The sequence below is a fragment of the Sus scrofa genome, chromosome 1 (assembly GCF_054392235.1).
Source record: "Sus scrofa isolate SSC_HxYL_T2T_F1_AM1 chromosome 1, Sscrofa_HxYL_maternal_Yorkshire_Landrace_v2.0, whole genome shotgun sequence".
Taxonomy (NCBI): Eukaryota; Metazoa; Chordata; class Mammalia; order Artiodactyla; family Suidae; genus Sus; species Sus scrofa.
The window spans coordinates 16,829,753-17,318,493 of NC_139383.1; the positions used below are offsets into that span (position 1 = coordinate 16,829,753).

Genomic DNA, 488,741 nt, shown 5'->3' on the forward strand with positions numbered 1-488,741 from the left:
AGGAGAGGATTTCAGAATATCCCAGTGAGAAGGTGAAATCCCTTTGTGTGGAACATCTCAGACCCAGAGACTTAGCTCTTTCCTTTAAATCTGCTTGTCGTTTGTCTGCAGGAGGGAGAAGGGGGGAGTGATCACACTTAACTTTCGTACATTTTACAGCCGTATCTTCCACGCTAATATAAATCTTGTAGCTGAAAAAGTCTACAGAATGTAAGAACCAGGCCAGGCCAAATCCTCTGTTTTTTGGCAACACTTACTCCATCTGTCTTTATGGTTGACAAACACATCAATTTTTACTCTAAATCAAAATGATGGGTTTCCTAGCAGCCCTAGCGTGTTTCCAGCACCAGCCCAGGGGAATCCAGGGATGACCAGGCCCCTCCTACCTAGCTTGTCTCTTTAGGGACCATCTCTAGTCAGAGGAGATCAAGTTTAACCGGACTCCCTTACAGAGCAGAGGACAAGGTCCCACAGAGCCTCGGCCAAGGCGGGGAGGGTGCAAGAGAGGCTCAGCTTCACGATGGGGGCAGGAGGTTCGAGGGCCCTTTCCTCTCCATCCTGGGCCCCAACCCCACACTTACAGACTCTCGCACTTAGTCTTGGAGACAAAGGAGGGCCAACAGGATGCGCCCAGGAGTAACAGCAGAGACTGTTCATGAAGCCCTAATGTGTCGGATTCGTTTCCTTTTCACGATGGCTCTTAAGTGAGTGTCCCTGCCTCGCGGAAGAGAGAGCTCTGTCTGGGGATTTGAAGCACCTGTGCAGTTAGTTGGAATATTATCGAGCCAGGATCTGAGCCTGTATCGCCTCAAAGCCCAATTCTACACTAGTCCATCCGTTCGTTCCCCAAGCCTGCCTGTGAGAAGATAAAAATGAGTGACGTTTTCCCATAAATGCAAATTCACATCTTTTTAAGTTGGCGATTATATTCTCAGAGTTGTGTGTGTGTGTTAAACTGTCCATTTCTTTCTTGAAATCATGGTGATGGTAGATAGAAGTTCTCTCCTCCTCCCCCACTTCTCCCCCCCTCCCCCCACTCCCTCCCTCCCTCCCCTCCCCTCTTCTTCCTCCCCTCGCCCCCCCTTCTTCCTCCCCTCCCCTCCTCCCCCTCCCCTCTCTGCTCCTCCCTCTCGCTCCTCCCTCCTTCTTCCTCCATCTCTTCTTCTTCTCTTTCTCTTCCTTCCTCTCTCTCCCTCTTTCTTGGCTGACAATAACAACAACAACAACAAAACCCCCTGACAATCCTATTTAGGGCCTATGTTTCTACGAATCTTGTTTTCCTTGTTCCATAAGTTCCAAAAATCTTGGACCTCTACTTCATATAAAGCAACTCTTCATGGCTTAAGAGTAGCACAGCTCTGGAATCCAGGGCCGTGTCCACGGGCCAGGTCATGTGCTGAAACTTTGATTTAGGACTGGCTGACACAGTGCCTTTGGTTCGAGTTTGATGATAAACTGTAGCTAGGACCAGCAGGGACATTCTAGTGAAAGGCCAGCTCTCCTCTAAGCGGCAGTCTCCTGTTTCTTTAAGAGGTCCTCTTTTCCTCCCTGGATTCTCCGTAGGTCTGGTTTCTTGAATTGACAGAATGTGCAAATCAGTCCAAGACAGTCTTATTTTGTTTTCTACATGGTGATTTTCTCTGTATGGTAAAGTCTGACTTTTTTTTTTTTTTTTTTCCTATTTCAAGCAGGCTAATGATTTTACGAACAGTGTGAAATGGAATGATGACCCTCTCGCACTTGGACGAGGCTCTGCAAATTGGGCACTGAATGAGAAACTCTGAAGCTTGCTCTGCAGCCTCCCTCGCTGACGCCACATTCCATTGTGTTCCTCAGCCGTGGACAGAGCTGCTGGCGACACCTCTCCTCTTTGGAACGCCATCACCCATGGACTCGGGGCCACCGTGAGCTGTCCATCCCTCAGCCTCCGAGTCACACCTTCAAACGCAGCTGTGTCTGCACCGTCCCAGCTCCAGACCTCTGGAGGGTCTCTCAGCGCAAAGTCCTTTCGTTTGCTTTATGGGGGTAGTAAATCATTCCACACACCATGCAGCAGAGGGAAAGGAGATTTATTAGACCTACCTCTTGGTTCTTTCAGAGTAAGATTCCCACAATGAATGATTTTCTCTCTTCAATTGTTTTCTTTTTCTCTCTTTTAAATGTTTAAATAAAATAGCCATGGAGTATCTTTAGCAGCAGACCAAGGGACTTCCAGTCCTGTCAGATCTCTGGTGATGATTTCCAAGAGGTAACAAATTATCGTCACTTTCTTTCTCTCTCTATCTCTCCTATTTGTTTCCCTTTCCTCTTTCTCACTGCCTCTTCCCCACCTCCCTTGGCCCAGAGAAAAAGGAACAAATAGGAGTTCCCGTCGTGGTGCAGTGGTTAACGAATCCGACTAGGAACCATGAGGTTGCAGGTTCGGTCCCTGCCCTTGCTCAGTGGGTTAAGGATCCAGCGTTGCCGTGAGCTGTGGTGTAGGTTGCAGACGCGGCTCGGATCCCGAGTTGCTGTGGCTCTGGCGTAGGCCGGTGGCTACAGCTCCGATTCGACCCCTAGCCTGGGAACCTCCATATGCCGCAGGAGCGGCCCAAGAAATAGCAACAACAACAACAAAAATTAAAAAAAAAAAAAAAAAGGAACAAATAGTTCACTCATTCATTCATCCCGTCATTCACTCATTCATTCCAAATCCTGTGTTAGCTGATGCAGACCCAGCAGTGAACAAGACCAGCAGGTCTCTGCCCTCGCAGAGGGTGCGGTCTAGAGGGTAAGACAATGCTTAGCTGGCCACTCACAATGGAGAGTGGTGAGTGCTAGGGAGGAACACGTTTTCCAGGGTCACGCTGGGTTTCCAAAAGGTTTCGCCTAAGCTGAAGGCTGAGCCCTGGCACTGGAGATCAAGCCCTTCAATTCCCAGTTGTCTCCACTGGATTTTCTCAGTTGTTTGGTCTAGTTGCTTTCTGTGCAGTACAGAATCTATTTTTTTTTTTTTTTTTTTTTTTTTTGCTCATTAAGGTAAACTCTAAATTCTGCTTCATGTGGGCTGAAAGGGAATCGAATAATAAGAGAGTGTGAGTTTAACTTTGAGAAACTTAAAGGAATTTTATAATTGACAAGTGGACCTGGACATTTTTAAGGAAAATGACTGCGATGAACACCTAGCCCAGGGCAAGTCAGAGAATGGATTTGAATGAAGAGTCATTGAATGGAAGTGTGCAATGAATTAAACTGCAGCTAAAAATGTAATTGGAACAGGCCTGTAGGCGGAGCTCTCAAACCCGACCAGGCGTCTTTAATTACGCTGAATTGGAACAACTGCACACCTACACCTGCAGCAGGAAGAAAAGTTCTCTCCGCCCCATGACAGCCCAGCCAATCAGAGACTAACAGTCCAACCAATGAGAAGCCTCCATACTTTGGATTCTCAGCTTCCTCCATTGGACTCTTTGGTTATTTCAGCTCCTCCAAACGCCTCCTGCTCTTTACTCTATAAAAGTTAAAAGTTCGGTCTCCTTGTCCTATGTTTTGCCAGGGCTCTGCAGTAGTTCTTGTATCCGGTGTGCAACTCTTCCGGCTCATCTCGCAAGTACCACTTTTGCAGGTAAAATAACTGGCTCTTAAACTTTTGAGGTTGACAAGCATTTTAAGCAGCAGCCATGATGACACAAAGCCGGTGACGAGCTGGGTCTACCTGAGAATGTACCATCAGTCGCCGTTCGGCTTCGTTTACACTGGACCTGGTCTCCATTGAGCTAACACAGACTGGCAGACCCGCAGCAAGTTTAAATGTGTGTGTGGTTCTTGTTGAGAGTGAAAGGGTATCCCAGGGAAATACCACAATGGAGTTGGCAAACAAAGATTAAAAGTGTGTGCCTAGGAACGAAGAACATGCTTTCTGCCAGGCTGAGAGGAGAGAATGGCGCTGCACTAAGTGAAAGGGAAAGCTTCCTGCTATCAAGTAGTTAAGCCAGAGCAAATCAAGGAGGGTTAAATCCACTGAAGTTGTTTATAGTTTACCGCGAAGGGGAGACGTGAGCAATAGTTGACTTTAATTTATATGGATGAACTTAATAATTGCCTAAAAACTCCGCTTTGCGTTTTGAATTATCTGAAGCATCTTGCCCTGAACTTACTGCTCTAAGTTCTGCCAGCCCCTGGGAGGCCTAGTAATTCAGGCAACTTTAGGCTAAAATGGTTCAGCGGGTTCTATACATGTGTCTCTAATTCACCAGCAGCCCCTCTCCCCCAAACACAGATTTCTCAGATCCTATGTTCTCTCTTGTAATCTCATCTCCATAGCACACTGCTCGCCTCCCTGCACCTGCCAGCCTCCTTCAGCTGTTAACCCTCACAGTTTAGAAAAACAAGCTGTTGTAACATTCACACGCCTTAGTCATTCTGTGAGGATAAGGGAGCTTTGCCGAGGGGAGAGCTTGGAAACCAGCTCCACTCACCCACAAGCTAAGAGTCTGGCTTGAGCATTTGTGATTCCAATTCATTCATTCACAAGTTACTGTGTGCCATGTCATGAACTTATATGTCACTTGAGACTAGTTGCAGGTGAAATATTAAATATGTAGCAGCTCCAAGTCTATAGGAATATATGTGGAAGTGCTATGAAAACTTGAATGCAATAGCTCTTAACCTTTTTGTGGGTCTCAGACCACTTTGAGAATCTGGTGATATTTGGACCCCTACCCAGGAGAAATATTCTTATGAGATTTTTGCATATAAAATTAAGAAGTTCTTGAATCTTCTGATGTGCTATAAATCCCTGATCTAAAGAGATTTATAACTATAAATGTTATTAATGAAGAGCAGTCTTTTTACATTTAAGAGAACTGTACATTTGACATGATCTCAGTGATGTTCCATGTGTAGGAAAGAATACATGGATATAGAATAGACTAGAAATATATGCACTAAAACGTGTTTGGGTGACGAGATATGATTAATTTTAACTTTCTTCTCTGAATTTTGTTATCCTTTCCCCATTTAAAAATGTTTCCACTAGTTTATTTTCACAAAGTGGCTGGTTCTTGTGACGAATAGAGAAATGCCCCACAGAGCTTTCAAAAACAAATTTAAAAAGACGCTGCAGTGGACAGGCCTTTGTGGTTGGTGGCTGCTTCATTCATAATATTTACCAGTCTCTGGGATCATGTGATCTATACCACCAGACTATTCCTCCTGGCTTTCTGATTGGCTCAAGGGTGAGGGGGCTTGGCTCAGATAAACCAATCAATGTTTTTCCCCCAAGATTTTCTGAACTCTATTAAAAAGCCAGTTTCCCTGTGGTGGCAGAAGCTGTGAGGGAGGTCTGGGAGCTCTGAAGGGCAAGGGGGACACATTTCTTGCTGACCTGAAAATGAGAGAGAGAGCCAGAGAAACACCAGATATTTCCTGGTTCCAGATGCCCTGGAGCCCAACTGCCTCCCAGTCCTTCTTGCATTTTGGTTTTTCAGTTCTTCCTTTGACCTTTTACAACACATTTCCTTTTTGTCTGAACTGGTTCAAGTTGGGTTTCTGGCACCTGAAACCAACAAGTCCACACAGTTAACAAAAGTATATTTATAAGTTTTCGAGAATAAAATTTGACCCAAGCTGTGAAAGAAACGAAATCAACATTTCTTTCCTTAGCAAGGCTAAGGATCCAGCCTTGCTGTGAGCTGTGGTGTAGGTCACAGACTCTGCTCAGATCCTGAGTTGACACATAAAGTAGCTGGGTTGGCGTGTCTGGCTCTGTGCAGCACAGAGAGGTTTAAAGAGCAAAGACAAACTGGGAAGATTGGTTCAGATCCTTAGATTATTCTGTTCATTTAGGAGGCAGAACGTGTCTTCTCGGCTCTATGTAGAAACACACAATAACGGGATTGTTCAAACCCTGATTTTAACCATAAAAATTACAAGTCTCTTCTCTCATTTATGAATGTGATGCTTGGTATAACAAATTTACAAGTGAATGAAAGATAAATGTATTTTCTAGCTCAATGAGCTAGAAAATATTCCCTGAATTAATTTGGCAACCTGAAGATATCTGAGCTCTGCTAAAGAGAAAATCTCAGCAAGTTGGTGGAGATACAAAATAAGGACAATCACCTTCCGTGTGGGTTTGTGCTCTCCATAACCAATTCCATTTCAACGAACCTTTAACTGCGATGAAAGAAGTTCAAAATACTGGGACATGGCTTAATTATTCTAGGAATACTTGACATAGTGAAGTTTTAGAACAACTTCCTCCCTCCCTCCCTTCCTTTTTTTTTTTTTTTTTTTTTTTTGTTTACCTTTTTAGGGCCGCACCCGTGGCACATGCAAGTTCCCAGGCTAGGGGCTGCATCGGAGTTGCAGCTGCTAGCCTACGCCACAGGCACAGCAACACCAGATCAGAGCCTCTCTGCAACCTACACCGAAGCCCACGGCAATGCCTGATCCTTAACCCATGGAGCAAGGCCAGGGATCAAACCCTCATCTTCGTGTTTACTAGTCGGGTTCGTTACCCCTGAGCCACAGCAGGAACTCCACTGGAACTACTTTCTTAATTAAAATGTAACTCATCCAGGAGTTCCTGTTGTGGCTCATCTGGTTATGAACCTGACTAGGAACCATGAGGTTGCAGGTTTGATCCCTGGCCTCGCTCAGTAGGCTAAGGATCCAGCCTTGCTGTGAGCTGTGGTGTAGGTCACAGACTCTGCTCAGATCCTGAGTTGCCATGGCTATGGCATAGGCCGGCAGCTGCAGGTCTGATTTGACCCCTAGTCTGGGAACGTCCATATGCTGCATGTGTAGTGCTAAAAAGGAAAGAAAAGTAACATCCAAGCAAAAAGCTCCAACTTCAAATTCAGTTCTATCCATATCCCTCCTGGAAGTGCGGAAGCTCTATTTTCTCTTGGGAAAGGGGTGTTTCTGTTGAGTTTAGCAATGGCCCGCCCGGGACGCAGGCCACGGTGGAGACACTTCCACCTGTGGAGGCTGGTTAGCCTGACACAGCCAGTGGGAAGGAGTCTTGAGTCTCCATCTAGACTGAGTAGAAGATATTGAGACCAACTTCAGTTTTTCTTTTTTAGTCAGCACGCTATCACCAACATACTCTAATTCAAGTAAAAGCTCTCTTTACATTTCTCTGGAGGTTGAGAGAGATTGTCATGACAGTATTTTTAGATGGCTAATGAGTCATTTACCTGATAGCTTTAGATGATTCCAGATTTTGGATTTGATGCTACAGCTATGAAATCGGCACTTTCAGCAGGGCTCCCAAACTGCTTAGAAGCTCCGTGTTTACTTTATTGTGGGTTTTGGTATGAATTACTAAATTACTTTTCAGAAATGTGCCACTTCATTCCTCTCATCAGAGTGAGACTGTCTCACCATACTTTCTGCTCACCCCAGACATGAGCTGACTTTTCTGGCTTATGTTTTCATGTTTTGTCACTAAAGCATCAACAGTGGTGTCTCATTGCTTCAATTCAAATTTCTTTGATTATTTATGAAGATAAACATTTCTCATGTTTTTAGCTTTTTGTAAAGCCTAGTTCTGACAAGAAACATGTCCTTTGCACCTGTTTTACTCCTTTTATTGATTTAGGTAAGTTCTTTATGTAGCAATTTCAATCTTTTTTTCTGCCATTTCTGCTGCAAATATTCTCCCCCATTTGTTGATTACTTTTTAACTGTGATCTTTTTTTTCTTAAAGTCAGAGATTCTAATATTTTTTTCTCTGTGATTTCTCCTGCTGGGCTTATATATATATATATTTTTTAATTTTATTTTCCCACTGTACAGCAAGGGGGTCAGGTTATCCTTACATGTATACATTACAATTACAGTTTTCCCCCACCATTTCTTCTGTTGCAACATGAGTATCTAGACATAGTTCTCAATGCTATTCAGCGGGATCTCCTTGTAAATCTATTCTAGGTTGTGACTGATAAGCCCAAGCTCCCGATCCCTCCCACTCCCTCCCCCTCCCATCAGGCAACCACAAGTCTCTTCTCCAAGTCCATGATTTTCTTTTCTGAGGAGATGTTCATTTGTGCTGGATATTAGATTCCAGTTATAAGTGATATCATATGGTATTTGTCTTTGTCTTTCTGGCTCATTTCACTCAGTATGAGATTCTCTAGTTGCATCCATGTTGCTGCAAATGGCATGATGTCATCCTTTTTTATGGCTGAGTAGTATTCCATTGTGTATATATACCACTTCTTCCGAATCCAATCCTCTGTCGATGGACATTTGGATTGTTTCCATGTCCTGGCTATTGTGAATAGTGCTGCAATGAACATGCGGGTGCATGTGTCTCTTTTAAGTAGAGCTTTGTCCGGATAGATGCCCAAGAGTGGGATTGCAGGGTCATATGGAAGTTCTATGTATAGATTTCTAAGGTATCTCCAAACTGTTCTCCATAGTGGCTGTACCAGTTTACATTCCCACCAACAGTGCAGGAGGGTTCCCTTTTCTCCACAGCCCCTCCAGCCCTTGTTCTTTGTGGATTTATTAATGATGGCCATTCTGACTGGTGTGAGGTGGTATCTCATGGTAGTTTTGATTTGCATTTCTCTTATAATCAGCGATGTTGAGCATTTTTTCATGTGTTTGTTGGCCATCTGTATATCTTCTTTGGAGAAATGTCTATTCAGGTCTTTTGCCCATTTTTCCATTGATTGATTGGTTTTTTTGCTGTTGAGTTGTATAAGTTGCTTATATATTCTAGAGATTAAGCCCTTGTCAGTTGCATCATTTAAAACTATTTTCTCCCATTCTGTAAGTTGTCTTTTTGTTTTCTTTTGGGTTTCCTTTGCTGTGCAAAAGCTTTTCAGTTTGATGAGGTCCCATGGGTTTATTTTTGCTCTAATTTCTATTGCTTTGGGAGACTGACCTGAGAAAATATTCATGATGTTGATGTCAGAGAGTGTTTTGCCTATGTTGTCTTCTAGGAGTTGATGGTGTCCTGTCGTATATTTAAGTCTTTCAGCCATTTGGAGTTTATTTTTGTGCATGGTGTGAGGGTGTGTTCTAGTTTCATTGCTTTGCATGCAGCTGTCCAGGTTTCCCAGCAATGCTTGCTGAATAGACTTTCCTTTTCCCATTTTATGTTCTTGCCTCCCTTGTCAAAGATTAATTGACCATAGGTGTCAGGGTTTATTTCCGGATTCTCTATTCTGTTCCATTGGTCTGTCTGTCTGTTTTGATACCAGTACCACACTGTTTTGATGACTGTGGCTTTGTAGTATTTCTTGGAGTCTGGGAGAGTTATGCCTCCTGCTTGGTTTTTGTTTCTCAGGATTGCTTTGGCGATTCTGGGTCTTTTGTGGTTCCATATAAATGTTTGGATTGTTTGTTCTAGTTCTGTGAAAAATGTCATGGGTAATTTGATAGGGATTGCATTGAATCTGTAGATTGCTTTGGGTAGTATGGCCATTTTCACAATATTGATTTTCCCAATCCAGGAACATGGAATATCTTTCCATTTCTTTACATCTTCTTTGATTTCTTTGATTAAGGTTTTATAGTTCTCGGCATATAGGTCCTTTACCTCTTTGGTCAGGTGTATTCCGAGGTATTTGATTTTGTGAGGTACAATTTTAAAAGGTATCGTATTTTTGTATTCCTTTTCTAATGTTTCATTGCTGGTATACAGAAATGCCACTGACTTCTGAATGTTAATCTTATATCCTGCTACTTTGCTGAATTTATTAATCAGATCAAGGAGTTTTGGGGTTGAGTCCTTAGGGTTTTCTAGGTATAGAATCATGTCATCTGCATACAGTGACAGTTTGATCTCTTCTCTTCCTATATGGATGCCTTTGATTTCTTTTGTTTGTCTAATTGCTGTGGCTAAGACTTCCAAAACGATGTTGAAGAGCAGTGGTGAGAGTGGGCATCCCTGTCTTGTTCCAGATTTGAGTGAGAAGGCTTTCAGTTTTTCCCCATTTAGGATTATATTTGCTGTGGGTTTATCATAAATGGCTTTGATTATATTCAGGAATGTTCCCTCTATACCAACTTTGGCGAGGGTCTTGATCATGAATGGATGTTGAACTTTGTCAAATGCTTTTTCTGCATCTATTGAGATGATCATATGATTTTTGACTTTTTTTTTGTTAATGTGGTGTATGATGTTGATTGATTTGCGTATGTTGAACCATCCTTGTGAACCTGGGATGAACCCAACCTGGTCATGGTGTATAATTTTTTTGATATGTTGTTGGATTCGGTTGGCTAAGATTTTGTTGAGAATTTTTGCATCTATATTCATCAATGATATTGGGCGATAGTTTTCTTTTTTGGTAGTATCTCTGCCTGGTTTTGGAATGAGGGTGATGGTGGCCTCATAGAATGTCTTTGGGAGTATTCCTTCTTCTTCAACCTTTTGAAAGAGTTTAAGGAGGATGGGCACCAATTCCTCTTTATATGTTTGATAGAATTCACCTGTGAAGCCATCTGGTCCTGGACTTTTATTTGTAGGGAGTGATTTTATGACCTCTTCAATTTCATTTCTAGTGATCGGTCTGTTCAGTTAGTTTGTTTCTGCTTGATTCAGTTTTGGCAGGCTGTAAGATTCTAGAAAATTGTCCATTTCTTCCAGATTGTCAAACTTATTGCCATATAGTTGTTCATAGTATTCTCTTATGGTTTTTTGTATTTCTGCTGTATCCGTTGTGATTTCTCCTTTTTCATTTATAATTTTGGTGATTTGGGTTCTTTCTCTCCTCTCTTTAGTGAGTCTGGCCAGGGGTTTATCAATTTTGTTCACCTTTTCAAAGAACCAGCTCTTGGTTTTATTAATTTTCTCTATTGTTTTTTGAGTCTCTATTTTATTGATTTCTTCTTTGATCTTTATAATTTCCTTCCTTCTGCTGACTTTAGGACTTTTTTGTTCTTCTTTTTCTAATTCATTTAGGTGGAGGGTTAAGTTGTCAATTTGGGATCTTTCTTCTTTTTTGAGAAAGGCCTGTATTGCTATAAATTTCCCTCTGAGCACTGCTTTCGCAGCATCCCATAGATTTTGAGAGGTTGTGTCTTCATTATCATTTGTTTCAAGGTAGTTTTTAATTTCCTTCTTGATTTCCTCATTGACCCATTGGTTTTTTAGTAGCATGTTGTTTAGTCTCCATGGAGTAGGTTTTTTCTCTTTGCTTTTCCCATGGTTGATTTCTAATTTCATGGCATTGTGGTCAGAGAAGTTACTTGAGATAATTTCTATGCTCCTAAATTTATTGAGATTCGCTTTATGTCCCAATATGTGGTCGATTCTTGAGAATGTTCCATGAGCATTTGAGAAGAATGTGTATTCTGATTTTTTTGGATGTAGTGTCCTGAAGATATCAATGAAGTCTAACTTTTCTATTGTTTCCTTTAGGATCTCTGTTGCTTTATTGGTTTTCTGTCTAGAGGATCTGTCCATTGATGTGAGGGGGGTATTTAGGTCTCCTACTATGATTGTATTCTCATCAATATCTCCCTTTATGTCTGTTAATATTTGTTGTATGTATCTGGGTGCTCCTATGTTTGGGGCATATATGTTGATGATAGTAACATCCTCTCCTTGGATGGATCCCTTAATCATTAAATAGTGTCCTTCTTTGTCTTTATGTCTTTTGTTTTAAAGTCTATTTTGTCTGATATGAGCGTTGCAACTCCTGCTTTTCTGTCATGTCTATTGGCATGAAATACTTTTCCCCAGCCTTTCACTTTCAATCTATATGTATCTTTTGTCCTAAGGTGAGTTTCTTGTAGGCAGCATATTGAAGGTTTTTGCCTTTTTATCCACTCAGCCATTCTGTGTCTTTTGATTGGGGCATTCAGTCCATTGACATTTAAGGTGATAATTGATAGATGATTATTTATTGCCATTTGATCCTCGTGTTCCAGTTGATTCTATGGTTCTCCATTCTTTTTTTTTTTTTTTTTTTTTTTTTTTTTTTTTTTTTGGTTGGATGGTCTCCTGTTATTATCTGCTTGAGTGTATTTTTTTTTTCATTTTTTGCAAATGCAATATTTGGTTTTGGCTTGTGGTTGCCCTGTTTTTTAAGTATGCTAACCCCTTCCCATAATTGTGTGTTTTAGCCTGATGGTCCTGTAAGTTCAAACACTTCATTATTATATTAAAATTAAGAAGAGAGACATACATACAAACAAAAAGGATTATTTACCTCCTAACATCCCTTGCCCACATTTTATGGTTTTGATGACTCTTTTATTTTTTTCTTTTTAATTTTATTTTGTTTGAAGCATGTTCATGATTAAATCTGTATGCTGGCTTATTTGAGTGACTGCTCTCTGATTGCAGTTTCCTCAGTCCTAGTTCTTCCTCTTCTTCTTCTTCTTTTTTTTTTTTTTTCTTTTCTTTTTTCTTCCCTTTCCTTCCTTTCTTTTTGGTTTAGAGAAGCCCTTTCAGTATTTCCTTTAACCTGGGTTTTGTGTTGCTGTATTCTTTAAGTTTTTGTTTGTTGGGAAAAATTTTTATTTCCCCTTCTATTTTAAATGATATTCTTGCTGGATAAAGTATTCTAGGTTGCATATTTTTTCCTTTTAGCACTTTAAATATCTCTTGCCATTCCCTCCTGGCCTGTAGTGTTTCTGTAAAGAAATCAGCTGATATTCTTATGGGGGTTCCCTTGTAGGTAACATTCTGTTTTTCTCTTGCTGCCTTTAGGATCCTCTCTTTATCACTAACTTTTGCCATTTTTATTATGATGTGTCTTGGTGTGGGTCTGTTTGGGTTCAGTTTGTTTGGGGCCCTCTGTGCTTCTTGTATCTTGAATCCAGTATCCTTTAGATTTGGGAAGTTTCCGGCGATAATTTCTTCAAATATATTTTCCATTCCCTTATCTTTTTCTACTCCTTCTGGAATTCCTATTATGCGTAGATTGGCCCGTTTTATATTATCCCATAGGTCTCTTATATTGCTTTCCAGTTTTTTGATTCGGTTTTCTGTCTGTTGACCAGATGGAGTGATTTCCATTATTCTATCTTCCATATCACTGATTCGTTCTTCTGCATTATTCATTCTGGTTTTTACTGCCCCTAGTTCAGTTTGCATCTCTGCAAATGAATGTTCTAGTTTTTCTTGGCTCCTCCTTATATTTTCTAGCTCCTTTCTGAGGGTATCTGCATTACTGTTCATATCTTCTCTTAATTCCTTCAGTATTTTCAGTATTTCTCTTTTGAATTCCAGGTCTGTCTGACTGCAGAGATCTGTTTCATTGTTGACTGTTTTAGGTGAGTTCTCCTGTTGGTTTGACTGGGGGTGGTTTCTCAGCTTCTTCATCTTGCTTGTTGTCTTCTTTCTCCTGAGGGAGTTGTACTCTTCGTTATCGGGTAGTGTTTGCCTTGTCACTGCCGTGGAATATTTCCTGAGGGCTGTCGTTGTTGGTCAATCTTTTTTGAGGCAGTGTGGCTTTTCTGGAGTGTTGATGGGGCTAACAGTGTTTCTTTGAAGCAAAGGAGGACTTCCTGAGGGCAGACAGGACTGGGAGGTCCACCCCACGATGGTAGCAGATTTCACTTGGTTCTCAGCACCCCCTGGGGTCTTGGGCGGGTAGCAGGGCCCTTGGAGACTCAAGAGGCTCCTCCCCAGGGCAGCCCGATTCAGAAAGACCGTCTGACGGAGTTCCCGTCATGGCGCAGTGGTTAACGAATCCGACTAGGAACCATGAGGTCGCGGGTTCGGTCCCTGCCCTTGCTCAGTGGGTTAACGATCCGGCGTTGCCGTGAGCTGTGGTGTAGGTTGCAGACGCGGCTCGGATCCTGCGTTGCTGTGGCTCTGGCGTAGGCCTGTGGCTACAGCTCCGATTAGACCCCTAGCCTGGGAACCTCCATATGCCGTGGGAGCGGCCCAAGAAATAGCAAAAAAAGAGACAAAAAAAAAAAAAAAAGAAAGAAAGACCGTCTAAGATCTTTTCCCAAGTCGGCCAGGCTTGTTGCAGCTTTTCTGGGCTGCAGGGGGTCCTGCCTGGAGCTGGCAGTCCTATGCAGCTGGTCCACTAGGTCTCAGCATTCCCTGGGGGCTTGGGCAGGTAGCAGGGCCATTGGAGACTCAAGAGGCTCCTCCCCAGTGCAGCCCGATTCAGAAAGACCGTCTGAGATCTTTTCCCGATTCGGCCAGGCTTGTTGCAGCTTTTCTGGGCTGCAGGGGGTCCTGCCTGGAGCTGGCAGTCCTATGCAGCTGGTCCACTAGGTCTCAGCACCCCTTGGGGTCTTGGGCGGGTTGGGCTTATATTTTTAAAGTCCCTTCCAAACCCCCAAAGCAGATTCCTCTGATTTGTGTTCACAATAGAACACAAATCCTGTCAGTGCCCTAGAGCATGGAGACGTATTTGGGGTAATAAGGTAAAATCATTTTAATTTGGAAGAGTATTTTTGATTCACACTATTTTAAAAAACAAAAGGAAAGAGAAAACAAGAAAAGGACATAACGGAAGGGCAGGTATCCGTAGTCCCTGAGATCCGAGAGTGTTTGCTGGGATCTGAGTCTCTGGATGGAAGAGGAAGCCAGCAGCGACTTGCCTCTGCCCTTGCAGTGCTCCCAGGTTTCAGGCTAGCACGCTGGCCAGAGTCAGGAAAAATAGCTAGAGGCCTGGATTTGCAAACAACAGCCCCAGTGCAAGTTACAGCTAAAACATGAATCTCTCCTACCTCACCTGACCATCACAGGGATTAAGTGCCTGGAAATCCAGGGATGAAACAAAGGGGAGTGTATTTTGGAAAGGGGAGGTAAGTGTGGGGAGGCTGGAATCCTGATTCCCGACATCTTTGGCTTTTGCCCCCGCCTTCCTCTTCCTCATTCTTACATCTGCCCCCAAGGCTTGGCCACTAATATACAAGGAATGGGAAGTGGGACATTTTTAAAGATTTCCATTCAATGAAGTTTTGTCTTAATCCAGTCACACTGCAGTTTTCCTCTTTATTTCCCTGAAACTAAAATCTGCACTAAAAGTGATGGGTAGAGTGTGGTAAAGATCAAACCAGTAAAATACAGGTCCTATTTCAGTAGGCTCCCCCTACGAAAGGCTTGTGTCTAGAATAAGAGCTTCAAAAAATGCATCAAATGAGGAGCAGCTGTTTCTATTATGTTTAATCAAACTCTTAAGCCAAGAGTTCAAATGTTGCACTCCCATGGACTCCCAGGGGAACCCTGAAACTGCGATGTAGTAAGCATATCTAATGAATGGGGGAAAAATTATTTCCTACACACTGGCTCTGGAGGCATAATTTAGGCAAAAGAGCAATAGGCAAGGAATCAGTTCTAGAATCTCTGTGACCTCATATAAATCAATTTGCCTCTTTGAGTTTCAGTTTCCTAACTCATATAGCTGCCTACAAACAGGGTTGCTATAACATATATGAAAGCATTTTTAAACATGATATAGAATTGTGCAAATGTGAGCACAGTATGCTCAACTGAAATAAAAGTTTACCACCGACTCCTAAACTAGCCAATCACATCAACGACCCTTTTTATTTTTAATTTACGAATTCTAAAATATTAATTAAAAACTTTTAATTTTAGCATGTGTATATTTCAATGCCAAGTAATATACATAAAACTCTCTTTGGGGAAGACTATCAAGACTGGATATTGAGAGTTCCCATTGTGGCACAGCGGAAACAAATCCAACCAGTATCCATGAGGACTCGGGTTCGATCCCTGGCCTCGAGCTCGGTAGGTTAAGGATCTGGCATTGCCATGAGCTGTGTAGTTTGCAGACTCAGCTCGGATCTGGCGTTGCTGTGGTTGTGCCATAGGCCATCAGCTGTAGCTCCAATTCGATCCCTAGCCTGGGAACCTCCATATGCCATGGGTGCAGCCCTTAAAAACAAAGAAAAAAAAAAAAAGAAAGATCGGGGTTTAGCTGGTCAATAATAAATAACATGTATCATCAGAGAAAATTTTTACCTTTTAATCTTTTCAATGGAAGGGAGACTAGACACACAGGTTAATGATTTCAGCATGAGAGGGTAGCACAGGTCCTATTTTCCTTTGGATATATCTTTGGCTAGTTTGTTCGAAACTGGTGCCCCTGAAGATGAGATCAAAGATTTGCTTTTAGGTCAGTTAGCTTAGTTATGTTCTCCGCCAGATTGGTCTGATGCAGACTAAGATGGACAGGTTTCTAATCCATGGTCCTTTCTGGAAAAATTAAACCGGTCCCCTTATTGATGATAAATCAGTGCTCTGGTGTCTATACATGCTTACCTAGAAGCTAAGTAATGATTAGTGTCAAAGAAAGGAACTGCAGGACCTGGAAAGAAAAGACTGGTTTTAAGGGGAAAAAAATCAGAATGAAAAAACCCATGTGTATTTTGGGTAGAGTAAATTAGAACTGGACTTCCTAATCTTTTCTCACATCACGGCACGTCTAGAAAGTGGTCAGGTGTGTCTAGCCCTCTGGTGTTGACTGGAGGGAATTTGGGACCCAGTTCCAGCTGCATGTGGCCACACAGAGGGCTGAGAGGATGAATGTAACATCCATCGGGAACCCTACCTCTGAGGATAATGAAATAGAGGAAGAGGTGAGCAAGCATGTTGACTTCAACACATCCGCACATCTCAAACTGGCCGATACCCACTAAGTCAGCGTTTTCACCCCATCATCTCATTTCTATGACGTACATCTTCAATTGGGCTGGAAATACTTGAGTTAATGCTTTATTTTTCCTTAGCTCCTTTGGTGCATTCAACTCAGCAAATATTTACTAAGCACTTTTGTGCAGGGCACTGTTTTCCATTGATTGAAATCAGTCATGGAACCAACTTAAAGTTTTGGCTTCTGCTCTTCTTCTGCAGCCTCATGGCCCACATCCCAGTCCATCCCCCGGCACACACACAAGCATGATGATTAACAGAGTTTGGCCCTGCATTAATTCTTCCTTTGTGTAGTCAGAGGCAGAATTCCATTCAGATGGCCCCCATTTCCTGCATGCCATCCATTGGCCGAATCCCCAGAGAGGCCAGAGGCAGGGCGCCCAGGTGACACGATTCCCAGGGATCAGCATCTCAGGAGATAAAGAGTCTGAGAAGAAGGGCAGTGAATAGAGGGGGAGGGGGGCAAAGGGAGAATAGTCAGCTCGCTGCTAATTGATTTACTAATAGAAAAATGATTTCCTCATGTTACTCTCCTCTTCCGAAATGCCCAAGGGAGCTTAGAGTAAAATACAAATTTCTCCCCAAATCCTTGGCAGTTGGTCTCAGTCCTCTCTTGCCTTTTGGATATGCATCCTGGCCCCGCTGCTTACTGTGCTACCGTGAGCTCATCATTTAACTTCATGGGACCTTTATTTCTTATTATACAAACAGGGTACAACATCCTTCTTGCAGATCTGCTGAAAACACGGGGTCTCACCTCCTCCACATTTAGCCCCTCTGTCTGCCAGTAGGTTTTTATATGTTAAAAGAATTTGAACTGAGAGTTGTGTCAGTCTTCTAGTTGGGCTGCCTGGATGACAGGGCAATACTGCATTTCTGACTTCCTCCATCCTTGTCTGTTTCATTCCTTTCTACTTACCTGCATAGCCGCAGTGGTGGGATTGCTTGGGGGTTATCGCAATCCTCAAGTCATGATGTGAGTCACCTCTTGCTCATTGAATCAGAATTTCAATCATGTTGTAATTATACAACACTCTTAGGAAAGCTTATCTGATAAAGACTGATTTTTAGAATACTATGGTAATTTCCAAAAAAAGGCAACGAAACTAAAGCAGGTTACACATCCTGGGAGAGATAATAACTTTGGATTAACCAACGTGTCTATGTTGTGTTTTAAATGTCTTAACCATGCCTTGCTTGTGGCCAATACTACTCTAAAGCATCAAAGGAAAATAAGCAGGTATGGGAGAAAAATTTGGTTTGGAAAGGCATTGGGATTTCTTGAGTAAATTGTTATGGATACAGCTCCCCCTAGTGTACTGAACAACACAGGTACCCCTGTGTGCAAAGGCTGAACTCAAGTTCAAGGGCTGATATTCTTATCGCCAAATACCTACCTTATCTAAACAACCTGAGATCTCCCCTTCGCCATTGTTTTCCGTCCTACTGCATAACCAACCACAGACCAGGGAAGAAATGGGGCAAAGTTGTTTACCTAATTTGATTTGAGCATCGGCCACCATGGAAGTACTAAATTGATTCGAATTGCCCAAATCATATTAAAAAGCACAACATATATCCAGCACAAATGAACATCTCCTCAGAAAAGAAAATCATGGACTTGGAGAAGAGACTTGTGGCTGCCTGATGGGAGGGGGCGGGAGTGGGAGGGATCGGGAGCTTGGGCTTATCAGACACAACTTAGAATAGATTTACAAGGAGATCCTGCTGAGTAGCATTGAGAACTTTGTCTAGACACTCATGTTGCAACAGAACAAAGGGTGGGGAAAAAATGTAATTGTAATGTATACATGTAAGGATAACTTGATCCCCTTGCTGTACAGTGGGAAAAGAAAAAAAAAAAAAGAAAAAAAAAAAGCACAACAGAATTTACTTTAAAAAAATGTTCTCATGAAGAAAGGGAAGGAAATTAGGAAGAATAAGCAAGATTAAAAGATAATTCCTTGTGAATTATTTTCCTAAAAATATCATTTGCATTTTTCATCTTCTCTTTGTCAAAATGTTAGTCATTTGCAAATATATTTTCCTCAATCAGGATACATGGGCCATTGGAAAACCAAAAAATGGACCATAGCAGAGGGAAAGCAAATCCAATGTGGGGAAATGACTTACATTAAAACAATGCTCCTCAAAGCACAATCTCCAGAACCACAGGCTCTTAGTGGATCTTAGTAAGTTTAATGGCAAAAATTTTGAGAAATGTAGGGTTTGACAAAATAAACTGATTTTTCTTTTTTTTTTTTCTTTTTAGAACCACACCCATGGCTTACGGAAGTTCCCAGGCTAGGGGTCAAATTGAAGCTGTAGCTGCCAGCCACAGCAACGCCTGATCCTTAACTCACTGAGTGGGGCCAAGGATTGAACCTGCATCCTCATGGATCCCAGTCAGGTTCGTTAGCCACTGAGCCATGAAGGGAGCTCCTTGACTGATTTTTTAAATTGCGTTATTCCTCTAGGCCCTTAGCATGCTCTTAAAATCCCACTGTACTGTGTGACACTAGTCTTTGAATTTCAGCATTTCCCAAATTAACACGATGGTTTTTTTTGTTTTGTTTTGTTTTTCCCCCAATGCTTAACCCACATATCTGCTTTGTGAATTATCCTCTGGGAATATGCACTGGATTAGAATTTCATTAACTTTCAATTAAAGACAGAGAACAAATAGGAGAGTGTGCCAAAGGAGGAAAGAAAGGGGTAAATTTGATACAAACAGCAAAAAGGGTAGCTGTGAGGAAGTTCGTGGTTAGTGTCATAACCCTCCTTCGCATGTGACCCATTAGTAACGCAACATATTAAAGTCTCAGCCCGTGATGGTCCTGTGGTGGGTCAGAAGGATTGGCCAGGCTGAACCCATCACCAGCCCAGAAGGTCATTGTCAGATTTCTCCCAAAACATCGTAGCAATGATGCCACTTGAGAATGAGAAACAAGACTCCAAAAAGTAAACTACCCCATCCTCTCAAGTTTTCAACTTTTGTTGAGACTTTTCCATGTACACAACCTACACTACGTCATAAGGATGGCTAAGTGCCTTATCATTAGCAGGATCATAGGTGCTTTCAAGGAGTCAGAGGAAGCCTATATCCAGTAGAAGCTGTGAGTTGAAGTCAAACCCTCTCAGCTATGTAAACTCCCAAAGAGAGTATTGAGAAAAATGGAAACCCACTGTGTAGCTTGTCCTGGATTAAGAGCACAGGATCAGAACTCTGATTCACGTCCTATAGAACGAGCCTCTCCTATCGGCTCTGTCCACATTTCCAAAAAGCTGCCCTCCCTCAACTCCCTGGTATACTGGGCAGCACCTGAAGATGGGAGGGGTTGGGGGCCGCAGTGGACCTGGACCTACATGTAATGCTATTCTCTTTTGCAGGGGACCCAGCGTTTAGTAGAGAAAATCTTGGTCAGCCCCAGCAGGACTGTGGCTGAGTCTCTTAGCTCATGGGGGTGGAGGGTGGGATGAGTTTCATCCCAGAAGCAGCTCTCGGTTGTCAAGGGATGTCCTATTTTCTTCCTAATGCTTTCCAGCTGGGTTGACTTCAGGCGTGGGGAGGTCAAGTGATTTACTCAAACGCCCAGTGAAAGAGACCAGCTGGGACTTGAACTCCGGGACTGCTGGTGCAAGGCCCTGCCCTTAGTCGGCCAATGCTCTGCTTCCCGGTTTTCGCTTTTTCTCTGAATTGCACCAAGCAGCCAGTGTGCTGAATGTGGCGCAGCCCGCCCTCCCGGCTGTCCTTGCTCAGGACTGGAATAAGAGGCATGTTACAGGTCAGGTCTGAATGTTCTGGCAGTGCAGCGGAAAGCAGATCGCTCCATGCCTGCTCAAAGCATACAGTGTCTGGCGAGAGCCGGAGTGAAGATAGCTACACCCACACGCCAAGATTCCAAAAGGAAAAACTTAGCTCACATTTTTCCTTTGCATAGTGATTTTTCTTCCCTTCCTTTTTGCCCTCTTTTTAAAATTTTCTGTCTTTCTTTCTTTCTTTTTTTTTTTAAAGGGAATCCCCATGTTTACAAGTTGAAATCCAAAATGCACAAATGGTCAGCTCACAATTCTTTGACCCGTGAACATCTGTGGGCCTGGGTGTTCCCTGGGAATCGGCAGTGCCGGAGCTGTGAGCCAAGCCTGCCCTAGGCAGAAAGGAATTCTCAAGAAGTGCAACAGTCGGTGAGTGGGGAAGCCGGCTAGTGATCAGGGCCTGGTTATCCTCTAGCCTGGTTTTCCAGGGGCATGTCTGCACTCAACTTCAACTCGTTTTATGAACTGCATTTGACTTTATTTTTTGAGATGGGTCCATCGGAAATGCTTCACAGGACATAGGACATGAATCTTCATTTTGCCTTTAAGAAAAATAAAACTATAATCTGAGATGGGCAAATGTGGTTCAAGTCTGTTTACCCAGAAACAAGAAGCTCTCTGTGTCTGTTTTCTAGAAAAATCTAGAATGTTTTTGAACACCTGTCTCTGAGGACTGATGTGCTCTGAAAGTCAATAGGGTCTCCCTCTGCAGAAGAGGGTCCGGCAGCCCCAGCTCCTAGGAAAGTCTCATGGGGCACCTCTGGGTGCTGCCTTCAGATGGCAGGTGACCCTGGGTGTGGCTAAATGTGCCTCCTCCTTTCCGTTCCGGATGGACTCTGGCTCTAGCTTCATTTTATAGTTTTAATTTGGTAGTTTCTCAAAAGTTAAGCAAACCCTCAATGGAAAAAGTTGGCCTGTGATGTATTTGCGCCTCCCATCTGGACCTTGGTTGCCTCCTCTGTAAGAGGAGGGAATGGCCCAGATGACTGCTGAGCCCACTGCAGCCCGAGGAGTCTGGGGTTTTAGGTTTGCTTCTCTGCTACCTGGAGTTTAGTTTATGTGCTCTAACTTTTCTGCTGTCACCTGGCTCTCATGGGCTGAACTGGGTCCCCACGAAATTCATGTGTCGATGCCCCGCGGCACCTTGGAATATGATTGTGTCTGGAGACAGGGTCTTCTCAGAGTGATCAAATTAAAATGAGGTCTTTAGGGTGGGCCCAGTACAACTGGAGTCCTGATAAATGGAGGAAATTTGGACATAGACGTGGACGCACACGGAGGGAAGGCCACATGCAAGCCAAGGAGAGAGGTCTCAGAAGAAACAACCCCACTGACCCCTTGATCTCAGACTTCCAGCCTCCAGAACTGTGAGAAAATAAATCTATATTGTTTAAGCCACTCTGTCTGCAGAGCTCTGTTACAACAGCTCAAGCAAAGTAATATACTGGCTTGTATCACAGTGACTTTTCCGAGCTATGAAAGAAGTTCCAGGTGGTTTGTTTGTTTGTTTGTTTTTCAACAAACTCTTAATACTGGTGTGCGTCTGCATCAGACTTTTCTTTTGCAGGATATTCAGAATACTTAAAAAATTATGTATTTCTTTGTCATCAGATGGAAGTAAATCATTTTAGTAAAATAAATCCCCTTTGTTTTGACTTGAAGGGAGTTTCATGATTCTGACCCACAGAACTGTTTTCCTGCCTGAATGGCCATGGAGCATCACTCTGCCTTTTGAGAAACACTGCCATTATCTACAAAATTCATTTAAGCCCAAATGGCTCATTGGATAGGCCTGCAGGTAACAGCACACTTATACCGAACTTCTGACCACCCAAGCAGCACCAGAGGGGGCAGAGTCCTGGTTCTGTTTAGTTCTTTTGTCTTGAAAGTTCACTCAGAGTCAAACATCCCGTGACTGGGTTACAGACTAAGTGAGAAAGAAAGGGAACCACGTAGCGCTTTGCTGACTCTCAGATTCCTACCTGAAGTAAAGCATGTTATTACCCAAGTGCTTTTTTCTTTCGTTTAGAATCAAGATTCTGGTTCTTTTCTTTTACAAAATAGGCATGTGGAGTTGGCCTCTGTCCAGTCCAGTATCTGAAAGCATGGAAATGCCCTTCCTTCGGCCCCTGTAAATTCCGATTGAGGCAACAGCAAAACCTCTCAGGGAGAACATTTCTGGATCAGAACCTGCTCCCTTGGGAGGTTAGCATCACCCAGCTTTGGAGGGTCTGCATGTCTGAGAAAGAGATCAAGGTGCAGACTTTGGATCTTGGAACATTCCACCAAGTGACGTGGAAAGGCACAGCCTTGTTCTCCCACGGGACCGCAAACAGGGCGTGTAGAGACTCGCTGTCATAGCTGAGGATTCTGATGACGCGTCCTGACACCTAACGGACCAGAGCATATAGTAATGAGGCCAGCAGCTGTTTAGTGCCATCTAATTACAAGAGCAAGAGTTTCTAGGAGGAGTTCCCTGGTGGGCTACCTGTTAAGGATCCTGAGTTGTCCCACCGATAAGGCACAGGTTTGATCCCTGGCCTGGGAACTTCTGCATGCTGTGGGTATGGCCAAAAGAAATGTAGATTTCTTTTTCTTTCTTTTTTTTTTTTTTAAATACGAGTTTCTAGATTTTTAAAAATACATCTTTCCCCAAATCACATCTTAAGGAAGAAGCTTGGCCCCTTAAGAAGGCTAAGGGGGCTGTGAGGAACTGCAGGCACTTTTATTTGCAGCTATCGACAGAATGGAAAAAATGTCCACTTATTTATATTCATTTATTTACATGGGTAATGAATAAGTTAAGGAACACTTCATCTCAAACACAGATTGCTTTTATTTTAGCTAAGCTAATGTTTCAGTTCCATATATATTTTTGAATTGCCATCAATGTCAAACACCATTTTTTTCTTTCCTCTTAAAAAAAAATGATTTACAAGCACTTTTACGGCACTCAGGGAAAGTAGGCTGAAGGTTCATAATAATAATTTTCCTTTTAAAAAACATCCATCAGACCAAAATAAAATCATTTTAATTAACTCCTTCCTGAGTAACTAAAACCTTGGAATGTGCTGAAAGGTTATAATAAATAAGGCAGTCAAAGATCAACCAGCTTAAAATGTATTTTTTAAATTAAACTATGTAAAATGTACAATATATTTCATGAAGTACAAACTGTGTTGGGCTCAGGGCCAAAGACATGTTGTCACGTGTGCCAAAGAAACTGATGAAGTGCCTTGACTTTTAGGACCTGGAGGCTGTTGGTTGGGACAAAATTACATGAAGGTCCTGTAAGGCGGTCCATCAGCAGCTCTCGATGTGATGTTACAGCGACCACTGCTGACAAGAAATGCCTCTGAACACACAAGGAGAAGTGCTTCTGTGACCCTGCACTAAGAGGATGCCTCTTTCAATGACCGATCATCCTGATGTTCAGACGACAGCAGAGAACACTTAGCCAGCCTTAGTTTCAGACACTGCGATTGCACAGTGCGTCGATCAACCATCATTCTTTCCATGCGATTTCAAAGAAATGACTCACCATAGGTCCCAAGCAGCAGCTCGTGCTCTTATTCTGAATATGATAGCTGCTCTCGGGTGGATTTTTACAGTAAGCCTACCGGTAGGGCCCTGCTCTCTCTCAACAGGACAAAGGATATTTCCTCTTCTAAGAACATTCCCCTTCATCACTTCCCGGCCCCAGTTCTCTGAGGCAGAAAGGAGGCCCACAAGTGGTCAACTGCTGGACTCTGTGCCTTTGTGGTCCCAGCCTTCGCTGGCCTCCCGCGGGGTGGAGCCTTCTCAATACAGCTCATGATAAAGTAGCTTTAGTGCACACTTGACAGGTTCCAAATGACTTGCTTTATATCTTGGCTACCGTCCAATTTTAGGGAACGAAGAAAAAATTCTAGAGAGACTTGTTGGTTTCTGAAAAGTAGAAAATGTGTAGCTTGTGTAAAGTCAGCGTCTTATTTACTATTAAGTATTCCCAACTCACACTGGCTAGGGCTCCTGAAGGGTTGGCTCTAGGGGAAAAAACATGAAGGAGACAAAATTCGTCCCAAGTATCCTGCCTGTCACCACCACCTGCAGCCCTGCCTCTCAGCTGGCTATACATTATCCACCCAAGAGTATGTGGTATTGGGGGGGCAGGGGCATGGCCATAGATGAAAACATTCCAGAAGCCAAAGAAAGAGGTTTCTAAGGGCTGAAGCAAAGCCTCATGGATAGGTGGCAGGTGATGGGAGTGGGATGGGGAGGAGATATTTTGGAGCAATGGAACTGCCCAACTTCTACTCAGATCATTGCAGGAGAGGGTGGGGGTGGGGGTGCAGACACCGACTCATAAAGATGGCCAAACAGTTTCTTACCCAGAAGCTCTTGTTTCTCTTACTGATGCCCTAGCAGGGTTCTCAGGAGGGAGCTGATTCCCTGCCATTTGACTGCTGCCTGCACAGAGCTCAGTATCCCTTTCTACCAAAAACGGGTACCTCTTAAGGGACTAGAAGGTAAAAGATACCAGCTACTTTGGGAGCCAGCTGGCCAGAGGTGTGCCTGATGGATCATGCATGGTCTTGGTCAAGCCTAGAACTTATGCCACAGGAGTCAAATGTCAGGGCTAAACTGCTTCCTAGGTTTCCAGTTAAAGCGATGCTGGTAAGAGATGTTTTCTCTTGGGTGCAAAGGACACAGCCATGCCATTTTCCTAGGCCACTCAACCTCCAGAGTTGGTCTGTCCTGCCTATGTGCCTCCTTACACAGCCAGCAAGTTCTTTGCCCGGTTCTGCTATTTTGAAATCTGTCAGAATGGTCTCAAGGGAGCTTGCCTTGCACTTTGACCTTGAGAGGTACTCAGGGCTTGGGGTGTGACAAGCCGCCTTGCTCTATGAGACGGTAAGTGCCCTGCTCTTGGTGAAAGTGTCCCCTGAGAGGAACCAGAGGCAGACCTCTGTCCCCATGGGCAGAATCCACTTCTCCAGGGACATTCTCCATTTCGATGTCCTTGTCTGCCTTGCCTTCTCCTCTTAGATCCTTCTAGAATAGATTCTCTGGTCTCTGAAGTGGTTTGGGGTTTCTACTGAAAAATACAAGCATGGGTGTTTCTTACCACCGAGGTAATATTTTTTACAAGTCTTTTTACCAATGATTAGTTACTGGGCTCTAGGCTCTATTTCTCCTCCTCTCATGATGCTAGGGGAAGAAAAGTGATTTGATGACGTGATGCCTTGTGAGGCAGCCATCTAGTGTACCTGGGAAGGACCAAGAAGCCAGAAAGACACAGAATAAAATTAAACAAATAAAACCCGCAAAACCGGGCATCTCCCAATGACCCCAACATGTGGGAATGTTTTGTTCTTCTTAATGCAGCCGAGCATTAATTTAGTCCCTTGAAGGATTTTTCTTCCCCAAACAAAACCTTTCTGGAAAAGGGAGATTAAGCCACTGGAGGCAACACAGTGCCGGCATCACCTCTTATAAATATCTTCAAGCCACTTCTCGTCGTCCTGTTCCTCATCGTCGATCGGCTCCTCGGTTTCCAGTGGCGATGGAATAAAGAACTGGGGTCTCAGCGGGGGGTGGCTGGCACGAGACTTGAGTCCGAACTTGCGCTTCAGCAGGTGGAACTGCTCCTTGACGTAGTGGTAGAACTCGTACTCGTATCTCATCCGCTGGTAGAGAATCTGCACGGCCTCAGGAGAGGGGACAGTCTTCTTCACGGTCACAGTCATGTTCCCAAGCTTCCTATGCTCTGGAAAAGAAGCGGGGTTGCACGTGAGCCACTGTCTGCGATGCTGCAGCTTAGACGGGATGATGGCGAGGTCCTGTGTTACCTGCGTAAGACCGGCAGGTTTGACCCTCAAGCAGTGGAAGGGAAAAATGGCTTCTCAACTACATTTGGAAAGATTTCACCATTTTCCAGGTGTGAATATCCACACCAGTCGACTAAACCTAAACTAGCTAACATCGCTTTCTTGGGATGTGAACTATGCAATGTGACCACAACTCAATGACCAACCAACCCTTTTAGGTTATACATTCTTTTGAGGGGCAAAATATACCTGCCTTTCATCTTTCATTTCCTGTTACTTTCAGGAAGAAGCACAGAAAAAAAAAAAAAAAAAAAAAGAAGCTGTCTCACCACTTCCTAATCATCTTGGGTTTTTATTTTCAAATACTGACATCTATTATTGAATGTTTGATACCACCACCACTGCATTTCACTCTTTCAGTGAGGCATTTGCCAAGAAAGGTAAAGGAAGGATGCGTTAGATTCCCTAAATACAATTTCAACTGCTGTAAATTTTGGATGGTTATTTTTTATTGTGGCAAAATATAGTACTAGAATTTAATTTTATATGAATACTTAACAACAATGATATCTATTCATTATAAAAATATATTTATATGACAAAATTTGAACCATTTTGAAGTGTCTATTTTGGTGGCATTAACTGCATTCATAATGTTGGGCAATTCTCAGCGCTATTCCCCAAATTCTTTCATTACTCCAAACAGAACCTCTGTACTCATTCAACATTAATTCCCATAAACCCCTCCTCTTTCCATCTTTCCCCAGGTAAATTCTAATCTACTTTCTGTCTATGAATTTGCCTATTCTAGGTACTTCATATAAAAGGCTTTACACAATATTTGCCCTTTTGTGTCTGGCTTTATTCACTTAAATAATGTTTTCAAGGTTCTTCTACTTTGTTGCATGTGTCACTACTTCATTAATTTTTATGGCTGAATAATCTTCCATTGCATGGATGTACCATAATTTATCATTTATCCATTGATGGACACTTGGCATTTCTTCTCCCTTTTGGCTACTGTGAAGGATGCTGCTATGAACATTTGTGTAAAAGTCTTTGTTTGCATCTATGTTTTTAATTCTTTTGGGTATTCCACCTATGAGTGGAATTGCTGGTTCACATGGTAATTTCTTGTGTTATCAGTAATTTTGGTGTTATAGTTAAGAAACCATTGCCACACTCACGATCATAAGGGTTTTCCATGTTCTTTTATCATGTAATTCTTAATGAAAACTTTTGTCACCAAATTTGAATAGGTATAGTATTTATTCAGTATAGCTCCAACTGGCTAATTCCAAAATCAGACTCACCCAATAGGACAAAGACTTCATTTTGTGTATATTTGAAATACTTCCTGAAGCTTTCAATAGCAATTCTAAAGAAGGCATTTTTAAAAAGTCTCTGAGTAGTAATGGCCTCACTGAAATAAGGGTATCATTTTCCAAACCAAGTTTCTTAAAAGGCATAACACACTTTTGGATAGATCAGTCTTAGATTTTTTTCCCATTACAGCATTTATTATTAACCATCATTTTCATTGTTGGCACTCTTACTGCCACATGATGGTTAGGGGAGGTGCGTACAGCTGGGGATCTGGAAGCTCAGTGGCTTTGAGCACTTCTGCCCCCATTCCCCCATTCTAGAATTTTTGTTAAAGAACTTGACATAGTCTCTCTAAAATGGGTTTGTGATTAAAACATTTTATAATATCTGTCTTCCCTATAGATACTGACTATAGCTACTCTGAGTGGAGACATGTAAAAATTTTTAATATTATTTTTCAATTTTAATGGAGTGTAGTTGACTTACTATTAAGTAACCTAATAGTTGACTTAACACCTGTTAGTTTCAGGTGTACAGCAAAGTGAATCGGTTATACATACACACACATCCATTCTTTTTCAGATTTTTTCTCATATGAGTGAGTTATTACAAAATATTGAGTAGATTTCCTTGTGCTATACAGTAGGTACTTGTCACTCATCCATTTTATATGTAGTAGTGTATTTTTTTATTGTAGTTGATTTATAATGTTCTGTCAATTTCTGCTGTACAGCAAAGTGACCCATAAAAAGAACAAAATAATGCCATTTGCAGCAAATGGATGGAACTAGAGATTCTCATACTACGTGAAGTAAGTCAGAAAGAGGCAAATATCATCTGATATCTCTTATATGTGGAGTCTAAAATATGGCACAGATGAACCTATCTACATGACAGAAACAGACTCACAGACATGGAAAGGAGTGGGTACATGTTAATCCCCACTTTCTAATTTATCTCTCGCCCCCATGTTTCCCCTTTGGTAGCCATGAGTTTGGTTTCTAAATCTTTGAGTCTGTTCCTGTTTGGTTAAGTTCTTTTGTTTCATTTTTTAATGTTAATAGGTTTTAAGTGCGGCTATCACTTTGGGTTTAAAAAAAAAAAAAACCAAAAAACCAGAGCTTAAAAGTTGACATTAAAGACAGACAAGGTACAAAGAGTTTTAAGTTAAACACTGGGAGGCCAAGGGAAAAAAATCAACTCATTTCCAGACTCCTATGCTCCCTTCCTCTTGAAGCACTCACAATTGTGTGGAGTCTTGTTATCTCAGGCCAAAAAAATATTACAATTCCTGTGATAAATTCTTTGGTGAAATTATTTTACCCATTCTTCTGTTTCCAAAGAATGTAAAGAGATTTAAAATGTATATATATGTTGGGTAATAAAGCTGACATTTGGATCTCTGTCTATCTCCAGTATCTAGTTCTCAATTAGTTTAGAACCCAGGTAGGAGGAAAGTAGGTGTTTCTTATTTGTCCCTCAGACTCCAATACTGAGTAACACAAAACATGTTGTGAAGCCTTAACCACCTAGGTAGGAGGTGGGTTGAGAGTCTGGCCCTCAACTTTCTAGCAGCTAACAAAGAATTTAACATAGTATACCATTCTTTATTTAAAACAATCTATTCACATCTGTTCCTAGCTACAGAGCCATAAACAAATACGTCCTATGAATTTCCATAAGAAAAACTTGTAATGGAATGAGCAACATTGAAATAACCCCCCCCCAGAGCAAATTCAGCCATACGTTTCATGGGTGCCAGAGGAATAATGTGTCCGGTGCTCAACTCTGGTTTGATCACACACTCCAGGAAACCTAGAGCAGCGGTTCCTAACTCTCCCGAAAACCCAACTGAAGCTCATGTTCAGGAAGACAAGGAGGGTACATGGACTTCTGGAAGCTCGTGCTCGAAGATCTTAGGCATTTATGGTTCTGCTATAGGATCCTGATTTACAGTTATTGATAAACTGCATTTCCTTCAATAATTGTTCATAGATCTTGTTTGTTCTAATAAGTACTAGTCCAAGTATAATGGATAAATACTGGAGGAGGTTATTTTATGTGCTGGCCCAGTGTGCAGTCATAAACATAACAACAGCAAAGAGTGGAAGACTTGGACCTATATTTTATGAAAGGGGAGGGGCTTAACAGTGCCTAGAACTTAAAGAGAAGGCCACTCTACCCTGTTTTAGAGGAAGATGCAAGAAGGAAGCATAGGGAGTTCCCATCCTGGCTCAGTGGTAACGAACCCCACTAGTTTCCATGAGGACTCAGATTTGATCCCTGGCCTTGCTCAGTGGGTTAAGGATCCAGTGTTGCTGTGAGCTGTGGTGTAAGTTGCAGACGTGGCTCAGATCCTGAGTAGCTGTGACTATGGTGTAGGGTTAGGGTTAGGGTTAACTACAGCTCCAATTCAACCCCTGCATAGGGAACTTCCACGTTTTGAGTGACTCTAAAAAGCAAAAAAAAAAAAAAAAGGGGGGGGGTAAATAAATAAAACAGAAAATTGGACTAGGTCATCTCTGAGTCCAATAAGAAAGGCCAATATCCAGAGTCAGCGATGAAAATGAACAGAATTATCACTATTTGGAGAGCTTCTCAGTTCCAGGAAAACGTCCTGGTGTTTTATTTAGCCCGAACTTATAATTATGTGTTTCTAGTAGGTATCATTATTCAGAAACCCAGTTGAATACTGACCCAGGGTCTACAAAGTTTGGTAAAGGTCAGCCTTTTTGCAATGACCAGCATCTGAGCTTCACAGTGTTCTCCATCAAGTCAGCTCTGAGGATCCCACTCAGATGCTCTTTTATTGACTTATTCTACCCAAATTTTATATGATGAGAGATCTCTAACAAGATTTCTATTCAATAAGATTCCAACTGGCCTTTCCAGCCAAGTTTTAATTACACATCATCTCAGTATCCTGATCAGAGTTATGACTATTTGGCAGTACTTGTCAGACCAGACACTAGAAGGCTGAGCCCTATGCTTGTGGGAAAACTCTACAGAAAGGACAGGCTTTTAGGGTAAGAGAAAAGGGAACTTTTTCACTCATGGCTACAAGACAAAGTTTTGAAACATCCTTTTTTTGGACAGAAACAGATCACCGAGGGTACTTCAGTCACTTCATCCTTCTTGCTCTCAATCCCTGCCTACACATGAAAGTCACTGACAGCTGATTCAGAGGGTACTTACTAGAGCTGTATTTTATTTTTATTTTACTTGATTCATTCATTACTTGATTCATTCATTCATTCATTCATTTTATTTTACTTGATTCATTCATTCATTCATTCATTCATTCATGTATCCTTTTAGGGCCTCACCTGCAGCATAAGGATGTCCCCAGGCCAGGGGTCGAATCGGAGCTGCAGCTGCCGGCCTACATCACAGCCACAGCAACATGGGATCTGAGCCGTGTCTGTGACCTAAACCACAGCTCATGGCAATGCCAGATCCTTAACCCACTGAATGAGGCCAGGGATCAAACCCTCAACCTCATGGATATTAGCTGGGCTACTACACTGAGCCACAACAGGAAGTCCTATTTATTTATTTGTTTATTTATTTAATAGGGCTGCACCCTTGGCATGTGGAGGGTCCCAGGCTAGGGATCTAATCGGAGCTGCCAGCCTACGCCACAGCCACAGCAATGCCAGATCCAAGCCATGTCTGGGACCTGACCAGAGCTCACAGCAACACTGGTTCCTTAACCCACTGAGCAAGGCCAGGGATTGAACCTGCAACCTCATGCTTCCTATTTGGATTTGTTTCCAATGTGCCACATCGTTCGTTAACTCTGGGAATGCCTATTTATTTATTTTGTATTTATTTTCACCAAGCTCCAGTTTTGCATTGGTCTCCAGCCCTCACTCCATCCATCTATGCCTTCTCTCTTCCTCACCCTTGCTCTGTCTTCCTTCTCTCTTCTTCATTGTCAACCTCTCCTCAACTGGCTCCTTCCTCCCAGAATCAAATGTGCTCAAGTCTCTCCCTTCTTAAAGAAAGCCCTTAAGGCTCACGTCCTCCTCTATCTCTGATCTGTCTCTCCTCTGCATTACAACTAAGCTCCTTGAAGAGTTATCTAAATGTGCTGTCACCAGATGTTCAATGTGCACGTATGACTGGGCTCATCAAAACCTGGTTTCTGTCCCTTCAATGCTCCAGTGGAGTCAAATTGCTCTTACTTCCTTGTGATAACACAGAGGGCACTCCTCAGGCCTTCTATACCTTCTTAGCATGACTTCACATCACTGAGGGACATGCGCCATCTTGGAACCCTCTTGCTGGGGCATCTCCAGGAGCCTTTCCCTGCTGGTCCCGGTCTCCTGATTGCTCCCCTTCCCTTCTCTACCCCGGGCTCTTTCCCTGCATGTCCATTCAATGTCAGCGCTCCCAAGGCTCTGGTCCAGCCTCTTCCCTCTCCCTTCCTTCCCCTCTAGGTGATAACTTCTAACCCTCCACCATCTAGTTTTCATACCCTTATGGACACAAAACCAAACATTTATATGAAACAATGACAGCTTATTGTTTTCCACAGAGCTGCCAAATTTAATAGGAAGGTTGATGATATTGCCAGAGGGTTATGTCATGGTCAAAAATAGGAGTGCTAATTTGTGTCAGGAGAAGCCAGGGATTCAGATTCAACCGATTCTGACAGCAAATACCTATTATGGGTTTGGATTACGCCCATACCTATGGTATTTTATTTAATATTCCCAATAACCCCATGGGATATGTGGCCCCTATTTTTCAGATGGGGAAATAGAAGCTCTTGGAGATTAAATGACTTACCCAAGGTCATACACCTAGTGAGGAAGTGACAGAGCTGGAACTGGAGCCCAGGTCTCTTATTTGTGATGAGGTTTTCCCTAAGTTCTGGGCCATAACCAGTGTAGCTTTGGGGAGCCTGTAGAAAATTATCACCTTCACATGGAAAGACCAGAGGGCTGTCTGCCTTTTATAGTTAGTGGAGAATTTCTGAAATCACATTTCAAAGACATATGGTTAAGTGTCTCACTGTACAATAATCAGAGCTATGGAAAAGTCATTCCGGTGCTAAGTGTTCCACATTCTTATAAAATGCCAGACTTTCCCTCCAAACAAAACAAAGCTACGTGAACTATGGAGTCAGCCTCCCTCCAGATTGCCATAATAGCAATTCTAGAGGAAGTTGTTAGGATTTTTGGGAGACTGTTGTTATTTCAGCCGCAAAACAATCAGACTTTAAAAATCTACACTTATTATCAGCATCCTTTGGGAACTGAAGTCGCCCTCATTAGGTGGCCTCATATACCTCCATATATCGCAGCCTAACCATCAACAAGTGGAGCCCTAATGCCATGCGCGTTCTTTGAAAAGCAGGACCCCAGAGATGACTCCAGGGGGCTTGCGTCTCTTGTGACCCTTGGTGAACATTTCAAAAGGAGAGCAGTTTCAAATACAGAGCACTCTTCCGTGAAGGCAGGGGCGGCAAGCAGGCAGCCTGAGATCAGACTGGCGGGCTGTGTTATTTGACCTATGGGGTATTTTTCTTTTCTTTTTTTTTTTTTTTTAGACATTGACTTAGTTGTAAGACTTGGGCTATTTCACAGGGCAATCTGGATCTCTGGCTTCTATCAGAGTGAGGTGATATTCTTCTGGAGCGGCGTATGGCTGCGTTGCAGAGACGTCAATGCTCTCTCTCCACTTTGTCTCAGACCCTAAGTGCCATTCTTTCTTAGAGAAATGTGAGTTTTATGCTTCTGATGAAAAGGTTTTGAAATTCTGGGTTTCCCAAACTCGGGAAGCAAGTGCCTTGCATCAGAAATAAATAAGGTTTCAATTTGGCCTCATTTGTGTTTCCAATGTCACCTTCCTTCCTTTTTTCTATAAATACGTTTTTCTTTTGGCCGCCCCACAGCATGTGGATTTTCCGGGGTCAGGGATCAAATGCGTTCTACAGTTGCGACCTAAGCTGCAGCTGCAGCAACGCTGGATCCTCAACCCACTGCTGGGCTGGGGATTGAACCTGCATTCCACCACTGCAGAGACACGGCTGATCCCACTGAGTCACAGCTGGAACTCCATTGGTAACTATTTACTGAAGGACTTTTCTGCACCAGGCACAGGAGTGACAAGCAGTGAATGTGACATTATCACCATCAACAGGCATTTCAGTGCAAGGATTTTACATTAACTAACACACACTTGACCTTTATAAACCCCTCCGCGAGGCAGGCTCCCTTATTATCACCATTTTACAGATGTGACACTGGACTCTGGTAACTTGCTCAAGGTAACAGACATGGTAAGTGGAGAAGCCAGAAGTTGGGTCCAGGACCGTCTGACTACGGAGCCCAGGCTCTTAACCCTTCACGTTGCTTGTGGTTGAAGGGAGCTCACGATTTAAGAGAAGAATCCCTCCCTGTGGGCAGGGGGGGCAGACGGGGCATTTCACTCTGGTTAGTTTGATGGCATCAACATTTCCCCCCATTGGTCAGAATTCCCTCATAGAGGGATTAGCCCAATGGGTTTGTCTTAACCGCTCTTCATGGAGTTGGGTCTTTCATAACGACTAGGAGACTGGATCCTGTTGATCTGCTGTGTGTGCAAGCCTGAGCATATAGGGTAAGTTTGTGTGTGCGTGCGTGTGTGTGTTTCAACCAAAAGTTGGAAGACATTTGGGAGGCCTCTGAGGCACTAGGGAATTTCTAAAACATTTTGCCTGGATAATTTTTTTTTTTTTTTTTTTTGACATGCCCACCGGTTCATCTAGCTGCCCTTCTAATGGGGCCCGTTATGCCGAGAGTGTCAGGCTAGGGGCGGTGGCCCATCTATCTTGCTTCTTCCACAGCTCAGCACCTGGGGGAACACTGCACCCTCTGTACGTGCTTGGTGAGGGAATGAAAGAAACCAGCAGAAGGAGGAGAGTGTTGTCAGACCCGAAGAAGGCTTGGCTGTGTCTATGAGGTGCAGACACAGCCAAGTGGAGACAAAGGCAGTATCTGAGTGTGCTTCATAGAGAATTCTCAAGAGACCTATGAATGCCAGGCCTCCCCTCACATCTGGGATTTTTCAGCTCCCACTGGAGTCTATAAATTCCAGTGTTTGGCTTCGTGGCTCAGTTGCCTTTTTGGAATGATAGTGCTGGCCTTGTCCCTGTCCTTAATTCATAAATACATTTTGGCAAAGGGAAGCTGTAAGGTTTCAGGAGGCTTTTGATTCTTTTTTTTTTTTTTTTAACTTCAAGGGATTGGCCAAAGAATCCCATTAGATCATGATAACTACAGAAAATTTACTCAAAGTTGGCACTGGTTTTGAGCTGTGAGATGATCAGAAGGGCAACAAATAAACAAAAACCAACCTTTTTTTTTTTTTTTTTTTTTTTTTTTTTTTTTTTTTTTGCTTTTTAGGGCCGCACCTGAAGCATATGAAAGTTCCCAGGCTAGGGGGGTTGAATAGGAGCTGCAGCTGCTTGGCCTACACCACAGCCATAGCAACATGGGACCCAAGCCACATCTGTGACCTACACCACAGCTTTCAAAACGCTGGGTCCTTAACCCACTGAGCGGGGCCAGGGATAGAACCCGCATCTTCACGGATACTAGTCAGGTTCGTAACCTGCTGAGCCACAACAGAAACGTCCCAATTTCTGCATTATTAAGGCTTTACAGATAGTGGTGTAAACAGGTCAAACCGCCCCTGCCACCCCTGCAAACACACACACACACCCTCTCCCCAGCCCATCAGAATAGAATCCCCTTTGTTTGCCTAGAGCTCCGTGGATTTTCACCCGGCCCCTCACTACCTCATGCGGTCCTCACAACAACCCATTTCACCTACAGACACCAAGGGCCTGAGAGGTCACAGGACCCGGTCAAGGCTGTATAAACCAATAAGTGACTATGCTGAGACTAGAGAGCGAGCTGTCTGATTCCCAGTCTAGCACCTTTTTGCTTCATCACTGGCTGTTAATTTCCAAATTGAGTGGAAATCTATAACCACCCACTTCTCCTTGCCCAATGTGTACTCTGGCATTAAAGGGACCCGTTGAAAAGAAGGGCTTGAGTGTTCTAAGTCAAAGGGAATGCTTTGGTAAGTCTGGGAGGATCTGGTGAAAAACTTGCAAGCCAGCAAAAATGTTTTCAGACTGAAAGAGACTGTGTCTTTTTCATTTTTAGCTCCCCAGCGCCCTGCTCCACGCCTGGCACATAACGGCCCTCAATAAAGGTTTGTTGATTTGAAACCTGTATGTTAAATCCATCTGTAAGACTGGATTAACCCGAAGGGCAGCGTTTGGTGTTGACTGTACATATGTTGTTTTTGCTAAATTCCTTCCTTAGTGGAAGGGCCTGCTTGAGCAAACTGTCCATTTCTAGAAATTGAATTTCTTTAGGCTGATAAAGGAGGTTAGAGGCACAGATCATGCTGGAGAGGGAGTGGAATTCACTGTTCTGAGCCACTTTGCTGGAGAACACTGCTAGACGTGACAGATCACTTTCAGAGACTTAGCAAAGAGTAAGAAACACCATGAGAGACCTTTGTCACAAACATAAATACCGATGTAGAAACACAAAATATACACTAGGACTTTGAAGCTAATGAATTTATATCACATGTGTTATTCACAGCCATTCACTCAAGAAATCCAAACACTACTGGGGCAATAAGACATCTGTGTGACCTAATTTTGCCATATTAATGTTGTTCAATTGCTTAATTTGTCATCATTCTGGGTACCTTTTGATGGCTATTTTTTCCACTGGCAAAAGAGAATGTTTCGTTTAGAAGTAAAACATTCACTCAGATCTCATGCACTTGACCCCAGTGCAAAGGGCTTTGGTGTGGATATAATTTAAACTGTGGCACTCTGGTCAGTTTTGCATGCTCCCTGCAGGAAGAACTTCAGGCCAGGCCATCGGGAGTGTCCGCAGAAGGCTGGCATCTCAGGGAAAGGACCACAAAGCAGAAGTTCTATGGTGACCTTGGAATCGCCTCCATTCGGCCTCAAGTGCATCTATCCGCACAGAATGCCTGCGGGGAGGGAAGGCCAGCAGGTGGGGGCTCCCCAACTCATTGCCTCTCCCGAGGCACTGCCAAGCAAACACTGGGTGTTTAACTTTCAAACGTGATGCCAAATATCATGTACCAGCAACCTGTCTGTGTGCAAGCTTGAGCAGCGACAAAGAACACTCCCAACCTGCCTCAAGCTGAGCTCATAAATGGATTTTGCTTTACTGCCCAAGATCTGGACATTTTTGCAAAAGCAGTGGTCTTTCTACCTCTGCTGCACTGACATTATATTCAGACTGGCTCATAATCTTCAGAACTCTTAAAAGTCCCTCTAACGTAAATGAAAAGGAAATCACAGACTTGCCCCGTGAAGGCCCCCTTCTCACCCCTCTTCATCTGTCAAACATGCATAATGGAAAAACGATGTAGCCCTGGCTCCGGGCCAAAATAAACAATCTGGAAATACTGTGTAAACCCAGCTGCTGCACCGGAGGACAGAGGCCTGGCTTCACGACCTCTGAGATGGTTAACCATATGCAAAATAACAAAACCTCACCACAGGCTTGCATCGATTCTGATGCTGGGCTGCTGCTGGCCCTGCTTCCCACCATCTAAGTAAAGGCACACTCCACACCTACCAAAGCCCCCTCCCCAACAATCCCAGCTTGTTGGAAGCTGGTCCAGCGGCGATTACGCGCAAGCAATGAATACAAACTGAGTAACAACCAGAGGGGGGCCAGATTTTACCACTGGAAAAAAAGTAAGCATCATCAGAAGATAGGCAACCATTCTTCAGCTTCATGGAAGCTGAGCGGTGATCCACTACCAGGCCCTGCTGTCTTAGGAAGAACTCTGTGTTAAAACCATAGGTTTACAAATCTCAGAATACATCCAGACACGTCCAGCACCTACTTTCCCAGGTGACAGGTGTGATAAAAGTCACGGTCAGGTGGCCTGGGGCCGGGGCGTTGGTGGGTGTGAGGAAGCACGGTCGGGACTCACCCCTGGGCCCCGGCTGCGGAACCTCACACCGTGCTGGCGGCTCCCCAAACCGTGTGAACACGATGCTTGTCACAGATAGAGTAAACTCATTTCCTGAATTATGCAGGGAGGCCTCGCAGTTCAAACACAGGCGGCTCCCCTGCAGCTGCCTGCGCCGGAAACGAATGTGTGTCACCGTGGCGCGCGGGCGGGACTGAAAGGGGCGCGTTTGGTTTGCCACTGGGATGATCGATGGCATGTTAAGACCAGCTTCTTGGAGGGAAGGCAATTAGGGGAGAAAAGAACAAAAAGCACTTCATGGCTGACTCCGAGCTTGGGGTGGGTAAAGTAAACAGAGGGGCTTTCTCTCTCTCTTTTTTTTTTTTTTTTTGCAATCTTTTCAGATCTGGAAATATCAATAATTAAAAAACACATCGAGCTCGCTTGGAATTTCAAGAGAACCGTTACTCTCTGTAGCCAAGTGAAAGGCTTTTTTTTTTTTTTTTTTTTTTGAATGCCTGAAAGTGCTAGGCTCCTTTGATGGAAGAGAATAAAGATTTTTCTTTTTCTAATGCTTCCAAATTGCTCTGAATTTTGGAAGCTGGAGCAAAACAAAAGGAACAAGGAAGACAAAGTAATTGGCTGGGTGGGATGGGTGACCACGGCCCATCAAGCCGAGGGCACTGGCCCCCTTTGGAAAGGTGGGCATTTCCAGAGGTGCTGTACAGGCAGGTCAAAACCCCACTGAACCCTGAGGTGAGGGTGGCCCACCGGAGAGGCTTCCAGGTTCTCTGCCTCGGTGAGTTAACCCCACAGCACCTACCCTCAGAATCTGCCCTGGTTGCTGGGGGCGGGTGGTGGCGCTAATTAGTTATTTTCTTGCCTGGCCTCTGTTTGCTCAAGCATCAACTCTGCATCGAGCACCTACTAAGCACAAAGAGAGATTCTAGGAAATAAAAGAACCGCAAAAAGCTGAAAACCCAGACTGTCTGCTGGAGGAGAGAAAGTAAATAATTAAGAGAAACAAATGTATAATTCACCCCACAATTTCCCAGGCGATCTGCAAATCCCTGCTTCACTGGAGCATCAGAGGAGGGGTGAGAAGGGGGCTGCCAGGGAGTGAAGCCAGGGTGTCTGTGGCTGGGACCTTGAACCTGTGTGGCCCCCCAGCCGATGCTGATGTGGGAGCCGTCCAATCACACTCAGATCCTAAAGCTCTGCATTAAACATGTCAAGGCTGGAAGAAGGGTCCCAGCTCATCGGCTCAGACATGAGTGCTCTGAGTAATAGGGACCAGTTCTCCCGTTGGCCTTCCTTCCCTCCTGCCCCAATTCATGGGTGGAGGGCCATTTGTTCCTGCTTCTTTTCTCCTCAAATTTGGCCTCCTGACCCAGATCATAACAAAGCTGCTGTATGTCTTATATACCCAATTATACACACCTACTTTCTCCAAATAGCATTTTGCCACGAAAATACTAGTGTGAGCATGAGAACAGCAACAGTAGAAAGGCTTATTTTCACGGCAACAACTGAACCAAGTATTTCTGTTTGAAAATATCTACTTCTGAAAAAAAAAAAACACCTTATTGGAAGACTTACTATGGTTTTATTAACACATTCGTTGGAAATACATTTTTTTATTCAAAATAATTCTCGAGAAATGCATTTTTGTTACTTTTTCTGCTTTATTTTGAATCATAATATGGAGGTGTATAAACGCCTATTGAGGGCATCCTGATCAAATGGATTTATCTGAACAAAAAAGATCTAGAGAGACACTAACCCTATACTTCTGTCCAAGTTCCTTTGGCATCTGCCAATCTCATAAATTCTGCTTTTACTTGATATGCAACATTCTTCCTTCTCTTCCTCACAGTCTGCATATCGTTAGCAGGCCTAGGCCACCTGTCTTAGACGCACACGTGCATGTGCACGTGTGTACACACTCACACACACACCTCCTTTGACAAGGGAGAGGCCCTCTCCTGGAATCACAACGGACTGTCTCAGATGAGCCCTGATGGTGTTAACGACAATTGCTGACCCCCCCCCCGCCGCCCCAAGTCACTCAGGTGGTGACATGCCCATGGAAGAGTTCTTTGTCTCATTTTTTCACATCGCTCGGTTATTTTTTTCTCCAGGGTTAATTTAGACCAAGCTTCTCATCTACTCATGCATCAGGTCAAAATAAAGCCCCTGGGCAGTTCATAAGCCTTGAGCTTTAAATCGCAGTTGTTGGAAAGGCGACTTGGATCTTAAGAATTCATTTCATTCTGTTTATGATGTACACAGCATATACAGACTGTATCCATACACACACGTGCACACATATGCAAATATACAGACGATAAAGCTTTTAGAAAGAGAGTGAGAAGATACATTTATTGTAGTGATATATATCTTCCTAGTCTTTTTCTTATGTATATGAATCATAAACTAGAGCTCTGCCATTACTCTTTATTTAGTTGCAGAGTCTTTTAAAACTTCACTGATATAAGAATTCACCTACAGTATTAATAATTCCAAGTCATATTTTGCAATGTATTTTTATGTGCTCCATTTTATGGGTGTCTTATAGGTCAAACGCCAGTTTGCTATTGTTAGATCATTGAGTTGTTTTTCAGTTTCTGTGACTAAATAAAATGAGATAAACATCCACGTTCAGAATTGATCATGTGTCTTTTCGCTTGTCTCCCTAAAATAAATGGTAACTTTAGACACTGAGGGGTGACTTTTCTTTTGACAGCTGATGAGGTCTTCGATCCTGACAGATATGGGACATCGTTTACTTTCCTATGTCAGAGATCCTGTTCATGTAACGCAATTTCCCTAAGTTTTAAGACATCTTTAACTTTACGCAAGGTTAATCCTACTCTAACCTAACTTACTAAATCTTTAAAATGACAGGGCTTTTTGAAGATCTTGTATTTACGATTCACGAGAGTAGAAAGTACTTAAGCACAGCAGAATACGGGAGTGTGGTTGCCTGAAAACATCAGTGCACAAGAAATTCTTAGTAAATAACTCCTCACTCTTAGATTCTATGAACTGGGTACTCTGAACCTAGCTTTTCTTTTGTTGTTCATTCTAGATATATTTTCTGTAGCAAAATACAGTCTATTTCATTGCCCTTGTTGTTGATTGAGCATCATATTTATGCCAGTGATCAGTCTCGATGAATGAACTAAAGGTAAGTCCTAAGAGCCAACAACCTGGATGTTCTCTCTGGAATGTTAAACATGGTCAGATTTTGATAAATCCTTGAAGGACTTTGAATGAAGCAGCTGTTCATGCAAGTCAAACATGCAGATAAGTGAGATATTTCACCCCTTGCCCGGGCATTAAGAAGTAAGGCTAATACGAGGTGCTACTCAAAATAACCATTCCCAAGTCAGGAAAGTGTGAAATGAAGTTCCAAGGATGCTGTCAATTCCACCGAGAGTTTCCAATGTTGCTTTAAAATTAAATTTACTTTATCTGGGTAACTTATGGCACTTGGGTAGTACTAGGTCTTAGGAGGCTGTAAATTAACAGCCTTATCTCCTCCTCCTTCTCTTTCTGTTAGATATCAGATTTTCAATGGCAAACTCTTTAAGACAGTGTATAAATAAAACATCCAAATTGCTTTTGCTTTAAGCAAAATCCTAAAAACAATGAGATAAAACTGCAACTGTGCATCTGTACGGAAGGGGTCCTTTTGTTTACTCAAGGAAGGTCTGAAATTGATATGCTAATACCAGTAGGTATCAGGACCACGTGAAGGTCTTGATGCCTGCCTGCCATGGCTACTACTTTGAACAACAGTAGTAAATGTTTGATATGAACATTCAAATACTGAAAAAATGTGGCAGACATATTAACTTCGCAAATGTAATCTGGAAGAAAAAAATAACTTTTTTCACAATTTATTTTTAAAAGATTTGGTTGTGATATAAAATTGTACTTGTAATTGGAACTTGCCTATGAAAGATGGTAGAAGAAGAAAGAAGGAGGAGAAGGAGAAGAAGAAGGAGAAGAAGAAGAAGAACTTTAATAAGAAGTGCAAATTTATAGAGAAGATTTTAAATGCTTCATTGCCTTTGGGCACAAGTTACTATTAGAAAGAGATGGGGGAGGAAGTATTTTCATTAAAGTGGAATAGAAATGTAAACTTCTTCTGTTGAGAAAAATGAAGCTCTTTCATTCTTCTGACCTATGAAGGAAAAAAAGGGAGGACCACTGACAGGTGTTAAGTCGTAGGTCAACAGCTGGTTAGGAATGAAGGCAGTTGGGGATGATGTCTTGAGGGAACCCTCCTGGCCAGTGGCTGTGAGAAGCTACAGAAACCAGCGTGGTTTGGTGAAAGGGAGGGAAAGGACAGATGGCCAGGAAGGAGTTCTGATGTGACAGGAGCCTGAAACTGAGTAGTTGTGCACCAAATTTCCTCTTCAATAAGATGGGGCGAGGGGAGAGCTAAAAAGAAACAATCCACTAAGGCTGGAACCACCACGCTGGGCATTCTAGGGCAGCCAAGAAAATGGGGCTAGTGTTTTCCAAAAAAGTATCATTTCCATAGGTATCACTGGCTCCTATCTGGACTGGTTCCCTGTAGAAAGTGCTTTAAACATAGGTGGAGGAGGTGACCAAAGAAAAGAATGATATGAATGACATGCAAGACGTTTAAAAAAAAAAAAATCTCTTCAAAGGTTGGAAAATCAAGGATGTTTGAAGGAGAAAAATCAACAAACGGAAAAGCTGGAACCCGTTACATTTTAGTTTTACTGGGGCATGAAATGAAGTTTCATGATGTTCTAAAAACAACACCTTAACGGGTTGAAATTGAATAAACGAATTAGCATTAAATCCATACCATATTTTTACCTCATTTTGATATAATAGAAACTGGCTAGTTACGTCCCCGTCTTCTTCTTAAATCATACACAGAGAAACATCTAAAAAATTTCAAGGGGCTCCTACATTCTAGCAAAACCAGGCCTAGACAGGCTGGTTCATTTATGACTTTCTAGTAACCTTTCCCTCTAATGGCTTTTGCCAAATGATTTATTTATTTGGCCCATATGCTGAGGGAACCTCCTGGCGGGACCGTCTGCCATCCTTACAGCTCAGAGTCTAAGGGCCTGAGACTCCTCACTACCACCTCTCTCGAGTTTCTGTGGGGGCTGAGGGTTCTCATGCAGAGAGACTCCGAGTCCTGGGTTCAGTTTTTTAAATGTTCCTCTTTCGCTGTCATTTCTCTTCGGAGAAAAAAGAATAATCGCTGGCACCTTCTGAACCACGGGACATTGCAAAGTGGCCATGTCCCCGTGTCTTTGCAAAAGGCTGAGTGTCTCAAGTCTTCACTGGCTCCACAGTTCTTATTCACATTTCTCTTGTCTTTACTGCCTTATTATTTCCTTTTATTTTTTGCATTTTAGGGCTGCATCTGCAGCATATGGAAGTTCCCAGGCTAGGGGTCCAATTGGAGCTACAGTTTCTGGCCTATACCACAGCCACAGCAATGCCAGATTCAAGCCGCCTCTGTGACCTACACCACAGCTCAGAGCAACACTGGATCCCCGACCCACTGAGGGAGGCCAGGGATCGAACCCGCATCCTCATGGATACTAGTCAGATTCATTCCTACTGAGCCACGACAGGAAGTCCCACTTCCTTTTAGATTATAAAATGAACCTACAAAAAGTCACTGAAAATGTCAAGTTTTTAAATAAGACCTGGATGACGTCATTAGCTTTCCCATTAAGTACTGGTGTCACCTCTGGCCCCAGCAGGTAAAGTGGCTGCAGTACCTGGAACGGCAAGAGGCTATAAAAACAATGTAAGTTATCCATGACCTTCTTTAGCCAGGAGCTCAAGGAGATGGGGAGTTGAAGATCAAGGGTGGCAGAACATGCTAACAGGAATTAGCAGGTACCCCTTGAAAACTTTTATGCCATTTCTACCAAAAAAGATTTCATTCTAATTTAATGCTACTTAAGTCAATCATCAGTTCTTGGAGACAAGAAAATGAAGGCTTGGCTTGCCGGCGAGAAGTAAAGGTGAGGGAAAGCTCTTTGGCTCTTCTTTGGGTAGATTAAATCCCACCCTCCTTTTTCTGAAGGTTGCAAAACTGTCTGGAGCATAAGAACTTCTCTGTCTCTCCTCTTTTCATCCCACCAAGTCCAAAGCAGCAGAAGGTGGAGAGCTGCTGGGCATGATGGGGTCAGGTAAGAACACACCTGCTCTCAAACTCTGCTGGTGCCCGGAGCAGGGGTGATGGTTTGTGGCATGAAAGCCACCATGCCCCCTCTCTCAGGTCTACGGCAGTGATCATGGCCAGGCTCAGCCTGACGATCCTCGGGCCTGTGTTTCTGGTGACCATGCCTGACTCCCCCAGACTGGTTCTAGACATAAGCCCTGATTCGTGCCTTTTGGACTGACAGCCTGCTTTGAAGGAACAGTATCCTGATGATTCCTGAAGGCTTTTAGACCATCATGTCGTCTATGCAATCCCTGAGCTAGTCAGATCTGATTCTTTGATCAGTTAATGGTTGCAACTGACCATGTCATTCTTTTAGCCACTGAGAATGCTGGTGAGGGGATGAGTTTCCATATAACACCATTAGTTCATTCCTGGTCAGACAGATAGATGAGTGACTACTTCTTCCTAGCGTATGATAAACATGATAAACACGTTGACATATACTGTCAAAGAGCTGACATCAGTTGACACCCAAGCTTATGCCTTTTGGCAGCAAGTAGTGAAAAGGTCATGTTCAAAATTGTTGTGGGAACCCCACCTCCCAACACACATGAACTTGGGTCTGTGGACACAAAGGTGAACACAGCAGATGGTAAGAATGCCAGAATTTCAAGGGGAAAAAAAAATAAGACCTTGAACATCAGCATGGGATGTTTTCTAGCTTATTGATATTCACAGCCTTTCATCATATCATCTCAATGATATTCATAAGTAACAAAGGGCTTGAAAATATTTGATGGCCAAGAATTCCTTTTTAACAGACTCACAAGATTGAATTAGTATTAAATTGATTTCACTACTTAGCATTCACATTTATTTCTGATAAATTGTATATTTCAATAAATATCTTCAAAAATAGTTGCTACTGAATGTTGACTTGCTATAATTTTAACAGTAATACATTGTGAAATACTATAAACAACCAGAATAATGATGACAGGATCCTAAAAAAGATCTTAAAGAAATGCTCACTAATCACTTTTTGTTCTATATGATAAATCATGTACTCTAAGAATTTTTAAGACTCCAAAAGACATTTGCAGCCACTAGACTGGAAAGGATTCCCATTTCTGCTTTGCTATTTTAGAAAAATAAGCGATTTTCCTTGGATTGTTTGCTTTCTTAAATTCCATTCCCCGATTCATTAAAATCCTTCTGAAAGCCAAAGCTGGTGACATGACTGAAACAAATGACTTTACTGTTCACCAGATTGAGACACGGCAAGCACTTTATTAAGGCCTCAGTGTTAGTAACTGCAACTAATAAAATATTTCTCTCGCAGAAAGAAAGGACAAAGTACCATATCTAGAATATCAATGAACTTCATCACAAAGGAGATTTCTAAGATTTCCAGAAATATTGGGTTCTTGAGAATTTAGCAGAAAAAAAATTTCCTTAGAATCATAGGTTTAATTAATGACACCCTCTCCCTCCGCTCTTCATGTTTTCGATTTTGTTCCTTACACGGAGAGAGGCGGTGGAGGGGTCGAGGGGAAAGGGTATGGAAAACCCACGTCTGAGTTTGCGAGCTGGCTCTGCTGACTGACCTGGGGCAATTAGGACTCCCCTCTCATCTACTCCTTTCCTTATCTGCAAAACAGCGGCAGTAACAGTACCTATCTCACAGGGATGTTGTTAAGATGAAATGAAATGATATATCTAAAGGGCTTAAAAAGTGCCTAGGATACAATAAATTCCCAAATAGGTGTTAACCGTAACAACAGTGGTTATTATTATTATTATTATTGTCTTTCTCAAAATCTGTTCTCGTGGAGCAGCAGTATTCTGCTACTAAAACAGAAAAATGCCAATCTTCCCAACCGCGACACAAGAATTTGAGTTTAAATTTAACTGAAACATGGATAAATTATTCTTCCTGTAATTACAGTTATCAAGACTTCAAGATGCTCTGTTGCTTCAAAGCTTAAGAACTGGGGGTGCAGTGAAAGTAGAGATCTGTATCCTTATGGAGCGTTCATGCCCAGTTAGAGACAGACTCTCCCCATGTGTATGTCAACTTGATTTACATCTCTCAATGTGCATTTTGTTTACTAATGCCATGCAGTCTAGAATTGATTGTACGATGCTTTAAATGTCAAAAATTTATTTTCCATGTTTCGTGTCTTTTTCTCTCCCCAGAGTTCCATTTGGGAGGACTGTCTCTTTTCCACCCATTTTCTCTTCTGCTGCATTTTTCCTGGGCTGGGCAAATAACAAGCTTTCAAAAAATAATTCATGACTGCAGCATCTGAAATGCTTTATATATATAAAAAAAGAATACAAGAAACATTTTGTATGAAACTGTCTTCCACCCATCACTATAATAGTGGGCAGTTTAGGGAAATACAATAAAATGCTCAAGATACAAAGGACAAAACATGGTCCTGCTAAGATTTGGAGCTGTGCCATTCAACCCCTCGCTCAATTCCCTGGCTTATGTTACTTGGCCAAAATCAGTTCAGACTTGCTTTCTGATGGCATGACATACTACTTAACTAAATAATAGAACACAAATAGGACGAATTTAAGATGGTGAGTCAAAAGACCCAACAATACCCATGAATTGGTGTTAGGAAAATCAAGTCCAGTCCCAGGCCTTTTACTTTTCGGTGCTGGCGTCCTCATTTTCCCCAGAGTAATAGCCACTACTTGGTAGAAGCCCCCAAGAGGTGCAGACACACTGCCTAATTCTCTAGGTCTTTTCTGGTCAGCTGAATCCCAAAGTTGACCAGGTTTGGTTGTATTCAGTTTTGAACTTAGGTGCTTTCCCATGAATACGACTGTGCAAGACCTACAGCTCCATGTGAAACAGATTTCATGATGACTACACAAGATGTTTCCTGGCTACTGAGTCTCAGCTCGTGGAATCCATAATCCAGCATAGAGTTATCTGGTTTATGTCAGTCTGTGGCCCCCTTTTTACCACCCACCCCCGACACTTTCATCCTTTTCTGGGCTGCCTTCCTGATCTGTCTCCAGACTGCAGCCACGTGTCATGTCCAGGATTTGGGTTGCTTGTGCCCTCTGTCTCAACTGCCATTCTAGCTTGGCTGAACCACCTGCCCAGGTGTTGCCCAGACTCTGGCTCCTTGGTTAGTCTTGGCATGTGGGGCTTTACAAAGTGAAAAAGAACTAGCAAGAGCCAGTCAAATAATCAGTCACACAGTGGCCCAAGTCAAATGGGAGAAGGGGCATACCAATTGACCTTTCACCTTCTACTTTCCCACATCTTCCAACTCTCAACATTTTTGTGTATGATTAATCATTACTCTTCTAAAAACTCAAAATCAGTTTATATCAACCAGAGGTATAATGACCATGGCGAATATATATCCAAAGAAAAGTCCATGGCTTTTATTTTTGCCACTTAATTTTGAAGCAGCTTTGTGACGATATACTTTATTGAAAAATATCAATGAAGTTTATAAACTTCACTCCTGAATAACACTGGTGTTTACCTCCCAGAAAGGATCCTCATCAGTCAAGAGGAAAAGTAAACAGGCAAATGTCATTTCAACATTCCTTTAGAATTGTGCTATGGAATGCCAGGGAGGTTGACCAGAATTTGGACTGTCTACACCTACCAAACCTAATAAATCAATGACCTCAAGATATCTGAGCATGCAGACTTTATTAGGTGCTATCTGTAATCACTCAATTAAAAACAAATAAAGGATGCATATTTAAACCTCAGTCCCTGACATAAAAATAATTGCATAGTTCACATCTGGTTTGGCTAAACTGTGATACTGACATTTAATCTTAATATGACGATGATTTGTGGGTGGGGGGAAGGTGAGTCAGCTACTGCCGAGTAAAGTTAATTTGTTTTCAGACTAAGGATGGTCAGGCTGCAACAGAAAAGATCTACGAGCAAAACTTGTGTAATTAAACCATCTAAATATCTACATCACTGCCCCCAATGGCCAAGGCTTCAGGCCAAGAAAGCCAATTCTTGCCCTTATGGTGTTTACACTGTAGTTCATACAGCAAGATAAAAATCTCAAGACTTAAAAAAATTAAGTAAAGAGACATAGGATGTTACTATTTCAAGGTCAGAAAACTACATAATTTGACAGCTCCAAAAATACTGAGAAAAGCTGTCTGTGTATCCAAAGCTGGGTTTTTAAAGGCCCGTTGGCTGGAATTTGACTGGCAGTTTAATGAAATCCAAAAAAGAGCTGCTGATAATAGAGTGGGCATCTTTAGGGGTGAGGGTGGTGAATGAATCTGTGCCACTCCCCAGGAAAGGATGCCCTTTATTTACCTGTTCCTGGTCAGGGTCACTGCATGTGCAGAAAAGAACATGAAAGAGAGAAGGGATGAAAGTTCTGTTCAATCCTAGCAATGCCGTTGAGATCCAGTGGACAGTCTTTCTGCTTCCCCCTTTGCCATGTAAATTTCATGTGAGTATTCAATTGTTTTCCTAAAATTTATAATCCTGTTCCAAAATTTAAAATTCGATATGCTTACTTTATAATAGTTGGGAAATATAAAAAAAGAGTCACTAGTAACCCACCACCCAGAGATGTGAATATCTCCATGAACACCTGGAGATATTCCAATTTAATTGTATTCCTGTGCTTACAGAGTTTTTCTAATGAAATCGGTACCATATTCTAAATACTGATGGCTATTTTTTTCTCCAACGCTTCATGTACAATCATATTTTGAGAAATCACCTATGTCATTAAATGTTTTCAAAAGCATGCTTAGGAGTTCCCATCGTGGCTCAGTGGTTAACGAATAAGACTAGGAACTATGAGGTTGTGGGTTCGATCCCTGGCCTTGCTCAGTGGGTTAAGGATCTGGCGTTGCCATAAGCTGTGGTGTAGGTTGCAGACTCGGCTCGGATCCTGTGTTGCTGTGGCTGTGGTGTAGCCTGGCAGCTACAGCTCTGATTAGACCCCTAGCCTGAGAACCTCCATATGCCTCGAGATCGGCCCTAGAAAAGCCAAAAAAAGACAAGACAAAACAAAACAAAGCAAAAAGCATGCTTAAAGTATACAAACCAATGAGTTTGTTGTTGTTGTTTGGTTTGGTTGTACATGGGAGTTCCCAGGCTAGGGGTCAAATTGGAGCTGCAGCTGCTAGCCTACGGCACAGCCACAGCAACACAGGTTCCAAGCCAAGTCTGTGAGCTACACCACCGCTCACAGCAACGCCAGATCCTTAACCTACTGAGTGAGGCCAGGGATTGAACCTGCATCCTCATGGATACTAGTCGGGTTCGTTACCGCTGAGCCACAATGGGAACTCCCTAAACCAATGTGTTTTGATAGCTTTATACACGTGTGAAACCACTGCCATAATCAAGACACAGGATACTTCTATCAGACCCCCAGCTATGACATTCTGAAGGGTCTTGATGGGTATTATTAATTTACTCTTAATATTTATTAATAATTACTTTTTACTCCAATTTGCCCTTCTTCTCACATTCTTCTAAAATGACATTTCTCTGAAAAATTGCTCTCCCCAGGGATTCTTATTCTGCTGGAATTTGTCCATTTAACAGACATTTTAATAGAAAATAAGGTCTCATTTTAATGTGCGAGGCTGGGTTTATTTTTTAATATATTTATTGGCCACTTGTATTTTTTCTTTTTCTTTTTTTTTTTCCCTGCTGGTGTTTTTCTTATGGATTTATAAAAATGCTTTATATATTAAAGATAAGATATTAACCATATGCTATCTTCTCACTGCTGCAAAAAAAATATTTCTGCCAACTAGATATGCTTAACTTTAAAGTTTTAGTTAAGCGTATATATTCTTTATTCTTTGCATAAATATACATGTTTTATTGCTTTTATACTTGGTAAATTCTTAGTAATATCCCATCATCACAAAAAGAGCCACCTATTTTTTTCTATTTCTCTTGTTTACATTAAAAAAAAAAAAAAAACCTCTCTAGAACCATCTGGAATTTATTAAGGTCCATGATATAACATGGGGATTCTATTTTTTCTCTGAAGAGTTAGTCAACTATTTCACACCTTTATTTACTCTTTCTTTGTAATGATCTCTAACTTATATCACAGCACTTTTACCCTGGCATCTGTTTCTGTTCCATTGACTTGTCTGTCTGAGCTGTCTGAGCTGAGCTGGTGCCTTTATGCCATCATACTAAACCCAGGAGTTTTCTGATAGAATCTTGTAGGGCAAATCTCTTCTAATTTCTTTAAAAAACAAAACAAAACTCTAGCCATCTCACATGTTTCTTTTTCCAGCTAAGTTTGAGACTCACTTTGTTTAAAACTTTTTCTTTCAATTATATGCAAATTTAAGAATAATGACACTTTGACAATATTCTACATTTTCGTGCATGAACATGGGTCATCTTCCTGTTCTGCATTTCTGTGATAGTTCTTGTTCGGTGCTCACGTTTCAAGTACAAATTCTGGGGTCTCTCAAGGGCGAGAAGCAGTGATGAAAAATTCTGAGCTCATAAAGCATACTACACAAAAAATGGCCAAGCGGTGGGAGAAGCACAAAAGATTAAATTTCACAAAGCCAAGAGGATTTTTACATTTTGAAACGCTCCATGAATGGTTATGAAAATGTGTCTCCCTGACTCTGACTCATGAGCCTTGGTGTTAAAATCCTAGTTCTAGCACATTTAAGAAATGAGGGCTGTGATCACCATACCATCTTGTACGTATTTCTTACCTCTTCCTAAAACCTCAATGTTAATTTGGCACTGGCGACCACTAGCAAAATATGTCTAAGTATTGGCCCCATCCTTTTTTCCATTAGGTTACTTAACTCCATTGCAGATATGTGGAAACACAGCCTGGCTTCAATTTGCATCTGAGATGGGGTGTGTTTGTATTTTTACTCTTGGTTTAAATTGCAAATAAACTATTACACGTGGGAATGTGCCCCGGGATGTGGTCGGTCAACTTCATGCACCCTCTGCATCTGCATCAGGAAACAACTCTAGCTGTTGACTTCAAGGTGATATTCAAAATCATGCAGAAGGAAAAGAATTCCTCCTTAATTCTCAAAAGGGATACGTCCTTAAAGTCCAGCTGCCCAGGTCAGTAGGCACTAACTAAAAGGGCAATTCCACCACCACAGGAAAAGCTGCAGCCCGCAGAGAACACGGGCCACACCCCCGCCACGAGCATGCCAGGGAACACGGAAACTCAACACTATGACAAACAGACTTTGGAACCATCGCGTTGGTCTCTCCTTTGCAACTCAAAGACTGGACTAGCATGAGCACTTGTGAAAATCCTGCCCTAACAGAGACTGAAACGAGGAATCAAATGAGATGATTTGAAAAGTGCCCCAGAAAGTACATTTGGGTACATTATCTCCATTAATCCTCAAGACAGCCTGGGGAGGTTACCATTCTCTTCCTTCAGATGAGAAACTGAAACAGAGGGGTTAAGAAACTTGCCCGGGGTGAAACAGCTGCTATGAATTACAGCTGGTTTCAAACCCAAGTCTATTGGTTCTGAAGCCCATGACCGTGACCTGTGTCTATACAGCTTGCTCATCTCAGGAAGGGAGAAGAAACCCTTGCGAATAGAAGAATCCTTTTGTGAAAGAGCAGCTGTTTGCTTCCTAACAGAATGTTGAGGACAATGCAAAGTGAACCAGGCTCCCGGTGGCTGGGCTAAGCCTTCGGGCCTCAGCTCTGGTCAGCAGACTGGCTGAGGGTCCAACCTGTGACACTCAGCATGAGTGGCCTGCACAACCCAACCCAAAGCCTCTGCGCCTCCTTGGGTTCAAAGTCTGGGTTAGGGTTGAAGCCACTGCTGCTTACCAATGTAGAAGATTCTGTCCACCAATTAACCTTCCAGGCTCCATAACTAGGGTTGCAATGAGGTGTTCTAGGCACACACATTCTGTGTTCAAGCTCTGTATGGATTTAAGAGGAAAAATCTCTCTCCAATTCTCTATTGAATGTTTCTCAGGCCTGCAGGAAACAGCAGTAATTAGGAGCCGTATGTCTGGCCCCCAGCAGTCTGGCACCCTTTCCATGGTGAGCTGGGAAAACGTCCATAATGCTCCCAAGCAGATTTTCTGGGGGATGGTTCCCTTTAGTTATAATTGAAAGGACTTGGAGCTTCCCAATTTGGGTGACTGGCAAAATGGTGGAGCCATAGTGGACTCTATCTCCATTCCAATAAAACATGAAAACTCACAAAGGTGATTACAACAAGCGGATAACTAGAAGACCCCACTGCTGTCTCTCAGAGACTCTGGTTGACTATAAGCTCAGTCCTTCAACCCCAGGAGGGAGCTCCTTGGGGTGTGAGGTGACCACACTGCACTGGAATCATTTGGGGCCACCCAGTCTGGCATCTCCTGGCACTTTGTCCCTGGTTGGACAAGAGAGTCACGCCCATCCTGGGGAGGGGCCCCCCTGGGACCCTCACCTGCATCAAGAAGTCACTTTCCTGTGAGTGAGTTCTGTGCCCAGCAAGGTCGGGTACATAGCAGGTGCTCAAAAGCATGCTTGGGACATTGAATCAAGTTTGTGGACCAAATAAATCCGTTTCCCTTATTCCTCTATAGTACTGAATCTTTAGTAAAAAAGAGAGAAATTAAGAAATTTACTAAAAAATGAAGCGAAACTTATAAGAAAATAAGGAACATAAAAGCACCCCAGAAAGAGACCAGCTTCACAAAAACAGAGATGAACTTCAAACACACAGGTTTCTGAGGCCCAAGAGCTAACGATACCTCTTAACAATGGGAAAAGCCCTGTCCAGGCATCCACCCTTTATCTAAAGACTTTGCCCTGGGCCTCAAGCTCAGCACTCCCAAATCTCTCTGAATCTGAAGACAGTACCGGGTTAGACACACTTATCCTAAGGAATGGTACTTCTCAACTTACAGAACTGGGCACACGGTCGATGAGACATGAGACATCGATTATTTCAGCCATGTGTGCTCACTAGGGGGTAAGATTCTTTTCCACTTTGTACGACAAAACAAAACACTAAGGCTTTGATGCTGGCATGTTGGTCTTTTTATTTTGGGTGGATTCCTTCTTGCAAGCGTTTCCTGCCCCACTTTAATCTGATACCCACAGCACTTGTTATTGGAAGAAGTTTTGGCTGTTTGTGTCCAAAACATCAGACTACTGAGCACGTTATTGGGCGAACTGGAAAACGACTTGGATCCGTCTGAGGAGCACTCCAGATGTGTTACTGCCCTTCAGTGGGGCCCAGCCTTCTGTCCCTGGTGGTATTGAGCTGGAGCCACAGGCATGTAGCAGATGCCACGTTACCAAGACATCCCATGGCTGGATGAGACGTGGAAGCCACTAGCCTTGTTTACTCTTAAGTCTGACCTATGGATTCAGAATTCGGATAACACTCCCACCCACCGTCATCACCTCTGGAAAACAAAACCCAGAAAGGTAAAAACTGTAGATGTAGGTGATTATTTGGATCCTAGAGAGTCAGAGAAAAGAGGAGTCTATAACCACGAAACCATAATTGGGGCCCCCAAAAAGCTACCGTATGTCAAGAGAAGTCAGATACTGACAACAGAGTCTTTTTAAATGGAAAAATATTGGCACTTTAAAAGCATCTGCTAATATTTCTTAAGGGTTAGGGACTAGCAGGAATCTTGGGCTGAACAGAGGGAACTGTGTAGCAGAACCCTCATGAAACTGATTTCAGTTTTATGAGGAATTTAGTTACAGTTTTTGACTCTGCACGATTAAAACCAACGCTTCAGCCAAAAATGTATTTGGGATTTAACCTTTTCTTCTGGAAAAACATCTTAAAAGTGACGTACCCTCATCACTTAAAAGCTGTGAAACTTTATTTTAACAATATGATGGGGCCCACTTTCAACCAAAGCAAAGTTAATGGTAATACGGTCTAAGATCAAGACTAATAACACATGTGGTTTGGTATCTGCTTATAGACACTCTGGGAATTGTGGGGTCTTTGTTGATAGCCATGGGGACTGATTCTGGGTTGGTGAAAGTAAGCTAATCGTCCACGGTCGATGCCAGGAACAAGCTCACATGCCCTATTATAGTTAGGCAGACAATATTCTACGCTGTAACGTGGAAGTCTAGGTGTGGGGCCGAGCCGGAAATTGCCCTGAACAAACACAAGCTTTCGTCACCACTTGGAGCATGAGCTGGATATTATATTCTGGCTCCAAAGAAGATGGCCGAGCTCAGTCCACCAGGCCAGTTCAATGGTCCTTCTGGTCATTCCCCATCAGGCCAGGCCTGTCTGTGTCAAGACTCACGCCCATGGGCCTTGCTCTTCTGTGGTAGGGCTTCCAGTCCAGCTGGATGGGCATGGGGCCAGTGAGCAGGCGCTCCCAGAGCCCAGCCATTGGAAAGGGCGGGTGTGGAACGCGAGCGTGGGAGGCCTGTGGAGCTGGCCTTACACCTAGACTGGGATTTTCACTGTTTGGGGGCGTTGGGAACATCTGTGCAAATCTGAAAGTACTTTGCTTCCAGAAAAAAAGGCAGGCACACCAGATATTTTCATACTGATTGGCTGGGGATGGGCCAGTGTAAGGAGTCCCTGAAAACCACGTGGTGTTTATTTCAGGTTAAGAACCATTCCTATGGGCAGAACAGATAGTCCTCGAAATGGTATGGTTTTCTGGTGCTCGTGGAAACCCACACCTCTACAAAAAGCCCTTGTTCGTCGCAGCCTGGCCCATGCTTGGATTTGCCATGAACAATTTCTCCCTTGAAGTGGACTAACAGCCGCAGGAGGAGCCCATTAAACCACAGGCAGCAGGGTGTGCGGTGGTTACGTTCCGAATCCTGGTGCTCAGGACCTAGGGTGAGCGACTGGCATAAACAGCCTATTACCACATGCCAAGGCAATCAAGATCTCAGCCTCTGTCCCAGTTGCTGATGTGATAATGGAAAGAAGTGCCAAAGACGTAAAATAATGAATTGGCTTAATGACCAACTGACGGTCACATCCTCTCCTTTTATTGCCAGTGCACTCAACTGAGATGAATAAAGCAACACAGCTCCTTCTGAAAAGCTCTTTAAAATCACGTTGACTTTATATATAACAGAATGCAAGTGAAATGATCATTTTCTAAGGAATCTCCTCACAAAATAGGGATGTCATCTATATCTCTTTATTCTTCAGTGTACTCATCTGTAAAATGGGAATAATGAAAGTGCCTACGCCATTGGGGTGTTCTGAGGATGAAATTAGAAAGTCCACACAGAATGCTTTCAATATTAATTCCATAACTTTTTGTTGAATATTCACAATGTGCAAAGCACGGTTCTAGGAGTTACTGCTATTGTCGTGATTGTTAGAAATGGCCCTGGGCAGCACAAGTTGTGTTACTGTCAGCTGTTAATCCCTTCCCACATCTAGAATTATTTATCAGGACTCTGAGGGAGTGTGCCACAAACCATGGGTCTTTTTTAAAGAGGCTGCTTCAGGTGGCAAGGTCTATGAGCACAGAGAGGGCAATTCAGGGTATAGGAATGGCATCCAGGGGTCCTGGAAGGCTGGAGGCAGGCACCGGGGCGGGGGTGGGGGGCGATTTAACTAGAAGGATGCAGCAGGAGGATGCAGAAGAGAGACTCCCTTTGCTCACAGTGAGGAAGGTCCATTCTGGCCATGGTGAAGCACGAGTGAGAGAGGGACCTGGGTCTCTAGGTATGGGAGGGAACGACCCCTGAAGAGGCTTCCAGACTGTGGTTCGTGCATTTCCCAATGTCCAGAGACCACGAGCAATACTCTCCATCATTGCGGATGGTCTTCAGGACGGACCTGAAGGCTGGGGAATGGGGCTCCCCAGGAAGAGGGAGACACCCTCCACAAGAGCAAGGAGCATGGACTAGGGGCCCCGCTGCAGGAATGTCCCAGCCCCAGGTCTTTCCTTGGCTCTGAACCTTGGGATGCCAGAAAGAGTCAGCAGCCAAATTATCCAGGTTTATGCTCCTATCTCTGTGCCTTTCTCTCTGCTCTCCTGCAGGACCAGATCTAGCTCACTGGGCTGGAGGTCCAAGGGGAAGCTTTCTTTGCCTGCTATTAAACCAGGTGGGCACAACCCTTCCCAGAGTGGAGCACAGAGGCCGCAGTGCAAGGAGGAACTCAGCCACAGAGATAAGTCTCACGACTATCAAATGGGTTAATGTGTATAAAGCGCTCACATGCTGCCTGGCCCATGCGTAGCAAGTGCGAAATCGGTGTTTGTTAAACCAGTGACCCAGTTGTTTCTCCTCATCAGGAAATTTCCTTCCTGGGAATGATGGGCTCTACTTATGTTTTACCAAAGTAGGTGACATTTCTGTACAACTGTTCCCCACGAGGCTTTACGGGACCATCAGAGACAGGATCCCAGAGCAAGAGGAATGTTGGGCATAATTCATTCATTGGGTCAAAGAACATCTCTACTACAGCATGTTAGTGAGACGGCTGAAAAACGTATTCAGGTCACGGAAAAAGAATCTGGTAAGAAGAGGCCTTGGGAGCCTTTACCAGGATGCTTCTGAGCCCTTAAAAACTGCCATGGAGCTGAGTTGTTAGCACCCAGGAAAGGGACACACCTTCCTCAAAAGGATGCCTGCAGACTAAAGAGAAGGTCTTTCACTGATTGACCTACTTAAAAAAATAAGATTTATTTATTTATTTTTATGGCTACATCCACAGCATATGGAAGTTCCTAGGCCAGGGACTGAATTGGAGTCATAGCTGTGAGCTACAAGGCAGCTGCAGCAGTGCTGGATCCTTTAACCCACTGCACCAGACTGGGGATCGAACCGGCACCTCCACAATGACCTGAGCCTCTGGCAGCTGGATTCCTAACCTACTGCACCACAGTGGGAACTCCAAAAATAAGATTTTATTTTTATGGTGCTTATCTGCTGGAGATACTTTTCAGGAAAAGTATTAAGACTACAAATAAAAATCAGATTAAAATAATGGACACAAAGAATCAGACACAAGAAAACTAAAATTCTACGATGAAACTATTTGATATACTCATGGAATAAAACTTGCTTCAATGCTCTATTTAAAAAGCAACTTACAGAAAACAGAGGCAGAAAGATCTTTGACATAAATTGCAGCAGCATCTTGTTTGCTCAACCTCCTAGAATAATGATAATAAAACAAAAATAAACTGTGGGACTAACTAATTAAACTCAACAGCTTTTGCATAGCCAAGGAAACTGCAAGAAAAAAAAAAATGAGACGACAACCCAGAGAATGGGAGAAAATGAGACGACAACCCAGAGAATGGGCCTATTCTCCAAAATATACAATCGATTCATACAACTCAAAAATAAAAAAACAACCCAATTGAAAAATAGGCAGAAGACCTAAATAGACATTTCTCCAAAGAAGACATACTAACAGCCAATAGGCTGAGAAGATGCTCAACATCACTGATTATTAGAGAATTGCAAATCCAAACGACAGTGAGGTACCACCTCACACCAGTCAGAATGGCCATCATTAAAAGTCTACACATAACAAATGCTGGAGAGGAGGGCATGGAGAAAAGGGTACCCTCCTTCACTGTTGGTTGAAATGTAAGGAAATGAGATGAGCTTTACTACTTGTATTAGTTTCCTAGGACTGCCATAAAATTACCATAAATGAGTGGCTTAAAACAACAGAAATGAGAGTGCCTGCTGTGGTGCTATGAAGGATCCAGCGTTACTGCAGCTGTGGTGTAGGTCTCAGCTGTAGCTTGGATTTGATCCCTGGCCCAAGAACTTCTGTATGCCATGGGTGCAGTGTCCCCCAAAGCAAAACTAGAAATGTATCCTTTGGACAGGTCAGAAGTCCAAAGTCAAGGTGTCAGCAGGGCCATGCTCCCTCTGAAACCTCAAGAATCTTTCCTATTTCTTTCTCTCTCTCTCTCTCTTTTTTTTTTTTTTTTTTTTTTTTACTTTTTAGGGCCACATCGATGGCATATTGAGGTTCCCAGGCTAGGAGCTGAATTGAAGCTGCAGCTGCTGGCCTACACTACAGCCACAGCAACGCGGGATCTGAGCCTCATCTGCTACCTACACCACAGCTCATGGCAATGCCGGATCCCAGACCCACTGAGCGAGGCAGGATTAAACCTGCATCCTCGTGGATACCAGTCAGATTCGTTTCTGCTGCAGCACAATGGAACCCCCCCCCCATTTTTCCCCTGTTTCTTTCTACTTTCTGACTATCCTTGCTGATGAGTTTAGCATCCTTGCCTTGTGGCAACATAATTCCAATCTCTGCCTCTACCTTCATGTGGCCTTCTTCTTCCCTGTGTCTCTGAATCTTTCTCTCCTTATAAGGACACCAGTCCTTGGATTTAGGTCCATCCTAACCCCAAAGGACCTCATCGTAACATGATTATATTTGCAAAGACCCTATTTCCAAATAAGGTCACGTTTCCAGATACATGGGGTTAGGACTTCAACACCTTTTGAGGGGACACAATCCAACCTACAACACAACTTAACCAGGTTGTGCGGAAGAAGTGAGACAACATAAATTGAAGGTACTTTGCTAAGTGTAAAAGTCTTATTCTTTCCACTTTTAAAGGTTTTAGCTCAAGGCACCAGGTTTAGGAAGGCGGCCTTTCAAAGTGTCACTTCTTGAGTTTGGATGTTTGGTGACAGCTGTGGAACAGCAGCTTGAGTTTTGAAGCCAAGAAGGCAAAACCACGTGGAAGAATCATGGAGCCTCATAAACCCCAAATGCCTTAGGGCTGGTCTTGCTGACTGTATGGCCTTGCAACTTGCCAACCTGGGCAGCCCAAGCCAGCGGGAGAGTCTACAACACCCCTGCTCGAAAGAGCTCTGATTTTTGCCCCCGTCCCCCCTCTCAGATGGATACTTTTGTAAGCTACAATAAAAAGGAGTGATTAACAAATAATCAGGGCCATGCCAAATTACCATCAAAGTTTCAATTGCCACCTCATCTCATCATGGGCTAGTAGTGAGCAGCTTCCGGGCTGGCCTCGGTCCTCGGACCACACTTTGAGAAGTGGTGTTCAGCCACGGCCAAGGCCAATGCAGACCCAGGGGCCCCACCGGAGCACAGTCCTGCTTCCAGGCCTCCAAGGGGTGGGGAGGGGGGAGTTAGGGTAAAGAATTCCAGCCTCCAGCCCCATTCCAGGGGGCATGCCTGGCTGGGGAAGGCAAACACACCTCCCACACCTGAGTCTCCGTGTTCTCCTTGAGTTTGTTTTCCCACTGACTTACTTTCCTTTCAGTCTGGGCTTTACAAACAGCCCTCTGAGTGAATGCAGGCGATCCCAGCAGTCCCCACACCACGGCTCATATGGAATGCATTTAGAGACGGGAAAAAACTCGAACGGAGTGGTTATACGATTTTGAACTGGCTTGGACATGGCGTGGCTGGAATTTCAGAGCTGGCTTTTGTTTGCCTTCGTCATGAAACATTTGTTATATGAGCCGCTGCTACTGCTACTAAAGCAGCTGCTGCCGAGAAAGCCTCTCAGGGGCTGCTTTTTCCCCTGGTCCTGGGTGGACGGAGTTCACGGATCGCAGCCCTCGACTCTCCAGGCTTGAGATAACCTTTGTCAGTGTCCTCGAATCAGATTACGGACACGACACGGACAGCACAGGAAATGGAGGCGCATGTTTCTGCCAAGTCAGGTTGGAATGGCATCTTTGGATGGTCAGGGATTCCTCTGACCATGAGACGGTCTCCTCTTTTTTGTCTTTTTAGGGCCGCACCCATGGCATATGGAGGTTCCCCGGTTAGGGGTCTAATCGGAGCTGTAGCCGCTGGCCTTCGCCACAGCCACCGCAAGGCGGGATCTGAGCCACATCTGCGACCCACAGCTCACGGCAACACTGGATATTTAACCCACTGAGTGGGGTCAGGGATTGAACCTGTGTCCTCATGGATACTAGTTGGGTTCATTACCACTGAGCCATAACAGGACTCCCATGGGAGTGCCTTTTTACCGGTTCTTGTAATTTATATTCTCTCCCATCAAATAAATCTCCAATATGGCCCTGATCTGTGTTCCAGGTAATTTTTAAAAATGTAGTAATTTGGAGCCCCATCATAGCAAATATGAGTCAGAAAAAACCCTAAGGGGTTTAACTAATAAATTACCATTAGGGGACCTTGTTTTTGTTTGTTTTGCTTTCAAAATTTCATCAGTACTGCAATCCCAAGATACTGATGCAGAGGGCAGTGCTATGGGAGCCCGAGTCACATCACAGCTCTGCAGACGTCCCTCGAAAGAAACATGTACAACAGGGAGTTCCCACTGTGGCGCAGTGGAAACAAATCTGACTAGTGTCTATGAGGATGGGAGTTCGATCCCTGGCCCCGCTCAGAAGGTTAAGCATCTGGCATTGTCGTGAGCTGTGGTGTAGGTCAAAGATGCAGCTCAGATCTGGCTGTAGCTCCGATTTGAACCCTAGCCTGGGAGTTGCCATATGCTGTGGGTGCGGCCTTAAAAAAAAAAAAAGAAAAGAAAAGAAAAGAAAAGAAACATGTATAAGAGACCCAGATAGGAGCTATAAAAACAAAACTAGTGTAGAGCCTCAAAGGTCAGGTAGTTAGGACATTCTCAGCCAAATGCAGGGGGCTGATGACATAATTTCAATACCTCCGCTTCGAAAACCTCACTAAAATGACAGCACAGGATAATGAGTTTATCAAAAGATTGCAAGATCACAAGGATGAAGAACTGGAGAAGGATGTCAATGGAAGAAAGACCTCCACTAATATCTGGAAGATGGAAAGCAGTTGGAGGAGTGCCCTGGGTGTGGCAGAGGGGGGACATACATCAGTGTCAGCTCAGCCTGCAGGTAGTGGCACCAGGTAGCCCAGGTGGGAAAGCTGGGCACAAGGCAGGTGGTCTGAGGGTCAAGCAGTTGGGCTCCATATCTGCATACAGCCAAGTATCCCGCAAAGCCTCTTTCCCCATCTCCACTGCCTAGAGGCAGACGATCTAAGCATTTGGGCAGCGGCTCCCGACTGATTGGCTAACCCTGAGGAGAGAAAGGAGAGCATAGGCTCCAATGAGAACAAAGAAGTGAATGGTACCCCAATGCAGACCTTTGGCTCCGGGTCCCACACCAGCAATCAGACATGTGTCCTGCACCTCCACCCCCACCTCACTGCCCATCCCCCAAGCAGACGTTTGGAGAATTCTTCAGTGGGGAAATGGAATCAACTCCAGAGACAAAAGAAGACCTGAAATCACTAGCAAATGTTCCTTGAAACTCCTATTGCTGTTTGATCATTCCAAGCGCATCCATGCGCTGATAAGCCTCCCCTCCTGCACAGCACTTTCAAGGAGCTCTTTAGTGTCTCATCCTCAAAGAGGAGTTCTGACAAAAATCACCAGAGGAGAAACTTTGGATTGAAAACGAGGCCCAAACCAATGAAAACCATTAAAAAGAGCCTGGAGTAAACAGAGAAAATGTTAGATGAAAACACTTAAAAAAAAAAAACACTGTGTAGTTTTCAGAGATTGAAGGTGAGGTTGTATGCAATAAACAAGAACATGATTATTATGCAAAAAGAAAAAATGAAGATTAAAAAAAAAGAGTACTTGAATTGAAGGAATACAAATTGAGGAATTCATCCAGAGAGAAAAAGTTGAAGAAATGGACATTAAGAGAGGAAAAGCTAATAAAGCACACACAGAGGATGCATCTAGGGGTTGAAACATCTGACCAACAGCATTCCAGAAACGAAGGAGAGAAAACGGGGGTGATAACATTATGAAAGAAGGGTCATAAGAAAAATACCCAGAAATCCAAAACATGAGTTTTCAGTTTAAACATATCTATTAAATACACAGCACACCGAGGCATGCGGCTGTAAATTTTCCTTAAAGGAGTAAGAGGAAGGCTCTCGAGAGGGAACGACGAAGTCAGAGAAAACAAAGGGGGAGATGGAATGCAGGTATGAAGACTGGGCATGGGTGTGAAGAAATCCATCCCCAGCCAAACAGGCCATCACAGGAGCGAGAAGAACATTGAGCTCTTCAGACATGCAACGACTCCAAGAATTTACCCGTGTACCTTTTATCAGGAAGCACCTTGAGAGTATCTTGGAGTGAAATGAGTTATTAAGTCCAGAAATAAAATATGAGGGATTCAGGAGACCGGGGGTACAAAACATTCCATAAAATGGTAAAGGGAAGTTGCTGTGCAGGGAGCCTCTGAGCCACTGGCTCACACTGAAGCAGGAAATTAGAGCTCTGGGTGGGGAGGAGGGGAGTGGTCCTGGGATGAGGTGGGGTGGGAAACAGAATGGATATACTTATCTGATAACAACAGTGAAAAGACAGCAAAAGTAATACTGACACAGCAGAGCTCATGGCACATAGGAAAATCGATAGGTATAAATAGATCTAAACAAATCAAAAAACACCAAGGCGATAATCAATTCGAGGGAAAGCCATAAATTACACAAGAAATGAAACAAGATGGTGGTGTACCACTTGGATCAGCATTAAGTAAGTCTACGTTAAATGGGGATACAGCCACATTTGTAAGAGGCGGGGGCAAGGGCCGGGCGGGAAGAAGAGATCAGAGTGGTGGAATTAGAGAACTATACAGTGCTTCAAATAAACAAATCAAGACAACAAAACAATAAAAGTACAACAAGCCTGTGCTTTACTAGTTATAATTCGTGCGGTGATGAGCAGAAGAAAACAGCTAAGTCTGTTCAGAGTGTTTGCCTCTGCACAACGACTTTGTGATGGAGAAGGATGCAATAGGAAACGACTGCTTTTCATTCTATGTCCTTGGTACTATTTGATTTTTCATTATGGACACATGCTACTTTAATGTATAAACTATAGTTGAAAAATAGGAAGGTGAAATTCCAGGCAAACGTGTTTTGAAAAGCAGCTCTGGTAGTGGCTGGCTATGACAAGGCAACAGAAAGACTGAGAAGCTTCATGTGAAGACTGGGGAGGTGAGACTTGCCAGTCAGAGTATCTGAAACTCCCACTCAACAAGCAAAACTTTCCTGCTCTCATCCATGGAGAATTTGATTGATTTCTCTATGGGTTTGTGAACAATGAAATAAACTGCTCACAAGAAACCACTGAATACTGCAGGTTTCTGTGTACAGGCTTAGTCGCATTTTTCCTGTGTTTTCTCATAGTCCAATACCATTGGCACGAGGTGAAAAGCTAGGACATTATATGTTGATAAAAATGTCTGAGATATTAAAAAAAAATACAGACAGGAAACGATAGTTTTATTTGAACAAGATTTAGTTGAACAAAAATAGAAGCTTCTATTGTAAAATGTTGAGTCACGCAAAATGGGTAAGGATTGTACTGCGCCGCAGCTGGGGGTACACTTTATAAGCAAAGAATGTCAGCGAGGCAAGGCTGTGAGCCAAGGGCACAAAGACAGCTCTGCAGCTCTCTCCACAGGGCTCTTTCTGCAGCACCACCTCAGTCCCTGCGGTGGGTAGGGACCTTGGCATTTGGGGCATGGAAGAGCAGGGAGCACCCAGGGCCTTTAAGAAAAAGATCAACTGCCACCCTCTGGGGAAGGTCTCCAATCTTCTTTGCCCAGGCTTTAGGAGATCTTCATCTTTGCAGAGTTACCACGAGAGTCCAAAAATTGAAACTCGTGGTGACTAATTCCACCCTTAGTAATACTCTTACTCCATGCAAAGCATATTACTGTCCAGTTCGACTCAAAACTGTTCAAAGTAGAAGTGCTCACATTCCCGAGGAGAAGAAATTCACCTCTAAACACAGAAGAATGCTGGTACCTCCACCACACGCCCAGATGCCATGAGCCAGCTTCTCGTCTGGGGAAATGAATCATAAGACAGAAAACTGCACACCCCACGCCTGGCCACACTGGGGGGTATCTGGGGTTCTCCAGAAGATGAGGCTGGGACCTAGACGAGATCTCCCAGGGCGCATGGCGTGGGAGGTGGGGACTCGGGGAAGCTTCTGCACGGACGCTCCCAAGGGCTCCCAGGGAGGGAGGCCAGGAAGACAGAGGCAGCGTCCAGAGCACAGCCAGCTCACCCTTGAGTCAGGGAGTGACTGGTGATGGGAGGGGAGGCCATGCTGGTGGGCAGAGGGGCCTCTAGGGGGTCGGGCAGGGCAGTAGATGGGCCTGGAGATGGGTGGTCGGCCCCCTGGTGGGACCGGGCAGGGCCAACTGGAGCCAATGAGCTACCCCAGGCCCAGCGGGTGCCAGGGTCTTAGGTGCAGAAACTGAAAGCAAAGCCAAGAGGAAGAAGCCTGGCCTGAGGGACTTGGGAAGCTGGCAGTGTCCCTGAGACACAGTTAAGAAGGGAAGGGCCCCTGGGTGGTGCTCAGGGTTGGCAGAGGGCAGGGAACCTGGGGGGTGGGGGTGACACACGGCCCTCTGGCAACGTCGCTTGGCCACTGGCTCTGGGGTGGGCACGAGTGATTCAGTTCCAGGCTGCACCGCACAGAGATCTAAGGCTGCGGATGCTTTTCCTGCCATGGGCAGGACTGTCTGCGCAGCAAGGTGACTGGGCTGTGAGGAACTGGGGGCTCAGCTCCAAGAGGCAGGGTCAGCAGGCCAGCGCCAAGGTGGGCGGCCCGCCCCTCAGCCTTCCGAACGCCAGTGCTCCCGCGCCGTCACCCCTGTGGGCTTGCAATCATGTCATACTTTCCCGCCCACCATGCCCCCTTCCAGATCCACCGCAAACAGCTACCCTTCAAGGCCCGGCACAAACATCTCCAATAGGAAGCGCCTCTCCGGCCCTGTTGATGAGGGCGTTCAGGCCAGATATAGTTTCCTTTATCTTTACACGGCTGTTTCCCAAGACTGGAGTGTGTACTGCAGACACTTAAACATTTGTCTAAAGTGTTCGTTGAATTTTTCTAGTGTTTGCAGGTTCCACCTGCTACTGAAATATTAGTCTTCACAAAAGAGAAATATTTTGGGGAGTATTTCTATAAAGTCACACCATATGTTGAATCATCTATAGATTTATTTATTTATTTATTGGCTGCACCCACGGAAGTGGGAGTTCCTGGACCAGGGATCTAATCCAAGCCGCTACAATGACAATGCTGGATCCTTAACCTGCTGTGCCACAAAAGAACTCCTATAGATTTTCTTTCTTTTTCTTCCTTTTTATAGACACCTGCGGCATATGGAGGTTCCCAGGCTAGGGGTCAGATCGGAGCTGCAGCTGCCGGCCCACACCACCGCCAAGGCAACACCAGACCTGAGCCGCATCTGTGACCTATGCCACAGCTTGTGGCAACGCCGGATCCTTAACCTACTGAGCAAGACCAGGGATCAAACCGCATCGTCATGGAAACTAGCAGGGTTCTTAACCCACTGGGCCACAATAGGAACTCCTAGATTTTCTTTTTAAGATAAGTAAAAGCACTTACTACCCAGTAACTTCTGCATTAGTGATTCAATACAAAGGATCTTAGGAGGGTCACAGGTTGATGGAGTTTGTGGCGGTTCTGGGGACAGAAGCTGGAATCACTGCGGGCTCTTAGGACTGGCTAACTGGGGGCAAGCCGTTCTACTCTTTGATTCTCAGCTTCCTCATTTAGAAAATGAGATAAAGACTGTGTCTTCTTCAGCTTCAGAGGATTTGTGTAAGAGTCACATGAGGTCCTCTATATGCAAGTGCTTTATAAACTGCACATTGCTATGTGAATTATTGTTATTTAGTAGCTGCTGTTGATTTTCTGTTGTAAGGCTATGTGCTCAGATGCCACTGCTGCATAGGGAGGAGTTTAGTTGTTTGAACATGAATGGATGCACACACACACACACACACACACACACACACACACACAAAATGCAGTACCGACATGTTTCGAATCTGAGCCTAGGAGATGAGTGGTGAAAAACAAATCTTTATAGAGAATATGGATGATAGATGAACCAATAACAGAGTGCGGTCCTCGTTTTATAAATGATAATTGAGTTTTTAAAACAATTTCATTGGTGTCTGTAGATAGTCTGAATTTCTCCAGACCATCAGTTGTATCCCTGCGAGGTTCCATAATATTTTTGGGGCTTGTTGTACAAAAGTAGTAAGAAGTGGGCAATAAAAACAGAAATAAAAGATGAAAAACAGCATGTTTAATAAAATCATTGTAGAATGATGGGTGATTTATATAAAACCAAAACTGATAGTATATATATTTTTTAACCCACACAAACTTATTTGACTATAAACCATACCCCCCTTTCTGACTCCATTGGCTCTCCTATAAGTCCAAAAGAACTCTGGACTTCTGCAATCATTTGTACTTGGAATCTTTTTGACATGATCCCAGTTTTAGGCCCCAAAATGGGCATAACTGTTCCTCTGTGTTCAAGCATTCTGTGAAACTCCTATCTGCAGATGCAAGCTGTTAGGAAACCACAGGTACTTCCTCAAGAAAATGGAGAGACACTGCCACCTGCTGGACAGTTTAATTAATTACAGGGGGTTCTGCAGTATGTAATTCTTTCTGCACTTGGAAAATAAAGGTTTTCAAGCACCGATTTTTAAGGTCTTAATTAAAATGAAGACCTCAATTAAATTGTTGGACACCCATCTTATATCTACTAAATAAAATGATACATAAAAGTCTGAAATATTCAACATTCAGCTCCAGTTAATGGTAACTGGTCCCAATCACATCTCAACCGTGGGTTTCATTTAAAGTTGAAAATTTAACTCTGATATTTCTGATAAGAGTTTAGGTATAAAAAAAATCCTCAGTCACTTGGATGGTATTTTTTTTCAGCCCCTGAGCATGACATTATAGTATATTTCCATTAAACTTATTCCTTATGATTGTTTCCAGAATAAGATATTGGCCAGAATATAACTGTTCTGCTCCTTCCAAGTCAGAAATGCTATTTCTTAAAAGCACGTGATCTTGCAGACATAGGTCAGCTTTTACAGATGAAGTAAGAGAAGGGTCATCATTTTCATTTTTTCTTCTTTTCTCTCTCTCCCTCCCTTCATCTCCCCTCCACACTTTCTTTTTTTTTCACATAGAAGTTACAGAGAGAGCTGAAGTCCTAGCTCCCCACAGACATGGGCCCTGTCTCTCTCCTGTCATGTGGTTGACACGCTAATAGCTGATTACTGAACATTTAACATATGTTACGCTCTGGCCTAAGCGCTTTAGATGATCGGGTAGGTCTCACAATAACGTTATGAAATCGATAGTATTGTTTATGCATCTGTGCAGATGGAGAGACTGAAGGGTACAGGGGTTACTAACACCTCACCTCTGGTCACATGGTTAATCGGAGGAGGGGTTTAACACCCATGCTGTCTTCTCCAGACCCTGTGCTCTAACCATGATGATATCCTGTCTCCTCTAGAGAAAGGCGTATGGTGTGGGGAGACAGGGATGGACAGAGAGTGAGCTGGGATCCCTGGCTTAGGGAAGAGTGGATTCTGAAGCAACGACCCTCCAGCCAGGATTCGTCCTGGCCTCTAGGTGGCGAAAGTCTCCATAACTAAACCTGGGAATTACAAAGGCAGTGAGGACTTCCTAGAAGGATTGTGGGGGGGGGGGGAAGCACCCTGTAATTGTGCTAACCACCAGAAGGTAGAAAGAGGAGCCTTAAAACATTTCATATGATACTTTAGCATCAATACTCCAGGCACTAGGCATCAGCCACCCAAAGCTGCATTTGCTCTGGGTCCTGTGGGCAGAACCACTACAGAAAGAGAACTAGAAGTCTCTCCTAACTCCCAGCCCAGTGTTCTTTCATTAAAGAATAACAGTTTTTTATGAATAAGAGGCCAATTTAAATTTTCTATGGACATATCCCCATATTTGAATTCTGCAATGCAAATGATCTCCAAGAGTACACGACTGTCCTCTTAATGGGAGGTCTAATTATCATTCATGCCTAGTTTAAAATAATACTTAAATTTGTACTCTATTATCACCACTATGTATAAAAATATTTAAGTCAAAGGTTTTTTTTTAAAAAAACACTCAATTTATGAATGAACTTAAATCCTCAAAGTTAGTACGGAAGTCATTTGTTTGGAATTACGTAAATTTCTCCTTTGTAGTAGTTGGTGGCCAGATTCTCAAGACAGCCCACAAAAGTCTAGTAAATTCTCTTCGGTGGCTGCAGTGTTTACATTTGCGATGGAAACCAGTTGAAAATGAATACTAACGTAATGTTGGTGAGGGAAAATATTTAAAATACGAGGGAAAATGACTGGACACCTGAGCCTTCAGGTCCCCAAGTAGGAGGAAGAAGAAAACAGGAAAATATCAGGTCCTAGGGTTCCACATCTGGATGCTAGGTGGCGCTATTGAACTGAAACAGCTTGGTTATACGCCAAGCGAGAGGCATATGTATGTGCGCGAGGACTTTCTTCTATCAACGGACTTAATTCTCCGTTTTTAATGAACTCGCTGCTTTAGTTTGGCCTTTAACACCACTGATTTTAACCCTTAAAAGAAAATATGCCTAAGAAAAATATTGATAGCCCACAACGTGTCCTTATTTTTCTTTTCTTTTTCTTTTTTTTTTTTTTTGTCTTTTTAGAGTTGTATCCACAGCACATGGAGGTTCCCAGACTAAGGGTCTAATCGGAGCTGTAGCCACCAGTCTATACCAGAGCCACAGCAACGCGGGATCTGAGCCGCCTCTGCAACCTACACCACAGCTCACAGCAACACAGTATCCTTAACCCACTGAGTGAGGCCAGGGATCGAACCTGCAACCTCGTGGTTCCCAGTTGGATTCGTTAACCACTGAGCCAGGATGGGAACTCCAGCATGTCCATTTTAAGAGCTAAGGGGGAAAAACCTTCATACTGCTTGTGGCTCAGAAACCTGTGAGTTGTACGCTTACACTGATACTTTAGTGGAAGACCATGGATCTCAGAATCTCGAATTCTTTGGGCTGGCTCCAAGCTTCTCATTTTAAAAAGGTAAGTAATGCACACATGTAATTGAGATTAATCAATAGAAAATGACACTGGACAGTAAACAAGGGAGGTCGCTCTTACCCTGTAACTCTGTTTCGGCTTTGGTTCCCCCTGATTCTAACTCATCTCAAGTTGGGTGCAGCTGGTTGGGTGTTGGTGCCAAGGTACCCACCTCAACTGCAGCAACTCCCCTCCGGCAGGTGAGAAATACCTGAGCCTCTTCTCTTGGTTATCCATCAGGCTAAAACTTTCCTACGCCAGAGCCACAGCAACTCGGGATCCGAGCCTCGTCTGCAGCCTACATCACAGCTCACGGCAATGCCGGATCCTTAACCCACTGAGCAAGGTCAGGGATCGAACCTGCAGCCTCATCGTTCCTAGTGGGATTCGTTAACCACTGTGCCACGACGGGAACTCCAGGCTAAAACTTTTTATTTCACCTTGAATACTTACTCTCATCGACTTCTTCTGAGATACATTAACTGGGTCTCCACAGAATGCAAACATGAATATAAAATAACTAACTTTTTTTTTTTTTAATTTATGAAGACTAAGTTTCTCAAATATTTTTCCTAGGAAACGAACTTACTCCTCAGCACACCTCCTATAGGAAATGAAATGTGTGGAGGAGCCCAGACAGCTGAGCTCTCATTTAGGGAAGTTATTTACTTCTCAGATTGGTGGTTTGGGGAACCAGTGGTACTGACTGGAAAGAATTAATTAATGATGATCATTCCAATTCAGAATAAGTGACACCCATTCTAGTAGCAGACATTATTCTTACTAGCTGCCCAAACAGTCATTGTTCTTAGTGCTTTTTTTCTTCAGCCGTGAGACTGGTCTAAATATTTTTTTGTATTGCTGGAGTGGGGTTACTAAAAATACACACACACATGCATTTTTTTTTTTTTTAGTGGCCACACTTGCAGCAAATGGAAGTTCCCAGGCCAGGGGCTGAATCTGAGCCACAGCTGCGGCCTATGTTGCTGTGGCAACGCCAGGTCCTTCCAGCCACTGTGCCAGGCTGGAGAGTGAACCTGCGCCTTTGCTGTGAGCTGTGCCACTGTGGTGAGATTCTTAACCCACTGTGCCACAGTGGGAACTCCACACCTGCATTTTTAAAATAACAGGAAAAGCATAAAAGAAAAATGGCCAGGGGAGTGTTTGCATCTTAATCCAGCTCCAGGGTCAGTTCAATACAGGGGCTGAGCCTTGGCTAAGGCTAAAATATACCAAGAAGTTGGTCAGGCCTGAGGGCCAACCTCCTGATACCTGCCTTGGGGGACAAGCAGACTCTCTGGACAAAGCAACTGGGCAGCTGCTTGGCCCTCAAAGGGACCATAGAAAGATCTCACAAGAAGGTGCCTGAAAGGCCACAGAACACGGGGAACGTGACTGGAGCATCACCCAGACGTTCATTTAGTTGTGTACGTGCCGTGTGGCAGCTGAGAGTTACCCTGTACTAATGTTCAAAATATTTAATTGAATTCAGAACAGTTGCCGAGTGAAGCACCGGGTCAGAGTCCTGAAGATCCCCTGTGAGTTGTGGAGAGAGGGGTGTGTGTGTGTGATCGAGGCAGGGGCACCGGACGGAGAGTGCCAGCTACAAGCACTATAGACATGTTTCGCTATTTTAACCACTAGTACAGCTGAACCACGTGAACTGGCGCGGGTGTTGGCCCATCCAGATTCTCTCTGGGGCAGCAAGCCTCCGTGGCATTCCATAAACTGCCAGGCTAAACCCTAGGGAGGGGAATTATTTTTATTTTCATTTTTTTTAGGGCTGCATGTACAGCGTGTGGAGGTTCCCAGGCTAGGGGTCTAATTGGAGCTGCAGCCTTCAGCCTACGCCAGAGCTGAACACCACCAGATCTTTAACCCACTGAGCAAGGCCAGGGATCGAACCTGCAACCTCATGGTTCCTAGTCGGATTCATTTCCGCTGTGCCACAACGGGAACTCTGAAAATTCTTTAATTTATAGGCAGAAAGAGCAGAGCTGAAGATAAAAGTGCTGATGGTAACTCAGTTTTCAGAATACGTTCTACTTTAATTAATGGGCTCACAGATCATGGGACAAAGGCCCACAATTCCCGAGAAATCACGTGCATAAATGAAGAGAATAGTGGTTCTTTGGTGGCACAGCGGGTGAATGGCGCAGCAGGTTGAGGATCTGAAGTTGTCTCTGCTGTGGCTCGGGTCACTGCCGTAGTGAGGGTTCGATCCCTGGTCTGGGAACCCCCGTATGCCATGGGCGTGGCCAAAAAAAGGAAAAAGGAAACAGCTGGGAAGTGCAGATCATCTATCCTGCCAATGGCAGGTAGGTGAGCCCTGGGCTAAGATTGTTCTTTGTGGGTTTTTTAGCATTTAAGAACAAACGTCCTCTTCTAGCTATCAGGCCCATCTCTGATGCTGGCCTTGGGTGTGCTGGGCCGTGATGTCCTGTGAGCGGTGTCAAGCCCAGATCCCAGACGGATGAGTGTACGATGTATCCCCACCCAGTCTTCCCAAGGGTCGGGACCAGGGCGCCTTCATCTTATCTGCCAACTATGTGTCTCTAAGCCTCGGTCAGCCTTTTGCCTCATACTGTGTAACACACACACACACACACACACACACACACACACACTATACAATGAGATAAAGCCAAAGAAGGGAAATAACACTGAATATTATAACCCTTTTCTTCAAAGGAGCCTGAATTAGAGTAAGACTCCCCCTCCAACAAGGATCAGAGTAGAGCCAAAAACTGGCCCAAGAGGGCTCTTTCCATTTTTTGAACCCTTTAAATTGCCCATTGTTGAAAGGACAAAGGAAGGCCCTATTTCAAAACCTGAAAATGTAGAGTTTGTGATGCTTCTAGCTATTGCAACCACACTCCCTGCTGAGGAAACGCACCAGAAGGCTGGCCCTCGAGGTCACATCAGAGTTTACCTCTGAGTGAGACTGAGGCAGTCGCCTTCCTCCAGCCGGTCCCTGGTGCTGGCAGGGCCACCAGATAGAACAGAAGTCCGGGCTCCTCTCAGCCAGACCAGTTCACCTGGGCACTGGAACCTGTCCATGACGCAGGTGTGGTGTGAGGTCCTCCTGGCTGTGGGCAGGTGAGGCAGAGGATGCAGGTAGGCCCTTACCCCTGGGGAGCCCTCCTCTGTCCCTTGTTTCTACGAGGCAGAATAAGACCTCCCACTTCAGGGCAATGAACACAACACTAAACAGATTAGCAAACAGGTATCGTTTCGGCAGCAGCAGATGAAGAACGGGAAAGAAACAGTGCTGTTTGTCTTTCAGGATAAAATAATAATGAGAAAAATAAACGACAGCTTTCTGCAAGTAATCATATTGATGGCGACACTATGGGCAGCCCTTGTCACTGCTCTGCTGCGTCCTAGTTCTTGTGTCTACTTGGAAACCACTCCATTTGTTAGAGTTAAATCATAACTGGATTTTCAACACGCTGCTTTATCTATTCTGTGGGCCAGAATTTGCTTCTGGCGAATGGGAGGAGGGCCAGAGATGGCTCATCAGGCAATGGCTCCCTCGTGCCCACACACAGATTCTCCGACACACACCTGCCTATTCACTGGTTCACCCCAACATGCTCAGGACAAGGAGGATGAAACTTGGCCAATTTCACTTTCTAAAGGGAGGAATGGAAGCATCGGGCCTTTGACACATGGCGAGTTCATGTTTGGCCCTGAGGCACAAGGTTTTGGCCTCAGTATCTCCTGGCTCTAACCTTGCTCTGAAGCCCAGGGAGCTTCCTTTCACTAACAGAGAGATGATTTCCCACCTTTGTTTCCTGAGTCCTTGTCAAGGTGCCTAACCCTGGAAACGGAGAAGAGCGTGCTTACAGACAGAGTTACCTGGGTCTTTGTAGATACTGAGCACGCCCTTGAAGTAATGAGGTAAAAACCTTTCCAGTAAAAGCAGCACATCTTCCAACTCTTCCAGAATCCCCACGAGCAGGAAGTTTTCGTTCACGTTCAGTTTTGCTCTTTCAAGGGCCCACTCGCCAGGCTCCCTTTATGGATACAAAAATGATTTTTAAATCAAAGATTGGTTTTTGACATGCAGCCACAACAGGCTGAAAGCGCCTCCCTGCTCCCACCCACCCCCACCTGCAAGAGTCCAAACCCACTTCCTTCCAGAGACCAGCCCAGATGTCAGGCCTCCAGGGGCCTTCCAGCTGCCCCCCTTGTCTTTCTCAAAAAGTTCACCTCTGTCACCTCCACCTGTGCATGGAGCCTAGCCCGGGACCTTGAACGTTCATGAGGCCCACCCAAATATTTGTTCGAAGGAGGATATGGGCCTCAAGAGGTTGGTCTCAATAAATGCTGATGAGAATGGCTTTTTCATAGGAGGACCAAAGAGAACCCACGAAGTCAGAAGTTTTGAAAGATGAAACTTAGAATGCAAAACAGCTGTCAGGTCATGATTACTAGTCTTATTCTTTTGAGGAATTTAAAGAAAAAAAAAATTTTTTTTTTTTAATTATAGAAGGAAAACAGCCTGATCTTATTTGTAAGGCAGATCTCCAAGCTGACAACACTGATGCGACTGTTACACTGATGTGAGCCCAGGACCGGGGCTCTAGGCCTGGCTGGTGTTTACCATCTGGGGGAATTTGGGCGAACCAGGCTTTTCTTTGAGACTTTTTAATAATACCCCTTACTTAGTTCAAATAATTGCGTCAAGATGGAACAAGGAGACCTTTTGAAAGCTGTTGGCGCATCATCACGTGTGTACCCAGACAATGCATTAGAAGTCTGGCCCCAAGATTAGGCCATTTAGAAGTTTAAAAGTACTTTAGGGAGTTAGAATCATGCTTCTTGGAGTTAAGTATCTTCACTGTGATAGAAAGTGAGTCATCTGGCCCCACAGCTTCCCAGGATCTGAAGCACTGACCATGAACCAGGAGGTACTTATTTGCGGGGAGACGGTGGCTGAGCGAGGCCTCCTGCACGCAGGAGTTTATGATGAAGCAGAAAACCAGCACTTCTAGTCCCAGAATTCCAACCATAAACAAAGGGGTAAATTCAGCAGAACATCAACAGTGACCATGGCCGTCATAACCAAGCAGCAATCACAGTGCCAGCACAAAGTACAATGAATGAGCTGCCATTTGGAAGCTGTGGGTCCCTCCCGACCCCCTCTCTCTCCCCCACCCCCATCTCTTCGGGAGCACAAGCACCTTCTAATCAATGTCTCCTTGGGGGGAAAATGTCACTTCTGGCAGCAGGGTCTGTTTTCTACCAAGCAAAGATCATCGTTGCCACCCTTTCTTCTGGAGGCGACACCTCTGTCTAGCACAACGAGTTTCAAGTGTAGCCAGACCAGAGTCCCCTGGGAGGTGGACAGTAAGTGCCTCGGTGCCTCCTCAGAGACTGGGATTAGGGGGGGATCCTAAGGACACTCTGAGGAGCCTATCTGAGTAAGTCACTTTCTAAAGAAGGCTAAGGTTTCTTCTCTTTCTACTAAGTACATCCCAGGAGAATGGCACTCTGGAATTCTCAGCGTGAGCACCCAGTGTTTCAGACCCGGTTAGATACACCACAGCTGCAAGGGCAGCTCCCGATGAGGCAGTCACCACGGAGGAGCAGGCTGGGTGCTCCCCGCTGGGCTTTACTGCCTCCTGGGCTGGGTCGTGACAGCTGTATGCTGAGTCTGAAGACGAGACTGGTTGGCATTTCAATTACACAGCTTTACAGGTGGGTCCCTGATTGATTAATTTCTTCATTTAGAGGACATCTAGAGTCTCAAATGGGATCTTTAAAAATGAACAGTAAATAGTAACCAAATTCCAGAAGGTTGCAAGACTGGGGGTATAAAAGGTGCCCGCCCAGTGCCGGTTGGTGGGTTTCCTGCCAGTGCTGTCCACATGAGCATGCCATGAGCCTGTTCCAGTCTTTACCTGCATCTGGGATGCTGTCCGCAAAAATACGGAATGATGTAAAATAACCTGGGGTTGGAACACTCGGGATAGTTTTCAAGAATACACTCATTGATATCCTAGAAGAGAAAACACAGCAGTGAGATGCCTGGCGGGGTCTGCAGGGCTTTGTCAAACGTCATACGGTGTCAGTAAAACTGAGAGCTAAGTGACACAGGGAGGCCTTGGAAAGATGTAGAGGACTGATGGATTTCATGAGAAGAACTTTCTTTCTGCCTTGCACCAGCCTGGTCCCCTGGCCGGGAGCATATACGGTCTGAGCCTTTCAGAGAGTGATGTTCAATTTCTGCCTTTCCCAGTGGCCTGAAGGCTTTAGCTAGAGCACAAGCATCTTTTTGTTTGTTTGTTTGTTCGTTAGGGCCGCACCTGAAAAGTTCCCAGGCTCGGGGTCCAATCGGAGCTGTAGCCGTGCTCTATACCACAGCCACAGCAACTTGTGGGATCCGAGCTGAGTCTATGACCCACACCACAGTTCACGGCAACACCGGATCCTTAACCCACTGAACGAGGCCAGGGATCAAACCTGTGTCTCCGTGGATATTAGTTGGGTTCGTTACCACTGAGCCACAATGGGAACTTCGATCTCGAGCATCTTAGAGCAGTTCTACTGACTGTGACTTGTTGTGGCCCCAGCAGTTATGGGAAACTGAGAAGTACGCAGTGGGAACTCGACAAATACTTGTTGAATGAATTCAGTAGGACTTAGTTCTTAATTCATTCAGATTTAATCAGAGATCCACATACAGCCAAGCCTGCAGAAATGTGTGTTTCTCTGTGTAATCACACATCCAGTAAATAACTAAGTACCTACCACAGTCACATAAAGGGTTTGTAAATTTTGGAGGGGCTCTAAAACTGTTTCTAATGCTATATTTGGTTAGAAAGAGGCAGGATGTTTGCCTACAGACATTCTCTTATGTTCAAAGGCAACAGTTGTGATTCTAGGATAGAAAAACTGAAATTTCCACGTGGAAATTTTCTCTTCTATGAGGTTGAGCACAGTGTCTTTGTCAGCATTACCAGGGCTTATAATTGGCTTTGCCAGGAGGATGAAAAGAAGGGCTAAAAACCCACTTTCATCACGGCAGATTACATTGGATAGCCTAGAAAAGACATGTCTGGTTCTCAGGTATTTCTAAGGAGAAAAGATAACCCAACTTACAAACAAACCAAAGAGCTATGGGATATTTTTCCAGAAACAATACTGGCAAGGCAGATTACAAGTGGCTATAACTCAGCAAACACAGTCCTATGGTTGATGGAGTTTATAAGTCAGTTGAAACCACCGAACCTGATATGATTAGGGTAGGTGGTTAGTTATTAAAAAATGTTTTCTAGTTCAAGTCAAGAATCAGAAAAATATAACTTAAAAGTCCTTTTTTTTTTTTTTCTTTAAACAGCCTCCCCCCCCATACTTTTTCGGTTTCTGTACCAATTTAATACATTCCAGAGTTATAATAACAAATTCAACAGGAATAAAGAGATTTAGCAACAAGAGTTCTCTGTGGCATAGTGCGTTAAGAATCTGACATTGTCGCTACAGCCGTTCGGGTGGCTGCTGTGGTGTGGGTTCGATCCCTGGCCTGGGAACTTCCAAATGCCTTGGGTGCAGCCTAAATAAATAATTAAATAAAGCATACATCCTTATTGAGGGAAGAAAAAAAAGAGATTCAGCCACAAACACACTCAAGCTAAGCAGAGGTGCACAGCTCCTTGGGGGAATATGTTAGAAGCAAACAGAAGGGGTGCATCAGCCCATCCAGCCACGTGTGTAGTGAGGGATGGGTAAGAGCACCTCACAGTGTATGAAAACACATTCAGAATGTGTGATGTTGGGAGTTCCTGTTGCGGCTCAGTGGTTAGCAAAACCGACTAGCATCCATGAGGACGTGGGTTCGATCCCTGGCCTCGCTCATTGGGTTAAGGATCCCATGTTGCCCTGAGCTGTGGTGTAGGTCACAGACACAGCTTGGATCAGGCGTTGCTGTGGCTTTGGTGTAGCTTGGCGGCTACAGCTCTGATTTGACCCCTAGCCTGGGAATCTCTAGATGCCATGGGTGCGGCCACAAAAAGATAAAAATAAATAAATAAGTAAAGCATGATGTTAGACCCGAAGTACTTTTTTAAGAAGAATTTGACACAGACAGATGTATGTATACGATTAGTCATTGCCACAAGATTTATTAAAACAAAAAATGGCAGCACTCACATGTTCATTATCGGGGGACTGATTCACAGAGACGTTATGGCACATTCATACAATGAAATGCTGGGCACCCAGACAGAAGGAGGATCTACATGCCCTGTCCTGAAAAATGTCTGTGAGGCATTTTCAGATGAAATAAACTTGATCATAGGACAATGTGAACATGTAGGGCAACATAAAGATAAACATACAAGTTTATATAAAGACAAAAATACCTGGAAGAATAAACACCTTCTACTGTTAGAAGAAGTCTTTTATGGTGGGAGACGTAATGGAAGATGGGATACTCGAGATTTTACTTTATTCAATTTTGAAATGTTAGCTTTTATTACGATGTATTTTAGTTTCCTCTTCAGAGAGTAGAAGGAGCATGACACAGTGTAAAATGAACTGAAGCATGTGGAGGAGGGTGACCGGGCTTTGCTGTGAGGATGCTCTGACCACCCTTCCTGCTCACCCTCTGGATATCCTCCTGCTGTTGGCTTCCCCCGGGGACTGGAGCCTTAGGTCAGAGCGACCCAGTCAGTGGGCCGAAGCCAGAGGATGGGAGCCAGGAGCTGGGTGAGAAGGGGAGACTCTGCCAGGGCCGAGGGCCTGTCCTCTAAGGTCGAGGTTTCACGGCAAATGGCAGAGTAAAATGATGCTGATCGAGGGGGTGTCCAGAGATGGGGTCCCCTGCACAGTCCGCCCCCCAGCAGCCTGCATTAACACAGGGGGCAGGCAGCAGATCCCACCAAACCTCCCACAGAGACTCGTGGCACCTGTGCTTCTCCGAGTTCACTTTACAGTTGCCTTTTAATAAGACCTTGTGTAATGATTTGTTTAGGTGGTGAGTCCAGGAGAGGACAGAGGTCTGCTCACTGCGTCTCCGGCGCTTAGCCCCCTGCCTGGAAAAAGCAGGGGTGCAATAAATACTCAGCGAATGAATGAACAAATGGCAGAAGGAAGAAGCCAAGACACACAGCCGGGATTCTGTCTCCAGAGATTCTGGCCCTGAGCTCGCAGGAGGGGGCAGAGGACATGAGCTGGTGGGGGTGCGGAGGGCAGAGGGGTGCCGGGACCGAGGAAGGACGTTGCTCTGCTGGAATCCACGAATGACCCCCTGAGGTCAATTTATGGGGAGACATGAATTCCTAGTTTAGGAATTGCTGTTAACAACTTTTCCTCTCTAAGATCAAGGCGTGGCCCGGGGGATTTCGAAGAGTTCCATTAGAGCCCGTGAGGTTGATGAATGGTGTTGGTGGCAACTACCTTATGGCAGTGCTATAGGAGGACATAAATAAAAGGTGACTCAGGTGTGAGACCAAGTGGAAGCAGGAAACGAGCTGTGAAGACCAGGCATTCAGCTGCCTACGCTTCGCCACAGTGAACAGTGATCTGCTTCCCAGCAGCTCGGGAAGCCCATTCTGGCCACTCACACAGTCCACTCTTACTGGAACCAAGACCTTCAGCACGTGGCCTCAGTGTCCTGGGCAGCCAAATGAGACAAGTGTCAACACAGCTGCTGGGCCCTGTGCTGCTCTAACGGGCACCATCCAGTCCCCTTGGGGCTCTTCGTTTTCCCCCGAGTTAATGGTTTTATCCTTGTGTCAGGCTTCCCTATCCCGTGTTGTTTTACCATCACCCTTTTAGGAGTTTCCGCCGTGGCTCAGTGGTTAACGAACCTGACTGGGGTCCATGAGGATGCGGATTCGTTCCCTGGCCTCGCTCGGTGGGTTGGGGATCTGGCGTTGCTGTGAGCTGTGGTAGACGGATTTGTTCCTAGCCTGGGAACCTCCATATGCTGCAGGGGTGGCCCTAAAAAGCAACAAACTAACAAACAAACAAAAAAATCACCCTTTTATACTGAATACTGAAGTTCCCCTCATATATACACAGATATATATGTTTTGTTTTGTTTTTTTGTCTTTTTGCCTTTTCTAGGGCCGCTCCCGAAATATATGGAGGTTCCCAGGTTAGGGGTTTCATCGGAGCTGTAGCCGCTGGCCTACACCAGAGCCATAGCAACTTGGGATCTGAGCCGTGTCTGCAACCTACACCACAGCTCACGGCAACACCAGATCCTTAACCCACTGAGCAAGGGCAGGGACCGAACCTGCAACCTCATGGTTCCTAGTCAGATTCGTTCACCACTGAGCCAGGATGGGAACTCTGATATACAGATATTTATATGTTTTAAATGATTATGCAATTTCATTTTTTCTTCCCATGTAGTGCTTCTAGGATAAATTTACTTTAAACAAAAACCCTAATGTTTATTTAAGGAAGCTCCTGGTGTGGCTCAGAAGAAACAAATCCGACTTGGAACCATGAGGATTCGGGTTCGACCGTGACCTCGCTCAGTGGGTTGGGGATCCGGTGTTGCCACAAGTTGTGGTGTAGGTCGCTGGTGCAGCTCGGATCCCACGTTGCTGTGGTTGTGAGGTAGGCCAGCAGCTATAGCTCCGATTCAACCCCTAGCCCGGGAATTTCTATATGCCACAGGAGTGGCCCAAAAAAGCAGAAAAAAATTTTATTTAAGATTTGCTCAAAGATCGTCATTATGGTGTTGACTTTAGCCAAGCTGGCCCGCTTGCCAGCGCTTGATTTATGATTGCTTTATCTCATCCTTGGATCTTGGCTTCTAGCACAGCACCCCTCAAAGCTCTCCCCTCCCCAAGTCTAGCCCTCTTTTAAGACTGGGTCTAAATACAAGACCCCACCCTTAATATTCTCAATTTATTATTAGGGAAATGAGATATTCTCTCTAAGCAAATATTCCAGATAATTAACAGAATCCTTTCAATTGCCAACATCAAAAAAAAAAAAAAAAAAAAAAAACCAAAACCAATTTTGGTTGAAATTCATTCTGGATTGTACTGTTTTAAAAAGCGTACCCTTACACATGCCAGGTTTTCTTTGTGGGTGCATCTTCTTCCACTTTGCTCTTACAGCAAAATCATCCTCTATTGATCTGCTCCTATAACACTGTCATCCGATGGACTGTGATGAATAACACACATCTGTTTAAGGTCAAAGGGCCCTCCATGCCCAAAGGAAACCACAGTCCCTACAGCCAGATCCCTGGGGGTCATTTTTAATTCCCTCCTCACCCTCCCTCTCCACGTCATTCAATGGCCTGACCCTGCAGCAGGGTTTCTAACCTGCCTTCTCCCATCCATTCCACATCTCAGCCCCTGCTCAGCTCTTCTCCAGCCAGTGAGTTTCTCTTCCTTCCTTCTCTTCTCCCCAGTTTCTGCACAAAGTTTCCACAGCATCTTAGCTGAAACGCAAATTCATTTGCATCACTCCCCTGTTCAAAAACTCTGAAGGACTCTTACTGACAATGCAGTGAGAATAACAATCTGCATTTAGGGATCTGTTAACAAGATTAATTACCGGACCCTACTTCCAGAATGCTTGATAGAACAGGTTTTTCTGGGAACAAAGCTAGAAATCTGCAAAAAAATTTTTGGCCTCACTCAAGGCATGCAGAAGTTCCCAGGCCAGGGATCAAACCCATGCTACAGCAGTGACCCGAGCCACAGCAGAGCCAATGCCAGATCCTTAACCATCTGAGCCACCAGGGAATGCCTAGAAATCTGCATTCTAAAGAAGAACCTCTGGTAATTTCGAGAAGCTGGTTATCCTTCGGGGACATCAACACTGTGCCAGTTGGTAATTCCATGCCCGGCTCAGCCATCTCCCTTGCCTGGGATTTCCTTCTGCCTCCTCCCCTGGACCCAGCAGTAGGCCCGGGTTTGGATGCCATTCCTGGCAGGAGGAATGTTAGCATACTCCACCCTGTCTGTAGAGATGGGAAAGCTCCAGAGCCTGGAGAAGAATTCAGGATCCGACAGCAAGTTCAAGGTAACTTTTGGTGAGCCTTCCGGGTAGGCAAAGCACATACAACCTACACGGTGTGGTCAGCAGCATCCTCAGCATCCAAAGTCCCCATGGAAGAAAAAAAAAATCCCCCCACTTCTTACCAAGTTGACAGGGTTCTGGAACTTTGTTCATTTAATAAGACAAAATAAGTCTCCAGTCTACTTCTCTTTCATTCCACGGTCTTTCATCATTCAGCCCTCTCCAATCCTGTGACTAATCCTGGGCCCAGAAAGGAGGGATTTAAGGAGTTCCAGTAAAGGGAAACGTCTAGGTACACACAGTCCGTAGTGGGGGAGGGTGTGCCAGGTGGGCAGGGATCCAGGACCCCCAGCCCTACCAAAGCCAGAAGAGCTGTGCTTTGTCTAGGTTTATATATTGGGTTTTGTATAAGATTTCTGTTGACACAAAGGCTCTAAATCTGAAAACCATTGCTTCAGGCCAGCACACAGAGGCTTAAGTTATTGAAGCAGCTAGCATGACCACCCCCACACCCCACCCCCGCATCCCAGCTCTCCTCCCTTGGCCTGAATAAGCAGGTGATTCTGATCAAAGAATCTGGATCTAGCTGGGTCATGACTGTTTAGGTCCTATGGTTAAAGAGCACCTTGTGGAGTTCCCATCATGGCTCAGTGGTTAATGAACTCGACTAATATCCTTGAGGAAGCAGGTTCGATCCCTGGCCTCCCTCTGCGTGTTAAGAACCTGGTGTTGCTGTGTGCCTTGGTGTAGGTCAAAGACGTGGCTCGGATCCCAGGTTGCTGTGGCTGTGGTGTAGGCTGGCAGCTACAGCTCCGATGCGACCCCTAGCTTCAGAACCTCCATAGGCCAGGGGTGTGGCCCTAAAATGACAAAAGACCAAAAAAAAAAAAAAAAAAAAAAAAGCCTAAAAATATGGGAAAACATTTTTTGTCTTCCTCTCTTCCTAGGGCCCAGTTCGATTTGATTTCCCCTACCTTACCTTTTAAGGAAAGGGGGGCTACCAAACCCGTGTTAGCAAGGGGAAGGGTAGGTTTCTTATGTGTCCAATGGTGTTAAATGCTATAGAGTATCTATGTTCTAAAGCCCAAAAATAGCTTTAAAAATACATGGTATCTCTTGCCGAAAAAAAATTTTAATCTATTATAATGTTGGTGTATAGGGTCAATCCCTTGCTTTTTTAGTTTTCATTATCAATTGTGAATGAATAGAGGCCCTTTGCAGCTGTGAAAAGCTGGGCATGAACCTGGCCTTCAAGAAGGCACACTGCACACAGGTGGGATGCTGGGCAGGCTTCCCGAATTCAACTCTCTGAACCTTCTGCAAGCCACACCTGCTGGGCCAATGCTGTTCCAGGCTCCTGGGCAGGAAGGGCTGCCAAGTACGCAGAATTTTGCCAGATTGTGTGGTTATTTTATTAGGCAAATAAACGTCTACAGGCTCTAGTGTAAAAACACTGGGCCCAACCCAGTTTTGTACAAACATTTTCAAAAGTAAAAGTGGAATACATTATCAGTCACTCGCTTTGGTAATTATAGTGTTTTTGGCTAACAATCATTTCCCTTCTACGTTTAATATCTGGAATATTTGCACAAAGAATATCTTTAAACAGAGGTTAGCCCAAGTGAGAGTTACTTTAAAAATCATTGGATACCTTACATTTTATATAAGTGGGACATTTTATGAAAGTCCGCCTTAACAAAAAATTATGGGCATAAATTTTATTCAATCATAAATTATGAGAACTGAATTCAGTGACTACTTGAAGGAAGACTCGGGGAAAAAAAGGTAGAGGGGGTTATCATTTCTTTAATGCTCTTGATAAGAAATGAAACTTCATCTGGGATTCTAATTTTGAATTTTCCACTAGAATTTTCTCATAAAGTTTACATCTATAATGCCATAATATGATCTAAAGCAATTTGATTTCAGAGATGCTTAATTTAGGGTAGCTCAACATTAATTGCTTGTTGTGTGTAAATAAGTCAAGCTGAAGTCATCGATAAACCAACGCCAAGATTCTTTAATTAGATTATGAATTAAGGTAGCTACTCTACATAAGGGATCAGGGCAAAAGCTCCAAGTAGCTGACAAATAATGGTGTCTGTCTCCCTTTACTTGAAGTTTATAAAATATAATCTTACTATCATTTATATAGAATATATTCTTGGTAATTGGTTCCCTTTATTTGTGTTATTAATGTTATCATCTGTTAAAATTTGTCTTATGAAATAAACTTTCTTTAAGCATTTAAATGGTGACTTTTTCTCATCCCTTTTTTCCAGCCTCTATTTTCAATAGATAACACCCCCTGTCATGTTTAATAGATAATTTAATCATTTACCTCTACTCTGATTACTGATACATTTGGAGTTATTTTTGCATCTTTGTGTTTTGTCTGCTGTTTGTTTTCTTTGCTTCTTTTTTCTCTTCATGTCTTCTGTTGGTTTTAAAGTTTTAAACATACCCCCTGCCTTCCTTCTTCTGCTTTAGAAACTAAAGATTTTATTCCTTTTATTTTCATGATTAATCTTACATTTTTTAACACTCTTAAGATTTTCCTCCCCAGAGAATGAAGGTCTGTCTGACAGCTTAAAAAATACAAAAAATAACAATGCAGCTTAAAATGCTCTCATTACTTGAGAATTACACCTCTGAGGAGGGATGCAGAATTTTAAGAAATCATTCATAAATGACTGATCAGAAAGACAAGTTGATGGAAGAGTAATTTTAAAATGTTTAACATTCAAACGACTAAATTTTTTCCTAATAAAATATGAATTTGGTTTTCCTGTATTCCTCCTGAATCTGGAAGCATTTTAGCACTTTTAATTATCCATGAAACCCCATCCACCCCATCTTATCAATGTTGTCTAATTTTAACCCTTTTTTAACACAAAATAACCTCTTAGCACTCAATATTTACCTCGTTTCACCAACATATTTTACTCAATGGCTATATTCACTGTCATATTTTTTTTTTTTTTTCTTTACAGCTGCACCTGTGGCATATAGAAGTTTCCAGGCTAGGGGTCAAATCAGCTGCAGCTGCTGGCCACAGCCACAGCCACAGCCACACCAGATCCATGCCACATTTGTGACCTGTACTGCAGCTTGCAGCAACACTGGATCCTTAACCCACTGAGCAAGGTTAGGGATCAAACCCACATCCTCATGGATAGTATTTGAGTTCTTAACCCACTGAGGCACAAGGGGAACTCCTACTGTCACATCTTGTGTTCTGTACCTTCCTTATTTCTCCTCATAATCCATCTTTTAATGAGCCTTCCAGTGAAGTAAGTGGTTAACTCTTATCTTTCTATGTCTAAAAAAAAGTCTATAGAGTGATTGTTTAGCTAGATATAAAAATCCTTGGTTGACAATTATTTTACCTCAGCATTTTTAAGATATTACTCTCTTGTCATCTGGTATCTACTGTTGCTGATGGGAAATATGCAACCAGCCTGATTATACTTCCTTTACTTGTCATCTGCTTTTCTTCCTTTTCCTAGATATCTTGCAGTTTTACTCTAAAGTATTTGAGTGTAAATTTAATTTTGTTTATTCTGTCGGTACTCATGGTATACTTTTAGTCTGGAGAATCTTTAATTTTGGAATATTCTATCTTTCTAGCTTCAAATATTGCTCCCCTACCATTTCACCATTCTCTTTTTCTGGAACTCATATTGAATGACTACTGGAACTTGACAATCGTTTCCACATCTTTTAACTACTCCTTCTGTCTATTTCTCTCCTCTCTCTCTCTATAAATATACATATATTTCTGAGTTGAATTTTTGGTTAATTCATCAACAGTAATAAAGTTACTGTTTGACAATACTCAACTCAGAGTTTATTCCATTTCTTGAATTTTTATTTCAATAACCATATTTTTCATTTTAAGATTTATAATTCTTTATTAATATCATAATGTGCTTTCATGTTTTTGTCTTATAATTTCCTGCTCTTTTTTTTTATGGCCACACCCATGGCATATGGAAGTTCCTGGGCCAGGGATTGAATCTGAGCTGCAACTGCAACCTATGCTGCACTGCAGCAATGCTGGATCCTCTAACCCACTGTGCCAGGTTGGGGATCAAGCCCGCACCTCCACAGTGACCCAAGATGCTGCAGTTGAATCCTTAAACCACTGTGCCATTGTGGGAACTCCTCCTGCTCTTTAATGGAAATTATTTATACTTTTATCTTGTCAATATCTTAGCCATACTTATTTTAAAATCTTTGCCAGATTATTCATTAAGGACATCTGGAATGAATTCATGTCACAACAGTAGATTTTACTGCCTTTCTTGATATTAGATTTTTTTCCCCATGTGCTTAGATTATGTGGCCTGTAAGCTCATTTTGAGTAGGAGATTCATTTTCACTTTCACTCTCTCTTTCTTTCCCCTCCCTTCCTCTTCTCCCCATTTCTCTTTCTCCCTTCCTCCTTATCTACCTCTGACCTTCCCTAATAGTTTTGCAGTTACTACCATCTGGACTTCTGGCACTTGGACTAGAACCAGGTCTTATTTGCAGTTCCCATCCTATGGGAATAATAGGAATATCAAAGATCTGGTTGCCAAGCAGCAAGAATTTGGTTCATTTCCTACTTATGAGGCTGTGGGTTTGTTTTACCACTTCTCTAGGTCTACAATTTAAAAGCCATAATTCCAGTGACAGGTCAGCAGTTGTTCTTGTTTGGCTTTCTTTGCTTGAGAGTGAAGTGAGGGAAGCATGGCTCCTACTTCAGGTCCTTAAAGCACTGAGCCTGGTTCTGGCTCCCATCTTGATAGGAAGCCCAATTCCTGGCTGCCACTGCCCAATTCTGGACCAGATCTCAGTTGGCCTGAGATTTCACCACTGCTCACTTCTCCTGTGTTGTTCCAGGCTTGGGGGCGCTCTTTGGACTTCTTTTTAAAGTACTCCATCAGTGATTGCTATGTGCTGGGGGAGTATGAAATCACTATCCCATCTTGCCTGGGGGTCCTGTATGGGTTCTTCATGCTTTTTTCCCTGTAGGGAGTTCTATCAGAAGAAGTGCTGAGTGCCGAGTGTGGGTGATGGATGTGGGGAGTGTACTTTGCTGAGTCAGAGGAAAGAAGCTTGATAAAATGTCAAGTCCAGGCCAAAGCGAGGTCACATGTTTACTGAGATGTGGTCATTTCTGCTTTATGACCATGTCAGAGGCATAGGGCCAAAGCACTGTTTAGGTCAGACCTCAAACAGTGTAATTCCTGAGGATTCTTCTTACAGACCCCACAAGACATTAATATATCATCGCAGTGACTTTATTACAATGATGTTGCTTTGAATGTTTTGATTGATTCAAGCATGTGGCCAAAAGTTCCAATATTTACACTATGAATACAAAAATGGCATGATTTTTGCTCTACATTTTCTTTATATTATATAGATGCTAAACTTCTAGAAGAAAAGCTTCACATCTCTGTATTATGGCACCCACTGAAGGCTGGGCAGGTGCTCCTTTATAGCTCATAAAAGTAGCCTTTGAAGACGATGAAATTTTAATTTGAAATGTGCTATGCCTAGCAAATCACCATGGGAATCTGGTAAAAGCTTTCAGAAGACAGTACTGTTTTTCAATAAACAGCATCATAAAAAATTCAGTAGCAGAGTGAAATCCAGAATGCAAGTACTGACGCATTTTAATCAAAAAGAGTTTAAATGATATTGTGGATAAAGATATATCTTTATGGGTACTTTCTTTAGAGTAGACATCTGGAGGACTGAAATGTCATTAAATGACCTCTAACCCACTCCCTGCTAGAAAATGTACGTTCCAGATGTGGGCTCCACTTAGAGGAATAATGACTTTGGGGTTTTGTGATTCTGGTCTCCAAGGCCCAGAGTCATGTGGCCAGACCTCTGCCACTAGCAGCTCTGCCTTGAGCTCTGAAAGTGCTGTCTTGGTTAACCAGTCCCCTGAGACCAGGGCTATTCTGTCTGGTGTATTCAGCCCTGAATGTAGATGAAGCAGTCTTTGCAGAAAGGACTATGCTGATTCTATGTGGAAACATATCAATGGGACTGCCTTTTTTTTTTTTTTTTTTTTTTGGTTGCACTTGCGGCATGTGGAAGTTTTCAGGCCAGGGACTGAACCCGTGCTACAGCTGTAACCAGGGCCACAGTAATGACAATGCCAGATCCTTAACCTGCTGAGCCACCAGGGAACTCTTATTTGTTCTTCTAATATGACTAATATTGAGATGTTGATCACACCCTTAAAATAAGGAGGTCAGGTTTATGGAGCGCCCCCCCCCCCTTCTACCTAGTCACATAGAAAATAGGTCACCACTCTGTGGGCTTTCTGCGGGGATGGCAGTGTGATATCCTTTAAGTGGATTGCCAGTGGATCTTACGGGTCTACAATTATACCACTCTAGATCTTAATAAAACCAAGGGAGCGCATTTTTAACTCTTGACTGCTCTTCATTAACGCCAGGAGGAAAAGATGCTAGTAAAATTTAGACAAAGGATCAGAAGGACAATGGCAGATTTTACTTCAAAGTTGAATTATGAAGGGAAAAGAAATGCCTCAGTCACCTCAAATCTGTTCATGTCACCTGTTCAAAGAAGCCAGGGGGAGGCTAAGTCCCTGCTCAGTTCATTATCTCCCAGAGGCGGCACTGAGCAGAGCTTCTCCACCAACAGGAGACTTTGTGAGCTTAAGAATGGCTGAAATTCCTGGGAAACCAAGTATGTTCTTCAAGGGTTTTATACCATAAAAATTATTTATGACTCCTTTGGGCCACACAAGTTTCTAAAAGCCACAGAAACTCTCTTAACCTCATAGAATTTTGATGATTTTGCCTTCCCAGCTGAAGAGGTTCAGAATTCCCTTTTCTTTCTTTCACATCCAATAGTCTGATAGTTTTGGCTTAAGAGGCCAAAACAAACCACAAAAGTCACACTTTCAACTGATGGTTATCCAGGGCATAAACAACATGTTTGTGGATTTTTTTCAGCTCACAGCCTCTCCTTTCTGTGGCCCCATAGTCCCAACTCAGAAGGTCATAAAGAATCTACAATAGATTTAATAAAGAGAAATGGACACTACATAGACAGAATGATTATTTTAGATGATCTGGGATGATTTTAGATGATCTGGGAATTTCAGATACCCGGTTATCATGAGTAACTAAGAATTTACTGAATGATGAAGATTCACTGGACTATTATATTTTATATGAATATTTGGAATTTTCCATACTGTGTAATAAAAAGCAAACCTAAAAAAAAAAAAAAAATCCAGAAAAAATACTATAAGAATCGTTCTGTCCTCAGCCACACACCTCATTTCTTTTTCCCTTGCCTTCTTTTTCCCTGGGCATCTGTTTTTTTGTTTTTTTTTTTTTTGTTTTTTTTTTAACAGTTCATTTGTTTATGCATTCATTCATTCACTCTCATTCTTTTTCTCATGACTTTAAGGCTTCTTAGATTGGTGGGTAAGAGGCCTTTATGAATCTTCAGACTTTCCCCTTTGCAATTTTCCACCCAACGTTTGTTTAGAGACCTTACCTCTGACCCTGTTCCCTGGATTCCTTCTGCTCTAGAATGAAATACAACTACATAGAATGCAAAAAAAAGGGGGGGGGGAAGGGGCGCAACAAAAACAAGCCCCCTTTTTACACTGGTCATGGAGATTTGCCTCACAACTTCTTTTACAGTATTTTCTCTCAAATTTTTATTACGTGCAGCTGTGTTAAAGTGTATGACATTGAACAAACCAATGTAAACCCAAATTCTTATCTTTTAAGGGCTGTGTTATAGTAGTTTTTCTTTTATTACCTTTTTCTTTCAATTATTGATGATCTCTCTTCTTTTAAGTTTATTATCTGGCCATGGATAGACCAAGGCTCTATAAATAATGGAAAAATTTAAATCAGTAGAATAATTTCTACCTACAGAAGTAAAGCATTTAGTGAGATAAAGAACTATTAAAATAGAACTTCCCAGATATTTTTTTCCTCCAAATCTCTCAAATTGAGAACCAAAGGCAAAGAAAAACAAGTATTTTATAAACTCAATTAAAAACAATGAGAGTTGAACCAAAGATTAAGAGGTCAGTTTCACAGACTAAGTGTGTAAGTATGTTTATCATGTGGAAAAATGTGTAGGAGGAAAAGCAGAGTCTTCCTGGTGAAAAATTGATTAAACACATTCAGGAGGAAGGGCTATTTCTTTCTCTCTTACCATGAACAACTGATTAAGCCACAATCAACAGTAATGAGCTAGGTGGTTAGAACCAGTTCTTTGTAATGACCAGGATAAATATTTTCAACTCTCAAGGTGTAATGACAAATTAAGGTAACAAAATCCATAGCCCTCATTCAACACTGTCCTTCCCAGGCTGCCAATACATGCCGGGCACTCTACTGTGTATGGTCCATTCCTGCTCCCCATGAATTAATGTTCTAGAGCAGAGGTAGCCAACAGCAATGCCACTAGTGCATGTCAGGTAACAGGGATGCGTGACTGGACCCCAGACCTGCACATGCTGTCTGAGTGGGGAAGCCTGGAGCAAACTGGGAAAGCACATCTCTTGTCTCCAGGGGCCTGGTGCTACTCAGCTCAAGGCCGTCACTGCCTCATGGATTTTGTGTCAGAGTTGCCCCAATCTTTTGATTTTTTTCAAAAGATGCAAGACATTTGAATATTGTTTTTGTCTAGAGGATCAACATATATGCCCCAAATATAGGAGCACCCAGATACATACAACAAATATTAACAGACATAAAGGGAGATATTGATGAGAATACAATCATAGTAGGAGACCTTAATACCCCCCTCACATCAATGGACAGATCCTCTAGACAGAAAACCAATAAAGCAACAGAGATCCTAAAGGAAACAATAGAAAAGTTAGACTTCATTGATATCTTCAGGACACTACATCCAAAAAAATCAGAATACACATTCTTCTCAAATGCTCATGGAACATTCTCAAGAATCGACCACATATTGGGACACAAAGCGAATCTCAATAAATTTAGGAGCGTAGAAATTATCTCAAGTATCTTCTCTGACCACAATGCCATGAAATTAGAAATCAACCATGGGAAAAGCAAAGAGAAAAAACCTACTCCATGGAGACTAAACAACATGCTACTAAAAAACCAATGGGTCAATGAGGAAATCAAGAAGGAAATTAAAAACTACCTTGAAACAAATGATAATGAAGACACAACCTCTCAAAATCTATGGGATGCTATGAAAGCAGTGCTCAGAGGGAAATTTATAGCAATACAGGCCTTTCTCAAAAAAGAAGAAAGATCCCAAATTGAATGTTGTTTTTGTTTGCTTTTATTTATTTTTTTCTTTTTAGGGCTGCATATTCCATATTCCAGTTCCCAGGCTAGGGGTTGAATAGGAGCTGCAGCCTCTGGCCTACACTACAGCCACAGCAACGTGGGATCTGAGCTGCATCTGTGACCCATACCATAGCTTGTGGCCACACCAGATCCTTAGCCCACTCAGTGAGGCCAGGGATCAAACCAGAGTCCTCACAGATACTAATCGGGTTCTTAACCCCACTAAACCACACCCAGAACTCTAAGACATTTGAATTTGTGTGTGTAGTCTCCTAATTCTTAAATGTTAGGACCAAGACAAAACAAAAATTGTGAGTGAAACAAACATGTCTCCAGGTTAAATATGACCCATAGTTGACCGGCTTATGTTCCACTGGCTTAATCACGGCCACTTTCAATTTGAGTACCTCCTGAAAAATACAGGCTCTTATAGTTTGCCATCTTAAACTGCTGACAGAAAAACATTGGTAGATAAAGGACAAGTTGGATTTTTAATGATACTAGACCAGTTCCGAGCTCACTGTGGGACAGGAAAGAAAACACTGGACTTGTCCTCAGACCATCTAGGTTTGAGTCTGGGTCCCTTAGTCCCTGGCTGGATTACAATGGGCAAGAGGCTTCAGCTTTGTGAGCATCAATTTCCTCACCTATAAAACAAAGACAGTAACACCTCTTCCATAGGATGGCCATAGGGATTAGAGAAAATGTATTTGAAAATACTTTGTAAGCTACAGAGAGAACCATAGGAGTGACTAGGAGACTATTTTGAACATATCCATAAAGGGCTATCAAGGATTCAGCAGTACTGGATAAAGTAGTTATGGAAACACAAGGGCTTGATGATTCTGCTCACTCCTAGAAGGAAAATTACAAAGTGAGAAATACGAGAGCGGGGTAAAAACAAAAAGAGCCTAGTGGTGGGGCCAGGAAGGAGGGCTGTGGTTTACATGGAGCGTGATTTCCTTCATGAAAGATCTTAGCGGGACCACAGTGAAACCCTTGACTAAGGAAGTGGTGAATGTCCACCTGGTGGCTTATGTGTGGCAGATTTAAAAATCACAGGCTGGCTTCCTACTCTTGGGATATTTTCAAACCGCTAGCTTACCTCTCCACCCTCAAGTCAAAGAAGAAGAATTCATTTCAATATTAGCCCAAGAAAAACACAATCAGAGGAGACCACGATGCTGGAACACTGTTATTAATTCCAAGACTAAATATAGTTGAGTTTTTGATTATCAGCTGTTTTCAATTATCAGCACCAATATTCTCTTTTACGAAAGGAGATAAATGAGTTGTTTTCAATAATTCACAAACCTTTTCACCAGAAAAGTGGAAAATTTCACCATGGGGTTATTACTGGTTTCACCATACCATAAATTCTTTGCTTAACTTTTAGCACTAAGGGTTAGATAGTTTCTCAAAATATAATAAGCCTAAGGATGCTGGCTTGAATTGAAAAGCAGAGAAAAAAATGGAGTTACTGAGAAATAATGATTTTTTTTTTGAAAGAGTAACCCAGTCCCAGCAAAGAATTCTCAATAGGTCTGGACTGTTAGGGAAACAGTGCCCAAGACCTTCCTACCTCCAGCCCAGGACCATTCTCCCTTAGAAAGTATCTATATTTAGCAGGAGACAGGGGCCTCTCAGTCTTATAGAAGGTGAAGGAGAAATTCATTCTTCTTACTCTGTATTCTTGCTCTGAACTTGTTAGGTCTAAATCTATCTTATTGATGGTCAGAAATTGGGGATTTAAGATGTTAAACTGACACGGAAACACATGCATTAAAAAAACATATGTCATCCCTAACTGTTTCTCCTGCCTCAGTAAAGACTGGGGGAAACAGGTGGTTATTAACCTGGAGGACCCAGACTTCCCGCTTTGCAAAGGGGCCTGAGGGCTATAACTGTATTTCAATAGGATTTGTTTTCTTTGTTATTCTAAGTATTTTATGTATTTAAAAACATTATTCCGAGAAGAGGTCTGTGGGCTTTGCTGGACTTACTAAAGGGGTTCAATGACACGAAAGAGGTGAGCACCCTTCTGTATTGGACGTTTTCTTTAGGAGGAGCCATCCGCCTCTGCTCTAAGATGTATTCCTGAGTTGTATTCCAGTGTTGGTCCATCAAAAAAATGTCAGCGGAGGATGATTATTTTTTGACTGAGATTTAAAAAATTCCCCCTTGAAAGCTTGGGTAGAACTTCCATTTCCAAGAGCTGGATAGCCAACTACAACAACCACCAACAAAATTTTTATGCACATAGAGTCCCCTAGGTGGTTCAAGGGCTTAAAGGAATTTGTGTACTGCCATTTAATCTAGCACAGTGGTTCTCAAAGTGTGGCCCTCAGATTGCTGGTGGGACTTGAGGCCCTTTTAGGGGTCCACAAGATCAAAACTATTTTCATAATCATACTAAGGTGTCATTTGCCTTTTTGATGGAATCAACATTTGTGCTGATGGTGCCAAACTGTGATGGTAAGTGGTTGGCTCATTAGCATGAATCAAGACAGCGGACCAGACTTGACAAGCCACCATGGTGCTCTTCACTGCCGCACACACTTCAAACACTTTTTTTACTTAAGAATGTCTTTGAAGGAAGAGTAAAACCTATTAGTTGCAATAAACTGCAGCCCTTTAAACTCTGTGAAAAGATAGGGGAAGTTTGCATTAAGCACTTTTGCTGTTGACCTGTCAGCAGTCTGGGGTGGTCTATGGACCCACCTCTCAAATCAATGTGCTTAAGTGTACAAAATAAAACAGACAAGATTAGAAAGGAAACCAAATATATTGAATTGTTAATCGAAATACTAAAAAGGTGTGGTCAGTAATACATGTGCTTGATTTCTTATGGGGTTTAATATCTACCATAATATCAGTTCAGGGATTACAGCGGTGTGAATGGTTACTTCGAGAGATCTCCAGTGATAGCACTGATAGAGAATAGCTGTGACTTCTATTAGTGACATTATAGGTACTGTGAATACCACTGTAGTTGCCTATACTCAAAAATGAAAAAAAGTAATGACGCATTCGCCGCCCCCCCCCCCCCCCCCGCCGCTGGAGTTCATAGACAGTTATTATAACTTTATTCATGGACAGGTATTACCATCTGACTACTGAATATTATCTGTGTACTATCTTTTTAAAACAAACTTTATTTTAATTTTTTTGCAGGCCACATCTGTGACATACGGAAGTTTGCAGGCTAGGGGTTGAATGTGCCGCAGCCCCAGCAACACCAGATCTGAGCCATGTCTGCAACTTATACCACGGCTCACGGCAATGCCAGATCCTCAACCCACTGAGTGAGGCCATGGATCGAACCTGCATCCTCATGAATATTAGTCAGGTTTGTAACCCCTGAGCCACAACAGGAACTCCTGTCTGTGTCCTATCTGTTTTGCTTCACTAGGGTATCAACTCCAAGAGACGTGGGGCTTTGTCTTGCTCACGGCAGTCCCAGGGCTTAGAAGGGTACCTGGCCCAGAGCGGATGCTCAGCCAGTATTTCTCGAGTGAACAAGGAAGTCCCATCAGTTTCCAGGCCCTACTGAGTCCACATGGCACCCTCTCTTCTCTTCCCACTACTAGCTCAGACGCCTAAGAGAACATCACTGCAGGTTTCAAATTTACGCATCTTATAAATATTGCAGTTTGCAACTAGTCTCATTGTTGGATCCAAATTATTTTAGAAAGAGGTTGGTGCTTCAAAAGAACTTCTCGATCAACTAAGAGAGAGCCTGCTAGTGCTGTCCCCTGGGTGGGTTTGCAGATGGTCAGTGTCTGCTACTGTTCCCTACTGGTTTTCACAGGGAAAAGGCAAAGGACTGAAACACAGGGAGAATTTTCTGCAAAATTCCCAAAGTAAAGCTGATGTGGGCTAAGATGAAAAACATGAATCTGAAAGTCTGAGTATCTGGGATTATAATTTTATCCATGAGAACACCCTGGTGTCATGCGAATGGGGTCAGATGGCTCAGCGGAGAACTAGTATGCAGTTAACTGGCCCCTGGATGTTTTCTTTGGCTTTTCAATCTTAATACACTCATTTGCTTAACTGTTCGACTTCAAAAGCAAGAAAGATCTCATTGGTGTCAGAGCTTAGGCTTACTCCTCCAATATTTTTATTACAAAATCAATTTATGTTTATTATAGAATATATGGTTAAAAAAGAAAAGAAAAAGCAACTATAAACTGGCCACACAGTTATAAATATTTAAAAATAAAAGATATGAGGAATTAAAAATATAATAGAAAAAATATTTTGGCAGATAGCCCTTTTTTAGTATTTTTTTTTTTATATGAAGGTCTATTTTTGTTACTGTGGGTTGTTCTGACTTTAATGCCAAATTCCAAATAAAATATTTAAAAAGACAAAGGAAGCAATAGTCTCTGAATTTTCTTACCCTATATACTTATTTTTTTAACATTTAAATGTAAATTTCTTCACAAAGTGGTCAATGTTTCTTTAGTTGGATTTTCACTGACTTAAATGTTCCTTCATCTAAATTACAAATGGAGAAGAGTAGAATTAGTACAGTGAAAATGTACTGGTTACCGACAAGATCAGGAAAGTTTGTGATTTAGCATAGATCTGGCGACATTAACACGTGTATTTGAGGAAGAAACATGAAGACTAGACAGAGGCTTCACCTCTCAAATGAGGATGGTCAGTGGCCCTGGACAGGCACTGATGTCTCGGGTCTACAGGTGCACGTCTAGGAGGAGTGAAGGTGGCTGCCCTATTTTACTAAGCTTTCTGTTCACCTGGAAAAACAAGGGACACGTCATCTCCTTTTGTGCATTTGCTGTTGGTTGAACAGATGCTTCTGGTCATGCAATCCAAGTTGTTTTCAGTTTATCCAAACAAAGATAAGGACCAGTCACTTTCGCCTTCCCATTATTTTGGTAAGGGTCTCATGGGTTCCTTTTTTCCCCTTAAGGCCCCTCCTTCATGGATGATCCCTTTTTCTTTAGGCCTTAGCCTTGTGTCACATCAGTCTGTGAGTGTTGGTAAAATAACAATGTGGTGCGTGAAAAGTAACAGTGACCCAGGCGCTGGATTTCTGCTGTGGTTTAACTGCTCCTTCAAGGAGAGGAGACCCCAAAATTTCTGACTCTAATATTTCATCTCAATTCTCCCCTCCCTTCACTGCCATAAATCATTTTGACCCTTTGAAACTTTTTAATCAAGGTTTTGACTTGGGGGCACTTTCTGCGGTCAATGAACCTCACCTTTGTGAAGTCCCACAATGCCAGCCATCTCCTCTTTAGAAGTCTAGAGGCCTCAAATGATAACAAGAACACTGAATTGTGTGTTGTCTATTCAAAGCCTTCAAACATCTACTATCCCATTTTTCTTGGCTGAGGGAGGACCGACGAGCTTCCCACCTTCCCAGAAGGGCTGTTCCAGAGGAGCAGAGGTGGCTGTAAAGCTCACTCGGTGATGGTAAAGGTGTTGGAAGGTGGGTGGGGGAGAGCACAGGCTCGAGCTGCCTGTGAATTACCAGTGAGTTACCCCGAAACAGGGCCACGGGGAGGAGGAACTAAGGAGCTCCATCCTTGGGAACAGGCAGACATCTCCTTTGAAGAGTGGGTTTGGCAATGGAAAGACGAGAGCTGCAGGGGCGAAGTGGAGTGGACTGGGGCGCAGCCAGGAGGAGGCAGAGGGTGGGACAGTGCGGTCACCTTGCAGCTCTACAGCTGCAGGTTAGAGACCAGTTCCCTGGTCCAGCGTCCTCTGGCTTCCTGCCTGTCTTTCAAATGAACTTAAGTGATGGGTGGGCATTGCTGTTTTTTAAATAAATGAAATAAACCAGGAAATCAACATACGATGTGGGCTCTGCCTACCTGTCCAACCTTGGGTTTCAGTTCCTGCCTTACCCTCTTCACTGCTGTGGTTCCTTGTACGCAGCAAGCTGCTTCGAGTTCTGCCCTCTCTGCCTGGCTGCCTTCTACTAATTCTGCAAGTCTCAACTCAAGTGTCACCTCCTCCAGGAAGCCTGATGGACATGACCTCCACAGCCATCTGCCAATGTTTGTGGATAATGCCCTGGTGTTAGAACCCAAGGGCGATGTGCCTGCTTCTCCCGTAGACTGGATTCCTGACAGCAGAGTCTGTCTGGTTTCCCCAGCCCCCACTGCTGCACGTGGCTCGGCAGAGATGCTCAGTGCCTGTCTGGCTGAATGATACACATTTGATGAATGAACACACACACACACGATGAAGATCAAGAGGGTTGGAGCAAGACCGTGAGCTCCAGAGCAAAAGCAATTTTTGTGCTATTCCCCGATGGTTCCCAAGTCCTGAGAAAAGAGCCTATCTTACAGCAGGCACTCCAAAAAAGTATTTTTAGAATAAATTAATAAAGAAGAAACCTTTTTGGAAGCAGCACAGAAGTGGTGATTTACAGATTCCTTGGCAGTGTCAAAAAGAGCTTTGCTTGAGGGCAAAGGTTGCTTTCCCAAGAGACTGGCTTTTTCATCAGGAAGCAAGCTTCATGGCATAAGCTTCATGGCATATTTTTAGCAGCTCATATATTAGGCAGCTTGAAGTGACCCCCAAACCTGAATCTTCTGACATCTCGGGGCCACTTAGGGCACGTCAGTGTCTATGGCAGGCAGAGTCCCTGGGCTTCTTTTCATCCCAAGGCTTCTTGGGCTGTTCTCAACTGATGCTGTGCTCGCAGGCCCTGGAGCACATGACACGGGGAGACGAGAGTCTGGGACTCTGAAAGCTACCATGTACCTCCCTGCTTCTAGGAGGCATGCATATTTCATTTTCCAGGCTGGAGAGTGCAGAGCTGGGAGGATAAACACTTTCACAATAAGCTGCCAGTGGCAGACAGAAACTAATACGTCTCCTGGTTTGTGGGTGGGAGTAGGCAGGAAGCATGGCTTCTAACCTGGGCTCTGATGGATGTTACAGTCCTCTTCAAAGGTCACCTTGAGGTTGAAACACACTTCCCAGTAGTGTCTGCCTTTAAAAATGTAAGATTCAGGGATCTATAGGAGTGGTAATGGATACACTGTATTGAACACAAACTTTTATACTATTTCATAGATGTGACTGATCCCCAGTTATCATTAGAGGTGAGGACATAGATCAGTATTAGCTTTGACAGCAAATACTTATTGGATGGTGTGCAGGGGCCTGAAATACAGGGAAGTGTAAGACAATTTCTCTTCTTATCCTGGAGAAACTTTCTGTGTAGGTAGGAAGCAGGGCACACAACAGTGATAACGGAATGCAAGGAGGGACAAAACAAAGGCCACAACAACCCAGGCGACAGGGATTCAGAGGAAGGGGCGTGCCTTAATGATTTTCTGATTCATTGTATGAAGTGAATCAGAAAATCATTAAGCACACTGCATGTAGCATAGAGGCTGGAGGAGCCACCCTGGATCAGAGGGCCTGGGTTCAAATCAGTGGCATGCTAGCAAATGTGTAACAAACCACTTTCCCAAGAAAACAGAGACCTGGCTTGTAGCATTTGCAGATTGCAGATTGCTGTGGTATAAATACTCCCACCTCGGCCAAATTCAAGCCACCATCTTGATGTCCACTGAATAGCACAATTCTTAAAAATTTAACAGTTGCTCCGAGTCAGTCCATGCCAGCTCCAGCACACCACTGGTTGAAACCCAGGCTCTGTCTCTTACTAGCTGTGTAAACTTAATCAAGTTACTTAGCTGCTAGAGTCTTTATGTCTCATCTGTGAAATGGGCATAACAATATTTATCTGAGAGGGATGCTGTAAAGATTACAGGTGATAACGTATGTGTGGCAGCCATGAGCCTCTCTTGCTACTGGGAGGGTAACTGACCAATGGTCCCTGGTGCTTTGCTCTGACTCTATCACCTCATCGTTGCCGAGGCCATGGGCTGCTCTCAGTAGAAGACGGAACGTGGCAAAGAGATTATGGTGGGCCCATTTCTGCAAGCTGCGGGACTCCTCTGCTGAGTGACAGTGGCTCGAACATTCTCCACTGGCTTGGCCAAAACTTTCTCAGAACTGCACTGTAGTCTGAGCTGCCGCCTCCCTAGTTCTCTCTTCTCTGTTCTCCACGGGGGTCAGACCCACAGCGGGTGTGATGTCTCTTCCCAATTCCCTTTTCTCTCACCCGCACTCCTCCTGACAAACCTCCTCTTGGCTCCTGCTTCTCAGAGGACCTTAGCATGGTAATCACTTTAGACTGTGTGTATAATAAGAGCTCAACAATTATTTTTCTTTTTAAAGAAGAGTGACGTGGGACTCTCTTGCCCCTTAGTTTCTGAGGACCTACCTGTCCCCCCGGTAAGTGACCCTGAGAGAGAACATCCACTTAGGAGAGAGGATGGCTACTGACCCAGGGGTACCTCTGCCTGCCTCATCAGGGCAACACAGACGGGCACTTCCATCACTCTTTCATCCTTCTGTGACATCCTTGCCCTCTACTCAAGTTCATCTGGCCTCTGCCCTCGTTCTTGCCAAGACACATGCTCTAGCTACGTTGTTAAATCCTATGACTACATTTTTCTAGTTTTATTTTGCTTTCCCCTTCTAGAAACTTCCAACACTAATGAACAATTCCCCCTTCTCAAAAACTTTCCCCTCTGATTCTGTGATGCCACATTTCTATGTTATCCTCTTCCTGGGACCATCACTCACCTCCTTTGCTTCCAACTCCTCAAAGGGTGCTAAAAAAGGGGTGACCACAGGGTCTTTTATCCTCGCCCTTGATTTTGCCCCATGGCTTCAACAACTTTCAGCGAATAATTACTGAGCATCATTACTGTTCCACATGTGATCTCGCCCTTCATGGAATATATATGTTAACAGTAGATTAATTGCCCTTTCTCTAGATACCAATAACTTACACTGCTAACTCCCAGTTCAATATATCCAGCCTAGCCCTCTCTTCTGCCTGCTGGATGTCCCCATTCGCATGTGCTTCAGGCATCTGAAACTCAGCATATCCAAAGCAGAACTCTTCTTTCTGCCCCTCTGTCCCTTTATTCCCCACATTCAGTAGCCCCATCCATTGAACTGCTCCAACCAGAAACCTGGGATTTTCCTTAACTCACCACCCTCCTTCGGCTCCTCATCCAATCACTCAGGAAGCAATGACTGATTCTACTTCGTACATGTGTCCTTATTCATTCCCATAGGTCTTGTCTACCATCTGTATTCTAAACCAGGATAGTTTATCTTGCTCCATGCCAAGCATCCTCCTCTGGCACAAGTTTTCAAATGCAAATCCTATCATGTCATGCCCTCCAACCACAGTTCAATGTCGGTGGCTTTTTATTGTCTTCTGAAGAAAGCCTCACATACTTAAGATTTCCTTTCAAGTCTTTGATGATCTAGCTCTGTCCACCTTTCCATTTTTGCAACATGCCCCTGTGCTCTGCTTTCTAAGCTCCACCCACATACATCTTGTGGTACCTGGAACCCTTGATCTATGTACATACTGTCCCCACAGCCTGATCACCTCTTCCGGTCACTTGTTTAATGTCTGTTTTCTCTGATAGATTATACACTCCAAGGAGGCTGGAACCACATCTGCATTTTTCTTTTCTTTCTTTCTTTTTTTTTTTTTTTTTTTTTTGTCTTTTTAGGGCCGTACCCGCAGCACATGGAAGTTCCCAGGCTAGGAATCGAATCAGAGCTGTAGCTGCTGGCCTACACCACAGACATAGCAATGCCAGATCCGAGCTGTGTCTGAGATCTACCACAGCTCACAGCAACGCTGGATCCTTAACCCACTGAACGAGGCCAGGGATCGAACCTGCATCCTCACGGATGCTAGTCAGATTTGTTTCCGCTGAGCCACAAGGGGAACTCTGCACATCTGTGTTATTCAGTACTGAATTCTCAGGGTCTGCCAAAGCGCTGGCTACAGAGTAGGTGCTGAGTATTTGTTGAAAGAAAGAACTAATGAATTAACCATATCAGAATATAAATAGTCCAAACATTTATGCACATGATATATATAACCTTAAGGATGGGTAGGTTCACTAAAAGACGCTAGTAACAAAATACAAGACCTACCAAGTTATTTGTAATTAAAGAACTCTGGAAGAAGAGTTTAACATTTAAAAAATAGCTTTACATTTTACTCACTGTGAGGGTGTGAGCGTGTGTAGGTGTGTGTGTGTAGTGGGGGTGGTGACAGGGGTCCACCATGGCGATTTGGACCTCTTTGCGGTGACTGTGTCCTCTCTTTCTGGACAGACATGAAGTTGAACTAGGCTGTCTAGTAAGCAGATGGGCGGGCAGGAGATTACAAAGGGTCAGAGGACAGTCATCCCTTCCAAGCTTTATCATTTTTGTTTCAGAACTTGACCTACACCCTTTTCAAGCTTTTCTGTATTTTGTACATTTGTTCATGTTATTTTATTTTCTAAATTCACTTTCTCTGATAAATACCTGATTTGGCTTGGCCTTTGCAAGCAAAAGCATCATAATGAGGGCTGCTCCATATGCAACCATATGGCGTTTCCAGCCTTCACTTAAATGAGTGGTTGAGATGAGATAACCTCTGCATGTTTCTTTTCTGCCCTGGAAAGCACCATAATTAACTAAGGTCCGCTTTTTTTTTTTTTTTTACTTCCCTTTTCTCAAGGGATCCCATGTTAAAAGGGCCCTCATGACAAATCCTGTTCTTATATTTTGCTTCCTCCTTGCTAATCTTTTTCCTTCCTGCTTTGTTTGTAGTTTCTTCTAATTTACCAGTGATGGTTTGCTCAAGTCAAGAGCCTACCCAGTACAATGCCTTTCAATAGACCCCGGTAAAAATATTTAATTACTTCTTGCCACAATTTTGTTATTTGCAGAATGGGACTAACAAGGCTACCTTGGAGCATAGCACAGTTTTGGAAGACTGTAGACTTAACGAGATGCTTTGAATTTCTCAAAAGAAAAGCCTTTCGAAAACTTGGTGTTAATTCAGCCCTTCATGTAAACTCACTTACTTTCACTGAATTTTCAAATTCTTATTGCTAAATGTGGCTTTGCAAATAAATTAAATACAGATTTTGCTCTGCAGAAGCCTGACTTCCACTAATAACATTTAGAGAGAATTAGATGAGGTATCTTTTAGCTAAAATATTAAAATTGACACTGGATGAAAAGGGAAGACCAAAGCAGTCTTCGGGCATAGGGTGTGAAACAAATAATACCCTCCAGTTCAGAAAAGCCTTCTCATGAAGAAGAAACATTGCTGAAAATAAAAATTTTGAAGATTTGTTGGACTATTTTTTAAACAATTTTTAATTTTATTTATTTATTTATTTATTTATTTATTTATTTATTTATTTTTCTTTTGGGGCCACCCCACAGAATATGGAGTTCGCAGGCCAGGGATTAGTTCTGAGCCAAAGTTGCAACTCATACCGCAGCCTCAGCAAAGCTGGATCCCTAAGCACAGTGTTGGGCTAGGGATCAAAACTGTGTCCCAGACCCTCGCCAAAGTGGGTATAGAGGGAACATTCCTGAATATAACCAAAGCCATTTATGATAAACCCACAGCAAATATAATACTCAATGGGGAAAAACTGAAAGCCTTCTCACTCAAATCTGGAACAAGACAGGGATGCCCACTCTCACCACTGCTCTTCAACATAGTTTTGGAAGTCCTGGCCACAGCAATTAGACAAACAAAAGAAATAAAAGGCATCCATATAGGAAGAGAAGAGATAAAACTGTCACTGTATGCAGATGACATGATACTATACATAGAAAACCCTAAGGACTCAACCCAAAAACTACTTGAACTGATTAATAAATTCAGCAAAGTAGCAGGATATAAGATTAACATTCAGAAGTCAGTTGCATTTCTGTATACCAGCAATGAAACATTAGAAAAGGAATACAAAAATACGATACCTTTTAAAATTGCACCTCACAAAATCAAATACCTCGGAATACACCTGACCAAGGAGGTAAAGGACCTATATGCCGAGAACTATAAAACTTTAATCAAAGAAATCAAAGAAGATGGAAAGAAATGGAAAGATATTCCATGTTCCTGGATTGGGAAAATCAATATTGTAACAATGGCCATACTACCCAAAGCAAGCTACAGATTCAATGCAATCCCTATCAAATTACCCATGACATTTTTCACAGAACTAGAACAAACAATCCAAACATTTATATGGAACCACAAAAGACCCAGAATCGTCAAAGCAATCCTGAGAAACAAAAACCAAGCAGGAGGCATACCTCTCCCAGACTTCAAGAAATACTACAAAGCCACAGTCATCAAAACAGTGTGGTACTGGTATCAAAACAGACAGACAGACCAATGGAACAGAATAGAGAATCCGGAAATAAACCCTGACACCTATGGTCAATTAATCTTTGACAAGGGAGGCAAGAACATAAAATGGGAAAAAGAAAATCTATTCAGCAAGCATTGCTGGGAAACCTGGACAGCTGCATGCAAAGCAATGAAACGAGAACACACCCTCACACCATGCACAAAAATAAACTCCAAATGGCTGAAAGACTTAAATATACGACAGGACACCATCAAACTCCTAGAAGAAAACATAGGCAAAACACTCTTGGACATCAACATCATGAATATTTTCTCAGGGCAGTCTCCCAAAGCAATAGAAATTAGAGCAAAACTAAATCCATGGGACCTAATCAAACTGAAAAGCTTTTGCACAGCAAAGGAAACCAAAAAGAAAACAAAAAGACAACTTACAGAATGGGAGAAAATAGTTTCAAATGATGCAACTGACAAGGGCTTAATCTCTAGAATATATAAACAGCTTATACAACCCAACAGCAAAAAAACCAATCAATCAATGGAAAAATGGGCAAAAGACTTGAATAGACATTTCTCCAAAGAAGATACACAGATGGCCAGCAAACACATGAAAAAATGCTCAACATCGCTGATTATAAGAGAAATGCAAATCAAAACTACCATGAGATACCACCTCACACCAGTCAGAATGGCCATCATTAATAAATCCACAAAGAACAAGTGCTGGAGGGGCTGTGGAGAAAAGGGAACCCTCCTGCACTGTTGGTGGGAATGGAAACTGGTACAGCCACTATGGAGAACAGTTTGGAGATACCTTAGAAATCTATACATAGAACTTCCATATGACCCCGCAATCCCACTCTTGGGCATCTATCCGGACAAAACTCTACTTAAAAGAGACACATGCACCCGCATGTTCATTGCAGCACTATTCACAATAGCCAGGACATGGAAACAATCCAAATGTCCATCGACAGATGATTGGATTCGGAAGAGGTGGTATATATACACAATGGAATACTACTCAGCCATAAAAAAGGATGACATCATGCCATTTGCAGCAACATGGATGGAACTAGAGAATCTCATCCTGAGTGAAATGAGCCAGAAAGACAAAGACAAATACCATATGATATCACTTATAACTGGAATCTAATATCCAGCACAAATGAACATCTCCTCAGAAAAGAAAATCATGGACTTGGAGAAGAGACTTGTGGCTGCCTGATGGGAGGGGGAGGGAGTGGGAGGGATCGGGAGCTTGGGCTTATCAGACACAACTTAGAATAGATTTACAAGGAGATCCTGCTGAATAGCATTGAGAACTATGTCTAGATACTCATGTTGCAACAGAACAAAGGGTGAGGGAAAAACTGTAATTGTAATGTATACATGTAAGGATAACCTGACCCCCTTGCTGTACAGTGGGAAAATAAAAAAAAAAAAAACAAACTGTGTCCCAGCACTCCAGAGACGCCCATGATTTTGTTGCGCCACAGAGGGAACCCCTTCCTGGACCACTGATACCATTTTATTTACTTTTAAATAAGCAAGTGCTATGGACCCCAAGTTTAAAAGTACTCTTTGTTAAGGCGGCTAAACCTAACAGAAGTCTTTCTTTTTGCTTTTGATAGTAAAACATTGGTCTAAATAAATTGGTGTAATTTAATTTCACCAGCTCCAACAGCTGAACTCCAAAACTCCAAAACAGCTATAACAGCTGTGCCCTGGGAAGTTCCTTTAGATCCTTGGAGACAACAACTAACTTAGCTGAGGACAAGCAGAAATACATTCACTTTATCTAGAAAAAAATCCAACCAATCATCAGTCATGGCCTGGAGGCAACTGGGAAACTTGTACATAAAATACAGATGTGCAGATTTTTATGAATGGAAACCTTGAGAAGGACACACGGACGTGATTATGTATTTATCAAATTGTGAATCAATCAAATATTCACTTAGTCTTTCCTTCAACAAATAACCTTTGGGCACTTACTACGTGTAAGACCCTGTTTTTCAGTCTAAAAAAAACCTTTTTTTAGGTGCTGAAGAAATGCTGGTGAGTAAGAGAGATAAGTTCCCTGCCCATATGTGGTGATTCTACATGATGGGCTCCAGGGAAGCAAAAAATGGTGTATACAAAGCAGGGGAGATGATTCCTGCCCTTTGGGCTTGGAGAGAACTGAGGAAGAAATCAGCAGAGAGTCACAAAGGACACAAAGAGGCAGCTCAGCTTAGTGGTTAGGGCCAAGGCCTCCGAAGCCAGACTGCCTGAGTTTGAATCTGAGTTTCGTCACTGCATGGATGTCACTAAACTCTGGGCGTGTCATTTAACCTTCCTGAGCACCAGGCCTCTCACCTCTAAAATGAAATCATAATAATATAATCTCAAAAGAGCGTGTTGTGGGCATCAAGGGCTAAACAGTATCTGGAACACTGTGTGAACACCAAGAGTAAGAGATAGAGCTGAGCACACGAGTAACTGGAGTGCTAGAAAAGAAATAGAGCCCCAAAGGTTGGGACTGAGAGAGACTGCAGATGAGATTTTTTTTTTTTTTTCTTTTTAGGGCCACACCCAAGGTACATGAAAGGTTCCCAGGCTAGGAGTTGAATCAGAGGTACAGCTGCTGGCCCACGCCACAGCCACAGCAACATGGGATCCGAGCCGTGTCTTCGACCTACACCATAGCTCACGGCAACGCCGGATCCTCAACCCACTGAGCGAGGCCAGGGATCGAACCCACAACCTCATGGTTCCTGGTCAGATTCGTTTCCCCTGCTTCACGACAAGAACTCCTGCAGACAAGATTTTACAGGATGGATAGGATATGGATGGAGAGAGAAAAGAGAAGGGTTTCCAGCTTAGGGTAGCAACGTAAGGAAAAGAATGGATATAAGAAGGAGCCTATTCTGAAAAGAGAACGTGAGAAGCTTGGTTTGAGTAGCATTTGTTTGGGAAAGCAGTTAAGTCAAGGCTGGTGGGATACGGCCAGATGGCTGAGAGTCTTGAAAGCCACAGAAAGGACAGGAGGATTCATCACACAGGGTAGGGCTCGCCAAGCTTCTTGGGCAAGGAATTAAAGCCATGAAGTGAGGTGCTGCTTTGGAAAACAAATCTGGCAGCGCCATAAAGGGTGAAAGAGCAGGAAAAGTGGTTGAATCAGAGGAGATTAGTGAGGACGCTTGTGCAGCGTTGAAAAACACTAAAGATAGTGGTAATGACAGTGGCAATGGAGAGAGGGTGAGCAAAGCTCAGAGACATTCTAAAGAGAAAATAAAAAGGGGTTCAGGGAGTTACCACAGTGGCTCAGGGGAAACGAATCCGACTAGTATCCATGAGGATGCGTGTTTAATCCCTGGCCTTGCTTAGTGGGTTAAGGATCTGGTGTTACTGTGAGCTGTGGTGTAGGTCATAGATGAAGCTCTGATCCAGCATTGCTGTGGCTGTGGCATGGGCTGGCAGCTGTAGCTTCAATTTGACCCCTAGCCTGGGAACTTCCATATGCTGCAGGTGCAGCCCTAAAAAAGACAAAAAAAGACAAAAAAAAAAAAGGACTTCAGTGCAAATTGGACTGAATGGATGAAGAAGAACTTAAAAAAAAATCATGTTCATGGTATATTAGTGATATATGTACATTATTCAAAAGTTTTCAATAACAGTGATCAGATCAGGCAAACACAGAATAGGCAAGATGTATGAAACCGGCTGCATAAAACTCTCACAGGATGACCAAGGAAAAATGAACACAAGAGCCCAATGAAGAGGCAGAGCCAAAGTACTTTAAAGAGAACGAGATACTGTGTGACAGGAGGAAGCCCACCTGTGAAGGGCCAGAAACAGAACCCATTCCCAATAAGTGACCAAGTACTCGGACCTTCACATGCAGGGTTTGTACACAAAAGCAGAAGTCATAGCCTACTGTGTGACATTAGTGATTGGAATTTAATGAGGGGAGCAGCTGGAAATGACAAAGTTAAAGGCTCAGATGCATATGAAGTCAAAACAATTCAAGTGAAGGGGTTCATTTGCTGAGTCCAACTTAGTTTCCAGAAGTAAAGGAGAAATAACAGCCAGCTGGAATTACCTGGCCCACCTGGTGACCCCACAGCCCTGAGAGTGAAACGGGTGTCACTCAAGTCCTCCCACAGGGCTTCTCAAGTCCAAAACTTCAACAAGAAGCACTGTCCAGTCAGGTGTCCACAGTCAAGGTTCCGCTCAAGGATCTTGGCTTACTTCTCTCCTTGTGACATATTTGTATTTATTATTTTTTAAATTTTTTATTTTTTGTCTTTTTGTTCTTTCAGGGCCATACCCACGGCACATGGAGGTTCCCAGGCTGGGGGTCCAATCAGAGCTGTAGCCGCCGGCCTACACCACAGCCACAGCAACGAGAGACCGGAGCTGTGTCTGCGACCTACACCACAGCTCATGGCAACGCCGGATCCTTAACCCACTGAGCAAGGCCAGGGATGGAACCCGCAACCTCATGGTTCCTAATTGGATTCATTAGCCAATGAGTCACTGTGTGACAGGAACGTTACACATTTGTATTTAAATGGGCGGATTGAAATCTGCTCAGAGTAGGGGTCTTAGTCCAAGTCCAAGATTCCTCACCTTTCTAATGTCAGGTGTGCTCAGGTGCATTTTAAAGGCTCTTCTGGTCCTTCTGCAGCAGCCCCACAGGAAATCAAAAAAGGTTGATGGACATGTGGCCTAGGTGTCAGAGCTGGGCCAGACCTGGCCAAAGATGAACCTGACCTGGCAACACTGCAGTTTTACATTTGCTCATATTTTATTTTATTTTTATTTTATTTTAAATTTTCGGCCATGCCCATGTCATGCAGAAGTTCCCGGGCCAGGGCTGGAACCCGAGCCACAGCAGTGACAATGCTGGATTCTTAACCACTAGGCCACCAGGGAACTCCCATTTGCTCTTTTTTTTTTTTCTTTTCTTTGTCTTTTTAGGGCCGCACCCATGACATATGGTGGATCCCAGACTAGGAGTGGAATCAGTCATTTGCTCATATTTTATTTTTATTTATTTATTTATTGTCTTTTTTTTTTTTTTTTGCCATTTTTTGGGCCGCTCCTGCGGCATATGGAGGTTCCCAGGCTAGGGGTCCAATCAGAGATGCAGCTGCCGGCCTATGCCAAAGCCACAGCAATGTGGGATCCAAGCTGCATCTGCAACCTATACCACAGCTCATGCAACGCCAGATCCTTAACCCACTGAGCAAGGCCAGGGATTGAACCCGCAACCTCATGGTTCCTAGTCAGATTCGTTAACCACTGAGCCACGATGGGAATTCCTGCTCATGTTTTAAAGCGAAGTAAAATGTGTATCTAATTCTACCTTCGGCCTCTCCCTGTTTTTCACTGTTCTTTTGTATTGCAAAATTGTGAATGATGAACCCATTTTGCATTCATTACAATTTATTAAATGTGGTCACTGAGGAGCCGACTGCCAGGAAAACCACACCCATTGGAAAAGACACAAGATCACATCCAGGCCAGAGACCTCCAGAAAGGACTCCAACACTGAATTTACCACTTGCTTGAGTCTTTCCTTCACAATTCTGTGCAAAACAAGCTGGTGAGAAGGCAGCCACTCTGGAGTTGGTAAATTAAAGTGGCATTTAAGTTACAGTCGGGTGATGGTAAAGGGTTAACGAAATCTTCTTTTGTCTTTTTCCTTTTTCTATGATAAATATTTCTAGACCCTACCAGAGAAGAAAGTACTTATTCTAGAATAGTTATTATATATTATATGATGTATATTATACAATTGTATATTAGTTTACACACAAGCATACAAACCCACATACATATAATATGTCATCATGTGCTATTGTACCTAAAGACACAGGTCAATGGAACAAAATAAAAAGTCAAAAAATTGATCCCTTCAAAAATAAGAATTTCTTATGTAGTAAAGGCGACACTTTAGTGTGAAAAAATGAACTATCCTATAAATGTTATTGAGAAAATTTGTTAATCCTCCGGGAGAAAAAAAGATACTGGACTGATACGGTACATCTGACAGCAGAATAAATTTTGGATGGACCCAAGTTTTTAAATTAAACAATAGGAATTACAACAACAACCCTCGAAGCCACCGTGGAGAATTTTTAAAATAGCTTCAGAATGAAGAAGGTCTTTCTAAGTGTAACACACAACTTAGTTCATATCAGGTCATTGAATTCTTGCTCAAGAAGCTTGGTGGGTCCTGCCTTCTGGGATGAACTCTGAAGTTCTCGCTGTTGCTTTCAAGACGCTCAGGGCTCTGGGCCTATCCTCCAGCCTTGACTTATGGCTTTCCTAAATAAATGGATGGTAGTCAAATCCTGCTTCTCACGTCCCGTTTTCAAACCTGGCTCATTCCCACTTCTATTTTTCCCATGCTGCTCCTCTCTTGGTTTGTGATGCTTTTCTTCATTGAAGTTTTTTACTGAGAAAAAGGTAGATTTGCATGCAGTTGTGATGCTTTTTGATGAAATTATTATGATAGAATTATACTAATATCAATAGCTAACACTACACCCAGGGAACAGAAAGACACAGAAGAGTTTTAAGCCGGGAAAGGATGATGTCAGATTTGCACACTGGACACTCTGGATGAACTAGAGATAAGCTGAGGTTTTCAGCTATCTGGGCAGAGCACGAAGAGGGCTTTACTGATGCTGCCCAATGAGGACGATCTGAGAAAAGCCACAGAGGAAGAACCACCAGGCTTGGCAGCTGGACCGGACACGCTTGTGCCCTGCCTCCCATCCTCTGGGCCACTTTTTACACTAGCCATTGCTGCAGCCACAAGATTCAGGCAGAAGTAACTTGAGAGGAACCCCAATTTCTGTTCCCAGTGCTACCCCCAGAGGAACCCACAGCCCAGATGAGGGAGTAAAGGCGTCACGGGGTGAACTGGACAGCAAAGGATGAAAGCCATGGATGCATGCTTTTCTCTTTCGCCAGACAGAGACACTCTAGGATGAATTCTAACCTGTCCTCCAAGAATCCAGTTAGGCTTGAGCCTTGGTTTCTGCAGGAGTGACCAATGTGAGGACAGGCCCTTGCATTGGCTTGCCCTCCATCCTTCTCTCTCCAGCCCCCTACTCTTATTCCCTGGGATCGCTGTCCAAATTCCAACACCCTTCACCCAAACCCTTGCCTCAGGCTTTGCTTTCAGGAAGATTCCAGGTTAAGTCGGTAGCTATGGGTTGGGGGTTGGGGAAAGAAAGAAGACGGGGATGACTCCCAGGCGTCTTGTTTGGGTGACTGGACCTATGGGGTTTCAGTCATTAATCAGCGAATACCGGAGGAGACGGGTTTCTTTGCTGGGTGGTAGAGGCAGAAAGTAGGAAGAGACACTCATCCTGCCACAGCTATTCCCTGACGCTTTGGAGGTGTCCGCAACATACCAGAGCTGCAAGAGGAGGGAAGAGGCGAAGACTGGTGCTCAGTGCACATCGGTACAGAATAAGTACTGAAAGTTGGGCTGGATGTTGGGCCAGGAGCTGGGAAGGGTGCTAAGATTAAAAGCGGAGATCATGTCCTATCATCTGAGAGAATCATTTTATTAAATATATAAAATGTGAAATCGTTTGAAGGACTATGAAGCGACATACATTAACAAGCGAAATATTCCTATTATTTATATTAGCAAGTAAAAAATAAATATAATTCATATCAAGTAATAATTGCTTGGAGAAATAAAGATTAGCAGTAATCAAGGTTGGGTGAAGCTAATCTTATGTCTTGGTTTTGATCGCTTTTCTTAATCTCATAGGGTTTTTATCTATTAATAACAGTCAGATATGGGATGCCATAATTATAGTGAGAGTCCACTGGCAACAAAATTGCCTCTGTCTCTTATTGAACTTGATCACTTGGTTTTACACATCTGCGGATTCTTTGGACAGGTTTCATCCAAGAGGTTAAGTTTATTTCAAAAATGGGCAGTGAGTGTTTAAAACTCTGCAGAATGATGAAATGGCAGCCGTCTCAACATAAAAGTCATACTAGTATAACCTTCCTCTTCAATGCAAAAAAAGAAAAAAAAATGAGTACGGAAACATCTTAGCTGAATGTTGATCCAATTCCATTGTTTTTACTTTGTAATATGAAATACAGAGGCATTTTTTAAAAAGCTCTGTTTATCATGAAATTGAGTGAGCTTTGGTTAAAATTTTTTCATTTAATCATGAATATCTGCACAAGTTCAAGGTCAGAGAAAAAGTAGTCAGCGCCTAGAGATTGTGTGATTTTACAGCCAATCCTTTCCCCACCTGCCCCCTTCATTCCTGGCTGCTCTCCTAGATCAATGGGAATGTCACGTGGGATACATCAGACTTCCTATTAAATTCCCGACAAACCACATTTATTGGTACCATTTCCACCCTGTCTGTGACACTCATTAGTCAATCATAAAAGGGAACTGAAGTGGTTTGTTAAGTGCGCTCTGCAAAACTTATTAAGCCAAGACCATCACAATTTCCAGACTGGACTCTATAACTTTTCCAGGGTTTTAACTGTTTTAATATTACGAGGTGAGTTTGACTTCTCAGTTGCATTTCCGGAGATCAGGCATCTCTAATACCTAACTCTGCTGAAGATCACCCAGAAGGTCCAAGGGACTTAGCACGCTTTTGGTTCCCCAGGCCCCAGCCCCCATCTAGCTGCCTCCTTTTAAGACTATGCTTGTCTTGGAGTTCCCTCGTGGCACAAGGGGTTAAGGATCCAGTGTCATTGCAGCGGCTGCATGTGACAAATGGTCCACTTTCCCTCTGCTTCTATCCTCCTTGTAGTCAAAAGTATTTAGACTTGTCCTTCAATTTCCAGCCATTAGAGGGCAAGGCTGCTGCAGCTAACAGCTTCTAAGACTTGTTTTGAGAGACCTTGAGCAAAGCAAGCATTTTTCCAATTACACACTATCTAATTCAATTTACATTTATTAGAAAAACTGCCAGCTATTTCATGTTAATATTGACATTTTCATAAGCACTTGCAATTAGAATTCAAGCTGAGATTCCAATACATCTCTTAGATGTTTTATACTTACTTTTCCTGTCTGTCTTGAGACTTTGCAAAATATTTTTAAGAACACGTTGGAGGTCATTCTGCCTTTGGGGAATTTATGCTGTGTATGTAAAACAGCTGGGCAGTGAAAAAAATATTACAATTCGGCAAAGCAAATTGAGGCTAACTATAGTTCTGAAAAACAAGCATAGGGTATGAAATTCAAAATTTTAACAGAGATAAATTGAGTCATTAGTTTTTCACTTTATATAAAACTTCACCCCATAACTTCTTTGAATAGCAAGCTCCCTGGTTACATTTAAAAAACATTATTTTACAGAACATTTCCTGACTGCATTTAAAGTCTAGTTCTATTCACCCATGTCTTTAAATTTAGCATTTATATGTATTTGTGTGAACTGAGCGGCATTTAAAGGGTGACACATGTCTCTTTGGAAAAATGGCAGTGGAGTCCAAATGCCTTCCTTGACCAAATAAAAAGATGTCTTCATGCTAAAATATTTTATCCATCAAAGTACACACTCTCTGTTTAATTGCCTGAGCATGCTTCTTAAAGTGAGATCTTAAATGTACAGTATAATATACTCTTTGGTTTCTGTATAATAAATACTGCTCACTTCAATTTAAAAGAAAGCCTGACTTAAGACCTACATAGGGTATTCACAAAAACAACAAATCTTACAGTATACCCTCAAACTCCTTTAATGACATTTATTTTGTGCATGCCAATTAAAAGTCTAACAAATAAAAAAATTTCTGAAGGGAAGGCAAACATAGCTTTTTCCAAATGTGCAGAGGATACAGAAAGTAAGCTTCCAGAAGATATTCAGGAGGTGATCTCCCAGTAGAAATAGTTCCTGCTAATACAGCAAGAAATGACGTGTTGTTATTTCTCGGTAGTTCTCAACCTTAGCTACACGTTGGCATCGCTTTGGGAGTTAAAAAAAAAAAAAAAATCCCCAAGTCTAGCTTGCATCCCCAATCAATAAAACCAGAATCTCTGGGTGTGGGACAGGTTGTAAAAGTCTCCCAGGTGATTCCAGCCAGGCTGAGAGCCACCTCCTTCTTAAATATGAGCCATCTGTCCCAGCAGGGGTGCAAGGCTGAGCCCCCAAGGGAGCAGGCAGCTGCAGCTGGCTGCTGACTCACAGCCAGGGAAGGGCAGGGGTTGGGGGCTGGACAAGATGAGCTCAGCTGACAGGTGGCCAGTGGGATGCACCTGGCTGTGCTCTGGCAGCTTGGGTTTGATGGCCCTGAAGGGACCTTCCATTGAGCAAGCAGGTCAGGCAAACCTGATCTGGCAGCCCCTCAGGGACATCTGGAGAATCCCTTCTCAGCCCCAAAGCTCCTCGCCTCCCGAAACCCTCTGCTCTAGCCAAGCTGGGCAGCTGACCATAGAGCAAGCCTCAGCTTCTCGGGCTTCTGCACAAATGCTCTGCTCCTGCGGTCCTCCTGACCCTTACCCCTGCCTTAATCTGTATCCATCCCTAAAGACCGAGCTCCCAACTCATCCAGGAAGTCTTCCTGATGACTCCAACTCTCACGGATTTCTCTTCTCTCCTGAATTTTCAGGTGTAAGTGTCTGCATCATTCTTTTGCTAATTAAACACGTCCCAGCCAATGACAACCCCTGTGCTGCCGCACTGAGCTGTTCTCACTCTCCTTGTTAGTGTTAAGATTTCAGGTTTGGGTCTTCTGTTGCCAGCCAGGCAGTTAGCAGCAGGAAGGACAGCGAGGTGCCTTACACGCCTTTGTAAACGCTCCCCTTTTACCACCCCTACCCCCACCTAGAACTGCTCCTTGCGCATGGTCCTTGCTCTATAAATACCTGCTCCTTGGTTATCTCCCACTTGATCACTGCACTAGCCTCAGTTTAACTGGTCCACCCATTTCATTGGATTAACTGGAGCCCTTCTCTAGACTGTCCATTGAAGTTAAGATAATTTTTTTTTCCCCAAATGTTAAGTTTTAGGGTCCCATGTAAACATGCTTTCCCACCACTGGCCTTGCTTTAAATCCTTTAGTGTCTCCCCAGTCCTCTTAACAGGCCATGGGAGATTCTGTGGGGCACAACCCCTGCCTGCCCACACCATGACACTCAGCTCTTCCTGCCTCCTCACTCTACCCCAGCCTACATGGCTCTTCCCTCAAGCTCATGGTACTCCCTCCTGCCACAGGACCTTTGCACATGCTGTTCCCAATGTCTGGATATTCTTCCTTCTCCTCTTTCCCTTTCAGATCTTAGCTGAACCGTCGCTTCTCTGACCTCTAGACTTGCTGGCTACCCCATTCTATGCCTGAGCAGTGGCGCATCACTCTGCTCTGTAAGACTGACGCAGTTACTATTTCACATGAATTTGTGTGGTTTGGAGATGAACACCTGTCTCCCTTGTAGGACTCCTGAGCTCTGTGAGGACAGACAAAGGGTCTATTTTTGCTCAGCATTTTATTTCCAGTTCTTATTACTGTGCCTGCCACACAGGAAGTCCTAAATCAATATTCATCGAATGAATAAATGAATGGATGGATGAATGAGTCACTAGTAGGAGTAAAACCAGAATGTATGACTGGCCCCTTGGTTTTGCAGAGCAGGGACAGGAAAGCCATAGTTTGGTGTCACTGCATGGCAGCATGCCACAGTGGAAGGCAGATGTGGGCTTCCCACCTGTGGTTGGGACAAGCCAAGTTTCAAAATGCCTGTTATGCTCATATCCCCTCCACAGTCCCCTTGGTCCCTGCAGTCCTTGGTGGGGTAGACAGAATAAGAGACCCCAAAGATGTCCACACACTAATCCCTGGGACCTGTGAATATGGTCCTTTATACAGCAAAAAGGATTGTGCAGATGTAATTACGGTTACATGGGGAGATTATTCTCGATTATCTAGGTGAGCCCAGTCCATTCATAAAAATCCTTAAAAAGTAGAGAACCCCTCTCAGCTGGGTTAGAGGAATGAGGTGGAAGAAGGCAGGCGAGAGGTGTGAAGCATGGGAGGGACTCCACCCATCACCGGTTGCTCAGAAGATGGAGGAAGGGACCCACGGCTTAAGGGGTGTAGATGCTTCTAAAAAATGAGAACAACACTCATATGGCCACCAGCAAGAAATGGAATCTCAGTCCTACAACCACAGGATATGCATTCTGTCAATCAGCCAAATGAACGGGGAAATGGGTCTTCCCCCCATGCCTCCAAAAAGGAATCAGCTCTGCCAACACCGTGAGTTGAGCCCAGTGGAACCTGTGTCAGACATCTGACCCACAGAATTGTAAGATAAGAAATTTCCTCTGTTAAATGCTGGCGAGGGTGTGGAAAAAGGGAACCCTCCTACACTGTTGGTGGAAATGTAAATTGGTACAACCACTATGGAAAAAGTATGGAGTTTCCTCAGAAAACTAAACATAGAAATAACATATGATCCAGCAATCCCACTCTTGAGTATATATCCGGATGAAAGTACAATTCAAAAAGATACATGCACCCCTATATTCACTGCAGCACTATTCATAATAGCCAAGACATGGAAACAACTTAACTGTCCACTGACAGATTAATGGATTAAGATGTCCATATACACAATGGAATACTACTCAGCCATAAAAAAAGGACAAAATAATGTCATTTGCAGCAACGTGGATGAAACTAGAGAGTCTCATACTGAGTGAAATAAGTCAGAAAGAGAAAGATAAATACCATATGATATCACTTATATATAGAATCTAAACTATGATGCAAATGAACCTATCTACAGAACAGAAACAGACTCACAGACATGGAGAACAGACTTGTGGTTGCCAAGGCAGAGGGGGAGGGAATGGGATGCACTGGGAGTTTGGAATTAGTAGATGCAAACTATTACATATAGAATGGATAAGCAACGAGGTCCTGCTGTGAACTATATCCAATCTCTTAGGACAACACATGATAGAAGATAGTATGAGAAAAAGAATGCATACATATACATATATATGTATGTATATATATGTATAACTGAGTCACTTTGTTGTACAGCAGAAATTGACTGAACAATGTAAATCAACTATAATAAAACATTTAAAACAAGAAATTTTTGTTGTTTAAGGCACTAAATATGTGGTAAATGGCCACAGCAGAGATCGAAAACCAACACAGACACTGCATGTACAGGTGGCTCCACCCTGTCTCATCCATCTGACCATGGCCTTGACTGCAGCGGGGAGCAGACTTGTCCCACGGGCAGCTGAACATGACCTATGGCTGGCCAGGGCGACCAAGTGGATGGAAAGGTCACTCTTAGGAGGCTGAACGTGAACTTTGGAGAAATCGCAGGCAGCACCATGGAGGCAGATGGGGAGGCCAACGAACGCAGGGAGAGCAGAGCCAGCAGCTGAGGTCCGTCAAGGGTAGACTCTCGGAGCAGGGAACTGGGAACCCCCGGGCAGCCGGGGCACCAACATAACCCAGTGCCTGGACCCGGCTCCCATCCTGAACCATTTCTAGCTTTCCTGCAGTGAGGCTGAAGGTGCTCTGCTCTTCGCTCTTCCCACGTGGCCTGGCTCTGCGTGGCATTTCCTGGCAGTTGTGGTCCTTCTGTCCTCATTACCGGATACATCCTTACAGTACCTCTCACATCCTTACAGTATCTCTCAACCTGAGCGGATCTGAGCTCCCTGCAACCAACGCAGCCAAACACACTTCCTCATACTCGAGGTCTGGTCTCATCCACTGAGCCTCGTGGACTCGCCGCCTAGTCTATAAAAGGGGATGATGCCTGCACCAGGGGATGCCCTGAGGAGGAAGGTGCTAACACAGGGACAGCCCGCTGACTGCATCACGCTTACGGCAGTGGTTACTGGGTGGCAGTCAGGTGTGGCTGGCAGCCTTCCGCTCTCTCCCAGCAAAGGCTCCGAGCTTGCGGCTCTCTCATCGCCGCTCCTTTCTCCCCTCTCCCTTCATTGTTTCCTATCCTCCTCCTACTATGCCCATCGTCCTCTCTGCCCCAACTCCCAGGGACAATCCAGGTAGTGCTGAACGTTAGAACTGCTCTTTGGTTCTAAAAACACCTGTGCCTCCTGCCTTGGACACACCTCAGGACAAATGGACGGCAAAGGCATCTCTGTCCTGTGGGGGCTCCTTTGTCATCTGTGCAGCTCACAGTGCGTCAAGGCCCTGCACCTTTCTTCCCCAGTCCTCGGGAGAGGCAAGCCAGCTGCTTCAGTGACTTTACAACCGTGTGCCTGCCCCTGCTTAGGTTTCCAAGTAAATAAACACAGGACAACTGGGTGCCAGCAGGCTGGGATCAAAACCCGTCTCCAGCTGTTGGGAACACAAAGAGAAGCAGTGTCCTTAGAAACGGGTTCCCAGGAGAAGGGGTCTGGTGAGGCCATCTGAGATCTCAGCAGAAGCGGACCCGATGGTTCAGGACACGGTCCAGCGTGGCTTGAGCCACATAAGAACAGCAGCCCCTGCTGGCTCCCCATAGCAGAGAAGTCCCTCCGCCCCCGCCCACCGCTGATCTATAGAAAAAATTGCCTCGTTAGGTCATGTTGGACCACTGACAGAGTCAGAAGGATGAAACGCATCAATGCTGAAATGTGTTTTGGAAAGTTTTAGCTTTCAAAGCATTTTCGCATAGAATGCTTAATTTCTTTGCCCAACAACCCTGTGTTATAGGCAAGGTAATATGTTCCCGTTGTACAGATGAGAAAAGTAAGGCTCGTGGAGGCTAACTCACTGGCTAGGTCACCCAGCTAGGGCAGCTGAGAAGGGAACCTGAGTTCACCATGTCCTGGGCCACTATCCCAGCCTGCAATCATAAGCCAGATTTGAGCTAGGTGGAGACAGAGAGCATTACTTTCTTACCTTCAAAGATTTGGAAAATAAAGATATTTACTGAAATACTTAAAAATGATCCAAATCCCTTATTCACCATCTTCCTTTAGGAAAAATGATGCTTTAGGAATGAAAGCACAGCCTGAGGTTTCATTCCCAGGCCAGCTTCAGCCGATCAAGACAGTGCAGAAATTTCCAGAAACGAGGATTTCATATATATACTTCCAAAACTAAAGGACACTCAGAATCCAAAGCTTTCAAGCAGATTAAAATGCACAGTCTTCTGAAAACCTTTGCTGCTGCTGGCCAATATTCAGGCTTCTCTAGAATCCAAATGGGCCAATATGATTCACTGAATTCTTTATGAATTAAGAAGCTGTAAATTACACGTCTTTTCTTTTTAAACATGCATTACTTTCCACACGTTACAGCCAAGACGAATAAACAGTATCACAGAGGCAGCTTTCTCCCTGGGAACGTCCGCTCCTCTCTCTCCTTGCTGTTCAAATGGAGGGCCACTTGGTGAAGTTACTCTAGGTTTGGGTAAGAAGCCCCACGTGACATGTTTTTTGGAGTTTGAAAGTGCCCAGTGGTATCTCTGAAGAATATCACACCACGGAACTTTCTCAGGCCAGGTTTCGAGCAAACAGAGAGCACAAACCACACATGTCGAACTGAGAGAGTGGAAATGGGAGCCCAAGAAGCCTGTTTTCAGGGAGACTCAGGGCCTGGAACAGGGAGTGGCTTCAGTGGGAAGGAGGCGCCGCCTCCCTGGCTTGTAAATCACAGCAGTTGCTCTTCATTAGCAGACATGCATTCCCAGGAACTGCATTCTGGGTGCCAGGTATTTACTTCCCTGCCCTGGAAAGGGAGCAGCCTGGGTTCCAGCGGCCTGGGTTCCAGCTGCTCAGACCTGCCCACCTCCTGAATCCAACACCAAAAAGGAGGCAGCCACCTCCTGAGCTGGGGAGCAAGTTTCTGACTCCAGACGAAGACAATGAGCCTAAGAGAAGTGCCTTTTCACCGCATGGCTGCTCTAAGCTGAATGTGTATCCGTTCTAGATTCATTCATTGTAAAATTATTTTCTGGTAAATACAAGTGAAGAATGGTTTGGAAAGAAATAGAAACTTTTAGAAAATCTCATTGTTTACAGAAGATACAAAAGATAGCTATAAGATGCTTATTTGGACAAAAAAAATATATATATACCAGTTAAGTCTTTGTCAGGATGTACCAGACAAAATGATTTTGCTGGAAAAGCATAAAACTTGGTCCAGTTGTCTTCTCCCTTCCCCATCCAGGAAGCAAAGCAACAACAGAGTCGTGAAGTGAGGAGGCCTGGCTCCTACTGCGGGTGGGACCCTAACCCATTGCTGGACCCAGGCCCCATTCCTGCACCTGCAAGAGGTTCCTCACAATCTTTGGGGACCCCTCATATCCTCCGATCCCTGTGTCCCTTTCCACCTTCTTCCCAACCACCCAGCATCACAGATGCTATTACTTCAGCCCCAGAGTGGGCTCAGAGGCCCGGCCCTCTCTCAGCTGTATGCTAATCAGCTCTGCAAGGCTCACGGCCAGGAGCAGAACCACCTCATTTTTGGCAACTGGATAAAGCAAGTGGCTTCAGAGCAGCGAGATCTGGAATCATGTGGGGACATCGGTGGAGCGGTTTCGGGCCAGCACCCGTGACTCCGAGTATGTGCCATGTGCAGGGAGAGGCCTTGCTGTGCGGTCACTGGAGAGGGCGGCCTGCCCTGCTTGGCCTCTCGGGCGCAGGGACATCCAGAGCATCTCCTTTCGGGCGCCTGTCCCCAGGAGGGGCCTCGCTGAGGGCACCGGGTCTCCTCACAGCTGCCCTGCACCCCAGCGAGACACAAACAACACCCTCTTTTGAGTGAGACAACTGACCACCCAGGCTTGCCAAAATGAGGACAGGCTCTGAAAGGGGGCAGTTTTATTTCAAGGGTCTAATGGGACCAAAGAGATGGAATAAAAAGTTTCAGCTATTTAAAAAAAAAAAAAAAAAAAAAAAAGGCAATAGACCGTCTTCTTCCAAATAAACAAACTATCCTTTGAACAAGAAAACAGCCTCCTAATGGGGTGAGGCTGGAGCCAGATCATAAAGGAGTCACGTGTTCTGGGGCCCCCTTCCCTCCTGCTCCCTCCAGGTCTCCCTCCACTGCTTCGGGGAGTCCAGTGCTCTCCTGCTGGGGCCTCGCCAAAGGAATGATCAGGCCCTTCCCAGGACACAGGGCTTACAGTTGGAATAGGGGCCCCTGCCTTCGCAGAGGGTAGAATTCCACATCACACCCTAAGGGCAGCTACCAGCTCATCAACAATAGGACTTGCCTCCACTACCAGCTTTCGACATTTCATGGGCTTCAAAAAAAAAAAAAAACCTAAACCACAATTGTTTTCTCCTATGTTTACAACTTCTCTCTCTAATGATTACAACTTATTGTTTGTGTGAGTGGGTGAAGACCGTTACGTGGAGTGATTTACAGGATGGCAAATACTTGACAGGGTAGCAAAACCTGGAAAATTCCCACAACTCCATATTAACTGCCTTATAACGATATTAATATTTTGTTGTATATTATTTCTTAAGTAGACTGCTATTGAGGCTTCTATTATTTCAGCCCCTCGTTTGAGTGCCAGGGATGTGGATAGAACTTTGATCTTGTCCTCAAAGAGCTTATAGGCTGTCGAGAGGAGAGGCATGAAGACATATCACCCAGAGAAATGACACAGCCAGGCAGCGCAGAACCTGGGGGGAGCAATGAAGAAGAAGATTGGGACTTCCACGTACAGTTGTGTAGATTGTGCACTGCACAACCTTAGGGTCTCCATCCCACAAACTCCGTTTTCAATAGAACCTCTTGGAAACTGAGAGGAGGCTTGTGAGACTTCAGAGCAAGCACCCAGGCATCAGACAGATACAGGTCCAGAGCAGAAGGGAGGAGTCCTGACTCTTAGAAAGAAGTGGGGGGTGGGGAGATTCGCTGAGGATGTTTGAAGGCTGATGAGATGATGCATCCCCTGCTGGGAGGAGGGTTCAGCTTTCTCTTGGAGATTCAGGAGAAAGTCACTGACTAAGGCATGTACATTTGAGGCTTATTCATGTTACTTCCCAACTCAAAGTTATTGCAGTGACTCACAGGGCCTTATATGGTCTGTTGTCTCCAAGCCTTACCTCTGAATTCACCTCCTGCACTTCTCTGTCCCCACCCCACACCCTGTTCTCCCTGCTGATTTCTGAATGAGCAGCACGAGCACCCACTGCAGGCCTTTGCTCCAGCTAACCACCCCCCCACCCCCGCCCCCGGAGCTGTGTTCCCCAGCTGATCGCCTGACCTGCTCCATCTGTCATCATTCTAATCATTGCTCATAGGCCAGATCCAGTGCCTTCCCTGGCCTCATTAACATCAGAGCCTGTCCCCACCCACTCAGGCATCCTGGACCCCTAGCACTGCCCCTCCACCTTCTCGTCCTTCCAAATCACTTTTCACCTTCTGGTAGACTATGAATTTATTTATGACTGATAGTAATATTTGAAAGGTAGAATTCATAAAACTTGTTCTCATATCTTTGGTTTCTCAGCATCTTCTGCTATAGTTTGGCTCTAACTTTCATAATACAGGATTGAGTCAGAAACTTTGTAATGTATTTTTTCTTTTTTAAATTAAAGTTTAGTTGATTTACAATGTTGTGCCAATTTCTGCTCTACAGCAAAGTGACCCAGTCACACATTCACACAAAAAGAATATATACATTCTTTTTCTCATATCATCTTCCATCATGTTCTATCCCAAGAGATTGGGTATAGTTCCCTGTGCTGTACAGTAGGACCTCATTGCTTATTCATTTTACATGGAATATGCTTTACGTTTTCCAAAAAAATCATATAATACTAATCAAGATCCAATACAGAATGTATATACGTGCCTAAGTCACTTTGCTATACCACAGGAGTTAGCACAACATTGTAAATCAATTACACTTTGATTTTAAAAATCAACTTAGTTAAAATAAAGAGCCAATAAAACTCTAAAGACATTATTCCTGTAGTAAGTGGGTCTATACTCGGAATGTGTACTTGTCACTGAATTAAACAAAACAAAACAAAACAGAGCCAGATTCATACATGCAGTTTAAAGAAAAAGATGAGAGTTTTTGCCATTAAAAACTAAAAAGAAAAAAAAAGGACAAGCCATTTAAAAAATATACGATCAGAATTATTTCACCGAAGCATTAGGCAGCTGAACAAATGCTGTATTGTGAGTGACAAGCCTGGGTTCCTGGTCTCAGCCCCCCTCTGATAATTTGTGCAGCCCTGGATAAGATACTTCTGTGCATCTCAGCCTTCCCAGCTCTAATCATGGCTTTTAAGACATGAAAGTGACATGATCCAAAAATGCTCCATCCTCCAAACACATGCTTTTGGTATGTGTTTTGAAAGCCAATGAGGACAGAGAAGTTTTGGTTTTGTGCTGGAACGGTGGCTGACGATACTTTAGCTCAAGGGGGCTGCTTGGGACGTGCCAGCAGTGGACGTGGGCTCTGGGTCACGTGCCAGCCATGGGAACAGCTCTGCACTGAGCCCTCGACATGCTCTGTCCTTCTCTTCCTGCTTGTGCCCACAGCCCAGGACGGTCTGGGTGAGGCCGATGGGCTCTCTGAGACAGAGACCAGGACTGCAGCCTCTTTAACGCCAGGCTCTAAACTACTCCGCAAGTGTTTGCCAATCTAGGTCATCAACTGGTGAGAAACACCTCTTCTGCTCTGGTGCGGGCTGAACCATGCACTACTTTCATCTGTTACCAGCTCCAAGCTGTGGGAACAATTACTGGGATCAAAATTAACATCCCTATGGATCTGAGGGTCCCAAAATGAGGTCCAGACAAGCAAACAAATTTCAGCGAGGTGGCCTGATTCTGCTGTGCTGTGGCAGAACGGACCTTGGACCTGGAGCCAGAGGACTGGAAACCGTCGGTCACGGTTGTGCTCACATCCTTTTTGAACCTCGGGGTCCTCATCCAAAAAGTCCCCTCTCTCATGGGACTGTCATGGGAGTTGAATGGGATGAGGCATGAGAAAGCACTTTGTGAGCCCTTAAGAGAAATCCCCCAATACGCCAAAGCAAGAGCAGTGCTGGTCAGGGCTCCCTGGAAAAGACTTCCTTTGCTCGGACCTAAAACCTAGCACAGAAAGTCACTTGAGACCTGTTCTTTAGGGTCTGGGTCATCTGGAAAATTAATTCTTTATTTTCTTTTTAGGGCCGCACCTGCAGCACATGGAAGTTCCCAGGAGAGGGGCTCTAATCAGAGCCACGGCTGGAGCTTACGCTACTGCCACGGCAACGCCAGATCCAGCCACATCTGCAACGTACATGGCAGCTCATGGCAATGCTGGATGCTTAACCCGCTGAGCAAGGCCAGGGATGGAACCCACATCCTCATGGATACTAGTCGGGTTCTTAACCTGATGAACCACAATGGGAACTCCTGGAAAATTAACTTTTCACGGTAAACACCTGCTCCCTGAGGAGGGGCCCTGGCCACAAGGAACTCGTGGACCTGCCACGGGATGGCCCCAGGAGGGGCGGGGCCACCTCTCGGATGCGACAGGACTTACCAGGTAGCGCTCCTCCTGCCTCATGCTGGGGGTGCGGATCATGTGGTTCTGTTCCCCTCGCCAGTCTCCAAATCGACGGAAAAAGTAGTTAGATAAGAACCGGTTGACGGGGTCTCTAATGATGTTGATGTAGACGGGCTGGTCTCCTCCGAACCTGAGACGCACACAAACACGGAGGTGGTTACAAGGCATCCCTTCGGGAGGAAAATGAAGCCAACTGGGTGCTGGTTCCCCTCTAGGTTAACTTATCATCATCCTAAGACCCTGCGAACAGTCTGGTCGGCAAGCAGTGTTCCCTGATGGGCCTGTCCAGGCACCTGCTCAGGGGCTGGAGGTTCCTGAGGGCAGGGCTGGGCTGTCCTGGGTTTTGCATTCCCAGAGTCTGGTACAGACCCACTGGCCCTCACGGAATGTTTCCACTGACGGCTAAGTTCTGGACGCCTTGCTGGGTGAAATGGTACTTAGACTACACTCGAATTCCAACGGTCTCGGGTAAGGGGCTCTGCAGGAAGTGATAAAAATAGCCAACATTTATTAAGGGCTCCCTGATCACCTGGCTGTAATTGCTTTGTGACTCATCAAAGCTTCGCAACATCTCAGTGGAGTAGAACTGTAATTACCCCTATTCACACTGAAGAAACAGAGGCAGGGTGCAGGGGAGCACCTCTCAGCCAGGATATGAATCCCATCTAATTCCAGAATCTGTACTCGCAACCATAGAAAGAAGAGTCCAGAACGGAGAAAAGGAACAATTTGAGGGATGACATGAACGCCACAAAAGTCGATATAATTATCCTCAAATGATGGCAAGGGGGTTTAGACAAAAATAAAACAAATATCTAGGTGGGCCATTTTAATTCCTTCCACAAAAGGATTAGACAAATGCACTGAAAGCTGACCCAAGGGCAAGGTCGTCCCCAGGCCAAAGGATTAGGTTGGCGGAATTTGTCTTAAGAGTCTTCCCCTTTCTCTCTGAACTGCCCGAATGCAGTGACCCTGAAGATCCTGGAAGAACACTCTGGGCTCTGGGCAGAGGTCTTGCTCTGGGGACCTCCTGGGGGACCCACAGGCTTCTCTCACCCCATGACCTTCTGATGAGGAGGCCTAGACATTCTGTCGGAGGTCAGAAAGAGCTCAGAGAAAACAAACTGACACGACCCTGCTCCTGTCTCTCCAGCCGGCAGGCCATTTATCTTTCAAAATCTAGCCCAGGGAGTTCCTGTTGTGGCTCAGCAATAACCACCTGACTAGTACCCATGAGGATGTGGGTTCGATCCCCGGCCCTGCCTAGTAGGTTAAGGATCTGGTGTTGCCATGAGCTACAGTGTAGATCTCAGACGCAGCTCAGATCTGGCGTTGCTGTGTCTGTGGTGTAGACCGGCAGCTGTAGCTCTGATTCAACCCCTAGCCTGGGAACTTCCATATGCTGCGGGTGTGGCCCTAACTAGCAAAAAAACAAAAAACAAAGCTCCAGCGTCACCGCCACATCCTTTTGCAATGAACTTCCATCCTTGTGGTGGTGCCTCCCTCTGCCTGCTCCAAGCCCTCTCTCCAGCACTGTGTATACCCGTCCGCCTCTCCCATCAGACCATGGGCCTCCAGAAGCCAGGAACAATGTCCTTTAGACTGTGTGTGGCACACGTAGGTGCTCAACCAATGAAGACATGACTCTTGGGTGCATGCTTCTAAGTTCATCAACATCTGCCACCATCCCAGGGCTCTGTGGTACAGGAGGGTGGACATAACAAGCCATCACTCCTTTTTTGTGTATTAATTTATAGAATGCTGTCCCCAGATTTTGGCATTTTTAAAGAGAATCTTCAGGGAGAAGAAATCAAAGGAACAAGAAGGATGACTCGCCAGTGGTGTGGTTTTGGGCACCAGGACTCGGGACACTACTCTGGGCTCCTGGAATACCCTGTGTTGCAAATCGTGCCACTCAGGAGCAGGGTTAGCCCAGCCAACATGACTCTTGTCAGCTCCCAGATGTACACATGGTGACACTCATGTGCAGCTGGGTGAACAACTGACCAGGCCCAGATGTCAGCTGTGCTGCCCTCATCCTCGCTGATCTTCCTCTTTTTAATTCGATTTTTAATTCGATTGGGTTTTTAATTTTAATTTTTAATTCGATTGGGTTTTTAACTTTAATTTTTAATTCAAGTGGGTTTCAGGGCTCTGATAAACAGCAGCTTATAGGGTTAGGGGTTAGAAAGACACAGCATGCATACCAGGTGTGAATGCAATCCAACCCTCACATTGCAACAGGCTTTAAAAAACCTCAACTGTGCTTCCGTGGTCATGTGAAGTGTGACTATGACCACTAGGTAGCATAACCACACGGTCAAGTCCATCCGTGCTGCCCACTACCAGAAGGTTCTCAGCCTGGCCACGGCCACCTTCCACTCCAGGCAGGAGATGAGAAGACTGACAAAGCTTGTTGAGTCCGGGGGACTGCTCTTTTGCACACTGCAACCCAATGCAAGATTTCCAGAATAGATTTCCAAAAAGAAGGTTTAGAAAGTTTAAGCATTTATTGTCAAATAGTATCAGAGAGTATAACAGCCTCCCTAGAAATTTCAACTGTGAGAGAGGTTTCTGACGTATTCTCTCCCTTTCCAGAAAAATGACAGGAGCAATAGTTTCAGGCCACCAACCCTTGTCCTTTTTCTAGGACATATAGCTTCCTCCCTGGGGAGCTGTGTCAGTTATACAAAAGAGCCAACAGCCTGTCCCAGGGCCTGAGAAGAACATTTTCTACCCCTGTCCCATCCTCTCTCAGGATCAGTTTCTCCTCTCAGCAATTTTAAAATTCTGGGCAGAATTCCCGGTCACCCTTAGAAGGTTTCTGGGTCACCTGAAACTTTCATGGCTCTTTCCTCCCCCCGCCACCACCGCTTCCCAGGAAGCCTAACGCTCTGCCCTATTATTTCCAAAGCCCTTGAGAGGAGGTCCCACAGCCTCCCTGTGAAGCCCACCGGCTGAGGCGTCTTTGTTACGCTCAGGCAAAACCCTTAATCTTCCCTTTGTGCACATTTCCTCTGGTTTGATCCACTGGACACAAAAGATTAGCTCTTCTTCAAATGCTTTTACAACGCCCAGCCTTCTCAGCTTCTATTTTAACACCTCTAACTTTTTTTTTTTTTTTTTTTTGCATGTGTTCCTTTTTGGAATTCCGTTAAGCATTTGTCTTGAGCTTTGTTTCCCTTAATTTGATAACCTACAGTTCTAACTTCATTTTTTATCAAGCCCTTTAGCAAGCTTTCAAAAACTGAGCTGACCGCAGCTGATGACAGGCTCTGTGCTGTGCATACACGGGAGGAGTCAGGCCACATTGTGTTTTTCACTTTACGACACCCTCTCTTGTCCCTTGGTCACCGCAGTAACCACAGCATATTTCGTGCTCTTTCCAGTCATCCTAAAATAGAAGGTATTTCCAATGTCACTGATAATCTATTCGCAGGTCATATTTCCCGTATTTACCCTGCGGGGGCTCCTTCTGACCCTTTGCAAACTTAGGATGCGTTTTGTTTTTGTTTTTGTTTTTTAACGAGAAAATGAAGGATATAATTCTCTAGAAATAACAATTGCACGGTTCTCATTTCTTCCATGCATTCCTAAGTATCTCATTCTGAGTATCTTCTGCCCCACGAGGCTACCTCCATCAATCAGCCCATCAGTCAATGTTAGTCACCCCTCCAAGAAGCACCTGGGTGAGAAATTTAGGTATGCTTTCATCAAACTGCTGACGATATTCTTCCTGGGACATTGCTGCATGTATTAAATAGTAAAACTTAAGACTAAAATTAGGAGTTCCCGTCGTGGCTCAGAGGTGAACGAATCCGACTAGGAACCATGTTTCGGGTTCGATCCCTGGCCTTGCTCAGTGGGTTAAGGATCCAGCGTTGCCATGAGCTGTGGTATAGGTCCCAGATGAGGCTTGGATCCTGCATTGCTGTGGCTGTGGCGTAGGCCGGCAGCTGTAGCTCCGATTGGACCCCTAGCCTGGGAACCTCCATATGCCACGGGTGCGGCTCTAGAAAAAAGCAAAAAGACAAAAAAAAAAAAGACTAAAATTATTCTCAAGAATGAAGACTAGCTTGTTCTCCTACAGTAGAGTTTTTCATGACTGCAAACAGCTTCTGAAAGTACACACACATATATATATATTTTAATTGTGATAAAATATATGTAACATAAAAGTTGCCTCTTTTTTTTTTTTTTTTGCTTTTTAGGGCTGCACTTGCAGCATATGTTAGGTCTCAGGTTAGGGGTCGAATCGGAGCTGTAGTCACTGGCCTACACCACAACCACAGCCACGTGGGATCCAAGCCATGTCTGCAACCTACACCACAGTTCACAGCAACACTGGATCCTTAACCCACTGAGTGAGGCCAGGGATCGAACCTGCATCCTCATGGATACTAGTCGGGCTCATTGCTACTGAGCAACAATGGGAACTCCCTTTCCACCATTTTTAAGGGCACAATTCAGTGGCATTAAGTACATCCATACTGTTGCGCAACCATCACCATCATCCATTTCCAGCACTTTCTCACGATCCCAAAGGGAAATTCTGTGCCTGTTAAACAATAAATCCCTTTCCCCTTCCTTCACCTCACTGCTGGCAATTTCCACTCTACTGAAAGTCTAACTTCTGTTTCACCTCTGGCCTAAAAGTAGATGTTATCCCTGTGCCGTTAACTACATTAAAAACACAGAGTTGGAGTTCCCGTCGTGGTGCAGTGGTTAACGAATCCGACTAGGAACCATGAGGTTGCGGGTTCGATCCCTGCCCTTGCTCAGTGGGTTAATGATCCGGCGTTGCCGTGAGCTGTGGTGTAGGTTGCAGACGCGGCTCGGATCCTGCGTTGCTGTGGCTCTGGCGTAGGCCGGTGGCTACAGCTCCGATTCAACCCCTAGCCTGGGAACCTCCATATGCCACGGGAGCAGCCCAAGAAAAGACAAAAAAAAAAAAAAAAAAAAAAGACAAAAACACCGAGTGACCTGAGGCCAGGGGCCCAGGCTTGGATGCCTGTCAGTGAGAAAGGAGGCATCTGAGGTGATGCAAACGGCTATGGCTGCTCGGGGGCAGGGGAGGGGCGGCCTGGGAGGAAGGCAGGCAGAGATGGTCCTTTAATGCTCCTCTGCAGGAAGCGGGTGGAAGGGACGCCCACCGTCCTCCCAGCCTTATTCAGTGCATGCTCCAGCCCCTTGCTGCGCAGAACAGGGCCTCCTCCCATCACAAGACATGGGACACACAGCTTCTCTCTGCTCCTTGAGTGTCCTGAGGGCACCAGGTGGAAGCTTCTGCTGAGTGCGGGCAGAGGTGGGGGGGGGGCAGCTGGGCCCCTGGGATTAAGGGGAGGAAGATGACTGGACAAAGAGGAAGGCCCTCCATAGTGTGCAGGGAGGTGGGCTCAGGGAAAGTCCAGAAGATAGTAATACTTTTTTTCCCCCTTTCTTAGGGCTGCACCTGCGACATGTAAGTTCCCAGGCTAGGGGTCCAATCTGAGTTGCAGCTGAGGGCTATGCCACAGCTGTGGCGATGCCGAATTCTTAACCCACTGAGTGAGGCCAGGGATGGAACCCGCTTCCTCATGGATGCTAGTCAAGTTCTTAACCCACTGAGCCACAACAGGAACTCCAGATGACACTGATCCTTGATGGGCCTGCACCGTGTGTGGGATCCCGGGGCAGCACAGTCCACTCACTGTGGAGGGAAAGAGAAAAGAGAGGCCGAGCGCACCCCTTCCAGAAGATGAGTCCAGCCGCGTCCACACAGGATGAACTCTCGTTCTGAAATGCAAACTTCTGGGCTCTGTTTCAGTAGGTAAAGACAGGCTTCCAATAACTGCTACTATCAAGTTTTTATTTTGAAGCTCTCTTCAAAGTTTGAGGCTTCTGTCACCACCACAAAAGAAGTGCAGGACACAATGAAAATGGATGACTTTGCTAATGAGAATGAAACAAAGTCAACATTTGGAAAGAAGATGCGGAAACCCGCTTGAACGACGGAATGAGCAAGATCGGATTTATTTTGCTAAACGATGCTGTCCGAGGGCAGACTTTGCGCACATCCGGGAGGCCTCCCTTCAAGGGAAGAAAGAAAGTTTCCAAAACTCACATTGTGTCCTCGTCCCACGCACCCTGCCTGCTTCTCTAGCGATTGATTGATTTTTAAATGTCTTGTTTGGGCAAATTAGTGTTGGTGTTGGAGCCACCATCTGAGACGCATGAGGAAAGGAGAACTGGGAGCAAAGAAGGGTGAGGGGGTCATGGGTGAGAAAGGAAGAAGGACACGAGAAGAGGTTAAGAGAAGGGGTTGCTTGAGAGCAGTTAGCAGATTGATATCTTGTAAATCCCTTGGACTATTTTGGTAGCATTTGGCTCTGGCACAAACCTTCACAGTGTTTTCCTTGTAAGACCTAAGTTGGGGGTCGTGGGGAGTTGTAGATTGGGAAAAGAATTACTTCCCCCTCAAAAAAAATCTTAGAAAACAAACAAAAAGTATGGCGGGGGAGAGGTGGGGAGGAAGACAAATGGAAATGCATTGTCCTCATCTCTCCAGCATGTGGATCTAACGAAACAGGCTGGGATTGATTTGGGACCTGGGACCCTTTGCTGCAATGCTTGCACTGGAGCCCTTGCTTGTATCCTCAAATAAAAGAATACAAAGAAACTACAAGAGACTGGAAATAACTGGGTGCATTCACAGTAGCGGCAAATTATGAACAAGACACAAAAAGACCAGAGACCCCACTGCCACTTCGGAAATGTTGGGAGCCAAAGCCGGTGCTGCACATGTGTGATCCCTACACACAGCACCATGTGCAGGGGGTGGAGAAACCACTCAAGTCACTGCTCCAATCTGACTCACTGACCATCCATTTAAGGGACCAGCCTGCCCCCGTTTAGGGAGCAGGCAAAGACACCTGCTACTTGCTTTGGCTCCCCTCTGCTACAGCAAGAGTCCCAACAAAGCCCTGCCTGAATTTGGTCTCTCATCAATTTCTATTGAGGGAAGAGTCCAAGAACGCTGGTGGGCGATATGCTTAAAGACATGCCTAAGACATACTTAAAGAGATGATGTTGGGAAGCTGGACTTTTCCAAAAGTTCTAATTCTTTGGGCAACTCTGACAACTGCGATCAGACGCTGAAACCACAGTATACCAATATGAAACATCCTACCACCTGAACATCGCCACAAACAGTAGCATCTTTTAGGCCACAGCAATTTTGACTCAATTCTCCAGATAGTCGAGGTGAAAAACACTTGTCTGGCCTGAACTTTCAGCTGGTTCACAAACTGTTTGAAAATAGAGTCCTGGAAAACCTTAGGAATCCAAACTAGTCTGAGGTTTCTGCTGACCTTGGATGTGTTTATCTCAACCGACAGGAAGCCTTCCCTGAGGCAACTACAAAAGCACCAGTTGGGTCGGAGAGTATTGCTTTCCATAGTTGAATTAATAAAAACGGACATGGTGAAATTGTTCCTTCTTGGTCTAAAAAAAAGGGGAAAGATGGAGGGAGGGAGTCCCCACTGTGGCACAGGGGGTTAGAGATCCAGTGTTGTCATCGCAGCGGCTCAGGTCACGGTGGAGGCACAGGTTTGAACCCTAGCTAGGCACAGTGGGTTAAGGATCTGGTGTTGCCATGGCTATGGCGCAGGTTACAGCCGCAGCTTGGATTCAATCCCTGGCCGGGAACTTCCATACGCCATGAATGTCATGAAAAATGTATTTTTTTTTTAAAGGGAAAAGATGGAACAGGACGAGATGCCTAGATGATAAATAAATGAAATTAATCAAATCACCAGAAACTCACAGGATAAGGTTTTCCATCACTCAGAGTATCTAAATTCCAAGATAAGGATGCCGTACTTAAGGGAAAAAAGAAATAAGGGGCAGTTCATTTTGGTACAATGTCATACACTTCATGAGTTCAGAGCATAAATGTGCAAATGAAGGTGTGGAAAGGAGCTTAGACTTCATTCTTTTTTTTGTCTTTCTGCCTTTTCTAGGGCCACACCCACGGCATGTGGAAGTGCCCAGGCTAGGGATCTAATCGGAGCTGTAGCCACTGGCCACAGCCACAGCCACGCCAGATAAGTGCCGCTTCTGGGACCTACACCATAGTTCATGGCAACGCCAGATCCTTACCCCACTGAGCGAGGTCAGGGATTGAACCCATAACCTCATGGTTCCTAGTTGGATTCATTAACCACTGAGCCATTACGGGAACTCCAGACTTCATTCTTTTTTTTTTTTTTTTGTCTTTTCGCTATTTCTTGGGCCGCTCTCGCGGCATATGGAGGTTCCCAGGCTAGGGGTTGAATCGGAGCTGTAGCTGCCAGCCTACACCAGAGCCACAGCAACGCGGGATCCGAGCCGCGTCTGCAACCTACACCACAGCTCACGGCAACGCCAGATCGTTAACCCACTGAGCAAGGGCAGGGACCGAACCCGCAACCTCAAGGTTCCTAGTCGGATTCGTTAACCACTGCGCCACGACGGGAACTCCGACTTCATTCTTATATTCTGCTCTCACCAAGTATTTTGCTGCATGTCAAGAATGCAAGGAAGAGTAGAAGCAAAACATCAACAGAGAATATTAGGTTTCAGGGTCAGTTCTTCTCTTAATAACCTCATGATCTTGAAGCAATGCTTGTCAGCAAGGATCAGGGTAGGTTTCTTAAGAGCAGCTAATCATCTCTATGCTTTATAATTCAAAATATAGAACTCAGTTTTAAAAGTATGTGAAAGCCCTCTTCACAGGTCCCAACATAGTTCTTTGTCTCTGTTAATTGTATACTTGGGGGCTTTCTTTATATGCCCTGCTGGCCACTTCTACTGAAGAAATTGACCTTAACTAAAGCTACTCCCTTGAAAAAGAAAAGCTGTTTTTTTTAATTCGCATATTGAGTTGAGCGTAATGCAGCCTTGCAATGTATTAAAAGTTCAGTTTGTCACTCAATTTGTGTCTATGGGGTCTTGCAGCTGAGGCCCCAGGCCTTGTGCACATGGGGTAAGATGAGAGGGTGAGACTGAGCCCACAGTTAGCATGAGTCTTTTCGAGCTTGTCAGGCCAGTCTCTGCTTTTTCCTAACATTCCATTTCCGCTGTGCCCGCCCTGGAGGCTCCCATGTATGGGATTCCTTTCTGTCCTTCTCTTTGTCCTGTGTTTTTGCTCGTGCTCGTCCTGAGGCCGCCAGTGCCCTTCCCCCGTGTTTGTCTACAGCTGGCCCATCCCTCACTGCCCAGCAGCACGGATCCCGCTCCGGAAAGCCTTCCAGACTTCCTCTTCTGGGGAGGGCAGGTCCTGCCTCCAGGGCTCCTAGGGGACACCCAGTGACTCTTTCCCCTAAAGCTCATCCTCTTCCTTTAGTGAAAGAACTTATGGTTCCTTGAAGGCAAGGATGACATCTCTTGTTCACTGCAGAAGCCCCAGTCCTCGTGCAATGTCCAGAGATGCGGGTCCTCAGTAAATGTGTATTTAACTGAACAAAATGGAGTAAAAGGAGGAGAAACCAGCAAGAACAGGGTCCTCCCCATGAGACACCACCAGGCTGCACTGGGACAGAAGCCAAACGCAGGGCTCAAACTGAGGCTTCTACAGAAATGCCTTTTAGATGCCACTTCGAATATATATAAAAAGTCTCTCTCCAGGAATTCACAGGACTTTCCCCTCACGTGCTTAGAACATCCCTACAAAGGCAGAAATTATCCCTACTCTATAGATGGAAACACTGAAACCCCTCTCCCCTCAAAAGGTTGAACTGCTTGCCAAGACAATGGTCAGTGGGAAGGCCTGATACCCAGAGGTCCCAGCAGCCAGGCGACACAGCTTCTTGAAATTCGGTATCTTCTAAAAGGTGTTTATCATTTTTTTTTTCTTTTTCAAAACTAAATTAATTAAGATTAAACTCTTGGGCCTGTATTTAATAGTGGAGGCCAGGATAAAACATAGTCACCAAGCTGTGCCCAGCTCTGCTGATCCAATTAAGGTATCAGTGTTGGCTCGTCATTAAGCATTCTATTCTAACATTGTCCTGGGCTAACTGTTAGAATTTGTCGCATTGCAATCTGTTTAGGTTGTAAAGATTTGCCCTTGAACTGTGGCGGAGGCTGGCAGCTGTAGCTCCGATTCCACCCCTAGCCTGGGAACCTCCATATGCCGCAGGCACGACCCTAAAAAGCAAAAAAAAAAAAAAAAAAAAAGATTTGCCCTTGAAGCAAAAGGAGTAAATGAATGAGATCTGAGGACATCAGGGGTGACACACAAGGAGGCACACGAGAGAAGCAGGGGTCAGAGGGGCCATGCTCTGGTGGCTCCAGGTCGTAAAACACAAGGCCCAAGATAGCTACCAGGTCCTCATTATCTAATTATGTCTAATTATATGTTCTTGGCCCACCGGAAGTGAGAGGCAGGGCCCACACCGTGGACAGTCCAGTGACAAGCCACCTTGGAAAGGTGGAGGGGACACAGTCAGCTCTCCTGGCCACTCAGCCCTGGTCACCAAGAATAAGCTGCAGGTGTCCTCCTCACCTGTTCACTTCGCCAGGGAACTCTGGGCATCAGACAGGCTGGGAAGATGTCAGGGGAAACTTGCTTTCAAGGATAAGCTGCAACCCCTCATTGCTGCTGCATAACTTGCTTGGCTGGATCTCATTCTCTTTAGGCTTCATCTGCACGGGGCCCTGCTGCCCAGCAGAAAAGTGAAGGCTCAAACCTTCTGCCAGCTTGACAGGTGGTGGAGCATCCTGGGGCTGGGTGCCCATGGCGGCCCAGTGCAAACTCAGGGCTGGCGAGGGCTTAGGGCCCCCTGGTCACCCAGCCCTCAAGGCCATTAGGTCAGCGCAGCTTGCAGGACTTTCCTGTGGACCCGTGAGGTCCCGTGGTCCCCACAGGAAAAGCCGTGAGGGAAATGCTGGTCAGATGGCAGAGCTGCCCCTTGACCCAGGGCTCTGTCTGCCCAAACTAACTGCGAGCTCAGGCAGGCCAGACTGAGAGGGGCAAGCTGAGCACTTCCAGCTTACAGTAAAGACAGGGCCCCCAGAGCTTGCAGTTAGTCATTGAACAGACCAAGAGTCTAAAAACATCAATTTGAAAGTTTGTGTTATTATCAAAAGGTTCCTGTAGCTGAAGGAAAAAAGAAGTGTCTAAAATACCCACTAGTATCAGATATATGAGGCTTAGACTAATCAAATGGAGAATTAAAAATGTAGAGAGAGAGGCTGGTACCAGCATTTTGGATGCTCTAAAACACCCATCATTCTACCACTAACCCTGTGTGGGTTCAAATTGTACAAAAACATGCCATGAAATATATCAGTTAAAATACCATCTCTTGCCTATTTTGTTTCAGTACAAGATTTTTTTTTTTTTTTTTTTTTGAGAACTCTCAGGTCAAATAGCTTCCATTCAAAATCCTTTTAAGTTTTCACAAGATTTAAGATAAGTATTCTAGAAAGAAATGAAGCTTCTGTCCAAATAGTTCAAATTTTATCCCTCTCAAAAATAAACAGATTAAAAATGTCTTTGGAAGGGCAATGATGCTACCTTGGAAATGAAGGTAGATTTTTAAAGTAATTGTTCATTAGAAGGACACTAGGTACTGAAAAGAAATGAGAAAAGCATAAAACTGGAAAACATCTTACCTTGAGAAGTTGAGGAAGTGAACATGTCGAGTGAATAAATAGGGCTGTTCGGCAGTACTTATATTTTTAATCAGTTCCATCTATTAAAAAAAAGTACAAAATTAGCATATATAGGATCTAATTTACCAAGCTACATTAAGCTAAAGGTTATCTCCCCAACTCTTCTCATCCTCGCTTATGATCGCCTGGACCAGGGCCAAACCGCTGGGTTTGGGGCACAATTTATGACCTTTATATAAGATTTCTTACTAAATGAAACGAGTTATCCCAATTTACAGTCCTGTATTTACTTCAGTTGATTGACACCAGGAAAACAATGCGACAGGTTAAGTAATTTTAACTGGAGAAGTCAGGGTACTGAAATGCCAGTAAGAAAATGCCTTGAATCCCTTCCTTCAAAGTCCAATCAAGACAAAGGTTAATTATTATTTTACATTTCTGTAACGACATTCCTGGGATATACGGCAGTATCTGAAACTAGTTCTGCAGAATTTAAAGGTGGAAATAAAATGAGACCATACCTCATTCTTTTCCTCTGTGATTATAATGCTTCACAGAGCCAGCATTTCATAGGTAACACCCTTCCCCCAAACGTCTCATTGTTTTGGTGGCTGGTCAACTGAGTGATTGATGTGCAGTGATCAGCAAGGCAAAAAGTAGTTTTAATTTGTATAAACGAACGCTTACATGTTCTTCTGGAACATGTCATGATACAGAAAATGTTTGGTAAAATCTGCTGGAAATTCCAAGCATTCTTAGGACTCCCTGACTTCCTGAATTCCACTTTCCTTAGATTGGCTAATTTGCTCCATCAAAGCTGACACGCTGGAATTTTTAAGGAGCACATTGGAAATTGCTACTCTGGATGGACATCAGAAGAGCAGCATTTCCCATTTCATGAAGTAGTTCAAGTTGAAAACTGGAAACAAAAACGATCATGCATGTGTTAACTGTAGTAGCGACAAGGGCAATAAAACCTGAGTCTGGACCTCCAGGTTTGTCTCAGGCATGGCAGGAAAGCTGGTGCTCCTTGTTCCCTCCTGTCTAGCCCAGGGCTGACACCCACAGAAATGCTCCATGAATATCTGTTAAATGAATTGCCTCCAAGTAGAACATGACTCATAGATAGTTACACTGGGATGGCGTTGCCTAAATCCTTTCATTAGATATTTGTGCTCACCAGGACTGTGGGAAGAAATGAAATTGAATTTTATTTATTTATTTATTTATTTTTGTCTTTTTTTTTTTTTTTTTTTAAAGGGCCGCACACTTGGCATCGGGAAGTTCCCGGGCTAGGGGTCCAATTGGAGCTACAGTTGCCCCAACAACATTCAATCCGAGCCACGTCTGTGTCCTACAATGCTGGATCTCTAACCCACTGGGTGAGACCAGGGATTGAACCTGCATCCTCATGGATGCTAGTCAGATTCGTTTCCACTGAGCCATAACGGGAACTCCTGAAATTGAATTTTAAAAGTAAATGACTCGCAGTTCACAATTTTAAAAGTAAATGACTCGCAGTGCTGTTCTTCAGTGTCAGGCAAGGTCACTAATGATCTGTCTGTCCCCAGGCTTGAGCATAAAAGGAAACTGAATCCTGCCTCTTTATCTACTATTTAGCCTTTATACCCCACCTGACCCCCTGCACATCCCAGCGCTTGTTTTTGGTAAGATAACTTCCGGCTTCCTTCACACTATAAATGTTGATTTTTTTGATGGATCCACCAACAGAATTACCGATTTGGAAGCATAACCAGAGGTAACAATTTAGAAGCACAACCAAAGGAAACTGATTTCTGAGGCTGCCTGCTTAGAAGCATAACTGTGTGTATGTTTAATATAAAGACCGTCTAATGCTTTAATCTCTAGATCATTTTTCTTCAGATACTTCTCTGCACACATAAAAGTAATATGAGAAAGCCTCCTAGTATTGCCCAAGCCAGGAAAAGCAGGTCAGAAGAAAACCTGCTTCTTTCACGTAGTCAACATCATATTTCATTCTCTAAAACACATGTCAAAGTGTTCAACTTAATGGAAGAACAGTAGTGGTTAGATTTTGAGAACAGTGTCATAATAGCCATAAAACTGTCTATCTCACGAGGAAAAATGGATTGGCAGTGACAATGCGTAACTCTTTCTGGGTATATCTTTAAACAAAGAGTAAAGGTTACTAACACTTGTGTTGATTGCATTAGGACAGGGACGTCAGAGTGCATTTCAGCTCTCATGCATTTTGTCCTGTACACCAAGCAGGAAATCCCACATGAAGGACCACAAGAGTTGGTCCAAGCATTGTATTCATGCTGTCATTTGATCACCTTCACAAACACTAACCTGCCCCATTTCTAGTGACAAGTGGTGGTCTCCTGAGCCGCTGCTGCCATCACCTGAGTTCCCTCTTGGTCCTCCCACTGCTTCCAGCAGCCTGCCCTTTCTCTCGCCCGACTCTTATCTGCCTGGGTGGGAATGGCGCCACTTAAAATCATCACAGAAACTACGTCTCCTTTTCTTTGGCTCATATAGGACTGCTGCTGATCTTTATTTTGATTCCACTGCATTCATTCATTCATTCATTTAGAAATTACGGGGTGCTTGCTAAGCCCTGGAGATCTAAACCTGAATAAGATCAGTGGGAAGACACAAAAAGACAAGGCAGTGGAGTGTGTTCTAACTGTGTCCCCAGGTCTACCGTGGCCAAAACCACCCTCTTGATCCTCGTCCATCTGTACTCCTTTTCCAGTTAATGGTCCGCTCCATTTCCTCCTTATCTGCGGGTCTTTCCTGGACGCCCATACTCACTCCCTTTCCGAGTCACATTAATTCTACCTTTCCTTTCCTAGCTCCCTCAACTGGCTTTCAAGACCCCACATCCTGTGGTCAGTCAAACTGGACTTTCTCTTATTCCTTCCCCATGCCGTGTTGAAGACTGACTCTGACCACGCTCAGACTCCAGATTCTTCTTCTAGACAGTTCTTCGTCTTCTCTCTACATGTCCAAATCTGAATCGACTCTTTATATCTGGCTAAAATGCTTGCCTCCTCCAAGGAGTCTTCCTGGATGTCTCCTTTCATTCACCACCTATTGATTTCCAACTCTGTCAGCCAAGGTGCCACTCCGGGTTGTGGCCATAGAAATAAAAGGTTTGGTTCTTGCTTTCGGAAAGCTCAGAGTTTCGTGGGAGAAGTGAACGAGCAGGCAGGTCCCACCAGGTGGTAGAAGGCACAGAGGTGAGGAGGCACCTGTCCCTGCCTACAGATGGAGAGGTAACACTTCCCCTGGGAGCAGTTTCTGAGCGGTTTGTAAGGACACATAGGAGTTAAGTGAAGAAAGGGACTTATAGCAGAGCATTTAGAGAGAGCAGCAGATGCAAAGCACAAAACACATAGGTATTAAAACTGCCAAGGGTCAGGCAATGAGATCGGTAAGGCGATAAGACTAGAGAGGAAGGCAGGAGCTGGGTAATTGAGGGTCCTATCGGTCACATGAGGGATTTTGACATTTATCCAGTGGGCAATCCGCAGCCAGAGAGGAGGACTTTTTTCTCCCTCTCTCTCAGATCTGAGGTCAGGTGGCGAATGTGAAGAAGAGGGTAAGGACGCCAGCAGGAAACGACGAGGTCATGAACTCATCACTGCTCAATGGTTCCCGCACCAGCAGCCTCAGCATCAACTGGACACATGGCTAACAAGAATGCAGATTCTCAGGCACCAATCCATACCCACAGAATTAGAAGAAACCCTGGCGGTGGGGCCCATCAATCTGTGTTTTAACAAGCCCACTAGGAGAGTCTAAGGCATGACCATTTGAGAACCATGGAACAAAGTCCATAGAAGCAAAACTAGATGGAGAGGTTTAGGGATGGGAAGGAGGAAGAATCTGCTGAGCCCTGTGGCAGCAGAGGGAAGGAGAGGGGGTGGTCAAAAGAGCTTCCTTCTCAGAGTCCTGGCTGGGATCCTAACACACGGTGGTCCCCATTGGTGGAGATGGGGAACGCTGCAGGATGAAGCCATACGACTGCAGAAGTGAGGGGAAATGGGTTTGGTTTTGAAATCTTTGGCTAGAAATGGCATTGCCCTCCTTGACTTCTCACAACACTTTGAGAATTTTCTAGGACATGCTCTGTTGACATTACATGAAGTTGAGTTGGTGCACTGGCTTTGAACCAGATTGTAAGCTCCTTGAGGGCTGGGGTCAGGTTTTATTTATCCCCCACAAAGCCAAGCCCAGGTGCCTGCACAGAACATACACCCATAAATGTTCATGCAACGAAGAACCCCTTTTAGGAAAAAAAAAAAATTGGAGTTAAGAAATACACTGGAGTTCTTATCATGGCTCAGTGAAAACGAATCTGGCTAGTAACCATGAGCACACAGGTTCGATCCCTGGCCCCGCTCAGTGGGTTAAGGATCCGGTGTTGCCATGAGCTGTGGTGTTGGTCGCAGATGTGGCTCAGATCTGGTGTTGCTGTGACTGTGGCATAGGCCGGTGGCTAGAGCTCCGATTCAACTCCTAGCCTGGGAACCTCCATATGCCCTAAATAGACCAAAAAAAAAAAAAATAAAAAAATAAAAAAAAAAAAGGAAGGAAGAAAGAAAGAAAGAAAAAGAAAAAGAAATACACAGTTCACTGAAGACAGAATTATCACTAACGCTTTTCTTGGACAGACCTATCCATTCATTACCCTGTGTCACATGGAGCTAACAGTTTTACTATTACAACATGTAGGATGTAACAGCATCAAACAAACTGTCATTTTCTGATTGGTTCCCAGGCTACTAAATGCTCTTGATACACATGCCGTCATTTCATCTTCACTTAATTCCACGAGTTAAGTATTATTATCTGAGGTTTACCAGTTAATAAACTGAAGTGCAGAAAGCCTACATAAAATTGCTTACAGTCTCACCACTAGAAAAAGCTGGTGCCAGGATTCAAATCCAAAACCTCTTGCTGTCTATCATTTGGCTGCAATCTCCTTACCATTCTCACTACTGTTTGTTTTCTACATAACCTGTTAAAACTGGAGGGAGGTAACGGTTAGCAAAATAACTTTGGAGACTAAAAAGGGTTTATGGGGATATGAATTTTCTACTTTTCATGTGATGGGCTGAAAAAATGGAAAGAAAGTTCTAACAGGTAGAAAAGCATTAAAAATAATAAAAAACATCACAGAGAAAAAAATCACAGAGAATATTTTTTAAAGTTCTAGGTGGCAAAGCAGCGTATTGTTAACAAGCCAGGAGTGAATTTAAAATACTAAAAACAAAGAAAAATAACTAGGTAATGGAATAGATCTAAAGGATAAGTTAAATCACAGCACATCCGAGAATGAGACAGAAATGAAGTTTTAAAAAAAAAAAAGCAAGAATCAAATAGAATTTATAATGCAGAGGATATGCCAGGCAGTAGCTTTTAATCTTTCGCTTTCAACCTAACTGGCTGAGATGACAGAGCAGAAAACCTTTACCTGCAGTTCTACAAGAACAGCTAGTTGGTAAAAGACTTCCTTGGGAAATGCTTGTCAGCAGCAACTGACAGGGCATCGACCCTGCTCTGAGCTGAATCCTTGGGTCACTCATGACGCCTTCTAATTTTGCAAAACATCTTAAATGAAAAGACATACATCAAAGCCAAATAAGGAGTATCTTAGCGGAGAACTCCTTGGTCCTTTAACCTCAGAGGCCAGGAGGATGGCTGTGGGCTCAGGTTACCTGTCCCTCTTGCTTCTGCAAGAGGAAGTCCTTTGAGCAGGAGGTAGGATGGTCTTCCTGCCTTCAGCTTGGGGCTTGCAGTGCCTGCAACAGACACAGGCCTGCAATGAAGAAGAAGACCACCAGGGGGCGCATGATGGGAACAAGGCAAAGAGGCTGCATCTGACTAGAGAAAATCCATCTCTACAACTGGAAGGAGAGGAGAAAATATTTTAATTTTTCAGGGCTTGTTGCTTCTTCCTGTTTTTTTTCCCCCCTCCTTCTCTTTCCACTGAGTTTTCTTTAGCAGACTCTGCCTTTAGCTATAGGACTCCAAGATAAGACCTTGTTTGCAGAACTGAGTGAACATTTTTCCTGTGGCTGGGAGATGGACTTGGCTAATCTTTTTGGTTTGTTCCAAAGTCTGGCTGGAGCAGCTCTGATGCCTGTGGACACATCCCTCCTACTCTAAGGTCGGGAACCTCTGAGGGTCATTCTAGGAGACTTTTCCAAAACATCTTAAGCAGGACTAAGGCTTCTGGGATAAACTCCTGGGACAGACACTCCTCGGTAAGACTTCAGGGGAAATGTGATGTATGCAGAGGTTTGAGGGATTCTCAGGTGAAAGAGGAATTTTCCTTGCTAAGTGGAGGATTCTCTTTGATAAAAGGAAATCTTTCTAATAATTAGAGTCCTTTATGCAATCATTCTTCACTAGAACTGTGCCTGGGCATCTCCTGGGGAGTCCCCCACCTCTGCCCCCGTCAAGATGAGCATACCTGGGCTCCACCATTAAGAGTATAACTCAGTATTCTGCAGTAGGACCTAGAATGACGTGTTGTGAAAAAGCTCCCAAGAAGATTCTGATGCTGATGATGGTTAAGTACTATTTTTTAAATTGACTTCCCAGTGCCCATAAATAATGTTCTATCTCCTTAGCCTAATATTCAAGATTCTCTGGGATTTGAGCCCAGTTCACTTTAATTCTTATTCTCCCACATTATTCTTGAACACTTGTTTTTTTGTTTTTGTTTTTCCTATAAAGGGACTGTTAATATTTTCCTAATAATGTTGTTTAAAGGATTCGGATAAGATGCATAAACATTCAGTGTGCCGTCTGGTGCTCAATGTATAGAAATAGAAAGAGTAGGTCCCCAATGAAAAGTCATCAACCTGAACACGTAAATGGTGAGACCTGCCTCAAAAATGAATGAATGAACCTTTCCCTTTAAACAGAGGCTAGTTGGCCCTACCTTAGGGAAGCCTGGGAGGAATCCCCAAGGTCCCAAGACCACTTCCAAATCTAACACAGTTTCTTTAGGTGAGTTTTCTCTTCTAGAGCCACAGTGCTTTATAATCACAGTCAGACTTGGACTCTGCAGTGAGTGAAAGCAGTGGGGAAGGGAGGTCAAAATACTGTAAAGAAATTCGGTTTCTACCCAGGAAGCTAAAGCAGTCTAGAGCACAGACACATAGAGGCTCTGCATCCTCCACCCTGTGAATACTTTTCAAGATTTTAATTATTTGAATAGCTGTGGAATAGAGTCAGAGCAGATGTGGAATTTATAGTGAAAGAGCAGCCTTTACTGCCATGGCTGATGGAGGCGTACAGGCTAGGCCCCCAGCTCTCAAGCCGTGACTCAGAGCTCTGTGGGATGCAGCTGAGAGCCACAAACACTCAGCAAGAGTCCCCTGGCCAACTAAGACTTGGAATCTCTAGGTGGAAGCCAGTTAATCAGATTATTTCTCAGAGTCTTTAAAGTGTGAATAATTATTGTGATTCTCTCAGAGTCTTTCAAGTGTGACTAATTATTGTGATTCTCTCAGAGGGAGACGGCGGGGGGCGGGGGGGGGAGGGTCAGCATTTCCCAAATTTCTTGAATCATGGTATTTTCTTTCTTTTTTTTCCTCAGGAGCACATTTAGGGAAACACTGATATGATGGTTTTGACAGGGATTCTTAACCATATCTGTAACTGCCGTGGCACTTGATCTTAAAAAAAAAAAAAAGGTTTTCTGGATTCTGGTCCAAAATCACCAGGAGAAGGGCCACTGCAACCATATGTTTCAAAAGTCTCTGCTGGAGATTCTGCTGTGTAGCCAGACGACCACTGCGTTAGGAGAATGGCTCTTGGATTTGGGAGGCCTAAGTTCAAGTTCGGGTGTCACAGATAGTCATTTTGTTATATTTGGAAAAATGACCTCATCTGGTTGTCTTAGTTTTCTCATCCATAAAGCAAGAAATCATACCCACTCACCGGTACAGTTTTAGGTCCAAAAGAGTTGAATAATGAAGTAAAACAATTAGCACAGAGGAGATGCTGTTTCCAATTTGTAGTCCTCAAAAGCTTCAGTATAAATAAAAATAGGAAATGTACTTGCTTTCTCAATCCTTTAGGCCCACTTGTCAACAATTCGTGCCTTTCTCCAACAAGAATGAAATAATTTTGAATTCTTCTATCTGCGCTATGCCTATGACCCTTTGATTTTTTTTTTTTTTTTTTTGTCCTCAGAACAATGTTCTGAAAGATAGAGGCAGGCCATTAACAAAGATGGTCATGAGTCTTTTGGAAATCACACCCATGTCTTCTGGAAAACAGTTCCTTATCTTTCAGATTGTATACAATCCCTGTTTTCCAAGAGATTACCTAAACCAGCCCAAGAAATTGAGATATGGTTTTAGAGCACAAATGAAAAAAATATCACCATGGGTGGGCATGGTATGCCCTGCAAAGGTCCAACATTTGGCCAGCAGCAGCCACCCCTGCGCTTTTGCTGAGGTAGAGCTTTCTAAAATATGAGCGCCAAAGGCATTTCTATTTCTCACAGGGAAAATGTGATGGGATTTTTATAGACATCCTAGCATGTGCTGTCTTCACACTCTTACTAATAATCGCTTCAGCGTCTTATTCCATCAAATAGATTTTTAAAATCTAGGACTGTGTATGTGTGTGTGTGTGTGTGTGTGTGTGTGTGTGTGTGTGATGACAGCTACCCTCCCCCAGGGAGAAATGTACGGGTGGATCTGACCCTGGCCCAGAGAGGTGCCGTTGTGTATGAATGAAATGGTGCAGATAATTCCAGTCTTATAAGCAGATACTTTTCCGAAGCTCACTTGTAAGCCAGTAGTTTGGAACTTGGAACACATTTTTTTCATAAAAGAAACGGTCTGCATGGTGCAGAGTCCGGGGCCAGCCCGCAAGAGCCCGTTTAACTCTTTAACTCGTACTGCACCCGAAGCGCAAGTGTCTTAACTCCAGACAATGTTTCCATGGCAACGCGTTTTCAGAGTTCTACTGTTTCACGCCGAGAACCACCAACTTTTAAATTTTAACTCATCTACATCACTTCTCCACTTTTCCTTTAATAAATTACCAAGAAGAGGAGCTATTCATACCACAAATTATTTCTTGAATGTATTCAGTTAAAATAATATTTTTTCTCTGCTTGTTTTAGGCACTTTATAACTTTAGTAAAAGGATGCATATAACAAGGAACAAGCTTCTTTAAACATTCTCGAGCTACTTGAAACTTGGTTTCTTGTCCTGGCGTTTCCTGGTTCTGTCTGTATGTCACAGCCTGGTCAGCTAGCTTCATAGAGGCAATTGTCACCACCTTTATGTTTGTTTTTATTTTTTAAATTTTTAAAAATTTTTATTTATTCTTTTAGGTGGCTTTTTAAGATTTTCTTATTTATTTTTTATTACTCAATGAATTTATCACATCTGTAGTTGTATACTGATTATGTTTGTTTTTACATCAAAACTATTTGTTTTTTCTACCGTATCGTTACCTTTCCCTTAAGTTTTTCAAACTTGCCTTATAATGTAATAGGAATCTGGAATAACTAAGTAATGAAATATATTCTAGGTCACACTGACCACAGGAATCAGAAATGTTTCAACTAATTATACACAGATTATGGTAGCAGTTGTATAAATATATCACAGAATCACAGGGCTGGAAAGAACCTTAAAAGATTGTCTAGTCGCTTCCCTGGCATCCAGACAAGCCAATCATTCCAGACGGATGAGAACGAACCTCTGTTCTAGAGGAGAAGGATGACTTGGGCTTTAACCCCTTCTAAAAGATTTAACCATTTATGCACCACTAGTGAATGAGTCTTAATTTTCATCTAAATCCTTCCCTTGACAGTTCCAGTTGTATTTTACTTACATTTGCTCCTTACAGGAAAACTAGTAGGTTGATTTGCATAAAACCCCACAGTATATTTAAACAGCATGTATGTGCTTGCTCTTCTGGGGCCTTCCCGAACAGCTCAGGGTCTAATTCTTCCTCCGGTACTTTGCTCCCTCTGGGTTGTGACACTTTTCAGCAGTGAGAACTGAAATTGAGCTATGAGGCTTTGAGAATGAGCATGGTTTCCATATGTAGGAACGTCTAAGTCTAATCTGATTAGCAGACCCAAAGAACCAAGAGAAACCCAAATATTATATTTATAATAAAACTGCAGTAGCAGAGGCTATTTATTATAGTCCCCTCCTCTGATGTAGTGAAAACGCCGTAACAAGCCCGAATCATAATAGTTCTTCAATCAGATAAGGAAAGTAAAGAGAACCTTCTCCTATTAAAATTATAGATAAACACGCGCTAGCCTTAAATGTCACCGAATATAATTTTTCTATTGAGTGCCTATTATAGAACCTATAAGGGAGTAATCTCAAAATATTTTTTTGATGATTGCTAATGACTAGGTAAGACTTGTTACTCAGAGACTCCTGAATGGACATTTTCAGAGGAATGGGCATTTTCATCTCTAGACTGCAGAAGACACGAAACACACAGGCTTCATAGCCAGTACTGTTGGCTATGTTACTGTCTTAAACCAGTCCTTCCATCCCCCGTGATAAGAGAGACAGGAAGGTGACTGCATATTCCTTCTGTGTGTGAGGTTTTGAATGCCTCACAAGTGGAGACTGTCAGAAAGAAGTAGATCTGGGTGGAAATGCCCATAATTACAGTCTCGACATGATCATACATTGTGTGTCTTGTTTACTCCCCAAACTTAACTAGTCATTGAGTGGTGGGATAGTTAATTTCATGTGTCAGCATGAAATGTATCAGCATGAACAGTGTATCTGTGTGTGTGTGTGCAGGTGTTTCTGGATGAGATGAGCACTTGAGTCATTGGTTCAGTAAAGAAGATGGTCCTCTCCAGTGAGGAGGGGCCTCATCCAACCTCCTGAAGGCCTGAGTAGGACAAAATGTAGAGGGAAGAGTTATTTGGGTTTTTTCATTTGTTTGTTTCTCCTGCCTGTTTGCGCTAGGACATCTCATCTTGCACCCCCTGATCTTGGGCTGGGATTTCCATCATTGGCTCCCCTGGTCCTCGGGCCTTCACACTCAGGCTCAAGCTCAATTACACCAATGGCTTTCCCGGGCCTTCAACTTGCAGACAGAATGTGAGACACTTCAGTCTCCAGTGTTGCATGAACCAATTGCTCACAATACATCCCTTTTTCTATCGCTAGATAGATAGATAGATAGATAGATAGACAGACAGACAAACAGATAAAGGGATGCACTGTGAGCAGTCGATAGATAGATCTTCTTTTTCTATCTATAGATATCCATCCATAGATTTCTATCTATAGATATCCATCCATAGATTTCTATCTATAGATAGATATCTACAGATAGATCTCCTTTTTCTATCTATAGATAGATAGATCGATTGATCTCCATCCTCCTGGTTCTGTTCTCTGGAGAACCCTGACTTATACAAATGGCTACTCACCAATTCTAAATACCTTAGGGGATGGAAGCAACTTTTTGAGACCAGGCTAACAAACGTGACCCTGTAACATGACCATAAGAGCACAAGGCCTAACTTTTCCATATTAATTAACAAAGCACTTCAGTAGAGACCATATACCTTCCTCTGGTGTGTGTTTAGAAAGTAGAATCTGTCTGCAGAGCTTCCTGACAGAGTAGAGCACCACCCCCAGCACATCTGCTCCACCCCCAGCACATCTGCTGTGTGTCCTGGCCATGGTAGGGCAGATTTGGCCCCAGGAAATGGGGTTATTCTTGTGCCACCACTAAATATGCCAAAAGATGCTTTGGAAGCTCCAGCATCCCCTAAACTTATCCTAACAGAAAGCTCATGCCTCCATCAACCAACCAGATTCCTGGCCTAAGAGGGTTTTCTCTTTAATATAACCATAAAAACAAAGAACACTTGTCAGAAAACCACAGAGGAAGAAACATTAAAATAAACTTTTCTTATTTTCTGCTCTCAAGATGTCAGCATTATTTGTAGCTCAGTGGTATAACTATCTGAGATTTCAGCATTGCTAATTCTAGCTAGACGATGACAAGTGTACTCTGTCCTTCATGGGTCTTAATAAAAGCATCCCTTCAAGAGAGTTCCCTGGTGGCTCGGTGGGTTAAGGATCTGGCATTGTCACTGCTGTGGCTCTGGTTACTGCTGTGGTGTGGTTTCAATCCCTGGCCCGGAACTGCTGCAGACTGCGGGCGAGGCCAAAAAAAAAAAAAAAAAAAAAAAGTATCTCCTCAAGGAAACTAACTGGTTTCAAGACTTCTGTCAGAACCCTTAGCTTAAATTTTCTTCCACATTCTGGCAAAAATACAGTATGACATTGTAACTCTGGTATTCATTTGTTAGTGGTTTCCAGGGTGTTCTCAAAGGGATCCACTAATTACGGATGAACTGAAGTACAACTTAGCCATGGGCAAAGACCACTTACTTGTTCATTTTTAGTGAGTCTGGTTTTGTTGTGAATGTCTGACGTGACCAGATTGAATCCGTGCTTCTCCGACAAGATTCTCAGAAGCAAGACCACGGTCCGACTCCCGCACTTGCCCACCCTGTTGTACACCACCTGGCTTGGGAAAGGGAGCACCTGGGAAAGACAGAGCAAACGAGAGACTTTGGGGTTAACGTGCTTAGGATTCACCCCTCAAATTCAGAACAAAACATGTTTGATCAGTCTAAGTGAGAAGCGTCCATACGAGGTTAAGAAGAGAACGTATGTGATTAACTCATTCCACATCCTGTATCCATCTATATCCTACAGATCGATATACTGGATCCTAGTATAACATCAGGGAAATGTTAGATTCCTTAATCTATCTACACTGACACTTAAAACTGGTAAAATTTACTGCCATCTACAATACTGACTGTGAAGCTTCTTTCATGTTTTCTTAGGAACAATATATATAAAAATGTGCTCTTCTGCAAGTCATGTTATGCTTTATTAGAACGGAGAATGCTCAGGAGTTCCTGTTGTGGCTCAGGGGGTAACAAACCTGACTAGTATCCACAAAGTTGCGGGTTTGACCCCTGGCCTCAGTGGGTTAAGGATCTGGCGTTGCCATGAGCTGTGGTGTAGGTCATAGACACAGCTTGGATCCCGTGTTGCTGTGGCTGTGGTATAGTCTGGCGGCTACAGCTCTGATTCAATCCCTAGCCTGGGAACCTCTGCATGCTGCAGGTGCAGCAAAAAAAAAAAAAAAAAAAAAAAAAAGAACAGAGAATGCTCAAGGAAAATATACTACTTTGCATACAGTAAATTTGCATACAATAAAATTCATTCTTTTAACGGGTACAATCTGGTGGGTTTTAGTAAATTCACCAAGTTGTGAACCATCACCACTACCCAATTCCAGAACATTTCCGTCACCCCCCAAAGGAACCCCATGCCCATCAGCAGTCACTTTCCATTTACCTCAGCCCCTTGATCCACCGAAACCATTCATCTACTTTCTGTCTCTGTGGTTTTGCCTGTAGCCTTCTGAACATCTCATAAAAATGGTATCATCAGAGATGTGGCCTTTTGTGTCTGGCTTCTTTTTTACTGAGTGTTACATTTTCAAGGTTTATCAGAGTTGTGTGAATAGGTACTTAGTCTTTTTATACGGCTGAATAATATTACATTAAATGGATATACTGTATTTTGTTTATACATTCATCAGTGGATAGACATTTGAATTGTTTCCATTTTTTTGCCTACTATGAAGAAGGCTGCTAGGAACGTTTGTGTATAAGTTTTGTGCAGACATATGTTTTTGATTTGCCTTGAGTAAATCTTAGGAGTGGAAATGCCAGATCATATGATTACTCTGTGTTTAATTTTTTGAAGAACTGCCAGACTATTTTTTAATACAACTGCATCATCTTATATTCCCACCAGCAATGGATGAGAGTTTCAATTTCTCCACATCCTTGCCAACACTTGTTATTCCCTGTTTTTTTATTATTAGCCATCCTAATGGGTGTGAAGTGGTATCTCATTGTGGTTTTGATTTGTATTTCCCCAATGATTAATGATGTCAAGCATGTTTCATGTGTTTATTGGCCATTTGTATATTTTCCTTGGAGAAATGTCTATTCCAATCCTTTGCCCATTTTAAAATTGAGTTACTTGTCTTCTTATTGTTGAGTTTTAAGAGCTCTATATTTTTTTCTGGATTTGCAAATATATGATCTGCAAATATATTCTCCCATTCTATGGGCTGTCTTTTCACTTTCTTGAGAATGTCAAAGCACAAGTTTTTAATCTTGATGGACTCCAACTTCTCTCATTTTTCTTTGGTTGCTTGCGCTTTTGATAGTATATCAAAGAAACCATTGCCTGATCCAAGTCACAAAGATATACGCATACGTTTTCTCCTAAAAGTTTTATGGTCTTGGTGCTAGCTAGCATTTAGGCCTTTGATTCATTTTGAGTTAATTTTGTGCATAGTGTGACCTAGTGTTCTAACTTCATTCTTTTGCATGTGAATATCCATTTGCCCCAGCACTATTTATTAAAAAGACTATGGTCTGTCTCCACTTAACCATTTGGCACCCTTTCTTGAAAATCCACTAACCATAAGTGTATGGGTTTATTTCCGGACTCTCAGTTCTATTCCATTGATCCTCATGTTTACCCCTATGCCAGAACCACAGAATCTTGATTACAATTGCTTTGCTCTAAGTTTTGAAATCAGGAAGGGTGAATCCTTACATGTACTTCTTTTTCATTCTGGGTCCCTTGCATTTCCATATGAATTTTAGGATCAGCTTGTCAATTTCTGCAAAAAAAGGAAGCTGAAGCTTTGATAGAGGTTATGCTGCTCCATTTGGGGACCACTGCCATTTAAATATCAAGTCTTCCGATCTATGAACACAGATATCTTTCCATTTGTTTGATTTTCCTTTAATTTGTTTCACTGATGTTTTGCAATTTTCAGTGTACAACACTTACACATCTTTTTTTTCTGATGCTATTATAAATGGAATTGTTTTCTTAATTTAATTTTTGGATTGACTGTTCAATGACAGAAATGCAATGATTTTCGTATATTGATCTTGTATCCTCCAATCTTGCTAAGCTCATTTATTAGCTCTAATAGTTTTTTGTGTGTGGATTTTTTAGGATTTTCAATAAACATGATCATGTCATCTGCAACATACATAGTTTTACTTCTTTTCCAATATAAATGCCTTTAATTTCTTTTTCTTTTCTAATTGCCCAGTTACAATGATTTTGATAGACTAAGAAGCAATTATAAAAAGCATGTGATAAAAATTTATATCCCCAATAAAGATATATTTCCATTTTGAATTCTCAGCATTGTGCAATAATTGACAAATGATAATCAAAAGATTGCTTCACTCAGCACAGAAGGCATAAAAAGGCCCAAAGCTAAAGAACACAGTACAATATCAACATAAATATACTCCAAACTTCCTTATGGTATGTAATTTGAATTTTTGCTTTTGTAATTATAGGTTTCATTTTCCTAAAATATTTTTTTTTATTTATTTATTTTTTGTCTTCTTAGGACTGCACCACGGCATATGGAAGTTCCCAGGCGAGGGGTTGAATACAAGCTGCAGCCACTGGCCTACACTGGCAATGTGGGATCCAAGCTGTGACTGTAACCTACACCACAGCTCCCGGCAACGCTGGCTCCTTAAGCCACCGAGTGAGGCCAGGGATCAAACCCGAATCCTCATGGACACCAGTCGGACCCATTATCTCTGAGCCACGACAGGAACTCCCTAAAATATTTTATATGCAGAATAGCACTTCATTAATTTGGAGCTTCAAGGCTAATTATCACTGGAATAAAACATAATACCTATATCACTTAGCAACCAGTCATGTACCATTTAATTCTCCATATATATGTATATATATATATATATATTTTTTTTTTTTTTTTTTTGAATGAGCAATACTTTGCTTCCCTAGGGCTAGTATGTTCTATTATGTGCCCTCACAGTGCCTGGAAAATGCCTTGTATATACAGGACCTCAACAGACAACAATTGGTTCTTGGCAGCCCTGAGCGGTTTAATGTACTGTTTAATAGTAATTAACACAATGATTCCACTAAGCTATGAAGCCAGGAGAATCTTCCAATACAGCCGCTCTTTCTGATCAAATGCTAAAAAAAGTCACCAGGGTAAAAAGACTGTCATTATAACAGGTCATTTTACTTACGGTTCAATCAGTAAGTACACCAGAAGTCTGTTCTCTGACAATGACTGCAAAAGTTCAGATGTCCAGATAAATCATTTGGTTCTTATTTATGAGGTTATGACCTGGGGAGGCTGGACTGGGCTCCATATTTAATGGAATAATATTAATAGTGTTTGTAAATTGGACTTTCCATTATAACCAGCCTGGGAGATGGACTATGGTTGTGACAGAGTTGCCAACATAAACACAACTTCTAATTTCTTTAGGGAATTAAACTGTTCAAGAATTGGGTGAATGCATTTTTCCTTGCTTTCTAGCACAGCACAGAACAGCCAGGGAGAATTTGTTATGCCTAAATTGATGACCTAGAAGATGTGAGTTACCTATTACATACTTTATTCTAAGAGTGCAGGTATAGCTTAGACAATTTAAGTAAAGAACAGCAGCACTTAGAAACTTTAGGTGGAAACATTTAATGTCGCCTGAATTTCTTGGGTAATCAACACAGTAGCAGGCTTAACATCTATTTATTCTCTTTTGCTAAGAGCTTTTTTTTTTTTCTTTTTTTTTAACCTTTGGGTTATTGGTTAGCTAATTCCAATTCTTCATTAGTTTTGTGAGAAGCTTCCAAATAATGATTATAAATATTTGACATTTTTGATTTGCATTTCTCTAACAATCAGTGACGTTGAGCATTTTTTCATGTGCTTGTTGGCCATCTGTACATTTTCCTTGGAAAAAATGTCTCTTCAGGTCTTTTGCCCATTTTTCCATTGGGTTGTTGGCTTTTTTTGCTGTTGAGTTGTATAAGTTGCTTGTGTATTCTAGAGATTAAGCCCTTGTCTGCTGCATCATTTGAAACAATTTTCTCCCATTCTGTAAGTTGTCTTCTTGTTTTCGTTTTGGTTTCCTTTGCTGTGTAAAAGCTTGTCACTTTGATTAGGTCCCACTGGTTTGTTTTTGCTTTTATTTCTACGGCTTTGGGAGACTAACCTGAGAAAATATTCAGAAGGTTGATGTCAGAGAATGTTTTGCCTATGTTCTCTTCCAGGAGTTTGGTGGTATCTTGTCTTATATGTAAGTCTTTGAGCCATTTTGAGTTTATTTTTTTTTTTTTTGTGCATGGTGTGAGGACGTGTTTTAGTTTCATTGCTTTGCATGCAGCTGTCCAGGTTTCCCAGCAATGCTTGCTGAAAAGACTCTCTTTTTCCCATTTTATGTTCTTGCCTCCTTTGTCAAAGATTAATTGACCATAGGTGCCTGGGTTTATTTCTGGCTTCTCTATTCTGTTCCATTGGTCTGTCTGTCTGTTTTGATACCAGTACCACACTGCCTTGCTGACCGTGGCTTTGTAATACTGCCTGAAGTCAGAGACAGTTATGCTTCCTGCTTGGTTTTTGTTCCTCAGAATTGCTTTGGCAATTCCGGGTCTTTTGTGGTTCCATATAAATTTTTGGATTGTTTGTTCTAGTTCTGTGAAAAATGTCATGGGTAATTTGATAGGGATTGCATTGAATCTGTAGATTGTTTTGGGTAGTATGGCCATTTTTAAAATATTAATTTTTCCAACCCAGGAGCATGGAGTATCTTTCCATTTCTTTACACCTTCTTTAATTTCCTTGATTGATGTTTTATAGTTCTCAGCATATAAATCCTTTACCTCCTTGGTCAGGTGTATTCCCAGGTATTTGATTTTTTGGGGTGTAATTTTAAAAGGTATTGTGTTTTTATATTCCTTTTCTAATATTTCATTGTTAGTATACAGAAATGCGACTGATTTCTGAATGTTAATCTTATATCCTGCTACTTTGCTGAATTTGTTGATCAGTTCAAGTAGTTTTTGGGTTGAGTCCTTAGGGTTTTCTATATATAGTATCATGTCATCTGCATACAGTGACAGTTTTACCTCTTCTCTTCCTGTTTGGATGCCTTTTATTTCTTTTGTTTGTCTGACTGCTGTGGCTAGGACTTCCAATACTATGTTGAATAACAGTGGTGAGAGTGGGCATCTTCCATGTTAGCAGGAAGGCTTTCAGCTTAGGGTTTCCTTAGGGTTTTCTATATATAGTATCATTTCATCTGTATACAATGACAGTTTCACCTCTTTTCTATTTGGATGCCTTTTATTTCTTTTGTTTGTCTGACTGCTGTGGCTAGGACTTCCAATACTATGTTGAATAACAGCGGTGAGAGTGGGCATCCTTGTCTTGTTCCAAATGTTAGCAGGAAGGCTTTCAGCTTTTCTCCATTGAGTATTATATTTGCTGTGGGTCTGTCGTAAATGGCTTTGACTGTGTTAAGGTATGTTCCCTGTATTCCCACTTTGGTAAGAGTTTTGATCATGAATGGATGTTGGACTTTGTCCAATGCTTTCTCTGCATCTATTGAGATGATCATGTGGTTTTTGACTTTACTTTTGTTAATGTGGTGTATGACGTTGATTGTGTTATGTTGAACCATCCTTGTGCATTTGGGATGAATCCCACCTGGTTGTGGTGTATGATCTTTTTTTACATATTGCTGGATTTGGATAGCTAAAATTTTGCTGAGAATTTTTGCATCTATATTTATCAAAGATATTGGCCTATAGTTTTCTTTTTTGGTGGTATCTTTGTCTGGTTTTAGAATTAGGGTGATAGCAGTGTCATAGAATATCTTTGGGAGTGTTCCTTCTTCTTCAACCTTTTGAAAAAGTTTAAAGAGGATGGGTGTAAGTTCCTCTTTGTATGTTTGGTAGAATTCGCCTGTGAGGCCATCTGGTCCTAGACTTTTATTTGTAGGGAGTGTTTTTATGACACAGAGACTCTCATATTGAGTGAAATAAGTCAGAAAGAGAAAGACAAATACCATATGATATCACTTATATCTGGAATCTAATATATGGCACAAATGAACCTTTCCACAAAAAAGAAACTCATGGACTTGCAGAATATACTTGTGGTTGCCGGGCGGGGCGGTGGGGGGAGTGGGGTGGATGGAGACCTTGGGGTTAATAGATGCAGACTATTGCCTTTGGAATGGATTAGCAATGAGATCCTGCTGTGTAGCCCTGAGAACTATGTCTAGTCACTTATGATGGAGCATGATAATGGGAGAAAAAAGAACGTATACGTGTATGTGTAACTGGGTCACCATGCTGTACAGTAGAAAAAAAAATATATTGGGGAAATAACAATTTTAAAAAATTAGGCTTAGGCTAATAAAACAAGAAATTGTCACAATAAATAAATAGATATGTGATATTTTAAAAGAACACATACATATTAAAACAAAAATCCCTGCATCATTCCTGCAGGTCTATCTACAATAATAGTTGAAAAAACAGGAGAGCTTTACATCCTTAATGGGACTCCAATTTTGCTATTTTAAATACCAATGTACAGCTATAGAATATAAAGACAGAGCTAGGAAATGTGTTTTCAGATAAAGCTTCTGGAATCAGTCTTGTGACTTTTAAAGAAAACTACATCACACATGTAAACGTCCCTCGAATTTAGGGTGGGGCTTATACATCCTTTTCTAAAAACCTATGGAATCCACTGGAAATGGCACATTTAGTCAGGCCAAATCAATGTTTTGATCAGTGGACAGAATAGGTGTTAAAACTAACAACGGCCATGAGTTGATTCATCCTTGCTTTTAGTCACACTATAAATTTGCTCCTGAAGAGTCTGCTTTACCAACCACTGTCATCTTTTGTTTAAAGTGTGCTTTCTGGAATGATGGTGAAAAATAGGACTGACTTTTATGCAGGGCTGACCCCGATCATGTCCCAGCTCTGTGCCATGTGAATTCTTTTAATCCTCGTTAACAACACTGAATCAAATAGCATAATTATCTTCACTGTAGCGGTGCATTACTCCAGGAGTTTAAATGATCAGATAATTTAGGCACCATTAATAGCACTTCAGTGACTTCCCTGTGTGCCCCTCATCCCATAGGCCACAGATTCACAGAATGACAGTTTGGGGTCTGGTGGACTAATCTGGACTAATCCATCCATTCCAATCCCCTCCTCCTGTCACTCTACCGCCCCCTACCACCCCCACCCCCAGCCCGATTTGACGTGGCTAGAGCTTTCCCTTGTCCTTCCCTCGTCATTTCATTCTCTCAAGTACGCTGTGAGGTAGCTCTTAGGACAAGTTTTAGATGAGTAAGCCGAGGACAGAGAGATCATTTGGCATGTTCAAGGTCACAAAGCTAAAAAGTGGCGCGGAACAACTGAAGCCCGGTTCACAGTTCTCCCAACCCCGAGACGACACTCTAATACACCATAACATCAAAGGGTGAAAAGGACCTTCAGTTTGGCTTCTGCGGCAGAGATGCTATTTCTTTTTGTCAAGTCTTGAATGTGGCCAACCTCATGAAATGCTATTGTTCAACAGTCAACTATCACAAGCAGTATCATCGGTCATTGCTCATCCAATACTTATGTTCCCAGAATGCTCAGCTGGAATTGACAGGAGTCGACTGGCCTCTCTTTCCTTCCTCAGGACGTATTCTATAAGCTAAGGTGAGCCCGGGAGGTCAGAGCAGCTAATGGAGAAGAAGAGCAGAAGAACAGAGTTCCTTCCCTTAGTCTATCATAGGGACTCACAACTGCCTTGGATAGTGAGACCAACCTCACTGGGAAAGGAATAAAACAGGAAGCAGTAAGTCATACTGAAATGGATATAAAATCCTAAATGCACTTGAAATGTCTATCAAGACAAGCCAAGTGTCAGCCATCTCAACTTTAATGCTCCTATTATCATTTGCACACAAATTCTGAATCTCACTCATTCTCTGAGTGTCCTGTAAAGAAGTACACAACAGGCACCCCCATCCCCTCACCCCTGCCCCCAAAGGATTCTTCATTCTTGGCAACTATGGTTATATGAATGTTATGTCTGTGGTTTCTATTTTATGGCCAATTTGTAAAAGTGAAGGGAGCTCCAAAATATTTCACTCTATGAATTATATATTTTTATGTTGCTTGCCTTGTAAGTTCTGCAAATGCCACATATCCCCAGGGCCTGACAGGCTTGTGTGGAGCATGCCAAATAAACAGAAGTCTTTCCAAAATCCTGAGCACAACAGTAACTACCACCAGATGACATCCACGATTCAATAGCTTGCCCCAGGGTTGAAATAGGGTGGGAAAAGAAGACTTTCTAGGTAAAAAGCAAACTTGGTCCAGACCTAGACTTTCATGGTCCATGATTACAAGTCTCTCTGCGGACTAGTCTTGTTGGAAGAATTAACATCCATCCTGCTTTTAAGTCTTTGCAAAATGATATTTAATATAGTATGTTACAATCTGTGGTTCCCAACTGGCTATATATTGGAAATACCTACAGAACTTTCAAAACTTCAGATTACTGGGCCCCACTCTGAGACTACGTGAAATGGCAAATCTGGAATGAGGGTCAGGGATCTGGCTTTAAAGAGATCCCCTGGGGCCCTGCTACCCTTGGTCCCCTTCAAGGAACTGCCTTTATTGAGGACTTTGCATCTTCCATGTTAAGCTGCTGGGTGGTTCCATGCAGCCTTACGAAAGATTAAGGTCAAGGAGAGGGTTGCCTGCACGGTACTGGAGAAGAGTCTGGATGAAAGGCACTATCATGTCCTCCTTGAGTCTCCCAGGTGTGCCGATGGCCTTCCATCCACAGTTCAAAGTCAAGATTAAGCTGACAAATATACTCACACTGTAGTAAATGCATACTGGTCCAGAAAGACTGGAGAACAAGTGAAGCGTGTTGGTTAACTGAATGTATAGGTTGACTGAAATTTATACTAAATACCTTCAAAACACTGGATCCTGAGTACTAACATTATGCTAAAGAAGAAATGATTTTCTTTGAGGAATTCACTTTGTGACTTGATAGTACCTCCATTCCAGGGTTCATCAAACCAGTGAGGGGAAGAGTCACAGCCAGGGCCGTGTGAGGCTTGAACTCAGGGATGGTTCTGTTACATGCTGTCCACAGGACTTTGAACAGTTCAATCCATTCAGTGAATCCTTATTTTAAAGCTTGCTAGGTCACTGTGGTGCCTCCAGGTGCTGGTCATGTCACACCTTGGAACCTCAGCTTCCTTATCCGTAAGAGGGGAGGGCTGGGTTAAAATCTGGTAAATGATGCTCTCTTTGGAAGCTATTCATTTCAATCCATATTATTATCAAGGTATAGCCTAGAAATGCCTTAAAAATTAACATAAGATTTTAACAGTTTTCCTTGTCAAATATTATTCATAAAAGAAATAGAGAAAAAATTTTTTTCCAATGATTTGTGCTGAAGACATGGATTCCATCTCCATGGGTGTTCACAGTCCTCTTTTGGAACCTCCAGCATTTCTGTATATGTCCCACTCTTGTTTGGGCTTGTCTTGTAATTAAGCTACCCTTATGCTCCTCTTGTGTTTTCTCCTCCTTTCCACAGTTTTAATCACTTCAAGCTCTCTGTTTTTGTTCTGTTTTGTTTTTTAAAGACCATCACCAAACACCAAAGTCTATACAGGGCTCAGCCTGCATCTGTGCTGTCCAGAACTTGGCCGTGATCCTCACTGGCTTTTGCCCATCAAGCTATTCTAGGTCTTCTGACAGACGCATCTCTGTTTTCTAATCACCAGTGACTCTCCAGACTGGGCTCGTTTCCTCCATTCTAGAGGAGGAAACATATAGGACCTATTAAAGAACTCTGCTCTCGCTCACTGCCATACCTCCTGAGTGGAAAGCTTTTTCTACCTGCAAGTCTCAAATGATATCTTTGTATCTTCTAATTATTCATAACCCATCTTCTTCCAGAAGTCCTTGCCAAATCTGAACTTTATGCTTTCTCCTTTCCCCTGCTCCTACTTGAAATAGTTCCATGTCTAATATTATCTACAGAAAGACAAATATAGCCATAACTCATTTACAAATCCATCTGTTTTATTATTCTAACAGACTGGGTCAATGTGGTATGTGCATAGTGGGTAATTAATAAGTATCTGTCTATTAAATGGATAGACTGTTGGGATGAAAATACTATTAAATGTTGTTTAAGAACCAATGCTGTCATATTTAACATTTAGAGGATGCTATTTTGGTTGTTCCCTAAAACGATATATAAGGGAAGCTTATCAATTATTTCTTTACACTCATATTTGGAAACACTCTTATTTGCTATATTACATAAGAATAAGTATGATGAAGTGAAGAAAGTCTCCTTGACTGAAAGTCATGAAACTCTGGTTTTCCCCTTGGCCAAACTCGTTGAACGACCTTGAACAAGATCTCTGGGCCAGATATTCCTTAACGATAAATTGGAGGTACTGAACCCAATGACTTCAAGGTTCCTTCCTGTTTGTAGCCCACGATGTTAGGGGAGGGATGCACAATACTTACAGATGTTCAGAGGGTTATCTAAATATTCCATTCTGCTCTATCTAATGTCCTTATGCCCATGATGTACGACACCATTACACTGCTCCCGGGAATGTCATACTCTGTACACTATAACAGAATCCTCATACAAAGAAGCAATTTTCATAAAGAGCCCAAAGTAATTTTTGGAAGAGATGATTAAACCATCAGAGCTGAACTTTGAAGTATGCTTTAGGAAAAAAGAAAATTCCAGTTTGATTAAAAACTCAAGTTTCAAGGTGACCTTGGGTGAATGCTATCAATGCCATGGACAGATGAACATTTTCAAACTTCAAATTGACAAATGCAAAGAAAATACATGTATTAAGAAAAGGCAGGTTTACTTTTAATTCTGCAACATTATTTATGCTTCTTTTTCTGATCAGTATGTAAATCACAGCCAAGAAGTCCAGAATCTGGGTATCTCGTTATTACAGTGTGTTACAGATTCTAAAATTCAAACCTTGGTTTAGCCCATGGACAACTGAGTCCATGGAATACTCATATGTTTGACAGAAAAGAGAAATGAAGCCCACATGCCACATACATGAAATGTGAGCAGAATGAGGAGAATGCAAAAGTTGTAGAGGATAAATCATCCTGAAGGAATATTTCAAATTGTTTACACAAGACTCGGTCTTGCTTCCACATATATGGCAGCCCTACTGCACTTGTGTTTGAAACCTCTGACCACTCTTCCAAGTGCCCCTTAAACCTTGTCTATGGCATTTATAATCAAAAAGAAATGGAGAAACCCAATATGGGTTTGACAATGCTATTTAACCCTCATCTTCCTGTGTGTATGTATATGCATGTATATATATACCTTATATGTTTTGTTGAACTCACAGGCACTTTAAGTAATACTGTTGTAGTAAATTTGGGTCAATTCTAGCCATTTCTGGCACTTTCTTAAATGATGGGTATTCAAAGATCCAAAAAGTCTTTATTAAAAACAAAACTCTGGAAATGAGAGTCACAGATTTCCCAGTAAAAACAGAAAAGAGCTTAGGGTCCTCGCCTTAGTTCTAGATCTGGAGTTGTCCCATTATTAGTATACAATCAATTCAAGTGAGCTTACACATTAACTTTTGAACCCAAATCTGTAATTCTGTAGATGCCTTTGGGTAGAGAGTCTTTCTACCAGACCCACATACTTAGTTTAACTTGCCCTTCAGATCTGTAACACATTTTCTCTTAATCACCCACTTCTTCAAATAAAACATGCATAGACACTTTAGTTTAGGTAGACTTTTAAGATATACGTCTGCTTAAAGTTAAGCTTTATTTCTTTACATCTGTCCTTTTTTTACTTTTTAAGAATTTATACTCTGAACCTAATCAAAAAAATTCATTTTTTATAATGTAATTGAAATGTCAGCTATTGATCGTGCATTTCGTAATTTATAGTGAGTGTTGCTGGCATGGGCCAACCATTCAGTTTAGAATGGTTTTCTCTGGATGTTGGCAGGGAGAAGAGTCAATTCTTCTCATTACAGACTTCACAAGGGAAGACTGCCCTCACTGTAAATGGTACAATGGCTGGGTGAACAGCTACGCTCGGCCATCAATATTCCTCTCTCTCATCCAAGCACCTTGTAAAGATTTTAAGACCAAAGGCTTAGATCTGCTGTTCATTGTGAATCATACCTTTTTTTTTTCCCCCCATTTAAAATGTCTGAATCAAATTTAGCTTGAGTGTGAATTTGTAGCAAGAAACTCATTCTTGGATTCAAATGATCATAATTAAATCCCTTTGCTGAGTTTAAGGTTTCCATCATATAACCGCCCCTTTGAAAGAGTGTGGCAGACTGGCACGGTAGGTGCCCCTAGCCAATATCACCTGCCTATATCCATAAAGACAATATCCTCCTGTGTGGGCCTTGGGCGTGGTCATGCCAGTTGCTTTGGCCAATGAGACAGTAGCAAGCACATGCAAGCAGAGGCTTGAAAAGAGCTTGCACACTGGGGCTCAATCTTGCTTGTTTCTGGGAGTTTTTCCCCTATAATATGAATGTAGGGTAGCCTCTGGAAGGATGAGAGACCCTGTAGAATACTGAAAATTCTGGGGCTGAATTCAATAGATAATTACTGAGTGCTATTCATCTGGTATCGACAAGAAATTAATGGATTATTGTGATGATCTGATTGTCTATTTTGGATTAGTGTCTGAATCCCATGACTGTAGGGGCACATCTGCTTTTCCTGACTGTTGTATCTTCAATACCCAGCTCAATGTCTGGCACACAGTAGGTACTCAATAGTTGTTAAATGAGTGAATACGACAGAGGTCACAACTAGTCCCCTGCCCTGTGTGAACTCACAATCTAGCAGGCGAACCAACCACTGGTACCTCTTGCTCTGATAACCTGTGGCAAGGGCCCTGCCAGGGATATGAAAACAATGAGACAAGAACAGGAAGAAGGAGTGATGAACTTGGCCTTGGTTTCTAGCCCTCCAAGCTTGATTTGGCTACGGAGAATTGGTTTTCTTGGCATTTTTCACATTCACGAGTGGGCATGTGTTGTATGTGTGATATGCAAGGAAACTGCACAATGCAGAACTCATCAACTCTCTGGGCTAGTATTGCTCCTCATGCCCACTGGGCTTAGAAAGACAGGGCAGGGAAATTGAGGAGCTGCAGCTTCTAAGAACAACTGGGTTGAACATGGCTAAACAAGTTCCATGATTGTTTTATGTCACAGCTCCAAATATTGGTAAGGCTGCTTTTGTTGACAGGTAACAGAAAATTCAACCCAATTCTAACAATAAGGAAAATACACAAGCACACCTCATTTTATTGTGATTTGCTTTATTAAGCTTTGCAGATATGTGGAGTTTTTTTTTGTTTGTTTGTTCTGCACCCAGCAAGTCTACCATTGCTATTTTTTTAACTACCATTTGCTCACTTTTTGTCTCTATGGCACTTTTTTTTTTTTTTTTTTTAAGGCCATACCTGTAGGATATGGAAGTTTCAAGCTAGGGGTCAAATGGGAGCTGCAGCTTCCAGCCCATGCCACAGCCACAGCCACATGAGATCTGAACCAAATCTGCGACCTATACCACAGCTCACAGCAACGCCGGATCCTTAACCCGCTGAGTAAGGTCAGGGATCAAACCTACATCCTCATGGACACTAGTCGATTTGTTACTGCTGAGCCACGATGGGAACTCTGTGATCAGTGATCTTTGATGCTACTACCAAAACTTACTGAACACTCAGATGATAGCATGTCTTAGCAATAAAATATTTTCAATTAAGGTATGTACTTTATTATTTTTTTTAATTTTTTTGCTTTTTAGGGCTGCACCCTCGACATATGGAAGTTCCCAGGCTAAAAGGGTCAAATCAGAGCTACAGCTTCCGGCCTATACCACAGCCACAGCAACACGGGATCTGAGACACATCTGCAACCTACACCACAGCTCACAGCAATGCCAGATCCCCGACCCACTGAACAAGACCAGGGGTCTAACCCACAACCCCATGGATACTAGTCCAGGTTCATTTCTGCTGCACCACAATGGTAACTCCTGTACTTTGTTTTTTAGACACAATGATAATATACACTTAGTAGACTATGGTATAGTAAACATAACTTTTATGCTCAATGGGAAACAAAAAAAGTTATGTGACTCATGTTATTGCAATATTCACCTTACTGCAGTGATCTGAAACCAAACCTGCAATCTCTGAAGCATGCCTGTATTCTCTTAGAAATAAATAAATAAAAGGAAAATAGATTCTCTTTCAAAACAGAAGTCCTTAGGTATGAAGATTTTAGGATTCGTTTCATATTTTTTGTTCCATCTTGCTCTGCTATCCTAGCATGTCAGTATCATCCTCAGACTAGCTTTCCTCATGCTGCATGATGACTGCTGCAATTCCAGCCATTACACATGGAATTACAAAATCCAGAGGAGGAAGAGACTATCCTCCCTGGATGTTTTCTTTAAAGATTTGAAAATCTTATTTTGAAGGTCCTGAGAAAATTTCCCCTCATGGTCAGATCTAAGCCACCAGCTTATGTCTTAACCCACCATTAACAAATGAAATGAGATGACCCCTAGAGGCTTAAATTACTCAAGATTCACCCTTGTGCTGGGGTTAGCATTACCTTTCCCACAGAGTAAAATTTGAGCAAAACCAGATTTCTAAAAATCAGATTTCTTTCTAAAAAAGAAGAGGAGATAGTGGGGAAATGGATGTGGGGTAAATAGCCAATAGAGTCTGTTGCACCAAAGAACTCAAAGGCCGCATTGTTCTTGATTCTTCAAACACCCATTCATGAAACCCCATTCCTCAGCTGCAGAAAAGGAAGTAAGAGTGGCAGATGCAGAGAAGCTTCTAAACAATGACCAAGTTCTGCTTGCTGGTTGTGGCCCATATATACCCCGGCAGCGTCCCCCCAGGCACAGATTTGCTGACAGCTGGAGAAGGGGACAAATGAAATACATTCCCCTTCTCATAAAACGACAGCAACCCCCACGCACTGAAATGAGAGGGAGAATTAGCAACAAGGTGAACTTGAGCTGGAAGATTAATTCCACACAAGAATCTAGAATTCAGAAGGTATTTTTAGCTAGAGATGGTAATAAGATATATAAATTGCTCTCAGATGAAGAAATGTCACGCTGCCTACACGTTGGAGGCTTTTCACCAGTATGACTTTTTCATAAATGAATTAATTTTGAACAAGTGTGGCATAGAATATAGACCCAATCCATCAGCATGGATCTGACCATGGAGAGTCTGTTTCCACAGTATCCTGTCGGCTGGTTTTTCATTTGTTACTTGGTGCTGGGTAAACAGATTTTTCAGAAATTTCCACCAAGACAGATGAAGCATCCCATTTCCTATATTATTACAGTCAGGCTATCAAACACTGCTAAATAAAAGAAGTCATTATTCTCCAAAACATTTTTTAAACTGACGGGAATATTTGCCATCCCTCAAGATTTTACTATCTAGTAGAAAGAAAAAAAGGAAGACAATTCACAGAGCAATAGAAGTCTTAGTAGCCAAAGAATCCCCATCAGATATAAAATTTTTGATTTTCCTTGAAATTATCAAGAGTTGACCTGAATAAGCAATAAGAAAACCCTTGTTAGGAGAGTTTATGTTAAGAAAGATAAATATGGCAAAATAAAGGAAACTGAAGAATATACAAGGAGGGAGTTCCCACTGTGGCCCAGGAGTAATGAACCCAGCTAGGATCCATGAGGACTTGGGTTCCATCCCTGGCCTCGACTAGTGGGTTAAAGGATCCAGCATTGCCGTGAGCTGTGGGGTAGGTTGCACATGTGGCCAGGATCCCAAGTTGCTGTGGCTGTGGTTTAGGCCGGCAACTGCAGCTCCGATTCACCCCCTAGCCTGGGAAATTCCATATACCGCGAATGCGGCCCTAAAAAGCCAAAAAAAAAAAAAAAAAAAAAAGAATAGAATGAATAGAGCCCAGTGCTGATTCTCTGACTGGATCCTCCTGGAGCAGCAGGGCAAAATCCAGTCCTTGCCAACAGAATAACAATCCTCCTGGCCAGAGTCTTAGTGAGGCCTGATGTCCAACCTACACTGCTGAGGCACCTGCGCTTATCATCCACCAATACCTCCACTCCAGGCCCCCACCGGGGACTATGTCTTTGAGTGGCTCCCTGTTCAAATTTATCAAAAGGCTGGCTGATGGACATGATATGTAAGGAAGACAGAATCCAACATTTTTCTATACACTCTGGATTTTTAGTCTTGGATCAAATTTGGCCATCCCAAGGCTGTCTTTTGGAGCATAATTTTTTGACTCCATTAAGAGCTGCTTTGGCATACTGAGATATATGGAATGACTGGCCAATGGGGACCTGCTGTGTAGCACAGGGAACCCAAAATTCTTTGATAATCTGAAAATTATCTGAAAAGAATCTGAAAATGAATGGATGTGTGTATATGTATAGCTGAATCAATTTGTTGAACCATAGAAATTATCACAGCAATGTAAATCAACTATACTTAGATAAGAATTTTAAAAATGGAAAAAAAAAGAGGGAGTAATATTTTGTCATCATGCCCCTGGTGGTTATCAAGGGCCACTGTAAGACACAGCACCATGCAACTGGGTTCTGTGCGACTGGGCTATAATTAACGCAGTCTCTTAATTTTCTCATTTTTTCTCATCTCAGGGCTCTTATACCTGTTAGTACCTTATATACAATTATCTCACTTAATTTGTAAAACACCAAATGTCGTGAGTACAAGTACTCCCATAGTGACTGGTTAAGGGATAGGCACCTGACCCAAGTGTATCCAATGAGACTCCATCTCAGGATTTTGTAGGTCTATTGAAAGCAAGCCCTTTTACGTACTATAATTTCTAACTTGGATGCAGGCTTGGGCCTGCAGGCTTCATTTAACTACCATAAGAGAGGATCTACCTAAGAGTCAGGCTATCCAAGAACTGGAAGATAAGAATGGACCAGGGCCAATGGTACAGATTGAGTCCCTGGATCAAGTCACACCTGAAGGAGATACTTTGGTTACATGGGTAAATACATTACTCCTCTCCTGAAAGATATATAGCTCTGCATGTGTGCATGTATATACACACACACATACACAGTTTTGTGTTTGTTTACACAGTCTCAGTTGGGTTTTTATCACTTACTATCCGGAGATCCAACTAATATTCTGAGAAACTGGTGAACAAGCTTGTGTTAAAGCCAACTTCTTCCATGAAGCCCTCTCTAACTCTTCTGGGTCACAGTGATGCTCCTCCTCATCTTTTAACCAGAATTCACACTGAGTCTAGACATAGTAATTCACTCTTTAGCTAAGCACAAGATGGTTTATATAACTCTTTAATCAGTCTTGTGATCAATAATGACAACCTGATTTACTCACTAGCCTGTAAAGCTTTGGGAAGGCTGAGACCCCAAGGTATTGCTATGATTTTTCTTCCTCTTCCTTCATTCTTTCCTCCTCCCCTCCTCTCTTTCTTTCATCTCAGCACATAACAGGAATACAATAACTAGTGATTGATTGATCAATTATTCTTGCATTCCAGCAGTAATCCATGATTATTTTATTTGAAAGGTTAAGTCACACTATTTTTGTACTGTGGGTTGATTTCTTTTATCCTCATAGTCTCCTCACCTTTAATATGGAAAACTGGCTTTTTCAAACTGAAATATTACCAACTACATAAAATATTTTGAATGATTGCCAGCCGTGTGGCAGAAGCTGGGTGTTGTCTAATCTATTCTTCCTCTCATCCCAGTAGAACCATGGATTCATTATAGGTCACAGTATAGCCAACCAAAAATATTCACCTTTTTAGATTCATCTGAACCCAGAGGTTGATTGAGTGATCAAATCAAATCAATGAATAAATGAGATATAAATGTATTATCACCAAACCGGCCTTTTGAGAAATCTCTTAACAATGGACAGACTTATTTAGCTTTCTTCTTCAATTCTTTGCCTTGATCTTCGATTCCTTCCTCCTTCCTGGAGCACAGACATAAAGTCTAGAGGGGCAGCAGCCACCTTGTCACACGAGGGAGCAAGAATGAGGATGATCCAAAAGCTAAGATCAGGATTCCCGACATGGTGCAGGGGAAATGAATCTGACTAGGAACCATGTGACTGCAGGTTTGATTCCTGGCCTCACTCAGTGGGTTAAGGATCTGGCATGGCTGTGGCTGTGGCATAGGCTGGCAGCTATAGCTCCGATTCGACCCCTAGCCTGGGAACCTCCATGTGCTGCACGTGAGGCCCTAAAAAGCAAAAAACAAACCTAAAAGGTAAGATCTACAAAGTAATGGGGGCAGTGAAAGAAGAAAAGAGGTAGGTCCCCAGTGACATCACTGTGCTATTGAACCAGACCTGGACTGCTTATTGCATAAAAGAAAAAAAGCTTCTTTGCCTGTTGAGGCCATAGTCGTTAAGTTTTTGCCAAATGCCTTTCTAACCGGTACATATCTTTCCATTTTAATTTTTTTGATGATTTTATTAATTTAAAAAATGGCCCCAGGTATTATTATCCCCTGAGAAAATCAAGAGCAATCACAGTGAGAAGGATTCCAGATCTAATCACTGCTCTGGGGTCCGCAGGGCACAGACACTGCAGTAGCAGTGCCACTGGCTTAAAAATTCTACATCTATGATCAAAATGGTCCCTGAAAAGGTTCTCCTAAAGTATGCCTGTGGCCTCCAAGTGCTTTAACTTGAACAGTCCTTCACCTAACAGGGTGCTCTCTCTTTTTCTGGGTAGTTTATAAAATATTTATGGCTGGATGTCAGAGGTCGCTAGAGGAGGCCTGTCTGTGACAAATGTCCAGCTGCACCAGCTGCCAGTCAAATGTACCTCACTGGAGGGCTTTTAACCTGCTGGGTTATGGTAAAGACTCCCACCTGAAGATGTAGGAGGTTTATGTCACACACACACCCATGCACACCCACACACACCCACACACAGACTAATTTGCTCAGAAACGCAGCTAGAATCCTTCAGCCCTCAGTCCCCTCCCTCCAGCTTCAGTGTAAGTGCATCGAGTGCATACTCTGCACCTGGAAACTCAGGCGGTCAATAAACAACGTTTGACCTACTTCTGTGAGTTGTTCTCAAGGCCAAACTCTGGTCTCTAATCCATCACAGGCAGTGATCTCATCCAGAGGCTCACTTGCCTCCAAGGATGAAAATGCAATTTTCTTTTTTAGGAATTTATAAACATTTCCTTTGAAGCTTCAGAGGAGTAATACTTGGTGAGCTTTGACATAAATTGTTTAGAATGGTGACTACGAAAATCTTTCCCACCCCTGCCACTGGCCAATATGTTTGCAAACAACATACACGTTGGAAACGTGAGGAGAAAATCTGCTGTAAACGGCGATGATTTTTTTTCCCATTCTCCTTGTCTTCTTTGGTGGAAAGTTAACAAATCATCCTGAGTGGCAAATCCTTCCTTTGCGTTTGTCACTTTCCTTTTTAAAAAAGTTTCCTTATCCCCTGAAAAAGTCTGTGCTCATTTCTGCCAAAAGTTACTGTACGGCTCAACTCAGATTCCTGAAAGCACCTTGAACACGTGCTCCCTTGAACACGTGCCGTCCAGCTCACATCCTACGTCTTTTCATCTCAGAGCCTCTGGCCTTTCTTCAGGGGACAAGCGGTCAGGATACAAATCAATCTTCTGCTGTCTCTCTCAGACACACAGAACTCAAGTTCACCGAGATAAATTTCAAAAATCATGTTTAGTATGTAAGAAATCAAACAATGAAGGCAGATCATGTCAACATAGTTTGTATGGCAGAATCCATAAAATTGCAGTGAAAGCTCTAGGGTAAACGCAAAGCATCTGTTTCTGCTAGAGGAATTCAACATAAGCATGAATATTAAAAAAAAAAAAAAAAGTAGAGGCTTAAGAAATTCTTTTAAAATGCCCCAAAGTGAGAGAGCCAAGCAGGCAGAGTCATGCCTGCAGCTCTCGTTTAGACGCTCAGAAACACTCCCACACCTTCTCTCAGCTGTTTTGCCCAGGAGGGTGCAAATCCTGAATTCACACAGCCAAGCTGAAAGCAGGCGAAGGACCCTTTCTCGCTGGGAGGGGCCCCAGGGCTACTGGCAGGGGGCCCGGCCCCCCCAGGCCAAGCTCCCTTTCCGGAGGGAGGGGAGTTGTGAATCACAGAGAAATGTGTTCCTGCGAAGTCTGGCCCATGCATACTGGCCAAGGAGGAATTCAGAACCTCCTGGACGGGTTCCCTCCTAGCTGGGCCAAAGGTGTTGCTCAGCTGAAATGCAACGCAGAGGAGGACAGCTGAGTTAAAGGGCCCATCTCCTCACATCAGGACTTAGACAGAATTGTGAAGGTGGCAGAACTGTTTTGTGGTGTCATTCCCCCCTCCCCCGCCCCGCTTTCCCTGAACTAATGTCTATTAACCTTCTACCATGTGCCCAGAGGTTCAGAGGTGAAGGAGGTGCTGGGGGTCTCCTAGGGAATTCTGTGAGGGAGACTGTGATGGAGACAGTTCCAAGGTGACAGGGACCCTGAGTGTCGGGGTGGGTAGGGTTGAGAGGGTGCTGTCAGAGAAAGGTTGAGGAGCTGATAAACTCACTCTAACGGGGTGGGGTGGGGTGCGGCGGGGGGGGGCAGGTAGGAAACACTTGGGGAAATATTTTGGTCATAGAGGGGCATATTTCCTGTGCTGCATGTTCTTCTTTGTTTCACAACCTCTTAAAAATGTAAAAAACGTTCTTAGTCAGTGGGAGGTACAAGACAAGACCAACTTGGCCCCTGGGCCATGGTGTCTTCTAGTCTAAAGGAGATAATACCTGGTGAATCCCTAAGGACAAGACATAAAATTAACAACTGTTTAATAAGCATTTTCATCTCTCAGGTTCTGGACCAGATGCTTTATAAAGTTCACTTCATCAAGGTACTCTAAGAGGGTCTTATTATTATTGCTATTATTTACTGATGAGGAAACAGGCCCAAGGACATTAAATCATTGCTCAAAGTCACACCCCTGGGGTTCAGCTGAGATTAGAATGCAGGACTCTGGCTTCAAAAGGGCCAAATACACTTGTGTGGGTCATGCCCTGGGCAAAGGCACCGCAGAAGAGGTGTGAGGGGCTGAAATCCTGCGCACACCCCATGGGCCAAGCCTTCCGTCTGAGTGAGGAGCTGCATCCAGCGAGAATTAACTTTTTCTTCACAGAAGTGCCACTGACTCACCAAGTCATGCATTCAGGAGGGTATCTGGAGGGCTTGGGGATCCTATTTCTAACTGGCCCAAAGACATCATTTTTAGAACTGCAACTAGAAAATGATAGGAAAGAAAATGAGGGTTCTGCCTAGATCCCTGCACTAGAGAATATACTAATACTTTAAATGATTTAAAAATATGGTATAGGAGTTCCCGCTGTAGTTCCGCAGTAATGAACCTGACCAGTATCCATAAGAACGCAGGTTTGATCCTTGGTCCCGCTCAGTGGGTTAAGGATCCAGCGATGCCGTGAGTTGTGGTGTAGGTCGCAGACATGGCTCGGATCCTGCGTTGCTGTGGCTGTGGCATAGCCTGGGAACTTCCACATGCTGCAGGTACAGCCCTAAAAAGCAAAATAAATAAATAAATAAATACTGTGTGACCACTGTGAGATGCCACTTCGTATTCACCAGGAGGCTATCATTAATGAGACGGACGATGACAAATACTGGCAAGGATGTAAAGAAACTGGACTCTCCTTCAGTGGTGGGAGAATGTAAAATGGTGCAGCCACTTTGGAAAACAGTTTGGCAATTCCTCAAAAAGGTAAGCACAGAGTTGCTTAAATGGCCTGGAAATTCCACCCCTAGGTCTATACCCAAGATACGTTTTCATAAAATCTTGTACGTGAATGTTTACAGCAGCATTATTCAAAGTAGCCAAAAGATGGAATCAACCCGAATGTCCCTTAAATGATGATTTGGTAACCACAATGTGGCCTAGCCATACAATACAGCCAATCCACTCTGCTCTATAAAGGACAGACGTGCTGGCACGTGGATGAACCTTGAAAACATATGCTAAGTAAAAGAACCCAGATACAAGAGGCCACGTGTTGTATGATTCTATTTATATGAACTGTCCAAAATAGGCAAAACCACAGAAACAGAAAGCAGCTGAGTGACTGCCAGATGCTAGGGGTAGAGGAGAAGTGGGAACTCACTAGAGAAAGAGCTTCTTTTGGGGGTGATGGGAATGTCCTGACATTGACAGTGGTGATGGTTGCATAACGTGGTTATACTAAAAACCATTGAATCGTACACTCCAAAATGGAGAATTTGACAGTCTATATTAATACTTCAATTCTTAAAAAAAAACTGTACATTTTATCTCTCTTCCTTCACCACGAGGGCTTCCAGCCCACTCTCCACTTCCTGTCTTCACTAGCCTGTGTCTTCACTTGGCTGTGTCAGGTGTCCGAGTCAGGGGCCTCAGCTCTGATTTTTCCAGATGCAGGGTGGGTAGGAAGAAGGGACAGGGCTGGGGTCATGCTCTAGGGATGGGTGGCAGCAGCCCTAAGAAACACAACCCCACGAGGCTGGAGAGAAGATGAGCAGGGCTTGGGTAGGGGCAGTGGAGGGAGACGGGGCTGCAGAGGCTCGGGATCAGACCAGAGTGGGTTGGCACCCCACAACCAGCCTGGATGCTGGGGTCCTCACTCCCCTTCTGTGCTTCCATCATCCACAAGGCTGCGTCTAAGGTCCCTCCTGCCCAGGAAGCTTCGAGCAGTCCACCCTGGAGTGCTGAAGGCTCAGTCCTCCTCTCAGAGGCATGTGGGCTCCAAAGGAGGACCCCAAAGACAGCAGTGCTTCACGCTAACACAGCATCTTGCTCACAGCAGACCACCAGGCCCCTGGACCCCTGGAGAAGGATAACGCTCTCCAGTGGGGGCCCAGCCACAACACATCATAGGGGTTGAACAGTTTTTCACAAGACACCCTCAAAACACCATCTGTACTATGCAACTATAAAACCACCAGGAAAAGCAACGTGTGATTTGTGCTGGACCCAAATGCTCAAATCTTCTCTTGGGGATGTCCTGGTCACCCAGTGCCCTGCCGTCACTGGGACAGAGGGGGCGCTACCTCACTCCACTCTCAGTCTCCACGTATTTAATCTTCCTCAGCAGGTTGCAGGCTCCCAGACTCAGCAGCTCGGTCTTCCTAGATCTTCATCCATCTCCCTGAGGTCGGGGAGGGTGGTGCTCACCCAGGGGTGCCTCATTCTGCCTGCTGGCTGCCACCAGCAATTGCCCATTAACTGATGTTATTTAAACCTTCCTTGTTGGAAATAATTAATAGACTCCTCTTGTGTACGATCAAGAAAATGCCTCTGAGATCTCGGGCAAGGAACGGAGTCTAATTAACTCTCAAGCCATCTATCTTAGGTGCCAGCGGGGCCTAACAAGGAAAGCTTCCAAAGGGGTAGGCGACCCCCCAGCCTCTCCCCTCACGGGATCACATGGCTGCTGTTTGTCCACTTGACACACTGGGATAGGAATAGAGCCAAAGTACAAATGGAGATTTGATCAAAATAACCCAGACACGTCTCCAATCACCATCTCTTAAATATTTGCAGCCTCGCTTTTTAAAAAGAGCAGGCAGGAGATCACGGTGCGCTATTAAAACAAAAGCAAACAGAGCAAACACCTCCCCAGGGTGGGGGGAGGCTCAGGCTCTACATTCTCCTCAGTCAGAAGAGGCTGAAGCCGGGGGAGCCCCCAACACCTGGGCCCAGAGGGACCACATGGCCCAGAGTCCGGAGAACGGCCTGCAGGAGGGAGATCTCTGTCAAAATGAAACATCCTTTGGGAACAAGAGTCGCAGTACCAACATGTCCTCTAAGGAGCCACGTAGAGCATGAAAGCCCTAAAACTGAGACAAAGTCTACCTGTGTTGAAGGCCTGATATTTAAGCACTTACGTTGCTTTCTCTTCAGTGTGTCAGATAAAGCTTCCTGAGGGGATGTCAGGATGGTGTGTGAGGAGCTCAGGGGCTCTGCGGGGAAGCCTCCGGGGGCCTCTCAGGGTTGGCGGGAGGTATGGATGGCTGTTTCCTGGGCACATGGCACAGGGCTGGACTGTGCTCTGTGCCCATGGACCCGCTGCCACGTACCCCTCATCCCAGCTCCACGAGGTGAGGGCTACTGTTACCCTCAATTTATGGGTGAGGAAACGCTGGCGAAGTCAGTAACTTAGCAGACGCCCACTGCGAGGAAGCACAGAGCTGGCCTTTAAGGCTGCCTGTGTCTAGACCTCAACTTCAATCTACGCCGCTTTCACAGACAGCAGTGGTCAGACATCACCTAGGAGCACTCGAGAAAGTCTAAGATGCTTAACTGACCACAAAGCCATAAAAACTGAGAGAAATGTAAAAAATAATGACCATCATGAAGATTTCTTGCTTCGTCAATGATGATGAAATGTCCAGAAGGAAAAACCCAGGCGCTGAATAACTGTTTTAAGAAGACAAACTATTTTGAAAACGTATGGACCTTATATTTTACTATTATCACCATGATATTTGTAGGATAATAGTATTAGCCTGGGTCTTTCATTATATTAAAAAAACCTTTACAGGAGTTCCCGACATGGCGCAGTGGTTAATGAATCCGACTAGGAACCATGAGGTTTTGGGTTCGATCCCTGGCCTTGCTCAGTGGGTTAAGGATCCGGCGTTGCCGTGAGCTGTGGTGTACGTCGCAGACACGGCTCGGATCCCGCCTTGCTGTGGCTCTGGTATAGACTGGTGGCTACAGCTCTGATTCGACCCCTAGCCTGGAAACTCCATATGCCGTGGGATCGGCCCTAGAAAAGGTAAAAAGACAAAAAACAACAACAACAACAAAACACCTTTATATAAACCTCCTTCCCTATTAGACTGTGAACTCACCTTGGTAACAAAAGCAGGTATTCATTGCCTCGCAACTGCAGCCCCTACCACCAGACGTGCCCTTCGACACACACACACACACACATACACATACGCCATGCTCCTACACAGAGAACACTGTGGAGAGAGAGAGGAGCTCTCCCTGCTCCAAGGTGATCCAGCATTTCCCTTTGCTGGGCTGGAGCAGGTCTGGGGCAGCAAGAACTACTTCAGTGGTGAGCTGGTAAGATCAGCGGCGGTGGCAGCCGCATTGGAAGATGCCCAGCCGCTGTGAGAAGGCCACAGGTCCCAGACAGCATCACTGCAGAGGCGATGGGGGTGCCCCTGGTGGTACAGGTGCTGGGAGAAGCAAGACACATCATGACTGGGTAGGGAGGCATTTGTACATAAGGAATATTTGTGATTTGGAGACTGGTTATTAATGGGGCTCAAATTAGTTTTTTCTGGGCAAGATTAGAATGCTTTGGAGGGATCACAGGCTTACAGCAACGTCCATTAAAAAATGATGTCAATCAAAATGAGCACTTTGGATGAATAAAAAAGAGTATATTAGTTTTCTCTATTCATTTTACTCATGATATTTATTTATACACATTCCAATGTATCCCAGAAAGGATACAAGGTAAGTAAGTCATAAAGATATCTTCCACTTAGCAAAGAAGCACAAATTAAAAATAGGACCAAATATTTTTTGATTAATAAGAAAAATGCAGAGAACTATACTTGATATCCTGTGACAAACCACAATGAAGAAGAATATAAAAAAGAACATATATATGTATAACTGCATCACTTGGCTGAAGAGCGGAGATTAACACTACAGTATAAATCAATATACTTTGATTTAAAAAAAAGGAAAAATACAAGGCTTGCGATCTTACACGGTGCTAGGAGTCAGAGCCATCATGTACACCATAAAGAGGCTATTGATGGATTTCTAGTATTCTATTAGATATGGCAGAAACCATCTGTTGAGCCTGATTATAAAATAGAGTTAGGAAATATCAATTCAGTCACACATTTCCTGTGATACTTTAATCATCATATGAAAGCAGGTAAGAATAACAAAAAAGAGAGCATTTTGTTTGACAAAGAAAAATCTGAAGAAGATGGCCCTATAAAATTTGTATCAAAAGCACCACATAGGCCAATTTTTAAAAAGCACTCTGCAGACAGATTCAGGTGCTGGCTGATTAACAACCACTGAAAAATGGGGGAGTCATTAGATGCTATATTAAATCGAATGGCTATTCAATAGCTGAAGGTAGCAGAGAAAGGTTGGGGAAAAAAAGCCTATTAGTTCTGATAACATATGTAGTACAGGAGAAAAATGTTTCTCTTCCAAGCGTACTCTCAGAAAAACCAAGTCATTACACGCTTTTTTCCTTGGAAATAGTATCTTAAAACTCACTTAAGGGAATTCAATGAAGATTCTGAATGGGAAACCAAAGTTCCATTGATGTGGGAGTAGTTCCAGGTTAATAGTCAATCATAGAGCAATGGTTTTTTTCCTCTTGATTATTTTGAGAAAACAGTAAACTCTTTTGGAATTTGAACCATATGAGAACTCAGGTTCCATTCTTAAGGACTCAGTTGCAAAGGAGCCCCCTCTGATGTCTGCATCACGTGGCTTGTGTGGGTACCAGGAAGCCAAGTTATCAACGTATAGATCAGGCACCAGTTATCAGAAAGATCGAGAAATGCTGTCTAGGTTGTATCTCAAAGTGAGTTCCATAGCCTACTTGCTTTTAGACTTGCATGTTAAAAATTCACATCCCCAAGCTCCACTCTGCCTGCCCTTGAATCAGGCTCTCTCAGGTAAAAACCCATATGTTTCACAAGCTCCCAGGTAACTGGATTTTTGTTTGTTTGTTTTTTTCTTTTTTTGGCTGTACCCGTGACTCGTAGAAATTCTCTGGCCAGGAATTGAACCGATGCCATAGCAGCGACCCAAGCAGCTGCACAGGATGCTGAGCCGCATTACTAGGTCAGGTCAGAGGAGCACAGGACCAGGGTGTCACAGAAGCTGGGAAGGGAGGATGGGAGGGAGGGCTTGAGGGTCTGACCCCAACTGTACAACATGACGAGCAAGGCAGGAAAAAAAATTTCCTCTGCTGCAGTCTGTATTTTCTGCCAGGCTTGAGTCCTGCTAAATAGCTAAATTAGAATTATTTACCAGTGAATTTCATGGCAAATCACAGGCCAAATACAAATCATAACACTATACTTAAAAATCTGAGGCTGGCAAAAATCTAAGAAGCGGACAATGCGAGGTGCCTGGGTATGTGCACGGGGTCAGCCTCAGGGCAGGGCCACTGCGTCCCTTGTCAAGATGTCCTCAGAGGCGGAGGAAACAAAGACGAGGTAGAAGGGAGGGAAGAGGGCTCAGAGGGGCAACACAGGTTCTGGGCTCTCAGATCTCCTGGTAACTCCTGGGCTAAGAGCTGCCAGGTGGGAGTCCTCCTCCCAGCGTGGATGACGGGGCATCCAGGACCCTGATCGATGTCTGTGTTCAACTGGGAAACCGAGACAACCTCTTGTCTGTGTCACTGTTTATGATGACACAAAATTAGTGCCTGCATCCCATCTCCCTTCTCTTGCTTCCTCTAGCAATTCAGGGGGGAAAAAAAAAAAAAAAAAAAAAACATATGCAAGGGGAATAGGTATTATGACTGATCTCCTTCAAATCCCAGCCTACCTCTTACCAGCAGTGTGACTTTAGGCAAGTACTACCTCTCTGTGCCTCACTTTTTCCACCTGTAAAATGGGCCTATAATAGAACCAATTTCATGGGCTGGGAGATTTAAACATAAACTACCCAAAATTGTGAGTACAAAGTAAGCACCCAATACACCTTATGCTTTCCCTTCCCAAAGTTCATTCCAAAACAAAGCAAAATAAAACAGGAGCTCAATAGCTAAATAGACCAATACTGTGAAAATATAAATGCATGAAAGTTCCAGTTTCAGTGCAACAAAAGGCACCTTTTATTTTTTAATTTTTTCTTTCCTATTATAGTTTTTAGCGTAAGATATTGAATACAGTTTTCTGTGCTATACGGCAGGTCCCCACTGACCATCTGTTCCATATATAATAGTGTGCATATGCCAGCCCCAAACCCCCAATCCATCTTTCCTCCCTAGCCTTTCCCCTTTGGTAACCATAAAATCTTTTTCTCTGTTTCTGAGTCTGTTTTGCAAATAAGTTCATCTGTATATTTCAGATTCCACATATAAGTGATAACAGATAATATTTGTCTTTCTCTGTCTGACTTATTTCATTTGGTATGATAATCTCTAGATCCATCCATGTCGCTGCAAATGGCATTATTTTATTTTTTATAGCTAAGTAATATTCCATTGGGTATATTCCATGTTCCCAGGCTAGGGGTCGAATCAGAGCTGCAGCCACCAGCCTAGGCTACAGCCACAGCAACACCAGATCCGAGCCGCGTCTGTGACCCACACCACAGCTCACGGCAACATCAGATCCTTAACCCACTGAGTGAGGCCAGGGATTGAACCCACATCCTCATGGATCCTAATTGGGTTTGTTAATCACTGAGCCATGAAGGGAACTCCTAAACCACATCTTCTTTATCCATTCATCTGTCCTTGTATATTTAGGTTGCTTCCATGTCTTGGCTATTGTGAACAGTGCTGCTATGAACAGTGGAGTCCATGCATCTTTTCGAATTAGAGTTTTCTCTGAACATATGCCCAGGAGTGGGATTCTTGGATCATAGGGTAAACTCCATTTTTAGTTTTTTTAAGGAAACTCCTTAAAAACCTCCAACTGTTTTCCATAGTGACTGCACAAATTTACATTCTCACCAACAGTGTAGGAGGGTTCCCTTTTCTCCATACCCTTGCCAACACTTATTATATATCGCCTTTTCAATGATGGCCATTCTGACAGGTATGAGGTGGTACCTCAATCCAGTTTTGATTTGCATTTTTCTAGTAACTAGCAACGTTGAGCATCTTTTCACATGCCTATTTGGCCATCTGTATGTATTCTTTGTAGAAATGTCTATTTAAGTTTTTGACATTTGTTTTGATTGGGTTTTTTGTTTTTCGTTATTGACTTTTATGAGCTGTTTGTATATTTTGGAAATTAAGCCCTTGTTTTGTATTGTTTACAAATATTTTCTCCCATTTTATAGGTTGTCTTTTCATTTTGCTTATGGTTTCTTTGCTGAGCAAAAGCTTATAAGTTTGATTAGGCCCCATTTGTTTACTTTAGCTTTTATTTCTACAAAAGGCACATCCTTTTAAAGGCACATCCTGTTCAGAGAAGTGACAGTTTGTTGGACATAGTTCCTGGAGAAGCTGTCTGTTCTGTGTTCCACGACATCAGGGGGTGTATCTAAAGAATACCTACATCCCCACACCTGGCTTAAGCACCCATTCCCCCTACACCTACCCTCTTGTCCTGATCCCTGCAAACTATCTTTTACTACACCCTTCAAAGCGGAGGTATTCTTCCTTTTCTTGGACAAATTTGACTTCAGTTCCCACTTCAGCCTGATGTTCTTGATCACAATAAATCAAATTTTTCCTCTAACAACAAAAACCTATCAAATGCTGGCAATGTGTTAGCCAAGAATTTCTCTGCACTTTTATACATGGCTCTATTTTTCCTATTTGGATCAGTATTTTTTCCCCCATATTTGGTAATAATGTTTTCATATTAGTGGATTGCACCAGGATACAATTCCATACTATATGCAATGGACATTTATCATGTCCATGTTCACTAAATGTTTTGAACACTTTATCAGTATTATGAAAGCTTTCCACAGTGTGAACAATTTGCTTACTTTTAAGTCATGGGTGACTAAGACATATGCAAAATGCCTTGATTGGGGTTCTTAAAGTAGACTGATTCAGCTGGGCAGTAGGTTCTTCCTCTATCCCCTAACTTCCATCCCTGCTACCAGCCTGAGAAGCACATGTGATGTCTGGAGCTTCTGTGTCCATTTTGGACCATGAGGCAATCTTAAGCATGGAAGCCACACACAAAAAATAGTGGCATCTTAATGACTACGCAGTTGTGATAACCAGTACAGAACTGCCTATCTTTGGATTTATTTTATAAATAAGGAAAATAAACTTCTATTTTAAATAGGCCACTTTTATTTTGTCTTTTTACATATATGTAGCCCAATTTAATCTTATATATTTTATATTATGTAGATTATATATAATTATATACCATATGTTTAGTCCTATATACTATATTTCACTTACCAAACATCACATCAATTTTTGATTCACATTTCTGAACTCTCGTGTGAAAGATAAGACCATATTTAACAATATAGCAAAATGAGGAGAAAACCAGATACTTTGTATCTCCTAATGAGATGCAATGAAAAGCACTAAGCACCATCTATGATACATTCTTACCAAACACTGAACTGGAATCTATATAAGCCTCTGCATCTAACCACCAATTTACAGGAAATAGAGAAAGCAGAAGAATATGTTCTATAATACCACAGGAATGCAATTACCAAAATCCAGAATGTAGGAAAAAGACAAATGATTCAGGTTCTTCAAAATAAATTGCAAGTTCGGGGTAAGAGGTATGGTGGGAGAGGAGGAAAGAGTTTACACATTAAAAGAGATTTGGGAATGTATCAACACATACCACGCACAGAAACTTCCCTGGATACTGAGTTGAACAAATCAACTGCAAACACTTTGATACAATCAGGGAAACGCAGATGCCGTATGGATTTCTGACGACATTAAGGTATTTCTGTTAATTTTTGAAGCTGTGATAATGGCACTGCAAATTATATTTTTAAAATCCTTATGTACATGTTTGTAGAGATACACAGTGATATATTTATAGAGGAAAGGACATGATATCTGAGATTTGATACAAAATATCCAAAGTTGAGGTGACGGACTTGAGAATATATATGAAATAAAATACGTGTCTTAGTCAGTTTGGGCTGCTATAACCAAAATACCATAGACTTAAATGAGTGGCTTAAGTGGTAGAAATTTATTTCTCATAGTTATGGAGGCTGGGGAGTTCAAGACCAAGGTCTAGGCTGACTGGGTTCCTGGTGAGATCTCTCTTCCAGGTTTGCAGATGGCCGCCTTCTTGCTCTATCCTCACATGGTAGAGAGAGAGATCATTTCTCTCATGTCTCTTCTTTATAAGGGCACTAATCTCATTCATGGGTGCTCCACTCTCATGACCTAATTACCTCCTGAAGGCCTCACCTCCAAATACCGCCATATTGAGGATTAGGCTTTCCTGTATGAATTTTGAGGGGATGCAAACATTCAGTCAGTAGCCCCATGTGTTGGCACCTGGTACAGTTGGGACATGGCTACTGAAACACTATTCTTCTAATTTGGTAGGTTCTTCTCTACGGAAATAATAATTAATAGAATCAGCAGCTTATTGGAACTGGCATAGGAAAGCCAAACCATTGGAGTCAGGATTTCATGTTAAGGAATCAAAATCCCAGGAAATGTATAGCTACTCGCTGCTTAAGGCTTTCCTCTGAAATTCCTTCTTATCACGTGTCTAAAACTTTTAGCAACATTCATCACTGACAATGAAATTATCTTTGGATGAATTAGCATTATTACATTGCTTCATTCCTAGTTGGTTTCTTGTGTGATTCCAATCCTCACAGAAGGTGTTTGGTCCCTATAAGACTGCACGGCTGTAGAAATTGCTAGAAGGGAGTCCTACAGGTGGGGTGAGTCTAGAATGAAGGCATTCTCCACGCAAACCTCATAACAGGTGAGTCAGAACATCCGAGCCCATTCAGGATGGATGTCTCTGGCCAGAGGAGAGTATTTACAGATTATCCACGCTGAAACTCTTGGCTTCCAATTCGGCAATTTATTAATGATGGGAGCTGAGGGGCCCATAAAAAAATCACTGACATTGAAAGTCCCTACTGGCTCCACTAATTCAATAAGAAATTTCCAGATAGCACAAAGCTATCTGGAACACCTAAGTGTCTCTAAAACTTTGCTGTGGAAAATGAGAACCAGGCACCAGGAGCAGTAATGTAGCCTGGGAACATGTCAGAAAATGCAGAATCTCAGGTAGGTCCCACTCCAGATCTACTGTATTTGAACAAGATTCCCCTTGATTCATATGCATATTATCATTTGCTAATTGATCTTTCTGGAAACTACCTAGGTGCCCCCATCTGCTCTGTAATCACGTGCAGCGAGGAGCTCATTGTGAAACAATCATCTGGTTGGCATTCTGCAACAGAATTCAATACTTATTCTCCAAGGAGATTTTCTTTTTCAAGAGCCATCCTCTGTGCTTATCAGAGGGTGATTCATGGAAAGATAAAAAAATAAAGCTCAGACTCTCGGGGATAATCTACCACACCCGATAACTCTTTATCTTCACTTCTTGCCAAACAAACACTGAACAGGTTCTGGCCAGAGAGGAATTTTTCCAATTGCTTGTTTCTCCCTGTGGATAAGTTATGGCAGTCGTTACAGGCAAAGGAACATAGCTAAGAGTTGTTTCTCCTTGATTCTTGTACTCTCTTAAGTTATACACCACAAGCTTAGAGTTACTGATTAACAACAGCAAGGCCTGAAATCCCCCAAAGTCCAGAAATGAATGAAACAGCTCAGGACCGAAGCAGTGATACCAGCCTGCTCTCCCTCTGTCCCTTCCTTCTGTCATGGCTACATGTTGTTATATGTCACTGGATTAGTAGCCTTGAGGTGAAAAGACCCAACACATGATTGAAACTTTCATTGATATACTTTCCAAGCAAATTAAATGAAATCAGGAAATGCATACAAGGAACCACAAAAGCAACCCCCAGATAGGGCATCTGCCTCTATTTTTAAATTATCATTCCTTGGCTGCTAAAAATTTTTGAAGCAATTGATCACTGTCCTTTCCACCCTTGCCCTTCCCCCAAGAAAAGAACACAGATTCAATGAAACAACTAAAACAAGAACAAAAGACAACAGGTAAGCAAATAGAAAAGGAGACAATATAGAAAAAGAAATTGAGAAAAATTTCAGTTTCATAGAAGACTCTTTTTTCTGATAACTTCTTATTTTATGTTTCTCTTTTGAGTGTCCAAGGTTTTAGTTGTGACTTACTAAGAAAGCTATTTGCTTTGAAAGCCAAATTTTTCCAACTCTAAGTGATGGAGAGAAGAGTGATTTGGAATTGTAAATGGCAAAGCCTGAAGGAAGAAGGCATCAAGTTTATCAACAAAATCAAAGATTGGTAAAAGAGTACATTAAAAGCTAGTTGCTTCCCAAAAGGCAATAAAGATTTAACTGGCCCTGGGACGAGGATAAAGATGGATAAGACTGTATCTTAGAAGCTGTCTGGGTCCCTAGGAAAAGGTCTGGTCCCTGGCTAAGTGGTTTGGGGAGAGTCAGGCTGATAGAAACTGCAGATCATTTGCAGGAACCCCAGAGGACCAGAAGCTCGCCTTACAGATGTGTTCCGAGGCTCTGGGCCACATCTAGAGGCCTCACTTCTTGCCAAGCTTGAGCTTCAAGGTGGTGATAGCTGAGGCAGCTATTCAGACACATGGTCCTGGGCAGTTCCCTGTGAGAAGTCTTCTGGAGTTTTCTGAAGCTATGAGACAGGGCCAGAGGGACCTGCGGTTAGGACAAGATGCAGCACGCAAGCGTGTCCATCAGAGGCCCTGGTGAGGTCAAGGTCAGCCGACTCAAACAGAGATGAAACAGGCTGAAACCAAGATGAGACCAAGTGCCTTGGGACAATCCCAGACAGAAGACAGTATATGGACAAGATGCCACTCTCCTGAGGCCACACAAAAGCCCCAGGGAACTTGATCATCTCCAAGGAGAAGAGCTGAAAGGAAAGGGAAGGAGAGACCCCCTGAGTAGCTGATTTAAACTGGAAGAAACTGAGAAACCTGTCTATCTTCAGTGAAAAGGGGGATGCCTGTGCTAAGTTTCCGTATATTAGGAAAAAAATCTCAGTGTTACATTTTTGCACACCCAACCTCATACTTTTTACAAGTATCTATCGTGTACGTATTTCATAGTAATTTACCATGAAATAGTATGTCAATTTACCAGAAAGTTGAACTCTGACATTAATCATCTGAATCTATGGAAGTGGGAGAGAGAGGACCATACGTTGTTCACTTTCTTTAAGGTTGTGAGTCTGTGGTTGTGGGCTGAAGAATGGGTGGGCTGTAGTATGCCCGAGGAGGGAGATGGCTTAACTTGTCCTTCACATCTGGAACAGACATCTGGAGGAAAGAGAGGGGGTCTGGGTAAGAGGGAGTGCCCCAAAAGCATTCCAGGTGACCTCAGGAAATTTAAAGAATCTATTTTGATGGTGAGATTTATTTGTGTTTCCCCAGTGCAGTCAAATTGGTTTTAGGCTCCATGAACAGGAAACAAACTTCTACATCATTAAATAAACAGCAGATAGAATCCCTCCTTCTCCACATAAAGCGGAACAGTTGCCTACTGCTTCTCCCCAGTAAGGTTTGTTAATTCTATCTTCGCATAATTAAGACAACAATTCTTAAAATAGGATGTCCTACTGATTCTGGGAAAATGGAACTTGTCTCTTCGGTCATCCAAACCCATCACATCTGCCATCATTTCTGATGGGGGAAAAGTACTGGGAGAATTTCTATCTAGCAAAAGTGTATCTTCTTGCCAGGTACTTCGACTGTAGCAAAGTAATCACTTAGAAGGCAGGAGCACAGGCTGGCAATTTTCTAAGTGGGAATGGAGGTGGTCTGCCAGCACACAGCCCCTCTGCTAAGGCATGGTCCCAAGGACTGCACTGCTAAACAACACTGCAGGAATAATGCCGATTCTAAGAGTTCGTTGGTCACTAGGGACCTACAGACTCCACTGCAAAAACAAAACCAACACCATATAAACTGCTTGCCCAAAGCTCCTTTGGACACCAGGAAAATGAAACAATAGTAGAGCCTTTGCAGAGTGCGTTGGAAAATTTCAATCTTTTTATATATACGTATGTTTACAAGAATATTAAATCATACATTTAAAAAAATCAACCATCTATTTTTAGTGCCGTTAGCATAATTTTTAGGAAACCATTTCGTTTTCTATGTCTTTTGTGGTAACTTCTGAGAAATAGGAAGAGTGTTTCTCTCTGTGCTGATGGTGGGCCATTTGGATTTCTGCTGTTGAGACTACTCCAGGCCAAAAGCAGATGGCAGTACTCATTTCCATGCTTCAGCATCCATTACAATCAGAGCTTCTTAAATACAAAAAAGTTGAATATCTTTTCATTAAATCTGAGTTCTGACAAAATAAATGGAGAATGCAATTCACTGAAATGTATTTATTCTCAAAAAGAACATAATTTCCAATAAAATATTGGAAATAATATATGCATATAACATTTAAAGAAAGTTTTATAAAAAGATAATTTTACTTTTAAAAGTTGTGAAATATAGAATATATACAAAAGAATATATAAAAACACATCCTGGGAGTTCCTGCTGTGGTGCAGCGGGTTAAGAATCCAACAGCAGCAGCTCGGGTCACTGTGGAGGTGCGAGTTTGATCCCTGGCCCAATGGTGGGTTAAAGGATTCAGCGTAGGTTGCAGCTGTGGCTTGGATTCAATCCCTGGCCCAGGAACTTCCATATACTGCAGATGCAGACATTAAAAAAAAAAAAATTCTTATAATCCTCAATCTTGAGTGGATTACAGCTTTGAGCTGTAACTCAAGTATTCAAAGATCTACAACCATAACATTAATTGTAAATAATTAGATTAAGAATAAATTATCAATAACATTTTTGCTAAAGTTGAAGAATGAAATCCATGTAAATGGATTAATCTGATGAAATAATCTAAGTTCTTACAACCCCCAAAAGGGATGACTCAGCATTTTCATCAAAAGCGTCTTGGTGATGCTATAAAAACTTTTATCCTTTTCAAATATTATATTACAAGACATTACAAAGTGATTTGGCTATTAAAATAAGGGAAAATTCATCTTTAATTTGCGTTTTTTGAATTATATATGTGTGGCTGAAACTATACCGTCTAATCAAGCATTTAAACTACTTATGTTCGAGGAGTTCCCGTCATGGCTCAAGGGTTAATGAATCCTACTAGGAACCATAGGCTGCGGGTTCGATCCCTGGCCTTGCTCAGTGGGTTAAGGATCCGGTGTTTCTGTAAGCTGTGGTGTAAGTCGCAGACACAGCTCGTATCTGGCGTTGCTGTGGCTCTGGCATAGGCCAGCAGCTATAGCTCCAATTCAAACCCTAGCCTGGGAACCTCCATATGCCATGGGAGCGGCCCAAGAAATGCAAAAGAGACAAATAAATAAATAATAAACTACTCATGTTTGCATAGAGTCTAAAGAAAGTGGTTAGTTATAACTAAACTATAAAATTACAAATCTGTGACTATGCACTCAAAATATAAAAACACAGGTAAAACAACCAAATGCAATAAATAAAATAGTGCCTTTTGTTATTCTAGGCAATGATGGTTGACTTTGTCATATAAAAGATAATAAATACACCCTCAAAAGTCCAGGTATTGAAACGAAATGACTCTTCCCTGGGACGCTTCACTAATGTATCCATTGGCTCTGAGTACACAGCAACAGCCAAGTAGCCCTTTACATTTCTGATAGGATAAAACAATAATCTATAAAAACGCCTCAGTATATCACTGATTAAAAATATATATGTGTATTATACTCACTAAAAATGTTCAGTGACAAAAAACACTTTTGCTCAGAAAAAAAAAACAAACTATCTGTCTTGAACCAAATGCCACAAAACATATATAATCAAACTTATTTAACATATTTACCCTGAAAAGCCTCAGCAGATATTACAAATGGACTATTGTTAAAATAATACCTACAAACATTAGTGTTTCAGATCAAGACCCAGTAAAACATAGTCCACCAATTAATGGCATTAGGGAGTTTAACCTAGATAGTGCAATTTGTACGAAGCCCGTGCTAAGCATCTTCGATGATTTCTTTCAGTCAATCCTTTCAATAGCTCAATGAAATAAGGACTCTGTCTCTACTATGCAGATGAGGAAACCAAGAATAACAGATCCAGAAATCTGATCCCAGGGACACGGTAAGAGGCAGAATTTTAATCTGAATACAGGTTCATGAAGTTCTAGAAGCTGAGCCCTCACCCACTGTTACAATGGCGTGCTACTGACACATTTTCTCAGTGACCATCTGGTATCTCAACAAATCTTGAAATTTTAGAAACATCTACTGGATAATCCCTGTAACTTGTCTGTTAAATAAACAAATGACAAACCCAGATCAGTTTATCTTTTCCTATTCTGATTTTTCCCATGATATTAACTGCAGCATAGAATCAAATTCTAAATCTAGGGACCTGAAATCCTCATACAGTCTAACACAGTTCCCTAAGGCTCTGGCATGGATGTCCAGTGGGACATGTTTTTGCCCAAAGCAAGGGGGGGCATCTGGTTTTAAAGAGGAGGGAAAAAAATGGGAAAGACATGAGAATAAAAGTTGGAGAAAGAAGTGAGTCCGGGCAAGAAAGACACCCCTTTCCTCTGATTGCGATGCTTCACAGCACCACGCTAAGCTAGCTCTGCATCAGGGAATCGCACTGCATATAATGTACATCATTGGCAAGCTCGTTTGGGTACCTCTGCCTGCCAGATGAAAGGATTCCTCTAGGTACATATAATTAGTACATATCCATTAAGCCAAAAAAAGACGTATAAAACATGTTCCATGCCCTTAAGGAATTATAAATATAGTTGGGGAGATAAAAACATATACACACAGGTGACCGTGCAATGTTTCGTGGTGTGTGCTATATTCTACAGCCACACCTGCCAGCATATGGAAATTCCCGGGCCTGGGGTCAAACCGGAGCTGCAGCTGCCAGCCTATGCCATAGCCACTGCAATACCAGATCCAAGCCACATCTGGGACCCACACTGCAGCTTGTGGCAATGACAGATCCTTAACCCACAGGATCAAACCTGCATCCTCCCAGAGACAGCGTTGGGTCCTTAACCTGCTGAGCTGCAATGGGAACTTCTGTGCTCTCCGTGGTTACAGGAGAGTTAGAGGATCAAAAGGAACTTTTGTGGTGTTTCAGAGTTTTGTGCGCTGTGATCTCTCACAGGAGCTCAAGGCTACCTTCTCTTCAGGGAGGTGGAGGAGTCCTTAAGGTCATGTTTTTCTCAAGGACAAAACTAGCTATGGTGGCAAGGAATAATGCCCTCAAGGGACAGGATAAAGATTTTTAAAGCCGTTTTCCACTTGACTGCCTATCTTGGCCTCTTCCCGATGTTGGCCTGCTTCACGTTGCTCATTTTCTCTTATGTTCCATGTAACTAGTACAATAGGTAGATGGTTCCTGGTTTCCCTTATAGGGGTGTAAAAAGGCCAAGAGGGAGTCTGGGCATGGCCACAGGCAAAGGCTAAGAGGGGACCACTGCTGGTTCTGCTCTGCTCTGGGTCTCAGGAAAATAGCAAACATCCCTTTTCTATATCTTCTCGCCGTCAGATGAGCGAAATGCTAAGAGGTCGCCTTCAGATGGTCAAAAGTCAAGGTCAAGATGAGCCTGTGAGCCTGGAAGAGAGCTGTCAGGCTGTCATTCAGCCCTCCCTTCACTAGGCTTCAGGCTTCGGGGGCAAACAGAATCCTGTGACTTCACATAGTCAAGCCAGCTTGCTGGAGCAGCAGACCACATTGGGGTTCATTTATTGAGAAGGGGGGGGGGCTCAGGAACCTGGGAAGAGACAGGCAGGTCCCTGAGGACACACAGTTTTAAGAAACAGGCCATCCCCATCCCTTTTTTTTTTTTCCTTTTTACAGCCACACCTGAGGCAAATGGAAGTACCTGGAGTTAGGCATCGAATCAGAGTTGCAGCTGCCAGCCTACCCCACAGCCACCACCAACACCGGATCTGAGCCAATCTGCAAGCTACACCACAACTTGTGGCAACACTGGATCCTTAACTGGCTGAGCGAGACCAGGGATTGAACCCGCATCTTCACAGACACTATGTCAGGTTCTTAACCCATAGAGCCACAAAAGGAACTCTCCATGCCCATCTTTAGCCATCAGTGATACCAGCACCCTTCAGCTTCCAAAGCACTTTTACTAACATTACTTTATTTCTTTTCACAAAAAAATGCAAATGCAAAGAATACAGGAAAATCATTATTTCCATTTTATAAATGAGAAAAACAAAACTCAGTGAGAAGAGCTGGTCTTTACTAGGTCTAAGAACTAGTACAAGCTGGAGCCAGGGCTTGTATTGGGATCTTCGAGCTCCTTGTTCTAAAGGGGTCACACAGTAGAGGCTCCAGCTAGGGCAGCCACAGCAGGTGCAGGGCTGAGGCAGAACCCTACAAGACGCTAATGTGAATTACAATCCAGTGGTAATTTAAAGATAAGCACCGATAATGACTAAGCTTGAAATGAGAGTCAATATATTCTAACTGAGGAAAGAACATTCGTTTTCTGTTATACATAAAATACAAATGGTCTTCCTGGATTCAAGAACATCCATTCTGAAACATTAAGGCTGTCCCTCCAAAGAAACTTGTTCTCATCCTGATCCACTGTGAATTTGTCATCCATGAATGATGTAAACTTTTATGAAGACTAATTTATAGTTTTGGCCCACACTGTCATTTGGGCAAATGAAAATCCTCCATAAGAAGCAGAAGAGCCTTCCATTTATCTTCAACATACTTTATTTAAGATTCATGGGACATGACATCTGCTTATTTCAGACTAGGGATGTGTTCAAGGCCTTGATGAACAAGTTTGGTGTTCACCTCATACATACTCCTTCTAGTTTTATAGCTTCTGATCATTTTCCCATGCCAAGGTCTTTCCTGACAAGGACCATCATCAATTTAGTCTTTTCTTCCACCTTCTAAGATCATTCTAGTTGTGACTTTCTGGCTACGCTCCAGCTCAATTATGCTTCTTTTGCTCTTTGTTGACTAAAACTGCATATAGTCTTTCAGGTATAGATAAATCATCGCTTGCACAGGGCACACAGTTTGATCTCTGCTGGAGGGCATCCAGCGTTTCAATAGACTCTTTGGGCTGCAGTATCATATAGGTAGGAGCGCCTAGGAGATAGCGGACAGGGACACTAGGCTTAATGGACAGTCCCATAGTTTAGTCCCAGCCCCCTACCCACTCCCCCAACACTACAGCTACCGGCAAACTCAGAGATTTTTCTGAGCATTTCCTCTTCTAGTTCACCAGTAAAGATGTTAAGAAAATTTAACGTTGATTAAAAAGAGCCTATATATACTTATCCAGTATGTCTCTCCCCTATTAGTTCTTAAAATAAAAGTGAATTAAGTGAATTCAATTCAACACCTGTCTAAGTGCAAGATCACAAGTCCCATAGGGAACACGATTCTCTTAAGTAACTGCATGCTTTCAGAAACTTAAGACTATTTCGTTAACATAATAAAGGAGAGCTCTTCAACTAAGTGTCAAAATTACACATAGTGGTAAAACTCTTACAGTATTATCATTAAAATTTCAAGCAAAACAAAGATGCTTCTAGAATCACCATTTTTTGATTTGACAAATACTTATTGAGGGTTACTGTGTGCCAGGTACATGTTATAAATGTGGATCACCTGGTGATAACTAAAGCTTAGCCTCCCACCATGGACTTTAGATTACTTAATATTAATATCATTAGTAGAAAAAAGGAGATAAAATGAATGTTGTTTGCCTGTTATGTGATTCCCTATTAAGGCAAAGAGAAAGAAAAATGAATTGAAATTATTGAAATAAAAAGTTTGATAATGTTGAGTATACGTAACACACAAAATCAAAATTTTCCAGTATTATGGCAGTCAATTTAAAATACAGTGGGAAAATATTCCATTCAAAATAACAACCAAAAAAAGTAAAGTATCTTGGAATAACCTTTTGTAAGAAATATAAAAGCCCTTTATGAAATGAAAGAATGCTATTATAAAGAGCATTCAAAGAGTAACAATAACGACAAAGCTTTTGACCACTAAAAGTATGAGAATAATGAGGAAACTCAACAGAAAAGTCAGAAGGCCAAGGTGAGAAACTCTTCCATACCATAGAGCAAAAAGACAAAGAAAATAAAAATAAGAGGGACAAAAACGAGAAATATAAACAACTAGTCTTGGAGGTTCAACATCCAAATAAGAGGAGATTCAGAAAGACAGAAAGAGAAAATGCAGCAGAAAAAAGCATCAGTGGACATAGTCATGCAAATATCCCAGAACAGGATATCAGTTTCCTGATCAAAAGGTCTACTGAGGATCAACAATAATAGCTGAAAAATGACACATACTAGGCACAAAATTATAAAATTTTAGAGTACTAGAAATAAGAAGCTTCCATAGAGACAGATTAGATTTTCCTCTAAGGTCAAGAGTTTGCCTACTCAACCGAAATACTGGAAGCTGGAATAAAGGAGAAGGACCTGACCATTCGGAAGGAAAAGGATTTGGGCAGAGACACAGGCTCACGGTACCTATGTGCTCTATTTTCCAGTCCCCTTGCTGTTGAGCAGGGCCTTGTGACCAATGGACAGCTCACAGAATTGCCATGAGTCATTTCCAGGATAAAGGAGTGAAAAGACTTCACACGCCCCTTCAGCTCCTCTCTGCCCTACCACAATGACATGGAGGTCCAAGCTGAGACGGTGCAGCCATGAAGGAAAACAGTGCAATCCCTGAGTAAGCTCCTGAAGTGAGCTTCCCTAAAAACCAGAGGACCCACTGAACTTGCTGAGGATCTTATATAAGCTAGATACAAACTCTGATGTATACAGCCACTGAGATTTTGCATCACTCTTAGCCTATCTTGATTAATAAAATGTCCCAATCTAGTATTATACCCTGTCATACAATTAATCAAGGAGAGAATAAAGACTTTTCAGAAGTGCAATATTTCAGAGGATTTCCATCCATGTACCTTTTCTCAAGAAGCTACTGGAGGCTAGAGAAAGAGACAGATATGTGTAGAAAGCAGAATAATCCCCTACTCCTATAAGGATGTCTAAGTCATTTCCCAAGTCTGTAAACATGGCACTTTACATCACAAAAGATTTTTTTTTTTTTTGGCTGCACCTGCAGGATGTGGATCTGGGCCAAGGATAGAAACCTTGCCACAGCAGAGACAGTGTCGGATCCTGAACTGCTAGGCCACCAAGGAATTCCACGAAAGAGATCTTTCAACAAGGAGATTATCCTGGGTTACTCAAGTGGACCCAATTTAATCACAAGGGTCCTTACGAGTGGAAGAGAGAGAGAGGAGAAACAGAGATGGAGACTGAAGATGCTATAATGCTGGCTATGTAGATGGAAAAGGAGTCACGAGAGAAAGATGAGGGTGGTCTCTAGAAGATGGAAAAGGCGAGGACATGGATTCTCTCTTAGAGTTTCCAGAAGAGCCCTGCTGATTCCCTGATTTTAGCTCAGTGAGATCCACTTCAGACTTCTAACCTCCAGAATTAGAAGGTAACATGTCTTTATTGTCTTAAGCCACTAAGTTTCTAATAGGTTGTTACAGCAGCAACAGGAAACTAATACAACATAAGAAAACAAGAGAGTGGCAGGAGCTCCCAAGGCATATATGAGCAGGAGGCTGAGTGCAACCAGCCCAGAAGGGAACAGGTGAGGAGGCCAAGGAGTGGCTGCAGCAACTCAACGCTGATGTGTTTGGAGACACCAAGAGGATATTTACCCAACCGGAAGAGGGTTTGAGGATAACACGGGGATCAGAGAAAAGTATGAAAACGAATTTGTAAAACAGGACAATTACTTGTTAGAAAGAAAACAAAAAAACAGTAAAGGAAACTTCATAATGGCTCAGCTGCCATTTTACCATTTACTAGTCTCAAGAATAAAAGCAGGGAGTTCCCGTCGTGGCGCAGTGGTTAACGAAGCCGACTAGGAAACATGAGGTTGCGGGTTCGGTCCCTGCCCTTGCTCAGTGGGTTAACGATCCGGCGTTGCCGTGAGTTGTGGTGTAGGTTGCAGACACGGCTCGGATCCTGCATTGCTGTGGCTCTGGCGTAGGCCGGTGGCTACAGCTCCGATTCAACCCCTAGCCTGGGAACTTCCATATGCTGCGGGAGCGGCCCAGGAAATAGTAAAAAGACCAAAAAAGAATAAAAGCAGAGATTCCTGATTTACCCCACATAACACACCCTCAGTTCAGAGGGTGATGGGAAGGGTGCTTGTGTAGTGTTGCCAGTGGGCTTCAGTGAACAAGAAAAATCCTTCCGTTCACAGAAGTTAGACAGTGGACAGTGCCTAAAGGTGAGAAAAACCACGAGGAAGCAACATAAGCCAGTTACTCAGAGACATGAAAACTAGCACTAAAGGCTCAGTTAAAAGAGTTTCAAGTAGAGCAAAAAGTAATGAGGAAGGGTGTGGTCAGGGTTCACTTTTTCACAATAAGCTAACGAGCCATTTGGTGCTTTAAATTCTGTGCATTATGTGCATGCACAACTGATTAACGTTGCATACAAGGACTGGCAAACAAATGGTACATAAGACTTTAATATTCTTGGGGGGGGTGCATAGAGAAGTTTCAGGGCCACAGATCGAACTCGAGCCACAGCGGTTACAATGCTGGGTCCCTAACCCACTGCACCACCTGGGAACTCCAAGACAATTCAGTACTCTTAATGGACAGAATTCTGAAGAATTCTTCATTATGGTTGGCCTAAGGTGTGGTGGCATTATGGGTGATTATTTTTTCCTGCTACTCTAGAATCTTCTGTACTTTCCAAATCAAAATAAAATAGGGACATGTATAATTTTTAAAACAAACAAACAAAAATGATCAGACAGTCAAGGAGGAAATCAAATGAACAAACAAAAAGAATTAGGTATCTATATTGAGAACTGTTATACAACTTTGAAAACCCTGAGGCGACTGTTACCCTGCCAAAGAATGGTGGCTTGGGTTCTCTTAATTTGCTAAAGCAATTTCTTGATTAACTACGTTCTCCAACAACAATATGCAGTTTCAAATTTTCATGCTTCATTTAAAACCCTTCGTTTTTGTTAAAGGCAGCCCAAACCCAGCATGTTTCAGTCCATAACCATAACTAGTGCTGCTTTGGATGAGATCTGGAGAACATCTTATCAAGGATAACTGGCCCTTGGGGCTTGGGGAGTGGGGTAAGGCAGATGCTAAAAGAACAATTACATAAACCACATATTTTTGAACTTGTGGTTTGACAAATTTTTTTAATTAAAAAAAAAAGAAGAGGAAGATGTGCTTAATGGCACTAAATACTTGTTGCGGAAGAAATGGATTCATTATGTACTTTTTGGAAAGAGAGAACACATTACATGCTCATAAAATTGATAAATTTAGCATTACTGTCTCTGAACTTGGACAAAGACCTCCACTGCAAGTCGAAATCTCAGGAGGCCACCAGCTGGGCCAAAGACGTCCACGTTAATAGCTGAGAGCTGTGAAAAGTGCAAAGGAAGGGTGAAGCAGGAATACAGGTGACTTTGGGATAAGATTATGTAAGGCTGATTTTTTTTTTTTTTTTTACCTTCTAAGCTATTAATTACCCATCTCAAATAAAACACCAAAGCATAAACTTCTTTATAGTACACACCGAGCTCAGATGCTCTCAGAGTTATTTAAAAATAAAATATTCAAGTCATTAATTTTCCTATCATTTGCAATGATCAACAAAATGAAAGGGTGAAGGGATGTCTTCAAGGTCATGCTCATCAGAGTGAAACTGATTCCCGACTCTCTGCCTCATTGTGTCCTGCTAGTTCTCTCTTTCTCTAAACCTAATATATTTATCATGAATCATTAAACACAAATCTATTACCCAGTGCAATTGATTCTTCCATAAAGTGAAAAGCAGCTTCACTTTTGTAGTTTTTAAAAAGGACGTTGGGTAAAGTCAGGTGTATGCATTCTAATAAAAGCTAAATGGCAAGGGGCTGGTGGAAGGCCTTGCGTGGCGTGCTGAACTAGCCCAGGAGATAAAAGGAGGGATAACCAACAACCTCAGGACCTGAAAGGTTTTGTGAGTTAAGAGATGGTATCCGACGGACATGTAATTAATTGCTTTTAAAAACCCAAAGAGAACCCTCCTGCACTGCTGGTGGGAATGTAAACTGGTACAGCCACTATGGAGAACAGTTTGGAGATACCTTAGAAATCTATACATAGAACTTCCATATGACCCTGCAATCCCACTCTTGGGCATCTCTCCGGACAAAGCTCTACTTAAAAGAGACACATGCACCCGCATGTTCATTGCAGCACTATTCACAATAGCCAGGACATGGAAACAATCCAAATGTCCATCAACAGATGATTGGATTCGGAAGATGTGGTATATATACACAATGGAATACTACTCAGCCATAAAAAAGGATGACATCATGCCATTTGCAGCAACATGGATGGAACTAGAGAATCTCATACTGAGTGAAATGAGCCAGAAAGACAAAGACAAATGCCATATGATATCACTTCTAACTGGAATCTAATATCCAGCACAAATGAACATCTCCTCAGAAAAGAAAATCATGGACTTGGAGAAGAGACTTGTGGCTGCTTGATGGGAGGGGGAGGGAGTGGGAGGGATCAGGAGCTTGGGCTTATCAGACACAACCTAGAATAGATTTACAAGGAGATCCTGCTGAATAGCATTGAGAACTATGTCTAGATACTCATGTTGCAACAGAAGAAAGGGTGGGGGAAAAACTGTAATTGCAGTGTAGACATGTAAGGATAACCTGACCCCCTTGCTGTACAGTGGGAAAAAAAAAAAAAAAAACCAAAGAAAATAGGGGTGCAGGGTTAGAAGCAAGGCTCACTCTACCTTATAGCAAATTGAGCTACCAGGATCCAGAAGAGCTATATAAAGACCTACAGAATTAAGGCCCCAGTGCTGAGCGCTTACCTCTGTCTGGCATCATGCTAAGTGCCTTCCATTTATCACATTTAAGCCTTACATCTTTAAAAGGTAGATAGGAGTTTCCTCTTCGAGAAACAGAAAACTGAAGTCCAAAGGGGTGAAGTATTTATTGCAGGGTAACTAGTCACATAGCTAGGATCTGATCTGAAGTCTGATTCTAAAATCTGTGCTCCTCAGCCTCCGAGCCACTAAGAATAAATACAAAAGTCAGCATGAAGAATCTGGCACGTTAAAATAGTAACATGTTTTAAATCTAAGGGGTGGGTATACTGGGTATACCAGGCATGTATGTATTATTGGTTCCCCTAATTTTTTGTGTTTGGAATATTTCATGATTTAAAAATGACTCTAAAGAAGCTTCATTGTTTCTGGTAAAAAATATGAAGAAACAAACTTTTAAAAAATAAGTCATTAGATAATTCAAAAGTTAAAATAGTAAATATTTTAATTTAAAAATAACGATTTTATGGCGTTGTCGTGAGCAGTGGTGTAGGTCACAGACACGGCTCGGGTTCCTTGTTGCTGTGGCGCTGGTGTAGGACCCCTAGCCTGGGAACCTCCATATGCCGCCGGTGAGGCTGTAGAAAAGACAGAAAGTCAAAAATAAATAAAAATAAGGATTTTAAATATTTTAATCTAAAAATAAACAAAAAGATGCCAATTTTTTTCCTGAAAGAAAATCAGATAATGTGAATATTTAACCACATCTGATGTTATTTACAGCAGGGTGAAAGGGGGGCCCCCTTCTTGGCAGTGATGGCTTTGGGAATTGCTGTGGGGATGGAAACAGGCAGACAAGGCGGGCCCAGCACACGGCCTTATTCTGTGCCCGGGATTCACTTGCTTCTTGCAGGTCCTCCCAGCCAAGAGGGAAACAAGGTGGATGGTTACGCCCTATATCCTGACTATAGGTGTTGAGGTTTGGGGGGAAGGAAATAAGAAAGTTCTTTTCCTCTTGAATCTCTATTCTTCCAAGTAAAAAGTGGTTCTGGTCAAAGGAGAGACGGTATGTGGACATAAAACTGAGCAACCCTGCCCTCGGGGGAAAAGGGGAGTCTGGGATGCAGAAACCCTCTCCATGTTGGCTGGTGCTCGGCCAAGACACCTGAAAGTAATTGTACTCCCAGGATCTTCTGGAAGTCACTTCTCTACTATGTTCCTGGATATGTGGATTTTCCTCCATAGGCTCCAAGCAAGGAATAGAAGTCATAGTTTCTTTACCAGAGAACATCCGGTAAAACATCTTTCAGGAGTTCCCATCATGGCTCAGTGGTAATGAACCCGACTAGTATCCATGAGGACTCGGGTTCGACCCCTGGTCTTGCTCAGGAGGTTAAGGATCCCGGGTTGCTGTGGCTGTGGTGTAACCCAACAGCTGCAGCTCTTATTGGACCCCTAGCCTGGGAACTTCCATATGCTGCAGGTGCAACCCTAAAAAGCCAAAAAAAAAAAAAAAAAAAAAAAAAATTCTTTCAGCAAATCTCCAAGTTTAAAGGAGTTATTGCAAGGGCAAAAAAAAAAAAAAAAATCTAACAGAAACAAACATGCAGTATTTCTTAGGGACTTACTGGTAGCAGAGTTAAATGGCAGCTCAGAAGTGTCTGATAGAAATAGGGAAATATTTTTTAGGAGTTCCTTCGTGGTGCAGCAGGTTAAGGATCTGGTGTTGTCACTTCCGTGATTTGGGTTGGTACTGTGGCACAGGTTCGATCCTTGGCCCAGGAACTTCCACGTGATGTGGGCATAGTCACATACACAAACACACACACACACACACACACACACACACACACACACACACAAAGGGACATATTTTTTAAAGGGCAACAGATTTCTTCTATACTGTTTTACCTTGTTGCTCTCATGGCCCTTGGTCTTGTGAAAATAGGAAATTTTCTTTAAGGAACTTCCCAAATGAATTGTTGCTGAGGTGCTTTCCAGAGAAAAAAGATGATGTAATATAAAATGATTTTGACTTTTTTTTCTTGTCTTTTTAGGGCCACACTTGTGGCACATGGAGGTTCCCAGGCTAGGGGTCAAATCAGAGCTGCAGCCACCAGCCTGTGCCACAGCCACAGCAACACCAGATGAGCCGCGTCTGCGACCCATACCTCAGCTCACGGCAATGCCAGATCCCCAACCCACTGAGCAAAGACAGGGATCAAACTCGTATCCTCATGGTCACTAGTCAGTTTCGTTTCCCGCTGAGCCATGACAGAAACTCTGATTTTTGAATACTTAAAATCACAATTTGAACAGCAAAATGAATTTCAAACAGAAGAAATTTGGGATAATAAAACAGCTAAAGACATAAGAATTATAAAGAAAAAAATTACAAAGAAAAATGAAGAAGGAATGTTGGGGGGAAATGTGAGCAGTATTGAATGTTAGAAAAAATATGACCCTACACTTAAATTATTCCAATGACAGACTTCTAAGGATGGTTTCAGGATGGTTTAAATAAAACCAAATAATGCCTGCCAGGGCATAACACCATGCCATCCTGCTAAGTGAAGATATTCAACTCAACTCATTTGAGTTACTTCCTAGGGTTGCCATAACAGAGCATCGCAAATTGGGTAGCTGAACGCAAAAGAAATGTATTCTCTCCCAGTTCAGGAGGCCAGGAGTCTGAAATGAAGGTGTCAGTAGGGTTAATTCCTTCCTGGAGGTTCAGAGGGAGAATGTGCTCTGGGCCTCTCTCCTAGATTCTGGTGGCTGCCTGCAATCCTTGGGTGTTCCTTGGCTTTGACCGTTTATCTCCAATCTCTGCCTCCATCATCACATGGCATTCTCCCCGTGTGTCTCTGTCTCCGTCTCCAAGTTTCTCTCTTCTCATGAGGACATCAGTCATATGGGACGTAGGGCCCTTCCTACTCCAGGACAACCTCTCTTAACTTCATTACATCTGCAAAGAGCCTCTTTCCAAAGAAGACAGCATTCACAGGTTCTAGAGGTTGAACAGCACCCTATCTGACACAGTTCAATTCATAACACCATTCAGAACTGAATTTGTCATTTGTCACTCCTTTCCCACTATACAATTTTTTCTACTATACAATTATGCCAACATGGCCTCCATCTCTTAGGCTATCATGTTGTCTCTCTTTCTTACTAAAGCCAAGCTTCTCAAAGCAGTGGACATCTCCGTTTTCCGTCCACCACTCCTCAAACCCCAGTGGCGAGGCCCATTCCTCCTCACCCTGTCGATCCTAGACTCTTCGACTTGGTAAGTTCCTCCCAGTCCATTTTCATCAGGACTCTCACATGGAAGGTCAGGCAGAAACTCCTGGATTCATCCTTATCATAGCACCTAGCCACCTACTTAATGGATCAGACTGGGCCTGTTTGCTAACCTGTGCTTCCCACTAGACTCTAAACTTCTTGAGGGCAGGGACTGTGCCTTCTGTAGCCTTATTGCCCAGTACCCAGCACAGAGCCCAGCATAAACCTGGTGCATAGCAAATGCCTCAATGCAACAACGGTGTCTATATAGAGTCACTCCGAATATATCTATTCAGGTGGATATATATGTATATCTCCACCACAGAACCATGCACTCTCATAGTCTTTGAAACCTCAAGATGCAACTAGATTATACAGTGTTAGATGGCAGGGATTATCTTCAGTGTTCATCATGTCTTCCTGATCCCTGGCACAAAGGAGTCACTCAATAATTAACTGATACTAATGGGAAATTACTTTCTGAGGGGTGGGTAAGAAGGACTACTCTTTATTGGGCAATTGTTCATTGCCAGTCATTGCTAGTGCATATAAGGGTCACCTTAATTAATATTATCATTTCTCATTCATTTGGGGATTTCTTAGCATAACAAATTGTAAACCTTCTTCCAAAGAACCTGTTTAAAAACAGAATTTTGAATACTTATAAACAAAAATAATATATCAGTAGCGAATGTCAAAATACTTGTCTATATAAATGTAGACATCTGTAATATATCTTAGCCCTCAATATACCATCAGGATTCCTTGGACTCAATTTCAGTGTTTCAGGTTTTTTTTTTTTTTTGAGCAGTTCTGACCATTTGTATGGATTAACATTTCTTGACTTTGTGCCAAAGAAAATATATGTTTTTTAATAAAGAGAATAGAACTCACTTTACCTTGCAATTAACATATAATAGGCCCATAAGGTAATTATAATTATATAATTATAATAATGTATAATGCAAATAATATAATAGCCATATAATAAGGTCTACTAACCTTGTTAAAAAAATTAAGATCTAGGAGTTTGGGTCATGGTGCGGCGGAAATGAATCTGACTAGGAACCATGAGGTTTCAGGTTTTATCCCTGGCCTTGCTCAGTGGGTTAAGGATCCGGCATTGCTGTGAGCTGTGGTGCAGGTTGCAGACACAGCTCGGATCTGGCATTGCTGTGGCTTCTGGCATAGGCTGGCAGCAATAGCTCCAATTAGACCCCTAGCCTGGGAACCTCCATATGCCATGGGAGCGGCCCTAAAAAAAGACAAAAAAAAAAAAAAAAAAAAGATCTATTATGGGAACTTAATGATTTTTCCTATATCTTGAAACACTTTGCTAGTTCATCATCCTAAAATAATTACCTACCAATTAATTACATATCATTTTTTTCCCAAATATGCTTTAAAAATGGCTGTTCAGTGATGACTAGAATGTTCTGTTCTATGTTGTTCAATAAAGTAGCACTAGCCACACACGGCTGCAAAGAATCTGATATGTGGCGAGGGCAACTGAAAAAGTGAATTTTTATGTTTCTAGTTTTAATTAATTTAAATAGCTATTTGAGCTTATTGGCTACTATACTGAACCGTGCAGACCAGGAGAACAATTGACTGGGGAAATACACTGTCACAATTGCATCTCTCTTCAGAGTTTATTGTGTTGCCTAAAGTGTGGCGCCATCTTTACCAGATGACTGGAGACACCATCTTTGCAGTTTGCTTTTAACTTTCATTGAATAGAGTGGAGAATTCAGAATGTTTCATTCCTGCCTAGAATGATAAAGAGAAGAAAATCGATGGAGGGAGGGGTTCCCAGGCATGAGAATAAGCATAGAGCTTAGTCAGAGAGCACTCAAGACCCTGCCACTGCTGCTGATCATGAGCGTGAAACCTCAGACCACAAGTCTTCAGATGATGATGTCCTAGATGCACACATTTCTAAGGACAAAAAGAAAATACGGTGTCCTCATGCAGTTAGTCATCAAGGGGAAGGACTGCATCAAACACGACTTTGCAACAAGAACCTGGACCATCCCAATTTGCTAAATGAACATGGGACAATGTTTTATCTTTGATGATGTTTATACCCCAAAATGTACTCTATATACAGCTTGTAAATGAATAAATCCTGACGGTGGGTATGTATACAAAGGTAATTGGGAGGAAAAAAATGAAAAACTCCATCTTTTGACATTGGACTGATATTTTAAAAAGGTAAAAAGGTCCATTGGACCCAATGATAAACGGTGCTTAATATTCTTTTTCTAGTATACTGAGAGTTAAAGCTTGTTTACTGTACCAGTCAAGGTACCAGAGAACTTACATAAAAGGGTAAAACTCCAGAAATAAGGTAAAACATTTACTGTCGTTATATTAAATTAGTAATCTTGAAATGGTTAAAAGTGTGAATCCTGGAGCTACACAGCCCTGGGCTGGAATCCCAAGTCCAATACTTGGTGCATGACTTTTGGCAAGTTATTCAGCCTAAGATCCGGTTCCCTCATCTGTAAAACAGGGATTAAATAATTACTTCCTCTCCTATAGAGTTTTATAGAGGCCAAGCTTGCATGCAAAGTGCTCAGCAGAGTGCTATGGATATCAGCTATGGATGGTGATTTTATTTTCCTTGAGTTGCTCAGACCAGCTCTTCTTACCTATCAGATTTTCAACATACGCGGAATGATAACTGTGCCCTATTTGCAACCTCCAGAATTTATCATTGCCAACGCCAGCAGTTCACATCGGGGCCCTAGTTCCAGGTGAGGTGAAGCCAGGAGGGAGGAGACTTCACCTTCAGAGGTCAGGCTGCTCCTGGGGGTGGGGGTGGGGGTGGGGTGGGGTGGACAGCACTGCAGACGTTGCTGCAAGAGGCCAGAGCACCTCCAGGTTTGCAGCCCAACTTTCGTCTTCTCTTACATGATGACCTTTCCCCCTGATTTTTAGACTGGCCAAGCATTACTTTAATGAACTCAAATTCTACAGCAAATTGGGAAAAGAGCAAAAAACCTCCTGAAATCTCGCCGTCTGGAGTAAACATCATTATCCTTCCAGGCTCTTCTCTGTAGACACACACACACACACACACACACACAAACACACACACACAACTTTTTATGCAGTGGGATCACACTACACTGCTTATTTCATGCCTGTTTTTGTACTCAAGAATATCCTTCTAATTCATCCAATAGTGAGCTACATGCTCAGTCTCAGCAGGACTCTAACCTTAAACCACTAAATTCTATGTCCACACAAAGCAGTCGTAAAAAGTGGTCGACAAAAGAAAATATTAACATCTGCCTTTGAATAACGACTTAGATCAAAAACAGGGGTGAGCTGTGAGGTGAAAGGGGATTTTAAAAAGAAGCCAAAATCAGAGGTCTTTGGTTCTTTTGCATGAAAATCCTGGAGAGAATGAAGACCTGGGCTCTGTGCTGCGTGGCCCACGCCCTGTTCCCTGCATGGCTATTACTTGTGGAATGTGAAACTTGTGGAACTGAACTTTTAATAAAATGAGAACTGGCCTGTTAACCTCAGTACATTTTCAGGGTTTAAAAACCTTCTTTTATCTACATCACAGCTCTTTCGATCTTGGCATCACACAGTTCTTTCTGAGTGCTAAACAAATATAAGACTGGGTCGGTCTGGGCTCAGTCTTGCTTTCCCCTGCCAGGCTGGGGTTCATTCCGGAGGCCACGCATGTGAGTCCTTATCCCCCCCCTGGATGCCACTGTGTCCCTGAATATGCCAGGGGGCTGCTGACCTAAATGACCGAGGCCTCACCTCGGCGGAAGCTCAAGGGACCTTTATCTGGAATCCTGACCTCATCACTTCTGGGATTCATTTCCACGCTGCCAGAAGTAATAAGCACGGATGAAAAGATAGTAACAGATCGATATTATTTTTGCCCATTTTTATATTCTTCTTATTATTTTGGCTACTGCTTAGAAAGGTAAGAGCATTTTTTGCTCCTAGATAATGAAAGCACAGTTGAGGTGAAAGAAACCTGTATTATATAAACTTCTGCTGCTGAAAGAGATTGTGCTCACGGTTTTTAAACTCGGACCAGCGTTGATAAAGCTGGATTTATTCTGAAAATGATCTAACATGATCTGCTATGACCTGATGGTTTTTGTGTGTTGCAGGGGGCCTTGGCTGGGGCTGGTGGAGGAGGGTGTGCAGACCAGACTGCAGGGGAAGGAGAATGCCCAGCCAAGGAAAGCCCTGCCTGGGGCAAGGGCAGAGCGCCCAGCAAATACAAAACCCGGGTGCCAAGGACACAGGCGTAGAGACAGGAGGATGGCCAGCTTGGCAAGAGCAAGGTCTTCAGGCAGACTCACAGAGTGTCCCCAGGATGGCGTTCAAGAAGGCAAGTTTCCATAAAGTGGACCTGGGTCTTCGGACCAGGTAAAGCTCCGCTTATTAAGCTGGGACCCCAAGTAATGGGCTGATATGTCATTGAGGGAAACAGCTAGTAGATCCCACAAATGAGGCCACCAAACCCCCTTCCCTGCAGAGCAGCGTGGGTGATGGGGGTTCACTTGGCCCTCCTTAGGAAAGAAGTGCAGTGAGTGCTGAAGGAGATCCATACCATACCAGCAGGAGATCCATACCATTCTTCTCCCCCACCCCCATTTAGTTTCCCTCCTAAGCCCATTATTGACTAAAGAAAATATATTTTCACTATAAGAAAAGTTGCAATTATATTAATTCATAGTCTCTGTATAATAAGTCATGCCATGATCTCTAGACTATTAGCAGTTAAAAAAAAAAAAAAAAAAGTTCAGGGAAATGGTTTTCTTTGTATTCATGGCGTTTAGAGCAACACTTCTCAAATGTGGTCCCCAGACCTGCAGTATCAGCATCACTTGGGAGCTTGTTAGAAATGCACCTTGGACCAACTGCATTGGGCAGTCAGGGGTATGAGCCCAGCAAATCATGTTTTAACAAGTCTCCAAGAAATTCTGATGCAAGCTACAGTTTGAGAACCCTGGCCTTAGTGGAAAGAACCTGGGATGGGAGCCAGGAGACCGAATTCAGATTCCAGTGCTGGATTCCATGGTCCGGTTAACAGTCACAGTGTGCCTTCCTGTGTGTCGAGGCTCATGCAAGGATGTGAGGACATGGAGATGAGCTAGATATGATTATTATCCTCAGATACTATCTAATCCTCTCCATTCCTCTTGTTTCTCCAGGGTAGTGGCCATCTGGTTGTTGCTCTTGTTTTCTTTCACATTGGTTTCCTAGTGTCTGCAGCACCACAAGCACTCGATGTATATGCAGTGGACCAAGCGGTAAGCCATTCACCACTGTGATAAATACTACTGTACTGTTCATCAATAATCTTAATGCTAGGAGTTCCTGTCGTGGCACAGTGGTTAACGAATCCGACTAGGAACCCTGAGGTTGTGGGTTCGATCCCTGCCCTTGCTCAGTGGGTTAAGGATCCGGCATTGCTGTGAGCTGTGGTGTAGATCGAAGACGCGGCTCAGATCCCGGATCCTGCGTTGCTGTGGCTCTGGCTCCGATTAGACCCCCTAGCCTGGGAACCTCCATATGCCGCAGGAGCAGCCCTAGAAATGGCAAAAAGACAAAAAAAAATAATAATCTTAATGCTATTCTAGTCTAGTTAACACTGGTCAGCATTTATTTAATGCTTATTATATGCCAGGTGCTGAGTGCTTGTCACATATCAGCTCGTTCAGTCCTTACAGATGTCCTATACTATGGATCATATTTTTTAATCCCATTTTGCACATTAAATACATTAAGTAATTTGTCCAACATCATATATTGATAGTGTAGAGCCCGAGATGAACCCAGAAACACCTTATTCCAAAGCTCACGGTCTTAACTGTGATGGCTTTCTTCTCCGAATCCCACCAATTCACAAGCCAATTTCAGGGTAAATTTCTAGCCTCTAAGGTTAATGGCTGATTGTCTTCTCACTAGGCGCTTACACCTGCACTTTGCAGGCATCATCTTAAATGGTCAAAAAGAGTGTCTATAGTTTTCGCATTTTTCAGTAGGTTGATAGTTGCTTTTCAGTGCACTTGAGAAAGTCGTAGTGGTGGAGAATAGCACGAATACCTCACTGGCCTCTGCCGACCCTTAAAAGTCAGGCCGGAGTTGCTTCTAAGAACAAAAGTGGTTATGCAGGCCAGGCCAGAGCAGCTTCGAGAGGGGACTGGCAGAGAAGGCCGGTTTACAGGGGGCAGGGCCTTGGGTGGAGTATTCCAAGCAAGGCAGGAGGTAGAGGAAGGGGCAGATGTGAGTCTAGCCCAAGGTCAAAGGCATGAGGAGGCTGGGCTTCGGACTTCACATTGTAGGTCAGCATGGATGCAGAGGCAAGTGAGGCAGCCAACAGGAGAAGCAGTCACACGTCTGAAGTCGGCCTGAGGCTCCGGGGCCTGGGACAGCTACGGCTACTGATGGAATGATGGCTCTTGCTCCCTTGCCATTTTGGCTCTCTTTGCACACTTCCTTTTTCTATTGACTATTAATTAGTAAAGCTTAACTGGACATCTGCTATCTGCTATTCTCCTCTGAACAATTCAGGGCCAGGAGGGGTCTAGTTGGGGTTGGTGGAGGGTGTAGGTACTGAGAAAAGGAAAAGGGGATTCATATCACGAAGATCTTACCTTACTAGGAGGTGGTCCATGGTCGTCCAAATAAGTGGAATTTCCTAAAAAAAAAAAAAAAAGAAGTTGACAAATTAATAGTTTTAAACCTGCAATGAATTTCATGCAAGGTACTGAAAAGAAGTATTCTAGATATATTTCCATTTGGACAACAGAATCAAAGAAAAATGGGCAATTAATCTCCAGTTTGGTGGGATTTTGCTGATACTACCAGGCTTGGTTAATAGGTGCAGCAGTTACAAACATTCTACCCACGTGGGTATGTAAGCACACAGATACACACATGCTGAGACACGCACTATTACACCTCACCCAGTATCTGTCGAGTTTACTTCGGACCAGCGGTTCTCAACCTTCAGTGTATATCAGAGTCACAGCAGGCCTTGCTGAACCACAGAGCCCGGCCCCGCTCTCAGAGTTTCAGATTCAGTAGCTGAGAATCTGCATTTCTACCAAGCTCCCAAGCGATGCTGAGGCTGCAGGTCCCGAAAGCCCACTTTGAGAACCATTGCAGTGTTATTCCACGCGGACTTTTTCTTTTTTCTTTTTGTCTTTTTAGGGCCACACCCTCAGCATATGGAAGTTCCCAGGGTAGGGGTCAAATCAGACTACACACAGCCTCCGGCCTACACCACAGCCACAGTAACGCCAGATTCGAGCCACATCTGCGACCTATACCACAGCTCTCAGCAACGCCAGATCTTATAACCCACTGAGTGAGGCCAAGGATCGAACCTACATCCTCATGGATACTAGTCAGGTTCCTTATGGCCGAGCCACAAAGGGAACTCCCCCTTCGCTTTGTCTTGATGGTCAATTTCCCTTCATCTTTTCAGTCTAGCTTGCTTCCGAAGCTTGCCTTGTCTTCTTTGAGAGCCACTTAGGGGCATGTGTGTTTTCCAAGTGCGTGGTTTTTGTTTCCTGATGAATAAAGACTCAGGGGGGTTCTGACAGGAACTAAAGCTTATTGAGTTCCTTCTATGTAGCAGGTATTCCGCTAAGCGATTTACAGGTATTCATTCGCTTAATTCAAACTTCAGAGGTGAATTATAATTACCCCACATCCAGAGAGGAGAACAGAGCCCTGGAGAAATCCACTAATTTGCTCACAGTCACACAGCTGTTAAACTGCATAAAGGAGGGAAGACCGGTTTTTCCAGAAGGTGCTTGGGCATCTGCTCATCTGAAAAACCCACCTGGAGTGCTGCCAACTCCAGCTTTTGCACAGCCTGGGCGCTGCCAACATTACCAGCTGGCAACATGGTGGACCGTGGCAGAGCCAAGGATGTGGCCCACATAGGGGAAAGTGAAGATAACCATTTTGTTCCTAACAGAACAAGATCTGGGAAATACCAGAAATGCAAGAAGACTTCTAGAAGACAGCAGATTAGAGAATAAGGTTAATGTCCTAGTTGGAGTCGACGAAGGGCGCTTTTTCAGGAGAGAGCAAAAGTCACAGAAGAAATTGGACTGAAAAGGGGAAGCAGCGCTTAAGCCAGGGACAGCTCAAGGGGGGAAATTGATCCAAGCATGACAAATAAGTAGGTTTGGCGGATAGATATTTTCCACACTGAGGCATCATCCAACCCTTTTTTTCTTTCAGTCTTCTGATTTCTCACCCCCACGATGTGCTCAATGGCTATTCTCTAACTGGCTACTTGTACATGGCACAGACCAGAGGGGTCCAAATTTCATTCACAAGATGCTCCAACAGCCTGGACTGCTCGTGATTGGGTCATTTTCAGGAGCTTTTGAAATGTGAACGCGATGACCAATTTGCCAGGTCTTAATTATTGTGCTGCGCTCTGCTGGGAACACACATGAACAGGAAGTAGATCTCCATCTGACTCTGTAACGAGGACTTGCAGAAAAGACCCAGGAACACGGTTGCCTAAGTCTGGAGAGACGGTCAGAATGATTCCACCATAATGCAGCTGGGATGGCGGCAGAGGGTTCCCGCGTGCTCATTGTGGGAACGTGTCTTCCCCAGGAGGGATTCGAGAAATTCTAACACACTCCAGCATGTTCTCCAGGTAGTCATCTCAGGAATCAAAGGGAGCTCAAATAACTAAATGTTTCTAAAATCCTAAAAGTTTCCAAGTTCGCAGAAACTCCTAAAAAAGAAGGGTTTCAATGTCCACCCGCGACCTCCAGCTCCAGACGTGCGTATCCACTGAGTCCTTAGCAGCTCAGCCTGGGTGTCTGCAGGCATCTCACCCCACACTGGTCCAGACAGAACTCTGTCTCTGCTCCGAGGCCATCCTCCAAATTGTGTCTCTCCTGTGTTCATTATCAGGTTAGGCAACACATCCCTTCCAACAGGCCCCAAAGCCCAAGTCACCTTTGACCCACCTCTTCCCCTTCCCTATATCTGTACCAACCCGTGTGCAAGTCCCGCTGGCTCAGCCTTCAGAGTATTACTCACACTTGACAACTTCTCACCAGCCCCTCTGGGCCAACCGGGAGAGCCCCCTCTCCATCCATCAGCCATTTTCTCCCCTACGATACAGCAACCAGTCGGATCTTGCCACCTTATTCATCTGGCCATGTTAGCCTGCGGCATAAAATCAATTTCTCTAAGAACAAAATAAGCAATCCACACTGTGGTCTCTAACCCTACAGGACCCAGGCCCCACCTTCTGCCACACTGCCGCGATCGCAACAGCCTTCTCTCTGCTCCAAAACACACCAACCTAGTGTCAGCCAGGGACCTTCTGCACCGGCTCACGCTGGCTCTTTGCTCTGCCAGGATAAGTCCTTTCCTGCTCCTTTCACTCAGGCTCAGGTCAAATGTCCCTGCTTTCTCAGCTCTTCTCTCCTTCCCTTTCTGGCTTATTCCTTTCTTTCCCATCCTCCCTCTCTCATCATAAGACACCATCTCTTTCTGCACAAAGAGAGGACCAGGGCCCACCAGTGTTGGTACCTGTACCATGGACCCCACCGTCACCGCCACCAGCAGATCCCCGAGCTCGCATCCACAGCTATGTTCCTGTGCTTTATTAGAACACTGAGGCTCTAAGGACCTCGCACTAGTAACAGAGGTATGGGAAGGGAAGAGAAAAGCTACCTGAATAAAAAGTATTTCTTTAGCTAGAGACAGCAAGTTTTTATTCTCCGAGGGTATAAATGTATTATGTTTTTGGTGTTTAGGCAGAGCTTTTCATCCTAGGAGCTTACCCCTCCACAGTGCAAAATAAACAAGATTGTCAGAACTTTCCAACCTGAAGCTGGTAACCTGTGGGCTGTGGAGATCAAAGGCTGAGCACTGTTATCAAAATGAGCTTCCCTGAACAGGCTCGCGGGCATCAAAGAGGCTGCTGCTGCTACATCCTGGAGAGGATTCTATGGAGGGTGCCAAGCTGTGCGGAAGAAAGATCAGACCCAAGCCCTCAGGGTCTCTGGGCTTAAAGTTCACAATGGAAATTGGAAAAGAGAAGGCGGACGAGGGCTGACGTCTGACAAGGATGTGGAGCCAGGATGCAGGACAAGGGCTTACCTGCCACCCACTTCACTGTCCTGTGAATGTTCACTTTCCAGCCCCCAGGCTCCAATCCTTGTCATTTTTGGAGGCCTGGAGGGGCATATCATTTCACTTCTTTCCTAAGCCACGTCTTTAGAGCTCTGATTTCTGCCTCTTTTTCGTGTCTCATGTTCTTCCTTGGGGGATCAAGGATTACAGCATCTTGTCAAGTTAGGGGGAAAAGGAGAGGCACACACCCCACATGCTTCCCCTCCTACCATCAGTCAAGCTTTTAGAAGGGCCTGGCTCCACACTGCCAAGAAATTCTAGCTGGGCTGGCAATGCGATAAACCTTATGCAGAAGGTCAAGCTTCTGTAATTCTGCTTCGGCAGGTGGAGACGGCGAGGTGGCTGCGGGTCTGAAGCAACAACACACCAGCCCTCCAAACTCTCTATGCTGGTCTGTATCCAGGTAGTGGTCGTGGTTACGTGGCTCTATCCACGGGTTAAGACCAATCCAGATGTAGAAACCACCACCACCAAAACAGCCATGGTTTAATGGCTTAAAAAACGCCCTCACTAGAAAGCAAGTGATCTCAGACTTTGAGACCAGTTCAACTAGAACACATTCCAAGTCTCCGCCTGCCCACCTAGCTCTTCCTGATGGAGCCCTCCCAGCGAGGGTGTAAATATAACACCAAAGACCACGTGTGAATGTGCCAAGGTGGTACGTCCAAGTACACAGGAGTGACTGTTTGTGTCCTTGTGAGAGCAATGATACAAAAAACCAGATTTAATGCACCCAGATGGACAGGGTAAATCTCACTTTCCTAACACAGAATTACCCCCAGGACAAGTGGAAGTGTCACTCCACTCTGAATAAATTGCTTCACCTCCTCAAAGTCTTCCATACACACATCTGTAAAAATGAAATAAGCTCACAGCTCACTGTAATGAGGACATGAGGGTAAATCTCATTCTGTGAATGCCTAGAACAACAGCTGCACATACTAAGTCCCTGCTTTGTTGCCAGCAGTACTGGTGGTACTGAGTAGCAGTACCAGGGCAAGACCCCTTCACTGCCTCTCCATCTTTCCACTCAGGGGTCTTCAATCCTCACTGCACAGCCCACTGCCTGGAAGAATTTTTAAGGAATGTGGGTGCCAGGCCCCAGCCTTCACTCTCCTGATTTAATGATGTGTGGATAAGTCCTTTGGCAACTGGTATTTTCTCAAGTTCTTCAGGTAATTCTAATGTCTGGTCAGGGTTGGGAATCACTGAGCTACAAAACACAGATTAAGGTCCTTGATAATTGAGGCTCAATCTCACTTTCCAGAAATAAAAAGTAACAGATCTTATGGTGGAGCTTCACCCCAGTCACTGCCATTATTTCTGGTGAGAGATTGTACACCATGAGTTTCACGCCAAAGCAGACTGTGGCGGGGGCCGGGGGGCAGGTACCCGGGGACGGCTGACCAGGCAGCTCCCATCAGCCCCTGCTCCAGGGGCCGGGCTGCTCACAGCCACTTGAGTGTCGCCAGGTACAAAGCACCTCTGGCACAGAGATCACCCTTGAAGCCACATGGGTTGCCCAGGCCTTTCTGGGACTCCACAGAGCTTAAGTTTCTGAGCTTACATTTTCAAAACATATTAGTTCCTGGAAACAATGCCTCATATATGTTGCTCTGCTGCCCCTCTTCTTTCATGGTAAAAAGGGAGGTAGATGCATAATCTTCCCTCTGCCCAGAGCTTCCCTAGACCCACACTCAACTTAAATGAATAGGGAGATTATTCTACTAGTCCTAGAGACATACAGGTTTGATCCCTGCACACACTTTAGGCCCCACAAAGACCTGAAAGGAAAACGGCTCTAGAACATCTGAAGCAAAGACACCGTCTGGTCCCAGCGCATGGAGGCGAACTGTCTTTCCAGGCTGGGAACCCGGAGTGGAGCGGAGGTGAGGGAACCTACTGCCATGCCCACGTGCATCCAACAGAGACCAACACAGCCTGATAAAGAAGGAACTGCCAGAAACACTGACACGGAAGGCCGTGAAGAGAATTATTAATGTGCCCCATGTTTTAAGCAGCAACTGTCGCTCCTAAATAAGAGTGTGTGTGTGTGTGTGTGTGTGTGTGTGTGTGTGTGTGTGTGTGTATCTGTGTGTGTGGGTGGGTAGATGGGTGGAAAGGAGCCCAAGGGGAATCATTTAATGGATTCAGGAAGACACTGCTAATAGAAGTCACTGGTAACAGGAATGGAAGCCCAGGGGTGACCGAGGGAAGAGTGCAGGCTCCAGAACAGAGACATGGGTTCGAATGTCAGTCCTGCCCCGCATTGGCTAAGTGACCTTGGAAATACTACCTCATTTCCCTGAGGATGAATGCCCCCATTTGCATCAGAGAACATTAATAATAGCACCTAAATCATGAGGTTGTTATGAAAATGAAACAGGATGTGTGCAAAACACTTTGCATGGTGCCAGCCTGGTGCGCAGGAATTGCTCACTGAATAGGAGCTACTTCCTCATCTTATGTTACCCAATTGGATCCTTCATATTCAAGTTTATAATATTATTTATTATAGGGGAAATCAAAGAGAATCCTCAGGCTAGGAGAGTAGTCTATGGTACTAAAAATGAATACTACTCTAAAATAACTATTTGATATTTTCTATTACTACCCAATACTGGCTTCACAGGCCCTCCAAAATACACACAAAAAATTTTTGCCAATTGTTTGAAGTGCCTTTAGCAATGTGCAAATGAACTTATAAAGCCTTCTGGGGATATAATTTATTCTTGACTCTAAGTCTGACATTAGCAGCTCTATTTTTGTCTGAATTGATCCCTGAAGAAGAAAAATGTTTTCATTCTAATTCCTCTTATGGAAACTATAACATGCATTAGTGTCAATGTCACAAAAGCCACCTCTACACTATGTCAATTTTGATAAAAAACCAGCAGTTCTTTTCAAGAGCCTTTCTTTCAGGCACCCTTTCATTTATTTAATTTTTATTTTTTATTTTATTTATTTATTTATTCAGTCTTTTTGTCTTTTTAGGGCCTCACCTGTGACATATGGAGGCTCCCAGGCTAGGGGTCTAATCAGAGCTGTAGCCACCAGCCTACGCTACAGCCACAGCAACACGGGATCCAAGTCACAACTGCGACCTACACCCACAGCTCACAGCAAAGCCAGATCCTTAACCCACTGAGCAAGGCCACAACCTCATGGTTCCTACCTAGTCAGATTTGTTTCTGTTGCACCACGATGAGAACTCCAGGGACCCTTTTAAAATCATCATCATAAGCAACTCGAATCCTTTCCTTTCTTGATCCAGAAGCAGCCATTTCACATAGGATACTGGTTACCTTCAGCACAGCCACACGGCTGCATCGCACCCCCCTCGCCGCCCCCCGCCCCGGAGTCTGGGCCTCTGATAAGACACTATTAATGAAGGAGTCCGGGTGGAAGGCAGTGCTGCAGCCCCAGCTCAGTCCTTGCCAAAAAATTATGCTAATGCCACACTTTCCACCGTTAACCATGGGTTCCATTTCCCTAAGAGGCAGCTGTCAGCACACACCAGCCGTGGTTAACAATGAGGAGTTTGTGTGCTGAGTAAATGCCTCCAATAGCTCCATTTCTTATAATTAACACAGCCCCAAAGACGCTGTAAAGGAGGAGAATTGCTTGCACAACTTTATTTAAGCCTTAATAAAATTATTTTCCACTAAAGTAAAACAAATGGCTTTATTAACGATCAGTGCTTAAATATCTTTTTAAAAATAACCTTTTAAAAAATCTTGACTGTTCACCCAACCAGTTACCAAAGGCAAAAATATCCTGAAAATACTTTCTCGAGCCTAAATGATAAAAAAAAAAAGAGCATTCCAGACCCTGAAAAAAAAAATCCGAATTGTTATCAATTGTGATTTAGAAAGTGGCTTCCATTTCTAATTTTAAAAGCAAAGTAATGCTTTTCTCTGTGTATTTCAGGATCAAAAGCACTGTGTTGTGTTATAACACATTGCTTTTTTTTCTCCATTAAATCTGAACACACACTATAGGATGTCAAGGGTACATTTGTAGAAGGAAATTACTTTTGGAATGAAATGATCAGTGCAATACTGTTATAATAACAACCTAAATATAAATATGAATGATTGCCAAACTAGCTCAGGAATCCATTGTAATTGTATTATATGATCTCAGGCAGGTAGGAATAAAATATCAAAGAGAGATGGAATCGCTTAGATTTCTGTTTCATTCCATTAGATTTTCCTCCCAAAGTAATGACTACAGTCAACTGATCCCACCTTTGTGACTACAATACACCCATTTACAGAGCAGCTCCAGCCCTCCACACACCAAGGCTCCAACCAGAGCCAGCTAAATCTTCTACCAGGACCTAGCCATCATGAGTACAGACACTTTCCATCATATGCTTATTGCATGAAGCACCCCTAGGAATGTAGTGAAAGACAGGCAGGAGGAAGATGCCTAAGAATCTACCCTGAGAGAAACAAAACAAGGCCAAAAAAAAATCCTTCCTTATCATCATCAATGCTGAGCTAAGCTCTGTGCTAAGCACTTGACAGACCTCATCCCACTGCATTTCTATGACAACCTCTGAGGTCGGAACTACTAGTATCCCCATTTGACAGCAAAGGCTTGGGGAGGAAGTGACCTGCACCACGTCATACAGCCATCAGCAGGTGCTCCTGGATCTGACTGGGCTGCCTGAGTCTGGAGCCCTTTTGCTCACCACATACTCCCCACCTTGCTCAGAGATTCTGGCTTGGGAGCCACAGGTGCATGGAGATACTCAACCCTTCAGCTCTCAGTGAACCTCAGGCTGATCAGTCTGGGGCTACTCAGGGATGCGCTAAGAGAAGTGGGGCCTGAGACCTCCGTGTAACATCCAGGCAGAACCCTCACGACTTCACCCATCTAATAGTTATCAAGGGCCTAGTCTACGCTGGGCCCTGTGCATGAGGATACAGGCATGAGTGAAAAGATGTGACCGCTGTCTTTCTTGGTCAGCTTGGGCTGCTATAATAATTCACCATGGACCGGGTGACTTAAACAACAAACATTTATCTCTCACTGTTCTGGAGATTGGAAGTCTGGGATCATGGTCCAGTGTGGTCCAGTTCTCCTCCTAACTTTCAGATGGCTGTGGACTTTCTGTGTCCTCACACGGTAAAAAGAGAGAGTCTTAGCTCTTCCCCTTCTAGATAGGACACTAATCCCATCACGGGGGCCCCAGCCTCATAACCTCATCTAAACCTGATTACTATATGAAGTGCCCACCTCCAAGTACCATCAAATTAGGGGTTAGGGCTTCAATACATAGATTTTAGGAGGATACAAAGAGTCTATAGCACTGGTCCTCTGAAGTCTGCAGGAAAAATGGATGAGAAACAAGTGATTACAAAAGTATTCAGCTGCATTTGTGATGAATTTTATAAGCAGTAAAGTACTAGGTGGTGTGAGAAGGAGCAGGAGAAACTCCTTAACTCAAGGAAAAGAAGGGGTGAGGTCAAAGAAGATGGTGAGTCTAAGTTAAAAATGTCTCTGTCACCTTGAACTCAAGATCAGAAGGCAAAGTGTCATTTAAGAGGCAAAGGGAAGTTTGTGCAAAGATGTCAAGGATTTGAAATCAACTTACATGTATATGGAGCTCTAATATTCCCATGCATCATCTCAGCAGCCCCCATCCCCATCAACCCTGAGAGGTCAACAGGAGAGATGGAAGGCCTTTTTCCATAGGGGAGAACTGAGCCCAGATTCACACATCTGGAGGTGTCAAAGCTGGACTTGAACTTGGCTTCAAGCTCGCAGGAACCCCAGTCCACACTATCTCAGGGCTCTGTGCACAGTGGGACAGCGAACAGTTTGGAGAGTTTCCTAGGGCCATTGCATGTACCAAAACATCACTGTGAGCCTGGAGGAAGGCTGACCCCAGAATCCAGATGGAAGAACTCTCTGTGGACTGAGTAAGGAAACACCAGGGGAAGGTCATCAGTGGGCCTTGTTGATGTTCTACAAATGAAATAACTCTTGCTGAGTTGCGGATCACTACTTTCTTAAAGACCGGTGTCGAGGCATACATATTTTTAAATGAATTAAACATTTTTTTCTGTGTTTCTAGCTCTACCCCCTGCTTGATGGGTTTCTGAGCCGTGGCCTGAGGCCATTGGTAAATGAGCATCTGTGTCTTCTATATTCTAAGTGAAACAGTCGTATGTTTGACAGAGAACTACGTGTCACTTGCCAATTCTTTTCATGCTGTAGGAAAATGAGTATGAAAGAACGTTCTACGGGGTGTTTAGTTGTGCACTTAAATCATCTGCATACAAACAAGAGACATGAAGAGTTGCTCATAAACGCTGTTGTGTTGTTTAGAAAGTATGTGGATGAAATGGGTTTGTTGGTGAAGTAGGTCTTCCACAGATGCTGTGGTGCCGATAGAACCCATCTGGGATTATACTTTCATATATATTTTCAAGCAACACAAGGAGGAGATCACAGTTTCTTCTTTACTAGATCTTCAAATGTAAAAGAGGATTTTTAATAGAGCAGCAGAAATTCCTGAAGCCACTCAGAACAGTAATCCTCACAAAATGAACTAGCAATCGAACAGATGAGCCTGGTGGTGTCTATTAAAAAAGAGTAGGTTTCAATAAATACATCATCTCTCCCTTTTCTATCTTCCCTCTAGTTCTATTTTGTATCAGATTTAATAGGATTTAGGTGAGATTTTTGTGGTTCATAGAACTATAATATTGGAAGATAAAAGGGAGTCTTATACCTCCATATGCTACTCTGTAGGCACAGATAAACACTTTCCCTCCAAACACAAAAAGGCCAAACAAATAAGTGCCTAAAAATCAGAAATTCCACGCCAAAGATGAGCTGAAGTATGAACACAGGAGAAAGAATGTGAGCACTGCAGCAAATCAGTCCAAGGTGGCAATCCACTTACTGAATGTGACCTTGGGCTAGGTCTTGAATTTCTGGGTTTTAGTTTCCCCACTGGGAAAAGAAGGAAGAATCAAACTTACCTCTGAGGCCTCGGGGGTGGGGGGTGGGGGGGCACGTAGAACATCTATAAACTGCCTGGCATGCATACAATAAAGCATAGCTTTTGTGATTATATTTAAAATAGAGCCAATTTGAACACATGGTGTGTTCAAGAGAACCTCTTCCAAGTAATCACATGCATAAACATCCCCAGCACTGAAACATGCATCTCTCATTATGCACTAGAATCGCCTGTCACTGCCTTCCTCCACAATTTCCAGGATTTATGATGGGAGGTTATACCTGGGCATGAATGAAATGTAATTTTTTAAAAACCTGGCAGGCTTTGGCTATTTGGATGCTTGTATTATTATTCTGAAAGATAAAGTGTACTTTATCTTTCAGAAGTCATAAATACTTGAGAGCACAGAGTAGATGTCTTTTCTAGCAAAGTCTTAATCGTGCCTTTCAACAAAATGAGTTGAGGAAGTGTACCTTCTTTTTTTTTCTTTTTTCTTTTTATTCAAGTGCACTTTCTTATACCCAGCAAGAGGTCTTTCTTAAAAGCCCAGCTGCCTTGAATTCCTCATAGATCTGGAAATCTGAGTGCTCTTTCAAAGTTGCAATGAGTCGCTTGCTTTTCTGAACCACCAAAGGACTGGGTCTGAGGGTGGAGGCACACACAGGACTTGGTTGCAAAGTTGGCTGAACCAGCATGAACTCCACTGGAGGAAAACTGGAGTTCTTCTTTACAGAAAAACAAACAGCTGCTTTCTGGGTTTTCATGCTTGTAAATTTCAAACACATGCAAGCCTGCTTAATATCAACTTGCTAATTGGAAAATGCTTCCTAATTAAAAAAAAAGTTTTCTACAACAGCACAAAACATCAATCAAATGAATCTATGCCTACTGCAAATAACTTATCTGTCATGATGCAAAGGGAGCATCAGCTTATCAAGACAGAACTTTCCGTCTAAGGAGTTTTTTGGAAGTGGAACAAGGCTTCCGAGCAGCATCCTCCAAGTGGCAGTGCTGAAGCCATGCTGATCAACCCGGGCCTGGTGTGGAGAAACCTCCTTCGCTGGATGGAAGGAAGTGCCTGGTGACCTCACCACCTTCCTTCCAATTCTCAGATTCCCCAAAGACCCTTCATGGCAACAAGCAAATGACACTGCTCATCTTTTTAAAAAATCACTTTATTTATCGTGTAGATTTCATTCATTTGAGTAAATGTGAATAACATCAAGAACACAGATATCCATGATATCAAGAAGACATTTTAACATGGGCATGACTATGTCTAGCACAGAATCTGACATAAGAAAAACATATATTTATAACTTCAACCCTGCCTTAAAGAAAGGTAGGAATGGGAAGGGAAAACTGGTTAAATAATGCAAAATGTATTTCTCTTTTAGGATTATACCAACCAAATGACATAAGCGTCAAAAAATGTTCTCTCTTGTGAATGCCAGGCAAACATGTCCTGATTCAGGCCCACTGAAGTGGTAGGACTGGGGCTGCATGGGGATGAGACAGTCTAACTTCAAGACAAAGGATGGAAATTAGAGTTGAGTGTAGCAGAACTGCAAGGTTCTTGTTAAGGATTCTGCTGCCAAGATTTCACAAGAGAAGCCACAGGCCAGGCAACAGTAAGAACAAGACTCTGGTTGCTCTAGAGGCCTTGAACACTTCTCACTCGAGCAAAGCCATTACAACCCTAAAAAAAAAATCATGCTCTGTGAGGGCCATAAAAAAGATAAATAGGAGCGAATGGGAATGCTCTTCCACATAAATACATAACAGAATAATTGAAGAAATCACTCAGCAATGGAGAAAATACATTTCATGACAATGCAAAGAGGCACCGGAGCAAAAATAACTTGGAAGGATTATAAAAATAATAACGTAGGGTTATAAATAATAGGAGAAATTGAATATGCTAATGAAATCGTGATGATGAAAGCGAGAAACAGAGAAGGAGATTATCCTAGCTAATAGAAACATAAAGCGGTAGGAGATGAATTTTTAGGTAGGACACACTTGATCCTTTCCCCTGGTACAGAAAATTAAGGGAAAGGAATGAATATTTATTACGTGCCAATCATGGGTTGTACATGAGACAAATCATTACACACACGTCTCTCATTCAATCTTCAAGTAGATATCGCTTTCTCATCTTGTGGACGAAGAAACCAACCCTCGGAGAGGTCAAAACACTTTCCTGAGGAGGGACGATTAAACAAGCGCAAGGCTAGGCTAGCCTTGGAACAATTCGCTTCCAGAATCCACTGCAGACTCCTCCTCCCACTCAGCTCCACCATCCTGGCTGCTGCTTCTCCCGACAAAGGCCTTGAACACTTCTTACCCTGGATTTTTTTTTTTTTTTTTAAATCAGGGATTTTAAAATGTCGTTCAAGCCAGTGAGAGATGTCAGGTTTAGAAACCCATGATAGCGTTTTTAAAAATGTTATTTTATTTCCCAATTACTACATAAGATAACCAATGTTGTCACGGGATGAAGTAGGAAAGAATTTTTAAACGCTTTCTTTTTATATCGACCATACACACATTCTAAAGTTCTCTAAGTTATGTTGCACAAAACTGATTAAGAGATATTTGTCTCAGGAAGAGATTTGTCTCAACTGAAGAGACTCATTCTATTTTTAAATGAGTTCCATGCATAGTCCTTAAAACACTCAAGTCAAGTTTACAAAACCTTGAAGTCAAGCTTACAAAGGATAGTCTGTTGTTTCCTCACCTACAATGTTTTATCACCAGTTTTTACCCACCCAAAATATCCACTCAAGCCCCACCTAACTTCTTTCAGTAAGTCTATTTTTCAAAACCCAGCTACACTCATTTGCCTCTTTGAATTTCCACTATTGGGTAGGGATGTGTATGTATATGTATGTGTGTACACACACACACACACACACACACACACACACACACACACACAATTTCTCCTCCCCCCAGCAAGGAGAGAAGGGTCTACCCTAGCCCTGGAGAGTAATCAAATTTGACTGCTTCATGTTCCATTTCACTTTGGCATGGACTCTGCTGGCCTAAAAACCAAGTGTTTTCTCTTTCTTTACATTTTGATACTAAAAATAAAAAGTAAATGACTTTCCCTAAAAAGCCAAGGAATTTTTAAAAATAACCAATGTTTCCCTGCTGTACCTCTGATCACAGAATTAAACACCATACTGAAAATTCAATGCTTGATTCATATGCATGGGGAATCATTCCAAAGCTTTAAATATCATGACCCTATGTCCTAAAGGGCACTTACAAAGCAATTTCAAAAATGGGTCCTTTTTGTTATTCCACTCCAGGGATCATTTTCAGCATCTATTCTAATCACTAGTGTTATAAAAATCACCTAACGAACAGACAGGTCTATATTTGGAATCAAATTCCTTTGACTGCAATCATCCTTGAATGTGCCACACCAAACAACTTTATCAGGACATCCAAACGAAGTCTGCAGTAGAGACCACCTTAATTTTTAAAGGTTTGAAGCCAACATAACATTCCCAATCATGACCACTTCTAGACCTAAATATTGCAGAGTGCAAAGTAGTATTTTTGATTTAGCTTGTCTAGATTTTAAATTGTTTGCGAATAAAACAACATACAAAATGCAAACTGAATTGACAAATATTTTTACTAGCACTGAAAGAGAAAATACACATCAGCCCCTTGGAACCTCTTGGCTTTGCATGGAGAAGCACTGGGTGCTGTGGGGCAAACCAGAGGAACCAGAGGAAAGATTTCAGACCCATTTCACTGCCCAGGAAACTGGACTCTAGAATTTCCTACTTTGTCGAGTTATAATTCTTTCTCTCTCTATGACTGTGGATTATAAAATTTTTAGAAACAGATGAGGATAAGACCCAATTATTACCTCAATACATAATACTCCTGTTCAATTCCTTCAGCGTTTTCATGGTCTCAGAAATCAGTGCGTGAGTTTGCTTTACACCGTATGTATGTATCACTCCAAAATACCGCTGCAGGTAAATAAATACTACTCTTTGCAATCAATATACACTCAGATTTTTCCATTTTTACGTAGGTTCTTCATTCTCATCTGGTGAGTATCCTTGTCTACTGACAGAAAAAAAACGACCAACCTGTGGTTTCTCAACCACTCGCCACCCAGGCCTGGATCAGACAGAAAAAAATAAACAAAGGTGGAGAAGGAATGCTATGCTTCTTCCTCTTAAAACATCTGGGAAATTTTATAAGAGGTAAGGACCCTTGAAGGACACCTGGAATCTGGATCCCAGCTTTACCACTAACAAGTATGTAATAATGGTCAGGTCACTAAGCTTCACTGAGTCTTACCTGGCTCATGGAAAACTGGCTTAACATGAATATAATCAAGCATCTAAAGTCATGGTGTAAACAGTCTGCACTATGAGCTCTGGACTTCTGCACCTGCCCATAGCCCTCTACATATACTCATCGAGCCGTGTTAATTGACTGGCTGACTGATTGACTATATGTTTAGAGGAGGATTAGCGGTCTATGATGGCCAACCTTAGAGTGGAAGTAATACTTGAGCTGTGCCTTAAGGGGTGGACATGATCCAAGTCAGATGTGATAAAGGGAAGGGCATTTACTGCAAAGGAACAGCATTAAGTGATCAAATGATGGGTAGCATCGGTTTGGCCGGTTTGTGTGCTGGCGGAATGGTGAGAACATGGAGGGAGACAAAATTGTAATAATAGTACCTGCAGCTCTTCTTTTTTTTTTTTATTTTTTTGGGGTTTTTTTGCGTGTCTTTTTAGGGCCGCAGCTGCAGCATATGGAGGTTCCCAGGCTAGGGGTCTAATCAGAGCTGTAGCTGCCGGCCTATGCCAGAGCCACAGCAACATGGGATCCAAGCCGCGTCTGCGAACTACACCACAGCTCACGGCAACGCCAGATCCTTAACCCACTGAGCGGGGCCAGGGATCAAACCCACATCCTCATGGATGCTAGTTGGGTTCGCTAACCACGGAGCCACCAAGGGAACTCCTCTGCAGCTCTTTGATCATTTCTACAATTTGTCATGGACCTTATGGGTGAAAATTTACATGTGAAGCCAAATTCTGTTCACTGAATGTGTTCGCTGATTTCAAAATGTTCTTAACCAGGCTTCTCATAAAAATGATCAAAAATCTCCCCAAACCCACCATGATATACTAATTACACCTATATTCTCTCTTTCAAATACAAAAAAAATACATATATACACACACACATATGTAGCACCAAGTTCTTGCTTATGTTTCTCTAATAATCCAACTGTAAGAAATTATTCACAAGAAAACGTTATCTCTGGGGATCAAAAAAGAAGGAAAAGGAGAAAGTCAGGGATTTGACCGTCGTAACACAGTTCAGATACCTTAATTCTCAACCAGTTCTGGAATGAAGACCAACCTGAAATGTAACTCAGGGCAAGTTTATACACCTCGTTCTATTCTAATCAGTTCAAAGGCATCGCTCCTGACCACGTCACACAGCTTGTGCAGAAACACTCGATTTATATAATATAACAGATAATCCCAGACATTACACAAGAGATGACATGGAGGGGGGCCCACTCCCCGCTCTAGTCGCATCTTTTAAGGAGGCAGCTATGCCTTAGTCACTGGCATTTACATGATTAAAGAAAAACTAGTGTTAAGGACCTTGGATTAGGAGCACCCCTGCTTGTGCATCTCCGCTGTACTTGCTTCCTGTGCATAGCGTTTAGTTTATCCATAACAGGATTGCACAATGTTATGCTAATGGGTTTGACTCTGGTTTTGTTTATTCTGTGAATGTTTATCATATTACCTTACATGAAATCAATCAAAAGATAGTTTTCAAAGTTGGGATTTTTTGCCTAAATATAAGGGAAGAAATGTTTCACCTGGCAAATGACTTTTCTTCAGGTCCAAGTACTGCCCTGGTTGCTGCCAGTTCAAGCGCGCGCAGTTCACACGGCACAACTCACATGGTATTGCCCAGCATGTGCCATGGGGCCTGTGGACTCACCCCAGGTGGACATGCCCCACTTTCTAGTTAATCTCATTGTCTCTAAGAGCCATCTTTTCTCCTGCAGTAATACAACTATTAGTGAGCAAAACCCAGGTGAAAAACTATATATTGATTTCTACCTGCACGTATGAAACTGTACTTTGCCCAAACCGTTGCCAGTTCCCGCTGTGGCCTCTCTGTAGCACCAGGATGCAGCTTCGATCCCCGGCTTGGCGCAGTGAGTTAAAGGATCCAGTGCTGCCAGAAGCTGCAGCATAGGTCACAACTGCGGCTTGGATCTGATCTCTGACCTGTGGAACTCCATATGCCACAGGGCAGCCAAAAAAGAAAAAGAAATTAAAAAAAAGCTGTTTCCAAACACAAGTTCCCACCTGCCTCAGATTCCTCTTCACTCTGCATGGAACTGCCATTCCATTTCCTTGGTTACTTGGCTCTCAGACTCCAAACAGAGTCCTCCGTGTATGTCCAGACCCTTCCAGTAGACAGCATGTTCCATCTCTCCTACTGTCCCCAATGGCCTTCCCCACATGGCCTTCACACGAAGTGGTACCTTTCTGGTGAGGGTGATTTTTGCTGCTTTCTGGGCATGAATTTTCAAATCTGGGACTCCAAGGGAATGGCTTAGTAGTGAGAGAAGACGAGGAACAAATCCATGACCAGGAGGCTAGGCTGTAAGAGAGGGACTCCTCCAAGCAGGCTGTGCAAACCACTGGGAAGGCCAGGAAAGGAGGTTCTCACTGAACACCTGAGGTTGCCCACAGTGTCAGAGTATTTCAACAGCAGAGGCTACTGCAATATTCTTCTACCTTTAACGTCTGCCCTCTCCACCCAAGCGTTGCCCATCACACCACGAACTATACCATCCACATATTAGCTTCATTAATCAGGAGGCAGAACCTTTCTATCCCACCTCCGCTCCCTGTCCTCCCTACAACATCTGCCTAAAGCTTTATTACACTGACTGCTCCCAAAGCAGGTGATATTAAAACAAAGATTCGGTTCTCAGTGAATAACCATTCCCTGAACTAAAACACCAGGACAAAAACGACCTCATAACGAACAGGTCAGACAGCATACCACAGTGCTAAGTGTACAAGTAACTACGAAGCACAGCACAGTCAGATGAATGGTAATCCTCGGTTCTACACGAGGAGAAGGGAAAGAGTGGGCAAGAGCTTTTGGAGGAAACAGAATGGTCTTGAAATAGACACCGTGAGTTCCTTCCCCAGCCACGCATTCACAATCACGTCCACCTTCCATGTCCTTGCACTGCCCAAGTTCATTCCCCAAGGTCGAGATCCCACAGAGCAGGCTCAGGAGCACAGAGACGGGTGTGGGCTCCAGGCCAGACAGCGGCAGAGGGGCTGTCCTTGAAACGCTCCCTGCCATGTTTCCAAGTCCTATTTATATAATTCAATCAAAGTGATCTTATCCTGAAGACCGCAGGTTTGCTTTTGTCTAAAAATTTTGATGGTTTTTTCCTCAATTATCAGCCTTCAGCTTTCAGACTTAATCATGCATAGTATCTGTTTGGGAATTTTAAAAAGGGGGTTTGTTACATGATGCAAAAGCTGCACCTTCTTTTGTCCTTATGTATGTAGCAGCATGGAAGTCATCTCCATGTCACGCCCAGGAAGAAGTGTCGGCAGCATGCAGCTGTCCCCCACTAAAGGACAAACGACTTCGAGAAGACAGGTGTCCTCATTCACTCAACAGATGGTTACTAAAATCCTGTGCCAGGCACTGCCCCAGGTGATGTGCTCGGATCCTAACCAACCATCGGCTGGTGAGGGATGGAGACAGGCTGCAGGCAGCTACAACCAGGTGTGATGAGTGGAAGGATGGAGAAAATGCAAAAGGGGGAAACAACCAACTCCGGCTTGGGGGGCTCAGAGAAGACTTTCTGGAAAAGCTCAATCTGAAATCCAAGGAGAAAGATAAATTGGAATTAAGAGGTCAAGGGCGACTGGTGAGAGGGAAGCACATTCTAGGCAAAGGGAACAGAGTTCTCCAAGCAACTCCCACCTTATATGCTCTGGAAGCAATTTCTAATGCTTCCAAAGTTCTGAATATTATGGTATTTCTTTATACAAATGGACAAAGGGAAAAATGGATTGGCTTTACATAGGGACACACAGTCATATCTCTTGCAGCAGAATCCCCAGGTTGAAGATCAACAAAACTGAGAACGGGAGCCTCAATGTAACATAAACAAGACGACTCTTTTCCTGTGTTACAATAGTTCAAACATACATTCAGATCCAGGACATGCACCACAGACCTTGGCAGCAGGAGGGTAAACAAGAGTTTAGTATTTAACCAAACACAACATGTGTTTTTAATAAATTCAGTATAATTCATTTATTTACATGGACTGTCACTTTTTCCCAAAGGAAAAATCAGTGGTCTTTGTCCATGTCTTTCGAAATGTTTTAAACACACTGGTCTTGCCTCTGCTCTGCTTTAGGTCCTTTCTTAATTATAGCACTGGCGTCTAGGACAGATTCATTACATGAGCACAGTTAAAAACGTCCTGTCTGGAGAGAGATAAAAGAATCTAGTCGCTCATTTGCTTGAGACTTTTTGCTGCAAATTAAATCAGGACCAGCCATCGTCCCAGGATTCCCTGCATCTTGAACGAACAAGAGTAAAAAGTCATCATTCAAAACCTTTCCCAGCCCCATGCAGCGTGTGCCTCACCCTCAAGGCCCTGTCGGGGCAGCTCCAGGGTCAACTCCACGGGGAACCCCCAGGAACGTCAACCCCTCCTGTCTCTGCACTTCTGGCCCCTAACCAGCCAGCCAGCAAGGCGGCAGGCTCCTCCTGGCTTCACTCATGCCCTTCCTCCTACCTCCTCCTCCCACGTCCACGAGAGGTTTGCCAAGAGTTAAGAAAATGTGCACGTGACCAGCTGTTCTGATAATTCTATTCCCAGCTGTCGCCTCACCCTGAGAAAGCCTAGTCACAACATTCTTCTAATTTCTATTAACTACATTAATCGCTTGGACCAACATACACATACACTGCCCATGAAAGAACTCCACATACCTTGCTGGAAAAGTCTACCAATGGCCTTTCCTAATATGGCTAAATTCTCACATGACTGTATGAGTGTTATGTAGGGATGTATGCATAGACACTTGTATGAAAGTGTATTTTAAATGTTAATGTCCATTTTTTAGTGAAGAAAGCAGTATCTGTGAGTGACTGAATCTTAGGGGACTTTTACCTATTTATAAATTTCTGTGATGTTTGTACTTATAATCGGAATGTTTTATTTTACTGTCAGAAAAAGTATAAATAAAAATGTACATAGTAAACAATAAAGTGTTGCATACATCTATATTTATAAAGACTATAAACACACTTATATGTTATCTATGTATACACTGTATTTATTTGTAGGTATAGTAACACGTATTTATTTATAGTGTGTTTTGTTTTGTTTTTTTTAAGTAAATGATAATCTAAAGGGGCAGCTGGCTCATCTTTAAGACCGAATGGTACTAAAAGTCCACGATCGCAACAGTGTGTTTGCCAGATGTCCAGGGGAAGGAGTTGGGCCCGCATCAGCAGGGTCCACATGGCACGTTAAGCATTCCTCTGCTCTCACTGCTATCACCCCCACCAAGTCCTCGAAGCAAGGGAGGGGGTCCTGAGCTGTCTGCTTCACAAGCATAAGTTCCTGAAGAGTACAATGCCATTTCAAGGCCATTTTGATACAGTGGGCATCAAGAAAAAAAGCCTGAGGCTCTGCTTTTTCTCCAGCCCACGACTGTCCCAATGCCATGCAAGTGACCCACAGAGCATTAATGGATGGATCCAGCAGAGTCCCCCCAGTTTCTGAATGTGGCTCTCTCTCTGGAAGGACTCTTCAAGGTGGGACCATGGGAACTGAGGTGGGGAGAGGGGTTAGTGTAGAGTCCATGACACCGGTGAGGCCACAACTGTTCTCGGGTTTTCTCTTCTCACGGTTTTCCCTTTTTTGGCTCCTCTATAATCCTGACATCAACCTGGAGACTACGCTTCAAGATGCCCATTGAGACTTCACAGAGCTCCAACTAGCCTGCAACTTTGGGGGTTGGTTTTTCAATCTATTTGATGTTGCCCTTCAGAATCATAATTAGATCATTATCTTTGTTTATTTTTTAAAATCGTGTGGGCTTCTTCTTAGATGGGTTGTCCTAACCCAGAAGCTTGGGCCAGGCTGGAGCGAGCGTCTTTTCTGGTTTGTTCGTTTTCCTTAAGCTAGAATGCACTGGTTTGTCTTGGACTCTTGTTGATTCTGCTTCTTCATTTGTTGGCAAGGGTGGCCATGGCCTATGTGTGAAAACAAATTCCTCAAGCCTGGGGATAGTGACAGTTAAGAGCAGAGACTACTTAGTTCAGGCTGCTGGAGGTGGGACGGGTGCCCTGCTATGGACTGGCCATGAAGCCCCACGGGAGCTGCCCAACTTCTTTATGCCTCTTTTGCCTTGTCTGTACGATAGAAATAATAACAGTACCTACAGCGTAGGATTTATCAAAGCGTAATTTTCAAAAAAGTGAAAACACCACTCTCAAATAAAGGGTACATGAATCAAATATTCATGTTACTCATTAACAAGGGAACCAACAGGAAGAAAACACTAGTTTGCAAGAGAGTATGTCTGGCAGGTATACATATATTTTCAAGTTTTTGAATTTTTTAACAGGTGATTATGAGGATTAAATCAGAATACGTATTATATATAAAACATTTATAGATATATAAAGCATGTATTTATTATAGACACACACACACACATATATATACATATACTATGCTGGGTGGAACTGTACCTTGTATATAATAAGTATATTGTATATATATAATAAGCACTGTATAATTGTCATTATTATTACTATTTTGTAGCTAAAATAAAATTGCTCTTTCGGTCTGCATCCATCAAAAGAAGCTCTTTTTTTTTTTTTTTTTTGCTTTCAATGTAAAGTGTCTAGAATGTGACAAAAGAAGTCTCCAAATGACTATTAATAGTCTTTCTTTTTTAACTAAAAGCAATAAATACTCTATTTTCCATTTCTTTGATTAATTCCTATACTTGAGGGAGGTTATGCAGCTTATTAAGGAGACGAATTTTCAAACAAAATTTTTTGGCCATGCCCATACCATGTGGAGGAAGTTCCCAGGGCCAGGGACTGAACTAGCACCACAGCAGTGACCAAGACCACTGCAGTGATAACTTAACCTGCTGAGCCACAAAAAAACTCTACAAATTTTTTTTTTAAGTCCAGCTACGTGGCCTTTAGTTTCCCAAAGATTTCTATACGATTAAAGGATTATAGTAATGTTTCCCAAAATTCTGGAAATGAACCTTTGTGTTTGGTTTAAATCTGAAAAAACATCTCGGGCACTCAAAATCCTTAGTGATCAAGGACCAGCAGAATAAGTATCACATGGACAAGGTTGGATGAAGCTCTACTACCTTCCTTGACTGTCTAAACCCACCAAAGCTAAGGGTTAAAGCCTGAATATCTTCCAGCATCTTCTAACCAGTAAAATATTTTGTTTGCACTGGTCTTGATACGTGTAACTTGTGCTTTTAATTAAAAATAAAAGCATGGACAATTTAGTTTTCTCCTGTGTTCAGCCTGGGTCAATCATTCTATTCCAAATAAGCAGACTCATTGCCAGAAAGTTTGGTTTCCCACACTTGGCATTACTCTGCCCATCTCTCTCCTTTAATCTGTGGCACATCTTAGAGCAGAAGCTCTGTCCAGTAGCAGGTCATAGAAAAGACTCAATTCATCTACACTGAATGAACCCACTGAGAAGTATTTATCCAGAAATCTCTTCATGCTTTCCTATTAATCTTCTGTACCAGTAGACATTAACTGCAGATAATTTATCCAGAACATTATCTCTGTCTTGGGATAATGTTGGAGCCTCTGAAATTATTCATTAGAACAGTAAAAAAAATTCATACCTTCTTTGGGTCAAAACGACTATTTTCCTCAGAATATCTGTATTTTCCACTTTTTAAAAAGCACTTCCATTGACCATCTGTGGCACACAGACACTAAGATAGTCTCCCATTATCCACACCTCTTGGTATTCACATTTCTATGTAATCCTCTTTCCTTGAATATGGGCAGTGTCTGTGACCTGTTTTTTACCAACAGAATATTGCAAAGGGGACTGGATGTCATTAGTATAATTCTGTTGCATAAAAACCTAATATCCATCTTGCTAGGAGTTTCTCCCTTGCTGGCTTTGGGAAAGCCACTAGCCATGTCAGGGAAGCCCACACAGCAAGGAATGATGTCTAAACCTAGCCCTCAGTCCCCCAAACCACAAGGATCTGAACCTTTCCTGTGACCATGTGAGCCTGGAATCAAAGCCCAGGCCCGACACCTTGACCACAGCCTTGTAAAGCAGAAGACTCAGGTAAGCCGTGCCCAAATTCCTGATCCACAGAAACTGTACAGTAATAAATATGTGTTGTTTTAAGCTGCTATGTTTGTTCTCATATTGCTATGGAGCAATAGATAACTAGAATATAGTCCTAAAAGACTTCAGGTCAGAAGTCAACACTAATGCTTTCAGTGGCGTCCAAGTGGACCTCCAAGGTCAGAGGGACCTAGTGCTGAAGCACAGACCCCCAGCAAAGAATGGGACTCACCAGGCCATGCACACAGTACTGCAGGTGGCTGGCTGGTCACTCAGTTCCTCAATAGGGATCACCCACCTCCACTCCCCTTTGGAAAGGCTGCTACCTTCAGAAGATAAATGTCCAAAGCCTTTTCAGTTTAAAACTATCTGTGTGCCACATGGCATGAGGTGAGAATTGTAGCTTTACATTAGTAGGAAGGACCTGGACAACCATCTTTTGTGTGTGTGGTTTGGACAATGTTCTTGGTTTTTATTTTTGTTGTTTTTTTTAATTGGAGTATCATTAACTTACAAGTTGCATTCGTTTCAGGCATACAAAAAGTAAATCAGTTATACATCTACATACATCCATTCCTTTTCAGAATCTTCTCCCATATAGGTTCTTACTCAGTACTGAGTGGAATTTCCTGTGCTTCACAGTACATTGTACTCTCTAGCTCAATTTCCATAAAATTCCAAAACAGGCATCCTTAATCTTGAGTGGGAGAAAAGGCAGGAAAGACACTTCTGTAAGTGGAAATGTGCTCTATCTTGATGGGTACATAGTTACACAGATGTTTGTACTTATCCAACTTATCCAACTGTATACCTGAGAGGCGTGCACTTCGCTGTGTGTAAATTGTGCCTCAATTAAAAATAAAAGAACAAATTTAAAGCACAGGCTTTAGGAATCGGTTAGATCACTTTTCTCACCTGTAATATAGGATAATGATGTCTCAGGCTTGCTGTCTCCCAGGGTTGTTTTGAGGATTAAAAAGAGATAACATTTGTAGAGTATTTAGCTTAATGCCTGACCTAGTGCACAATAAATAGAAGTTACCATTATCATTCTTCCTTAAAAAAGAAAAATGACATGAAAGTATATATAAACTCTAAGTCATACACAGAAGAAGAAGCAATTCTGCCTTAGTGACAAAACGGGTCAGAGAAAGCTACTTAAACGAGATGATGATATGAACTAGGCCTTAATTAGGATTTTACCAGGGATTCGGGGAAGGCGGCAATAATCCGTATCCACACCTTTTCTAACCAAGGTTAGTCTGACCCCTGTAACATAAGCAGCCTTCATGAGGCTCAAAATGGATGGATTCGGCAAGTATTCATTAACTGTGCGCTATACACTGCCCATCATGCCAGGTACTGTTATTTATCCCATTTATCAAATGGGATAAATAACAAAACACAAAAATAAACTATAAAACACCTGGATTATACTGGCAGTATGATTAACCTCAGGTAAAATGGAAAACCCAGCCACAGTATAAATGTATTTGAACTTGTGAGGCCCATGTCACACTGAATCATGGCTATTAAAGTGTTTTAGGGAGATGACAGGGTTTTAGACATTCAAAGCTACAACTGGAATCTGGAATTAGTCACCTACTTGGCCTGTGGACTTTTGCAAATCACCTCATCTCTTAATGCCTCGGTTTTTTGGGTTTTTGTTTTAACCCGCAAAATAAAGAAAGTTGTCTTGAAGATGAGAGAGCCTGAGTGGAGACACGTGGGATAGTGGAGGGTGAGTACAGTAGAGGCTTGAAAGACATCAGCTTACTTCCCAAGAAAGTAGCTACAGAAAATCCAAAGACTTGGATTAGAATTTTTTTTTTTTTTTTTGTCTTTTTAGGGCCACACCCACAGCATATGGAGGTCCCCAGGCTAGGGGTCAAATCAGAGCTGTAGCTGCCAGCCTACACCACAGTCACAGCAACACAGGATCGAAGCCAAGTCTGTGACCTACACCACAGCTCACGGCAATGCAGTATCTTTAATGCACTGAGCAAGGCCAGGAATTGAACCTGCGTCCCCACAGATGCTAGTCAGATTCATTTCTACTGAGCCACGATGGGAACTCCTAGATTAGAATTTAACCACAGGAGAAGGGTGCCCCTTAACCTCAAACTGTAATAGTATTGATTGGATCACTGTCATTAAAAAATTAGTCCTTCTACAAGAAAAACTTATTTTTGGATTGCAAAGAGATCTGTATTTGAAATTACAAAACAAGTACATAGGAATAGTCTTCGTCTTATGAGTTGGCCCAAAATCTTCCAGTAGCAAGTAAGTAATGTTGCCTGAATGGGGTGCGTTGCAGGTTTACTTAGCAGTAAATGGAATCACTAAGGAGGGAACATTTCTTTTGTGGGTACATGTCTCACTCAACATCTGCTCCTTGCTTCTCCTATGATCAGTCAAAATGTTTTCAAAATATGTGATCTAGGCAAGACACTTGAGATAGACACTCTTTCCTGAAATTTCAATCTGGGAAATTACGTTTGGATCTTCAGGTGCCTAGACCACATTCAAATTTAGGGTTTCAAATTTTCATTTCTGGCAATAATTACAGAGGTGTGTTCTTTATTTTATTGACTATCTCTTTCCTGTGTTTTATTTAGCTTCCAGAACCACACTGAGTATGTCATCACCGGCACTGAGTGGTTTGTAAACCCTCTAAGTGCTACTCACCAGTATGGCCAACAGACAAGCCCTGTTATAAGAAACCTCTTAAAATACGCAGAATAGGGCCACGCTGTGTGTGCTGCCTCCGAGGGTATGAATTAAGGCTAAGTGCAAGCATATGCCTACTGAGGAAATGGTCTTACACTTTTTAAACATATCAAATACTCCAGCAAAATAAAGTACACGGTTTAAATAATATCCTCACTTTGTTAGGATAACCACAGATGAAAGGACATGCGGATGGGGAAAAAAAATCCCCACAACCTACCTCAGGCTCCTCTCACCTTTCGAGGAATGATGTCTCTTACTTCCCTTCTGCACATCGTTCTCCTTAAAGTAAGCGAAAGGCCTCCACAGCCCCTAGGGATCAGAACTGTATCTCTTTCTTGCTCTTCTCATTCAAAATGATCAAAAATCATCAAAGAGGATTATAAAATAACCAAAAAAGATCTACTTATTTATTGGGATTTTCTCTCTTCCTAACTCAAAAACAAAACAAACAAAACACACACACAGGAGTTCCCATTGTGGCGCAGTGGTTAACAAATCCGACTAGGAATCATGACGTTGCGGGTTCGATCCCTGGCCTTGCTCAGTGGGTCGAGGATCCGGTGTTGCCATGAGCTGTGGTGTAGGTCGAAGACACAGCTTGGATCCCACATCGCTGTGGCTCTGGTGTAGGCCGGCGGCTACAGCTCTGATTAGATCCCTAGCCTAGGAACCTCCATATGCTGCGGGTGCAGCCCTAGAAAAGACAAAAAGACAAAACACACACACACACACACACACACACACACACACACACACAAAACCCTCACAGATAGAAATTGGGACAAGGTGAAACTGGCAGAAAAAAAAATTTCAGTAATGTCTTCTCTTTCTAAGTATTAAATTAAGCATAAGAGGAGTTCCCATCGTGGTGCAGTGGAAACAAATCCAAATAGGAACCATAAGGTTGTGGGTTCAATCCCTGGCCTTGCTCAGTGGGTTAAGGATCCGGTTTGCTGTGGCTGTGGTATAGGCCAGTGGCTACAGCTCCAATTAGATCCCTAGTCTGGGAACCTCCATGTGCCATGGGTGCGGACCTAAAAAAAGACAAAAAAAAAAAAAAAAAAGAAATTAAGCATAAGATAAGCATAAGAGAAGGAAAATATGCAAATAAATGCAGGTATGTGAATTTCTTTTATGGAGACAAATTCATTGCTAATGCTATAGGAAATTCTTCTACATTTTTAATATACCGCTTCATAAGAGGTGCTCTGTCTCTGCTTTTTAAAACACTTTCTTCAAAAGTTATGAGAGACATTTTATTCTATTTTAAACCCTACTCGTCTTTAATTTTAAAAAGCTCTCAAAATATCCATTATAATTTAAATATCCATTATAATTTTACAGTCTTTTTTTTTTTCTTTGAAAAGTTTCTTGATCTTGAAGGAGTTCAGTCGAGTCTCAGAGGGCAGGCCTATGATCAAGCACAAAGGCCAGTTCTTACTAACAAACAGCAGCAGGGACAGGAGGGTAAGGACACACACTGCACAACAGAGAAATGCTCATCCCCAACAAAGGGGATGAGAGAGCACAGGGAGAAGGTGGAGGAGCTGGGGGTGTCCAGTCACCAGGGCTCAGCCAATAGAAACACTCTGCAGTGGGACGGGTGTCCGAGGGGAAGAGGGTCAGGCTCCAAACACCAAAGACCAACATCTGCTTCCTCTTGATGGTGACCAGCAGGACCAAAAGCTAGAAGTTTCAGCATTCAGAGCATCAATCATATGCTTCTGCATACAGAAGAGGTGCATTCTAGCAAATATGGCCTTCAAACAGAATGCATACGTCAAATCCTATTTCCCCACCAACAATCCTTTTTGAAACAGGGCTTGGATTCAAGTGGGATTAGAATCTGGGGGAGGCATGGGTCCAGTGGTTATAGTATGGCCGCCAGTAGCAGCATCTCTGGCAGTGCAGTACCAGATGCAAGTTCACGGTTTCCAGCCCAGGGCCATAATGGTTTCCTGATCTCTGGGAATATCCTTCCCTTTGCCTCTTCTGTAACTGTGGATTCCTGTTTTCCCTTCTGTAACAACCATTTCTCACTTTCTGTTCCCTCTGCAACAGTCCCTTCTTTTTTCCCTCTAGCCCTCTCAGTGCCATTGTAACCAGTCTCCTATGTTAGATGCTCTCTGTCTGAAATACCTGAGTTTCTGTTTCCTCACTGGATCCTGCCTCATACAATGTTCCCCTCAACACCTAGCACACAGTGAGTTTTGTTCCCAAACAGGAAAGTAAGGAATTAGTATGGTACTATTTTAAAAAGCGCTAAATTTGGAGTTAGAAGAACCAAGCTGAAACCACTATTCTATCACTTAACTGGCCACATGACCTTGGACAAGTTAATCTGCCCCTTTTTATCTCCTCTGTGCAACGGCAACCATAGGACTAGCCACCTCCCCAGGGAAGCTGGGTGACGGCCTCTAGCTCTAAGGTTCTCAGCCTTAACTACACATTAGCATCTCCTGGGGAACGGCTTTTTAAAAATCCACATCTGGGCTCCTCCCCCAGAGAATGTGATAATTCATCCCCAGTGTGATCCAAGCACTTGTAGCTGTAACGTCTCCCAGGTGACTCATTCTCCCAGCATGATCTGAAAACCACCAGGTAGAGCCCAGGGTGCGCTCTGCAGACCAGCACTGTCAATGCCACCTGTTAGAAAGGCAGACCCCAGGCTCTACCTCAGACCTATTAAATCAGAACTCACGTTTTACAAGATCTCAAGTGATTCCTATGTACCTTATAGCCTGAGAAACACTGATCTGTAACATAGACAGTGCTCAACGCACAATGGCAGGATCTAAACTTTAGCCTTATGGAAATACTTACTGAAAAATAATCCTCAGTGAAACTGAGTATGGGTTGCACATTTCTGGGGCGCACACTGGGCACTACCCTCAAGTGGAATCTCCTAGGACCTCTCTTCTGGGATATCAGGCCTCAGTCACATGATCCCAAATGTCCACGGCCTTGTATGTACCACAGTAGCTTCAAGCTGACCTCCCAGCTTCTCCCGTTAACTTCCACAATTTGTTCTCCCCTCTCCACAGGCCAAGGGATATGTTCAAACTTGGATGAAAACCTGGATACACAAAGTAGGGTTCATGGACCAGGAGTGACCGTATCACCTGGACGGTGTTAGCAATGCAGATGCTCAGGCTCCACCCCAGGCCTAATGAATCAAAGTCTTGAGTTTCACAAGTTCCCCAAGGAAATCAAATGTTTCTGCTTAAATACCCTAGTGGCTTTGTACTAAGAGGAACCTGAGACTCCCATGATCTGCCCTGTCTTTCTCTCCAGCCTCAAATCCCAGTGCTATGGTTCACGCTCACTGTGCTCCACACACAGGCTTTCCTTCAGCTCCGGGAGCCCACCATGCCCATTCCTGCCTCAGGATCTTGGAACAGCTGCTCCCTCAAACCCCTGGCCCTCAGGCCCTCAGGTCACCTGTCACCTCCTGAGCATGGCCTTGCCTATCTACCCTATTTCATGAGTCCTTGTTCCCTCACCCTATTCTCAACTGTCCTGTGTCATATTATCCTGTTTTAATTTCTTAGGAATATTTCAAATTACTTTCTTCACATGTTCACTCCTCCCCCAAGAATGTCAAGTACATCAGAAGAGGGACCTTGGATGTCTCGGGCTCTGCTATAGTTCAGAGCTAGAAAAGTGCTTGCCACTTGTTGGGCATTGAATAAATAGATACTTGTTGAATATTTACTTCTCTCACAGTTTTCAGCCACAGTTCCAAATACAACAATGAGTTCGATGCTGTTAGGAGTGTCCCTTCCCACATCTTGGGATCCAAATGAAGGAACTTCAGCCAGAGAACATTCCTGGTCTGACCTCTCCCACCTTCTTTTAGTGTCTTGTTTGATGGATGTGTTTTGGAGAGAATAATTGAACATTTCTGGCTTTTGGAATGAGCCTATCTCCTTAATTCTGATACCCTCTGCCACTCTGTTCTCTTCATGGGGCTGGCTTTGCCCCAGTAAGGGAACACAGCACATGTTCATGAGGCAGCTTCAATTTCGAGGAGAGTTAGTAAACCCTTTGGGATGCAAATCTAAACCCACTGGACCTCAAACTGCCTGTTTCTAATGGTTCACAATTGGTACAAAATTTAGAAGAGGATGAAAGCAGTGTTATTTATTAAGCTACCTGAAATCCTAACACATATCACAACTCACGCCAGGTATAGTGATAATACCTATCAATACAAATGAGTATTATTGGAGAGCTAAATGTTTTACTCAACTATCCATGAAACTATCTAGAATTCTGTTTCCTCCTCCAATTTATGCCCTCATGAGTTATTCACTGTGGAAAATAGTCCTGATTGAAGTGGCTTCCCATTATTTCTGAAGAGAACTGCTAATCTCTTCTTCATGGCATAGTAATCCATTTCTAAGATCTCAGTGTCTTTGGAAAGTTTAGCTTTATAGAGCTAAGCTATTTCATCTGGGAAGTGTCCTACTTTCTCACCTACTTTGGGAGAAACTTCTTGCCTCCCCAAAGGATTACCTGTGCACCCCTCAGACTGCTCACCTTCTCATCCTTTTTCTTTTCTTTTCTTTTTTCTTTTTTTTTTTTTTTTTTTGCTTTTTAGGCCTGCACCTGTGGCATATGGAAATTCCCAGGCTAGGGGTCAAATCAGAGGTGTAGCTGCTGGGTTATACCACAGCCACAGCAACGCGGGATCCGAGCTGCATCTGCGATCTATGCCACAGCCACAGCAATGCCAGATCCCTAACCACTAGCGGGGCCAGGGATTGAAACTCACAGATACTAGTCTGGTTCACTACCACTGAGCCACAACAGGAACTCCCCAACCTCTCATCTTGAATATTTGGTGGAGCCAATGTCCACCTTTTCACAGCACATCTCCATGTTTCCAATGGCATCCCCAAGTGGCAAAAAGTCTCAGAGAGTTGCAAACTCAAATTCATCCTAGGAACACTTATGTTCATCAAATCCAAAATCTCTAAATTTCTTCAAAGCTAGATGGAATTTAGAGATTTTCTAATCCAATCCCTGTATCAAGACTCCAGTGCTCAGAGAAGCTCAGTGATTTGCCCAAAGTGACTCAGCTAGAGTGTGGCAGGGCCTCAACACTGTATCAATTCATGATGGGCCATCTTTACTATGAATTTCAATAAATAAATTAGGTAGTTGTGTGAAACACTGCCAGATGCCAAGTAGGTCCTATGAAATTTATGTTTGTTTGGGTTTTTGTGAGATGGAGTGAACACAAGCTAACATGAGCCAGACATAAGAAAAAATGGTGAAATGCTGCCAAGTTATTACAGTACCAATAACAACTACGGCTAAGAAAAGTAACTCATGACTCAGAATAAATAATTTCCATACACATTAAATTAGCATTGGCTTTTGGCAAGACTGTATTTGAGCACATGGAGCTGCAGGGATTAGCTGAGAATATGCCAGGCAGATGCTCCCCCTATGTGTGCTTGGAACTGCTTTTCCTTCTCCACAAAACATGAACTCTGATAGTTCAAATTAAAGACAAAAATGAAACGCCCCAAAGTTCTGCTTTCAGCCACCGCAGCCCAGACCTGTAAATCAGCACTGCTCATTTTAGGAAGTTATTGGCTAGACAACAAAAAAGGATGGTTTCTTTTAGCCTTTACTGAAAATAATTGTGTGCCATCATGAAAGGAAAACACATACTCATCTTCAAACTAACTAAAGTTTCTAACATCCCTTCTTAAAAATAGCCATTTTGAAAAGGAAAAATATTTTCCAAGGAAAGCTGATTGCTATGAACTTCCTGCCCTATACACTCCCATATTTTTATACAAATGTCAATGCTTGAGATTCGGGAATGAATCAACCAGGCGTCATCTTGGAAAAGCCTAAAGGCCCCCAAGTAAGCATGCAGGCTGGCCAGCAATCTGGGTGCCAGTGAGCCCTCTCCCTCAGGGCACGGGGGTGCCTGTTTTGCAACACGGCAAACGACAGACTAGAACCTCAGAAAATTATAGTACTTGAGCCCTTCATGACAAGACCACTTCACCAAAAAATTGGTTAGGTCTTAACAAGCCATGAGGAGAGTTAACCAGGAATGAGAGACAGACTTGATGAAGACATAGTCTTGCTGAGAAGGCTTATCAAGTTACTACTTTTCTCCCAACTGGAAAACAGACTGCTGGCCACCTTCCATATACTGTAGAGGGATCATAAAATGTTTTATATTCAACTTTAATTCAATAAAAAGCGTTTGGTTTTTTTTTTGTTTTGTTTTGTTTTGTTTTTTGTCTTTTCTAGGGCTGCTCCCACGGCATATGGAGGTTCCCAGGCTAGGGGTCTAATCGGAGCTGTAGCTGCCAGCCTACACCACAGCCACAGCAACACGGGATCCGAGCCATGTCTGCAACCTACACCACAGCTCATGGCAACGCCGGATCGTTAACCCACTGAGCAAGGGCAAGGATCGAACCCGCAACCTCATGGTTCCTAGTCGGATTCGGTAACCACTAAGCCATGACGGGAACTCCATGATAAAAAGTCGTTTGAGTTTCCTGGAATGGAATTAAGAATTGGTAGCAGCATGCTACCTTAAAGACTGTCTGCTTTGGGTATCGCATACTGATAGGTCATGTTAAATGGCTATTTTCTACTGGTAATCTTCAGATGAAATTTACCTTTCAAGAGTGTGCATTTCACCATAGCTGGATCTGTGTTTTATTTATCCCCACACACAGTACAGCCCCCAGCTCAAAGGACTCTCTCAGTAACTGTTTCATAAACAAAGGACTAAATGAATGACTGGCTTATTTATTGGAAATAATGTTGTTTCAGCAAAGGCAATGTTTTCTCAAAATGTTTTACTTTCACCTAAAAAAAAAAAAATCTAAAGTTACCTACTAGTAAGGCTTTCCTGCAAGAAGTGACTAAATGATAATAAACTGTGGGCTTTTTTTAACGTAGTCAAAGAAGTAGGTTATTTTGACATTGGATTTTTTTTATCTCTTTGATTAAATGTATTCAAGATCAAAATGAAATGGTTGTTATAACTATAAGTAATTTTTTTCCCTCCTGTGTATATCAGTGCAACTCTGTTGAAGTCTCTTTAAAAGCTGTTAAACAATGTAAAACCATGGAGACAATAGGTGGAAAAAATTACATGTTTGAGACAGATTCTCACCCATATTGTTTCAATAACAGCATCATTTCTGAACAAAAAAAATTTTTTTTAGGAAAAGCTAAGCATGGCAAGTGCATCTCTCAAAATCAGCCATTTCACAAAACATTCACATCGATAAGAAAAAGACTTTGTTCTTTAACCATCAAGATTTATGCAGGCTCTTAAGACTGCTTAAACCTGGAAAAATGTTTTTTTTCCTTTCGCCTTTTTGCTGAAATGGCTGGTTTCAGAGGTATATTTTTAAAAATTAATATTCAGATCTGTGCACATTGAATTTCAATCACTACTTCTCCAAGCTAGAGATCTATACAGTGTGGACTCTGTAAAGTTTATAGTGGAGTGGCTCTCTGGAAAGGTGACAGTATTTCCAGCAAGGTTAGAACATCTATAGCCCATTTGCCATTCACCTAAATTTCCTGGACCACAAGGTATCCTTTTCATCTTGGACACACACTTTTTCCACTGGTTCTTATTTCATAAAACCAGGGTAAATCTTTCTTTCTTTCTTTCTTTCTTTCTCTCTTTCCTTCTCTCTTTCCTTCTTTCTTTCTTTCTTTCTTTCTTTCTCTCTCTCTCTCTCTCTCTCTCTCTCCCTTCCTCCCTTCCTCCCTCCCTCCCTCTCTCTCTCTCTCTTTTCTTTCCTTCCTTCCTTCCTTCTTTCTTTCTTTCTTTCTTTTCTATAGGCTCCACAATTTTTTTTCTTTTTAGGGCTGCACCCATGGCATATGGAGGTTCCCAGGTGTGATCAGAGCAGCAACTGCTGGCCTACACCACAGTCACAGTAACTCAGGATCTGAGCCGTGTCTGCGACCTACACCACCGCTCACAGCAACGCTGGATCCCTGCCCCCTGACTGACACCAGGGATCGAACCTGCATCCTCATGGATACTAGTCAGATTCATTTCCACTGCACCACAACGGGAACTCCAAGATGCCACAATTTTTAAAAACAAGTTTGTGATGTTTTCCTATCATTACAAATAACTGTTTTGTTATGCCCTGCCACTAATGTCTTCAAAGAACTAAACGAAATTCCGTGAGGTCTCTGACAGGCTGGAACTTTTGTGGGTGAAGGACAAAAGGGTCGAGAATGATTCCATCAAATGGTGTTGGAGAAGGGACTTCCTCTACCTGCCCTTCTTCTGATGAACATCTCAAGATGAAAGCTTTTTCTCATCCTTTTCTACAGACTATTTATTCTGACAGTTAAGACAAAGAAAAGACAGAAATACAGTGTTGATTTGGCACTACTTGCTAGTTACAAGAAGCAAGTATAAAAAACAAATCACGGAATAAAACAGTTCAGAAGTCTTGAATCCTTACCTAAACATAAAATAAAATTTATCTGCCAAGTGTCCAAATATAAATTGCCCACATTTCTCCACTAGGTATCCCAACTCTGATAAGATATAGGGTTCTGCTGATGCAATTGGATTTGTGTTTTCTGATTCACTTTCCTGCACAAGATTACTTTGACTTTTCCCCTGAAAAATGCTCCTCAAAACTATTAAATCACCATAAGCATTATCACTAATTCAACAAGCGATAGTCTCAATGTCACTCCCCAATCACCACATCATTGTAACTGGGCAGAGCAGACCTGGGGAGATGCTGCCATGTGTGGTCCTTTCCCTCTATGGGTTCCTGGTTAATTTTTAGGTTTCTCTCGGCTACACCATTCAATTAAATTTGCACTGTACTAGGATTCTAAAGGCTTCACACTAAGATATATAAATTATATCCATAAGCAGTAAGTTCAGTTTATAGATTTCGTAAGGACTAAAGAAGATAAATATGCACAAAGGTGTGGACTGACTGCTTATGTCACCCACCCATTCATAAGTTGAAGCCCTACCCCCAAAGTAATGGTATATGTAAGTGGGGCCTTTGGGAGGTACTTGGGTACGATTAGGTCATGGTAGGACTCCTCAGGATAGGATTAGTGCCCTTATAGGAAGAGAAAGGCAGAGAAATATGACTTTCTCTGGGCACTCACACCGAGAAAAGGCCATGTGAGCACACACTAAGAAAGCAGCTGTCACAAGCCAGAAAGATCCTCAGCAAGAACTGAATCTATAGGAACTGGATCTAGGACCTGCCAGCCTCTGCAACTATGAGAAAAAAAAAACAAACAGTCTGTTGTTTAATCCACCCAGTCTACAGTATTTTGTTACAGCAGCCCAAGGTAACTAAGGCACACATCAAATCTCAGCATCTGATTATAGCTGAGTTCAATAGGGATCTAACAATATCCTTAGACGGATAGATCCCTAAGGAAAAAAAAAAAATGTGCATTTTATGATGTCTGGTCTAATGTTAATTAAAATTTGATCAAATGCATTTATATGTATCAGACCCACTATTTATAACCAGGGTAGGCAATTGAGTTTAATTGTAATGAGTCTCTATTGAATTTCAATCCACCACTTACTAGCTCTACGACTTAGAACAAGTACTTAAGCAATCTGGGCTTCATTGTTCTTAATTTTTAAATGAGGATAACAATTATATCTATCTTTTAGCATTACTCTAAGAATTATACGCATTATTATTTGAAAGGCATTTAGAACAATGCCTTGTTCTTAATAAACACTATATAAATGTCTGCTAAGTGAAAATATTTATAATGCCCAGCACTAGAAGGTATTCAATCAATGGGCTAAATCTGAAACCAACAGCAGTACAGCCTTAATAAAACACCAAAGCTATAAAACAAATTTCCTGTAATAATGGGCAACATATAGTAGAAAGAATACTCTCCATGAATCATGAAATGACTGTCCCAGTCACAAATAAATCCTGTGATATTTGGATAAGACACTTCCTCTCTCTGCACCTAATTTTTTTTTTTTTTTCCGGTCTTTTTAGGGCTGCACCCGCAGCATATGGAAATTCTCAGGTTAGGGGTTGAATTGGAGCTGCACCTGCCAGCCTATACCATAGCCACAGCAATGTCAGATCCAAGGCACATCTGTGACCTGTACCACCGCTCACAGCAACACCTGATCCTTAACCCACTGAGTGAGGCCAGGGATGGAACCTGCACGCTTGTAGATCCAAGTTGGGTTCGTTAACCCCTGAGCCTTGACAGAACTCCCAATTACTAATTTTTTATTGAAGTACAGCAGATTTTAATGCTGTGTTAGTTTCTGGTTTAGAGCACAGTGATATGTATCTACATATTCTCTTTCAAATTATTTTCCATTATGGTTTAATCACAGGGTATTGAATATAGTTCTCTGTGATACATGGTAGGACCTAGTTGTTTATTCTATACAGTAGTTGCATCTGAATTTTTAATCACAAATGAGAGAAACTGTACTGTGTTAACTTCTAAGTGTTGGTATGTGGTTCTGAATCAGTGCTGACCCAGTCTGTGACAAAAGGAGAAAACAAAGGACAACGAATTGATTTTTTTCCATAAAGTTGTATTTAATAATTTCAAAGGGGGAGAATAATTGCAGGGGGAGAATCAGACTGGACTTGTGTTAGGTATGCCACTTCCCATCATAATTGTCATCCCCTTTTATGCTCTAAACCAGTTATGCTGTTAATGTAAAAAAAAAAAAAAAAAAAAAAAAGAGAGCAAGAGTATAATGGAAGATACTTTTTTTTTTTTTTTTTAATAACCGCACCTGCAGCATATGGAAGTTCCCAGGCCAGGGATTGAATCCCAGCCACAGCTGCGACCTTCACTGCAGCTGCAGCAATGCTAGATCCTTTAGCTCACTGCTCAGGGCCCAGGATCAAACCTGAATCTCCACAGCAACCTGAGCCACTGCAGTCAAATTCTCAACCCACCGTACCACAGCAGGAACTCTGGAAGATACTATTTTTAAACATATAGCTCATGCTGCCAACAAAACCTAGTGTACTTGCCACAAACTGGCAAAAGATTGATGGTTTGGTCCAGTTTCCAACTAATTCTACAAAGCACCTCCTCATGTTTGCCCTGAACAATTCAGCAAGTTGCCTTATTAAAGAAACTATTTAAGGGAGGCACTGGTACCTCAAGTTACCTTAGAAATCATAGCTCTCAAGTCTTGCTGTTTTGCACTCCCTCTTCTTGAATCCCTCCCCAGCCTCACGGATGAGCTGCTTGGAACTTGCAGCCCTTTATGCCGCAGTTAATCATAATATTCTAAGTGCAGTTGTCCTGTGGTTTTTGAATGTTTTGGAGACTGTGTGCAAGTTTTTGCCCAGGCTACTAACTCCAGGATGCCCTTGCACTCTAAGTTACAAATGTGAAATTACTAAAAATAACATCTTCCAAAATAATATTCCTTAGGTCATACCAAAGTAAGTAGAAATACATAATGACAGGCGTGGTAAAACTGTTTCACTTTTTGGAACTGAAGTGACGAGTCACTACTAGAAAGAAGAGGAATCCAGAGAAGAATAAGAAAATGTCTTAAATAATTCTTTAATTCATAAAAATCAGTCCCGAACAATTTAAAACAATCAGGGGGTAAAAATAACTAGCAGAGACAAAAAGAATATGGGAGCCTGAGAGGGAAAGGGCTGGTGCAGAGCACAGGAAAGAAATGACGGACTGAAAAAGGGCAGGTAGGGATGAATTCTGGAAGCAGAATGAACAGAAGGCGTATTTAGTAACACTTGCCCCTGGACTTTCACACAGTACACTGTTATCCCACGTACCCTCCCAGCCTCACTGGGATGCTGGGACACAGCTGACAATTTCTGCATCTTCCAGACTGGGAACTCAGGCAGGGAGATGATCATTAGGCCACAGATGCCCTGTTCTGAGGGTTGGATGGGGGCAGAATTAGGCAGCATACATTCATGGGTTAAAGGGGATTTGGGAGCAGAGGATGCTTTATGTACATATATAAAGGTTTAAGTTGGGATCTAGTTCCTCTACAGGAACCAGTCTTGCATTTAACAACTAAAATAAATTAAAAAAACAAACAAACAAAAAAAAACAAACTCCCAGTGTAACTTGAAATATACACTTAGTCCCTGGGCACCCTCAATTAAATTAGGAATTTTTCCACTTCTTACTTCAAGGAACTGGTGGCATCGTGTTTATGGTAGACCATGTATATTTTGAGTAATTCCCGCTTATTCTCTTTCAAATAAATAGCATCTGCCTTCTAATTTTTAAGAAACAGAAAATTCTGGCTTTAGTTGGCTTATTCAAATGGAGGACGAACAAACAGTTAACCACAATGTACTACTGGTTTTGAAATACCATTGTAACATCAATTTATTTCTACTGTTGATCTGACTAATTTAAGGATTTTTTAAACTTGATAAATGCTTAATAATGACTACTTAATGAATACTTTTGCTGTGAAGCTTAAATATAATCATCATCATAAATACTTTGATTTACTTACTATGGATCAGGCAGCTCTCCAAGTGCTTTATGTACGTAAATGCGTTTAGTTTCCTATTCTATTGTACAGGTGAGGAAAATGAAGCCAGGTGGGGTAGAGTGACCTGCCCAAGGTCACTCTGGCAAGTGGCAGAGTCAAGGATTTTAACCCAGATAGACTGGCTCTAGAGCCTATGCTCTTAACATCACATTATCCTATTACCCTGCCCCTCTTAAGTGAATGAATTTAATTTTAAGGAACATATGATCATTTAGGTGTATTACCAAATATAACTTGCTCCACGAGCTTAATTTTTCCAACAATAATACAATGGCATTGTTAGCTTATGATATTGTGCTTCCTGAGCTCTTCCTATATACAATTCTTGACCTCAAATCTAGTGCAAAAGTAAGAATTAGATTTCTAAACAGCACAAGCACAGTTTTCTTTATTAAAAAAAAAAATAGACTCACAAAGCACTTGGGAGTATCAACCTGTCAGACCTAAGTTAAACAAGTAAGTAACTTAACAGAAGTCAAAACCCTGTAGGAGTACCCCAAATGAAGAAAGTAAAGAGTTAAAACTCTTTCATAAATGCATGGAAACAAGTGGCAATCTCTATGACATTTTTTTGTCTCCCAAAATAACAAATGAAAATGGATTGAGGTAGAAAGATTTTCTCACTCTCCTTAATCCAATCATTTCAAAAAAGGTATAAAAACCCTATATACCTTAAATACACACACACACATATACATACATACATATATATACATACACACATATATACACACACACACATACACATACATACACACACACACAAGGGTAAAATTTTCCTATCATAAATTTTACAAAACTACGTCTGTTCACCTAAATATCAGGTCAATGTTATTATTTTAATGAATAGAGAGAGAGAACAGTTACATTTCTTCTCACAAACTGGAATAATTTTTAAACTGAGAACAGGGCAAGGTGACCAGGATCATGATGAATACTCTTGTTGAGATCATCTCCTCTGAAGTTGAGACATTTTCTTCCTCATAGGAGGCCACAGACTCCTCTCTGAGAGTGGAAGAACAAATCTTATATAATTCTTTTTACTCAGAATCTTGTTCCACTCTCTAAGTAAGATAAAATGAGTTGAATCTATTTTGGTGATAACTGAAATGTCCAAAAGCCCATTTGCAAGCAAACCCAGAAGTATGTCCTATAAATTGCTCACACTGTAGAAAGGCCAAAATCATCTGCATTTAACCATTATCAACAATGCCCTTGGGAGTTCTGGTCGTGGCGCAGTGGTTAACGAACCTGACTTGTAACCATGAGGTTTCGGGTTTGATCCCTGGCCTTGCTCAGTGGGTTAAGAATCTGGCATTGCTGTGAGCTGCGGTGGAGGTTACAGTCACGGCTCAGATCCCACATTGCTGTGGCTCTGGTGTAGGCCAGTGGCTACACCTCCGATTGGACCCCTAGCCTGGGAACCTCCATAGGCCATGGGTGCAACCCTAAAAAGACAAAAAGACAAAAACAATGCCCTTATTTTTTTGGTATTTGCTGGTAGGCAGAATAATAACTCTCAGGGATGAGGCCACGAGCCTCTGGAAACTGGAAAAAGCAAGGAAATAGATTCTACCCTAGAGCTTATAGAGAGGAAGACAGACCTGCTGACTCCGAAATTTTACTCTGTGAGACCCTCATTGGACCTTTGGCTTTCAGAATTTTAAGAAAACAAATTTGTGCTATTAGCTTGTGATAATGTGTTACAGTGACACGGAAAACAAACACAGGTACATAGAGTTGAAAGTTAACATCCATGGCCAACAATTTCATAGAGAATTGAAATGGCTCATGAAGTTTAGATATTTAGGAGGCATATTGTTCAAAGAGGTGTGAAATTATAGTAAATCCAATAAAAAAGCATACATCTCTTCTGATATTCACAGTGAGGCAAACATCGCCACAATCTATGTAGATAATTCATTTAAAAAGTCATGATAAATAAAAACAGATGTTCTTTGGCAGAACTCACCTATCTCCCATCGCCAAATGCATGCTCTCACCTCTGATTCCCAGGTTCAGTCTTGACTCATGCCATGAATGATATCTCTCAGGGCATCCTGGCAGTTCGCAGCATCTCTTGGTGACACGTCTTAAAAGTTTTGACTGTCTTCTTCCCAATCTGATTCCCATATATCCTAGCTACACCTCTACTTCTCACAACTCCAATTAAGAGCTATGTTCCCCTTAGGGTAATCACACTAAGCCTGTCCTTCCCTGCTTTTTCTCTCTTCCCAGATGCTACTTTATTCTATAGAACCCTCTCCTTTTCAAGGAGAAACAAGAAGTTGGTCACTCTCCTCAGCATCTCATAGACCGAGACCTCCTTCTTGGGCACAAAGGTTGCCTGAGTCAGCTCCTGCAAAGCTGATGGCAATGATATGCCAATGCCCTGCCTCTTGAGTGTCAGTACATTTGGACACTAGCAGGTTGGTGGAAAGAAGGATGGCCCCACAACATACACGGTTGCAACTCTTTTCAGGATAATTTAAGATGGCTTATGAGCTCCACCAAAGTGAAGAGAACAAATGATAAAGATTTTACCAGCCATGCTGAGTATAAACTTCTGCCTTAAGTGCCTAGACGGCTGAGCTCCTAGGTTAGAAAACAAATTTTGGATCTAATTTCAACTGTATTTGGGCTAAGCAAGCAGCCATTTCTTTTTTTTTTTTTTTTTTTTTTCGGGGGGGGGGGTCTTTTCTAGGGCTGCACCCGTGGCACATGGATGTTCCCAGGCTAGGGGTAGAATTGGAGCTGTAGCTGCCAGCCTACACCAGAGCCACAGCAACGCCAGATCCAAGCTGCATCTGAGACCTACAGCTCAGCTCACAGCAACGCCGGATCCTTAACCCACTGAGCAAGGCCAGGGATCGAACCCGCAACCTCATGGTTCCTAGTCAGATTTGTTAACCACTGAGCCACGACAGGAACTCCAAAGCAAGCAGCCATTTCTTAATTAACAATGTGCTCATTCAAAGGGATGCATATCAGCCATGTGGTCCCACTGTTGCCATGACTGAAACCAAACAAGCAATTTCGAGACAGCCTGGCCAATAAAAATGACTTTAGGCTCCAACTTGGGTAGCAGAATGAACTGGCCTACCATTGGGGGGAGAGGGGAGCCTATTAGTCAGACCAACCTGCCAATCCACATCTCTCCTACTTTCAGTATCCCAGCTGCCTTTCAAGCTTAGAAAGGGGATGCTTTACCTCTATAGCATGCTGCAATGATTCAAGGGACCCAGACAACTCCATTGACCAGATTCTGGTGCTAAGAAAATATTACTAATCCCTATCAAGTTTTAATCCAGAGACAATGAAAATAAATGAGGAGTGTATCTTCTAGAAAAAACTATTTACCAGTAGCCCATGGTTCCTTCAGCATGTCAGTGTTCTCTAGTGATGATAGAGATTGGATATTTTCAAATAGCACCCACCCTATCCACCCAGCAGAAGTTGATCTCTAAAGTTCACTATTAATATTATATCGCACAATATAAGCCTTCAGAAAAGATTTGTGTTTTGTGTCAAGTAGAGTATGTTGGCCCTAAGTTTGTTGAGCAGGAGGGCAAGGAATTTCCTCTTACTATATCTGTGATTGCACAATCACCCAGTGGCTGGGTGATTGGGGCACAGACCTTGGCCCAATTCATCTTCTTTTCAAAGCTAGACAGCAGTCACGTTTATCCAACACATTCTTGTGATTCGGCCCCCAAAACCTAACTTCTTTGAACCATCTGAGCACACTTCATCAACATAACTTGAACTTAGAGCTCCAAAAATATGATCTGAAGATCATGAAGTTAAATGAGCTCAGATATTCCTAACAGGCCAAAGATTTCAGCTGTAATGGAAAAATACTGAGAACATTATGTACATCTTCAGATTCTCAGGCATTATTGGTCCTTCATTCTCATTTCCCCCCTGCATTTTAGCTACTTTCTGTTATCTCCTTGAATCAAAACCATCCTCAGAATTCCAAATCCTCCTCAAACCTAACATAATTTTTTTTGACAAGTTATAAATGATAGGAAAATTGCTACAGACAAGTGGTAAAAGACTATCAATCAATCCTGAGGAATGATAATATCAAACATAAGCTAATCATCACTTGAAGGGATATTTGTCAGGTTTTTCTTTCATCTATTCTGAATCTATTTTGTCTAAGTATATCTCCCCCCAGGTTCCTTTTGGTTTCCATTTGAGTGAAATATCTTTTTCCATCCCTTTATTTTGAGTCTATGTGTGTCTCTTGTAAACAGCATAGAGTTGGGTCTTTTTTTAATCCGTTCTGACACCCTATGCCTTTTTGATCGGATAATTTAATCCATTTACATTTAAAGTAATTACTGGTAGGAAGGACTTACTACTATTGTCATCTTGTTTTCTGGCTGTCTGTAGTTCCTTAGTTCCTTTCTTCCTCCTTGCTATTTTGCTTTGGAAAGTGATGACTTTGACCCCAGAAGGTTCTGTTTTGAGTTCTCTTTATCTTGTGCATATCTACTAAACATTTTTGTTTCGTGGCTACTGAGGCTTACTTGAAATAACTTATAGATATAACATCCTATTTTAAGCTGATAACAAAACTCCGATTGCATACAAAAATTCTACCCCTTTACTTTCATTACCCACATTTTATGTTTTTGATGAAATAATTTAAATATTTTTATATTGTAAATCCATTAATAAATTATTGTAGCTATAGGTATTTTTTCATACTTTGGTTCCTTAACCTTTATACTAGAGTTAAGTGGTTAACCATCATACTACAGCATTAAAGTATCCTAAATGTGACTACATCTTACCTTTACTGGTGTGTTATATATTTTCATGTTACTAGTTAGCACCCTTTCGTTTTAGGTTGGAGAACTTAGAGCATTTGGTGTAGAGTTAGTTTAATGATGATGAACCTCTCTCAGCTTTTGTTTCTTACGGAAAATCTTTATATCTGGGTAAAGCAGTTAACCCTTGAACAATGAAGGGGGGTTAAGAGTACCAACCTCCTTACCATCAAAAATCTATGTATAACTTATAGTTAGCTCTCTGAATCCACTAGCTCTCTGTATTTGGTGTTCCATGATCTCAGATTAAACCAACTGCAGAATATGTAGTATTAAGGTATTTACTATTAAAAAAAAAAATCTGTGGATAAATGAACCCATGCAGTTCAAACCATGTTGTTCAAGGGTCAGCTATATTCTTGGTTGGTGGTTCTGTTCTTTCAGCATTTTGAATATATCATCCCACTCTCACCTGGCCTGCTGAGAAATCTGCTTATAGCCTCATGGGGGTTCCTTTGTATGAGAGAAATTTTTTTTCTCTTACTGCTTTTAAGGTTCTCTCTTTGTCTTTGATTTTAGACAGTTTTATGATAATGTCTTGGAGAAGATGGCTTTGGCTTGAAACTTGGGTGTGATCTATTAGCTTCCTGAATGTAGATGTCCAAATCTTTCCTCAGGTTTGGAAAGTTCTCAGCCATTATTTCTTTAATAAGCTTTTAACCCTTTCTTCCCCTCCTCTCCTCTGTGACTCCAATGATGCATAGATTGTTTCTCTTAAGGATGTGCCATAAGTCCTGTAGGTTTTCTTCATTCTTTTTCATTCTTTTTTTCTTTTTGCTCCTCTGATGCCAATTTCAAATGATCCGTCTTCAAGCTCATTGATTTTTTTCTTATGTTTTGTCCAGTCTGATGTTGAAGTTCTCTGTTGTAAGCCTTCAGTTCAGTCACTATATTCTTCAGCTCTAAAATTTGTTTGGTTCTTTTTTAATGTGGTTGTTTTTTTTCTTTTTTTTTTAATTTTTTTTTTTGTTGAAAGTTCTTGTATTGTTTTCCTGATTTCATTAGATTGGTTTTTTTTATCTGTGTTCTCTTGATGCTCTCTGAGCATCTTTAGAATGATTATTTTGATTTTTTTTGTCATGTAATTTCCATATCTCCATTTCTTAAGGTCAGTTACTGGATGTATGTTGTGTTTCTTTGGTGGAGTCATGGTTCCCTGATTCTTCATGATCCCTGTAGCCTTGTGTAGATGTTCAAACATTTGAAGAAGTAGTCACCTCTTCCAGACTTTACAGAGTGACTTGGAAAGGAAAGACCTTCACCTGTGAGTAGGGACCTGCTAGAGCATGTTGTGACCCTAGGTCTAGTGCGTGCAGGGCACTGAGTATATGGTGGCTCTAGGTAGAAGGGGACATGGTGACTTATCACCTCAGGCCACTAGTGTCCACATCTGTAACTATGTGGTCACTGGTGAGCACTGTGAGTGAACCATAGAGACTAAAAAGGCTGGAGTTCCCGTCGTGGCGCAGTGGTTAACGAATCCGACTAGGAACCATGAGGTTGCGGGTTCAGTCCCTGCCCTTGCTCAGTGGGTTAAGGATCCAGCGTTGCCGTGAGTTGTGGTGTAGGTTGCAGACGCGGCTTGGATCCCGTGTTGCTGTGGCTCTGGCATAGGCCGGTGGCTACAGCTCCGATTCAACCCCTGGTCTGGGAACCTCCATATGCTGCGGGAGCGGCCCAAGAAATAGCAACGACAAAAAGAGACAAAAAAAAAAAAAAAAAAAAAGAGAGACTAAAAAGGCTAAGGTGAAACCAAAGCAGGTCCTTTGGTGCCCCAAAAGAGTGAGGGAGCTGGTTGCTAACCCTTTCTTGGAAAAACAAACGCTTTCCATCTGGGGAATTCCCTCTTTTAACTAAACAATGCCAGCTTAGGAAATGGAATGATGCAGGCAAAATGAACCATTCTTTCTTCACTTTTGTGTGGTTATTGTCAAGTTTTTTGTTCCATCGTGTTGCTCAGGTTTCTTAAATGGACTACAGAGTTCTCCCAAAGCTAATTTTTGTTATGGATAGCTATCTTATTGTTGATCTTTGCAGTTGGAAGTTCTGGGGTCTCTTACTCTGCCACCTTGGTTATATCACTTCATTCTGAATTTAAAATTCTGTAAAAATCCCTCCCATGCCAGTCTATAGTACATAAGATAGTATCCACCAGAGAACAGTGTTAATTGAAACTCTAAACACACAAGTCAATCTTTCTAATCAAGGAGGCAAATTTTAAGAGAGCCTTTACTTTCCACCCTTCCAAGTTTTTTAAGTTGTACTGCTACCAATCCTAATATCACATTTCTTTTTCTGTGCTAGCAATTGAATAGTGAAAAGGAAATATAGATAACAGGATAAACAGCACCAATAGCTAATAAATTAAAAAAGGAAATATAATCCTCCTTTAAATTATATTTATCACAAAAGTGCACAGTTCCTCTTTGGTTTAAAACACAGGATGGCAACTGTTCTCTGTAGGCAATCAGATTACTATTGATTTCAAGAATACTTGATTTTAGCCAAGATACAGAAGGCATTCTTGGAGCAAAAGACTGGAAATTAATTTATAGGTTACCTTTTTTCCCCAAGAGTAAGTTTTATATTGTCAACAATAAATTTCCTTTTTACAGTTTGCTATATTTAGAGTTAAAAAAAAAGTTCTGAATCATGCTTTTAGATTTTTTTCATAAACTTTTACACAGTCTGAAAAAGCATGTAGTTATGTATGAAAAAGTCTCCAAAAATCAGCATTTCATGTCATATTTCATATTTTTCAACTGAAAGAATTATCTCTTGCAAATATCTTTTTTTTTTTTTTTTTTTTGTCTTTTTTCCTTTTCTAGGCCTGCTCCCATAGCATATGGAGGTTCCCAGGCTAAGGATCTAATCAGAGCTGTAGCCACCAGCCTATGCCAGAGCCACAGCAACACGGGATCCAAGCCGCGTCTGCAACCTACACCACAACTCACGGCAACGCTGGATCCTTAACCCACTGAGCAAGGCCCGGGATCAAACCCGCAACCTCATAGTTCCTAGTCGGATTCGTTAACCACTGAGCCACGACGAGAACTCCCAAATATCTCTTCTAAAAGTAAAAGAAATTATCTACACCTCTCTGATGCTGTGGAAAGATGTGGAGAAACTCACGCTCCTCTCAGTGTGTACATACATGCAGGTACACCCACCCACACAAATACAAACACCCACAACTCTTGTGAGAGCCATAAATACCTTGCATCAGCTCTTTTAAACTACCAGCTTATTTAATTAGCTTATTAATTTTTAGTTAAAATCTTTTTAGTTAAAATCTTATTTGCTCTTTCCAAAAAAAACCTGTTTTCCACTACCCACAATAAATATAGTTTGCGTTTTGAAGTTCTTCCAGTAAGATTTTGACTTTTGATGCAAAAATAATGTTTTAGGTATATATATATATATATATATAATTTATTTTACCTTTGAGATTACAAGCCCCCTCCCAAAGGAAGGAAAATAAGTTTTGTTCATATTATTTAAGAAATAATAAATTACTCATATTCCCCCACAGAAGTTTCTCATGGCCTCGGGTTACTTAGGCTTTGTATATCAAAAACCTTCCTTGAGACTGTACATCAGACTTGGTTTTTCAGACTGTGTGGATTACTATATTCTCTGTGTGTGCATCTCTCCTGTTTCATGAATCTTGCTACTTAAGGACATTTTTCCCCAGAAACAAGAAGGTAGCCCACAGGTGTGAGGTCTGGTTGTTCCCAGGGCTTGAGCAAATAAGAAAATATATTGAAGATAATTGGGGTCAGTTTCTTTTAAGTCAGAGAGGGAGTTATAAATATGGAAAAGGAATTATTCTTCCAACTAGAATAAACCCAGAGTGTTACACTGGAATTGAAGTGTCAATGTAAGCACAAGGCTTTAATAGAAATCATTATAGGAATGCGTGTATGCGTGTGTGTGTGTGTGTGTGTGTGTGTGTGTGTGTGTGTGTGTGTGTGTGTAGTCACATATTTTATAGCTCTGTTCACTGACAGAGCCTAGAAGCAATGACCTCCCAGTAGCAAAGTACCTACTTAGCACCCAGATCTTCATTTGTAAATACTATCCTCTACTAAAAAGAACAAGATATCTTTGGAGAAATTGTTTCTTTTTTACTATATTCCATGATTCATTTATTTATAATTCCACTTTTACAGAGCATCATTTCAGTGAAAGCTATAGTTGAGAAGTTTCAAATTATAGTGTCCTCTTTGGGGAAATTGTTGATTCCAGGGCACAGAAAGTACAAGGGGAGCCTGGAACATCTTTTTTTCTTTTTTCTTGTTAGGGTTGTACCCACAGCACATGGAAGTTCCTAGGCTAGGGGTTGAGTTGGAGCTACATCTACCGGCCTACACCACAGCCACAGCCACAGCAACATGGGATCGAGCTGTGTCTGCGACCTACACCACAGCTCATGGCAATGCCGGATCCTTAACCCACTGAGTGAAGCCAGGGATCGAACCTGCACCCTCATGGACCCTAGTCAGATTCGTTTCCAGTGCACTACAACAGGAATTCCTAGAACATCTTTTGGACCATAAATAAGGAAGTACTCAAAGAATGATGAGGATATGTTAAAAGACATAGAAGCCAGCTTGATGGAGTCCCTGGCTGGCCAAATCTGGTAAATTTTGAACTTCAAAATAAACAATGGTAGTAATGAGTTATAATCCATTGAATCAAATAAGACTTCATGAATCTATATTTAAATAAATGTATAAAGAGGAGGAGAAAATTCTACTTTATAGTGAAGTGTCAAGCAATAAAAGTAGAAAGAATGAAAATGTAGAAAATCACTGTTGGCAACAACCTGGCAAGAACTCCATACATTTAGTAATAATTGATTCAGTCAAGAACCATCAATGGATATTGAAATAATTGCATAAAAATCTGAGGAAGAGCAGAATATTTACACAGTTTTCAATGTCTCCTCATAAGATATTTACTAACTACTTATTACATGATACTAGTTACTTAAATTTATATGTAGGAATTTAGCAGATGCTATTTTACCAGTGACAAAAATTAACATCACCAGAGATAAGACAAGCCAGCATCATGCACCCCCAATATGGTGCACTGAGAATCACTTCTTGGTATTTATTCCTGCCCCCAAGAAAGCATAACCTGAATGCAACCATGAAGAAACATCAGACAGCCTCAAATTAAGGAACATCCTACAAAGTTATTGACTTGGACTTGGAAAAAACTGCTATAGAAAGAGACTAAAGGGACATGACAACTAAATGTAATACATGATTCTAAACCAGATTGTGGGCCTATAAAGGGCATTATTGGGATTACTGACAAAATTTCAATGGGGTCAAAGCATTAACTAGAAGAATTATATCTATGTCAATATCCTGATTTTGATGGTGGTTTTGTGGTTATGCAAGAGAGAATTCTTCATTTTTTAAGAAAATATATATTATGGTTTTAAAGGGTAATGGGACATTGTGTCTTCAACCAACTCTCCAATAGCTCTGAAAATTAAATGACACATAGAGAGGAGATATACATATATGTATATATACAAAGACATAGAAAGAAAGAGCAGGAAAAAGAGAGAAGCAAGTGTGATTAACTATTAATTTGGGGGACTCTAAGTGAAAAGTATATGATAATTTCTGTTTTATTCTTGCAACTTTTCTATAGGTTTGAAATTATTTCTAAAGAAGTACTTTTTTTATAGGAAAGATTAGAGATTTTAATATGTCAATACCTTCAGGTGGTACTTACTACGCACCTGTTTTTTTGCCAAGCTCTGCAACACACTGGGAATACACAAAGGAACTAGTCCTGACCTTGAGGCTCACTACCTAGAGGGACAAGCAAATACCATAAGATGTGAAACACCTGAGACTAGGAGGTGGGCGTCACCAGCAGGCACAAGTGGGCTGTAAGGGCATTCTGGAAAGAAAAGGCAGAACATGGAAAAACCAGAGTAGCTGTTTCATGGAAGGAGGAGTGGAGGACAAGTCTACTTTTAAGCAGAGAAACTTTCAGTCGCAAGATGCCGTTTTTCCTTTTTCATTCATAGAATGTTCCAGGCCAGCTACACTACATTTGGTGTAACAAAAGAAGAAACTATTACTGATCTTGACAATTGTATTCACTATTCATGAATATAAGTTACTATTGAGAGTGTTGTCGAATTGGTCGAATGGACTTGCCAGGGGTCCTGGCAAACAGGCAAGTCCTTTCTCTGATTGGATTCGAGCAGCCAAATAACGAAACCGATGCTAAGACTAGAACAGCACAAGCTTTCTTGAAGGACCAGAGAACGGAGACGTGGGAACCTAGTTCCCCCAAATCAACTTCTCAACCCAATATGGGCAGAGGCACCAAATATAATGGAGAGCTGAAGTAAAGGAAGGGAACTGAAAAGAGTGAGAGAAATATTCATGTGTTACCCAAGAACAGGGGTGTGTTTGGGATCCAGAAATGATCCAACACTCCTTTTTAGTCCTTGTTTGGGCTTTTCCAGTTGTTGTCATAGCAACTGTCAAGGGAGTATCATCTAGCATGCTAATGCATTACAACAAGTGTATCATGAGACTCAAGGTCTACTGGAAGTCAAGCCTTCCCTCATCTTGGGCCTAGTTGGATCTAACACGTTGTTTTTTTTCCTCTTTGCAGCTTCTTCCTAAAACTTAGATAAGAGTAATTGCTTTCAATTGAAGGGAGGGGCAGGGGTATGATTCTGGGAAAAGAGCCTTGGTAACAGTACAAATATAAAATAATGCTTTTTAACACAACACACTGACTTTTAAAAACAATAGGCAAAAGATACAATTCCAATTCTTCAATTCTTTAAGAGCATAAAATGCATTACTATTTGTCTGGATACCTTCTGTTCAAAAAATGAACATACCAGCCTGATAAGCTGTCAGCAGGTGAATAAGAGAGAGTAATGTAAAAGACGGCAATATCTTTCTATCTGGAAGTCAATAGATTTTCCAGGCCAGTTCAAGTCACAGTCTGGATTACTTCTGCAAATGTAAGAAGTATGAGGTAACAGGGCTTAGTTTTCTGAGCCCAGGGTAACTACACAATGAACATTATGTCAAATCATATTTCATTCTTCTATGTAATGAGAGAGAGAGTAACTCAAGAAGCAGCTTGGTATTTTAGTCTCCTTTAGCATCTAAGCCATACTTGCTTTGCATTTCATTGCTATCTCTGCTAACAGGATCAGCATTGAATTCAGACTATTTTTCAGCCTGAAAAGCAAGCTAAATTGAAATCTATGACTTTCTTTTGCAAAGCTGCCCTCTCTTTGTGATGTGAGTTTCATTCACAGAACCCAGCAGGACCCTGCCTCAGCTGGAGCCTCCCCAAGGAAACGAAAATTCAATGAAAGTATTAACCCTCCATTTCTTGGGTCCAAACTCAATTTCCCTTCCACAGTGGTCTTATATTTCATAAGAGCCCAGATTTTGATTCCTCTGCAGATCGAAAACCGGGGTTGGACATAAAGTACTTGATGGGTCTGAATATCTTAACAGTTAGGCACTAGAAGATAAGAAAGAAGGAACAAATCGACTTCTTTCCTTTCTCATTTCTCTCTCTCCTTTGAGGTAATTCCCTGTGTAGGAAGTGCAATGTTCATGAATATATAATTTGAATGGACTCAAATGTATAATTTGAATGGACTCAAACGATGTTAATTTATCATCCCAAACACACTCAATAAACAACATAATCCTGTCTTCAAATAATATAATATTCCTTAGAGTAGGTCACTTTTTTCTTAATATTTGGTAAATACTCTTTGAACTTGGATACCAGCCTAAAACTTCCTTACAATCACAGAATTTGCCCCGGGGTTAAAAGCCAGCCACCCACGTTTGAAACATTTATGTCTGAACCTGCAATTTGTTGGCCACCCACACTCGCTCATTAAAATGTTGGAACCAAATTTGCTTTGCCAGCTTAATTATCAAAGCCAAGAAATCCATTTCCCACTAACTGAATTAATGACAGCATTCTCTGTCGATGGAAAAATGAAGGCCCATGTGTTACCTGCCTCTCTAGGTTAGCTAATGCACCTGTCGACTTCCAGGGCAAAGTGAGCTTAGAACACATCTTGTGTAAACACACTGAGAGTCACACCCAGTAGGGGGCCAGGTATGTCCTTCACCCCAAGCCAAACTTTGGTAAATGAAATAAATCACTTATTTCAGTGGCCTGAGGCATATATTCTCCTTCAAGTTTTATACCACTTTAATCTTCTATTTTGGATTTACTCCATTCTGAGTCTTAATTTTCTTGACTAATGGAAACAGACTCCTAACTTACTAACCATCACAGTCTTCTGGTAAAGGTCTTACACAGATTGCTCTTAAGGCATTATGTGTAATATATCAGGACTTGTTCTTCCTTTAACACGGTGGCTGGCAAACTTCTTCTGTAAGGAGTCAGGCAGTAAACCTGCCCAACAACTCACCTCTGAGTTGCACTTATAGACAACATGCAAACAGATGGGCATGCAGTGTGGCCATAAGACTGTACTGACACAAACAGGAAGCGGGCCAGATTTGGTCCATGTGCTGCGCTATAGGTTGCCGACCCCAGCTTTAATATTTCATGACTTTACTGTCTAGTAAAAGTTAGCCTCTATAGAGAAAAACCAACAAACAAACAAAAACCAGAAACACAAGAGTAGTTCAGAGGCCAACTGCTTCCAAATCTCCTAGCATGTTTGAAGAACATTCATGTTTCTGGGCTGCAGTCCAAATTGACGGAATCAGAATCCCCATGAGTGGGGCCCAAGAATCTGCATGTTTATCAGCTTCGCAGTTAACCCTTACAGCACCAATTTAAGATCTTAAAAGCCAGAGTTCCCTCTTGTGGCTCAGTGGGTAAGGGATCCAGTGTCATCTCTGTGAGGATGCAGGTTCCTCGCATCCTAACCCTGACCTTCTCTGTGGCTTAAGAATCCAGCAGTGCTGCAGCGGGTCTCAGATACAACTTGGATCTGAACCTTGTGTTGTCCTGGCTGAGGCGTGAGCCTCAGCTCCAGTTCGACCCCACGCCTGGGAACTTCCATATGCCACAGGTGCAGGCCTTAAAATACAACTACAAAAAAGATCTTAAGGTATGGCTTCAAAGTAGGATGGACTATAAAATACTGTATCTATTGGGGATGATGGTTTGAGAATAATAGAGAAAATTCTATTATCCAAACCTTAATCCCAAAAAAGAGATTCACCCTAATCTCAAGGACTATTTTGGAGTTCCTGTCATGGCTCAGCGGAAATGAATCCGACTAGTATCCATGAGGATACGGGTTTGATCCCTGGCCTAGCTCAGTGAGTTAATGATCCAGCGTTGCTGTGACTGTGGTGTAGGCTGGCAGCTACAGCTCTGATCCAGCCCTTAGCCTGGGAACTGCCATATGCCGTGAGTGCAACCCTAAAAGGCAATAATAGTAATAATAATAATAATAACAATAATAATAAGGACTATTTATTACCCCCACAGAAGGGTAACATTTTGTGGTTTAAGAAAAAATTTTAAATACAACAAAAAGGAAATAAATGTTCCGTATTCTATTTTCTGTTTCTCCTATATAAAAGCCATTTAATCTCAGCTTTAGTTTTCTTATACGTAAATAACTGGATGTAAATCTTCATTGTTTAATACTTTACAGTCCATTCTTCACACATCCCCAAACAGGGATGTACTTGTTAGCATCACTCTTTTGTTTGCTTTCTGGTTTTAGTATCTCAAGAAAACTTATTTCAGCAGAAATCGGCTATATAAACATGCACCAACAGCTGGAGAGAACCCCATTAACTCCCTTTAAAAACTTTGTTAGAATTTGTACAGAAGCCTCTCAGGGGTCACAGAGGACATTTCCTTTCTACCTAACTCTTCTTTCAGCAACACATGCTCAATTTGGAGTTTATTTATCTTTTTATTTCAGACTGAGAAACTCCTCTCATGTGAGCATAAGGGTCCGCTCTTGGTACAATCCACTTGTCTGTCTCTGGATGTCATCGTCACATTTCACCTGAAATGCTGTGTTGATACCAGCTGTCATTCGTCTCCACACAGTGACTGCGTGGCTGGAATTCACTGTTTGGGACCAACCACAGGGTTGTGGTGCATGACAAGTCATTGGCTTACTTTTCTTGGCACTCTTGAGAGAATTTTAACTCAAGTGGGTGAATCTGGGTGAAAACATAATACACAATTTTAATCCCTCCGTTTACATCCAGGCCAGCCTATCCCAAGGGACCCAACATTCCCCCCTGCATCTCAGAATCATAGCTCCTAGTAGGTCACAGTCAAGCCCTCTCATAGGTCATAGTCAACGCCCCCTTTAAGAGTCTATCCTTTGGCAGGAGACCCATCAGGTTTGCCACTAGCGAGCAGTGAAAAGTCAGATGGAAGCAAACTCAGGACTCAGCCTGCCTTTAACTACAAAGTCTAAGAGTACCCCATTAGTGATAAAGTCCTCTCATTCTATAATTTCAGTTCACATAATCAACTATTTAGATTTGAAAACAGGGCTTTACACCGAACAGAAAAACTGCTAACAAACACGGATATAAAATGTTTCCTGAGTTCCCATTGTGGCTCAGGGGGTTAAAAACCCAACTAGTATCCATTAGGATGAGGTTCCATCCCTGGCCTCAGTGGGTTGAGGACCCAGCGTGGTAGTGAGCTCTGGGCTAGGTCTCAGACGTGGCTCAGATCCCGTGTGGCTGTGGCTGTGGCCAGCACAGGATTCGACCTAGCCTGGGAACTTTCATAAGCCGCAGGTAAGGCCCTGAAAAGAAAAAATATCTATATGTGTCCAAATCCAAACTCCTGAGCCAGACAATTTTTCGTCCCGAATTCCTTTTTTTAATTTGTTTTTCTTTCTGACCAAGGCAATGTTCCTATTGATGGCATTGATTTCTAAGAATGTAATATAGATTTTAAAATAAAAATGAAAAAAATCTAAAAAACCACCCTCTCCACACCTTCTCCAGCATTTATTGTTTGTAGACTTTTTGATGATGGCCATTCTCACTGGTATGAGGCGATACCTACCTGTAGTTTTGATATGGATTTCTTTAAATAAAAATAAAATAAAAATGATTTTCCACATGGCATGTATTTTTCAGTTAATGATATTTATTAAATATCTATCATGTGCCAGGCACTATGCACTGGGAACACGATGGAAAAGAACTAGGGAGAGAGGGCTTGGTTCTCCAGCTTCTGGGGGTTCACTTGTGCCATCTTTGTTCCAACATTGTTTTCTTTCACTTTTTTCATCTTATTTAGCTGGTAAGATTCCAAAGGCGCAAAAGGTGGTACAATGAACAGTACCCACTCCTACTCTGTCTTCACTACCCAGGTGCCTTCGTAGAGGCACCTAATATTAGTAGCTCATATACAGCCCTCTAGAAAATGCTATTCTACTCAAGTAAACCGGTATATACTCTTTCTTTCCTTTTCTTTAAATAATATTAAATACGTCATTTATGCGCTCTGTATTGCACCTTGCTTTTTACACTTGACAAGTCTCAGAGTTCATCCTGTATTGACATACGCTGTTCATAGTTGTATAGTACTCCACTGTGTGGATCCAGCATAACTTACCTAACAAGGGACTCTGAGGGACAGTCATACTGCTTTCACTATTTTATTATGACAACTTATTGACACATATTTTTATTATCCACATAGACATACACATACTCTGATGCATAAAACCACCCTTAACAGTGTAACTTGGCTTACAGACTAGTCCCTGCATCAGCCAGCAGTCTCCAACTCATGAGCAGCACCAACACGGCTGACCCTGACGCCTCCACACTGAAGCCCCCACCACCCCTCAACAGAAATGTCAAAGAGAATGCACTGCCACTCTGATACGGCTGTGCTGTGTATCCCAGAAAGTTCCCTTGTGAGAAAGGGAGAGTGAAGAATCTAGCAGAGACTTCGGAAATCTGCAAATGATCACCTCATTTTCCTGAAGTCTCCACATGATATCAGCAAACTACATCAGGTCCCAGTGCGGCCAGAAGCCGATCGGATCAGCTGCAGAGTTAAGAGCTCGTAGAGCTATCACCGGGTGTCATAAGTTGATAAGAATTTCTTGGTCAAAGGCCCTCTTGGCTTGAGCATTTTTTTTTTTTTCTTCTTCAAAATCTGGTTAAACCCTCAGAGTTTTTCCTTACCCCCCCCCCCCGCCCCCGCAGCTGCAGACTGCTCACGTGCATGCCCCTGCAAGAAGGCGAACTGGAGTGTTTCCTTTTAAGCCTTTTAAATCAAACACCTTCCATAGGTACTCTGGCAGCTCTTCTAAGTCTTTAAAAGCAGAGGGGAGCAGAGAGAGGACCACACACACACACACCCCCCCTCCCAGGTCCGAGTAGTCGCTGGGCTGGCTTGGAAAGGCAGTCCTTTCTCACTCACGCCTCATACAGGTGCTCCTCCTGGCCCCTCACTGGCCCGACTTCATTATAAATGCAAACCCTCTCACTAGTCTAAAACCTCCAGAGTGCTGCCCTTATTACCCCATCATTTAACTTGGTCATGGCAATTTATTAAGAGCCCCCAACGTGGAAGGTGCCGTAAAATTTATTAAACTTTGAAATGATTGAACGTGCATCATGTAAATGAATCCAGATGTACCTCTGGAAAAGCTGAAAAGATTTTTACAGACATGAAAATGAATCCGTTGTATTTTATCTCATATAAGTGGCGAAGGGAGGGGTGTGAACTCACAAAACGTAGGCGTATTCATTTATAACATATTAAATTAGTTCACAGATTGTAAGAACAGCTTTAAAAATCACCTGGCAGAGAACAGCCTTTTCAGTACCCTCGTCTGGAGCACATTTCCCTTATGCTGCGTCAAAGGCGGTAAAGGTAGCGGCACTGCAACGTCACATAAACAGGGAAAGACATGTCCTGCTTTGTCATGGTCAAGTTTCTTGCCAATTAAAACTTCTCCCATTAAATGAACTACTAATGGCACTGGCTTATATTAGGTTGGGGGCAGTGTGGCCTCGTTTATGAAAACCAGGAATTAAAAAAAAAAAAAATTTTAAAGGTTCTGGGAGATAATGGGACCCAACAGTTCCCTCTCTCTTCTTCCTCTTTTTCTCAAACCAAAGCTTACTGAGGGCATGTTCTAGAAGTTCACCAGTAGCTACGCACTTTTGTAAGATGTTCTGAAGTAGTTCATGTACACATTTACAATATAAAAATAACTGCAAGGTAATTAAAGACAAGAATATCTTAACCACAGAAAAAAATATTTGTAACAATGCTTTACAACTTGTTTTAAACGGTGTCACTGAATTGTTGATCTCTATAATCTATGTGGTAATTCCACATTAGGGAGATAGGCTGAGAGTAAGTCTCCTTCTCGTTCCTCAACCAAAAGCAGTTTGTACAAAGATGGTAACAGCAACGTGCAGTGAACAAGCTCCAAGACCACCCCAGCCATGATCCCCTGCTCCTGGCATTCCCACCAACGCGCCGTCCCCTGCCCCACTGTACCACGGTTGTTCTGTGAGATTGACAGAGTATGACAGAACCGAAGGTATGTAACTTTCAAGGTTAGGTTATAAAGAACCTCAGCTTCCTTGGGTCAGCACATCCCTTCTTCTCTCGTGCTGTCTCTCTCTCTCTGTCCTTTTCTCTCTCTTTCCCCTTCTCATCACCCACTTGGGGAAGTTAGCTGCCATGTCATGGGCAGCTCCATGAAGAGAGCCAAGTGGCCAGAAACAGAGTCTCCTGACAGCTGCCTGGCAAGTGAAGGTGGAAGCAGATCCTCTCACCTCGGTGAAGCCTTCAGATGAGACCAGAGGCCAAGGCAACAGCTTGACTGCAAACTCATGAGATCTAATGAGGGGCTAAGCCACTCCTGGGTTCCTGACCCACGGAAACTGCATGAGGGAATAAGAGGCCATGGTTCCAAGCTGCTAAGTTTGCGGGGAATCTGTTACGTGGCAATAGAAATGCAAGATGTGGTGCCATCGAGTTAGCGTAATTGTAAATAACTGAGCTACCTCAACTGGGACAGTGCCAAGCCAATTACGATATCATTAGCTTGACAAATTCCTAGACAATTAAAATAAAAATTAAAAGTCTATAAAATAACTTTAAAAAAAACCTAAAGCACAATTATACACTAATTAAATTATGTAGAAAGTATGTATGTATGCATTTTCTCAAAGATCACTGAGAGGGAGTTCCTGTTGTGGCTCAGTGGTAATGAACCCGACTAGGATCCATGAGGTTGTAGGTTCAATCCCTGGCCTCGCTCAATGGGTTAAAGATCCAGCACTGCCGTGAGCCGTGGTATAGTTCACAGACTTGGTTCAGATTCCGTGTAGGCTGGCAGCTGTAGCTCCAATTGGACCCCAAGCCTGGGAACCTCCATATGCCTCGGGTGCAGCCCTATAAAGCAAAAAAAAAAAAAAAAAAAAAAAGAAAAAAAAATCATTGATTGTTGATAATCTGGAACGAAATAAGCAGCTATCTTTCATCATTTTTTGAGTTACTTTAGAATATATACAACTATACGAAATAAGAAATCTGAGTATGGAACTTGTATGTGCACCATTTAAAGGAAACGGTGGGTGCTCGAGATGTAAAGACCATAGTACTGTGACTTAACATCAATTTCTCTCCATGAATAACCGCTATAGATTTGCAGGGATATTTAAACATGTTTGCAAATTCACCAACATTCCTTGCACAAAAAGGTAAGGTCTATTTCACCTCCCCTTTACAACTTGGGCTGATATTAATGACTTGTTACCAACAGGAGGCGCTGGAAGTGAAGACATGTGGCTTCCCAGACTACCTCAGACAAGGCTGTTCAGCTTCTGCCTTGTTCACTTGGGACACCACTTCCAGGGAAGCCACAGTCATGTAAGAAGTCTAATGACTTACATGCTGGAAAAGCCATGCATAGACATCAATGGCTAGCCAGTGAGGAGGCTTCCCCGAGTCTTCAGAGTACTGCAAACCCAGCTCCAGTGACTCCCAAATGAGAACTGCCAAGCTAAGCTCTTCCCGAGTCCCTGACACACCTGAAAATTGTGAGCAAAACTAGATATGGTTTATATCACTAAGTTTTAGAAATGTGTAACAGCGGTAGTAACCAGAACAAATTGTTTGCAAATTTGGTGCCAATTCTCACCAATCCCCTTATGCATACTCTGCTATATGACATAAAGAAGTAGAGTCTCTTCCTCCACCTTTGAATCTGAGCTTGACTTGTGACTTGCTTTGGCCACCAGAATGCAGCAAAAGTGACAGAGTGCTGGTTCTAAGCTTAGGCTTCAAATGGCTTTCTGCCCTTCCACATTCTCAACACCCTGCAACTGCTAAAAGAAAACCCTAGATTTTCTTCCAGAAGATGAAAGATCTTATAGAGGTGAGCCCAGTTGTCCTAGGTGCTCCCAGACCAACCAGCTCTCAGCTGACTGATCACAAACATATGAGTGAGCCTTCCACTCAAGACCAGACAAACTGCCCACTCAAGACCAGACAAACTGCCCAGATGACCAACAGCACTCATAAATGTATCTTTTTGTATGTCAGTGAGCTTTGTGTGGTTGTTTGTTACACAGCATTATTATGGCAATAGATAACTAATACAATAATTGTATAAAAGCAATGTCTTGATAAACTCCGATGTACTTTTACACAACTTGAAAATGCCAGCTTGCAAAAGTTCAGTAATGCTATATGTATTATATGTCAGAATTTCTTTCATGACTTAATGTAGACTAATTAGCATACAACACTCCCAACTTTAAGAAATGTTTGAGCTTCATTGATGACCTATAACTCATAATGATGTATATGAAGGAGTACTGGTTTAAAAGAAGTACTTTAAGCCCAGAGTAAGGTTCACTGGCAAAGCACAGTTCTGGCAATAAAAATTTGGTGGGTGTGGATTTTTTTCTTTTTTTTTTTTTAATTACTTTTCCTCTCTGGTGACACAGCCTATGATAGTTTGGGGGACTGTAGAGAGAAGAGCTGAACCCACCTCCAAAACGGCCATTATCAGAACTACCCTGGTACATCTTTTGACCCCATACTGCTTAGCAGGTGGGCAGTGGTTCAGACATAGTGAAATAGCAGGGTTGATTTTACACAATTTTCCTAATAACAGCCATGGAGTAATTGTGTGCATGGCAACTACGTACCAAACTTCTGTGGTGATCTATTTAAGTAAGAGAAATGGAAATCTCTACATACAATACTTATTACTCATAGGAAAATACAAACTTAAACACTATTTACATCCATTCAGATGGCACACTGCCACTAAAGCCAACAGCAAACCCTATATTGAAATGTTGAAGGACATTTTTCGAACCTTTATTTATGGCTTTTATTCTAATCCTGACCTATGGCAGCTTACCCAAAATTTCCAGAAGCAGCTATAATTCCAAGCAGACTAAAAATACATCACTATTCAGTCCACCCTCTTTCTAACCTTTTAACCCCAAGATGGTCAGTCATAAGGTTCAATATTATGGTCCAAGTTCAAAAGCTTTAATGTTCAGCTTACTTCTGGCTGAGTTTTCTCTTCAAGCTACTAATTTAACCCAAATGCATCCTAAAATTGACTCTGGCAATACATTAAAAAATGTGGTAAAAACAGATAAGATGGTTCTGCCTCCTCCCTGTCCTCCAGCAGAGAACATTCTTCCCAATGCAATTCATATCAAATGCCCTGTTTGGGATACTGTTGTGGACACCAAGTGATATACAGCTGCAGAGCTGGGCTGAGATTGGACATATATACACACTGGGCTGAACAATAATATAAAATTTAAATAAAAGGTCAAGACCAATGTTGGAAAGATGCCGCAGGGCAGAATGTGAATTTGAGAATAAAATGCAGGATGGGACAAAGTGACATTTATGGGCTCTTCCAAGCCTGACACTGACTGGTGAATAGCCACATGCACAGGAAGAAAGTTTGGAAGCAAGAGAAACTTGTATCAGGCTGAGATATTCAAGGAAAGGAATACTTTGTAGAAACAAAGCTACCACAGTGGCCACAGGCATCCCTAGCTCTTAGACTCTACATCCGAAACACTACTTCCCAGTGCCATTTCTTCTTGGGACAGAAGCTACAAGAGTCTATTGCTCCCACCCTAGCAGTGAGAAAAAGGACCAACCCACCCAAACACTCAAGCTAAATAAACCTGCAGCTACCTCTATAACTGCCCCATATACTATCTTACCCTGAGTTCCCCTTGGCACAATTCATCTTGCTGGTCCAGCCTGTGTCTTCCCACTCCTGTCCCGCTTACTTCCAGAAGAGAGATGGAAGCTAATCTTTGCTGTACAGGTACTAAGCAACAGGTGCTTCTGCAGATATTCAGTTCTCCTAAGTTCATTACTAGCCTCATTTTGCCCCCAAGGGAACAAAAGCTTGAGTAACTTATAAATGGCCACAAAGCTAGGAAATTGAGAACTGGGATAGAAACCAGTAACCCCATGGCCCATACCTTTCCTTCCATTCCTTGATGGCTCATTTGAAGGCCTAAGGATGGAGGGACCAAGAGGAAAATAGCATCACTCCATCCCAGTCAGACCATGCAGCAGGGGCTTCATCAGACATTTCCTCCAGCCACTGCCCAAATCACCTGCATCCATTTGTTAGCCAAAAGGTTAACACTTCCCACTCTGGGCAGGTAGTAGAGGTACTGATCAGAGAGGAATTTTCCAGGCTTAGCCAAAGTAACTCACCCTCATTCTGGAAGTCTTTCAATTGCTCCTCTCCTTTCCACCCTCAAAACTCTAAACTTCCAATATGTAGAGATTAACAACAACAACAACAAAAACGGAAACGAATCAGACATACTGGGAAGCTAAGTTCTTTCCCTTTAAAAAAATATTTTTTATTAATGTATAGTTGACTTATAATGTTGTACCATTTCCTGCTATACAGCAAAGCGACCCAGTCATAGGAATATATATATTCCTTTTCTTATTATCTTCCAACATAGTCTATCCCAAGAGATTGGATATAGCTCCCTGTGCTGTACCGTGGGACCGCATCAATTATCCATTTCTTTCCATTTTTCATTTCAAGAATAAGCTTGGATGGGAATAACTTTTTTTTTTCTTTTTATGGCCGCCCATACGGATATGGAATTTCCCAGGCTAGGGGTCAAACTGGAGCTGCAGCTGCTGGCCTACGCCACAGCCATTGCAATACCGGATCCAAGCCCCATCTGCTACCTACACCGCAGCTTCTGGAAACACTGGATCCTCAATCCACTGAGCGAAGCCAGGGATTGAACTGCATACTATGTTGGGTCCTTAACCCACTGAACCACATCAGGAACTCCTTTTTCCTTTTCTTTTTTTTTTTTTTAATTAGCCTGATTAAGTATGAACTAAGACTAGCAAAAAGGTTAACCAAATTCAGGTTTCTTCTCAAAATTCAATCTGAATAAACTTGGTTCGGATTATAGAGAGTAAGGTACCACTGCTTTCAAACAAAACAGCAACTGCACTGTAAACAGTGAATAAGAAGAAAACTTGTCTCTTTGATTTCTCAAAATGTGTATGCAGGCTAGCAAGGAAACAGGTCCTGGCTCCTATAAACTGGAGTCCCCATCTTTCTTCCCCCTTGAATAAGCTCTAATACCTCTGTAAAGATAGTAAGAACAAGAGTTGTTTAGAGCACCTAACAGAGAACCCTGCAGTGAAATCTCCATTCACTGGCTCCAGAAAGTGTTCTTGTCGAGTTAAGAATGCAAAAAATGTGTTGAAGTTAAAAAACATGTGTTGTAACCACCTTCATAGTCTGAGTCTTCTGGACATTCACTACTTTTCAGGATACAATAGTAAAATTAAAATTTCCAAAGTGCCAGCTGATTTTAAGGAAATGAAAAGTTTAAGAAAATGAAACTTTAAAGCCTGAATTCTGGAAGAGGGTTGGAAAATTACATCAACTTTTCAATTTCCTCTCCAAACGTGAATAGCCCTAAAAAGAGGTGTCCTCCCTTTTCGGGGAAACTTATCCTAGAAATCCTAACCACTTTATTGTTACTTCCACTTACGGTCAAATGCCTTTGAGGACACTGAGTTTTTAAGAGAGAATCATTTCCCTCACTTTTCTCATGTCTTTTCTACACACCTTTTAGAAGAAAAACAAAACAAAAGACCCTCCATTACTTTTCAAATATCTCGGGCTTTTTCCAGTTGACTTTGGATGGCTAATCATGGAAACAAATCTGCAGGCAGATTATTCATTTCCTATTATTTTTCTAATTTACATGATTTATGAACATTTCTACACAATATAACAAACACTGAAATAATTCTTCTGCAGAACCCCTTGAAGACATTTACATAAACAACCAAATTGCATCATTACTTTGGGATACTGAAGAATGTCCTTTAAAAATGAAATAGGAAATAAACAAAAATATCTGGTAGAACAATCTGAAGCCCTGAGCTACATAAAGTGGTCTATTTTATGTACATATTTCTGCCAACCCTGTAACAGAGAATTTGGGTCATGTGGAATTACCCAAAAAGAATGCACACACATGCAGAGGGACACCACCCTGGGAAAAAACAAAACAAAACTGTATTTAAAAGCTAGAATTTCATACATTTGCAAGTCTAGTCTCATTTTATGGAAATCCAAAAAATGTTTCATTTTATGAATCATATATATATATATTTTCAAAGAACAGTAATTCAAATTCATAGATTTCCTACTAAACATTTGTTTTGTGAACCTAAACTCAGGTTTCAAAATACTATGAGATCACCTACGTTTCAACTGTATTGGACACGGAGCCGAGCGGTGAAGAAGGAACATTTAGAAGGGATCCTCTTGCAGGGATGATTTATAAGCACCATCAAATTGAGTTTCCTAAATGTGAAGGAAAGGAGAGTTTCCGATCCCTCCATCTCGGAGATCACAGCATGATCACTTGCAAAGTTCTGTACCAGCCACTCCATCTGACCCCTCCTACTGTGGGAATGGCTCAGAGATGCATAGAAGCATCTCTAGAGTTGCAGGAGGAGTGCCCAAGAGTGGGTTAGTTGCTCTGTTGCTCAGTTTCTGCATTTCCCTCACTTCTTTTTTTTTCCTTTTTTTTTTTTTTTCACTTTTTTTCAGGGCCGCACCCATGGGATACGGAGGTTCCCAGATTAGGGGTCCAATCAGAGCTACAGCTGCCGGCCACAGCCACAGCCACAGCAATGTGGGATCCAAGCCACATCTGTGACCTACATCACAGCTTACGGCAATGCAGGATCCTTAACCCACTGAGTGAGGCCAGGGATCAAACCCGCAACCTCATGGTTCCTAGTCAGATTCATTTCTGCTGCGCCACGACGGGAACTCCTCCTCCACTTCTTTTATTCATTAAACAAATACGTATTGAATCCTGTGTGCCCAACCACTGTAGGCCCTGAAGATACAGTGAAGACCAAAACCAGCCATCCTCTCTGGCCTCTTGGAGCACATAATTAAGTGGGGATGATGCTGAGGAGCTAGGAAAGCAGGTAACAGGGTAACCTGATCCAGTCACGGACTCAGAGAAGGCTCTCCTGAGATCTGAAGGACAAGCAGGGGTTAGGCAATGTAATAGGACCTCCCTGCCATGGGTACCACATCTGCAAAGGCTCTGTGGGAAGACAGAGAAGGGCAAAAATCAAGAAGTCCAGTGTGGCCAGAGCCAGGACATCAAAGTAAGGAATGATGATGTAGAAGCAGAAAGGCAGGCAGAGCTGGGCTTGCCAGGGCCTCTGCCGCTGTGCTGAAGGAACTATAAGAGTCACAGGAAGCCACGGAGGGGTTTTGGCAGGCTGGGGGGAGGTGGGGGTGGGAGGCTTTAACTGATTTACATTGTGAAAAATTCACTCAGGCTGCAGAGTGGAGAACATTTTGGTGTAGAATCTGGGTGGATACGGTAAACTAGTTAGAAGACTAGGCGGTAGCCTAGGGGAGAGAATATTGTGGTTTATATTACGGTGTCAATAATGGAGTTAGGCAGAAGTCATAACACTCAAGAGGTATTTAGGAAGTCACATCTACAGGACTGTGTATAAATTTTGTTAGAGATGATTTTCAAACATGAACAAAGACTCTGGCCAACATTTGGAGAAGAGGAAGAATTGCAGTAACTCAGAACATCGCCGTAAAGATAAAGAATTAGGAGTCAGGATACTGCATTCACTTTGATACCGTCCTTCTCTTTCCAAGAAGGGAATTAGAAATGGACAAAGATGGGAGAGGACAGGAAGGAGAATTATTCTTGTCCATGAATCTATAAAGTACCAGGCTTCATAAAATCCCATTATCAGAAAAGCCAGCAATTACAACATCATCTTATTTTACAGACTTGAAAAATCAGAGCTCCAGCTGCTATACTGGTAATTACTGTGAAGACACAGTCTCTAATGGTGATGAAAATGATGATGATAATGAAACTTTTCATACCATCATGATCATCGATAATAAAAAAGAAGGACTATTTCTTGAGAGCCTTGCGGTTGCAATGAAGGGAGTGTTCAATCCTTACCAAATGATTAGCATGAAATAGATGAGGCGAATGAAGCCCAGAGAGCTTGAATCAAAACCTGTTCCAGTAAAGGTTTGAAACAACCTCCTTCTGTGTCCACTAAGCTGCTCAGAGCGCTAAGATCCCTTGCACCATTTCAGTTCCAAAATTCTTCTTGCTTTTTTGGGTAAAGAGGCACATTCACCCTTGCGTACACCTCGATCTTTCTGAATTTCTTGGTACTTTCCAAGCACTGAACCTGGGACAACACATCAGCATTTCCTCCCACCCTGGCCTACAATACACAGCACTTGCAAATTTAGTCAGAGGTTAGAGTCAAAAGAGCGTCTATAAAGTTCTCCATAATTTGTGAATGACAGAGATGGAGCTAGAGCGAGGGAGAGAGAAGGGAGGAAATTAAGGTGTGTCTTAAAGTGGTCTCTAAAGCCCTTAATCCTTACCTTAGAGTTGGATTGGTCCAGATAATCTTTCATACCCATAATTTTAAGCCCAGACTCACCAAAACCTAGTTCTATTGGAACTCAAATAAAATCATATGTGGACTGTGTGCTCATAAGTAAAAAAAAAAACTGAGATGGCAAAAAATTAGCTAACTTCAAAAACGTTCTTGATTCACTGGTTTATTAAACTCTATCTCAACTTTAAAGAATTATGATTGCCTTTTTATTTATTTATTTATTTACTTTAAAGCACTGTGATGGTGTCTTAGGTTAGGTTTCCTAGACGCAGAATCTGAGATAGAGATTCGGATGCAGTTCTCCAGAAGAGCAGGAGCTGTGAGCCTGAGCATTCGCCACTCACAGCAGCTGGGGAACAGGGACATCTGCGCAGAGAGGGCACCCACGGCATGCACGACAGGCTGTTTTCCCAAAATGAGCTAGCTTTCCTCTAAAAGGCTTCCATACATGGAGAGCCCATGAGGTTACCGTGCTCCTCTCTCGTCGTTACAGGTGAGAAACCTGAACTCCAGAGAGGCTCAGAGATCAGTTCGACAAAGCCAGAGAAGCAATTAGCAGGGCTGGAACTTTAACCCAAATCTTCAGACTTCGACTTCCATTTATTCGACTTGACAACCTAAAAACTTTCCCAGCATAAAATACCTAGAAACGTGGGATAAGCTTTAATAAACATTTTACAAGCTTGTTTGAGCCCAAAGAGAGCAGGATACATTCAGAGGCCAAAAAGAAAGAGAACACGGATGAGGAAGCAGGTACTGCTGCTCAGGGAGCCCACAGGGATGGGGGGCAGCACGGGAGCTCAGACTTGAATGGCCAAAGAGGTGCCGGTGTGATCTTGGACCCCACAGGGGGAAAGAATGAGAACTGAGAACCGCGTGAAGAGCTGAGAACTTCACAGGGCTACACTGAAAGGATGAACCGGCACAATGAGACAGTAAGGATGCTCATCCCAGTGTGAGCTCTGGGTAGGGAGAAAAGAATGGAAAAAGAAAACATCTCCCTGAGAAGTCATAACTGGGAGCTGATTTTCATCTGGGTTTTCAAATCAAATCCACACAACCAATGAGTCCAGGAACTCCTGGGATAAGAGATGAACACAAGGGGTCTCAGGTCAGCAATATCTTGGAGCACTGTCCGCAGGGAACATAACACCCATCTGCAGAGGCCAAGGAAACCCACAGATAAAGTCCACTGAGGATGAGCCCACAAATCAAAACCACAAGACACCCAAGCAGGGAATAATCTACCATGACTACATCAGGAGAAGCACTAAACAGCAAAACTAGATCCTCATGCTTTCAAAATCAAAGGATTCTTCCTACCATTTAACTTCCCAAAGACTGAGACGTTAAGTGAGCTTCACTCCTGAACCGTATTATTCATGGAAATGCAAGCCATGCTCTAGTCATCAAATCAACAAATATCAATCCAGTTATTGAAAGAGTTTCTCTTTGAATTTGGCTTTTAAGGAAAAAGTGGACATAACCATCTAATTCTTAAAAACAGAAGGACTACCAGTATCTTCCTTGGGTAATTTAAACATAGGCCTCGCTGGAGGAAAGCAAGCCAAACAGCTGCCCTGTTGAATTCCCTGAGTGTCGGGATTCTGTGAGGATGCCTCTAGAACCACGTGTCTAGATCAGCTGCCACCCCCACCACCACCTCCCAAAAAATATCTGATCTTAAAATGTTATGCAATCATTGGTTGTAATCAAAAAGAGGGCGGGTAAGGAGGCTGTACGGCTTGCCAACCAAAACAGTAACTACACTAGAAAAACCCAACTCCTTTGTATTTGGCAATCTCGCTCATCGTGAATCACAGATGACACAAATACCCCTTGAAGAAATTCAAAGTGGCCTGTTGGAAACAAATATATAATCGCCCCTCATACCTGTTAACACGGGCCCCAGACAATAGCCCAAGTCTCAAAGCATGAGGCAAGGACTCTTTCCAGCTCACCCTCAAAGCCAGATCCTTCAATAAATCAGGGAAAAGGAGAGAATTCTCTGCATAAAGTGATGACTTTATGTCTTGTTTTATGTCTTGATTATGTTGTGTCTTGATTTTCAATGTCTCATTCTAATTAAAGACAAAAGATGGAAGAGGAAGAAAGTTGAAATGAAAACGTGGATTTCAGGATGAAAGGGGACTTCAGTGCTGATTATGATACAGGCCCTGGGTCAGGTAAGTTACAAATATTACGTCACTGAGTCCTCACAAAATCATCATGAGGTTGGTTTCTCTGATTTACAGGTAAAAAACCTGGGCCTGGCGAGGGTCACCAACCGCCCGGGGCCAAGGAGCTCCTGAGTGGCAGGGCCTCTGCCGAGTCTTTCTGACTCCAAAGCGCTGAATTTTCATCAGCCTCTGTTCACAAAGTCCATGTTCAAATCAAAAGTTCATGAAGGATCCTCCTCTCTGGGTTCAGAGAGTTCTGGCAGCCCTCTTTGGATTGTCAGGTTTGTTTTTGGTTTGGTTTGGTTTTTGTCTTTTTAGGGCCACACCTGCAGCGTCTGGAGGTTCCCAGGCTAGGGGTCCAATCAGAGCTACAGCTGCTGGCCTACACCACAGCCATGGCAATGCTGGATCTGAATTGCATTTGCGACCTACACCACAGCTCACAGCAATGCCGATCCTTAACCCACTGAGCGAGGCCAGGGATGTGGACACTAGTCAGCTTTGTTACCACTGAGCCACAATGGGGACTCCCTGGATTTTCTGTTTTAATGAGATATTTTTTCATTGGCATTTGACGGGTTTATATTTATTAGCCATTTTTATGTATTAAAATCTGTGCATGCGTGCGTGCATGTGCACATGCACGTGTGTGTGCAAGAGAGGGAGAGAAAGAAAAGGGAAGAAATGCCCTGCTACTGCCTCCTAATTCTACTTCACATACAGGCCTAAATGACGTCTGTATGTAATTATTTCACAAAATATTTCACACAATGAAACGACCACCAATCAAAAGGATGCCACCTGTATCTTACATACAAGCAATACAAAGACTGAATACACACATTACGACTTCCTGGGCACTTTCTGATGAGGGTGACTCTAGATGTAGCAATTGGATAAAAGAAAAAAGAGAGAGAAACTGGGAACAAAGAAAAAGGAGGAAGAAAGGAAGAAAGGAGGAGAGGAGGAAGGAGAGGAGAGAGGGAGGAAAGAAGAGAGAAGAGGAATGAAAGAGACAAAATGCAGATAAAAGAAGAGGCAAAAAGGAACACGTCTTTTCTTGGATGGTTTAAGTAGGGAGGATGCAGTGGATCTTTCTGAACCAGAAGGAAACCCCTTGGGGTTCCCGTTGTGGCTCAGTGGTTAACGAACCCGACTGGTATCCATGAGGATGCAGGTTCGATCCCTAGCCTCACTCAGTGGTCTAAGGATCTGGCAGTGCTGTGGCTGTGGTGTAGGCCAGCAGCTGTAGCTCCGATTGGACCTCTAGCCTGGGAACCTCCATATGCCAAGGGTGTGGCCCTAAAAAGCAAAGAAGAAGAAGAAGAAGGAAAGAAGGAGGAGGAGGAAGGAGGAGGAGGAGGGAGGAGGAAGAAGAAGAGGAGGAAGAAGAGGAGGATGGAGGAGGAAGAAGAGGAGGAGGAGAAGGAAGAAGGAAACTCCAAAGGCAGATTTGCACCTCTCTGTAGCATCCCACCAGCTACTCCACCTCACCCATTCTTTCAACTGCATCTATTAAGTCACCACTTGGGGACAAAAACTGTGCCATGTGACGGCAAATACAGAGAAGGAAAAAAGTACTGTTCTGGCTACTGGGAGCTTAGGGTCCATCTGGGGAGATCTGGCATGTAAACAACTAGCCACAGTTCCAGACAGAAAGTGCTCGACGTCACAGTGTCCTATGGATTAAGTTTTGTGGACAATCAGAAAGAAGAGATGGTTCCCAGTGTGGGCAGAGCCCAGGCTGGATGGAGATTAAAGAAGGCTGCCGACGAGAGATCAGACTGCAGAGGCCCTGAGGGCGAGGCTGGCCCTCATTTCCTGTGGGTCCTCTGCTCAGACTGAAGAAGCGTCCTCATAAACCAAGTCACTTTGTCATGGTTGTGACAGCCAAGTCACTACCTTGACCTGGGGGGGGGTCTGCCGGCCTTCCCTCCATTATCGTGAAGTCTACACATAAAGTCTTTTTAAAACACCACCTCCTCTCTCACTGCCTTTCTTGACCTTTCCAAGCCTCGGTGCTCCTAAGAGTCAATAGTAACAAATGCTTCCGAGCATTTACTCTGTACCAAGACGGTGCCAAGCATTTCTGCAGTGTCTGGCCCTGGTGAGCGCCCCTCCTTGAAACGTCCCCCTTCCCGTCTCCCACCACATCGCTCCTGGCCGTCCTCCCGCACCTATTCCCTTTTAGGATTCCTCTTGTTCTGGGCACCCATTAAATGTGAATGGTCTCCAAGGATCCATGCTCAGTCCTAGATCTTCTTACTATCCCTACTTCTCAGGCTCCTTCACCTACATCCTCTAATTTATTTGGCGATAGTGTGCTGATGTCTCCCCAGTCAATCTCTCCAGGCTGGAGCAGACACCTGAGCCCCAGACCTGACCCAACCATCCATGTATCATTTCCAATGATGTGAACTGTTGACACTTCAAGTTCAATATTCTCCAGATACAACCAATTAGCCTCCCTCTCATTCCCTGTGCTCCTCTTCATGTATCCCCATCTTAGGGAATCAGAGCGCAAACAAAATCCACTGTTCTAAAAACGGCCACTGCTCTCTCATCTTGGCTCTGAGACAAGTTCAAAGCAAGTTATATAGCATGGATGTACCACCGTCCACGTTCTGTCCACCAAGCCACAGATTCTACTTCTCTAATATCCCATTCTGCTCTTCACCCATGTGCCTGCCCGGCTTCAGGCTCTTTCCTTGTCTCATCTGGACCACTCCTATATCCACTCCCGATCTCCAGGTCAGCCTCTTTCACACCATTCCCTGCCTTGGTCTCCTGTCGAATACTCGAAAAACTCAAAGCTGACCTCCTTGCCCACCTACCTAATAAGATCTGCCATTTCTTGGGATGATGGCCAAACTCCTAACTTCTCAATGGAGTACACTGGTGTTTTCTTGTTGAACTGCCCACTGCTTACCTATCCAGCCTCACCTCTTGTCGCCAGTCTACTCTCCTTAACACACCTCCTCATCCGCTAGGCTCCAGACATACTGAATGATGAACTATGCTCAACAACCATCACATTGGCCTACACTGCGTGCTTCTTCTGTCTGACTGCTTTCCTTCTCTCCTTCATATGAGCAACTCCTTCTCATCCTTCAAAACTCAATGCAAGTATCAACTCCTCTGGGAAGCCCTCTCTGCTTACTTCCCCCACAACCCCCCTGCCCGTCTATGCTCCCACATCATCCTATTAGTACAATTTCCATCATATACTTGTTCACCCTCTACTCTGAGCATTCAATTATCCCACTGTCTTCCCTTCAGGGCAGGGGCTGATTCTTTTTATATTTTGTATTCCCAGTGCATACCAACAGACCCAGCACACACTAGGTGTTCAATTAAAGTTTGTTGAATAAATGAATAAAATATTAGGAATGTTTCTTAACATGATTCTTTGCTTTTCCAATGTATTAACTTTTGGATTCCTCTGTGAGGACTAAAATCAATAAAACAATCTATAAGATAGTGCTTTTTAAACTGCTTTAAATAATCACAGAACACTGACTTTTTAAAGAGCAAAACTCTGTGGTTAAAAGAGCCTGTACCTTGGAGGCAAGTGTCCCTGGGTTTCACTTCTGAAGCCTATAGGAGCACATTATTTAACCTCAGCATGTTTCGTTCTCCCCCTTTCTGCTCTCAAACTATTTTAATTTGATTTACAAAACTTCAACTCATGGACAATTAATCAGATATGTTTGTGTTTAAAAAAAATGAAAATAATGGAAACAGACTCCCGTATTTAGAGAATAAACTAGTGGTTACAAGTGCGGAGAGGGAGGAGGGACAGTATAGGGGCAGAGGATTAAGAGATACAAGCTACCATATATAAATAAATGAGCTCCAAGGATATGTAGCCAATATTTTATAATAACTTTGAATGGAATATAATCTATAAAAATATTGAATCGCTATGTTGTACACCTGAAACTAATATAATATTGTAAATCAACTATACTTCAACAACAAAAAAATAATGAAAAATAAAAGGTCAAACCACAAGGGTAAATAAAAATGGCAAGGAGTCCATAGCAACAAACTTTCGGGAAAAAGGAATAAAAAAAAATGTGTCTTTAAAGCAAAATTTTACCTCCCTTCTTGGTGTACGGAGGTATGTGCTGAAGAAAACAGCAAAGTCCCATGTGGATTCTTATCTCAATCATCATCCATAAAGATTTAAAATCACCTTTCCCAAGTTCCCATCATGGCTCAGCGGTAACAAACCCAACTAGTATCCATGAGGATGCAGGTTCGATTCCTGGCCTCGCTCAATGGATTAAGGATCCAGCATTGCTGTGGCTGTGGTGTGGGCCAGCAGCTGCACCTCCAATTCGACCCCTAGCTTGGGAACTTCTATATGCCTGGATGCAGCCCAGAAAAGACACACACAAAAAAAATCACCCTTCCGTTTCTTGTGAGGTCACAAAGGGGGCGCCCTGCCCATGCATCTCTGTGGGAATATTAATGCCATTATCCCCACTCTGTGCCACCTTGTTTGTTGAGTGATTAAATGACAGTTACTTTAGGCCTAAACAAGATTAGCTAAACTATAAATATTTTCCTGATGATAGTATATGCAGGTGTAGTTAAGAGCCAAGCTTTTGTTTGGCTTATAATAAACTACCTCTGAAAGTAAAACAAAATTAATGGCTGTTTATCACTCTTACCCGCCCACAGTGAATGGGCAAAATGAGTGAATCAATATTATTATATAAACATTTATCACACCTGACATAACAGTTACACAAGTCCACAGTGTGGTTTTACAGCTCCACTAGAATGCAAAAATACATCATCTGAGCAAAGACAGAATATTTTAGAGCAAAACTAACCAAAGCCTACAGACCTACAGAGATCCCTCCCACCCATTCCACAAGCCCACCTGAAAAAGTTATTCCACATTAAGTGGTTATATTTTTTTTGATTCCTGGGTAAAGTACAGCATATGTTGAGAGGAATTCTTTTTCATATGTGGTAGAGAAAAAAACTTCTTAAACCCTAATACAGAGTTCTGAGCCCTGCCCCAAACTGAGCCTTTAAGAAAACATGTTCACACTGAGACCAAGAAGTCCAGGAGTTCCCATTGTGGCTCAGTGGGTTAAGAGTCAGACTATGGGAGTTCCCGTCACGGCACAGTGGTTAATGAATCTGACTAGAAACCATGAGGTTGTAGGTTCGATCCCTGGCATTGCTCAGTGGGTTAAGGATCCGGCGTTGCTGTGAGCTGTGGTGTAGGTCGCAGAGGTGGTTCGGATCCCGAGTTGCTGTGGCTGTGTTGTAGGCCGGCAGCTACAGCTCTGATTCGACCCCCTAGCCTGGGAACCTCCTTATGCCGCAAGAGCGGCCCTAGAAAAGGCAAAAAGACAAAAAAAAAAAAAAAAAAAGAATTAGACTATGTCCATGAGGATGCGGGTTTGATCCCTGGCCTTGCTCAGTGGGTTAAAGATCTGCTGTTGCCGTGAGCTGTGGTGTAGGTCGAAGATGTGGCTCAGATCCCACATTGCTGTGACTGTGGCATAGGCCGGCAGCTACAGCTCCAATTCAACCCCTAGCCTGGGAACTCCCATATGCCACCAGTACGGCCCTAAAAAGAAAAAAGAAAAAAGAAAAAAAAAATGTCCAACAGGGAGGCACTTTGTGTCACTACCCAGAAGCACATCTGTGACATGCATGCTCCCATGAACAAGGTGACCTTCAAAGTTAGCCAGCAAGGAAGTGGCACATCCAAGAACTCAGGGGAAGGCCCGGAATACTCACCTCTTCCTCCTGCTACACTCACACCACCAGCCGGCGACACCCTCTTGTCTTTAGCGCTCATACTGCCCCAGCCCTGACCCTCTCCCATTGCTTACGATACCTTTGCAAAGTTTCATGACTTATTTTTCCATTATAAAAAAAGTATTACAAATCACATTACAGAAAATTAGAAAAACGATTCATTGCCATTTGCCCAGAAACAGAAGTCCAAAAACACCAGATTCATTAGCCTTTGCCTCAACAACCAGTGCCCTGTAACATTTAAAAGCAGCCGAGTCAGTGTTGGATGACTGACTGCCCTTCCTTGGGATTGGAAAAGACCAAGCAGCCTGCAAAGACAGCTGTGGATAAACTCAGAAGGAAGTTGTAAGAGGCTGAAGGATGCCTGTGGCAGTGCAGAGAATGTGGCAAAAACAGAATAAGTGTCCCTCACCTCCACATTTTATCAATTTTTCCAGGTATCTATGGGCCTCAAATGAAAGCCTTTCCATACAAAGTTTTTGTAATTTCATCAGATGTTCTGAGCACAACACCAGCAGCCAGTTCTGTCCCAGTCTGGCCAGAGCAGGGTAACGTTTTGGCTCTGGGTCCAGAGCGAGCATTATATGAACTGAATCTTCTACCAGTGCGCCTTGCCAGTCTCCAGCAGTTTATCAACTATTTCCACTTAGAAGTGGGGGAACAGTGGGTAAAAATGTCATCTACATGGTCATCAAATCTTTGGCTCCAAATCCAAGGCTGACAGTAATTTATAAGAGAATTTTGTACCTCCAGCCACACTACTCCAGCATTTTTTAACTCAAAAAGGCAACTTCCTTACAGGTAAAATTCTGCCAGTGGGATTGGAGGAGTATGATACTCTTGCCATTTAAATAACACAGTTTTTAGGAGAAAAACTTGGCTGCTGGTTCTTCAAGCACCAGAGGTATAAGAAACTAAAGTGGTTCTGAACAAAAAGAAGATTCTAAAAAATGTGGACAATAACTCAGAGTTCTCTAGAACATTTATTTGACATTCAACGTATAGTTGCAACCACAACAGAGGTAGAAATTATTTCCAATACGACAGCATCAAATCATCCAGCAGAGTTCAAAACAGCTTAGGAAATCTTATGGTCAGTATAAGAAAATACAGAGGGAAAAAATACAGAGGGAAAGTGTGAGCTGCTATAACCACTTTGGAAGAGTGTTTGGCAGAAACATACTGTGTGAACCAGCAATTCCGTTCCTAGGTGTTCTCCAGCAGGAATGTGTTAACCAAACGATGTTCACAGCAGCACCATGCAAAACAGAACCAAACTAGAAACAATCCAGATGTCCCTCAACAGTAGAATGGATGGATTAAAAGTGGTCTACTGGAGTTCCCTGGTGGGCTAGTGGGTTAAGGATCTGGCATTGTCACTGCTGTGGCTTGGGTTGCTGCTGTGACGTGGATGCAATCCCTGGCTGAGGAATGTGCGCATGGTGCAGGCATGGGGGAAAAAAAAGTGGTATATTCACACAGCGGAATGGTACTGAGCAAACTGCAAGTGCACATGACAACATGAAGGATTCACAAGTAGAATGTGGAGCAGACACCATGAACCCAAGAGCACATATGCTGCATGATTTCAATTATATCAAGTTCAAAACCAGGCACTAACACTGCAGTTAGAAGGCAGGACAGGGCTTATGCCAGGTAGAGGTTAGTGGGGCAGGCATTAGTGACTAGAAGGGGACCAAGGGGCCCTGTACATCCGAGTTGAGTTGGGTACTGGCGATGTGGGTGTATTTATTTTGTATGAACTCAATAAACCAGACATTTATAACCTGTGCACTTTTCTACTGTGCTTCAAATACACAACTTTCACTTCGAGCAATTTTTCCTTTTTACTTATTGCAAAAGTAACTCTTTTTCAATGTAAAATATAGAGAAAATACAGATGAGAAAAAAAATGCCTGCCAGGAGTTCCCACTGTGATGCAGCAGAAACGAATCCCAACTAGTAACCATGAGGTTGCGGGTTCGATCCCTGGCCTCCTCGCTCAGTAGGTTAAGGATCCAGCATTGCCCGTGAGCTGTGGTGTAGGTCGCAGACACAGCTTGGACCTGACATTACTGTGGCTGTGGTGTAGGCTGGCAGCTGTAGGTCTGATTCGACCCCTAGCCTAGAAACCTCCATGTGCCATGGGTACGGCCCTAAAAACCAAAAGAAAAAATTACCTGCCTGTAATCCTATCATCCAAAGATAACCACTAGCTAAATTTTCAGGATAACTACACAGGAATCATTCCCAATCACCATAGTCTTGTTTCAAGTAATATCATAAGTCATTTTATGTCATTCAATAGTCTTCTATTACATCTTTTCAATTGCTGTATCACTACCCACACCATCCATGTAAATACATTATTTAATGAACACTTGCTTTACCAGACATTTAGATTGTTTATAATTAATCATTATTACAGTCAATATTACAATAAACATAGCTGTAGCCAGATTGTTAACTGAATCTATAATTATTTCCTTAAGATAAATTCCCTAAAGAATATCTGGATCAAAGATAAAATTACTCCCAGGAAGGAGTTTTGCAAATTTACATTTCCAACAGCTGTGTTTAAGAGTTCCTACTTAGATAACATTTTTGAAGAGTGCAGCAAAAGACAGTTAAAGCAATGTAGCTTCAAATAATAGATTTTTTCCCTTCACCTAATTTAAAAATAGATCTCAGAAAATGTATAAAGAAGTTAAGCCATAAAATTTCCCATAAAATTGAAAACATCAGCTACATGAGATTTAAACGGGTCTCAGTTTGAAGCGTGAGCTCAGGCAGTTTTGGACGGTATCCCCGCGTCACAAGCTGACAGCTAAAAAGGGACAGACAGGAGGCAGTTGACATCCAGAAGGCCTCACACATTCCCTTTCAGAGGATTTTCCAAAGCTGTCTTGATCCTTCCATCAGAAGCATCTGGGAGGCTGAGCAGTTTCCACATTCCAGGCCCAGGGGACTTCTGGGTTTTGTCGGACACAGAAGCCCGGGGCTTGGAGTTAGCAGGAAGGTCTGCAAGCCCTCAACGCCAGCACGGGCTCAGCTCCGGACTAAATGACAGCCTCCTGCTTTTTTCAGTTTACAAAACTCAGTACAACTTGAATAGATTTGGGTCTGCGTAGTACCAAGGTGCGTTTCTTTAAGTAGAGAAAACACTTTTAAACTCCCACTAACAGGAAACAGATTATTCTTCAAGCCACCATGGGCAATTAATCCCAAAATCCTGAAACTCTCCAAGATTTGAAAGGAGCTGGGGGAGCCTGTCCCACTTCCCCTTCGAGCCACCTGCCAACCCCTCTGCCTGTTGCCCTTTTTCCCAGACACACAGTACCCCCTTCCCTGGAGGACTGGGCCAACTATTTCCTCTGGGATGCTGCTTTCCAGCACCAGAGGTAACAAATCAACTATCTGAGAACAAAGTTTCCATTTGAGCGTCCTAAAGACAACCTATAAGCTTAGACACAGCATCACGTGCCCCGTGAGGGAATCTCTGGTGCTGATTTATCCAATCCTTATTCAACGATCTTTTCTTGAGCTAATGGATGCAAGTGTCCATGTAACACAAGAAACTGTCAAGAAAAAAGAAAAACAAAAAACAAAAACACGGGAAACCTAGACCCCAGGACCTCGATATGGAATTCCTGGATTCACATTTCCCCTTTGTTGTTACTTAAGACAGAAGCAAGAGGAAGGATTTACTATTTCCATCCCAAGAAAAACAGAAAAATCTAGGACAAGTAGTCATAAGACCCAGGACAACAGGAGTGTTGTACTTAAACGTGTTCCATCACAGGCTTCATGATCAGAGCTGCTGCCAGCCTCAGGATTACAGAGTAGAACCCACTCTCCCTCCCAGAGTGAAGGAGTGGAAATACTGACTTTGAGTGGCATTTCTCCTACTCGACATACTCCTTATGCATGGGCGCTTGGTAAAGGCAAACTGTTGGAAAACTGTGCAACAAAAATACATTTATCAACATAATAGTTTTAATATGAAATATTTTTTTAAAAATATTGAATCCACGGAAATGTGGTTTTTAATTCTCAATTCACCTGTCTCATGCATCCATTGAGCAGGGTTTCTGAACTGTGGCACTCTTGATATTTGGGACTGGATAACTCTTTGCTGTGAAAGGCTATCCTGGGTACTATAGGCTATTGAGCAGCATCCCTGGCTTCTACCCTCTAGATGCCATTAACAACCCTCAAGTCTCCAGATGTTGCCAAGGTCTTCAGGGGAATAGAATCGTCCCTGTTGACAACCACCACCTTGGAGGGAGTCAGAACGCTGGCACTGGAAATGCAGTCAACCGAGCCAGCTTCCAGTTTAGATTCAGCAGTTAGCTAACTGTGAACCTGGTCATCGAGGTTCACTGAGGTTCAGCTAAAGCAGGTGTTTGATCGGATGCTCAGATTCCAAGGTGGAGATCTGTGTGCTCTCAGGCACGACCCATAAGAACCGAAGGAAGCAGGGCAGGGCAGAGGGAGAAGGTGAAACACAGTGCAATGCAACAGACACCTCAGCTAGTCAGCTGGAACGCCAATGGCTCTTTAGAGCTGTCCCAAGTTGAGGCAAGGGCCTCTGTACCCCCATCCCAACTAGGCATTGGATGAGGGCTGCTCGGGGGAAAAAGGCACGACCCTGGGGGCAGGAGATGCTCTTAGCACGGGGCAAGATGGAAAGGGGACCCGGCTGTGAGCCATCAGCAGCCAACAGTCAGGGACTGAAGAACCAAGCCCCTTCTGAATGTGTGAGGGGGCACATCACAGTGTCACTTCAGCATCTGAATGAGGTGGGAGTGAGATTCACCAGGCACGAACGTGTAAGTGCGGCAAAATAAAAGCAAGGGCCTCCAAATCAGATTAGAGAGGCAGGAATCCCAGCTCCTGCTGGGCCTGCTGACCTGCCTCCACCTGAATCACTGGTCCCTTGGGCAGACCCCGTGGTCCCCACCACTCCAGCTGGTCAGCAAACAGATAGGGATGGGTGACTCTGTACCAGGCCCCGCTAGGGAAGAGATACCCAGCAGAGCACAAAACACAGTCCGTACTCACCAGGAGCTGCCATTCTAGCAAAAAGGTATCGAAAGGCAAAGAGTGAGATTAGCACCAGTATGAAGTGGCCTAAAATAACTGCTAAATCCAGACAGGCTGCAGTCAGAGGAAGAAACGGCAAACACTGTCGGTGAACATTAATCACTGTAAGCAGCTAAAGACGGAAATCACTTTAAGGACAAATACGATGATAATGTGAATTTATTGTTTCCAGAGAAAGAAGAATGCTCAAAGAACCAGCTTTCCCAGAGAAAAACAATAGGAGCTAAAAGCTGAAAACACCTTGAAACCTTGATGACTGAGAAAAAAAAAACATTTTGCATTTAGCTGGCATGTGTGATCTTTATTTTATGAGCTTTCATTACTTAAATATTTTCAGCATTACAGTACTGTCTTTTAATCCAATGATCAAAGTGGTTATAAAATAAAAATTAATTAAAACATTTGGAAAATAGCACATGGATGTGTGATCTGTAAAAGAGGTCTCTAGATCCTGCTACTCAAAAGTATGGTCAGGAGTTTCTGTCGTGACTCAGCAGTAATGAACCCAACTAGTATCCATGAGGATGCAGGTTCGATCCCTGGCCTCGATCAGTGGATTAAGGATCCAGTGTTGCTGTGAGCTGTGGTGTAGGTCGAAGATGCAACTTGGATCTCACGTTGCTGTGGCTGTGGTGTAGGCCAGCCAGCTGCAGCTCCGATTCAACCCCTAGCCTCAGAACTTCCCTATGCCTCAGGTGTGGTCCTAAACAGACCAAAAAAAAAAAAAAAAAAAAAAGTATGGTCCACGAAGAGAGGGATGCTGTCACACTTTGGAAGTTCTGCACAGGTATGTTGACACTCTTTCTTTTTAAAATGTGTGCACATACACCCAACTTTGCTGGAAGTCCTCAGCCCGAACTCCAATGCAACTAAAAACTTCCACCTACCAGTCTCTTATGCTAAGCACCTCCCATCAATAAAGAAAACATCTACAATTTCTTCATTATTCAGACACTGATTAGCTATTTTGGGTGGCAATGCTGATAAAAGAGCAACAAAATAGTGCAAAATAGTCCTGTTTGTGTTCCTAGGAAACATTACTTCTGGAAAAAAAAAAAAAACATACACACACAGCTGTTGGATTCAATAACACTTCATTGATAATCACCATGGAAATTATTTGTTAAAATTTTCAAGCTGCTAATTCTAAAGGGGAAAATGAATATTCAAACCAAGCCAAAAAAAATATTTTTCTTCACATTATCAGTACTAGAAGAGAGGGAAAAACCTGTGAAACTGCATTATAATAAAGTTAATACTGTGCTATCAAAAAAACAAAACTATGGTCAAATACTGCACCCTTCATGTAGAATATTCTACTGAATGCAGATTCCAACTCAGTGGATTTGGCTTGGGCCTGAGAGTCTGCATTTCTAGTTAAGTTCCTTGGTGATCTCATGTTGCTGATTCACAGACTACATGTTGAGAAATTTCTAGATCATTCAGCTCATATGACTGTTAAAGTTAGGTGAGGAAATAATTGAGCATCCTAGAAAGAAAAAGACATATGGAAACATTGCACCAAGAATCTAGCAGTATAAAGTGCTGTGCTAGCAGCAAAATGAAATCTAATTAAAACTTTCAACAAACCAAAGATATTTCCTCCCGCATTTAAGCATTAGACATCTAGAGCTAAGACAACAATAGGCTGGTACCATTTGCTGGAGGGCTCAGGTAGTTAGATGGACTTTGAATATATTATTTATCATGTAAATACCACAAAACAGGAACTGAATAATGTTACTCCGTGTGAAAACGGGCCAGCCCTTAACCACACTATTTCCTAAACTGCACTGGCAGGAACATTCCCTTCAAATGTCGCAGCTTAGACCTTAAGTGAAAATAATTTGCTTACAGACATCATGTTGATGAGATAGTTAAGGGAACATTTTTGATAAAAGAAGTAAAAGTTGGTCCTAAAATTAAACAAAGGCTGTTAGAGTCAAAAGTAGTTGAGTTTTTCCCGACAGTTTTATTCTAATGCTTGACATCATTCAAGAATTTTATCATTTTTTAAAGAGGTCACAAGACATGTTATAAATCAGCATCTTGGACCATATTTTTTATCATAGTCATCCAGATTGGACGTGTCAGATAATTATTATATGAGGATGATGAGTGATCTTTGGAAATGATTCAATTTTAGGGACGGGGGCAGAACTTTATGAAATGAGTAATAGCATAATAACAACATTTAAAAAAGAAATTCCTAATGTATTTTAGTGATCTTTTCACATAATAACCTTCCTCAAAGTGACTCATATCTATATTACTTAAACCCCCAGTGACTGAAGGTTTGGGATGGAAATGATGTAAAATTTGGTTGTGATGATTGTTGTACACCTACAAATGTAATAAAATCCATTAAGTAATTAAAAAAAAACCCAATGAGGTATTATCCTGATTAATGAGGTTTATCCTAATTAACAAAATTATATACATATATGTGTATTTTAGTTTAACAGCCTATTATTTAAATTTAACTAAAATTCAAGAAGGTTAAACTATTAAAAAATGACCTAATAGGGAGTTCCCTCGTGGCTTAGTAGGTTAATGATCTGGCATTGTCACTGCTGTGGCTGTGGTTACTGCTGTGGCTGTGGTTACGGCTGTGGCACAGGTTCCATCCCTGGCCCTGGGGACTTCTGCATGCCAAAGACACAGCCAAAAAAAAAAATTTTTTTTTTAGTGATCTCATAGGAAAAAATTACTCCAAAAGATTTCCCATGTAATGTAAGTGGCTTCAATTATAATTTTTAATAGCCCTGTCACTACTTAAATTATCAAGAATTGTGATAGCAGAACTTAATACTAAGCAAAAAAGTTTTACGATGGGTCCTAGTTGTATTACGTTATGGGGGAAAAAGGCCTTTTTTTTTGGATGAACAGGGCAAAATAAAATAATTCTTATTAAATTCTACTCTCCCAAAATACCTGTAAAAGGCAAATTCTTTAATTCTATTTCCCTACACCCCATGTCAGTTCCTTAACTTATATACTGTTTATACTTAGGGACCAAGAATAAGTAAGCATTTACAGTGGGAAAATAATAAAAAAAAAAAAAAAAAAAAAAAAAGAATAAGTAAGCATGTGTTTTGTGAACTCCTTTTTTTTTTTTTTTTTTAAACGTATGGTTTGGGGCATCCAGTCAGTTCTTTTCCTATGTTTTTCTAATTCCACTGTTCAAGTACTGCTCATGAAATCTACAGCAAATCTATCTTGAATTCTCATCCAAAGAATTAACTGTTCAGTATAACTTTGATATTAAGGATATTTTATTGATTTTTTTCTTTTTTGGCAACACCCACAGCATATGGAAATTCCTTATGGGCCAGGGATCAAATCCAAGCCAGAGTGGTGACCTACGCCACAGCTTCAGCAACGCTAGATCCTCAACCCACTGCACCACAGTGGGATCTCCAAGGATATTTCATTGTAAATTACAATAATGTTCTAGTTTTTTGAAACTAGAAAGACATTTACTATGCCTCTATTATCCAGAATATAAAAATAATCAGAATGCTATGTTCTCCAAGCTTTCTGAATAAACAGACATTTTCCGGTCATTTTATTAGTATGTGATTTCAGTAAAGACAAATGAATATAGCACTTTCGTCTTTAAAAAGTGATTTTCATATTCATTGCCTTACTCAGTCCTCACAACCGCCTTTGAGGTGGGCATTATAATAACCTTGCTTTGCGATCTGGAGAGTCCCATAAGGAGATTACACAGTTCTCCTTAAATCACCCAGCTACTGGGCAGTAAAATCAAGATTCAAATCTGGGTCTTTACTGCTTTTCTCAAAATTCACTGCCTCTCCAAGACAACATAAAGGGTAGTGTGACATAGACTATAAAAGACAAGGGTCCAAGTCTTCTTAATGCCTAAATGCATATGTGCTCTCCACAATGAGTTAAACAGTCCATGGCCATCTCTGCTGTTACTGGTGCTTCCTTACTTCATGTCCACTGCCAAGATCGTTTACAGTAACCTTGGATGAAACGCAGCAACTTGCTAGTACCACAGTCTGTTGATTTCACTTGACTTGATGATATAGCACCATCATTTTCCATTCATTCACCTGTTCGTTCCTTCAACATCTAGGTTTTGGGCTTCAATGACACAGCAAGCACTAAGCTGAGTTCCAGTGGTTCAGTCGACATACACACCACATAAACAGCCAATAGATATACATCCTCCCACTTGCTCTTCTTTCCAATGTCAAACTCTGATTGCAGAATTCCCATCGTGGCTCAGTGGTTAACGAGCTCAACTAGTGTCCATGAGGATGTGGGTTCGATCCCTGGCCTTGCTCAGTGGGTTAAGGATCTGGTGTTGCCATGAGCCGTGGTATAGGCAGCAGACGCAGCTCAGATCTGGCATTGCTATGGCTGTGGCATAGGCCGGCAGCTACAGCTCTAATTCGACGCCTAGCCTGGGAACCTCCATATGCCACGGGTGCAGCCCTAAAAAGACAAAAAAAAAAAAAAAAAAATTCTGATTGCGATTAAGTCTATATGATCTTATAACTAGCCCGGATACAAACTAAGCTATGATTTGCTAGCTATACAGCCCTCCATTTTGAGAGCCAGCCCCTAATATATGGGACACAGATGACTCATTGGTGGAATCTGAGAGGATTTTAGATAATGTGGGTGGGAAAACATTACCTAGACTTAAATAGGGAGGGTGTTATTTTCTCCACATTTCTTTCAACTTTCCTAGCTGCATAGGAAAGAAAAGCACAATATAAGGCTAGAATACTTTTAACATCTCTATAACTGGATAATCCCTCTTTTTAGCAGAGCGAGATGTTCAGGCTCAGAACCTTGAACAGGTAACTTTATTGAGTTAAAATTTAATATAGCTTTTCACTGCATAATTTTTAGTACCACCTTTTCTTCATAGCATTTAGTTTTTAGTATTACCTTTCCTTCATAACTGGCTGTTATATTTCTGTATAGAATCATGATGTAAAGTTTATTTTACAAATTATTTTCAAAGAAACCCTTTGATGGTAGATAGGGGGGTACATGTGTGGCATAAATTACGGAAGTAGGACAAAAATTGCTGACATTTGAGAAAAACTCATAGGGAAGAAAAGCAGTGGATTGATCAGCAACAGCCAGGCTCTAGGCCAAGTTCTGTGACTTTGAATGACATCTTCATCTGTAAATGGCCGAAATGGATCTGTGACGCAACATTTCTGACCCCAACCCCCAGGCCTGTGACTTGCTCCCGTTGGGCAGACAGACCTCACCGCTGCCATGATGGCAGAGTAGTAAGTGGACGATTAGAAAGAAATTTGTGCTTTTCCAAAGTTCGCTAGGCTTCCACTCTCAAGTGTATTCTCTTTGTCATGCTAAGAACATGCTTGGCAGTTGAAAGTCACAGGACAAGATAATTGCTAAAGCCTCTTCCAGCTCTAAAATTCTAAGGAGCTCTAATTTTACATATAAATATTAGTGCTAATATATCAAAACCATTTGGTAGCTGTGTGAAGAAAACATGCCCATAATTTCCCCCAGAGAAGGGCGAATTAAAAACAACAAAAAAAAAAATAGTGATAGTTCTGCCTCTTTACAAGAAAGGTATGCATAAGTCAGACTCGAGGAGCAAAACCTCTCTGCAAAGCTGACTGAAACTTGAGCTCTGGCAACAAGGAGAATATGAGTTAACTGAATCTGGCAAAACACTCTCACTAGTTAGAGACTTGTATCTGTACCTGTGTGTGTATTTGTTCAGGTACTGTGTGTATCATAAAACACAATGCTACCTCACTGATCCATAACTCAGGGTCTGGAGACTTCTTATATTTAAAATAAACCTGAGAATCAGTAAGGAAGTTTCCAAAATAAATATCAAGTCTTTCCACTAGAGTTCATGTGCCCTTCAAGAACTCCACTCACAGCCGTTGAAAGAGGCAGCGAACAGCAAGGGCGTGAAGGGGAGCAGACCTCTCCAGCCTCCGATTGTGCCACTTTGCATAAGGATGCTTTTGAGCTGAGGGCAAGTGAGAAACAGCAGTCATAAGGGAGCTCTCTGTCCTCCAGTTCTGCCTAAAAGAAGGGCATGAATTTTCCTTTGTAAAAGTGAAATTTTTCTTTTCTTTTCTTTTCTTTTTTTTTTTTTTTTTAGGGCCACAGCATATGGAGGTTCCTAGGCTAGGGGCTGAATCAGAGCCATAGCCGCAGGCCAGTGCCAGAGCCACAGCAATGAGCAGCATCTGCGACCTACACCACAGCTCAAGGCAACCTGGGATCCTTAATGAACTGAGCAAGGCCAGAGATGGAACCTGCATCCTCACCGATACTAGTCTGGTTAACCCACTGAGCCACAACAGAAACTCCAAATTTTTACTTATAAAAGTGTCCCAGGAAGAGGAGAATGTCTCTGAAAACAACTTTTATTACCAGAGACAACTGGCTCTGCAGAAAAACTTTACTAAGCAACTACTGTCATCATACATTTTCTAGTCACCTTCCCACAACCGACCCACCCAGAAGGCCAAGTCCTCATTCCCCTTGTCCAGTCACTTCTCAATTTATCACCCTTTGTTAAAATGACATATAAGTCCTCAATTCTAACCATCTCTTTGAGGTTTTACTTCTTTTTTATGAAGTCCTTGGACACATAAAAATATTAAAATTTGAATGCCTTTTCTCCTGTTAATCTGTCTGGTGCCAATTTAATTTACAGGCCCCAGAGACATAACATAAAAGGCTAGAAGAAAACTTTTCCATCCCTTAGAGGAATGGGAAAAATGGGGAAAGACTAAAAGTTAAACAGGATTAAATAGGCTGCTTTCCTGCAGGACTTGGGGGAGCTTTTAATATGTTAAAATGAGTTGTGAATTTCCAAGGAGAGACTAATTCACTACTTCCTAAACTTATTTGACCAGAGGTCCTCTTTTATCTCAAAGGTATATTTTTATTTCCCATAAGGATGATGCCTACATGTCTAAAGCTTCTTTACGGAATTTTTCAAGAGCCTACATACACTGCGTCATCTCACAGAGTGCGCTGAGTGGGACTGATTTTCCCATGACCAAGGAAGGAACAGAGGCAGGCCAGAACCCAAATCCCCTCAACCTGTGCTCTTCCCTCCAGATGTCAACATTCTCATCGGGGGGGCTGGTTAACCAAACTCTCCTGACTCTCAACCACATCTCTTCTACAGGAGGAAACTAATGGTAAACAGATTTCCTTGAAAACGCCCTCAATGTCTGCAAGTATTGTCTGAGAGAACTGTGATGAGAGTTTAATTTTATACAATACTTCCCTTCATGTCTACTTATTTCGTTCCCTCATTGAAGTGGTGTCTGAAATCCACACTTGACAATGAGACAAAAATGCTGAGTCTGTGGAAGTCCAGTGATGTTTCTGAAATAACAGGGAATTTTCCAGGAGGTTTTAGGTAGCACTTTCTGGTTGAAAAAAAATATGTTCCACACAGAGTTCTCTTGTGGTGCAGTGGGTTAAGGATCTGGTGTTGTCACTGTAGTGGCTCAGGGTGCTGCTGTGGCATGGGTTCAATCCCTGGCCCAGGAACACGCACATGCTGCAGCTGCAGCCAGGACAAAAAAAAAAAAAAAGTTCCACAAAGAATATGTAAAGTAAAAGCTTAGTCATTCAGCAGAAAAAGAGAGAAGTCCCACATGGGCACTACAGCTGGTAAGGACAGGTGGACTGGGGGCCCAGGGGCCCGGGCAGGGCTTTACAGAACAGGGCAGAAGGCTGGGTTTCCACACCCACCATGGGATGGAGAACCAGAAGAGAGCAGAGAATATGGTGTGGCCAGTGCATTCTGGACAGGATGGAGCAGACAAGCAATGCCAGAAAAGACCAGAGCTCTGGCTCAAGTCCACACTCCACCACTCATTGGCTTTATCATCCTCACAGTTGCCCTGAAGCCCTGGGTTTGGGTCCCTAAGTCAACACAATCAATGCTGATGTCTTACATGTCTGTAGACCACAGGTTTGCTGGGTGGACTCTGAAAGCTCAGGACTCAAACTCCTGCAACCCTAGGGTGATCCTCCCGCCAGGCCCCAGGGCCAGGGTGCCCAGCACAAGGTGGCCTGGGAGGAGGGGGTGGGGCTGAAAGGGAAGCCATGCTCCACACACCAGGCTGGGGTCCCACACTTTCCCTGAAGATGGGCACCCTTGTATAATTAGTTTGTCCCAAGGGGGTGCCTCTTCTCTGTCTCACCAAGGTACAGCATATCCAGGCAAGGCCTGGGATGCTCAGGACTTTCAACCATTTGGTCAAATCACTTAATGTATGTAAAAAAAGACAAAAACTCACTCAAATAGGCCAAAATTTTCTTACCCTGCTTCTGAAAGTACTGTTTAACAGAAAAAATTAAGAAGTTAACAACACTGCATGAGTGACCTGAAAAAGAAAAAAATGCAGTAACTGCGACTCTGTACTCCAGGAACTCCTAACAGGAAGAGAGCCCTAAATCCCCAAAAGCATCTCTGCTCTCTTTCTAAATGGACAATTAAATTCAAGCTTAAATTTTAAAGTATTATTGTTTTTGCATTGTTTTGTTTTTGAGATGTTCACTGTGTTGACGAGTAAGCATAAGGAGGTTGATGTAAAATAGTCATTCCCTGTTTGAGAAAAGAGAATCTTTGATGGTTGTTTGGCTTTATGTTTGATTTGGTACTATCGGAGAAAAACCTATCCAAATTGCATAATTCAATCAAATCAGATTGATTTAATCTGAGTTATCCATCGGGCTCCTGCATCCAAAACACAGCTAAAACCAGGAGCCAAACAAATAAACAAAGGTTTCTGATGAGCAAACGGCCTAAAGTCAAGAAGATAAAGGTCATGAAGGTGTCTCATTTATTCATCAAAGACAGTCATTATTAGGTGCTGGTAAGTGGGCTAGGCACTGGGTGAGGATAAAATGCCCAAAACACCAGACAGGGTTCCTGTTTGCAGGGAAGAAAACATCAGGCATGCGTTACAACTCTATGGATAGTTAGTCCCCCATGTTTTACACACAACTCCCATGAGTCGTTATTTGTTGTTTGTTGTCTAAAGTCACTGCCTATTCATATATCCGGACAAAACTTTCCTTAAAAAAGACACATGCACCCGCATGTTCATTGCAGCTCTATTCATAATAGCCAAGACATGGAAACTACCCAAATGTTCATGACAGACAATTGGATTAGGAAGATGTGGTATATATACACCATGGAATATTACTCAGCCATAAAAAAGCACAAAATAATGCCATTTGCAGCAACATGGATGAAACTAGAGACTCTCATACTGAGTGAAGTAAGTCAGAAAAAGAAACACCATATGATATGACATATCTGGAATCTAATATACAGCACAAATGAACCTTTCCATAGAAAAGAAAATCATGGACTTGGAGAATAGTCTTGTGGTTGCCTAGAGGGAGGGGGAGGGAGTGGGATGGATTGGGAGCTTGGGATTAATGGATGCAAACTATTGCTTTCAGAGTGGATTAGCAATGAGATCCTGCTGTGTAGCACTGAGGACTATGTCTGATCACTTATCTTGGAGCATGATAATGGGAGAAAAAAGAATGTGTACATGTATGTGTAACTGGGTCACATGTATGGTAGGAAAAAAATTGTATTGGGGAAATAACAATAAAAAATTTTTTAAAATAAAAATAAATAAAATCCCTGCCTTTTAGAAGCAGCAAGTGAAAGGCGGATGAGGAAAACAGCACTGCTTCTGGCAGCCACCTGAGAGCCAGGAAGAGCACCCTGTGACAAAGCAGGAGCCAGCAAAACTATAAGAGTTCACAAATTCAAGCAGACCTAGGTGGTGAGGGGAGCAGCCCTATCTGCCTTGTCAGACCCAGAGAGCACAGCTGAGTCCCAGCTGCTTTCCATACACAAGGCCTTAGCAATGATTGTGAGCCATTTAAAAAAAAAAAAAAATCAAACAATGAAGAACAGCTCCGTCTGAGAACAAAAGAATGAGTAATATGTCTTAGAGAAACTTCCATCAAAACGGTTAAAGAAAAGGGTTTAAAAAAAGCATGACTTCAAGGTGCAAACCTTTGCTTTCCCGAAAGCAGTTACCTGGAGCTGATGTTCTAAATATGGGCATTCCAGATAATGAAGGTTTTAAACTACTTTTGATTATAAGTATGTCTTTCCAAAATGCTCAACTCCCACTCACTCCAGAATCTCATAAAACTTGAAGTTTCACTTTAAAACTAACCACGTGCAGAGAAGAATTAGATGATTCTGCTAAAAACTGGCCGTCGCAATAAAACAGCTCTATTTCCAAGTCCCAGAAATTCTGTTACATCACTGACCACACAACCACCCTCAAAAATCCACCACAAACACTTTTGCTGAGAAAAGGGTTGAAAGCACTGGAAAATGTAAGCAAATGGTTATGTATTTTTTTTTATTTGAAAGAAGATTCACTAAATGCCTGAATGAGAACCAGAAAGCACATCTCTGCTGGAAAGCAGGACGGGAGGTCTCGGGTAAATGCCACAACTGTCCTGGCCAAAAATAGCATCATCCTGGTATTTAAAGATAAGATCTGTCCAGAGAGAGACAAATACTGTACGTTATCACCTACATGTGGAATCTAGAAAATTAAACACATGAATGAATACAGTAAAACAGAAACAGACTCACAGATACAGACAAACTAGTGGTTACCAGTGGGGGAAGGGAAGGGGGGAGGGGCAGGACAGGGGTGGAGGATTAAGAGAGAGGTACAAACTACCACGCATAAAATAAACTACAAGGAGATATTGTACAGCACAGGGAATTCAGCTAATATTTTATAACAACTCTAAAAAGAGTATAATCTATAAAAATATTTAATCACTATGATGTACACCTAAAAATAATATAATATTGTAAATCAACTATACTTCAGTAAAAAGACAAATTCAAGAAAAAAATAAAGATAAGATCTGTCATTTTTACTTGTTTCTTTGAGATGAGGTAACTCTTCCCCCTTACTTCTGCCAAAAGAAATAGGAACAATTTTCTGAAATTCACACATCCTTTTAAAAAAATGCAGAAAATAAAATACAAATAACACAATTTTCAGTGGAGTTCCTCCCAAGTTAAAAAAAAAAAAAAAGACAAAGATACATGTTTAGCTTTCCTAGAGTCCCAAGTATGAAATTCATATTTTATCAAGTGTAGATAATTAACTGTGACATGATGAAAATAGTTCCCATATTTGGAATTCTTTTCCAATAAGGTTAAAACTATAGCCAACTGCCTTTCACTGCTAAGGATTGACAATGGAGCAGTAACTGTGTGGATTCAAATCCTGACTCTCCACTTACCTGGGAGAGTACTTAATATCTCTAAGCCTCAGCTTATCTATCAGTAAAATGGATAGGATTTGTGACAAGCAAATTTTTTAAAATGACATTGCCACTGAGCCCGTGGTAGACAACAATTTACGCTAGCATTTTTTTCACTAGACTACAAGCTCTTTGAAGCCCTGAGCACATCGTAGGTGTTCAATAAATATTTATGAATAAATGAATACATCAAGACAATCTAAATTCAGTACATTTCCAATTTAATTCTACCTCTAATGCATTTTCCCTGGTAAGTACTAATATGGCACCAGATTCGGTGAGGAATCAAAAAAGATGTGTTAAGGCATAGTCTTCTCCCTGTCATCAAAGAATTTACAGACATAATTGAAATAAGGTGCATGGCTCGGTTAAATAGCATCCAATAAACGTTATCAGGATCAAGTTCAGATCACCACCACCACTGAAATGGAACATGATTTTTACTGGGGCAATGAAAAAAAAAAAAGAGTTGTTTATAATCTCTGCTCCCTCTTAGAAACTGGCAACTAAATGGCTTTCTATTCCCTAAGGGATGGGTGTGGGAAGATCAAGTTTGGAAGGACTCAGAGTTAAATGCTCCTCCCAATGCGATCAAGCAACCTTGAAGATAAAAATGTTTAATTTTTTATTCTTAATCAAGGTGTAATTTGGATCAGTACAGGCTGGGGAGGCAGAAGGCGGTACAGACGCAGTAAGGGAGGGAGAGGGGGATGGATGAAGATGCTGGTTTTCCATGGCTCCCTGGCCAGCAGGAGTGAAACCAGGACATGGTTCAATGGGCAGCCATGCTCTCAAGTACCAAGACTTGGTAACAGCCTTGGTGGCCAGGACCATTTCCTCCACTCAGACACCTCTGAACACACTACAGGATCCCTCCCCACCTGTGGTGGGAGCTTTGTGCTCGCCCAACAGAGTACCAGTGTCAGACGCAGACTATCCCATGCCAGCATGGTCTTCAAACTTTGTGTTCACATAACCCCTTTAGAATTCTGAAAAGCTCTATATGCCCTGGCACATCTTAAGTTAACATCCAGAATTTTTCACCATATGTTTAAAAAGCTGCAAGGATGTAATGATATGTATCAACATTTTAAAATACAACAATTGCATCATTTTTATACATCCAATAGAATACACACATGCACGCACACACACGTAGATTCACAGTGAAATCACTGAAACTTAAGCCTCAGGAGCCCTCACTTGCATAAATAAACTTACTAGCAGAGAACCAGCTTGGTCATGTGATTTCGTAAACTGCATCGGGGAGCTGGGTAACTGCCAGGGGTTAAGACCACTGTCTCTTTCCTCTCCAACGTCCCGTTCCGGATACACCCTCTCTGATTGGGTGACATTATTCTGAAGCAAGTTACTGTTATGATTACCATTGGTTCGCACTGACCAAAGCAACATAAAGGTTTACAAATGTCACAAATATGGAGTCCCCGTCGTGGCTCAGTGGAAGCGCATCTGACTAGCATCCATGAGGACAAAGGTTCAATCCCTGGATCTGGCGTTGCCATGAGCTGTGGTGTAGGTCGCAGATGAGACTCAGATCCCACGTTGCTGTGGCTGTGGTGTAGGCCGAGCCAGCCACTACGGCTCCGATTCAACCCCTAGACTGGGAACTTCCATATGCCACAAGTGCAGCCCTAAAAAGACAAGAAAAAGAAGTCACAAATAATGATAAAAAAGCAAAAGTAAAATTTCATTGAAAATGCATCTATTAATGAGAGGAGATGTGATGTTTAACTAGTTAACATATCTATACCTGAGTTTTACTTATTTCACTTTTATTTCTATTTTTCTTTTTCTTTTTTTTTTTTTTTTTTTTTGTCTTTTGTCTTTGTTGTTGTTGTTGCTATTTCTTGGGCCGCTCCCGCGGCATATGGAGGTTCCCAGGCTAGGGGTTGAATCAGAGCTGTAGCCACCGGCCTACATCAGAGCCACAGCAACGTGGGATCCGAGCCGCGTCTGCAACCTACACCACAGCTCATGGCAACGCCGGATCGTTAACCCACTGAGCAAGGGCAGGGACCGAACCCTCAACCTCATGGTTCCTAGTCGGATTCGTTAACCACTGCGCCACGACGGGAACTCCTCTATTTTTCATTTTAATAAATATGAACATTGAGACACCTTGCTCAGAGAGTCAGTAGATGGGGAAGGGAGGAGTGTTGCAAGACATGGTTCTTTGAAAACTCCATCTTGTCCTTCTTTACTTTATCCCATGTCTTGCCTTACTTTATCCCACCTTCCTGCTTGGAAAAGCAGTCACAGTGCTGGTAAATGACTTAAGCTTAAGAACAAAGACTTAAAGGCATAAGTGACTTAAGCTTAAGAACTGTTATGTGCCTAGAGGTCAGAGTAAGAGCTTAACCTCTTACCACCTAAGTGGCTTTTAAAATAGTAAAAGAACTTAAATAATAGTAAACAAACCCTATATTATCCACCCATAGCCACTCCTCACTTGATCTCATCTAAAGAGCACAAAAAAGCAGTGTGGTTTCTTGAGGCAGGGCTCTTGGTCCCTGAGACCTTGAGTCCCCCAGTTCCCACCTTTAAGAAAAATGTCTCTGTGTCTTGTTTTATGTTAACTTTTTCCTTAAGTCCCACAGCACCCGTTCTTCAGCCCCATCCTGCTGAGCTGGCCTCGGCAGAGGAGTTACACTATTGCCATGTCACTTGCTTCTCTAATATCTTTCTAAAGCCCACAGGGATCTGTGGATCATCTACGTAAAGAAAGAACTTGATTCCTTGAACAATCTGATTCCTTGATAACTTGAACTCCTTCACTTTGGTTGAAAACAAAGAACTGAAACCACCTGACTTGGAAAAAGGTCTATTATCTTCACTAATCATTCATTTGTTCTTAAAACCAGCCCTTGAATTCTTCCGTTAGCACCTGGCAGTGTTTGGTACCTGGCATAGATAGACACAGGCAAAGAGGTGGGGGGGACCGGGTGGGAAAGGAGAGCCTAAGTTGCAGGTTCTCAGGGAGATCAACTTTAGAAAAGAATAACTGGGCAGCCGAGGACTGAGAACTTGAATCGCTCAGACAATCCCTGCTCAGTACCTCCTAGAAGTCTTTGTGTGCACAGTATCCAAAAGCACATGAAACCCCATTTTGAGATGTCACAGAACCCTACACTTGGCATTTGGAGCGAATTCGCAAATTTATTCTTTTATCTGTCCCTTACTCTACCCCATTCAAAAAGTAAAAACAGAAAACACAAAAATCCTACACATATATTTAACTGAAACGCAATCTCATAGAAAAGACTTGAATTTTTACCTTTTCCAGTATAAAACAGAGTGTGTGTGTGTGTGTGTGTGTGTGCGTGCGCGCGTGCGCACATGCACACGCATGTGTAAAACAGTCTCTGGTGTGTCCTCTTACCTCATTTACATATAAAAATAAATGACACTCCTATATACATCATCTTATTCGAAAAATGAAAAATGGGAGTTCCCGTCGTGGCACAGTGGTTAACGAATCCAACTAGGAACCATGAGGTTGCGGGCTCGGTCCCTGCCCTTGCTCAGTGGGTTGACGATCCGGCGTTGCCGTGAGCTGTGGTGCAGGTTACAGACGCGGCTCTGATCCCGTGTTGCTGTGGCTCTGGCGTAGGCTGGTGGCTACGGCTCCGATTAGACCCCTAGCCTGGGAATTTCCATATGCCGCAGGAGCGGCCCAAGAAATAGCAAAAAGACAAAAAAAAAAAAAAAGAAAGAAAAATGAAAAATGAAAAAAATGATTATTTTTTAATTCATATAAATTTGGGTGAAATCAAAAGATGTGGAAAGAAATTTAAGTCCCAGATTATAACCTACTTTATATATCAGATTTCCTGATATCTACTTCTCCATAGATTTACTTTCTATGATTTTTTTTTCAAAGTTCCTCAGACATTTTTGTGAGATCATGAACCCAAGAAGGTCTAAAATATGGGAAGACTAACAAAAGTTTGCTGAGTTGGAAAAAAGGGTCCTCAATAATAATAAAAATAATAATAATAATAATAATAATATTGGTTTTTTTAGGGCCGCACCTGCAGCATATGGAAGTTCCCAGTCTAGTGGTCGAATCGAATCTACAGCTGCTGGCCTACACCACAGCCACAGCAACTTGGGATTCAAGCCGCATCTGCAACCTACACAACAGTTCACAGCAATGCCAGATCCTTAATTCACTGAGCAAGGCCAGGGATCGAACCCACATCCTCATGGATACTAGTCGGGTTCATTTACACTGAGCCACAATGGGAACTCCTATTACTATTTTTAACTAGAAAAAAAACTAGTAAGATCAATTCCATTCTCTTACTGACAATTGGAAGTATGCTAGATATTTTTTTAAAGGCCTTTACGAGATCAGGCATTAAGGCATTCAAAATATGTTTGTTCACCTATGGTCAATTAATCTTTGACAAGGGAGACAAGAACATAAAATGGGAAAAAGAAAGTCTATTCAGCAAGCATTGCTGGGAAACCTGGACAGCTGCATGCAAAGCAATGAAACTAGAACACACCCTCACACCATGCACAAAAATAAACTCAAAATTGGCTGAAAGACTTAAATATACGACAGGACACCATCAAACTCCTAGAAGAAAACATAGGCAAAACACTCTCGGACATCAACATCATGAATATTTTCTCAGGTCAGTCTCCCAAAGCAACAGAAATTAAAGCAAAAATAAACCTATGGGACCTCATCAAACTGAAAAGCTTTTGCACAGCAAAGAAAACCAAAACGAAAACAAAAAGACAACTTACAGAATGGGAGAAAATAGTTTCAAATGATGCAACGGACAAGGGCTTAATCTCTAGAATATATAAACAACTTATACAACCCAACAGCAAAAAAGCCAATCAATCAATCAATGGAAAAATGGGCAAAAGACCTGAATAGACTGTTCTCCAAAGAAGATACACAGATGGCCAGCAAACACATGAAAAAATGCTCAACATCGCTGATTATAAGAGAAATGCAAATCAAAACTACCATGAGATACCACCTCACACCAGTCAGAATGGCCATCATTCATAAGTCCACAAATAACAAGTGCTGGAGGGGCTGTGGAGAAAAGGGAACCCTCCTGCACTGTTGGTGGGAATGTAAACTGGTACAGCCACTAAGGAGAACAGTTTGGAGATACCTTAGAAATCTATACATAGAACTTCCATATGACCCTGCAATCCCACTCTTGGGCATCTATCCGGACAAAGCTCTACTTAAAAGAGAGACATGCACCAGCATGTTCATTGCAGCTCTATTCACAATAGCCAGGACATGGAAACAATCCAAATGTCCATCAACAGATGATTGGATTAGAAAGATATGGTATATATACACAATGGAATACTCCTCAGCCATAAAAAAGAATGACATAATGCCATTTGCAGCAACATGGATGGAAATAGAGAATCTCATCCTGAGTGAAATGAGCCAGAAAGACAAAGACAAATGCCATATGATATCACTTATAACTGGAATCTAATATCCAGCACAAATGAACATCTCCTCAGAAAAGAAAATCATAGACTTGGAGAAGAGACTTGTGGCTGCCTGATGGGAGGGGGAGGGAGTGGGAGGGACCAGGAGCTTGGGCTTATCAGACACAACTTAGAATAGATTTACAAGGAGATCCTGCTGAGTAGCATTGAGAACTTTGTCTAGATACTCATGTTGCAACAGAACAAAGGGTGGGGGGAAAAAATGTAATTGTAATTGTAATGTATACATGTAAGGATAACTTGATCCCCTTGCTGTACAGTGGGAAAATTAAAAAAATAAATAAATAAAAATAAAAATAAAAAAATATGTTTATTCAGCTTCGCCCTCTAAGAAAGATCCTGGCCCAGATCTCAGCTGCCAGAACCTGATTCCTGCCAATCAGGAATAACGCTGAGAGTCCAGGAGGGTCCCATACAAGGCCAGGCCCCCAAGCAGGACATCATCAGGCCGGGCAGGTCCCCAGCAGCCTGCTCAGCCCCAGGAGGGTGAATCAACCAGCACACTGCTCCTGCTGCCTAAGCATCCGCCATCAGCACATCCAGCCTCACTCAGCCACACTCGAGTTCTCCATCCCAGCCCATCATCCAACACACTGCTCTCCCGTTCCCACCAAAAAGAAGCTCTAAGAAACTGATGCTTGAGAGAAACAATCGGGACCAGGTTTAATACCCATTTTCTAAACATAGAAACCCACTGAAAAGCAAGACACCTAAACTGTAACAGCTCGCTCCCCGGGGAAATGCCATCGCCGACCTTGGGTTTTATAGCACGCTACTTTTTATAAAGAGCCAGAGCACGGCTTCAAGAATAGGTCACTTTCTGGGGAAAAAATACTGTAGAAGACATTGCCCATTCTAATACTCTAAGATCTAATCAATTTCTCCTGTAAGTTGAAGGGAAAGGAGAGGTCACCCTTTCCTGGTGAACCCCTCTGCTTCCTACAGTAATGACATGATACACTTCATTCCTTTTTGCCTCGGCCTCCAGAAAATTCGCAAATATATTTAATGTTCAACTACAAAAACGTCATTCCAAGTACATGTTCTAATTACCTTAAAAAACATCTATCATCCAGTAAGTGCCAGACCCTGGGTGAGTGCACACAGGCTCGCTCAGAGCATGGAGGAGCCCTTTGGGCTTTGTTCCCTTCGTCTCTTTTCCAAAAAGATGTCAAGGGGGTCAAACAAAGAGTCACTTCAAGGACTATCTACCCAGCCACCACAGTTCAATGTTTTCCTTTCCTCCCAACTGTTTAAAAAAATTGGAGATTCAGAAACCTGTTTCTAGCTTAAACAAACAAACAAAGAAAATAATTAGACCATTTTGCTTTCAAGGTCCCAGAGCAGGTGGCAGCACAGGTAGGGCTGGGTGTCTTCCAGCTGGGGTTGGAAGGGCTGAACTGCTTTACAAAAAGCTATGCTCCGAATGTGAGATCCTTATTCCAGCACACGATGTAAGTGGAGTCACTTCTAAAGAGTCTTCAATTGGAGCTCCTGTCATAGCACAGCAGTAATGAACCTGACTAGTAGTCAAGTGGATGTGGGTTCGATCCCTGGCCTTGCTCAATGGGCTAACGAACTGATGTTGCCATGAGCTGTGGTGTAGGTCAGATACAGCTCAGATCTGGTGTTGCTGTGGCTGTGGTGTAGGCTAGCAGCCACAGTTCTGATTCGACCCCCAGCCTAGGAACTTCCATATGCCGCAGGTGCGGCCCTAAAATCAAAATACATACATACATACATACATATATATATACATACACGGTCTTCAATAAAGCTGCAGAGAAAATAAACCTACCATACGCAGTGAAAAGCCATTTTTAAATCAGCAAGAAATTATAGCCTAAATGCCAACTTAATCTAGGACAAAGCGGCATGATCAAAGTTACTGAAATAAATGAAACACAAAATCAAGATATGTCATAACCTATCCTAATAGAAACGCAGTGGGGATTTTTTTTTTCCCCAATTCAGCTAATCAGAGAAAATAAACCAGCAGCTTGTAGAACGCTGTCATAACAGGAAAACGTCAGCAAAGGGGCAACTCGACATGACTACATTATACTAAGTAAATACCTGCAGGATAGGAGTTAAGCTGGTTTTTCTGTCAAGCCTTCCTTATCAAGATGAAAACTACTTTGAAAGTTCGAGTGAAAAGAGTCAGAAAAATAATTGAGTACTCTTGCTGAAATATGCTTCCATACAGCGTGGGCTGAAACAGAAGACAATCACTGGGCCTGAACAGACCTAGTCGAGATGCAAAATTCTCCCCACGCCACCCGCTGAGCAACTCAGGGCCCTTCACAGCTCTCTGAGCTCAGGTTCCTCATCTGCACAGTGAGCTGAACACCCACGATTCAGGAGAGTGAAGGAAGCAAGTCTGACAACAAGGACTTTTCGATCTTTAAAGCACCACTCCAGTCTGAGGACCATTTCAGACACCTGCTTAGGCTCTGCCATGGTTTTCCATTTCTAGAGCTATTTTCACGAGTAACAAATCTATCACGCTGTGGTCTGAAAGTGTCCAGCAATTTCCCTGTTGCCTGCCCATCAGTATAATGTGCAAATTCCTTCCGATCTACCTTTTACCTTAGAAGCCTCCCTTGGGCAACACCTACTTCCGTTGTCCTGTCACAATCTCTCACCTGACACCTATACTGCTCACAGACCCAAAGGTGCCACAATTCTGACCACTGGCTGTTCCTCCTTTCCCATATCTCTGTTGGGCAAACTCCTATTTATGCTTCAACACCCAGCTTGTGTCACTTCTTCCATGAAGCCCTCCCCTTCTCCCTATTTTTTCTCCTCGATACTCCTCAAGGCATGTGGAGGAACCTCTACTACCACAAATATATACGTGAAAATAATGAATCTGTATATCAGAGACTAGCCTAGTAGCTGTTAAGAAAAACTTTATGTCTCTGGCACACTCAATTTTTGAAAAGAAAAATTGAAAAATTACAATCTTAGTAAATAATCACAAAGTAAATGTTTTAGAACTTTTAATCGACAAGCTATGCTTTGCAAGAATATTCTTTGAAAGAATAAAAATATCCAGTAGAGTAAAATGTAATTTACCTGATCTTCGGAGATCTTCTGCCTACACAAAAACTATACATTTCAGAAAGGGCAGGAAGACACAACAAATAACCACTGTTCGTGAGCGCCTAGAGACAGAATTTTGATGGATTAGTTTGCTAACACAACACATACACATCCCAGAGTAAGTAACACCCCTCCGGCTCCCATGCTCTGGAGTGCCACCTGCTCTGGCTAGGCTTCTGGCTGGAGAATTAAAATGACGATGTGTATTAACAGATATTAAAAATGCAAATGTTCACAGTATTCCAGTCAGCAGAGTAGCAGACACCATTCTCTTTATAATCCAGTGGTTGTTGTTCTGGAACAGAAAGCGCTCTCTAAAGTGCCAGCAGAGACTCAGAGAGGTTAAGTGAATTACCTAAGGTCACACAGCTGCATGTTGGCAATGCCAGGACTCAAACAGAGGACTTCTGATTTGAATCCCAATGGTCTGTTCCGCTACACTGCCGCTTGTAATATTAAATATCTTGTTAAAGGCAAATTCACAGAAGAAACACGATTTCCAAAAAAAAAAGAAAAAGAAAATGTAGCTCTATGGGACCATATGATTGGCCTTTAAATGTCTGTGTCTTCAAATTGTGGTCCCTTGAATTTTATAAACATTAAAAAGTATAACTACACACAGGAAGTAAGTAGCTTAAACACCATAAAAACCGAGCTGCCCTCATTACAAGGTGCTGCAAAGGGCAGAGGGCTGGTAGAGCCAGGCCTGATGAGCTCACCCACCACCACCCCCTAAGCTTTCTAGCCAAACTGAAAAGGATGCATGTGTCTGTCAAGGAGGCAGGGGGCTCATTTTTTTTTTGCTCGGGAGACCTGGAAGAAACCAGGAGGCTAAGACCTAAACTGTGCCTTGCCCTGCACTCACTCAGGCAACTCAGGCAGATGGTGTCTGCCTGGCTTTGCCAGCAACTACATGATCCACCTGTATAAAGAAGTTCTCTCCAGAAAGAATGGCAGGGACTGGAAGCCAGGGACCTTTGCTGGGAGAGGCAGCAGAAAAAGAGGTGGCCTATGGGGAGACAGGATGGCCTTAGAAGCCATCCCACCCCCAAAAGTTTAGGAATTAAGTGGAAAACGGGTTTCAAATCCTCTAAAAAGAGTTACGTTCGAAATCAATTTCGCTGTTTGACAACTGTATTTAATGTTTAGAATGAAAGCGGTCAAGTATGACTTTGTCTCCAGCTAGACTTGCAAAACCATTGAGTTATTTACAACAAAATGAACACCAAGAGGGTGTAAAAAGTATATAGAAAAGTGACACAATAAAGGAAGTAGAAGAAAAGATAAGGTTAGGATATAAGGCCTTTCTAAGCATAAAATCAAGGGAAAATAATAAATGGAGGAAAAGTCAATGAGCATAAAGGAAAGATAAAAGAAACAGACTTGAAAAACTAAAGGGCAATAAAAAGCCATATTTGCATGTACGGTGAAGAACTAATACTCTTCGTCTCTAAAGAATTCTTAAAATTAATAAGAGAACACATCTACAGAGCAGGGAAATGGGAAAGGGTAAAACCGTAACTCCCAAAACATAGTCAAACTGTGCATTTCCACTAATATTCAGACAAATGTGAATTAGAGCTTAAAATATCACTTTTCACCAACTCAATGGGTGAGGAGTTTTGCAGGATTATATCCAGTGCTTATGAAATATGAGCAAAACAGACTATTGATGAAATATATCAAAATACATGGCAATTTGTACTAAAGGCATTTTTTATTATTTTTTTATGGGAACTGTACCTGCTCTGAGCAGATATAGTTTGTTTATTTATTTTTAATGATTTTTATTTTTTCCATTAGAGTTGGTTTATAGCGTTCTGTCAATTTTTACTGTACAACAAAGGGACCCAGCTAGACACACACACACACACGTATATATATGTACATTCTTTTTCTCACATTATTCTCCATCATGCTTCATCACAAGTGACTAGACCATATAGCAGGATCTCACTGCTTATCCACTCCAAATGCAATAGTTTGCATCTATTAACCCCAGACCCCTAGTCCATCCCACTCCCTCCCTCTCCCCCTTGGCAACCACAAGTCTGTTCTCCAAGTCCATGAGTTTCTTTTCTGTGGACAGGTTCATTTGTGCCGTATAGTAGATTCCAGATATAAGTGATATCATATGCTATTTGTCTTTCTCTAAAAGCATTAAAAAATAAAATAAAATAAAAATAAATAAAAGCATTTTTTAAATGAATGAACCCTTTAACCCAGCAATTCCAAGTCTAGGAATTTCTCTCACAGAAGTAGGGAAGTGTGCAAAATTTTAATATTCTTCACCACAGCTTTACGTAGAATCATGAAAAACTGGAAACAGGTTAAATTTCAAAAGGCCTTGCTAAAGGAATTACTGCATATTCCCAAGAAACTTTGACACCGTGGAAACCAATGTTAAAAAATCCATAAAGACATGGAATGCCATTTTACTACTGCTGAGTGAGGAAGCATATAACCAAACCAAAGCAGTTCTTATGAGCAAAGGAGTTAACATGCTTTTACTGTCTTCTTTGTGTTTTCTTCTTTTTTCCAGTTTTCTACAAGGAGCAAGTAATGGTTTTAATTATTAATTAAATGGTGTTTTAAAAACATTACACCAAGTCATTCTAATTATTTGCTGTCTTTATATCCAATTATTAAAAAAAACTTTGCCTGGAGTATTTGGACAATAGGGACAATTGGCCAGGAATTCTGACACCATTAAAATTGAAAACAATACAAGAATCTGCAATAACTATTTGAAGAAACTTTATACACAAGACCAATTATTTAACTTCCTTTGTTTATTAATAAACTTCACATTAGGTCAAATCTGTACATTCACAAATCTCCAAACAGCCTGCACTTCAATACTATGGACTGCAGAAATCAATAAAAACAGCCCTTTTTAAACTTTAATCAGGGAAGTGTGTGATTCTTAAGAAAAATCTAATGTTCTTAAATTTGAATAATCAAATTGGAGAATGTAAATTCAATTAAAAGAAATCTACAAAATGCTTAATAGCATAGAACTTTAGTGGGCTAGGCTGAACCCTCACTCATCTGTTTACAAGTACTAATTACGTTCCAAACACGCTACAGAGTAGACCCCGGCTACTCAGAGTGTGGTCCTCTGACTGCAGCACTGGTAACACTAGGAGCTTGTTGGTAACGCTGAATCTCAGGCTGCACCCCACACCTACTACACCCGAATCTACAGTTTAACAAATTCCCAGCTGATGTGAATGCACACTGAGGTCTGAAAAGAGCTGGTGTAGGGAAGCTGGAAGCTGGAGCTCCCCTGTGGCACAGCAGGTTAAGGATCTGGCATTGTCACTGCAATGGCTGGGGTCGCTGCTCGGGGTCACTGCTCGGGCTCGGGCTCCATCCCTGGCCCAGGAATTTCCACATGCAGCAGGCATAGCCCCCACAAAAGAGAGAGAGAGAGAGAGAAGCTGAAAGCTAAAGTGTTATAAGTTACAGCCAAATAAAAGATTATAGGTTAAGTTACACATCTCTAAATAGTACCACAAGAGGACTTGCTGCACACACAGAGCTATCCAGCCATCTGTCAACTACAGAGGTTCTCCAGTTCGGCTGCATATCAAAAGTACTTGGGGAACTTTACATAAATACAGATGCTCAGGCCCCACCCCCGACCAAATGAATGAAAATCAGTATTTTCCAAAGCTCCCCTGGTAACTCTACTGTGCAGCCAGATGTGAGACCCCCTGAACTGCCGGCAAAAACAGGGTCTTCACCAAATAGATCATCAGCCCAACCACAGCCAAGGAGACCTAATCCTGCCTCTACTGTCCTCCTGTAGCTTCCCAGAGGCCCCTGCTCCTCACTCTTTACAGTTATCCTAAGTCCTTCTCTGCCCCCCCAAGAGGAAAGCAGCCCCCCAGGGATGGGACAGTGCTATTAGTCATGCTACCTCCAGCACCCAGCGCATAACTGGAGTTTGATGAACATTTGTTCTCATTTGATAACTGCAGTTTGATGAACTTGAATAGATGCAAGAGAAGACAGAGAGCCAAGCCAAATGGGAAGGAGAGGGCATATGACAGCAACAGGAAAACACACGTTCTCTGATCCTTTAAGTCTCACTCGTGTGACGCTCCACTAAAGTACAGGCCTTGCAGGAAAGACCTACTCTGAAAAGAACAAAAAGTCACCTGTCATTCTGATATGGTGGCCAGGGAAAACCTGGCAAAAGGGAGCTATATTTTGAAACAGCAATGCAACATGCGATAAAAGAAATGAAACACAAAAATAGAAGCCTAGTAACCAAAGTATGTTCTAGGAGCTCCTCCCTATCTACACCTAACAATGTGCTCACACCCACACTTTCTCTGCTGGAGTTAGGTCACAAACAGAGTGACACTACTGTAACTGTGCACATTTTGAGATGCACAATTACAGAGCACACAGAACCTACACCCCTCTCCCCAGCCAGAAGAAACAGGGAAAGAGCAACACATGAGAACACCTGAATAAAGCCTTGTCCAAATGCGTTTGAAAAGTTCAAGCTACAAACTCATGAGTCTCAAAATGCTATCATTAAATGGTAGCCATAAATAGTCTTTCCTCGGGTGAAAAGGACAAGAAAAAGATAAAGGTTATGGATGCTAGCAAATATTTCCTTCTCAGAGTTCCCATCGTGGCGCAGTGGAAACCAATCCAACTAGGAACCTTGAGGTTTCGGGTTTGATCCCTGGACTCGCTCAGTGGGTTAAGGATCTGGCATTGTTGTGAGCTGTGTTGTAGGTCGCAGACGTGGCTCGGATCTGGCGTTGCTGTGGCTTGGCGTAGGCCGGTGGCTACAGCTCTGATTGGACCCCTAGCCTGGGAACCTCCATATGCCGCGGGTGTGGCTCTAAAAAGCAAAATATATATACATATATATATATATTTCCTTCTCCCTCCCTTTAATTTCTGGGAACCTCTTCATCTCACAGCATGACTAGAAGAACATAACCACAAGCATTTCAGGCTCCGTAAGGCCTTGGCTCTCTGCTGGGCAGGCAAATAAGAGCAGCCTTCTGAGCTGGGAAAAGCACGAGCAAAGAAAACAATACAACCTCAACCCTGTCATCTGCTAAAGCAAAATAAAGACACTGCACCATTTGGTTTTATATTTATGGAGAGTTCCAGAATCCTTTCCTCTATATGCACCCTCCTGTCCTACATAGCGCTTAGTTAGAGAGCAGCTTCTCTGGAAGGGCTCTGGAAATAACATATACATTTTCAGGAGGAATCAACATTAGCCCCATACGGCTTAAAGTGCATCCCACACGGAGGTTATGTCAACATCCTCGTCCTCCGGGCAGGTCTTCCACAGCGGAACTCCTCACTCGACCTGCTAAGAGGTGACCACACCGCAATCCCCAGGCCAGTCTGGCCAGACAGGAGATGCAAGCCTGACCCGGGCTGCCTCCTTCCTCAGCCCCGCCCTGGCTTCTCTGCCAATCGCCACTTTCTGTTTTCTTCCCGGCTGTGGTAAAAATAACTTCCTCTTGAAGTGTCTAAATCTGCATGTGATTTTACACACATTTTTTGGCACATTGTTAGTTGAAATCTGACACCAAAGAAGAATGGAGTCGGCAAGAAATCTGCAATCACATTTCTGTAAAACTCCAAGCAGATGAGTCAGTTCCACTGTGTTCTGACTACTGAGAAAATCCTTCCAGGCAAGATGCTGCATTCTAAGCACCATGTCAGTTCCTTCTGTCCTCGGCTTCTTACAGACTCAGCACAGCCTCCGAGATGGACACAAGCAGAGCAGAACGGCCCGTGCTATTTGCTGTGAACTGTGAGTGGCTTGTTGGCTGTGCATCTGAGAGTGGAGAGCGCATCCGACTATCCGAGACAAATGCGGCACCGAGAACTCAGCAAGACTTGGATGGAGACAAGCCCAAGACACAGCTCCAACAAGCTGCCCCTGGCTCCAAGCACCTGGCAAAACCACAACACGGGGCTGGATGTAACATGGTCATTTCCAAAGAAGACAGCTCAGAAGATGGTCACTTCTGACAGTGACCCCTCCCCACAAAGGAGGCTCACAGACCAAGGGAACTGGAAAATTCCTCAGTTCTACAGACCAGTGAAGGGCCACTGAGACAGACAAAAGTAATTAAGATGTATAAAGGAAGGAAATCATTTCATCTTTTCATATGCTTACTGGCCAGTTGGGTCTGCTCTTCTGTGAACTGCCTGCTCATATTCTTTGCCCATTTATCTCATGAATTCTCCTTTTCTTATGGATGTATTGATCTTTTAAGTGCCTGCATATGAATATCATTTCCTACAGAAACATCTATCTCCAATCGTTTTGTTTATAAGGTGTTATTATTCAGAGGTTTCACTTTAACGTCATTTTTTTTTCTTTTCTTTCATTTATCACTTGTGCTTTCTGTGTCTGAAGGTAACTTCAGACGAGGAGCGACTGGAAGATAGCTGCTCTCTTTTTCTGGACAAGATCTGTGCAGGAGAGGGTTACTGTCATCTTCATAGCTTCAATTTTTTGAAAGATGATGAAGTCCAGTAGACTGTTCTACGTCGCTCACAGAAGAACTAGCAAAAGCAGAGAGAAGCCACAAAGTCGCCTGCCCCAGCCACTGGAGCTGTCCACAATAGAGGGGGGTGACCAGCAGCAGGCAGCTGGGGTTTGTGAGACTCCTCTGTGAATAACACAGCTGTCTTCTGTTTCTTCCGTCTTCTTTCTCCTGAACACACCACACTGTGAGTCTCTGAATTCTAGAAAGCCAGGACTTACTCTGCTTCCTCTCTCTTCGCCTTCCTAGGGACACTCAGCTTCCCACAATTTCTGGAGCAAGGGCCTCTCCTTACTGTCCAGACAGGCTGGGCCAAACTGGTGATGGTGGGGGAAAGGGCAGCTAGTTTTAATTAAGACCAAATCAAACCAAACCAATGATTAAGATTTTGAAAATGATGGCCTGAAATGTTTTTACACAGTCTACTCGCCTTAGTCACTTGACTATTGCAATCTTTTAATAAACATTTGGCTCCAAAGGCATTACCTTACATTTTCCGTTGCTACAGTTAAATAGCTTATCTCTTTCAACACATGATTTTAAGCATAGATGGGACCTTAGGAAGCACTGAATTCAGTGATTCTAAGAGAGAAGAGGGCACTCATCCCTGGGCTAGATATAAAAATCCCCCAGAGAGCTTCTTTAAAGAACCCCAGAGCCACCCTCATTCTCCCTCTTCTGGCCCCTGGGACATATTCCCGCACAGACCATCACGACCACATGGAAACACGGCTACTGATGGGGTCCTAGGGAAGCAGACAACTGAGAATCATGGACCCAATCAAATGTCTTCATTTTGGAGGTAAAGAAACTTAAACTTAGGGGCCTCACGTGACTTAACAGCACTGACCACTGAACCATTTGAGGACTCCGTCCAGATTCAGGTCCACTGCCCCTTCCACCAACCTGCACAGCTTTGCCTCACAGTTCTGCTTCTCCTGTGAGAAGGCATCTGTGTCAAACAGCCTACATGTCAAAGCAGGAAGTTCTGTGCTGGAGTTGCAAGGTCAGAGTTTCCCTAGACAAACTTTAACTTTATATTAAATAAGGTAAATTTCCTTCTCAAGGAACTGGGTGACCAGCCACACCAGATAGTAATGGCCCTGTGGCTCTGACCTGCCCCAACACCCATCAGAGGCTGAGCAGGTCAAGGCAACACAAAGAAGCAGAAATGGAAAACAGAAGCCAGTTCACCAGCCTTTTGACAAAGACACCATCTGCCACTTTGGTTCACTTCTCTTGCCCTGACTTCCCATGGAAGGGAAATGAGACCCAGAGAAAAGACAGTGGCCAGATCACAGGGCACGGTAGTCCCATCACAAGTGGAAGGAGCTCTAGCAGCTGTACCAGGGTGTGACTGGTACTATGGTCATTTGAAAGTGTCTGATTTATGTGAATCACTGGTCCAGTCCTAGAAGAGCTGACGGCTGCAGAGAGTGAGCCGCGCCATACTTCCTCTGTACAACTGTTTCTATGAAAGAGGGGGAGACATGTGGATAAATTCAAAACAGAGCAAAATAAGATATACAAAGAAAGTTTGTTTTAGGAGTTCCCGTTGTAGCTCAGTGGAAATGAATCTGACTAGCAACCATGAGGACACAGGTTCGATCCCTGGCCTTGCTCAGTGGGTTAAGGATCTGACATTGCTGTGAGCTGTGGTGTAGGTTGAAGACACGGCTCGGATCTGATGTTGCTGTGGCTGTGGTATAGGCTGGTGGCTGTGGCTCTGATTCTACCCTTAGCCTGGGAACCTCCAAAGGCCATGAGTGCGGCCCTAAAAAAGCAAAGAAAAAAAAATAGAAAGTGTGTTTGAAAGACTGTTTGCAGGAAACAAAAGAGAGGATAAGAAGCAGAAAGGTTCGTGTGTAGATAATTAATGGGGCAAACGATGGGAGCTTGTCAGCCACTGAAGAGACCTTGCCAGTCTAAGGGTGATGGTGGCCAGATAAGCCACAAAAATACTGGTTATTTCTTATTTCTTTCAGATGGAAACCAAGCCATGAGTGAATGTGCACACTCCATGAGTATGTGTTTGTACCAATGTGTCTGCACGTGCACATGCCAGAAGAAAAGGGGATCTGAGAGGAGCAAAGAAGAAGGTGAGAAGATTGGCATTTGTTGAATTCAAATGCCAGGCCAAGAGCTAGATAAGTACTTTACCGAATAGCAATTATTAATGCCATCATCTAGCTCACAGCACCTGAGGGTCAGAGAAGTGAAGAGAACTGCCCCAGCTCTCCCATCCACACCCAGAGCTCTGCTGTAAAGCCTGTCCTCCTCCTAGTATCTGAGGCTTCTGGCTCCCAGAAACCTTCAGTGACTCTCTGCTGAATGACTGAACAAAGGTGTTTATACATTTCAGAATACTTTCACTTTTATTTTCATCAAGACTATGAAAGTCATATCGCTGACCTAGAAAAAAAAAATCAATGGTATTTCCAGAAATGACAGTATAGTTAAATGTAAGTGGTTATTTAAATAACCCATTAACGAATGAACTAAGAATTACTTAATCCAGGCCACGACCTAAGGTTATTTCTGTATCTTTCATTAAACAAGGGTCAGTGGGTGATCCCTGGCCTCACTCACTGGGTTAAGGATCCGGCATTGCTATGAGTTGCGGCATAGGCTGGCAGCTGCAGCTCTGATTCAACCCCAAACCCAGGAACTTCCACGTGCTGCAGATATGGCCTTAAAAAAAAATTGGGGGTGGGGCGGGGAGGAGTCAATGGGTTTGTGCATTGAACCTTAATCTTATGATCTATCACTTCGCCATTAGAGGTTAAAATTCAATCACTATCTTAAAAGCCACATCATCTTATGGTCTCATCTCCTTAAAGACTCAAAGTCATGCTTGAAATGGACTAGCTTATTTAACACAAATTGCTAACTAAGGAAGATACTGACCTAGAGCAAGAAATAAACTGCTATTCCATAAACTCCCAAAACAATGGGTTCAGGGTTCAGCAAAGCGATAAGAAATAAGAAGTTTACATTCTAACATACAGCCAAATCGGTAGATTGACCTCAGGGTTTGTTTTTGTTGTTCGCTTTTTTTAGGACCGCACTTGCAGCATATGGAAGTTACAGACTTGGTGTCGAATTGGAGCTACAGCTACCAGCATATGCCACAGCCACAGCAACGACAATCTAAGCCACATCTGCGACCTACAGTCAAATGCAGGATCCTTAACCCACTGAACAAGGCCAAGGATCAAACCCTCATCTTCATGGATACTAGTCAGGTTCATTACTGCTGAGCCACAACAGGAACTCCCGACCTCAGGTATTCTTAATTACGGGGAAAGCTCTATAACATAATTCCAAATCCCCACAGGTAAGAGGTGCACAATTATCCCTGTGCAGAGAAGGAAATGTTCATAGAACTGTATGTCACAGTGGTTTTAATATCTTTGATTGCAAGAGAGAGATGGGTTATAGACATCACCTGGGTTGGGTCTTTCCTCTACATTCTCTCCTTAAAATAAGGACAAAATAAAACAGAATATGGAACACGAGTAAAGAACAGTCAGCTTGGCAAATATACTGCATCAATAGATACTTCCTAAGGGTTTGTGCAGAACACCCAGGAGAGGTGTCAGGATTGAGATAGAAAGTATTGAATAAGCTTCCTCCTTTCAAGGAGCTTGCCCACAAATTATCACAATACAAGGTAGAATGTCAAAACTTCAAAAGTGATCATGAAATAAACACTACAGGAGTTCAGAGATCATCACTGGAATCTGACCTTCCTAAACCATCAGCAAAGAGGCAACAGCAAATGCTGGAGAGGATGGGGAGAAAATGGAACCCTCATACACTGTTGGTGGGAATATAAATTGGTACAACCACTATGGAAAACATTATGGAGGTATTCTTAGAAAACTAAAGTACCACTCTTGGGCATATATCTGGAGAAAACTTTCCTTGAAAAAGATACATGCACCCATATGTTCACTGCAGCACTACTCACAATAGCCAAGACATGGAAACAATCTAAATGTCCACTGACGGTTGAATGTATTAAGAAGATGTGGTATATATACACAATGGAGTACTACTCAGCCATTAAAAATAATAACACTAATGCCATTTGCAGCAACATGGGTGGAACTAGAGACTCTCATACTAAGTTAAGTAAATCAGAAGGAGAAAGACAAATACCATATGGTATCACCTACATCTGGAATCTAATACACGGCACAAATGAAGCTTTCCACAGAAAAGAAACTCATGAACTTGGAGAAGAGACTTGTAGTTATAATCTTAATAATCTTCCGGGGGCGGGGGGGATGGACTGGGAAGCTGGGGTTAACAGATGCAAACCATTGCATTTGGAGTAGATAAGCAATGAGATCCTGCTGTGAAGCACAGAGAACTATATCCAGTCACATATCATGATGGAACATGATGGAGGATAATGTGGGAAAAAGACTAAATATGTATGTATGTGTGTGTGTGTGTATGGCTGGGTCACTCTCCTGTACAGTAAAAATTTAGAGAACACTATAAATCAACTATAATGGAAAAAATTTAAAAAATCATCTAAAAAAAAAAAGGAGGAAGTAGAGGCAGGTAGTGAGACAAGAAAAATGAGCCAGTGGCTACCTGTGGGAAATGACAGACACCTGCTCTAATACCTGAAACAGACCAAGAGGTACATCACACCCTCAACACTAAACTGCTATCTGGCTCCCCAGTAACTTTTTTTTTAATGGCCACACCCATGGCATATGGAAGTTCCCAGGCCAGGGATATAATCCAACTTGCAGTTGCAGCATAGGATCCTTAACTCACTGTGCCAGGCTGGGGATTGAACCCAAGGCACCACAGAGACAATGCCGGATCCTTAACCCGCTGTGCAACAGTAGGAACGCCTCCCTAGTAATTTTTAATAGGAGAGTCTTAAAAATTATTCAAATTGAGGCTCTACCAGGCAGTGTGGAATTGACTGTACCTATTTTAAAGCTCCCTATTTTAATTGCACATATTTTGAAAACCTACTAAAAAATTTCTAACACTTTTGGAAAAAGAGTATTTCTTTCTAAAATTCCTAACTTGCTTTACCAAAGAGAAATATACACAGGAAATATTGTTCCTAGGTATTTGTCCTGTGTACTATAACCACGATGTGAATAAAAATGAACTGCATATGAACTACGGTGTTATAAGAATGCTCAGGATTTCTTTGGTAGCCTCATAGTACCTTGTATAAGAAACACAACATACCCAAATGTTTACCCCTGCTGAGCTCATCAGCTCCATTCTAATGGACAAATACAAAGACAGAATACTCATATCCACTGTACTATAATCTGCTGTTCAAGACTGGCTACATTCATATTCCATATATAAGTCACAATAATCTTTGTAACATCTATAAAATAGATAAGGACTAGCTATTTATGAATGTTCATACATTATAGCTAAATACAAAGTGTTTACTACTCAAAGTCATCCATAACTGTAAAATAAGAACCCCAAGATTCTTCTAAAGAAGTCTTTGTGTTCAATCAGTTGCTAGGAATTTATTTAGGTTTCACTCTATACCCAGACACTATACTTAAAACTCAAAATGAAAACGGCAACTCAATGCAAAAATGGGCAAAGGGTGTGAATAAAGAGTTTTCCAAAGAAGATACACAAATGGCCAACAAGCACAGAAAAAGATGTTCCAAATCACTGATCACAGGAAAATGCTAAAAAGAAAAAAAGACACAATAAGATACCACTCCACACCCATTAAGATGCCCACGATCAAAATAATGGAAAGTAACAATTGCGGGTAAGGTTGTAGAGAAACTGGAACTCATACATTGCTGGTGGGGATGTACAATGGTGCAGCCACTGCAAAAAACAGGGTGGCAGTTCCTCAATAGATTAAACACAGAATTGTCATATGGCCTAGCAATTCACTCCTAGGTATATATCTCAAAGAAGAGAAAACAGGTGTTCACACAAAGACTTATATACAAAAGTTCACAGCAGCACTATGCACAACAGCCAAAAGATAGAAAAATCTGAAATGTTGAGAAATGGATAAATGGATAAACAAAATGTGGTATATCCATACAATAGAATATTAGCCATAAAAACGAATGAAGTACTGATCCATGCCACAATATGAACCCTGAAAACAATATGCTAAGTAAAAGAAGCCAGTCATAGAGGACTTCATATGATATGATTCCATATCTATGAAAAATCCAGAAAAGGCAAATCTATACAGAACGAATAAAAATTAATTCCTAGGGCTGGGAACATGGAGGAAGAGTGAGCTGATAGCTGAGGGGAATTAGGTTTCCCTTTTTGGTGATGAAAATGTTCTAGAAATAACTACAGCAATGGTTTCACTTATCTAGGAGTATACTAAAAACTAGTAAAAGCAATTAAACTATTAACAACTTTATGAGTTCCTACTGTGGTTCAGTGGGTTACAAATCTGACAGAGTATCCATGAGGATGTGGGTTCGATCCCTGGCCTCGTTCAGTGGGTTAAGGATCCAATGTTACCATGAGCTGAGGTGTAGGTCTCAGGCGCAGCTCGGATCTGGTACTGCTTTGGATGTGGTGTAGGCCAGCAGCTGCAGCTCCAACTCCCAACCCCTAGCCTGGGAACTTCCATATGCCACAGGTGCAGCCCTAAAAAGCAAAATAAATAAATAAATAAAACAAAAACTTTAAGTGGGTGAATTGTACGGTTTGTGAATTATATCTCAATACAGCTGTTTAAAAAATTAATGGCATATTCTGAAATGCGCTTCATTTGGAATTTTTTGCATGAGAATTGCTACTTTCTTTTGACTTTTCCAACTAAGAATTTTTGGTGAGATGCTAGTGTTTCTGCCGCCATTTCTGATAAGTAAAAGTTTATATATATCACGGTTGCTTAAAGCTGAGTTTCTACAATAAAAATAAACATAGGTAAGACAAAATTTATCTGGGGTCAAGTCTTACTTCTTTCGCCTCGCCCCCCCCCCAAAAAAAAGCAAGTGACAACTTCTAATAATTCCAACAGCTACAGTTTGTCACATGTGACGCCTTTTTGCTCTCCATCACTGATCCCCTTCAGTACAGCTGCAGGGCAAGCTACAGTTTCTGCTTCCACAGCTTCCCTCTGGGGAAGCAAAAGATACTATTTCTTTGGGGACTCAAAAAACTTGAGGACTTTCATGCTAGTTTCTCAAATACCATAACCAACCAGTGTTTTAAATCTGGATTGATGACAGGGAATTTGAAGAAAGACAGTATCCAGATAATACATATTTATCTGTATTTTAAAACAATCCATACTAAGATGAGTCCACATTAAAAATAGTTTACAAGACAGAATGCTTCTCACTATTCATGCTGCGAGTTTACAGAACAGTCTGAATTCCACTTTCTGCCTTCCTCTAATTCAGTGCTACTGTGTCCCCAACCAACCCTATAAGATCAATGTGCAGCAATGAACAAGAATGTTATTTTCTTTTTATGTCGACAACTTCTATTGGTAACATCGTATTTTATGCATTCATTTCCTAGATTGCTGTCTGGGGCCTGGAGTACTACATTTAAATCATATGTGACATGCAGGAAAATTAATTTGACTTTTAAGGTTCTAGAGAAACTATTTTGTAACAAATCTGGACCTCTATGTTCACATTTTCCTTTAAATTCATTTAAACTAAGAGCATTTCAAATTCAATAAAGTTACATCTTTTTATCTCATTTTTGACTCAAAATTGCCATGCTCAAGATTGGTAATTCTGAAAACAAAAGTAATCTATCTTCATTTAAAACGGCGTAAGTTAAAAATGGAAAGGAAAGCCTATCAACTTGAGATCGATCCAACACATTCAGCTCCCCTAAAGGCTAAATCACATATCCGAGGCTTGATGATAAATCATTAGAGTTTGCTGGGTGTGTAGGATCAGTAGTAAGCCATCTGGCTTACTCAGTTTACATCAGTGTAATGAGTGTTATTCCAAGTTTTTGATATTTCCACAGCTCATAAGTAATGAGGCTACTGGCAGAGGCTGCATCATAATCTAATTTCTGGGGGAGATTTTATTTGATTTTGGTTGGTTTTCCATAGCAAATCAAAGTCTGAATGCCACTTCAAAATAAATGAAATAATTTCACTGAACTGGAAAGACTCGGTCTCCAAGTACGGCAATTTGCTCCATTCGTCTATCTACCCCGCTGCACGTTTGTGCTCTCTGCCCTCCACTCATTACAAGGAGGAAAAAAATCAAGACAACAGTTAAATCCCCACATAACTTTCCTCCCCCTTACTCTCCTTTTTTTAAAAATTTGTTGCAGCAGAAAACATCTTTCAAAAGAACACTGGGCCCTTGCCCAAAGTGACTAGAAAGAAGAGGCTATCGGACCCTAGTTCCCATGAGAAGAGTAAGCATCCCTACTGACTCCTTTCCCTTTTTTTTCCCCCACACTGTGCTTTCTGGTTGCCCCCCTTCACCTCATCCCGTGCATCTCCGAAACTCAGAAAGTCAAAAGCCAGCTGGGGCAGCAGCTGTTGGCTGGTCCTTCCCTTGAAACAATGAGGCTTAAGTAGCAAAGCAAGTACATTTTTAAAAGTTGAAGTGTAAATAATGAAACCACGTCCATTACTTTAAAAATACTTTACAGGAATTCTCCTGTGGCACAGTGGGTTAAGGATGCAGTTGTTCGGGTTGCTGCTGTGACACGGGTTTGATCCCTGGCCCAGGAACTTCCAGATGCCATGGAGGCAGCCAAAAATAAATAAATAAATAAATAAAACACTTTATAAACCTCTCTCTCCCTCACCACCCCCCCTTCAAATACCCGGGCAACTTCATGAAAGCCATATCTGACTCCAGAACAATGTTCTAGAAGTGAAGCCAGCATCAGAATCACCTGGAAGACTTGCTGAAACGGACTGCTGGGCCCCATCCCCAGGCTCTTTCATTGAGTAGGTCTGGGATGAGACCCGAGAATATGTATTTAGTTGCTGCTATGGATCAGATGCATTTGCAACAAGTGTCCAGGTGAGGCTGGTGCTGTAGGTCCATGGACCACATATTAAGAACCTTGGGCCTAGACAGAGAACTGCTAAAGAAAGAGAGAAAGAAATTAGGAGTTTAAGATTCCAATCCCAGTTGCGTTGCTCTGGGAGAGGTGAGCTCCCTAGTTCACGGAGGCAGCGCTGGGGAGATGACTACAGGAAGGCAGAGTTGGGAGCCAGCCAGCTGCTTGAATTATTTCCGTTCTCTACTGGCCCCTCAAGATACACAGAGTGAAATTATGGAGATTATCAAGAAAAGGGAAGTGAAATTATGGAAATAAAAATTACCACTTTTTGCCAGTCAACTCTTTAGATTCCCACTCACATCATGGCTCTATTTCCATTTTCTCTTAAACTGATGGGAGTGCTAATGTAACAGGCACTTGATTCGGCCAGATGTGGTGGATTCAAGTCTAGCCTTACTCACTATGTGTCCTTCAGCAAGTCAGGGAAATTCTTTGCCCCTACTCCTGCCATATCAAAGTGGGAATAATAGCTGCACCCACATTGCTGTGCTAAGACAATTTCATCCTGGACTGCACTGACTGGCACATACACAATGTTAGCTTTTCTGGTAAAGGAGCCTATTTCTTTCAACATGTTAAATATCACGCTACCTATCTGATACAAGAGGTGCAGTCATTACTTCAACAAATATGTATTTAGTTGCTACTATGGATCAGATGTATTACACAAGTATACTAAAAATTATATCCATTCAAGACAAATATTGCTATAAATATTATTTTGATATGGAAAATGTTGACTTTATCTGAACTTAATTTAAGAAAAATACTTGCCTCCAAAATTGGCTACCTAGGAAAATTGAGAGGATGTGTTACTAACCACAAATTTTGTTTTCACAGACACTAAAATAATAGAATGGAGGAAACAAGGGGAAAGTAATTCTGCGGATACCGTGGCCTTATATTATTAAGGGTGTATTTTAGACCCTCTTAAAGACCACAAGCCCACTTTTCCTGAAAATCATTATGTTTATGCAGCAAAACAACAGGGAACGAATTTAGCCAACGGTATCCTATTTTCAGTTCACAATGATGTCATTTTTTAATTTGTCACATCAGTCAGAAACTTAATGACGAGTTAGTAATAGGAACAATGTTCAATCCTTCAGTTCTTCCTAGTTCCCTGAGTGACGGCTCTGAACTCACTCTTCTACCAACTGAGCCCCTAAATTTATCAGGCCTCATTTTTTTGAAATACATAACAAGAGCACTAAATTCTGGATACCTCGTGTATGGGGCTGAATTTTCAAAAGTGAACCTGGAAGGTGTTGAGGTTTCTTGATTTTATCCTCACCACGTGCCTTCGTGCCTTCCTCCTCCCGGATTTCCCAGCCCCAAGGAGATCAGAACCACAACTTGTGAAGAGCTGGGTGGAGGTTCTACTGGAGACAATCTAGTCCAGCCACCAATTTTACCCATGAAAAAGCCGAGGTCCATGTAGTCCCAGTGCGCCGCCCAAAGCCAAGTGCTCTGGAGGACACCACAGACCCCTGCCTTCCCCATCCCATCCCCAGGGCTTTCCCTACAGCACTGGCCTCCATTGTTTGCTTAAAAAGAACCTCAACAAAAAATTATCAGAATTTATGGAGAAAGACTCCTGAGCTTCCAAATCACTTCTCTCTCTGTGCAGTTAATGGTGATTGTTTGCAGTGGTTACAGTGACTGTGTGGCACCAGCAGGTACGGGAGACTTCCAAATTCAAAACTCGGAAAGAAGAGAGTTGACTCCTCAACAAAAGTGCATATGACCCTAAATCCTCAAAGAAGTGAGATGCTAAGGACTGTGCTTTGGAAATCTACTTGGGCAATTTCTCCTTTAATTTTCCCTCAAGCATCTTACAAAATCGTAGTTCCCCCCAAAGTTTCTACTGAAAGAGATGTGTAACTTTTAAAATCTGAGCTTCTCTACAAGGAAAAGAGCATTATTTTACCTGCGTGTAATTTCAAAATGCTCTAACACACCTGTCACCTTGCTGAAGTGGTTTTCTTCCTTTGAAAACGATCTGCTACCTAGACCTGTCGCTTCTGCGACCAAAGGACTTTGGGGATGAGGGTGGCAGCCTCCAGCCCCGGGAGTCGAGTCGTTTGGCCCATTCAGGTTCCAATGCTCCGGGGGCTTCCCTCTGCACATTCGCTGCAGTCACGCAGATGCCAGAAGTTTGCCAGGGCTCAGGTTTATCCCCCTTGGCCATCTGCGGTTAGCTGGAGCCCTCCCAGCCTCTTCTCCCCGCCCCCGCAAGAATCTTCCGTCAACAGACTCGGGAGATGTGCAGGCTCCCTTAGCCAGGGCGCGGGAGCCAGCACCGCACCGGGGACGCGGAGGACACTCGCCGCGCCTTGGCACCGCTCTCCCCGCGCCAGGACCACCGAGCTGCGGGTCACACCCTTTCTCGGAGCCGCTCTTTTCTCTCTTCCCACAACCCCTTCCTTACCTCTGCCAAAAAGAGGCGGCCTCGCTCCTAATAAACCGAGCACAACCCCCCAAAAAGTTTAGACTTGAGACACAGCGCTGAGGATCTTTCGGCCGAAGCAGGAGACACTGCTGGCCAGGCCGACCCACACCCCGGTCCCCCGGTCTCCGCGTCTCACTCTCTGCGGGGAGCACGGCGGACAGGGACTGGCCAAGCACAAGCCAGCTAGGCCAGCAGGCAGGGGATCAGGTGGGGCAGAATTCGCAGAACCGACCGTAGGGAGGAGCTAATCCCACCCGCTCGACCCGACCGACTGCTGGCCGGGATGGGGCTGTGGTCACTAAACAATGACAGGGAAGAGCTGTCCCTAACCCCTCTCCGCCAGGCCTGAATATACACACACTCATACACACCCACAAACTCACACGCCTGCACTCCGTCCCGGACCGTGGCGGAAGCGGGGGAAGGTATGCAGCGCCCCGCCCCGGGGTACCTGCCCGGCACGTCAAGCCCGCGGCGCCCCAGCCTCGGCGCAGACAGACGGACACGCAGGAGGCAGTAGGCGCTCGGGGCCGCCGCACGAATGCTCGCGGGCGTCCCACCTGGGGAGCCCCGGGCAGGCGGCGGCAGAGGCAGCTCCAAGTGCCCCGCGAGCCCCCACTGCCCTCCCCCCCCCCCCCGCACAACTTCGCGCCGCCGGCGCCGCCCTCGCGCCCGCCTCCCCTCCTTACCCAAATACTGCCGCAGGTCGAGCAGGAAGCGCGGGGGTCCCCCGCCGAGCTGATAGAAGAGGGAGCCCAGGCAGAAGACCAGCAGGGTGGCCATGCAGAAACCGTAGTCCCGGAGGGAGAAGCGCAGGAAAGGCAGCAGGGAGACCCAGCGCTTCCAGCTGCCCAGGCCGGGCGGGGCGCCCCCCAGAGGGGCCCCATGGGGCCAGGGATCCGCGCCGCCGCCGCCGGGATGCTGCTGCTGCTGCTTCTTCTTCATCGCCTGCTCCGCCGCCTCGCACAGCCTGCCCGTGCCAGGAAAAGGTCACCCATCCGCCTGCGAGGAGGAGAGCCCGGCCGGCCGGCTGCACATGGGCAGGGCCGCGCCGAGGGCAGCCCGGGTGGGGGCGGGGAGGGGCCGAAGTTGCCGGGCTCAGGAGACTTTCCTCGGCATGGTCCCCGCCGCCGCGGCCCGAGCGGCCGAGGTGCCCGGCCCCGGCTCGGCGGCGCTGCCCGCGCCCGGCCCGCGCCCGCTAGCGCCCCCGCGCCCCGCGCCCCGCCGCGCCTCGGGCTCGCTCGCGGCCGCCGGGGCTCGCCTCCAGCGCCAGCGTGGACCCCCCGGCTTTGTGTCTGTCGGTCTCAGCGTGTTTTGTCCCGGTTCAGGCTCCTCTAAAAAACGGCAGGGAGGAACGGGAGGCGGACACCACCCCCTCGCTCCACCTCCTTGACAGGGGTTTTCCTCCTTCTCCTCCCCTTTCTCCCTCCGGCTCTCCGCGGCTCTCTCCTCCCTCTCCCCTCCCTCTCTCCGCTCGGGTCTCCGAGGTTCGGTCGGGTGTCACGTTACTGCCTCTGCCTGGAGGGGGGCGCGGGGGCGGCGATTATTCGCTACAAGGAAGAAAGTTTCAGGGTGTTTTTTTGCTTCCCCTTTTCTCCACAATCTGGCCTCAGTTCCTGCGCCACCAGCGACCTCTTGGGGGCCCCGCTGACTTCCCTCTCGTAAACAGTCACCGGCAGGAAGAAGCACGACTTCTTTTAGTACGATATGGTTGGGGTTGTTTTGTTGTGTGGTTTGGGGTTTGCGGGGTTTTGTTTTGGGGTTTTTCTTTTTCCATTTCAGAAACTTGATTCGCCCTCTGTATCCCTTAACTGCTTACTAAAGGCCGATAAAAAAAAAAAGGTACTGGGGTCCAAGACGTTGCTAAGATGGTAAAAGAGCAAGTGGTGTAAATTAGACGCAACATGCCCCATAGGGCCCGGCTCATCGTCCCAACTCCTGGAAGAGAAACAGCAGAAGACGCTCGCTTCTCGCTCGGCCTCGCTCCACAGCTGCTCATCCACGCAGCGACCAGAGGTGCAAGGCGGGGTGGGGGGCTGTTTCAGAGCGGACTCAAGGAAGTCCTTCCTCTCACAGACCCGAAGGGGAGGGAGACCTTACACACTCATTTCATCGCTGCCTCCCTGCCTTCGAAGGGAAACTTCTGGATCTGAAAGAGCAGCTTCCTGACAGAAAAGCTGCATCACAGGTCTGCTGGCGGGGGTGGGTGATGCACGAAAGGGCTGCCGTCATCAGCCCACCTGCAGTGAGAGTAATTTATTGCTAGATATAGAAGCTGTGCTACCGCAGGCTTAAGTGACTTGCCAAAGTCATGCAGCCAGCAGGAGCTGGGTGGAGAGCCACACTCAAATCGGTTTGACCCTCAAGCCAACAATACTATCTCCAGCCAGAGCGCTTTTCCTCATAATTTGCATGGTGATTGGAGGATGGGATATAACTCATTTAGCCCAGGCCTCCTGGTGAAACAGAAATGGACAGATTGGGTTTCCATCTTCTCTATCTCCCAATTCCTATTCACTTTGTACAGTCTGACAACCGGATTAAAGGAAGACTCAGGAGCCAGGGACCTCTACGAGTCTAAGACTGTTATCCTGAAAACCTTCAAGTTGGGTATCTGAGGAAGTTGCTATGAAAAATTAGGGAATAGGATCCCGAGATCAAGGGTTTACAATTGAAAAATAAGACAGTTTAGCCATCATGCATACATGAGTATCTCTGCTTCCTGATTTGAATGGTGAAGAAGACACAGAGATCATAAGCCGGAGACAGTTGTAGATGAAGCGGGTAGTGTCACACACGTCCACACACACACACACACTCTGGTTCCCAATTTGATGCTGTCCTGGCCTACTGTCTCACCAACAGGAAGGCTGCTTTGGGGCCCCCCAAAAAGGGAAAGCCCTTTGTTCCGTCCCAGAAAATCCTAAATAGAGTGTTAATGGTTTGTTTCACATGGACTCCATGAATCAGAGATTTATTTGGATTAATATGCACATTTTAGAAATGTGAATGCCCCTGAGAGAATTAAGCCAATCAGTCATTGCCCATTTAAGTGAATTACTTTAATCAGCATCCTGAGTAGCCCAGAATAGGCTCCCATTGAATAATTTTTGAGTTAATGAAGAGGGACTAGGCGATGGGAGGTGCAAAGCAATTTTCATAATGTCTGACCACCTTTGACAAACTGGACCTGGCCCTGAGGCCTGGCCCTACCATCTCAATGTTTGTCATTAGATGTTGGATAATGTTCAAGACCCTCTGTGCTCATGAGGCCCACCTGGAACTCGAGACTCCTCTCACAGAATGCATTAGGAAACCCCTGAATTTTTTCTCCTAAGGAAAGGTATCTGAGTAAGAGCGAGGTTATAACAGGGAGATGGAGCAGGAGAAAGGGAAAAAATCTCTTTTAAAAAGTAAGTAAAGGAGTTCCCATTGTGGCTCAGTGGTTAACAAATCCGACTAGGAACCATGAGGTTGCAGGTTCGATCCCTGGTCCCGCTCAGTGGGTTGAGGATCCGGCGTTGCTATGGCTGTGGCGTAGGCCGGCAGCTCCAGCTCCAGTTTGACCCCTAGCCCGGGAACTTCCATATGCTGCAGTGTGGCCTTAAAAAGGAAAAAAAAAAAAAAAAAAAAAAAAAGGTAAATAAAAATGAGAATGAGAGTTTGAAAAAAAGTGAAAAAGTCATGAGGAAAGTACAAGACAGCAAGGTTTGGCTTAGATTTAGCTGTGACATGAAGAATTTTACAGGGAGAAAAAGCAAGTCGGTTTTTCAAAGATGGTATTAATGGACTAACCACCTAATAAGACTCAGAAGGAAAAGATACCAAGATACAAACTAGTTCCACATGGAGAAATGTTCAAAGTGCTTTGTATTTTCACCCCACGAAATCTTAGGTAAAACTTTGTTCTTTGAAATCCTATAAACATTCCATCAGAAAAAAAGAAAAAAAAAAAAAAACCCTTTCAATTTAAAGTACATATACTGATGAGGAGTTCCCCGGTGGTCTAGTGGTTAGGACTCATTCTTTCAGCATTATGGCCTGGGAACGGAGATTCCCACACCAAGCAGCTGCACACCTTGGCCAAAAACCAAAACTTTACTTCTGATATCTTTACTCAAAGCCAGTTAATAAATCAACTAATTAGAGGAATTTGTGAGCCATATTTATTATTAGTCTTTTAATATACTCCATTTGATATCCTTATTTAATAGTTTGAGCTTCCTTATCCCTTCTCTCACTAGTGACTTTCATCTCTCTCACCTGAACCAAGCAGGTTCAACAATCGTGTCTTCTGGGCATCATCACCTTCAATCCTTCCACTTAGGTTTCAAGCTCCCACATGTTCAATGTTCAGTATTTTCAAGAACCCTCAACTTTTTAACCTATCACCCATCTCATGTGTTTACTTTCTTCCTTACCCAGTTTTCATTTCTGATCCATCGTCCTGATCCCTGTCTTGCAGACAGCTCTCCACTCCCTTGTTCCTTCCATCTATCTTACTTGCCTGGCAAAATCCAGTTAAATGCACCAGTGCCCCTGCGCTGGACTGCAGAGGATACCTAGCATTGCTAACCGTTTCACTTTAAATCAGCACACATCTCCATGGATGCTCACTCGCTGCTGCCTAGTAACCCCACTCTTTAAAACCGCTAGTTCACACTTCTCTCCCTCTTCTCCTCCCATCTCTATCCTCTACTTGCATCCCTTCTGTCTCAGCTGATGACCTGGCCTCCTACTTTATTGTAAAAATAAAAGCAGTAGGACAGGCACTCCCTCATTTTCTCGACAAAGTCTACGCTCTCTAACCTTCGTTCTACTTCACCGTGTCCCTCTCTGCTTCTGTCAGGGCCAGCCTGCCACTGCCCTAAACTCTAGATTCCACCCAACCCCAACCCTACACCCAAGCATGCTCTCTCCCTAGGCTTCCACATCTCTAGAAATGACAGCCCTATCAAATCACTCATGGGCAAAACCCAGAAGTCTTCCTTAAGTTTTTCTCCTCCCCTCACTCCTGGATCTGACTCATCTGCAAATCCTACAGGCTCACTTTCAAAAAAATATCCAGCATCTGACTTCTTTTGCTATCACTCTGGTCCAAGCCACCATCTTCTCTCACCTGGATTATTGCGACACCCTCCTTCATCAGTTAAGTTTAGGTTTAGCTGTGTGCAACTGAAAAACCCAGGACAACAATGGCTTAAACAAAAAAGAAGTGTATTTCTCTCTATGTGAAACAAGCCCAGAAACAGGCAGTGCAGAGTTGGTGCGGCATCTCCATGCTCATATCAGAGACCCACTGGAGCTTTCTGTTTCACCATCCTCAGCATGTGGTTTCATTTGAAAAGTAACCTTACGATTCAAGATAGCCCCTGGAGCTCCAGCCCTTATGTTTATGTTCCAGGCTGGCAACAGGAAGAAGCAAAAGAGGAAAAAAGACTTCCTCCCAAAGGAGTAAGCTCTTTCTAAGCAGTCTTCCAAAAATACTACAAATCATCCTTATAGGTTTTTTTTTTTTTCTTTTTTTTTTTTTTTCGGCCAGAATGTAGTCACAGGACTATATATCCAGTCATAAAGGAGGGCTAGTATGTAGAGATTTCAGTTGGGCACACTGCTATCACCAAAAAGTCAGGGTTCTATTACAGAAGTAGGAAAGGACAGGTGACAAGGAAGTGGCAATTAGCAGCCCCTGCCATTCCTCCTTCATGTTTCCAGCCTTTCACTCTATATTCCATGCCGTTCCCAGCAGCCAGAACAGTACTCTTCTGTACAAAACTTGCCAGTAGCTCCCAACACTCTCAGAATCAAAGCCAAAGTCCCTACAAGGCCCTATGCAACCTGGCCCCATTGTCCCTCTGACCTCATCTGTCACTTTCCTACCTCATCGTTGCTCATCAAACAAAACTTGCTCCTCTATCAGGGCCTTTGCCTAGAAAGTTCTTTCCCCAGATCTCTCCATGGTTGGTTTGCCCTTTGACTTTCTTCCAATTTCTGTACAATGTTACCTTAGCCAAGGAGTCGTTTCTGACTACCACACATAATGCACACATGGCCTGCCTTCTTTATTCCCTGCAATGTCTTTCATTTTCTCCATAGAATGTACCGTAATTTCAAATGCTGGTATTATTTTTTATTTGTTGTGTATCTCCCCTCACTCAAAAACAAGCATCATGAAAGCCATGACTTTTGTCTCATTCATTCAATGTTCTTGCCCCAGCACCTAGGATAGTCTGACAGGTAGGGGTCACTCAGCAGTTTTAATATGAAGGGTCTGAAGTTCAGTGTGTCAAATCTCATTATTCTGTGGCTGGAATTGAAGATGAGAGGTGGGGGGAATGGAGAACAGGTCTGCATCCTATCGTAACATTCAAATGATCATCAAAAGAAATGACTGAGGTTAAAAATACATTTATTGAAAGAAAAAAGAATGAATAAAGGAATGAATGAATGAACCCCTCATCACCTCCATGACCCATGGTCTAATCAGCAATTCAACTGTTCCCTGCAGTTAAGAATGCCTCATGACATGGAAACAACCCAAGTGTCCTATCAGCTGATAATTGGCTTAAGAAGACGTGAAATATATACAACGGAACATTACTTAGCTATAAAAAGGAATGAAATAATACCATTTACAGCAAAATGGATGGACCTAGAGAATATTATACCTAGTGAAGTAAGTCAGACAGAGAAAAGCATATATGATATGATATCACATGCTGAATCTTAAAAATAACACAAATGAATCTATATACAAAACAGAAACAGGCACATTATCCATGGGGAGGAAGTCAGATGTCACCAAGGGGGAGCATGGAGTCTTCAGGGGGCAAGAAAAGCCTGGGAAAGGGGGAAACTACATGGGGCCTCTAAAGATACTATTTCCAATAACCAGTTCAATGATTCTTTTTCAGATGAACTTCGTGTAATGCAAGAAAGAATGCAGAGATATGTTTGGGGGACGACGGCGACCCTGCCTGGAGAAAGAAGGGGGAGATCTGTGCAGCTGCAACACTGCTAAGAATGGAGGATCCCAATACACAGGAACCAACTGGAGTTTCGTCTGAAGGTTCTTTAGGGTTTCACCCCTTCAAGCCAGGGCCCACAGACCTCTTAGCTCTTAGGCAAGTGTTCAGCAGAAATCCTTGATCTATTTTAATTAAATGGATGCTGCAGAGAACACAACATTAATGTAGGGAGGGCATAAAAGACAGGCATGGCTTAGATTTTTGCAGAAAGAAACCATTTATCCAAAATGGTCGTGTTAGGTGCAGGCACTGTTTCCTAGTCCTGACACGGCACAGGGCAAGCAAGCCTAACTGTTGGAATTTGGTGATGCTTTCCAACTCTGAGAAAAGGGAGGTCCCACAATAGCCATTTTCTTCTTACACTGAATTTTCTTTAAAATTCTTTGTTTAGTCTACATAAAAAGCCTAAAAAAATTAACTTTGTTTACAATTAATGAAAAAAAATCTTAATATGTTCAGGTATTGAATGTCTTACTCTAATAGTAAGAATTCTTTCACTTTAACAGTGCGGATCACTGTTTGGACCATATTTTTAAATCTTGGCAGAACAACTTATTACACAAACTTCAGAGTGGATTGTCTGGCTGATTTATTTTTCACGATGCTCATAAGAAGTTCTAAACTGCATTCAATTTTTTTGCTTATCTTTTTCTTATAAAAATTCTTGACCAGGCTCAATCTATATTAATATAGTTTAAGATCAATATATTCTTTTCAATCACTCAATAAATACACATTTAGCACTATTATGTGCCTACCACTTTGCTGACTGCCATGAAGCAAAACAGAAAAGTGTGAGAACAGCTGTTCAGCTTTCAAAGAATGTGCTATCTTTTCAGGAAGATAGGATTGTCATAAGTGAAGAAATTTGACAATAATGCAAGGCAGCGTATAATTAAATGATAAACTGTTGCACATTGTAAATAGCAGTCTTTCAAATCCTTAGAGAATCCCAATATTCAATTCATTTCCAAAAGAAACAAATTTTCTTTTATTGTTGAAATTGTCTTGCAAACCTTTGTCCTTTGAGTATAGAAGTGATTTTTAGACTTGAGAGTTATTTACAGGCAAATAAGAAGAATGAAGTAGATGACTGAATTGGTGATTATTTTTGGTCCAAGAGGGGTGTGACTCTGAAATCATGGTTTGAGCTCCCTGTGCAGCTTTTACATTGACTGTATCTGTTGCACGTTATCCATGCGGAGGAAGTCAGATGGTAGCCAGGGAGAGCAAGGAGTCTTCGGGGGGCAAGAAAAGCCTGGAAAAGCCTGGGAAACTAAATGGGGCCTCTAAAAGACATTATTTCCAATAACTAGTTGAATAAATCTTTTTCAGATGAACTTCATGTAATGCTGTGTTACTGATTTATTATGAAACATGTCTGGTGCTTTCCATGTACCAATATGAATTCAAAACCATTTATCACAAGTTTTTTTTTGCCTTTAATTAGGTGGATCAGTGATTTGACTAGCTCATCAGCCTTGCTTAAAGGGCATGAAAATAAAGTAATGGGATTTTTTTTTAATTATTAATTCAAATGAGTATGGCCACATTCGAATTGTGGATATCTGTTTAAGTCTCAATGCCATTGTTACTTAAAGTATAAAAATATGACACTTGATTCCCTGTAACTGATCACATCTTACTCAGATACTATTCCCCCAAGTGGCAGGCGTTAAGGATGGCAGGAGATGAGCCAGCTCAGCCTTTTCTGGTTGGAAACAATCTCTCTCAGGGTACACTCTCTATACTTAGGCATTTGGGGTTAATATTCAGTTAGATTCAAGGTACAAACTCCCTGCCAAGGTCGCCTCTTCCCGGCCAAGATGGTTGCAGGCAGGGAAGTGTAGTGCTTCACAAGGAGCTGTGCGGGGGCTGTGGCTCATGGACACTGGTGTCTACAGCTGGTCACACTGTCTGCACCTCTGCTTCCCACTGGTGTGGCTCCTAATTTTGGGCCATCTGCTCAGCAGCCTCCGCTGCAAAGTCCTAGCCCACATGAAGTGACCACCAGCTCTGAACCTTCCGTGTCCCCTCCCCTACCTTGAGAGGCCCCAGGAACTTTTTTGGATCTCAAGGTGTCCTGCTTTCCCAAGGCAGATTTTGAGGGACCATCAGGCCGTCTCTGCTTAAAATCCTTCCTCAGCCACTTCTAGCCTCTGTTTAGTTGGCACTATATTAACCCAGTGATTTTCCAAGAGGCTTCATATATCCTGCATCTGTTCCAAGGAAGTGCAAAGAAACCCCACCATTCTGGGAATGTCTTTGTCTTAGCAGTGCAGGCTGCTATAGCAAAATACCATACACTCCATCACTTAAATGACAAGCATTTATTTCTCCCAGTTCTGGAGGCTGGGAAGTCCAAGATTAAGGTGCCAACAGATTCCTCCCCCGCCCCCAATGGTATCTTCACGTGGCAGGAGTTGGGGTGGGGCTTTAGTCTCCTTATAAGGGCACTAATCTCATTCATGAGATTGACCTAATAATCTCCCAGAGGCTCCAGCACAAAATACCATCACACTGGGGATTAGGGCTTCCCCATATGAATCAGGGGAACACAAACATTCAGTCCATAGCAGCCTCAAACTTTCAGGTGTTTTCAAACTTCCTTGAACAGAATTTGGCCCCAGAGTGAACAATAGAGACCAAGGTTTCTCATGACTTGCCTTTCTCTCTCTCCCCTTTTCTGTTCTCTGTCCTCTTGCTCAGGCCCCACAAACCTGAAGTGCTTTCTTTGTCAATACTGACAAAAGAGCTACAAAATAAAGAAGCTAGAAGACAAGGAAAATAATTCAGAGAAATAATTCAAACTATATCATCTTCATTATGCACCTTTGGGCTTTTTCTTTTTAAATTTCCTTTGGTGTTGGCAGTTCCTTGAAGGAAATGTACCTTCATCCTTTGAAGCCTTATTTGATTTTTAGATATGGTTAAAATTATTTCAAGGCAAATCTGCTGAATAAAGTGGATGAGCTATCTGGTCAATAAACTAAGGTTTTGATAGAGAAGAGCAAGAGGGCAAGAAAGAAAGTAATCATAGACCTTTCATGGAATATGGGGCAGAAATGCACTGAAAACAGAGGCTTATAGCACCTGCCCCTTTTCCGAACATTCTCTAGAAAGTCTGCCTGACCTAGACGTACATTTGGTTACGTAGACCATAAAAACCAAACACTCAGTTACCAATGAACTAATGCTCATAAACTCTTATGCAATGACACACTTTTAAAAAGAGCTTCTAACTTACAGTTAAGGACAAATGTATTTAAAATCAAAAGTTGCACTGCACAGCTATTTCCTGGGATTGGCCAATGTGATACTATCGACCACCTAAAGGCTCTGTTGGAAACTGTCTCAGTCTTCTCTCTTATTCTTACAAAATGGCATAGGGACTGGTATAGACAGAATGAAAGGGGAAATTTTTAAGTCAAATACTCGTCAGTTGCCTTGCGTTATTTTCACCTACCTCTTACTTAGCCATGCACCTATAGAGTTAAATCTCTAGCCAATCTTAATTCCTTCTTTCCAAGATCCTTATCAATTCACAATGTTAAACTGGTGCTTTCCTCATTTTAGAGGTCCCTGTCTGGTGTTAATGTGTAAGAGCCGAAATCGATGCAGAAGGGATATTATTTTTCCTTCCTTCTTAACAGCGTCATTAGTCCTTGTTCAATGGGCATGTCACATACCTTTCTGCCCTCACAGAGAGAAATATTGCTCAAGCTTTGCAAAGTACTTTCAAATAATTTTTTGAAGAACAGCCAAAATATGAACTATGACGATGGGGAATCAACTCTCTAGTCAAAAATCTTAGTTGAATAAAGATTCCCAAGGTCATCTTAATATAAAATTTTTAAAAATCTTAGTTTGAAGTATGGTTTTCCAGCTCTGCAAGTTGCTAGCTTTCTGACCTAAGGTCAATTACTTAACTTCTATAAAGAATAATAAGGTCTGCACTCCTGAGCTCACAGCTCTTGTCTGGTTCAGGATGAGATTTACCTGTAGGAGAAGACCATCACCAGCTAGCTGCTTTTCTATGGCACTTGCAATAAAGTGGTCCAAGAAATTATCCTACTCAGGAAAACTGGACTGTAGAGTGCATGATAGCGCAAACTCTTTTTACAGAACAGGCAGTTCGGAGTGGGGAGAAACATGGGTCTTGGTCTAGAACCTCGGTGGGGATGAAGGTGATCCGGAGTAAGTAACCTACGTGTGATCTGAGCCTCACCGTCATTATCCGAGAGATGCAGCAGACCATCAGGTGTTCGGTGATGGACTCTTTTTTGGCCTTGCCTGTGGTATGCAGAAGCTCCCGGGCCAGGGATCAAACCTGAGCCACAGCAGTAACCCAAGCCACAGCAGTGGCAATGCCAAGTCCTTAACCACTAGGCCACCAGGCAACTCCCAAAAGCTTATTTTTAGAAATGAGGAAACTAGAATACAAATCAATTACATAATCTGTACAAAATTATATTATTTGTAAGTATCAATACCAGAAATCAAATATAGATCTTGTGACTGAATCTCAAATACTTATTCTACACTAAAGGGAACTTGAGTGGGGCCATTAACCCCTCTGAGAATCTGACAGATCTATGAAGTCACCTTCCAGAAGAATGCACGTAATTTCTGCATATAATTTCAGCTCATTCGTGGACCCCCCCCCCAGGGGACCACGGACCCAGATTAAAAATCTCTGCACTACAGACTGTGGTCTCTCCTAAATACTTATGGGTCAATTTACCAAATGAGAATATTATTTTTCATCCTCATGTCAGGAGAGAAGGACAGATTTTATAGTACCAAAGTGGTGCAGATAGTCGTCAAGTGACATTGGAAATAAAAACTTTTCTTCAGGCTTTCATGGTCTTTAAAACACTCCCGAGGTGCTCGAGACACCCCAAAGTTTGAGCCATACTCAGGCAGTCATTCAGCAAATCCTTCCTGAGAACACAGTGTTCACATGGCCCTGGAGTTTATAGTGGGGCCCACACAGAGCCCACTGTCATGAAATTCATATTTCTGGTGAGGGGGGGTGCACAACATACAAATATTCATGTCGCACCGGGCATAAGACAGGGTGATGTGACAGAGAGTGATGGATTGGGAAGGAGGGTCTACTGAAGGCTGTGTGGACAAGACTTCTCTCTGAGCAGCTGGCACTTGGGATGTGACTGAAAGGATGAGAAGCAGCTGCCTGGGGAAGATCCAGGGCTCAGGGATGTCATGCATAGGGAACAGCTCATACAAAACCCTAAAGTGGAAATGAACTTGGTAGGTACCACTGTGGTAGGAGGGCAAGTGGCAGGAAGTGAGCTGGGAGAGGTAGATGGTGCCAGTTCCATAGGACCTTGTAGACCAGAGCAAAGAATCTGGCTTTCCTTCTACAGGAGAAGGGAAACACTGGAGTGGCTGGGCGAGTGACATGATCTGATTCACGTTTGTAAGATCACTCAGGCTGTTGTGTGGGACTGGGTTGTTGGGGGGTCAGGAGTGAAAAAAAGGATATGAGTAATCTAGGAAAGGGATGGTAATGATGAAGAGAGAGAAAAGGTATCAAATTTGGGGGCTGAGAGTGTAGGACTGACCAACAGATTGGATGTGGGTAAGTGAAGGAGAATAAACCTAAGGATCAGACCTGGGGTTTGGCCAGAACAACTGGACTGATGGTATCATTATTTCCTGTGGTTCAGCAGACTGGCGCTGGAGCAGGGGAGGAGTGAAGGTGGGACAACCAACCGGGAGTTAGGATCTACTGAGTTAAGCAGGCAGTTAAATGTATGATGTTAGAGCTCCAGGCTCTAGAGGTCCAAGGCTAACAACATGAATTCAGAAGTTACTTCTATCCAGATAGTGTATGAAATCATATGACTGCATACAGTTAACTAGAGAAGCATGTAAAAAGAAAGAAGAGATGGCGGCACAGGACACAGCCTTAGCGACGCCCAACATTTCAAGGTCAAAGAGAAGAATTAAAGCCAGCAAAAGAGACTGAGAAAGAGTCAGCAGAGAAGTAGGAGGGAACCCAGAAGAGTATCATGTCACTGAGGCCAAGGGAACAAAAGCATTTCAAGAAGGAGAGAATGATCAACTGTGGCAAATGCTCCTTAGAGGTCGTAGCAGAGACTCTCTGCTCCTGGTCCCTATAAGTGGGAATGGAGACGTGGACATGACCCTGCTTCAATCATGTACATGAGCACAGTACTCTAAGGAATATCAGAGAAACAGGAAGGGAAACTGGATCCTTGAATGCTCATGTGGAGCAGAGCTGCCCATCTGCTATGGATCACCCACTTCTGCCTCTACCCCAATGTAGAAGAAATTAACTTCTCTCTAGAACCCCCATACTTTGGGGTCTCTATTTTACCAACTGAGCCTGTACGGTAACCTATTCCCATGCTCCAGAAATGGCAGAGAGCAACATGGAGCCAACTGGTGACTTTGACAACTTCAGAAGTATTACTGTGACTAAAACCTGAGAAGATAGAAGAGCTAATCCACTGATTCACACTTACACTCATTCAAAATATTTATGCAGCTTTTACTATGTGCCGTGCACTGTCCTAGGCCCTGGGGTAGAGCAGAGAGCAAGAAAGACAATGCCCTTGCCTTCATGGAACTTGTATTCTAGTGGAGGAGACAAAGAATAAACATGAAAAGAGATAATGATTAAACAGATATGAAGACCAGGTAGCGATATGTGCTAAGAAGAAAACAAAGGTGAGAAAGTAACTAGGAAGTGCTAGTGTAGACAGAGTGGTTGGATAGGACTTTTAGAGGAGGTTAACTTTGAGCAGAATTGAATAAATGAGAACTAAGGGAAAAGCTGCATGAAAATCTTCGTACACCAAGCAGAGGGAACAGAAAGTACAGAGTCCCTCAGGCAGGAATTCCCTTGTTCTAGGTATAGCATGTATTCTAATCTGCTATAGAACATAGTGAATGAGGTAGAAAGAGGCAAGAAATAAAATTGGAGAAAAAGAAAAATGCCAGCATATGGAAGTCCTTGAGACCGTGGCAAAGGGTTTCAGTTTCATTGTAGGTGTGGTAGGAAGTTATCAGAGTAATCAGAGAGGTTTTCACCAGGTTGGGTATTTTAAACCATCGATCTTGCTCTCTTTGAAGAACTGAATGTAGGGGTTGATTGATGTAATCCAGGCCAGAGATGATAGTGGCTTGGAGCTGCATAACAGCGGTGGAGGTGGTGAGAAACGGTCTGATTTGAAGAGTGTGTGTGTGTGTGTGTGTGTGTGTGCATGTATGTGTGCTGGAATTGTCTACAGAAACACCTTTGTGGTGATCTGCTTGCTACAAAAAGAAGCAGAGATGTGGAGCAACAGATAGAAAGTTTATAGTTTAGGAGTTCCCGTCGTGGCTCAGTGGTTAACAAATCTGACTAGGAACCATGAGGTTACAGGTTCGATCCCTGGCCTTGCTCAGTGGGTTAAGGATCCAGTGTTGCCGTGAGCTGTGGCGTAGGTCGCAGACATGGCTCGGATCCCGTGTTGCTGTGGCTCTGGCATAGGACGGCGGCTACAGCTCCGATTAGACCCCTAGCCTGGGAACCTCCATATGCTGTGGGAGTGGCCCTAGAAAATGGCAAAAAGACAAAAAAAAAAAAAAGAAGAAGAAGAAGAAGAAAGTTTATAGGAGTTTAGAAAATCTTTCTGTCATCCTGGTATCTCTCTATCTGTCTCTATCTCTGTCATTGTCTCTGTCACCTTTACTCTCTCTTTTCTTTTTTTCTTTTATTTATTTATTTATTTATTTTTTGGCTGCACCCACAGCACATGAAAGTTCCTGCACCAGAGATCGAACCCATGCCACAGTTGCAGCCTGTGCCACCACTGTGGCAATGCCGGATCCTTAATCCTCTGGACCACAAGGACAATTCCTGCTTTCTTTTAAAGGAAGGAGACATCAGAGTTAGTGCGGTGACAGGAATGATCCAATAGAAAGGGTGTAAACGATGACCTACAAGAAACAGGTAGTATTTGCAGAAGGGTGGACCCAGAATTAAGTGGAGGGTTTGGTCCTTAACAAGAGCAGACACTTTATCCACTGAAAAAGAGGAGCTATGTTAGAAATTTACTGGCATGGAAAGAGAGGAATTCTTGTGTGGTGGCGTCTGTTTTATCAATGGAATACAAGGTAACTGAGAGTGAAGACGTGGGCAAGGGGAGCCGTGGGAGGTTTAAATAAAGAGAGCGTGCTGTGGCATCATTGTTTCAGAGATTGAGAAACACACATGAAGAAAGTGCAACAGGACTGCTGAATGGGACTGAGCTCAAACAGGTGGTTCCGAATTTAAAGCGAGTCTAGTCAGCACCAATGCTGTGGTTTCCTGGGGCCCAGTTCAGTTCCTTGTGTATGAGTGCAGAGTAGGCGTTTAGTTGTGCTTAACCTGGGCTGGGGGTTTACCAGGGAAATGGAGAGAAAGCAGTGGTTTTAAGGGTATTTGCAAAGGAAGAAGTACAAGGTTGGACCCTGGAATCTAAACTGAGTAAGAAGAAAGTTAATCAATGAAGGAATCAATATTGCCAATTTTGTAGATTCCAAGCTAATACAACTTGGGAAGCTCTCTCAAAGACAAGAATACGGAATTAGGCATGAGAGTTAATATTTATTTAAGATGAAAAATAGTTACAAGTTAGGAATGTCATAAAACTGATTGTGATGGTTGATTTTTATCTGCCCAGCTGACTGGCTAAGGGATACTCAGATGGCTGCCGAAACACGATTTCTGGGGGAGTCTGTGAGGGTGTTTCCAGAAAAGATTAGCATTTGAATTGCTGAACTGAGTAAGACAGACAGCCCTCCCAATGTGGGTGAGCACCTCTCATTCTGCTGAGGGCCAGGACCGAACAAAACAAAACGGTGGAGGAAGGGCGAACATGCACTCTGTCTGCTAGAGCTGAGACATCCATCTCCAGCCCTTAGACGGTGGCACTCCTGATTCTCACGGTTCTGGATGCAGATGTGGACTTAAACCATCAGCCCCCCAATTCTCAGGCCTTTAGACTCAGACTGAATTACACCACCAGCTTTCCTGATTCTATAGCTTGCAGACACAGGCTGGGAGACTTCCTGGCTTCAATAATTGCAAGATTCAATTTCTATAATAAGTCTCCTCTTATATATACACCTATATGTATATACTCTACTGGTTCTGCTTCTCTGGAGAACCCTAATATGTTGATATATACGAAACACAACAAAATCCAGAGCCTTTGTACGAAGTTTTATTAATTAACTGTCTGGAACATCTCTATTATTTTCCTTACATGTTTCATTTGCATAACTTTTGATCACTTCTTCGTGTGACAACAATTTTGTAATAATTTTTAACACAGAAAATAGAAAGATAATTCAGTCCTTTCTATAGCATGAATGACTGAAAATGTTTATTGATATCTAGGATGTAATCACATGACCTTCCACACAGATACATGTGCTCTCGGGAGTATAGCTGCAGGTTTCTGCTCTACTATGATAGGAATTTTGATAAATTCTATTTTCCATAATACCTGTCATAAGAGAAACAATTTGCAGGGTGTTTTTCTATACATTGCATTATCTAGAATACTCACAACGGAGAGAACTTCTGTTTTGACTGGGCATTGGCAGAGAACCAAAGGCATCACAATTTCATGAGGCTTCCCTCACTTTTTTTTTTTCTCTTGTCTTTTTAGGGCCACACCCTTGGCATATGGAGGTTCCCAGGCTAGGGGTCTAATCAGAGCTACAGCTGCCGGCCTACACACCACAGCCACAGCAACGCAGGATCTGAGCGGCACCTGCGACCTACACCACAGCTCATGGCAACGCCAGATGCTTAACCCACTGAGTGAGGCCAGGGATGGAACCTGCGTCCTCACGGATGCTAATCAGATTCATTTCCACTGCTCCACGATGGGAACTCCAAGACTTCCCTACATTTTTCACTGTGTTTCTTTTCTACCACCTGAAGGTTGCTGATATGGGGGCTGCAGCACAAGGTCATGCAGTGATCTGTCTCCTTGCCAGGCACTTGCACATTACAATATGAGGGGAGGTGGTGCAGCGGGCAGTGGGAGGCATCCTGACCATTACTGCACTAAGAGCTAGGGACGACATGGCTATCTGTACTCACTGGTGACAGTGAACCTTCCATCCCAGCTAAACCAATCTAAATGTGCCCCCCAACAAAACTGTCCCTTAGCTGTGTCCCCCGACACCATCTTAGTCTGATCAGGGAAGTGTGATAGAAGGGAAGGCAAAGTGAAAGGAATGGCACTCTTAATTGGCATCGTTAAACACACAACAGCTTCTGTCTATGAGTCTCAGTTTCTGCACTTTGCCTGTTTTTCTCTTAAAGTGACTGTCTTTCTCCTTATTGTTTTTAAGCATTACTAATCTCAATTTTTTTTTGCTTATTACAGTTTAAGACATGTAGAATTGTCTAAAAGTCACTCCAAGACCATAATCACCACAAAAAACATCTGACCATGTAAATAACTTGGCTAGAGCCCTTTTCTGGGCCTTACAAAAAGGCTGTGCCTTAAAACAGGTTTCATTAGCTTCTTATAAATCTGCCTCTGACTCAGGCTGAGGGAGCAGAGGTAATGATGGAATTTCAAGATTGCTTTCCTTCCTGGGAAATCCCGTCCCCCAGAGCTTCCTCGAAGTCCCAGTGGTCCCTTACTTATCTGTCCCTTCTGGCCCCAGAAGTGCACGGGGGTGTGTGGTGAGCAGTGGAGGAAAGGGGGTGGGTCAGGATTGACTAAGAAAGCATATTTGGGCCACCAGTTTCCTTGAGGCTTGGTTTCTGCTTCATTGTGGGCTTGGAGTTCCCTCTGCAGGGACACAAACGAGAAGAGAAATTCACAGGAAAAGAAAACCATACTACTCCTTTGCAATCCTGCCAAAATCGAGTAAGTGCATTAAAATAGCTCATGGGGATCAGATTTCTCAAAAGATGAATGGTCCCATATAGCGGTTATTGCTGGTGATATCGAGGCTATAACTAAGCCTCTCTGCAGGGCCTGTCATAGCGGAAGGCCCCAACATCCAGTCCATTTTGCTTTATGAAAGCCATCAAAAACCTGCCTCTTCAGAAATGTCTGCGTCACAGATCTACTTGAAACACTGCTCACTGGAGTATCTCCTTAAATTTTTCCGGGAGGCTGTTTTTCTGTTTGTTTTGTTTTGTTATTGAAGTATAGTTGATTTACAATGTTGTGTTAGTTTCATATATATGGCAAATTGATTCAATTACATATACATATTCTTTTCCAGATTCTTTTCCACTATAGGTTATTCTTTCCGCTATAGTTCCCTGTGTTATACAGCAAGTCCTTGCTGTTTATCTATTTTAGATATAATGGTATGTATCTATCAATTCCAAAGTCCTAATTTATCTTCCCCCACCTTTTCCCTTTGGTATCCATAAGTTTGTTTTCTATGTTTGTGAATCCATTTTTGTTTTTGTAAGTTCATTTGCATCACTTTTTTAGATTCCACATATAAGTGATATCATATGATATTTGCCTTTGTCTAATTTACTTCACTTAGTATGATGGACATTTAGGTTGCTTCCATGCCTTGGCAGTGCTGCTATGAACATCTGGGTATGTATATTTCGAATTAAAGTTCTCATATTTTCCAGAATCATCAAAAAGTCTACAAATAATAAATGCTGGATAAGGTGTGAATAAACCCACCTGCACTATTAGTGGGAATGTAAATTGGTGCAGTATGGAGATTCCCTAAAAAACTAAAAATAGAGTTATCACATGATTCAGCAATCCCATTCCAGGCAATGCAACTGTTTTATCTGGAATAGACATATTAACCTGGTTTAGTCTCTAAAGTCAGTTTAGCTCACAATCTACATAGGGTACTAATGAGATGTGAGAGAAAACAAAACAAGTAGGTTTTTCACACAGAGTCTGAAAAGCCAAGGGCAATGAGATAGAGGGAGGGTGTCAAGGATAGCAGAAAACGAATCACATTTCACCATTTAAGCTAGGTCTAAATGTAAATCTTCATCTTTTAATATCTTCCTATTAGCTATTTGGGAGGTAAATTTAACCCTTAAATTCAGAATTTCAGGGCAAATTTTTCAGTCTGAAAATTTGAACTACTCTGATTAGGGAACGCACTATTTAAATTAGGCATTTCTTCTTTTATTTGGGGAAGAAAAAAAAAAAAAAGACAAACCTAGAATCCCCGACTACCAAATTAGCACCTGTAGAAACATTAGAGAGTAGAAACTGAAGGCTGTACCTAACTATAAGGAGAAGCATCCCTCTCATCAGAAATTATCCATCAGAAAATAGACAATTACATTCCATCCTTACAAAATTCCTTACAATATGGGATCCTCTGGGCATGTTGTTATTTAAAACCAAAAAATATTTTGAGGAAGTCCTATAGTTTGAAAATTGACTTAAACTATGCCAGTTTACTGTGTTAATAGAATATGTAAGAAGCCAAGCAATTTTTTTTTTTTTGGTGTAATTGAGGTACAATTTACACAGCAAAAAATTCACTTAATTTCACTGCAGATTCTGATAAGGTTTAGTAAACATATACAGTCCTGCAACCTATCATTACAATCATGTCTTAGACCAACTCCATCATCCCCAAAATGGGACTAACCCCTGCTCCTACCCCAGCACCAGGCAACCACTGATTTGCTTTCGTAAATACATAAATGCAAATCATACAGTGCCCTCTCTTCTCTTGCTCCTTTCAGTCAGGCATCTGAGATTTATCCCTGTTGTTGCATGTAGTAGTATTTTGTACCTTTTTTTTTTATATTGTGGCAAATTACACATAATTTAAAATTTACCATTTAACCATTTTGGTTGTGATTGTGATATTGTAATATATAATGAGAAATACTTTTTTTGTTTTTCTCAGTTTCTGATAAGGATGCCCTAAAATCTTTGGAATTTCCCAAGTGAGGAGGGCAATAAAGGTATCTTTTGCTATGTTAATGAGGTGCTGTTTAGGACGAAGGTGGGGGTGAGAGGGTTGGAACTTTCAGTCGTGTCTCCCTTCCTATCTCCCCTCCCCAGAGTGGAAAGGGGCTGGAGGGTGCACAGATAGCCAAGGGCCCAGGATTGAGTCACCCTGCCAGTGTAAGGAAACCTCCATAAAAACCCAAAAGGTCAGGGGTCTGCGAGCTTCTGGGTCGGTGAACCCTTGGGGATTCTGGAGTGTGGCGCTCTCAAGGAGAGCATGGAAGTTCTGCCCTTTCCCCAGGCCTTGCCCTTTGGAGGCATCTCTTCATCTGCCTGTTGATTTGCATCCTTTAATATTCTTTGTAATAAACCGGTAGTATAGTTAGTAAGTACACTGGTTTCTTTTTAAGTACAGTTGATTTACAGTGTTGTGCCAATTTCTGTTGTGCAGCCTAGTGACCCAGTCATGTGTGTATACATATATATGTATACATATGTATATATACACACACATATATACACATATATATATACACATATATATGTATACATATATGCATTTTTTTCTCATGCTATCTTCCATCATGTTTTATCTCAAGAAATTGGATATAGCTCCCTGTGCTGTACAGCAGGACCTCATTGCTTATTTATTTTAAATGTAATCCAGCAATCCCACTTTGGGGCATACAGCCAGACAGACTATAATTCCAACAGATACATGCACCCCTATGTTCATTGCAGCACTCACTATTCACAATAGCCAAGACACGCAAACAACCTAAATGACCATCAACAGATGAATGGATTAAGATGTGGTACATATACACAATGGAATACTACTCAGCTATAAACTGGCTTCTTGAGTCTTATGCGCTGCTCTAGCAAATTAATCATCGAACCCAGGGAGGGAGTTGTGGGAACCTCTGATTTGTAGCCAGTTAGTCAGAAGCACATGTAACCTGGACTTGTGATTGGCATCTGAAGTGGAGCCCGTCTTGTGAGACTGAGCCCTTCACCTGCTACATCTGATGCTATTTCTGAGTGTGGTGCCAGGATTTAGTTGAGTTGTAGGACATCCAGCTGGTCTGAGAACTGTTGATTGGTGTGGGGAAATACTCCCCACATTGGAACTGGGAACAGAACTCTTAGTGGTGAAATCTCTATAATATGAAATTTACCATTTCAAACATTTTTTTAATGGCAAAATATACATGACATAAAATTTACCAGTTTACCATTTTTAAGTGTACAGATCAATGGCATCAAGGGCATTCAATCTCACTGTGTAGCATCACTAACCATTTCCAGAACTTTTTCATCTTCCCAAATGGGAACTACGCATCCTTTAAACACTGACTCCCTATTCTGCCCTGCCCCTAGTTTCTAGCAGCCTCCGTTTTACTCTCGTCTCTACAAATTTGCCTATTTCTGGTATTTCATATAAAGGGAATCATACAGTATTATCCTTTTATGTCAGGCTTACTTCACTTAGAACAGTGTTTTCAGGATCCACTTATGTTGTGTCATGTTTTAGATCTGCATTCTTTTTTTTTTTTAATTTATTTTTATTTTTTTTATTTTTTTGCTATTTCTTTGGGCCGCTTCCACGGCATGTGGAGGTTCCCAGGCTAGGGGTTGAATCGGAGCTGTAGCCACCGGCCTACGCCAGAGCCACAGCAACGCGGGATCCGAGCCGCGTCTGCAACCTACACCATAGCTCACGGCAACGCCGGATCGTCAACCCAATGAGCAAGGCCAGGGATCGAACCCACAACCTCATGGTTCCTAGTCGGATTCGTTAACCACTGCGCCACAACGGGAACTCCTGCATTCTTTTTTAAGGCTAATATTCCATTGTATGTATATATATTTTTATCCATTCCCCTTTCGATGGACATGTGGACTGTTTCCACATTTTGGATTTTAAATAATGCTGCTACAAACATAGGTGTACAGCAATCTGAGTCCATATTTACAATTTTTTTGGTAATATTCCTGGGAATGGAATTGCTGGACCATACGATAATTCTATGTTTACCTTCCTGAGTTCTTTGTTTCTTTATTAGAACTGTTTTTAATGGGTTTTTGGAGGTATCTCATTATAATTTTAGTTTGCATTTCCCTAATTTCCAGTGATGTTGAACATCTTTCCACATGTTTTTTTTTGGAGCTCTTATATATCTTCTACTGTGAAGTAGCTATTTAATTTTTTTGCCCATCTGGGGGAGGGTCTATTTATTTTTTTCAAATTACTTTAAATCACCTTATTGAAGTATAATTGGCATACATATATCAAGTTATTTGTCTTCTTATTGAATTGTTTGTCATATTATTGAGTCGTAAGAGTTCCTTTTAAAATCCTTTTTCAAATACATATTTTTCAAATATTTTTTCCCAATCTGTCCTTGAATTTTCATTTTTTTAACTATAGTTCTCAAGAAGCATGCATTTAAAATTTTTGATGCTGTCAAATTTACCAATTTATTTCTTTTTTTTTTTTTTTTTTTTGTCTTTTTGTTGTTGTTGCTATTTCTAGGGCCGCACCCTCGGCATATGGAGGTTCCCAGGCTAGGGGTTGAATCGGAGCTGTAGCCACCGGCCTACGCCAGAGCCACAGCAACACGGGATCCGAGCCGCGTCTGCAACCTACACCACAGCTCATGGCAACACCGGATCGTTAACCCACTGAGCAAGGGCAGGGACCGAACCCGCAACCTCATGGTTCCTAGTCGGATTCGTTAACCACTGCGCCACGACGGGAACTCCCCAATTTATTTCTTTTGCAATTAATGTTTTCTATGACCTCAGAAACCTTTACCTAAAGTAACAAAGATTTTTTTTCCTTTTTCTCTTTTTTCCTTTTAAGAATCCTATAGCTTTAGCCTTTTTGCCTAGATCCATTAACCATTTTAAATTAATTTTTGTCTATGGCATGAGGAAAGAATATTCATTTCCTCCATAAAGATATTCAGTTACTCTAGCTTTATTTATTGAAAGAATTCTTTCTTTCCTCCATTGAATTACATAGCAATTTGTAATTTTTCTTACTAACACTTTGTGTTTTCAGTGCAAGACTTTAAAACCATTTCTCAAATTTATTTTTGAGTATTTTAAATGAGATTATAAATGAAATTTTAAAATCTAAGTTTTAGATTGCTCATTTCTCATATGTAAACCTCCTAAAATCACTTATTATGAGTCCTAATAGTGTTTTATAAATTCTCTACAACACTCTAAATACATGATCATGTTCTTGTGAATAAAAAAGTTTTACTTCCTCCTTTTCAAACTATGTGCCTTACATTTCTTTTGACTTTTCCTATTTCACTGGCTGGAACCTTCACTACAATGTTGAACAGAAGTGATAAGTGTGAACAAGGATGTTCACATCCTTATTTTCCTCTTGATCTTTAGTAGAAAGTATTCAATCTTTCACTGTTACACATGAGATTAGCTGTGATTTCTTGTTGATACCTTTATCAGATAAAGAAAATTACTGCCTATTTTTATTTTGTTGAAAAAACTTTTAATCATAAATAGGTACTGGAATTTGTCAAGTAATTTCTGTCTATTGAGAATTTTCTTCATTTTTCTGTTTTTTGAATTGCATCATTCTGATTGATTTTATTAGAAGTGTATTGTACGGAGTTCCCGTCGTGGCGCAGTGGTTAACGAATCCAACTAGGAACCATGAGGTTGCGGGTTCGGTCCCTGCCCTTGCTCAGTGGGTTAACGATCCGGCGTTGCCGTGAGCTGTGGTGTAGGTTGCAGACGCGGCTCGGATCCCGCGTTGCTGTGGCTCTGGCGTAGGCCAGTGGCTGCGGCTCCGATTCAACCCCTAGCCTGGGAACCTCCACATGCCGCGGGAGCGGCCCAAGAAATAGCAACAACAACAACAACAAAAAGACAAAAGACAAAAAAAAAAAAAAAAAAAAAAAAAAAAAGAAGTGTATTGTATATTACTAAGTGATTTTTGGATGCTAACCCAATTCTGCATTTCCATGATAAACCCTACCTGTTCACAATCTATTATACTCTCTGTATTTTGCAGGTTTTGAGTTATTTGTATTTTGTTAATGATTTTTGCATGTATGTTTATGTACATTGCTCTATAGTTTGCTTGTTTGTGTTTTTTCTCTTGTGATGTCTTTATCTGGCTATATTATCAGGGAAATTCTGGCTTCATAAAATGAGTTAGGAAGTTTTCTTCATTATTTATTGGAATTATTTTTTTATTGAATGAAAGATTCTGTAAATTCTGTAGTGCTTTATAATTTTCAAATGATTCACACACATGATTTCATCTAATCCCATAATAACCCTCTTTTTTCCCCCTCTACCCTTATATTACCTCTCGCCCCTTCCCTCTCCCCACTGGTAATCACTAGTTTCTTCTCTATATCTATGAATCTGCTTTTTTTGTTTTATTCACTAGTTGGTTATATTTTTTGTTTATTATTTATTCATTTATTTACTTATTGTCTTTTTAGGGCCACACCCATGGCACATGGAAGTTCCCAGGCCAGGGGTCAAATCGGAGCTACAGCTGCCAGCCACAGCCACAGCCACAGCCACAGCCACAGCAATGCAGGAGCCAAGCTGCATCTGCGACCTACACCATAGCTCATGGCAACGCCAGATCCTTAACACACTGAGTGAGGCCAGGAATCGAACCATCATCCTCATGAATGCCAGTCAGATTTGTTTCTGCTGAGCCACGATGGGATCTCCTGTTTTGTTTATTTTTTTATTGAGGTATAGCTGATTTACAACGTTGTATTAGTTTCAGGTATACAGCACAGCAATTTTATATACATATATATTCTTTTATATGTATATAAAGAATTATTTTACACACACACACACACACACACACACACACACACACATATTCTTTTTCAGATTCTTTTCCCTTACAGGTTATTACAAAATATTGAGTATGGTTCCCTGTGCTACAGTAGGTCCTTGTTGGTGCTGTAATTTTGGGGTTTCATATGTAAGTAATATGCAGTATTTGTCTTTCTCTGTCTGACTTATTTCACTTAGCATAATGCTCTCCAAGTCCATCCACTTTGCTGCAAATCATTGAGCTTCTTGATCCATAAGTTAACATTTATTACAATAATTAGGAATTCTGAGGCCATTGTTTCTTCAAAATTTGCTTCTATCTATTTTTCTCTCTCCTTTCTTTGGATACCTCATTTATATATATGTTGAAATACCTGGTATTGCCCCATGTATATCTGAGGCTGTTCATTTTTTTCATCTCTTTTCGTTAGTTGTTTTTATTGTATAATCTATTGGTATATACTTAAATTCACTGATTCTTTTTCTTAAATATCAAGTCAAATCCATGTAGTGAATTTTTTTTTTTCAGGGCCCCACCTGTGGCATATGGAAGTTCCAGGCTAGGGTCTAAACAGAGCTGCAGCTGCTGGCCTACACCACAGCCACAGCAACGCAGGATCCAAGCTGCATCTGCAACCTACACCACAACTCATGGCAATGCCAGATCCTTAACCCACTGAGGCCAGGGATCGAACCAGCATCCTCATGGATAACTAGTCGGGTTTGTTTCTGCTAAGCCACAGTGGGAACTCCCATCTAGTGAATCTTTAATTTCAGTTATTGCACTTTTTCAGCTCCAAAATTCCCATGTGGTTCTTTTCATAGCTTCAATTTTTATATTTTGGACTCAAGGTTAACATATTTTCCTTCAAATCTTTGAAAATATTTATTTTGAAGCCTTTTTATACTAAAATCCAACATTTGGGTCCACATGGAGTTAGTTTCCATTGACTTTTAAAAAAAACCTGTATATTTGTTTTGTTTCTTTGAATGTCTATGAATTTACTCATTGAAAACTGGACATTGTAAATAACATGCTTAAGCAACTCTATATTCGGTTTTATTTTTTCCAAGGGTTTTTTTGTAACTTAATTATATTCAAGTTGAGAACTGTCTACACCATGACATGCAACCTCTGATGTCTTTGCTCAGATTTCTTTCCCCATTGGAGCCTGTTCCACCAGGCCTCCTTGGTGCCTGCATAGTTTAGTGGTCAACTGATTATTTGACAGAGGTTATACTTAGACTTTTGGAGCTCAGAAAGCTTCTATCCTTTTTCGCTCAAGCTGTGTATGGATGGAAGAATGCTTTCAAAGGCATAGCAAATTCTCAAGTCTCCTTTGGACTCTACTTTCTGCTGTATTTTCTGGGATCATCCCCAAGCATATAGAGTTAGCAATAAGACAGAGACTTGTGGAGAGGTTTTTCTTAGTCATTCCATGATTCTTATTTCCAATATCTCATATTTAAATTCTTGGCAAGTCACCATCTGCCTTGACTGAAATTATGTACTGTGACTGGTAAAGCTACAAAATTTGTCTCCCTGCCTCAAACTAGATCTGCTACCTCCAGCTGGAAAAAATATAGATTTTCACCACCTATGACAAATAAGTCCACCATTGCTGGATAATGGTCTTTATCACTTGATCTGGAGGAAGGGAAAAGATGGGAGCACCTTCAGCTAAGAAGTACACAGGCTTTTTGGTCTTGTCTGATGTAGCAGCAATGTTTCATGAGAAGACTATCCTCTATTTGTTGGCTGACTTTGATCTTCTCTCGTGCCTCGTGATGGTTGTTAACAGTTCTGTCCAGTTTTCTACTAGTTTAATACAGAGAGACAGGGAAGAAATTTCACAGACTTTGTCATCATCCTTGAGAGTTTACAAGTAATGTAATCTCCCCTTGGCCTTGGGGGATATGTTCAAAGACCCTCATGGACGCCTGAAACAATGGATAGTACCAAACCCTATACCCACTGTTTTTCCTATATATGCATACCTATAATAAAGGGTAGTGTATAAATTAGGCACAGCAGGTGATTAACAATAACTAATAATAAAAGAGCAGGAGCTCACTTGTGCTGCAGCAGGTTAAGCATCAGGTGCTGTCACTGCAGCAGCCTGGGTTGCTGCTGTGGCCTGGGTTCAATCCCTGGCCTGGGAACTTTCATATGCCACAGGCATGGCCAAAAAAGGAAGACAAAAAAAAAAAATCCACAAAAACAGAGCAATGATAATAATATAATGTGATGTTATATATGAATGCAATCTTTCTTTCATAAAATCTTCTTGTATAAATATAATGTTTTTCATCTTAACTAAGTACAAGCATGCACTGTGGCTACACTTTTTTTTTTTTTTTTTGTCTTTTTGCCATTTCTTGGGCCGCTCCCGCAGCATATGGAGGTTCCCAGGCTAGGGGTCTAATCAGAGCTGCAGTCACAGGCCTACGCCAGAGCAACAGCAATGCAGGATCCGAGCCGAGTTTGCAATCTACACCACAGCTCACGGCAACGCCGGATCGTCAACCCACTGAGCAAGGGCAGGGACCGAACCCGCAACCTCATGGTTCCTAGTCGGATTCGTTAACCACTGCGCCACGACGGGAACTCCTACACTTTTGCAGTATGAGGTGCAACAACAGCAAAACTAGTACAAGGTTTTTTTTTTCCTTCTTCACAATTTCTTGGCTAGATTTGTTCTTACTGTAGATCTTAGCAACATCAGCAAATGACTTTTTTCTTTCCTTATTAAGTCGAGAGCTTTCACCTTTTCTCTTAAAGAAAGCACTTTATGGCTTCTCTTTGGCATATCTGAATCTCCAGTATCACCACTCTTGCACTTTGGGGCCATTATTAAGTAAAATAAGGGCTACTTGAACAGAAGCACAGTGACAGCTGGCCTGATAACTGAGGTGGCTACTAAATGACAGTGGGTAGGATATGCTGAACAATGGGATGATTTCTGTCCTGTGCAGGATGGAATGGGATGGCGTGAGATTTCACCATGATACTCAAGATGGCACCCGATTAAAAACTTATGGGAGTTCCCGTCATGGCTCAGTGGTTAACGAACCCGACCAGCATTCATGAGGGTTCGATCCCTGGCCTTGCTCAGTGGGTTAAGGACATGGCGTTGCTGTGAGCTGTGGCATAGGCCAGCAGCTACAGCTCTAATTTGACCCCTAGCCTGGGAACCTCCATATGCTGTGGGTGTGGCCCTAGAAAAGACAAAAGAAAAAAAATTAGGAATTGCTTATTTCTGGAATTTACCATTTAATGTTTGTGGACTGCAGTTGACCATGGGTAACTGAAACTGTAGAAAGCAAAACCATAGATAAGGTATAACTATGTGAGTGCAAACCACGCAAACACACTTTTAAAATAGCAATATTTAAGATGGCTAGATTCTGGAGATCTAACAAATGTAAGACACCAGTAACACAAAGACTCCTCTAATGTTCGCACAGAGTACATTGTCTATGGAGAAACCCTCCTCTCTACTTTTCTCATAGAATCAGCAGATGTTCATACATGGTAAGATACGCACCCCCCCTCCTGGTCTCAAGAGATAATGAGTATTAATACTCATTAATCTTAGCCAATCATAGAAACCCATACCCCTTTAGGACTATCACTATAGGCATGGGCTTATGACACAACTCTGGCCAATGAGATAAAGGAGAATTCTTCTAGGTGGCTTTTGGAAAGGTTTTTCTTTCTCAGACAAGGAGACATATGGCAGGAGTGCACTCACTGTCCTGATTTTGATAGTTGTTTGACGAAGATATGATGCTTAGAGCTGCTCCAAAAGGACAAAAGCCAAAAACTTGGTCCTTGATGATATGATAGAGTTACCAACCATCCCAAGTGGCCTCAGATTGTCACAGTGTTAGTACTGAAATTCCTGTGTCCCAGGGGACCCCTCAGCCCTGAGAAAACTTGGAAGACTGGTCTCCCTAGATGGATCTACAATGAATTAAGCAACAGAAGCATAATCCTATCATTGGACTTCTTGAAATATGAATAATGAATTCCATATTGTTTAAGCTATTTTAAATTAAATAATCTATAACTTAGAATCAAAGCATACTCACTGTTATTAGTACCCAAATCTGAAGAGCTTTAAGCAACTCATCATTGCCTACGCATAATCAACAAGTTAAAGCAGTCTGCCCTAAAAACTTTTGATCAGTACTAGAAATGCACATCTTGACTACGTGATAGGCCAACATCAGTTGTGCACTTAGAAGAAAACAGCAAAATAAGCTCTATGAAACCAGAGACCTTCTCTCTCTTATAAGGAGCCATATTCCCCATCATCTAGCACAGTGCTCAGCAGGTGATCAATAAATATTTGCCAAATGAATATTGCTCTTATTTTTACTAAGATTTCTTTCTTCTTCTTCTTTTTTTTTTTTTTTTTTTTTTTTTTTTTTTTTTTTTGGTCTTTTTAGGGCCACACTCATGGTATTATGGAGGATCCCAGGCTAGGGGTCAAATTGGAGCTATAGCCACTGGCCTACACCACAGCCACAGCAATGCCAGATCCGAGCCACATCTGTGAACTACACCACACTTCATGGCAACACTGGATCCTCAACCCACTGAGTGGAGCCAGGGATTGAACCTGCGTCCTCACAGACACTAGTCAGATTCATTTCTGCTAGCCACAATGGGAACTCCTACTTTTAACTAAGATTTCTCAAGCAAATAAGGAAGTGTTGTTAGGTACCAATAAAGTAAATTGGTACCTAAGCAATGAAGAATGAAGTAAACTTCTTTAAGATAGTGATTTTTGGAGTTTCTGTCGTGGCTCAGCAGAAACTAATCTAACAAGCATCCATGAGGATGCAGGTTTGATCCCTGGCCCCACTCAGTGGGTTAAGGATCTGGCGTTACTGTGAGCTGTGGTGGAGGTCAGCAGCTACAGCTCAGATTCAACCCCAGCTTGGGAGGGAACCTTTCTACACTGTGGATGCAGACCTAAAAAGAAGAAAAAAAAGACTGTTTAAAAAAAAAAAAAAATATATATATATATACATATACATATATTGATTTCTATATTGAGCTTAGACAGATCTGGTCTAACACAAATCAGAACAAGCCAGAAGACCTGACATTGGTGGAGATCAACCAAGAGAAGGACAAAGAGGAAAGCAGGCTGAGTCTTAAAGAGTTTGAAGGTGAGGAAGGGGTATATAGCTAACTACTCATTCTAGATACTGATAAAAAAATACACATTAAATAATGTTTGATTTGCGGATAACTGCAAATTATAAAATGTGTAATTTTATAATTATGGAATATTGTGGCATGATCAGGAAGAGGCAGACCCTCAGAGCTGGCAGGGCCAGCCATGGGCAAGGTGACCCCCATAATAAAGGCTGAGAGTGGACAGCCAGTCCAGCTAGCTGGCTGCAGTCGCTGGCAAAAGCTTCAGGGTGAGCAGCCAGCAGGAGCCAACGTGAAGCTGAGTCAGCACGGGAGGTGCTAGGAGCAGAGCCTGCCCCAGGGATTTCAATAACCGCAGACCTCGGCTTTGCAGACCAGCAAGGTGCTTAGAGATCAAGTAGACAGGACACTGCCCAAGGGACCAGAGGACAGCTTATTCAAGGACCCCAAGTCCCTCTTCTGCTTGTACCCTGACATTATCTTAGGGAGAGAAGCAGGGAGGGGAGGTCTAAGAGATAGAACTATTTGATTTAATAGGAGGCTGACATAAAATACTGGGTTGGACTAAGCTTGAAACCATATTGGGCATTCCATTTATTTCTTGCTAGCCAGTGACTGGGAGCTGTGGATGACTGTATTAATTATACACCAAATAGAGAAATTTTAATTTTTTTAGTACACGAGTTACGATTGAGTTAAATTTTGTGACCCACTTCCCCCACATACGTATTACATGTGTTCTGTAAGGAAAAAGAAGTAGTCTAGCGTTCCAGGAAAGTTGAAGCTGGAGAGGAAAAGCACTGAAAAAAGAGTGAAATCAGAAGACTTCCTGGATTGCTCAGAATGAGTCTCAGAGCACAGCTGTGGGAGGCTTGATCCCAGAAAAGACCAGAGTGAGCTTAAATCTGCTTTAGTGATTCGTCCCAGTTCTTCTGGTCTGTGTTGTTCAGCTTCCCTCTGCTCCTAAGCTCTTCTCTTTATTATTCTTTATCATGAAAAGTTGTCTAGTGGGCATTTGCTGCTAGTGAGACTCACTAGTAGAGTCAGTGTTCACGTGGTCAAGCTTCCCCCTCTGCACTAGGCTTTCTCTTTGGGTCTCATATCACTGTGCTGGTTGGAAATCACCTGATAAATTCGTTTTACTAAGGTGTCTGATAATAATTTTTTATTATTTTTATCTCCAAAGTGTTTACGTGCAAACTTTAAAAAATCATAAAAATCTTGAGTAATGAATTTGTAAGGTGACTGTTTACATCGTGGTTTTTTATGGGTCCAATCTACCTGGATATCCTGGGAAACAAGTTTTTAAAATGCAGATTCCCTATTCAGTTCTGCCACTCTCCACTCAAGAGGGGGCCTGAGAAATTCAGAGACAGAAAGTAAAGCAGATGTCACCAGGGTGTGAGGGAGAAGGAAACAGGGAATTATTTAAAGGGTGCAGAATTTCATTTTGGGATGATGAAAAAGTTCTAGGTCGAATAATGGTGATGGCTTCACAACACTGTGAATATACTTAATACCACTGAATTGAACACTTAAAATGATAAAAATAACTTTTATGTTATGTATATTTTACCACAGTAAAAGAGAGAACTTTTTTTAAAAAAGAGTGAAGCTTGGGAATTTGCAACTAAAACAGGTGTCCCTGGCATTTCCAATGCAGGTGGTCCACAGACCATATTGAGGAACGGCACAGGTTAGACATCAAGACAAGATCCACGGAGAATTGTTTATGGTCAAGGAATTTGATCTGTCTCCCTTTTACTGCACGTTGCCTAGGCTATCAGTGACCTCACAGAGACCTAGTTCTTTCAAATCCCTTCTTGTTGTTGAAACAGGCTGGCATCTGGGGCCTGTGACCCTTTGCTGCAGTGCTTGCACCTGGACAAGTGTCTCCTTGAGCAACAAAATATAAAGAAACTATAGGGACTAAAAATAACTTTATGCATGTGCAGTTGGGGCAAATTATAGACAGCAATATACAAAAAGACTAAAAGACCAACAGCCACTTGGAAAGAGCTAAGAGCAAAAGCGGGGTACTATACACATGCTCCCTGCCCACACCACCACCAAAGGGTGGACAAACCACCTAAGCCACCCCCATGGCCCAACCCCTGGAACTGCTCCTACCCTCACCTCATGTAAGGAACCAGCTCATCCCCGCCTTGGGGAGTGAGCTAGCAAGAGAACATGCTGCTTGTTTTTGCTCCCTCCTGCTGCAGCAGCAGGGGCCCCAGTAAAGTCTTGCCTGAATTTTCCTGTCTGGACTCTTACCAATCTCTATTGATTAAGGAGGCCAAGAACCCTAGACAGTAACAGTGTTGCATAAATTCTATCTCCCACCAGGATCCCACCTGGCTTCATGACTTTCAAGGTGGCTGTGGCTGGTAGTGCCAGATGTTCCAAATGTGTCTGGAGCCTGGTTCTACCTTTGATTGTTGTCCTCACTATAGCCATGAATGGATGTCCCCGACAACCCCTTAAAAGAGATCCTTTTTCCTTATTGGTGGTATGGCTGAAAGCACTTATGATCCGTGTCCTTCCACTTCACAGAGAAACTGGGAATGGCTTTTGTTAGGGTCACCAGGCCACTCTACCTAGGACTGCAGCCTTGGTCCAAAAAGGAATAGGACTGTCATGATATCACATCAAGACACACTCAACAGACCCTCTCTGGTAACCTGAAACATTTACTTTCTTTCTTCGGGGTGAGCCCTTTCCCACCTGGCAAACTATGTAGGAGATAAAAGGATGTCCCTGGTTTTCCAGGAGCTGAAAGGTCTCAGAGTCGTGGCCCCCTGAACATCGATTTCTTTTTCCCTTCACAAACTGTGTGCCTTGGTTCCTCATTCCAATACCTTTCTGAAAGCACTACCCCACAGCCCTTTACACATAGCTGGGAAGGTGAAGCCTTCTGGATCTATACCTTCTAGACCCACAGTTTGGATTCTAGTTGCATATGTGTCCAAGGTTCATGACTCTAAATAGTATTATGTGACTGGTTTGAATATATTGGGAGAGCCTTCTTTCAAAAAAAACATTTAGAAACTTATTGACAGAAATAGAAGACATTTTCCAGGAATTGCCCTTGTGGTTGCGCAGGTTAAGAATCCGACTAGTATCCATGAGGATATGGGTTCGATCCTTGGCCTTGCTCAATGGATTAAGTATCCAGCATTGCTGTGAGCTGTGGCATAGGTTGCAGATGTGGTTCAGATCCTATACTGCTGTGGCTGTGGCAGAGGCCAGCAGCTGAAGCTCTGATTCAACCCCTAGCCTAGGAACTTCCATATATGCTGCAGGTGCAGCGCTAAAAAAAAAAAAAAAAAAAAAAAAAAAAAGGAAATAGAAACTTGATCAACAAAACCTTCCAGGTTTGGGCTCCCCAAAATGCAGATTAAACATCCTGTGATTCAAAGCAAATTGCTTATAAAATGAATTTCTCTATAGATGTGAATCTAACACATCTGTAAATCTCACAAATCTGTATTCCGATGAATGATGTTTCAATTATTTAAAGGTAGCCTAATTTAATTCTCATTGATATAAACAGGGGTTTGCAATTGCTAGAATGTTATTTATTTATTTTTTTGTCTTTTCTAGGGCCACACCCGTGGCATATGGAGGTTCCCAGACTTGGCGTCCAATCGGAGGTGTAGCCGCCGGCCTATGCCACAGCCACAGCCACAGCAATGCAGGATCCAAGCCATGTCTGCGACCTACACCACAGCTCATGGCAATGTCGGATCCTTAACCCACTGAGCAAGGCCAGGGATCGAACCCACAACCTCACAGTTTCTAGTCGGATTCGTTAACCACTGAGCCACGACGGGAACTCCCTAAAATGTTTTTAAAGTTTAAGTACATTAACTAGTATGCAACATTTTCAAGTTTCCCCATGTCTTTTTCCATATTTCCTAAGCACAAATACAGTTGAAGGATTTATAAATTGTATTTTGATGAATTACTACCAAATCTGATTTTTTCAATGTTTTAATTTCTCTTCAAAATTGTTTTCAAGTATTAAGGGATGAGACTGAGAGAGACAGAGACAGAGAGACAAAGACTCTGATTTCCTAACCAGCTGTCCTCATCCTTCCCTTTTAGTTAAAGTAACTTCTGTTTTTATAGGCGTAAAGATAAAAAGAAATGGCAAGAGAAAAAGATTTTGAAGAAATCTTACTTAACTTCTTGATGAAAGTACACTCATAATTTAACAATGTTCTATTAATACAAAGTTGTTTGAACAAGCTTGCTTTCCATTTCCTATATTCTTAGGACTACACACATGTTTTGTTTTGTTTTGTTTGTCTTTTTTTTTTTTTTTTTTTTTTGGTCTTTTCTAGGGCTGTGCCCCTGGCCTATGGAGGTTCCCAGGCTAGGGGTCCAATCTGAGCTGTAGCCACCTGCCTAAGCCAGAGCCACAGCAACGCCAGATCCAAGCAGCGTCTGCGACCTACACCACAGCTCATGGCAACGCCAGATCCTTAACCCACTGATCGAGACCAGGGATCGAACACACAACCTCACGGTTCCTAGTCGGATTCATTAACCACTGAGCCACTAGGGGAACTCTTAGGACTATATACATGTTAATATCAACTCACACGACTAAATTGCATGTGCATTCTCTCAAATATTTGAGAGATTGTTTTACATAAGGTGAAAGCTGCCAGACTACTTTTGTTTCATTCACTCAGCACTCACTTTTATCTATACTCACTCAACAAATGTTACAGGGATATAAAGTCCAATAACCTGGGCTCCTTTTTTTCTTTTTTAACTTTTATTTTATTTTATTTTTTGGCCGCTCCCATGCATATGAAAATTCCTGGGCCAGGGATCAAACCCACACCACAGCAGTGACCCAAGGGGCTGCAGTGACAATGCTGGATCCTTAACCTGCTATATCACAAGAGCACTCTCTGGCTCCTTTTAAGTTGTTTAAAGGCTTTGTGTACTGGTATGTTTTTTATTTGAAATATTGGAATGCTTTTCCTTGAAGAATAACAAAGGACCAGTTAAATTACTTAATCTTCGGTATTTTCATTAACCCTTCCATAGGAAATTTTAAATTTAACTTCTTTCTATGGGATTCCTCTCCTCAACCCTCGCTAAACAATACATTCTTCAGGTCATTATATTTTATTTTCTTTTTTAAAATGATTTTTATTTTTTCCATCATAGCTGGCTTACAGTGTTCTGTCAGTTTTCTGCTCTACAGCAAGGTGCTCCATTATAAGTAACTAGATGTAGTTCCCAAGGCTATACAGCAGGATATCGTTGCTTATCTATTCCAAAGGCAATAGTTTGCATCTATTAACCCCAAACTCCCAGTCCATCCCACTCCCTCCCCTTCCCCCTTGGAAAGCACAAGAGGCATAACTCTCAATAACTTGCCATAACTTGGCCATAACTTGGCAGGAGGCATAACTCTCCCAAACTTAAGGCAATATTATAAAGCCACAGTAATTAAGACAGTGCGGTACTGGTACCAAAACATACAGACAAATGGAACAGAATAGAGAAGCCAGAAATAAACCCAGGCACCTATGGTCAATTAATCTTTGACAAAGGAGGCAAGAATATAAAATGGAGACAAGACAGTCTTTTCAGCAAGTGGTACTGGGAAAACTGGACAGCTGCATGTAAATCAAAGAAACTGGAACACACGCTCACACCATGAACAAAAATAAACTCAAAATGGTTTAAAGACTTAAACATAAGACAAGACACCATCAAACTCCTGGAAGAGAACATAGGCAAAACATTCTCTGACATCAACCTTACAAATGTTTTCTCAGGTTGGTCTCCCAAGGCAACAGAAATAAAAGCAAAAATAAACCAATGGGATCTAATCAAACTGAAAAGCTTTTGCACAGCAAAGGAAACCATTAAAAAAAAATCAAAAAGACAACTCACAGAATGGGAGAAAATAGTTTCAAACGATGCAACTGACAAGGGCTTAATATGTAAAATAAACAAACAAGTTATAACAACTCAACAGCAAAAAACCCAACAACCCAATTGAAAAATGGGCAAAAGACCTGAATAGACATTTCTCCAAAGAAGACATACAGATGGCCAACAAGCGCATGAAAAAATGCTCAACATCCCTGATTATTAGAGAAATGCAAATCAAAACTACTATGAGATACCACCTCACATCAGTCAGAATGGCCATCATTAATAAGTCCACAAATAACAAATGCCAGAGAGAGTGTGGAGAAAAAGGGAACCCTCCTGCACTGTTGATGGGAATGTAAATTGGTACAACCACTATGGAAAACAGTATGGAGGTACCTTAGAAAACTAAATATAGGAGTTCCCATCGTGGTGCAGCAGAAATGGACCCAACTGGGAACCATGAAGTTGCAGGTTCGATCCCTGGCCTCTCTCAGTGGGTTAAGGATCCAGCATTGCTGTGAGCTGTGGTGTAGGTTGCAGACACGGCTTGGATATGGCATCGCTATGGCTGTGGTGTAGGCCAGCAGCTGTAGCTCCAATTAGACCCCTAGCCTGGGAATTTCCATATGCCATGGGAGCAGCACTAAAAAAAAAAAAAAAAGAAAGAAAGAAAGAAAGAAACTAAGTGTAGAACTACCATATGACCCAGCAATCCCACTCTTGTGCATATACCTGGACAAAACTTTCCTTCAAAAAACACATGCACCCATATGGTCATTGCAGCACTATTCACAATGGCCAAGACATGGAAACAATCTCAATGTCCATCAATAGATGAATAGATGAAGAAGTGGTATATATACACAATGGAATACTACTCCACCATAAAAAGAACAAAATAATGCATTTGCAGCAACATGGATGGAACTAGAGACTCTCATACTAAATGAAGTAAGTCAGAAAGAGAAAGACAGAAGTTTCCATCTGGTGCAGTGGTTGACGAATCTGACTAGGGTTCGGTCTCTGGCCTTGCTCAGTGGGTTAACGATCTGGTGTTGCCGTGAGCTGTGGTGTAGGCTGCAGACGTGGTTCAGATCCCCATGTTGCTGTGGCTCTGGCGTAGGCCGGTGGCTACAGCTCCAATTAGACCCCTTGTCTGGGAACCTCCATATGCCGTGGGTGTGGCCCTAGAAAAGGCAAAAAGACCAAAAAAAAAAAAAAAAAAAAAAAAAAGAAAAGAAAAGAAAAGAAAAAGAAAGACAAAGACAAATAACCATGATATCACTTATATCTGGAATATAATATATGGCACAAATGAACCTTTCCACAGGAAAAAAAAAATCATGGAATTGGAGAACAGATCGTTATATTTTCAATATGATGTGATAATAGAAAATACACCTCAATCAAAGTAGAAGTTATTCAGTCATTCATTCATCAACTACTAGTTTTCTATTAAAGGTCAGGCATTGTTCTCGGTCTTGCAGATATGAAAGTGAATAAATTAAGTAAGGTCCCTGCCCTTTAGGAGTTTACATGCTGGGAGGGAAGAAGGACACAACTAGTTACTTGTCCAGTAACCTCATTCTGCCTTATTTATTTTTCTTTTTTGGCTGCACTTGTGGTATATGGAAGTTCCCAGGCCAGGGATCAAATCCAAGCTGTAGCTGTGACCTACACCATAGCTGTGGCAATGCTGGATCCTTAACCCACTGTGCCACAGGGGAAACTCCCATTCTGCCTTATTTTTAATTATTGGAGCCCGGATTTAGTTCCCAGTCAAAATCATCTGCTTAGTCTTCCATGAGGCTAAGGATGGCAAGGTGATCCATTCTGGCCATTGAAAAATATTTATAAGTCGCTAGGGAAGACTTTTTGAAAAGTTCTAAAGTTCTTTTGCTCACCACTCTTCTCACCTAGAACATGACACTGAAGCGTGGAAGTGGAGCAGCCATCCTCTTACATGGAAATGAAAGCCACAGTCTAATAGTAATAGAGCAGGAAGCTGGAAGAAGAGGTTAGTTCCTTGAAGCCAGCATGGAGACAATGCAGCACTTATTTAGGGACATACAGAAGCTCAGATGGTTTAGCCATGGTGACAGGGCTTCTGTCATAGGAAGTCAAGAGTGATTCTAACTGATTGTTGTAGGTTGGGTTCCCTGGAAGTAGATTCTGAAACTGATATCCATACAGGAAGTTTGTTAGGGATCAACACCTACTGACTGAGCAGTGGAAAATGCCAGGCTATCTTTGAGCATGGGATGGCCCCTCAGACTCATTCCAAATTGGTTAAATGGGGCGAGGCCTTTGTACACTCACAATGACCAGTCATTGCATGTGGGCTGCCCTGGATAGGGAATCTGACTTCAGGTGAGACAGTTCTTTTCAGGGGAGTCACTTTCTCAAGACGGCTGAAAACAGGGGCTGCGGCAGCACTTCCAGACACTGAGGGGAGAAGTCCTTCATTCTAAAAGAAAATATGGGCAGTAACTAAAAGCACTACAGCTGTGCATCCTATATAGCCCTTGAATATACTTTTTAATGTAAGTTTAATGAGCAGCCCTTTTGGATTCTGTCAGGCCTCTTTTCTTGGGAGAAAGCTGTGAGCAAGAGGTTAGGGGAGCGAACAACAGCCCCCCAAAGAGTTAATAGAAAAGGAGAACTGTATCTGTTCTTGGACTTAAAACAGAAGCCCACTGGATCTTTCCTCTACTATCCATTTCATATTCCCCTCACCTTCAACTGGCACCTGCAACATACCTGACAGTATGATCCAGAACTTCATTACTGAGGGGTCTAAGCTTCTGGGCACCATGTCCTCCCCATGCCAGCACTGCCACATATGCCTATTAACCATCGAATTGGACACGGAACTACCAAGAGATGCCCAAGTGGATTACTAAGTGACAAACATTTTCTTCCTTGCCCTTATTGTATAACAGCAGCCCTACCCTCTTCTAAGGGCTTGAGTCAATTGTCTCTAATAACTGCTTTTCTTTCCTGCTGGTCCCTTGGTACATGAAGCTCAAAGTCTAGACAACAGTCAGAGCTTATTGATCAGTGGGACTATTGATGTGGCACTTGATAAAAGTATTTCTCTTTGTGAATCAGAATCTCTAAACTCAGAGCACAGAACTGTGGAGACAAGAAGCACAGACTCCGTGAGTGGTCACTGAGAGTGATGGTAAGCAAGACCCCTCCTCCTCCCACCCACTGTTTCATGGACCCTGTGTTCCAATAATGGGAACACTGCACCCATACAAAGGTATGATTTAGAGGGCACATGGCCTTTTGGAAGAAAATGCTTTATTGGAGAGTCAGTGTTAGTTTCTGTTATTCTAAGTTGGATTATTGGCTGTAGCAGTAGCTAGACCAGACTTGGTAAGTGGGAGGCCATGTCTCTCTGTCCCTGTGACTAGCACAGTTCTATTCATGTTCCCCCATTGTACTGGCAGTGGAATGGCTGGTGGCAGAGGCTAGCTAAGTAGGGCTGTGGCTTAGTGTCAAGGGAGACACAATGGAGCTGACCCCATAGGAAGTGCTGAAGCTGAGCTGGCCCTTTAAAGTTGAGGCTAAAGGATTGGAAAGGCACTTCCTGAAGAGAGCTAACAACTGAGAGCTGTTTTTTGGCAGTACATCCTATAAATAGAGCAATAAGGTCTTCACTGAAGAAGAGTGTTCTTAGAGATACATCACAGTATATATACTATGTCAGTACTGAAATACAGACATAAATACCTAAACAAATAAATAAGATGATGTTGGATAATGCTATGAAGAAAATAAAACAGGGTGACATGATAGAGAATGACTGCAACAGGAAGCAGAGTGATGATTTAGAAAGAGTATTTAGGGAAGTTCCTTCTAAAGAAATGACAATTGTACTAAAAGCTAAAGGACAAGAATAATTCAGCCTTAAAAAGAGCTGGGGAAAAAAGTCTTCTAGATAGTGGAAAATGCAAAGTGAAAAACCCTAAGGTGGGAATGAATGTGGTTTACTTGAGGAACATAAAAGGTCAATGAGTCAGTGGTTTAGAGAATATGGGATATGTGTGTAAAACGGACATGCAGAGGTGGGCAGAGTCCAGATTGTGTATGATCTTTGGGGTCATGGAATGGACCTTGCTTTTTATTTTAAATACAATGCAAAGTCTTTAAAAGGTTATAAGCAAGAGAATAACATTTTCTGGTTACCGTTTTATAGAATTGTACTAGGTGAAGTTGGGACAGAGCTGTGAAAGAAACTACCGTTTTACTGTTTTTTTCTTAATCTTCCCCAACCCCCTACTCCTCATAAAAGCACACAGCAATTAGAATACTGGACAACATCTACAACAAAACTAAGTGAAAGGGTGACCTTACGAATGCCAAAATATAAGTCAGTTCTATCCTGACAGCTTTAAAACCTGCATGAAATCAGCATTTATGAAGGAGAAAGCAGAAGGAAGTAAGAGGGCAATTGATAAACCTAAGAACTCCAAAATAACCTCAGGCACTTAATTGAAAGCTTTGAAAAACAACTGAGAACAGCAGCAAAAATTAGGAAGGGTTTTCACACTATAATAGCAGGCTGATGGTAGGGTCTTAAGTGCTGGAAGGGTCTGGATTTATGAACCCTCAGAAATAACTAGCAAAAGCTGCCCTCCAGGACAACACCCACACTGAGGTGAAATTTTTGGCAATCAAATAAAAAAACTGAGCAAGAGAAAGTCAATAGAGTCAAAGGAAGATGGGATGTCTGGGAAAGAAATAGGAAAAGAGAACAGAGGCAAGAAATCATAGAAAGTAAGCCACTGTATTACTTAACACAAAACAACAAAAAAGGAAATTCTGTATCTATGAAGTTGCAAAAGTTAACTAAATTTCAGGAAAATTAATTTCACGCAAAAATGAGGAACATAAAAGGAATAGGCTTGAATTATAAAATTCATATGAAAAAGAAAACACCATCTATCCCTGAAAACAATGAAGCAAGCCAGAAAGACATGTCTTTGAATAGATGAAAAACATAAACAAATATTTCAAAACAATATAAAACACATTAAGAGAAATTATGCAGTATCTAAAGAAAACCTCAGTAATGAGGAGACAGAACATAGAAAAGAATTAAAAATTAAAGAAAATAACTCATTTCTAAAATAAAATCAAAGCCAAAAGAAACAGAATGAATATATAGAACAGATAATGCTTTAAGAAAAGTTGAAGATGAAAAAGAGTAAACATTTATTATAAAAATTAAAGAATAATGAGGCAGAAAAGCTTAGAAAGAAGATGACATATACAGAAGGCAGGCAAAGAAGACCCAACATACATATATAGGTGGCTGTGATCAAGTGAACAGAACAAATAATAAGAAAAGAATAAGGGGGGGAAGAGGGGAAAGAAGAAAAGAAAAGAAAAGAAAAAATGCTGCCCTATACTATATAACAACAATAATGAAATTAATACCACCTATTGAAAAAGTATAGTGAAATCCTGGGAAAACCCAACCCAGGATAATTAATGATAAAATATATTCTAATAAAACTATTAGACTTCTTTACAAAGAAAAAAAATCATTCTGACACCTAAGAAATGACTCGGTCATTAAGAAATAAAATTATACTGTCCTCAAATTTTTTGACAGTAATGCTTCATACTAGAAGAAAAAATGAACAATATATTTAAGATGCTTAAGGAATGCAATGTGGGCTAAGGCTTTTATATTCAGCCAAAATGGCTTTTAAGTATAAAAGGCTACAAACTGTGATCAAATCAAGAACTCACAAGTTAACTCAAGTAACTTGTGTTACTCTAGACATTAACACAAAGACTAGAGTAAGCTCTAAATACACACTTATAAAACAAATTAAAACTGAGAAATAGTACAAATGAATAATTACGTGAATTTCTAATTCTTCATATCTAGTGTTCTTAACAACCAGGATTTTTGGTATGGGTAAAAGAAGAAACAAATTTCATAATTTCATATTGAAAAGATTAAGGAAAATCTGTAGTCTTAAATTTAGAAGTCCTGCTATCTTTTAGTAGGAAATACTACTTCGAGATTGAAATTGCTACTAGGTTGGTCATTCTTTCTAGGCCTTTCAGTGTTCAGAGGTAGACTATATACCTCTTCCTGACTACACTATGGAAACACCCCAGATCTTCAATGCTATTCTGGAAAGAATAAAGGAAACACAACAGTCCTGGATAAACTGAGTTTGGAAGTACTGAGAAAATCCTAAAGAGACTCAAGAACCTGAGTTCAATTTTCTGTCATCCATGGAATGAGAGTTAGAGGTAAGTTTCAGTTCAGTTACAGAAAAATAAACGTATTTTCTCACAACTGCATTTACAGTTGTGAGAGTTGTTTCCACTATGCTCCTATTGCTTGAATGATAAATAGGGCCTCAGCTGATGACCTTGGGGAGGGGAGGGAAGGGGCTCATGGATGCATAAGCGGACGGGAGGATGTGTAAAACAGCCATCATTGAGGGGAATGATAAGCATACCGGGGAAAGTCAGGGTCACTGAGTAGTATCAGTGCCTTTGGAGGTTTATGGCTATGAATAAAAAAGTGTTGATAGTCACCCTCATGGACAGGATATTTTTGACCATTTGCAGATGAGCAGGTTGGCCTAGGCTGGGCCTTAGCCCGCAAAGCACTGTATATAAGAGGGAGGAAAGAGAGACAAGGCTGATGAGACCTGACAAGTTGGATGGGTCATGCTTTAGTTATGTTAGAGCTGAAAAATGCAGTGTGATGTTTCAAAACAAATATAAGAAATGGGCACGATGGTTCCTCATGGATGTTCTTTTAAAATAGCCACTGCATGCACTGCTGAAGTCTCATGAGCAAAGACAGAAAATAATTCTATTCCCTCTAATTTGTAATTATAAAGCAATTTGTTTCAATTTTATGTATGAATTTTCCGTGTGAGTTGAAGAAATTGTTTTATAGTTTATTGTGTTCATTGGGCCTAAAAATTCAGTTTTGTTCTTAATGAATTTGATTTATTCCTATCTAGGGGGCCATGTGATGAACATTAACTTTTTTGCAGAAGAATAACTACATAATAAAGTATTGCAATGGACTGAATTTGGGGAGGACAAAATCTACATATGGAAGCCCTGGTCCCTGATGTGATGGTATGCAGAGGGGAGAGATAATTAGGTTTGGACAAGGTTGTAAGCAATTAAATCAAAGATGGGATTGATGGCCCTATAAGGGGATAAGGAGGCTAGAAGCATGCATGACCACTCTCTTCCTCTGCCCTGGGGGGATACAGCAAGAAGGAGACTTCAGCAAGCTTGCTTCAGACTCCATCATGCTGGAGCCCTGATCTCAAACTGTCTGTTTCCCTCTCCCTCTTCCTATTAAATTGCAAACTCTTTGAGACTGGGGTCATGCTTCCTTCACCAAGACATCCCTGGCATCTATCCCAGTCCTGCTCAAGCTCAGAGTGCTGTGCCTACTTGTTGAATGAATAAATGAATCATCTCTAGCAAAGCCAGTAGCCAACTTGATCACTGTAAAATAGCCTTTGGAAAATGCAAGGGCTTCCCCTCCCTATTGTTTTTTGAACCAAAATGAATACGAAAAAAAAAAAGCCAGAGTTTTAAAAACTGCCCATGTGTTAGAAATGTTGGAAACATTTTTTAAAAATTAGAATACAAAGCAAAACAATGAATTTTGCCAAGGAGGAAACAAGAATGTGACATTAACATAGATAGCCACTCCAGAATTTGAAAAGGCAAATTACAGAGGAATTTTTGAGAAGGATAATAAAAGGTTTTGTTAATACATAACTGAACAAGCGCATACACAGTTCCTATAGAGATTTTATTCAAATCATTTCATTTTATGCAAGCCAGCTAGTGAGCCTGTTTTGGCACTTTTTGTTGTTGTTGTCTTTGTCCTGAATCATGTGCTCTGAGGAAAACTATGAATTGCTTTAAACATTAACAGATGCTGGATTTAAAGAGTGATCAACTTCTAAACTGCTGATTTCCATGGAAAAACTAAATACATATTCTCTGTTCTGTATCAAGTTTGAAGCTATTATACTATGAAGCGGTTTCTTATGTTTGAGAAAATGTAAAATATGTGCCATAAAAAGCAATGGTTTAATGGTCGTTTGTTTCTCTTTTGTATTTGGAGTTGGATGACGTCAACCACTTTTTGCTAAAATGTACCCAGCGCGATGATAACAGCTAGCAGTTATTGAGGGCTTTCTGTGCTAAGGGCTTAATGTGTATTAACTCATTTAAGCCTCATAATAGCCCCATGAGCGGTATTATCCCACTTTTACAGTTGAGGAACCTGAGTCATATAGAGAAATTTGCTTAAGGACACAAGCTAGTAGGTCTGGCATCTGGGATTTGACCCAGAGGTATCTAGCTTTAGAGCCTGAGCTCTTCTTGGTTACTAGCAAAGGCCAATTTTGTTCAACTTAGCAGAAAAGGAGTTTATTCAAAGGATAGCAGGCAGCCCACAGAGCTTTGGGGAATACTGGAAAAGTTGGCATGAGGCAAGAGAGACAAAAACAATTCCTGAAACCACAGGGCAGAAGTGCCCCCGTGAGAAAACCACTGTCCCTGAAGCCACCCCTGACCACTGGATGTGCCAAATGATAGGAGCAATAAACCTTTCCCTTATTGTTGGCAGCGGCAGACAACTGAAAGTTTCGCTGGCTCTTTTTAAAAATTTTGTTAAACCAAACTGACTATGTATCATGATTTCACCAATGTTATTCCATCTCCTACTGAGGCAGAAAACTGGACTCATCAATGCTTGTTGAATAAACTGGATCATACAGACATAGTGGAAGTGGTTCTCGCTGGTGAAATATTGTTTTTTAACTAAAGAGATAAGACCTCAGCAGGAAGGGTGTGGGAAGACTGTCAGATTCTGTCACATTTGCAAAGTCCTATTTTCTCCATCATGTTTGGGGACCTAGTACATGCAGCAGAGATGCAGGGTTAGGTAACGAAGGCTGGTTTCAGGGCTCTAATAAAAGATCTGGTCCAGAGGCTAACTCTCCCTTTCTATGATATAGTGAGACCCGGTGTCCATACCAAGCAGGAGCCTGAAGGTCAAGGGTAGGCACCTCTTCCCAGCACCACCTTCAGTGACACCCTGTTGGCAGCTTGATATAAATGGTGGGAGAGTGTTTATACCACAGCTGTTGGCAAACCCCTCCAGAGCACCAACTGTTAAACATTTACCCATTAGGTAAAGGTACCATCTATGGTACTGATGGAGTAGAAGAGAAGCAGAGGGGGTCCACACACAGTGCTCCCATGAAACAAAACCTAATACTGGATTCAAAAACAGGATCTCTCTTGTGCTTTGTCACTCAACATTTGAAAAGTCACAGAGGAGGATGAACCTAAAAATCCCTGGGCATTTATTTTAAAATGAGTAACTAGAAAAGTGTCCCCATTGAAATACTTTAATCTAATACTTAGATTTCAATGTATTTTACTATATAAACAATAAGCTAAAAATAAGTTCAGGGTCAAAGGACTTTTTGAGAATGTGCATCTGGAGGACGGAAAACAGGAAAGAGACAAAACTGGAAGAAAAGAATATTCTCAGTCAACAGTAATAACTGGAGCATTGAAAATAATCAAACAAGATGTTGCTGATTACTGTAAAAAATGAGCAAATGACAATTGGTCCAAGGTCTGCAAGTCTCTCTCCCCTTACAGGACATGCATAGACGCCCCTGAGCTGCTCCTGTTGAGAGGGGCCATTGGGTCACAACTGTAGCCCAGGCGCAGGAGAACAAATGAGGTAGGGAGGCGTGTCAGGGAGAACACAGACTGTGATGGGGTCGAGATGTCAAGATACATTCTCTGCCTCACTGCCAAAAATGGCACCCAAGGCTTAAGAAGAGAACTAGAATTCAATTTCCAGTCTCTTGTGGTTTCTCTCCTAATCACCCATGGGTTGCTTAGCTTTGGTGAAAGTACTGACCGTCTGTGTCCCATCTGTAAGATGTTATGACAATGCTCAATGTGTCCCATAGTCGTGCCACGAGGCTTCAGCAGCCTCCACAACATAAGCTGAGCCTCCACAACACAAGGGCAGTCATTACCCAGGAGTCACATTGAGGATTTCTAGACACGTTTGTATTAGGGGAGAAAATGCCATCACTCCAAACATGAAGGTCAGTGATGTGGAGCTTTTATTGCAGGATTCTAGGGCTGCCAGGGCTGACACCTCTGTGTCTGACAGAGAATCTTATGTAATGCCTGTCTCCCTCTCTGAGGGAATGTCATTCTGCTGGGGCTGCCATAACAGAACCCAACAGACTGGGTGGCTTAAACCACAGAAATATACTTTCTTTTCTTTTTTAAATTTTTTTTTAATTTTTTTTTTTTTTTTTGTCTTTTTGCCATTTCTTGGGCCACTCCTGCAGCATATGGAGGTTCCCAGGCTAGGGGTCTATCTGGAGCTGTAGCCACCAGCCTATGCCAGAGCCACAGCAACGCGGGATCCGAGCCGCATCTACCACCTACACCACAGCTCACGGCAACGCCGGATCATTAACCCACTGAGCAAGGGCAGGGATCGACCCCGAAACCTCATGGTTTCTAGTGGGATTTGTTAACCACTGCGCCACGACGGGAACTCCCCAGAAATAATATTTTCTGATAGCTGTGGAGGTGAGAAGTTCAAGTTCAAGGTCCAGCTGATTTGGCTTCTGGTGAGAGAGTGTTGTTCCTGGCCTGCAGACAGCTGCCTTCCTGCTTTGAGGGTAGAGAGGTGGGAGAATAAGGGGTAGAGGGAGAGAGAGAGAGGAAAGAGAGGGAGAGAGCCCAGCCCTCCTGTGTCTCTTCTTCTAAGGAAACTAATCCTATTAAATCAGGGCCCCACCCTTATGACCTCATTTGGTGGTGATTCTTTTTTTTTTTTTTTTGGTCTTTTTGCCATTTCTAGGGCTGCTCCCGCAGCATATGGAGGTTCCCAGGCTAGGGGTCTAGCTGGAGCTGTAGCCACCAGCCTATGCCAGAGCCACAGCAACTCGGGATCCGAGCCGTGTCTGCAACCTATACCACAGCTCACGGCAACGCCGGATCCTTAACCCACTGAGCAAGGGCAGGGACCGAACCTGCAACCCCATGGTTCCTAGTCAGATTTGTTAACCACTGCGCCACGACGGGAACTCCAGTGATTCTTTTTTATTTTTTTTCGGTTTGCTGCTTGATTCCTTTTATTTTTATTTTTTCATTTTTTAAAGTTTGATTGAAGTATAGCAGATTTACATTGTTGTGATAATTCCTGCTACACAACAAAGTGATTCAGTTATACATACACACATATCCATGCTCTTTTTTTAGATTCTTTTCCCATATAGGTTACCACAGACTATTGAGTAGAGTTCCTTGTGCTAGAGCAGGTCCCTGTTAACCATCCATTCCATATACAATGGATATGGGGTGGGGAGGGGCAACAAACATTTAGTCCCTAGCAGCCACTGTCCACACCAGTCTGAGACAGAGGACCAGTCACAATCTGGAGCCAAGCATTGGGCACAGCATTTCTCGTGACTGAATACTAGGCCTACCATAGATTTTCAGCTGAGCTTTCTCTTAGAGTGAGGAAAGAGACGGAAGACAGCGATTTCCTCTTCATTTCCCAGCGTGTCTGGGCTGAGGCAAATGGGAGCAGACAGTACAAATAAAGGGGTCGGGTCCAAAAGCAGGGCCAGGGCAAGTGCTCTACAGTGATCTTCATCTGGCCCATCACGGTCAGGAACATCCTTCTCCACAAAAGAGACTTTTCATTCAGGCCCAGAGTCCTTCTTAGGGCTTGATGTCTGTGATGGAAACTAAGCCAGCCCAGCTGCAAAGTCAGGAAGCCTCTGGCCAGGTCTATCCTAAAAGGTCTGACTACAGAATACAAAGGGGAATGTGTCATGACATGCAATGGTACCCTAGGCAGTGGGGCTGGGAAAGAACTCAAAAGTTTTAAAAACAACCTGCATTTTTTAAAATTAGGAATAAATTTTGAAATTCCCCTGTCAGAGAAATCCTGACTCTGCAACCCCAGTGATAAGTCCCCAGCCAAGCCCTTGGAGCAGTTATGGAAACACGTGCAGCCATTGTTACCTGAGGAACCTGGATGACTGCTGCTCTGGGTGTTTTCTTTGGGGACCTAAGCCTGAAACCACCTCAGCCATGCCTCTTCAGCTCTTTCATTTTCTTGGAGCAGTCTGATTTTGTTGTTGTTGCTGTTTGCTAACATGTGGGTTTTGCCTACTAATTATTACATTCCATCATTACAGAGGATGCGTCTGTACTAGTTACTGGAATGAGAGGCAATGTTTTATACTGGCATTTTAATCAGTGGAACTTACTGTCATAAAATCTCTGTAAGACAGTAATGATTTGCAAAACCTAATATTACATCTCTTGTAAAGCCTGGCATCTGTGTATAATTGACCGATTTATTAGATGCTTGCGGTTCATTGATTTTCTAGACAGAAAAAAAATTGGATCACAGTTTCTAGCTGCTATTTTCTTCAAATTGATCATGTTGGCTTCTCATATTTATGTACAAAGTTCCCTTTGTACTCATGTTCTTACTTTTGTATAAAAGAAACTGTATTATACACAGTGTGGTGTCACTGGCCTTGGAATTAAAGTCGGAGTTTTGTTTTTTGTTTTTCCTGCAGAAGCTCTTTTGTTGCTGTTGTTGCAAAGTATTTTGAAGGCGGTTTTATTCAGAGGAATTTCCTTACAAAAGGCTGCTTATTTTCTGAGCATACATCTCTTCAGTCTAGCAGTATCCCTATAGAGGGAAATTTTCTGAAAGCTACTTTGCTTAATTTACAATGATGCCAAACAAATAGATAGGCATTTATGGACAATTAATCTTGGTACTATTGACAAGGCAAGGATGACTTTCAAAAACTTCTTGGAGTTCCCGTCGTGGCCCAGTGGTTAACAAATCTGATTAGGAACCATGAGGTTGAGGGTTCGATCCCTGCCCTTGCTCAGTGGGTTGAGGATCCAGCGTTGCTGTGAGATGTGGTTTAGGTTGCAGATACAGCTCGGATCCCGCATTGCTGTGGCTCTGGCGTAGGCTGGTGGCTACAGCTCCAGCTAGACCCCTAGCCTGGGAACCTCCATATGCCACGGGAGCAGCCCTAGAAAAGACAAAAAAAAAAGCTTTTCTTAATAAGCCACAATGGAAAAGAGTATTTTAAAAAAGAGTGTATATATATATATATATATATATATATATATATATACACATATACATATATATGCATGTGTGCATAACTGAATCATTTTGCTGTACAGCAAAAATTAACACAACATTGTAAATCAACTATACTTTAATGAACAATTCAACTAATAAAAGTTTTTTCTTTATGCTAATGTAGATAATAAGATATTTGGACTTGAAAGGAGTGCTACTAAATATTGAGACCTAAGGCCACAAAATGATTAAAGGCTAATAACTGTCCCTATTCTTTTACATAAAATATGATGCAACATATGAAAGAGACAGGTCTGTGTTTAATATATGACTTTGGGATTATTGGCTCTTTGGGGGGTTATGAATAAATCTAGAAGTAAATAGAGATAAGTGGAAAATAGAAACTGAGGGAGTACTTCCTAACTAATTCTATGAGGCCAACAGAATCCTGATACCAAAACCAGACAAAGATATCATAAGGAAGAAAACTACAGACCAATATCTTTCATGAATGCAAGTGCACAAATCCTCTCCAAAATATTAGCAAATTGAATCCAAAAATGTGGAAAATGATTTATAAACCATGACCAAGTGGAATTTATGCCAGGTATGGAAGGCTGGTTCAACGTTTGAAAATTGATTACTGTAATCCATCACAACAAGTTAAAGAAGAAAAATTATGTGAACATACCAATACATGCAGAACAAGCATTTGACAAAATCTACCCAGTTACGATTAAAAAAAAATCATCAAATTAGGAATAGAGGAGAACTTCTTCAAATTGATAAAGACCATGTACAAATACCCTACAGCTAGCGTCAAGTTAATAGTGACAAAGTAGATGCTTTCCTTCTGATGTTAGCAAGAAGGGAAGGATAACCATTCTCACCACACTTATTTATGGTCCCTGTTGGCCTATGGTTAAGGATCTGGGATTGTCACTGCTATGGCCCAAGTTTGATCCTTGGCCCGGGAACTCCTACAGGCTGTGGGGATGGCCAAAAAAAAAAAAAAAAAAAAAAAAAAAAAAAGCCAAAAACTACACTTACTTATCTCTGTACTGGAAGTCCTAAACTAATGCAGTAAGACAAGAAAAAATAAATAAAAGTATACAGACTGGGAAGAAAGGAAAAAAACTGTCTTTGTTCACAGATAAAACAATTGTCTATGCAGAAAATCCCAAAGAACCACCACACAAAAACCTCCTGGAACTAATAAGCAGTGATAGCAAGATCAGAGTATACAAGTCAATATACAAAAATTAATTGCTTTATCATATACCAGCAATGAACAATTGGAATTTGAAATTAAAAACACAATACCACTTATATTAGCATCCCAAAATGAAATCCTTAAGTATAAATTTAGCAAAATATATGTAAGATCTATATGAGGAAAACTAAAATCCTCTGATAAAAGAAATCAAAAGATATAAATGGACAGATATCCATGAATAAGGAAAATTCATTATCAAGACATCAATTCTTTGCCACTTGGTCTATATATTCAATACAATCCTAGTCAAAAATCCCAGCAAGTTATTATTTTTTAAAATATTGACAAACTGGCTCTAGAGTGATATAATGGAAAGGCAAAAGACCCAGAACAGCCAGCACAATATTGAAGGAAAAGAACACAGTCAGAAGACTTACACTGCCAACTTTAAGACTTACTGTAAAGCTACAATAATTAAGACAGTTGGAATTGGGGAAAGAATAAATACATAGAAAAATGAAACAGAAGAGTACCTAGACCAAAACAAAGAAAGTACACTGAACTTTAACAAAAGGGCAAAGGCAATTCAATGAAAAAAGAGTCTTTTCTTCAACAAATGGTGTTAGAACAACTGGACATCCACATGGAAAAAAAAAAAAGAATCTAGACACAGACCTTATTCCTTTCACAAAGATGAACTCAAAATAGATCACGGAACTAAATGTAAAATGTAAAACTATAAGAATTCCAGAAGATAACAGAGGAGAAAATATATAGGTGACTTTGAGTTTAATAAGGTCTTTTTCAATATGACACCAAAAGCATAATCTATGCAAGAAAAAACTGATAAGCTGAATTTCATTAAAATTTAAAACTTCTGTTCTGTGAAAAACATTGTTAAAAGAATGAAAAGACAAGCCACAGACTGAGAGAAAATATTTATAAAACACGTGTCAGATAAGGGACTGGTATCCAAAATAAAGAACTCTTAAAATGTAACCATAAGAAAAAAAAAAATCTCAATTTAAAAATGGACAAAAGAGGAGTTCCCCTTGTGGGGCAGTGGAAACAAATCTGACTGGTAACCATGATGGTGTGAGTTCGATCCCCAGCCTCGCTCAGCTGGTTAAGGACCTGGCATTGCCATGAGCTGTGGTGTATGTTGCAGATGCAGCTCTGATTCTATGTCACTGTGGCTGTGATGTAGGCTGGCAGGTATAAATCCGATTCGACCCCTAGCCTGGGAACGTACATATGCCATGAGTGCAGCCCTAAAAAGCAAATAAATAAATAAATAAATGTATGTTTAAAAAATTAAAAAAAAAATAAATAAAAATGGACACAAGATCTGACTAGACACTTTACCAAAGAAGACAGACAATCCTATGAAGAGATGCTTAACATCATATGTCATTAGGGAACCGCCCATGAAAACAACAATGGGCTATTTCTACACACTTATTAGAATGGCTAAAATTCACAAAATGTACACCACCAGGTGCTGTGAGAATGTGCAGCAACAGGAATGAATCTCACTCATTGCTGGTGGGATGTAAACCAGTACAGCCACTTTGGAAGACAGTCTGCAGTTTCTTACAAGACTAAGCTTACTCTTACCATGTGATCTAGCAGTCGCGCTCCTTGATATTTACCCGAATGAACTGAAGACTTATGTCCACACAAAAACCTGAACATGAATGTTTATAGCAGCTTTCTTCCTAACTGGCAAAACTTGGAAGGAACCAAGATAGCCTTCAAGTTGAACAGATAAACTGTGGTGCATCCATACAATAGAAAATTATTTAGCAATAAAAAGAAATAAACTATCCAGCCTCAAAAAGACACATGAAAAAAATGACTGGGAACATCTATATTTTGCAGTAAATTGGATCCAAAACAAAAAAAAGGGAGGAAAATAAGCAGCCAGAAAGAAAATAAGTGTATCTACTCAAAATAGAAACATAACTGCAAGTGATTAAAATGAGCATTCTAAAGGGCCGTGATGCAAAGTTCCCTGGTGGCCTAGTGGTGGTTAACGATTTCAAGTTGTCACTGCTGTGGCTGGGGTTCACTCCCCGGCCTGAGAACTTCCACATTTTGTGGTCAAAAAGCGTTTGTGATGTGAGCAAGAGCACCAAATCATCCTTACTGAGGTTATGTGCACAAGCTGGGCCCACAGCCCATTCTACAGATGTCCTAAAAAGTCAACTGCAGCAGCCCCTTTCCAGGTCAGGGGATGTTCTCTGGGTCCCTGTCCCACTCTCAGGAGAGCATTTGAGAATGTATTACACTGGGGAGCCAGCCAAAGAATGTGACAAGCTTGGATCTCCATGTAGCTCAAGTGGAAACCAGAAGGCACTCAAGCATAGACATGATGTACACAGGTTCTCTGGTCCCACCACATGGGTCAGATTCCACCACATGGGTCAGATGCCAGCTCTGTCCCTTTCTGGCCTGAGACTTATAATCAAGTGAGGAAATGAATTAATATATTAGCTGTTAATATTGTCTGGTTTTCACTCCAATGCCTACCAAATTGATTCTCTGTTTGGCTCGTTTGGACTGCTCTATTGGACAAGATGAATGGCTTTTATTTTGCTTTCCTTTGCAGGATGCTGCCACATCCCTCCCTCTCTCCCCTTTCCCTCTCTTCCCCCACCCTCACCCCTCTCTCTCTCCACTTTTCATCAAATCCTGCTCTGTCCCCAGCCCAGGTTCTGGGAATTCAAATTCCAGCCAAGGTTCAGCAAGCCAATACTGTTTATCTTCAAAGGGAGAGCAACTCCCATGTACCTAAAACACTAATGTCAGTGTTGCATCACTGGAGTTCCAGTCATGGCTCAGCGGAAAGGAATCTGACTAGCATCCGTGAGGATGCAGGTTCAGTCCCTGGTCTCGATCAGTGGGTTGAGGATCTGGAGTTGTCTCCAGCTATGGTGTAGGTTGAAGACGCAACTCAGAGCCTGCTTTGCTGTGACTGTGGTGTAGGCCAGTGGCTACAACTCCAATTTTACTTCTAGCCTGGGAACCTCCATATGCCACAAGTGCAGCCCTAAAAAGACTGAACCTGCAGGGTTAGGATAACAGTTATTTAAAAACCAATGGAAAATGATAAACAACAATCTCTGTGTAGCAGCAATGTGGACGTTGAATCAAAATGAAAATGAAACTAACATTACTTAGACAAGTTAAAGTTCTAGGTGGTTATTAATAGGCAACTACTTGGGGTGGTCCCATAGATAATGCATATTGAACAGGCTCCTGAACCCAAGAAATACAGGGAGAAAAGGGATGCTTTCTTGGACTCTGGTGCCAGTGCCACACATCTGGGCAGCAGGCAAGGGGAGTACTTTTGCATCTGCTTTTTCACAGCCTAGTGACCAGGCAGAATTTCATGATCAGTAGCAGTAAAAATGTGGTAACTATACATTTGAAACCCAGAAACTGAATCACCAAAACAATCCAGAGAAAAAAACAGAAAGAGAAACATGGTAGAAATTCACCCAATAACTAAAAAATAGAGAAGATTTTTTTAAAATACAGAGGTTTGGGAGAAGGACAAACTTTTGGTCAAAAAGAATTTAAAAATGAATAAAGGCTTGGGGAGGAGAGCATTGTGCAGAGAGTTTCTAAGTCTTCAGGAAATGAATGAGACATATTTCAGAAGATCCAGAAATTGCACAATTGTTCTTTGGAATTAGAGTACGAGATTAAATTAGAGATGTAAGGATAAAGGAACACTGAGGACAGAATAACTAATTTCTCTGCATCTGAAATAATTATTCATTTTGTTAAGGAAAGAAAAGAAAAAAGAAAAAACCACAAGTGTTCCCAAGAAAAAAAGACTCCTTATTTAAAAAAAAAAATACACTTAAAGCACTCAACACTCCTCCAATATTTATTGGCATCCAATTAATGAAAATCCTAAGAGAAGAAGACACATGAGATCAGGGGGTTTATAAGCAGCAAGTCAATAAAGTCATTATTCTCATTATGAGTAACAATGATAGGAGATGCTGCTTTTTAGTGAAGAGGTAGGTTTACTGACCTAGATTCTCCAAAATACTGAATGTCAGAGTATCTGTTCATGTCAGAATTGCTAACACTTACATAACTTATTTAGAAGGAAACTTCTTGCTGAGTAATCACATTTTATTAGCCTAATCCCCAAACTTCTCCCTACACAGTGGTTCAGAGCCCAGGTCCTGGTATCAGGCTGTCTGGACTCAAATCCTGGCTCTGACCCTTATTTGTTGAGTGACCTCAGGCAAATTACTTTTTCTCTGTTCCCATTTCTGCATCCATAACCTGAGGGTATTAATGTTACTAGACTCAATGTTTGCTGTAAAGATTAAAAGAGTTAATTAAAATAGGTAAATCCCTTAAAACAATGAACTAGGTAGTTGATGAGTAGTGTATCATTGATTTAACAACTTAAGAAGCCGGTCCCCCTCCACCCGCCCCTTGCATCCAGAGACCACGGTTGGTGCTTCAGGCGTCCAGCCACCCTCCATGCCCTGGCAGGGTATGCAGACTTAACTGGGCTGTAGATGAGCAAGGAAATGCTCCAGAAGTCAGGAGGGCTTGAAAGCAAGGCTGGGTGGTGGACCCTGCAAGCTGCCCTGATTCTAAATAGAAGTGGGACTCAGAGGGAGCCGGGATGAGGCCAAGATAGCAGGGCAGGTGACCCCTGGGCCTTGAGAATGCTGAAAACAAACTGGGAGGCACCCCACTGCAGCCATTTGGGTAGCAGACAAGAGTTCCACACCTAATGACCTACACAGTTGAGTTGCCCATCAGCCAAAGGTCAAGGGGGACAGCAAGGACTGCCAAATAGCTCTTGGACCAGAGGATCCTCATGTAAACGCACCATCTTCAGGAAACTTCCCCCAACACCCAGAGGTTACCAGGAGAAGGAAAGCAGGAGAGTTGGGCAAGAGTGTCTGAGAGCCTGAGCACATTCCTCTAGAGAGCTGGGGTAAGTTTTAAATTGAAACTGAGTTCTTAGATGCCAAAATCAAGGGTTTTCAACTGCCAGCAAAATTAGGAGTTCCCTTGTGGTACAGCAGGTTAAAGATCCAGCACCGTCACTGCAGCGGCTGGGGTTGTTGCTGTGGTGCAGGTTTGATCCCTGGCCCAGGAACTTCCACGAGTGGTAGCTACGGCTGAAAAAATAAAGGGTTAGAGCCTTAAGAGAAAGATGAGATTGGACATGAAGGAAGGAAGGATGGATGGACAGAAGGAAGGAAGGGAAGGAATAAGGAAAGGAAGGAAGAAAGGAAGAAAGAACTGGCACGGTAGCACTTCACAGAGTGCCTGTCATCACCGAGGTGATCGTTTTGTTTGACTTGACTCCTGTCCCATCATGATCAACAGCATCCCTTTCACTTTCACAGGGTTCCAATCTGGATGACATGCAAAGGCACCCTAGTCATAACTCACTTGAGAGTGGTCATACACGTTTACACCACTAAATAACAGACAGCCTTAAATATCAAAATGCAGCTAAACCATTGAGAAATGGGGTGCAGATCAGAGGTGAACTCTCAGAAGCAAGAGGAACACTGAAAACAAAGAGCGGTACTATCTCCTGGGGAGGTGCTGGGGAGGAGCTTCAACAAGCTCTTCAGGCAGACTTAGTGAACTCAACAAAGTAAATTCTACAAGCTAGACTTAAATGTTATTTATTTATTTATTTATTTATCTGTCTTTTTAGGGCCACACCCTTGGCATATGGAGGTTCCCAGGCTAGGGGTCAAATGCGAGCTGTAGCTGCCAGCCTACACCACAGCCGCAGCAACACCAGACCCAAGATGTGCCTGCGACCTACACCACAGCTCATGGCAACACTGGATCCTTAACCCACTAAGCGAGGCCAGAGATGGAACCTGCATCATCAGGGATGCTAGTCAGATTCATTTCTGCTGAGCCACAACGGGGATTCCAACTTAAATTTTAAAGATAAGAATTCTAAGAGCAATTTGTTTTGGCCTTGCTCTAGGAATGCAGAGGCTTACCCATGAGATGAATACAACAGAGTGACGCTTGTGGCACAAATCAGAGCTGCTGAAGGGCACTCTGGGCTGGTCAGGAGCCAATCAGGTAGGGGACCCACTTGGCCCTTGCTGTTTCTGTCCAGGGATGGACACAAGCAAGTCCCTCGAAATTAGGAGAACCAGAAAGGAGGGCGCAGAAAGGAGGCTTGAGAAGAGGATGGCAGTCCTGAGATGGAAATTTTTAACTGGCCAGTGACTGAGAGAACATTTGGCTTTGACTAGTTCATGTTCCAGAGCGTGTGGACTGCTCTAGCCATGAGAAGTCATCAATACTGCGGGAGGAGCCGTCTTGGAGAAGGTCCAGGGAACTGCACTTGGTGACTCTGACAGGACATTTGGTCTACATGCTCACCCTTGGAGGAACAGTGAAGCTTGCTGCAATTGAGTTTTGAAGCCAAAAGTTAAATATCATAGCCAGAGAGTCTCCTTTGAATGGGGAGGGGGAGGGGGATATCCAGCAGTCCCATTAACATAGGCAATCCTTGTCAGCACGGTCAGGTTAAGTCAAAACAACTTAGTTTTTAATGATTGCCAACAACTTTTTTCCGCTTCCATTTTATATCCTGTATTTATCATCTTACTCATTGCATTTATTTTGCATTTTTGTTTCTTATTTTTTATCTAATTATAAACCACATCATAAATGATAATTATTGAGATATATTTGGCTCTTCCTGTTTATTACTTTTTAAAATCCTCTTCCAAGAAGCGAGATGAACTGTGGGATTTTCCTTCTCAGCAAAGTTTATGTTTCAAAGTCAAGTGGAAGTTGCCTGAAGACAACCTCTCCTTCTGTCTGGCTTTTGTTTTTGAAAATAAAAAAAAAAATTTTAATTAAGCAATTTTGGCAGAAGAGAAATACTGTATCCAATTTTGCAGTGAGGGAGAAGATAAGGAACAAAGAGAATGATTAATACAAGAAGGGAAGAGCAGTTATATTTTAACTTTTAGTGACTTGAGGGAGGGTACAGACCCTCAGAAGAGCAGGGGTGAGGGGTTACCTCTGGCAGCTGGTCCCTGGGCATGAGTTCCCTTCCCAAGGATGGCACTAAATCTGGAGCAATTTCCAAGGCCTATGACAACTGTAATATCAAGCAGTTATATGCCACAGAGCAGTGGAGTTTCCCAAATATTCTGCTTTGTTGTAAAATCTCAGAAGCCCTCTAAAGGCTCTGGCTGGCAGTGGAGGAAAGATGGGAAGCAGAGGATCAAGTCCAAAGACTGCTATTAACTCTCCTCTCAGAGTTAGATTTAATTTGAATTTTGAAAAACTAAAGCAAATGATATATTTCACTTCCTAACACTTGGTAGAGGACTGTGGAGGAAATTCACCAGTAACGGTACAGATAATTGAAATGCATAAAAATAGTCCCAAATCTGTTAACTTTTTAAATTCAGCTCTTTGAGTTAGAGTTCCAAAACAGCTATCGAAATTAAGGGATTCAAGTTTTAGTTCTTATCATCCTATCCTCCTTCTGGAGCCATGTGTTTAGAAAGGAGGGAAATCAAGGATGAAGCAGACTAGCAACAGAACAAGACAACTGACGGATTGGCAAACCAATGCCTGAATTATTGAGAGGAGGCTAATATGATGACGTTTTAATGCTAGCATTGCTTACACTCCAACAGGGACTAGTGACAATTTAGCTACTGGTCAACCTTTAAATGTGCTTTCTTTTTTTTTTAATCTTTTTTTTTTTCTGAATTAAATATCTTTTAAAACTAATGTTATTTTAAGTACTATGGGCACAAGGCCCTCTAATATAACTTTTCTTTAACATGGAATGAATAATTTCTGACTCTGCGAGAATGGAACATTGGCTCTTTGGAACAGATGTAAAAGTAGCATAGTCAGTAAACTCAAACGGTTCATGTTCCGCAGAAACAAAGATTATATTTTTGTTATAACCTTTTAGGAAAGGTGCTATGGACATATTAGTCACATTTCACTTTAGCAGCCAAGAGGGAAAAATAACTGACCAAGGAGGAAGCTGCCCTGACCCTACGAAGCACTGCCACTTTCATGTGAGTGTGTTAAATATCTAAATATAATTTTTACCCTTTTTAAGAGATATTTGCTCAGTTTTAATGGAATTTCCCCAAGTAAAAAAATTTCATCCAAATCGAGGATTAATCTTTAGTGCTGGTCACTTTCCATACACTTACTCATCTACTTAAGATTACTGTACACGAAAAAAATTGGTTACAAAATTTAGAGCAAGGCTCAGTTCTTGAGAGACAGAGTTCTTAGTGGCTGAATGTGTTTGTAATAAATCCTTTTGAGAGATATTTTTAAATAATTTCTTGACATTAAGGTATTTGCAAGAAAATAATGCCACGATGCATCCATAAATAAATAAACTGATTTATGCCAAAAGACCACTTCATTTAACCTTACAGTAATATCCACGATGTGTATGAACTTAGTAAAAGAATTGCTGGGGCAAAGAAAAAGAGGCTTTTTCAAGCCTTAGCTTAATTAATATTTCTATGTGTTTGGCAATGCGGACTATTTAGTTAGAAGCATTTTCTGAGGAAAACGACTTTCCTTTTTTTTTTTTTTTTTTTTTTTTGTCTTTTTGCTATTTCTTGGTCTGCTCCTGCGGCATATGGAGGTTCCCAGGCTAGGGGTCTAATCGGAGCTGTAGCCACCGGCCTACGCCAGAGCCACAGCAACACGGGATCCGAGCCGCGTCTGCAACCTACACCACAGCTCATGGCAACACCGGATCCTTAACCCACTGAGCAAGGGCAGGGACCGAACCCGCAACCTCATGGTTCCTAGTCGGATTCGTTAACCACTGCACCACGACGGGAACTCCAGGAAAATGACTTTCTAACCGAGAACCCCTAACTTCAGGCAGCCAAGAGAGTTGGATCTTTACTGAGTCTACTAAATCTAGGCCTATCAGCGTGAGCCTGTTTCTGCAAGGCTGCAAAGCCTTCATCAAAGCTAGCCATGAGGAGGACACTGAGAACAGACTTGTGGTTGCCAAGGAGGAGAGGGAGGGAGTGGGATGGACTGGGAGTTTAGGGTTAATAGATGCAAACTATTGCATTTGGAGTGGATAAGCAATGAGATCCTGTTGTGTAGCACAGGGAACTATATCTAATTGCTTGGGGTTTTGTTTTTGTTTTTTTTTCTGCTTTTTTAGGGCTGCACCTAAAACTATGGAGGTTCCCAGGCTAGGGGTCCAATTAGAGATACATCTGCTGGCCGACGCCACAGCCCCAGCAACATCAGATCGGAGCCTCATCTGTGACCTACACCATAGCTCAGGGCAACACCAGATCCTTAACCCACTGAGCAAGGCTGCAACCTCACGGTTCCTAGTTGGATTCATTTCCACTGTGCCATGATGGGAACTCCTCTAGTCATTTGCAATGGAACATGATGGAGGATAATGTGAGAAAAGGAATGTGTGTGTGTGTGTGTGTGTGTGTGTGTGTGTGTGTGTGTGTGTGTGTGTGTGTGTGTGTGTGTGACTGGGTCACTTTGTTAAACAGCAGAAATTGACAGAACATTGTAAATCAACTATAAGAAAAAAAAAATTTTTTAATTTGGCCATGAGGAGGTAAACCTCGGATGTGAAGAAAGGTGAAAAGTGATTCAACTCACTGTATTCCAGACTCTGTGGGTCCTTAGAAGGAGTTTTTACTGAAGTAAAGTTGAAGATGAGCAAGCAATCTAGCCTTGCTAACCCCATTTAACCTCTGCTCTGTCAGCATAAAGTACAGAAAGTCCTCATTATCTGAGAATAATTGGTACCAGAAAAGAGCCACCTAAAAGCAAATCTGCACAAAATGGGAACCAACATTTACTAGTAAAGAGAAAAATTAAAAAGAGAGCTTGGTTAGGCTCTTATCTTGAAAAATGAAGCTAAAATTATGAAAATAAGTTTTATATTACCTTTAAAATGTTAGGCTGGTGTTGTATTTATGTGATAATTCTTAGGCTCAAGGAAGGATTAAGCATTGCTTGCTTTGTGGGGGTGCAGTTCTTTCCAAGCAAGGTTATCTGATGGCACAGTCTGACGTTCCTCACATTTCACTTTCACTGCAAACTAGAAAGACGGCCGTTTTCTGGTTTTTGGGTTTGCCTTTTGCAAATACATTCAAAGATTTCCTCATATTGTAAAAGATCCTTTCTTAATCCTTTGATATTCAAGTCATTCCTTTTCAAAGAACCATCATCCTTGTCAAATGTCTCTTCAGTTGTCAAGTCTTCTAACTGCCAGGAACTTAGCTGCCAATGGCTTTGTGAGTGAGTGGAGCGGTTCTGGAGCAATCATTTCAATTACTTTATGAAATTCTCTAGATGGCAAGATTTACCATTTTTCTTCTGAGTGAATTTGCTTTGTATTGTAGCATGTTAATAAAATCAAACCATCACCAATATGCAGATAACCAAGGACTGTGAAATATGTTAGCACAGGAATTCTCTTATAAATGTGATCAGTTTTTTGTTAAAAATTTCCAAGTTGTGTCATCTTTTGAACCTTATTAACATCAGGGATTCAGTCATGAATGTTTAGATAGTGAGAATTCCCTTGTACAACCTATAAGCTGAGAGGAGTGTGGATGGATAGGAAAGGACCCAGAACTAATTTATTAACAGTTTCAAAAAAGTAAACAAATCGACAAAACACATTTAACCCCTCTATTAAAAAGAAATTAGATGGAAAAAATAAAATTCATCATAAGATGAAAAAAAAGAAAGAAATTGGAAAGCTTTTATCTTTTCTTTTTTCCTATTTTTCACATTCTTATCAAAACATCCATTAAAAGGATGGAAAGGAGACTCTTTTCTGCGTTGCCATGGAAAGAGACTGTCTGCAATGACAAAACACATTTGAATATTCTTCGAAAGACAGTGACAGTTTTGCTTTGTTTTAGCATACTCTGCTGACATTCCGAGTTGTGGCTCTTTTACTTGAAGAAGCATTACCTGGTAAATTTTAAGAGCAATGAAAGAGCCCCTCGTTAAAAATGTATACATGTAAAATTAAGATTAAGGATTGCCACGTGTTAATGACATGTATCCATAGAGAGAAGAGATGGCTGCCGGTTTGGCACCATCTCTGGGACTTCATTTTGGGAGGACTCATTGTTTTTACCTATAGACAGGCTGAGTGCAGGGGTGAAGTGCAAGGATGCTTGAGTGCCTGAGTTTGAGTCTGGGTCTCAGGTCTGTCCAAGCTGCGTGATCTTGGACAAATTACTAAACTTCACCGTACCTTGGGTTTTCTTCCTTTCTTTCTTTTTTCTTTTCTTTTCCCCTTTTTTCGGCTGTACCTCCAACATATGGAAGTTCCCAGGCTATGGGTCGAATTGGAGCTGCAGCTGCCAGCCTACACCACAGCTCATGGCAACGCTGGATCCTTAACCCACTGAGTGAGACCAGGGATCGAAGCCGCATTCTCACGGACCCTATGTTGGGTACTTAACTCACTGAGCCACAAGGAGAACCCCCAGGTTTTTTTTTTGTTTGTTTTGTTTTTTCTTCCTAAACAACAGAAATTTCTTTCTCATTGTTCTGGAAGCTGAAAGTCCTAGATCAAGGTGGTGGTGTGGGGGTTGGTTTCCTTTAAAGCTTCTCTCTGTGGAAAACCATCTTCACATGGTTTTTCCCTCTCTCAGTGTCTGTGTCCTGATCTCCCATTCTTATAAAATACAAGTTGTACTGAAACTGAGGGGACCAAAAAAAAAAAAAAAGCCCTAATTAGAGTTCCTTCTGTGGTGTGGAGGGTTTATGATCCAGCTTGTCTCTGTGGAGGTCCTGGTTCAGTCCCTAGCCCAGGAACTTCTGTGTGTGGCCAGAAAAAAAATAAATTGAGGGGACACAATTCAGCCAATAACAACTGAGTTCAGAAGTCTAGTTCTGAATTTTTTTTTTCAGAATTTTGAAGGCACTGATCCACCATCTTCTTGTTTCCAGTGCTGCTGTTAAACAGAAATTAATGCCCAGCATTTCAAAAGAGTCTATTAAACAAACAAACAAACAAACAAAAAACAAATAGGAGTTCCCATTGTGGCTCAGCAGAAATGAATCTGGACTAGTATCCATGAGGACACAGGTGCAAGCCCTGGCCTTGCTCAGTGGGTTAAGGATCTGGCATTGCTGTGAGCTGTGGTGTAGGTCGAAGATGCAGCTCAGATCCCGAGTTGCTGTGGCTGTGGTGTAGGCTGGCAGCTGCAGCTCCAATTCGACCCCTAGCCTGGGAATCTCCATATGCCACAGGCAAGGCCCTAAAAAAAAAAGTCAAAAGATTCTATGCAACAATGAACATGAATCTGCTACCCTACCTCTACACAACCTAGAAGATCATGATTGAACAAAACCCTGTAAATTACATCAATGGGCAAATATATACTGCCAGGCTCTGCAAGAGAAGGTGTTTTGAGGTTGCAGATATAACTTAATCCTTGACAATTTCTCTTTCTCTCTCTCCCTCTCCCCTCTCCTTCTTCTTTTTCTAGGTAGTACAGATGATCCTGTTCAGTGCAGTTCAGCCTTTTGTGTAATTCTTGTTTTCCTGAAACGCATGTCTACCTGCTAATGTGGGTCCCCAGCTACTCCAAAGCCTCACTTTGTTGCTTCTCCATAGGAGTCTCACACAGGTGTGGAATCATGTTTGGTCAGCTTTCAGATCATCTCCCATCTGTCCACACTAATGTCTGGGTCATAAGAAGTCCTGACATCCCTATGTTGTTTCTTTCATTCTGAGGATTTTGTCTTCCTCTCCTTATCCCTCTATCCTGTCTGGATCTCTGCAGAGCAGCTCTGGCTCGGTGACCACCTTTCTTTGAAAAGAACAGACTCCATTTGGGATTTAAAATGTCTATTAGTCAGGGCCCTCGAGAGAAACAGAACCAATTGAAGATACATATATAATGTGTGTGTGTGTGCGTGTGTGTGTGCGTGTGTGTGTGTGTGTGTGTGTGTGTGTGTGTGTAGAGGCTTACTACAAGAAATTGGCTCAAGGAATTACAGAGTTCAAAAGTCCCACTATGTGCCAACTGCAAGCTGGAGACCCAGGAAAGCCAGAGACGCACTTCAACCTGAATCCAAAAGCCTGAGAGCCAGGGGAGCTGGTGCTGTAGGTTCCAGTCTGGGTCTAAAGGCCTGAGAAGTAGGGGCATCAAGGGCATCCAGCTCAAGCAGCCAAGCAAGAAGGGCCAAGTCCCCCCTTTTATGTTCTATTCAGGCCCCAGAGATTGGGTGATGCCACCCACACTGGAGAAGGCAAATGCTTTACTGAGTCCACTGATCCAAATGCTAATTTCACCTGGAAACACACAGTCACACCACCAAATAATGTTGAGCTAAATACCTGGCACTCCATGATCCAGTCAAGCTGACACATAAAATGACCATCAGAGGATGGGATGAGATTCCTGGACAGTTCCACACAGGAAGCACCTCACTGTGTCAAAGACACTGAGATATGAGAAAGGCAGGGGGTTAAAGGCGCCTTAGCCAACCCCTAAGCTAAAAAACAGCTCAACTAACTTTAAGTCAATTAAATTGGCTCTAGTGTTCTCCACTGAGCACGTGTGATGGTTTCGGAGTATATGTCAATGGCCCTTGACCCAACCTATATTTTGCTAAATTTTATACTAAAGTTATAGGTTAACTTTGTCATAATCGCAAATTTGTTTTACAAGCTATTCTAGGAAGCTTAATTATGGGGCCCTAAAGGAAATGGAAACATCTCTGTGCAACTTACAAAAATCTACTTGTAATTCAAATTCTGAGAAATTATATGTACTTATACCACACACACACACACACACACACACACACTGCATAGGTGCACACTGTAAAATAGAAAGTGTACTCTGTAGAGACCACTTTGGGGATTGGGATGCTGAGTCGTCGTGCTCCTCTCCGCTGGATTCTAACCAACTTGCTATATATACACAGGGAACAGTTAGGAGGACCCCGTGAGCAGCAGAGTTGGGGGGCGAGTGTGGCTTCCTTGGCCTCTCCCACTGAGTCTGGCTTGCCCTTGCAGCCAGCAGGCAGTGCAACTGGAGAACCTCAGACAGGAGGTGCCCTCCTGTCGCGCTCACCATACGGGGAGATGAACTGGGAGGAGACAGACGCCAGACAGCTTTCTGATGCTGAGTTCCACTTCCAAACTGGCTCACTTCACAGCCTGTTGGGCTCTCCCATCTCTCCAGGTGAGAAGGTCACTCCTGATTCCAAAGGGGGTGGGGGGGCGCTGGTGAAGAGGTGGAAAGAATTCGGAAGCTTCCTCATTTGGTACATCCTGGAGATGGTAGACATACCCATGGAGAGGGAGGAAGCTCTTATTTTTGTCATTAAAGCAAGTTCAAGGGGAGAAATGTGCCTTCCTTCAGAATAGAGAATTAAAGCTAACAGGTCAGTTTAGTTTTTGATACTGGAAAGTTGGCCAAAGCTGTAGAGGGGTGTCTTTTTTTTTTTTTTTTGCTTTTTCTAGGGCCACTTCCACAGGATATGGAGGTTCCCAGGCTAGGGGTCAAATCGAAGCTGCAGCCGCCAGCCTACCCCAGAGCCACAGCAACAGGGGATCCGAGCCGCGTCTGCAACCTACACCACAGCTCACGGCAACGTCAGATCGGTAACCCACTGAGCAAGGCCAGGGATCGAACCCGCAACCTCATGGTTCCTAGTCGGATTCATTAACCACTGCACCACAACGGGAACTCCTAGAGGGGTGTCTTTAAAGCAATCGTGGCACACTAAAACCATATCTTAGACTTTCATTTTATATCTCACCTCAACCATTCTATTTTAAATTGGGATTTAAAAAAAATTCTGGGAGTTTCTGTCGTGGTGCAGCGGAAACAAATCAACTAGGAACCATGAGGTTGTGGGTTCGATCCCTGGTCTCGATCAGTGGGTTAAGGATCTGTGGCATTGCTGTGAGCTGTGGCATAGGTCACAGATGAGGCTTAGATCCCACGATGCTGTGGCTATGGTGTAGACCAGCAGTTCCGGCTCCGATTAGACCCCTAGCCTTGGAACCTCCGTATGCCACAGGTGTGGCCCTAAAAAGCAAAAAATAAAATAAATAAATAAATAAAAAATTTTTTTTAAAAAGCCTTCCTTATAAAAAAAATTCTGATTTTGTCATGACCACACACACACACACACACACACACACACACACACAAAGAGACATACTAATGGAAGGAAATACACATAAGCATTTCTGGGTAATTAAATAAATGTGGCATTTTTTTCATTGGTTTACCTATTTTTTTCCATAAGGTTTCCAAAACATTATTTTGTAATAAGAGGGAAAAATGTGTGTGTTTAAAGAAAGAGTGTACTCTGGAGCTTCTGAGCATAATCTGACCTAATACTGTTAAGCAGGAAACAACAGAGTGAACCCATCACTGTCCTGGGAAAACCTTGGAGGCAGATGAAGGGCTGGGAAGGGCAGGAAGGTTAAGGCAAACAAGATTAAGCAAGAAGAGCCCTTGATACCCAGAGAATGATGGCTGAGCACTGTCACATGTCCCCACAAGACACGTGAAAGTACATTCAAAGGCTGGGAAACAAATTAAATCAAATAAGTGATAACAGCTAAGTTAATTCTGACTGTTGACATTTTGGCATGTTTATGAGTTGGGTTTTTATAGCTAGTGGACTTTCCCCAAAAAATTCTTAGGTGTCAATAGCCTATCTAATCCTTTGGTTTTCCCTGTTAAAGACACATTTTTAACTAAGAAAGAGAGAAATAGTATGCATGTTTAAATCTTATTTTTAAGGAGTATTTTTATGATAAAGTATAGAAATATAGAAAGAAGGAATAACTTTTCCCTGGTTCAAACACAATCATTGTTAATATTTTGGGGTAACTTCAAATCAAGGACATTGCCTTCCTGTACCAGCATGAGGCCATAGCCACATGCCTTATGTAGTGATGGGTAGGTAAAGGAGGGAGCATTACATTTAAAAATGAAGAAAAGGGGGCTCTCATTGTAGTTTAGCAGCAACAAACCCAACTAGGATCCACAAGGATGCGGGTTCGATCCCTGGCCTTGCTCAGTGGGTTAAAGATCTGGTGTTGCCATGAGCAGTGGTGTAGGCCAGCGGCTATGGCTCCAATTCAACCCTTAGCACAGGAACTTCCATGAGCCACACCTGAGGCCCTAAAAAGCAAAAAAAAAAAAAAAAACCAACCAACCAAACAAACAAAAATGAAGAACACATCAGACCAAGCAGATTTTCTTCTGGGTAGAGGCTACTAATATTTTTCTGCCTTCAATTTAATGTCATATTCATGACAAAAAGATGGTTATCTTGGATGATTTTTCTTGATGTCCCAAAGGAGGGGCACACAGTGTAATGGGAAGATAATAAGTCTGAGCTGGGGTCCCAGCCCTACTGTTCCTAACTCTGTGACCTCGAGAAAGTTCCTCAAATACTGTGAGTTTTGGTTTTCTTATCTGTAAGAAGGAATTCAGGAGTTCCCATTGTGGCTCAGCAGAAACGAATCTGACTAGGAACCATGAGGCTGTAGGTTGGATCCCTGGCCTTGCTCAGTGGGTTAAGGATCCTGCATTGCCATGAGCTGTGGTATAGGTCACACACGCAGCTCAGATCTGGAGTTGCTGTGGCTGTGGTGTAGGCTGGCAGCTATGGCTCTGATTCAACTCCTAGCCTGGGAATTTCCATATGCCTTTGGTGGGGCCCTAAAAAAAGGCAAAAAAAAAGTTCATATTGTCTATTTCATATGGCAATTAGGAGAAATAAATATGATAACACACTAAAATACTGGGCACACAATACTTCCACATTTTTTAAAAGATTCTAAAAGAAATTTAGTATTGCTGGCGAATTGATCTTTCCACTTTAAGTTCTTATGCTTAATTATAGCATTTAAAAACACTAGACTTGTATTTGATAATAAAGAAAGAACTGCTGTTCTGAACATGGCTTAGCTGCCTTTCACTCAATTACGTATTTTTGATCTACGCAAATACAATTCCAAACATCTATGGGTGTTTGGACACCCATCTAACTATGGGTGTCAGAAAATAAGGACTACTAAACTGTTTCAGGTGCTCCTTTGTTTTGAGAAAAAGAAGAGGATTATTGAATTATATTTTGAGGATGACTTTTTCCCACACGTAAAAAAATGAAGTTCCTTTTAAGAAAACATAGGCCAAACACTCTCTGACATAAACGACAGCAACATCTTCGCACATCCACCTATCAGAGTATTGACAATAAAAAGAAAAATAAACAAATGGGACCTACTCAAACTTCAAAGTTTCTGCACAGCAAAGGAAACCCTAAACAACACAAAAAGACAACCCACAGAATGGGAGAAAATCTTTGCAAGTGATTCAACTGACAAGGGATTAATCTCCAAAATTTATAAACACCTTCTGCAGCTCCATACCAAAAAAACAAACAGCCCCATCCAAAAATGGGAAGAAGATCTAGACAGACAGTTCTCCTAAGAAGGCATACAGATGGCCAAGAAATACATGAAAAGATCTTCAGCGTCACTCATTATTAGAGAAATGCAAATCAAAACCACGATGAGGTACCACCTTACACCAGCCAGAATGGCCATCATCCAAAAGTCTACAAACAAGAAGTGCTGGAAAGGGTGTGGAGAAAAAGGAACCCTAGTACACTGCTGGTGGGATTGTACTTTGGTGCAACCACTGTGGAAAGCAGTATGGAGAGTCCTCAGAAAACTAAACATAGAACTACCACTTGATCCCGCAATCCCACTCCTGGGCATCTATCCAGAGAAAACCACGACTCGCAAAGACACATGTACTCCGATGTTCATTGCAGCACTACTTACAATAGCCAAGACATGGAAACAACCTAAATGTCCATCGACAGAGGAGTGGATCCGGAAGATATGGTACATATACACAAGGGAATATTACTCAGCCATTAAAAAGAACGAAATACCAGCATTTTTAGCAACATGGATGGACCTAGAAACGATCATGCTAAGTGAAGTCAGCCATACAAATGAGACACCAACATCCAATGCTTCCACTGACATGTGGAACTTGAAAAAAGGACAGACGGAACTTCTTTGCAGAACAGATGCTGACTCACAGACATTGAAAAACGTATGGTCTCCGGAGGAGACAGTTTGGGGGGTGGGGGGATGTGCTTGGGCTGTGGGATGGAAATCCTGTGAAATCAGATTGTTATGATCATTATACAATTACAGATGTGATAAATTCATTTGAGTAATTTTAAAAAATAAAAAAAAATGAAGTTCGTCTTAGTAGTTGACAGTAAAAAAGAATATTACTAGTACTGTATATTTACCTTCCCCTTTTAAATGTGTTCTCAAAATTGCATGATGAATAAAGAGTATCAATAACTCATTTAGAAAATAAAGTCAGGAAATAAAATTTTATTTGCATCTGGAAGAGTTCACTTTATAAACTCATTCCAAGAGAAAAACTCAAATATGATGAAATCGAATGTCAGTTGTGAAATCAATTATTTAGGTGTGGTGAGCAATAAATAAAATGTCTGAGTTTTAAGGAGCTTTGGTAACTGGACTCTCTTCAGATTATCCATAATCATTAAGACTCACTATTTCTCATTGTTTTCTTTATTCCTTAATTTTTTAAATTTCTCAATTCCTTGTCACCAAGAAAATCCCAGGAGTCCTCAAAAACTAACCAGTATAGCATTCTTTCCTCAAGACCTGGGGATGAACAGCTATAAGTGAACACAAATGCTTAGTGTCATCAAAGATGCTGTGGCCAAATTAAACTTGCTAGGAAAACACAGAGAAATGACCTTGGTCTATACATGCTTTGACTGAAACCTGAATTGGTCACAAATCTCAATGGTTACATTGCTAGTGCTTACTCAAAAGAGAGAAATCAAAAAGCTATCCTTTCCAGGAAACATCTCAATCTCCTGAGTGGATGGGAAAAGTCATTCAGCAATCTTTCTAAAAGAGGCAGGAGCCCCGCAAAGCTGAGTCAGCAGCAGCACAGCAGCCATGTCTGATGCTAACACTTGACCGGCCATCTTTATCTCTGGATTCAAGCTCTGGTGGTGTCTCTGCACCGACACTCTTCATGTCCACAGTTTGGTTCTACACTCCTGAGGACTTCTCTTTAAGATAATTACAGTTTAATTTTATCAGAGTGCAAATGGTTTAAGAAAAGTATCCACCTTTAGAAAATTCCCTCTATGATAATATATCAAAGCAGCTTTATTAAGATAGTATTGACATTTATCATACACAAGTTTAAGGTATACAAGGATGATAATTTGATAGATGTATACACTGCAAAATGACCACCACAGCAAGGCTAGTTCACCCCTCCATCACCTCATATAATTACCTTTTTTTTTGGTGATGATAACATGTAAGATCTTAACTCTTAAATGTTAAGTACTATACTTAACATTAACATCTATACTTTCAAGTACCTACAGCATATAATACTGTATTAATTATAGGTATATATTGGATTCTCAGAACTTATTCACCTTACAGCTAAGCGTTTGTACCCTTTGACCAACATCTTCCCAACTGCCCCACCTCCCAGCCCCTGGCAACCACCATTCTACTCTGTTTCTGTGAGTTTGGCTTTTTGAGGTTGCACATATAGGTCATTTGAACATACAGTATTTGTCTTTATCTTTGTGGGATAAGTGAGTGTCTTCTCTCACTAAATATAATGCCCTCAAGATCCACCCATGTTGTTGCAAATGGCGGAATTTCCTTCTTTTTTTTAATAGCTGAACAATATGGCTGTGTGTGTGTGTGTGTGTGTGTGTGTGTGTGTGTGTGTGTGTGGTATTTTCTTTATCCACGCAGGCACTGAGGGACACTGAGGTTGTTTCTGTCTTAATCTTGTGCATGATGCTGCAGTGAACCCGGAGGAGCAGATGTCTTTTTGACAGAATGATTTCATTTTCTGAGGACCTCTTGTTACTCTTCTTTAGCCCTCTCTCCTGTCTGGGTCTCCAGCACTGTTTGGATCCCTGAGGGAGACAGAAAGGCTATCCTTCTCCTCCCAGGAGTCTTTGAGAGCTGAGGCAGCAGAATCCACATAAGAGACCCCAGAGTTGCTAGGGATTTTATCTTCAGAGTTGAGAACATTCCTGCTAATTGCCTCCCCAGGGCTATCCCTGTGGCCCTCTGGGGTTGGCAAAAGCTAGCCTACATGATGTGAGGGCACTGCTAGAACCAAGTGTCACATGTCCATGATCCTTGAGGCCTTTCTACAGAGACTCTCATCTGAGAGACCTTCTTGTGTACAGCTAATCGTGAGCTTTGATCGGAACTCACCCATCCAATTACTGCTGATAAATAGTGCCCTAAGATATGCAACACGGAACCAAAAAGGGGAGGTCTGGAAGTGTCTGGAACACAGCCCATTATGTGAGGAGAAAACCCTGTAACCATGAAAGGAAAGGGTGATCTCCCCAGTTAAAATCCCCTATTTCTCAGAAGCATTCTCTTCCCTCCATGGTATTGGTCTTGCTCACAGGATCACTCAGCACAGCCTTTCAGATTTCTTCTTTTCTGCATATGAGCTAAATTCCTTTAAGCCACAGTCTCCTGGTTGGCTGTCTCTTTTCTTATATAATGAAATTCTTTCCTGTGAAGATGGATTTGCATTGAAATTTTTTAATGCTGCTGTAATATCTCTTGCTCCCTCTTTCACCTCACACTTGCAGTGACATTTGGGCCACATTTGTCTCAGCATAACGCATGGTCATGCCATCCATAATGCCAAGGGCAACTATGAATGAAATGAGCATTAAGCAGTTTTCAATGCTATTAAGGCCATTAAACATATTAGCAGGCCCATTACTTCATTTTCCTATAGATGTTTTAGCCATAGTGCCCTCTCCAGTCATGAAGAAATGCCAAGCCTTCCCAAGCAGAAGCCTATCTATATGTGGACTGGAGGTGAAGTTCACATGGGCCAAAGTGGATCATTAATGGAAAATTATACAGGCCCCAGCCTGCCAGATGACATGGATAAATAAGCATGAGACAGCACACAAGGAAGGGAGACCCCTACCTGGGCCCACTGTGCCACCCACCTATCTGTATAGAGCTCATTAATTTGAAAATGAAAAAGAAAAATTAAAATCTGCTGTATTGATCTACCTCTCTTCTGCCCTTCAAGTAGGAGCTACAGAAGAAGAATAGCCTGAAGCTCCAAAAAAAAAGTAAAAGCTTCTTATGCATAAAAAAAAGAAAAAAAATGGACCAAGAAGATTAAAAGAAGCCAAAAGTTAAGAAGCTCTAACTGAAGGAGTCATTTCAGAACAAACCTGGGAAACATTTACCATATTCTTTTAATTAATTTATCCTAAGGATGGTGCTAAAAATATGTCTACCTACTTCAAGGCAGAAAGAAAAACCCTCAAGTTTGCCTTCTGCCTAGATTTGTTTGACCCTTACTGAAATGTCTAGTTTACTCATCAAAGGAAAAGCAGTTGACTCAGTAGCTTCTTGGATATAACGTGCCCAAATGAGAAAAAAGCATTCAATAGCAAAAGTGGTGCCAGTGGAGTTGTACAGGAATGTTTTAAAACTTTGCAAGTTACTGTTGGAAAAAGTTAAACCTAATGTAAAACTTTCAACTGTAGCTTCAGATTCAAAACTTCTGGCTTCTTGGTATTTAATTTGTAAAAGTGAGGAGCACTTTCAGCTGTAAGTAACTAGAGACTTGTTCTTAATTATGACATTTGCTGTTTACTTCAGAGGACAGTCGTCTCCACCTTGGCACAGCGGCCCAGCACTGTCATTAGGGAACCAGACGCTGGCTATTTCAACTCGTACATTCTTAGCATGCTGGCTTTTTGTCCTCATGGCTACTGCCTCATTATCACAACATGGCTACTGAAGCACTGTGTGTCGCATCTATAGTCAAAAACCAGAAGACAGAGGAAAGAGCAGCCCAGCAGCTAAGGGCCCACCAAAAAGAACAGGCCCTCACCACTAAATTGCAGAGACTGTACCTATTTCATCTTTGTATCCCTACCTTTCCTATACAGATCTTATAAGGGTACACAGTAAATGTTGAAAAATGGTACAATTTAAAAGAAAACCATGTACTATACCCTAATCATGCTTGTCACCGATGATTGGTCAGTAGAATTTTTTCCCTTGGGTCACTCCTTGAACGCTCTGCTCAGTGCATCCACATTCTCATCACCCAGGACAAATGACCACAGCACGTGCCACTTGTAAGGTGACTGGCATGGCAACTATGGATCTCACACAAAGTCACCCTGATGAACAGATCTGCTAAAAGGAAAGTTGCTGCTAGAGCAAATTCTGTCCTGCTTAAAAATAAAAGTCGTGAATTAACATAAAGCACAGTTGGCTTATTACCACGCTCAGTACTCAAGGTGATGTTCTCACTGTGGGGCATAAAAAAATATCTGTTCTCAACTTAAACTATTTTATCCCTCAAAGTATTAAAAATAAACACGGCCAACCCTAAGCCAAACGGTGAAAATGCGTAAAAGTTTTGCTCCCTTTCTCCACTTCTAGGCAGTTAGGTCAAAAGTGGGTTTTGGACATATATTGTCAATTGCCTTCCAGAAAGCTCTCTGTAAACACTGGTAAGAATGTCCCTAAGCAGAAAAGTTGTGTGTTGGTCACTTACTCCTGTGTTTGATGTCCTCACTTTAATTCAGTATGCTAAATTAGGCAGAGTGGGCCAGTGGGCTTGACTACAGTTGATCAATATTTCTGGCAGCTTGCTGTGGGTAAATCTTATTTTTAGCTTTCTGTACTCCTATTCCCCATATCTGTCACCAACTAGCAGTATGAAGTCCCTCTTTGTGAGAATCCCCCAAAGGCTGTATTTTGTGGGCTTGCTCAGAAATTGGAACCCCTCTCTTGCCAGAGTCTTCCTTTTCTCTCCCACAGGGCCAAGCTCAGTCAAGAAAATGCTCTCTCCTGAACTCTGAATCTCATGTAACTCTGTGGGTATGCTGGAATTTATTTGTACAGTGAAAATAGTGGTGTGTGAACCAACTGGTTCTTGCTATCTAATCCCTCTGAATGTTCTTGGTTCCCGACTAGTCCATCAACTGAGTGGAACTTTAATATCCTTCCATTAAATTCCTCTTTTCCCTTAAAATAACCAGAATGAGTCTCTACTATCTACACATGTGGATAAATAGACTTTCCTTTTTAAATTCATGACCGAAAATCTCCAAGGGCCTCTCAGTGACACCCAGCAATCTTCTATGATTCCTGAGAAAGCTGTTCTTCGTTCTCTGAGACAAGCATTTAATACCTACTCTCCTCAGCCTTCCTTCCCCAATCTCAGCCCAGTCACCTTGCCTCCCACTCCTCCCTGCCCCACCAAAAACAAAAGGACATCAGAATTGAACTTCCTCTTACTCCTGTCACCAAATGATAACTTCATCTATAGCTCAATCAGCTTCTCTCCTTCCCTCCCGCCATCATTAAAGAACTGTCTCCAATCAATTCAAAGGCCATCTTGGATCATGAGGTAGAAGCCGTATGTGTAGAAGGCAGAGCAATAATATAGAAAGTGGTGGTGGTGGTGTGTGGCACAAACACCTACCTCCAGGACTGAAGCACTCATTCTCCCAGCTTCTAGGAGCACTGGCAGCTGACTGCTATCATCTGATCTCCTCTCTGGGACTTCTCCTCAGCTGAAGAGAGCAGCACTGCCTAAGATGAGGTTCTCTTCCCTAGAGCAGCACTCATCCAATGACAGGTCAATACAAAGGCCTAAAATGGACTCACCCCAACTTGAGACAGTTTTACAGGCCCACTCTAGCTCCAGAATGACCCATAAGATAGGCTGAGGTCTTTATTGACTTCATCACAGTTTAACTTTTTCCTTGGACAAAATCCTATCTCTTTCCCTTCTGAGAGCATGACCTAACATACTTATTATCAACAAATCTTTTATCAGAGTCAGAGGGACCTGACCAGAAAGAGCTGGAAGTGGTCTGAAGACGCAAACTATAAAATAAAGAGCAAGGAGTTTCCATGTGGCTCAATGGGTTAGGGATCTGGCATTGTTGCTGCAGTGGCTCAGGTTGCAGTTGTGGTGCAGGTTTGATCCCTGGCCCAGGAACTTCCTCATGCCCCGGGTATGACCAAAATAAAATAAAATAAAATGGGTATATTTAAAAAATAAAAAATAAAATGAAGAGTAAGAAGTAAACTGTCCTTATCTACAGACATAGTCACTTATGTAAAAAATCCTATAGAAGTTACAAAAAAGCTACTAGAACTTATGAGATTAGCAAGGTTGCAGGATACAAGGCCACTATACAAAACTCAATCATATATCCATATAGTAGCAATGAATTGCTGAAAACTGAAATTTCTTAAAATATCATTTATAAGAATCTTTAGGATAAATTTGACAAAAGATGTACAAGACCTGTACTCAGAAAACTATAAAACATCACTGAAAAAAGCAAATGAAGACATAAAAACCTGGGGCAATGTATCATGCACACGGACACGCACACTGGATGACTCAATCCTAATGAGATGTCAGTTCTCCACAAACTGATCCATAGTTTCAATGCATCTTTATCAAAATTCCCAGACTTTTGTAGAAATTGGCAAGCTGATTTTAAACATGCATGGAAAGATACAGGATCTAGAATAGCCAATTTTTTTTTTTTTTGGCAAAAGACTGCTTACAAGGCCTGATTTAAAGATTTATTAAAAAGCTAAGGTAATTAATATAGTGTGGTATGGCTGTAAATACAGACACATCAATCAATCATATCAGTGCAATAAAACAGAAATTCCATAAATAGGCCAAATCATCTATGGCTGATTGGTTTTTAGTATATTTATAGAGTTGTTCCATTATTCTATGTTTAAAACATGTTTTTCAACCCTAAAAGAAACCCATACTCATTAGTAGTCACTTCCATTTCCTCTCTTCCCCGAGTCCCTGGCAATTAATAAATAACTTTAGTCTCTATAGATTTGATTGTTCTTGACATTTTATATAAGTACAATCAAATAATATGCGTCCATTTGTTTCTGGCCTCTTTCACTTAGCATAATGTTTTCAAGGTTCAATCATGCTGTAACACACATGAGTACTTATTCCTCTTTATTGCCAAATAATTATTCATTGTATGGATATGCCACATTTTGTTTACCCATTCATCAGTTGACGCACATTTGAGTTTTTGTACCTTTTGACTATAGTGAATAATGTTGTTATGAATATTCATGTACAGACTTTTGTGTAGACATACGTTTCACTTTCTTGTTGATTTATACCTAGGAGTAGTAGTGGTAGAACACATGCTAACTCTATGTTAAAACTTCTTGGGAAATTCCAGGTGTTTTCCAAAGTGGCTGCACAATTTTACACTCATATCAGTAATGACTGAGGGTCCCAATTTTTCCACATCTTCATCAACACATCCTTTTTTTTTTTTTTTTTTTTTTTTTAGGCCACAACTGAAGCATATGGAAGTTCCCTGGCCAGGGTCAAATGTGAACCACATCTGGGACCTATGTCACAACTTCGGCAACCCTGGATCCTCAACCCACTGCGCCAGGCCGGGGATTGAACCCACACCACCATAGAGACAAAGCCAGATCATTAACCCACTGTGCCACAGCAGTAATTCCTTCACCAACATATCGTTATGTTTGTTTGTTTTTTAATTACAGCCATCCTAGTGGATACAAGGTGATATCTAATTGCTTTTGATTTGCATTTCCCTAGTGACTAATGGTGTTGAGCATTTTTCTTGTGCTTATTGGCCATTTGAAAAATACCCATATTTCTCTACCTACTGAGATTTTCACTCAATCTTGCATTCCTGGGAGAAATCCTACTTGGTCATGGTGCACAATCCTTTTTATGTATTGCCGGATTCAGTCTGATGACACTTTGCTGAGGACTTTTGCCACTGAATTCATAAGGAATAATAATCTTTTCTTGTCCTGTTTCTATCTGGTTTTGGTATCAGGGTAATACTGACCTCATAGAATGATTTAGAAAATATTTCCACCTCTTTTATTTTTTGGAACGGTTTATGAAGCATTGGTACTCATTCTTCAAATGTTTGGAAGAATTCACAGTGAAGTTATCTGAGACTGGGCTTTTCTTTATAGGAAGGTTTTTAATTACTAAATCAACCTCTTATTAGAAGTCTTCAGATTTTCCGTTTTTTTCTGGAGTCATTTTTAGTCGTTTGTGCTTTTAGTTTACCCATTTCATCTAAGTTATTTAATTTGTTGCCATACAGTTGTTCTTACGGGCTGTCTCTCCCCCAGGCAGAAACTCTGCACATTGCAAAGGAGCTGGGTGCAATGAATGGCCTCCTTATCCTGCCCCCTTGCTCTATTAATGGATGCTGGAGTGGTAGATGGTAAACTCTGACCTTCTTGGCTTGCCTTCTCTTTGTGGAATCTCTGCCCAATGAGCGAGCTAGAGAGGAGGTAAAGGGGGCTCCAGTGTTCTCAAGACCACTGGCCCTGAAATAGGGTTTCCGCCCTATGAGTAGAGTCTAGGAATGGTCCTCTAGGGCATATATGATAGATACAGAGCTTCTGCAGCACAGAGCTGGGGGAGATGAGAAACACTGGCAGACTACCCCTCCCAGGGTGAAGCTATAGCCATGTTCGGGGACACCGGAGGGAGAGAGAACCCCTATACCATTCTCAGCCCCAGGTGCCTGAAGGAGAGAATCCAGAGCAGTGTTTCCATAAGATGGAGCTTGGCAGGGGTATGGGGGGACTGGGTGGCTTATGGGGAGCATCCTGATTCAGATGCCCAAGATTTAGTTGATCTTCTTGAATGAATGTTTCTTCATTTTCTGTATCTCTTAGGATGATTCCCAGAAATGTTAAATGATTATTTAAAAATAACTTTCTCCAGGAAAATGACTGCTATGCTGAGGAAAGGGACTGCCCTACTCTTGCTTCTACATTCTGAAAATCTGCTGCCCATCCCCCTACTCCCCATCTAAGCAATTAATTTGATTTTTGACAAAGGTATCAAGGGAATGTAATAGGGGGGTGGACAGGATATCCTTGCAATAAATAATCCCGAAACAATTGGCTGTCCATATGCCAAAAAATTACCCTTGTTCCTTACCTCAAACCATATACTAAAATTAATTCAAAATGATTATAGACCTAAAAGAGCTACAAGTATAAAGCTTCTAGAAGAAAACAAATGAGAAAATCATAGTAACCGCGGGTTAAAAAATTTTTTCTTAATCGGGACACGTAAAGCACAAACATAAAAGAAAAATCAGAAAAATTGGATTCCATAAAAATTAAAAACACTCAGTCTTCAAAAGACACTTTAAAACCACAATTTGATGCCTAGCATAGGAACTTACATATGCCACAAATGTGGTCCTAAAAAAAGCCAAAAAAAGAAATAAAGAAAGCATATCAGTGATTGTAAGGGTCAGGGGATGGGTGGGAGAAGTGATTGTAAAGGAGCTGCAAGGGGATTTCTGTATCATGATTGGTTATCACACAAATGCATACATTTGTCAAAATGCATCATAATTCACACATAAAATTGGTTTTATTTTGTACTTAAATTATACCTTAGTATAGTTGATCAAAATGAATATATACAGAATATCATTTATGTCAGGTTGTAAAACACCAAAATAATACTATGTATCATTTACTCAAGTATGCATATATGTATTTGTTACAAATGTAAAATGATACGTGGGAAAACATACTGGAGGGAGTTCCTGTTGTGGTGCAGCGGAAAGGAACACCACTAGGATCCATGAAAATATGGATTTGGATCCCTGGCCTCACTCAGTGGGTTGAGGATCCAGCATTCAGATTCAGCTTGGATCCCATGTTGCTATGGTATAGGCTGGCAGCTGTAGCTCCAATTTGACCCCTAGCCTGGGAACTTCCATATGTCACAGGTGTGCCCCCCCTCCAAAAAAAAGATGGTAAATACCTTTTCATATGTGTTTTGCCATCTATATATTTTCTATGGTAAAGTGTCTGTTCAGATTTTTTGCCCAGTTTTAAACTGGGTTGTTTCTTTTCTTACAGAGTTTTCAGAGTTGTATATTTTGTCTTCGTTTTTATTTTTAACTTTTTTGGTCTTTTTAGGGCTGCACCCACAGCATATGGAAGTTCCCAGGCTAGGGGTTGAATCGGAGCTCTATCTTCAGGCCTATACCATAGCCACAGCAATGTGGAATCCAAACCAAGTCTGTGACCTACACCACAGCTCACAGCAATGCCGGATCCTTAACCCACTGAGCGAGGCCAGGGATTGAACCCACATCCTCCATGGATACTAGTCAGATTCATTACTGCTGAGGGACAGGAACTTCCACAGTTGTATATTTTTAGATACAAGTCCTTTATAAGGTATGTGTTTTATAGTATTTTCTCTCCGTGCATGGCTTGTATTTTCATTCTCTTTACAGTGGCATTCACACAGTGGAAGTGTTTAATTTCAATAAAGTACAACTTATCGATTTTTTCTTTCATGCATCATGCTTTTGGTGTGGTACATAAAAACTCATCACCAAATCCAAGGTCATCTAAACTTTCTCTGGTATTATCTTACAGAAGTTTTATTGTTTTCACATTTTACATTTAGGGCTATATCAGATTTGATTTGCTAGCATTGTGTTGAGTGTTTTTGCATCTATATTCATGAGAGAAATTGGTCTGTTGTCTCCCTTTCTTGTAATGTTTTATCCAGCTTTGACATTAGGGTAACACTGGCCTTATCAAACGAGATTCCATCCTGTGCTTACATTACTCATCAGTTACTGCATGTTGTCTGCTTTTTTCCATTAGAGCCCTTAACATATGAGTCATATTTATTTTAAGTTAGATACCTGATAATTCCAAAACATGTTTTTGATGCTTGCTTTCTCTTTTCAGACTAATTTTATTCTTGCCTTTGAGCATGTCTTGAGCATACTTTGTCAAAAGTCAGACACTATGTATTAGATAATAGGAATTGAGGCAATTGGGTTTTTACTGTGAAGATTTACATTAATCTGGCTAGAAGCCAGGCTGTGTTTAATGTTTTCTGTAGCTACTGGTGCCAGGAGCTTCAGTTTCCTCTTGTTCCCTTGTTTGTTTCTCTCCCCTGTTGGTTTGAATTTCCCTATGAACTCCTTCTTAAATAGATTCTGTGTCTTCTAGCTCCTTCATTGTAATCCACCACTATTATACTGGAGCCCTGTCAATGTGGTTAAGATGTTGGGGAGGAGAAGTATTCCATAATCTTATGATTAAACATAGATCTCTCAGTATTCCAAAGTCTCTGGGCTTTGACCTTCAGATGTGTTTCTTAGCCATTTTTTTCTCTCTTTACGTGATACAAGAAGGCTAGAGGGGCTGAGAGTTGTCTAATTGCCCTTTCCTCAGGTCCAATAAAGCTCTGGAAAAGTAGTTTGCCCTAGAGCACAGTTCTTTGTTATGGAGAACACTCTATGTGTATTTCAAAAGGATCACTTTTCCTCTGGGCATAATTCAAAGGATTACTTTCCCCCTCCTCCTTCCTGAAACAGGAAAAGATCCTAGTAGGACCCCTGGAGGTAAAACCCATAAAAGTGTGACACCTCCACAAGGCTGAACCTCCAAGGAACTTTTAAATCTCAAGCTAGTCCGTACTTCAGCCTCCAACAATTTGTCAAGATCACCATTTTAAGTGTTCCTACCAGTTACTGTTTCCAGCAGCTTCTGCTCCCAACAAACTGATCTTGGCTGTCATTTTCATTTCCCTACCTCTCCAGTTTTGTGGATGCAGTTTACTCTGTGAGCTCAATTCAATGATAGATCTAAGAAAAGTCATTGACTTTCAGTTTGTTGGCTTTTTCTTTCTTTCCTTTCTCCTTTTCCTTCTTCCCCTCCCTCTCCCTCTCTCTCCTTCTTCTTTTTTGAAAATGGGAGTGATAACTTCCAAGTTCTTTACATATCAGAAATGAAACCAAAAGTTGCTCTCTATTCTGTCTCTATTTCCTTCCTTTTTTTCTTCCCTTCTTCCTCTCTTCCTTCTGATGTAAATGTGGCACAATGTTAATACCTGTTTAATCTCAGTGATTCATATTCCTTTAAATTCATGTTAGAGGCAACAGTGAAGGCGCTCCTTGAGGAGGCAATCCAGTTTGTTGAATTTACATCCCAGTCTCACTTTGCAGTCATTAAAATAAAATGGGCTTAGTTTCTATAAAAAAGATCCACAATCAAATCAGCAAAAAAGAACACAGACCTCCAAAGCTCATTGCTAGTCATTTTAAAGCATTTCAACAGCTACACTGAAGTGTGTTCTGGACAGGAAAATACTATTTTGAAAGCTCTTCCCTATGCAGCTGATTCACCTGCCTTCCCTGCAGGAAGCAGTAAGGTTAGTGAGAGTTTTCAATGAGTTAGACTGCTAGGAAAAAATGGCTACCTATGTCCACGTGTGGTTCAAAGAGAAGCACCTTATTAAACCAACACATTTGGACTTCTAAGTGAATTAATATTTGTTATCACTTTTAGCCATCATTACAGTAATAGCAACAAGAACTAAATACAGTTGACCCTTGAACAACACTGGCTTGAACTGCTCAGGTCCAGCTATGTGCAGATTTTTTCCAATGAATATTAGTACTTCTATTTTCATTTTACAGATCTTTAAATTAACTGAGTGTGGGAGTTCCCACAGTGGCGCAGCGGAAACAAATCCTCCTAGGAACTATGAGGTGGCAGGTTTGATCCCTGGCCTCGCTCAGTGGGTTAAGGATCCGGCACTGCTGTGAGCTATGGTGTAGGTAGCAGACGTGGCTCGGATATGGCGTTGCTGTGGTTGTGGCATAGGCTGGCAGCAACAGCTCCAATTGGACCCCTAGCCTGGGAACCTTCATATGCCACAGGTGTGGCCATAAAAAGACAAAAGACAAAAACAAAAACAAAAAAAAAAAAAAAAAAAACTGAGTGTGGAGGAAAGTTTCTATTCCAATATGTGGAATCAAAAGAACTAGGGTTTGGATCCTATTCTATTCCCCAAACTGTTTCAGCTTCCTGCCCTTTGGTTAGTCATTTATCAATTCCTTTGTTTTTGAGACAGAGAGAGCAGTACTTGATTTTCAACTGTGCCTTGGTTTGAGGGAGTGGGTTGAGTGAGTAACCCCCACATTGTTCAAGGGTCAACTGTACTCTTTAGTTTCTCAAGCACATAATTCCAATAGTGTCTGGTTTTATGTATAAATGGTTTAACATGCCCATTATTAAAATTTTTATTTTCTCCTACTCATAAGACACAGTCTATGTTTTATCAAAGATTTACATCTTGTGAGGATCTTGTTAACTTACTTCACATCCACGGTATTTGTTTTCACTTCACATAGTATACACCAAATGGCATGGCATGAGTTTAGGGGTCCCTAGTATTCTATGACCTACCAGCTCTGGCTGTTTCTGGGTGTAGGTTTCTCTTCCAACTGTGGCCATACCTTGCCATATGCCCTTCTGCTGGAGGTGGGGTGGGGGTTGGTGCTTATTTCAGTTTGCTCGGGCTACCATAACAAAGTACCACACAGACTGGGTGACTTAGAAATTTACTTTCTCGCAAGTCTGGAAGCTAGAAGAACAAGATCAAGGTGTCAGTAGGGTTGGTTTCTAGATGGCCATCTCCTTGCATCTCTACATGATTTTCCCTCTTAAGAGTATCTGTCTAATCTCCTCTTCTAAGTACCAGTCATATTGAATTCGGGCCCACCTTAATGACCTCCTTTTAACTTAATTGTCTCTGTAAAGACCCTATCTCCTGTGGTGTACACACACACACACACACAGGAATACTACTCAGCCATAAAAAAGAACAAGCCTGCAATTTTCAGTGACATGGATGGACTTGGAGGGCATTATGCTAAGTAAAATAAGTCAGATAGAGAAAGATAAATACTGCATGGTATCACTGGAACCTAAGAAATCCAACGAGCTAGTGAATATAACAAAAAAGATGCAGAGAGTACCAGTCGTGGCTCAGCAGTTAACGAACCCGACCAGTATCCATGAGGATGCGGGTTCGATCCCTGGCCTTGCTCAGTGGGTCAGGGATCTGGTGATGCCGTGAGCTATGGTGTAAGTCACAGACAAGGCTCATATCCTGGGTTGCTATAGCCCTGGTAGAGGTGGGCAGCTTCGGCTCCGATTTGACCTCTAGCCTGGGAACCTCCATATGCCACAGGTGTGGTCCTAAAAAGACAAAAAAAAAAAAAAAAAGATGTAGAGTCACAGATACAGAGAACAAACTAGTGGTTACCAGTGGGGAGAGAGAAGGGGTAGGGAAGTGATATGGGGGTGGAGAGTTAGGAGGTGCAAATCATTTTACTACGTATGAAGTGAGCCATGGAGCTGTGCTGGGCAGCACAGGGAGTGTAGTGTTTTGCAGCGGCTATGGATGGAGAATAACTTCTGGAGACTGTGAAGAACTATATTGTATACCTGTCACTTACACAGTGCTGTGCATGACCTATACCTCAATTTTAAAAAGGAAAAGGAAAAAGCCGTTTTATCTCCAAATGCAGTCACATTTTGAGGTACCTGGGATTAGCGCTTCAACACATGAATTTAGGGGACATAATAACAGTGCTGGAGGCAGGGAGAGAAAGGTTGTTTTTTTAATGCTCCTTGTATTTGAGGCACTTCGCACACATTATCTCATCCTCACAAAGTCTTGTGAGGTATTATTTTTGATATACACACAAGGAGAATGAAACATAAAATCAGGCAGTTAGGAGATGGGAGAGCCAGGATGAACATCTGACTCTGTCTGGCTTCGTGGTCCATGTTCTGTGTCCACTGTACCACGTATCTTTCCTCTAGTCTGACACTCTCTACTCCCCTAGTGCCTTGCCCTTTGGGTCCCCCTCCACTAAGTGGCTTGTACTCTCAGTACAATTGCCCACTCCCCAGCCCAAGTAACCAATCAACATTTGGGGAAGTAAAAATAGCTGGTCATTAGAATGAGTAATGGGTTCTTGTCCTAGAGTAACCCAAAGCCTCAGCTCTTCCTCATAACCTCTAGCTCAGTACACACTCAATAACTAGAGCCAGAGCATTCACTCACGCAGCTTCCTCTGATGCCTTGTCTCAGCTTGGGAGGCTCCAGGCATCACTGAAAGCAGACCAGTGCTCAGGGATCTGGTACCACGGTCTGAGGCAGTGGCTATAGGAATGCCTGTCATCCCCAGGCACTGTGTCCTAGAAATACCTCTTCTGAGTTTGGCACATTCCCTGCAATTAGGACTCACGGCAAAATAATCCTGTAGCACAGGCCTCTCACACACCAAACACACTGATGAAACATTTGCATTGCTGTTTTTGAAACCTACAAATAGGGCCAGGCTTGAATGTAGGCAGAGGGACAGCTGTCTCTGGGATGATTCCAGGACACCCAGGAAAATGTCCTTAGTTAAAGTACTTTGTCTCCCACTGGATACGCTTTTGTGTTTGGTGGGGTTGTTTTTCCACCATTATTGGGAAATACATTATTTGTATTATTGAGCAATTAACTCATATTCTATTTACAGCACTCAGACTAAATGCTAAGCAATTGCTTCCTCAGAATTTCCCCATTTGCAGATGAGTTAGGTTGATTTGCAAGGGGTTCAGAGCAAATTCAACCATTTGATTAGTACTGATGCTGATACAAAGCAAAAAAAGAGGTTCATTGGACTTAAGCCTTCAGCTCTGCACACAAACACATATTATTTCACATCTCTTTATGCAGGCAGGCTGCTTCAATTCAAGGAGTCGTTCTCAGTATTTGCACTAACAACTAAATATTAATCTATAAAACGTGGCTATTTGCCTCTATAGAGAATGAATTATAAACATAGGCAAAAGTTATCAGAACTAGAAAGGGATTTAGAGATCACTTATTTCAGTCCCCGAATTTTACAGCTGAGAAAACTCAAGGTTAGTAAGATTAAGAGAGTCATCCAAGGCTCCAAGATTAATTGATGAGAGACATTAACTCCCAGTCTTGGCCTCTCCCTCCAGCACCATTTTCTACTACACCCTGAATATGTATGTAAGTTCATGCACGCGGCTGTTATAAACTGTCTGCACTCGCCTCCAAAATTGGATTTTAAAAAAACATTGTTTTTTTTAAGACTAAAAATAAATCAGGAAAAAGCTATGCCTTAGTTTTTAAAGACATTCAAATAACGAAGTTATGACTTCTGCCAGCTTAAAAAAGAGGAAATGTGATATTTAAAATAGCATACTAAAATACCATCCATTTCCTAAGTTTTATTCCAATTTACAGTAAATATTTTAAAACTTCTATGTGTAGTTCCTGTACTTCTATGATGTAGCTCTGAGTCTAAACTGACAGCTGAAAAAGAAAATACGAGGCAGTCAATGTGGTGCCAAAATCAGGGTCATTTACAGAAACGCCCTAAAATGTTCTGAGGGGACACTGACAAGTATTATGGACCTAAAGCGAGATCCACTTTGGTTCACGGGCTCATAGTGACACAAATTATGCTGGTGCTTTCCTGCCAAGCTGACCTAACCTTCAGATAGTCTGCGTCATTCTTGGGAGCAGGTGCTTATTAGGATGCAAAGGAGTTTTCTCAAATGCTGCCATCTGTGGTCTCCTTCCTCATCACATTTGGAAATGAGCAGTCACTCCCTCGTACTTTATAGCAGCTATTATCTGTGACTCCCAGACCCTCCCATCATACAGACTGACTGGGACCACTCTTATTTATGTTCCTGCCCTAGCTCCCTTATTCGATCTCAAGATGATTGTTTTTGATTGTCTGTGCCCATTACAGGACCCAGGGCAGAATCTGCATGTAATATGTGGCCCAGAAATATTTGCTGAATAAATAGATGACTAAGTACATGCTGCCTAAAATGAAAAATCGCATCCATTACAAATTAGCTGCAAAAGAAAATACAATATATTTAATGTTTTTAAGAATGAAAAATGTGGTATGAAAGGAAATGTAACTTCTTATACATCTGTATGAATGTCCATTATTCTTATTAATCACACTTTTTGGGCCAATTGGTGGACTTATCTGTTGTTTTTGTATTTTGGCTTGTACAAGTGAATATAATTTACATTAAAGATGTCTACAGAAATGACTGAAATAGGCATGTTTCTTTTGCAGCAAGAAAACCTTAGAATAGTTTAAGTTTCTGAATTTACAGGTAAGGAAATCAAGGTCTGGAAAATTATATTTGTTCAAAGCCAAAAAGCAAGGTAATGGCAGACATCTATATTTGCAAGCTGTCAAAGAGAGATTTTGAAAATGTATTTTGTGAGCTGTAAAATGGCATCTAGCTGCCCACACTTCTTCCGATTTTTTGGCCTCTCTGCTAAAATTAACTTTCAAAAATACTTCAAAATATAACTGGAACAGTTAAAGATCCTACATAAATGTACCATTAGCCTAACTTTCTGAAGAATGTTCTGGCACTAAAGGGGGTTACTATTGGCCTGGATTAAGGTGGGAGAATAAGGACAACACAGAGGGGCAGGCCTGATAATTATTTCTCAGGACGCTATAGTTTTTTTTAAAGTAAAAATTAAAGGAGTGGGCAGGTTGTCACTACAGGCAATGTCAACTTTAAAAGTTTATCATTTGGAAGACAGTGAATCTTAAAGAATTAAGAAATACACATTTTGAATGACTGAACAGTGACTAGATAAAAGACTTTTCTACAGGTATATACAGCAAACATTAATTTAATTATTTTAATCAAGCTTTTAAATAGAAGGTGATTGAAAAACACAAACATTGGTTTTTTGTTTTGTTAAGGTAGTGAGACCCAAGCAAGGTTTGGTTTTTAAAACCTCAAACCCAGCTTTCTACATTAGTAGAATTTTCATCACAGCAGACCTAATGTTCTATCCTCTCCACCATCGTGGGCTAGGGGTTCTTTTTTTTCTAGTTCATTTGTTTATTCCAGACCTCTGCTCTTGCCCTGAGTAATTTGCCTCCCTCCCTGGGAGGCCTGATAAAGCCTATTCATTCTTCAAGTCCAACTCCAGTGATCTCTCCCATTGGGAAATTTAACTCTTCACTGCCCTAGATGTAAATCCTAGCTCTAGGCTTTCCCTCTCATAACCATTGCTCTCAACTGATTCCTATCTTTTTGTTTTTGTTGTTGTTTTTATGGCTGTACCTGAGGCACATGAAAGTTTCCAGGCTAGGGGTTAAACTGGAGCTGGAGCTGCTGGCTTACAATGCCATAGCCACAGAAATGCAGGATCTATAACAAAGTTTGCAGCAACACAGGATCCTTAACCCACTGAGCTGGGTCAGGGATCAAACCCATGTTCTCATGGATATTATTTGGGTTCATTACCACTGAGCCACAACAGGAACTCCTAAAATTTCTTAAAGAGGATACAAATCTTTGCAACCTTGGGCTGGACAAAGAGTTCCTAAGTAAAATACCAAAAGTGAAATCCATAAGAGAAATATTAAGAAATGAGATTTCATTAAAAACTTCTGGTGGGGGGCTGTGCCTGAGGCACATGGAAGTTCCCAGGCCACAGCAGTGACAATGCTGATTTCTATGCTTTAATGTGACACTGTTAATAAAATGAAAAGACAAGCTACAGGCCAGAAGAAAATATTTACTAATCTTATATCTGATAAGTAAATATATCAAGGACTCTTTTAACTCAATAATAAGAAAATAATCCAGTTAAAATGCACTAAATATTTGAAGATACATGAATGGTTAATAAGCACACCGTGTGCTTAACCACATTAGTCATGAGGGAAATTTGAACCACAATGAGATACCAATACACCCACTAGAAGAGTTATAGTCAGAAAGACTAAAGCTACCAGTCGGAGAAAGTGCAGCAACAGAAACACTCATACATTGCTGTTGGGGATATAAAGTGGTATGGCCACTTTGAAAAATAATTTAGCAGTTTCTAAAAAGTTAAGCTTTTCGGGTGACACAGCAATTCTACTGGAAGGATATATCCAAGATAAATGAAGACATATTCACCCAAAGACTTAGGGTAAATGTTCGCAGCACTATTATTTATATCAGCCCCAAACTGGAAACAATCTAAATGTCTGTCAACTAGTGAATGGGCAACACAATGTGGTCTATCCATACAATGGACTACACAACAACAGAAGAAGCAAACTACTGACACGTGTTCAACGTGGATGAACCTCAAAAATGCCCCGCTAAGTGAAAGAAGCTAGACACAAAAGATTACGTTTTACATGATTTCAAGTATATGAAATGGCCAGACAAGGCACATGTATGGAGACAGAAAGCAGGTCAGTGGTTGCTTAGAGCTGAAGATGGAAGAAGAGATGAACTTCAGTCAACATAAGGAAACTTGCTGGGTGGTGGAAATGTTATACTGGACGGTGGTGATGGCTTTACAACTACAGTTGCCTGTTGAACAAGGATGCTGACCCCCCAGGCAGTTCAAAGTCCATCTACACTTTTGTCTCCCCCAAAACTTAATTACCACTAGCCTACTGTTGACCAAAGCCTTACTGATAACATGGTCGATTAACACACACTTCGTATGTTACATGTATTATGTGCTGTGTTCTTACAATAAAGCAGGTAGAGAAAGAAAATATTATTAAGAAAATCATAAGAAAGAGAAAGTACATTTATAGTACCGTACTACATCAACAAGTAAGTTTACAACATCTGTTTACCAGATGAGTCATTTGTCTATCAGTATCTACATCAATATTGTCTTATACGATACAAAACACCAGAGGGGTTATATGTATTACTAACACGAGACATCAAACATGAAAAGAAAGGAGTTCCCGTCATGGCACAGCGGAAATGAATCCAACTAGGAAGCATGAGGTTGCGGGTTTGATCCCTGGCCTTACTCAGTGGGCTAAGGATCCGGCGTTGCCATGAGCTGTGGTGTAGGTCGTGACACGGCTCAGATCTGGCATTACCGAGGCTGTGGTGTAAGCCAGTGGCTGTAGCTCCAATTGGACCTCCAGCCTGGGAACCTCCATATGCCACGGATGCGGCCCTAAAAAGCAAAAAAAGAAAAAAAAAAAAAGATAATATGAAAAATGTCATATTTATAACAATTGATAATGAAGCAGCAATATGATTGTTTCATGGTTGCCTGATGTAATCTATACAATTGCTTCATGGTAGCCTGGTCTATACACCAATGAGAGAATCATTGTAAAAACTGTGCATAGAGTATTATAGTCATATTCATAATACAATATTGGAAATTAAAAAAAAACACACTTACCTGTTTGACAGGCTCCAATTATGGGAGAGAGAGAGGCATACTGTACGGTAATGTAATTATTTGAAAGAAAAATTTTAAACAATAAAAAAAAAACCTTAACATTATTAATTTCATATCAAATAAGACTTATTCTGTGCCTATGTAAGGAGAGACTTGTATCTACATATATTTTATGCATTCATGACACAACTTTCCCCTAATTTTTTTGCTATTTCTAGGCTACATGGTTTTGTCCGCAAGTTTTTTCAAATTGCTACAAATCTCCAGAAAAATTTCCAATATATTTATTGAAAAAAAATCTGCATATAAGTGGACCTGTGCAGTTCAAACCTGTGTGGTTCAGGATCAACTGTATAAATTGGCTAAAAATTATTGAACTGTACACTTACAAAAGGGGAATGCTATGGTGTGTAAATTATACTTCAATAAAACTGCTTTAAAAAGTAAAAAAAAAAAAATGCTATTCAAAACCCACTAAATTGATTTCTTGAACCACTGATGGGTCAAGATCCATTGCAGAAAACACCGCCTTACAGAACAAGCAAACTCCCCTAGATCTTTAAATTCTCCCTGAAAGTTCCCTCTGCTTCTTGTCTTAACTGGAATCAGGACATCAGTTTTATCTCCCAGTGCTATGTCTAGATGTCCCCTCAAACTTGGGCTCACACCCATCTTCTCTGGCATCACTGTCATAGGGTTTTCCCCTTCGCTCCCCGCTCCTTGCATCTCGTCAGTGTCCAAATTCTCCAGTGGTACTTCCTCAAACTTGTTCACATCCCTCCATTTCTGCTCCTCTGCCTGAGTTCAGGCCACTTGCCTTGATCATGAACACAACTGCCATTGGTTGCTTTGACTCTATTCTTGCCACCTTATAACAGACAGGCCCTTCTAAAGCACAGTCTTGTCAAGCTGGTGCCTCTTTAAACATTTTAATGACTTCCAGTGCCCACAGGATGAAGCCTAAACTTCCTAACAGGGCAAACAGAATGTCTAGCTGACAACAGATGATCAGTAGAATCTGCTGAAAGACAGAACAAATGCTTCTCATGGCACTAAGTTTTTATTTAATTTCATTATATCAATTTGTATGTATGTATGCTAGTCTCCCTAAAACTGAGCACTCCTCTAGGACAGAGACTTAGGTGTTTAAACTCCTTTGCCTTCCCTAGTCCTCAGAACAACTACCACTCACAGCCAGAATCTGACCACATTTGCCGGTGAATGAGTGCAAGAGGGCTTTTCAAAGATATTGAGTATTAAGGCCCAAGAGTTTCTCCTTTCCCAGAAAGTTCTAGGTTTGAGGTTAACCTGCAGAGCAAACAAGAAGCTCCTGGTACAATATTCGAACTCACCAAATGTTCTGTATCTTGAAATCTGCCTGGGGGCTCATCATTCAGACACTGTTCTGACTTCAGAGGGTTGATTCATTCAGTTCTGGACTCCAGGCAGCAGCCTCTTCTTGCCAGGTGCTCCTAGAATCTTCCAAGAAGGAGAAAGAACACATTTTACTTTTACACTGAACACATTTGAAGGGTACAATTCATGTATGTGGTAGTAGTTTCTATCCCAAATGCCGCAGGAAGGCTTAGGCCATCTCATCTGCAAGCCTGGCAAAGTGACAAATCTGCCCTATGGGAGGTAGTACAGGAAGGCATCTCACTGTTCTTTCCTTTCTACCAACTTGAAAATAAACTCTCTCAAAATGTAACTTCTTGGTTCAGTGCTAAAGCAGAACTGGGCATCTTCGTGAATACTTGGCTGCCTGTGTCTAAAAAGGTCATTTTCATTTGATTCTAAAAGTTTCACTGTATTTTTCAGAAAAGTTGGCATTTTTCAGAAGAAGAGTTGGATAACTATTTTTTACCTAAAGCTCTGTTACTGTTGCATTCAGCCAAATTAAGGCTGCCTTCTGTTAGACAAGAATAGCATTCTTATAAAGGACTTAACATGTGGCCATTCTAACACTTATCTTGGCCTTCCAAATAGTGGATTTAATTAGATCATGCTCTTCAAAAAGATAAAGAATAAAACACAATAGCCAGGATTCAAAGAACAAAAATCCCACTGAAGTGACTTCCCAGAAGGAACCATTTTTAAATACTAAATTATTTTCGGGGTTGTATTTGTAAATGTTTTAAGATGGTTTCACAGTTAAATTTCTTTGCACACTCTGTTCTTGCTTATGCTTCTGCTTTATTCTGAAAGACCACTGTCTCTCAGTCCTCATCCTGGGCAAGGCCTTTTCTTCCTTCAGTGCCAGTTTAAGTGCCACTTCCTCTAGGAGGCCTGTCCCTAAAACTTGAGCCATCATTAACACTTTTCTGGAGGACTGTTTATTGCATTTTGAGCAAAGCTTTTCAACTGAGAGCAGAGATGAGGGGGAAGGAAGCATATAAAATTCTCAACATAATTTTAAAAGAAAATCATAATATATTTTAAAATAAAAGATGAAGCTATCTTCATGGATGTATAGATATGGAAAAGGAATAAACTTCTTGAGAAAGTAGAGGGTAACCTCTCTTGCACCCACTTCTCTTCATATCAGAATCTCTAGGTACAATGAGGTTTTTTTGGTTGTTGTTGTTGTTTTTAATTGGGACAAACTAGTGTGGAGTTTATCCCAGACAGTGCAGTTAATGTGGAATACTCAACACTCGTAAAGTTCTTCCCAGTTAACAAAGGGCTCACATGCAGTTCTCAATTGGTCCTTTTCCCAACCTTATAGTTGGGATCAATTTTAGTTTTGGTTTTGGTTTTTCTTTTTTGCTTTTTAGGGCTGCACCTGCAGCATATGGAACTTCCCAGGCTAGGGGTCAAATTGGAGCTATAGCCACTGGCCCATGCCACAGCCACAGCCACACCAGATCCGAGCTATGTCTGTAACCTACACCACAGCTCACGGCAATGCCAGATCCCAGACCCACTGAGCGAGGCCAAGGATCAAAGCTGCATCCTCATGGATAGTAGTCGGATTCGTTTCTGCGGAGTCACAACGGGAACTCCTGGGATCAGTATTATCATCTCCATCTCAGAGAAGATAGCTGTGTGTTAGAGAAATTAAACCAGGTCTATAACGACACATTAGTAGGAAGAGGGAGACCCAGGCTGGGATGCATATTTCAATTACCTTTTTTTGCATCATGCTATTGAAGGGAATCAGGATGGGGCACCACCAAAATATGCCACTTTGGCATAAGGATTATTTTGAGCTGGAGACAACTGAGAAACAGAAGATACAGGAGGAGTTCTCTGCCCTCTCCCTTTCTACCTAAAAGCAAGGCATAAATTTCCCTTGGTGAAGGTGTCCCCTCCCCCTTCTCCCATACCAGGAAGAGGAGATGATACTCACCACTGGAGAAAGCTCTGATTTGAATCTGCACAGCAAACCTTACCAAATGACTCCTCTCTTCCACTAGTTTCTCCCATCCATTTACTTTCCCGCAATTTACTGCCCTAGAAGCCCAAACACCTTTTCCTTTGTCTTATCACTTTTCCACAGTTTATCATCCTTTGTTAAAATGGTATATAAGCTTCAAGGCCTAACCACTTTGGTTTTTTGTGGTTTTTTTTTTTTTTTTTTTTTTTTTACTTTTTTTCTGTGAGTCTCCCCATGTGCATATGAAATAATTCTGTCTGTTGTCAGTTTAATTCACAGTCCCCGGCCTAAGAGAGTAATCTAAGAGGGCAGAGAAAAGATTTTCCTCCCGTACACTATGATCTTGCATTTTCACATCTAGTATCTCCAAATTTCCAGAGAATTTTTCCCCTCAACCTTCTCACTGTGTCTAGTAAAATCATGCGTGAGTGGCTGGCTGCCTGGATTTGCTATATAAGATATTTAAGTGTAACATACAGCTGTTATAGGATAGAAACTAGAGGGATAAACATTTTGGCTTCCCCCAGCACCGTGTTAATATTTTCTAAGTTAAGAAATATGTAGAAACCCTAAAGATCTTAAAAAAAAAAAAAAAAAAAAGGCTGCACCCATGACATATGGAAGTTCCCAGGCCAGGGACTGAATTGAAACCACAGCTGCAACCTATGCAGCAGCTGCAGCAATGCCACAGCCTTAACCCAATGTGCCAGGCTGGGGATCAAACCCACACCACCACAGAGACATGCCAGTTCCTTAACTGGCTGTGCCACAACAGAAACTCCCAATCCTAAAGCTCTTTAGAGGTTAGTCATGATTATTCATTTGATATACCTGGAAAGACTCAGGAGCCAGATTTTGATCAGGATCACAAGTCACCAGATATTATTATTCAACTGCTCAGTTATTGTTATTAGATGCTATTGTTCATGATTATTTAATGAACATTTATTATTAGAAATTTTTCTCTTCTCAATACACATTTGAATACGCTTAGCTGTACTTTTAAAAAGATTTCTCAAATGAAAACTAGCCTGTTTTTTGATAAAGACATTAAAACAATCAGTAAACCAGTTGTCAGTTATTATGTTTTCATTTAAATATAAATTTCTGGGAGGTGGAGCAAGATGGCGGAGGAGTGAGAGGTCGCACACACCTTCTCCCACAAACACATCAAAAAAACACATCTAGGGAGTTCCTGTTGTGGCTCAGTGGTTAACGAATCTGACTGGGAACCACGAGGTTGCGGGTCCGATCCCTGGCCTTGTTCAGTGGGTTAAGGATCTGGCGTTGCTGTGGCTGTGGTGTAGGCTGGCGGCTACAGCTCTGATCAGACCCCTAGCCTGGGAACCTCCATATGCCATGGGATCGGCCCCAGAAAAGGCAAAAAGACAAAAACAAACAAACAAACAAACAACTACAGGTAAAACTACTCACACAGAACATCAACTAAATGCTGACAGAAGAACTTAAACCTCCAAAAAGGGCAAGAAACTCTTGACATAACTGGGTAGAACAAAAGAAAAAAAGAGAGAGAGAAGGAATCAGGACAGCACTAGCATTCCCGAAAGATAGCTGGGAAGGAGAAAAGGAACCCACCTCCTGGGAAGCCACCTAACTGATGAAAGATCGGCTGAGTCGGCAGGACCTCAAAGTCGCCAAGAAAAGCGCATCAGCTGTACTGAGAACAGCAAAGCAGAGTGAGAGCCGCACAGACCACCTGAACCACCGGCCCGGACACCACAGCCTGAGACACTCAGGCCGGGGCTGGGCGCCGAGACTCAGGCTCCGGAGGTCAGTCCCAGGGAGAGAACTGGGGATGGCATGAGGGGCTAAGGAAGGGAACACCATGGCAGAGGGAACCCGGGAGAAGGTCCGGACCCGCAGGAGAGGCAAGGCGCCACTGTTGGGGAGGGGAGAGGAGGAGGCACCATCTGCCAGAGGAATCTCCCTGCACAGAGCGTGCACATGCCCGCGGGCTTAGAGGGCAGGGCAGCTCTGCAGAGGCTATGGGGGCAAAAAGCCTCTTGCCCATTTAAGGGAGATTAGGCGTTTCTTGTGCAGGCTACTGGCGGCCAGACACCTATTGTGTGGGCTAAGTGCAACGTGGTGCCTCGTGCACGATCCACAGGTGGCAGGAACGGACTGCGGTGGTCGTCTCAGAGGCCAGAGGGAGGCATGGCTTGCCACCACTGCGGGCCTGTGAGTGGGCTCCACCAGCGACCCTGGTCACCTGAGGGGTTGCCAAAAAGAAAAAAAGAGGGCATTGCAACCAAGCGCCATACGCTGCGGCTCTCACTCCCAGGAGAACACACCCACCCTGCAGCTGCCACTGCCAAACGCTCTGGGTAACCCCCAGACACTTGGTCACTGTCCCTTCCCAAGACCCTACAACTAGGAGCAACAGGTGCAGCACCTCCTGTGTGGGCTAAGTGGGACAGGGTGCTTCTTGCGTGGTCTGCAGGCGGCAGGGGCAAACCACCACAGTTATTCCTGATTCCACAGGTGGGCATGACGCACTTCCACTGGAGATATCTGAAGAAAAAATCACTTGCAGCCCCATTCACCTAAAGGGCACCACAGAGGAGGGCACTGTGACCGAACACCACCTGTTGGTGCTCTCGTACCCCTGGGGAACACAACCGCCCTGCGTTGCCACTGCCAAACAATCCACACTACCCACATGTCTGATCTCTGTCACTTCCCAGGATCCTGCAACTCAGAGCACCCTTTACAACACCTCAATGTGGGCTAAGTGAGATGGGTTTCTTCATGCATGGTCTACAGGTGGCAGGGGCAAACCACCACAGATATCCCTGACTCTAGAGATGGTCACAGTCTGCTCCCAATAGGGGTCCCTGAACAGGTACCACCTGCGGTTCCAAACACCTCAGAGGAGGGCACTGCAATCAAACACAAGCTATGGTTGCTCTCACTCCCCTGGGAACTCACGCACCCTGCTGTTGCTACTGCCAAATGCTCTGGTCACATGGAAGATCTGCCTAGAGCTTATCACCACTTCTCAGGACCCTGCAACTAGGAGTAGCCTGTGCCACCTTCCTGCAGGTCCTTGCTGCTAATGAGAGCCCAACGACCATGCACTGACTGCTGGCCCCAGCCATTGCCTCCTTCTCCCTAAAAACACACTGAGCATGCCGAAAACAACAGCCTGCTCACACCGAAGAAAGAGACAGCAAATATCCAAACTCCCACACCAAAAATAAATAGTAACCTCCCAAAAAATACAAAGGGGTATTTCTGCATAGAAGTAGCCTTACAAGACTACAGTTTGGCTTCCCTGAACTCACAGAAAAAGAAAAACACAAGCAAGATGAAGAAGCACAGAAACCATCCCCAGTTAAAGAAACAGGAGAATTCACCTAAAGCAGACAACAATGAAACAGACCTCTGCAGTCTGACAGACATTGAGTTCAAAGGAGAGGTCTTAAAAATACTGAAGGAATTAAGAGAGGATATGAACAGTGATGCAGATTCCTTTAGAAAGAAACTAGAAAATATAAGGAGGAGCCAAGAAAAACTAGAAAATTCATTTGCAGAGATACAAACTGAGCTTAAGGCAATAAAGAGCAGAATGAATAATGCAGAGGAATGAATTAGTGACGTGGAAGATAAAATAATGGAAATTACCCAATCAGGACAGCAGACAGAAAACCAAATGAAAAAACATGAAAGCAATAGAAGAGACCTATGGGATAATATAAAGTGGGCCAATCTATGCATAATAGGAATTCCAAAAGGAAAAGAAGAAGAAAAGGGAATTGAAAATATATTTGAAAAAATTATGGCTGAAAACTTTCCAAATCTAAAGCATACTGATATCAAGATACAGGAAGCACAGAGGCCCCAAACAAGCTGAACCCAAACAGGCCCACACCAAGACATATTATAATAAAAATGGCAAAAGTTAAAAATAAAGAGAGGATTCTAAAGGCAGCAAGAAAAAAGCAAAGCATTAATTATAAGGGAACCCCCATAAGGCTATCAGCTGACTTCTCTACAGAAACACTACAGGCCAGAAGGGAGTGGCAAGATATATTTAAAGTGCCGAAAGGAAAAAATTTGCAATCTAGAATTCTCCATCCAGCAAGAATATCATTTAAAATAGAAGGGGAAATAAAGAATTTCTCCAACAAACAAAAGCTAAAAGAGTACAGCAATACTAAACCCATTCTAAAAGAAATACTGAAAGGGCTTCTTTAAATTAAAAAAAGAGAGAGAGAGAGAAAAGAGAAAAAGAAGAATTAGGATGGAGGAAACCACAGTTGGAAAGTAATCACTTAAATAAGCCAGCATACAGATCTAAACATGAAGATGTTAAAGAAGAAAAAAAAAAAGACATCAAAATCATACAATGTGGAGAAGGAAAGTAAGAAAATATAGATTCTTTTTTTATTTTAATGATGTGTCTGAGCCTATATGTTATCAGGCAAAAGCAAGCAGATATAGGAAGGGCTTAACATGCTTAAAAAACAGGGCCACCACAAATCAAAACCAAACATTACATTCACAAAAACTGAAAAGAAAAGTACTCAAGCATAAAATAAGTGGAAACCATCCAACCCAAAACAGAAAAGAAGAAAAGAGAAACATAGAATCAACTGGAAAAAAAGGTTTAAAATGGCAATAAATATGTATCTATCAATAATCACCTTAAATGTCAATGGACTAAATGCTCCAATCAAAAGACACAGAGTGGCAGATTAGATAAAAAAGCTAAAACCTTCAATCTGCTGCCTACAAGAAACTCACCTTAGAGCAAAGGACAAATATAGACTGAAAGTGAGGGGATGGGAAAAGGTATTTCATGTCAATGGACAAGACAGGAAAGCAGGAGTTGCAATACTCATATCAGACAAAACAGACTTTAAAATGAAGGCCATAAGATACCTTAGAAATCTATACATAGAATTTCCATATGACCCAGCAATCCCACTCTTGGGTATATATCCAGACAAAACTTTCCTTAAAAGAGACACATGCACCTGCATGTTCATTGCAGCTCTATTCACAATAGCCAGAACATGGAAACAACCCAAATGTCCATCGACAGAGGATTGGATTAGAAAGATGTGGTATACATACACAATGGAATACTACTCAGCCATAAAAAGAATGACATAATGCCATTTGCAGCAACATGGATGGAACTAGAGAATCTCATACTGAGTGAAATAAAGCCAGAATGACAAAGACAAATACCATATGATATCACTTATAACTGGAATCTAATATAAGGCACAAATGAACCTTTCCACTGAAAAGAAAATCATGGACTTGCAGAATAGACTTGTGGCTGCCTGATGGGAGGGGGAGGGAGTGGGAGGGATCAGGAGCTTGGGCTTATCAGACACAACTTAGAATAGATTTACAAGGAGATCCTGCTGAGTAGCATTGAGAACTATGTCTAGATACTCATATTGCAACAGAACAAAGGGTGGGGGGAAAATGTATAAATGTAAGGATAACTTGATCCCCTTGCTGTACAGTGGGAAAAGAAAATAAAATATATTTTTAAAAAATGAAGGCCATAAAGAAAGACAAAAAAGGACACTATTTAATGGTTAAAGGATCCATTCAAGAAGAGGATATTACAATCATCAATATATATGCCCCTAATACAGGAGCACCCAGATACCTCCAACAAATACTAACAGACATAAAAGAAGGAATTGATGGGAATACAATCATAGTAGGAGACTTTAACACCCCACTCACAACAATGGATAGATCCTCTAGACAGAAAATCAATAAGGCAACAGAGATCCTAAAGGACACAACAGAAAAGTTAGACTTAATTGACATTTTTAGTACATTACATCCAAAAAAATCAGAATATACATTCTTCTCAAGCACATGGAACATTCTCAAGAATCTCAAGTGTCTTCTCTGACCACAATGGCATGAAACTAGAAATCAATCACAGGAAAAGAAATGAGAAAAAACTTATTACATGGAGACTAAACAACATGCTACTAAAAAAACCAATGGGTCATGAGGAAATCAAGAGGGAAATTAAAAAATACCTAGAGACAAATGATAATGAAGACACGTCGACTCAAAATCTATGGGATGCCACAAAAGCAGTGGTCAGAAGGAAATTCATAGCAATAGAAGCCTTCCTCAAAAAAGAAGAAAAATCTCAAATCGACAACTTAACCCAACACCTAAATGAATTAGAAAAAGAAGAACAAACAAAACCTAAAGTCAGCAGAAGGGAGGAAATCATAAAGACCAAAGAGGCAATCAATAAAATAGAGATTAAAAAAACAACTGAAGAAATCAATAAAACCAAGAGCTGGTTCTTTGAAAAGGTAAACAAAATTGACAAACCTCTGGCCAGACTCACCAAGAAGAGGAGAGAAAAAACCCAAAGAAACAAAATAAGAAATAAAAAAGAAGTCACAACAGATATTACAGAAATACAAAAAACCATGAGAAAATACTATGAAAAATTGTATACCAACAAATTTGAAAACCTGGAAGAAATAGACAACTTTCTAGAGACTTACAGCCTGCCAAAACTGAATCAAGAAGAAAGAGATCAACTGAACAGACCGATCACTAGAAATGAAATTGAATATGTCATAAAAACACTCCCTACAAATAAAAAGCCCAGGACCAAATGGCTTCACAGGTGAATTCTACCAAACATACAAATAGGAACTTATACCCATCCTCCTTAAAAATTTTCAAAAGGTTGAAGAAGAAGGAACACTCCCAAAGACATTCTATGATGCCACCATTACCCTAATTCCAAAACCAGACAAAGATACCACCAAAAAAGAAAACTATAGGCCAATATCTTTAATGACTATAGACGCAAAAATTCTCAACACAATTTTAGCCATCAGAATCCAACAACATATAAAAAAGATCATACACCACAACCAGGTGGGATTCATCCCAAGTGCACAAGGATGGTTCAACATATGCAAATCAATCAATGTCATACACCACATTAACAAAAGAAAAGTCAAAAACCACATGATCATCTCAATAGATGCAGAGAAAGTATTTGACAAAGTCCAACATCTATTCATGATCAAAACTCTTACCAAAGTGGGTATAGAGGGAACATACCTTAACATAATCAAAGCCATTTTATGACAAACCCACAGCAAATATAGTACTCAATGGAGAAAAGCTGAAAGCCTTCCTGCTAACATTTGGAACAAGACAAGGATGCTCACTCTCATCACTGTTATTCAACATAGTATTGGAAGTCCTAGCCACAGCAGTCAGACAAACAAAAGAAATAAAAGGCATTCAAATAGGAAGAGAAGAGGTAAAACTGTCACTGTATGCAGATGACATGATACTATATACAGAAAATCCTGGAGTTCCCATCGTGGCGCAGTGGTTAACGAATCCGACTAGGAACCATGAGGTTGCGGGTTCGATCCCTGCCCTTGCTCAGTGGGTTAACGATCCGGCGTTGCCGTGAGCTGTGGTGTAGGTTGCAGACGCGGCTCGGATCCCGCGTTGCTGTGGCTCTGGCGTAGGCCAGTGGCTACAGCTCCGATTCAACCCCTAGCCTGGGAACCTCCATATGCTGCGGGAGCGGCCCAAGAAATAGCAACAATAACAACAACAACAACAACAACAACAACAACAACAAAAGACAAAAAAGACAAAAAAAAAAAAAAAAAAAAAAAAGAAAATCCTAAGGACACAACCCAAAAACTACTTGAACTGATCAACAAATTCAGCAAAGTAGCAGGATATAAGATTAACATTCAGAAATCAGTCGCATTTCTGTATACTAACAATGAAATATTAGAAAAGGAATATAAAAACACAATACCTTTTAAAATTACACCCCAAAAAATCAAATACCTGGGAATACACCTGATCAAGGAGGTAAAGGATTTATATGCTGAGAACTATAAAACATTAATCAAGGAAATTAAAGAAGATGTAAAGAAATGGAAAGATACTCCATGCTCCTGGGTTGGAAAAATTAATATTGTAAAAATGGCCATACTACCCACAGCAATCTACAGATTCAATGCAATCCCTATCAAATTACCCATGACATTTTTCACAGAACTAGAACAAACAATCCAAAAATTTATATGGAACCACAAAAGACCCGAAATTGCCAAAGCAATTCTGAGGAACAAAAACCAAGCAGGAAGCATAACTGTCTCTGACTTCAGGCAGTATTACAAAGCCACAGTCAGCAAGGCAGTGTGGTACTGGTATCAAAACAGACATACAGACCAATGGAACAGAATAGAGAAGCCAGAAATAAACCCAGGCACCTATGGTCAATTAATCTTTGACAAAGGAGGCAAGAACATAAAATGGGAAAAAGAGAGTCTTTTCAGCAAGCATTGCTGGGAAACCTGGACAGCTGCATGCAAAGCAATGAAACTAAAACACATCCTCACACCATGCACAAAAATAAACTCAAAATGGCTCAAAGACTTACATATAAGACAAGATACCACCAAACTCCTGGAAGAGAACATAGGCAAAACATTCTCTGACATTAACCTTATGAATATTTTCTCAGGTCAGTCTCCCAAAGCAACAGAAATAAGAGCAAAAACAAACCAATGGGATCTAATCAAAGTGACAAGCTTTTACACAGCAAAGGAAACCAAAAAGAAAACAAAAAGACAACTTACAGAATGGAAGAAACTAGTTTCAAATGATGCAATGGACAAGGGCTTAATCTCGAGGATATACAAGCAACTTATACAACTTAACAGCAAAAAAAGCCAACAACTCAATTGAAAAATGGGCAAAAGACCTGAATAGACTGTTCTCCAAAGAAGATATAAAGGTGGCCAACAGCACATGAAAAAATGCTCAACATCCCTGATTATTAGAGAAATGCAAATCAAAACTACCATGAGATACCACCTCACACCAGTCAGAACGGCCATCATTAATAAGTCCACAAATAACAAATGCTGGAGGGGATGTGGAGAAAAGAGTACCCTCCTACACTGTTGGTGGGAATGGAAGCTGGTACAACCACTATGGAGATCGGTATGGAGATACCTTAGAAATCTATACATAGAACTTCCATATGACCCAGCAATCCCACTCTTGGGTATATATCCAGACAAAACTTTCCTTAAAAAAGACACATGCACCTATAGCCAAGACATGGAAACAACCCAAATGTCCATCCACAGATGATTGGATTAGGAAGTTGTGGTATATATGCACAATGGAATACTACTCAGCCATAAAAAAGAATGACATCATGCCATTTGCAGCAACATGGATGCAACTAGAGACTCACATCCTGAGTGAAGTAAGTCCGAAAGAGAAAGACAAATACCATATGATATCACTTATATCTGGAATCTAATATAAGGCACAAATGAACCTTTCCACTGAAAAGAAAATCATGGACTTGCAGAATAGACTTGTGGTTGCCAAGGGGGGGGAGGGAGAGGGAGTGGGGTGGTTGGGGAACTTGGGGTTAATAGATACAAACTATTGCCTTTGGAATGGATTAGCAGTGAGATCCTGCTGTGTAGCCCTGGGAACTATGTCTAGTCACTTATGATGGAGCGTAATAATGTGCGAAAATAGAATGTGTACATGTATCTATAATTGGGTCACCATGCTGTACAGTAGAAAAAAACTGTATTGGGGAAATAACTATTAAAAAATAATATAAATAAATAAATAAATATAAATTTCCTTTCTCTATGAAAGGAAAAAGGTGGGAAAAAGTAGCTGGGCTAAGAAACAATAGAATTAGCTGACATTTTTATATGTGAAAACAGAATACCTATGCAGAACTAGGCATTCATATGGCCTTGGTGTGAATAGAGAAACAGCTGATTCACATGGTAGTTTTGCCTCCAGATGACTAATTCAGTGAAATTGAAGGAAGTATGGCAAGTTAATCAAAGCTGACTCCTCCTTTCTTAGCTGAGGCTAAGAAAACTGGGTCTCTTGTCAGCTCTTGCTAATGAAGACAAAATAAGCTCTGCATGCAGTTAACACTGGCACGTGAACTACACTGCTGTGGGAAAATAGCACAGGGCTCCAAGGTCTCAACTGCATAAGGACACAATGCATGTTTGCTGAAAGTTTGGAGCCAAGTCGATTTTTAAGATTTTTGAAAGTGAAACTCCAAATAAATTCTTTTTTTTTTTTTTTTTTTGCCCATAAATTTCCAACTCCATGAAGAATTTAATGCCTGCTTATTGAGGGTCTACTATGCGCCAGAAGCTTTCAAGGGCATTATTTTATTTTCACTCAACTGTTACGATAACCTCAGGGTCTTGCCACAACACTATGTGTTTTCCACACTCAGGCTGGCGGGAAACGTGCAGGCATATTTTCAAAAATGACAAACATTCAGGAGGACTCTGTAAGTTTTTTTAAGTATCTTATTTGATAGGTATGTTCCATAAAGGAGAAAAATCAGAACCTCCTATTTTTTTAAATATGAAAAATATCTTTATTAGACCAACTGGTGCAAATAAAAATGCAATAAATATAAATCCTTCTGTCCCTGAAGAAGATCATGCTTTATCAAATCCCTGCATTTATTTCATACCATTTTATTTCATTTCAGAGCTGGATAATCTATAGGAATTACATGATAATTATTTTAAATTCAGATAAAGAAACTTAAGCAATTCCCTAGTGTTACAAATCTCTAGTTTTTCTCTCAAAATATTTAAAGAGTTAACATCCATGTTTAGAAAGGTTTTCAAATGTCATATTTAAGTACTTCCCCCCCCAAGGTCTTTATCATCCTTTTACTAATTAATCAATCTGATTGCTCTGGCCAAAATAAACTCCTTAGCAAAATTACACTTCTGTGTTTACTATGGTGCCACTGTTTATAACAATTGGATTCCAGGAAATAAAGCTGCAAAACATGTTTGGGTAAATACATTTTAACATCATCCAAATGGGTCCATTAACCTCATTTACAAAATTATTAGCAATTTCTGTTGCAAAGCAAACTTTCACTTCAGCAGACCATTGTACCAATCTCTTGAGAAAAGCTCAGTGTGTTATCCCAATTTTGTTCAACTCTGGAGAAATTTAAAATTGACCTTAATAATTAACATACAGCTATTTCCCAGGGACCCAGCATAACTAAATGCCAGGCACTAAATGTGGAGTAAGGACACCTAAGTTTGAATGGAAACTCTTAGTTACAAGTGACATTTCTTGACTTAATTGGCAAATGATACCCATTTTACAGAACTATTTGAGGCTCTGATTTCATAACCTGTGTGGACTCTCTTCATAAACAGAAAATTAATTATTCTACATGGGGTTAAAATACCCACAGTTATGCCTGAGCCAATAAAAGACAACTATAGCAACAGCCAAACTACGGTTTGAAACTCATGCTTTGTCTTTCCCCTTGAGTTGGGATTTCTGCTTTGTCTCAGAATAAGTCAGAGCTTATTGATGCCTCAGCAGATACTGAGCCCGCTCTGGGTCCCCTCACACTGTTGGCCTAGCCAGGCACCCAGAGAACCTGCCTGCTGCTAACAATGCTCCACCCCACCCCGTTCTGACCTCTCCAGGATAACACAAACTTTCTCACCTGCATTTCAAATTAGTTCATTTATGTACAAGTACTTATTTCCTATGGCTTTTGCAACTGATTCTCCTCAAAGTATCTTTTGCTATGATGGCAAAATATGGCACTATTGGATAATTGCTTATTAAATAGTAAACTTAACAACCTATATGTGAAAATAATCTGAAAAGGAATGGCTGTATATATATGTACAACTGATTTACTTTGTTGTACACCTGAAAGGAACACAACTTTGTAAGTCAACTATACTCCAAAAAAATTTATTTTTAAAAATAATAAACTTCATTACCAAGTCACATACACAAAAAAGGGTGATAAAATTATTCTTTCTAGGAGTTCCATCGTGGCGCAGCAGAAATGATTCTGACTAGGAACCATGAAGTCATGGGTTCAAACCCTGGCCTCGCTCAGTGGGTTAAGGATCTGGCGTTGCCATGGCTGTGGTGTAGGACAGCAGCTGTAGCTCCGAATCAACCCCTAGCCTGGGAACCTCCATATGCTGCGGGTGCGGCCCTAAAAAGAAACCAAGCCCTAGGATGTTTTATTGACCATCCACATCACAGTCATATAGGATACCAGACAGAACACAGGTTTATCTAGAGGACTCAGTAGTCTTCATGCCATTTAAATTCCCAAGGGAAATGTCACCATGCTGACGCATGAGCACAATAAGCATATAGTCAGCATTTGAATACGTCTGGATTTACTGAGGAACCATGGTTTTGACACTTCCCCTTTCGTTTCTCCTTTTCATCCACAGTACATCCATTGTTACTCGGTCCAGTCCTAAAGCAAGAGTGCACCACGTGGTACATGTGTTGGGGGGGAGGGGGGTTGTCCCACCTGTGAAGTCAGTTTTGAGCTGTTTCTATTTGACCCTCAAGCCTCATCCTAGTCTGCATCTGAATGAACTAGATGCAGGGAAGCAGAGCGTAGATGAGGGAAGTAAATTTATCTGGATGGGGATGACAAGCAGAAAGTGGCCATTACTCACGATAGCAGTGCTCGACCTCTATGTGAGTGGACGGGGCAAGCAAGGAGCTTTATAAGAAATATCAGGTTAATGTTACTCATAAGTTAACAGCTTACGTTTTAAGGAGTGTAAATTAGCAGGTTTATTTCCACTACGTTATTTTGCAAATGATATCATCACCACATCTCCTGTAAATAACAAAAAAGAATGCTTTAGGTCCTCTGAGATAAATTCTGGAAAGAGAAAATATGAACGTATTCTGATCAAAGAGCTCAGTGATCTAAGGTGAGATTAAATTAACAAAGTATCATTCATCTCTCAGCTGATTTCACAAACTTCTCTGTGGCACTGCTGGGTGAATGGGGCTCTTTCAGCTTGGTTAATCAATTCTAGATAAATAACCTCCAGTCAGGTCTTTGAGCTCTCTTCCTTCATGATTCTGGGGAACACTTTTTTGAAGATATCATGGACCAAATAACATTTGTGCTCTCTGAAGTTCTTGGCCAGGCCTCTGAAGTCACGTAAGGGGGATGCCTCTGAAAGCTGGACAGCCTTGCTGTGAAAGCAGCAGCCAGGATTCAGCTGATAACAACAGCAGATGCAGTTCAACTCTCTGTGGCTGAAGTGCTGAAACTGTATTTGCATCGAGTCTCTAAATTCTCGTGCATTTGTTTATTCCTTCATTTGGAAGTTCTTTACTATGTTTCATTTCAGAAAACTGCCATGAGAAGAAGTGAGCCTGGGCAGAAAAGATACCGTCTGGAATAGAGATGGCACAAAAGAAAAACCATTACAGAGAGCTTGTAAGTTTGCTTTGCTTTTATTGTCTACCTTGACGAAACTTACAGAACAAATGCAAGGACAAAAACATAGCTGATGTTGGACTTTTTTGGCAAATCTATGAAGGACCTTATCATTACCTGGGAGCTGACATCACAGCTCAGTCTCTAATTATTTCCATTTTGTTCTTGCTCCCCAGGCTTGTTTCTTTCCCAGCCATGACCTCAGTCCAGTTCTCCACTCTGCTTGTGCTATCTGCTACGCTGACTCAGCTCGGGACCCTCCTCCCAGGGCACCATTTCAGAAGTGACCTTCTCACCCAGAACCTAGGTCACTACTACCACTGTAGAACTGGTTCCAGAAAGCTTGCTGGCAAAAGTCATTGTATTCAGCATAATAAAATTTATGAAGCATAATTCAAACATGGCACAAGACATAAAGAGATCAGACAGACAAATGAAGACTGTGAACATATACTTTAGTAGATTCTATACATGTAACTATATAACTATATATATGTGTGTATGTGTATATATATATTCCAGTGTTATATACATAATTCATGAGACTTTAGGGAGATTATTTTGTTTCCTGAATTCTTGATATACATAATATGACTCAGCACCTCAGATCGACCAAAAGATTAATTATAAAGATACGGAGGCCCCTGAGTAGCTAGTTGCTTCATTTTCTTCTGAACAGGATTAAAAATACAACAGATTTGTTATTAGTCATCGGACACTCTAAGATGATAAGTCATGGTCACTGACCTTTCACGCCACTCTCCTAATCCTTGTCAACTGCTACATAAACTCATGCTCCAGGAAAACGAGGCCCGTCCCCCCAGCAAAGGTTCCCCAGCTCCTTTCCCTAATGGTCCCTGGCAGCAGAAAGTGAAGAAACTTCTGAAAATCCACAAGCCAAGAATCTCTGGAATGCTGGTATCACCCAAGGAGCTAACAATCTGAAGAACAAGGCTGGTGAAGACCGCTGAGGATTTTCTTGCCCCTCTTTGGAATCCTGAGGAGCTGAGCAGACCCTTGATGCCACCATCTACACCCCAGACCAGCAGGGGGCAGTGTGGTAGAAGCCACCCCACAGAAGAAAACCAGTAGTTCACAGCAGAGTCCAAGACCAATCCAGGTAGGGCTGCATCAGCCATTCTGGATTCCAGAAGATGAAACAAAAGAAAGCACAAATTCTAGAGGCAGCTTGACTTCAGTTCCATCACTACTGATAGCTGCATGATGTAACCTTTAATAAGTGACTTCTTGATACCTATCATCGTCTTTTTTAAAATGGAATTATTTATATCTTCTTCATACGGCTATTCCGTAATTTAAAGAAGGTAACACATTATGAAACTATTTTTGGTACATTGCAGTACTGCTTCTTACAACTATATGGACTTGACAAGTTATTAAACCTTCCTCACAGGGGTCTTATGAGTTTTAAATGAGATAATACATGTAAAGTATTTGGAATCATTCCCAGTAAATGATACCAGCTGTTTTTAATAATAGCAATAAATGTTACCTATTAATATTAGGAATGAACACTCAATAAAGACAAGCTAGAATCATTATCATTTTTATCACTCAGAGACTATAAGTGTGTTAGAGAAACATTTCACGGAATTTTCTAAACTCACCAGATCCACTCATTACAGAACTTAAATTTTACCTTCCTTCCTTTTAATCAACTTGCTTTAATCATAATGTAATCAAAATGTTTATAAATAGATATCTCAGGTCATGCTAATGGGAGCATTTCTGAGACTTCTTCATGCTTAAACTTAAGCCAAGAAATGCAAAATAACTCCCCAGAACCTACACGGCTCTTTCCAGCAACAAGATTATAAAGATTACATTTATACAAATGCCGAGGTATACCCATGTACACAGGCACTCCAAATCAGTTTGCTCAGAGGGCTCAAATTTCCATAGGCTTTGGCAGTCTGAAGTAGCTGGATTCCAGTGAAGCTGTCTAGGTAATGCACTGGATGCTTGCCATATCATTTAAAAATCAAAGAACTGCAGGAACTTAAAGATAAGTCTTTTAATTCAGCTTCTCACCCAATGGAAGCTTCTTCATCCGCAAAAATTCCTGGTCAGGATCTCCTTTTGGGAAGAGCTTGCTCAGTGACTGACCAAGGTTGGACAACCATAAACCTTACAGTTTTTTCACATATTGAATTAATATTATCTTCCCAGAATTTTCTATCATGTAGTCTTTTTTCCATCCTCTGAATTAAGAAATCAAGCCAGTGCCCTCCTCTTCAGGAAGACTCTTCACAAGCTTGAAAACAGCTCTCACACCCCCCCTCAGTTTTTTCATCGCAGTTCTGCTAACCAATCCCTACCCAGTCTTAACCACTATTATTGTGAATAGTACAGTGGAAATATTACCTCCAGGGTGGACATCTGTCATGCTTGCCTCTCTAGTATCCATTTCTCTCTGCTTCTATTCATAGAATTCCTCTCCATATGGGAACCTACCTCAAGTGGTCTAGATAGAAGTAATCCCATCTGCTGCTATTCATCCTTCCAAATCAAGAATGGGCACCTGACCTAGACACAGTCACCTTACCCTAACCACAGTGTTTGGTGTAGGGATGTGATCTAAGCCAGGTCAGTGAGCATGCACTTTATGTCTCTGCTAGAACTAATAGGAAGGGGTTTCATTTTGCCAGGTTAATAAACACATTAGAAAACTGGACAGCCACATGGAAAAGAATGAAATGAGAACACTCCCTAATACCATACACAAAAATAAACTCCAAATGGATTAAAGACCTAGATATAAGACCAGACACTATCAAACTCCTAGAGGAAAACATAGGCCAAACACTCTCTGACATAAACGACAGCAACATCTTCGCACATCCACCTATCAGAGTATTGACAATAAAAAGAAAAATAAACAAATGGGACCTACTCAAACTTCAAAGTTTCTGCACAGCAAAGGAAACCCTAAACAACACAAAAAGACAACCCACAGAATGGGAGAAAATCTTTGCAAGTGATTCAACTGACAAGGGATTAATCTCCAAAATTTATAAACACCTTCTGCAGCTCCATACCAAAAAAACAAACAGCCCCATCCAAAAATGGGAAGACGATCTAGACAGACAGTTCTCCAAAGAAGGCATACAGATGGCCGAGAAACACATGAAAAGATCTTCAGCGTCACTCATGATTAGAAAAATGCAAATCAAAACCACGATGAGGTACCACCTTACACCAGCCAGAACGGCCATCATCCAAAAGTCTACAAACAAGAAGTGCTGGAGAGGGTGTGGAGAAAAAGGAACCCTAGTACACTGCTGGTGGGATTGTACTTTGGTGCAACCACTGTGGAAAGCAGTATGGAGATTCCTCAGAAAACTAAACATAGAACTACCACTTGATCCCGCAATCCCACTCCTGGGCATCTATCCAGAGAAAACCACGACTCGCAAAGACACATGTACTCCGATGTTCATTGCAGCACTACTTACAATAGCCAAGACATGGAAACAACCTAAATGTCCATCGACAGAGGAGTGGATCCAGAAGATGTGGTACATATACACAAGGGAATATTACTCAGCCATTAAAAAGAACGAAATACCAGCATTTTTAGCAACATGGATGGACCTAGAAACGATCATGCTAAGTGAAGTTAGCCATACAACGAGACACCAACATCCAATGCTTTCACTGACATGTGGAATCTGAAAAAAGGACAGACGGAACTTCTTTGCAGAACAGATGCTGACTCACAGACATTGAAAAACGTATGGTCTCCGGAGGAGACAGTTTGGGGGGTGGGGGGATGTGCTTGGGCTGTGGGATGGAAATCCTGTGAAATCAGATTGTTATGACCATTATACAACTACAAATGTGATAAATTCATTTGAGTAATAAAAAAATGGAAAAAAAAAAAAAACACATTAGAGATGTTGACGGTCACGTCGGCCACCGTATGATGAACACCAATCTAAGAGTAAATGCAGCACATGGGAAACAAAAGTCAAGAGACTGAGAGAGACAGATTTCTCCCTGCAGAGAGCAGCTGGCTCCAACCATGCTCCAGGCAGGTTTGTGTCTAGAATTTGTATGATACCTAATGTGTTTTGTTTGAGGTTTTATTCATGTCATTTTCAGCTTCAAAACAAAATTAACGACCTGCCTCACCAATGCTGCAGTCGAAGGCAGACCAAGGCACAGAGTCCAATCTGTTCCCCTCATCCACACCCCAGCAAACCCACAGCTCCCCAAGGTTAGGCCCCCCGAGCTGTCTCGACTGGGGATCCCTCAGCTACAAGAAAAGAAATAGACATAATCAGCACAAGCAATAAGAAAGTTTCTTAGGGAGGAGTTCCCATCGTGGCCCAGTGGAAATGAATCTGACTAGCATCCATGAGGACGAAGGTTTGATCCCTGACCTTGCTCAGGGGGTTAATGATCTAGTTGCCATGAACTGTGTGGTACAGGTCGCAGACTCGGCCAAGATCCTGCATTGCTGTGGCAGTGGTGTAGGCCTGTGACTACGGCTCTGATGTGACCCCTAGCCTGGGAACATCCATATGCCACAGGTGCTACCCTAAAAAGACCAAAAAAAAAAAGGATGTTTATTAGGATACAACAGTACAACCATAAATGAAGGCTTCTTCCATTTTAAGTTGGATCTGACTCATTTTGATGCCATGCCCCAACATACTGAGATCACTATGAATCTTAACACCATTATTATTTAAATGAGTTGTTTCTGGCCTGTATGTGTCTTCTACACACATTTATGAGTTTGCCTTCTATGACTATTAAACTGCTAATACAAAAGCCTTCTTATTGCGGTCCACCACTAGAAATCTATGTGTACAGATTAACTGACTGTTCATTAATATCTTTTGGGTCTAGTTAGCCAGCCAGCTGCAAACTGTCTAACATTGCTCTAGTTCACCACCTTAACCTTAACCTATCGCAAAGGAGACTCTGAAAAACGGTTTTCTTAAAACAAAAAAGTATTAACCGCTGCACTTGGCATCCACTATCTCCTCACTACTTTCCAGTAGTAACTTCCCCTAGAGAATCTGTCATCCTGAATTGTCAGTCTTTCCAACAAGGCAATGAGTTCCTAGCGTGGCCAAGCTCGGTGTCTGCAGTAGCACACTGGTGTTCCCCTGGTCCATTAGGTGTCACAGATTAGATTTTAAACATTTTATTCTATCTTGCATGGGAGGGTGGAAGAGAGATGGCAATTTCTGCAATAATCCAGAATGGATTAGCTTGGCCCTTACAAAGAATTAAAAGATAATGACATCCCAACTAGAGAGTCTCGTACTAAGTGAAAAAAGTCACAAAGAGAAAGAGAAGTACCAAATGAATCACTTACATGTGGAATTCAAAATATGGCACAAATGGGAGTTCCCATCATGGCGTAGCAGAAACAAATCCGACTAGAAACCATGAGGCTGTAGGTTCAATCCCTGGCCTCGCTCAGTGGCTTAAGGATCTGGCGTTGCCATAAGCTAGGGTGTAGGTTGAAGACGCAACTCAGATCTGGCGTTGCTGTGGCTGTGGCACAGGCCAGCAGCAACAGCTCTGATTAGACCCCTAGCCTGGGAACCTCCATATGCCATAGGTATGGCCCTAAAAAGACAAAAAATAAAATATGGCACAAATGAACCTATCTACAAAACAGAAACAGACTCACGGACACGGAAAACAGACTTGCAGTTGCCAAGGGGGTGGGAGGAAGAAGTGGGATGCATGGGGAGTTTGGGGCTGGTGGATGCAAACTATTACATTTAGAATGGATAAGCAATGAGATCCTACTGTATAGCACAGGGAACTATTTCCAGTCTCTTGAGGTAGAACATGATGGAAGATTATATATATATATATTGTATCCTAATAAATACATACACACACACACACACACACGTACATGACTGGGTCACTATGCTGTACAGCAGAAACTGACTCAACACCGTAAATCAACTATACCCTAATAAAAATAAATTTAAAATAAAAAAAATTTTAAAAATTAAAAAGAGGAAGAAAATGAAAGAGTAAGTAGGAAAAGAAGATCTCCATAAAGATTTTAAAGCCAGACTGCCTTTGAACTACCTTGAAGTTTAATTCAAGTGGCTTATATCGCCCAGCTTGCTGAGGTTCTGCCCTAACACAGGACAGAAGAGCCAACCTATGGAAGATGTACTACTTTCATCTTGTGTTTGTTACTCCAGGGGAGGGCCGATATATCAGTCTCCAGCTCATCTTTTGCTAGAAGAGAGAATGGAGTTCTGCTCATTGTCCATGCAGAACTAGGAAAACCACAGAGGCTGTGGCTCTGACCAGTTAGTTTCACAGTAACAATCCAATCTGCTCCCCAAATAAAGATAATGGCATCAATTTTTGTCACATCAATATATCAAGAACAGGAGTATCTTTAGTATTATTCTTGCAAACCATGATTAGGAAATCGGATGATAGTAGATTATTACATAGAAAGGGGAAACAAGGAAAAAATAAAGGAGATAGGCTGAGATGGAATGAAATGAACCACAGAGAGGCAAAAGACAGAAAATCCTGGAAACAGCACAAAATTTGCCTGATCCCCAGTAGGTAGATCAAATCATCCTCCTCCTGGGCTACTAGCCCAGACTCAGGAAAAGTATGATTTGGTTGCTGTGGGCTGGCCTCCAAGAGGAAGAGAAGATGAGCTGTTCACAAGAACAGAAGATACTACTTGTAACAGATGGAATGTTTGTGTCCCCCAAAGTTCTCATAATGAAATCTAATCTCCGAAGTGATGGTATTTGAGGGTAATGCTTTTGGATGGTGTACAGGTCATGAGGGTAGAGCCCCATAAATGGGATTTAGTGCATTTAAAAAAGAGGCCCCAGAGAGACCTCTCACCACCCCCCTACTGTGTGAGGACACAATGGAAGGACAGTCATCTAGGACCCAGGAAGACAGGCTCTCCAGACACTGAATCCTTGGCACCTTGATCTTGAATTTCTCAGCTTCCAGGGCTGCAAGAAATATATTTCTTTCTTTCTTTCTTTTTTAATTTCTGTTGTTTATAGGCTACCCTAGGTATTCTGGTATAGCAGCCCAAATGGAGTAAGACAGTGCTATTTGGATTTCTTAACTTAAGGAGCTGAACTGGAATACATAATCCAGTGGGACTACCTCTACCAGAAAACCGTTGACCTTCTATAAAATGTCTATTTTAATTTCCATAATAAGCCTGGGAAATAGTACTGTCATTGTTCTGTTTTTCCAGATAAACTGAGGCCTGCAGATATTAAATAACAACCTTAGGTCCATGCCTAATTTGTAGTGTCACCAGGATGTGATTTCAGGCCACCCGTGCCAGGGCTTACAGAATGACCTTGGGATCCTGAGATCTCAGAACTTGATTTACAGCTCACCAGGGACTAACAGGTTAAATGTGTTTATCATTACCTCTTTGTAAAGAGGCCTATGTTCTTCTGTTTAAAACCTGTGACACTGAACTGTATTTTACCACTCACTGTTTTTTCAATAAGGTTTTTAATAAACATCAAGGTTTGGATTCTCACTTTAACGCAAGGAACAAACCTCTTTGTAACGGAAGGCGATGTTCATTACTCTGAGGTTTGAAGGAGACTGGCCTGCTCACGTGCTGAAAGGGACCACGGCTGCCTACAATGAATCCCTGAGCACAGATGTGGGAGAGACCCGGTGAAAGGGCTCTGGTCAAAACAAATTGAACATCTGGGCAAAGATTTTTGGTTTCCTCCTTCAGGTCTGCTCTCTCTCAAGTGCCATTGCATAACCTCTGACCATCACTTATGATCCTTGGAAGTAAAGCCAAGTTGTTGGTCACGCTGTCAATATTTCTTCTGTACCATCATTTTTATTGCGAAAGCCTTTATGAAGCACAAAAAAAAAATGGGAAGAAAAATAAAAAGACCACTTCAATAAGAAAGTCTGCAAATTATAATATACATAAAGGCAATTAGTGGACTCAATAACCAGATGTTACATCACTTCTTTAATAATTTAATCAGGTATTTAATAATCTATTATTACGAATAATTATTTAATGAAACCATTAGCATAAGTGCCTAAAAGCAGACTGCACTCACTAAAACTGGAGCTCAAAGGATGGGATTTCGCCACAGAAACTGCACTATAAACAAGGTCGTTGCTAAAAACTTTCACAGTGAGAAAGCAGCATGTCTGCTGCCATTTTTCCAAGGCCAAGTTGCTCCTCTTCCTCTTTTAGGCTCCTACTTCCTCTGTTTCCGCATTTCTCAACCCTCTGCCACAGAAGTGATATTAAATTTAGAGCCATATGATGAGTTCTGATTCTGAGCATCTCCAGGTATTAGAACTGCCCCTAGAAGCTTTCCCATTCTGAGTGCCAGAGAAGAGTCTGTTGGTTCCAACCCTCAGGAATTTGGACAGCACGCAGCCTCTATGGGACATGGTTCAAGGTTTCTCTTCATCAGACCCCAGAAGCAACTCAATAAAGGGGCCCCAAATCAATCGTATCATTTTGATTCAGTGTGGCCTGGGCCCACTGGAATCACCATCAACCCAGAGCCCCAGAAGGACAGCCCTTGACTCAGCTGTGGGAGACAAGGTTGAGACTGGAGCACCCCAGGTCTGAGGCTGGCCCAGAGTAATTGTTGACTTAAAAACTTCATTTTTCTTTGCTTGTTCTTATTCTATTTTGCCCCCTGGAGACATGTGGGGTATCAGAAGTTGTGTGACATGTGAGAACCTATGAGATAGAGAAAAGGGACAATGAGCTATGGGAATTAGTGGTTAAGAAGAAAACAATTGTGATGGTAAAGGAAAGAGACATTTTCCTTGATGGTAAAGGAAAGAGACATTTGCTCAGCAGCTAGGAGAGAAAGAAGATTTCATCCAAGATGTAAACACCTTGTAAACATGAAGAAAGCCCATGAATATAAGAACAGGACAAGCTATAAGCTGTATCCGACAAATGCAAAGTGGCCACAGTGGGCCCCCCAGGAGCAGAGTTAGTACAAAGCTTAACTTGAGCTCTCAGGAACCCTGTCAGGACCATGAAGAAAAACTAGGATGGATCTTCCAGTCAGAGCTCACAGGACTGCCAAGAGAAGCTGGGTCACATACATAGGAGACACAGAGGGCCAACCAGAAGTGTCGCAGAGTCTAAGATTGTTGAGCACAACGGAATCCTGCCTCCGAGGGTCCGTGAAACCTGGGGAACAGGATTCCCGTTGGTCAGCAGTGACGTGGCCTCCCAGCTCACTTATCTCCACACGCCTCCTCCATTCTCTTCCCTCTGCAGGCTCGCCTCCTCAGAAACTCATCAGCTTTCACATGATCTCAAAAACACCCATGTCCCAGGTTTCTAGAACCTTCCTGATTCAAAGCTCTCTTGACTGAATACAAAATAGTTCAGATTTTTAGGGAAAAAAAAAAAAAAAGACCTGATTGGGATAGCTCATAAGTCCAAACCAGACAACACACAGCTAGCTGTCTGCTGAGTTGTCTTTGGCTTAGTGTGATGTCATATGGTCCTGAGGGCTACACCTAGAAGTTAGGAGTGGGACAGGCATCATGGTGCTGAGGTGACGGTAAGATAAATAGTAAACATATCATGATGAAGAAGTGAGAATAAAACAGAAGAGCTTACACATTCATCCATGAACCCACGTTGAGATCTCTAAGTGCCAAGCAATATGTCTGGTGTTTGGAATCCAACCTATAAAGAACAGATCCCGCAATGAAGCAATACATTTATAAACACTCATCTATAATGTAATGTGACAGATGCTTTAATAGAGATTCGAGCAATTGCTATGTGAAAACAAAGGAAAGAGCATTAATTCTTCTTAGGACATTCAAGGAAATCTTCCACGGAGCTGATATTGCTGCTAGGCCTGGAAAAAAACAACAGGATTTTTAAGACAAATAAATATGGAGAAGGATTTTTTCAAAGCATCATGTTATTTGAATCTCCTAACTGTGCAGTGAAGTATATTGAGCAGATTATTTTCATTACATAAATGAGAAAACTGAGTTGTACAAGAGTTAACTGACAAAGGCCATGTTCCCAGTGTAGGGTAAATTCTAGACTGGATTCTAAGCCTTCTGACTCCTAGGTACTGCTTTTTCTACTTGTTTCTGCTGTGTGTCTGTGGAGACAAAAGGACAGGACGATTCCACTGGCATCAATAACCCTAGAACCAGGAATAACATGACTCCCATTTAACCTACCTCTCCTAAGTTCAATTTCCATCACCTCCTTTGCAAACACTCTTGTATTTAGAACATCTACCAATCTAGTGATGGGAAACCAACGGCACACTCAAATGATTCAATTCGAGGAGAGTTTAATAAAGGGGTTATTTATTGGGGTCTGAGCAGGGTTTAAGGGAACCCACAGAGGATGGGCTAGGATCCCAGAAGTGGCGACAGCAAAGGGCTATTATCACCAGTACCACCCCAGGTGTGAAGGGCAAAATAGGAGCAAAGCCACAATAACCCAGAGAGGGCAGCATGGAGTTGCCACCTGGCAGGAGTCGTGGCTTTCACGGATGGGCACAGTCAAGCCTTGCCAGCTACAGCTTTACCTTCTTCTAGCTTCCAGAACTCCTGCCCTTGCCTTCCACTGGTCGAACCCACTGGGAGTCAGAGGGCGTGGGAACCCACTGATGACTTAATAAAGATGGGCTTTCTAGGGCAAGATCGCATCAGCAAAGGTGGAAAGTAAACCTGGAAAGGTGAATGAGCAGCATCTGGTACAGGGTCTCAGGAGAGAAGAGGCGCTGCTTCCTTTCTCACTCACACACACCCCTGAAACCACACACACAAACACACCATTCTCTTTGCTCCTTTTCCTTTGCTATTTCTTTTTATATTTTATATTTCCTGGGTTTGGAGCCAGGAATCCACTCCAGGCCAGTGGAGCCAAATCTCCTTTCTCTCTGTCTCTTGGTCATTGTAGGTCCTGAACTGAACCTGAGGATGCATGCCTGCCAAGGTGAAGGAGGAGTTGCACAAGAAGCACAGACAAGATCCTGTGGCGTCCTAAACCCTGTGCTCTTGAGGACATTCCGGTACAGGCAGAGTCACTGCTCTATGGAATCATTTTGAAAAATAAATCTTGGAGATTCAGGCTAAAGTTCTTCATAAGTTTTGACTGGATGAGCCAGCGACTCTATTGTACCAGCTGCAAACAATCCACTGTCTTCCACTGGAGGCAGAGGGGGCTACGGTGGGCCAAGCCAGATGAGACAGACAGCGCCTCACAGCAGCCAGAAGAGTGCTCTTGAAAAAATCAAGGAGGAAAAAAACCATTTTGGCTCTTAATGTAATCATGGCATCTAAAAGTTTATTTTGGTGGAGGAAGAACTCCTTGGTTTGTTCTGCTAATGAATGAGGTTTGCGTTGATTTCCAATCTTAAAATAAAAATCATAGGCATGTGAATTATATTTGTAATCTTGTTCAGTGGCATTTTCCCTCTCAGACCCTTGCTGAGAAAGCCAATTTTATTGTAAGGTCGAAGAGTGGCAGTTTAAAAGGGATGAGAGGATAACAGTGTTTATTTTATCATGAAGATTAATTTTACAAAGACTGCTGTTTTAACTACTATCTGTGTGCCCATTAAAATAAATACACCAAAATCTTATTGGTTTATTCTGATATTGAAGTTATGTTTCTTAAAACGGAGGTCTCACATCAATAATGGGTGGGTGGGATGTTTCTAGAGAATCACTGGTTGTGGTTCCTGGTTGCGTGTCCCCTCCTCCACCTCACATTTGCCCATTGGCGCTCCACATACCGCCCCCAGCCAATTATCCATCCGTTGGGAGGCTACCCACCCACACTAGTCTCCATCATGACCTTTGCCCGATCACTTCCAAATCCTTTTTAGTTCTCCTGCCACAGGCAATAACGAGTCCAGTTGTCCCAGGATTACTTTATCCTAGAGACACACACAGAAGTGGAGGGAAATCTCCAAGGGTGTGTTAAGGTGGAAGTACAAAACCTTCCACAATAGGGCAAGATTTTGCAGAAAAGGAGATTTTTCTAGACAAAGAAGGAAGTTGATTTTTTGGAAACAGAATGTCTGTTTTTTATCTTCTCTGCTTTGCCTTTTTAACTTCTTTTTCCTTGGCTGAACTTTCAGAGAGTTGGGAGGAAGTTTTGAGTAAGTTTCTAATGTGTCAACTGGCAAAGCTAAAGGGCTTCATAAAATAATGGCAAGGCTTTCGTCTCATGCTATCTGGTATGGGAAGTCACAGAGGCCAGGCCATAGAGAGACAAAATCAGAAAGGAGGAAGTTTCCTCCTCCTCCCTGTTCTCCCTCTTCCCTCTCACTACTAGGGCTAGGGTTGTGTGGGTTTTGTTTTGGGTGTGTTTGTTTTGGTTTGGGGTTTTTTTGGCCATCCCACGGCATATGGAGTTCCTGGGCCAGGGATCAAATCTGAGCTATAGTTGCAACCTATGCTTCAGCTGCAGCAACGCCATACCTTTAACCCATTGTGCCTGGCAGGGATCGAGCCTTCGTCCCAAGGCTGCAGAAACACCATGATTCCCAAAGCACCACAGTGGGAATGCCAAGGCTAGTTTTTCAGGACATATCCTTGTAACCCTGGTATTTCCACCAGCAGTATCTCATGGTCATAGCTTTTGTATTTCTGAACCACCAAAACAACCAACCTACTTGACTTCAATTTCCTTAGTATCCAGCCTGAGGAAACTAGCTAGCTCTTACAGATCTAGGCAGAGAAATAAGGGGTTAACAAGCAACTAATTCCGGGTAACATATTTGTGTTTAAACTGGGACTTCTTAGAATTATCACTCGAATATATAGAAATCACTCCAATGATAAGAACTGAAGACCTTTAGCATGTGCCGGGGAAACTGTTCTGGACAGATCGGGCCTTCTGGAACCTTCAACTCTCACCATTTCACTCTCAATTTACCTCTTTTGCATGAGGTGACCCTTGCAGTTTTATTGCAGGACTGGTTGGAAACTGAGGGTCAGAACCTCCAGACCTCAGACTTAAATATGGGAGACGTTTGTAGTTGTTCAGTTCTGTTTGGTCTCCCAAACACACCATCCAGACGGTACTCAGTAAGATCCAAGATTAGTGGCACTGCTGCTTGATGACTAATGCAATTAAATAAGTCTTGGTGCTGGCATAGCACCGCAATAACAAATCCCATAGTGTCAAATGCTTTTGCCAGATGGATTGCTCAAACCTTTGGAAGCATTCTCAAATACACATACTTAATCACTGCAGGCCAAGTTCGTGGAAAAACGACATGGTACTTGTGTGGGCAGAAGGTTCCTGTCACTTTCACTGGGCAATCAATCCCATTGTCAGCTTCTATAGCCAATGTTGTTCTGATTTTCTCTCTTGTGAGCCAGAGGTGTTTAAATATAAGAAATATGATGAATTTTGGAGAAGTAATGATTTTTTTCGAAATATCTTAGATTTTCCTAGAACGGGCCTGATTTCAAATATCCTTGTTTCACCGTCTTTAAAAGTACATTCTGTACTGATCAAACAGGCCCCAGTTTTTACTTTAAAAATAGGTTACAGCATTTCCTCTATTTTGTTTATTAAAAAACACAACTTACTTGCCCAAGAGGAATGTATGTATTGAAAAGTAAGTTAAGCCTTGTCAAAACCTAATGGAAACTATTGACTTACCTCAATAAGGGTTCAATTCACTTACTTCCATAAATCAACAAGGCATTCAATTTTTCCTTCAATCAATATTTACCACATACCAGCAATCTGAGAGACAGAGACAGCATGATGTGCTATCTCTCCTGAAGGAGCTTATAATTTAGTTGAAGAGGCAAAACTGGCACTCATAAATGATAGTGAACAAGAAGCATGGATTAGCGAGCGTGATAACTGCAGGGGAGACTGTTACTGTTATAGAAGAATAGGAAGAGGGAAACAAGAACTGGAGGCTGTCAGACGAGCCTTAGAAAGGGATGGCATACCACTAGCCCTCTTAGGTCTTGTTGGACTTGTACAGACCCAGAATAAAAGTGTCCATGTAAGGAAAACATGCAAGCAAAGGACTAGGCTGAAAGAGTGGAGGGTTGACTCATGAGAAATGAGATACAAAATGAAAATACATATGGATACAAAATGGAAAGCCTTAAGACAGGCAGAAACATTCAGACTTAATGGTGTAGTCTATAGGAAACCACTGAAAGGTTTTCACAAAAAGCTTATTTCAGGACCCTTAGGTTGGATTTCCATTACGATTCAAGTGGTAGTGAGGCAGGCTTAGACTAACTTGGTATTAAGTGAAATGGAAAAGGAAGGAGTGATAGGAATATTGAAAAATATCTACCAAGACTAGATGCAAAGGGAGTTCCCATCATGGTGCAGCAGAAGCAATCCGACTAGGAACCATGAGGTTTCAGGTTCAATCCCTGGCCTCACTCAGTGAGTTAAGGATCTGGCGTTACTGTGAGCTATAGTGTAGGTCGCAGATGCAGCTCAGATCCTGCACTGCTGTGGCTGTGGTATAGGCCAGCAGCTGTAGCTCTCATTCGACCCCTAAAAACCTAGGAACCTCCATATGCCACTGGTGCAGCCCTAAAAAGAAGAAAAAGAAAAAAAAAAAAAGGATGCAAGGGAGTTCCTGTTGTGGCACAGTGGGTTAAGAATCCAACTGCTGTGGCCTCAGGTCACTGCGGAGGTGCAGGTTCAATCCCCTGGCCCAACACAGTGGATTAAAAGATCCAGCATTGCCGCAGCTGTGGCTCAGGTTGCAGCCATGGCTTGGATTCAACCCTGGCTTGGATATCATGTGACACAGGGTGGGCCTTAAAAAAAAAGAAAAGAATAGATGCAAGGAATAAAGGGGAAGATTGGATCACAGGTTATTCCAAATCCAATGATGGTGCCATGTTAATCAATGAATAAATCTAGTTACATTGAATTGAGAAAATATTGAAGCCACTGACCGAGAGGAGACTTTAGAAGGGCCTCTATTTGGGGAAGGAGATTAATTCATAGACTGTGAGATGAAAAAGGGAAATTCAAACAAAAATATACTTAGATAATCAGAGAGGTGCATGGATCTCAGGTGAGAGGCCATAAAAAGAATCACTTGCAAGAATGTGATACTGAAGTCAAGGTCATGGCTGACCACTCACAGGACAAGAGCCTACAGTGAGAGAACAGCAGAGGCTCAAGGTAAAACTTTATTGTTATTATCTCTTATATCTGAAGACCAGTCATATTCTACATAGAAGGTCTGCCCAGGACTGAGAGATGTTATATAATAGAGCTATGTACAAACCCTACCAAACTTGAACAAATAGCATTTTATTATTAAAACACCAGAAGAGAGTTGTTTTTAAAATATATTGACTTTTGTTAAATTTTAAAAAATAAGTCTTCAAAATTAATGGAATATATTTCAACCTTCCTAGCCTAAAGCACCATGTAAACCAGCCATAAACATGATGTAAGGCATAATTTATGTCTTTCATCCTCTCTGCTTCTAACCTGGCATAGATTATCACACAACCATCTTGCCAAACTGCACAGTTGTTATTATTCTGATTCTTAGGTTAAAAAAAAAAAAAAAAAAAAAAAAAAAACCTAAAGACCCCAGAAAGATCAAATAGTAACTGGCAAAAATAAGACCATTCCCAGAGTGCCGAGACTCCAGATGTTACACTCTTTCTGTTATGTGATGAAAAGTCATCTTCAACAGCAATGCAGAAAAGATGGAACCTCTTCCAAAAAACCAGATGAACAGATTCCTGTAATGCTAGGTCTCTGAGAAGAATCTTCAAAGAAAGCAATCTCTCCAGCTCCTGTATCCCACAGTGCATAGGCTCATGTACACACACACCTAAACCTCCTGAGAGGTCAAGGTTAGGAGCTGAGGTATAGCCCATGCAGATGGAGTTCCCGTCGTGACGCAGTGGAAATGAATCCAACTAGTAACAGTGGAAATGAATCCGACTAGTAACCATGAGGTTGCAGGTTCGATCCCTGGCCTCGCTCAGCGGGTTAAGGATTCAGCATTGCCATGAGCTGTGGTGTAGATCACAGATGTGTCTTGGATCCTGCATTGCTGTGGCTGTGGTGCAGGCAGCAGCTGTAGCTCCAAGTCGACCCCTAGCCTGGGACCCTCCATATGCTGTGAGTGTGGTCTTAAAAAGCAAAAAAATCAAAATAAATTTTAAAATAATTAAAAATTAATAATAACCCATGCAATATGTAGGTGTGGGATATATGGGGAATACTTATGCTGCTACCTTCTCATACTTAATAAACATAAGTGCTTCTCTTACTTATAAGCTTTCCATTCACAACCATCCTTAAAGGTGAACAAAGCAGCTTTCCATAGTTATAGCCCACCTTCCTGCTCTTCACCAACAAATGGCACCATGGTTGTGCCCAGACATAGCAGCCTTGACTGAAGTTGGTTAGCCTACGGCGGCGGAAATCAGAAACTCAGGTAGAAAAAGTAAATGAATGAAGTGAGACCAGTAAAAGACAACAGGGAAGTAAAACTCCCTGACATGCCAGGGAGTGGCGTGCTCACCATATCAACAGAGGGCAGCCAAACCTCAGCTTTAGCCAATTGCTGTTGTGAGGCATCAGGGGACAGCTACTCTGCTTTTTCCAGGTGGTGTGAATGTTCTGATTTTTCTGTGAAATCTCTTAGTTTTAAATTGCAGCTAATACACATTTTATAAAAGCTCTGTGCAGACGAAACACACCAGATCTGCATGCCAGATTGTGTTTGTGTTTTTTGAGTCAGTTTATTAACGTTATTAACTCCATCATGTTCAAAAAGTGCAAAGCTTTTGGGGCGTGATGAAAGTGATAAGAAGGGGGCTGAGAAAGTCTGAAATTCTGAAGTAATCCCATCAATGTGCACAGTTCTTTGAAGAATACTAACTTTACATGGAAATGGATAAGTTAACAGGTTTCAAAGTAATGCTTTGGAGGCGTGAACAAATGGACTTATGGACAGTTTTTAAGAACTTAATGTGTCCATCAAGACAGCAGCATCAGCAACATTTATATTGTGAACCTTGGGGTTTTTCTAACATGTTTATGAAAGAGATGCTGCTCTGTGATGCCAAGCAGATTGAAAGTTTCTGGGATTTAAAAAATTACATCAAATATGAATTTCAAAGGCAAGACTAGTTGAGAAAAAAACAATTTGGCCACTAAATAAGAAAGGGCCTGCAGGAAAGACACTGTGGTATGGTGAAAAATCTACATGGGGTTTGGAATCAGAACAACTGGAGTTTTAGTCTTACCTCTGCTATTAATACATATCCATGCCTGACCTTGAGCAAGACTCAACAATAACATTCATGTAATTCAATTTCATTTTCTACAGCGTAGGAGTTAATAATTACTTTCATTACAAAATTAATGTAATATAACTTATAAATGGTAAAGCTTAAATAAGGTTGTAAAATATTACTATTAAAATGGTAATGATAATGAAGAGGAGGAGGAGAGAGTAAACACATCAGATAAAGCGCATAAAGCAGCAACTATTCATACTCTGTGGAAAAAAAAAAAACCTCTTGGCTCTTTTTATTTATTCTATTTTATTTTTTTATTTTTATTTTTGGCCATGACCGCAGCATGTGGAAGTTCCCTGGGCCAGAGATGAAATCCAAGCACAGCAGTGACAATGCCAAATCTTTAACCAATAGGAACAAGGGAACTCCATTTCCTGGCTCTTTTTAGATTGAAAGAAAATACAGACTTCTCAGGGACCATACTGAAAAGGACTCTAATTCCAAAATAATATGAGCATAGCAGGACAGCAACATCCCACCAAGACACCTCAAGCAAACCTGTCTTCAAAGCTGGGCACTATAAATCCTGGGTAATGGTTTATAACAGTCTGCACTTACTTTTATAGTTTTGTTTTTTGTTGTTGTTGTCTTTTTAGGGCCACACCCATTGCATATGAAGTTCCCAGGCTAGGGTCGAATCAGAGCTACATCTGCCGGCCTACACCACAGCCACAGCAACGTGGGATCCACAGCTGCGTGTGACCTACACCACAGCTCATGGCAACACCAGATCCTTAACCCACTGAGCAGGGCCAAGGATCGAACCGCATCCTCATAGATATTGGCTAAGTCATTACCACTGCACCACAATGGGAACTCCTACTTTCGTAATTAAAATCACTTACACTGCATTGAAAAAACTGGACCTGAGGGTGGGATACACTGGGGTGCAAGCTGTGAGCCTAGTTTCAAGAAGAGAATTTTCAAGAAGAGAATCTGCCTGATGACAAAGTTCAGGGGATTCTGAAGAAAGGCTGCAAAGCAGCACATCCACCAGCACACAGAAAGCATGAGGCTGTAATGCCTGAGAAAACATGTTTCTAAATCTCTGTCCTTCCTGTTTTTAACAATTACTCTGTGCTCTGTTTACCATGCCTTAACTCCTCATTCCTTGCCTTAAAGAAAAAGCTTATTAACTTGTTATCTAAATCTTGGGAGTCATTCTTGCTTGTTAAATGTTTGGGAGAATAGCTCTTGTTATCTACACCTAAATTACATGAGTCTTTAGGAAGATTCCCTTTCTTTGTAAGAGAATCATAAGATAATGGTATTTACTACTTGTAGTTTTAGAAGAAATTGTTGTAAGTTTTATAGACGTAGTTTGAAACATTTAGAGTTAATTAGTTTGACAAACTGTTTTTCTTTGGCTGATTTATTAATCTATAAAAAGAAAATAGGCATACAGTCCTATTGCTGATTGTTAAATATAAGTTAGTAAAACAGGTTGTGGTTGTTGAGTTACTAACCAAGCACCTGCCCTAAAAACACAATGCATTTGTGGTGATCACAAAGGTCACGAGAAGTCTTACACCTCTGACATTTGTGGCCAGTGTGATCTATTAGTCCTACCTGGTTATCTTTTAATGGGTTTAGAGCGTACCCTGCCTGGATAATGTGCTTCTTAATCTGTTACTGCTTCTGCAAGTTATAGTCTTTTCTCCTATTTAAGTCACTGCTATCCACCAATAACGTTGAGGCTGCGTGAATACTACTCGAGAGTGTGCGTCATTCCTGCACCTGCCGCCCCTCCTCGTCGGGAAACTCCCTGGCTGCTGGAGCTGGACTCCAACAGGTGCACACATGGACATATTTCTTACAATGCAGAAAGGTACAAAAGGTAAGAGGTAGCCAATTCTCACTACTGAGAGAGAGTCCAATACTAGGATATGGGTAGTAAGTGAGAGAATAAGAGTGAAGTAGATATTATATTGCCATACTATGTCACTTTATATTAAATTAATACCTTTGTCAACTTATATCATGTTATGGAGTTCCTGTTGTGGCTCAGTGGTTAATGAACCCGACTAGTAACCACAACATTGAGGGTTCGATCCCTGGCCTCGCTCGGTAGGTTAAGGATCTGGCATTGCTGTGAGCTGTGGTGTAGGTCACAGACGTGGCTCAGATCCCACACTGCTGTGGTATAGGCCACTGGCTATAACTCCGATATGACCCCTGGCCTGGGAACCTCCATATGCCACAGGTGCAGCCCTAAAAAAGACAAGAATTCCTTAGCTAATTTACTAATTTTTAAAGATTCTGAGGAGTTGTCGTGTAGCTCAGTGGGTTAAGAACCTGACATAGTGTCCATGAGGATGCAAGTTCAATCCCTGGCCTCGATCGGTGGGTTGAGGATCCAGCATTGCCACAAGCTGCAGCATAGGTTGTAGATGCAGCTCAGATTCTACACTGTTGTGGCTGTGGAGTAGGCCAGCAACTGCAGCTTCAATTTGACCCCTGGCCCAGGAACTTCCATATGCTGCCATATGTGGCCATTAAAAAAAAAAAAAAGGTTTTGAGGGAGACTTCCAATCCAGCCATGACTGAATACCTGGGACTAGACCTACCCTCTACCCAGAAACAAGAAAACTGGGCAAAATGTATAAGGAAACAGTTTGGGGATATTAGACAACAGGCAACATAGGACTGTGCTCTCTCAGAGAATGAAAACACATGAGGTGAGCCCAGCAGTCACCATAGCTATCTGTTTGGAGGCTTTTCAGGATCATGAATCATAGAAAGAGAGGGATCACAAGTAGACCTGATCTAAAGAGAGAGTAATCGGGTTTCAGAAGACTGGGTTAGTGAGGCATCGTACTATGGGAGAACAGTGCATGGAGAAGGAACTCATAAGGATCATCCATCACATTAAATGTAAATAGTCTAAACACTCCAGTTAAAAGATAGAGATTGTCTGCCCAGACAAAAAAGAAAGACCCAACTATATGCTGCCTACAAGAAGTCCATTTCACATAAAGAAACACAAATATGTTAGCCCTTAAAAGATGAAACATGATATATCATGCTAATACTACAAATGAATAGACCAAAAAAAGTTAACCTGGAGTTTCTATATTAAGGTCCAGCAAAACAGATATCACAGCAAAGAATTACCAGAGATAAAAAAGGTCATTTCACAATGATAAAGGACAATTAATCGAGAGAACACAGCAATCCTAAATGTTAATGCAACTAATAACAGATCTTCAAAATACACGGAACAAAACCAACAGAACAGCTAGGAGAAACAATCTACATTTATAATTGGAGAGTTTAATACCCCTTTCTCAATAAATAATCAAACAAACTGACATAAAATCACTAAGGACATAGAAAATTTAAACAACTCTATCAACCAGATTGGCCTAATTGACCTTTCTAGAACACTTCACTGAACAAGAGCAGAATAAATACTCATTCTTCTCAAGTGCACACAGAACATTTACCAAGTTAGATCATATTCTGGGTGCACAAAGGAAACCTCAAATGGACCTGAAATAAATCATACAAAGAAAGGCAAATACTGCATGTTATCACTTACACATGGAATCTAAAAAATAAAACAGAGTCCCTGCTGTGGTGCAGTGGGTTAAGGATCCAGCATTGTCTCTGCAATGGCTTGGGTGGCTGCTGAGGTGTGGATTCGACCCCTGGCCCAGCACAGTGGGTTAAGGATCTGGCACTGCCACAGCTGTGGCATAAGCTGCAGCTGCAGCTTAGAGTTGATCTTTGGCCCGGGAACTTCCACATGCTGCAGGTGCAGCCAAAAAAATAAATAAAGTTTAAAAAACAAACATGATGGAAGATAGTATGAAAAAAAAAAAAAGAATGTACATATATGTATGACTGGGTCACTTTGCCGCACAACTGAAGTTGAAGAAACATTGTGAATCAACTATACTTTAATAAATTTTTTTTAAAAAATCAGAAAAAAATCAAGCAAATGAATATAACAAAACATCAGTGGACTCAAAGAGAAAAAACTAGTGGTTACCAGGGGGGAGAGGGATGGGGGGAAAGATATGGACAGAGGATTAAGAGATACAAACTACTGTGTATAAAATAAATAAGCCACAAGGATATATTGTACAGCAGAGGGAATACGGCCAATATTTTGTAATAATTTTAAATAGAGTATAAGCTATAAAAATAGTGAATCACTATATTATACATCTAAAACAAATATTATACATCAACTATACTCAATAAAAAAGCCTTAAAAAATATAACATGGTTCAAGTAATTTAAAATATGTATGTCTCTGACCAAATTAAGCTAAAAATCCATAACAGAAAGTTATCTGGAAAAATATTCAATTCTCTGGAAACTATGTCACTTTAAAAAGTAATCCATGGGTCAAAGACGAAATCAAAAATAAAATATAAAGTATTTTGGGAGTTCCCATTGTGGCTCACCAGAAACGAATCTGACTAATACCCATGAAGATGCAGGTTTGATGCCCTGCCTCGCTCAGTGGGTTGAGGATCTGTCGTCACCATGAGCTGTGGTGTAGGTCACAGACCTGGCTCCAAGTTGCTGTGGCTGTGGTGTAGGCCGCAGCCACAGTTCCCATTCGACCCCCAACCTGGGAACCTCCATATGCTGAGGGTGTGGCCCTAAAAAGACAAAAAGAAAGAAAGAAAGAAAGAAAGAAAGAAAGAAAGAAAGAAAGAAAGAAAGAAAGAAAGAAAGAAAGAAAGAAAGAGTTTTGAACTGAGTGAAAATGAAAACATAACATCCCCATACTTGTGAGATGCAACTGAAACAGTACTAAAAAGTATTTTAAAAGAAAATACGGGATTATTAAGAATCACTTTACACTAATAAACACCATGCAAAAATTTGACAACTGAAATTAATTAGACAAATTCCTTGAGATACAAAATTATCAAAGTCCACACAAAAATAAATAAAAAACCTGAATAGCTCTGTATCTATTTTTTAAATTTAATTTGTATTTATAAACTTTCCCATGAATAAAAAATCCCAGGCCCATATGGCTTCACTAGGGAATTATGGCAAATATTTTAAAAAGAAAAAATACCAATTCTACCCACTCTTCCAAGAAATTAAAGAGGAATGATTACTTCCCAGTTCATACTCTACAGTCAGCATTATTCTGATAGATATTCCAGGGGGAATAAAAGACTCATACATATATGATCAACTCACTTTTAACAAACTACCAAGGTAATTCAGTGGAGACAGACTTTTATTTTATTTTTTTTGTTTTTTTTTTGTTTTTTTGTTTTTTGTTTTGTTTTTTTGTTTTGTTTTGTTTTTGTCTTTTTGCTATTTCTTTGGGCCGCTCCCACGGCATATGGAGGTTCCCAGGCTAGGGGTCCAATCGGAGCTGTAGCCGCCAGCCTACACCAGAGCCACAGCAACGCGGGATCCGAGCCGCGTCTGCGACCTACACCACAGCTCACGGCAACGCCGGATCATTAACCCACTGAGCAAGGGCAGGGACCGAACCCGCAACCTCATGGTTCCTAGTCGGATTCGCTAACCACTGCGCCACGACGGGAACTCCTGGAGACAGACTTTTAAACAAATGGTGCTAGAAGATCTGGACATCCAAGTGTAAAAAGAAAAACCCTCAACTCTTATTTCATACCATATACAAAAATACAAAAAGTGACTGACAATGAATCATAGTCCTAAAAAGAAAATGTATAATTATATAACTTCTAGAGAAAAACAAGGAAAATCCTTGTAAAACTGGGATGGACAAATTAATAAACTGCACTATGTCAAAATTATAAATTTCTATTCTTTGAAAGATACCTTGAAGAAAATAAAAAGAGTAGTAACAAACTAAGAGAATATATTTGCCAAACACATCTGAAAAATGACTTGTATTCAGAATGTATTCATTTTTGACTTGTATTCAAAAATGACTTGCTTTCAGTGACTGACGCTGGTAGATCCCAGCCAGAAGGACAACACATCTCATTGTTTTCCCAGGCCTTCGACTCTCCTCCAAAGCCCTCAATAAAATGGATTGATCCTCCCCCCTAAAAAAATAAAGAACATTTACAACTCAATACTTTAAAAAAAAATTAAAAAAGAGCAAAAAGCTTAAACAGACAATTCACTAAAGATACATGGTTAGAAAATTAGCACTAGAAAAGATATTCAACATCATTACTCACTGGGAAAATACAAATTAAGACCACAATGAGACATGATTACACACGTATTGAAATAGATAAAAAAACATTAAACTGTAATAGCAAGTGCTGATGGGGCTACAGAGTAAATGAAACTTCAGTACATTCCCAGTAAGAAAACAAAACTGTACGGTCAACTTAGAAAACAGTTTGGCATTTTTTTTTTTTCTTTTGTCTTTTTGTTGTTGTTATTGTTGCTATTTCTTGGGCCGCTCCCGCAGCATATGGAGGTTCCCAGGCTAGGGGTCCAATCGGAGCTGTAGCCACCGGCCTACGCCAGAGCCACAGCAACGCGGGATCCGAGCTGCATCTGCAACCTACACCACAGCTCACGGCAACGCCGGATCGTTAACCCACTGAGCAAGGGCAGGGACCGAACCCGCAACCTCATGGTTCTTAGTCGGATTCGTTAACCACTGCGCCACGACGGGAACTCCTGGTTTGGCATTTTTTTTAGAAATTTAGACAAACGATTTGAATGAAGAGTCCCATTCTAGGTATTTATCCAAGAGAAATAAGAAAGTATATATTACAGAAAAACACGTATGCAACTATTCATAACTACTTTATTCATAGTTTCCAAAACCATACGTTATTCATATGTCCATCAACAGACAAACTGATAAACAATTGTGGTTCATACACTGGAATACTGCTCAGCAATAAAAAACAAACTACTTATATACCTGATGTGGATGAATCTCAAAAGCATATCACTAGGCAAAAGAAACCAGTTTGAAAGGGCTACACACTGCATGCTTCCAAGTATGGGACATGTGGGAGAAGCACATCAGATCCATGGCTCCAACGGCTAGAGATGGAGTAGGGGGTTAAGTACAGAAGCACAAGAGAATATGGGAGATGACAGAAGTATTAGTTGATTGTGGCAGTGGCTAGAGGACTGCATACATTTGTCAAAACTTACTGAACTGCAACACACTTAAAAAGGGTGAATGTTACCATTCATAAATCACATCAAAATAATCTGACTTTCATGGAAGGAAGAAGATAATAGAATAGTTAGGATATGGAATAACATGTTCAGAATAGGGAGCGTGCAGGCCCATTAAGATTCACAGGATCTGTATCATGGAAATTATGCTTTGATTACTTCTCATCTTATATTTGAACAAGTTCAGCGCTCCTATTAAAGTAGGTCCCCATTTAACCCCAACCACAATACCTTAAGTCTCTTGGAATTAATACCCTGAAATGTCCTGTCTGTTGATACCTGGCCTTTCTCAGCTGTTCCAGAAAGCAAAATAGCCAGAAGTCTATGTGGGAGGGAAATCACTGAAAACAAAAGCATATGCTAAGTTCCTAAAACCAAAGAGAACCACACCACCCGGAGAGACTCCAGGCACTCACTAGATGTATTGGAATGTGAAAGTCTGCCCAGACTGACTGGAGCTGATGGGAAAGACTGATGCTCCCTGGTGAGGATGCAAAACAGTAAGACAGTGGTACTGCTTGGTTCTGTGCAATTCTTTCAGAAGGAAATCTCATCTACAGGACAGAAAGCAGATCAGCGGTTGCCCAGGGCTGGGTGTATGTGCTGGGGGTCTAAGACCCGGCACGAGTGAACTTTTGGGGATGCTGAAATGTTCCTGTAGTTGTGGTCACATGGGTGAGTACATCTGTCAACACTCATTAAATATACACTTTAAAAAATGTATTTAATTGTATACAAATTATATCACAATAACATAGTGTTCTTCTAAAAAATTTTATCTCCTTCAGTGCAATGGACTAGGTAAGCTTTTTAACTCTACCAATGAAAGCAAATAAAAACATAGGTTAATAGTTCATATTTACATTAAAATTTACGGATTAATGTAAATCAAACATAATTATAAATGTAAATTAAAATTTATGATTATGGAGTTTCCATCATGGCGCAACAGAAACAAATCCAACTAGGAATCATGAGGTTGCGGGTTCAGTCCCTGGCCTCACTCGGTGAGTTAAGGATCTGGTGTTGCCATGAGCTGTGGTGTAGGTCACACACATGGTTTGAATCCTTCATTGTTGTGGCTGTGGTGTAGGCTGGTGGCTGTAGCTCCGATTCAACCCCTAGCCTAGGAATCTCCACATGCCGAGGGTGTGGCCCTAAAAAAGCAAAAAAAAAAAAAGGATGATTATGAAATTCCTACTCACAGCTAAGTCTCATGGTAAATGATCACTGCTATTACAATTTTTAAGTCATTGCATTTAAAAATGGCTTTTTGTGCTGGTGGTAGCGGTGAGGGCTTGGGTTTTGGGAAATAAACTAAGACCAGCCAAAAGTGAACAAGTAAAGGCTATTCAGAGGGCGCTATTCCAAAGGAGTCAGACACCATCACCTGCTTTTCAGCGAAAGTAAAAAAGGCAGGCGGTAAAGTAGGAAAGCTTCACAGGGGAACAAAGGGAAGGCTCCGGGTTGCCCCGAGCAGAGGCTCTTGGCCTGGGGAAGCTGTAGGTGGACGTTATAACTAGAAGCAGGGCATCCAGGTCATGGGTTGGCAGTACATAGGTACCTATTCGGCTTTCTCTCGTTGGTCCTAAATTGGAAGCAGAAACAAAAATTAGGGAAGCTGTCAGTCATTCATCAAATCCTGGCTGTTTGGGGCTGACTGTTAACAGGGATCATTATGTGGCTCCATGGACCAGTTGTTAGAGATGGTGGTCTCACTTCCTGCAAGTCTTTCTTTACAGATAGCAGCCAGGCTTCCTGGGCCAGTGCTTGGGCTACTAGAGCTAGTGGGCGGGTTTTCTGGGCTGAATGCTGCAGTCTGTGGGGCAGAATTCCATGTTACACACGGCCTGCCCATTGTCCGTTTGGATATTCAATTTCTCAGGTTTTTATGACCTTATCCTTAACTTAAGCTCCAAACCATCATCATATAGCTAAATCGCTTCTTAGGTACACTATCACTTTCCTCTTTATAATGAAAACTGGGAATCTTTACTTTTTCTTTTTGTTTGTTTTTTCTGTCTTTTGTCTTTTTAGGGCCACCCCCACAGCATATGGAGATTCCCAGGCTAGGGGTCCAATCAGAGCTAGAGATGCTGGCCTACACCACAGCCACGGCAACAAGGGATCCGAGCCGCGTCTGCAACCTACACCACAGCTCACGGCAACACCGGATCCTTAACCCACGGAGGCCAGGGATTGAACCCGCATCCTCAGGGATGCTAGTCGGGTTCATTAACCACTGAGCCATGACAGGAACTCCATTACATCTTTTTAAAATTATGTATGTATGTGTATGGATGTATGTTTGCATGTATGGATGGATGTATTTTAACTGTGTTAGAATTGTCACATAACATTGGGGAAGTTTAAGGCATATGCATGTTGATTTGATATATTTGTATATTGCGATATGATTACCACCTTAGCATTAGCTAACCCCTCTATCATCACATAATTATTTCCTTTTTTGGGGTGAGAACAATTAAAATTTAGTCTCTTAGCAACTCTGAAGTTTATAATACAGACTGTTGACTGAAAGCACTCTACTGTGGACTAGATCTCCAGGATTTATTTATCTACTAGTTCAGAGTTTATATTCTCACATCTCCACTGCACCCCCACCACCAGCCCCTGGTAACCACCACTCTACTCTGTTTTCACAAGTTTGGCTTTTTTATATTCCACACAGAAGTGAGAGCATAGAATATTTGTAGTCTAAACTTGCCATCTAGGCTGGGCACACTTGTGATCTTGGAATTAATGTTCCCTGTCCTCTAGATATTCCTTTTTTCTCTTTCCTATGTTGGATCTCTTCATTCCTACTTTCCATTCTCTTCCCTCTCAGTTCATTTCTCTATTTCAGTGACACACATTAACCTAAGAAAAATGGCCCGGGAGGTAAAATATGGGGGACTTCGATCACCCAAAAAGCTCTTTAGTCTGACCTCACACGTAAGTGATAGCTTGGAAAGGTTGAAATTCTCTGTTGGAGAATACTTTTCATCAAAAATTTTATCTCCATTGGAATTTAAAGGCTCCATTGCCTTTTCACTTTCAAATGCTGCTGTCATTCTGATTCCTCATTCTTTACATGCAACCTCATTTGTTCCTCTCCGGAAATGTATGGGATCTCTTGTTGCCCCTGACATCCTAAAATTTCACAATGATGCATCTTAGCATGGATGCCTTTTGATGGATGCCTTTGATGGTGCTGGAAAATTATCTTGCATTATTTGATTGTTTAATTCTTTCCCTCTATATTCTTTATTTCTAGAATTTCCTTTTTGGATATTTGATTTCAGGGAGTAGGTCTTTAATTTTCTTACATTTTCTCTCTTTTTTCATCTCTTGGTTTTTTTTGTTCCATGTTCCATTAGATGTCCCCAAACTACTATTCCAACCATTTCACTGAGTTTTCATTTCTGCTATTCAAACAATCACCCTGTTTTTAGCTCTATCTTCACATCCAGACATTCCTGGCATTGACAATTTAGAAACATTTGTGGGGGGGAGCAATTACTCAATCTACCAAGAGTCAGTTTCTGGTCTTTTACCTGCTTTCCAGTTTCCAAAATTCTTTATTCTTATCTCTACTCCTATTGTCTTTATCCCTGTGGTTTTATGACTCAACAAAAACATTTTTGTTAGCATTTTATTAGGATTTTGGGAGAGAGCAAAAGTAAACAGATGGGTTTAAACTTCCTTCTTTACCAGGAGGTGCTGACCAAGACACCCTCTGTCCCCTCCGCTGGACTAAACTTTATAGGCTTCTTCCTGACCCCTGACCCTTGGCCTCCCTTTGCTCAGTGCATTTACTTTAGAAAACTTGTCATCATAAATTCTTCTTCTCCTTCTGAAATATAAATCTTCCCCTAACCTTCTGCCACACCTAGGAACACTTTTCACTGGGAACTGGGAGCCATTCCTTTGAAATGTAATCATCGTGGATGGTCAGCCCTGTGGGGCTCCTGGGCACAGAAGCCTGTGTCCCCCACTTCTTGTTCTTAGAAAATGGGCCTCTTCAGCCACCAAAGCTTTCCCTGAGTTCCTAGGGGCAGGTTCAGACAGGTGCTGATCAGGGCAGGAAGGGGAGTTGAAGACAAGGGAGGAAGGGTCAAAAAACAACAGTACAGCCTTGGGGCAAGATCCCGGTTGCCTCGAAAAGGATACGCATACTAATATAGGCATTTTATACACCTAAGAGGAAAGTTATATTCCTTATGCTTTTTTTAGAAATGAATACCTCAAAAATGAACGGCTTAGGGAGCTACCATCGTGGTGGAGACTAACGAATCCAACTAGGAATCATGAGATTGCAGCTTTGCTGAGTGGGTTAAGGATCCGGCGTTGCCGTGAACTGTGGTGTAGGTTGCAGATGTGGCCTGGATCCTGTGTTGCTGTGGCTCTGGTGTAGGCCGGCGGCTACAGCTCCGATTCGACCTCTAGCCTGGGAACCTCCATATGCTGTGAGAGCAGCCCAAGAAATGGCAAAAAGACCAAAAAAAAAAAAAAAAAATGAATGGCTTAGAGTGCTTCCTTGTCCTTCTCCCTGGCTTAATTGCACCCTAAACACAATCACACGTAAGCCAAAGATTAGGCACCCTGCTTAATTAGGCACAACTGCCTGTGGGTCAAAAATTATTAGCACATGATGCTTTTCGGGAACTTTCCTAGTTTGTTCTCATCTCTGATCAGTATACCCTTTTTGCAAGCACTGTTATTCTAGGCAATAACCCAGAAGACCACCACCATGATCATGCAGAGATCTCCTGATGTCGGCTCTAAAGACTAAGAGTCTCCCAAAGAAAGAAGAATGCATGTCGGCCCCAATCTTGATTCCTATTTGAAAACCTGTTTTGCTCCTTTTCACTCCAGAATTCCTCCTCGCAATTCTTTCCATTGAGGGGGCACAGTCTTTAAGATGTTAGCCTGCTGTAAGCCCCCCTTTGCCTGGCAAAGCAGTAAAGCTATCTTTTTCTCCTCTACCCAAAACTCTGTCTCTGAGTTTCAATTTGGCACTGGCAGACAGAGGGTGAGTTTCAGCAACAACAGTGTCCCCCGTTTCCCAGTCTTTGTGGGCAGATCGGAGCCTAACAGCAGACACAGATGACCAGCCTCCCCACTAGCATCCATCCTCTACAACTTGCTCAGTAGCTCACCTTAGTGTTTAAAAATTTTAGAAACACCTTTTGTCTCAAAAGAGTTGAGTTCAATCTCTATCCCCTATGGCAACAAAGTCTTCCTTGGCTGTTTGGCTCCATACTTTTTCTTTTACAGTATGCATGCATTTCTATTTTTAAAAATATTTAGATCAGGGAGCTCCCACTGTGGCTCAGCAGGTTAAGAAGCCTACTAAACCATGAGGATGCAGGTTCCATCCCTGGCCTTCCTCAGTGGGTTAAGGATTCAGCATCGCCGCAAGCTGCGGCATAGGTCACAGATGTGGCTTGGATTCCACACCACTGTGGCTGGCTGCAGCTCCAATTCGAACCCTAGCCTGGGAACTGCCATATGCCTCAGGTGTGGCCCTAAAAAAAAAAGAAAAAAACTATTATGTCTATAAACATATCATATTTTTGAAACAGGCCAACTCGGTAGACACTTCTTGAGCACTTGTATACTGTGTTTGTATTATGCCAGGGACCGAAGATACCACAAAAAAGTAATAAATTCAGGAAATGGGCAACACATCCAAAAGAATCCATTATAGATATCAAGTTTGATTTGTTCACTTATAACTGAGACAAAAGACTAGCTTTGTGACCTCAGGCAAATTCACGTTCTTCTCTATAACTCTTATTTTGAAAAATAATAGTATTGGACTAGGCCGTTTGTAAATTTTGCTTGACTCTCGGATTCTGAGAAGAGTTTGAAGTAATTCAACAACTTGTCTTTGGCAATAAAATTACTAAAATAACTTTAAACTTTAGTTATAATTTATTTAAATATGTTACTAGTTTGTTTTAAATAGTGGTAGAACTGGATAGGAATAATACAATATTCAAGAAAGCATAGCTGAATTCTCCGAGGGGTACTTACAAATCAATATTTGAGCCTTATCCAAAATCTTAGCACTTTTTTTCTCTTTACAGGACATAGTTTCAAGGTTCAAAAAGTATCTCTGGAGAGTGTTACATTTTGGAGCTTGCTGAAAGTTCTTCTATAAATACTCCAGCAAAGGAAAGAAAACAAGCCATCAGCAATCACTCTGACAAGGATTTATCGAGCGGCCCAGAGTGTTGGACTCCACTCCAAACTGCTGTCAGAGTTATAAAGGCAGCAGAGTCATCATTCAAATGGATTTAAGTGTCCATTGTGTGCAAAGATCTTCCTCACCTCTGAGGACTAACAAGTTAAGATGAATAACAGGAATCTTTTAGTCTTAGGGGGTACTTGGCACTGCAAAGTTCAAAAATACTAAAGATAACTGCACTCCAACTACTGGCTGAATTTAGCGCAATAGTCATGCTGAGGCTGTGGAGAACCAGAAGGAATCTGTAGTCACATAGAGTTGAGTTAGATTCCTGGCCTATTCCCACTTAGTAGTTGTGTGATTGTCGAGAGGTTAACTTTACCTTTTTGAGGCACACTGCATTGTTAAAAGAATTAAATGAAATAGATTCTGCAACATGCTTAGCAAAGTCTTTGGCACGCACACGGGTTAATAAGCATTAGCTGAATTTATTAATAGTAAGAACTCTTGTTGGAGGTAGCAATGGTTGCCATTTAGTCTGCCTTGTATGCATTGTAGGGAATCATAATACGCCCTCTTAAAATATAGCACTTTGGCATAGAGATTATTTTGAGCTGAAGATACTTGAGAAACAGCAGGTGCAGGAGAGGCTCTGACCTCCTCCTTCCACCCAAAAGCAGGATGTAAAATTTCATGTGCGAAAGGTGTCCTCCCTGTACCGGAAGGGCAGGATGACTCTTCATCACCAGAGACTCTTAGGCCAGAGATGTAATGAACATAACAAATCTTATTAAAACAGCCCTTGTCTTCCATTGGTTTCCCCCATATATCTACCTGCCTACACCTGGCCACTTCAGAGAGCCTGAATCCCTTTTTCTTTATCTTGTCACTTCCCCCCTCAACTTACTATTCCTTCTGAAAGAGCTAATAAGCCCCAAGTTGTAACCACCCCTTTGAATTACATATCACTGAGCAAGTTTATAAACTGTTTTTCCCTTTTTAGTATGACTTTTGTCCATTTGACTTCCAGAGCCCCAGTCACAGAATCTAAGAGGGTAGAGAGAGAGTTTTTCCCTCCCCTATAGTATGTACGTATGTGATAACTGTGTCTATTCAGAGAGACACTGATCTTATCTATTAATTCAGGAAGACTTTATGGAGGAGGTTAAAAAGTCACAGACTGATGCCTTATTAGAATAGAGGGAACTGAGACATCTGAGAGTATCCTCAGGCAAGAAAGAAGTGAACAGCCAAAGTTGTGTCTGTGATCTAGTCTTTCTCAAGAAAGGTTTCTCATTCGAACCACAAAAAATTATTGGAGTGACTATTTTCTCAATTCTTCCAAGGCTGTTACATACCTGTACCATCCTCGAGACTTAGAAAAGAAGTTAATCATGGAGTTCCTGTTGTGGCGCAGCGGTTAACGAATCTGACTAGGAACCATGAAGTTGCGGGTTCAATCCCTGGCCTCGCTCAGAGGGTTAAGGATCCAGCATTGCCGTGAGCTGAGGTGTAGGTTGCAGGCTCAGCTCGGATCCCACATTGCTGTGGCTCTGGTATAGGCCGGCAGCTACAGCTCCGATTAGACCCCTAGCCTGGGAACCGCCATATGCCCAGGGAGCGGCCTTAGAAAAGGCAAAAAGACAAAAAAAAAAAAAAAAAAAAATCAATAAATAAATAAAAGAAAAGAAGTTAATCATTATATACGATGGATGTTTCAGGGCATTAGGGCCTAACTCAGGACTTGGACTTGATGTAGTCAGATGGAAGGTGGTTCGATGGCCTTTAGAAATTATTTTCCAAAAAAAAGAGCACATGATAAAATTCTATGCAGCTGTTTAAAAAGATGAAGTAGGCTTGGAACATGGAAGGATTTATTGATGAATGCAAAAAGAAATTTCTTGAATAGTAAACATAAAATGCTTCATTTTATTTTTTTACTTGTATGTACAAATACTTGAAAAGAAGACAAATCCTGGAAGAATCTACTTCAAATTGGGGAAGAAGTTGCCCTTGGTGAATGAGATTTGAGTGAAAGTAACAGGGGAGCAGGAAAAACGTTTACACTTTATTTTTACTCTTCAAATTGCTTCGATGAGCATCTACTTTTTTTGCAATTAAGAACATTTTTTTCCTCTGATGCGCCCTTGATAAGTTTCAAAAAATTAACATGTTAAAAGAGATGGTAACTGACAATAAGGGTTGCTATTGGCAGGGGCATACAGTCCTGAGAGAAGCAAGTGAAAGAAATAAGAGCACGAGGGATGGCAGGTGTTTGGGAAGTGCTGAGGAATCAGAAAGCATGCAGGCTGAAATATCTGGGACTGGCAGCAATCCAGAGACAGGCCAGGACCAGACACGTCATCTGGGAAGAAGAGCAGAGTGATCTCATAGATGCCCAGTGCTGAATGCAGAGAACCCCTGTCTCTGCAACTCCGTGCCCTGGAGGAGATAGCACAACTGAGGTCTCCTGGCCCCAAGTCAAGGATTCCTCATGTCAGTAAGGATCAGAGTAGCCTAAAGGTCAGCCACTCTCATTGCATCTTCATGATTTTTGCCTTATCTTCACAGTAACTCTCCAATCACTCGTTTTTTAAATCTAAATAAATTTGGCTCCATCCTGAACAATAACACCGTGAAACGAGTTCCATGTCAGTTACATTTTCTATATCACAGTATTTATTAAAATAAGATTTTTTTTTCTTTTTACAGCTGCACCTGCAGCATATGGAAGTTCCCGGGCTAGGGGTAGAATTAGAGCGCTGCCAGCCTATACCACAGCCACAGCAACAAGTGGGTCCAAGCTGTATCTGCAACCTACACTGCAGCTTGCAGCCACACCAGATCCTTAACCCACTGAGTGAGGCCAGGGATTGAACCCTCATCCTCAGGGGCCCAGTGAGGATCCTCACTGCATCCTCAGTAGACAAGTCCCTGCTCTCCAGAGAAAGAGCGGGGAAGACAACAAGCAATCTGTGTACCAATTCTATGCAGGACAGAGGTAAGAGCTATGAGGTAAGAGGAGGGTGCAGGTCTAGAAAGAGACTGGGGATGCTTTTTGTAGATAAGATGGTCAGGCAAGGCCTCTCTGAGAAGGGAGTTACAGAGGATGGAACCATGAGGCTCTCTGGAGGGAAAGTCTTCCAGATGCAGGAAGAGCATGTGCAAAGGCCCAGAGAGCAGACGATGCTTCCCATGTTGGAGGAACTACAGAGTCAAATATGATTATCTAAGCAGCTTCCAGATTTTGGTAAACCATATTTTCTACAACAGTGGGGTCCCATATAGGTCTGCAGTTCCAAATATCCAAGTTTGAAATCTGGGACAGAAGACATTTGGAAAATGGGAAATCTACTAAAATCAACGATGTCTCATATTTGATGCTGGATGTCATGGAAGGGCTGGCCTCGTGTGAATCCAATGTGGTCCCCAACCACAAACACTGAAAGAGGTCAGGCAAAATGCATGGTGCACAGTGTGACCTAAAGGACCTGACCTGCCTTTACCAAAGCCTGACGGTCTCATTTGTTACTCTGCCACCACTGTGCTCCTTATCCACTGGGTCACAGCTGGCCTAGAAGGCCACCAGGTGAGCATGGTATACTGTCGCTGGGATGGACATGGAGTGCATGCAAGGGCCAGGAGGAGAGTGGTGAGAGATGAGGTCTGAGGCCAAGGAAAAGTCTTCGAATTTCATCTCAGTGGAAGTGGAAGCCCCCTGAGGGTCTGAGCAGTAAAGTGACCTGCTCTGAATGCAAGGAGGTAGAGCTGCTCCTCCCCAGTCACGGATGGCTGGCTGGAGTTTTGACTGGGCAGTTTACATCCATACAAGCAAGCAGGGCTAGAGAAGAAAATTCGACGGATCATTCAATTCTTCACTGCAGAAGCGCACTGAAGTATAGAGAGAGCTCATTTTTCTTTAGCTAGCTTATTTTAAATCCATGCTCTGCAACTGGCCAAGGGACTTGCTATCAAACTCAACCTCTGCCCGTCAGGTGGCTTCACTAGATGCTAGAGCCTAGGCCCCTAGATAAGGCCTGAGACAGCTGGGTGGTGGCCTCTTCTCAGCTTCCTGCCCCCTCTCTCCATGTGACAGAAGCAGGTGGAATGGAAGGGACTGTTCCCAAAGAGAGAGGGTTGAACTGATGAGCATGAGAGTCAGCGGTGAAAACAACTGGCTAGGTCCGAAGAGGCCTTGGCCTAGGGAACAGGTTGTGTCAGTATAATTTCAACCTCCACTTTATTTCATGGCGAAATGCCAGCTCTGGGGAGGTCATAAAATGTCAGAGCTGGTAGAAAAGAGTTTAGAGAACTTCAAGTCCTATAAATGATCAAACTGTGCTGAGGAACCCTGGGATTCCACAGAGATGACTCAGGGACAATGCAGAGAGGGAGTGTGTGAGAAAGACTGTGGGTGGACAGAGGGTCTCCTTTCCACCCCCTACCCACTGCATCCATCCACGTTAGACTAGACACTCGTCTAAGATTTGGCTTGAAGAAAGAGTTTTGCAGCTGAAAAAAAGAAAGTCCGGAAATCAAAATCAAATTCATTTCAAGCACCTCCTTGTGGGGTTGAAGGAAAAGCTTCGGGGATTCATGACAAATGTTCTGGACAACCTTCTCAAACCAGACCTCTCAATCATTTGTTGCCTAGAAGCAATGAGCACTTACTAAGTGCCAGGCACTTGACTAAATTTTTTACAAACCTTATCTCATGAACCCTGCAATAACCCTCTGAAGTAGGTATTAATGGTCCTATTCATGATAAAATTGAGACTTAGCGAAGTTAAGTAGTGTTTTAATGCCTCAGAGTTGAGAGGCAAAGCCGAAATTGGAACCCAGGCTAATCCATGGGACACCTAAGCCACAACTTGTAAATTCTATCCTGTTCTAAAACAAACGAGTAAACCTATCAGCCAAGGCGATTCTGTCATCCAAAGAAATTTGTTAAAACATGTAAAATAGCCATAAAAGTTAATATAATGATATTTATACAGCTTTTAATGTATTACACAACCTTCATGTAGTGCTTACTAGACGCAGAGTACTCTTCTGGGTGATTTACAAATATTAACTCATATAATACTTCCAATAGCTCTACTTCCAATAGTAACAGATACTTACTATCAATATTCCCAATTTGCAGGTGAGGAAAACTGAGGCACAGAGAAATTAAAGAATTTTTCCCCCTCCAGGTGGAGGAGGGATGTAACCTATCAAACACTACACACAGAGGAAATTAATTCAGGAGATAGGCTCCTTTCCAACCTGTGCTCTCTCCAATCCACACTTTCGGGGTCACCACGGAAGGGAAAAGAACGTGAGAGATTTTATGAGCCAGTACTAGATGGCATGTTTTTATTCCTGTCACATTCCATTGGCTAGAACCCAGCTACATGACCTCAGCTAACTACAGGGGAAGCTGGAAAATGCAATCTGGTGCTGTGTCCACCCAGGGGAAGACGAGAAAGTTAGGTGGACATCTAGCAGTACCTTCTACTCTAAAGGAAACCTTTTTTTTTGTTCTTTTTTTGCTTTCTTTTTGGGGCTGCACCCTCGGCATATGGAGGTTCCCAGGCTAGGGGTCTAATCGGAGCTATAGCTGCCAGCCTACACCGCAGCCACAGCAACACCAGGTCCGGGCCACATCTGTGACCTAGACCACCGCTCACGGCAACGCCCGATGCTCAACCCACTGAGCGAGGCCAGGGATCAAACCTGCAACCTCATGGTTCCTAGTTGGATTCGTTTCCACTGCGCCACAGTGGGAACTCCTAAAGGAAAACATTTTTAAATGATATAAAATATACTCAACCTGGACTTCCCGTTGTGGCACAGCAGTCACGAACCCACCTGGTAACCATGAGGATCTGTGTTTGATCCCCGGCCTTGCTCAGTGGGTTAAGTATCCAGCGTTGCCACAAGCTGTGATGTAGGTCAGAGACGCAGCTCAAATCTGGTGTTGCCAGAAGCTGCAGCTCCAATTCGACCCCTAGCCTGGGAACTTCCATATGTCACAAGTGCAGCCCTAAAAAAAAAAAAATATATATATATATATATATGTATGTATATATATACACTCAACCTACTTGGAGGAAAATGCCAATTTCTGTGTTTCTTCCTTTCTTTTTTTTTTTTTTAATCCATATCTAGGAGGATTAAGGTGGAGAATTTCTTCAGCAAATGGCATTTTCTGCCATAGACAGAAAGCACAGAATCCACGGCTGATGCCCGTATCCCGGGTGAACAGTGGTGCAAGCCATCCCCTCCTCCTCCCTCTCTCCCCACGCTCCCTCTCGGCCTCATCTCTTCCTCTCCCATCACTTTCATTTTTCCTGTGTGCTTTATTCCTCTCTGACCCGTTTTACACTGCAGGCTCTGCAGGCCCCTCATTCCCATCTGCTGTTTCTCCAGCGGAAGGAGAGTGATACTCTTGGCCCCAACATCCTCCAGTGCCGGCTGCCCTGGGAACACTCGCTGCTCTGAACCTCAGGTTCCCCGCTGACTTAGGTCCTGCTTTAGACTTGACGTTCTCATCAAGTCTGAGGGGAGAGGTCAGGGAACCACAAGGCGGGTGGTATGAGCTATTCAGAGGGCTAGGGGATGAACACTTGCATGTATTTTAAGATAAGAGTCTGCCACATCCCAGGAAGTGGGCAAAGTTAGTGGCGACTCAAGGGTATGCAAGTCATTGGGAAGAAGTGGTTGATCTCCCCCCAACACATACCGACTTCCCAGCTCACTCAGCCTGTGCTGCGAAGGGGCGGAGGCCCCTCAGGGCAAACCTCAGGGCCAGAATTGCTCACTCTAAGCGAATGGTGTGACCCATGAGCCCCTAAGACGCCGGGCAGGCCAGTGGGGTCTGCAGGGAACGAAGGGCCTAGGCCCAGTCCGGCCCCACCGCTGCCCAGTAGAAACTTGGGGCCATGGCTCCCAGGGATACCTTTTTTTTCAGAAGAAATGGAAAACTGGGATTTCCTGGGACTCTTTTCATTCTAAAAGGTTGATGTGGATTTTAAACAATTTGTCTAAAACGACAAATTAAGTAAAGCAAGTGCCTAGGTCAGACTGACCCCAGGCGGATCATACGTGACTCGGGAGTAGGTCTGCAGGACACAGGCGGCTCCAGAGAACCGTCTCTGTCAAATCAGGAGTCACTCGGGATGCTCTCCCAGGTGCCCCGCGATATCCGTGGGCGGGGAGGAACGGCACCCCGGAACTTAATAAACATGAACCCCAAAAGACTGGTGGCTTACCGCTAGGACCAACTGTTCCCAGAAGAGAGCTGTCCTCATTCTTCCCGAAGACGACGGAGCTCGAAGACGCAGCCTCTGACCCAGAGAAGCCCACGCTCCTTCGCTGGCCACGGCTCCCGGGCTCCTCTCTGAACAGCCGCTCCCAGCGTCCCCTGCGCCCCCGAAGCGCGGCAGCTCCCCCGTGTGGCGGGGCGGTGTCAGCCCCACAGCCGCCCGCAGGTAAGCCAGCCGGGAAATCCGTGATCTCCTCCGTTGCCTTGGAGATGATTAGGTTGAATTAAAGACACTTGGCCTGATGTTTACACAAATCCTGTGAGGCTACCTTTTGTAAATCAAAGAATCTTCTGAGAAGGGAAATTAAACCATGTCTCCGTTCAGCCCTCCTCATTTCTTATATACATTCAGAATGTGAGAATCAGGTTTGCTGACATTGAGGCTGGGGGGAGAGGGCTGAGAATCACCTGCAAGTACAAAGAATGAGCTTTAAATTTTTTTTTACTTTAAAAATTATTTAAATCAACTATACTTTAATTTTTAAAACTTTATTATTATTAAATATCATGTATTAAAATACAATTATTATATTTTAATTTATACTTAAATTATATTAACATAAATTATCATTAACATAGATCAATTTTATAATTATGTTACCTTCATTATTTGAATTATTCATTAACAACAGAAAACGAACTTTGTAAATATGATAAGCAATATATTTCAGTTATAATAATACAGATATGTTGAGAAAGAAGGAAAAAAGAATTGGAAGTGAGATGAGAAAGAAAGACAAGTGGTCATGGGAAAAAGAGGTAAGCACTGTTGACAGGTGGAAAACTTTCCTCTTCAAGCTGTTGAGGCTGCTGATTCTCAGCAACGCATTAAACCTCTCTCAGCCATTTTTTAAAAATGGAAATTATAGCACTATAGATAGACCCTATTTATCTACCTCATAGGCTGTCAAAAGGCTTAATGGGATTTTTGTGAAAGCATTGGAAAATTACAAAGTACTACGAGACAGTAAGATAGCTATGATAATATGATTTTAATAATATAAACGAAAAAGCATAGAAGAGGACAAAAACAGGTGAGGGAGGGTCCCAAACAATGGGGGAGTCAGAGAGGTAGCTCCATGGGTTTTGCCTGCTGCAATGTGGCCACCAAAATAAATTTTCTCCTGTGTTTGCTGCACTTTGAAATTCAAGTTGTCTTAGAAAATCTCTCTTCATAATGAGAGATCAGCTTTATTTCTAACTTCCAAGTTTACATGTAAAATAATTGCTTGCTCTGACATGGATTTTGGAAAGTGTTAAACGCATGGAGAAATTTAGAGATATGCATTGGCCTAAACTATGAATTTCTGTGACACTGAATTTCTGTGACACTGAAATTTTTTATCAGAGATTGTTTTTCTCCCATTGTAAGTGCCTCAACATTAGGTTTGGGACCAGTGTTTGTTTCATTATTCCAAGTCATTGTCTTTAGACCCTAAATATAGGAATGGTGGTTCCAAGGAGGGACAGCCTGCAGCTGAGAGCCGAATTTTGGGTAAGACATGATCTCCTCAACCTTGGGTTGCTCTGTGTGATGATTCTATCAAACGGGTTTCATCTTTCAATTTCATATGGTCTTTCAGTAACTTAATGAAATCCGAACTCCCTATTGTGATAAACCAGCCCCCTGACAATCTTCCTCCCATCCCTTTTCCATCTAGTCCCCTAATGAGCCTAGGATAAAGCAGGATGATGCAGTGCCAAAGGCTTAGAAAGTGACTAGCCCAGATTGTATGTGGAGGATGGAGGCTGTTGGAGAAGGGTCTTCAGGAAAAAGCAACAATAAAAAAATGATACAGCATCTGATATGCTTGAGCATTTAAAAAATGATTGATATATAAATAATCAGATGGGGGGAAAATGTCTCAGTATACAGAAAGCAAAACAGTTATAACTCCAGGAAAACAAAACATTTTGTTAGAATAAAAGGTGATAATAGTCAATTTCTTGGGTTTTGCGATGAATAGTATTTACAAAAACATACTAATGTCGATACCTTTATTGACCTAATTAAAAATGAGATATAACTATTGGGAGGATGGCAAGAGAAGTGAGGGTGGGGGATATAAGAGCATTAAACCTTCTTTCAGCATAACAGAAAATCAATAGGTAATATCCAAGTTAAAAAAATAGTTCCCTTAGCATTCTATTTAGAACTCTAGAAATAAATATCATTTCCTTCTGTATAGCAATTACACAGGTCCGTCTTCATGCTCTAGATGCTTGATATGAAAAAGTCTGACTCTCCCAGGAAACTTTATATAGCTAATAACCAATATCCCAAGACACCATATACATTTAGGTTAAGGCTCACTAATACAGACAATGGATGTAAATCCCTCTTTTGCATTTTTTTTTTTTTTGAGAAAAGTTTGAATTTTTCTGACCCTTTTTTTAAGGTAGAATTAGATGACTGTTATTTTTTACCTTATTATTATAACATAGAAAAAACATCCTGGAGTTCTCATGGTGGCTCAGTGGTTAATGAATCCAACTAGGAACCATGAGGTTGCGGGTTTGATCCCTGGCCTTGCTCAGTGGGTTAAGGATCTGGCGTTGCCATGAGCTGTGGTGTAGGTTGCAGATGCGGCCTGGATCTAGTGTTGCTGTGGCCCTGGTGTAGGCCGGGGGCTACAGCTCCGACTAGACCCCTAGCCTGGGAACCTCCATATGCCACAGAAGCAGCCCTAGAAATGGCAAAGACAAAAAAAAAAAAGAAAAATCATCCTGAGACCACAGGTCCATTCTGCCACTTTTTGGCTGTCTATTGCACTTGCGTTATTAGTCCTTACTTGTCTCTTCTGCGGGGGTCATTTCAGTTTAATTTGGTGATAGATCTTGAAAACTATTCCCGGGGTTCCCATAGAAGCACCAACACCTTGGAAATTCTTCAGAGAATAAATGAATGAAGACCATTGCCACACACCCCCTCCCCCAACCGCCATGTTGCAGAACTGTTCTCAGGGCACCAAGTGACTTGACATATGGACCTACTGATGATGTCCAGGACTGTCCATACAGAATGTCAGTGATGGTTAATTATTTTGATGTAAAAATTAAATACAAATAGAAGTTCTAATATTTTTTACCCTTTATTATAGTGAATTGTCGCTGACACCCCACCTGGCAGTGTGTCCTTAGCTGGCTGACCTCAAGGCATGCACTTCTCAGCCTGTCCCAAAATGTCACAAGGCAGAGGGGAGGGAGGGAGGGCCATCAGGGGCTCTAAAGGAAAGGCGAGCTTTGGCCAGTGAGGAGCAAGCAAGACATTTCCTTGAGTTTTGTTCTGTCTTAACATTTTATACATGTTTTGTCTTCCATGTAAGGACACTGTAACTATGCATGTTTTTTTCAATTTTATTGGCGTTGACTTACAATGTAGCATTAATTTCAGGTGTACAGCAAAATGAATCAACTCTATTGGAGTAGAGTTGACTTACAATGTAGCACTGATTTCAGGTGTACAGCAAAATGATATACATATATCCATTCTTTTTCCCATATAGGTTATTAAGCGCTATTGAGTAGATTTCCCTGTGTTACACAGTAGGTCTTTGTCAATTATCTATTTTATATATGGTAGTGTGTATATGTTATTCCCTACCTATGTGTGTTCTCCTCAGGTACACTTGCATCAAACTTAGGTAAATCTGACTGAAAGTGACAGTCCCAGGCAGAGGCCCGTGTTTGGCGTGTTGTTCAAGGACGTCATCTCTGCAGCATGTCAGGAGGATAAAGGAGCAATGTTTGACCCGAATTTATCACTGGAGAAAGCCAGCTGTTGACCTGAGTGTTCACGAAATGTTCCCCGGGGGCTTCTGACTTCCCAGAAATATGAATAGGAATTCTCAGCTCCTGGGTACTAACTCTTAAAAGCCACCCTTTTCATTGCCCAATAAGGGAGATTGGCCATTCAGAACCACCCATCAATCAAAAAAGTGAGTATGAAATACCTCATGAAGGGGGGCCCAAAGGAGAGACACGCAGCAGTCTAGGGGACAGCAGCAAAGACGCTGCTCAGAAGACCTTTCAATTTTGCACTGAGTTAACACTATCTTGTTGCAGAAGCCAGTCATTTTAGAAACATACGAGGAGGATAAAGGCACTAATGCAAATACAGACCTTGTCCTCCAGACATGGACAAAAATAATACAAGGCAGAAGCTGAACATGTCATAAATGGGGCATTCCTGTCATGGCTCTACGGGAATGAACCCAACTAGTATCCATGAGGATGCGAGTTTGATCCTCACTCAGTGGGTTGGGGACCCAGCGTTGCCATGAGCTGGAGCATAGGTGGCAGACACGGCTCAGATCCCGAGTTGCTATGGCTGTGGTGTAGGCTGGAAGCTGCTGCTGTGATTCAACCCCTAGCCTGGGGACTTCCATCTGCTGCAGGTGCAGCCCTAAAAAAACAATGAATAAATAAATAAATAAATAAATAAATAAATAAATAAATAAATAAATAGAACTGGACGAGGTTATCTCTGGGTCCAATAAGGAAGACCAATATCCAGAGTCAGTGATGCGGCCCTAAAAGAAAAACGGAGTCATAAATGAAGTGTGGTTCCAGCGCTACGGGAGTTGAGCAAAAGGGAAGATTTCCTCAGACGTGGGGACAGGAATGGCAGCAGAGACTAGGTGACAAAATCCTGGAGGGGAGACTTTGCAGAGGTCCTGAGGCTTTGGACTAAGAGGTCCAAAATGGGCAGAAAAGGGAAGAAACCACAACTCAGGCGCTAAAGCAATGCTTTCTGAAAGAGTTGAAAATATTTGGTCTTTAATGGATTCATTTACCTAGTCATGTACTTGTGTATGTCTAATCCTTTTTAGCTCCCACAATTAGCTACATGTGGTACGATTAAAAACATTTTTATATTCCTCAGAGTGGCAGTTTACTCTCCAGATGGATTTGCAGCCGTAATGTTGTAATTTTAAAGCATGAATGTAGAAATTCAGAAATGCCAGTTCCTAGATCATGGGAGATTTATTTTATACATATTGTTTGAATTAGCCTTTTTTTGTTTTTTTTTTTTTTGTCTTTTGTCCTTTTTTAGGTCCGCACCTGCAGCATATGGAGGTTCCCAGGCTAGGGGTCTAATCAGAGCTACAGCTGCCGGCCTACACCACAGCCACAGCAAGACCAGATCCTTAACCCACTGAGCAAGGCCAGGGATCGAACCCGCAGCCTCATGATTCCTAGTCGGATTCATTTCCTGTACCACGACAGGAGCTCCTAGTCTTCTTTTTTATAGGCGCAAAGAATATTAAATAGTACTAAGTGGTTTATAACAAAAAACAGTTGTCCCTACCTCTCCCCACCACCTCCCCCATCCCTGGTTCTCTTTCCCAGAGGAGACACTTTAAATTCTTCAACCAGGAGTTCCTGCAGTGGCTCAGTGATTAACGAACCTGACCAGTATCCATGAGGATGCAGGTTTGATCCCTGGCCTCGCTCAGTGGGTTAAGGATCCGGTGTTGCCGTGAGCTATGGTGTAGGTCGAAGATTCGGCTTGGATCCCGAGTTGCTATGGCTGTGGCCGTGGCCGGCTTCGATTTGACCCCTAGCCTTGAAACCTCCTCATGCCTCAGATGAGATCCTAAGAAAAAGACCAAAAAAAAAAAAAAAAAAAACCTTCAACCATTTTGTTTGATATTTGTTTCTAGATTTCTATGGCGTGTGCTTACGTGAGTGTTTTCAACCTTGGACATTTACCTATTGATTTTCTGTTAAGTTGGATGAAGATTTAGTGCTTCTGAAGTCTCTATCCTCACTTCGTCTCTTGCCATCCTCCCAACCTTTTATCCTATTTTTATTTAGCTAGGTGAATAAAGGTTTTGACATTAGTATGTTCACGTAAATAACATTCACTGGCAAACCTAAATAAGCTACAATTATTGTGTTGCCTTTCCTGCAAAATGTTTTGTTCTCCTAGACGTATAATCATCTTGTTATTCCCCTTTATATTTTTCCTTTTTTCTTTTCTTTTTTTATTTTTATTTTTGTATTTTTTATCCCCTTTATAGTTTTCTATGCAATGAAGGCTTGATCCCCCCATAATTATTAAAATGATACAGGTTATAATTTTTATGACAGTTTTATATATTGCTAAACAAGGAAGCCATTAGATGGAGGAGACTCTAATACCAAGGCAGCCTGTAGTAGTAACCCCAAAATCTAAGCCTCTATGAGCCTCAAGGTTATGAAATGAAAACACTAAGGACAACCAGTCCCAAACCGCCAAGTTGGCTTTGAGCTACAAGCAATCAAATAATTTCCTTCCTTTGCTGCTGCCCCTTCTCTGTCCAAGTCTCTCCTGGCTCCTGTGGGGGAGGGCCCGTGACCACTCCCCATTTGGTGCTGTCAGATGCCAACTGATTTTTTTGCTCAAACTCTCCAAATGTGTAATACACCTCAGTGTATATTTCCTATCAACCGGCTTTTGAAAACACTTAAGCACGTCCCTTGGTCTTTCTATCTTTTTCTGTGTCCATTTATTTTTCCTGGAGACCTCCCCGCTCCGACCCCCCTCCCCTCCGCCCGTACAAACTGGTCTGGTTGCTTGGTAATCCTGAGACACAGTGTCACCCTGGGACTTCTCTGTTACTTTGCTAAGTTGGATTCTCTGTTTTCTGGCTGCTAGAGAGAGCCTTTTTTTTTTTTCTTCCTCCCCCAGCACATTCTCTCCTTTCCTGTCTTCTTCCGTGGTAGTCAGCTTCACAGAGCTCCCAAAGATTCTTGCTTGCTGAGGGGCCCTTATGTAGTTAGTTCCCTTCTAGGCTGACTCAGGTGGGGAATTGAAGACAATGAAAGCAAGTGGCTTCGTCGGCTGGGTCAGGGACGTTGTTGCCAAAGGCTGTGGTCTTGCTCTCCTGGATCCCTTGCTTGGAAGTCAGCTGCCATGTCAAATAGAAGCCCCTGTCGGTGACAGCGAAAGGTGATGCAAAGGTTCATTTGTTCTCCATGTCAGCCATGGGGGAGTCCAAGAGACACCAGGAAGAGAATTTTCACGTCCATTTTGCACTGAGTTAATATCTTTAGATTTGTTGCACACTGAACACATGAATACACCCTAGCGTTATATGTATTTATTCATTTCCTGGCAAGTCTAGGGAGACGAAGCATCACCAGACAGCCGGCAGGCACCGTGTCGCCTTGCTAAGGTACAGATGATTATTGGGACTCCGTAAACTCAGCCAAGGATGACTTCTTCCATTTGCATCTTTGGGAAGGATCTACTTCAGCTGTTCATGCCATAAAGATCAAGCTTAGAAATAAACCTTCAAATCCCTATACCACCAAATGTAAATCAAGATCTTCAGAAACAAAGTTTATATAATTGAGGTGCTTTCACAATAAATGGTGCTTAATTTTTTTGCCCACACCGACAGCATGCAGAAGTTACTGGGGCAGGGACTGAACCTGAGCCACAGCAGTGACAATGCCTCTAGGCCACCAGGGAACTCTGGGAAAATGGTACTTCTGATGGGAGTTAGGTCAAGAGCTTTTGGCATCACTGATAAGTAAAAACAACTGAGTTAAATTGTTTATTTTAACTTCATCTCACACTTTTAAATATTTCTTATGTTTCATCGTGGGTAGAATACATTAATATAGTGATATATAAGCTGTCAATAAATCAGTACACCTGTATTTGTGGTTCAAAACTTTGTTACTGATAAGCATGGAAGGTTAAAAACGTCTGGGGGGGGAGTTCCCGTCGTGGCGCAGTGGTTAACGAATCCGACTAGGAACCATGAGGTTGCGGGTTCGGTCCCTGCCCTTGCTCAGTGGGTTAACGATCCGGCGTTGCCGTGAACTGTGGTGTAGGTTGCAGACACGGCTCGGATCCCGAGTTGCTGTGGCTCTGGCGTAGGCCGGTGGCTACAGCTCCGATTCAACCCCTAGCCTGGGAGCCTCCATATGCCGCGGGAGCAGCCCAAGAAACAGCAACAACAACAAAAAAGACAAAAAGACAAAAAAAAAACAAAAACAAAAAACAAAAAACGTCTGGGGAACACCTATCATGAAGCATCACTTTTCAGGAATTGCTTAGGAGAGGAGTTCCCATTGTAGCTCAGTGGGTTAAGAACCTGACATAATGTCTGTGAGGACTGGGTTCGATCCCTGGCCTTGCTCAGTGTGTTAAGGATCTGGCATTGCCACAAGCTGCATTGTAGGTTGCAGCTGTGGCATGGGCCCCATGATGCTGTGGCTGTGGCATACGTAGGCCTGCAGCTGCAGCTCCAATTTGACTCCTGGCCCAGAAGCTTCCATATGCTGCAGATGTGGCTATAAAAGGAGAGAGAGAGAGAAAAAAAATTATTTGCTTAGGAGAGGTAAGTCTTGGCCCTACAGATCTCCAGGCTGGCCCAGCAAAGAGCCACTGTATGGCTTTTGGTACTCCCCCTTGTCACAGCTATGATCTCAATATCATATTTTATCTCATTCTGGCAGGTAATAATTATACCCGTTTCCCACCTGCAGACATCCAGACTCTCCAAGTTTGGTACCTGGTTGACCCTCTGGGATCATGACTGGTCTCCCACAACTGGGCACAGTGTTTGGACCACAAGCAATTCAAGGGCACAAGTATTCTGTGTGTTGAGAAATGCAGTCATTTTTGCAAATGTAACATTCTCACTTCTTTTAACCATTGCTGATATGGGTTCCCTGACAAACGTTGTCCAGTTCTTTTCCTGCCTTTTTCCTGCACTTTCTCCTGTCTGGAACATCCTTCCCTCATTCTTCTCCTGCTTTGCTGCTTCCAAACCTCAGTTCAGCCATCACCTTCTCAGAGACGTTTTTCCCGCAGCATCTAACACGTTTCTCCCTCGTCGGGCGCTGCCCGTTTTACTTTCAGCTCTTGGAGATCAGCGCTCAGCCCTCTTTGTGTCCCTTAGCATATAGAACTTAGCATGTAGAAACAAATATACACAGCAAATGTTTGTTGAATGAATAAATGAGCAAATGGATGAATGAAGCCAACATTTCCATTGGATGGAGATGGTGACTATCATAACGGGTCCCAGACAAGCCTGCTGCAGATGTAATCAGGCATCCTTAGGATGGAAGCTGCACTGGGCAGTAGAGGGTGCTCAGCCTTTGGAATAAAACAAACAAAAACCCCCCCAAACACAACAGCGTTTGTGTTCCGGCACTGTCACTCCGCAATCGTGGCACTTGCAAGAGCGACATAATTGCTTGGTGAATGGGCATGAGAATAATGCCTACCTCATCAGGTTGGGGAAAGATTAAAAGTCAAGTGCCTGGTGCCTACTCTCATATCAGTCAAGAGAGAGAAGTTTAACACAGAATTATTACTTAGCAACAAGGGCATTACCTATATAGGGGTGAAAACAAAACAAAACAAAAAAACACCCTAAGGCTGAGCGAGGGAATACTGAGGGGATGAGCAAACTTAAAAGGGAGGTGTTAGGGGTTGAGTCACCCAAATCCATAGGTTGAAACCCTAAACCCCAGTACTTCAAAATATGACCTATTTGGAATTCCCCTCGTGGCGCAGTGGAAATGAATCCAACTAGGAACAAGGAGGTTGTGGATTCGATCCCTGGCCTCGCCCAGTGGGTTAAGGATCCAGCATTGCAGTGAGCTGTGGTGTAGGTCACAGATGCAGCTCAGATCTGATGTTGCTGTGGCTGTGGCGTGGGCCAGCAGCTACAGCTCAGATTTTACTCCTATCCTGGGAACCTCCATATGCCGCAGGTGCGGCCCTAAAAGGACAAAAGACAAACACACACACATATATATATATATATATACATATATATATATATATATATATATATATACACTATTTAAATTTCCCCTGTGGTCACTGCAGATGTTAGGAAAAGGTTATGCTGGAGTAGAGTGAGCCCCTAAACCAAAATGGCTTGTGTCTTATACAAAGGGGGGAAATACAGAATGACATGAACACAGGGAGAAGCCCATGGGAAGGTGAGGGCAGGGATTGGGGTGGTGCTTCTGTGAGCCAAGGAAGACCAAAGATTCCAGGAAACCAGCAGAAGCATGGAGTAGCATCTCTCTCTGCTCTCAGGGGCAACCAGGCCCGTGGCCACTTTCATCTTAGACGTCTGGCCTCTAGAACGTTGATACAATGGATTTCCCTTTTTTTTTTTTTTCTTTTTAGGGCCACACCCACAGCATATGGAAGTTCCCAGGCTAGAGGTCAAATCAGAGCTACAGTTGCCAACCTACGCCACAGCCACAACAACATAGGATCCAAGGTTTGTCTGTAACCTATACCACAGCTCACAGCAACACTGGATCCTCAGCCCACTGAGCAAGGCCAGGGATTGAACTGGCATCCTCATGGATTCTTTTCCACAGCGCCACAATGGGAACCCCCTAGAATAGATTTCTGTCATTTAAGCTATTTGGTTTATTGCACATTGCATGGCAGGCCTAGGAAATAAATATAGGAAGTTTCCTCCCCAAACTGGAATTCAGGGCTCATTGGGGAGGGTGTGGTTTGCAGCCCAATGGATGATAGATGAGTTTGCTGAAATGCCCCTGGCTAGAACTGGTCCAGTGATAGGGCTGAGGTTGGCAGAAAACAGCCCCCGTCCCTGGTCTTGCAGCAGGAAGCCTCGGCAGGTGGCTGGTGTAGAGGAAAGAGCAATGTGGAATTCACTGACAATTGCAGGGCACCACTGAAGCTTGATGGGGGTGAGTGCCAGTGGATTCCCCCACCCCCCTCCCCATGTCACTGGTAGTCACTCAGAACAGGAGCAAGAACAGAAGCATGCTGGCTGAGAAAACCCCTTCCTTCTGCAGTAGGTCCCCTCTGGCGCCCTCTACTGACAAGGTTGAGCATCATGCCAGCTTTAAAGGAGAAAAGCTTAGGTAGCCCAGTTCCATGGCTGAGCGAGCCACGAGAGGTGAATTTAGAGTTGAGGGGAAATAAACTGATAACCGGTGTATACCTCCTTCCTTTAATTGTGTTGAAAGAATATATAACAGAATTCTGATAAGGATTTGTTTCCTCCAGTGAAGTGGCCAGAGGCTGGTGGCCACATGGCAGAGTTGTTCTCACAGGGGTTCTTAACATTTTTTGGTGTCATGAACTCCTTTGGCTCTCTGGTGACACCTATGTATACCTTCTCAAAATAATGTTTTAAAATGTCTCATCATCACATCAAAGGACAGATTCTCTAGACAGAAAACCAATAAAGCAACAGAGATCCTAAAGGAAACAATAGAAAAGTTAGACTTCATTGATATCTTCAGGACACTACATCCAAAAAAATCAGAATACACATTCTTCTCAAATGCTCATGGAACATTCTCAAGAATCGACCACATATTGGGACACAAAGCTAATCTCAATAAATTTAGGAGCATAGAAATTATCTCAAGTATCTTCTCTGACCACAATGCCATGAAATTAGAAACCAACCATGGGAAAAGCAAACAGGAAAAACCTACTACATGGAGACTAAACAACATGCTACTAAAAAACCAATGGGTCAATGAGGAAATCAAGAAGGAAATTAAAAACTACCTTGAAACAAATGATAATGAAGACACAACCTCTCAAAATCTATGGGATGCTGCAAAAGCAGTGCTCAGAGGGAAATTTATAGTGATACAGGCCTTTCTCAAAAAAGAAGAAAGATCCCAAATTGACAACATAACCCTCCACCTAAATGAATTAGAAAAAGAAGAACAAAAAAGTCCTAAAGTCAGCAGAAGGAAGGAAATTATAAAATCAAAGAAGAAATCAATAAAATAGAGACTCAAAAAACAATAGAGAAAATTAATAAAACCAAGAGCTGGTTCTTTGAAAAGGTGAACAAAATTGATAAACCCCTGGCCAGACTCACTAAAAAGAGGAGAGAAAGAACCCAAATCACCAAAATTATAAATGAAAAAGGAGAAATCACAACGGATACAGCAGAAATACAAAAAACCATAAGAGAATACTATGAACAACTATATGGCAACAAGTTTGACAATCTGGAAGAAATGGACAATTTTCTAGAACCTTACAGCCTGCCAAAACTGAATCAAGTAGAAATAGACCAACTGAACAGACCAATCACTAGAAATGAAATTGAAGAGGTCATAAAATCACTCCCTACAAATAAAAGTCCAGGACCAGATGGCTTCACAGGTGAATTCTATCAAACATATAAAGAGGAATTGGTGCCCATCCTCCTTAAACTCTTTCAAAAGGTTGAAGAAGAAGGAATACTCCCAAAGACATTCTATGAGGCCACCATCACCCTCATTCCAAAACCAGACAGAGATACCACCAAAAAAGAAAACTATCGCCCAATATCATTGATGAATATAGATGCAAAAATTCTCAACAAAATCTTAGCCAACCGAATCCAACAACATACCAAAAAAATTGTACACCATGACCAGGTTGGGTTCATCCCAGGTTCACAAGGATGGTTCAACATACGCAAATCAATCAGCATCATACACCACATTAACAAAAAAAAGTCAAAAATCATATGATCATCTCAATAGACGCAGAAAAAGCATTTGACAAAGTCCAACATCCATTCATGATCAAGACCCTCGCCAAAGTGGGTATAGAGGGAACATTCCTGAATACAATCAGGAGTTCCCATCGTGGCGCAGTGGTTAACGAATCTGACTAGGAACCATGAGGTTGCAGGTTCGGTCCCTGCCCTTGCTCAGTGGGTTAACGATCCGGCGTTGCCGTGAGCTGTGGTGTAGGTTGCAGACGCGGCTCGGATCTCGCGTTGCTGTGGCTCTGGCGTAGGCCGGTGGCTACAGCTCCGATTCAACCCCTAGCCTGGGAACCTCCATATGCCGCGGGAGCGGCCCAAGAAATAGCAACAACAACAACAACAAGACAAAAGACAAAAAAGACAAAAAAAAAAAAAATTAATCAAAGCCATTTAAGATAAACCCACAGCAAATATCATACTCAATGGGAAAAACTGAAAGCCTTCTCACTCAAATCTGGAACAAGACAGGGATGCCCACTCTCACCACTGCTCTTCAACATAGTTTTGGAAGTCCTAGCCACAGCAATTAGACAAACAAAAATAAAAGGCATCCATATAGGAAGAGAAGAGATCAAACTGTCACTGTATGCAGATGACATGATACTATACATAGAAAACCCTAAGGACCCAACCCCAAAACTACTTGAACTGATTAATAAATTCAGCAAAGTGGCAGGATATAAGATTAACATTCAGAAGTCAGTTGCATTTCTGTATACCAGCAGTGAAACATTAGAAAAGGAATACAAAAATACGATACCTTTTAAAATTGTACCACACAAAATCAAATACCTCGGAATACACCTGACCAAGGAGGTAAAGGACCTATATGCCGAGAACTATAAAACTTTAATCAAAGAAATCAAAGAAGATGTAAAGAAATGGAAAGATATTCCATGTTCCTGGATTGGGAAAATCAATATTGTGAAAATGGCCATACTACCCAAAGCAATCTACAGATTCAATGCAATCCCTATCAAATTACCCATGACATTTTTCACAGAACTAGAACAAACAATCCAAACATTTATATGGAACAACAAAAGACCCAGAATCGTCAAAGCAATCCTGAGAAACAAAAACCAAGCAGGAGGCATAACTCTCCCAGACTCCAAGAAATACTACAAAGCCACAGTCATCAAAACAGTGTGGTACTGGTATCAAAACAGACAGACAGACCAATGGAACAGAATAGAGAACCCGGAAATAAACCCGGACACCTATGGTCAATTCATCTTTGACAAGGGAGGCAAGAACATAAAATGGGAAAAAGAAAGTCTATTCAGCAAGCATTGCTGGGAAACCTGGACAGCAACATGCAAAGCAATGAAACGAGAACACACCCTCACACCATGCACAAAAATAAACTCCAAATGGCTGAAAGACTTAAATATACGACAGGACACCATCAAACTCCTAGAAGAAAACATAGGCAAAACACTCTCGGACATCAACATCATGAATATTTTCTCAGGTCAGTCTCCCAAAGCAATAGAAATTCGAGCAAAAATAAACCCATGGGACCTCATCAAACTGAAAAGCTTTTGCACAGCAAAGGAAACCAAAACGAAAACAAAAAGACAACTTACAGAATGGGAGAAAATAGTTTCAAATGATGCAACGGACAAGGGCTTAATCTCTAGAATATATAAGCAACTTATACAACTCAACAGCAAAAAAACCAATCAATCAATGGAAAAATGGGCAAAAGACCTGAATAGACATTTCTCCAAAGAAGATATACAGATGGCCAACAAACACATGAAAAAATGCTCAACATCGCTGATTATAAGAGAAATGCAAATCAAAACTACCATGAGATACCACCTCACACCAGTCAGAATGGCCATCATTAATAAATCCACAAATAACAAGTGCTGGAGGGGCTGTGGAGAAAAGGGAACCCTCCTGCACTGCTGGTGGGAATGTAAACTGGTACAGCCACTATGGAGAACAGTTTGGAGATACCTTAGAAATCTATACATAGAACTTCCATATGACCCAGCAATCCCACTCTTGGGCATCTATCCGGACAAAACTCTACTTAAAAGAGACACTGGCACCTGCATGTTCATTGCAGCACTATTCACAATAGCCAGGACATGGAAACAACCCAAATGTCCATCGACAGATGATTGGATTCGGAAGAGGTGGTATATATACACAATGGAATACTACTCAGCCATAAAAAAGAATGACATAATGCCATTTGCAGCAACATGGATGGAACTAGAGAATCTCATACTGAGTGAAATGAGCCAGAAAGACAAAGACAAATGCCATATGATATCACTTATAACTGGAATCTAATATCCATCACAAATGAACATCTCCTCAGAAAAGAAAATCATGGACTTGGAGAAGAGACTTGTGGCTGCCTGATGGGAGGGGGAGGGAGTGGGAGGGATCGGGAGCTTGGGCTTATCAGACACAACTTAGAATAGATTTACAAGGAGATCCTGCTGAATAGCATTGAGAACTATGTCTAGATACTCATGTTGCAACAGAAGAAAGGGTGGGGGAAAAATGTAATTGCAATGTATACATGTAAGGATAACCTGACCCCCTTGCTGTACAGTGGGAAAATTTTAAAAATTATAAAAAAAAAAAGTCTCATCAAAGATACATAAAATTACAGTTCTATTTTACTTAACTTTTTTTTTTCTTTTTGGGGTCACACCTGAGGAATATGGAGGTTCCCCGGCTAGGGATCCAATGGGAGAAAGAGCTGCCAGCCTACACCACAGCCACAGCAACATCAGATCCAAGCCACGACTGCAACCTACACCACAGCTCACAGCAATGCCGGATCCTTATCAACCCACTGGGCGAGGCCAGGAATTGAACCCACCACCTCACAGTTCCTAGTTGGATTTGTTTCCACTGTGCCATGATGGGAACTCCTATTTTACTTAATTTTGAGGTCAGCACAAACATCAGCAAATTTACCTTTGAAGGTACACTTTATCATATGCAGCATATATATTCCTAAAAAGTTAGCCGTAAATCATATTTTTATGATTTAAATTCTATTCAAATCTATTTGCATTTATTCTTCCAAGGACCCTTATAATGAATTGTTTATAAACCAATTATTGTTTTACACTTTCAATGATTTCTTATATTGTTTTTACATTAAATCTTCAGCTATTAAATATTTTTAAAAACATAAAAATGAAATACATAGAATTACAAATTACATTGAAATACAGTAGTAAAGATATGCTTTATGAAAACAAATTCATGCTACGGTGTGCTAGTTAATTTGAGGCTTCAACTGGACTAGGTCATGAAGTGCCCAGATATTTGGTTACATGTTATTTCTGAGGACATCTCTGGGTGAGCTTGAGATTTGAGTTGATAGACTGAGTAAAGCTAATTGCTCTTCCCAATGTAGGTAGGCCTTCCCCCGTCTAAGAAGGGCCCAAATATAGATGCAAACTATTGCCTTTGGAATGGATAAGCAATGAGATCCTGCTGTACAGCAGCGGGAACTATGTCTAGTTGCTTACGATGGAGGATAATGTGAGAAAAAGAATGTATATATGTATGTATGACTGGGTCACTTTGCTGTATAGTAGAAAACTGACAGAACACTGTAAACCAGCTATAATGGAAAAAATAAAAATCATTAAAAAAAAAAAGAAGGAGGGACCAAATAGAACAACAGGCAGAGGAAGGGAGAATTCACTCTTTGCCTGACAGCTGAACTGGGACATCAGTTTTCTCTTGACCTTGACTGGGGCTTAATGGCATCGGCCCTCTGGTTCTGAGAGCTACACCACTGGGTAGTTCCTGGCTTTCTTGGATCTCCAGCTTATAGACAGCAGATTATGAGGCTTTTTGCTGACAAATACCTATAGTAATATGAATACGTCTTTATTCATGGGTTAAAAAAACAAGATTGAGGAGTTCCTATCGTGGTGCAGCAGAAACAAATCCGACTAGGAATCATGAGGTGGCGGGTTCGATCCCTGGCTTTGCTCAGTGGGTTAAGGAGCTGGTGTGGCCGTGAGCTGTGGTGTAGGTCACAGACGTGCCTCAGATCCTGCAGTTGATGTGGCTGTGGCAAAGGCCAGCATCTGTAGCTCTGATTAGACCATAGCCTGGGACCCTCCATATGCTGAGGGTGCAGTCCTAAAAAGCAAACAAACAAACAAACAAAAACCCAAGATTGAGGAATTGCAATTGTGCCATGGTGGCTCGATGGGTTAAAAACTTAACATAGTGTCGGTGAGGATTGAGTTTTGATCCCTGGCTCGCTCAGTCTGTTAAGGATCTGGCGTTGCCATGAGCTGCAGCATAAGTCAAAGATGTGGCTGAGATCTGGCGTTGCTGTGACTGTGGTGCAGGCCAGCAGCTGCAGCTCTGATTCAGCCCCTATCCCGGAACTTCCATATGCTACAAGTGCCACCATAAAAAGAAACAAAATAAACAAACAAAAAAACAAGATTGAGGAGTTCCTGCTGTGGCACAGTGTGCTAAGAATCCAACTAGAGCAGCTCAGGTGGCTGCAGAGGCACAGGTTCAATCCCTGGCCTGGTGCAGTGGGTTAAAGGGTCTGGTATTACCACAGCTGCAGCTCAGATTCAATCCTTGGCCTGGGAACTTCTACATGCCTCAGGCGCAGCTATGAAATTAAAAACAAACAAACAAACAAACAAAAACCCCAAGATCAACTAGTGGGTCTAATAGTTACATAATTTCCAGTGACTGCAAAAGAGTTTGTGGGAAATCTGGAAGCACATGAAAGAAAGCACCTGAAACTTGTACTGGTGACAACGTTCCAGATGGTGCTTTTACTGGCAGTATTACTGGCATGCATAAGTGAAGAAAATGCAAAATTTCAGTCTGAGGTTAGTAAGGGGGAAAGGATATAATTCTTCTATTCAGGTTTAGGGACCTCCCCTGCATTCAGAACCCCTGTCTGGAGACCTCTCTACACACCAGGCAGGTATCTGTGAGGCTCAGGCCAGGGAGATGATCTCACCTTGACACAAGGGTGGGTCCCTCGGCTGAAGCCCCTGCTGCTCTCTGGCCTCGCCCCACCCCCACTGTAGCTGCCACCTCCTGCACCAGGCAGTGTGCAAAGCACAAATGCATGTGGCCTTAAAAGTGACGAAAGGCGAAGGTCCCGGCTGCACAATGCCCGCTCACAGGAGAGTACAATGGCCAACTTCATGGGTCCCCGGGTCCTGCCCACGCCTTGGCCAAATGAGTCAGTCGAGGAGGAAACTCATGCATGGGTGTTGCTGGATGGGACGACTGACCCACTGACCCCTTGGCTAGTGGCCACAAGGACAAGGGCGACTGCCCTCATTGTGTGATACAGCTTGTAGACCTGAGTCCTGAAATCCAGACCCAGAAGACAGGGTGGGGAGCCCTCCTAATGCTCAGAGGCTGCACATTTGCTTTTGGCCAATTCCACTCTTCTTTGGGGTAGCCTCTCGAAAAGGGGGGGAAAGGTACTGGCCTACTTTCCTAGTGGGGTCTCTTCATCCAACCAATCTATTGTGCCCTGGTGTGTGCCAGTCGCTGTGCTGGGTGCTGAGGAGATGAGGCCAATTTCCCAGCCTCTGCCCTCAGTCTAGCGAGAGAAACAGACAAGCAGACACAGTGTCTCATGGTAATTCTGCAGGCTCAGAAGGCCACCTTGATGCCATGGGAGCAGGGAGGTGGAGGGCTGGTTCATCTCATATTTAAAAAAAAAAAAACAACCAACCAAACAAACAAAAACAACTCTGACAGGATTTGAAAGTTGCTAAGAGTAGAACTTACAAGTTCTCATCACAAGAAAAAAAAATTGTAACTATGTGAGGTGATGGATGGTAATCAAACTTAGATCATTTCTCTCTCTCTCTCTCTCGTTTTTGTTTGTTTGTTTGTTTGGGGCTGCACCCTCGGCCTATGGAGGTTCCCAGGCTAGGGGTCTAATTGGAGCTGTAGCCACTGGCCACAGCCACAGCCGCAGCCACTCGGGATCCAAGCCACATCTGCGACCTACGCCACAGTTCATGGTAATGCTGGATCCCTGACCCACTGAGTGAGGCCAGGGGTTGAACCTTCCTCCTCATGGATACTAGTCAGATGCGTTTCTGCTGAGCCATGATGGGAACTCTTCATTTATCACTATATACATATACCAAATCATCACATTATACATCCAAAACTAATGGAATATTATTATTATTTTTTTAAAGCTTGAACTTTTATTCTTTTATGTGTGTGTGTCTTTTTAGGGCTGCACCCACGGAATATGGAGGGTCCCAGGCTGGGGATCCACTTGGAGCTGTAGCTGCCGGCCTACACTGCAGCCACAGCAATGCGCCAGATCTGAGCCACGTCTGAGACCTACACCACAGCTCACAGCAACACCAGATCCTTAACCCACTGAGCGAGGGCAGGGATCAAACCTGCAACCTCATGGTTCCTAGTCTGATTCATTTCCGCTGCGCCACAGTGGGAATTCCCACTACTGGAATGTTATATGTCAATTATATCTCAGCAAAATCAAGGGGAAAAGAATGCATACAAGGCAGATATAGTCAAAGTGAATGCTTTCATCTATACACACACAGAAAAGAAAAAGAAAAAAAAGACACGAAATGCTTTTACTTTAAATTATCAAAATGAAATTCTCTAAGCTTTAGGCTACTTTACTTCTCATACATACAAGCAACAGATACCAAGTTATCAAGAGGAGAAAACAGGGACCGAATTTCTTGTCATCACCCTTGAGCAAGCCTTCGATTTCTGCCCCTTCCACTGCCAGCCCGCCTTCCCCCCACCCCCACTCCTAGCCAGTGTCGACAGAAAGGCCAAGAAGTAAAACACGAGGATAAAACAGTTCATAAGATTCCATTAAGCATCTAAACTTAAAAGCTAATGCTAGATGCCATTGCTCATTTTCTTTTTTTTTTTTTTTTTTCACGACGGAAACTCCCAAGATGCCATTGCTCAGAGAGAAGGGAGCCAGTCACTATCCAGGGATGAGCTGTGCAGGTGACAGAATCTCAGACCTGAGCTACCATCGCCCATAGCTGCAGCTCTAGAGTTGAGCCCCTGGTCTCCAGGGACATCTGCCAGGACATCCGTCCTGCATCCAGGAGGTGCAGGGGTGAGGCTGAAATACGGTGGTGCTTCGGCCAATGTTAGTTAATGGAGGGGGCGCCTCTGAGGTCCCTCCTGAAGGCTGAACTTTGTTTTTCTGGGTGGAAAATGGGCAGGAGGCCTTGAGTTGATACCCTGGGCAGCAGCAGAGCAGGGCGCCTCCTCAGCACTCTGGTAGGGAACACATTTCTGGGAGGGGCTGAGGTGCGATAATGGGTCCTGGCAAAACCTCCTTTCCTCCCTCTGCCAAAAAGAAGAGAGTAACAGGATTGTCCAATTTGTATATTTGGAGAGCGTGCTGAGCAAAGCCAGGATCCCTGCATCCGGCACATAGGTGGCCTCCCCAGGGTGTGTTAACCATGAACCTGAAGAAAAAACTTGATTTCTTGATTTGCCAAAAATCACTCTTTTGGGCACCTTTTGAACAGATTCCCCAAAATGAACACGACACATTTTCCCCTAATTTTGGAGGGGAAAATATCCACCAGGAAAATACAATTGTAACATCCTCTATGAGCCAACCAGCAGGCACCCCTGCCGCCACCAAACATTCTTTTGTGGGGGGGAGGGACTCCCCTCCACTCAAAGCCAAGGTGGAAGAAGACTCCTGGGGGAGGGGGAATGGGAGTTCCCTGGTGGCTGAAGCAGCCAGAGTCTCCACCCATCGTGACAGCACAGAGAATTACCCAGGTGTGCCTCCCTGGGAAGCCCTATTTTATACCTTCAGAGCCTGGGATGCCACGGGAAGCCCCATTTACTGCCAAAGTAAATGAGGCTCATCCCTGGAGAGTGGCCAAGGGCCTGCCTTTAGACCCCAGCTGAAAGAGCCTTTGGAAAATTTTTGGAAACGTCTCCCAGGAAGATGGAAGAAACTCACACACAGTCCCTGTGTCCAGTGAGACGGCACCGAATCTGCTCTGCACACAGCTGCAGGCCTTCATGTGTCCCTGGATGGATGCTTGGGTGGTTTCAGAAGCACTGAGAGATTCTGAGGCAATGAGCCCAAACCAGAGCAAGGGGGACTCGCTGGTCAAAGGCTGAGGTCCCAGGTCCAGGGCAATGTTTAATCTCTCCGCCTTTGTCCCCCTTCCCGCCAACCCCACCGTCACCCACTGCTCCCGAAAGACTCCTCTGAAAGAGATTGCACCTTGACCCCTTGGCTAGGGACTGAGAGACTAAGAGGTAGAGTCCACTAACCTCTTCCCTTTCCAGAATGTGACGTGATAAAGCTCCGACAGACTGAGGAGGGTCAGATGGGACAGGACACAAAAGGCCCCAACAAGGAACCTGGTTCCAGGGCAGGGGAGTCTGCATGATAACCAAGCCCCAGTTCTCCCACTGGAAAGTCCTTTCGGGGGCTGGCTCAGGACGATTGTTTGGCTGAGGCCCAAAGCACGCCTCCCAAAAAAGCCTTCCAGGCAAAGAGAGCATCTTCGGTGCTGACTGTGAACCTCTTTGGGGAGCTTTAAACTTCAGACAGAACTCTGAGGCTGTCTTTTGTTTTTCCTCAAAAGAAATAGCAAAGTTCCCGTCACGGCTCAGCAGTAACAAGCCTGACTAGGATCCATGAGGATGTGGGTTTGATCTCTGGCCTCGCTCAGTGGGTTAAGGATCCGGCATTGCCACAAACAGCAGAGTAGGTCTTGGATGTGGCTCAGATCTGGCGTTGCTGTGGCTGCAGTTCTGATTTGACCCCTAGCCTGGGAACTTCCATATGCCCCAGGTTCAGCCCTAAAAAGAAAACAAAATAAAGCTTTCATAGTACAATGGTATTCCTAATGTGTCAAGTTGGTCAGGCTACTGCTATGGACTGAATGTTTATGTTCCCCCAGAATTCCGAGAATTCCCCACCCCCCTACCCCCTGTGATGCTATTAGGAGGTGGGGCCTTTGGGAGGTAATGAGGATTAGATGAGTCAGGAGGGCTTGGAGAATCAGTGCCCTTATAAGACATGAGTGAGCTTGCTTCTTCTCTCTTCATGCCGCAAGAAGATACAATGAGTTTCACCTGCAAGCAGCTCTCAAGGGACCCTGACAATACTGACCCTCTGAACTTGAATTGCCAACCTCCAGAATGGGAGAAATAAATTGCTGTTGTTGACTAACAGGTTTCGGTATTATGTTACCGCAGCCTGAACTGAGACAGCTACAGCCCTCAAACATTACGTAGGTGTGGCTGTGAAGGTATTTTGTAGATGTGATTAAAGGCCACAGACACCAAATCTGGGTGAGCCTGGTTCAATCTGTTGAAAGCTCTTTTTTTTTTTTAAGGGCCACACCTGCAGCATATGGAAGTTCCCAGGCTAGGGATGGAATCGGAGCTGTAGCTGCCAGCCTACACCACAGCCACAGCAATGCCAGGTCTGAAACCTACACAACAACTCACGGCAATGCCAGATCCTTAATCCATTGAGTGAAGCCAAGGATCAAACCCGCGTCCTCCTGGATACTAGTCGGGTTCATTGCTGTTGAGTCATGATGGGAACTCCTATCGAAAGGTCTTTAGAGCTGAGGTTTCCCTGATGAAGAAATCTTGCTTGTGGACAATGGCTGCAGCGCATGCCAGAGGGTTCCAGCTCCTGATAACATGCCCTGTGGATGTCAGACTTTCCCAGCCAGCACACCCCCCCCACCCCCGCCTCTGCCCATCACAAAAGCCTATCTGTGCAATACATTTTCTTAACATATGTATCTCCTACTGGTTCTGCTCCTCTGGTTGAACCCAGACTAATACACCAGGTGATTTTAATACCTTGCTCAGGCTCAGAACCAGGGAGTAATTCAGTAGTGGTTAAGCCAAAGGGCATCGGAATAAAATGACCCAAGGTCAAACCTCAGCTCTTCTACCTACACCTCTGTGACTGCAGATCCCATGGGGGTAAAATGAGGGTCAGGTGTCTACTGCACCGGCGCAGCGTAAGGCCAAAGGCTCTCAGATATGTCCAAGTTCAGTGAGCATCTGGACTACATCCTGGCCCCTGCTCTTGGAAGGTCTGGCTATTCTGGGCCATGAGCACGAAATGCCATTCAAACCAAAATAAGCCTGGTTTCCGTCTCCTTGCTTGACATCTAGAGTTTAGGACTTTGAGAGTCACCTGAACACTTTCCTCCAATTTGCTCCAAGGCAGGCAGGAAGTCTCCTGACACACGAACACCCAACCCCCACCAGGAGCAGCAAACAGAGGCGGTCGTGCATTTGTCTCTGCAAATGAAAGGAATAAATAAGGTGGGAGCCAAGAGCCCCAGAGTGCTTACTAAAGCGGATTGTGAATTCCACCAGTCTCCATCCTCTTCCTCCAATGGCGTTTTAATGGGTGGTTTACAGGATTTAGGGTCTCGCTGATAACTCGGAGAGTCGTGGAGCCCCCGTTTTCGCTCCCGCCGCCTCATTTCGTTCAGGCGCTGGCGCTGAGCCCGCTGCAGCTCCAGCTGGGCTGGGTGCGAGCTTTCCTCCGCGTGTCACCTCCCGCCCTCCTCGCGGTTACGCTGGGCCCTCCTGCAATCTGGCACATTAGTGCCCTCTGGTGGCCGCTCGCTGCACCAACTACTCACTCAGCAAGGGCTTGTTTCCTGGAAGCAGCTCTGGGATTTTCCGGTTTGCTTGCTGGGATTTCTTTTTCAGGCACGATGCTTACGTGCTCTAGTGAGGCCTTACTAGGTGGGAGGTGGGAGGTGGGCGGTGGGGAGTCGGGGAGTGGGGATGTGGGATGTCTGCCTCTTTATCGATTTACTCTGTCACTGGCCATGAGTATAACCTCAGCTACTGCTGTCACCTCTCTAGGTCAGTTTCCTCACCTGTAAACTGGGGTGAAAATAGATCAGCTTTAATAGTTAGGATTCAAGGGCTTGCAGTTCAGGGCTTGCAGTCATTCATTTAACAAATAACTATGTGTCAGAGTTCCCATCCTGGCTCAGTGGAAACGAATCTGACTAGTATCCATGAGGATGCAGGTTCCATCCATGGCTTCGCTTTAGTGGGTTAAGGATCCAGCATTGCCATGAGCTGCCGTGTAGGTCGCAGCCACAACTCAGAGCCTGCGTTGCTGTGGCTGTGGTGTAGGCTGGCAGCTACAGCTCAGATTGGACCCCCAGCTTGGGAACCTCCATATGCCATGGAGGCAGCCCTAAAAAGACAAAAACCAAACAAACAAATAACTATGTGTCAAGTGTAGAGGCTCAGATTCATCAGAGAGGCAACCTGTGCATTTCTGGACTTTAAACTGTAGAAGGAGGAGGCAGTTAATAAGCACTGCACATAACAGAAATAAACTACATAATGTGTTAGAATGTGAGTGATGCCTCAGAGGAAAATAAATCAGGTATGAGAATCAGGAGTGGTGGGGAAGGTGAAAGCTAAGGGAGGGTGCAATTTTAGGTGATGTGGTCAGGACTGTGCTGGGAAAAGTCACTTTTGGAACAGAGGCCCTCAAAAGGAGGAGGGGAGGCAGTTAGTTCTGCAGATTTGTCTGGGAAAGAGCCTTCTGTCATGGTCCATGCATGTGGGTGGGAAAAAGAATTTTCCAGCATAGTGAGGTGAAAAGAAAGAGGAGTTTATTAAGAAAAGAGATGCTGCTAGTACAGTGGCACAACTTCTTATAATCAGGGAGAGAGGACCTCCATAACACGGTCATGTCTGTTTTTATAGCCCAGGGAGAGAAGAGAGATCTTACATACACCTGCTGACCTGCTGATTAGTTGGGGAAAGAGGCGTCATACATACGATACACTTGCTGGTTGGTTGGGGGACATATAAGGCCCCTTTTGGGGGTGTGTGTGAGGAGTGGGTCACATACCTTTTCTAATAGGGGTAGGAAGGAGTTAGCCAGGTTGCTCAAGGTGCAGCAATGATAAGGATCTGGTAATTCTTCTCTTGACCAGAGGCTTTGAGTTCATTCTCTTTGAAGAGGGCTTGAAGTTCCACCTATTCCAGGTTGAGGAAAACCCCTGCAAAGGCCTGAGGTGAGAGTCTGACTGATATGTGTGAGGACCAATAAGCAATCCTGCCTGGCTGCAGCAGCCTGTGAATCAATGAAACATGCCCTCACACCATGCACAAAAATAAATTCAAATGGCTTAAAGTCTTAAACGTAAGACAAGACACCATCAAACTCCTAGAAGGGAACACAGGCAAAACATTCTCTGATGTCAGCCATACAAGGGTTTTCTTAGGTCAGTCACCCTAGGCAACAGAAATAAAAACAAAAATAAACCAGTGGGACCTAATCAAACTTACAAGCTTTTGCACAGCAAAGGAAACCATAAAAAAATCAAAACCAACACCAATAAGACAACCTATGGAATGGGAGAAAATGACTGCAAATGATGCAACTGCTAAAGGCTTAATCTCCAAAATATACAAACAACTCATACAACTCAACAGCAAACAAACAAACAAACAAACAAACAATGCAATTGAAAGATGGACGGAAGAGCTAAGTAGACATTACTCCAAAGAAGACATACAGATGTCCAACAGGCACATAAAAAAATGCTCAACATCACCAATTATTAGAGAAATGCCAATCAAATCTACAATGAGGTACCACCTCACACTAGTCAGAATGGCCATCATTAATAAGTCCACAAATAACAAATACTGGAGAGGGTGTGGAGAAAAGGGAACCCTCCTGCACTGTTGGTGGGAATGTAAATTGGTACAACCACTATGGCGAACAGTATGGAGGTACCTCAGAAACCTAAAACTAGAACCTGGTGGAGCCTGCAGAGGATTTATCTTTGACTTTGAACAAAATGGGAAGGCACTGGACGGGTTGGAGCAGAAGAGTAACATAATCTGCCCTGTATTTTCACAGGATCTGCTTGGGCTGCCATCATAAAATACAATAGACTGAGTGGCTTAAACAGGAGAAATTAATTTCCTCCCAGTTCTGGAGGATGGAAAGTCCAAGATCAAATTCTGGCAGGGTTGAATACCTGGTGAGAATGGTCTTCCTGGCATGTGGAGGCCAGCCTTCTCGGTGTCCTCCTGTGATGGAGAGAGGAAGTCCCTTCCTTTTCTCATAAGTGCACTAATCCTGTCTTGGGGTTCCACCCTTGTGACCTCATCTAAACCTAATCACCTCCCAAAGCCCCCACCTCCTAATGCCATCTCACTGGGGGACCTGCTTCAAAGTTTTAAATTGAGGGAGTTCCCGTCATGGGTCAGTGGAAACGAATCTGACTAGTATCCATGGGGACACAGGTCCATTCCCTGGTCTCGCTCAGAGGGTTAAGGATCCAGCGTTGCTGTGACCTGTGGTGTAGGCCGTAGACCAGCTGCGGTGGCTTGGATCTGGTGTTCCTGTGGCTGTGGCTGTGGCTGTGGCTGTGGCCAGCGGTTCCAGCTCTAATTCAACCCCTAGACTGGGAACCTCCATGTGCTGAAGGTGCAGCCCTAAAAAGACAAAAAAAAACAAAAAACAAAAAACAATTGAAACTGCAGGTGGGTACAGAAACATTCAGCCAAAGCAGAGTCACTCATGCTTCTGCGTGAGCTGGA

The 488,741-nt window shown here is 42.4% G+C and overlaps 1 protein-coding gene and 3 long non-coding RNA genes across 10 annotated transcripts; 2 read left to right on the forward strand and 2 right to left on the reverse strand.

Moving 5' to 3' along the window:
• Positions 1 to 3,429: 3,429 nt before the first annotated feature.
• Positions 3,430 to 26,821, forward strand: LOC102159681 (uncharacterized). Of its 2 annotated transcripts, XR_001305887.3 has the most exons (4): positions 3,430 to 3,604; positions 20,607 to 20,776; positions 22,070 to 22,205; positions 22,472 to 26,821. It is a non-coding gene; the product is annotated as an uncharacterized LOC102159681 (long non-coding RNA). The 2 variants fall into 2 exon arrangements; XR_001305889.3 differs by lacking the exon at positions 22,070 to 22,205 and having other exon boundaries at positions 22,472 to 25,814.
• On the reverse strand, positions 23,226 to 462,695 carry UST (uronyl 2-sulfotransferase). 6 transcript variants are annotated; one of them, XM_085024120.1, is made up of 10 exons: positions 462,569 to 462,695; positions 409,295 to 409,421; positions 203,122 to 203,165; positions 146,756 to 146,911; positions 134,336 to 134,415; positions 122,675 to 122,828; positions 74,511 to 74,608; positions 72,463 to 72,620; positions 25,877 to 26,156; positions 23,226 to 24,334 (listed from the first exon to the last, which is right to left on the reverse strand). In XM_085024120.1, exons 5-10 carry the CDS (start codon positions 134,413 to 134,415, stop codon positions 24,235 to 24,237), a joined length of 870 nt encoding a protein of 289 aa, XP_084880246.1. In that variant the 5' UTR covers positions 146,756 to 146,911; positions 203,122 to 203,165; positions 409,295 to 409,421; positions 462,569 to 462,695; the 3' UTR covers positions 23,226 to 24,234. The 6 variants fall into 6 exon arrangements, 4 of the variants coding, with proteins under 4 accessions (XP_084880246.1, XP_020942647.1, XP_084880251.1 ...); XM_021086988.2 differs by lacking the exons at positions 409,295 to 409,421; positions 462,569 to 462,695 and adding an exon at positions 320,009 to 320,625; XM_085024125.1 differs by lacking the exons at positions 409,295 to 409,421; positions 462,569 to 462,695 and adding an exon at positions 319,703 to 319,911.
• On the reverse strand, positions 239,181 to 244,856 carry LOC146405945 (uncharacterized). Its single transcript, XR_014844937.1, has 2 exons — positions 244,256 to 244,856; positions 239,181 to 242,662 (listed from the first exon to the last, which is right to left on the reverse strand). It is a non-coding gene; the product is annotated as an uncharacterized LOC146405945 (long non-coding RNA).
• Positions 324,826 to 327,692, forward strand: LOC146405946 (uncharacterized). Its single transcript, XR_014844922.1, has 2 exons — positions 324,826 to 325,995; positions 326,234 to 327,692. It is a non-coding gene; the product is annotated as an uncharacterized LOC146405946 (long non-coding RNA).
• Positions 462,696 to 488,741: the final 26,046 nt, after the last annotated feature.

Bases quoted from the DNA above. Each gene is read 5' to 3' on its own strand.
- UST (XM_021086988.2), bottom strand. From the start codon at position 320,264: ATGAAGAAGAAGCAGCAGCAGCAGCATCCCGGCGGCGGCGGCGCGGAT. The intron at 122,829-134,335 runs GTAAGATGTTTT...TGTGCGTCTCAG, and splicing joins CACTTCCTCAACTTCTCAAG to GTTCGGAGGAGACCAGCCCG. The intron at 24,335-25,876 runs GTGATGCCGGCA...TCTACTTTTCAG, and splicing joins CTTGAAGATATTTATAAGAG to AAACCAACAAGTCTCTCTAG.